Source organism: Acanthaster planci, linkage group LG08 (assembly GCF_054643075.1).
Source record: "Acanthaster planci isolate LZ-2023a linkage group LG08, COTS_SCS, whole genome shotgun sequence".
NCBI classification, from domain to species: Eukaryota; Metazoa; Echinodermata; class Asteroidea; order Valvatida; family Acanthasteridae; genus Acanthaster; species Acanthaster planci.
This window is the reverse complement of record NC_141784.1, coordinates 11,504,767-11,985,213: the sequence shown is the minus strand read 5'-3', so window position 1 is coordinate 11,985,213 and position 480,447 is coordinate 11,504,767. Positions and strand designations below refer to the sequence as shown.

General features: G+C 41.1%; 28 protein-coding genes, 2 long non-coding RNA genes and 1 other non-coding gene across 65 annotated transcripts; 18 read left to right on the top strand and 13 right to left on the bottom strand.

Moving 5' to 3' along the window:
- Positions 1-2,952: 2,952 nt before the first annotated feature.
- Positions 2,953-20,553, bottom strand: xylb (xylulokinase). 2 transcript variants are annotated; one of them, XM_022244067.2, is made up of 16 exons: positions 20,431-20,553; positions 19,464-19,546; positions 18,382-18,532; positions 17,640-17,726; positions 17,056-17,184; positions 16,631-16,696; positions 16,349-16,421; positions 14,940-15,058; positions 14,620-14,701; positions 13,664-13,704; positions 13,075-13,190; positions 11,821-11,936; positions 10,539-10,709; positions 9,528-9,674; positions 7,259-7,356; positions 2,953-5,347 (listed from the first exon to the last, which is right to left on the bottom strand). In XM_022244067.2, exons 1-16 carry the CDS (start codon positions 20,482-20,484, stop codon positions 5,288-5,290), a joined length of 1,593 nt encoding a protein of 530 aa, XP_022099759.1. In that variant the 5' UTR covers positions 20,485-20,553; the 3' UTR covers positions 2,953-5,287. The 2 variants fall into 2 exon arrangements, with proteins under 2 accessions (XP_022099759.1, XP_086996450.1); XM_087140324.1 differs by lacking the exons at positions 19,464-19,546; positions 20,431-20,553 and having other exon boundaries at positions 17,056-17,179; positions 18,382-18,523.
- A 573-nt stretch (positions 20,554-21,126) lies between these two features.
- Positions 21,127-28,728, bottom strand: LOC147798388 (ornithine decarboxylase antizyme 1-like). The gene is made up of 4 exons (XM_087140399.1): positions 28,405-28,728; positions 24,703-24,848; positions 24,141-24,307; positions 21,127-23,502 (listed from the first exon to the last, which is right to left on the bottom strand). The coding sequence occupies exons 1-4, from the start codon at positions 28,481-28,483 to the stop codon at positions 23,310-23,312; spliced, it is 585 nt and encodes a 194-aa protein (XP_086996525.1). The 5' UTR covers positions 28,484-28,728; the 3' UTR covers positions 21,127-23,309.
- Positions 28,729-37,851: 9,123 nt separating this feature from the next.
- Positions 37,852-47,119, top strand: LOC147798387 (signal peptidase complex catalytic subunit SEC11A-like). Its single transcript, XM_087140368.1, has 5 exons — positions 37,852-38,030; positions 38,836-38,945; positions 41,760-41,909; positions 44,344-44,521; positions 45,630-47,119. Exons 1-5 carry the CDS (start codon positions 37,980-37,982, stop codon positions 45,678-45,680), a joined length of 540 nt encoding a protein of 179 aa, XP_086996494.1. The 5' UTR covers positions 37,852-37,979; the 3' UTR covers positions 45,681-47,119.
- Positions 47,120-48,848: 1,729 nt separating this feature from the next.
- Positions 48,849-49,934, bottom strand: LOC110984204 (beta-1 adrenergic receptor-like). Its single transcript, XM_022244142.2, has one exon. The coding sequence runs from the start codon at positions 49,932-49,934 to the stop codon at positions 48,849-48,851; it is 1,086 nt and encodes a 361-aa protein (XP_022099834.2).
- Positions 49,935-53,314: 3,380 nt separating this feature from the next.
- LOC147798386 (U6 snRNA-associated Sm-like protein LSm7) lies at positions 53,315-58,096 on the top strand. The gene is made up of 4 exons (XM_087140461.1): positions 53,315-53,371; positions 54,524-54,614; positions 54,876-54,947; positions 55,879-58,096. Exons 1-4 carry the CDS (start codon positions 53,366-53,368, stop codon positions 56,016-56,018), a joined length of 309 nt encoding a protein of 102 aa, XP_086996587.1. The 5' UTR covers positions 53,315-53,365; the 3' UTR covers positions 56,019-58,096.
- A 2,151-nt stretch (positions 58,097-60,247) lies between these two features.
- Positions 60,248-60,320, bottom strand: Trnak-cuu (transfer RNA lysine (anticodon CUU)). The gene has a single exon. It is a non-coding gene; the product is annotated as a tRNA-Lys (tRNA).
- A 95-nt stretch (positions 60,321-60,415) lies between these two features.
- LOC110984195 (carnitine O-palmitoyltransferase 1, liver isoform-like) lies at positions 60,416-86,081 on the top strand. Its single transcript, XM_022244123.2, has 18 exons — positions 60,416-60,858; positions 65,295-65,450; positions 68,360-68,514; positions 68,908-69,033; positions 70,010-70,248; positions 70,787-70,872; positions 71,138-71,242; positions 72,687-72,818; positions 73,339-73,393; positions 73,771-73,900; positions 74,276-74,418; positions 75,141-75,340; positions 75,865-76,015; positions 76,278-76,349; positions 76,668-76,828; positions 78,180-78,336; positions 79,379-79,495; positions 80,308-86,081. Exons 2-18 carry the CDS (start codon positions 65,317-65,319, stop codon positions 80,530-80,532), a joined length of 2,388 nt encoding a protein of 795 aa, XP_022099815.1. The 5' UTR covers positions 60,416-60,858; positions 65,295-65,316; the 3' UTR covers positions 80,533-86,081.
- A 489-nt stretch (positions 86,082-86,570) lies between these two features.
- Positions 86,571-90,258, top strand: LOC110984214 (cytochrome c oxidase subunit 6A, mitochondrial-like). Of its 3 annotated transcripts, none has more exons than XM_022244158.2 (2): positions 86,571-86,656; positions 88,828-90,258. In XM_022244158.2, the coding sequence occupies exon 2, from the start codon at positions 88,831-88,833 to the stop codon at positions 89,176-89,178; it is 348 nt and encodes a 115-aa protein (XP_022099850.1). In that variant the 5' UTR covers positions 86,571-86,656; positions 88,828-88,830; the 3' UTR covers positions 89,179-90,258. The 3 variants fall into 3 exon arrangements, with proteins under 3 accessions (XP_022099850.1, XP_086996566.1, XP_022099849.1); XM_087140440.1 differs by having other exon boundaries at positions 86,614-86,754; XM_022244157.2 differs by lacking the exon at positions 86,571-86,656 and adding an exon at positions 86,663-86,807.
- A 1,979-nt stretch (positions 90,259-92,237) lies between these two features.
- On the top strand, positions 92,238-103,930 carry LOC110984212 (STE20-related kinase adapter protein alpha-like). The gene is made up of 10 exons (XM_022244155.2): positions 92,238-92,406; positions 93,170-93,283; positions 94,085-94,203; positions 94,452-94,560; positions 95,855-95,978; positions 96,799-96,970; positions 97,644-97,748; positions 98,084-98,304; positions 99,199-99,326; positions 100,495-103,930. Exons 2-10 carry the CDS (start codon positions 93,226-93,228, stop codon positions 100,572-100,574), a joined length of 1,116 nt encoding a protein of 371 aa, XP_022099847.2. The 5' UTR covers positions 92,238-92,406; positions 93,170-93,225; the 3' UTR covers positions 100,575-103,930.
- Positions 103,931-104,076: 146 nt separating this feature from the next.
- LOC110984176 (uncharacterized) lies at positions 104,077-141,452 on the top strand. 5 transcript variants are annotated; one of them, XM_022244072.2, is made up of 6 exons: positions 104,077-106,317; positions 106,932-107,256; positions 129,620-129,772; positions 136,594-136,817; positions 138,576-138,752; positions 139,195-141,452. In XM_022244072.2, exons 4-6 carry the CDS (start codon positions 136,601-136,603, stop codon positions 140,397-140,399), a joined length of 1,599 nt encoding a protein of 532 aa, XP_022099764.1. In that variant the 5' UTR covers positions 104,077-106,317; positions 106,932-107,256; positions 129,620-129,772; positions 136,594-136,600; the 3' UTR covers positions 140,400-141,452. The 5 variants fall into 5 exon arrangements, with proteins under 5 accessions (XP_022099764.1, XP_022099761.1, XP_086995822.1 ...); XM_022244069.2 differs by lacking the exon at positions 129,620-129,772; XM_022244073.2 differs by lacking the exons at positions 104,077-106,317; positions 106,932-107,256 and adding an exon at positions 126,763-127,449.
- A 1,055-nt stretch (positions 141,453-142,507) lies between these two features.
- On the bottom strand, positions 142,508-158,806 carry os9 (OS9 endoplasmic reticulum lectin). Of its 2 annotated transcripts, XM_087139694.1 has the most exons (12): positions 158,612-158,806; positions 154,953-155,123; positions 154,285-154,425; positions 153,669-153,767; positions 152,928-153,129; positions 151,676-151,843; positions 150,654-150,815; positions 149,911-150,239; positions 149,261-149,396; positions 148,818-149,033; positions 148,158-148,288; positions 142,508-145,069 (listed from the first exon to the last, which is right to left on the bottom strand). In XM_087139694.1, the coding sequence occupies exons 1-12, from the start codon at positions 158,762-158,764 to the stop codon at positions 144,908-144,910; spliced, it is 2,070 nt and encodes a 689-aa protein (XP_086995820.1). In that variant the 5' UTR covers positions 158,765-158,806; the 3' UTR covers positions 142,508-144,907. The 2 variants fall into 2 exon arrangements, with proteins under 2 accessions (XP_086995820.1, XP_086995821.1); XM_087139695.1 differs by lacking the exon at positions 150,654-150,815.
- A 7,006-nt stretch (positions 158,807-165,812) lies between these two features.
- LOC110984184 (uncharacterized) lies at positions 165,813-237,129 on the top strand. 5 transcript variants are annotated; one of them, XM_022244088.2, is made up of 25 exons: positions 165,813-166,261; positions 191,507-191,662; positions 196,039-196,182; positions 199,500-199,661; positions 213,022-213,099; positions 213,834-213,953; positions 214,572-215,846; positions 216,926-217,146; positions 217,389-217,602; positions 217,871-217,990; positions 218,330-218,605; positions 219,097-219,310; positions 219,827-220,082; positions 221,156-221,811; positions 222,705-222,939; positions 223,875-224,111; positions 224,996-225,175; positions 225,449-225,539; positions 226,670-226,927; positions 227,386-227,561; positions 228,237-228,369; positions 228,940-229,031; positions 229,813-229,959; positions 230,811-230,911; positions 231,571-237,129. In XM_022244088.2, exons 2-25 carry the CDS (start codon positions 191,518-191,520, stop codon positions 233,003-233,005), a joined length of 6,966 nt encoding a protein of 2,321 aa, XP_022099780.2. In that variant the 5' UTR covers positions 165,813-166,261; positions 191,507-191,517; the 3' UTR covers positions 233,006-237,129. The 5 variants fall into 5 exon arrangements, with proteins under 5 accessions (XP_022099780.2, XP_022099779.2, XP_086996010.1 ...); XM_022244087.2 differs by lacking the exon at positions 165,813-166,261 and adding an exon at positions 174,161-174,296; XM_087139884.1 differs by lacking the exons at positions 165,813-166,261; positions 196,039-196,182 and adding an exon at positions 174,161-174,296.
- Positions 237,130-237,812: 683 nt separating this feature from the next.
- On the top strand, positions 237,813-242,705 carry LOC110984188 (uncharacterized). Its single transcript, XM_022244109.2, has 4 exons — positions 237,813-238,009; positions 238,211-238,350; positions 239,179-239,272; positions 239,720-242,705. Exons 2-4 carry the CDS (start codon positions 238,237-238,239, stop codon positions 240,631-240,633), a joined length of 1,122 nt encoding a protein of 373 aa, XP_022099801.2. The 5' UTR covers positions 237,813-238,009; positions 238,211-238,236; the 3' UTR covers positions 240,634-242,705.
- A 2,334-nt stretch (positions 242,706-245,039) lies between these two features.
- Positions 245,040-258,855, bottom strand: mcm9 (minichromosome maintenance 9 homologous recombination repair factor). Of its 4 annotated transcripts, none has more exons than XM_022244108.2 (18): positions 258,765-258,855; positions 258,077-258,193; positions 256,834-256,930; positions 256,231-256,372; positions 255,649-255,760; positions 255,085-255,173; positions 254,672-254,848; positions 253,725-253,801; positions 252,755-252,884; positions 252,051-252,101; positions 251,544-251,703; positions 250,879-251,055; positions 250,677-250,756; positions 250,129-250,351; positions 249,452-249,548; positions 248,580-248,763; positions 247,790-247,868; positions 245,040-246,880 (listed from the first exon to the last, which is right to left on the bottom strand). In XM_022244108.2, exons 2-18 carry the CDS (start codon positions 258,129-258,131, stop codon positions 245,262-245,264), a joined length of 3,549 nt encoding a protein of 1,182 aa, XP_022099800.2. In that variant the 5' UTR covers positions 258,132-258,193; positions 258,765-258,855; the 3' UTR covers positions 245,040-245,261. The 4 variants fall into 4 exon arrangements, with proteins under 4 accessions (XP_022099800.2, XP_022099796.2, XP_022099794.2 ...); XM_022244104.2 differs by having other exon boundaries at positions 258,436-258,810; XM_022244102.2 differs by having other exon boundaries at positions 258,541-258,810.
- LOC147798385 (uncharacterized) lies at positions 250,837-253,842 on the top strand. The gene is made up of 3 exons (XR_015426145.1): positions 250,837-251,076; positions 253,331-253,363; positions 253,732-253,842. It is a non-coding gene; the product is annotated as an uncharacterized LOC147798385 (long non-coding RNA).
- Positions 258,856-258,886: 31 nt separating the features above from the next.
- Positions 258,887-270,215, top strand: LOC110984189 (uncharacterized). 3 transcript variants are annotated; one of them, XM_022244111.2, is made up of 3 exons: positions 258,887-258,968; positions 263,582-263,825; positions 265,852-270,215. In XM_022244111.2, the coding sequence occupies exons 2-3, from the start codon at positions 263,615-263,617 to the stop codon at positions 266,463-266,465; spliced, it is 825 nt and encodes a 274-aa protein (XP_022099803.2). In that variant the 5' UTR covers positions 258,887-258,968; positions 263,582-263,614; the 3' UTR covers positions 266,466-270,215. The 3 variants fall into 3 exon arrangements, with proteins under 3 accessions (XP_022099803.2, XP_022099804.2, XP_022099802.2); XM_022244112.2 differs by lacking the exon at positions 258,887-258,968 and adding an exon at positions 258,978-259,053; XM_022244110.2 differs by lacking the exon at positions 258,887-258,968 and adding an exon at positions 258,978-259,306.
- A 2,651-nt stretch (positions 270,216-272,866) lies between these two features.
- LOC110984185 (tight junction protein 1-like) lies at positions 272,867-338,016 on the top strand. Of its 6 annotated transcripts, none has more exons than XM_022244091.2 (26): positions 272,867-273,009; positions 285,090-285,391; positions 293,304-293,436; positions 300,382-300,432; positions 301,604-301,725; positions 305,065-305,167; positions 306,914-307,285; positions 307,805-308,174; positions 309,076-309,133; positions 315,583-315,772; positions 317,706-317,805; positions 318,999-319,218; positions 319,805-319,962; positions 320,851-320,901; positions 321,322-321,417; positions 321,772-321,869; positions 322,517-322,733; positions 323,129-323,226; positions 323,712-323,930; positions 324,415-325,153; positions 325,290-325,559; positions 326,784-327,708; positions 328,329-328,537; positions 330,768-330,830; positions 332,875-333,021; positions 334,023-338,016. In XM_022244091.2, the coding sequence occupies exons 2-26, from the start codon at positions 285,192-285,194 to the stop codon at positions 334,121-334,123; spliced, it is 5,310 nt and encodes a 1,769-aa protein (XP_022099783.2). In that variant the 5' UTR covers positions 272,867-273,009; positions 285,090-285,191; the 3' UTR covers positions 334,124-338,016. The 6 variants fall into 6 exon arrangements, with proteins under 6 accessions (XP_022099783.2, XP_022099787.2, XP_022099785.2 ...); XM_022244093.2 differs by lacking the exon at positions 272,867-273,009 and adding an exon at positions 273,052-273,583; XM_022244094.2 differs by lacking the exon at positions 272,867-273,009 and adding an exon at positions 283,716-284,138.
- Positions 338,017-338,357: 341 nt separating this feature from the next.
- Positions 338,358-350,169, bottom strand: LOC110984186 (cyclic AMP-dependent transcription factor ATF-2-like). 4 transcript variants are annotated; one of them, XM_022244099.2, is made up of 10 exons: positions 350,023-350,169; positions 346,496-346,604; positions 346,164-346,260; positions 345,280-345,392; positions 344,298-344,629; positions 342,832-343,057; positions 342,308-342,459; positions 341,387-341,549; positions 340,128-340,242; positions 338,358-339,882 (listed from the first exon to the last, which is right to left on the bottom strand). In XM_022244099.2, the coding sequence occupies exons 2-10, from the start codon at positions 346,544-346,546 to the stop codon at positions 339,776-339,778; spliced, it is 1,356 nt and encodes a 451-aa protein (XP_022099791.2). In that variant the 5' UTR covers positions 346,547-346,604; positions 350,023-350,169; the 3' UTR covers positions 338,358-339,775. The 4 variants fall into 4 exon arrangements, with proteins under 4 accessions (XP_022099791.2, XP_022099793.2, XP_022099792.2 ...); XM_022244101.2 differs by having other exon boundaries at positions 338,358-339,879; XM_022244100.2 differs by having other exon boundaries at positions 349,949-350,106.
- A 2,910-nt stretch (positions 350,170-353,079) lies between these two features.
- Positions 353,080-367,832, top strand: LOC110984205 (uncharacterized). Its single transcript, XM_022244144.2, has 10 exons — positions 353,080-353,265; positions 354,142-354,430; positions 355,559-355,740; positions 356,941-357,197; positions 359,728-359,926; positions 360,532-360,790; positions 362,148-362,304; positions 363,088-363,185; positions 363,970-364,095; positions 364,369-367,832. The coding sequence occupies exons 2-10, from the start codon at positions 354,170-354,172 to the stop codon at positions 364,510-364,512; spliced, it is 1,683 nt and encodes a 560-aa protein (XP_022099836.1). The 5' UTR covers positions 353,080-353,265; positions 354,142-354,169; the 3' UTR covers positions 364,513-367,832.
- A 227-nt stretch (positions 367,833-368,059) lies between these two features.
- LOC110984197 (calmodulin-like protein 4) lies at positions 368,060-372,933 on the bottom strand. Its single transcript, XM_022244126.2, has 5 exons — positions 372,795-372,933; positions 372,643-372,673; positions 371,025-371,165; positions 370,357-370,533; positions 368,060-369,909 (listed from the first exon to the last, which is right to left on the bottom strand). Exons 1-5 carry the CDS (start codon positions 372,795-372,797, stop codon positions 369,806-369,808), a joined length of 456 nt encoding a protein of 151 aa, XP_022099818.1. The 5' UTR covers positions 372,798-372,933; the 3' UTR covers positions 368,060-369,805.
- Positions 372,934-372,988: 55 nt separating this feature from the next.
- On the top strand, positions 372,989-383,030 carry slc25a42 (solute carrier family 25 member 42). The gene is made up of 7 exons (XM_022244124.2): positions 372,989-373,146; positions 375,491-375,717; positions 376,612-376,723; positions 377,120-377,303; positions 377,951-378,067; positions 378,651-378,802; positions 379,184-383,030. Exons 2-7 carry the CDS (start codon positions 375,529-375,531, stop codon positions 379,504-379,506), a joined length of 1,077 nt encoding a protein of 358 aa, XP_022099816.1. The 5' UTR covers positions 372,989-373,146; positions 375,491-375,528; the 3' UTR covers positions 379,507-383,030.
- An 8,387-nt stretch (positions 383,031-391,417) lies between these two features.
- On the top strand, positions 391,418-392,335 carry LOC110984209 (kappa-type opioid receptor-like). Its single transcript, XM_087139973.1, has one exon. It carries the CDS (start codon positions 391,418-391,420, stop codon positions 392,333-392,335), a length of 918 nt encoding a protein of 305 aa, XP_086996099.1.
- Positions 392,336-395,469: 3,134 nt separating this feature from the next.
- LOC110984182 (procathepsin L-like) lies at positions 395,470-405,661 on the top strand. Of its 2 annotated transcripts, none has more exons than XM_022244084.2 (8): positions 395,470-395,672; positions 397,616-397,727; positions 399,129-399,278; positions 401,187-401,339; positions 402,037-402,261; positions 402,646-402,820; positions 403,421-403,526; positions 403,995-405,661. In XM_022244084.2, exons 2-8 carry the CDS (start codon positions 397,626-397,628, stop codon positions 404,092-404,094), a joined length of 1,011 nt encoding a protein of 336 aa, XP_022099776.2. In that variant the 5' UTR covers positions 395,470-395,672; positions 397,616-397,625; the 3' UTR covers positions 404,095-405,661. The 2 variants fall into 2 exon arrangements, with proteins under 2 accessions (XP_022099776.2, XP_022099775.2); XM_022244083.2 differs by having other exon boundaries at positions 395,472-395,672; positions 397,612-397,727.
- LOC110984178 (cytochrome P450 2J4-like) lies at positions 405,366-410,484 on the bottom strand. The gene is made up of 3 exons (XM_022244078.2): positions 409,996-410,484; positions 408,219-409,178; positions 405,366-407,878 (listed from the first exon to the last, which is right to left on the bottom strand). Exons 1-3 carry the CDS (start codon positions 410,351-410,353, stop codon positions 407,697-407,699), a joined length of 1,500 nt encoding a protein of 499 aa, XP_022099770.2. The 5' UTR covers positions 410,354-410,484; the 3' UTR covers positions 405,366-407,696.
- A 684-nt stretch (positions 410,485-411,168) lies between these two features.
- On the top strand, positions 411,169-429,134 carry LOC147798383 (uncharacterized). 3 transcript variants are annotated; one of them, XR_015426238.1, is made up of 11 exons: positions 411,169-411,400; positions 413,642-413,838; positions 413,980-414,346; positions 414,760-415,768; positions 417,807-417,996; positions 422,823-423,019; positions 423,161-423,527; positions 423,941-425,112; positions 426,152-427,667; positions 427,837-428,004; positions 428,941-429,134. It is a non-coding gene; the product is annotated as an uncharacterized LOC147798383 (long non-coding RNA). The 3 variants fall into 3 exon arrangements; XR_015426239.1 differs by lacking the exon at positions 426,152-427,667; XR_015426237.1 differs by having other exon boundaries at positions 426,152-428,004.
- Positions 411,605-418,417, bottom strand: LOC110984179 (cytochrome P450 2J4-like). Its single transcript, XM_087140450.1, has 3 exons — positions 417,769-418,417; positions 413,925-414,881; positions 411,605-413,806 (listed from the first exon to the last, which is right to left on the bottom strand). Exons 1-3 carry the CDS (start codon positions 418,124-418,126, stop codon positions 413,625-413,627), a joined length of 1,497 nt encoding a protein of 498 aa, XP_086996576.1. The 5' UTR covers positions 418,127-418,417; the 3' UTR covers positions 411,605-413,624.
- LOC147798384 (cytochrome P450 2J4-like) lies at positions 419,436-425,752 on the bottom strand. The gene is made up of 3 exons (XM_087140449.1): positions 424,885-425,752; positions 423,106-424,062; positions 419,436-422,987 (listed from the first exon to the last, which is right to left on the bottom strand). The coding sequence occupies exons 1-3, from the start codon at positions 425,243-425,245 to the stop codon at positions 422,806-422,808; spliced, it is 1,500 nt and encodes a 499-aa protein (XP_086996575.1). The 5' UTR covers positions 425,246-425,752; the 3' UTR covers positions 419,436-422,805.
- A 97-nt stretch (positions 429,135-429,231) lies between the features above and the next one.
- Positions 429,232-435,153, bottom strand: rnf32 (ring finger protein 32). 2 transcript variants are annotated; one of them, XM_022244079.2, is made up of 8 exons: positions 434,976-435,153; positions 433,644-433,896; positions 433,046-433,188; positions 432,858-432,890; positions 432,563-432,687; positions 432,097-432,205; positions 430,772-430,939; positions 429,232-430,073 (listed from the first exon to the last, which is right to left on the bottom strand). In XM_022244079.2, the coding sequence occupies exons 1-8, from the start codon at positions 435,033-435,035 to the stop codon at positions 429,609-429,611; spliced, it is 1,356 nt and encodes a 451-aa protein (XP_022099771.2). In that variant the 5' UTR covers positions 435,036-435,153; the 3' UTR covers positions 429,232-429,608. The 2 variants fall into 2 exon arrangements, with proteins under 2 accessions (XP_022099771.2, XP_022099773.2); XM_022244081.2 differs by lacking the exon at positions 434,976-435,153 and adding an exon at positions 434,702-434,871.
- A 25-nt stretch (positions 435,154-435,178) lies between these two features.
- Positions 435,179-446,444, top strand: LOC110984183 (translin-like). The gene is given in 7 exon segments (XM_022244085.2): positions 435,179-435,436; positions 440,183-440,204; positions 440,207-440,275; positions 441,158-441,254; positions 441,912-442,027; positions 442,957-443,036; positions 443,429-446,444. Coding segments are annotated over 7 exon segments (726 nt in total). The 5' UTR covers positions 435,179-435,358; the 3' UTR covers positions 443,693-446,444.
- On the bottom strand, positions 444,875-470,991 carry LOC110984177 (uncharacterized). Of its 6 annotated transcripts, XM_087140444.1 has the most exons (22): positions 470,925-470,976; positions 468,587-468,652; positions 465,951-466,033; positions 465,453-465,527; positions 464,392-464,499; positions 463,031-463,075; positions 461,081-461,168; positions 459,039-459,068; positions 458,203-458,348; positions 457,653-457,848; positions 456,984-457,118; positions 456,354-456,426; positions 455,130-455,329; positions 454,652-454,924; positions 453,626-453,892; positions 452,692-452,784; positions 452,014-452,136; positions 451,134-451,611; positions 450,056-450,816; positions 449,012-449,128; positions 447,378-447,503; positions 444,875-446,847 (listed from the first exon to the last, which is right to left on the bottom strand). In XM_087140444.1, the coding sequence occupies exons 3-22, from the start codon at positions 466,015-466,017 to the stop codon at positions 446,598-446,600; spliced, it is 3,651 nt and encodes a 1,216-aa protein (XP_086996570.1). In that variant the 5' UTR covers positions 466,018-466,033; positions 468,587-468,652; positions 470,925-470,976; the 3' UTR covers positions 444,875-446,597. The 6 variants fall into 6 exon arrangements, with proteins under 6 accessions (XP_086996570.1, XP_086996569.1, XP_086996571.1 ...); XM_087140443.1 differs by lacking the exon at positions 468,587-468,652 and having other exon boundaries at positions 470,925-470,991; XM_087140445.1 differs by lacking the exon at positions 468,587-468,652 and having other exon boundaries at positions 447,378-447,500; positions 470,925-470,991.
- Positions 470,992-472,819: 1,828 nt separating this feature from the next.
- Positions 472,820-477,472, top strand: LOC110984213 (heme transporter hrg1-B-like). The gene is made up of 3 exons (XM_022244156.2): positions 472,820-473,226; positions 473,924-474,091; positions 475,201-477,472. Exons 1-3 carry the CDS (start codon positions 472,956-472,958, stop codon positions 475,344-475,346), a joined length of 585 nt encoding a protein of 194 aa, XP_022099848.2. The 5' UTR covers positions 472,820-472,955; the 3' UTR covers positions 475,347-477,472.
- Positions 477,473-480,447: the final 2,975 nt, after the last annotated feature.

Sequence of the window (480,447 nt, the reverse complement as noted above, 5' to 3'; positions counted from 1 at the left end):
CACAGAAGAGAATGCAGGTTCAAATCCTTCCAACTGCTTGCTGTCAATTACTTTTCACAAATCAGCTTGGGAAAGTCTGACGAGGGAACGAACAAGTCGTCAGTGCAACAGGCCTCTATAAGGCCTCTATATATGAGGTGTGGGTTTGATGCCAGTTCCAATCCCCTTTTATCCTTTGACAGTCTTGACACACCCAATGTACACGATGCCTTCATCAACAGTTTGAGAGAATTCCAGAGAAGGGTCTTCAGTTTAAATCCCACAACAGTCACCGGTGTTCAATGCTATCTTTCATTTTCTCCCGCAGACTCAGTCCAGGCAATCTTGCACCCTTCCGTCTGGCAAAGTTGAATCTATGGTTTGATTCCAAATCAAAATTTACAGTGGCCTGGCTTTTCCAGATGCTGTCTTGATCGTGAATTCAGTTGGTACCTGTAAAAATCACGATTTTATTCTTAGCCAATTGCAGTTTAATAAATAAATATAACTGGTGAGCATGATGCACATCTGGTTCCCAGGGCAACAATGTTGAGCTTGCTGTTTGCAGTGCAATTTGTCACTTTATACATGACGGCAATAAATTTATAGTTTGTTTATCTAACACTGGAGATCACAAAACATTATTTGCCAATTTTGATGTTAGTCATAGAGAAAACAGTTTGGTTTGTTGCACTGGTTTTCAAAGGGGAGTACGTACTAGAAGACTGTACGTATAATGAAATTGGCTGTTGAATTCCAAACCATCCGAAATGCGCAAACAGTAACAGCGGAATACATTGGAATACGGGTAAATATCTAACCATGCAGTCATCAGACAGGTGACAACAGCGTGCCTGCGCAAAGCTTGAAGACTTGGCATTATTTTATTAGTATGGTAGAGTGGATTTCAAATTAAATTCCCTGAAAATGGGTCAGCATCCATTCCAAGAGAATAACTGTGCAATTCATGGAAGAGTCAATGCTGAAGGCTATATTTACAAAGCTTCAACACTTTGCGCATGAGAAAGCATTTAAATTTAGCTGTGTACATGTACATTCTAACCTCTTTAAAGTGGAAAAAGAGAAATGGTTCAGTCCAGTACCAGTATTTCAATTTTAAAAGCTTTGTTTGATACCAAATACATCATTACTGAAGTGCAAGTTTAATTCCAGTGTCCATAGTCAACAATGTCTTCACGGTGCATGTACTTGAGCAAATTATGTTTTGATTTTCCAAAGAAGTCTTCAGTACATGCATGGTGGTACATGTATCTGCACTTACTGTAATTTAGCAAGATGGCTGAAGGCCCTCAAAGGGGTCAACGGTATACAAGTAGCATGTAAGTGTAATTCCATCAGCCCCAGAAGACAGAGAAAATGTGATGCTGACATTTTCATGCCACCAGGCTTCATTCTGAAGAAATTAAAAAAATGTACATCAATATCAATACATCTCCTGTACCAGTCAGCTACCACACAGATCGATAAAGTTTCCGGAGCACACGAGTGCTGCTTTCACCCAACCATACAATTAATAGTGTTCAATATGCCTTTGTTCAACATCCTGTGCAAGTAGGGCATGGCTAACGATTTGCCAGTCCAGTTTGTTCTCTTCTTCTTTTTTTTTTCCCAAGAATGGGAAGTTGACATGTGATTCCCAAATGTTATATGATAACGCCAAGGACAACTGTGGGGCGATCAATAGCTGATAAAGACTGGTGGTGGTAAAGTGAGACGAGACAATGCAAACTCACAATAGGTTCTTCATTGTCAAAGGGGAGTGAACGCAGGGGGGTTTGGATCACATAGAATTCAACAGAAACTCAGCTATATACAGAGAGACTTGATCATGGTCCTTGTAATTCTGGATCAAGTCTGCATCTTGTTTACGGCCGCCAAAGAAATCCAGTGTGATTTCTGAATGGATGGAAAGGTCAAGACAGACGACACCGATAAAAAAAAAGTGAAATGCGATACTTCTCTTTAAGTTCACAGTTTATATTTGGGGTGTTGGTGTTGTCATGCAGTGGTGAGTTTCCTGTATTAGTTCAAGGAAACATGCCACTGCACACAAGTTTATTGAGAGCACTCCTTCTTTCATACTGTAGTGAATTCTGATCCTGGCCTCAAAATCTGTGAGTGAGTCAACGTACGTCTAGGACTGGAAGCATTAATGAGAGATTCTCTCAGGAGGGTGTATACAACTTTCTGCAAATGGATCCTGACATTTGACACTGTCTGAAATGGCAAGATTGAGGGAGGAAAACCCAAGTTTCTTCTCAAGATCTTCAAATCTCTGACAATAAATGTATTTGATCATTCATCTCTTTTGACTATTACAATTTGTACAACTTTTTTGGGGGGCGCCTACAATGAAGTTAGTTCTTAAAAGAGTTGGATAATGCTGCATATATGCAGAACAGACATAAATGATAAAATTGCAAACCTGTCTCAAGAAAAATTGAACCTAGAAAAAAATAACTCTGGGTATATCTATATACAATTTTAGGGAAAGGCCATAATAGGTTCCCTCTGTCTCCAACAGTAGTGAGATTTTAAAGACACAGATCATTATCCCTCATACATTATACATTAAAATAAACATCCGTTTATGCTATATAAAGTCCTCAGTAATGACTTTTTCACAGAACAAAACAGCTGAAAGGACTAAGTTACTCACTTACCTGAGTGCATCTTTTAACATCAGTGTGTTTGCATAGGACTGTGCTTGGTCATTCCCTATCCACATGCTGTCATTCACAAGGGAAAAGCCATTATCTCATCTCTCAACAAAGTCTTAGTTTTCATCATGAAGTCCCTACTTGTTCCTTACACGTAGCTTGATTCCATTCAACCTGTGTTCATCATAATCCTTATATATAATTATAAGCAATCTCATAAAGAGAGGGACCCTTCACAGACTTCTGAACATAGCTTCTTTCAGAATAAATTGGCATTGAAGGCTCGACTGTATCAATTTTTAAACCATGGCTTTTTTCCAACATCATAGGGGTCATGTTATTCAGTCTCACCGATAAGCTTTTCTTCAATAATGTCAGTGAGTCTAAACACTAAAATATAATGTCACCATGCGTGAACAAAACTTTGAAATCCCACCATAAATCAGCAACAAACCATAGCCTTGGATTGTCCAGAATTTATAATCATTATTATAGAATCTTATTACAAAATGTACATTTAGCACCAATTTGTTTTGTGCTTATCAATATCGGATGTATTTATGACGTCACAATGATTCTAATTCTGAGGTTGTGAAACAAACAAGCAACTGCATTTCACACATGGAATCCAACCAAATGTAGCTGAACAGTAGTTTTAAATTAAACAAAACACTTATTCATCACTTTCAATACATGCATATTCAATAATACACATTCATTTTTCAGGGAATTATATGTACGAATATTTTTGTGAATACATCAGTAAATGATCGTGTGATAAATTAAACATATCCAAATTATCCATAAAGGGAGCACTAGAATTATCAAGGTTTCCAAATTCTGCATTTTGAAGCCTTTTTCTAAAAGCAATACTCTAGATAAAATCTAAACAATAGGGCAGTAGTACATAAACTGCACACAAATCGCTTCGTTCCACACGATATGTTTAACGACTGCCAGAAAGGATTGATGATCTCACTTTTTTGGTCTTCAATTTCCTCATGAGCTGTTTAGGTTTTGGAATAAACAATTCACAGATATTTTTAGACTACCTTATGGATAGCCACTTTAGTAGTAGAAACAAGAAGTCACATTTACGTAGTGGTGATGGAAATTTCAAGTATCAATTACAGCCCTGATCGGCAGTTCTTTCCAGTAAAGGTTGTTTTTACTATTTTCTCTTTTTTTCACATTTCATTCTTCATCATTTTCAGAGGAAAAATAACTCAACTTCTGATTCCAACATTTACAATGGCTGACAGTTGAAGGTATCAATAAATGCCCCCCAAAATGAGTGAGACGCATACTGGCATACCGGTACATGCTTCTCCATCTGACATCAAGCTTCTACTGCATGCTTCATTAATTTGAGTAGCTGATCTCTGTGAGTGAGGTTTACATCCATTTCCATGCAGATCTTTTTCTCTAGTGAAATTTGAGTGATGCATTATGCACTTCTGTATAAATATAAATATTTCACAAACTCACGTTCAAGATGCAGTATCTCAATGTACATGTATGTGTGACTGTAAACAAGTGTACATGTACATGCTTACCTGTCTCAAGGACAGGCCAAAATTGTTTCAGACAGGTACCGGTAGCTTTTACTTACACGAAATTTACAACCCCTTACCCTCTTTACATTTAACTCTGTAATTCTTGCAAATAAATCTAAATTTTATTGACAAAATACTGCTTAAAATGGAAACAGATTTCTGAAAAAATGCATACTGGAGCACCACGTTATTCCAAGCAAAGGCAAATAATTCAGACCCAGCCATGAATGAACTTGAAAAATCTGGCCAAAAAAAGAAGACAGGCAATTTTGCAACCCTGTCAGTACTCGATCCTCTGATTAATATACAGTTTTTCATGCACCTCATGGATTACCCCTAACCCCCTACGGTGTATGTAAAATCATACTGAAAACGGAGGATTGAGGATTGTTACAGTTACATGTAATCAATCTTCGCTATTGCCAGATGAAACTCTGTCCAGATATACACTTGGTTCCTTTCTCACACCTCATCAATACACTCCAAGAGATCTATTCCTCCAATTTTAAGCACACTGTATTTATTGCAACATTATAACATGAAAATCCTTGGAATACAAGACAAAAGATGAGTCTATACCCCACAAAATGCAAACAAGCCTTGTATAAAATATTTTAACGAAGCCACCAGCAAGATATGCCTTAGAAAGTTTGGGAAATACTTGTCAGGGAATTTGGAGGCAAGTGACTTTAAAAAGGTTTGTACCATCTGCATTCTTGTGACAATTTGACCATATAATTCAAACCAGATCAAAAATGGACAAAAAAACCCAGAGTCCAGCAATTCCATATTTTAATAATTTCCAAAATAAAAAAGTGGCAGTGTACAACATTATTCAATGTTATCAACCCTGTGCATACCAGGGCCTTGTCAAGACTCAAAAATAAAAGATTTTTGCCTGGAATGGGATCATCAGTAGAAGAAAATAAACAAAACCCCTGAATTAAAGTCTGCTCAGCTGCTTATGACCAAATACAGGTATCTGAGAAGACTGTGTACAGTGTAATGAAGAGCAATTTAGAATTATTTTTGGCACAGTGTCAATCACAGACAGTCTCAGCAAACTAAAAATTAATGTTGAGTGATCCTCTCTTCCAATAGTTTGTACCTCACCAAAAGGTTGTCATAGACCTGCAAAGCAAACCAAACAGTACCTAAATCTGACAAAGCATTTTTTCACCAATATAGCTTTAATGGCAAACTTTATACATTCCCTGAATACATCCCCATCATCTTATTTGGGGGTTGTTAATCACATGCCACTGAATTATTCTTGCTATTCAAAGGTCCCTGTTGAAAAGACCACTCTCCCTTTGCCTACAACTTGTATGGGTGGCCGAAGTCTGCAGAAATAGCACCTTTTGTTTGGTTTTTTATTTTACTTTAAATTCGTTCAAAATGACCATTTGTCCCATTAAGTTTAAATAGTGTTGAATTTTCATTTAGTGTCTACAGTATTAGTACGGGTATTATTATCTAGTATTCTGAAAGCTGAATGGGCTTTTTAATACTTTGTGAATTATTTTTTTACTTTTGTACCGACAGCCAGCCATAGTTTTCGCTACTTATAGGAAAAACACAACCGTGACATCAAAAGGGCAGACCCTACAGAACTTCATTTCACTTGACTGGTTCCGCCCCCTTCCCCCTCCCATTTCATATATCTCTTCCTCAGTAAGGCAGAGGAAAATAATGTTGGGACGGAAGCCAGTCTAACATGGCATAATACTACCAAGTGCGTGGTAATCGCACACAAATGACAGATGTTCATATGTGAGTGGAACCAACTTCTTTCCTAATAGAAGAGGATTTCTGCAAGTGTTGTATAAAACAAATAATAAACATTTCACATTTGTACAATGGTACATATAATTTCACAGACACATAAAATGTTCCATTCCACTCGGCTTTGCCCCTTGAAATTGAACATTTCATCTGTTATCTCATGAAATGATTCTTACCATTGCACTCAAAAAAATTCACTCTCAGTGACAATAACAAATCAAGCTAACGAGCCTTCTCTTGACATCGTTCCGAAATTTCATACTGCTTTGATTGCAAAGAGCATCAGTCACTTGATAGTCTGTCCATCAAGTTGAGGCAGAGCACAATCCTTCGCTACTTTTGTAAAGTCAAATCGGACATTCAGCACGTGCAAAAATCATCATTCATAAATTCCTCAGACAGTCTGCCTATTCAACAATGTGCATATTGACCATGTATTAAGATTTGATAGTGCCCGCTGAGAAATGATAATGCCCACCGTGTAAATCATGCACTGGCACCTGGATACAAGACAGTTTAATCAAACCTTGATTGGTCAAGTGTCTGTGTGCATACACATCACACGTGCACACCAAATGGAAAATTTGCATTGGGGAAAACGAAAGTAAAGTTCTGGAACAAAATCATTGATAATCCATCATACATTGACTTCTTTTGACTCTCTGACTAAAAAGGTATTTACATGTATGAATGGGAATACATGTGTGCTTTGCCGGTAAGACAGGCCCAGGAGACTGAACGCTGATAATGCCCTCTCCTGCGGCTGGGGCATTAGTCGCGTCCAGTCTCCTGAGCCAGTCTTAAGCACACATTTAAGACCAGCCAAGCACACATTTATTCCCTTATTGCACAATGCCTGAATAAATCCCTGTCATCTGATTGGGGGATCACTGATCAAACATCACTGTATTCCTCATCTACACTCACTATCCTGCTCATGCTGCAAAAACAGAAACTTTGTTCTGCTAAGAAATGAAGGTTCCGGAGCTCAGTCACGAGAAACTTCAGATACTTTCTGAGTATGCAAGGACTCATTTAGGTGACACAAGGATTTCCTGAGGCACTGTATGGAACAAATGACGTTCCACATTTGTGTAGTGGAAAGAATCATTTTGTTAGGTGACAGATGGAAAGCTCCACTCAAATCGGCTTTGACAGGTGTTAAGAGCATTTCCTCAAGGGTGCTTCAGGCGTACTAGTCAAGTACCTTATTATCGTTGCATTGCATTAAAGCAGTGAATTGAATAGTTTACTCACCTCTTTGGCACCTGGATTAGGCATGGCTGCTAACTTGTACTCTGCTGGCGATGCATGAACAACATCTTCAAATGATACAACTTTATCACCATGGAAACCTAAGAGCAAAAATACCATCATCAACAAAATCATCTCATCCAAAACTGGCAGGCCAGAAAAATTTGTATGAAAGGGAATGTGACGACAAACCACTGGTTTTAAATTGTAATATGGAAAACAAATAAAAAACCTTTCATCGAATACAAAAGTTGTTGTTTGAAGTTCAAAGGGAACACATTATCAAACATGCATCAAGCACACCAGTGGGTATGTATACATTTTTGGCTGTTGTGTCTCTGAAAAGGGCAGTGTATGAGAACAATTTGGTTGATTTACACAAAATAGGAGTCAAAATGACTACAAGATATTACTGAAAAACTGCTAAAGGCTCAGCATGTGAAAAAATAGTACTGCTACAACATCAGAAAAAAGGTAGGGGGAGAGCCTGTCTCTTTTAGAGTTTTAACCTCCAAAAATACTACACGCAGTTTGATTTTCTATAATAATAGGTTCAGCATGGTCAACCCATGCTCTACCATAGCTGACAGCAATAATTACTTTACACATAAGAATGGGTCTTTGTATGGCTGTGCAAGGAAGATGTCTTGTCATTATAGTTTTGATACATTGATGGGATCTATTGATTGGACAAAAAGTTCAAAAGCTTGACGGCGCTAGAAACTTTTGAAGACAATCACCATATCCCCTTTCTTAAGTGTTACTTTGAGAGCCTTAGCAACCCCAGAATAACTGAATTTTTTGTGATAAACAACCTGAATTGTCACCCCTATCCTATTAAACTTGCTCCACCATAATCATGTACTTTTTCAAATATCAAACTGCCTACTAAACAGAATCCAACATACTGGCAACAATTTTTCTCCTAAAAGTACAGTAATGTTAAGTATAACAGAAATGTACAGGAGCATTGCAGTTTTAAGCTCCAATAACCTTCACCCAAAAAAGTCAGTAATGACTTGACAGCCACAGGTTATTTTCACTCAATGCAGGCAGATCCACCATAGAAAGGGTTTTTTCTGCTGATTTTTTTCAAGCCTTTCACCTCTGTATGAAAAGATGCAACACACACATATATCTACCCTGGGTAATGTTTCTTAGCTTCTGATCTTGTTCCACGATATCTCAGGCTAAGCAGTGTTCGGGATATCAGCACGTCCCAACAAAGAGAACTTGAGCATTTACGAACATCACACCATAGCTGGGCTATCTGTGGTGGACAAGCGAGTATTCAACCCTAATTCTGTGCTGCACTCCTTGCCCTACTCCAGTGCTAAGCATTAACTTTTGGTGCCCTACTGTTCACTCTTACCGATACAGTCCATCATTTGCAGCTACCCCAGAAGTAAAGTGACAAAGTTATTGTTAAAACCGTACAAGTAATTGGTTTAAAGATGGTTATGGGACTAAACTCCCTGTGAAATCATTCTTTCCAGAAAGCTGTCATTTTGAAGAGAATAACAAAAAAAGGTCTTATTCAATGATGCATCTCAAGAAATTGCCTTTTGTTTCTAATAAGGGCAAGCACACGCGCAGGCAAGTAACATAATTAATTGGTTCAGTGTGCAACATTGCACAGCTACAGCTGGCCGGATGAGAATGGACACTGAATTCTGACACAATTCAATACATGAATCAAAACATTTTGATTAGAAATTGAGATCCTAGAATATTGTTTTTCTCAGAACATACAGTATTACTGGGCTAAAACATCATCAGATTCAGTTGTTCAGCACCCATCTTTAGATTTTGAAAAAATCAAACAATCATAATGCACAAATGGTATATAGTGGACTGTAAATGCACCTTGGAACCTTTGACTTAAATGGGTCCTATCATAAGGTTCTTGTTGAATGCATTCGGGACAAGGGTAATTCTAGAAGTTAGGGCTCCAAAGTGTGACATTTTGGTGTCCCTGTTACATCAGACCTTTGTTATTTGGCACGGGAATATCACCTGAATTGATTTCAAACTACTGCTATTTGTTTGGCAGGTAACTAGCATTAATTCATCACTTTTGGAAATTAGAAAAAGTGTTCTGAACTTACAAAATCATATGTCAGATGTGACAGGGACACCCAAAAAAAATGGACCCCTGATTTCTGGAATTACCCACATACAAGTGCTGCCATTAACAATACCTGGGCAGAGATTACATAATACAAGCGTAATGTCTGCAGTATTTCCTGGACTGATTGGATTTCTCTAATACCATGTTTAGCTCGGTATGCACATCCTAGGCAAGCTGAGTTGGCAACATCCAGGACGTACACTGGAGCCCCAAAGATGTCAGACAGCACCTGAAGGATGGCCCTGTTGGACGATGCACCGCCAGTGGCTAAAACCCGAGATCCTTGCTCTAAAAACACAGCCATTGAAACAAGCGCTGTAAGCTCACTACAACTGAATTGACATGCAAAATGAAAGTGCCTCTATACCATTTACAACATCACACATTAACTTGGGATGCTCACATTTTGTGTTACTGTGAGTGGGTAGGTCACAGCAAGGTATGTGTAACTACTCCAAAATCTATCCACAATCCATAACTGTCACAGAAAGGGTAAATACATTAATTGCTAACATACATGTAAATGTTGATCTGGGTTGGAAAAATTTCCGTCCTACACACACAGGCAAAGTGACATTAGATTGCCCCAGGAAGGGGGATTGGCATGTCTTGAAACCAAACTTAATACACCAGCATCTGACAAGGTTAAACTGTCTCAGTTAACAAAAACAAAATCCACTCATTTCCGTGCCCGTCATGATCACAACACAGCACAAAGAACACATGAAATAAAAGCAACGGTAACAGTAACTTGAATTTCACATACCTTGCACTGGACCTAGTGAGATTTTGACAGAAATGAAAGGAATAAATTAAGATACATGTATTCCGTATTAATTGCGACAAGCTCTCTTTACGGTCTGTCTGGAAGGAATATTCACAATTAAAAGATGGCCTAACATGTGTCATCCTAACATGTGTCATCTGCTGTTGAAGTTGAAGAGGCTAGGTCAAATGCTTCTTAATGCTTTTGCTCAGCAAGACTGTTCATTTTTGAGCATTCAAAGCTCAAGAAGCAAAATTTTCATGGAACAAGTTGCACCTGCATGCGAAGCCCATAGGAGCCTGTACACTTGTCAACATTTTCCAAATGGCAAAACAAAACAAAAAAATTTGCCAGTTCACTGCACAATAAGCAACAGTCATCCTTACCAACAAGATAGCCGAGGTTCTCGGCATGGAGTCTCTTGGCCAGAAACTGAGACTCCAACAAGGCTCGGACTTCCACGGCTGGTTGGAAACCTTCCACTTGGTCGTTGTTGGCATTGTAACGGTAGACGCCAACTGCTGATGGGGTAATCTCTTGCACATCAAAGTAAATACCTGAAAATGCAACATCAAGCTGCGTAGTGTGTCTCTGCATTCTCTGGCCATTTTAATGATTTGAACTTTTCTGTAGCATTCAAGAAAGAGGTTACTAGAGAGAGGCCATTTCCCAAGTTTATGGTTGACAAAAACATGGCTGACTCACCGCGATTGCATTTGACGAATGTCAGAGGACAACATGAGGAAAGTTTAAATTGATCACGACTCCTGCCTCACAAAAAACACCATCTTGATTAATTAACAGCGATGCACAAAAACACTGTCTAATCTTCAACCAAGAGAAACATTCAGAACCTCCCCCCCACAATACACACACAACGCAGCCAAACAGCAAATAGAATTTTGCCAACCATTTCCCCGCAATGCACTGGGATAAGGCCTTGTCCCAGCAACCTCATGGTGGTGCACTGCATTGTCAATCGCCTGTGTTTTGCATCAGGCTGCTGTCTCTCCTGTATTTGGAAATAAATGTGCCTTTTCAGTTGGAGGGGTCAATTAACCCTAACCCCGAGGATGTATGTAAAATCATATTGAAATCAGAGGATTTGGGACTGTTAGGGCTAATGAAAATGCAATGGCATTTTGTTCACTAGGCCCCCCATCCGTTACATTTTTCCCACATACAGTGTACTTGTACATTTGTACAATGTACCGGTATGTATCTAAACACCGTCTATACATGTACACGTACATTACAGGAGTGCTCAGTGGAAATGTATACATGTACACATGTAGGTATGTATACATGTATGAACTACAGGGTAAGTACACAATACAACCCAAAACATTAACATTCAACTTTTAGAATTTTTTCATTAAATTCATAATCTATGCTTCAAAGCATAAATGCCATATGAGACTATTATATTCCAAGAGGAAACAACAAGCACTCAATGGCACATTGTAACACCTATGTACCAACAAGAAAAAACTTTAACATTTGAGGACTGCCGGACGGCCCGCTCGCCCGCCCGACGGACGGACGGACAGAAGACAGAAATCGTTATTACATAGGCACACATTTGCTTCGCAGCTCGCCAAAAAACCACAGGTATACTACACTTAATAGTACCAAAACAATCTCCATCTTGCAAGCTATGATGCTCACCTATATTGCCATTATTGCCAGGTGGAGTGGACTCAAGGAGACGATTGAAAGTTTCCCACGATCCCATGCTACACTCATTCCGGATTCGCTCGCGGGTTAGAGAGCCATTTTTAAAGCTGCAAGAAATGAAGCAAACACTTCAAAGACAGGAAACTTTGCTACTGCAGTTCAAAAGCGTCATATCTTCTCGTTTTAAGTTTGTCCTGCTTTCACACGAACATAGAGGTCAGTATATTAAAGCTAGGACATACTACAACCAAACATGCCAGCCACAAATATCCATTGACATGACTGAACTCACTTCTAAGGACACATAGCTACACTGCAGATAGCAACATCATCAGATGAACAGAATTTCATCTGAATGATATTGTTGAAAAATATTTAAAAGTTCTAAAACAGTTTTTTAAATGACTATTTTGTAACAAAACGAAAGTTTTAACAGTGCACCTCAAACCCAAAAATGCATATTTTGTCCATCTTTGTTGCCCATGCACATTTCATGTATCATCAAGCCAGAGACGATTAATAGATTTAATGTCTAACATGCTGATTTTATATGTTAGGGTTATGGTTGAAAAAAAACCCACACAAAAAGCAACAGTAAAAGTTACACCATTACCAGCAGCCAATTTCACGAAATGTGGCATAACTTTGAACCATGCAAAAACGTTGTGCCACAAATTTCTGCCATAGCTGCACAACATACGTTCGACTTCATGAATAGTTGAGTAGCAGCGCGACATTTTAATGATATTAAATTTCTAGGATGAGGACAAAAACAGCTTTTACGACGGCTGTTCCTTTCCAATGTAACAACAGTCATCAAACAGTTACTGAATCACCTCCACTTACTCCTTCGTCAGAACTGGACAGCAAATCTCGCAGTTCTCTCACAGCCAAACAAGTTTTTCATTACCTTCTACAACAAATTTGTACGTTTCTCGTATAAGCCTTGTTAAGTTCAGCAATGATGAGGCTTAACCAAACACAATAAACTAAAAAATCATTCAATTTTGCTTTGTTTGGTGCCACATAAGCCACCTAAAATGACCACGTAAGTTCCGCCATAATTTGTTGCATAAGTCGCGGACTTTTGTGACATTGGTCTTAATGTGTTGCGCAACTTACGCGATAAAATGTGGCATAAGTGGAGTAAGTAGAATGGTTGCTGCAATAGTAAAACCAGAGCAACAGGTGCACTAAAGCAAAATGACACAACAGCAGTAGCCTGATGGCAAGGAATCCACTTACCAAAGTAAAGCCATGTATGCCTGCACATCGACGGGGTTGACAAAAATGTGGCCCTCCAGGGCAGGGCGTGGTGCTTTCAGCCACAGGAATAAGGTGTCACTGGTCCCCAGACTTACCTGCAAGTCAAGCACAAATGCCATTACGTGTACAGCAATTTTGTTCATACTTTTACGCAACAATGGAGTGCTCGATCGAATTTATTATATCATTTACAATTATGACGAATGCAATTCTTCCACCAAGTCTGAAGAAAGAAAGTTACTGATTTTTTCTGTTCATAGAGGAGCACCTACTATGACATCAAATGAGGAAAAACTCAATTCACCTCTCTCAAATTCTAGAATGACCTTGCTAGCAATTACAACTGAAAGGTTTAAGACACTTGACTGAAGCACTCAATCAGTTCATACTTATGGCAAACATGAAAGTGAAGTAAATTTGAAGTGAGGAAGACATTCACAGCAAAATCCGCTAGAGTTAAAATCTGTTCCACATTTGCAAAATATCACCATTCAAACATCAATGTCACATTTCTGTGAATTTTCTCACCAAGAATGAACTGGCTTCTACACTGTAAAACAAAACTTACAGCAATATCTCCTTCCTTCAAAGCCATTCCAGCCAGCGATGCTGGAAAAAGAGGGAAAGTACCATAATGCCTTAGAAGTGACTGTGAAAGATACAAGCCTTCAAAAAATGAAAGCATTCAGTAATTCCCCAACTCCATTGCCCCCCCCAAAAAAATAACAGCAGGTGAAACTAAAGTGATTTATAGAAAAGAACATTTTAATAAAATTGCTCAATATAGTTGGTAGGGCAGAGTCAAGTGGAATAATTCACGATTTGAATATTCGACCTTCAATTACATGGAACAGCTGAATATTAGTCATACCGACCGCCAGATTGTTGATGAACAAACCATATACAAAATCAGCAGCAGTAACGCACACAATTCTACATAATAATCAATATAATAGCTTCTCACATCTAGGAGTATCTCCAGCCATGATTTAGCAAGATTTAAGAGATGAACAAGACTTCCTGCCCTGTTGATAATTTCTATTCCTTTTAAATTGTTTAATAAATCATTTACTTTTTGAATCGTAAGATTTCTGTTGCTTTTCATTTGAATCTGTTTGAAACAAGCCTCCATTGTACAGTTTTTCTCATTTAAAACAAAAGACAATCTTCCCTTCCTTTTGTGAATTTTGCATTCAAGTATTCAAATTCAGAAAATAATATTTAAATATTCGATAATCGATTGAATATTCGGTTATTTGGATATTCGACACAGCCCTAATGGTTAGACAATAAAAGAAATTATAATCTGAGTTTTGAACGCTGTTATTTATAATTACTAAAAAGGTAAAGAATACAAGGAATGTCTTCAAGAAAGTAAAATCTGAGGCAAACTTTAACCCTCATCTTTACGCTCCCTTCCCAAGGCCCTCCAATTGTCCTAGAATTATGTGCTTAATTTGTGACGAGGATATGTTCCAAAATTTCAAAGACTGGAAGTGCATTTTTTTGAAGACAGTACCCTACCTGGATTGTCTCCTGTGAATGCCACCACCTGACACTCAGCAGAGAAGCCATATCGGTCAACAAAGTAAGAAGATATTCCACCCTTTAAAATAAAACGAAAAGGTTTGTGAAGGTTGAAATGTGAGATTTATATGCACAGATGCATTAAACATTAAACATTGATAGTTCTGGCCCTTTGAAATTTTTAAAATCTGGTCATACATGAAACTACTTTATAACAACAAGAGAGAAGCTGGAAGAAAGTCATGAATGCCTGCAATCATGGTTACGGTGATCTGATGAAAGTGGAATTTTACAAACAAGCACACAAGAGCGCTTACAAGATTTGTTGAAGATGGCACAGGTGGACCCAGGAGATTAGCTAGGTTCGGTGCGCAGGCGTCCAGGGCTTGTGGACACCAGCCCTTACTTCTTATATCAAGGAGGTTCATCCCTGACCCTGAGAGGAAAATAAGAGAAACGCAAATGACAAACCTTGCCTGATGCTTTGAGGAGAGCCACGGTGGCCAGAATGTGGGTTGACAGTGTGGAGACTGATACCCTCTTTCTACATGTAGTATGTTAAAACAACTCCATCCCTTCAGGACCTCATGGAGTTACAGCATTTATAGAACTTCTAGCAAAACTGACAATGAAATCGGGAAAATTCAACATCTGAGATGCCGGACCAAAGCAATGTGAATACATGAAATAGGCAAATATGGATAGAACACAGGTGCAGAACTGCAAGGCATGGAGGAAATACTTTTTTGTGTCCCTGTTACATCTGACCTTTGTTGTTTGACATGAAAATATCATCGGGATTGATTTCAGACTATTACTATTTGTGTGGAAGGTAATTTACATAAATTCATCACTACTGAAAATTAGAAAATGTGTTCTGAACTTGCAAAATCATATGCCAGATGTGACTGGGACACAAAAAAAGATCCTAATTTCTGGAATTACCCTATACTCTTACAAATACTGTAAATCTCATCTACAGATTTAAAGGAACCAGGAAATAAAAATATTCTTATAAATATTACTAAAACCCTTGAAATTGCATCTTTGGGTTTCTAGTAACCTCATTTTAAATTTTTGTTTTGCAATTTTAACCCATATTTTGATTTTTTTTTGTTTCTATGCTAATGCTATTTGCATATTCATGATCAGAACTGTGAAGTCATCCAAGGCACTAAGGCTGCATCCAAATATCTTGTCTAGAGCTAGGTCTAGGTCTCCACTCCATTGGAAATGCGTCGAGACGCGTAGACAATAGACATAGTTGTAGCTCCGGAAGCCCGTTTCAGACACGGCCTAAATTTCAATGTTGCACTGATTTGTAAACAGAAAATTTCTAGATTTTTTTAACCACTGCTATGGCAGATTTTATTTTCTTTGGCAATTTACTGCTGTGTAAGTATATGGCAATGATCCAGCAAAAATCCTTTACATAGAAATGTTCCCAGATAGGAAATTTGGGGTTCACAATTTGAACATGAAAACATGCAACCTGAACCATGTCTTCTTGGATTTACATCAAAGCAAAAGCACCCTCACTTGTCCAGAAATGCTTGGTCAATTTTTAACGTTTGAAAAAGTGCACCGTTCAGTTCACGTAACTCAAAAAAGATGTCAAACAGTCTTCATATATGGAAGAAGAGTAGAGATACACAAAAAGTGATTCTAAGAAAAATTCATTTCCTGGATCCTTTAAGTTTTTGTCTTCCATCAGCCAAGCTCTTACCATCGCTGTAGTCTATTGGTGCATAGCTGCCAAGGAACAAAGTGGCTGCAAAACTACTAACCAAAGAGATTCTCTGTGAAGGAAAAATCATTTCAAAGAATGAAAGTCAGGGAAGGTTCTCAACAGCATCTGAAAGTTTACAAATCTGACAGCAGGCAAGATTGTAACCCAAGACTGTAAACCCAAAGCATGTCAATTTTCACAGGTAATCCAATTGCAGGCAATTACAAGACGCAGCCACAGGCTTAAAAGTTTGGTTTCAATTTTGATTTCAACACCTACCTCGCAGGCATGATACACTGCTTGATTATGTTGGTAGATTTTTGCAATCTGGTTTCCAGTGAAGCGCTGGTGAAAATACAGAAAAACCCAAACATTTCTGAACTGCTTTGGAGTCTCAAGTCAATTAGTGTCTTTAGGGGTTGGCAGACTTCATGGTGCACTCTTTAAAGTTCACAAGTTTTACTATCCTTGTTACATTTAAAGTCATGTTTATGCACGGTGAAATTTAAATGATAAACAAAAGTAATTATGAATACATATATCTATTTCTTTTACGTTTAATCTTTTCCTGTGATATTTTCAAGATACTTTCAAAATTGCTCCGGGACTAATGCAAGCCCACAGTTCTATTGCATTCTATCCCTTCCAACAAAATTGATTTCAACCCATGTTGATCACAGAGCCTTTTAAGTGACGGCAATCACCTCGTATGCCCTAGACCCTGTGATGTCGGCCACACGCTGCGGACCTCCCATCATCCCTTCCAGGTTGCGGCACTGTACTGTGGTGCTAGAATCCATCCACACAGGGGAGTCATTCACGGCAAAGCTGTTCTGAAACAGAGAAGGTCATAGCACGGCATCAGCTGTGTGAACCAACACAGTACACCATGCGGGAACTTTCTGCTGAACTTGTGAAGATTGTCAGAAGTTACCAAAAAAAAGGCAAAGAATGTGAAAAAGCTTTTTCTTTTTAACCCAAGCAAAGAATTCTTGCAGCAGGGAAATAGTTAATATAAACAGAACAAAAACAGTTTTAAGATATGAAAACAATTAGTGATTCATTTATCAATTATATACCCATTTTTTTCTGTGGTTTGCTATCTGCAATGTGCTGAGAAGAAACATGTTTTATACACTAATAATCAGGGCTTCAATGAAGAAGGCAATTAAAAAAAACTGTTTCCCAACATGACTTACTTTTTAGTGCACTACCTACATGTACATAATTTGAGTCAAATTTAATGCACTTTCACCAGGATAGCTTAACTACATGCATGCTAGCTCACCTTGAGTTGTTCGTGCAGGAATTGGTTGGATTGTAGATTACCCAGTGTTGCGGAGGCACCAGTCTTCCAATAGACACTGCCATGTTGCTGACAAAAAATGCATAATACATGTACAAGATTTAAACAGCATCAACATTACAAGTAAGCTACTCTTACATTTAGGTGTATACTTGAAGACGGCCACCCTTAATAATTGTGACCAACTATTGCCAACTGAAGCTGATTTTAGGTAATCTTGATTGACAATTCCTTTTTCCCCGCTGTTAATTTTTTCATACTTGAAAGTGATCAACAGAGCAACATTTTGGTTGTAGAAGGCTTTGGTAATAAAAGTAGTGAGAGCTGTGGAATCTGCATTGTTAGTTTGTATATGCTACTGGTATCTTTTTCCAGATACACTTAACAGTCAAGAAGCCTTACGCCTGGTTTTGAAATGGTGGATCATAATTGGTAATTTACACAAGTGAAAAATGACCAAGATCAATATCCTTCATCATTACAGTCAGAGTGCATCATCAGAGTGCATTAATGTAAAACTTAATGTTAACTTTTGTCTGTCATCTGTTCAAGTTTCACTTGAATATTAAAGCATGTGAAATTTTATAAGCTCTCCAACAGCCAAGGTCATTTACTGCTTAAAACATGTTGGTTGGGTAAGGGCACACTTACTGTCCAAATTCTTATGAAAAAATTAAGTAAAACTCTCTCCTGCAAAATTTCACAACCAAGTTAGAGTGCTTACCTGGCCCGTCCCTGACAGTGCAACGACCTGGGAAAAGTTGAAACCTGCAGCTTTCATGCGGTCAAGGAGCAAGTCTAGTGCCTTGACCCACATAATAGTGGGAGAGGTGATGGTCAGGCGGTCGGCCTGGATGTGCACACCTCCTTGAGTTCTGAGAAAATGAAAGATACTTTTCAGTTATTAGCTGATGTAAAAAAAAAGATCCGCAAGATTGAACAACTCAGTAAAATGCACTTAGCAATGATGACTGAACCATTATAAAAAAAAGCAACTGTCATCATGTGCTTCCCAAAATATCCAATTTGGTGTCTGGTTCCTGACTCTCTTAACAAAAACTTATATCCAGATTAACACTGAAATTCACTGAAATGGAATTTGAGCCTGCGACCTCTGGAACACCCTGTCAGTGCTCTATCCAGGTCTATGTTGGTGTTTCTTCCAATTCCAGGGGGTCACAGTTTCAAATCCCGTCCAAGCCAATTTCTTCATTCATCTTTATTAATACTTGGTTTGTTGATGACATAAAGATCTGTTTCAAAATTTTTCTCACCCTTAGTAATGCCTTCTGGTGGCACCTTCTGACGCCACAGAGAGGTGGTTACAGAAGACCTTTGCAACAGATATTTCAACATGTCTGTAATACTTAGAAGCATGTAAAATCCGGTACACTGAGTTCTTTAAATTCACGTGAACATAACAGCTTGAATTCTCCATACTAAAACCACTGTTGCAAACCTCGTGATTCGGGGCAAGCTTTTGCTTAGTTACATAAGAGACGCGTTGCAACAATAAACTGTTCTCAATGGATAAGAACGGCACAAAGGGACCTGTCCATTCCAGAGATGGTGGTCGCAATGCAAAGCCTGCCCTGAATCACGAGGTATAGTAACAGTGTTTTTGTTAGCCTTGTTCAATATCCATTCCTCCATTTTTTTCAGTTGGCAGGCACCAGGGGCACAGGAAATTTGTGAGGGGGGGACATGTTCCCCCCCTCCCCTTTAATGTTGCAGTGAAGTCAGGATGCATTTGTAGCACGACATTTAAAGTACCTCCACTAAACGTGACTGTAATTAAACACTAACCTGAAATCTGGGAGGTCATTGTCGAACTGAACTGAGAATTCCTGCACAACATGCAGTGCATCATTGATTGCAATAGCTTTGATCTGAAAGAGTTCAAAGTTTATATAAATTATGGCAGTACATTTTCATGGTAGGCCTGGTACACTGGGAAATAATAATGCCTTCAGGAGCCTTGATTCAACTCCAAGCAGCTTCACCCTTTGAGTGGGGTCATTCCATGTCAAATCACATCTCTCCAAGTCCAGGAACGGAATTTTAAACTCGACCCCCTCCCCGGCCCCTTGAGTGTTTTCCTTGTAGTTTTTTTTCTTGGTCGATTTTTGTTTATTCATTGGTTAAGTTTGGCCAGAAGGCTAAAATTTCAAGTTTTAACCCTGTTTGACCTACAGTTTTGAGCTACAGACCACTAATTTTGCCCAAAATGGGCTTGACTGCCATTTTCCAAACATGTCAAATGACCTATAGAGAATTAGACGGCCTGCATGGAGCGCCCTCCCAGAGGACATGTTTTGTATAATGAATGCACAAAAGGTTTACTCGAGCCTGGGGGAAGAATAAATGCCTTCTAACGTGACATCATACACAGGGGGTCTATTGCCCTAATCAGATAGAATCTCCAACGTTGGCTGAAATTACAGTCACTTGCGTGATATGGTTTGTTTTCAAGATCACTCCTTTTTCGATTTAAAATATTTTATAATGGGGCAAGTGCAAGCTAAACATTTTGGACCTTGACGAATATGATCAGAGACTGTGTTTCGTAGGGTTTGACCTTTTCCTATCTCCATGGCTTGACCGTCGTAAGTCAAGGGGCATTAATATTGACCACTGAGGAGGTCGAAGGGCCAGTTTTAGAACTGAGACTGTAGCATAGACTAGGCCTATGAGTGGCGGAGTATTCGGAAATTAGTCCAAAACTAATCCTTGAACACGGGCGAAGAATTCTGTCTTTTAATATCTTACAAACCTGCTGAGTGCTGAAGTCAAACCCGAGAAAAAGCTTTTTGAGCGAACCCGCCATCTCGAACCTGCAAAGTGGTAGGCGTGACTAATACTAGGCCTACCCGGCCGTCCGCATCGCGCACAGACGTACGTAAGTACACATGAAGACAGCCATAATCCACCTGACGGTAGGGCGCCCTCGTCGGCCATTTATAACAGCTGCAGGGTACTATGGCACCTACAGATTTCGGAGTGGGGGTAGGCTTGGAGGTAAGATCGACACAAAATAAAGCACTAAGCCCAGATTTGCTAAAATATAGGAAGAGAAACTTTTAGATTAATATAATCATTCTAAATAATTTTGCGAGTCAATTGGCCATTGCATCCAAATTCAATGGGCCTGTGTGACATAAAAATGAGCACAAATTAATGTTAATGTAAACCAAAAGCTCGGATCTGTATAAAAAAGCATGCTCCTCACTCACCATGGGGAGGGGGTCATCTCGTATACTGTGATGCTTCAGAACTTCCGAATACTTGCCTGTTCTTATGAACACAGCCAAATACATGTATATGCAGCCTACATTAGTCATTGGGGAAAAGTGACATAATTGTACAGCCTTTTATCCACATCACGTACCCTCCCCTTTGCAAATACCTCCAAAACCATTGCAAGAAATGAACAAATCAAAACCAAACAATCCAAAACTGAACACATTAATTGAAGACATTTACCAATGCTGATTTTAATTATTCAACTAACTCTTACATTTAAGTCAATGAGTAGACCCACAGGACCAATTTCAGACCAAATAATATAACCTAACGTAGTAACAGAATTTGTTCACAATTCGAGGAAAGTCTTTTTTTAGAATGCACATCAATTCAAGACACTACTTCCACCAGCTCCAAATAATGGCACTTTCCAAACTGTTCAGCATACACCTATTAAGCACATAATACAACTACCAAGTACAACACCACTGTTCCTTGAACTGGGCACAATGAATATTCAAAGTCTTGGAACTCAAAATGTGGTCAGGAACAATCAAATTGACCTTGCTGTCAAGTTATTTAAATTTCACTCACTTAAAAATGCGTGGACATTTGCAAAATCAGTTTACTAAAATAATAAATCTGTACAGACCCAGGATAACCAGTGCAAGCATAAAAGTTTGAGATTTTCAGTAATTTACAGTTAAACATATGGCCATAGCATCACCACCCGCCCCTGGGTTTTTTTTAGACACACTTGTTAAACCACTGTAAAAAGAGCCTGACAACATGTCAGAGTAGCCATCATACACAAATGATCTTCGTGATATGTGCAGATCGCGCCACCTATGATTTCGATGCAAATGTTTTTAAAATGTCGTCAAAAAACAAGGGAGCGCAGTTTAGTTCACTGTAGCCGGCTATCAAGAAACCACACCAATTATTTCACACAGGCCTGACGTTCCTTTTACACATACAGTACATTCCTTTGGAAATAACCTCATCTCCTTGATTCCTCCAGTCAATACTATGCCATACAGTTCTTAGAATCAACCCCAAGGATGTAGGACAGAGCGTGGCCGTGTTTGACGTAAGGGCCATGTGCTAGCTGTGACTACTTTTCAGAGTGCGTCAATCGGAAGCAGCCATAGCTCTAGCACGCAGCCCTTCTTTCTACTTGGCAGAATGCATCATGCATTCTGCATGCGCTTTGTCGCAGTACATTTGGACATGGCAGATGATCGTGATCGTAAATTTTTCCACCATTTTTCATGTCATTATGTATGAATCAAACAAAATCAAATTTAAAAAAGGCATGTGATTCACTTAATTGTATTATTATTTTCATCAATAAGCTGCTTCATTTGGGACTGAATCTCTTAAATGAGAAAGGAAGGGAGGGAACCTCCCACCCACCCCTGAAAAATTAAAGGCCATGGATGCTAACCAACTAATTTTTGTGATCTACATGTATAATTCTAGTTAAGAAGAAAAAAAAAATTGTGACTACTCAAGAAGCAATTCTACTCAATAAACAATCCTAAGATTAATAGCCAACCTGACTTTGTATGTGCATTCTCTGATTTACAGTATGGGTTTTATTGATGTGAAACAGAAATTAACACAAGATGATGCACAGAAAAATGTTCCTTCACTCACAAAAAAACATGCATTTAGTCCATCTTGGCAGCCTTTTTATGTGAAACTAATTCTGATCTATTCTGTATGATACATTACGGAGCACAAATTAAATCTGTGCATAAAATGCTGGAAAAAATGAATCAAGAGGACTCAAAACTCTACTATGAAGCCATGAATAGCACCACTTATTCCAATAGAGTCATTAATCACTTACATGTATTTAACATTCACAGGAACTTGCTTGCTTTCAAACTGAACTCAGACATGTTGTATAAATGCAGTGAAATTATGAGAACATAACGCTACAAGAAAAGGGAAAATGTGCATGTGTTCATTTCACTGTCCTGTGTACCTCTTGCTGGTTTGAACTAGAGTAATCTGCTCCAGCTAAAAATGGAGCAAAAATGAAAAACAGATGCTCAGGAGGGGTGAAGCAAGAAATGTAGGGATGCAGGAAAATAAAAAAGTAAACAAATCAAGTCATGCCTGTGCAATGTTACAGGTGATCATTCAATCAAGAAGATACTTCCCATCTCATTCCTTTGAAATCACTCCATTTCCACTCCCTCTCTGCTGCTTTTTTACAATACAAAGCGACACAAATTACAAATTTATCCCCGATTCATCTAATAACATTGTACATGTGGTTACATTCCTCTTGACCTTCACCCAGAAGTTTGATCCATCAGTGCTGCTTCAGGATGCAGCAATCTTATACCAGCTCGTAGAGATTTGTATGTTAAATTCCAATCTGCTGATCCTGCCTGTTTATATATCATAAGCCATGAAAAGAAAATCAGGCGAACCCGGCGATTCAGGATGGCCCGGCGGCAGCAGCACGAACCCCATGAACTTGAATGTCCTGATGAGCTGTGCCCGGTCCATAATGTCCCGGGGCAGTCCGATGATGACTTGGGTGCAACCAAGGTGTTCCTCTGCGGCATCCAGCAGAGCCACTAAGCTGCAAGTGATGGATGGGGATAAAAATGCTCAACAGAATTCGTCTGCAGAGAATTTTTGGTGTGGTAGTAAAATAGGGATTTGAACAAATCCAGCAAGGAAGGAGCTTTGTTTATTGTGTAAATTCTTTGAATATTGAATGTGAATATATACACATTTAAATAGCATCACAATAGATACATTGGTTCAAATGTAGTGTGCAGTCACGCTATAATGAATTATCTGTCTAGGAGATATGATCATTTGCATTTCTTCTGATAGAAAATGAAAAGTTGAGGGGATTTCCACAAGTGCCTTTTGGGAAGCCCATATGATAAGTACCTAGCACGTGTCATTGGAAGCTAATGTTAACTTTGCCAATTCCTTGACTGTATTTGGATGTTCCTATAAACCTTAAGGAGAAACATACAAATATGAACACACGTACTTGACTTGAATGATAAGAAATCAACTGTTGCACAAGACATGCACATACATCATAAATGAGGAGATGCTTAAATTTGTGCAGTGGGCTGATGGGCCTTTCCAACCATCACTAGAGAGAAGGCACTGTTGACAGCTCAAGGATGAATCTGCCAGATGTGATACAGGCGTGTATTGTCCCAATACAAGTATTCCACAGAAAGAACCCAGGCCTACCTGTCTCTACTCCCTTGCTCTGCCAAATCATTTGGCAATTGAATGTAGAGCCTATTCTTCCAAAGAGCTGTTTCCCACACCAGCTTGCGATTGTCTGTCAATGGGTGGACAAACCGTAGGAATTTCTTACCCTCTGTACCACTGACACCTGCTCCAGTGTCATCAGTCTGGAGGGAGGGGGAGTCAATAAAGAAAACCTTTAAAATTTTCCTGAATTTAAGTACATGTAATTAAAAGGTATTACAATGTAAGAAGTTCCTCAGAAGTGTTTTCCATTTTAAATGAGACGTAATATTGATATCGATCAAGGACTACACTCATTGTTAATCTACTGTCATGCTCACAGAGGAACGTGATGATTTCAAAGACCACATACAAACATACTTCTAAGGAAGGTTTTATTTTAAGAAGCTTCATGTACATGTATATAACTTCTACATGTATAAGACCGGCTGGATTAAAATTTCAGCACTTGGTTGCTGAGAAAATCTAACTAACGTATTATGAAACTCAAGTCATGAGAAATCATTCAAGAGTGTGAAAGATGAATACTGGTTTTTACTTTGAAGAATGATGCAAATGAGCCATCTGTGTCACTTTCTTCAATGGCATCTTCCAACAGGAATTCTTGACAGCTTCCCGTAGGAACATCAGGAATACCACTGTGATTCTCGGCCAAGCTGAAATATGTAATGTTTGCCTGACTCCCTACAAGCGAAGGAAAAACATATATTGTGTCACCAATTGATAAACAGTTGGTTGTCTATTCAACTCATAAAAATGTGATGCTGACAACAGCTTAATTTACACAAAGCCTACATAATCTCCATCGTCTAATTGGTGGATAGTAGACCATGTGACAAGAAATACTGGGACCAATGAATGGTGTGCATGCACTGCAAACATGAGGAAGGTAGAGACTGGCACAACTGTGAATAACATGTACATGTAGTTTGTTTTGTTGAACAAAACTGCATGCTAGTGCCATCCAAAGAGGCCTGAAGATGGTGCATGCTGTAAGTTCTTTGCATAAAATGGCAGGCACCAGACAATATTCGAAAAGCATCTGTCCTTTTAATTGATGAACAAATTTCTGAATTTGGAAGTGATGCTGATGCTTCTAAATTTCTAAGACAGAAAAACAACGTAAATATGTGTATGCAGTCAAAAGAAACGGGCATGTTTCAAAACATCCAGGAATGCGAGTTTAAGTCATAAACTGATTTAGAATGAGACAAATTCTTCTCCATGTTACAGTCATTTGCAAAAGTTTAAGACCACCTTAAACAACCAGAAAGGGGTAATTTTTGAAGGTGGGACATGAGGAATACTATTTCCCTGTCCATAGACTTGATCATTTATCAGAATAACCATACATGAAAAATTTCAATTTGTCCTACACATGTTTCTGTTCGTCACCTTTTCAGAACCATTTCTAGCAGTTTTCAACTTCTGCAAATAAGCACTGGGTACAGACAGTGCATGCGTTCAAATTTCCAAAGTACATAAAATGTCCCCTATTCTTTTTGTGCCTACAGTTATAGCTGTAGATGATCACCTCTTGGAGTCTTTATCTCACTGGGTAAACACTCACAACATGGCTATATATAGTCATCATACCACTTCTGTTTAAATACTGCAGTGGTGCAATAATCCCCCGAAGTTGCCAGTCCACAAAAAAAGTTTGGTACAAGATAACATCCTACCAGTGCCTCGTGTGCTGTTATATATGGAACATGTTATATCATGCCTATCTGGCAAAGGGCAAAGCAAGCGTGAATGCTTGATTTACGCTAAAAAAGAAAATGACCTTTATACAGATTAATATGCACCTGTGCCTTGTCATCCGATTCAAATAAGGCCAAAACTGGAAAGTGTGCGTGTGCGTTGCATGAGATGCACACAATGTTAATTTAACAACACAATTACAGTACATTTGCATGTGTACAGAACCACCCTTAATCAAAGTCTTACATGGAACTGCACGGGTACAATGCATCCCGGAGAAACACTAACCCTAAAAGCAATGAAGATTATGAATCCTTTTGTGTACAATTATTCATCAACAGGACCCTACTGAAGAACTCCTCCCCAGACACAAGACAAAGACTAAGCCTAAACCTTTGTTTTCTGTCTGTACTGTCTGAAGTGTCAGAATATTTCTCAAAGACCTAACTTTGTGGGACACTTAAGTGTTAGCATTGAAGAGTCCAGTGCGGGGCTAGGTGGTGACATGCCAATAATTAAGTTTTTGGAGTCATCCTTGGCCCACTTCACACCTCATTGTGCATGCTGTAAGACTTCCACTTTAATTTTTCTTTGATCTATCCTTCCTCCATGACCACATCATATGCATGATTTTTGATACTGTGGGCTCACAGACCCAGTCGCTACTCTCCTGATTGGTCATCAGAATGCCATAACATGTCCTGAAGAGTCAAATTTAGCAAAGGAAATATCGAAGCACTTAATTCAAAAATGCACATTTTCAGACCAGTCTCATGCGATCTGCTTGCAGGGTGTCAAGTGATGTCTGCGAATGGAACTCTTTCCCAAGATCTGTTCACTTGCGCCACCTTACGAAACACTCTGATGAATTTGTGCCAAATTTCTGGACACCACTGTATCGAATTTCAGACTCAATTTCATGACACCAAAATGAGAGCATGTACACTGTACATTCTTATGATGGTAATAGTATTCGCACTATTTACCTGAATGAATCTGAAGTTTTCCAACAAAGAGGTTTGGCAAAAATTGTTTTAAATGGGAAAGTAATTTTGGAGATTTTTCACACAAGATTGGAGAAATTTGGCAGTGACAGAGCCACTACATGTAGTCTCACAGTTTCAGCGTGACATCTCTGCGTCTTATTTCTTGTCTTTGATTGGTCAGTGATGGCTGCACCTTTCTGCTTCTTGAAGGGGCAGTAAGAGTGCTGTAGTCAATAAGGAAAAATCTGAAATACTGCCTCTACACTATAAAGCCTGTATTTATTTTTTATTCAAAATACCACAAATTTTGTGATTTTATGAAGTAGAAATATGACCCTGCAGACAACAAAAAAGTTTAATTTTTTTATTTAAAAACTGAACACAAGAAATTCCCCATACAAAATGAATGGCAGAATGTTCCTTTGCCCAGATGCACGTGCAAGACTACATTGAACAGCCTCCAACAAAGCCTTCTCCAAATGAAAGCTGGGCTATGATTGGTCATTGGAATGGAAGCAAATTCGACCAATCAGGGGGCAGCTTCCATATATGGGTGATTGAAAAAAAAAGGAAAAGACAGGAGCTGTGTTGCGATTAGTTAAGCTATCACACAGTCGACAGTTGCATGTATTGACAGTGCATGCTGCTGATTTTCTGTAGTGTGGATGGGCAAAATGCTCAAGAATTTCACCATTTTGATGAGGATATAAGGTGAATAAACCTCCCCTTCTGACATCTCACTTCACCAAGAAGGCATGCATGAAATTTGGCTGCACAAATAGCTGTGATGGGAGGGTAAGTTGGTACAATAAAACCAGCCAAATCGTGTTAACGGGAGTTTGTATTTAGCTATTTCCAAGGCTTGTATAAACCTTACAATTTTGGCAATAGGTTTTTTGGGGGGGGGGGAACTATGCTGACCGGTTTTACAAAACTCAAATGACAAAAAAACATGGGGTCTACAAATATAAAATCCCTTTTTTTAGGATATGTTATCACTTTCAGATGGCTAATAAACTACTGCAAAATTGTGACCTGCACATGCCAAACAATTGCTCTAAATGCCAAGCCCTGGCCCTATAACTTCAGCATGTTAAGCTAGGGCCTGACCTACACATGTAGGTTCCAAGTATTCCCAGAACTAGCCTAGGTTGGACGACGTCTACATTGCAATGTGACTAACGTCCAGGGTTTAAAAGTCCTCCTACTATGAAAAATTTTCTTCAACAGTTTTTCTCACATTTTTACCTGGCGAAGACAGCTCAAGTGTCATTCACAAATGCTTTAGTAATTTCATGGAGGTAGATTCTACCTCCATGGTAATTTCAACACAGCATTTATGGAATTCAGGACACAAGGCATTTGTGAACGACATTTTTAGCTGTCTTCGCCAAGTAAAAATGTGAGAAAAACTGTTGCAAAAAATTTAGCACAGTAGGAGGACTTTTATACCCTGGCATGCCTGAACGTTAGTCGCAACGCAATGTAGACGTCGTCCAACCTGGGCTACCCCAGAACTGTGGGGTCCGACGTCCGTCTCCGGTACTTACAACATGGCGGCAACATCGGCTGAGAGTTTACTGCTGAATTGGGACATTGTTCCGCCTTTTTGCGACGTCTCTTCTTCATGCTTGTTTACGTTCTGATCCAGCTTGGCCAGTTTTGTCAATGATAAAACCATAACGGAAATTATCGCCCAAAAATCTATTTGATCAAGAGAAACAACTGTGACTTGTAAGCGTAAAAATAAGTAAAAGTAAAAGAGAGTCTTCTTCGGCTTCAACCACCCAGCTGCAAGCTATCTGCACGGAGCTTTGTGTAATAAATGATGACGTGCCCGCGGCCGGCCGGCCGCGCGCGTGACTGCAACCCACAATGACGTAATTATCTAGTATGGTACCTGGTCGTCACGTCACTTTAAAGGTAACCACAGTTATAAAGAGGTCTGTCTGTTCATTGCCTGTGTGAGATCAAGTTAGCTGTGTCCTTCAGGAAATTTTCGCCAAAGTGTACAATATTTCGGGAAATGCAGAGATTGCAGGAATTTTGTTTTTGTTTAATTCTCATCAGAGAAATAAATCTTTCCCTTCTTTTCTTTGTTTTTCCTCAAAGCATAATCAGAAATCAGGCACTAGGTAGGTACATTTTACCTCCGTGTTTTTGTGTTCGCCTGAGAAAACAACAAAACAGCACGATGAAGCATTCTTGGAATTTCAGGAAATACCAGTCGAATTTCAGGAAATCAGGAAATCTCGGACTCTATATATTTCAAGGAAATTTTCTTGACCTTTGGATACACTGCACTCGGGGGATACCAGAAGTTTGGTTTTGTTGCCAGTCTTGAGAGGAGACTATATACTTTGCTTCGAAAACATCCTCAACAAAGGGGCAGTGATCGATATATATTGTGTAACTTTGATTTTCCCAAGCATGTTATGTAAAAAAATACGCGCGAGCCTTTACGGTGTCGGCTGCAACCTGTTCCCATCAATTAGCCCCCTTCTTCTTTAACTGATCACTGCATTTGAAAAGTAGCCAGCTAATATAGTTCCAGTCGGCTTACCCCAAATGGACAATTGGAGAAAAAATTGCATCTGATCTATAATTCCCGTAGAGAAACTTAAAAAGTTATGGTGTAACCACACAGACGTCAGGTAAAATAACTTATCTGCACGGCCTTTTCAAGAGCGTCACTCCCTTCAGTATCTTTTTTGGTTTTGGGGTTTGATCATACGGAATTCCATTTTTGCCAATTACGCGGCTCGTGGGCATTTTTTGGGTCTGTCGCCACTTCCGCCATCAATGGCGTATGGTGTTCTATAGACGCCAAAATTGCGTCGCGTCGTCCCATCGCCCCGACGCTACGACACGACGATTGTATCTCGATGCCGTCCCGTCGTGCCGGGTCGTCTTGCCGTCGTATCGTGCCGTCGTGACGTCGCGTCTTGTCGTCGTCGCGTCGGGTCTGTCATGGTATGGCTTTTATATAGCGCTGCTTAGGCCGTCGCGTCCTGCTGTCGTGCTGTCGCGTCCTGATGTCTTGCCGACGCGTCGTGTCGTCGCAACGTCATATCGTGCTGTCGGGTCGTGTCGTCGTCAGTCGAATCATGTCGTCGTGCCTTACTGTTTCTAAAAATGGCTGGTGATTACTACGGCTAATAGAGGGCGTATGCCACAAGTCCTGGAAAAAACTGACAACCAGAATTAGAAGCCGTATGCATTACTGCGGTGGTGCAATGCTCGTGGACAGGAGGCCTAGGCATGTGCGCGTTCCACGCCTCTTTGACTAATATGATGTCGTGATTTGCCAAATGCACTCTCACGTCTAGCTGAAAAATGTGCGTGTGAGTGCGGTGCCACCGCAGTTATGGCGTCGAATCAGATTTATCTATTGGGTTCCACTAAACCAAGTACCCGCCTATAGAAAACAGTGCAAAATCAGACCCAAATAGCGCCACCTGTTGACTCTTGGGGAAGAGGTTGTCCACCGTTTTTTCATTGGAAATTCAAGTTTATGGCCAGAAGATCACTTTTCGTTTCACTTTTATGGGGTTAGCCACGTAATTTTTTTTATTCGCCTTCCCCCGAAAATACCCCCAAAACAATAGTAAAACTATATGCGCTCAGCTCAGAATGTAGCCGCCCACCTCTATCAAAAATAGGCCCACAGGTTAGGGCTGGACTGGAAACTACCAGTCCCTAATTCGGGATTTATAGAAATATTTCTATGATCCCTCCTGATTATGGCATGTATTGTAAAAACCCCGTGGCATCACAACATATTAATGAGCTTGCGCGTAGATATTCATCGATTTGGTGGAATGCACCTACAGGGCCTACAAGATTTGATTATGAAAAATAGTATCTACATGTATTGGTATTGAACTTAACTCCGTCTCTAAGGGCGTCGTGTCGTCGATCTGTTGCGTCGTGGCGCGGCCTTCAGCCGTCGCGTCGTACAGTCGCATCGCTCTCGCCGTTGCCTCATTACTGGTGGACATAGAGGGCGCCCTTAAAGCGGAGCTAAGGGTGCAGTCCGCTAATTTAAGTGAGAATTTCTGGCCAGGTCAGCATTAAAAATACCCCCATATCTTTTGCAAAAGGAGGTTGTGTGGCCCAAAAATGGTGAGATTGTGCAAATATTTGCCAGGGTCAACGCCCAAGGTCTTTGGGCTTTCATCTAAAAACAGATTGGCAGAAAAATACGGTTGTAAAACGGTCCTAAATGCCCGCGAAAGTTGAGGGTTTCCATTTGAAAAATGGCTGCAAGCAGACTTCACAAAATCACTTTTCGGTGGTAATTTTGTTTTGTGGTAATAAGTCAAAATGTAATCTGTTAACCACAGAAAATTGAAAGATTAGGGACCATACAATAATTTAACGTGTGTTTCAGATACCTTAGGGATGTTGGTACGCATGTTATTGGGCCCTGAGAAATGCCGATTTTACGCTGTTTTCAACGGGGCTTGAATTAGTGGACTACACCTTTAAGTTCCACACCAAAAAAGCTTGAAAGTTGACCCCTGATGGCGAGCTCCTGGAACCCCTTGGATAGGAAAAATAACGTGCAAAGATTTTAAATTTGTAATATTTTTTTATTCAACTTTAGAAAAGGGCTTCAGAAAATATTTGCTGGTGTATCAATTTATAGAAACTGAAAAATTACTTGAGCTAAGAGAGATAAAAGCCACACTATAAGTACTAAAAACAGATGAAATAAAAATCGCAAACTATTTTGATATGTAAGGTAATAAACCTAAAGCAATATGTACTTTTACGAAAGATTCTAATGTTTTATTTAACCTTTGCTGACAACAACTGCGTTGTATGTCAAATCAACAGAACATGGAACCCATCAATACAGGTAGATAAACCTTTGCAACGTTTTGCAATCTTGTTTCCACGTAAGCACGGTGAGTATTAAAACAAATGTACATGACCAAGGAGACCTAGGTACGATATCGCCTGACGTGAAAGGTCGTTTATTTAATATTAGTTGAGGAAGACTAAGGTACACTTCCCACGTGAGTGTTTCATGGCGTGGTTTCAGTTACAGATTATTCTTCCAAAATGATCGAACGTGATAGGACGGCCCAATGTAAAATCCCCATAGGACGGTTCCGGGAGCTTGGTGCGTGACCTTTTTCATTTCATGATCAAATCTTGTAGGCCCTACGCACGCACATTATTTATTCTAGGACTTGTGACATAAAACCTCTTTTGGCCTTAGTAATCACTAGCCATTATCAGAAACATTAACTTAGCACGACGGCACGATACGATGACACGACGCGACAGCAAGGCATCAGGACGCGACGCTACGACGGCAAGATGCGACGTCACAACGGCAAGACGCGACGTCACGACGGCACAATACGACGACAAGACGAGCCGGCACGACGCGACGGCACCAAGAAACAACACGACGCGTCGTGGTGTCGGGGCGACGGGACGGCGCGACGCACATTTGGCGGCTATAGAACACCATAGCATTGTCGCGTAGCGCCGTCGCAGGGTGCACCCTCGCAAGAAGGCCCTAAACATGTCCGCCGAGCTCATTAATAAAAGTTATAGACTCAAAATATTCTATATTAGAGAGTCCTGAGAGCCATGAAATTGAGGAATTGGAGAAATATGGCACTGAACCCCTGGCCCGGACTCTGGGCTTCAAATTCTGAGTAATTTGGATGCAGTTGGGTCCGAAAATGGCACTATTTGGCCGTTTTGCAGAGGGATGGTTTTTCAAAATGGCTATTTTTCTGTGCAGGGACATTTTCTTCATTTTAGGGGTGGTCTGCTTCTGGTGAAAATTTCTCAAAAATTCATTGGTCAACCCCCCGAAAATTGAAAGGAAAATGAAAGGGGACATGTCGATCATCGTATTTCTGTGCAGCCTGGACACCTGTGAGAGTTGTGAGTATTTTTAAAATTATTGAAAAGTGTGGGGATTTATCATTGCAGTCCATGGGAATTTACTTGTAGTGGTGCACCCCGCGTAGTCGTATCGTGCCGTTGCGTCGCGTTTTGGTAGAGGTCGTTCCTTAGTTTCGCATGAGGGCGCACAACTAAGTTCAAAACGAAAGCGCTTAGCCGTTAGTTATTGAAATGGTGGTAATCCCTCTTTCTCGAGGTTTTTTTATGGGGGGGAGGTAATTAAAATGGATGATATTTTGCGTCAGTTGAAAGTGGATGAGTTTATAAATGCGTTTGACAAGAACGACTTATTGCTCTGTATTGCTATGTATTTGTAAATTGATAGCGTTGAGCTCACTGACATGACCGCAGCCGGCTGACTTGCCTAAACAAATGTATCTCTCCATTTCTGAATGCCAGTATGTGGAAACATTTCCAATTCTAAAGGGTTATTTTATTGTCACTTCTCTAAAGAGGTTGAAGGTGAATAATTTTGTTATGTCGGTCGGCACTGGCGTGTTCTGTGTATTACTGGTAATGGATTTTTAGAGGAATATAATTTCATTCTGTGAGAGACTAAAGAGCAAAAACTCAAAGGTTATTAAGTTAAAGAGCTTGGAATACAGTTCAGAAGTCAAACAGTTGTTGTACTTTCTGATACTGACGACGATAAAGCTTGCCAGATGAAGAGAATATTCCGAAGTGAACTTGATGGTCATGTTGAAAGAATGGATGTGGTCAATGAAAATATCCAGACCATCGTTGTCGCTAGCCCAGATACAAACTGCATCATAAATGTATCTCCTCCACATACAAGGGCGGCATGGTGCTTCAGGAAGCATGAGCTCTTCAAGGTCACCCATGAGGGGCAAGCAGAGGAGGGAGCCATGTCAGTGCCTGGAGAGAGATTATGAGAACTGAGATGAAAATGATCAAGGTGATTCACTTGTGACATGAATTAAAGGCCTGTACATAGGTCTCGAAGGCATATACACGATTCTTGGGAGTGACCCAAGTGCTTTTGACTCGAGGCTCCTGGTCACATGGAGCAGAATCAAAGAAAAACTCACTACTTCGTTCCTGCGGAAGCACCCGGTGGGATCTTGACTGAATTCTTCCTGACTGACTCACTGGGGGGGGGGAGTTGGACAGAAATTTTGACCCTTTGAGAGAAGCATGAACTGTGGATGAAGAGGAAAAGTTGACAACGGTGGAGGGGTTGGTGGCATGGAAGCTAAGTTATAGGATGACTGGAACGTCTGTGACTACGTTGTTGTTTGGCCCAAATGTCACGCCTTCTAGTTTCTTCTGTTATGAATAACAGACGGAAGGTTAAAGAGGCTTTTTCCATCTCGCTGCACAAGTTTCGATAGTTTCCAAACAGTTGGATCTGAGTCAAGAGTCAAGATGGTCCTGATGGAGGTTCTGAAGTGTGATTTACAAATATTTAGAAAGAATATTGATATGAATTGAATTTAGGCACCGTGAAGAACTTGATATGTATATAATAAAATAGAATACAATAAAATAAAATTTAACAATTACAATTTTAATGTTTCCATGTAGGCCTACTTGTCATTTCATGTAGGCCTACCTTGCTTCACATATATGGTATGAGTCTTCGTTTGATTCAACTTCGTGCGTTTGATCATGACGGAAACGTGTCGTAAATAGTACACCATAATCATGATAAAGATCATTTATATCGTTATTACCGGTATATTGACATTTCCTACCAGAATCTTCCTGAAAGGAAAAATGACAAGTCAAAATTGAGTCTTCTCGGGTAAACATGTACTGACTAAAACAATGTGATTATGTTACATGAAATTGTACTTCCGTCGCTGTGTCCCCAAATATTTTTTGTTTTATTAGTTCTCAGATTAACTTATGTGAGTCAGGGAAAAGTTAAGTATTTAACAAAGAATCAAAGTTATAGGGCCAAAAAGCAGTTTAATTGATATTCAATAAAGAGGACAAAATCAGATTCAAAATTATCCCCAGAACTCCTGGGTTCGTCGTCTGTCATCGTGGGAGCGCGACGGACGAGGAACCCCACAGTCTCGGGACTGAGTTATCAGTAATTAAGCATATTTCAGGTGTAGTAAATAATGTTTATTTCAGTGTCGCAGAGTGGGCCGTGCATGTTGAAAGTTATGATTGTTGCGATAAAAGTGACACCAAATGGATAACTGACACCGGTACTGCTGGCTTTTAAGTGGACGTATTTCGTATGTTCCTACTTGGATCTCAGGTGGCTGTTTTAACCCTGGTTACTTTTTAGTGTTGAACAATTTTTCATCAGAATAACTTAAAAAAACAGAAAAACAGTTAATCAAAATGTCTTTTGGGAAAGAATCATGAGTTTCGCGGTTCAATTCCTATTTTATTGTCACTACCTGAAAGCTCTGAAAATTAATGCAGGGAAAACAGTTATTCTTATATCAAACAATTCTGTGAAATTAAATTTTTTTTACATTATATCTATTATAACCAAATTCTATTCAACACGTACCTTCTGAGTAATAAAATTAAACATCCCTGTTAAAACACTCAAGGGTAGTAATTCCAATTGTGTACAAAAAGCCAAACCTGCCAATTAGCATTAAAAGTTGGCCATATTGAATTGAAAGCGAGGTTAACTTTTTATTTTGGAATATGAGAATTAAATGAAGTATTTCAATACTTCTGCAACAAAATATGTAAAATAATACACAATGTACACAAGAAGCACATCTTAACCTCATCAATCTCCGTATCTAAGCTGAGGAATATCAGTGAATGACCCATGCATGGCAGAGTGACGCTAAATGCTCGGTTGTTGTGCAATCCATGTAACATGTTACTTCTCCGGGCATGGCGGCGTGTGCAGGTGTTGCAAGGTCAGATCAGCCTTTGGTCAGGCGTAGCCAGGTTCGATTGGGGGCCTCCAAGTATGATGGTGTGTAGATTGGGAGCTGCAATAAGTGGCACTTTATTCCGCGAGCGATTGGGATGGAATGCACATGTACCTGAAGAGGAAGTGGTGCGGTGGGGATATAATTTGAGGAAGGTAGTTAGTTTTTTTTTTAATTTATTCACTTTAGGACCTGAAAGCTCCGGTATCTTTCGAATGGTATTAGGCCTACCATCTTTCTTTTGGGGAGGGGAAAGTAGCATTTTTGTTTCACTGATAAAAATGTTGACTCTCTTTTAGACAACTTTCACTTCCTTCTTTTGGACGTAAGCCCCTACGAGCTGGGTTTGCCACTGGTGGGTTTGCAATGAAGCTGGAAACGATTTTATCATTGTTTATCATCTACATTTCCTACGTCTATAAAATGATGGCTTAACTCCACGACAGAGATATGACATACTTTTGACATAATACATAATTTCGTTGACATCAAAGTACAAAGTTCTTGTTCAAAGCTTCATTACCCCGGTCATTTTATAGACCCTCTATGAATTCATTTCCCAATGCAAAGTCTCAGCTCAGATGAAAGCCCCTACTATGGCGATTTTCTTTCCGTTTCTAGGCCAGCAATCTTCATGTTTAGGATGACATGAAAATAATACATAGAAATAGTAATGCGTGAAAAGAATAATGGTTGAAAATTAGAATAAAAAACAACTGGGTAGCGTCCGAGGACAGAACAAACAAAAATGAGATGAAAACAATCCTTTTTTACGTTCAACCAATTTATTTAGGTTTGGAGGATTAAATTACTGGGTGTCTACTTGTAACACGTGGGATTTCTGCGTGCCCTTTTCTCAATAAAAATTACTTGGTCATTGAACAAATGGAAATTTTGTTATTCACAAATTGTAAAAGAAAAGAATCCTGAGTTGAACCAAAGAACTGAAATTTTCATAAAGTGTCTATTTTAAGAGTGTAGTATTTGGGGTCGGCGTGTTCGTAATATATAGGCCTAGTAACAAATTAAAAAAAACCAAGTTATCCTCAAACACCTTGGCGGGTGTTAGCCTACTTTCACACGTCTTATAACTGATTCGTAAAATGCAAGTAAAGATATTCATAATTTGGAAAAAAAACACCGAGAGCTGTTTTCCAAACTTATTAAAACATTAAAGAAAAAGATTTTTCCCAAGAATCACGCGATTGAGTAATGGTTAGTGAACCCTTTTCACTTAACTTGTAACAACTGGGTTGAAGTCTGTTTTAACGTATCACAGATTGTCTTGACAACACCGCACAGCTTACTCGCGCAGCGCCCTCATCCAATCCAAACGGTGTTTTTTTAAAGAAAGGTTGTTTTTTTTTTCAGCCAGCACGGGGTCTCGTGTTGTCAATAGTCCTCATAAGTTCAGGTAGGCCTACATGTTGTGCGGAGTGGTTCCTATCCCTTCTTGGATGAAATTGAAAAATTCATACATCCCTATGTACATGTACATTCTACAGGGCTCCACATCGTACAAGCCCTCCTCTTTTAATTTCCCTACGACTCGGCCAGGTACAGTTATTTCGAAAGATATATCGATGGGGGGGGGCAACTCCCCCCCCCCCCCGTGATGGGCTTGTTGTACACTTTCAAGTGTCTCCTATTTTGATTACAGATTTGCCCATTTCCAGTATGGAACTTGAATTATTGCCGAAAGAGCAGTACTGCATTATTCATATTTCACGGTGACGCCATATGACCCGTGAGCCAAATGGTGAAGCACCTTTTCCGGTTGTGATACTGCCCTGCGCTACGTGTACTATCTTTGATTGTTGTTACGCCCCATCTATAGCTTAAGTCCCAACTACAATTGGGACAGTCCCAACTGCAGTGCTGCAGTTGGTCTGGCCTAACTATTGTTGACTCATGTCTGTGGGAAATGTCTCAACATTATCCAAGTCAATGTGTCTCCCACTTGACAAAATTCATCTAACATGTGGCAATTTATCTGTTCATTCAGCCATATGAGCGATGACATGACATTTGTAACGATATGACTTTGGCACATGCTGGGCACATCATGCACACAGGCGCTGCATGCTGTAGTTAGGTCGGCCCAACTGTGGCACTCTAAATGAGACGGCCCAACTATAGTTGGGACTAATGCTATAGTTGGGGCGTAACATTGTCATTGATGCAGCACGCGCCCGCATGGTACGGTAGTACTAGCACGGTAGGCCAAGCGACACAGCTACTTCTGCTTCAGTGACGCTCTCATTTCAAGTATTTTTTCGTTCATGAGGAAGTCACTGTAGACTCTGACGACTGCAATGTTAAATTTTGAGTTTTTAGACGAGGTTCGGCGAATGAACAAGCGTCAGGTTTGTTTCGATTTGGCATGATATTTTTGGCATTAACAACAAGCATGGACAAAAAAATGATCAATGGAAGAAGCGTGTTGGGCGCGATCGGTTGATTAGCATTTTTCATACTGAAGTAGTTATCTTAAAATCGTGTTACGTACACATTAAAGTAATACATATATTTTTGAAAACAAGTTGAGCTGTTGTGATTTTACCCCACCCCCTAAACTTCCTTGCTGTCTGAGCTGCTGAGGAATATCTTCATGATCCTGCATACATCTTGGATGGTCCCCCTGCCATGCCTGCATGTGCCCTGTGCTTATCCTGTTGATGTACATGTAGAGTCATGACAGTACACCTCTAATTGCACCTGTGCATGAGAAATCATGCTTTGTGTGATCTTGAACTGTCAAAAGTGATCAGTGACTGTCCAGTTCGTTCCAGTGCAAAAGCAAGCATTTGTTTCCTTCTAAATTTGGTCTTCATGAAGGTGTTTGGATTCAAGAGAAAGAAAACAAATATTGCAATGACATGTTACTGTTAGGCCTGAATGAGCATGGAAATTCAGAACACAGGTGGGTGTAGGCCTACAGAGATTTGGACATGTACACGTCAATGTGATCATGGAGGTACATGTAGAAATGTGATGTGATCTACAACTTGTTTCAGTCACCATACTTTTGTGAAGAAAAAAGTGCTGACAATAAAATATAGTAACATTGATGCATATGAAGGATTTCAGGTGAAAAATACATTCGCATTAGCTTTTTTTGCAAGGACATGACAAAGTACAGTAGGTTTTTTCCTTCTATTACTTTTGCAGCTGTTCTACCAGGTGCTAAACTTCGGAATGATTGTTTCATCGGCGCTGATGATTTGGAAAGGTCTGATGGTAGTTATGGGCAGTGAGAGCCCCATAGTGGTTGTTTTGAGGTGAGTTTTTTTTCACTGCATGTGAAGACATCAGTCACAAGTTACATGTGTCAATTCTGTTTATCTTTCTCGTGGTGCTGAATAATTGATATACCCATACACTGGCATGCAAAAGGTCTTTGCACACCTACATGAGTGATATTCATTTCGTTAATGCGACTAGAAATTAATAGAAATAAATGATTTTACCCATACCTGTGTGTGAATTGTTGTCTTTGTTAAATTAAATTCACGTTACATTAGCAGAAAGTTCTTTCTGAACTGGGAAATAACAACGAAAACCAGATTCACAGCGTTCCATATGCGGAAAATCTTTTGCCATTAACAAATCAAAGATGGCGGCGCCCATGGTCCACTGGAAAAACATGAAAGACGGATCAGTTTAAAAGATGCCTTGGCGTCGATCACAACCGATGAGATTCGTGATGACCTAGCAGTCCATTCCCTCCCAAATCTGCTTGAGAATCTCAAAGAAATCATCCTTGTTTCTGGGGTGACTTTCCCGACAGAGTCAGCGCTCCATTCCATCCCAGAGATTCTAGAGTGGGTTCAGGTTTGGACTCTGGGCCGGCCAGTCCATCAATTTGAATTGACAGCTCCCCCCCCCCATTTCCCGACTAAATTCAGGCATTGTATCAGCCAAGAACTCCCTTGTGACAGGAGCTGTGTGTGCAACAAGAGCGCTGTCGTGCTGGAAAATGAACTCATAACCCACCAAATGGTGAGCAGCTGGCAGCATGTGGTCACAAAGAATATCGATGTAAACACGGGAGTCAATATTCTTGACCCACACAGGCTTCCAACACCAGACGACCTTAAACACCCCAAACCATGATGCCTGACCCCCCACGCTTAATGGACGGAGCTATGCACTGGGCTCGAAATTGGGCTAATCATCACGGGAGCAAGTACATGTACTTGCTCTCTAGACAGCTGAACTTGTCAGTTTATGGGAGCAAGTAGCTCCCATACAATATTAAAGACATATTCAAGAAAAAACAGCAAATACCCTGGTCCTTGCTGTTGCTTTTGTGCTTAGCGACGTGTTGTCAACAGTCAGGCACCTGGCCTTTATCACGTGCATATGCACTCAGACGTAAAAGGGAACTAACTGCAGCAATCGAGCATTTTCGAAATGAATGGATTAGGCTGAGACTTCTTTTTCGCTGGTTCCAGCTATGTTGGAGCAGTGTTCAAAACCACTTGTTCAAGGTATGATTAGAACCAGCCAAACTGAAGTCCAAGCCGAATCCACTCGTTTGGCTTTAATTTAGGCATGAGTCTAGGAGGTTGTGGTCGCGGCCAGTTTCCATACAATTGTGTGTAAATTCCAGCCGTATCGATTCAGACATGGCCACTGTGCGGACCATTCAGCGAGATCGTGACACTAGCCGTGGGCTTGTGCTTGGTGACATCGTTAAAAAATTGTACCATGTTATGGTTCCGTGACAAGGTTGATCCAAAGTGAAGTCAAAAAGTTCAGGTATTTTTCATAACAAAAGTAGAAACAAATGGTGAAAATGTTTCGGTACATATATTTTTCATTACATTAATGGAATCAAACAGGTGTTAGTACTAACGCCCGTCTTCATGATTTACGGGCGTTCTGAGACAAACAGGCACATTTTAGCTATCTGCGCCCGTTAATTTTGAGCCCTGCATGCAGCTTGCTGAACTCCTCCCCAACAGTTCATCTGAAGTAAACCCTGCCGTCAGATTGAAAGAGCTGGAACCTGGACTTGTCGCTCCAGATTACCTTTGCCCCATCTGCCTTGGTCAGAGTTGAGATGTTCACAGGCCCAGACTAACCGGTGTTGCTTGTGGCCATCTGTAAGGCAGGGCTTGTGCCTAGCAACCCTGCCAAAGAGCCCAGCTTCCCTAAGATGTCGGGATACCGTGCAGCGATGTACTTCGACCCCCGATGAACTGGCCAGATTGACGGCCATCTGAGGCAGTAAGGAACTGATTGCTGCGGGAGGTCCAGACGACGTGGTTGTCATCTCGCTCCATGTTTGCACTCGGTCGACCAGATCTTGACAGGGTATTCATTGAGCCATGTTCCTCCAACTTCTTCAGATTGTATCTCATAGTGGAGTCGCTTACCCCCAGCCTTCTTGCAATTTCCCGGGCCGAGTATCCCTCTTTGGAAAAAGGCACCAGCACCTCTCTTTTGTGGTTTGTGAGTGGACTTTTCCTCTCCATTGTTATGCTGATGAAGCTTTCATGTGCAAATAAATCCTCCCTAGAAACCTGGCCTGGCATTTCCCCTTGCCATTCTTTTGATTTGTTCATTCACAATCCTCATAAATATTAATAAAAATCTGTTTTCCGCCACGCAAAAATTGTTTCCCTTTGGTTTAAATGCCCAAGTTAATATATTCATTAGCTCATGAATATTAATGAGGGTATTCAATATGGCTTTCTCACACGGGTGAAAACTGAGACACGAACACAGTTCTAAATCACCATCAAATTAACAAATTTTGAGTGTTTGAATTATGACTAAAACTGACTAAAATAGTGACACTAAACACATGATGTTTTTAGATCAGTCTCTTTATTTCAACACAAAAATCGAGAGTGAAAATACACCATGTAGGTGTGTGAGGACTTTTGCCTGCCAGTGTATAATGTTTTGAAATATGCAGATCAAATATCATGCGAGCACTTTAACAAGTGCAATGAAAGTACATGCTGTGCACACAAAACAAAACAAACCTCCTCCCCCCAGTACATTTTAGATGCATGTAGAATAGAAACTCACAGAGTCAAAATTCCCGTTTTGTGGGTTTTGTTTCTTCCCTACTCTCCCAGCGGTAGTATGGAGCCAGCCTTCCATCGGGGGGACCTGCTGTTTCTTACCAACTACCAGGACGATCCCATCCGAGTCGGAGAGATCGTCGTCTTCAAGATTGAAGGCCGGGACATTCCCATCGTCCACAGGGTGCTGAGGCTTCATGAACAGTAAGTAACCAATTAGAGCACTCGTGCCAGTGGCACTTGGTGCAACTGTGGCCCAATTTTCTGGGGGAGGTGGAAGGGGGGAACTGATAAAGTTCTCAATTTTTGGAGAGGGCACTCAAATAGGTTAATTGTTTATGCAACACTTGTTTTGAACTGCTTGCAATTTCTGAAGTAGGGTTGAGGTCCAGGGGCGTAGGTACCAGAGGCGTAGGGACCAGAGGAGGGTTGTTAAAGAGTCTCGGTTGGCAAACCAATCCAAAATTGGTACATAAGCATTAACCCTAACACTCCTCAGTCCTCCAACAGGTGAAGGATTGAGGAGTGTTAGGGTTAAGCAATATACATGTATGTTGAAAATCGCCATTTCCCCTGAAGTATGAAATGTAGCGTACCAGGCATTTCCATTTTCCACACTTGGTGCATTTTTACACAACACAAGGTTGTCGAACAAGTTGCATGTTGGCAAATTGACTCAGGCACACCCCTCCCTCCCCCAAGGAAATGCCTTGACTACACCTCTGTAGGTATCCATGATCCTACTGACAACAGAATTCCTTGGTTAGATTTATAGTCTCCATTCCGTGCTATGAAGCAGCAGCTATTAAACTCTGCATTAGCCCTCTATGAAAAAAAAACGCTGAAGAGATTTTTAGTTATGGTAGTCAGTGAAATTAGTCCCAGCTGTATTTGAAGCACTGAAAATGCTGAAGTCACATTTGAAAAGATTACAGGTTGTTGCCAGAACTTTGAATGTTTGTATGAATTTGAACTGAACTGGAAATTGAAACCAAAATCAATCATTTAATTTATCAGATGTAAGTGAAATTATTTTTCATTGTTTTGCATATGTATAGCTTTGTGTTGTTGGGGTGTTTGTATGTTCATTTTGGGGTTATTTATTTTCCTTCTCTGAACTCCTCATCATCGCCAGATCACATGTGGCAGTTCCCTTTAACCTTGACATTTCCTTTAATGGTGAACTTGTTTGCCCTCTATACTATGGCATGCCACTGACAGTTTCTTATACACATCAGTATGATAAATTACCTCCATCTCGAGTACGCTTGACATTGTGAACGGTGAGAAAGCCTTTTAAGAAACCCTCTCAGTCTCTTCTGCTCATGCTGGTTTTTTTTAATCCAAACAAAGTTAGACTATAATAGCATGCATTCCTATTGAAAATCCTGGCTTGGTCACTGTTGCTTCAAAATAAAAATATGTCAGTGCAGTGTATCATTCTGATATGCACACATCTGAAAGCCAACACATCTTTAGCCTTTGTTGTCAGCCTGTCAGGATTTTTTTCGATTGTTGTTTTCTTTTCCAATTTTTCAGTATCAACAAACAGTACAGTTTTGTTGAAGTGATCTGTTTGTGAGGATTTGATATTAAGAGTTACATAGAACAAGAACCTGTGTTTATTATACATATGAAGCAATGTGCAGATAATGTTTTTTTAAAGCAGATAGCCCTTAGATACATTGGATTTTTGGCAGTGTGACTGTCTTCAGCTGAACGTGAACAATAAAATATGTTGACATTTTAGGGTCGAGATTTGTCCATATTTTTCTTGAATTCCACATTTTTTGTAAAATATGTTTAAGATAGATAGATTTTTTATTTTGCACCAGCTTTGCTGAAACTGTAACATTATTTGTTTTTTGGCATTTTGCAAGAAAGCAAATGCAGGACTCATGCTAGTTGAGGTTGACAGCGCATGTTTTTGGATTGTTACTCCCACTTTAATGCAGTGGAAATCCGCTGAATTTCTAGGGTGTAGGTTGCTCAACCATAAGGACTGAGCATAGCTGCCGGCTGTGTACATGTGCCATGCATCTACTGTCCAAGCAGTCAAGAGTGTTTAGTGGTTGAAAGTACACAATATTTTAGGTCTTAGCCTGCCAGATTCTTTTTAGTGGAAAATTTTAATTGAGAACTTTGTTTTTGTGACACAGTTCATCAGGTGTCACTTCAAAGTTTGAATGATCAAAACGGCAGATAAAGTTTCTTTGTTGGAGATCCTTCAGTTGATGAAGGTCTGAAAAATCCATGGTAATTTTCGTGGTTTGAAAGTCCAGTGGAAACGAGGCGGCAAATGGAAAAGATGATGTATAATGGTGACTTCATCAAAAACAATCAACAAGTGAGGATACTGCAGGTGCACTTGGTGAAACAAATTTATAAAATAATCAACAGAGGATTGAAAGACTTGAAGTGGCACAATACCAGGGCAACATTTTTTTCTGATTTTGCAGTTTTTTACAAAATCTCTCCCCGACACGTTTGTGCCTTTAAAATCCAAGTTTTTGTGCTTGTGAAGTAGAATACTGTCAACTGACAGACCTTTCTCATTCAGAGCATTTTACCTTTCTCTTAAATGTGTCCTTAACTTTTTTCCCCAAGTGTTCTCTTTTTGTATCCCTCTTATTAACAGAGAAAATAGTGAGATGAAGTTTCTCACAAAAGGTGACAACAACATGGTGGATGATCGAGGCCTGTACGCGCCAGGCCAGTTGTGGCTTCAACGGAAAGATGTGATTGGTCGAGCCCGGGGCTTTGTGCCCTATGTGGGCATTGTAACCATTCTAATGAACGATTACCCTAAATTTAAGGTAAGCATATATAAATCCTCTCTGATTTGTAATGAATGTGTGTATTCACCCAATTTTTGATTGCAAAAAAGGCAGTTTTGTACTGTATATTTGCATTAGTTAGTTGCTGTACTGGTTGATTCCAAAGTCTTTGTGTAGTTAAAGATTGAAATGAAGATGTAGATAGCAAGTGTAAATAATGCAGATGGCACCTTTTAAAAAAAATAAAATTCAACTGAAAAGGAAAACCATTTCTTAGGTTTCTTTAAACAATTTTGATGTACATGTACCTCATGGCTTCATCCCCCCAAAAAAGATTGTTTATCCTTTTGACAACACAACCCCTCAATGATTTTTTGGTGGTGGGGGGGCTTGTGTTCTCAAGTATCATCAAGTTGCTTGACCCACTCAAACTCACAAAATTTACTGACATTCACATGTGGGCCACTGCAGTTTTCGTGATCACTGACACAATCACCAGCTGTAGTTGGATTAAATTCAGTTGCGCCGGGTGCGGAGTCTCGTCTTATTTTTCTTATTTAGAACTTATGATATATTCATAAATCCCTCAATCAGTCTCCCTATTCAACAACATGCAACTTGACTGTGTATTAACATTTGATAATGCCCGCTGAGAAGTGATGATGCCCGCTGGCACCTGGATGCCAGACTCATAATCGACTCTGCTTGGTCCAGAGTCTGCGTGCACCCAGCTCGCCATGCGTGCGCCAAGTCCATACAAGGAGTTTCTATTTGACAACTTGTAAAAGGAATATATCATAAAATGTACGGGGGGTGTTCAGGAAAATGAAAGAAATTTCAAGAAAAAAATCGTTTAAAATCCATCTTATATTGACTTCTTTTGACTCTCTGACTAAAAAAGTATTTATGAATGAGGTAAATATGTGCTTGGCCAGTCTTGGCTCAGGAGACGGAACACTGATAATGCCCTTGCCTGTGGCTTGGGTGTTAGCCGCGTCCAGTCTCCTGAGCCAGTCTTAAACCCTCGTTTAAGACCAGCCAAGCACATCCCTTAGTAACTGGTAAATAATATAGTAAATGGTGTGAAAAAAGATTCAAATTAATTGGATCCCTTTGTCTGTCTTCTCCTTTTCCTTCTCATTTACAGTATATTGTTTTAGCCGGACTGGGATTGTTTGTGCTGATACACCGAGAGTGACAACGAAAGTTTACCATCTTTGCAGTCTTATTCATCTTGCTTTCATGTGGTATAAATATCCCCAAGTAAATGCCGCTTGAGAGCAGTTACTTACTCTTCTTACCGTCTCCAGGGCTCTGGAGGCAAAGGGTCTTACCGTGACATGTTTCTTCTTTTCCCTATGCACCTGTTTTGAGTGGTGTCAGGTTTCAATTTGGAAGATGGGTACAGTACTTGGTGGAGGGGAATGTTCTACCTTTTTATGTATTTATCATGTTCATGCTGTAATGCCGCCAAAGTTTCCTTCTTTTGGACACAACATAAATGGTTTATGGGTGAGGCAGTGATTGTTGTTACTTATTTGAAGATAGGTATCTAATCTTTGCGGGGTGGAGCAAGAGATTTAATTAAATACATGTACACGTGATAACTTCTATCATGGAGTGGAATCACTTTGTTTTTAGAGCATTTTGCTACAACCTTGCCATTTACTTTGTGTACAAATACTGATGTAGTAGGCCTACATTTAGCGTTAGCATCCATGGCAAGTATTTCTGTTGTGCACACTACATGGAGTATGCCATGTGCACAGAGTTATCAAGGCATTTCGTTTTATGTCTTGAGGCATTAACCGAGTAAGGCACAATGCTTAGGTGAATATGAATCAACAGTAAAATTTGTATCAGTGGCTCATACATGTTAGTCTTGACGACGTGCACATGTTTGAGTTGACTGTTACGTGTTTGATTTTTTTCTTTTCTTTTCAGGACAGTTACTCTTATGTTCATCTTGGGTTTTTAAATCACTGAGTAGATTCTTCATGTCGAATGAGTAAGGTTGATAAGATGGTTTGGACAATTCCCAAGAGATGTTCTGTGTTTGCTTTTTGCAAAATAATTTACAACTGGCCTTATCTGTCACTCAGGCCTTAGTCTTTGAGCCTTCCTCGAACCTTCCTTGGACTAGACATACTCACAAAAGAGTTATTACGCATAATGCTACCGCAAGCGTATTACTTATACCTTCCTTGATTATTGCTTAACTGCATTTTTCCCGTGTAGGCAGAGAACGAAGGCTCCTGACAAAGCAAATCATTCAGAATCAAGGACCAATTTAGTACATGTACATGTTAACACATCTAAGCAAGTAAATACTTGGATGTCTAATGTTATTATTTACATTTGAATCAGTTCAGCATTGCAACCAATTTTCAGACATGGCTATAGAACTGTCACATTGTTTTGTATACAAAATTATTGACATGTCGGTTCATATTTTAGAAATACATGTACCATATTTCCTCAATCATTTTGTGTGCTATACCAACTCCAAAATGTTATTACTTTGATTCTGGGGGGATATGTATCAGGCGGTTTATGTTCAGGGGCCGGGGGTGAGGGTTTAACACACCCTACCCCTACACCCAAAAATATGAAAAAAATAAATGCTTAAAACTTGGATGCTCGTGTAGTTATTCCTGATTTCTTCATTTTAACATTTCCGCAAATGTCAAGTTCCATCACAGATTTGTAATTTCGGAAAAACAAACGGAGAAGTCAAAAATAAAATTTGACAAAGCTACCGCAAATCAGTTTTAGTGGAACCTTTGGTGGGCCTATCAAAACGTTCAAGCATCGTGACCTTTCTTGAGCGAGGAATCTCATCCTGTTAGGGTTTCCTGCAGAAATTAAACTTCTCAACCTGATCGAACAGCTTCAAATCATCAAATGATGCACGTCTAACGCAAGATTCGATGACGTTGGTGACTGAAGTGAGAATAATGGCGAGATGACGCGTACTGTAGAGACTCTGAATTGATGGTTTCTCTTGATACATGTATTTGGATTGAAACAACGAACTGTAGTAGTAGTAGTGTAACAAGAGTGAAATTTCCAAGGGGTCACCCAGGGATGCAAGCATTTTGAAGGGGGCTCTGAAAGAAAAATAAATACCGGTACGGCATATACATAGGTTTTGTCAAAATTTTGGGGAATGCCCCCAGTATGTAGCCTCCCCCCCCCATGATTACGTAACTGACCCAAACCAGTGCCCCAGCGCTTCTCTAGTCCGGGGTATCGGCTGTTTGTATTTTGTCACCCCAAATCCCCGCTTCCAACTCCCCGGTACGGATTTATGCCTCAGCGTGAAATGGTGATAGAAAAATTGCTTCACTGCAAACGTTCAGTAGGTGTTGCTCTTCTTATCATTGGAAGCATTTGAAGCGAAAGTTTCTGAAGTGGTAGGAACACAAAAACGATATGTTACAATACATTTTCACGAGACATTTGTTTTGTCCAAAAAAATGCGCTTGCTCTTCCCCGAGCTTCCATTTTGTTAACAAGAAAAAAGTCATCCAATGAGATGTTAAGCAGAGCATGGACACACTGCTTTCACAGTGTTTTGCATTTTGTTTATTACACAAATGGTGAATAACTATATGGTGAGAGAAACTGTCATGAAGTAACAGATAAACGGCAAGAACAAAAAAAAAAGAATTTTTTCCAGCAAGAATGTGAGACGTTTCTGTATTACAACGCCTAAATAATCCTGAAACACGCCTGCGTCGCCTGAATAAATCCAAGCTCGAATAAATCCCTGCATCTTTGCGAATTTAGAACATTTCTTTTTACTTAGGAATAGGACGTTACCGTGGAAGGGAACATTATCGTAGAATAGAACTTTGTTTTTGCGTTGAGGCCGCACCGTGCGTTGTCACGTGGTCGCCGACTCGACGACCCACCAATTACTAAATGGGGTTTATTCAGGTGTTGTGTAAACCTGTTTATTACTTTTTGGTAGCACTTGGTTCCGCCGTAAAACTAAAGGACCTGGTTACTTGGTCACCAAAGTTTGAATTCGTAAATAGGTCGATAGAATTTAGCCATAGTCGAGTATAAAACGCCGTTCCTGTCATGCATTTTCTCCGTTTGCCTTTATTTCAGAAATCGTCCATTTATTATCTCGCAGTGCGCTATTACTATGTGTAATTTTCTTCAGTTTTTCGACGTTTCAAGACAGAAAACACTCGATTACGTACATGTATAACTTGCAAGGCTGTAGAACTAGCACAATCCCATTATCACAGTTTTGCTAACTTGGGTCTTACTTCAGTGTCCTCGCGGCTGCGTATATACAAGTTAATCTTGATGGCCTACCATATTTTGATATAGATACAGGTACATGCAAATGTTACTCTGTAAATGGGCTGACTTGATATTTACGGGGTTTGTTTTTGAACAACTGAAGGCACAATGTCCGCTTTTCCAAATGACAACAGGTAAATGCTCTCCAGACATGTTGACGGAAAGCGTGGTTGTACATGCCGTACGTCCAGGGTTGAATTGACAAATCGGCCAGAATGAACATCCAGCTGACACAGACGGCGACCGGGTCGGGAGACCTCGAAGTAGAGGACTGAAGACCGACGAAGTGCACGAGCAGAAACGGTATCCAGCAGATAATGTGCAGCAAGATCATAAGGATCAGGGTTCTAGCTGTTCGTCGGAAGCCCTGCCTCGTGTCTCGCAGTACGCGGTGGCGGACAGTCAACGTCCTGAGGGAGAAGGTCAGGCCCTCAGAGCGAACTCTTAGGACCTGCCGCCTCACTGCTCGGTACACGCTGCAGTAACATGCTAGCAAGATGGAGGTTGGCAGCACGTAGCCGTAAAGCAAAGCGATGTAACCGAAGGTGTAGCTAGTTGAAAAGTCTAGAACACAGATCCGGAGGACCGGGTTGTTGGTATAGCGACCCCATCCCCACAGCGGGGGCAGAGTCGCAAACAACAAGGCGTGAACACCGATGTAGGTCACTCCAATGATAAAACAGGGAAGTTTACAGATGCCCCGGTAACGTTTTGGTCTGCGGATGAAGACCAGGCGATCGATGCCGACGAAGCAGAGGGTAATGTTGGACGCTGATGGGAAGACGGTGTTGATGGCGCCGCCGAAAGTGCACCAAACTGGGAGGAGATGCCAGTTCACGATAAAGGCGGACAAGTTCAGCGACGTGGTGAAAAAACCGAAGGTCAAATTGACACCAGCCAAAATGGCCACGAAGACGTTGGCTTTGTTTCGGAGGGTGTGGTTGCGATGAACGATCAGACAAACCATAGCATTGCCCAGCAAGAGCAGTGCCAGGAGACAGAATTCGACAACGAGTAGGAAGGGTGGTGCCGGTGGAGAACACTGCACATCTAACCTCTGAATCGGTAGGGAAGCATTGATGGCTGCGGTGCAGGCGTTCCCAACCAAGACTCCAGCCGTCTCATTACCCATGATAAACGAGAAGGTTCAGAACTCTGACCTTACCAAATAAACAGTGGAGTCTGCCAGAAACTTCACCCGGTTTCGACTGTGATGGGTATAGCAGTTCAAAAACAGAAGTCGCTGAACGGTAACATCAGGCACACACCACACTGGCACGGCGAAGTAAACACACCAGTTGATTAAGGCATATTCCGATCGATGACTATCATTGTCATTTAAAATTATTACTGTTGATGGATCACAATCATTCTCTTTTGAGATATTCTCATAAGGAGACGCCATATGACGACACAATCAGCAGTGCAGTAGCACCGACATGGCGCATACCACAATGGACTTTATTGGTCGGGATTCTACAGGAAATAATGTGCTCACGTATCACACGCGTCACGTGCTGACCAGGACCTGTAGCCTTTACTGATCGACAAGTCATGGTAGAAACGCCTACGTAATCATTACCAAGGCGGGTTAAGTATCCACGAAAAACGGATGACTGATTACGACCACAGATGAGTACTCGCCGCGAATGTCAGAATGTTCAGAGTGTGTCCTTTGGGGATGAAGGGTTTATCCCCCGGCGCCACATTCTGACTGGGTAATGGGCATGGAATCGTCCCCACATTATGTGCCGCAGTCTCCTGGAAATACCATTTAGAATGTCTGAAATTGTCAGCCTAAGTGGTTAAGGGGAGTCAAGAAATTAGCCAGTGGGAATATCTTCAAATTAAAGTTGACGCTAGCGCAACAACAGGGTTTCCTTTGACTGTTGCCAACTGGCATTTTTGTCCCGCTCTGGTTTAAAGTTTGCCATGAAGATACAAGTACGACATAACTTATTTGGTACTACACGTATATGTTTGCTGCACTGTATTAATTTAGACGATTTTATCATTTATTTTCACCGTCCTGGTTATGTACTTACGACGAAGAAGAGTAAATTTCACATTGGAATTTTCTGTCCTGCGATTTTCCATTTGAATTTTTGTGCTGTCCCATTTTTTGCTTGCATATCAGCCTCTCGGTTTTGCACTTGAGTTATCTACTGTTAGAGCAGTTGGATTCTGCCACTGCACTTTGCATGACTGATACGCTGCCGAAACTGCTTGCACCTGTCACAAATTAAGCAGCTGCTCAGAAACAATTTCGTGAACAAAATGGCTCTGCCGTTTGCCTCCCATCCACCCTTGGCGTAATGAAAACCGATTCGAGTGTGCGTTTAATTTTTTTCTTGAAGGTTGGCTGCGAAGAACAAGGTTTTAAAGATGCGAGTTAAATTTCACTAAATTAGAAGTACTGTTCGCATAATATCAACAAAGATGGGTATGAAGTTGAGGACGCAGTCTGACAGAAACGGAGGACAGGAGGACTGCACCACCCACTTCGGGGGTAATCAACAGTCATCATCGTTAATTTTTACCCTCCCGCCCCCCTGCACTAGAAACAGAAACTAAGAAGACATACGAGAACTGCATTATTGCCCGGAAAAAGACAATGGTGACACATTCCCGGGAAAAAACTGCTTGGGGCAGCATTTGTTCATTTATGTCGGTTCCTATTTTGGAAAGTTATAGCAAAAAGGTTCGCCCACGAGAAGACGGAAAATGTTACAGCTGGGACTCATTGTCAACCGGCATGGTCGTAAATCCCGGGGGTGGGAGGTATATATTCCCCGCCCACTTTTAAGGAAGGGGGATGGGCTATTGAGTCATTGCCCCACTTTTTGTGGTGAGCAAAAAATTTAAGCGGATTGTGAAGAACTTTTAGGACTTCCCAAAAACTTAAATGTTTGCAATATCAATAAAGAGGGAAAACAATTTTATAAAACCATAAAATGCCATTCTGATGTAAGATTCTGCATGAATTCGATATACATTAGAGATGTACATGTACATCTTTATCATAAATATCGCCCCCTATATAGTGTATATGGTCCCCCCCCCCACTTTTAAAATTTTCACGGCCAGGCAAGTCAGGCCCCATCTTTCTCCATCACACCCCCCCCCTTTCAGCTCAGATTTGCGCCAGTGTGTCGACGGTCTTCCTCCAAAGACATTTTCATGGGACTGAACCAAAAAAAGCAAACATTCTTTTCTCTGTCCTTTAGCAATTTAATATATGTATCTTTGTATAGATGGTTTAGAAGAGACTGCACTTGCACAAGCTCTGGCAACTTGCATTGGTTCTTACAATTAAAACGTCATCAGTAGGCTCACATGCTATATGACTCTTTGGAATAGCTTCCTTGCCAGTGCAGTCTCACAACCAAATGTTCTAGGATGGCGTAAAGGTAAAGTTACCAGACGTCTGGCTAAACTAACTATTTTCATTATTATTTTGTGAAAAAGAGAAAGTAAGAATTTTGAACTCTAAAGCACATTCTAAATTCTGGTATTTAGTAATATCATGGTCAGTCACAATAGAGCCCGAAGTTGACCACTGATGGCGTGCTTCCGGAACCCTTGGATAGGGAAAACTACATGCAAAGATTTTAGAATTTATAATATTTTTTCCTTCTGTTACTTTTCAAAAATCAAACTGGGAAAAGGGGCTTTGGAAAATACTTTCTAGTATATCAGTTTAGGGAAAATGACAAATTACCTAACCTAACTTATCCAATGCGGCGGTCTCGTACGCAGATAAACATTTACGGTTTGAGATTTTATGGCACTGTGTCGGTAAAAGCCGAACTAAAAACAGACCAAAATATTAACAGATGTTTTTAATTTATAAGATAATAAAGCTAAAGCAATAATCTACTGTTGCGAACTTAAGATTCTTATATTTTATATAAGCTTTACTGACAACAATTTACTGCGTGATGTCAACTCGAAAATGACGGAATCTGGAACTTATCGACTGCAGGTAGGCAAATCTTTGCAACATTGTACAATCTCGTTTTCACGTAAGCACGGTACTGGCAGTGAAAACAAACGTACATGAACAAAGAGACCTAAGTACTAGTATGTACGATATCACCGGACGTGAAAAGTAGAAATTCGTTTCTTTTTTTTAACCCATCTCCAGGTGACTTTTCCTAAATATTACTTGGGGAAGACAAAGGTAAAATTCCAACATCAGTGTGTCATGGGTGGTTTTAATAAGGAATTATTCTTCCAAAAATTAGGAACATGATTCTCGCGTTCGGACATCTGGGAACTTCTGTACATTATTGAATAGCACAAAGGGTAAATTTGCCCGTTTGTCGTGTGTTAAAAGTCCATAGTGACGTCACACCGACTGGCCAAATGTAAAAAATCCCTTTAGGCGGACCGCGCGATCGAGGGTTCCGGAAGCTTGCCGCGTAACCTTTAACTTTCCGGCTCTATTAACTTGTGGGCCCCATTAACAGTTGTCGGATGTGTCTTCTCAGCCTCCGTAATGCTCCCCCTGTATTGCATGTATTCTTTACTCAAGCGCACGTGCATGTCTTTTCGGACGATATGGCGGTGAGTGGTGGGTTTTATCCATTTAAAAGTAAAAAAATCAAAAGAAAATTTCATGTAAAGCTGTGTTAAATTGGGTATGTCAGGCTGGAAGGTTTTACTGTGAAAATTTTGTTTGCTGCTGATATTAATTTGGACAGTTTGTGTTGCAACAAGATCGCCTACGTGCCTTGATGGTGGCAGCTTACAGGGCTCTCTGAAACAAACCTTTATTGTGTAAAACTGAAAACAGCGCCCTCAATATACAGGTGCCAAACGTTATAAGCTGCCATAGACAACAGTCAAACAGTGATAAATATCCTCACTTCAAAAAATCAGGAAAAATACAACTTTCTCAGGTGTTCGAGACACATATCAAATAAAGCTCACTTCCTCATCGTCCATTTTCCTTTCAATTTTCAGAGACAGTGGCTTAAGCTGATGACTTATGAAGATATTTCTCTCCAGAGAAAATCACCCCTCATACAGTCATGAGGCCCATCGCCTTTTTGAAAATTGATACCTACACTCCATTGCAGAATAGAGCAATTCACGGAGGGCCCCATTTGGTCCAATACTTTAAGAAATACAAGATTGTAGTCCTGCCCCTGGATTTCATCCACCTTTGTAACAAACCGACCAGTCCATGTGCCACAAAATAAATGGCAGAGAATTCGACAGCCTGCAAATCATGATTCGGTCTGCGCAGGCAATTATGAACCTATTCATTGGCCTGCAACCCTAAGTAGGCCTAAAAGCCTATTTCATGTTCCGTCACCATGTTGACTTTAGTGCCCTTGCACAAGTAAGTGAAGAAAGTTGGAGGGAAAAAACTGTCTACAACAATAACAACCGCGAGCACCATTTGCCAAATGTTACGCAACATTGTTGTCATGAATTTGTTCTCCTCTGTTAAGTCTTCTGAACTTGCACAAATGAAAAAGGTTTGTTGAACTTTTCACTGAGTAGGGCCTAAATTCAAACGCATGCGCATATATAAATGTTGAATATTATGCAGTGGACTTGCAAATGAAATATGAACAAAATGGGAAAATGAGGGACTGGTTTATGTGTTGGAATGAACCCCTAGTACACAATATAAATTCACTAATGGCTGTATCAATGAATATTTCCGGCATTTCTTTGATTATTCCTAAATTTCTGTATTTTGTACAGCAACAAGAAAAGAAGAAGAAGGAGAGCATCTTGGATTTATCCAAGTACATTGACAAGCCCACCAGGGTAAAATTCCAAGGCGGAAGGGAAGGTAATAATTAACAATTGTTGACTGCTGTGGTGTGGGATGTGACATTTTGAACTCCTGGGGATGCATAGCACCCCGAGGCAAAGCCGAGGCCACTATGCATGCTCAATACGTGCAGTTGTGCACATACATGAAAACTGGAGGTGCTTATTGTGAGTAGTGAGTTTTATTCTTTATGACGTGGAACTTGCAGCATTGAAACCCGAATAAATTACAGATTTCTAGTCCAGTTGATCACAAACAGCTGTTTTATATCCTTTTCAGTGACTGGAATTCTCAAGGGATTTGACCCACTTCTGAATCTTGTGCTGGATGGGACAACTGAGTTTCAGAGAGGTAAATACATGTAACTACTTTAGAACAAATAATTAAATATGTGTTTTTCTAAATGCATCACTTTAAAGAAATACACTCCATCCGACTTCCCAAATTCCTTATATCAGGATTTGCTCACACTTTAACCACATGCTGTGGGGTTCTTTTAAAATGCAGTGCACACATATGGCGATTGTCAAGATTTTCAGTTTCCAAAATTCTTCAAAAATTCATCATTTCATTTAATGGACAGTGAAACCCACACGAACGACTATTTGGTGGCTACTCTAAGCTATCAAGTAACCTTCATTGACTCCTGAATATTTCAGCCAGGCTTGCTGCCCTGTAAAGAGAGCCCAGAATTGTGAGGTGTTGCATAATTTCCTTTGTTCCCAGGGAATGCGAGTGGCATTTTTTCAAACGCGGTTGGATTAGCATGCAGCAGTGCTGTGTCACTCATCGATGGGGCCCTGGAGCACTTTTGTCCACAGTGCATGCTATGCCCAAAACAGCGGTATACTGTTTAAAAAAGTGACGGATTACCTTCGAAAAATGCAAGCCGAAAAAGGATGGCGATTCCCAGCAGCAGGTCTTTTGTTCTGAGTAAGGTCTTTTGTTACACAGACCAGCTCTTTTGTCCCATTTCGGGGACCCTGGCTCTGCATATAAATCCATGGTGCTCGAAATGGGGTTCCCCGGCAGCAAGTGGTTAAAGAAATACCAAAGATCAGGATTTTGGTTAAATTCCTTTTAAACAATCAAGCAGGCTGCCATGTGAAAGAATTGTCAGTAACGTAAATTTAATGAAGCCCATTCAAACAACTGTCTGACTTTGAACTTAATGTGCATACAAATTTTGTTGGAGCCTGCATGCTAGTCAGTCGGAGCACTGCGGAAATGAGATTCAATCGCAGATATCTTGTGCATTCACATATCGCATGTCTACTTCCAGACCCAGATGATCCCTACAAAATCACAGAGGACACCAGGGACCTTGGCCTGGTGGTCTGTAGGGGGACATCGGTGGTTCTCATTTGTCCCGAGGATGGCATGGAGCAGATAGCAAACCCTTTCTTGCAGCAGGAAGGCTGATGCCAGCAGTTCGTCACTCGCCGGTGGACCTATGTAAATTATGTGTAAATAGTGGGCTGAGATGTTGTTCCCAAGGTTAAAGCCAATAGTACTGACTTATTTTGCGAGTCATCTTCAGTAAATTCACAGAAGTGTACAGGTCAATTGTCCAACGTCTCCTTGCAGGCTAGAAGGGTTTGGGTTCGGTACTGGAGAACCTCGCCATTGATGACAGAGAAACTGGATGGACTATCTATGAGTGCTTTGCCACGTAGTGGAGTAAATCTATGTTGGAAACTGGGGGGAGGGGAATTGGGATGGAGAAATGTTGGGGGGGGGATGACTTGCCTGGCCATGGAAATTTGAAAAGTGGGGGACAATATATACAATGTGTAGGGGGCGGTGTTCATGATGAAGATATACATCTGTAATGTGTATCAAATTCATGCAGAATCTTACATCAGAATGATATATTTATGGCTTTTTAAAATGTGACCGGCTCTAGAAAAATGGGTAATAAGTCGCCAGATTCAGGTTATTAGTTTTTGATATGGCTGGATTGAGTACATCAAAAGCTACAATTTGATTTATGAATGACCTCTGTAGTGCACTGCATTCCAGGGATACTTAGACATTTGTATATCCAGATTTTCGGATTCTATAAAAGCACTTTTCGAGAAAAAGCTCAGAAAGTGTAGCACTGGGAAACACAACACTATGTAGCATTTCCCACTGAAATGCCACTGAATGATCAATTTTTCATCGTTATTCTTCAGTATCCATGTTTGTAGTCACAAATTCTGAAAAAAAACAAATGTTATAGAAGCTAATAGAGGAAAAAACACAAAATCACATTTTGAAGACATTTTGCCCTCTCCAAATAGAACGGGCCATAACATATTTTGGAATTGCCCGACTTATTACCCTTTTTTGCAGAGCAGGTTACAAATTGCTTTCCCTCTTTAGTAATTTGGCGAACATCAGTAATTGAAAAATTCTTCACAATCTGCTTCATTGTTTTTGCTCATTTCAAAAAAGTGGGGGCATTATTCAATAGCCCCCCCCCCCAATTTACACCCAGGCAAGTATATATTCATGCACACTACATGTATGTTTAATTGTGTAAGCAAACAGCTGAATGTGTATGGATGGTCTCAGCCAGTAGGACCATAGGGATATGCACTCAGCCTGTATGTAGTGAATTTTCTCATTTGAAAATGAGTCCTGTGCCTTGACTCTCATACTGTATCATTAGGCCCAACCAAACAATTGTTTCCCCTTACACTGAAAAAAACATTTGAACAACTTTGTTTCTTTAAATTTTTTGGGCTCTAAATTTTCTTAGCCAAAAATATTTGGTTGGGATAATTGTGAATAAATTTGTGTTGTGCGCACTCATTTTTAACAGGAAGTGCCAAAGTAAGATTTAATAAATTGGGACAAAAAGTTTTTACATGTGTATTAATTGTTCAGTAGAGCGATATAGATTTTGCATGATAGGTTGAGTTGTATTAGCTTGAACACAGTTTTGGGGTTAGGCCCTAGGAGTTTTCCCACATAATGCAAAACAGAGACTCCAAACTCTTCTTTTTAGTCAAATCTTTTGCAAGTGATGTGAGGTTCTTTATGGGTTATAGTACTTTAATCATAAATGGCTACATTTGATAGCAAATCTCTTAAAATTATGAGTTGAATGTAGGTTTGTTTACAGGAAGTAGCCAAGTAACGAGTTTATGCTATTTTGTTAATGCTGTTACACAATTAAGAAGACGTGTGAAAAGGTGAGAATAGTGCACAAAATGTCCAAAGAGCTTTGTAATTTTTGACATTAGTTTTGATGAAATATTTTGTATCAAACTAGTCTGACGAATGGGAATTGGGTGGAATTTACATTGCCTTTTATGGTCTGGTTTTTTTGAGCTAACTCCGTTAACAGCTGCACATACCTGTAGTAGCAGTCATCTTGTAGATGTAATATTTTATTTGAATTTATGTCAGCATATTTTGGTAAGCGGATTTCCCAAACGGTTTTCCAGAGGCAAAAAGGTAATAAATAAGCTAGTTTCCACCCGAGATGGAACATGCAAGCAATTTTCCGACTTTTTTGTTTACTGTGAGTAACTCTGGGTGTGTTTAGAGAGCACATAAGCCCACCCAATTTATAGTGTGAAATATCACCATCTGTTTTTAACTATTTTAATCATGTATCCTTACCAAGTCTGAATTCTTCCAGGTACGTGTATAAGTTTTACGCCTGCGTACGACCTCGGTAGTGCGCACTGCGCTAGGTATATCCAGACTTGAGGCCAGTCTATTGGACTACCTCCTATTCGTCCCCCTGAGGTACGGAGGTACACGTAGACTGGCCACCAGTCTACGAAAAAATATCCACGACGTCATACAAATAATTCGCGACAAGTCGTGAATTTTCGTGTCCCCTCAGGGCCACCATACGGCTACGATGTGGTAGAGCGAGGTGAGTGGCGGGGACAGGGAGCTGTGAAAAAGGATGGCGGGAAAACGAGGCTGTATGTGTCAGCTTCAATTCTTAATACGATCAGACGATTGAAAGTAAGGAGTTAAGACACAAAATACATAAAGGTATGTTAAATTCAGACATTTCAGACTGCAAATTTTTGTGGCTCGACTCGTAAAATCAAAAGAAAAAATAACGACAATTGACCGCAACTAACGTACCTGCGATGGTCGAGTATCTTGTGCAGTGGGCGTGGTTTAAACTGAAGTGGCGTCACACTTACGAACCGGATACTCAATTTACCCGTGTTGACTCTGCGGGCGCGCGCGAGGAAGTTCAACACAGGGAGCCTCGGTTTCGATGCAGATATTGCGCAGACGGTGTTAAAGTGAAATCCCTCTGTTGGGACCCCTCTATGGGAGCCTGCAAATCGTGGCGAACCGGATGGACTGCAAAAAAAATGTCCGTGTTAGAACTGGCCGTGTTAAAATTGCCCGTATTCGAATATTCGAAAGGGCGGATGAAGCCACTGAAGTCGAGAAAGAGCCGTGGCGTCCAGCCGGGCCAATTTCATAAAGCTGCTCAAGCACAAAATTTGCTTAAGCGCGAAAAAACCTTACTTGATAAATAAGGTAACCAGCCAAAATTCCATGTGATGTATATTGTCTTGGGATTGTATTTAGCTGGTTTTTTGGTTAGCATGACAATCAGATAGAGTTTGAGCAGGTAACCTTTGTTTATTAAGCAAAGTTTTTTTCCAGTGAAATTGGCCCCTGCAGACTTCAGCCATCCCCATAATTCAATCATCCTTCGTTCATTGACCCTTGCAGGTGCACCACTAGAAATAAATTCCCATAGACAGCAGTGATAAATCCCCATACTTCACAAATATTTAAAAAATACAACTCTCACAGGTGTTCAGGCTGCACAGAAAAATGATGTTCCACATGTCCTCTTTCATTTTCCTTTGAATTTTCGGGGGGTTGACCAATTAATTTTTGAGAAATTTTCACCAGAAGCAGACCACCCCTAAAATGTAGAAAATGTCCCTGTCCAGAAAAGTAGCCATTTCGAAAAACCATCGCTATGCAAAATGGCTCAAATAGTGCCACTTTCGGACCCAATTGCATCCAAATTGCTCAGAATTGGAAGCCCTGAGTCCGGCCCAGAGGTTCAGTCTCATATTTCGTCAAGTCCCCAGTTCTATAGCTCTCAGGACCCTCTAATATAGAATATTTTGAGTCTTTAACTTTTATTAATGAGCTCGGCGGACATATTTCTGGCCTAAATACGAGGGTGCACCCTTTAATCCCCACGTGGAATCCCATTTAGTCAGCCTTCGCCCATTTGCTACTTCGCCCGTTTGCGACTGCACCCATTTCATTTTGCAGCTTGGACTGCACCACACCGACTTAGACATAGCCAACGATTTCAAGGGGAGGGGGGTAATTTTCGAGTCATTGGCGGTGGACATGGTGGAAGAGAGGGGGCATGACCCCTACTCTTTTGACTGGGGGGGGGCCTGGCCCCCAACATGTTTTGTAGGTCCTATAATTGGGTGTGGCTCAATGGATCGAGCCTTAATGATTGATGCCCAATGGTCTAACAACTCTCCCCCTCACTATGAAAATTGTTCCGTCGGTGTTTCGAGTGACTGGGTATTCTGCAATTACTCCGAAAAAAAAAACCATTGAAAACACTAACAATTAACTTTGACTATACTTTTCACAATAAAATACATGCTTCACAAAACGTGAGGGGATAAAAAGAAGCGCGCCCGATGTGGGGCTCGAACCCACGACCCTGGGATTAAGAGTCCCATGCTCTACCGACTGAGCTAACCGGGCTTGTCGAGAATGCCTCTGTAATAGACGTTATTTAATAAATATTAAACTATTTTCTAAAAGTGTTGCAAGTCAATTTATGCTTTTGTATATTTTCTGTGAAGTGATATCATAATTTTTTGTTTTTTAAGTTTCTCATTTTTGTTGCTTAATCTAAATGCAATTCCCCTTTCAGATACATGTAATCGACCACCAGTTCACTGGTTAACGAATTTTTTTTTCAAGAGGAGAGGCATGTCTACCAGTGGTATTTAGCTCCATTGATTTTTAGAAAGGGATAGCGAATTTTTACGTGCACATGCGTTGATCGACCTCGATGTGTACACACGTCGTTCCATGCGGATGCATTCATATGAAACGCGTACAGTTCGCCGAAAGGTGACCCGGAAACTGTTTGTGCCACGTTGATGAGGTTTTACGAACTTTGTGGTCAGGTACGGGGTGGTGAGCCAAAGTTGGCTGTCGTCGTCTTGCAATTCATGTTGTGGCTGAAATTTGTCGATTACGGCGTCTGGAAAACTGCGTACTAATCGTTGTAAATGTAAGTAAAGCGATTGGGGAGTCAGGTTGGCCTAATGCCTAGTGTTCTTTCCTCCACTACCCCCACCCCTTCAGTGGGAGCGGGGCGGCGGACGTCGGGCCGGCCCTGCAGTTCTGTATATGTACTTCGAAAACTCGAAATCACTCCGTGTCTCGCAGAGTATCACAGAGTTACTGACCCACACGGAGTATCACAGAGTTAGTGACTTCGAGTTCTCAAAGTAGCAGTTCTGGGGGTAGCTAGTCTAGGTGCTAGACGTTGTTATTGATTGGATGCGCGATAATCCCTACACACGATCCGCTAGCCGACTAGCCACGCGTGCACACACAACTTGACTTCGATAACAATGTCTAGGTTATCTCCAAATTTTTTCCCCCGAAAATGGGGGGGACGTGCACGACAATTTGTTTTTCACGCACGCGCACACACACCATAAAATTGTACAATACCCTTGTAGCTGCCTAGTTACACTACTGGCAGGAAGTTTTCGACTTGTTTATACACTCCAGCTCTGTTGCAATTTTGCGCAAAATAATGCTGGTGGAGCAGCTAGTAGGCACGGCAGGTGGTGTAGTACATGTACTGTACATGTACACAGTACTGTACCATGCACTATGATTCAATATCTGTGTACTGTACGTGCATGTCGTGCAGCGCGGTAAGTCCGGGGATTGGGCATGAATATGCAAAGTTTGAATAATTATGCAAGATATACAGCATTATCATTAGGCAGAGTAGGTGCGCGCGCATAAGGAAAATATTCGGAGATCACCAAGACGTTGTTGTCAAAGTGAAGTCCGATGTGCATGCGTATGCATGCGTGGCTTGCGGATCGTGGGTAGGGATTATCGCGCATCCAAAAGATAACAACGTCTAGCACCTAGACTGGGGGGTAGCCTTCTAGCTAGCCCCACAAATAGGGCTGTAGTGGCTCTCTTTTACAATCTGTCTCTTATCTGTGGTGGCGACAGACAAGAGACAGATTGTAAAAGAGAGCCACTACAGCCCTATTTGTCGGGCTAGCCTTCTGCCATGTCCACCTTTGCAGTCCAGATTTGATTCCTGGCTTGGTCCACATGTGGGATGGGTTTTCAATCCCTACCTGATTCCCTGGGTTTTACCCAGAATATATTCCTCTGGGGTTTTGCTCCCACCTCTCAATCTATTTCTTAGACTTATTGTCTCCTCTCTAGGGCCTACATGTACATTCTTCAGGTTTGTGAGCATAGTGACTACTACTAGGCTTAGCTTTACTTGAGTGGAGCGTTAGTTTTCCTTTTTTTCGATTTTAGACAGGATCGGTCATACTAATGCTCCACAACGTTACATATAGTAAAGTGACAATGGTTCTCAATTCCAAAGACTCACCAAAAATACCTTTTTCACCACCAACTGGCTTTCTTAAACTTGTGCTAGTATGTTATGAGTGAAGCTGAAAGAGTACTGCCCGAAAATTTTTCATCGATTCAAGGCTTCTGTGATTTTTTTTACAAGCTGTCCAAAAAGTCATAGTGCAAGTAGCCTATACTCTATACAGTACTCAGCGAGAAACCTTGCCAAAATATGTTGTACAAGGTGCTGAGATTGTGCATTCTGAGTTGGCAGGTGCCGGCTTGGCAAGGTGCTGAAGTGACCATTTACCGGTGTACCCGGTATGCACACCACACTTAATGTTCAAAGGTTTTTGAGGATTGATTCGCAAAATGGTGTCCTCCATTGGAGCCGCTACTGCCTAACTGTGAAGCTCTCTTACTCGTTCTTTCTGATTTTTTTTTTTGGGTGTTAGACAGCAATTTAGTCCAAATTAGTGACTTATTTTGAAAGAAAAAGTTCTTTCTTTTGAAAGAGAAAGTTCTTGAGAGGTAGAAAGTTCTACAAGAGGATCACAAGTTGAAATATTGGAGATTACTATTTTTACCGTTGATCTTTGTCATCGAGTTTTTACACACTAGCAGATGTGACTGCATGATCTGATAATTCTGTCGAACTTGCAAGTAAATGCTTCAATGTTCTCAGTGCTGAATTTGACTTCTTAGGACATGTTATCACACTCTGTTGGCTGGTATTGGGCCTCCCGCAAGGGAAAAGCAGTGGTAATCATGGCGGTGTCTGCATAAAACTCTAACTGTGCAGGTGTATCGCGGAGGCTTTTTGCATGTTTTCATACAGCCCTTGCAAAATAAATGATATACATGTACATACACATATAGGCCTATCATAACTTTTGACATCACTTTACTTGACGTGCTTATTGTGTAGTGTTAGTGTACAACATGGAGAGGCTACAAACTTTACTAAGTACATGTGCATGTATTTTCAAACACACCTTGCCTGTTAATAAAACTTTCTCATTTGATGCCATCTTTGTAGGAAAATTGCTAATGCGTGTACAATGCCAGATTGCCAACAGGTGTGTGAGCGCGCGGTGTATAAAATGTTCTACTCTCATGCTCATGCTGATCCTGATGTCTGTGAAATACCCATGCACGTGCAAGTCTGTAAGAAGGGACGTCATTTGAGAGAGACGTATAATTTGAAAGTGATAGGCCTACAAGTACAGGTTGGGCGCTATTGGTTGTTGTATTCGCAACCATTGGATCTTTGCTCAATCACTAGATCTCAGTGAACAGTTTATAATTCAGTTGGTCACCTAATCACATTTTCTTTCAAATTCACTATTGTGAAAGATTATTTCAAAAAAGGAAAGTACATGCAGTTTGAAATTTTATGCAGAATCGACTAATCACAGAGAGCACGCATTCCCAATTGCGGCCAACCTATATTTTCCCAGTGTCGGCTGAATTGCAGCAGACTCTAAACATTATTTAGCCAGCTATACATATGTGAGAAGCCCTATAAAAGGTATTAATTAAAGTTCCATAATACATCATGCAAGTTCTATGGCTTAGTGGATAATATGTATCTTGTGAGTATAAATGAAAAAATCCCCGGTACATGTACATGTAGCAGGGTTCTTGCCAGTCATAGCATATCAGGCTTATGCACTTTGCAAAAAGCCCAATGCTCTTTCATTCCCACAATACGCAATTGATATTTTGCCAATATTTTACCTTAAGTTTTAAAAACATTTCAATCAGAAAATTAATAGTTTCTTTGAGAATCATCAGTAACAGTTATCAGAATATTGACAAAGGGCACTGGAATCGAACAAAAGTTCCACAACATGACCTACAGTACCTATACACAGGTACTTAAACTTGCACAATACTGACTCCTGTAGTGCTGCTGAAAAAAAAATAGCAAGAATAATAAAAGTAATATGAGCCAGCAAAGGATTCCACGTGCACCGCCTGCTGTTGTTTTACATTGACTTTGACATTTAATTAAAGTTTCTTTTTCTGCTTCATGGCCTCAGAGAGTTTTTTTAATGGGAAAAAAGTCTGATTCTGAATTGGTGAAAACAGAGGCACAATGACAGTGTTTGCACAGAACCAGACTAAGATTTTTAACATGTTCATTGTTTATCCGGCAAATTATCTTTTAGATTTAGCCAGCACCGACTAAATAGACAATGCCTACAAATTTTACATTTGGCAAGAGGTGTATATTCCTGTATGGACGTCATTATAGTGGTTTATTGGTGACAGGAAAGTGATACCGTGTCCTAGAGTGCCAAATTTAGCTGGGAAAATACTGAAGTGTTTACTTAGAAACATACATTTCTGGACCAGTCTCATAGGCTTTGTGCACAGGTTGTCAAGTGATGTCCATACATATACAGTGTATATCTTCTGTGGACATTTTTTCAGTTTTGTTCAACAAAATGCCTGAGGATACTAAAATTGATATGGAAATGGCTACGTTGAAATTTTTCTACATCTGTATGGAAAAAAATTGATTGACAATTGAAAAGTCCAAGTTCAAAGTCATGAGACCGCCTGCACTTAGCGGCACTTCATCCCTGTGATATTGTTGCATAACTACACTAAACTGATGTTTGTTTTCCAACTTGTTCTACATGTACTGACTTTTGAGATAGCTTGAGCTATCAAAAAAGTACTGATAACCAGGATAATCATTGATAACTCTATTCAAGTGAGGTACAGATAAATGTACCTCTATGTATGCCCGGATGTTGGTACAGTTGTTTGCCCATGTTTGACCCATTGGTGACCCTAAAATTACATTTGTTCAGTCAGAGGTTTAGATCAACATTCAAAAGTGCAAATGTAAATTCCAATTTTTTTTCCCATTTTCATGAAAATGATAAAAAAAATCATCATTATTTTCTTTAATGCATTTTGGAAGTTCTTGATTTTGAAGTTCTTGGAAGATTTTTGAAGACTTGGAAGTTCTTCAAAAATCCTGACCTCACTCGCCGGACATGAGCCAGTACACATACCATTTCAGTAATGTACACTATAACTTGACGAGTTTTAAGTGCATGTAGATTGACTTGCGGAATTTCCCCACAGTCGTTGTCACCGACGCTGAAGCATGGCTGAAGCACGCAGTGCTGTCAAGGAGCCAAGAGTAGATGTGCTGTACTTTGAGGAGGGCCAGGAGGATGAGTGGAAGGTTGCATTGAAGGCGCTACGCAGGAGCTGTGTACGGAGGTTCTATCGCACTCGGTAAGACATCACGATGTGTATGTTCATCCTGCTTTGTGATTTCTTTTTTTTTTCATTCCCCAAAGCCAACATTTTTTGTCAGACGAAATTGATACATGTACATTATATTCTCCGTTAGGTTAAACAGTACGTTGAGGTCCATGTATTAACAATCTTTACACCAGAAAGCCGTACATGTAGTTTGGTATTATAAAGGCAATATAAAAATCAGACAGATGTTTTCAGGCACAAGCATTCCAAGTTTTTTAATATTTATGAACAAAAGTATTATGCAGAGAGTCCTACAATCCTCCATCTACTGGAACTATATGAAGCCATCCTTTCAAAATTATTGTCAAAAATGAAGCAGTTGTGATGGTTTCATTCACTTGCAACAGAGAAATAAAAGCCACTGTGCAGGCACGGCATACAGAGACCTTGTGATGGAATACATGGTGAAGTAGATCTTGAATTCATGATGTACAGCATACCGGTACATGTATCACTGTGTGCATTATATTTAGAACCTTGCACAATTTCACGAGTATGTCTTATCAAAGAGCGTCTTGAAAAACTACCCTTTTAATAAAATCAACCATCCTGCAATTTGAAAGGATAGATGTGCCTTCCATCTGAGTCCAGCTGACCTTCGTGTTATTGTACATATGTGTAATTTTAAATATTTTCATGGATAATTATCAACTTTTTCTTTTATACATAACTTTGCTCCACTTTCCCTTGGTCGACTGTGAGTTCGGTTCCACCTTAGTCAATTGAAACAAATGAGAAAGTACTGATGCATGCCAATACAGTTTTTGTGAAAAGATATTTCTTGCCCTTCATTTTCAACCACAGTTCCCGGTTCTCAGTAATTGGTACTGACCTTAATTAAGGAGAGGCTTTGGTCATCTTCACTACCCTACAAGGCACTGGGAAGGGAAAATGTATGACACATGTTTGTCAAACACAAGTTGGCTTTAGGTTCAGGCTTTAGGTTTCCTTCCTATTTTGGGATGGGAGACCCGTTACTCTGTGTCTTCCGGGCACTTTATGGTTTGTCATAAAATCCATTGTCAACAGGTGATGGTACCAGCATTTTTTTTCAGAATTTTTTTCATAACAGTGTACCTATATTTGTACAGTCAATTGTGCTGGGTCCCAGGTAAAAATTTGCATCTGGCCTTGTGTTTAGTTTGTCCATATAACTCTTTTGGTCCCAATAACGTCTACCAATATATTACAGCACTTGTGTTACATGTATACATCTCCCTTAACTTGGTACACATGTATGTAAAAAATATTATTTGTTAACATGTATGTGTGGCAGGGTTCCCCTGCCTATTCAAGTGTGAGGCGGCCCACCTCACTGAGTTTAGTTACCACTTTGGGCTTTCCTATTGAATTTAACCCCTCACACTTTTATGTAAAACAGATAAAGATGAAAGGAAAAGCAAAATGCATGTGACTTGAGCATTTTGAAATACAGTTGGTCAGTTTTAAATCATTCAGAATAATAAAGAGGGGCACAGAATACAAGATTATTTTATATTGTACGGCAGATTTGAATTCAATTTTCCCCCAGACTATATTAATTTATTTTAGGTCTTTTTGAAAACATTTTTTTTGGGGGGGGGGCAAAATTAGTTTGATTATCTCACTTATATCAGCACCCTAGGGGAAACCCTGATGTAGTAATTTACCAAGGATGACATTCTCTGCATACATTACGTACTTGTGTTTACGTACATGTACATGAACATGTATGTGTGTAAACAAACATGTTCCAGGATACTAGCATGTGAACATCAGTATTACAAAAAACATGAACGGCATAAGTACGCACATACCGTACATGTCTGGGGACTTCCGTGAAATGCCCAGACGTCATGATAGGCATCACAAAATGCATCAGGAATTTCAGCTGCTGTTGTACGGTATGTTTACGTACAATTGTACACGTACATGCATGGTACACATGGCTAACTGTTTGACATCTGTGGCTTTGATGCATTCTTTCCACCTGTACCATATTCTTTGTGTTAATTCACAAACTGTGCGCATGCCACCATACATGTACACGTATATGTGTACAGCTACGTGTACATGTATACAAGCACATGTACCGGTTCTTGTTCCTGATGTTTGTTGTGGTGCAGTATTGTAACCATGTCATATTGTGGTGGCATGCCTTCCAGTTATTGAAAGAACATAATTTAAATGACTGTAATTTGTATGGATTGAGTTTGAAGGTAAAAATTTTGATGAACAAGATCTGAAAGATGTTCTTCTTTTGAACAATGTAAATGTACAGTGTATATGTCTTGAGTTGTCTGCAGTACTACATGTACTAAAATTTGAATGTGATGACTGTGACCGTTTAGTATACTCGTAGCTAGTGCCTTACTCAGGCAGACATTGGCAAATGGTGTACATGTACATGCATGTACATGGTATGTACATGTGCAATGTACATGGAAAATGTGTGCATATGGATACATAGGCATCTCCATGAAAACTACAGTTTTCATCAGAAATTTTGTTACCGTGCAAATGCCAGAAGTGCCAGGGTGCTCACAGGTGTCAAATACTTCCATCGTTTCTTCTACATGTACTTGTACATGTATGTGCAGCTTTCGTAGCTTGAGGGTGAGCGCAGATACTCAAGTGAATCAATTAGAACCCTCAAATTCATCACCCACGTTTCTTAAGTATGCCAAACTGAGTGATATATTAAATATACATATATATATATATGATATACAATATATGAAGAAGGGAGCTCAGGTAACTCTTCTAATGCAAACTTGTACAAACCAAATTGATGAAATATTGGTTTTAGACCCAATTTGTAGGATCCAGATATATGTTAAAATTACAGAGTTGACTGTTTACTGTTGTTTCATTACTATGTATATGGCTTTTTTTTTCAGGAATCTTATTTGGAATGGTCTATGGCCAACATCTTCATGGAACCTGCTCACATCAGTGGCTGTCGTATCACTTCTCATGATCACTGAATTTGAGTTTTGCGAGCCACTCAATGACAAGTTTTGGACTCTTGGCGAGTACGTGTACATTAGTAGAGGTAAGTTTATCCAAGATGTAAATGAACTCAATCAGACCAGATAAAGATAAGTATTCATTTCCTTCCATTTCAGGGGCATAGATAACTCTTTCCACTTCCCCATCACAAATGCTGGGATTTGTATGTGTAGCACAGTCCATCTGGCAACTTGATGATTCGGTAATGCAAACCGCCACCTTACTTCTGGTTTGTCACATGCAATTTTTGAAGGTGATGATTTGCTTCCGCAAGATGAGACAACTGCTGTACACGTGTAACGGATGGATTGTACCAGCACCTTCCTGAATTCTAAAAAGTCCCCCAACGTGCCTGTTAGAGTTTATTATGTGTGTGTTTTTGCTGCAGTTAAATTGTAATCAGAGTTGCATTCATTTGTGCTGTTTTCATCACCAGGGCCCCCCTACTTCTACCTGAAGGTCCTGATTGTCTCCCTCCTGGTCGGTGTTTGTTTCTTCATCGCACTGCTCCACGTCAGGCGCTACCTGCTCCGCATCTTGCTAGCTTATAAGGGATGGCTACGTGAGGACCCATTTTTGGTCTAGTTATGGAAAAAGGTTCAATTATGGAAGACACATCTGTCTCTGTCAGAGTTTGCCGTTGTCAGTCCCTCAGCATGTACGGCTTATGTTTGTGTCTACTCACCCATGTACACGTACAAAACATATTGCACTATTAGAATGTGAAGTGCGGTTTTAGTATGATTTCAGTCACTGGATTTCTTTGCATACTGGTACACAACAGTTTTAACACCAGTTGTACTGAGTTGTACTGAATTTGAACACAGTTGCGTAAAAAGCTTTTTCTGTGAAACTGTGTTTGTTACATCTTAAATAAGAGCACAAGATGGGGTGTGTTGTCAACCGTACTTGATTTTATTCAAGAGAAAATATGGATGTGAGCACCTATATCGATATCAAAGTTATGACCCTTGTATTTCCATTTGATCCTTTGAAAGTCGCACACGTGGCAGGTCCTAGCCAAGAAATTGTACACCATGGGAAAGATATTCCCTCAGCCATTACATTCTGGATTCGCACATGTCACAAGCCTCACTTCCTTTGTAATTCATTATAACCCTCCTATGCTGAAGTCCCTCTTTGGGTCATTTGGTAAACACCTAAAAGAAGCACAGCTGTGTTGTGTTGTGCACTGCACCAACTGTCCCTCACAGGAGTATCAGATTGCACTTTTGTGCTGCCCAACAACTGTGCTTCACTGTTTCATGTGCATAATTGTGCAGTAAACCAAATGCAGTGAAGAGGACTGCACAAAAGACCCTGGGTCATTTTGTGCTGACAACCTACTGTGTACACACTGAACCTGTACATGTTTGAGTTCCATATAGAAACTACATGCTCACCAGTGACTGTGGGCACTCATGCACATTTGTGCTGTAAAACCATAGGAGGGTTAAGGAGCCTCTGCTGCATGAACACTTAGCAAATGTAAATCAGCTGTGAGGCTGAAACAGACTTTCCACCTCTTCATTTCTCAGACGAGACTCCCAGGAACCAGTCGTGGAGCACGCTGGCCTGGGGGGCCTGCGTGCGCATCATCTGCGGCCAGACCCTGAGTGCACTGGTGCCAGCCCTGAGCCCCGGCACCTACAGCTTCCAGCTCAGCCTGCCCCGCATGCCGGTGCCTTCATTGGATGACACCATCCGACAGTTCCTTGAATCCATGAGGCCACTTCTGGACAAGGAAGAATTTGAGACATTGCAGAAACAAGCTAAGGTTAAGATTTGTTCAGATACATCTAACACCCCAGTGGACATTTCCTGTTTTTTAACTCTTGGAGGACATTACAAAAAATTTAGCAGATGAGTTTTGACTCGAGCTTGGAATTGAGTTGTACCCACAGAGAGTGGGTGTTTGGTTTTTTTCACACATTACATATACTGTATCTCAAGAAGTGAGCAATTGAGAGTTATGTTTTCCCATTCTGTGTGAACCAACAGTTGTTCAAATGCATTAAAGTGTACGAGCTGAAGGAGGTGAATTTGGCCTTGAAACTGTTGGAGCTGATTTTTGGCATTTAATTACTCAGGGCAATTTTAGTCTCCATTTATTGACTGTCTCTCTGTCTTTCTCTTGCGCAACACATTTTTGTTTTTTTAATTGGCCTGAACTAGCACATGGGCACTGTTTCAAAGACCAGGTTGTGTAACATTACGTCAGTCAGCAAGGAACCACAATTGTTGGCTTCTGACGTTTTCGTCTCATACATCTTGATCAGTTAACTCTTCATTTTTAACATTCTAATTCACCACAGCATTTCAAAAAAACTGTCGGTCCCAAGTTGCAGCGGTTGTTGTACCTGAAGTCCTGGTGGGCGTCCAACTACATCACAGACTGGTGGTGAGTAACCTCTCTGAGAGCTCATAGCAGCAACAGTAAAAAGCGTACCTCTCTGGTGTGTGTAAAACTTACTATTGTGGTTAATGTGCATCACATGAGGCAAAGATTTGGCACTTAATGTGCAGCTGCTACAACAAAGGAAAGCAATGGGCATTCACATTTGAAAATGTAGATAAGACCAGAACAGAAAAGGCTACTTGTAAGAGTTCACCTCAAGCTACTTTTAAGTTTATATTTTCTCCTGTTGGTAAAATTTTGCCCCCAGGGAGAAGTACATCTATCTGATGAACCGTTCACCCATCGCTATCAATAGCAGTTACTATTGCCTGGGCAATAGCTTCTGGAAACCCACCCATGTCCAGTCTGCGAGGTATGCATATAGCACCAGGATCAACTATCCACTCACCCAACATTTCAGACTTCTGATGGACCTGGGGTCCTTCTGCATCTCCACTTTTGCTTTACATGAGCCTCTATGTCCCTATTTTGTCTGAACATAAAAAATGCACCGATGGTTTACTGCTTGGTGTTTGACTTACTGCAGAGTGTCGAAGCTTGCCAGTAGTCATGTTAACATGCTAGGACTAGTAAGGAATGTTGATGTGCCTCAGTCTAGAAAACTCTGTTTTCATTGCCAAAAACAATCACATGATCAGGTAAAAAATACGCATATTACCCTCACTGTTGGACATATCGTGATGTCATAGACTAGTCCCCACCCCTTAGTCCAAACCGAAATGCGGGAACTGGTCACCAGACTTGTCACTGGTACCTCTGCTACAAATGATAATGTTGGAGCAATGTACTGGCACAGTGAAATGAACGCAGAATTTTTTGGTTGACGGTTGAAGCTTGTTTGAATTTGTTTCTTTGTATGAGACATAATGTCTGCTGACTTTGAAGATATGCAGCTTTTCTTCCAAAAGGCATAAAGGTATTGCTTTCAAGCAAAACACATGCAACCGACCCAGTAAAACCGATAGAGTGATGCACCGAGTCCGTGTATGTTGTACAACTTTCTCTGCAGCAACGGACCAAGATACTCATTGTTTTAATTAAATTGGAGACCTCTAGATGAGAAAAATTGCAAAAAATTGAAGACAGAGGTGTAACAAATCAATTATTAACAGCTGTGATGTGGGACATGTTTAAACACCCAAGGGGCTCGTAGCACCCGAGGGAAAGCTGAGGGTGCCATGCGGCCCCGAGGTTGTAAAAAATCGTATCCCACATCACAGCAGTCAGTAATTGTAAACTGTAATCCATTAGTCACTGTACTGCCCAAAACTGCTTGAGAGCTCATTGATTTTCTGAATATGTCTGTGAATATGTACAATGTGATGTAAGGCCAAAAAAGTCTCCAGTTTTTGGTCAGCTCACAAGTCGCCGTAGACCTGCATGTCCCCCATACATTTAGTTGGGCACTCTTTTTCAAATGTTATCATTTCTGTATACGTTTACATCTGGGAACCAGACAAACGAGTTTGACCTTATGTCCTGTGTACACCCACAAGCTTAAAATGGTTTAAAACAGTAAATAGTGAGGGGGCCAGTATATTTCATTGTTAGTAGCGGCAGTACGTACGTACGTACAAGCGCAATTGCGTGCACGTCATTACTAGGGAAAAAAGTGAGGGGGAAAAATATGCATCGCTGCACCACTTTTGGAGTCAGCCCCTGACCAGAAACTAGAGACAATTTTTTGGGCCTAATGTTGTATAGTTGTAGATGGGTTAACTTTCACCATGCCATTGAGTTTGATTAATATTTTCAATGAATTTTTTCCTTTTCTTCAAAATTTGTTTGCTACAAAGAGCTGCCGCCAAGAGCTATGCCATCATGTCCTTCAAGCGTAAAATAGAAAGAGAGCAAGTGCCCCCTCTTGTAATCCGCAACACTATCCCGATCTGCATGCAGCAGTATGAACGGCTGTTTGCCACCGTCAGGTGAGCTCTTATGTCTTAACATCCAATCATGCCCTCTGTGCTCAATCATGCCCTCTACGGGTGCCACTGCTCCTAATCTACATATGTGTGTTGTAGGCTAGGAACCATTCCTTTTGTCAGTACATAAAAAGACACCAGGAATTTACATGGTGTTCAATTGCTGGTTGTTGGTGATACTTTGCTCCTGGAAATATGACAGGATTACAAAGGTATTACGTCCTATAACATTGACATATCTGTGTAAGAATTATTGAAGTTCCTATGTTTGTCACGTAGGTGTTAACTTGCCAATAACACAACTGAGTAACAGTTGTAATTGGAATTTGTGAAAGGCATCTGTGAAAGGTAAAGAGGGAGGTGTAATTGTCAAGGATTAAGCACTGTTTAACATCAAAGACAGTGAAATGGGTTTCACTTAAGAAAAATTGTGGAGATTTTCAGATTGTTTTCTTGCCGCTTCAGAATAAACAAATTGAACCTGGCAGTGATAAACTTTTTGAATTTTTCATTAACTTTACAGAATACCAGGTGAAGACTTTGACGAGCTTGTTCACTATGATTCCTCCGTTTCTAAGGTACAGTCGCTTGTTATGCGTTGAATTGTTCGCCAATATTCCATGGAAATTCCAATTAAATGAAAGTGTTTTGGGTTCTTATTTCTCAGGATTTTTGCAGGTTTCAGGGTTTGAGGGCTGAAAATAATGCTTTTTTAGCAATTCAGGTGGTCATTTTTGCAATATTGAGTACTTGAGACGAAAAAGTTCAAGATACACAAAATCATAGTCATTTGTAAGACAACTTATGCAATTTTGACAAAAGCTTTGAACAGTCTTAGTATTTATTGTCCTTGTTTTTATCCCTCTGCTTGATGTTTCATATCTCATCCCCTCCTCATTTCTTCCTTGGGTTTTTTACATTTCTTTTTATTTGGGTTTCTTGTTTACCCACTCAGCACATCGTCGTGCTACGCCGAGGCTTTTTCTACAAGTTGGATATGTTTGACTCCATAGGCCAGCCTCTCTCCCCTCTGACCCTGGAGCAGCAGTTCATCTGGATCATGGAAGATGCCGACAAGAAAGGAGGTGTGAGCTTTTCATCCAGTGTCCGTTGGCAAAATGATGCCTCAGTCTGTACTGCTTCAGTCTTCTGACAGAATTTGCCAACGAGACGTAAAAATTTAGCCCAACACATTGCTTTGTGTTAAATTATTGTTTTCTTTTTTAATGTGGTACATTTAATTCCATTTCGTTATGTGCATTTTTTCCCTTGATTCATCAAACCTTTTACATTTGGCCAATTTATTTTGCACCTCTTTGTTTATTGTCATATCAGAAGTGGCTAGCCTTTTTATTTTGCTGTAGAATCCATCCTCTGTCATAGAATAAACATCAAATTTAAGCATGATGAATCAAAAGACTGTTTTCGTTGCTGCCTTTTCTTCCTTTCTGGATTGGCAGCTGAAGGTAAGGGATCAGCCGCTGGTTCTCTGGGTGCTTTCACAGCTCTGGAGAGGTCGGACTGGTTCCGTAAGCGCAGCAAGTACCTGTCATCGGGCGTCAATCGGGAGTCCCTGGAGGTCATCGACAAGGCAGCGTTCCTGGTAGGTGGGCTCCAGTGTGCTGCTGCACTGGCCAGTAGTGGAGTGCTGGTCATGGCATTCTAGCACCACTTTCCTGCATCTTCCCAAGCTGCATCAGGCTGTTGTGTGACCCACAGTTTTGTGCAGTTGCAGTTGAAAAACTGTCATGACAAAAATGTCTGCCCTTTCCTTCAAGGGAAAATCCTGAGTTTTGGAAAGTGGTGGATTTGTTTTGTTACTTTTCAAGAGTATCATTTGTATCTAATGAACTATGTGTGTTGAACACCTCCAGATTAGAATCAAGACAACAGTTTTTCTTCCTTTGCTGCGTCTGAAAGGTCCAAGTGTTAAAGTCTCAATGACAGCAATGATTGAGTTTTAAATTTCGAACATCCTTATGACAGTATTACAGTTTGTCGGTAACTTTAGTTATTTACTTTCTGATCATTTAGGTTTTTCTCCTGTTAATCCTATAAATTCTACATGCCCACTTGATCTGTAACCTTGACACAATGTTGAAGTCTTTTCCATGACAAGTCCCTGCAATTCCCAGAAGGTCATCACAGGACAAATGCAAGTCATCCAGTCTTAAACCAAGTCACAAGTTATTCACATGAATGTTGACAAAAAGCATTCCTTTGTCATTGTACACCCTGTTACTTGCAAATCATCTTGTGAGTCTTGACTTTTGAAGGATGTGATGGAGTCGACTGTAAAACTGCCTTGACCGTTCCTTTTCCCAGGTGATGCTGGAGACCTGCGAGTTTGACAACCTGAGCGACCGGGGCAAATTCCTTCTCCACGGCTCAGGCTCCTCCCACTGGTTTGACAAGAGCCTGTCCATGTTCATCTTCACGGACGGCAAGTTTGGCTACAACGTGGAACATTCGTGGGGAGATGCCCCCGTGGTGGCCCATCTGCAGGAGTACGCGTGCACTGATGAGTGAGTGTATTCAACCAGGGTTTTGGGGGATCACAAGGGTTTTGGGGGGAGTTTGCGCAGTATCAAGGAAGAAGAATCAGAAACAAAAGTGAAACAGACTTCTCTCATGGGGTTCATTGCTGACACACGCACACAGCCAGTTGAGAAATGTCTCGCTATTTCAAGAACTAAAATTATTCAGAGAGTGGTGCTAGTATGTAAATTCTTTTTATTTAATTGTTTGTACCCTTTTCACTGTACCACCTAAAACTGCCCGACCAGTCATCCCTCGTAAGTCTATACAACAAGCGCTCTACGTTCTCTGGATACACCTGTGAATCATTGCTTGAAGTAATGATGCTGCTGCTGACAGATTAAATAGGCCCTTTCATCTGTGCAAAGGGTTTGTTTGCAGGATTTTTGAAGTTCAAGTCCATCGCACCTGATGTCACAGTCGGTGGCGTCACAAGCCACGTGGCCGCATAGTGCAGAACAAAAAACTAAACAAGCCTGTCAGTCACTGGTACTTTTGGGTTCCGTTCCAGGGTTGCAGAGGGGCGATATGGCCCAGACGGTCATTGTGTCCCCATGGAAGGGTTTGTCCAGGCAGCCATCAAGGCCCCGGTCCCCCTCGAATGGGACATCAGTGAGGAGATGAGCAGAGACATCCGTGATGCCCTCAGCTTTGCAATCAAAGTGAGTTACACGTAGCATTCCCTGATGTGCATTAACAAGCTTAAAGTTCTCTACCTTCTGTTATTGATGAATGCCAAAATATACCCTTCTCAAAATTTTGAATTTGATAAATACTCCAGCTTTTTTTTTTTTCAGAGCACTTCCACGTACATTTGTTAGCGGACTGTGTGATCTTGATACTGTTATCCTTAGAGGACTTACTGCAGGGAGCTCTCTCCAAGTTGTGCTGACCTTTTATTTAATTCTGTCTTTTACTGTGCAGAACAATGATGATCTGGATCTGTGTGTGTTGAATCACGATGCATACGGCAAAGGCTTTGTCAAGAAATGCAAAGTATGTTTAGAACGAGATGCCGTTTTCCATATTTCTAAAGGATACAAGTTTGATTCCTGCCTAGGTCAAAACATGGATTTGGTTTTTAGTGATTTTTTTTTGTGTGCACAGATCAATGCAACATTTTATTGAATGACATCACAGTTTGCTCATGAATATGCAGAACCATTAGCATAAAAACCACAACAGCTCAAAACTAAAGATTAATACAGCAAAGCAAAATTGTAGTTTTTTCAGACGCATATAAAGGCGAACGGTCAGGAAACTTCCGATGTCGAACCATACTTTAACTCACTGGAACATGTGTTCTGTTCGCAGTTGAGTCCGGATGCCTATGTGCAACTTGCTCTCCAGCTTGCCTACTACATGGATGAGGGTAAGTTTGCCCTGACCTACGAGGCCTCCATGACGCGCCTGTACCTGGCCGGCAGAACCGAAACCGTGCGGCCACTCACCCAGGACTCCTGTAACTTTGTGCGGTGAGTGACTGCCAACTGTGCTTGGTTGTTTCATTAATTGTGGCATTAAATGAAAGATAATGTGAAGGGTTTAGATGGGCTTTGGAGTACAGACGAACAAGATGGGAGAGGAAAAATGGCCAACATACACTAAAGGAAAGGATTTTGGGAGTATTAATGGCATAGTATCAAACTAATGTCTATATTTAATGACAGATTGAGTGTTCTCTGTAGTGGTAGAGCAAATCATTCTAGATAACTGTTATTAAAAACTGTGATAGTGGGTTTTTCATTAATGACTTGCTTATTATATGCTGTGTATATTGGAACTGTTCAACTTTTTAACTACGCTGGATTTGGCTGAGATCACTAAACTGCATGACACTGCTGGATGTACAGCCATTCAGAAGACTGGCTTTACAAGATAAATATATAACTTTTGTTACAGGCCATGTGCAAATGGGCTTCCAGAGCTATGGCTACGTATACTGTCATTGAGTCTCTACTAATTTCCAATGGATCGAAGACCTAGACCTAGCTCTAAACAACAGATTCTGATGCATCCTTAGATTCTTTTAAGCTTTGTTGAGACACAGAGTAGAATCCATAACATTAACCACTTCATGCCGGAGCATTTTTCAGTGTTGATGATGGTGGGCCGGCATGACTATCATTTTTTCCATTTTCAAAAGTCCTTCAAAATTCATCATTTCATTTAACGGACGTTTATAGCCACACGAAGTAATCTTTAGGCACTACTCCAAGTTGACAGGTGACTTTCATTGACGCCCGAGTATTTCAGCCAGGCCGGCAGCCTTTTAAAAAGAGCCCAGATCGTGCGGTGTTGTGTAACTTTCTTTTGTTCACAAACCTGGCTTGGTGCACTGCTGACCTCTTTTCAATAGGGGCCAGATTTGCGTGCAGTGGTGCTGTGTGGCTCATCGCTGCAGTGGTGGAGCACTTTTGTCCCCAGTGGTAATCCGCTTGCTTTCAATGCCCCAAACCCTTGTATATGGTTTCAAAACAAGGCTGGATTATCACCACTTTTGAGAGTGAAAAATGTCGGTAATGCCCAGCAGCCTGCTCTGAGTACGGTCTTTTGTTACAGGGCCCTGTTTTCTTTGTCCGAGTTCGGAGACCCCGGCCACGCATATAAACCATACATCTCCGATTCCGGAGTCCCCGGCAGGAAGTGGTTAATTATTATAAATTACACCAGTGGTTATGCATGTTCATGTTGATTTAAAGTTAAGACATGTCTTTGTTACAGCAGTATTTTTGTGGAAAGTTTAGTTTCAAATTGTAGACCAGAATTTGAATGAAGCTCATTTGTCCTGATGATTTCCTTAAAGTGCCATTTTATTGTGTGCAGAGCAATGATGGAAGACAATCGCTCGGCCGAAGAGAAGATCCGCCTGCTCCGCAAGGCATCGGACATGCACACCAAGCTGTACAAGGGCTGCATGAGTGGCAAAGGATGGGACAGACACCTGTTCGCTCTCTACGTGGCCTGCAAGGGCCTGAAATACGTGAGTATCTCCCGCCAGTGACTCACTGAGATCTAAATGCAAAGGAAAGATGCCTGCTAAAATGCCATCAAAGAAGGTCTGCTTGCTCAAGGCACCAGACCAATTTTTAGGCCTTAAGTTTCAGTTGCTATCTATTAATATTTCCTTTTGTAAGGCAAAGGTAACTCACAGCGTTGAGGCTCCTTTAACCAAAAGTTAAATATTTTCACCTCAAAGGAGATTAAACATGTTTTGTTGTCCTGTAAACCCTGAGGGATTGTAGATTCTTTTGACATGACCTGAACATACATGCTAATGGCATTGTGGACCATCGGCAGAAGTGTCCGCCTCACTTCATGTAAAGTGCCTGGCTTGAAAAATGAAAAGAAAAGCATTCTATTTAAATGAAAGTTGTGTGTACTGTGGACTGACGCAATTAGTAGAACATTCATCCCCACTCGAAAATTGCTAAAGAACCAGAGACTCTGTCATTGTGATTCTAAGTACATAGAGTACCGTATACTTATTAATCCCACTCCATGACAGTCCAGTTCTGCACATGCCCTGCACGTCTGGTCGTTTTCGTGAAAAGGATCTTTAGTGTAATTTGGCTACCCGCATCAAAACCCATTTACTGTGGTGGCACATCACTTGTGGACAGGTGGTAATCCGCTCACACTGCGTGCTACAGACAGTGGTATACTGTTTCAAAAAAATGATGCATTATCTCCGCTATTGTCAGTGAAAAAATGTTGGTAATTCCCAGCAGCCTGGTCTTTTGTTACGAGTACAGTCTTTTGTTACAAGGCCCAGTTCCCTTTGTCCGATTTCGCAACCCCGGCTGTGCATATAATGAGTACGTGTCCGAAACCAGGCTCCCCGGCAGCAAGTGGTTAAGGAAAGATTTCAGGTGGGCTTGGATCAGGTACTGCTCTGCATTCATGTCTAGAAGTCTGGTTTTTTTTTAATTGGCACATCAGAGTTTTCTAATACAGAAACAGCATGGTTTAACTTCCCTTGAATTATACATGCTCCTGCATTGTGTTGCTGTTTTAAATTTTAGGACAGCGAGTTCCTGCACCATGCACTGACTCACCCCTGGACCTTATCCACCAGCCAGACGCCTCAGCAACAAATCGCCGGTAATCAATCAATCAACACAGTGGAGCACAGAGACAAGGTGAAGCCACGTAATGCTCACATAGCTTGAAAATACACTACAAGGGTGTAATGATCCCAATTACAAACTGCTTGAAGTCTTGACAAAGTCTTGAAGTCGAAGAACCGTGTTATGTGAACCAAAGAGTGTGTGCTTCATAAATCAATTATGGTTAGGCAGCCTGAGCTTGAAGAGATGAATTTAGAAATACGTTTATACGTTGAGGAATTTTACACCACCAGTCCCCAGTTATTCCATGGGACAATAGGTAAAAGTGATGAAAGATCTTCACTTTGTGAATGTCAAACCTGCCTAGAACCTGACTTTCAGCCAGACTGCTCCACATTGCGCAAAGGTCAGATGTCACTTAATGTGTAGAATGGTCATCAGAACCTTTACTGCCCTGACAGGCTTCCCATAAATGTTAATTCTAGGGGAATCAATTACAGATATACTGGAGAAGGTTATTGGGGACTGCACAGAATGCCTAAACAGCTGTTGGTTTTCCTGAAAAAAAGCAAACACTGTGATCTGCTCATTGTCAGTTCACTTTGAAATCTTCATCAGTTTTATCTCTTTTTTATAGTAACTTGATTAAAAATCTTAAAGATTTTTAAAAAAAAGCATTCCTTCCTTTATGCAAAATGAGATGGGTATTGGTATTTGAATAGCACCATGTCCATGTGGAGATTTAATATGGATGCATATCAGTGTAGGGTCAGAAAGCTCAACACTGTAGAGTACCTGAGCTTTACTTGAATACATTAAATATTTACGTGTAAGTTTGGTCGAAATATCTGTACTGACTCCAAATTTATAATGTTCATCTACAGGCTAGCCCTGGTGGTGGCTTTGGGCCAGTGTCGGACGAGGGGTACGGCGTGTGCTACATGCTGCCCGAGGACAGTCGCTTCTTCTTCCACGTCTCCTCCAAACACTCCTGCCCCTTGACCAACTCCAAGCGCTTCATGAGCAACATCTTCAAGGCCCTGGCTGACATGAAGAAGATCTTCGACGACGCGGATGAGGCAGCGGAGGCTGCCAAGAAGAAACTCTAGGGAGGGGGGTGGGCGTGGTTCCCGCTCGTCATTGACACATTGCCAGTGACTTCCCAGTGGTGCTGACTTGGATGTGAGTTGCCAATTGTGGTTTCTCTTCCTGTTGTGTGCACACATTTAAGAAAAAAACAACTGATTTTGGATACTGTTCCCTTAAAACTGGAACTTCAACTTTTTTGCAAAAGTTCTCATTCCCCACCTGGAGCTGTTAGTGGCTCAGTAATTTGTACCCTAAACCAGAAAGTGATCAGCTACTAAATACGGTCCTCTGCGTGGGCCTGCTAAATGCACTGGTAGGGTCAGGGTTTTTATCATTTTAATGTAAATATTAAGAACAAATTGGTTAATCCATTACAGTGGAACGCCGCTATAATAAACACGACAGGGTCCATGCTAAATGTTCAGCACAGCGGTCATTCGGTATCGCGAAATTAATTGCCGAACGTTTCATTGCCATGATGAATAGCACCTTCTCTTGTCTAACTGAAGTGCACCCTCTTGTGATACTATGATTCATTGTTTTCATGATGTTTTGCCGTTGCATTCACGTTTGAGGTTTCTAGAAATGTATCTGTTAATTATTTTTGTTTTTATTAAATCTCGAGTTACAAAATTGATGTTCAGTTTATCCTAAAAGTCGTGAAGTTACTACTCAGGGTCGATCTCTGATGCATGCTGTGGCGAATCTCTGTTGATTTGCAACTACATAATGTTCGGTAGGTTTTGTGCACAAAATATTGGGAGCCAAGGACTATGTTCAGTACAGCCAAATGTACGATGTTGCGACGTTCCACTGTACCATTTCTAGTTGCTGCTTAGTATTGATGCTTTCAGGACCATATGAGCGGTGTGTGTGTTCCAGTATTACATATAACGACAAGAAGCATTACAATGCATTTAATGGAAAGGGTCACTCAGTTGACCCTCAGTTCCTGTAATTAGAACTCTAAACATTGACACCTCTTTAAACAGGGGTAAAACTTAAGAGGGTTGTTCTTATTTTTGAAACGTGATTTCAGCCGTGTACATGTACATGTATTTGCATTCGGGCAAAAGATGTGAGTTTGATAGTTGTTTCTTGCCGAACTAAGGCAGAGGTTGAGAGAATCGTTCTGTAGTGTGTGTAGTTTGGAGGTGATTTCCTGTGTCACGCAAGTACGTGAATTCCAATCTGTGTTTCAGCTTTAAACTCTGCCCATATTTTTAGTATTATAAAATGTGAAGTGTTGGTTACCTCTTCCTAATTTGAAAGGCTGCGGGTAATCTGTTTGTTGTGCATTCCGAGTTAGGGCTAGCATGTAAATACAAATGTAAATACGAGTGCAAGTCTGCAAAGTTCGGCAAATATTCACAGCAGTGAACACAGATGTAGCGTATGTTGCTGTGAATGTGTTTTATATTGGCTTTCATATGAATCATGAGAAGACCTTTGCATATGTACATGCGCTCTTTGAGAAGCCCCACACCATTTCATTCTGTCATGGGCACACTAACCCTAACCCTGCCGGACATACTAGCCATGTTCAAAACGGGCTTCCAGAGCTACGGCTAGGTCTAGGTCTACGCGTCTCCACACATTTCCAATGGAGTGAAGACCTAGACCTAGCTGTAGACAACAGATTTGGATGCAGCCGTAGCATAGTGCAGAAGATGTAAAGTTCTGGTGATCATTGTTTGGTCCGGCAATCAACAGCAGCCCGGAAAAAGACTGCCCATGTTGAGACAGTGTGAGATGGTGCCCTTGACCTGTGCCCGCTGTTTGGATTCCACAGACTCCCAGGCCATTTGGCATTGAAGATAGTCAACATGTTGGATCTTGTTACAGTGGGCAGGCAAGTCACTCTGACATAAAAGGCAAGCATATTTTGTATTGATGCTTGGATTTTATGTTTTAAGACAGATTTTAGAGGAGGACAGGGAAAAAAATATTTTCTATGGTCTTAAGAAAAACAAATAAGGGTCTTCAAGTTGGAGGGAAGGATTAAACCCCCCCCCCCAAGAAAAGAAAAAAGAGGTATCCCTTACTACCAGTGCTAACTGCTGAGGACCAAAGCTCATAAAATTGAAATTGGGGACTTCATGTCGGTTGGATAGCAGAGCAACAGTTTATGTCTGTTGCTGTTCTTAAGTGCAAAATTTACTTTAATGTTAAACAATGCAAGTTGCTCATGCCAATGAAAATTTTTCCCCAAGCAATATGTATATTTTCCCCCACAGATTCAATACCACATGTCTTGTGTTAGACATTTGTTTACCCAGGTCCTGAATATGTTATATACATGTGCATGTCTGTGTTCTGTTTGTTACATTGTACTACGTATGTGCCAAGGCAATGCAAGTACCATACTCACTACAATACTTTGAGGTTAATGCCAGTGTGGTTTCATTGTAAAAAAAAAACCAAAAAAAACAGTTGCCAAGCAATGCAAAGAGGTCGTGTACAACTAATTACTGTTATATTTTTATGATTGAAAATAGGGCTGTATTTAAAGTATTAAGTTCAAGGGTCGCAAACGTTATCTCCTGGACTATCTAGAATGGAAGAACAGAGGCTTGTAAAAAGTTTTTGCCGTAGTGAAATAGTGGAATTTGGCTTGATGGTGGTCTGCCATGTCCCGAGTGCTCTTCGCTTGGTCTAGTTCCCTGTGTACCAGCATGGTGTGCTGTGGATGTATTAAAAGCATTACAGTGTGGATACCTTTGGACGGTCAGTTGTCTGCTAAGGTATGTCCATGTTTCCTACGTGTCAGGCTGGAAGATAAAGGGAGCCCCTGAGGCAATTTGTACTTGATCAGTCAACCTTCCAAAATGTCAAAGCGAAAGTACTTTTTCTGATTGGTTTGCAGACTGCCACACACTGACACAGATGGCAATGTCCTTGGTTAACCTTAAAAATGTACAGTTTTACATGCCTTGTGGTCTTTAGTATAACAAGACTCTTGAACAAGGTTCAGTACATGTACATCACAGTTACTAATTTGGCTGGAAGAAAAAGGCTGGCATCATTTGTCTCCATTTAGGGACAGCAGGAGTGGATCCAGGAATTTCTTTGGGGGGAGGGGTTCAAGCCAGAGGTTTTATTTTGTGTCTCCTTGTTGCAGACAATAGTTTGCTGTTTGTAACACGCGCCTTGTACACATAAGAAGAATCTCCAGGATGCTACCAGTATCTTGTTTTAAATTTTTTTTTTTTATTTTCCCAAATTTTTTACCCTTTTTTTTTTTTGGTCTCAGGGAAAGGGGCATTCCCCCCCCCGGATCTGTGCCTGGACAGTTGAAATAAGTTTAATATTGTTGTTTGTAATGTATTGTTGAAGTTGACCCTAAAAGTTAACTTACCAGGAGACCCATATGTTCATTATAAAGAACTCTTTAAAAACAAAATAAGAAGGAACTCTCAGTTTATGTTGTTTTGTGTTTGCAATCACAGCATTGGTTAAAATTGTAATATAGAAAACAGTAACATAGATTCCAGATGTATATTCAGAATTTTGTTAATAGCAAAGTGGTAATAAATTGTACTAGCTCTAAAGAACAACTTCACTTGTTGGAGAAATCCCACTTTCTTCCCTCCCCACTGTTTCCCTAACTCTTCCCAAATCATGACTACTACCACCACCCACCCCCATCTTTCTACACACAAAAGATTTGTATTTTAGTGAACCATTGTCACCTGGGGTGGAACTCGTTATGATGATGACTGACATGGGACATGCCCCTATCATGTTTTCTCACATCGGTTTATGCACAGAGCGCTGTTAAAGAACAAGACATGTATTTCGTCCGGCTCTTCCTGTTCCTATGAAAAAAGGGGACACCTTTTTAATGTGCCATGATGCCACTTATCTGTTGTAAGTGTGCCATTGCAGTGAGAAGAAATAAAATAAGATCAAGCTTGCATGGTGCATATGAAGTCTGTGCTTGCATTCAAGGCATCAAGATTGGCTTGAATAACAGTAGAATTGTCGATAGAATAGAATGCCATTAAAAGTAATGTGTACCTCAGATGAGTACACAATGCAATTTCTCGTCTTTTAATAAAATAGAATTATGTAATACTCTATCTGAAATGCAGGTAAACCAGTGGCTAACCCAATAGTTTAATTAATGAGTATTCAGTTGTTTTTCTCCTTTTCTTGTCATTGTCTTATTTGTTTACCTCTTGTTCTTATCGTTTCCTATTGTTTATATTAAAACTAAGGCAATCTTAAGTCATTAGTTCGTAATATAAAATGCAGTGGTAAATCATTCGTGTTTTGCTTTTTCTTGTAGAAACGACAAACAACATCTCATTTTTACTGTTAAAACAAAATACTGTACATGCCTTTGGTGCGGGCTGCTTTCAAGTTTGAATCTTTTACTCACATAACAGTGCTCTGTACATGTACCTTAGTGAAGGTTTTGAATGTCTCATGTTGTACCTAGTTTGTAGTGCTTGTAAGTAAAGCTTGTCCAGGTCCACTACCATGTAAATAATTCCTTGGATTTTCACAACTGTCATGTTCAGAATTGTCTCCAGTGTTGCAATTGTGACCATGTGCATTTTATTTTTAAGGGCATAATAGTGTATATGAATTCTACAGGTCAAAATGTACACAGGTTTTACACACTTTATATCGATTGCTTTGAGGAAGTGAACTGCATTAATTCAAAACATTCAGCTGTACCAATGAGAATACAGATTCTCGGAACTTGCCAGCATTTCAGGCTTTTTGCATTTTTTGTTTGCTTCAGCAGAGGACATTTTTTAAAAAGGATTTTTGTTTGCCTTTTCTGAAATCGTTTCTCTTCATGTATTTGTAATCCACATCTGAAGTCACCACAGAGACAAAAACTGTGATGTTAAACAAATTGCAAGGAGTAGCCGCTGTCACTTCAGCATTATGTGACACTTTAACAATTTAAATGCATAAATATTGTGCACAAAATGTCTCTAAAATATTGCAACTTAATCCAAACCCCACAATGAGGACTTCTTACATAAGTGCAGAGTGATGCTCATAAAGATTGCAAAGGTTTGTGCAGATTCAGGTGCATATTTGAATGTAATGCCTTTTTTGTTTTATTGAGTTTTTACCTTTCACTTATGTTTATGTACGAAAGCTTTTTTTATTAAGGCAAAAAGCTGAAGTCACTCAAGAGTATTAGTTTAGTGTAATTTGTTTTTACTCCTTAAATGTCAGAGGAAACCAAAAATTTTAACATCAGGTTTCCTGAGCATGCTGTTGGGAAAATGTAATTTCGACCTCACTCCACGTGGCCATAACTTACCCACAGCATGCCACGCCATCCTCACCAAGTTGTTGACTTATTAGTTGGTCTTGACTTGTTTGGGACTAAAGTTCCTTCTTGCTTACATTTATCACAGACTGATGTCTTGCAGCAGACATGGGGGGTAATAGGGTCAAGTGGATTTCACAAGTGAGTGGGTCAGTGTGTTTCTATTTAATGAATTATGGTGGATTTGGGGATGTTTTTCTTGGGAGCTTGAGTTTCAGATTGATATTCAATGTGAATTGTGTTTTAAGAATAATAAAAATGAGTGAATGAGCTGGTCTGTGTATTTCAGTTTTATTTTTAGGGTTTTCCTTGGGAAGATTATGTAAGTTGCTAAATGCCATGACGAGCACCTCCTGGGAATGGGACACAATACATATATATCCCTACCCACTTTTTGGCCAGGGGAAAGGGCCTGCATTTTGATGGTGAGAAAAAGTTAACAGCGGATTTCTAACTCTGATAAACCCCACATTCCATTGTGACCAAAGGGAAGTTAGTGAACTTAACGAGAAGATTCGAGTGATGAGCACGAATCTGTAGCAGAAATTCTAGCTGTATATATATAACAACCCATTCAATCAAGTTGTAAATATTAGACATACCATTGATTTTCACTCTGAGAGACCTAATTAATCAATTGATGAAATGCTACTTTGAAATGTTTAATTGGCCGGACATTACCTGGTGTGCAGTGGAATATAGGTGCCCTTTAGAGGCCCTCTTAGTGCGAATCCTTGTACGGCATGTATTCTTGATGTGGCGTTTTGGAGTTTTTTTCGAATGGTTGGTACTCTGTAACAAAATTTCATTGGAATTCCGCGCTGAGGATCTGTTAACCAGTGTTGGTAAGGTCATCTTAGGTCCGAGGGATATAGCTATACCTACTCGAAATTTACGCCGGATTTTCTACTTCATTTATTTTTGGTGAAAAGTATTCAAACAGGTAACGAAATACTATCTCTTATGTGACATCTCGGGGAAGGTGTATATATTCTCGTGAGTCATTGGAAATCTTTGTACTGTCGGCTGCCTTGGAAAGACATTTTTACACAAGGATACCATGATTATGATAATTACAGAACGCGTTCGCACTTGCCTTAGCAGTGACTAGGCCCATTAGGCCTATGTTCACTGTGCGATGTCGCAAATTTAGAACCATTTTTCCGATTGAAATTCATGTTTACAGTTTCCAGTTTTTTATTTATAGGCATGGTAGAGTTTCTAGGTAGGCTTAGACTTGGACCCGTAAACAGGGCCTGACAAATACTCCTCTGTTGTATTCTGGGCCCTGTCCCGATTCATAGGGATTTCTTTGGAAAAAGTTATTCGGGATATCTTGGGGCATAACTAAACATCCACTTGATTTTATGAGCTGAAATTGCACCGGTATGTTCACTACTTACGATGTAAACCATCCGCTAGGTTGTAAATTGTAGCAAACTCACCTTTTCCTCATTTGAGGGAAAAATGTTGCCTTTTTTTGCCGTTTTCCCACTCTGGACGAAGTTTGCCCCACTTGAACAAAAGCGACGGCTGTTTTGTCACTTTTGTATCATGTTACTGGACAGGGAACCAGCCAAGGGCGTTGCATATTAGCTGCGACACAAAACAGCCCTAATTTTCTATGAGTACTTCTATCAACAGGTACTCTCGCAGATCTGAACGAGATCCGTAGGTGCTGAAGTCTGGGTGCAAACTAGCCAGGCTCTTGTACAGGGTACCATAACTTAACCATACAAGGGAGTCTGTGTAATGTACCGGTACAAATCAGGTGAAAATTCATATGGAATGGGAAAATGGCAAAAAAGGCAACTTTTTTTCCTCCAAACGAGGAAAAGACCAGTTTTCTACAAGTAACAACCTAGTGGAGTTTTTACAGTGTAAGTATTGAACATACTTGTGCAATTTCAGCTCATAAAATTAAGCGGATGTTTAGTTATGCCCCCAGATGTCCCAGATAAAGTTTTCAAAAGAAATCCCTTTTAATCGGGACAGAGCCCAGTATACGACAGAGGAGTATTCGTTGGGCCCTGTTTACGGGTCTAGCCTAGACTAGACATGTTAGATTTACTTCCTGAATGGTAAGGACTAAGGTTCTAATATGACTAGTACTACTCCGTTCCGGAAGTAGGCTAGATTCATCAGGAAATACGGCTGTCCAAACAAAGCGGGTCAAACTAATAAAAAGTCAAAAATTCATTACTCATATCTAATACACTCAGATCATTGATCGATTAATGTAAAATTTTAAAAATTCATTACCCATATCTGATACACTCAGATCATTGATCGATTGATGTAAAATTTCAATTCTGAGAGTATCTTGAGGATTCCAATCAGCAAACCGAATTTCATTTCAATCCGTGATGGTCTGGTCCAAAGGCGTGTTGAATTGACACAGAATGACCCCAGACCCAAATTCTTCCATGGTTTGGTTTGTGTTATCATAGCTATGGTCTTGTGAATATAGAGATATATTTCCATAAGAATTTGCATGTACTCAAAATTACTCACTGCTTGATAAATTTCTTTGTCCTCAAAGCACTTACTGTACATGTTCAGTTGCTGTAACGGTACAGCAGCAAAAGTATATCTGGACTGGTTCACGGTCCAATATCCACCAACTTTAATATAATTTTTCAATTATGTTAAAAAATGCCAACACTTACGTGCATCATGTAGATGTAATGATACTATAAAAACAAATTAAAAACAGTACCAATTTGGAAAGAGTTCTTCCACTAGCATTCTTGAGTTTTAAGCACCAACAATGACCTAAAATTATTTTTACCCAAGAAAAACAGTTTCCCCTTCTACATTGGAGTAGAATTTATGTCTGATGGTTTGTATGTGGTGGCCAGATACAGAACTCTTTCTGTACAAACAAATTACCCTAAACTACAGCTTAAACACTTGTTTGAGTGTTGTACTATGGGAAGATCTATGTCCCAGCTGTGCATGCTGAACTCTGACGTTGGGAACTGACAATAAAAGTGTACTTCTGTCCATTTGACAGGTAATGGCATCCAATTTGCTGAGGGTGGTACGGCGACAGTTTTCAACGACACTGTTGCGGAGGGCTGAGACTGGGTTTGAATCCTCTGCCACTGCACCGGATGCCCACGGCTCGGCCAAAACCTGGAAGATGCTGACCTTCCTCTTGGCAGTGCCGGGTGTCTTGTTCTGCATGGTGAATGCCTACAAGGGGGAGATGGAGCACAAAGCCCACGCCCACCGAGAGGAGTTTGTAGCCTACCCGCACCTCCGCATCCGCAACAAGCCTTTCTTCTGGGGAGATGGGAACCACTCCTTGTTCCACAATTCCCACAACAATGCACTACCAGAGGGATACGAGGATGAAGAGTAGATGAAAAATCACCATAGCAACGTCACTTTAATTGAAAAGACTGTATTAATTGAGTTTTTCTGAGTGTTTACTGATTGCTCATAAGAAAAAATGGAAAGTGATGCAGACAAAAAGTAGCAATAGAAAAGAAGTAAAATTTGCATAGAAAAGTTCAAAACAACGTCTTCAGATTTTAGGCTCGAGACAGAAACGAGTGTTTTTTCAACAGGCATAATTTGATGGATTCAACAATGTTAACAGTGCTAGGGTTCAAATTGCTTGGGGATGTGAATGGGAATAATAATGCCATTATTTTGGTGTGTAGACAGGTGGTATGGTACCATGCTGATGCAGTGTGCATGTAGTACACGCACATTATAAGATGCCCCAAAATGAAAAAGGAAATGGAAACTTGTAGAAGATGAAGGATATTACTGAAAGGCACATACACGCATAGGCTTATTTCACATATTTACTTCCCTAGGTATATGTACATAGGAGTTTGTACGGTCACCAGGATAAATGTTCATGGCCACATTTGCAAAATTGAATCGTTTTTAACTGTTGGTATTTTTAAGCATGAGTGCTAATCATTAAACATGCTTGCTGCACTCCTGAACTCGCAGCAGTGCTTATCTCAGGATATGACTGAACGAGCCTCTGAATGTTTTGTTCCTGCAACAAGCAAGTACCCGTATGCCACAATGTACTTTGCCTACAGTTTATCCACTGTCATTTTTTGCCCAGTATTGTACTTTTCCTACTTAGGAGTTCCTGGATTGAATTGATTCCAAACTGTTGTTCTTTTTTTTAATTTTACAGAAGAGTTTCATTCATTAGCATTGAGTTGTTGCTATGGCTTTCAAACTGCATTCAAAGCAGCGTTCACCTTTTCTTAAAATGAGATAAACTCTGAATTAAATTTGAGTGCTTGTTTGTGAAGTTTATCATGGGGGCCCTTTTGTGCATTGAAATGGCAGGGTCTAATACCCATCACCTCTGTGACTTCAACTGTATGCTAATGACAGTTGCAACCGTTTTACCCAAAATGCCCTCAGTGTGAACAGCCAACTGATTAATAAAATGTGTTTTAATCACAAACCTCTCTTTGTCACACATTTCCTTCACATTTGTGATGTCTGTTGTATATTTTCCATTTTCTATTCAACCACTTCTTTACGTCATTTTAAATGTAAGCAGTTTAAGGGTCAGATCCGTTTGCATTTCTTGGCAGATAAAGTTTACAGTTCTACAAGCTAACAGCCATTTGCCAAATTTTTCTGTGTGGTCTTGAAGAAATATTTACCTTAGTTTCTGTTAAACCACACTTGCCTAACTTGCTATTGAGTTGGTTAACAGTTGTAAACTATTTGCCAACCTTTCCAGTTAGCTAACGGTCTGACTTGTCTAAATTTACACCGAGTCGACTGTTGGTTAGGAATAAACAATGGGTGTAACTATTTACACGGCTGCAATATGATAGTGGAGAATCATATTGCCTGACTTCTCATTGAGCGGTAGCTATAACGTGGTTATGAAAAGCAGTGCCAAATCGTACTGCTATGTACATGAACCTGTAGTAACTTGGCATGCTTACACATTTCTGCATTGACCACCATGATCCAGCCTGCTCAACCTGTCTGTGACCTCAATGAGCAGGAAATTATCTTTAGACATTAGGTGTTAGTGTTATATAAATATATTTGAATTGTTGTGTATCTGTCATAACTAGGTTGCTGGGACTGGCTTTTGTTTTCCCATTTGAAAAAGAAAGCCCAAAATCAATTAAAACATGGAAAAGAAATAATTTCTTTTTTACAAGTAGTTAATGAAAAAGGAAAGCAGTTTCTTTTGAATTCATTTTCAACCGGATTTCGCCTTGCATGACAAGAAGTTCAAAGTAGGCTAGGTTTTTCTACCTTGTTTATAATAATGTAGTTAGCCACCCTCTCCTTGAATGAGGTATTATGTCGAGTCTAGGATGTCTCGTCTGTTACTGTTATTTTTATTTTTATACGGTCAGCGTAAAAAAAGTTTTGCAAAAGTTGAGATCACTATGCAGAAAAAATGGGTAACTATGATTGATGATGCATGCGGGGAGAGAAATTGATTTATGCAAGCCCAGTAATTTTGCAGATAGTATCGTCAGCGCACCTCCTAAGACAGCTGCCATAGTTTGCTATTGGAATGTGAGAAATTTTGTTGTTGCTCCTTTTTCTTTGGAAGCAATGAATTCATGTAATTATCTATTTTAGCCGGCTACAATTGTGCATGACTGTCTTACATTACAAAATGAAAAGAGAACTGTTTTTATTCTTCAAAAAGTGCATCAATGGATTATTTTGCTGTTTTCACATTAAAAGTAAAACAGCAAATGATGGCCATTTTTGTTTTAAAAAAGTAAAACAAGAAACGAGGTAGTTTCTATGTTTATATTATTTTTTTCGCTTGAAATGGAAAAACCAGAAAGGTCTCATTTTCAGTATTTGGGTTTTTTTTTTTCAAATAAACAACAAAAAAACCAACTCTATTCCAATTTTCTTTTCTCGTTTTCAAATTTAAGTGAAAAACAATGAATGAAACGAACCCGGAGCTTTATCCAACTAGCATTTGTGCTTTGCAATCTCCAATCTGGGCATGCCGGGGAATGTTGAGTATAGGCTTACATGATGTATGGTGCCACCAAAATGATTGTGAACTGTGCATTAAATACAGTGGTTTTGGTCTTAATCGGTCTTAATCATGTTTTCCCGTTCCAATGACCGCTGCTGTAAATTTGAGCTGGACGAGTAGGCTGGCTAGCGTTTGACTCAGAACTTTTGGGACATGAAGGTACAAATTCCATCTCATGGCAATTAATTTGTCCGGTGGAAGGTTTCTGTGTTCCATGATTTACTTTATTGGTCTTTTAAAACCCCTCTTCCCTTATTATTTTATTTCACTTTCATTTATTTACTTTGGGGGGGGGGCGCTTAAACCTGGTAAATTTAAACTCTAGCGGGCGCTCAGCGTCGTCGTCATTATATTTGTAGAACGAGAAAAGACTGGTACCCACAGTACAGACACTGGTAGTACAGACAGACGTACATGTACATGTACGTACGTGTACGTGGGGATGTTGCGGTATTTGCAATTGATTGACGGGATCTGGTGAAAACCAAACCCCGATCGTCTAGAGTTCGTCACTGCAGTTGATGAAGTTAATTGCATTTGCCATCACTTGTGCTGTGTGAGCTCGAATTTACAAAGGTAAGAGTCATTTTGATCATGTTGATAAGGAGGAACGTTACCACTCAGTCCCTTTTAAGTTTTGGAAACCCTAGTTTCGTGAAGTGTTTTTGTTTGTGCGTAGAGAATTAGAAATAGAGGTAGGCCTACCACTCGGCGGTAGGCTACATGTAGATCTAGAGCATCAGAGCAGTAGTACTAATACTTGGTAGCCCCACTAGTGTGGCACGGCCTACTAGTACTTGCATGTGAAATTAAGGCATACATTATTACCACGCAGAATTTTGTGTGGGTGAAGTGGCATTCGGGCAAAGTGGTAAATGGGCAAAGTGGCAAATGGGCAACGTGGTGCATGAACAAAGTGCCAAATGGGGGGAGTGGTTGTGGGCGAAGTGACCAACAGTGTAGATTAGCAATTTGGCATTTTGCAGTGCTGCAATGATGTAACATTGCAGCCTGTGAGAACTGAGTTGTGGCTTTGGTAAATATAGCCACCGTTTTTGTTAAAGTGTCTGCCTCGAGCGGAAGCACCTCCTTGTCGGCTGAACATGTTGAAAGCAGCCAAACTAGTCAGGAGCATTCATTTTTTGGCAGTGATGCGACCATAATGCATGCATTTCATAGTCGTTCGTGAACCAGCAAAGTTCAGTTCTGACCAAAGGAACCTCCATTGCTGAGAAAATTGCGCCCCCTCTTGGTCCAGCTCAAGGCTCATACTTTGACAGATCTGTTATTTCAATTCAGCTGCTATTAGCAATGAAGAATTGCACCTTTCATCATGCAGGAACTGCCCGGAAATATTTTCAGTTCTTCATCAACATGTGACTCATTCATGGAATCATGGCCAAGGCTGATTATGAGCTCGATCCTAAGCAGTACCAGCTGCTTAAAGCAGTAGGTAAGAGAAGACAATTTGATATGTAAAAGTGTGCTCCTGATAAATTTTTGAGAAAAATTCCCTATTCTTGGCCAAACTTGCAATGGAGATCGGTGTTGTTTGAAGTCACGACGCTCATACCGGTAAGCTCTGGTGTAATTAATGCAGCAACCATGTATTTGAAATTGATATTTGATTATATGCTTGGCTTCATTGTTCACATACACGTACAAATACCAAATCTCTCATTGCACTAATCAATGAGAAAACATTCTTGTTGTTTTTGTCGGTAAGACTTGCACTAAACTCCTATGTCATATATGTGCATTGTTCCTTCTAACTTTGTCTTGCTGTCATTCACAAGAGTTATGAACATGATGTTGAAGATTGTATGTATTTCAGGTGGGAGATCATCAAATGCTGGCATGCCATGTTTTATAGTCAGTAGAAATTCTTATGTCTCCCAGTTAACACGTTCCATGCCGTAAGTGTAATATTTTACATGTACATCTAAGTGTCAAACCATCTGTGGTCCAGTGATCTGTATTCTGTGTTAAGTTTGTACCATCAGATGCAATCCAGTCTGTGCTGGAACAAGAGGTGGCATGTAGGCTCTTGCACCTTTTGGTGCAGGACATGCTGTGCATGCCCGACTGATTTCCATCAAACATTTATGTATGTGCAGTCCCACCAGCTTGTCTGTACTTTGCAGGGGAGGGGGCTTCAAATCAGAGCAGATACCACCATGAAAATTTGTTTTACTAACTTTGATGCCTGACATTGGCCAAGATTGACCAGCAGCCACGTTTTCCCTGTTTGCAGGCCAAGCCTATGATGGGACGGCCACAGTGTACCTAGCCAAGTTCCTACCGTCTCAGTCTTTTGTGGCTGTCAGTAGAACCAACCTGGATGCTGTCCACGAGGGTTTTTCAGTCCTTCAGGTACAACCTAACCTCCCCAAATCATCCACTTTTCATACAAATTTGCACACGCCCGTAAGGGGGTTAACGTTAAAAGCTAACTCACTTGAGCGAACTGGACAAGAGTTGCTCAAGTTGCCCTTCGATATGCCTTCACACAATTGTAAAGCCCCTCTTGACAGCCCTTGATAAAAGTTTCCAAGGCAAATCCAAATTGCAAAATGTTTCACATTGCTTATCCTTTTTTTGTTGTTGTCTTTCACCACCAGCAAGAGTTTTACTTAATGCGTCTGATGCAGCATGAGAACATCTTGGCGTTCCACCAAGCGTTCATCACAGATAATGAGTTATGGGTTGTCATGCCACTCATGGACCTAGGTAAAGCTAGCCGGCTTTATATCGAGAATGATTTTTTCTGTACACTTATATGTTCATGTATAACTCCTGCCAAATCTGGAGGTATGTTTGGGCAACATTCAAATGTTTCTTGTGCACATGAGGCTTGTAAGGGCTCTTGACATATACACTATAAAAAATACTATCACTTTTAACCAGTGTAACTGGTCAGCTAAATGGGATATAAATGTATGTGGGTCATACATGTACTTATGTATTATAAAGAGTTCAGAAGTTCTGCTTTTTATGCATGGATTGGATCTCATATTTTCTGTCTTGGTAAATGCAGATGGATATAGGGAACTATCAAAGTGAAAAAACAGGCCAGGAAGACCATCATTAAATCACCCGAAGTTTGTGAATCAAATAAAAAGCCTGTATCTCACTGAGTTGCGACTGTTGGCAACAATTTGGGAAAGGCATTCCTGAAAGAGTTTCAAGAACATCTTGAAATATTTGCGGGGGTTCTCAGTTTCTTCGCTTGAGTTGCAGGGTCTTGCTTTCATGTCGCGGGAATTTTGAACATATTGAAACAATTTGTGGAACAGATCTTCTATCAAAATAGTCACAGTCGCCGCAGGTGTCTGGAACCCTTCTCAATTTAGTTTCCATGAGTCAGAAAGTGTGAGAAACATGAGACAACTTTGTGAGGGGTGTGGGCCTATGAAACAAAACTCTGATTGGTTGAAGATAAAAATGGGAATCTGATAATCCAGGTGTGAGACAGGCATAAATGTTGTGCTACAGTCACACGAGGTGTGTGAACCCCAGGTGAATTCTTGCCGAAATTTTGCTGAGAGCAAAACCAGTGTGGGTCCAAATGAAAATTGTTGCTAGATTCACAGATTTTCTCGCAATTGTGTGTCTCCAACTAGTCACAGAATGTCGCAGCCCAGTGAGATACGGGCTTAAGTGATATAATTTGGCTTGAGACATGATTGATTGTTCACTTATAAGCTTCTGTTATAGCAGGCATATAACTTGTAAAGATAGTGCAAAATATCTTTCCACGTTGTGTATTTTACTCAATACAAAAAACATGTCTGGTTCTTGTTAATGGCAGGACTTATGGAAATCACCTTTAAACGGCTGGAGCTGCTGAACTCAAAACCCTCCTATGATTTTATTCATTTACCAAAAAGCCGTTCTAAATATATTTGGCAGAAGAAACACCGTTGCATTAGAAAGAAATGGGAGGATCTAACCAGGTGAATGAAGCAACAGCTCTCAGCCAAAAGAGGATGTTTTGCATACATTTCCATTTTCTTCACACAAGGCTCTGCGAGAGATATCCTGGACCATACTTTCCCTGATGGAATGCCAGAGATGGCCATCGCGCACATCATTAGAGACATACTGATGGCACTGGACTACATACACAGAATGGGCTATGTCCACAGGTGAGCAGAGGACAGATCCTCTGGTCTCTTGTAGCAGCGTGAAGTTTTGTGCTGAAACCCTGGGTTGGACCAGTGGAATTAAATTTTTGTCAAATAACTAATACTCAGGCGCTAATTACAGTATGCAGAAGTTTAAATTGAACCCTTCCTCACATTTTAAATAGTAATATCATTCAAAGTGTTGTTTTAGTGGTTTTAATGACTATAAAGTTTAATAAGTTGTTGTTTAAAAAGTTGCCTTAACAAATCCAAGCCTGTTTATAACTTAAGAAATATCTAAACAATTGGATAAACGTAGGTGTATATGCAAGAGTAGATTATCAAACACGTTAATTGGTTGACCGATACATATATGTACATGTACGTTTATATGCTTGATTATCTACATCATTAGGTGTATTTGTGTGTGGGTAAGTATATGTGTATGGTTAATTACCCAGTAAATTTAGCCTGTTCAGCAGGACTTTGCAATAATTTTGTTGGTAATGAAAATTAGGGTGATTCCAGAATAGTTTGGGCAGTCTGACTTTCCGTTTTGTTCTTGTATAACCCTTCACAAGGGTTAACATCCTATTCAATTGAAATTCAAACTCAATTCAATTTCTGATTGAACAACTGAGCAGCCTCAGCTGCTGGCAAATACTTCGACGTTTTTATGACACTGTAAGTGTCCAAAGATTAAGTCTTTTATGGAAATTTTATGGAAGAGGTCAGGTTGCCAGTGTGGTTCTCTGTCTTCGAGAAACATTCATGCCCTTGTTGAGAAAGGCTGCCTGTTTGCTAACCTTTAAAAAGCATATGTATGACATGGTTTACCTAGGAGCCTGAACGCCAGCCACATCCTCCTGTCCAAGGCCGGCAAAGTGGCACTGGCCGGCCTGCGCACAGCTGTCGGCATGATAAAAGATGGCAAGTGGCTGAGGGCGGTGCACGACTTCCCCAAGCAGGCTGTCAAGACCTTGCCTTGGCTGGCCCCGGAAGTCTTGGAACAGGTGAGGGTGTAACCCTAATCGTTCCACATCCTTCAACATTCACCTGGAGGTTTTCCAAGATGTTGGAGGACAAGAGCAATAGTGCGTGTTGCAACAGAGAGAGTACATGTACATATACTTTTCACGGCATCTGTAAATTTCAACCTGTAATTGTTGGGAAATTAGGAGCTGTACCGTACAAGTGGGTGTGCTCCACTAGGCAAATGGTGAGAGCTTTCTGGTCTTTCGTGGTTTTTCAGGGCTGTTTCCACAGTGCTCTGACTCTCTGACTTACTCACATGCAGGGCTTGACTTTGACTATCATAACTAGTGTGCTGCCATTGTCTGCTCTGAGCAGAAAGGGGGGGTATTTTTTTTAATGCAGGGGAACTTTGATTCTTTTGATGAGAACTCACTTTGTAAACATGCAGGTTTATGCATGTGTGGCGCAGGGCCTGTTGTGAGTATGCACACCCAGATTATGTTGGAATGTATGGTCTTCATGCATGTGCTGGGCGCATATTCGAACCCAGTTGAAAACTTCCCACCAGCCTGTCATTACTTTGCCGATGAGGGTGCACTTGAACTCGGGGTAGATGCACCTTCACTTGTGCCCCATGAGAAAGTCACAGTATCAAAGAGCCAGGTTGGTGACAATGACGTTTGTTTGTTCTCACTGTCTTTATTCCTTCAGAACCTTCTCGGCTACGACACCAAGTCAGACATCTACAGTATTGGAATCACGGCCTGTGAACTCGCCAACGGCTGTGTGCCATTTTGTGATATGGTCCCTATGAAGGTAAGGACAAATGCAGATAAAACATAACATCAAATTGTGCCCATCCCATGGTGGTTACCATTTCCTTGATAAAGTATGAAGTCACATTTTCTTATCAATTTGGTGTAACATGCATACTTTGTTGACTGTTGAAATGACAGCGTTCGTCATTAATTAAAATCTTGGAAAGACGGATGTAACACACTCCAGTGAAGTTTAAGAAAAAAAGTAGCTTAAAACTCATCATAGCAACTTCTTTTTTTCAAAATTAGCACAGTTGTATCACGCCACTGACAAGTGGATGTCAACTTATAATGCAGTTCACATTTTTGTGGGTCTTGTCCTTCCTTGTCTAGATGCTGCTGGAAAAGATCAATGGCACCACGCCTAAGCTCCTGGACAGCTCCACATTACTCAACGACGTGCACCAGGATGGGTCGGCGGTGTCCGGCAGCATCAGCAACGACGGGGAAGCATCGGGGCACAAGCAGTCAGACCAGAACCCCTTCACCAGGCTCTTTTCGCCGCAGTTCCACCAGTTCATCGAAGACTGCTTGAGGCAAGAGCCGGCAGACAGGTGGGATATTACATCTTTGCCAGACACCACCTCTTTAGAATAGGATTGTCAAGCTTATTATTATATTCACTCCATGCCAGCACTCCACCCTGCAAGCCCCTGCAGTGTGGATATTTGGGATATGAAAAATAAATCATTTGCTCATTCCTTTATTACCTATGGAGACTTTTCCATAGAATCTTATCAGGAAATGGTAAACGTGCTAAGTTCGTTCTGGAATACTTGAGGAAGTGTCTACCTTGCATGATAATCAGTACTATGAGTTTATGATGAACCTGTGATCTGACAAATGGTTTGAATCATGGCCTTGCATGTGTTTGTCACTGTTCTGAGGGGGTCTCATTTTATTCCTACTGCGCACATGGTCACATGGGAGAAAAGGTCTATATGACCTGCATGTGTACTGGTGACCATTGGAAACATTACGTGCAGGGTGTACACCCGTCTTGTTTGATGTTCACAACCGCACAAGTAAGTGCTTGAGTTACATTACCTAAATCCATCTTTGAACTGCTATAAACTATAACACAGGAATTATAATTTTACACAAAGATTACTTAGGGACTCCATGCATAGGTGCCTTGCAACTGTGACAGGAAAAAGGCATTGGAGACTCACTTGAGTGCAAATTTCAGCTGTGCAGATGTGCACATTTAGAGATGAAACTCAGTCAAGCATACTTTGTTCCCTGTAAGTTCAAATCAGACACGCGGGCAAGGGACAGCTAGGATCTGTTTACAGTTTTGCACAAAGTCCAGAGTGCATCCAGACTATGAATGCAAACTGGGGGACCTGCGTGGAAGCACAGTGGGGTGGGGGGGGGGGGAGACGCTAGACCGGTAACACACAGCCTAAGTTGCGATGTCAGCTGTGCCGGAACATTTTGCATGGCAGGCCCAGCGCTTCTGCACTGCTGAACCACCCCTTCCTCAAGCAAGTCAAGAAACGAACCAGCGAGGCCTTAGCCCCCTTCCTGCAGTCCCTGACGTCGCTCACCGAAATGCAGGCAGAGGAAGAGCAAGGTAGGTCCAAACCCAGGGTTCCCACGTTCATGGAAATCATGAAAATCCTAGGAAAAACAGTGTACCGGAAAGTGTTGGAAACGTCATGGAAAATTTTGCAACCAAACATGGGATGTTCTGGAATCCTGTCGTGAAAGGAAAAAGGGTCACGGAAAAGTCATGGAAATCAAGATCGTCCAAAGGTTACTTTTGATGGGTTGTTATGATGTGATTATGAAATAACAATAAATTTACATGCTGTCCTTATCATTCTGTAGTAGTGGCTATGGCAGTCTTCCACTTCATAATACGAACATAATACCAACTGACATCCTCCTGCAAAATGGTGTTTATGTTATAGCAGTTATCATTGTTTGTTGTCGGACAGTCCTTGAAAAGTCCTGGAATATGGTTTTCAGATTTCTGTGGGAACCCTTAAACCTCATTTCTTCTTTTATGAAACTTAAAATTTGGCTTACCTTCAAATGCCAGTATAGAAAACTTTAAATGGGGATGTTGTTGGTGACCGTCTGCAATGGTGAACCTCATAGGACAAGGCACCATGTTTCATTGTATTCTTTCTGCACATGTGTGTAACTAAGCACACCCACTCATGTTAAGAGCAGGATTTGAGCAACAGATTTTCCCTCTGTTCTGTGGCAATGTCATACAAGCCCATATAGATTGCTTGTGATGTAATGAGAAACTGTAATTGACTTACGATGTACTGTGACGTACAACTGGGCAGTGATGAATTTTGTCTACCTCTTATGTGATTGATCAATCTCCCATGTATACATGTGTTTACATGATGGGTTTACTTTTGTGTAGATTTGAATTGTCAAAGAACATGTACATTTATGTGTAGCTTGACCTCAAACAAGACGTCTTCAGGTATACAATAGTTTGGTTTCTGATTACCATCATGAAGATGAGTGCAGCTATTGCATTGCTCTATATACTTGAAGTTATTCTCTGTGAAGTTGCTCCCACACGTACAATTACTTACATTGGTCATAATTTGTTTCTACCCTATCTTCAAGCTTCTTTCACTTCAAAAAAAACTTAGATTTACTCTGAATTGCACATTTGTAACACTGAATTTGTAACACTGTGTGACGGTGATTCCCCGGATTTCCTTGTACGGGAAGTGCTGAAATATTGCAGTCGGGTTAATGCCATGTTTCAGGAGCTGTGGAAGGGCACGACGGGGACCTGGTGGAGAAGTTCAAGTGCATGGACATGGGCGAGAGTTGGGTCTTTGATTAAAAGGCAACACCAGCTATCCTTTACGTTGTTGGACTTGACAAGGATGTCATTTTCCATACTTGTATTTGGAGCAACATCCTGCAAGTACCTGTTGCTGTTTGTGTTGGACACGACGTGCATGTACGTGAAGGAATTCACATCCACCGAGGTGTCAACTAAGCATGTAGGAGAGACAGACTACCCATTCAGTGCATTGGTTTTTACTGCTCTATAGATGTGTACACATGTGGATACTGCAGGCCACCGTATTTTGGATTGTGAGAAGTGTGCAATGACTTTGTACATGTAAATAGCGCATATTCCCAACATGTAGAACTCCAAGACAGTGCATTCAGCATTCACCTTCGTGTACATAAATTGTTGGTTGCTTTACACTTATGAGTATGTGTACGTGTACTCAATATGTTGACAGAGTAGAAGAAGGGTAATTACAGTAAACTCCGGCTAAGTCGACATGGTACAACTCGGCAAATCGCTCAAGTCGGCAGTCTTACAATAGGCCAGATTGTCTCAAATGCCTGTCCATTAGAATTTTTGTTTCTAAGTTGGCTTTTATGAGTTGTCATTTCACCTAAGTCGGCATATTACTCTCGGTCCCGTTTTCACAAACAGCACAACAAATTCCTTTGTGTACATGTAAGTCGGCATTTAAAAAATCCAGCATTGGCATTGACTTCCGTGCTGCGGTTGGCAAGCAGTGTCAGTGAAAAGTCACATGGCAACATCCGTTTATTGTTACGGTCCGTGATGGCTGCTCGGTGTTTATGTAGCTTAACAGTTAGGATATGTCCCAACATTGCAGTGCTTGCACTGCTATCATGGACGGATCCCAGACCTTTCTCTGCCAACACGTGTACATCTTGAGGATATCACATGTACTTGCCATGTAAAATTGTATGGATTTTTCCTGCCAAAAAAATACGTATAAACGAGGGTACATGTAGGTGGAGTCAAAATTGATAATTTCTGCTTTCCATCGGCCCAAGCATGAGACAAGTTGCACTGCGAGCGCAATGTGGTGGAAGCGCGCGAGATGTATGGCACACAGGTTTCTACCGCCAAAAATAGCAAGAATGGTATAGAATGGTCGGGAGCCAGTGATCTCCGTGACAACTCGAAGTACTGGTACATTTCAAACTTCGACACTCCGAAAACACCAAGCGATCAAAACTTCTGAAGTACTTCAGTGAACGAGTCAGTTTACAGAACTAGATTTCCCTTTCTGTACATGTGTATTTTCTGCTTTCACATATTTTGAAGGTTTAGTGCAGGTATTAGCAGTGGTTCAGTGGAGCACGATGTTTTGCTGTGCTGTCGCCTGGCAAATTCCGCATTTACTGGTTCATGTACATGTATGTATGTATGTATGCATGCATATACTCCGTTTGCAATGATGGACTGCTGTGCTTCACAAATCCAATCCATGTGTCAAAACGTTTGAGCATTTAAACCGTGTTACATGTACATGTTTTCATTGCATCTATTCCATCCTCCATGCGTGGACTACCAGAAGATATTTTGAGCCCTGCAACCCAATCACATATACTGGTACACTGTATGTACATTTACATAACTATGCACACATGTAGGTCATCATTTCATGTAATAAGTCAGCAAAGTGACAACTTAAAGTAGAAGTCGCTCTTTGTGTAGGTCGTCAAATTTTGGGGTCCCGAGGGTGCCAACTTAGCCAGAGTTTACTGTACATTGCAAACTACCAGCAAAGGTTGGACTATGTCTTATTGTAATACATTGCATTTATGCCCAAGGTATCAATTCATCCCAGAAGCATTTAAAACACTTTTTTTCATTCTTTCTTCCTGATGGAGGTAGCTGAACTTTTTGTTTACATATTCCTTATCACATACAGTAAATGCATGGTTTAGAATAAGTAGATATATGTATGTGACCCGTCACGACAAAATGAACTTAAAGTTGCATTCCGCTCTTTCCTATTTTGACAGTTCAAAGTCAAATATTGAAGTGGAGGTCAATTTGGGGTTTGTAATTTTTGGAAATAGTAACCTGTCTCGTATTAAATTTAAATTTTTCGCTGGATCCTACATTAAAAAAATTCATTTTTTTCCACAAATTTTGATTGACAATAGCCTTATTTGTATCTGGGCTGAAAGGTTGAAACAGTGTCAGAAACAAAGATGCAAAGCTGCCAGAATAATGCACACTGTCGCCTTTATACTCCATAATGCACATGTACATACTATTGGAAAGCTCTTTTTCTGCAGAATTGAAAAAGCCTGTATACTGCATTATCTCAATTTTTGAAAATGACAGGTCACATGTCCTTGGTTGTTGTGCATGTAGAAAACATATTACAGCTCCAGAGCTCCTGTTCTTGAAATTTGTCACACTGATCAATTTCACCCCTTCTGAACTTCTTGTACTTGTTAATAAGGAAATAAGTATGTGGTTGGCCGGTCTGAAACATTAGTTTTAGACTGGCCAAGCACACATTTATTCCTATTCATAAATACCTTTTTATTCAGAGAGTCAAAAGAAGTCAACATGGATTTCCAACGATTTGGTTCTAAAGTTTTAATTTTAGTTTCCTGAACACCCCCGTCCATTTTATGGGATATTCCTTTTGAGAGTTGTCCAGTAGAATCCCCTTCATTGAACTTGGTACGCACATGGCTCGACGCCTGCACACAGACTCTTGACCAATCAGACCTTATTAAACTGTCCGCCATCCATGGGCGAGTGCAGGATTTATGCAGCGGGCATTATCGCTTCGCAGTGGGTATTATCAAATTTTTATACACGGTCACGTGACGTGTTTCGACCAATAATAATAGAAAAACTGTACCAGGTATTTATGAGTTCACTTTTCAGTAGTTTGCTTTAAATTGAACTTTACAAATGAGTTTTGGAGATAACTGTAAGTGTTCAGTTTGGTAATGTGAAGACAGTAATGTTCAATAAGAAAAAGGATGGAATTTGTCTTTATGGTGTGAAGGGGCACAATCTCAATAAGAGACTAACTTGAAAATGCTTGGTGGTGTTTTTGTACAGAAATGACAAGGCTACTATACATCAGCTCCCTGTGCATAGCTATTTCCATATTTTTTCTTTAAACAAAATTCAATGCCTTAGAGGATGGAGTCGTGCAAAGCATACATGTACATGTTTTTGTATTATAAGGTATACATTTGTACATGCTTGATATTGAGATGATTCATGGAAATGTGTAGTTTGTACATTGTAAAAGCTATACATGTAAAACTATTCACGTGTAAAGCACAGTGCATTGTACAGAGAGAATAGCCATGATAAACTTTGTGTAAATACTGTACTGCAGGAACATTCACTGGAAATACAAGTGCTGTGCATGCTCAAAAGTTGTCCTGTGTTACGTTTGAACAGCGCCCTCCCTCTGCCATTCTTGTCCAGACATGTCAGTCTCCTTTGCTAACCTTTGTCAGGTTATTATTCTGATGAAAGAAGTGATAATCCATCATTTGTCATATGTTATGTCACTTTCAAGGTACCGGTAGAATTCTCAATAATCCGGAGACTTAAGAAACACCCCCCGAGCAAGCGCAGTTTGCTAGGTTTTCATATGGCATAGGAAGATTCCCAGTGTATGAAGGAAAAAAAGATCTCAAACTTAAAAACCTCTCAATTCTAATATCTTCCAAACTAAATCAAGTGCCCTCCAAAATGTATCGGGATCAGCGCAGAAGTCCATTGAAACCTCTGGAAATTGTTGGAGAACTTTGGACTGTTATGACTGAGAGTCTTTTATTGCTTCCTCATCTTTCCATCTGATGAAAGTCTTACTGTCTTGGACTCCTGGGATTTTTGTGGAGCCAGGTACACTTGTTAGGCGAGCTTTCCTGGCCACAGCTCAACTGAATGCCACTGTCTAGCATTTCCGTCGGTCATCATTCCCACTTGGGACGTAACTTTCGGGTCCATGTCCTTAAGTGGGAAGGCTTGAAGATTTCTAATGTGTTTTGTGTTTTCACTGCTTCGGGCAAATATGTCCATCAAAAAAACATTCTGCAGTGAGTGGAAAGTTTGGCTTTGACGTTTTCAATTAGAGTAATTTTCACTTGGGAATGATCCGTGCTCTGTGCCTGCACTTAAGTGCAAGAATCAACTGGCTGACCTACCACAGACACTTTTCCATAGACCAAACGTGTACACCTGCAAAGACTGTAGTATACAAATAGTAGATCCAAATTGAAGGTTTATGTCTGGAAGAGAAGTCTATTGTTTCTCTAATGCAGGTTTTTGGTAAATTTGTCTGTATACACTCTTTATGACAGCAGAACATTTTAGTCATTCATACTCTACATGTACATTATACATCCACATTGCTTCAGTGCTCTTATTCAAACCCTCATACAGTAGCATATGTACCATAGTGTATGCATGCAAAAAACTGCAGGAGGATTATTTTCAAAATTCTGAAATAGTGAGCCTCATCCCATGTGATTTACAAATACAGTACTCCTGCCCAAATACTTTATATGTACACATGTACATGTACATGTAGTTATGGTGAGCATTTAGCTTATTGAAATAGTGACTTGAACGACAAAAAAGCTGTAGTGGAAAGCCTGCTCCACCTGCATTATTTTATAGGGAACAGTTGATACCAATGATTGAATTGGAACTTGATGGCAAAGACTTACTCATTATTTTGCAGAGATTTATGCATGACTTTGGATGTTTATTTAACAGGCTTTCACAGGAATCTAAATTTATGTGGTTCCGCTCTAGCGCTCTCAATAGGGAATCAAAATTGCCTGGTGACACACTTTCAGGATGATGTGCCTGTATGTAAGAAGTTGACTTAAGCAAAGACAACACATTGTGTACTCAACAAGTGGCCTCCATGGACCCCGTGGCAAACCCTGTTGTGAATTCTTATAAGTCTACCATGTACTGCACTGGAATCATTTCATATGTATGGTAATAGGAAACTTTTCGAGGAGGCTTTTGGCCTATTTGCTGTTATTGATTTTTATGACATCAATGCTCTCTGCGATGCGGTGCAGTGCGGTACGGTGTGGTGCGGTGGGATTGGATGGGGTTGGGTTTGGGTTTTACGTTTCAGCTTTTTGGTTTTTAAACTCAAAACGAAAAGTGCTTTTGTTGTTTTGTTTTAGTTGGTTTTTGTTTAGTTTTGTTTTCCTTTGGATTTGTTTTGGGGAAAAATATTGAGAGGTTGGGGTTTAGGCTGGTGAGATTGCAGTGGGAAGTTGAAAAGGAGAACTTTCGAGATGTCTAGCACCATGGCTCATCAAACCAAGAGGAGGTATCAAGACTGCACACAGATTGTCATCTTGAAGGATGTGTGCTGTAGCTGTATGTGTGAAGAATTTTGCAACTACACACTGTGTTCTTGAGAGAGAAACAGAACTCCCTTCAGTATTCCCGTGTACCACCATAGCACTACAAAATTGTTGAGAGTTCGGAGACCCTGAAGAATTGGCGCATAGCTTTGTCAGTCAGCTGACTGGAAGAAGTCATGGTGTTTACTGTTTTACCAACGGAGAGATCCTACAATGTCCAAACTCAAAGCGGGCCTGTTCATGTGCATCGTGATGGATTGGAACCTTGGGGACACATGGAAGGTTGCAGCTACAGTGGAAGTGGTTACCACAGCAACCACCAAACCTGTCTGTGGTATCTGAAGACCAGCCTTTGATGTCACTACTGTATGTCACCGGATGTAGTTTTGTGTAAGGGGACACAACTAACGGTTCAAGAAAAGGTGAGCTTTGTTATTTCTCTATTTTTATAAATGTTCAGTGTGTTTATAAATCTACCATGAAAGCACCTCATTACCAACTTCTCAGTGGATAATGTTTTGTTCCCAAATATTGTGCATATGCCGTACATGTATGTACCCGTATATTGTCACAAATAAACAAGGTCATGATGTACATGTACAAATACGGAGCTGTATGTTATGCCATTGGTCATGGCACAGCCAGTTCATCAGAGATTTGTAGATTCCCCCTCCCCAAAAAACCCTCTTTGCTCTGCCTCTTCTATATTATATGCAAAGTGAGGCTGTGTGTGCTGGGTACAGTGTTCGTACACCTTACAAGTAAATACACCTTCATGTGTACATGTGCTTGTAGATCATAAACCTTTTATTATAAGTTGCTTCTTCTCTTTGCTCTAATGGAATTCCAACTGTGATTAGGGTGATAATGCAAACACCAAGGATGACTTTGCCTTGGAGGTAGTATTCTGCCGCAGGCCTAATGGTTGGTCCTCAGCCTTCGCCAGTTTTAATTAGCTTGGCCATTCATGGGACACACATCTTATAAGTAATTGGCATGGTTCTTTCTCTTTTCTTTCTCCACTCTGTGGTGCAAGCCCTTGTTTCACACAGCCTTGCCGACCTGTCCTGTGATGTCCCCCAAGCGTGTAATATAGAATGCCTGGTGACCTCACACACACAGACACCAGCCGGCCAGTCAGTTCACTGATCTGCAGCCCTTGGATTTGCCTGTTGGCCTTACCTTGTCGGCGACCTTCACTGGATCACGTTCAAAGACCCGGTTCTCTGGCACTTGCCAGGGCTTGCCCTCGGTGCTTGCAACAGCTCCAGCAAGTATTGTTCAACATGACCTATTTTCACTGCTGACTGTTCTGTAGACATCATGCATTTTGCCAGGACTCAGTACTGCTCGGCAATAAGGTAAGAAATACCTCTTTCTGTTCGTACACATTTATTTGTGCTAATTAAACTCTTACAGAAATACTCATGGATCTGCGCACGTTTCTTGCAGGTCTGAGGAAATCCATGGAAAGAAGACGTAAGATATGTTCAGTTTAAGAGTTGGGAAGACAGTTGATATAAATTAAAAAGTCTGAAACCTACCTGTAGATATTTTGTCTCGCCTGGCTTGGGTATTTTACCTGAGGAATTTGATTCTGTAAGGTGCAGTTGAATACTCCGTGTACATTGTAAGCTTGTTTTTTCCCTTGTTCATGGTTTATCTACACGTGCTGGTACGGTGGGAATTAGCACACTTGTACTTAAAGGACACATAATCTTTTGAATTCAGCAAAAGTACATAAGCTCAACAATGCCAATTGTCCATAGGTCCTTGAAGTCAAAAATACCATTAGACTTCAAAATCCAGCAAATCATAAGGATTAAATTCTGGTACATCTGCTTATTGACCAGAATTCTCAGTCGTCCAATTTCATTTTACAGTATGTGATAAAACACGTACGATGTACTTAGCAGAATGGACACTTTCAGATTTCCAACAGTGCACCGGTAGCTACCGGTAGAATTGTGTGGCATCAAAATGATCCCTCAGTTAAGAGACGTCAAGTTGTTTTTGCATGTTTATAACAAATTGCTTTTTCTAAATGTTACACTCCCTGATTTGCGTAATGTTCTTAGCAGATTAGAAAGGTATGAGCATTTGGTGGTTTGGAAAAATGACAACTGCAAAAAGGCCTTTGTATATCGTAGTGAACAGACAATGTATGTGCATGTACATGTATGTACATATACACACATGTACAGTGCAAGCATTGCACATGTACATGTGCATCTGATGGAAAAGGCCACTGTGTTCTTATTCCTCCATGATTGGACTGCATTGTGTAGGAGTGGATGATTTGATTTTATATCATTTCACATTCATTCATGCAAACCCACATTTATCTGTATGCTTTACTTTTTAAACTTCCCTTAGAACATACAGTATTCAAGCTGTAAATCAAGCACAACTTGAGAATTCGATAGTTAGGTGCATGCGAGTAATTAACCCTACACGAAGGTCACTTTTGCCAAGAAGGTTGTAATCCAACACTTTGCAGTAAGGGGGCAAATTCCGAGTGAAGAGTTGTTTGCTTATTTAATGTGTTTTCTTTTTTCTTTTTCTTTTTTTGGCTTTTTGGGCTTGTTTTTTTATCCCTAAAACCCTTAAAGGGTTTGACGATAAAACAGTTACTGTGCTTGTTTGGTGGACTCGTGCCAGACTCGGGCCGAATCCTGGAGTCTTTTGGCCCATGTCTGAGTCCAAGAAACGCAGTCTGATTTGGTTAAAAATTGGACTCTAGTTCTGCAACACTGCCTAGTACACGTGCTTATGTACTTGTATGTATCCATGTGTAAATGGGTTTCTTTCTGCATTCAATTGGGGACCCTGAACAATAGAGGGCAAGAAGATCCCCAATTGATGGAAAGTCCCGGATTGACAACTGTGTACAAAACATATGGGTGGTCTTCTAAAAAAGTTAGAGTACAAACAAAAGAGGAACAACAGGGGGTCCCCAGTTGCAGGCAAGTACACACTTGTGTGTACATGTACTGGTACATACATGTACATTGTAGTCAGAGTAACCAGGACCAAACTCCTTTTTGATGTGGTATTTAGATATGATTGAGCATTAGTAGTCCTACTCGCTCGATCGTATATTAAAAAATGATGATTTGGGGGTCCTGTAGTGACTTCAACTACATGTAATTATAACACCCATATTTGCATGGGTAGCATTAAAGGGTGCTGTCATCTCATGGTCGTACTGCATCACCATATGACAATCCATGTACCAAATGAATTTAGACCTACATGCACACTGTACATATATAGTGCTCAGTTAGTATGGAGAGGCATGCAGAGGCAAGAAAACTACATGTACATTGTCCCACCCCAAGGTCAGACCAGGCTTCTATGCTTGCCCCCTGAAACACAAAATCTCCTGAGTTATGTTTGGGGAGCTGCGTTCAGGGGATGTGACGTGCCATTGTTGTCAAGAAGGTGCCTCTTGCTATTGTCAGGGGTTACACCTATTCTTGCCTTCCTGAAAGACTCGTAATGGGTGCGAGCTGCCTCGCTCCTGCCCCAGTTGAAAAGGAGTGTCCTTGATAATTAGGGTGGACAGCAATTACTGGGGATGAACCTTTACTTTATTCCCCAAACCCCCTTCCTTTTTCACAAGTGAGCATTGGGAACGTGACCAGGTAAGTGGATTGCTGTGTCATCTTTTTGTGAAATTGTGTGGTTGCACAAAATCTTGTGGAGTTCTGACTATTAGAGCTCACTAGTTACCTGCTTCCAGCGGTTTTCACTCCCTCCCCCAAACAAAGGTTGCAATGTTTTCTAGATTCGGAATCTCTCTTAACAGGCCAAAAAGATTCAGGATTGTTATTGTTTTAGCCATATCGTGCATGTTGTGCTTACATTTTCTGGACCTGTGCGAGTCCACACATCTTCAGAGCCTGTTCTTTGTTCCCATCTTTCATTCTCACTACATGTACATGTATATCCACACAAGGAGTATCATGCTTGTTCATGTTTGCACCCACAAGTCTTTTAATGTATTTTTTCTGGTGTCATCCTTCCCTTGCAAAGGGAAGTTTCTGGTACTTTGAATGTGCGTACATGTACGTGGACTTACTTGTACATCCATGCATCTTGCACAGTCACACCTAGTAATTTGTCATTCAGACCAGTCCTGTAAAACACCAGGGATGCTTTGCCCGCCTCTGCCTTTGTCAAACACTCAAGGCTACAATTTGTTGTGAACCACCTACCCCTTAACCAGCTGATCCTACGAGAATGTTATTCACCACTTCTCCCCCACTTAACACACCCCCACTTCTATCAAACTCCCAAGGTTGCGCCGTCTGACTGTTTAACTGCAGCCCTTATATCCACTCACTTCAACTTTTTAAAGCACCGTCAAGACCCCTTCTGCATTCAGAACCTGTACGTGCTTCCTTTCAGATGACCCCCTCAAGCCCCATTATTTATTTGCTCCATTTGGCTGCTGCCTGTTCACCACTCATCTCGAGTCAGATACAATTATCCTTCTCCCGTTTAACCTCCACCCACCCACTGAAACTGGAACTCGTTAATATAGCGGCTTTTGATGCGACTCTGAAGCCTGTCCCCTCCCACTAATTAATGCATCAGCTTCCACCCACCCACCTTCTTCAAGGCCATCCAAGGCAACGTGCCCCGCCAAGGCCAGGGATGAAAAGCAAGGGGAAAAGCCCCCCTCCCCTTCAGCCTTACTCGATCCTCCTGAGAAACTAGGCATTAAATGAAGCAGGGTATATTTTCATCATACTGTGACAGCTTTTTTGTGTGGCATTTTGGGGATCTTTGTGTTCGGGCTAAAACCCTCAAACTGGACAGGCCATTTGTTGGATTCATAATAAACAATTTCTCATGGGGGGGGTGGAGTTGCTCCCAAGGCCAAAGATGTGAAATTAAGGACAAACATATTAAACATACTCAGTTAAAATGATAAAACCTGCAGGGCTGGACAGTAGAAGTACTTTGGATGTTTCTTGGCACTCAAATGCACGCATGTGAGACACTTTTTAAAAATTCACATTCACCTTGAAACAGAAATTAAAGACAACAAGACTTTGAAAAAAATTGAAATTTATTTGAATGTTTGAATTTTTGGTAAACTAATCTGGAGACATGTACATTGTTGAATCTTGACTGCACTGATGTAAACTTTACTGCATGCCTGAAATGTGTTGCCTGCTGGAAGGATGGTTCATATTTAAACATTCCAGTAATAATAAATGCTTAAGTCAATTTTGCTTTGCCTACTCCCAGTTACATGTACTTTTGCCAACCTACTGTAACTGTTAGCCCAGATTTTGTTAGTCAGCATCCACCACATGTACATGTATGTATGTACATACATTTGTTCATGACTGCCAGTACATGTACAGTACATTGTACCTTACACATGTACATGTGCAGTTATGCCCATCTCACTTGTGTACCACGCACTTGGCCCATTTTTTTCTCTGTGATTAAGAAATGAACAGCCACATTGTCAACATCATACATATAGCTGACAATAAATAACAGTCATCCAATTGGAGTACGGGTTTGACTTCAAGAAATAGTCTAACCACCTGGAAAAGGCATTTCACACTGAAATTTATTTTAGTGCCAGATGACAGCTGTTTTCAGTTTTTTCCTTGAAAGGCATCACACACTAGCACTGTCTTTCCTGCATCACTGCATTTCTGTGTCTTTAGATCTTGCTTGCTTTGAGCAGTCACCGCGACCACATGAAAACTAGTTTAAGGAGATCCCTCAGAAAAAAAGAATCAAAAGTCAAGTAAATTGGAGGGGGGGGACATTCACTTTAGCCGATTTGGTCAGTTTTGGTGGTGTTTTTTTTTAAGTTTGGGTGCTAAGTTGTTGGCGTAGGCTTTTCATGTGCAATAACTTTTTCCAAGTTACATGTACATGTACTGAGAAAATGAGTAATTTAAGCAATCGAAGGGCTGCAGATCATGCTACTGAAACCTGTACTACAGCCCCCTCTTGTGGTGAGCCTAGGCCAGATGAAAAGTATGTGGTTACCAAGTGCCAAGAGAGTACTTTTATGTACATGCACATGTATTAGCTTCATCAAGTTTATTGTAGATTCTACCAGTATGTTTAATGTTTTGGGGGAAGTGATTCTCACCAGTAATTCTACAAGATTAGAATACATGTGCGCTTCAAGTAATATACATTATAATGGCTAATATGTATACAGAAAGTCTGTGTTGGCACAAATTGTCTGGTAACAAGAGAATGCATCTACCGTACATGTGCATACATGCACACTAAAACCATAGCATTTAGAACTATTTTCTTAATGTAGGTTTTCCCGGCCAATTTTAGAAAATGCATGATCTCATTTGTAAAATAAAATTTTGATTTAGCGTAGATTTTGAAAATGACTTAAAACCTGGTTTCATTTTCGCAATAACAAGCATTCCATTTCGTTTTGCCTCCTTCAAATAAATGAATGTGCATTAAGTTTCATTAAAGAGGTTACAAATACATGTACATGTATGTGACTGGGATTTCGGATTGACGTATTCCTTGCCAATTACAAATGTGCTTTCTTATTCGCTGAAATCTGTCTTTTACCATGACCCTTTGGAAGTGAGTATTCATTTTCATTTGCTGTAATTTAGAATCGTAAAATGTATATAAATATGACTTCATCATGTTCCATGATGCTCTTTTAAAAAAAAGAACTGTAGTTTGTATGTGTACTTTTAAAAAATGGTAACCACAGCTGCCCAAAATTTGAAAATAGACAATTGAAGCCATTGATCACGTGAATGGCGTGAATTTAATACACGTGTAGTTTTATTTGTAAGCAATCTGTTGTGTCAGTTTTGGCACCTGTCCAAGCAATGACTTTATTTGGCAGTTCCTCCAACTTTTCTCTCCGAAGCACTGTGCCCCTTTCTGTATGAACTTCCCCCGATCTGCCTCATCCCCATTTTCCAGTGTACACAAGTGCATTTATATACGGTATGTAGATCATTCCCGTCGAGTACACCTTTGTAAAGTCGCCTCACCATCAGGAACAGAGACGCAACAGTCCCCAGACTTTCAACTAAAAGGATGCCGAGGTGAAGCTGGCTGTCCTGCTCCCATTAGGATCAGGAAGTCTTCTGTAAGTTGCCTGCTAACTCTCTCTCAGGACACACAAAGAAAGATCTCTCAAAAGAAGTCACGCTGTAGTTATAAGCAGTCTTGGCGATAAAGTGCGTATTTGTTCTAAAAGTCATGGGTTTCCGGATGCGCAGCCACTGGGAAGATTGATTCCAGACAAGACAAGTTAATGCAGTTTGTCCATTCTCAACTTTGATTGAACTCTTCTCTGTCTGGTTCTTACCTGGGAGATCCCCATGGGAGCTGTTATTCAGGGGAAGGCTTCTGCTTGCACCTCCTCCATGGCCTGCATAGTTGTTTCATCTTTTCCTGACATGTTTAACAAACTTGTGAAATCCCCCATCCCCAACTAGGTGTATTGAGTAATTGCAGAGGTGCACGTGGAAATCTTGGGGAGAAATTCTTATAACATCGTAGTTCTCTGGGGTGGAACTTCTTTTCGTTATGCTTAAAATTGCCTGCTTTAATACAGGTGCACATGTAGACTTTTCCACACTATCTGTTCATTTGTTACATGAAACTAATGCCCTCATCTATTGATTGGTTTGATAATTGGTTGCTTGCTTTTCCTTCCCCATGAGGTATAGTAATGAACAGCCTTGTTGGAAAACAAGCTGAGGGTAAGCCATTACTATACCGTCCAGACAGTGCATGAAGGAACACGGACAAGAGAGGGTACTTATATTTGTTACCTGGCAACAACATCCCTTTGGGCTGGCAAATTAAATGGCATTCTACATTTGTTTAACACTGTATCACACACAGTCAGATACATGTATTTGAATGGGCAAACAAACATGCCCCAGACACAAAAATTGTACATACAGTAACTACGTAACATGTGAATCAACATGTACAATGGCACTGTGATATGGTCAGCATGTAAAAACCTCATGTGGCCGTGTACATACGAAATTAAACATCGAAACTGCTGCATTAAAGTTTTATAACTTGGTTAGTGTTTTGCTTATCTATGCTTTGTTCTACCATACGTCTTAAATTCAGATGCACTAGCATGCTTTCAGAAAGGTTCTCCTCATTCCTGCCTCATTTCCCTGCATTGTACACTCCCTTTCTTTTATCGCTCGTGTGAACGTTGATCACCTATGAGGCCATATACATCCTAGCTCCTTGTCGCAGTGTTTGCCAAACCGTTCACCTCAGGGAATTCCTTCTATTCCCACCTGTTCTATAATGGATCATTCTATCCGGTCACATGATCAAACATCCGGTTTTACATCCCCCTGATTGATGAAAAAAATGCCTCCCCCCAAAAAAATCATTCTCCATTCACTTACCAAATAAGGTTCAGTGAGCTTGTCCACTTCCCGAGGAAGGGGTGTTGAAATGTTACCTGTGTTTATAAACATACCACATGTACTGGTACATGTGCAGATGTTAAGCATCCATAACAGAATATTGTTTTCGAGAGTGGCCGTTACAAAATTCAGAGATGAATTGATGTCAACGATATAGCAGCCCAATGCTGTAAACTGTTTATCTGCCATTGCGCCAATTAAAACTTGATACTCCCTGTCTTGGCAGATGGTAGACCCCGTCAGTCCAATCTGGTCACGTGTTTTGATTTCCGGTCGGAGACGTGTATACTTAGACTGAATTAATGCCCGTCAAGGGGGATTTATTTCAGACGTGGAGAGTGGAAATGACGACGGTGAATTATTCGCAGCTGCACGTACATGTACATGTATGGTGTGTGCCTTGTCAGTTGTTGGATATATGTGCCAGATATGCAAATTAAAATGCATGTTGCTGATTTAATTCAGTAACTCAGAAGTTATTAGAAAATATTGAAGAAATTAGTTTCTCTTAAAAAATGTTGGGAAAAATACACTGTGCATTTCTTTTTTTAAAACTACAGACAAGTAACATGTTAAAATGTGTTATAGCATTGGATGTATATGTACATACATGTCTGTACAAATACAAATGTGTTATAATGTCTCCAACAAACTACTACGGTACGGTAGCGTTTCAATCCTAATCTTATATTTGTTCAATTCCTGAATACAGAAAACATATCTCTTTTTAAAAAATGATGTTTTCTGAAGTAGTGTGTGCTCTTCTGCCAGTTACTTGTACCAGTACATGTAAATCACCATCCCCCATAAGGTAGAGTAGAATAGTCCCACAGACCATGTGACCTAACATCCGGAGCAATTTACCAATTAGTGGCTTGTTGTGTAGTTGCACATCAAGCACACTTGTGCAGGAGAAGCTGCCTGCTCATCCGGATCAGTAAACAATAAAATGTTGTTTCCCTCCTTACAGGGGCACTTTCTTTGATTTCTCTTCTTACAGAGTCATTCACTGTCTGTATAGGGACACGCAATGCTACACATGGTGAAAATGGTATTCCATGTTACATACATACATGTACGTGCATGTATGTGTTAGATGGTGTATCTCTAGATTTTGTGCATTCTGATGACTGTACCAATATGTATTCACCTAAAAGAAAAACTGAATGCAGCTCTGCGTTGACTGAAATTTATATACATGTACTGGAAAGACAAATCATTGTCTGAACAAGAAATTTAGTGTACATTTGTTTAAATACAGTGTACATGTACATGCCAGCTAGCAGTACATTTCCATTAATTAACATCTCCCCTTGTGACAAACAAAATTATATGTGCGGCATATATATATATCCCTATCCATTGAATCATTGGCTGGTCAGGGCGGCCGCTTAGCATCCGGCTGGCTCGTCGCCTAGTAAATTCGGCCCGGCATCCGGTGGGGGCTAATTACGCAAGGCAGCGAGACAGTATGATTCTTGGCCATCTTGGCATTGCATTTGTTTGTCGCTTTGGTATTTTGTTTGGTTTCATCTGGATATTTTAAAGGCTCAAATAGGTTTGCACAGGCTATTCATTGTGTCCTTAATACAGGTTTTCCCGGTAAATTTCGGAAAATGCGCGATCTAATTTGTAAAATAAAATTTTGATTTAGCATAGATTTTGAAAACGACTTAAAACTTGGTTTCATTTTCGCTGTAACAAGCATTCCACTACGTTTTGCATCCTTCAAATAAATGAATGTGCATTACGTTTCATTAAAGAGGTTACAAATACGTGACTGGGATTTCAGATTGACGTATTCCTTGCCAATTACAACAAATGTACATTCTTATTCGCTGAAAATCTGCCTTTTACCATGACCCTTTGGAAGTGAGTATTCATTTTCATTTCCTGTAAATTAAAATCGCAAAATGTACGTTCAATTTGATTAGAATGTATACAAGGCTGCACAAATCATGAAACCACGATATGTCACGATGCTCATTTAGGCCTATGGTGTGTTTGTTATCAAACTGTAAAAAATTGAGGTTTCTGATTGAAACGCAGCACAAGAAGGAAGGTTCCTTCACAGCTCGGTGTTGATAGGTTTCCTACAATAGTATATAGTGGGTAGTCATTTCCATCAACACATGTCCATGTGATTATGTACCGGTACATGTACATGTACAGTACATGTAAGCCTTTCCCATGTTAAGAGAACCTGTAGGTTTGTTTGAAAAGTCAGGACCAAGTTATGATTGTCCCCATAACCTCTTTGGGCCCCAAAATATTTCAATTCAAACCAATACACTGTATGTTGTAACTTAAAGTAACATTTTTTTTTGTACAAAGAGAGAAACTACATTTACATGTATGGTATTTCAGTTGAATGACCAACTTACTAAAAATTTAATTGTATTCATGTACATGTACATTAATCATTACGGAGTATGTATATTTCTATTGTATGCATGCGGTTGCCCAAATATAGAGAGTGTACATATAACTTCTGTAAATTACCAACAAATGTTGTATGTATGCATTACACACATGAATTTTATGAATTGTGTGAATTAGTTCTTGGCTTTTTATGCAAAATTTCACCTGTAAAATACATTTACAGTAAGTTCTGGTCAATGTACTGTACATGTATCGGTACTTACCCGGTACCTATACGTACATGTACTTATGGTGGGTATTGGCTGTCATTTGATACATGCACATGTAATTGGAAAACATCAGATTCACTTTGCTGGGGGCTGTGCCAGAAAGAGGGATTTTTGTGGTTTCGTTTTTGCCTTTTGATTTTTTTCTTTTTGTGGTACCGGTATGGCTGATTTTGATGTTTGTACATGTACATGTACCGGTACATGTACACCGGTCTACACATTGCATGTAGATTCAGCATGCAGGATGGGTAATTTTAACACTGATTACCACAAGCAAAAGAAATTGGTATCCCATTGCTTCATTGAAATTGTTTCTTAAATTCTCTTGCATGCACCGTAGCCTCTTACGAAAAAAAACAAAACAGTTCCTCATTCTCTGGCTATTAGGGATTTGGCACAATATCTTCCTGTGAGAAATGCACCTGTTCTCTCTTGGGGATTGCGGTTGAAATTATAGCTGGAGAGAGCAGCAGGCAAGAAGTAACGGTTTCCGACTTCGTGCACAACATCAGAATATATAATGATGGATTTTTATATGATCAGCCATCAGAGTCTAGCTACATGTATTTTAACTGTTTAATCAAGTGGTTTCGTAGAGCTCTACATATGTACCTGTACTTGTACTTTGGTATACCAGTATTTCAGCTATTTTAATTTTAGGTGTCATTTTTAACATCTCAAATTGATTTCGTACATGCTACAGTAAATGTTCATGTATGAGTACAAATTAAATTATACAAAGATATTGGTTCTCTCATATTTTTCCCCTTTTTTAGGATTCAGGTCATTTTTCAAACAATTTAAGGATTACTGTAAATTGTCACTTTTTCCCTTACACGTATATGTATGTATATAATACGTACATGATTTCATGGTTTTGGGACCATTTCCATTATGCTTACATTTGTGCTGTGAGTTTTGCTTACTGGTATGCAGTGTATTTCTGTCATAAATCCTTTACTTACTGGAAGGCACATTGTGTGCCTTAGACATATTCTGCCTTCATGTACATGTACGTGTAGGTCCCATCCCCAAGAAAATGTTTCATTTTATGTCCAACGTCTATTGGAACTTGTCTTCGGAAACCTGTAAACAATAAATAATTTATGCATGTGATTATACCATGTGGTTAAGTGTTTGTCCATGAGATGTCTGATCATTGATTCAACATCCTGGATGAACATGTACATGTACAGTACATGCATGTACCGGAGCAGTTTAGGAGAAGGCTTTGCTTGAGCTTCATAAAATTGCTGTCCCAAAAGGCTGCCAGACATCACTGGAATAACAGAAAAAAATGTTCTGTAATGATTTCACAGCGAATGTACGGGGATTTCTCCCTTCCCCTCCCTGGCTCTTTTAGACACTAAATTGCTTGCAGTAGAGTCCAAGGTACATGTACAGTACATGTATACATACATACATGTATGCACATGTGGTCACTTACCGTTAAGCACTAATTGACAGCAATCCTCAATCAAAGTTACGTGTAATTTAGCCAAACTTGCCAATTGATTCTCTTCATTTGGACTTTCTCAAAGTTCACCTCTTTTTGTATCTCTGTGGTTCTTACATGTTATTCCAACTGATCCTATCCGTATACATTATTTGGTTCCCCAACCCCCTTCCTAAATGATTAATACCTCTTATGTCTGGCATACATGTACTTGGCATAAAGTATTAGTTTAAAGCGGTACCAGTATGTTCTTATAAATTATGTGCTCGTCTGAATATCTTCAAAGCCTGAACCTCCTTCTACGGTACATACAGTATTCACCGTAGCGGTACCTGATGTGAAGGGGTACAGATGTAGTATGGTAGACCTATCAGGAGTTTATTATGATATCAGAAGTACTACATGTAGTCATCAATTCCTGTGGTTTCACCCATAAACCCATTCCCCTCTGGGAGTTCTCATTTATTTAACATGGTGTGAAAGAGTATTGATTGCCTTGCACACTTCACTGTTGACTTTCTGAGAATGTGCAGCAGAACACATGATATGACATTGGCGAATACATATATAGTACAGATATTAGTGTGGTTGGATACCTGTGCCTGGGTGCATTTATCTTAGGCTGGCCTCATCATCCTATCTTAGGCTGGTCTCATCATCCTAGAGTCCCCAGGCTTCAGCCTTGGTAGTTTTCCTTGGAATTCTAGGAATATTTGGAGCGCCTGAGGTTGAAGCAATCTGCCTGCACTTCCTGGTCATGGTGTTGTGGTAATGAATCCGGAAGGGGAGGTAAAGGGGATTTCAGGGAAGTCAGAAGAGGTGAGATATGACTGGCTGGAATACTTCATCTTTTTGCCTCTCTTTTTTTTTTTGGGGGGGGGTCCCTTCCCCCCCCCTGCTCTGGGCAATTGGTGTTGCTGAGTTTAAACACCTGCTAAATCCAGCGGATGTGGTGAGTGTGAAAGAGATTTATTTGAAGAGATTTATGGGTAAACCGTTGAAAGATGGCTTGGGATTGACCCCTTTCTGATGTTTTGATGCCCTCTGTTCATTGATGAAAGAAAAACAAACCAGCATTTTGCCTTTGAGTTTGGCCCTGAGATATCTAGCCCTTTTAATGTCTTGTGTTTGGATGTCATATCTAACCATAAGGAGCAAAATCGCCCTCTGGAATTCAATGTCATGTGAGTGAATTGGTGTCCTAGCTCTCCATTTTCTGTCTTATAGATTGGACCAGTTGGAATCACACTCTGAGTAAGAGAGTGTACATGTATGTTACATTTCTTTGTGTAAGAATGCGTTACAGGAAAAAATTACTCCGGTTAGAAATGATATGGAGGTACTGTTTAATTTTCCCATTTGTATGCTCATTATACTTTCAATAGAGGGATAACACAACAGTCATTTTGGATACTGTAGGCCCATGCCAGACTTGGGCAGAGTCTTAAAGTCTTTTGACATTAGTCCCAATTAAAAAAAAACTAAAACAAGTCTCAGTCTGTCAAAAAGTAGACCCGAGTTGGACAATACTGACGTGTATATCTGCATACTGTATGATGATAGCTTTTTAGCTGTTAAATAAGACTTGCACATATATTCATGAGCAGTCACTACCACTTACCAGTAGTTTGTTTGGCAACATTTATCACAGCAGTTGTTTTCATTTCAGTTGCCCCCCCAAAGACCATCTCCAGTATGCATAGCATGATGTGTGCATTAATAAATCAACCACTTGAGGTGTTTTTGCTGTGAAATAGTTTGGGGACATGCTCAATTACACATTCAAATAAAACAGGACAGTGTACGTGTAAACACACAGTTCACGCGACCCTCATAGTATGCTAATTATGTCTCGCCAGAGGGAGTGTATGCGTGGATTCCTAGAAATATTAGCCTATATTAATACACTAACAGATGATTAAGGGATGGCTGCTGTGGTCTGCCAAGGGCTAGCTGAGTTGGACAAGTGAAGAGCCCCTGAGAGGACAATCTAATACGTGTACTTTAGCTGTAAGAAATTCCCATTCTCATGTAACACTGATGTAGTATACTTCATGCCTCTGATGAAAAGTTACAATGGCCTTGTTCATTAATTTCACCAATAAAGGCGTCTTTCAGGAAAAGGGACATCAGGGCAGTTTCTTCTTGTTACCCACAATTAAAGAGACATAGAATAAAGTGTTTCTACAATGTTTAAGTTGCTTGGAAGTGTAATTAGTCAATGCAAAGGGTTTAGTAATTCTTCACATCCGTAGGGATATGTAATGTACCTACCTGTACATGTAGTACTGGGAGTTTGTGGAACTGTACGTACATGTACATGTGCCGCACATCCAATTGAATAGTCGTGATTTTGAAATGCAAGTAATATTACCTGTTTTGAATTGGATGGCACCCCTGGGGTATAGCAAACCAGACTTGAGCACAGTGGTTGGTAAGTCCTTCATTCTATGAACCACCTGTAAGCTAAATACATGTACATGTAAGTCCCATTTTAGGGATAATGAGGATCAGTTTAAAATGCAAGCTCCATTATATGTTCATGTACATTGAGCCTAAGGTTTAAATCCTGGAGGGCTCTGAAAAACACCAAAAATGGTTATAGTGAAAAAGACCTTTTTCATGAAATGTTTTGGGTTTTTTGCAGGGGGTGGGGTTGAAATAATGAAACAGGTTTTTACATGATCTGTTCTGGATAACTGTAAAGGTTTTTAACCTTTAGACACTGCACACATGTTCCCTAATGAGGTTTGTAGTGACTTGGAACAGAAGGTCTCCAACAAGAATAACCAGGAATGCCGAAATGATTAATCCACCCACACACAGTTGGCCCTGGTAATTAAATTGAGCTGAGCCATGAGCCAAGACATGGACGGGTGGAAAGTGTTCATGTTTGTTTGGAAATTTAGTTTTCTGGTCTGATGTGAGCACAGGTACCTGTATATATATACCCATCGAGACCCCTGCTTTGCCAGAACACGCTGGCTGTCTCCGAACTGGTTCAAAACATTTCTTACAGTTCGTTAGAGTCTTGCCCCTTGACACCTGGTATTGTTGATCATTATGTGATCTGGTTTCCTTGTAATTGAGGGGCCAACTTTGTAGATGTGACAGTAAAATCATTCTCATTAAAGTTGTTGGAGCTTGAACACCCAATTCCCAACAGTGAGGTACATAGACTGAAGGACGAGGGAACGGTAATTTCAGTATGGCCTCCCTGGCATATCTGTTGCCAACCCCCAAATGATCACAAAAGAGACCGCTCAATAAGAGCATGCTAATGTACACATTAAAGATAAACCTTACAAGGATCCAAAATGAACCATTTAATGAACACAAGAACACTACATGTACATGTACCAACATGTACCGGTAATGCATTTGTCTGTGTTCGCTGGATGTAAATGTACACTGTACGTAAAGTTTTCATTTTATAACTGCATGAATTATCAAACATCCAACACCAAAGCGCATTTCTGAAAGGAATTTCATCCAAAAAACATAAGGACAGGTTACATGTACAGGATACTTGATGCAAATTACCGAGAAATTTCATGCAAATGTGTTGTACATGTAAATTGTAATTTTTTTAAATGTTGGACAGAAGGAAGGAAAATTGAGAAGTTTGTGGTGTCATGATTTTTCCCCCCTTTTCAGAGCCCCTTTTATTGAATAGAGAATTGCCTGCCACTTGAGCCGATTACCCAGTGAGACTAATAAACACACACTGCACATCCGTCTGCTCCCATCCACCCAGCTGTATTGACTGACTGCGTAGGAGGACTTCCGTTCTTGTCTCTGACCATATCTCCGACGAACACTTTGTGTCCCTCGCATTGTGAGCAAAGGGGGGAGGGGAGGGAGAGATATTGTGCCCAAGTCGCTGATGGAGAGAGATGGAAATGGAAGTTTTTAGGATGGTTTGTTTGGCATGTCTTGTTTCTGAAACGGGATGGCCTGTTTGTTTGCCCTGTGCTATTGTTGGTTTGTTTTTGCCCTTTGTTTCTTTTCTCCCATTTCTTTTATTTTCCTGTAGTTGATGAAGTTGTATTTAGAAGAAGAGGCCTACATGTACTGTAGCTTAAAGTATTGTTACACTTATAAATTTTGCCAAGATCACTACCAGCAATCTTCCGTCAGTGTCATTTGTACCTTTGTCAAGGCCATCATTATCATCGTTATCAAGTTCATAATCATTTATAATTCCTTACATATTCTTGAAGAGGTCTTGTCATTTCTTTCTTTTTTTTTCCTTTTGCCATCACACAGCATCACTCCACCAACCAAATTCAAGTAACATTTAGCCCCCTAAGATCTGTCTCTCTGTAAGTTCTGACTATATGTATAAACAAAAACACAGACCCAGTTTGTTAAAAATATCTTAAGGGTTTTCATCCCAAGAGTGTGGTGTTCTCACCTCTTTATCTCTCCACCGTGCATTTAAAGAACCTTTCGGTTCTCAGCCTCATCTCCGGCTTCTGACTAGTCAGAAGATCAGATACCTCCCTCCACCAAAAAAAGTACAGTGCTGCAGTAACGACAAATTCTCCCTGCGACCGGAACTCCGATATCCGTGCAAGCCCTGGAATTGTAGACAAAATATCCAATGGATTTGGGCAGCAAGGTGAGATTGTCAACAAACACGCCCCACACTACTCTAGAATTTCCTTCCTTCCGACCATAAGAGGTATGGTACTTTCTGTTTATATCCTTTTTTTCCCTTGACGGAAGATGTCCAAAATAGCAGCAGAGAGGCGATATGCATGCTTTACTTTTATTTTGTCATCTTTCTTTCAATATTAGTTTAATGGGTGTTTACCAAGTGGGGAACCTTTTACAGAACTTTACTCTTTCCTTCCAATCAAACAAATATTGGACGTTAGAACCAGTTATAATGTACATTTTGTCAAAATCCACAAATGATTTAATCTTGGATTTTAAGACGAGACTTGTGCTTTGCCCGCAGGGAACCAACATAGCAGAATGGTGCCTTTCAGAGACTCCTAATTTGAAACTTTTCATTATTAATTCCATGGGTATTAAATAAGCGGGCTAACAATTGAATTTCACATTTTCACTGTCAACTACGTGTACTTTTGAACAAGCCAGACTTTACTGGGCAAAATAAATTACAACAGGGGAAAGCCATTTGAGATTCTTAAGCTGTGACGCTGATCTGGAGCAAGAGCAAGTATCTTTTAGAAAGCTTTGTCCTGGCTAAAGAGCCGTGCTATGTTTACATCCAAGCCAGTGCTCCTCGATAATCTGGCATGCTGCCCATGTAACTAAGGCCTTACCGGATGTATAAATTATGTATGAAGTCCACGTACTATATCCGGCAATGTCTACTGAAGCACGCTTTGACTGGCTGCATTTACATAGAGTGTACACATACAGTACATGTACCCTCATCAACAAGGTTTTTAAAATTTTCTTACATGTTATTTACCCATCTTTGGGGGGGGGGGCTAGGGTAAACTCAAGACTATAGAAATAACGTCATTCAGTGTGGAATGTATTCAAAATTTATCCTTAAAATAAGAATTTGTTCAATTTTTTGGCTCTAAATTTTTGTTCTAAATTGTCAATTTTAATTTCGATTTTCAATTTCCCTGACAAGGTGTTTGTCACCATTTTAATTTACCAAGTGAAATTTTCACTGCCGTAGAGTTTGTTGTGTGTATTTCATCGCTGTTTCCAAAATAAGTGTTTCCTATCTGTTTTGGTTGGATGTTTTTAAAATGATTTCAGGTCTCAGTATTGTTGAAAATTTGTCTGTTCTATGGCTTAAAAATATTTTGACAGTTTGGCTGTGCCAGACCAATCCTAAGCTGTTCAAGCAGTACATACATGTACATGGATACTACATAGTAGGAAAAAGGAGTAAAAAATGGATTGTACACTTTCCAGTGACCAAAAATGTTGTGTCTGTTGAACCCTGATACCAATACCAACTCAAGAGTTATACTTAGATATGGTAGTACATGTGACGGTACATGTACATGTATGTACATATAATTTGGGGATATACATGTACATTGTACGAGTACCCTCCCCCACGTTGGTCTTAATTGACGAAAACTTGCAGTGTACAGTATACATTTCCAGTTTTACATGTATACCATGGAGGAGTAAACATGTGTATTACTATGTTTTCCATCCAATGCCACTGTGACATTTGATGCATTACGCTAAAGTTTTGTTTTGTAAAATGAGCCTGCCATTGTGCATATATATGCTTCAAAGTTTCTGAATCAAGTGTTTGGATACATGTATGTCTTGTGCTTGGTGGAGAATGTGCGCATGTGCCAGTAAGTTGGCAGAAAAGAAAAATGGGAAGGACAAGTAACATATGTGATAGGCACTTATGATATGGTTATGAATTTTGGAATTTTCCATCCAAGTAATTGGTCTCTTTTACCCTCTGTTTTTGCCCCATCACCTTGTCTCTGCAGTGCCTTTTAAACGATAACAACCCACACATTTAATATGTCAGGCTATGTTCCTTTGCACACGTACAAAAAAATTGCATGCAAGTGCAAGATTCACAGAATCATTAGCAATTTGGAAAAGAAGTCATGCCCTGTTAGCTAAATGTTACAGTGTTTCATTGTTGTCATTGTTCTAACCCCTCTGCTGCATGGTTTTGTGGATATTTCTTCATCCCTCCCAATCTCCTGTCAGACATACATGTACATGTAGTGACTGCGCCACTGGTCTATGGTGTAGAGATGGGTTTTTTGAGTACATGTAGGCCTACCTTGAGAAAATGCCTAATACACTTACTGTAACTTTGGAATGCTTAAGTTCATTCATAAAAAATTTGCATGAGTAGCTAATAGTTAAAAATTTCATTGAGACAGGAAACCTTTTGTCTATGTTTGAGAGGACTACAAGAATGAGGACCCAAAACGTAATGGAGACACACTTACATCCCCACGATGCTGCCAGGGCCCAAATGTACATACACATGCACCTGTACATTGCATTCACAATGAGTTGTGAGCAGATACATAATGTTTAAAGCATATGGCCAGCCATTCATTAGTCCATCCGGATGTATGTTTTATTCATGACTGCCGTTTATTTGCAAACCACCATAGAAACGTCATAATGACAGAGCAGTTAACATGCTCTTAATACTAGGCTACGAAGCACATTGCTTCTGTGTGCATACGTCACATTGACAAAAATCACATTTTCCCCCATGTTGATATTTGTATAAAGCCTTTTTGTTATTGCATACGGTACATGTAGTTCACACACAAATGTAATATACATGTATGTGCACTGTATGGTGCTTGTTCACTAAAATACATGTACGGTACAGTACCATATGTTTTTTGTGGTTTAGTGTGAGAAGCATGTATTTTTTAAATTTACGAGGGCACGCCCCTTCCCTCCTCCCCAGTACTACTAAATATTTTCATTTACAATTTACCGGTACACTTATGTTTTCTCTCACAAACCAACTCATATTCTCAGTGTCAGTGCCTGTTGACCACATAGACCGATCCAGTAAGCCCTGTCCACTTCGCACGTGGGCACTTAGCACATGCTCTCCTCCAGTGCCACACTATTGGCTCCAGCTGCGCGCAGCATGTGCACGTGCATACATGTACATGTGGGACATTTTGTGCACGCATGTCGGACATAAATCAGGGCTGTGATTGGTCAGAAAACAGTGGGGCGGGGCTTAATGGATCGGTGTAATGAAACAATTCTCAGACCAACTAGGAGTCCTTACAATAATTAGGAGAGTAGACACCGCATTAGATGGGTCTTCAGTGTTTAAACTGTAAAGCAGGTTTTTGTTTTGTTGATCGTTCGAGGCATTTTCTTTCCTGCTGCATATTCTGTGGAGAACCTTGTCTTTATTAGAATCTTGGCGCAACTTCCCTTCCCCCCCAGGTACATGTTGTTATGGCCTTGTGTCTGTAAACAAAGATGTAAATGCATTTCAATTCCATTATGTGTCATCAAAGCTAATCAGGTAAGGAAGGAAGTGACAGCGACAGAAATTGATAATTTTCGGATTTTATCAGTCGAAGGCACTACAGCCAATCCACAAGAAAGTATATGTATACATGTTTGTAGATTTTTATCCACCCAGCTGTCGTCAGGTTCATCAGAATAGGAATGTGTGACCCCTAAATCTGCCAATAGACTCCCCATTCTACCCCTCCAACCACCCACCCTCTGCATAGTGGTGTTCCCTGGTACATGTACAGTGAAATTATGAACTTTCTGTGAATTTGCGCTGCAGATGGAGAACCCCCCCCGACATAGTGTCCATCAAAGCAGATGAATCAGGTAACATAGTTCACACTATAAAACACTACTGTTTGTCCGGAAGAATTTTTTGGGGGGGACCCTATGAAATGAATTGACACAGAGTCTGAGCTGTGCCCATGTACAACCAACGCCATTCATTGATGACTGTGACGCGTCAGGACCTGGCCAGCCCAAAGATGAAGATGGGAAGGATGACTAAGTGACTGAACAAAGCGAGGCATTTCTTCGGCAGGCTAGTCAGCCCCCAAATGCTCCCTAGTCTGGTAGCCATTCGGTAAATGGTTTGCCGACACTGGGCAATGCTGATGGGGGAGAGACTCGACCCAGAGCACTTTCCCATCTGTGTTGGCCCCTGATGGCATCAGTCTCAAGGAGAGCCTCCTCATCTCCACACCAAGTTCTCGCTCATTTCTTCCCTGGTCCCCCCCTCAATAAAAGCGATGGCAGCCTCAACTAGCACGACACAGGCTCTACCATTAGGCAGTGCGCGAGGGGGAAAATAAAATCCTGCATCACATGTTGGACAGTCGGTTCTCGTTATAAGTGGCTGTGCATAGCGTGCTGTTGAACATACATACATGTACATGTACGTTGGACTGTAACGTGACAGTGCAAGATTTGTAGCTGAAGCAGTTATGTACACAGTGATGGGAAGAACCTTCATTATCGCCACATGGCCGTGTGTTCAGAGACAGACCTGATGGACAGGAGGTGAATATAAATTGGATACTGATTTTTGATTGCAAAATTAGTCAAGTATTTTTAATCATTTTGTTTTGTGAATCCCTTCATACGTGTGGGTGAATAGTTTAGTTTTCATTTACAGAGTTTGAATTTGGAAAAAAAAATGTGTTGCCGAAGGTTGTTTTCATGACAGAGATGGACTTTGAGATTTTTGAATCTCACCCTGCATTTCAGTGACTCTGGTTTTGTACCGACTCATTCGCCAATGTGTGAAACCTTTAACGGCCGTTTCAACACCTGCCATGTAGGCTTGTTAGTGCCTGTATTAATTCCTTAGCAATCTACAGATTCAAACAGCATTGGAGGGATACATTTAGCTATTTTGCTTGTGGAAAAATTTGCCTTTTCTGTTTTCAAACAATATCCACAGTTCCTTCCTTTGGCAATTTTTCCGGGAAACTAATTCCCCAAATCCTTCGGATATTACATCACTGTACAGGAATTATTTTTCAAATCTGAATGTACATCTATGTGTTTGTTTATGGGGTGTAAAGTCTCGTACTATACAGCAATGACTGGTCTCTGCATGCCCTGATCCTAGGGGAATCCTCCAAAATCTAGTGGATTTTGAAGGATCCGAGAATTAAGGTTAAAAGTTCCCACCACTAATGATTGAACTTGATTTATGGATTTACATATTTTTACAGGTGGGATTTAAGTTACATGTAGCTAGTGGTTGAAACGTACAACTATATTTTTTGTTTTGAATTTTTGCTTGGGTTTATTTGTTTGTGTGTTTTTCTTTTGTTTTTGACTGAGTTGCACTGGTACATTTTTAATTCTACATATACATGTAATTAAAATCCTGACCATTTAAAAAGGAATTTCAATCCTATTATCACTTGAACCATCAACCGTTTGTGCGCTACACTGTTAGCAGAATTTACAAATGTGCATTGCCTATAGGACTCACACACACATGAATAGCATAGTGCAGAAGACAGATGCATGTAGTGTTGGCATCTTCCCACTTTGAGTTCTTTTAGTCATTCCTGATCATTCATTTCAAAGGGCTCAGTGAAATGTTCAAGTTAATAGATTTTTTTCTGCAAAAGTGTGTCACTGCCTTCACATAAATGAATATATGCATTTCATAATAACTGACTTTCAGTTGGTTGATTACAGTATTCATAGCTCAAAAGATGCATTAATCCACCAATCAGACCTTGGCCTTATATGTCATTCTTGTTTTTTTTATCTAGTGTTGATTTTTAACAGTGTACGTAAATTGAGCAGATGGAATAAGTTACAGGCATCTTGCTTTGCAGTTTCTGTGTTTGTAAGGAACATTGATAGTAATTTTACTGAGTTGATTGATGTAGGCTCATTCGAGTGCAATGAAAGCAGCAGTTACTGTCCATTTACAGCGAAGATCTATGTTATTAATGCAGTCATTAGAAAAACACAAACTGTGACCAGTGAATCAAAACCATTCTGATTAAACCTTTAAATTTCCCCTCATACATTAATGCAAAATGAGGTTTCTCTCTCCTTTTTATGCAGAAATTTTGTCACAAAAATTATGTGATTTCATGCAGCAAGCAAAACTTCATGTGGGTTATTTGTGGCTGTAGTTTAGGTACATGTACATGAAAAACACAGAAACTTGTATAAAGTTCAACCATTTGCTGGTGATGTTTTTTTTTAGCCAAAACCTAACTTTGGAAAAATTGCAGGATATATGTATTGGCCACTTTTCAGATAACAACCATTACAGGTACATATTTGATGCTTGAAATTCATTAGCGCTACATGCACAAGTACGTATGTGTACATGTATTTCTCACTGCAACCTCATAATTTGCAACACTGTGATGCCTTGCCAGAAGGTGATATTTGCCATAACAGGTGCTTTGTGCATTTGCCAAGTTGAAGTTCAACAAGGATGCATATCTGCAGTCCAAGGCTCAGAGAACTATATTTTAACCTGTCAGCTTTCCCAATGAATCAAGATAGCCTGGTTGTAGCGGTACCATATTTACCCAACCTTCATTGCAGACTGCTTAAATATGAACAAAAGGTTTGAATCGTTTTGTACGTAGGTTGTCAGGAGGGTTTGAATCCATTTTTGGCAGACAGGAAGTACCCAGTACCCAGTCATCTTTATTAAATTTATCCCATTTTTCCTCGACTGCAGGACCCAAAATTGGTACATGTAACTCAGAGTCCCCATCTAAGGGAGGAAGGAAGGAAACAAGTTAATGACCCCAGAGCTTCTTTTCCATTGACAGTCAGCCGTCCATTCACAGCATGACTTACAATTGACCACTGTGCAAGAATGAGAAAAAGTGTGAGTACACTGAATTTTCTTGTGGACCGCTGACATTTTTTTTCTTACCAAATGATGAGGCCACTGTACACATTCATAAAGTCAACATTGCTCGGAGGCCAGTCTCTCTAATCTCAATTTTCTGGCCAGTGGTCCAGCTGTTTTGTTCCATCGTTGCCATGTTACTTGTGTGGAGTCTGAACAAAACCTTTATATTATGAACACATACATGTACATGTATACCATGTGAAGGACCTCCCTGCTTGTTATCATTAGCTTGCGCAACGTAAGTTGTGTAACGCTACCATTTTTCACCCCCATTTTTTGAGCTCTACTTGCGATAAGAGTGCCAATTTAAAGTCGTAATGACTTCACTCTTTGCATGTACTTTAATATCTAAAGTAATATTTTTCGTAAATGACAAGTCAGTGGTGTTTGTCTTTACCTCTAAACAATTCAGAATTGGACCGTGATATCTGTTTTCCAGGGAATATCAGTGGGTCCGTTGAGACTTTTTTCAGGAAAAAATCCTTTTAAGCCGACAAAGAGGAAGTTTTACTACAAAATAAGTTTTGCTGTGTCAACCTACATGCACACTTGCACATGTGAGTAGGGGTGAATACATACATGTACAAAACTTGCTTCCCGTACATGCCTATATCTCTCAAACAAAAGTTTTGTATTTGTAATTTATAATTGTGCAAATGTTTTTCTGTGGAAATCATGCCTGGAATACTGATTATATTTTCTGAATAAACCAGCCTTAATTTTTTTTGTTAATTTATGGCTTTATTAAAAAAGTGATACAAAGTACATGTGTACCTCTTTACAAGCATTAGTTTTGGCATCATTTTTTGGCCCCCCAAAGTGAACTTTGATTAGCTCTGTTGTTCCTTTGTTGTGCGCTTGATGTATAGGAATAGGTCAACTTGATGGCCACCTCCTTGGCCATATGAGCATACGTCATGGGTTTTCTGGCCATGGTTTTTGCCCTGGAAGGCTTTGACTACAACATAACTTGGCAGTTGGCATTGAGCGCTTTGTTCACCAACACAATGGATGTCTCAAGCCCCCAGACAGGGCTTTCTGTTTCTCTGCACTGTGGAAATAACTGGGTTTAAAAACCTGTCGGTTTTCTGATAAGTGCTGATCATGGTGACTTATGTCATGCAGTTGACCTTAAAATTCCAGGGTGGCAATCGGCGAACCAGTGACTTTTGTTGTGGTTTTCTTTTTCTCTTTGGTCACTATTTGTTGAAATTTACTCTATTTATGAATGTTATGTTAGTTTGTCTGTCTGTTTTTTTCCAGTGAGTGAAATTTCCCTCAACTGTGCATCTCTCAAAACTTAAGAACCAAACTGTTTGAAGTGATAATTACTTGAAATAGATGTAGTCTCAAAAAGATATCCCCTAATTCGGTAATTCTATCGATTCAGTTGAATAAGTTTCACTTTAACTAGCCTTGTTCCACAGTGAATTTATACCCAAAGAAAGTGAGCTTGTACGTATTGGTTGTCACGGAAACATGAGATTTCATTTATTGTATTTTGTACCTGGAATGTTATTTTTGAAGTTATTGGTACCGAGTTCTTACCTTAGCCAATAAGATGGATGACACTACTACTAGTACACATAAAGTGATACATTAAAATTTGTAATACATTTACAGATGATACTTGAATGTATGTGAAGAACTTCTGAAAGACCGCTTGAAACATGTCACAAACATTTCTTAGCGTGTGAAAACTATAATATACTGGCAACCGTCCCTTCTTATGTGCGGTGTATGCAAGAATGTTACATGTACAGGTACCAGTAATCTGTTTGACAAAACTCTTTTGAATATTTTCTGAAACTTTTATTTACACTTGAAGCATTTCTCCTGTCCAGATCACGTTCTAGTACGGAAGTATGCTACTGCATCTGTACAAGGATGGATCCAGAACACAAATTTTCAGAGGGGCAAACTTGCGACTGTGTGGGGGGGGGAGAATTTTTAAACTTCATGTAACCTTTTATGAACTTTCAAAGGGGTAGGCTACATTTTGGTGGCTCGGTCACCACCATCACCATGAACTATCAAAGTGAAACTCTCATCCAATGTGGTTTCTTTGGGATAAGAATCCAATCCAAAGCCAGCCCCAAACTTCTCTTTTTACTTCTCTCACGGAGGGGCTAAAGAAAAGCCTCCTGTCCCTCTCACAGCTACCCCCTGCTGGCTGCTTGCTTTACTCTGGTACTGCTGCATGACGCAAGCAGTGACCTTGTGGCTTCTTCACTGGAGCCCATTCTTTGCTCAACTTCTGTTGTGTCAAAGCTTCGGGGAGGAGACCAGAAACGCCAAGTCATAAAACAGCTGCATTGTCAGGCACGTTCTTTCACGGTCCTGTGGATGAAGAGGGATGACTGCCAAAGATTACTTTCTCTGCGTTGTTGCCAAAGCACTGCTTCTTATACACTGTACATGTATATTCCTAATTTGAGATCAACATAATTCTGTCCAGGGAGTTCTCTTCCTGGGGTTTCAGAGTTGTTTTTTGTGATTTCATTCATTCTATAAATTTGGAGTTCGAAAGTGTGACACTGTTTAACGCTATTACATCTGACCTGTGTAATTTGAGGACATGTATTGGTGAAATTTGTTTCAAGCTATTTTTATTTGTTTCCTGAATAATGCACGCTTCAAAATTAAACAAGTTACATACATGTACAAAATCACGTCAAATGTGACAGGGATTTGAAAAAAATTGGATCTCAAATTTATAGAACTACCATTACCATTTATAAAGAATCTTGTTATTTAAGGACTGTTCAAGAGGAGCTCTATGGTACAAGCATGGAGGAAGGTACAAGTGAAGGTGAATTGTGGAAGGTGCTGGTCCTTCAGTATATGGTAATCACTGGCTTGTCAAAATAGCCGCTTGCATAGTGCAAGGCCACAGAACTGTAAGGTATAACAGAGGCCAAGAGGGAAGGCAGTGAGTGACCAAACACTGATTGAATGGAATGCCCTTTGTGACAAGTCCAGGATGCCAGTCCCCGCCAGCCAAACTGATTGGTCGGCCGGGGTGAATGAATAAACAGGAAGCGGTCTGCAGTCCTGTTGAACTCTCTCCTGATTGGTTGGTTGGCTCAAAAGCCACTGGCAGTACTTATTTAGCAGAGGACATGTGCCAGTATGTCTAACTTGAGGTTGAGCCTGCACCACTCTCAGTCTGGTCACCAACAGCAACAGTGGATTTTATGTATTTCTTGTGTTGTAATTCCACGCTAACAATGTTGGATGTACATGTAAGAGTTTTAGTTATCAGCTTACATTGAAAGGACCAGGAATATAAATGGATGTAATGCAGTGTAGGATTGTCTGCCAACAAAAGGTAAGATTAAAATTTTTGGAAATTAAATTTCTTGATGTACATATGTATATCTTTTGTGTAAAAAGGCTTTGTTTTTAGGTTACTAAACTTTGACTATAAATCGCTGTGGTTACAGAACCTCTTGTGATCTTAATCCAGGGAAAATACATAGAAATACATCTAGTTTAATTTGAAGAAAGACAGCAAATTTAGTTTTTCAGAAGACAGCATTTTCCTTGTGTTTATGTGGAAACATTTGAAAGGTGTAATTGCCATGGTCGCCCACAAAAGTTTCACCATAGTTATCTTTCACAAATTTTATTTCACAAAAGTTAAATCGTGTACTCACTCTTAGCTAACTTTTTAGCCATCAGTTTTGTTTTCTAAATTTTTGGAAGTTTAAGATGTTAATAGTGTACATATTTACAGATAGTTTATCTTGGTTTGTTGAGTTATCTTAGGCATTATCATCCATCCTTACCACTCAAACAGTATGTATTTTAGTGATCTTGTTTGGATAAATAACCATAAAGAATTCAGTTCAAGTTTTGTTTAACCACAAAGAACTATTTTTCTAAAAATTTCTCTTAATGGAATTCCATTGCGAGAAGTATTTGTCAATTTTGTTTTTTCTTCTGATGATGATAAATACAGTGTTCTTGTCCATAAGTTGGTCTTTGCTCTCAGTCTTCTTTCCCAAATACTGAATGTCCTTGCGCTTCTAAGTTCCTTTCCGTGACTGGCTACTGCCTTTCTGGAACTCTTTACTTACTAAAGAAACTTAATACAGTGGCAAATATATATTCACCAGTAGAACTTCTATTTTGAGACGCCTGGAAAAACAAGTTTTTTATATCGGGACGGATTAAAATCTACCTCTGAAATCAGCTCGGATCATCCAGGGATGTTGGAAATATCAGTGCAGTTAGGGCAGTTTCCGTCTTGCCATGAATGCATAGAATCACTTGCATGTACACGTGTAGGTATTGTTGGATTTCCATAGCCTGTTGAGGCAAATGGAAAAAGTCTTAGGTTTCACGTGTGCTTCAATTCCCAGTGGTCTTCCCGAAGAGACAGTCCCGACAGTTTGGAGATGCTGGCATCTCTCCCTGCAAGTTACACTCTGTTGTTCCTTTTGAAAAAATATGCCTCACTGAGTGTATACAGCCAATTTTTTTTTTTTTTTGTAATCCTACTTTTTTCAATAAAACTTGCCTCAACCTTACTTACTGGAGAAACAACCCACAGAATTGTAAAGAACTTTGTGCAAACAAGTCAAGAAAAAACAATTTGGCTAGGATATGATTTCTGCTGAATGGTGTGAGTATTACCTCACAGTGGAAATGCCACGCCTGGACAGAAATCCAACTGAACTGCTTGTGGTAATGTCAGATAAATTAGCACAAACTTTGTGTGCAAGAAGGTAAAATGTACAGCATGAGTGTGAATCAGAAGTTGTGCATAAATGTGGTTTTATACATGTATCTTGGAAACCCGTTGGACACTGTAAAGTTAAAGAAAGTATGCTTGATGTCTTGGCATTGGGCAGTGAGTTCCCAGTGCAGACATACTCTACAACATAATCTGAAGCAGTGCCATGAGTGATTATTTGCGATGTATGTGCACCAGGACTTCCTTGATCCAGAATGAAAAGTGCCAGCACTGTCTCGTCTGGACTTGAGTCTGCCTGTCCGAATATTAGGCAAAAATAACTTTGAACCAACAGATTTTAAATATTGAATTTACGTCCCCCATTTTCACGTACACTTGATGGTACGGTATACACCTCTCCCATAAAATTAGGTAAAATACAAGGAGTAACATGAAATTGGTTGTCATGGTTATGAAAAGTTTGGCTGGAATTGGAGCAGGCGGGTATTTGATCTCAGATGAAACCCTGAATTGCCAAAGATTGTGAGTACATGGTGTATGCATATTCCATTTAAAAATCCTTTAAACTTGTCAAGGAGTGTTTTTTCTATACACTTTGGAGATTTCTGAGGGAAATGGTTTCATATTTACCATCATCAGCAGGACACAAGGGTATCAGAAAGTAACCCATTGTGAACCCCGTCAATTCTGAATTCCAGTCAGGCACTATGGAACTCTTTTGAATTCAATACTTTACTCCCTTCTCACTCACTTCCCCTCCCCCTTTCCTTCCCTTCATGCACCCCCAGCTTCATTGCCAGTCCAATTTGCATAATTAATTACTCTAACTATCACTGCCTTGCCGTGTGGTGGCATTTCATCATAAGCCAGGAAAACACTGCTGTAATCAAATAACGGAGAATACAGGGCCCCCTCCCACTCACTTTTATTGAACTAACATGCACCCATGCCAGCCCATGATACAACTGATTGTAATGTATTCCTTTGGAGATGCACTTCGGTGGTAATCTCGGTCTGGTCGTCCATCCGTGAGTTGGTGTGCCTTTTCTGGGAAACTGCTGTGCCAGATAAATGAAAAGCGAGTTATTTCCTTTAACCAAACCTCTCTCCCCCCTCAGCTGTCTCAGCTAACATCTGAGAAAGGTTTGATGTTGATGCATTGCAGGCCTAGCATTATAGAAGGAAGGAAATTATACAAAGTAGTCGGACCAAACCTCAACCTTTAATTGTGTAGAGGGCTCTTGATGTTGCATCATAAAGCTCTTCAGAGAGTGCATGGGCTGATCATGACAATGCAAGGTTACTTTGTGATGTGGTTGGTGACCACGGTGCCAGAGAGCTGTCTGGAGTCCTCCTCTGGAGTTACTCACACTAGTTCTGACTGTGGATGGAATAAAAAAATGACAAACCCCAGCGGTATGACTAATTCATGCGGACAGAGGGCCATGGGTGGATAATATAAAATGAGAAACTGTTGGACTGAGGCGGTCATTTGGCTTACGATATAGCGGTGCTTGCAGCATTTGTGGGCAGTCAGCCCGCATTTGTTAAGTGTTACATGTATGTGCATGTTATTCTGCCTTGATGCTTAACCTGTACTACGGTACACTGATGTATATGTACTCGTAGTGTGGACTTAGTTTTATGGACGTGATACTTTGCTGTAATTCTTTACATGTGATTGTTAATGGTTCTTCTACAGTACAGGAGAAAACAGTTAATTGGCAAGGATTTTTGTAGGGTTGCGTGTTCTAAACAAGTGCTTTTAATCTTGACACTTTTCCAAATACTTAAATTTTTGTCTTAATATCCCCGTTAACCCCAAACCCCCTAGATTTTACCAAATCCAGGAGATTCAGGAGGATTATGTAGGATTTAGGAAGGTCGAGCCCAGCTGCCATCACTTACATCACTTAGCTGGATGTCCCATGAAAGTTGAAGTACCGTACAAGAATGTGCCACTGCCAAGGCAGTTAGAGTTACTGGCATCATCGTGTACGCATATATGCACTATCCATGAGATGCTGGGCAACTTCACTGAAAACTTGATTTTTTTCAACTGCTACCCATATCATTGTTTTCTGCTCTGCAGAACTGAAATGTCCAGCTCCAAGCAACAGCGCACGGCTCCCATCACCTCCGCCTCGCGCCTCTCGCCCCCGTCGGCTCGGCTGACCACCAGGCCGTCCACACCAGAGGGTGTCCCGCTGTGGTTTCACGGCCTGTTGGCACGAAGTGTGGCCGAGGATTTACTGTTGAAGAACCCACAGTCAGCTGAGGGCTTATTTCTGGTCAGACAGAGCAGCAACAGAGGGGGTAAGAGACCAACATGTTAAAGCCCCATTTGTATGATTTTTATGTTTTTTCCTTTCATGTAGATCCTCAGGACTGCTTGTTTGACAGAACAATGTACCAGTACATTTACTAGTACTTATACACTTTGTCCAACTGAGCAAGGAATTTTGTGCATCATTGATACTTGATCATTGATGCAGCACAATTCATGAATTAAAGCTTGTCATATAGTGTAAGGTCTCCATAGGAGAAGTTAACATTTTATGACACTGCCCCCACAAAATCAATATTGAATGAGATCAACACGATACATTCCAGTTTTGCAACTTCTGTGTCTAAATGTGCACAAGACATAAATAAACTGGTTTCCTGTCCCTTCCCTGAACCCCACTTTTCCAAAGTATTTCCTTCCTGGAGTACATGTATTTGGGAACTCCTGGAGTATTTCGGAAATACACATTCTAACTTCACTAATTCTAACCATTCTCAAGCAAATAAGTTTATGCATGACTTCAATAGTCCCTAGGGGGTTGGGGTTAATGAGGTATGGACATCTCTTTGACCTTTTTTTATTTGGAATTACAGTAAACTCTGACTTAGTCGATATCATACAACTCGGCAAATCACTCAAGTCTTCAGTCTTTCGGAAGTCCCTATCATTTCTAATGCATTTCCATTAGAATTTTGTTTCTAAGTCAGCTTTTACAAGTAGTCATCTTGCTTAAGTCAGTGTGTTACTCTCCTAGCCCCCATTCCACAAAAAGCATAACAAAATCCTTTGTGTAAGTCGGCATTTAAAAAAAAAATTACACAGTGGCATCGACTCTGTGCTGCAGTTGGCAAGAAGTGTCAGTTTAAAGTCACATACATGTACTATCGTCCATTCATTGGTAAAATTCATGATCATTGCATTGTTGTTTGTGTAGCTTTACAGTTACGTAATGAAGCGGGCACTGCTCTGAGAGATCCCAGACCTTTCTCTGCCAGCACATGTACATTACGTAAAATTGTATGGATTTTCTCCAAATACATGTATGTGTATATAATATGAGGGTATGTGGAGTCAAAATTGACAATGCTTTGCTTTCCCACGATCCAAAACATGAAGCAAATTGTATTGCACGCATAGTGTGGTGGAAGCACACGAGACTTGACGAAGCATGCAGAACACACTGGTTCCTACTGCAAAAAGTATTAACAAGAGCAGCATGGAATGGCTGGGAGCTAGTGACCCTCATGACAACTCAAAGTACATTCCAAACTTGGACACTCCAAAAACATGAAATGATCGAAAACTTCTGAAATGTTCCTTCATTTCTCTTTATTCCTCTTTATGTGTACAGTAGGTATTTTCTGCTTTCAGGTATTTGTTTCAACATTATAGTGCACATATTTTCAGAGGTCCAGGAGAGGGCAATTTTTCTTGTGGGCTGTCGGCAGACTAATGCAGAGTTTACCGGTCCATGTATATGTAGGCACTCTGTTCGCACTAAATGACCGTTGCGCTTCAAAAAAACCCCATGTCAAAACCTTGGAGCATTCTTACAGAAACCATGGAACATTTTTTTCATTGTATATTGGACTAGATATTTTGTGCATTGCATCCAAATCACATAGATGCACATTTACATTATATATGCAAAGGCAATCATTTCTTGTAAGTCGGCAAAATGACGGCTTCCTTTGCTTAAGTTGTCACAAATTTTTGGGTCCCAAGAGTGTTGAATTAGCCAGAATTTACTGTAAGTGCAAGATTCTTTCTGCTTTTCCTTCCTACAGGCCATTTTGTCATCTCCGTCTGCACTGGCCAAACAGTTAACCATTACCTCGTAGAGACGCTGGAGTCCATGTTCTATGTCCGGAGGGACCGATGTGAGGAGAGAGGGCGGGATATTCAGGCCAGGGACCTTTGCAGTCTAGTCCACTGCTACCGAGCATCACCTCTGGATGAATCAGGTATACTACATGTCAAGGGAGGGGGGGTAGCGATACAGCCAGACGTAGTGCCCTCTTTTGTTTAGCACATTCTAGCAGGATAAAATTTTGGTTGGTTTTGAGGCAGACATGTTTACACACATCTGATGTTGAGAATGGCTCTGGAGGATGCATTTGCCAGCAAAAATTCTGGCCCCAGACTATTTTGTGCAGCCTTCCTCGCAAGTTAAGCTTCATAGAAGAATGAGCACTTACATGTACAATATCATTAGACCACAGTCCAAACAGAAGAAGTTTCTGTAAATTAAAAATGTTTGCAATGTTTGACAATTTGATGCAAACCTGGTGTGCTGAATTTGTGTGGTGCTACATTTACATTTCAACAACTAATTTTCTGTCAAAACATCCTTTCTGATAGATCTTTAACCGCTAGTTTTTTGTCTTGATTTTGTGGTGTATTCAGGGTTAATATTGAAAGATGGTCTTCTCAGGACAATCCCGGTTACTGTAACAGCACCCCTGACTGCCATGACAAGATCCAAAATCAACCACAACTACATCCCTCTGCATATGGACAACCGGGAATACATTGCCCTAGAGGACTTCACAGCAGGCGACGACTTGCAAGCTCTGAGCTTCCGGAAGGGGGAGGTGCTGACCGTGCTGCAAAAAGAAAGCAGGAACTGGTGGTTCGCCTACAATGCCCAGCAGGACTTGGGTTACATCCCGGCTTCGCTGGTCTCAAACCTCAAGGAGTGGAAGCAGAAGTGCCAGAACAGCGGGGCCTTCTGCAACCTGGGCTGCTCGGACTCGGACGGGGTCTTCGTCTCCAACCGGGAGAAGACGGACGAGAGGAGGGAGATGGAGCGTCGTTGCCTGCTGGACGTGAACTCCAATGTGCTGGGCATCTGCTGTGGATGCTCAGTGTCGGTGCCGGCCAGCCCCACCCGCTGCAACAGCAGCCCCTCCCTGCAGGAGAATTCCTGCCACAGCAGCAGCAGCCGAGAGGTGGTCTGCGTGTCGGCCGATTATATTGCCTTGTGCCTGAGGCATCGGGAGCACCAGAAACTCTGCGAGATGCAGAGGGTGTTTGATGCCAGGTTGTCCCAGCAGCTGTCGCCCCCAGGCAGAAACGCACTGCCTAACAGCAGCCGCCAGTCCCCGCCGGACTGCAGACGGGACCTGAAGCCGAGGCCTCTCCAGAGGAGCCACACGGAGCCTGCCAATATCCACAGTGCCCCGCCCTCACCCCACCGAAGGACCGAGCTGGGTCAAGCGCCGTCCCACAGCAAAATGAGCAAGGAAAATGTACCCTGTTTGCTGGTCAGTGCAGTCTCAGTCAGCGAATTGTCATCGAGTGCCATGCCAGATAGGAACAACTGCAATAACAAACAGCACGGCTTTCCGAGGTCTTTGTCAAAGGAGGGTTCTGAGTTGAAATTGCTCACCTGCTTTGAAGAGGGAGAAACCAAAGTGATAAGCAGTAATTGCTCAGCACAAACAGACGGCAAACTTGAGCCAGGTGACACCCATGCGGCTAATGGAGAGATATCAAAAAGACCAGATTCAAGAGAGATTGAGAAAATCTGTGATAAGCCTTACGATCCTGTAGCGACTTACCTACGACTGGCAGAGTGTACAACTGGCCCTCAGTCAGCCATACGTTAGTGAACAAGCCAGTATGTCTACTCTTTGTTAAGATTGTGATTATTCTTCTGACAGAACTGACTGAGAACTTGGAGGGTTGAGCTAACCCGACATTGGAACTATGTATTCCTTGAATAAAAATCCAGTTTTCATAAAATGAAACTTATATCTTACTAAATGTATACAAGACTATCAGTATTTTACATTCAAAGTTGCAACTACCGTACTGTCTTCATTAACTTCGTGTGTTTCTCCCCAAATTTGACTCGCTTAAAATATTGTTACAGGCAATCAGCCTGTTCTAAAATCTTAATTAAAGAAAAGGCAGTTACTTGGACTCCGTATATTCTAAGTACATAAGATGTAATTGAAAAGTTTTAGCACAGCGATTGAACAATAGTCTGGAAATGAAATCAACTCCGGTCTCCTGAAGGGGCACATTGCTAGTTTTAATAGCAAATTCTTTTTTTCTTCCTTCATGTCTGGATGGCATGTATGAATTGTTCAACAGCCTTCAAGTTACAATTTGTACTTAAACGCACATGTATTTTTGGTTCTTGTACTAAATGCATGCTTCTTGTGTTTTACACAAATAGGTCTGATACCCTGCCCTATATACTGGATTTCAGTTTAAATGATTTATTCGAGAATGCTTCTAAGTCTGCACTCAAGAAGTGTGCTCATAGCAATTGGTTTGTGCTACACTGAGTAACATTGCTCGCCTTGCATTTTTCCCCCAGCAGCCTTTGTTAGGACTCCTTCCCCTGACTTGCCTGACCAGGACTCGAACCTAACCCCTCCTGCTTTCTAGTGCAGAGGTCTTGCCCGCTTCTCTGCTTAGATGTGTCATTAGATTTCATACAGTAACCATACACACACTGAAATAGCGAGAGATGAGTTGAAATATTGGACATTATTACCTCTAGAAAGGACACCAGGGAGCCATCCTGAGTTATCCATTTCTCATGTTTCCTGGTGGTTACAGCTGCCAAAACATTTGCCATTGAAGTATTACGGGAAAGCTCTTAGGTCTTAGTTTGACGTAATAAAAAGAATTTGAGTCTGAATAAGTTACATTGTGTAGTTGACTACAGTTCATGAAGACAAAACAGAAAAATGTACAATTTTGTCTTAACAATTTTGATATCCTAATTTTACCCAAAATTTCATCAGTTTGGGAAAAAAGGCTTAGTTTAGCTAGATACCTGATTACAACTTTTTTTTAATTATACCAACACACTTTGGCAATAGATGCAGTCAATCAACAAAAAATAAGTATTCATGTGCTTTAAGTAGTGATGTTGTTTTGACTAATTTTGTGTGCTTTCTGTGTATTCAGTCACCCGTGTAAAATTACCAAATGGTGACTGCAAAGGTTACCTCTATTGTGGAATTTTTTGGAAGAGGTAATTAAGAACTAGTTTCTTCTATGGACTATATAAAAAATAAATGACCACTTAATAAGTAAGATACATGTCATTTCCAGAAAACTGGATGAGTAACACTGAACCCCCCCCCAAAAAAATAAATTTTACCAGGGATAATTCAAGTGTCAAGGCTTTTTTTTAATGCTGCATTAGTCGATGAGGGGAGGGGAAGATGTCATATGATGGCATAGTGAACAAAATCATAAACTGTGAAGGGTTTTTGTTTCCCTGAATGAGACAATTCCTAGGCGGGATCACGAAGTCTAATCTTTCATGCTACACACTATTTCTGTGTCAATAATTTTGTAACTTGTGATGTTAAACGTGGGGCGTCAGTTCAGATGTACCCTGGTTTCCATTTTCATTGGTAACCACAGGCAGCATGTTGCATTTATATAAAAAAGGGCAGCTGTATGTGTACAGTAACGAAAGACTGAAGTTTAAGCAGAGTGTAAATGAATATTTTTGTAATTCCATTTACAAACCATGGTATGGTAGTGTTCATTGTAAATCAGTGACAAAAGTACTATTTGTACAAATTAATTATTCAATATTGCATTAACCCTGCCTGTACTATATACATATTATTTTTCACACAAAAAAGCTGAACAAAGTCTGTATTATGACACTGTCAAAAGCTTGGCTCAGATGACTTTCTTTCTCAAGAGTTTTATCGTAATGAATGGACATGCACAAACAGGATAACTCTATTCTTTTGTGGCATTTATTGAGCAATATTAGGCATCAACCAGTTTCCAGACTCAAAAACAAAATTGCAGTACTATAAGATTTATCTTTTGACAAACAAGTAACATCCCGTGGATAATTTTTAATTTACACATGTTAAAAGAAAAGTGTATTGCTAAAATTCATTTTCACTTCTCTACATCTGTCAAATTTTTTATATGTTCAGGAAATGTTGTACCTATGTCAAGATTCTGCCCAGAGTTCCTTTTTAGTGATTCAGAATTTTGAGCACAGTTTTCATAAAATATGGACTCCTCAATGGAAAATGGCACTAAAAGGGAACAGTGGTGCTGGTGCTGTGCTACAATAGTTGAAAACTCTGGTTGATCTCGGTTACCAGTGACCGATGAGAAGAGCCCCATCCAATCCATTACAACCAATTTCCTCGGTGACCAGCCAATGAAATGTTTTATATGGCTCAAAGTGAGGGAACTGGTCCATTTATGTTCACAGCACTGTGAAAATCCCCTAGACAGTGGTCAATGGGATTTTGTTACACTGGCCTCAACTGTCTAGGACAAAAATATGTAGTGTCACAATTGACCCAGCAAGCAGCAAATGGTTAACACCGAAGAAGGAATATTCTGGAGAGCTAGTTTACCTGACCAGGTTACAAGAAGGTTGCAGCTCTTTGGGCAGTGAGAAAAGGACATTTGATAAGAGGACTTTGGAAGTGTGACTGAAGATGTTCTCAACACACCATCAAACCTTCGTGTTCTGTCCAGAATAAGGCAAGTACAAAGTTATTTATAGGGTCTAACCCAGTGCCAATTACAGGAACACACCTATTTACTAGTAGCCCAATACCTATGTTAAAGTAACCAGGTTTTATGTTACCGGTAACAGATTTCAATCCACTAATTTCACTTTAACTTTTCCCCCCACCTTCGGGGGCTAGGAATTACCATTCACATTCACAGTGCGCCCTTATGTTTGAAATACATGTACCGAGTCACTCTGTCACATTTCACTTCCCACACATCTCTTCCTTGTAATCTTCTACTAATATTAAGGCCATTACTGGTCCTTTAATTATAAAATGCACCAGCCCCCTTGAAAAAACCCAAACAGAAAACACCGAACTCTGCTTTTGCTTTTGGGTCCCAATTTGTTTGACGGCAGTCTCCAGTAAATCTATTTACTGCTGCCACAAAACTGCATACATTTTTAACGTGCTGGAGAGGCTGGGATGGGTTACAAAACGCTGCAAATCATGCCCATCAAATCTCGTCAGTTTCAGAAACATGCCAACCGGGTTCTTTTTCCAAGGCATTTTTCCAAAATGTTGATTCTTTGATAGTTCAGCTATCACTGCTTGCACAAAATGTAATGGAGTTGTATAACAACATCAGAAGAATTCAAAGTTAACAACATTCCACACCTGCCTGTGTCTACCTTTCTGAAAGTTTGAAATATAACCATTTTTTTTTCTTCCAAGAAATATTCCATGTCGGCCTTTCAATGCATATATCATTTGGGACAATTTAATATAAAATTAAAGTTTGCATAAAATAAAAGCAATACTGTCACTTTCAAAGAAAAGCAAGTGGTTGAAACGAATTGTTCCTTTAGAATATAATTTCCAGCATATATACATGTATATTTTTTCAGTAGAATAATTTAGCCTTTTCTTTTTACAATTTGTGTACAACAGAAATACATGTGATAATGCAAGACGGTGAATGAAATGAAGCAAAAGTAATGAGTTGAGTCTTCAGATTTAAAGAGGAGAATTTCAAATGTTTTACATGTCAAAAACACTAATGACACGAAATCCCAAACAACCTGTTCCAATCAACCTGAAAAAAAAGTGCTACCAATGAGGAGGAACTACTGTTCTGGTGTTTTGGCATACACAGACATCCGGCAATAAACTCAGCGCTGCAAAATTTCGCCCTCAAAATGATTCCCCCAATATTTGAAAATTATAGAAGTACAGAAAATCGAATTAGTCGTCACAAACTTTGATAAATTGCAAGCGTTACTGCTGAATGGTCTCCAGATTTAACTACAAATTAGAGAAAAACTCTTGCACGGAAATAATTCTTTGCTATGTTGCTAGCATAGCAAACAAAGCACTTGGAGTTAAAAGCACACCATTAATCACTTTCAACAACACCAGAAAAGAGAAAGTTTGAAGTGAAAGTTTAAATAAGTGAAAGTTTAAATCTTGAAAATGTTCACCAGAATGATCCCCAGTGTCTGACAGAAACAAAAATGTTTATTGAAAGTTTTCAAGCACTTTGGCCAATTCAGATGTGTCACCTGATATCTGAATTTCTCATCATACCCCTCTCCACTTCGGGGATTTTTTTTTATGGATGGATGGATGGATGCATCCTGTCAGTCTCTCCATCATGGTTCATCCTCCTCCATCTCAGTATCGGGGCTTGTGGCCTCGGTAGACAGCGTCGAGCTGGTTCCAAGTGCCACTGTGCCCAGCGAGTCCCACGTCAGCTGGTAATTGTTCTCCAGTCTCCTCTGCCTCTGCTGTTCGGTTGCCTCAGCTCCGCCCCCCTGAAAACGTCAAAACAAAAATGCCGTGAATTCGTTCAAGAGCCGTGCATGTTCTCTTAACCTTGAGGGACTACAGTTCGAGCCCAATCAATAATGCACCATTGCTGATTACCGAATGGGGACCTCCACCCAATTGCGCTTGTCACAATACAGACCACAGTTCCCCTTTTCTCAGCTTCCCCACAACATCAAACCTGACTGCATGACAGATCGGGCCGAGTCCCTGTTCCTTTTTTTTTTTTCAATTTGGCACGGGGACCTTTTCAACTGAGGCAATAAACACTCTCAGCACTTCCTTTTCCTACCCCCCCACCTACACTGTTTTTTTTTTTTTTTCTTGTCCTTGTGTACGTAGGTGTACCTCCAGTCTCGGAGACGCACCACTTAGGCCATACTGGAGGAACAGGTGGGCGGAGGGGTCATAACCCTCACCGCATGACGACAAACTGTAATGGGAAACTATCACCCGGTGGGTTACGAGAATAAGTGGTGATCAATAAAAATGGAGATGTGGTCCGAGGGGATTTGATTAAGGGCAAATTTGCTACAAATAGTTTTGACAGTGTTTATTTCACATGTATAAATCTATATAGATTTATATAAATAAAAATCTGTAACTCTGCAACTACAAATTCCTTGAACAAAGTAGGATGAAGTGTGCAGTGGTCTCCACTCACCAATGCAATTCCCTCAAGTCATATCCTCCAACTTACCACTTTGTGTCACCATATCAAAGTCTTAACATCATTGGACACGAGCTGTGCAGCATCCCAAAAGAAATGAGAAGCCTGTTCTACACGTACTTGTTTCAGCAACAGAGAGGTTTAAATTGGCAACGCATCAAATAGCCCTTCGGCTTTTTTGGAATTTGCGTCATTTCCTTCATTTTTTTTTTTGGGCGGGTGGGCTTATTTTCAATCTGGCTCACTTTTCTCTGAGCCTTGACTATTTTAGGTCAAGAATTGTTCCTGGTCAGTTATCTTGCTCAGCCGTGATGGTCAGTGCTAGGAATGTTCAATTACTCCACATGTACAACTCCAGACTTTTGTTTTTTAATTCAGCACATCACCTCCTCTCCTCAGGCAAAGAAGACTTACGCTGCCTATCTTCTTTTTTTTTTATCTCTTTTTTTTTTTTTTTTTTTACTTCTAACGTGGGCGTGCCTGTAGTCTCTGCTGCTATGAACCTCTTGGCCCAGACAGTGCCAAGAGCGTGTGGGCGGGCCTGACATCTAGCGCCAGGCAAGACAACCAAGGGCAAGTAATTGAACATCACATCTTGCCAGTAACTAGAATAAGAGGCTGCTTACTGACAAGAACTGCGGACCCTACAGTATCATAGCGTTAGGTCTTTATCTTGTGTATTTACTTTTACAAGAATAGACGGGTAGCGTCACACAAAACTGCTCCTGCATGAAAATCCCTTGTTCCACAAATGTCCAAATATCACATGAAACAGTTTTTCCTGGACATTTTCGAAAAATCAACTTGAAATTCTATAAATGTGTGGTGTGCATGATGACATTTGAAGAACACTTCTCGGGTTTATAACATAAACACCGATTACAGTGCTACTAATCACGACTGAACAATGCACCGTTTTTTCACTTTTTTTGCTATGAAGTGCAGAGTTACATTCTGTCAGTTTGTCTACAGTACAAATCAAACATACTACCAACATCCTCACCAACTTATTTTTCTTTAAAACTTGGGAAGTAAGAGTGCAGTACACTGCAACAGTGACTGGTGGGGTCCTTGTAATCACTTGGACAAATACTTCAGATTACAGCAGTGTTCCGAATTTGAGCCTGGTCCTGAGTCCACTTAATGAAGGACTCTCTGTAATGTTTTTTTTTTGAGTAGGGTTCAGGCCAAAAAAGACTTGAGGTTTTGGCATAAGTTCAGCACAGGTCTACACAAAAATGACTATTCTGTTATCCTCAACGCTCTTTCTATGTACAATGAGCAAATAGTCTTAATACTTTACAAGGCATCAAAATGACCTAAAACCAATGACAGGTAGAAAAATTGAACTGGAAGGATTATAGAGATTTTCTTTTTTGGGGGAGGGGGGAGGAAACATAGTTAAGAACGATTATTGAGGCACTAAGAACAATTGGGAATATTAGTCCTATTTGGTTCATAAATTGCAATTACATGATCATAAATGGGCCAACCTTTGTCCATGTCCATTCATTATTTTTGCCATTTTTTGAAATATTTAAAAACTTTTCATTTCTTGAAAGATTTAGTCTTCAATTTTTCGGACTCAGACTTGGACTCAAACCACTAATTTTCTCTCTTTTTTACAGAGTAATTCTACGTCTTATTAATGTGTGTACAAGTGTACAAGTGCCCCTAGGCACTGACAAAGACAGAAGTTTGACAGACATTTGAACATCAATACCTATATGGAAGCCCAGCACCCAGGTTTATGTGCTGTGAGGTTTGTGCACATCCCGACGAAAATTAACCATGCCAACTTAGCCAACTGGCCACTAAGGTGTGTGCACATGTGCATAAACTAATGCATACACTCAAGCATATCCCACCCATGGACACTCTCTTGAGCAGTCAAGAATTTCCGAATTGCATTCCTTGGCTTTTCTTACTAATTTCCCCCCTCCCCCAAAATAAAAAATATCAGAGGCCCAATGATGCACATTTTTGCAAGGAGGGCGCTGGGCGATGGGATGCACATTCAAAGTAACAGGGCTTTAGAACATTCCCCCACCCCACCCATGAAGTTTGGTGTCACAGCACCTGCCCCCGTTTCCACAGCTTTGAAATCTCAAGACAAACGAGAGCAGTGAGACCTCCGGCATGCGACCAACATTCCCCTGATGATGGGCAGAGCACACTGTACAGAACCAACACTCAAAACGAGATAGTTTATACATGGTGTAACTGCAAAACTGACTTGTTGACACCTCACCATGCAAACCTTCCAAATGTATCCAACATTTTCTTGCCTCAAATTTTTCAACGTTTTCCCTAAGGATGTACAAACTTCCGATATTCCTCCACAGATGGTGCCACCAGTACACAGAACATTTGATGGCAAAGACTAACCAGACTTTTCAACTCACCAGCAAGCCCATGACCACATTCTTGAAGTAGTTGCTTTCCTCTTCAGTCAGTATCGTTACCCCGTCCTCCTCCTCGTCTCCCGGCCACTCACTGGGTGAGTATGTCACGATCCGAAACTCTATTTTACCAGCTTCATTTTTTTTTTAAACACAGAAACAAATCTCCTTTTACTACATGGGTTCTGCGCATCCTGTAAGGGATGTAAGAGCTCTCAGTGTGGGGATGGACAAGATTCATTCAGTGTATGTAAAATGTCCTGCAATTTCAAGTGACCCCTGCATCTGAGGAACCAATGTGAACAACCCTGGTTTCAGCTCTATGTACGAAAATACGCTTTGAATGAACAATCTATACCAAAATTTAACATGACTTTTTAGAGAAGGAGGGGTAACATAATCCAATGTCAGTGTGCTGAAAAGGTTATAGAAAATGGCTACCCAGTTGTAACAAAGTTTTATGGATGAGCCAAAACTGTTAACAAAACAGACAGGACAAGAAACGCTAACCCCTCACCACCAAAGAAAACAATTTGTTAATGCCAACTTTCCTTTAAAAGCTCCCAAATGCACAAAAAATACACCTCAAAACCTTTGTGATTCTGGATTCCATCCTAAAGATTTTTAAGCACCCTCATTCTTGGGAGGGGGGGTCTCACTCACCGTCTGTGTCTAGGCCAGCATTTTCCAGCTGCTGCATGATGGCCTCCTCGATGGGCCGGTGCTCGCTGTCGTAAACTGCCGTCTCCTTGGGGGAATCGTGCTGAGCCCGCCGGGACCGGTCCAGGGACACCTTGGTCACCTTTAGTTTGACCCTGTCTTTGCCTGCAGCAGCGGCAGCATCACCTGCAATTGGCGAGGTGGACGGTTTCTTTAAGTCTGCGAGGGATAGGAGATAAAAAAAAAAGAGGTGAATCAAAGTTCATCCACGGGCCAGAGTGCTGCAAGGCATTTGGAAAGATGTTTTGATCCCGGACGTCCTCAACAGAGGCAGGTAGCTTTCAGTACCAATATAAGGCATGTAAACAGCCACAATAACAGGGTTCTGCAACTATCCTCAAAATAAGAGTATTCAACCAGTTTCCAGGACTGAAATTTGTTTTAACCTCCCGTCCTGTGTGCTTCGCCCTTCTCCCTGATACCACTGATGAGGTTCTTCAGAGTCTTGGCCAGCATTCTTGCCCCATCATCCTCATCAATTTCGTCGTCATCATCATCGTCATCATCATCTTCTCCTCTCGTCTGAACCACAAAGGGGGAGAGAAAATTGATGTAATATTTAGTCAGTCTTCTTATGCACTCCATGCAAGTATTATACATAATGCTGTACCATGTGCTTTATGTCCCAGGTGACTGAATGAATAAGACTGAAGCCAAGAAGGGATGAAGCTGAGGTTTTTGGAAAACCCCAAGTTGTCGTCACTGGCTTTGTCTAGTCATGTGAGATGCCTTACACTTTACTTTGTTGGAAGAAAAATAGGGATACTCCGGCAAGACAAGACTTTGTGCAGTGTGCAATCTTACAACTGAAGTCCCTACAAAGGAATCAACCAATCCGAAGTTACAGGGCTGTAGGAACAGAATTGCACGGAAAGTCTGCAAGGGATGTGAATTCACCAACAATTGAAAAACAGCCTGTTATAGGGAAACACAAGCTATCAGATCATGTACGAATGAGGTACGTTGCCACTTGAAAATAAGCAGATCTATATGAATAATTTCCCAGTCTTTTCAATTGATTTCCAGCCACAATTACCTCTTCAATGAGACTGTTGACGGCGTTGATCTCTTGAAGCGTGGCCTCAATGTTGTCGATCATCTCGTTCATCCTGGCCACCTCGGCTGGGTCGGAGGTCAACTTGGGAATCTGACCTCTGTACTTTGCCACCAACTCGCCGATGTCGTCCTCCATCAGGCGCTCCAGTTCAGGGTCCTCGAGGAATCTGTCGGTATCCAGGTCAGTGAGGGCTAGCTTCTCAAGCAGGTCATCCCCCTCCTCATCATCATCATCTTCGTCTTCTTCATCGTCAACTTCCTCGGGTGGTCCTTTCATCTTCAGAGAATCTCCACTGGTTTCAGATTTGTCTACCATGAAACAACCCAACGTCTTCTTTGTGAATACATTCAGCTCAAATACTCATAAACTCTGCAGACCAACTGAGGATATTACATCTTTAGGATATTTCATAACACCTGTATTTGTGCAATCACTGCGACACAGTCCTTCCTACTTCAGCAATATCAAAACAAAGTAGCAAGGATGCTCTACCAGCATGTGTCCCACACTGGAAGGAAAAATGCTGGAGCTCTCCGCAAAAGTAAGGAATTTGGGGCCACTTCATGAAAGTGACATCTAAGGAGTCTACAACACTAGCAGTTCTATGGATGGCTTAGGAGTTTGTGGCTCAACTTTCCCAATTATAGTTGCCCGTTCACGGCCAGTCATGCACTTGCACTTAATACGCTCACAGGCTCTGAATGTGACCTTTGACCCCTCACCTGCAACCTCCTCATCAATGCTCTTGACATTGTCCTGTACTGATTGGAGTATTGATTTTACCAGGGTGCTGAGCTGTGTGGGGTCTACACCCATGGCCAAGGCCTCTTCCAATCCATCCATGTTCACATCTGACTGGTCCAAATCGTCAAAAAGTGAGGATTCTGCACACAAAATGCAATACGACTGCGTACAAATCTCATTCAATCTTAACCCCTTCGCTCCGGGAGACGGCAAGAGGCGCGGCTTTGTGTGAGGATTAGTGCATACCACACATACAGTCTATTCACCAAGCAGCTGCTGGTTCAATGGGGCCTGCTGCTGGACAAAGCCCTCCATTCAGGGCATACCACAGCCCAGCAGTCACGGTCAACAGAATTACTAACGCGAAGGGGTTAGTCAATACCATGATCTTGAGCACTTTTTTTTTTCATATTTTCTATACGTGTTTGATTAGGATTTGACTTTTGATGACACAATTTAACAAACTTGCTCAAGTGGGCTTCCACCCCAAACTTCCTGCTCCAAGAGGCCACATTGCTCAACACTCACGATTTGTGTGCAGTGCCCACTACTGTAGCCATGCTGCCAGAGCAAGAAAGCTGTGTGGTCCAATGATGAGGTGCATACAGGGGTAAGCAGTGGTAAGTTTCAGATTCATGTCCCATGGCAGTGATCGTGTGATCAGCGGTCAGTGACGTTAGAAAGCAGCAAATATACAGGGCTTGTGAAATATGTTATATCTACACAGTCTCTTGACTCGGGTTTTCTAAGCCTGGGTCATTGTCTGTATTTTCAAATCCTGTGAATTCCAAATGCCCAGTAACATCTGCATCGGGATTCCCGTTGGAGAAAAAAATCTTTTTGAGGGTCAACCAACCCTTTGCCTTCTCTGCAGTAACGCTTAACAGCAGATTTAAGTTTAGTTCAGATTCATATAGCACATCAACAGCAGGAAAATCCATTAATATGCACGTATCCATGATTCTATAGCTTCCATTGACATCCGACAGTCTTGACCTACCAAATGGGTGTTTCCTTGCAGGTGTTGTTTGGCTGGTACTTGGCTCTTCCACTGGTGTGCTATCACTGCTGGGTCCAGGCATAGCGTCCTTGCTTTGCAAGCCTTCAGATGTTCCTATCGCAATCACGTGCCGTTCATTTTTCTTCTTTTCTTCTTGTCGTTTGATTTCTTGAAAAGTGAGAATTGACCACGAGGAGAGTATTGAGCCTACTGGGTGAAATCAGGCTTTTGGTATACATCTTAATCCCCCCTATTATTTGGACGATTTTCCATTCCCACATTTTACAGTACTTTTTTACCTGTGCCTTAACCACTTCCTGCCGGGGACTCCGGAATCGGAGGAGTATGCTTTATATGCGTGGCCGGGGTCTCCGAACTCGGACAAAGGAAACAGGGCCTTGTAACAAAAGACCGTACTCCGAACAAAAGACCAGGTTGCTGGGCATTATTGACATTTTTCACTCTCAAAAGTGGTGATAATCCAGCCTTGTTTTGAAACCGTATACCAGGGTTTGGGGCATTTAGAGCGAGCGGATTACCACCGGGGACAAAAGCACTCCACCACCGCAGCGATGAGCCACACAGCACCGCTGCACGCTAATCTGGCCCATATTGAAAAGAGGTCAGCAGTGCACTGAGCCAGGTTCGTGAACAAAAGAAAGTTACATAACACCGCACAATCTGGGCTCTTTTTACAAGGCTGCAGGCCTGGCTGAAATACTCGGGCGTCAATGAAGGTCACCTGTCAACTTAGAGTAGTGCCTAAAGATTACTTTGTGCGGCTATAAACGTCCGTTAAATGAAATGATGAATTTTTGAAGAGTTTTGAAAATGGAAAAAATGATAATTATGCTGGCCCAGCATCATCAACATTGAAAAATGCCCCTGCATGAAGTGGTTAACTATTTCGTGCCGGGGTGCCCGGTTTCGCACACATAGGCTTTATACATGAAGCCAGGGAGCCCAAAACTGGACAAAAGAGCTGAGCCTTATAACAAAAGACTGTACTCAGAACAAAAGACCGAGCTGCTGGAAATTGCCAACATTTTTTCACTGGTCAATAGAGGAGGAAATCCTTCATTGTTTTGAAAGATTATATCGCTGTTTGCGGCATTCAGCTTTCCAGTGATGAGCGATACAATACCGCTGCACGCTAATCTGGCCCCATTGAAAAGACGCTAGCCGCACACTGTGCCAGTTTCGAGAAGATATACACTTTTCCTTTTAGTTTTCAGTGATCTTATACATGTACCTTGCTTCAATTCCATATATTTCTCATACTGGTCTTGTTCCAGAGCCGGGTAGCAGAGCACGGGCCTGGCTTTCAAGCTTGGCGGCGGCCGGAGGTAAGGATGGTGGCACGTGCGGGAGGTGTGGACAGTGAGGATGTAGACGCAGGATGAGGGCTCGTCCACGCGGAAGATGGAATCGCCCTGCCCTTCCGCACATACGAACTGAGGGAGTCAAATCGGGATGTTCATTTTACCTGACTCAAATTCACCTAAGCAAGACTGTTTCTCAGCAATGGGTTTGGTATTGAATGTGGATGCACAGCTGATAAAAGAAACAAGTACAGTCATTAATATAAAGAGATCATTGGAATTTTTTTGTCATCAAAGTAACCTTCACCACACTTTCCTAACGGCATTGATTTGTGGCTAGAATCTCACGACACACAACTCAAATCAAATCAAAATTGTGATTGAGTGCATCTGGTATGAATGAAATTAAGTGTAACTTTGTGTTGAAAAGCAGTCGAGCAAGTTGTTTGGACAAGTTCACTTTTGCTCGTGAGATAAAATACCAAGCAATCAGTTTCGAAACTGCAACCTTTTCAAACTGAGAAATGAATCACAGCTTCCTTGTAAAACTGCAAAAACTTTACAAGTGAAAGTGAAAGTTTTTATTCTTATTAACAGGAGGTACCAGGGACACAGTGCTTGGTAGTGTAGTCCATTTAACACAGAGGAAAGCACAAAATTCAGTCACATACCCGGACTTCCGTCTCTCGAGGTTTTTTCGTTATGTCACACTTGGTGCCATTGACATAAGTGTGGCTGTGATAACGATTCAACCTGTGTCTCTTGGCATCCTGAAAACGAAAAAAAAACCTAGTTCGTTTCCCTCGAGTTATACATTAACTACTAGAAAGAGACTTTATCTTTCAACAGGTTGGTATCACTGTCATGGAGGACAACCTTCCTTTAAAGCTCCTGATGTCTGACTTAAAGAGATTTCATCAAATTCTTACATTTGGAAACCAAAAATCCCATTTGATAACATTCAAAGGTAAGTCTAAAAGAGTACATAAAAAGATTGGAAAGCAGTTTTGGGAACACTCTATCACCGTTCGAGTTCCAAATTTCTTTCAATTTGTCAAACCTCTTGGTCCCTAAAATTTGATCGATTATTGATGCATACATCAATGTTTTTGATACATGTAAATTTATAACATCACATCTGTGCCAATAAATATTCACTTGCAGGTTAAGAGAGGTGACTGAGGCGAATGATCTTGCTCAGGGACACCACAGCAACAAAAACATACTATCGGATCATGGCTATGTGCCACAGAGTGAAGGTCATCGATTTCAAACAGAGCCACCTACCTTGTGTGTCTTGTTGTTCCAATCCATCTCACTCTCGTAGTGGCCCAGATATGCAACATCTCCCATGATCTTACCGTCTTCTAGGTGGTACTGCTTCACAAATCTGCCGTGACAGTACTCGTAACTCCACCAGTCCTTGGTCTGTGCTCACCGGAAGAGAAACAAAACAAAATAAAAGGACTCTGGATGGACACCGAGCACGAGTTTCCCTTCAACAGTGACACAATGAAAGAAGGCTTACACTTGCAACGTCATTGCTTTGGTGTCCCTCATTTCAAGATTTGAAGATGAAAATATGTTGCGTACGCTTCACACCAGAGGTGCGCAAACTGGTTTCTAACACATTGAGTTTCAAGGGACAGTAAGACCTTCAACTGTCCATGGAAAGAGTTCCAAACACAACAGCAAGATATGTCTACAAAATCCTTCCTTACCCCAAGCCAATCCTGTAACTCTGAATTTTGAAACTTACATTATGATTCCACTGCAAGCACAAAATCTTAACCAATCCCAATGAAGGCTAGCTTTTCCTCACTGATGACCCTCAGCATTGCAGTGCCAATCCCAGCCCAACCCAACCCAACACAAAAAACCCTAACTGATTCCAAATCCAAGCCCTACCCTGCACCCTAGCCCAATCCACCCCGATCTAGGGCTCCATGACCTACCTTGACCAGACAAGGTGCATTCTCCATGGGTTTCAGCAGCTCGGAGATGCCCATGTCAGTGGCCAACTTTTCCTCTTCCTGGTCCTTCTCGTAGTCCGTCATGTCCGGCAGCTGGCACTCGTACTGCTGGCCAAACTTGGACCAGAGGTGCATGACCTCCTGCTGGACAGGCTGGTTGACAAAGAAAACCAACTACAGCTGTAGTAGTGACTGAATCAACTTATGTTTGTGAAGTTTTCAGCCAGAGGCCCTTCCACTTGCTGCAGACTGCTTGCTGACTACACCAATCAAAAAGGTAAGAGGGCCCAAAGGAAGCCAAACTCTTTTCAAGCGACCAGTGGAATCCATCAAATTTCAATAAATGCAGAGGATGACTCCAGACAGCTCTCTGGCACCGTGGTCACCAACCACAAAGTAACCTTACATTGTCACGATCAGCCCATGCACTCTCCAGAGAGCCTTATGATGCAACATTAAGAGCCCTTTACATGAATTACCGGTTGAGGTGTGGTCTGACATACTTTGTATAATTTAAGTTGTTTTTTAATTCAGACAATTTCATTTATTGAAATATACAATCATTGGTTTTCTTCCCATCTGTACCCCTTAAGGGTGGGAATTTATGTTTAATTTGAAAATTGTTTAGAAAACTTTCTCATACAGTTAAACGTTTAGCCAACATTTTACAGAGACCTCTGCCGCCTACCTCAGTGTTTTTATATATGCGTAATTGTAAAGTTCAGCAATACACATGGTCCAACCAATGTAAACATGTAGATTGATGTTGGGGCATTTAAAACAAGCAATGTTTATTGTTTTAGAATATACTTTTTTTCTCAAAAGTACATGGATGCCGGATGTTTGGGAAAATCTCTAAACGGATATGGAACTTTTTTCGTTTAAATGTGTAAACGTCTTACCCTTTGTACCACTACACTTAAAATCTTTTTTTTTTCTTAATAAAGAAAAAACAAAACGAAGCACATGATTAAAACATCCATCCCCAAAAGTCAGGCTGGTGTGGTCAGATTGGGGGAGTCAGGTTGGCACGGTGAGTCCACCTCTGCAGTTGAGGTTCAACTCCTGGCTCAGTCCATGTGCGGATAGGGTTTTCGGTCCCTACCTTATTCTGTGGGTTTTACCCAGAATATTTCTCTGGGGTTTTCCTCCCACCTCTAAACTGTAACTGCCTCTCATTGTCTTCATTCTGTTCATTCAGGTTTGTCGGCTAAAGGGCTTAGGGTACTTTTGAGGAATCCTCTCGTTTCATCTTTTAATTATCAATGTAACTTTGTTTTCGCGCAATGGAATTCATACATCATAGTGCAACTTCAGACTTCTTTTCCCTTTACTTAGGGACAATACAATTTAATTTTTATTTCAGGAACACCTGGGATGTTGGTATGCATGTTATGGAGCCCCGAAGAATGCTGATTTTACACTGTTTTCAATGGGGCTTAATTCAGTGGCAGTGTTGTAGTCGAGTACTTTTTTCCGAGTACCAAGTACTGCCGAGTACAAAGACAGGTCGAGTACTTTGTCAGCCATGTACAAGTACTGGTTTCCGACTACAAGTACTTACACTTCCGAGTGCGAGTACAAGTACTTCTAATTCCAAGTACGAGTACGAGTACTTCTTATTCCAAGTACGAGTACAAGTACTTCTAATTCCAAGTGTGAGTACAAGTACTACTAATTCAAAAGTAGTTTTATCTTACTTTAGAGATTCTAAAACCTGCCACTGTGTAAAAGAAACACCAAATGCAGATGACATGGCTATAAGAACAAATGATCTGGCTAGCAATGTCACGGTCACTACACGTGCATTTTAGCACTGAGTTGACACAACATGCACAGCGAAGCAAAATCTATTTTCCAAACTCAATTATTCACACGCCTAAGAGTTTCTGTATGCTGGGTTCGTCGTTAGAATTTTCGTGTCCAGGAACCAGACTACCAATGCCCAAGTAAAACACGGGACCATTCTCGAGTACCACAACATAATTCGCGTACGTGATTGGTTAAGTACACGCAAAGACGGCGAATGGGTCTTATACGTTAATGGTCCCATGTTCAGGCTTCTTTTTGTCAGAACCGTATCGAATATTGGGTCATTGGGGTTGATATTTTTGATATTTTTGATATTTTAACGGCCGTGGTATCCAGTACGTGTACTTTGATGCTCGAGTACAATTTTTGGATGTTGGGTTCCGAGTATTTTGTAGCCTGAATACAAGAACTGTAGTTTGAGTATGAGTACTTGGACGTCTGAGTACAAGTACGAGTACTCTGAAAAGAGTACTCGAGTAGTACTCGAGTACCAGTACCGAGTACAAGTACTACAACACTGTCCAGTGGACTGCACCCTTAAATTCCCTTCTAAATGTCACTTTTTAGGTTATGAATGCTATTGCTTCCAGATGGCTAACAGATACATGTACTTAGTGACCACTAGTCACTTCTCCAGAGTAAGTGACTCAGAGATCTCCAAGCTGCTAAAAACTACAAGGAAAAACGGTGGCCACTTAAAATTAAAGCTGAAAACAGCTACCAAAAAGCTAAAATGTAAAAGTTCCCATACTTTTGTACAGACCAGATGTATAAAAAAGCAGAAATTCAGGGTCAAAATCTAAACAAAAAAGCTGAATTCTCACACCCCTGGTAGGGGTTATAGGGTCATGCACACCCTGGTTGAGCTGACCGTGGCGGGGCAGCAGCTGAGCACGCAGAGCTCCTTAACTTCTTGTGAATTGAAGGACCCCTTCTTGTGTTTGGAAATAAGTTTTGTTACAATTCTAGAGCATTTTGGTTACTTTTTCTTGAATTATATCAATACTTTAATGTGTGGGGGAAACCTACAGGACAGCACTCCACTTCTCCTACCTTGTAACAGTCAACGTGGAATAGTCCACAAAACGTGCACGCCTTTATTTCAATATCTTCATTCTCTAAGTTAAATATAACAAATTGGCCATTTTTGGCAACAACCCGCTTGGCTGAGCGGTCTAAACTGTGGAGCTTGAAATCAAGACTTACAGAAGTGAAATAGGTTCAAACCCCAGATTGGAAGGGAGAATCCTTGAGATAAAGAGGAGATGGTAAAGACAAGGAAACAAAAAGTGGAAGACAGGTACTGCAGGGAGAAAGAGGACAGGAAGGAAAGGGGGGGTGACTGAGGGAAAGAAGGGGACACCCTTTTCCCCCCGAAAGCCCACCCCTTTTTCTTCCCTTAGGATTTTTCTTCCCCAACCCCTCACCCAGGCACCTCATAATATGTTCATACTTTATTCTTCAAATTGATGCAGAAAAAAGGACAAAATTTGGGGGGTATTGAAGTAAAATCTTTCCGTAAATTTCACCATTTTAATGGGCTATAATGTAAACGAACCCCCCCCATCCCATATCAAATTGTATCCCAGAAGACGTCATGAAATCTTAGGAATAAATAGTAGTGACGGCAGAAAAATTCTGTACAAACTGAAGTAGCACCATTTCAAATCTGCACCATTTACATTGCTATATGTAAGCATGGGGCTGTAAGGTTTGTAAACCTCAAGTTACTGTTCTGGAAGTACGTACGGCAGTGAGTGCACAGCAGTCATGGCATTGGGATCATTGGCAGTCTCAGCATGATCAGTACAGAAATTATGATTCCTTACCCTGCCACGAAGTACGGGAGTTGCCAAAATATCTATATCATAATGAACAGATTTCAGTTCTTCTAGATCCAAGAATGCAAAGATGTTACTGCAAAATAACGAAAAACTGCAGCAAAAGACGAGGAAACATCTCTCCCAAGTGAGTCTTGCCATCTTCTTCGTTTATTTTCTTTTGGCTACGAACTAAACGGTACATACCAGAACGAGATTCTGCTCTTCTCCAATATACGGCGAGAGGTGGCAGCAGATAGCGCGCACGGTCGACTCACTAGAGATTTAGTTGCCAGTGATAAACACCGGCATTTTAAAAAAATGGTGTTCGCGAGAGCGAATGTGGACTGGATACCAAATCCACTGGGCCAAGCCGGGCTTCGAACCCGGGTGCAAAGCGAGGAAAGAACCGCTACGCTCACCCGCTCTCCCGGGCCTATCCATACCTAGGTCTGCAACCTTATAAATGTTACTCAAATGGTCTGTGATTTCGCTACTGTTCATTTCTTAAGAATTGCCGCCCTATTCAGCTATTTTTACCAGCGGATGTAGCAGACACAATGTAAATCCAGTTGTCAGCTGGACACCATTTGGATCTTGCTGAGAGCGTTGCGCGAGCGTAAAACCGTAGAGGAATGATGCTGCGCCGAATGGTGTAGCCTGAAAAAAAAGAAAGACTTGAACCCGATACTTATGAACCACAAATTGCTCTCATTCACTTCAATCTCATGTTTTTTGGGGGGGGGTTCTTAATTTTTTCTGTACTCTTTCAAATTGTGTCATCTTTACTTGTAACTATTGAAGTCGTCACTTGATGTTAACGATCAGGGACGATGGATCAGCTTGTAACGGGAGTGTAGATTTGAAATGACAGAAACACCCGCCACGGTGTTTGAGAATAACATTTTTTGTTACGTTACGAACGCGTCGACCTCGAATGCTAACATCTTTATTTTAAAAATCACTCCTTTTCTCCAACGTGGGTATTTTTTGGGGGAAACGAAATTTCCATTTTTTTCAATGACCTAGTTTTTCTAGTGAGGAAAAATGCATACAGCAAAAGCCACCAATATGGTGGCTGGGGTACCGCTGTCTCTTATCAGAATCCTCTGATCCTAGACAAATTCGTTGTATATAAGAAAACAGTAACATTTAAATTTTAGTTTCATTTTTGTTCTATCCTCCGTTGCCAAGCACGGTATTGCATCCCAAAAAATGAGAAGTGCTGGCCTAATAAAAGATGAAGAACATCACCACGGGTATGGGTCCTCCGAATGGGCCAATGCATGAGAGTTTGCATGGGGACTGTAAAAATGAAGCGTGCATTGAAGCTTTGAACATGACCTTGTACTTTGGATGTGAACATCATTTGAGTCATATTCTGCTATGGAGTAAAGTCATCTTTCCTTCACACCCGTAAAATATACACAAAAATAAACATTGGTCAGACCGTCCCCAGCTTTATCTTGAATCCCACCCGTGGCGTATCCAAAATTACTCATTTCCCCCTTCCCTCAAGAGCATTGGCAATACCGTTTCTATAAGATGCTGACTCTTTCAATTTCTAAAATAAACACTGGCAAGACATCGGGATGACTTATCCCCAGTCTCGCTGGTGAAACGCCACTGAAATTCACAAGTTGAAGAATCGACCTTCTTTTAATAGTACACGTGGTCGTCGAGCGGTACAATGCGCGAAATTTGAAGCATCTGCATTGACACGCACAAAGAGGTGGTTGTGCAGTCAGACTTAGGCTGCATCCGAATCTCTTGTCTAGAGCTAGGTCTTGGTATTCACTCCATTGGAAATGCATGGGGACGCGCAGACAATAGACCTAGCCGTAGCTCTGGAAGCCCGTTTCGGACACGGCCCTGGCCTTGGTCAAGGCGTTCGTCATTCGTCACAGGGCCGGCAGCGCACCAGCCGCTCGAAATCAAGGCGAAGAGCGACCTCACGCGGTCTAGGATATATGCAAATTGTCTGATTTCCCTATTTCTGAGACCACGTGAGGTCGCTCTTCACCTTGATTTTGCAATGTATGCAGGTACGTACGTACGCAGGTCACGGCGGACGTGTACTTTATGATAAAATCTGGACTCGCAATGCCCTTAATCAGCTTATAGAGATCATTGAATCCACTCGCGGCCATTTTACCGAGCTGAATACAAAGTTTTCCTGGCAATGACCGCCTTTGTTCTTCCTGAAGTCAATAGAAAGGAGCCAACCCACGCATTTGTATTCGGCTCGGTAAAATGGCCGCTGGTTGACTTCTTCTTCATACAATTACCGTAAAGGCATTGCAAGTCCAGGTTTTTATGTACGTCCGTGACGCAGGTACAGTACTAGTCTGGTTCCCTGTCCAAAGATTCCCCGACGACTCTTGACAAAAATCTTAGGTCAGGTATCGACTACAGTTAAAAATAGAGCATGACATAACGTGTCAAGGGTCAATCCACAGCTGATGATGATGTCTTCGCTGCATCAGATCATCTTGTCGACGCCATCAATAGCAGCATTTCAAATATAAGGCTCTTGCCAAAGCCTGTAGGTAATACTGCAAGTGTATCGCCACTTCGTGCATGTTTGAAGCACAAGGCCTGCATTGGTTTTAAGTAAGTGTAGGCCACAGCTCGCCTAGCGTTAATTGTAGCCAAGGCGAACTTTGACTTTAATGAGAAATCTGGGAAAACTCCACGTTGTACACCCAACATTGTCTATAAATGGGATGGAACAAGCACATACCGAAAGTCGTTAAATAACTGAGTCGCACGCCGTTAGCGGCATAAGCCATCGAATGACAACGAATAAGCAACGAATGACGAACGCCAAATTGACCAGGGCTGAGTCATACCTAGCCTAACGTGCTTCTGGAAATCTGTACCTTGCATGTATCATACAGGAAAGACCAATGGATATATACATCCTTGGGCGCCGGAACTGGAAGGGGCTGGGGGCACCCCCCCCCTACACACACACAACCACACTTTTTTGAGACGCGAAAAAAATATAAGCACGACATTTACACTGCACCTTTTCTAAGTTTGTTCAGAAAAGGCTAGTTTTTGAAACGTTTGGAAAGGCACAGTTTATACGCAAACTTTGCCTGATTTGTCTTGATCATCCGCCATCTTTTCTGGTCTTGGGGTGCAGATTCCCAATTCAAGGAAAATTCTCCGCCAGGCGGAGGCGCACAAAAAGTACCCCCACATATTCTTTTGAAAAGAGGGGTCTGTCTGGGCCAAGAAATGGTGGGATTGTGTCAGTATGGCCTGGGATCATCTCTGTAGATTCAGGGGCACCCATCTGGGGGCAAAGCAGACAAAAATGTGATTGAAAATTTGTCAGAAGATCCCGCGGAAGGTGAGGGATGTCATTTGAAAAATGGCCGCTGAGAAGACTTGGGAACATTGACTTTTTGGGGTGGGTTTGTTTTGGGCGGATAATTAAAAAATTCATCGGTTAACCTACTAAAAATTGAAAAATGTATGAAATCTGAAGGACCAAACAACACATTGTTTTTTGTTCGAGAGGCCTCAGGGACTTCAGTTGCCTGCCATGAGGCTCCAAACTTGGTTGATTTTACACTATTTTCAATGGAGCTTGAATTGGTTCAGTGCACTCTTGGACGTCCCGTCAAATTACGTGATGTTCTTGTGTATGTTGTAAATCCATAATGCGTTTGAGCGGCTACTCCTGACAGCTTGATAGGATGCGTGCGCATTATATTTAGACTCAGTACATGCACATGTATACACGTACTCCCCGCATGCCCCCTTGGACAACAGGAGTATCTCACTCGACTGGTAGCCCTGGTAGGTGGTTGCGCCGCTACGCGCGCTAGGGGTGTGTGTTCTTAAAATTCTTGTAATTATTTCACTTTGTAAATGCAAGCAGATTTGGGGCCAAATAACAGAAGCAAGTGGCCCTCGAGCGGGCCCCAAACCCCACGCCGCGGCTTCGCAAAAATTGGTCACCTAGGGATGGAAAGCACTCGTGCCCCCACTTTTTTTATACCATAAGATGGGCCTGACGTGCAGATTAGCCGGTATAGGCTCTAGTCATGATGATCTTTAACCTGCTTGTTGTTTATCGTAGGGGTTCGAGTTTGTAGCTCTATGGTTCGAGCTAGGCTCGTGGATATTCGTGGATATGTGAACAGATGTATGCTAAGTGCTAATGAGCTGCTTACTTTTTTTTAAACAAAAACCTATCATCTTTCCCTCAACGTGTTACAGCAAACAGCGCCTGACATATAGCTCTGAGAATGTCTTACAGCTTTTAGGGACTATTGTGAAGTCAGAAACTTGCCATCATTATATCGATGATTGCTAAAGTAGTAGGACAACTCTTCATTCTCGAGTTGTAACAAAGTATGTCTTCAAGTGACTGCATGGTGTGCAAGTTCAGTGCCCCCTTTCTTGTTTGGGTAGCAGGGGTATAGCTCTTGCTACCCTCAGGAGGTTATTATCTGGCACGAAATGGAACAGAGGGGTACCCCCAAACAGTCCAATCCTTATACACACTCTAGCCTATTGTTACTTAACACCCTCCCCCTCCCATGTCTGAAAAGAATTCCTGAGATACCAGTATAACAATGACTACCACAAAGGCGCGGGGGTTGGGTTCTCTCTGTCCCATAGTTTGCATCAAATGTAGGAGGTGATTGGCCCTGCTCGTGCGAGATCGTGTTTGCACAGTGTCCTGTTCATTGTTGTCTGCGTCGCACAGTTCATGCTTGTATGTGCTTGTTCAGTCAGTCATCCTTGGAAATGTTTGTTGTGATATGTCACTAATGTCCGTTTTTTAGTCTTTGAGTTTGTATACAGGTCCAAAATGAATGTGCGATTGCCTGGCTGACTGGATGTGCGGCTGACTCGATGTCCGACTGCCCGATGTGCAGGTTGAGTAGTTTTTCCTTGTTGTTCAGGTAGCAGGGGTGGCTCTTTACCCTCAGAATTTGATCGACCCTGCCCGTGCGAGATCACGTCTGTCCTTTTGCCTGTATATTCGGCGTTTTGTGACTCGTTCGTGTATGTGCATGTTTTGTTCTGTCATTTCAACAAAAATGTTGTTTCCGCAGTCACTAACTCTTGTTTTAGTGTTTGTGTTCGCATGCAGATACTGACTGGATGTGTGACTGCCTGGCTAACTGAATGTGGGACTGTGTGGCTGATTGGGTGTGTGGATGCCTGGCTGACTGGATGTATGACTGCCCGTTTCTTCATTGCGGATTCATAAAATTTAGGATAGAACATTTTTATCAGCAGCCCCAGAATTATGAAATACATTAGTAATTACATGTAGACACCCCAAAGTTCGTCCGTGTTCCTATAAAGAAAAGAACTTCGCTTTTAAGTTCTTTAATTGGTCATATTTGCACTGATTCCTATTTTTACTGTTGTGTAGTGCATGGTTTATATTGCAATGCTAATCACACAATACAATTGTTTAATATATATTTCAATGTGAGCAATAGGAACGAGAAAAATGCTGTCTGACAGAACAGCCAGGAGTTATCAACTAAATTTGTAATATTTTTACAGCGTACCATCTTGTTTATAGGTGTTCCTTCAATACTATTCTTTACGAGCTGGCTCTAATTATTTGTAAAAGTTGGCAAAATAAAAATAAATAACAGATTTTTTTTCTCCTCCGGCTTCATCTACGTATTATGCATGAGTAAGATCGCATACACGAACGTGTACATACAACTTACTTTGTTATACCACTGTCATAGATAGTGAATATTCATCGGTTGCGAACTGACCACGTGATATGTTACAAGCGTGCAAGTATCATTCACGCGTCGCGCGCACGGGCGGTGTTGCCGGGCCACAAAAAATGATGGATCACGGTGATCTTTGTGTCATGCAATTTAGGTGCTACTTTACTCGTGGAACACAAGTGTGCTCTGATGACTGCTTCTGCTGCGATTGTCCATGTTGTTTACATAAAACGCTCATGCCATTGTATCTTCTCGTCTGCTCTTCAATCTTGTCAGTACCTTTCAACGGATCATGTTGTAAAAAATGTCTTGAACTTCAACCACTCGACAAAACCCCAAATATTGGTTAATGGATTACAGGTTTCTCTGTTAAACAATAAGTCTTAGATTTCTCCTCCTACAAAAAAATTAAAAATCGGTCAACAAAGGACATCACAATCAATAATCTTCCTTGAAATTTATATCTTCTTTACCGTTCATCTGTTTCAATTTGTCAAAATGTTTTAATTTATCTTGCAATGAAATATGCGTATACATGTATTACAGATATAAGAGCGTTCCGGTGAAATCTTTGACCATGGTATAACAAAACAATTGTTGCCTGCAATGACGGGGTCCATGGGTTTTGTACACGGGGGGGGGGGGGAATGGCACTCGAGGCGAAGCCGAGGGTGTCGTGTTCTAAATACATTTTGAGAGAGGAAAAATATCGTGAGGTCCCAAACTGAACGATACTAATTATCTTCTTAGACTGTTCTGCACTATGTGCATTGTGGCTCGATGCTGAAGAAATAAAAATGTTACTTGGACCATCCTGGTTACAGGGGCCAAACCACATCGCTTTTAAATATTGGTACAAGCTTATAACAATGAAAAAAATTGTCCCAAACCCACAAATCAACCAACTCGCGATGATGAACATTAATGAGCTGATCCGAGTCAGCTTCGTTAACTCCAAATAGCGCCCTCAATAAACTCAATCATTTGTGTTCATGCAGTTTAGCATATAAAAATCTGGCCCGCCCCCTTTCGACGGAAAATGACAGGACACGTCATTTTCATCGGCGGATCAATCGATAAGTGAGGGGGGTAGATGTCTAAAAGTGAAGAATACCACTTTATCTTTTAATCTTTTGATTTATTAAAAGAATGCATGAAATCATGCGTTCAAGAATTTTATTGGATTTCTTTATTAAGGCAATGTGATTTGATGAGGGAAGCGCTGACTGATTTAATGAGTTAAAAAGCCGTTAATTGCACTGCGGTTCCAACCAGACTGAAAGTGGGCCTAGGCACAGAATTCCCTACCAATGACAACATACATTGTATGTGTATTGAAGTGTTTAACAGAATACACTGTTTTCAAAAAGTATGCCTGGTAAACTTAAGAAAGTGGTTACTTTTGGCATGGTGTACTTAGATCATGGCCCCTGTTAAATGGAATAGGCCAAAACTCTATTTTTAGAGCGGGGGGGCCTTTGTTAGACAGATACCCTTACTATACACATTTTCATCCTTAAAACTAGAAAGTGGGAACCTGACCTACTGGTTATACAGGTGCACACAAATCGCTACCATTGACATGTACATGTACGTACGGTCGAGGGATTTCGGATGTCTAAATGTTGGACCGTGGACGTGTACGAGAGATGGTTTCAAAAAAAAGGTCATGATGACTGTTTTTTCCTTCGTGACTTTGAAATGGAACTCACACACATGCACCTGCCGTATATTTGATCATTCGGTGACATTTTCCAGACTTACTCTTCTCTGAATTCCAAAGGATTTATCAAATTTTTGGCTCAAAGTTAGAGTGGACAAGAGTCAGTCTGGCAGCGTTTGTTGACCACGGCCTGACCCCAAACCCAGTGACAGCGAGTGTGTCGTTTGGTCCAGACCGTAGTTGGCTGCATGTAGACAGTGAATTGGCCAGGTGAGTCGCTCATTCACGATATGTACATGAAGGTTAGGCCACGATTGGTTAGTTCGTGCACAGCCTTGAAAATTGTTTTAAATAGTGTCAACTGTAAATAAAATCCATTTTGTATGTCCAATATTTGATTCGGCCTAGGCCCCTAGCATTGCCTAGGACTTTTTTTTAATGTCATGAATGTGCAGGATTTTAACAAGGCTGCTCGGAATGAAACAAATTTTCTTATTTTCAAGTTCTGAGAATAAGTTTTTCGGGGTTGTTTGGAAAACGCCGTGGCTGTTGTTACGGCAGATGTACCGCTTCTCCCATTTTCTATCATTAAGGCACTGCAACTGCGCAAGTGCGCCAACTGAAATGCAGAATTCGGACTTTATTTCCCTTTAAAAAAATCCTCCAATGAGAAAGGACAAAAAGATTCCTGCTCAGGCCAAAACAATTAGAAACCAACATACAAAAAAAAAACAATTATGGTCGCCCCATCTCCACCTCGCCCCATCCCCACTTCGCCCCATTTCCACTTCGTCCCATTTCTACTTTGCCGTTCATGCTCGAGTGTGTTACAAGCCTCTTCAAAAAATGGTCAACGGGAGTTCCACAAATAACATCTAGATATTATTGAGAACTCTACAGCATTGAATTAATGTTGACTACATTGTCCATCATGGTGAATTAATACATATATGGTTGGACTAGCATCAGGGTTATTTCTCATCACGTACATATAGTGTACATGTACGGTCACCGCGGCATGAATAGACTGGTTGCCACACTCCATCACGCATTCTCTTACACGGGTGCTGCGCGGCGGGAACCAGTGCTTTGCTCACGTGTTTTTACCACAGCGACAAGGATATACGAAGAAACTGTTATATTTCTAAACTTGCCAATTAAAATTTTAGAGTCGCGCCAAAAAATTAGGGTCTGGCTGTCGGGAAATCGGAAGCATTGTTTTGGCCTCTGAAAGTACTCAAACGTCGATGTTTTTACTTGTGGCATCTACATGTAGGCCTATGGCTCTGTTACTGAAGAACAGAATGAATGATAATCAATGGGGCGAAGTGGAAATGGGGCGAAGTGACCGACACCCGGGAAAATTAGTGCTGTCCGTAATGGAACTCTTACCATATACCTTACAAATGTAAGGTACATACATGTGAAAGTAATGTTAGCCCTAACCTGCATGTACACGTACATGTACATGTACTGGCGTACATAACCCATTCCATAAAGTGTTCCGCATGAAGGAAAGGGCAAAGATCTTCAGGGATGAAGGGGGCTGGGGAGGAAGGGACAAAGCACAAATCCATCCCTGCCTCAGCTAATTGACAAACTATGGTATCAACCATTGATGGGGCTCAATTCTAAACAAGTTGTTGATTTTGATCTCTTTTCCTCATTTCCTCTTTAACTTTTTCCTTTCTACCTTTTTATGTTGTTCCGTTTTGTTGTTTTTTTTGGGGGGGGGAGAACAAGTGCCCTTCCTTTGTCCTCTCCTTCCCACAGTGCTGACACAAATACATGTACTCCTAACTAGACAAAATTGGAGAAGCTGGAATGACAAAGTTCAAAATAATAATTTTGACAATCTTTTCGATGCTGTAAATGTGGAGCTTGTCCGTATTTCTGATTGAATCAATTATTTAATTCAAAGTAAATACACGTACATGTAAGTTATCCTGAAAAACTTTCTGCCATTTGGAAGAGGAAGAATAAGTAATCTTCCTGGTACTGTTATGACTTTTTTCCTTATTTGTAATTTTTTTCCAAATGCTTAAATATTTTCCCTGCTTAAGTGTTTCCTAGAACATGTTGTCACATTCTGATAGCTAATTCACCACTGCAAGGGAAACTTGGTGATATCCGTATACAGACCTCTTAACCAGTATATTATAGTACATGCATTTGTTAATGTGTGACTGAGACAAATATTACAGCTTGCATTAAATATAATATGATTCTTTCAGAATGCTATAAATCTTGTTGAAATTAAAATTTGTTTTCATGTATAGTTTATCTAACTAAGAGATGATTGAATTCATATTTACATGTATCATATTACCTTGTACCCGCCGTGTACCGGTACATGTACAAGGTACCGGTATTAATGATAATTTGGAAAAAATACCCTATCCAGTCTGTACCGTATATTATGTACTGCAGAATACAATTCTGCATACTCAGAATGGTTGTTTCACTGTAAACTTTTATTGCTTGTTATGTGACTATGGTAAAAACAAGCTTACGATCAATGCACTTGTATACATTTGATCGACTCCTGTACTATTTACTATGTACACTGTACATGTAGAGGTTGCACTGTAAAGGACTAGTGCAGAGATCTTTCGTCAGGGCCAATTACAGATTGTGTGGCACATAAAATTCCCAGAGACCAAGGTGCATGCTTCATGTACATGTGATACTCCTGCACATTGCACAGGAATGTTGCAGTAATTATGGTCACAAATTGGCAAGTGAAAGGTGGGAGGATATGGGTTGCTCTGGATGTGGATGGACAAGTGTAAAGACTGCATTGTAAATGGCAGATGGCTGTCACAGTTTTGAACAGCACAGAACAGGACTTGGTAATTGTCATGATTGTTACATGTATGTACCAGAACAACATGTGTACACCTACATGTACATATGGCAGGTTCCTCAAAATATGGACCATTAGATAATGTTCAACTTTGGGGGTTCATTTTTCCTGAAGTGAACAGCAGTGAATTAATTTCCAATGTTTGATGTAATGAGGGAAGTCATGGCCGATATTATATCTAGAACAATGATGACCATGTCAACCTTTCAACTTAATTGGAGTTAATTAAAGTCTCGAACGTTAGCAATTTTGAGGGACATGAACTCCCTGTTAAAATCCAGGCCAATAGAATTTACTGAGGAGTGATAATCCCTGCGGTTATTTTACACAGATTTATATGTGGTGAAAGGTGATAATATTTACACATATTAAAACCATAATCATGAAATTAAAAAGTACCTCTCACAATTAATCGGGTCCCAAAGTTGGCAGTCGCGAATGTCATTTAATTCTGTCATTAGTGTAAAAAGAAATTGACTGCCAAAAAAGCGAGTAAAATCCATATATCGATGTACAACACAAGCTTTAAAAGAAAGTGCAAAAAGCACCGTCAAATCATCATCCTTTTACGACTGGACCGATCACTTTTTCTTCAAGTGTGTTCCCGAAAACCGCAGTCCAAAATACCGATCGTGGTGATTTTGCAGCTTCCATCAATCTCTCGCGGTGACGTTAGAGAAACATTTCGCTGCATCGTGGCCTGTTTGACCTTTGACATCAACCCAGATAGTGCGCCCCCTTTTTTATTCGATATTCATGAGCCCTTCACGGAATGGTGAAGCTCCGCAATTTTTCTCTTCAGAAGAATTTTTCTCAAAAGAAAATCCGCCATTCTGAATAATGCTCGCAAAAAAAATGACGTTCGAGACATGAAATACGATTCATGATGAAAATCTAATGCTCAGAGTTGTTAATTTTAATTTCATTTTCAGCGGAATTATCTCCAAAATAACCGGCAAAATGAAAATCGCGCATGGAACTTTCGAGAATTACATGTGACAGCATTTTTGGCGTTCTCGAACATCTTGCATTTTCTGTCAAAAATTCTTGAACGTCATCAAAATTCTGTCAAATAAGACGTTCGCAACGAACATATTGTACTCATTATAAATTTTTGATGCAGCCAAACTTAAAGATAATATTTGGTGGTCGAAAGATACAAGACCTGGCAAAGATGTTGGTATAGTGAGAGTGATTCTAAACGGTAAGAGAATGAAGAGAGCCAAACTTTTCTCATCATTTTCCGTCAATTTTGTGCTCTTTTTTTCGTGGCTTTTTCGTGGCTTTAAAATATGTCAGTCGAAAAATATACTGAATTCTCCTTGTTAAGAGAAGTTTATACTTTAATTATTATACTTTAATATTTCTTATGTGATGATTTCTTGCAAATTTATTATTCATTGGTTGAGCCAAAGGTCGCAGTTTTACACTGAAGCTACAGTGTATAGATGGTTAATTTGGTTTTTTGGGAAGAATTCCATATACGAAGTTCACTGTAATATTGCGTAATTACTACAAAAGTATCCTTACTTTGATCGCTGAATGAAGACGATTCCAATAGGCATTGAAGAGCTGAACATCATAGGACAGAAATGTGGAGTTTTGGGCACACTTTTGGAGCTACACATGGACCAGGTTTACATCGACAGGCGGCCATCTTTGCTTCTGAAGAACATGGCGAATGCGCACGACGTGTGCGCATGAACCGGATCATATCCGGAAAGAACCATTATGTAACAGGGGTTGGGCTGCCACAAGCATTGAGGTAATTTTATGCATGAATCCGCAACACGAGGAGTGCAGAGGGCCGTCATCTGTCTGGATGGATCTACACAGTTCACGAAATGCTGCGCAATGTGCCCTACTGTACTTGTACATGTACAATTTTTACTTGGGGGAAAATAGTGCGTGTTTTGCGACAATTTTTAAGTTGGACAATTTGTTTAGAAGGAAAAAAGGGGCAAATTTCTATATTTATACAGAGGGAAGGGGAAAAGGGAGCTGAAACCTGTCTTTAGATTATTGTGTGGCTATCTGCGCTCTAAAATGTGAGGGGAGGCTTGTACAGGAGAAGAACATCCTTAAGGATTTGATTGAAGTGGTCTACTCCTGCATGTCGGCAGCGCCACATGTATTCGGCCAGGTAGAACCCAAACTGGTCGCTTCCACTGGTGTGGATAGTCACCTCTCTCACCAATTGCGCGTAAGACTTCAATTCTCGCTCATAGTGCATGTATTGCTAATGGATGAAGCAAGACTCCACCTAGCCTGAGTTCTTATACAGCATTGGACTGAAATTCCTTCTTTCGTACGGCCGACTGCATTTCTACTTGTTCTTTCTCTCTTGGTTTACATAATACGACGGAGATAACTCACGTCATACAGTCAATTGTGCTCAGACATGTACCTTACCTAGTTGATTTCCTTTGGCACAACCTACTTATATTAACAACGGATAGCCACATTTATTTATATTTAAATATTCTAATTTATACAAATATTCGTGAATAATTACATATTCAGTTTCATAAATATTTAATTTTTTTTAAATATTCATCTTGACCTCATCGTGACCTCTCCTTAATTCAACCGTAACATTATATGAAACATATCGACTTCCTCCGGCAACAAGCGCTCGTGTGGCGTGGTCAGTTAGACTGCTGTATTTCTATACCTAACAGTTCTCTTCATTGCAGGTTCGATTCCCCTTTACGACACAATTTGGATTAAATGTGTATACTAACTGTAATAATCCTTGTACTAATGACAGGAAAACTGTGGAGAAATAAAAGGACGGGATAGTGAAGGAAAAAGGAAACGGTAGAGGATATAGTAGGGGAAAAAAAACGGCAAAAGGACTCACTTTTTTGCCGTTTTATTGCGTGGGGCCCCTTCTTTTTAAACCTGTCCCCCTAAGTTACTGAACCCCCTTTCACATCTCTATCCCCCAAAAATAAATGTCGCCCCTTTTTAAATCTGTCCTGGAGCAAAAATTTCTCCTAAAAAGTGAACTTCGTATATGGAATTCTTTCCGGTTTTTGTTTTTTTTTCATATTTAATCAACATTTCCATACGTTATTATTTTTTATTTCTGGTAGTGACACCAATGATTCCTCAAAAGCGCCCCAGGCACTGTAGCTCACAAGCCTGAACAAACCTGTAGAGAGGAGACAATGAGAGGCAGTTACAGTTTTAGAGGTGGGAGGAAACCCCCAGAGGAATATTCTGGGTAAAACCCACAGAATCAGGTAGGGACTAAAAACCCAATCCACATGTGGACCGGGCCAGGATTTGAACCCGGACAGCAGAGGTGAAAGGGGAGGAAAGAACCACAACACCAACCCGACTCCCCGTTGTGAATTGAAATATATGCATGCTCGTGTACTGGTATACTTTGTACAATGTACTGTACATGTATGTACATGTACTTGTAGCTTCCAAAGAATTTCTCTCCACAGAGTAGTCTGCAAGCTGCTTCATCATATTGTAATTTCAACATTTTCAGTCAAGGGACATTCAAGATGTGTTCCAATCTCATGAATTTTAGAAATGGAACTTATTTTTAAGACCTTGGCCCCTGCTGAGATTGACGTGGCCCACTCTTGTGATACCGGTACATGTAGGGCAGTTAATATTAGGCCTACACAGTCTGGTGATTTTGTCAATTAAAATAAAGCATGGGACACTCATACAGTACAGCCCAATACCATCATTGGCGTAAGAAAGGGCTTGGTGGATAAAATTGATGGGCAATGCGCTATACATGTACTACTGGTGCTGGCACTTATGGTGTACATGTACAATGTACATGTACATATGGTATATCGGTACTGTTGTTTAGTAGTTTCTACAGTGAAGGTTTTTGTTTAGTTTTGAGCTCTTTTTATTGTTTTATTATTATTATTTTTTTTACAACAAAAACTGTGCCAAACTTTGGATCACTATCAAAAGCGTTAGCGTCCCTGAGCCTTTGCGAGTCAGATTGGAAAAAGTAACATGTTCATGTAAAATGTGCTTGCAGTACATGTACATGTACCGGTACGGTACATGTACACATGTACGTGTAGGCCTATATTTTTATATGCAAAACAAACAAGAAGCAAAACATCTCCATTTTGCCCCATGTTGTTACTTTTCACTGTCTTTCATATTTTTCAGTTTAAAACTTGAAATGTTGAAGAGTTTTAGCATACATGTAGGCCATTTCAGTTGATGCTGTGGGTGAATTTTACATGTACAGTACTGTTAGTATACTTGCACAAGACCGTGATTATTAATTCTCAAGGCCAGGCAAAAATATGATTAGAAATAGCATTGAAATTGAATTGATTTGAATTTGAAATAGATAATTCTTGAGTGCAAAATTAATGAATTTTGAGTACATGTGTAACCATTTTTATTTGTGAAACGGCTCGCAGTTTGCTCAGTGTTCACCTGAATGCACCACATCATGCTGTAAAATGACTCTACATTACTGTACAAGAGAAGAGTATTTACCATCATTGCTTGTGTCAGATTGGGTGTGAATCATACATGTAACCACAACAATGCCAATTGCGTTTGCAGTCTTGAAGTGACTGAATGACATCCCAAAGACATCCACAAAAACACTCATTTGAAAAAAATGAACTGCCCAGCAGGAATTCCTGAAGGCCTCTTCTTGTACATGTACCGGCACATGTGCTTCTGTAGTCAGCACCAGCCCTAATAATCAGTTTGGAAGGGGTGTGTGTGGGGGAGGGGGGAATCTGAGAAGAATAATTGATAGATTTAACCACAGGTAGAGTGGAAGAGAGTAACAGGCATGACATTGATGAATTCACTTGTTAATTTCTGTTGGAATGCCAATATTAAACTTCCACAGGATGATACGATGAGGGGGTTGCATTTTTATCCACTTGGGCATTGTGTTTAGTGCAGTGGTTCAGAACATTACATTTATTTTTGCAAGCTGCCTGAATGAAAGGGCACATGCAGTGGGAAGAATAGTGTTATTCCATTGCAGTGGAATAGAACTTTATTTACTACTGAATGGAACTTGTGTTTACATATTGCTACTACTTCCTACCAGTAATATTTTGGAAGTTAAATAGTGGAACAAATTATTCAGTGATATGTGATCAATGACCGACCAATCAGGTGGCTGGGGTAAATTTTCTTAGGCATTTTTGGAATTTCTCAGCATAAGGCATCACATTCTGATGGAAATTGTCGGCCAGCCTGTGCCTGGATCCGCCATCGACTCTGCAAATAGATCTGATGCATTTCACAAGCCATAAATAATCAGGCTCCTCAAGGATAAGTCTCGGATATGGTGAAGTTGATGCAAGCTGCTTTCTGAGGGTGGTGATGATACAGTGAGATTGCGCTGGGGCTGTAGGACATCAATCTCTTGGGATAGAGAAGGCTTGGAAGGATGGATGATGATGCTACTGGATGGTGAAAATTTCAGTTTAAAATGACCCATTTTCATTTTGAGTATAACGCTGCATTTGTGTTAAATTTCTTCACTGCTAAAAATGCCTCAGTATGTACATGTATGTGTACATATACACATGTATGTATGTAACACTGAACGTGATGTACATACATACATGTACACCCACATGCACATGTACCCATTATGTTTGTACATTGTGCGCCTCGTGTGTGCATATATCTGTTTTGTGGGGTTTCGAGTCAACTCGGACCCAAGCCAACTTGGACCCAAAGCCAACTCGGACCCAATACCAACTCGGACCCACAACAAACTCGGACCCATAACTAACTTGGACCCACCCTGAGTCAACTCGGACCAAACCCGAGGAACTTTCAGTTTTGCGTGATTAATTATCAGAGTGTTCTAGTTTTCTAAATAACACTAAATAGTTGGTGTGGGTCTGAGTTGGTTTGGGTCCGAGTTGACCTGATCCCGTTTTGTGGTGCACATATACATGTAAGTATGTGTAAAGTAGTGGTGGAAATGTTTGTTACTGTTTACAACTGTAAAAATGTTTGACCAACAAATGTTGCATGCACATCTCTGTCTTGAATACACTGTATATGTACTGTATTTTTATTGGCCCAGAGCAATCATGACTGGGCAACAAATATGAATGCCACCCTCGCCATTGAGCATTGCATCATGTCTTTATGCCACAGACTAGTCCCCCCCCAAACAGTCCAAAGCATACGAGTAATGTAGGGACGGGTAACTGAACATGTCATTTACACTGGTACCTTTGCTTCTGGTACACGCTCAAATGGGAGCAGTGCACTGGCATTACAGTACCGGTACGATCAGCTCTTGGAGCGCTGCAGCTTTTTGTCAACAACTGAAGTGTGTTTGAGGTGTGTTTCTTCTCGTAAGTTCTTTAGCATAATATCTGCTTAGCGAGAAGGCATCAGTACCTTTCATGTGGATTCCTCCAGATATGGTTTTGAAGACGTAAAGAGATGCGACCAACAGAGACCAATAAAGTGATGCACCAAGTCTGAGTGTTGCACAATTTTCTCTGCAGCAGTGGACCAAGATACATACATGTACATGTACATGTACTTGTTTTGATTAAACTACATGTAGAAACCTTCAGGTGAGGAAAATATTATAAAGACAATTGACTGGTGTGATGTGGGACATTCATGTTTTAACACTGTCAGCTTTGCTTTGGGTGTAATGAAGTTCCTGAAATACATGTATTATTAGGTGTTAACATATCATGTCCTGTTATGTCCAGCATCACAGCAGTGCGTAAAATTTGTTAAAATGCGCATGCAGTAAGTGTAGTTTGTTCCGCATGACATTGATTTTTCAGCATTATTCTGAAATGAACAGTTCAATATAAAACATGTACACATTTCTTTTTTCACAAGCTCTCGGACAAGCACTGAGCATACAGTGTTTATTAATGTATACGTTGGGTAAGGGCAAAACCCGCTATACATCTCCCCAACGCAAAAATACATCTTGAAAATAGTTCGCGATACCCGCTGCTTCACCTGACTCGGACCGCCCAGCCGACCCCGGCAAGCTCGGTGGTCGAGTGGTTAAGACGTCTGCACTAGTAAGCAGTAGGTCGTGAGTTCGAGTGCCACGCGAGTAAGTTTGTGTCTTTTTTCGCAAGCTCTCGGACAAGCACTGAGCATACAGTGTTTATTAATGTATACGCTGGGTAAGGGCAAAACCTGTTATATAAATGTACACATGTGCCGGCTACATGTACATGTACAATGTCCCTGTGAGGGACAGCAAGTTTTGCTAATCACAGGGAGATTCAGACTTGTATTCACTGATTGTACATATTCTTTGGAATCAGCCTTCATACTCATGTGTTCACCTGTACATGGTGTAAACAAACTTCGTACTGTGGTAAATTTGATCAGCTTTTGTGAATCGTGTCAAGGCTAATACTGCACATATTGGTACCGGTAGGTATTTGGATTATTGTCAAGTATTATCATGCACAGTGTACTTTTTGTATGCAAGAGGTCTTAAGTTTATTTTATGCGGTTACCTTTTGGAAATTTCCTTTTAAATCTACCAGTGTCTTTTTTTGAAAAATTTCATTTATCGTGTGACTTAGTAAAAAACATGTGTAATGTACTAGTGCATGATTTGTTTCCACAAATTTAGCACTGATAAATGTACAGTACTTGCAAGAAGGTCCTACAAGTTTTTCCACTGTGAAGGTTTGATGAGTGACCTAATTCAACCCCATAGCACCACCTGAAGTCTTTGAAGTGATAAATTATTTCTCTTTGCACGTATTTGTTCACACGTTTGTAATACACCGCTCCGACATTCTCTATGCTCCAGTTGTTCCGCATCTATAGTCACCACTCTCCCGTTGTTGCTTCAATGACGCCGTTTTCTGTCTTTCAGTAAAGGGAGCAGAAATGTAAAAACAGGTCACTTGGATGCCTCTCTCTTTATTGGCCGCACAGTTGGCAAAACATCCTGGAAACATGATTTCACATTCCAATCAAACCTCAGTCCTTGCCCCAGATCTCTGCAACTTAATGAAATTCCCATCCCCCCATCCCCAGCAATTTTGTGCAGGCCAGTTGGATGAAATGACAGCTTTGCTTTTGACCTGTTTGTTTTCCAGTTGGATGTGTTGTGTCAGCACAAGGTTCTCGTTGGAGGGGAGGGGTAGGTGTAGTTGGTGCAGTAATGTGTTTGTGTACAGTGCGTTGCTGTCAAAAGTCAACACGAAATGGGAATGGGAAATTTGATGGAAATGATGCATAGTCACATTCTCATTTCACAAGGCATGAAAAATGTTCCCAGTTGTGTGAAAAGGCATGAAACCGTTTTTCCACTTGTGTGAAAAGTGGTCAAAATGTTTCTCACTTTGGGAAATTTTCACATTTTGGGAAATGAAAATGAATTCCCAGGGAAGAGAAGAAGTGTGAATAAGAACCCATTCCAAGGTTAACTTTCAATTTGAATGTACTGGACATACATGTACATGTATCATGTACTACAATTCAATGGTCCCAGTTCATGTACATGTAAGTATGGAAGTACCCCAAGTAGTAGCACACACTGCTACCAGCACCTTTCACCTGTAAATTCTTGGACATTCTGGTACATGTACATACATGTACATGCAATGGGGAAGGTACACACATAGGGCACATCCACTGATCATATTCATATCGGCATGCTTCTGGCGAGAAAAAGGGACTGGTTTGGCATGGGCTCCTGATCCATGCAGAAATTGGTAATGACATTAATTATGGTCTACTCAAAGCTAAGCTGGGAAAGGATATGCACATACATGTACATACATGTACATTACTGTCTGCACACGGCACAAAGTACTCGTACATGTACATGTACATGTATGTACAGGTAGGCAAGTAATGTCCATTTGAATGTGCACAGACTTTGAGTACTTTCATTGCAGTGGGGCGGAGGGGAACAGTATGGTTGTGTTAAAACAGTGGTCAGAACACTGTAAATTGGCGATGACTGGCATTGATGCACAAGTCAATGGGACATGGCTTTGGACTTTGCAAGCTATTAGTGACGTACATGTATGTACATGTACACCCTTACATGTACATGTGCATAGAAATTGTACTGACTCCTATTGGTGCACATGTTATCTCCACCATAGGGAGACAAGGCCTACATGTATCTGAGATGTTGATTTTCCATGCAATGCGACCAAACTACGACAGTATCTGGAAAAGGTCTGTGCACTCATGTAACTGATGAATTCTTGAAGTCAGTCTTAATTAGTTTTCCAAGAAACAAGGTTGTTGCTGTTGAAATCGAACCCTACTCGGCCAATTGCAGAATTGTCCATGCTACTCATTGTTAACGGAAATTGGCTGGCCTGGCCGGCTGGATTAAACTCGTGCCTGAGGTCCAGGCAGGCGGCATGCCCCCTTGCATGTAATGACGTTGAGCCAATCTGTCGACCTGGTGTGAGATGCTAACAAGGCGGAACCATTGGACATGTTCGAATTGATTAACTGAGTTAGTTCTGCTCTGGGAGCTTTGCCTCCAGTGGCAAAGGACCAGGGAGTTAAATTACAGTTGACTGGCTTTGGGGTCGATTCTTATGGCGATAGCAGATGTGGACAAATCTTTAATCTCTGCTTAAAAAAAAATGGTTTCATGTACAGTGGATCAGTTGTACATGTACATGTACACAGTTGGCTATGTCTTGTATTCTCTTCCAGGTGTGCCTAAGGTCACAAGAGATAATTTGCGGTCAGCTATGAAAATTTCGTCAAATGCTCAGTTTTCTTTTTTACCTGAACAGATTTGTAGCTCCTAATTGTCATATTGTGCATCTTGTAGCACCGATACCTGTACTTCTTTAGATGAGTTTTTAATTACAAAAATATAGTTGCATGCACTGAGCAAGATAAATGCACAGAAAGGTTTTGTGCTCAGGCTGCCTCATCATGTGTCACTGTGATTTACAGTGGGCCTAATCTTATAAGCTATAATTCCATTTTCACTGGTAAATTAGTTTAAATCCTGCATCTGTGCACTTGGCAGCATTTTTCCCAGTCGTTGTGTAACTTGAGGAGATGGCGAAGCCAAATCACAGTGCAGTGTGGACTTTTTGCTTGTGTTTGCGGTCTAAAAACTGCAGTCATTTACATACCGTACTGGTAGACGGTCATAAAAATGAGATTACACATGCAGTGTAAATGTTTGGAAGTGCGCAAAGTGGATTGTAGACTGCAGTGTATATTTAGTAATTTAATCAGATTTTGGTGCTTAAACTCAAGTACATGTACGGTAACTGTAATTTTAGTGTTAACCTTCAGTCTCTCCTGCGTAATACATACAGGTGTATATGTCAGTGTTCTAACCGTTGGGCGGTGCTGGGCGGCATCACCCAGTACTGTAAATTTCCACCCGGTTCTTGGGTTCAAATTGGCTGTGCCGCCCAGCACGGATTTTCCAAAAAAATGAATTGAAATTTTGCTGAAAATGTACCAATTTGATCATATTTCAAGCTTACAAAGTCACAGTTTTGCACTATTTTGCAGTTTTAAAGACACAAGTAAAGACCTAAGAAATATATACATGTACATGTATCCCATTTTTTTCATATCAAATCAGCTGCTGATTGTGAAAGCATTATTGTAAGCATGCCTTCACGATGACATAAGGGGAATTCTGATTGGGATTCCCCCCCAAAAAACAAGCTATGGGCTGCGAGAGCTCCACTCACTGCGCTCGCTACGTTTGGTAATCCAAAAATTTACCCGGCACTAAAAATGGTCCTAGGTACATGTAGCTAGAACACTGATGATGTATGCATAGTACATGTAGCATGCCATGTATGATGGGTCATTTTCCCAAATTTTTGGATGAATTGGATTAGAAAAAGCCTTTGGCTTGTCAGTGAGAGTCTTGGACTTGTTAGGGAAAATAAAAGGTGTAGTGCCAGGAGAAATAACTGTCGTTGGTTGTCTTAAGAAATCCAGCCCCAGTTACATGTGTACCCTGCACAGTGGATGACTTTGTGCCTTGGTGCCCAATTTTTACAGAGTATATTCCACAGTGTGAAACTTGTATTGAAAGGAGGGTGAGAAATTGTTCAACGCATTCACTGTTAGTGTCAAAATTGGAAACGTGACAAGTTGCCGTTTGACATTTCATGCTTTACAGTGTTTACAGCGAAGCAGAGCAGTGATGGGGGAGAGCGTGGGAAGTGGTAGCCATTGTGTGAGTGTCACGACCCCTGCAGGTTTATGTTATGACACATCACATGCTGACGCAGTCAGTTGCACTGGAAGGCTCTGTCATGAGCATGAAGTGTGAGTGAACTGACGTGAAAGACATTTTAAGGTCGCCGTTATTTTGGTGTTTCCTCATTTCCGTCAAGGGTCATGCCATACAATGTACCAGTACGTTGGAAGTTTGGATCTTTAGGACTTAATTTTACACACAAAAACATGCACATTGTTCATAATAGAAATGATATATTTTATGAGTACATGACGTACATGTACATGTACATATCCGTACATGTACAATGTATAGACTACGCTGTACATTGTACTTACCAGTAATTGTACACAGATTGCAAATGACTGTATTGCACTTCTATACACGTGCAGCAAATGCAAAGAATGACTCTTAACTATAACCACAGGGATGAAATGAATTGGTAGGTGTTTACACGTACACCGTAAGGCGGTGTAGCCATGACAGCCACTCAAGACATGACACCATTTTGGGCGAGAAAAATACCTTGTGGTTATAGGGTCTTTTCTGTCAAAACTTAACAGTATGTATACAGTGCTTGTAGTCTTGTTTATTTCCCCATTATTTCTTTCGACAAATAAATGTACAATGTATAGTGCATGTGTTGTGAGTTACCGTACACAATTATGTGCACAAATGCAGAAGGTTGTTCACAAATAGCATGAACATCATACAAAATTTCTGTCCATGTACATGTACCGGGAATGTACATGTACATACTGTATATGTACATGTACATCATGTCTATGGTATTGAAAATTTTGGGAATATACATGCTATATGCATTTTCTAACAGCTGATGAGTGCAATAGTCTTCATTCCGAATGCGATTCTTAATTTTAACTTGGCACACAGTGATGGTGTATAGCACGTGTACATGGTATGTAGAAAAGTAGAATTGGTTCATTCAATCTTCCAAAATAGGTTTGAAATAAAGATTTGAGGACAGCCTTTTCAGTTTCCCACCGTCCTCTGAACAAAGAACATTGGACGCATAACCGGTATGTTCAGTCACTAGAGTACTCAATTTTAACAGGATTTTAAGTCTGAGTTTCAGAACAGTGCTTATTAATGCAATCCATGCGTCCTGTTTTGGCCTTCAGCTTCTTGTTGTTGTAAGTGTGCATGTTTATAGCCCTTTCTGTCTTGTACATGTACTAGTATTTTACAGTGTAATAATGCATGGGATTATTCAAGCGGCATTGTTGATTCACAGGCTGTACATGTACATGTAGTACAGGGAAAATGTGATTTGATCTGCACTCAAATTTTATCACTGCCTTTTAAACATGATATTTTAATTGCTGATCTGCTGCCGGTAGATTTATCATGAAAGTACTAGTACATATGTACATTTATGTAGTTTATGTTGAAGGTCGATCCTGGTTTGTAAACTGTACTGTACAGTATTTGCTGTTTAATTTTGGTAAAAGCTTAATTTTTGTACTTTATAAGTTGTACATGAGTTCCGCTTTTTTTTTCAGGCATGTTCATTCGTGGAATGCCATGTGTTCACTGCACAAATTCCTGTTTTGTGACTAGCACAAGCAGCAGTCATGCATATCTCAGACATTGTCATTCCAAGGACCTAGAAATCCCACAAGTCTCAGTGGGGTTGAGTTGTCTGACACCTTGGGGGTAAATAATGGGTTTCACAGTCATGCTGTCTAAATGCACGTTGACATTTTGGTTATTTTATAAATGTTGGGCCCAGTTGTTTTTGTGTCCCCCTCCACCCTCACATCTGACATGTTTTTAATTTTTTTATATCAGATTTCCAAGGATGGATTGGGCAGGGCAAAAAAATCCAAAATTTATTCATATCAAAATCTTTGATATGGGATGGTGATTACATGTACATACATGTACATGTATTTAAATTTGAGTACAAATTACCTTGTAAAAATAAATATAGTTTGAAATTACATGTAATTTCAGTGATATTTCCATGTCGTATTTCACAGGTCAGGTGTAACATACACATGTACACACCAGAAGTCACACTTTTGGACCCCAGATTTATAAAATGACCCATTTGGTACTGGTATGTTAGTCTGCAACGCTGCATGCTGATGTGTCATTGCCAAAGCACTGACATTGCTTCAGTTCAAATAAACTATGTGCTGAATTTTCTTCATTTTGTATGTAAGTAAAAAAAGGTACAGGTATTTACATACAGGTACTTGAGTGAATAAAGTGTACTGTGCGCTGTTTGTGAAGGCGATATTCGTGGCACATGTACATGTATAGTGTGTATTCATGGCACATGTATAGTGTGCATGTGCATAAATGTACACGTACATGTACACTTTACATACATGTATGAGGCATTTTGTTGACCTTTACTATAGGGGGTTTCAGACTCGTGAGGCTTGCTAGAATTTTTTCCAGTTCGTTGGTTACAATTTTTCTTGTTTTTTTTTAAGCGTCCAAACAGCACATAACGTCACCGTGTTTGCGAAGAGCCACTCATGTCAAAACTAGTATTTATTTTGTTTTGATTACATTGAAGTTGTTAGGAGCCAAAATTTTGATAAGTGCATTTTGTGGTTTTATGAAGGAACACAAATTGTACTGCCCCTTGTACATGTACAAAACATATTGACTGGAAAGGCCGAAAATTACTAGGTCAAGTAAGATTTTTGTTTTCACCAAGAGCCACGCATCTTTGTTACAATGTACATGTACACATGTAACAGTGATGCACATGTGAATATGTGTGCCCCCCTTCCTATATGGAAAAATACATTGCACAGAAGGGCCATAAAGTAGGAAAATGTAGATTTTGGATTTCATGGACAGACGTGCATCTTTACGAAGAATCATTTGAGGTTTTTTACTGCATAAACTTGTTCCATATTGGTATTTTTGCATTTTTGAATTAGGAGAAGCTTCTAGGGCGATTTCTCAAAACCCAGTTTTTCTTCAAAATCTATATTGTCTGGCTCGTCATGAAAATGGTGACGATAAGTGCTGTATGAAATTATCAACTGTCTTCGGAACCCAACTGGCTTTGATATATTGTTCAAGGCCACCTGAGACCTGCCAACATGCTCTACTCCTTCCTGAGGTCAGACATCAATAGATTAAAATTTGAGATGAACTGAAGGCTCATTTAAATACCGTTTAAAATCTATTGTTTGGTAATGCCTGACCTCTGGAAGGAGTACGGCAAGGCTGGCAGGTCTGCCATCTTATTGGTAGTGTCCAGTGCAACCAATTCATAATATTTTCATTGTAGCCATGTAAAATAACGTGCAGGGTTACATGTACATGTCGGGTATATTAATAGTTCCATGAGTACGTGTACATCAAAGCTACTGTATTTTATCTCTCATCACAGTGCCCTTAATATCCTGAAAATGAGGTAGTCCAGAATCCATCAATAGCCAATGAGGCGGCACAAAATGAAATCCCCTCCAGACATCACCCTCCCCCTCTGCACCCTGTAGCCGCTGTTCTGTCAGGGGATCCTCACAAGTAGTTGGAATGGGGGGAGAGTCAAAAGGAGCAGGGACATTCTCTGTGCTGGTGCCAGTGATGGATGAGGTGTCAGTTGAAGAAGATGCTGGGGCAGAGATGAAGTGAGAGCTGTCAGCCATAAATTGGATGGATGAAGAGCTCCCCCCAAAGAAACATACCACTGTTCAGACTCCTGGGCATACGCATAGACTTTTCAGTCCCCTATTCACAAAACTGCAGACATGAATTCCTGTTCTACATGTACACGTAATGAGAATTACAGTGGTGTTACATGTTGAAATTAAAAATACTGGTATCCTTTCTAAACCATCCAGTCTCTCAAGAACTACACTTTCAAGCAGGTTTCTCTTCCTGTTTCTTTGCAGAAAGCTCACCGTAGTGCTGCAGACAAACCGCCAAACCAAACCAAAAATCATCGAACATGGCACTTTAGAGTGAAACTGAACCAAACTGGTTGGTTCAGATGTTCGGCTTTAATATGGCATTGCATTAATAGTGCAGGGAATGCTCGCAAGAAAACTTGATAAAAAGGCAAACACTATGAAAAATGGATAACGGCACGCGGCACATGTGCATGTACACATGTACTGTAAATGTACATGTACAGTAAACTTACAATGGCCCCGCATCACGCGATGGTTGTAAAAAGCATGTGGTAAGAATTCACTAATAATCAACCGAGAACATGCAATGTACATTTATGGCATTTCCACTGCACAACCGTTCTAAATTCTCACTTTGTCCAATTGTGCTTATGTACATGTACATGTATATTCAAAGTTAGTATTATGTTTGCCAATCTCTGACTGCCACGCCCTTATGTTCCATATTAGGCCAATGATGTCATAAATGGCCGTGCAAAACAAAGTTTGATTGGATACTAATCACAGTTAGACTCATGCTGGATCAAAGGCAACTCCAGAGCAAATGCTGATTTAGCCAGGTGGGCCGGTGCAGCACTCCAATGCATGACAAGATTTGGCATAACTTGCCTTTCATATGATTATGTTTGATCGAAGTCATAGTGTGAATACATTGTAATGGAATTTTGCCAGATCTCTAACAAACTCCCCTTCCTGACTGAGATTAGATCTCACGCAATACTCAATACTCGCCAACTCTGAGTTCTCTTGCAATCTCTCATTAGGAAATCCCATCCTGGTGCCAAGCTTGCCTCAAGCATCCCCTTTTCATGGTTGGTTAGTGGAGTATTCAGATCTATTGTTTGTTTTAGAAAGGTCAGAGGTAAGCAATTCAGATGCAAAGGAGAACTCCCTTCATATAGCCTGGCCTGTCAAAATTCCATTTTCATAAATAGGGATTTCATTTTACCTCATAAATATGAATTACCAAGCTTTTCCTGCCACGCAAACTTTGTTGCCATTGGTTTCAATGTCAGGATAATGATATTCATGAGCTCATGAATATGTAATCATGTAATCCAAGATGGCGTTTTAGCACGTTGCAAAAAGCTGTCACAAAATCGTTGTCATTAGTGAGTGGCAAGAATGTTATCAAAAATTTGGAAACATGCATGAATTTATTTGACTAAAGTCAAGACACATCACACAGGTTTGATCAATTATTCGTAACTCAGGATATTTTACAGGAAAACAGTTGTTTAAAATTGTGCACACAGGTACGATCAGACTTGCACGGCAGTACACATGTACATGTACTACTATAGTACATGTGTGTTCTCGATAGGCACTCGAGTGCATATTTCAGAGAAACACAACGTTTTAAATATACAGGCTTTACATTGTAAGTAAACATGATGACAGTGTATAGCACATACATGTACATGTACAGTGTTAGAAAGTTGACATGTGGTGTATAAATGTTTGGGTACATGTACACGTATGTTATCAGCGGCATGATTCTTTCTGTTAATACCTCATTGAAGCCCTCTGTTTGTGCATGTACTGGTACTGGACATATGGATATATCCTTAGAGTGTTGCTTTTACCATTACAACATGTACTAGTACATATTTGTGTTAATGTACATGTTCCTTCCAGCACTTCAACATGTTACACGGAGGCCTAATTCACAGCCTTTCATGTACAACAGGTAGTGTTGTCCCATGAGGCTGTCATTACGTCAACAAGATCAGAGGTCATGACCTTGCAGCCCCTGCAGTCTCTCCTTACAATTTCATGTTTAGCTTGGAACCATTTCTGGTATAGAATATTATCCAAAGGTATAAGGTATTGGTATTCTCTAGTTTTTACCTATGTAATATGAACCGGCTTGGTACATGTACCAGTGTGAATGTGTGCACATACAGTTCACGAGTGTATATTGCACCAAAGTCTTTGTACATTATGATGTTCACTTGCCACACTAATCTTTCTTTTAGTTTCTTCCCAGCTTGTTCAAGATTTCTTTACAATTAAAACTATACCTGGAGAGTGCAAGGGTTAAAAAAAGTTCAATATGTCTGTTTCGCTAAAAGTGAATCGTATGTAATGCAACATGCAGGAAACATAGTTCTGTCAAAACAAGTTGTGTTTGATGCAGCTATGTGTACATGTAGGTACACATACATTCATCCGAAAAGACGTACATGTACCGGGTTCATCATGTACATGTACCAGTAAAGGGTAAGATACTTTTGGCTTGTACTCAAGACGGAAGATTCCTCAAGATAGCTTGATTTATGTCACAGTGTCAAATGCCATCCTTGCAGCTGTGTCTGTAACTCAGCATTAGTTCCTTCTCATTTCACTGGGCAGATCTCCTCAGTTTTCAGTAACAAAATTACCCTCTGGTAATGTAAAGCTGAATGTAATTTGTATTTCATGGTGTACCTTTCAGCAATTAGTGTACATGTACATACTGGATTTATGAAAGTGAGATTCATGCTGTACTATATGTACATGTAGGTTGATAAACAACATTTGCACTTCTCATGTTTTCACTGCACTTCACACTGTGATTTTTTTGATCTGGAAATGCCAGGATGTACATGTGTTGTTAGGAAAAACTACATGTATGAAGCAAAGGACAGCTGCCATTACTCTCCCAGTTACACTGTAGTGTGCTCCCTGGTGTGATACCAGTATTTCCTATTGGTTTGAATGACAGGATGTCTTTCATATCTTAAAACCAATTCATATCCTGTAATTCCTCTTGCCAAATTCATGTTTGTTTTTTGCAAACTGACCTTCCTATAGCAAGAAGGCAACCCAGTTTTGTTTGGTATACATGTATGTTTCTGACCTGATGCTCAGGAATGTTGGGCACAAGTCTTCACTTTCAACTTGATCGTAAATAATGCTGCAGTATGCTGATTGACATCATTTATGCACCGGCTTTATAAATGCACAGCATATTGTACATCTCAGAATTTGATCAGACTGCCCTGGGTTATTAGACTTTCTCTCGGCACACCTTTGGTACCTGAATAATGTCCACACCATCATGTATCCCTGAAACTTGTGGGCTGAATGGCTTGGCATTAAAAAAAGGGGGTCTCTTGGGGATTATGGGAGTCCCCTTTGTTCAAAATCAGATTCCAGAACAAAGAATGGATATTGAGTTAAAGTTGTTCTGACTGGCTGAGCACACAAGTGCCCCTACAGGGCTCAGGACCACTCCTGAGAGTGGATACTGAGCATTCCAAAGGGATTGATCCTCAACCCAGGGGAACTAAAATGTCTCCAGAGGTGTTGTGTCATTTTATTCATAGAGCAAGGACCTTTTTGGGAGTGTTCCATGTACCCCTTTTCTATAGATATGCAGAGTGTTGCGCTGTATGCATACACTGTACATGTACTGTACCCTTTTGTTTTGAGTACATGTTACATGCGTAAATTTACATGTATACAATACTCTGTATACATGTACATGTACATATACCAAGCACTGGTAAGGTATGTCACTTGCACATTGGTTTTTATGATTTCTGTCATGTGAACAGTAGCAGCCTAGATCACACTTTACATACATGTACATGTACGCACCGGTACATCTCTGTGAGGGCATTATTCTGTGTGATTGCTTTCATGTACATGTACCGTACATAGGTATATATGAAATTCACTGGCAATGGCCGCTGATGTACACGCACACACATGTACATGTGCTACATGTAGAACATGTATGGTTCATGTACAGTGTAGGTCCCCAGTTGCAAAAAAATGCCACATTATACTGTAAGTCTGTATATTCTACAGTGTATTGAAATGCTGCCCCAAATCAAGAATTTAACCCCTCCAGATTTGGCCTTGTTTGACAGTCTGTACCCTAGGGCCCTTGATATTCCACCTTAGTAAAATCCTGTACATGTACTGGTACAGTACAGTGTACATGTACGTGCTGTTCTGTCCCTTTATGAGCCTCTGCATTTTTCTTTTTTCGGATAACCATGCACGTAGTAAGGTTTGCACAGTACATGTGCCTGTACATGTATATGTACATGTGTAAATTGTTTTTAACAATAATGAGTTTTCCTACAGTGATTACTTTGGCCTGTTGCCACGCACGTAATTCCTTTTCTATTGAAACCCTCCTCTGTTGTAGTTCTGTGAAAATACAGGATAGTCCCAACAGCTCCAGTGAAGTACATGTACAGTACACTGTATGTTCTACTGTGACCTTGGAGCTGCAGCGCCATGCTTTGACAGGGTCAGCCTTATGGCCATTTAACCCTAACCTCATATCCGAACCATAAACCATAATAAAGCACAGACTAGACACTTTCCACTGTGGATCCAGGACTCCACCCTAGTTGGCTGAGCATGCCAGATTTTTGTGTGTTCTCAGATTCTGAGGTCATTTGCCCTAGGGCCAAAAGTGGGGATTCATTGCCGATTGATGAGTGGGAGGGTTACCTGTAATGTACTGTACAATGTACATGTAGGTGCCCTACTGAAGTGAAAGGCTCACACACTGCTTTGTTTTGCAGGGGACCAGTGTCCCCATCTGAACCCAGAAGTAATCCAGGTTTTAAGCCAGTGACCTTGTGTGAACTTTTCCTGGATAAATAGGGATTCTGGACGGTAGAACTTTTTTATGCACAGTTGCTTGCAAATGCCTATTTAACACCGAATTATGAAATGATGGTGTTTACAGTTGACACATTGTATTCCTATGCAGTGCACATTGTATTCCTATGCAGTGCACATTGTATTCCTATGCAGTGCACATTGTATTCCCATGCAGTGCACATTGTATTCCTATGCAGTGCACATTGTATTCCTATGCAGTGCACATTGTATTCCTATGCAGTGCACATTGTATTCCTATGCAGTGCACATTGTATTCCTATGCAGTGCACATTGTATTCCTATGCAGTGCACATTGTATTCCTATGCAGTGCACATTGTATTCCTATGCAGTGCACATTGTATTCCCATGCAGTGCACATTGTATTCCTATGCAGTGCACATTGTATTCCTATGCAGTGCACATTGTATTCCTATGCAGTGCACATTGTATTCCTATGCAGTGCACATTGTATTCCTATGCAGTGCACATTGTATTCCTATGCAGTGCACATTGTATTCCTATGCAGTGCACATTGTATTCCTATGCAGTGCACATTGTATTCCTATGCAGTGCACATTGTATTCCTATGCAGTGCACATTGTATTCCTATGCAGTGCACATTGTATTCCCATGCAGTGCACATTGTATTCCTATGCAGTGCACATTGTATTCCTATGCAGTGCACATTGTATTCCCATGCAGTGCACATTGTATTCCTATGCAGTGCACATTGTATTCCTATGCAGTGCACATTGTATTCCTATGCAGTGCACATTGTATTCCTATGCAGTGCACATTGTATTCCTATGCAGTGCACATTGTATTCCTATGCAGTGCACATTGTATTCCTATGCAGTGCACATTGTATTCCTATGCAGTGCACTGCACTGCACTGCACTGTGTTTGTGAAATAAATGAAAAATGGCAACCAATTATATGAAAAAAAGCTGAAAGAAATGACAAGGCATGTTTGTTCTCTTACGTTTGAGCATTTCGTACCTGGGACTGGACCGGCATTGGAATCATGGCATGCATAGATTGCTAGTGCATTATGAATACGCAAAACGTCTCAGCTCCCCATAAATACTCTATACAGAGTGCAACCACAAACCAGTTGACTCTGGTACCTAGTACATGTACCTGTGCGTGCGTGTATGTACCTACATGTACATGTAAGCTGCATGTAAGTTGCAGTTAATGTGGGCTCATGCTGTGTACTTAGTGAGACAGAGAAAAACCACATGATTATTCATATAGAGAAGATCATTCACTTTACTCAGTGCACGTAGAAGAAAACTGGGCAGCGATCGTTCTTGAAATATGACTGATGAGGTGGGCAACTAACAGGCAGAAATCATTTTTGCATTGGCGATACAAATTAAACATTTGGTTGCACATCATTATTTTTTAGGTGCAAGTGCGACTGTTTTGGTGGCACCATACAGCGCTGATCCTATCATTCTCTCATTGAATTGGTTTCACAATGATGCACAAGAGGAAGATCATTATTACACTCTAGTTTACAGTAGTGTGTCATAAAATGTACAGTGTATACACTGATACAAGTTGACATGTACTTTACATACTGTACATTATGCTTTGGATGGATAATAGTTGGCACTAAGGATATTGTACCAGTACTGTTCGGTGTACGTATGTGAATTTTACATACTGTACATTATGCTTTGGATGGATAATAGTTGGCACTAAGGATATTGTACCAGTACTGTTCGGTGTACGTATGTGAATTTTACATACTGTACATTTTGCTTTGGATGGATAATAGTCGGCACTAAGGATATTGTACCAGTACTGTTCGCTGTACGTATGTGAATTTTACATACTGTACGTTTTGCTTTGGATGGATAATAGTCGGCACTAAGGATATTGTACCAGTACTGTTCGCTGTACGTATGTGAATTTTACATACTGTACATTATGCTTTGGATGGATAATAGTCGGCACTAAGGATATTGTACCGGTACTGTTCGCTGTACGTATGTGAATTTTACATACTGTACATTATGCTTTGGATGGATAATAGTTGGCACTAAGGATATTGTACCAGTACTGTTCGGTGTACGTATGTGAATTTTACATACTGTACGTTTTGCTTTGGATGGATAATAGTCATGTACATGTATGTACCATACATTTATTACTGTTGATTAAACCTTGCATGAAAAATCAGTCGACAAAAATATATAATTTTGGTGTTTGATCTATGGATTGAGTAATCGAAAACCAAACTTATTGATCAAAAAATAATCATAAATGTGCTGGCCTTTGAGTATGTACATCGTGTACATGTACACCGTTTATCAATGACACCAACTCTGGACTTTTGTAACTCTGCTACATGTTGAAAAAAATACACCATATTCACTGTAATGGAATACTTCCTGGTGGAGTTTAATGTCTTGATTTGTTTTCTGAAATTAATCCCAACAAATGGTATCCTTTTAACAAGCTGCTGTCATTGTCTTCTTCTGTTGGATTTGGAAACCACACCGTTGAGCAGTTGCTGGTTCCAGTAGCGGCAGCATGCCATGTTTATTTCCTGAGCATTAGTACAAAGCAATAAGAAAGTTCTGGGTGCATCTCCCGTAACTACCTGCATAAACTTTTGCACTGTAGCCATTCTATCATGTCAAGCTGCATGTACGATACTACATCCACATTTATGGATTTATCCCCACTTAAGTGTACATTTATAGTGAACACTGCTGTTTGGGTTGGCCCAGAAGTTACAAGTCCAAACTTGTCTGTGGACATTTAAAGATCCTGTATGTGTGTGCCAGTTCATTTGGAAAAGCAGAGGGCTTCTGACGAGTAAAAAATGAATGGGCATTCTTTGTGTCTGCCTTTGAACTACATGTATGCCCCTGTACATGTAAATCTTCATGTTCAATTGTACTTTGTTGTTTTGCATGTACCGCACATGTAGGTGCAGCCACCATGGAAGCAGACACTTCCCACTGTCCCTGCTGTCGGGAGGCATACGACAAGAGCCGCAAGCGGAAACTGACGGACGCCTGCGGACACGCTCGATGCTATGCCTGTATGTTCTCCATTGAATCCTGTCCGCTGTGTGCCACAAAAGGTTGGTATTTGTACCGGTTCTGTTTGTACAAAATCTGGCATGATTACTCATTAGTCGCAATGCTGATCGACATCTGATAATGACTAACCCAAGCTCTCTGTGCAGAGTTCATTGGAAAATCCAGCCCATTGTGCACTCAGTCTGTAGAACAGTTTTTGTTCAATTACTACATGTACAGGACATGCAGGAGTATCCAAGCTCCAAGTGGACTGGCTTCTCTTTGGTTCTGAAGTCAACAAATACTTTATCGTCCAGAAGTTTTGCCAATTTACAGTATTGCAACTGACATTTACGGTTACATGTACCGTACATTTGTCTAGTAAAGGTTTTGACAATTTACACTGTCAGTGAATCTTGTAAAGAAAAGGGAAGAAAACACTATCCCTAAGTACCAGTACATACATGTGAGAAAATAGTGTTGTTGTGTACATGTACGGTACCTTCTAATGTTGTGATGCATGTTAAATAACAAACTACCAGTAATTAATGTCCCAGCATCCACTCCTAGCGCAACAAAAGAGGGCGTGTTTGTTTTTTGGCACTCACTACATAAGCACGCGTTTATAATGGAGATCAGTGGGCTGCAGGCCTTGTAACAAAAGACCGTACTCGTAACAAAAGACCAGGCTGCTGTGAATTGCCAACATTTTTTCAGTTTTGAATAGCGGAAGTTATCCGTCATTGTTTTGAAGCAGTAAACCACTATTTGTAGCATTCAGTGCAAGTGGATTACGACCGGGGACAAAAGCGCTCCAGCGATGAGGGATACAGTACCGCTGCACTCTAATCTAGCCACATTTGAAAAGACGCCAGCACTGCACTGGGCCAGTTTGGGGAACAAAAGAAAATTAAGTAACACCGCATAATATGGGTTCTCTTTACAAGGCAGCAGGCCTAGCTGAAATACTCAGCCATCAATAGATGTTGCCTGTCAGATTAGAGTAGCCACCAGGGTTGTAAACGTCCTGTAAATGAAGTTTCGAATTTTTGAGAATTTTGAAAACAGAAAATCTTGAAAATCCCCGGGGAACTCGTCATGCAACTTCAATTTAGACCTGGCAACATATGGTTAACGAACCCTTGAGTAGGTATGGGTTTAAAATACCCTAGCTACTTAGTAGTCTGACAGAAAAAAAATGGAAATGTATCATAAAAGATGAGATTTCAATTTCATATCAACAAGTACCTGTACTTATCTTTTGTAATGGCTGACTCATCAAACTAAGCTTGTACTTCAATATTCCCTCACTTGCCGATATCCGTCAGCAAAAGCAAATTTGCTGGTTACTGTACTTTCCCCCTTGTTTTCAAATGAATTGCCGATGCGCCGCAGCCAGTTCACAGAGGCAGTTTATCCGCCGGCGCGTGTGGACTCAGTAGAGTGAATCAGCTCCTGTTTGACTCCCTAAAGGAGCTGAATATTATACGGCCAGGATGGCTAATCAAACAAATTAACGGTTACCGTGGCTGGCACTGAGAGACAGTGCACATTGTGCAGAGAGAAAGATTAGGAGCGAAAGAAGATGGGGAAATTAGGCGCTGAAATGTTCCATTCTCTTGCCCAGTCAAGTAGATGAAGTAATTTTTTTTTCTTTGAAGAATTAATGTCTTGGTTACATTTAGTACATTGTAATACATGTACAGATATGCAACTGTACATGTAGAAATTTCATGGCTATAGAGTACTGAAATGTGACGTCATTTTTGAACCAGGAAGTGCAATGCAAATGAATGGAATATGCGCACGTGTCGGTTCACGCACTGGTTCTCACACAAATTCACTTTTACGCGCATACACACGTGACATTATCACTTCGAACTCTGTAGTTGCAAAAATAGGCTTGCATGAACTTTTACATGAGTTGCATATAATGAGCATCTGCGCATTTTGAAAACTAGTTAGTAGAGGTACACCTAGAATATAAACATGGAATGAGCCAGTGCAGTATTCCAACTGGGCATGCCCAGAATGACCGGTGTATTGGGCCATTCGGATGTGTGTGCGAAGTCTACCCTAGTGGCGCATCCCTACACGGATTTTGCATGTGTGTTTTGTTCCTGAATGACCCTGCCTTTTTGAAATAGGGAACATGTTCATTGCTGTAAAAAAATTGTTGGAGTACTGAGTTGATCTTATTGACTAGGGTATTTAGTGTTGAAACAAATTGGGTTTTTTTTCCACACGCTTCTCATCACATTTGAAATTCCAGACTCCGGAAGTGTTAAGAAACAGTCAAACAGTGTAGGTTTAGAAATGGTGCCACTTGCAAAGTCAATCAGAATAATTCTCTCGGCGTTGTTCCAAGCCCATCTTCAAAATCCGTTTCGACTTACTGCCTATTGTATGTAGCTTTTAATAATGAAATCATTCATCATGGCTATTAGTGCGAGATCACAATTTGTCTCTGGAATTTAGCGCTATTTCAGTGCAAAATGAGAGCGGCAATTAGGCACAGTGACTCACCATAGTCTCCCCCCCCCGCAGGTGGAAAGCGGGGAAAGAAGAGAAAACCGAGCGGAGAGGGATAGGCGTGCAGAGCGCTCTCTTTTTATCACCATTCTTTATCCAAAATCTGAGACCTGTCAGCCTGTTATCACAATATCAATCAAACCAAAATATGATATTGTGATGTTTCTTAAATGCCTGCCCATTGTGTCCCCAGTGTTAGTTGTGCATGTGTGTTTTTTTTTCCACTGCCTTTTTTGCCTCGGGCCGCTTTCATAGTTTGGGTCTGGTTAAGGAGTTAAGGGAATTTTTGCATCTGGAAATTATGACGTGGGGAAGGGATCATGTGGGATTTCCTGTGGAATTCCGAGTTCAGTGGTAACATTTACCTTTTAACATTTGAACATCTGGAGTACCTGGTATGATTCTAACAGGTCTTGTAACATTCTTTCACCACTTTTACAGAGTATGAACAAATAAGTCAATTGAATTTAGGAAAAATCAAGTCTCGATGCATTTTAAAAAAAATTCCTCATAAAGATCAATGTGTAGAGTACATTTACCATTATAGGCCTACATGTACTGGTACGTTGTACGTCTTTTATTGACAGTTATTGACTATATTAACAACTACACAATGCAAGTCATTTTCATGTATGTTTACATGTCTGATTTTACAGAAAACTTGCTTCTTTCAGTTTTCATTGCATCTGAACTTTTCATTCACAGTGTTTGATGTCTGCAGTAATCTGTCAAGTAATTTAGCAAGTAATTCAATGAGGATTCATATATTGGGTCAAGATGCTGACTCATTTCTGCCATTGATTGAGAGAAACACAACCCAGTCCATTACAGAGGACAAGTGCACACCTCGATAGCGAAAGTATCATTTATCACAGAATACAAAAAAAGACCAACAAAATGGACCATGACAAATGACATTAATAATCCTTCCTTCATGTTTGCAAAATATGCCCATTGCCGTTTTGGCGGGAATCATTGGAAATCAGGCCCTTGATCTGGCCGGGATGGTTGTGACTCATGATCTTGGCAGTAAGTGATTGCTGGTCTTGCTAAATGGATTGGATTGCAGGAGAAAATGAACTAATTTGAAGGGAAAGGGTTTTAAGTTTCTGCGTCTTGCATGCTGGAATTCAAGTTGCATGTATTGACCGTAAAAACAAAAGTACAGTTGGGTTTTCAAATTGGGTTTTCAAGGAGCATGTGAGAGTGGGAATGTGCTTGAACATTGTGGTTGCGGTTGTGGTTGTACCCACTGTATGGAGGCTACTGGCTATGGTAGTAGCTGCGGCAACTTCTAATAGATGCATGTGATACTTGAGGCCTTAGCCACTACATTTTGACATTGCCTGAGTACATTTGACCAGATGTGGATTTTTATGACCAGAGAGGAATAATGTGGAAACCTGAAGGACCGGTATCTTGTTGATAGCCATTTAGCATTGGATTTTCTTACCCGAAAAGCTGATTGGGATAGGTTTTTTAATCCGTAAATTCTACAACCTTTCTATTGCACTTTGACCCAACCAAGCAGGAATTCTTAAACCAGTGTACATGCCCTCTATGGAACAAATAAGGAAAATGTGTACACGTCATCCGGCATCAAGTAGTTAAACAGTGACTAAATCCATTTTGTATTTTGCTTAGTACTGTACATGTACATGTATGTATTTAGACATGTTTGTTAATCATTAAGTTGTGTTATTTTGCTGCGTAAGCATGCATTTATTTTGTTGTTTATCATTTTCATTAACATGTATTGTTCTTGCTTGCATGCCGTTCAGTTTGCCTGTTTTGATTATAGTTTTCCTTTTTTGTAATTTGTAATGTCAAAATCGTGTACCTGTTTAAACGTCAGTGCGTTTGCTTTTTGTTCCATGTTTTTGCTGCTCGGTGTTTGTGTGCGTAGAGCCCACCCTTCAGAATGGTGAGACAGAACCAGATAGAGTACCACGCAGCAACAAACCTCCCACCCCACCCCCTAAGCCCAAAAATAGAACACCGCGGAGTTCCATGCATGTCACCACACCTACCTCACCCATCGCCCCAACAGGTAATGTATTTTTTATTGAAAAGAAATAGTATGCTTCTCACAATTGTCTTGGTTCTTTTTGGTTCGCTTTTTTTTTATTTGTAAGTTTTTTTTTCGGATTGTGTGTAGTATCAAGGGGGACCAGTAGAAATGCAAAATGCCTTAAAGTCTCGCGTGTACAAGCTGATTCGGAAAGAGTCCTTGACCGACATTTCTTTTCAAAATGACTATTAGGAAAAATTACTGTCTCGCCAGTTTTGTAGACTAATCTTGGCTAAAACTAGGAACCATTACTGAGTTGACTGGAACAAAGGCTTGCATACTGATCACAGACATGCCCAGGATATTCCCTCCACCAACACCGTTGCCAAACCAAACATCTCAGACATAATCTACATGTACATCTGTTCCCAGATTATGTGCAGTCCCTACACAAGCAGACATGGCAGATGCCATCTCGGTGACGGTTTCTAGCATTGGTTGCCGGAATAGTCTGTAAAGTTCTTCAAAACAACTTGAATTACCGTACCAATAGTTTTGGTCTCTGTCTTGCACAGTTTTCTTTGTATTTCCTTATAAAACTTTTGCTGCATAGTAACATACATGTAAATTAGTACTAATGTATACATTAGCTATGAAAGGGAAAGGATTTTTTTTCAGTCAGTCTTAATATACAAAATACCGGTTCAATGTCTGTAGTCAATTAAGCATCAACATTAAAGTATAGTGTGTGTTCTATTCTGGTCATCCAACTTTTCTCGTAACTTAAATAAGTGCAAGGTTCTGCAGTGACATGTTCAGCTTTATGATAAGCACAACTGAGCACTATTTTCTTTGTCCAGTAAATACTGGTAGGTCTCTACAGACTTTCTGCACAGGCTCCTTAAATGTATCTCTACTGGTGGGCTTTCTTAACCCTCCATACTGTGTTGGCAGTAAACTGGTGTTTTATGAGCAAGAAATATGCAACCCCAAACAGTGCCCTCAATAAGCACTTCCCACCCCAAGAAGCCTTCTTAAGAGGTTGCTGACTACATCAGTCCGTGCATACTGCAGCCACAACCTGGCAGAATCTGAACAAGATCCATTTGGTGCCTTCATGCAACTCTCTTTCTCTCTCTCTCTCACTGTATTGTGTTTAGGAACCTTGCATTTAAAAAAGACATACATTTCTTCCAGTTATTTAGGATCCATTGCTATTTTCAGCAGGCAGCAGAAAGTTTCATATTGTTGATTTCGGCAGGGTTCCTAGGGATGTCTGACAGACACCGTAGATTTGCCTACCGCCCATCGTTCAGTTTGGCTTGAAGTTTAAAAAAATCTGGTCTGTATGCACGGATGAGATTACTGCCAAGGCCATGTTTAATAACTTCATGTCAATATTTTTACACAAAATCCCAATTAGGAGCCCTCCAAACAGGCGTACTACCTGTACATGTTGTATACATGTAGTAATAAAAGCAGTTTCCATTGCAACGCACTGTTTGTGTAATAAGACTTTGCTTTATTTTCCCCCCATTGCATCATTATAGGTTCGGTTCAATATTTCCTGTCAAAACACAATCACGACTGGAGGATTGTTTATTTTAGGATATTGTCCACCTTGTTGTCAAGCGATACAAAAGGGAAGGCATGCTGCGGGCATTTTTAATGTATAGGCAATGTCCGTTATGTGACCTTTGAAGAAACTGGCATGGTCTCTTTATCACCCTAGTGGCTTTGGATTTTAGGAGAATTTCCCCTCAATCATATGAATTAAACGTAATCAGACTTGTTAAGCTGTGAAGAGCTTTTGTTCATGTACTGTACATGTACATGTACATGGAAATGTAGGATATACTGTACACTCTTTGCAAGCTTATTTACATGCATATTAACCAAAAATATCCAACAGTGGCACTTTGTATTGGATTATATTGATCTGAGCAGGTGAACAAAAGCCTTTTTGTTTCTTCTGTTGCATTTATCAGTAAGGTTCACACCTTTTTCATGTACGAGTACATGTACACTTGTACATGTATATCTGTTGGAGGTTGTGAAGGGCTGCTGATATTGTTACATGTACATGTTGGTTAAATTGCCATTGCTGTTGATAGTAAGCATGTGTTTGGATTTTTATTGAGTTAATTTGACAGCTCATTTCGTTTCATGTTTGTTTGCCGTCTAGACAAGAGCCAAACTGTTTAAGGATAGGAATGACTTTACCATTGCCTGTTGATTGTTATTCCATTGCCAAGCGCACCTGTTTTAGGCACATATGCGTGCACATGAATTTTCCAGTCATCGTGAGAGGTGGTTGGTTTAGTTGTTTTCGAAAGGGATACGAACCCTGGAGAAGTTCACCTCAAGTTGATCCGTGTGAACCTTAAACTGTTGACACCATTGATTGTTTTTGCTCCATGGAGAGGGGGCAAAGTTGGACCCGACTACAGGCAAAGGTTGCAGTGGTTGAAATCTCTGGCAAGTGAAAGTGCTTGGCCTGGTTTACCATAAGCACAGGCAACAACTTTAGACCTTTTTATGTTGGTACGTACGTGCACATGTGCCATTCTGAACTTAAAATCAAACATGCACTGTACAGTGTATTTGTGATCAACAGAAATATATGAGGGTCACGTTCTTGTACCTCCTTTCTACTCAGCTTCTAACTGCCTCTCATCCCATGCCATCAACAGCAGCCCGTTTTAGTGAAGAATATCACTCCATTTTTTTACGGTCCATTCTGTGAAAATACCGTACAAGGAACATGGTGGAAAGTACATGTACAGTTGTAAAAACAGTACGTTGGATCTGAAGTCCTGTTGGACTTGACTTCACAAACTGTCTTGTGCATAACTATACATGCATACCCCTCACTGGTGCATGGCAAGTCAACCAAATTTCCATGTTTTCATCCTTACCTGCTTCCACTTTCTAATCACTGCCAGCCTGCTCATTTCCCACCCCTCCCCTCCCCTGCCTTTTCAGCTCATGGTTAGTGTACATTAACTTGATTATGACAGTTATTACAGGCATGTTGAAAAACTTTGTTGCCAGGTAACCAATCTTTGCCTGGATGGACTGAATAACACAGAAAAATTGAAACAGCAAACACGTTATTTTTGTACATGTGGATATATTCAGGATAATAATTGTTCACAGAGGTGGACAACTTGTGTGTAGGTAAAGCTTTAGTCTGTGCCATTTTGTCTCCTGGTTTTGGGTTGCTTTTTAAAATTGTTTTGTTTTCAGACTTCCGTTCCAAACTGCATGGCATTTTATGCTCTGAGTACCAAAGGTTTGTGCTTTTTTTGCTCTGCCAAATCTCCCTTTCCTCCTCTCTCCATCCCTTGCTGCAGCCCGTGGAGTAAATGGAAATTCGCCGTCCAATTTCCCAGATATCCAGCCCCCACCTGCCCTTCCTATGCCTGCTCCAGCACCATTGGGGGCAGCAGAAAGACCCCTTGAAAAGTTAGCAGCCAAAGTTATGCAAGAAAGCCGGGCAGACCAACCGCTGAAAGGTACATGTACAAGGGTTCACTAATACAGCATACTCGCTACAGTAGACAGTTTACTAACTCAAGAAAAATAGCTGTGGAGCTTGATGTCTGTTGTCACCTTGTTGTAGTAAGCCTCTGAAGTCAACCGTGGCCATGAGTCAACATAGGGAGTCAGGTTAACCTAGTAGCTCTCCTCGCCTTCTACCTCTGCTGTCCGGGTTTGAATCCCACCTAGGTCAGCATGTGGATTGGCTTTTCAATCCCTGTCTGATTCCATCGGTAGGCCGTCACAGGTTAAAGGGATAATTTCTTCTGTTAGGCAAATTAGGACCAAGTTGTGGGGAGATTTCTCTGTCCCTATAACGTTTTGGTCCCCTCAAAATAGGTGAAATGTCTTGTTTTTGTCCGCACAACTACCGAACAAGTACATGTATGTATGTGTGGGTTTTCCCTTATCCAGGGGTTTCCTTGCACCTTTAAACTTAGCATTTCTTCATTGGCTTTTTTGTCACTTCATTAACAATTGGCATTGAATGCGCTGTTTGATGAAGAGAAATAAATCAAAAAGATTTAAGCAATTTTTTTTCACATATTGCTCAGCAGTTCTCTATGGCTTCCAGGATGTTAAGTAAGGTAGCCTAGATGGGACATTAGAGGTCCATATTTTTCTTGCACCTCACAAGAACAGAACTCTACAGCAGCCATCTTTTAATTTTCTATGGTCATTCCACATCCTTGGGCAGCCAACAGAGACCTGCTCACAAGCTAGAGTGCAGTGGCCTGCACTTGAGGCAGACCTGTGTATCATGTGATAGCTAATCATACATGCCTGTGTAACACCAAGTTCTGGCAAATCAAATGTGTCCCATATTGATGGATTGTTTTCCTGTGGTTTTGTGGTACGTGTTGCTGCTTTTGAAGCCATTTGGCTTTTGCAGTGGATGTATTACCAATAGTGTAGTCCTCCTTCTGGCAGCTCTTCTCTTTCATGCTTCAAAAATGATCAAAACTGCCAGCAATCAGTGAGACAAACATGTATGAAGAGTGCCGAAATCCCTGACAAAGCTACATGCACATATTTACTGTCATGTTGACATGTAAAGTACATTGGCTCACTAGCCACGATTGTACATGTACTGCTGGTAGGTGTTTTATGAGGTGCTTGTTGTCGGAACAATTGCACAGTGTCAGTGAAACCTGTCAAATTCAGTGCTCTTTGTGTTGCTCCTGTTTGGTTCCTATAGTATGGTGCACAATGCTACTTGATATAAACCCTGCACAGAACAATTCAACTGAATATGCATCTTAAGAAACGTGTTCAGTCAAATTGTTTTGTGTGCGATAATCCATTCAAATTTATCCCGACTGAAGCACATGCACATTAGGAATAACTTGATCAGAAGATACTGACTATCATCAGTAACCTGTGGATGATTTCCTGCTTCAACTCTTACTCACTTTCCGTGGCTCATTTTGATCACTAAGCAAGCGCCCTAACCATACATGTGCTACCGTTTGACAGAAATCTGCCGCCTGCCGATAAATTCCCACTGCGTCCAAATTCAGCTCTTTTTTTCCCCGATCCTTTTTTTTTAAACCATAGCCCTAACATTATTAGATTCGCCAAGTTAGATATTCTCCGGAGAACAAAGACTTCAAGCCTTCAGGTGGTTCATACCAGCGCTAAGAATGACTCATGCAGGCAGATCGGACTTTGGGGAAAGCCGAGACATTTTTTTCATGGTCTTTTCAACCATCTGTTTTTTCCCCTCCTACCTGAAATATTCATCTTTTATACAGGTGGGATGTGTGCCCCATTACATGTTCCCAATACAGATTTGCATTAAATCTGCAATTGATTTTTGTGTGTGTGGTGAATGGAATCCTGAGCTGTTATGAGTGCATTGACTGGGGTGTGGGTTGTTCAGTTTTTTAATGGCATACTATGAAAGGGTGAGCTGTTCTGAATTTGCCCAGTTCATTATTCATGGATAAACTGGCATCAAATTCTGACCAGACCTCTTCACTATGTCTTGTCTATTGGGACCAAGGGGACATCAGCCCCCCTCAACTGTTTCCTCCAGTTTCTTTCTCATTTGGATTGAGGTCAGTGTGAGTATCCTGTGCATGTCAACAAGTGAAGTCTGTCCTGATGGGGGGCATCATGTCCAGTCTTCATACGCCATGGGTCATTTTTCAGTGTTGTCTCTCTATGGCACTAGCTTCCCTCTGGTTGAAGCCAAATGAAAAATCTCCAAGCTTTGGCCTCACGTCAGACAATTTGACATTTCTGTAGCAAAAAGTGGATCTACATTGAGCCAATGGGTCTGAACTTAGGCAGTGAATTCATGGACTTCCATGGAGGAATGAATACCCAAAGCTGGAAGCAAAGATGAGACTTGAAAAATTCTGATGTAACAGTTATTAAGCTCTAGTAGTTTTGGTATTCACTTTGGCTATTTGTCCCTTTTTAACTTCTGGCAAAACTTGCCCAGGCATTGCTCAAGAGGAGAGCAAGAAACTCATGTTTGCCCTCTACGGTCGTGGCATTGCTTCATAGCCAGTTGTACCAAGTTCCAACTTCTTGCCAAACATGTGTTGTGTTTTTCAGCGAGCAGGGACTGCAGGGACCCCAAGAGCTGACTTTGCGTGACCTCTGTTTGTACCAAACCATGCTGACATTGCTCGGCAGGTTGTTTGCCAATTTGCTATTCAATGAAACAGGTTGTGACAGGTCTAATGGTGGAGGGCCAAATTTTTGTACTGAGTTTTCAATAGGTCTGCTCCGTGGGGGGAAGGGGGGAAGTGACATTCTGTGGGAGTGACCATGGGTTGATGATGCCAAATGTTGAGCTGTTTTTTTAATTAAACATGGCACTCTTGGTTTCAGTAAGGAGTCAGCCTGTGTGAACTGTTATAACTTTTTCTACATTGTATGTTGGGGATCATGCAATTTATTTTGCAGAGAAAAAAAAGTGAAAATGGCAAAAGAAGTACTTGTTCCCAAATTCTTATACAATACCAGCTCAATGGATTGTACAGAATCAGTTGAATAAATGATTGAGGCTACATGTACATGTAAATGTACGTACATGTAACTGTATGTATGCTCATGCAAGCATACACATACATGTATATGTACATGCCGAGTGGACCGTGTTTTACCTCCAAGGGCCCAAACAATGGGAAAATGTCTTCATGTACACGTACCAATACACTGTAAATATAATCCTATGTACATATATATGCATTGCTGAATAAAAATTGCCGAAGAATAATGTACGTATGAGTATGTACAAAAACAGAGAATGAATTCATACGCACTGAGCTGAATCCCTTCTGAACATCTCAGCCAATGGATTGAAAATAACATTTTGTCACATTACTGCTTTCAAAGAAGCCGATCTCCGACAGGTATTTAATTTTTTTATGGGGCTCTGGTACATTTGATTCTCTTTCTTGCGATGAAATGCACGTTCATCAAATGCCATTGAAGTCCAATTAAGGATTAGGCAGGATGATTAATTGAGGCAGATCTGAAAGTTGGCAATCAAATGCTCCGCATCCTTCATCAACAGGAATCTTTCCAATAAAGTCGGCATTCGCTGTCAACATTCATCTCCAGTGACCTTTTTTATTACCAGGCAGTGTTGACTCCCGAAGCTGGCACACCCAAGAATGTCTGGTCTCACCCTAGTCGATAACAATAAAATTATCAAGTACAGCTAATGGCTGTACAAAAAACCCTATTGGATAATGTTACACTTGAGCACATATTGAGGTCGTGTTCGAGGGCAGCTGCGTGCTTTGAGATAAAAATCTCAACATGATGATTCACGGCCCGCTCTTCAGATGTAATTGCGTCGTCAATGCCAAAAATTCTCTCAATTATCTGCGAGATGAGGCTCGGTGGATAACTTGTCTCCTCAAATAATTTGAAAGGAATTGCAAGAAGTGGAGAATCATTGGAAGTCACACTCTAAAATCAGCCAAACTTCCAAGTATGTGTGTCCTGTCACGTTTAGGTTTGTGAGTATGGGCCCTCCACTTTCTGTATTTGCACTGTCCTTTTGGAAGTAGGTGTACCTTAAAGAGGGGCGTATTCAATTTTTGCATCCTAGACTCCTCAAAAAGTTGTGACATTGTGTTTGGAAGAGTCCAGTGTTCGGTATGTCAACACATTCGTGTAACTCGATCAAAATCTTTTTCAATACCTGTACATGTATATTTTTCACATTCCTGTTGACAAACAAAGATTTAACTCTGGGATGATGTGCCTCTGGACAGTATTCCGTTTGCAACCACAGTGGATTCCATCTTGGTCTTAACAGTTTGACAGATACAGGTGAGGTTTGATGGAAATCGATGCGTTCACCCAGTGCTCCATCATGAAGCACAGCAGAGCACATTGGTAAGCTCAGGCGCACCCCAAATGTAAGGAGAGAATCCCCAAAATATCCCTGCGCCGAATACCAATTTATGATGGTGATCCCTATGATTAAAGACACTGATCCTTGTATCTGTGCAGAGCATTTGGTGAATATCATCTTTGGCATTGGGATTCCGTTCAGACAGGATGCCCAGGGGCACTCGGTGTTATTGAGTGGAGCTGTCCAATGTCCATCAGTACAAATGCACTGGTACACACGATAGCCCTATATTTCCAGCATGGAATCCTCCAGGGAGTACATGTTTAATGTAGTGCATCATCACTTGGGCTGATTGCTTTCATAGGCGCGCTTTCTCATGTTATTTTTGCCTTTTGTTATAGGTTAATAGGAGCAGAGCATGGAAAGAGTGATGGTGTGCGACACTTTGAAGTGCAGAAGCGTACATTTGCATGCACTGAAATGTGAATCGTGCTCCAGAGCTTCACTTTTGTCAGTGTAGTTTGGATTAACTGTAGACGGCTTCTAATGTGATGGCTTGCCTTTTCCGTAATCAGTCCATTGGTTTTTATCATTAACTCACCCATACTTTCATGCGATTGGCCTTAATTAATGGAAGATTTTATATGTCAGCTCGAAATAGCATCTACAAAAGATACAATTTCAGTTACTTGATCTAAACCGACAGAAGTTGTATCAAATGGCATCGTATTGCAAACCCAGATTAATTATGTTTTGTCACTATTCTTGTAAACAAAATTTACACTGCTACATACATGTGTGTGAGCCGCAAGGTGGACCAAGAGAGGGTGCAGTTTTTCTTGTAACAGAGGTTCATTTGGTGGGAACTGCACTTTGCTGGCTCACAGATGACTGTGAAACACACGTCTTTCAGTCGTGTTACTACCAACAAAATGAATACTCCCCACCAACATGGCTCTTTGCAACTGACAAGGGGATGCTTCTGCTCAAGGTGGATATACATGTACATGTGAAGTCAGAAAAATGCTTCGATCAGACTGTCAGTGCAGTACTTGGTTTTCTTGTTGACCTTTGACAGAGGTTAAACTGACTGAATATTTACACGTACAGAAATGTACCTATAGACCCTGATCTCCAAGTGTTCTTAATGTTGGGAACTTGTCCAATCCTACCGCAAGGACAGGAGTCATCACAGCTTATACACGCATCAACTAATGAGATACATGTACCAGAAACTGTGAGGATAACTCCTGTCCTCACACTACATTTTTGAGGATATTTCATGTCCTCGTGGATGGATTTGGGCCTCCGTTCTAATGTTGCAGTTGCTATTCCCTTGTTCCTCCTGCTAATCGCAGGGATGACTGTAATCACCACCAAATGAGGATATGAACATCTGTAACTGCATAAGAGGCTTTCTGGCAAAATTCTCTGGAAGAGTAAAGAGAGCAGCTCACATCAATCCCCACGGCTGCCTGAAAGTGTGTTCAAGTGTCCATTGGCCGCATTTGTGTGCACTCCTGTGTAATCTTATTCTCATGATGTACACATTTTTTCAGACAACGTTCTGTAACAATACACTGTGCTGTGGCTTAGGAGTTTGAGGCAATGTTTATTACCCACCCACCAGTACATGTACATTTGTACATGTAGATGCAAAGTGAGTGACATTGGTAACTGTAGATACATAAATACATGTATATACATGTACATGTGCATATGTCTGTGTACACAATGCAATGCATGTAGGGTAAGTGTATTTCAAGTTAATGCATGTGCAGGTTCATAACAGAAGTTCACAGAATGTTGTGTGCACAGGGGTTGTTTTTGGATATCCAGTGTACAAGGCCATGTACATGTAAATATTTCTTTCTGTGCACACACATGTATATTTTTCATGGTAAAGCTCACTAAAATCTCAACTTAAAAAGGAGAGTGTCCAACAGAATTTTCTGTTTCTATTGAGAATAGCATCCAAGTGACCTTTTTTTAAAATTTGGAATCAAATGCTGTCTAATTACAGTGCCCTTAAACAAGCATACACGTAGTGTGGAATTGTGGATAGTTGTCAGGACAACAGTCTTTTAGTTTTGACATCAATGTTCACAAACTATGAGATGTGGGTGCGTTAGTGTTTCATTCAAGAGAATGAGGCAGGTACACGAAGCAAATCTTGGCCAGTCACAACCCATCGTTGCCACTACTTTTACTCTAAACTGGCTCATTGTTAAAGCAGGTCTTGAACGTTACCAATTGATACTCATCATCACTGACAGGTGGTTTCCTGTCTGGTCTGCCTGAGGTAGCCATAGGCCGTTCCTGTTAGCATCAGGGGGACTGTCAGCTGCAGTTAATCTACGGGTACTAGACTCCCTTTCAGGGATGGTGGTGTTGTCACTTTGAGCTCACAAGTAGCCAGACCAGCCCAGACGGTCTGTTGGTTGGGACGAGTTGAAGCTGGGATATGTGTTCTGGCTCTATGCCCCTACCGAGATTGCTTCTGGTCTGTGATATCTTTGGTTAATGTAAGAGACCACACTCACCATTCACAGAAGTTTTATTTTGACGAGGATTTGTAACCTCCCAAGCAGGAATCACATAGTGTAGACAGTACCAATGCAACCATGCCAACCAACTGGTTAGAACCACTCAAAACTTGGGACCTTAAGCAACATCCTGTGTTTCCTGCTTCAAGTTGCTATGTGCTGCTGAAATGATGTTATCTAATGGTATCTCTTTGCTAATAATCAGGGGCAATTTTTCTGTAGTATTACAATATGATAATCTCTATGACAGTGCTTTGTGCTTGAGTGTAAATATACTGCAACAAGTCAGGCTTCATCTATTTCAGGCACCAGAAATCCACATTTTTTACCATATGATATTTATGAACAAGTGCAAACCATTTTGAAAACATAATTTACAGTCTTCCAGTTTCACATAGTATCAAATATCAAGACACAATTTTTAAAGATGTTGCATCTACATGTACATGTACATTTGTATACAGTGTACTTGCCAGAAATGGGCGTCATGTTTTTCTGAACATACTGGTACATGTATTTAATACTTACAGCACTGTCAAACAGCAGATTTTACATTGCATGTACATGTACATGTTGTCGTGGTGCATGCATATACCAGTATTGTGACATTCATACAATTTCATTCCACATTGTGTTGTAAAATTGGTATCAATTGGGTACGTGAGAATGGTTTGCTCAAAGATCCCGCACCCTTTATCTTCCTTCAGTTTTCCTGTTTTCAAAGTGAATGTGTCACTGGTTCCATGAATGTTTTCTTTCTTTTGGTTCCCAATACATCGAAAGCTGCAGTGTTATTTTAGAACCACTGCAACTCATTCTACCATAAATTAAAGATGGTTTTCTTTTGTGTACTGGTTTTTATGCTGTCTGGAAAATCAAAGTGAAAGTGCAGCATAACGACGAATTGTAGTTGACCTTATCTAATCAAAAAGTTGCTCAGGTGATGCGTTTACTTAAAGGATTACAAAAATCTTACAATAACACTGTTCAAAGTCTCCTTACATGTTGAAATGATGACTCAGATATATTTGCACAAGAGAGTGGTGTAAAGTCCACCAGTTAAAGGATGTGCTTTAATGTATGAAGCTTTATGTACTTCATAATATATGTGTACATGTACATGTACCAGAACAAAGCACTGATTATGAGTTCTTGACTTGTGCATGCCTTTGCACAAACGCAATCCATGTTGTTGACCCAATTCAATTAGAGGTTGCACATTTTAAAAGTAACAAAGAGACTACATACATCATGATGCACCTTTGAACCTTTGCCGAACTGTCAATCATTGCCGTTCTCCAAAAACCTACATGGACATTTACCAGCCTGTTTAAAACTGTAAATAAATTTTGTGGTTTAATGAAAGGTATTACTGTACCTGCACATCACTGATTGAAACACCGTTGACTACCTATTCATTGAATAGTCAGAAAATGCTGCTCCTATAGATTTACATAATGTGCAAGTCTTTAAAAGTACCCACAGGCAATCTACGCAAAATTTGAACTCCCTTAAACTAATAGTAAACACTTATATTTTACTCCAAAGTGGAATCATTGTGCTCTTGTACCCGGTAGAAGGGTAATCAGGCATTTTTTCCCACACACCGAACAGTCATGACAGTGCAAACAGTTGGCGTAATGACTAATACCGGTATGTTCTTTTAGCCAGTCAGCAGACCGATTAGGTAAACCGTAGACAATCTGTACAAGTTGTTCTGCTACACAAATCATGGAGCTGTTTTCTTCCTCCATGCTCAAATTAGGGAAGAATTTTCTTCATGATAAATTATGCCCTGTTACATGGTATACTGAACAATTGATTCCAAGGTCATGTGTCAAGCCAGTACCAAGCTTCTTTGTGAGTTTCTCCATACCTTGTAAAAAAAAGAGAGGTACAGTGTAATTGCATCCTGGATTTGCTAAAAATCGATTGTGTGACAACAGAGCACAATTGAAGCATGCCCATTCTTTATCAGTCATACAAAAAGGTATATTATTATGTTAATTGCTCGCCTGGCCTTCAAAGACAATTTTGGAAGTCCCAGAAGTAAGGATTTTTTTTCTTTAATTCTCGAGTTTTGAAGAGACAGTTGACTGCTGTTGATTGGACCCCAAAGGGGTGTGACCCCAACCACAGGCATTGTTGACTGGCTGGCAGGAACGTGTTAATAATGCCAGCACAGTGTGAAGGGATGTTATTGGGACAGTAGAGTTCAGGGACGGGCGAGATCCAACTATCACCACTCTTGACTCATTAGATGGAATGGGCCCACGCATCTCAATAAGTGTCGGTGTAGCTACCAACATGTGGAATCCATTGCTCTTGAGTTGGTAGAGTTCTGTTGAAACAGGAGGGAGAAAAACGTTTCCTGTTCGTAATAATGAGTCTGTCTTTCTGGACCGAAGAAGATATCAGTATCGTAACCAGCTGTGCTTGAAGAATACATTCTCTTTCTTTGGGGCCTTTTTAAATGTGATGTTTAAAATGCATTTCACTGAACATCCCCATATCGCTGCTGTGCATGGCATGGCATAGCACATCCTTAAATCAGAGATGGTGGCCTTGCCCATCAAACTCCATGTCAATATCATGTGGTAGCAGCTGCAAGACTTCTCTTCACAGCAATGGAGTAAATGTGTTTTTCCTAGTGGAAGGAATGATACACATGAATGTACCAGCACCAGTATACATGTAACGCTATCTCCAAATGTTGGATACCACTTGACTCTGAGTGGTTCTGTTGGTTATTGAAACCTTCACGGGTGTGTGTATATGTCCACTCTTTGTCTTCTCTTCGGAGTGCTTCTGTTTTGTTTTTTTAATTGAAATTTGAGATTGGGCAAAGCACTTTCCCTGTAGTTTACATGCAGTTAGTTTTACTTCCATGCTTCTGGGTGGGAGGGGGCCGATCAAATCCTTCTCTTACCCACCCCAACCTCAAGTAGGGGGGAAATTACCAATACATGCATTCTCCATGTGTGTCCTTGTGTCCTCCAGAATTATACCGTTGTTGTTCCACCCCCCTTCTGTTTTTCTTGAGACTCTCCTGAAGCGGTCTTTCTCTATGAGTGTCTAAACCGTTGCTCAGATGCTGATGTGTTTACCCGTCAGCTCCGATAGTTCTAGTCTGCCAGCGGCTTTTTCATTCAGGATTCAGTTTCCCCAATCCGGCCTCTTTCTGAAAACCCGGCCTTTTCAAACTGCCTGGCAATCGCTCAACACCATATCACAGTTTCTTAGCATCAGAAAGCAAAGCTAGAAATGTTGTTCATTCCCCCCAAGTCCGGGTTTTAGTTTTTCTCCTTGTACCAACTCCCCTGAGGCAGCCAGTGTTGCAGGTAATGGCCTTTTCGTTCCGAGCTTGTTGTATCAGGCTGCTGCTTTGTCCTGGGTCGAATACAGCCCCCTGGAAACCAGACAGATGCATTAATGAAAGCCAATACATGACGCAGCTGCTTAACTCCTCGTCACAACTCAAATATCAAAGCGATACTGGGTATATTATAGGACTCTTTGTTGGCTGTTCTTCTACATGTCATTTTTTTTCAATAAGTGTTTCTTAACCATGGGTTCAAGCAAGACAAATAACTAGCATTTACCACAGTGGGTTTTTTTTAAGTACTACCTCAAATTCTAATGTATTGCCACATTTACATATCCTTCAAGTTAATTATTGCAGGGAAAACTTTAAAATTCAGAGAGTTCAGGCTGTTAAATGTTAATTTCATAAGCATTTTACTGAGTTAAAAAAGTTAACTTCCACTCACAGATTTTGTCTTGTTCTTATTCGAAATATTGAAGAAGGTTTTCTCAAAAAACTTCCCATGCCTCTTTCTGATTGGCTGTTTCAGCAGAAAGGATTTAAAGAAAGGAAGATTGGAATATTTATTTTCCCTAGTTGAATTCCAGAGTGAAAACAATTTAGTTCCTCCCTGTCAATTGGCCCTAAATTACGATGTTATGTTTCCTCTTGGGAATTTGTGTTATGATTACTTTGGGGGGGCATCACAGATTGATTTTTGCCAACTCCACCTGAACAAATAAACACATCAGGAATTCCCACTCTGTCAAGCTTGGGCCCTCCTCACCTATTCTCTTTATGGGGAGTCAGAGGTTGGGGCGGTTGGGTCAAGTCAGTGAGTAGAGGCAGAACATGGTGTGGGAATGACACGGTGTTTGTCGGTGTTTGTCGTATCCTGGGGAATGATAGCATTCTCCTGTGTACACAGTGCACGTGCGCATTTGCAGGAGGATAATTGATAGTGGGATACGGTGATAGAAGATGCGTGGAATACCGACAGGGGTGTTAGGGGGCCAGCAACACATGAGTGCAAATACTAATTGAGGAAGGGCCACCTCATTAGTGGCATTGTCCATCACGTTCCCCCATCTTGGGCTCATTGCTTTTTGGACTTCCAAAATGGAAATTTTCTCTTTATGAATGCAAACACATCTGTGGGAAGATTGAGGTACAGGGAGAACAGGGAATCAAATTAAGCCCATGCATTGTGAGAAGAGCGGAGGCCAACTTCACGGGACAGTTGCTAATTACAGAAATGTGTCAGTTCTGGGTAGTAATACAAATGAATGATGAAAATGCCATTGGTTGGCTGTTTGGGTGCCTGTGCGTTTGGGTAAATGGGAGTAGAATTGTTGGTGTGCATTTGTTGCCGAGACTTAGATGGTGGCAAGAGCTGGGAAGGTGTGACCTCATTTTTTGAATCTGAAAAGCTGTCAGGAGCTCCAGCTTGCCGACAAGAGCTTTAACATGAATGCCCAGAAATCATGACAACCTTCCCTGAGTAATTGACCGCATTTCAAGACTGGACCATTGATGTTGGCGCGGAGCCTCTTAGCAGAATGTTTGACATAGATTCCAGTTGCATTGATTCGGACATTTGGCAATTTATTTGGAGGGGCTCTGTTTAGGGTTGTTGCGATCTAAGGTTTCATTGCCCGATGATTGTAAAGCGTTGGTAGGGCTGCGTTCTCAGGAAAAAGTGTGCCACTCTGTTAATGGTTAGTTATTGGGAAAAGGGTCGAGTGTTGGCAGCGTGACTGGCAGATTTCTAAGTGTCGGTATATTGGCTCAATTACACCTGACAAGAGTGCTTTGAAAAGTCGTGAGAAATTGTCTGTGGGGAGGTTAGGTGAACTTACATGTAATTCTTGTTCCACGGGCATTCCTGCCAGAAACTGTCCTGAATCCTTCTAGTCCTCCACAGTGCAAAGTTGGGCTTCTAAGGGGTTTAATGGATTTTCTTTCCTTGATCCTCAAATCCTCTTAAAGCTCTCAGTGAACATTGAAGGGATCTTGTAGAAGAGTCTGAGGGCTAAGGGCTGGGCTGTTGATTTGCTAGTTTTCATGCATATTCTGTTTACAGATTGTTCTGCTTATTTATTGTATGGCTGGCTAAATTAGTGTCCTTGTTTTATCAAACCCCCTAAGTCCATCATTTTTGTTTCTCTTTCAATGTTGCTCGTGCCTCATCAGGTAGAAATCTGTCAGCTCTGCATATTCTTTTCCAAGTTTGGATCTGACAGAATGGCCATGACTGCACTAAACGTGTGTGCCCCATGGTGTGTGATCTCCATCATGTACACACCAATTTTATTCATTGCAAGCCGATCAGTGACCGTTGATGATGTTATAAGACTTATTCAGCGTAGGTGTAGGCTTATATGAGATCTGCAGAACGATTTACGAAGACAGCGGGTAATGTCAAAAACATGGCACTGTACGTTGGAGGCGTAAAGCGGCCCTCTTGTGTTCGTAGTGCCTCTGGCCATGTATGGAAGCACATATAGTTCCCTGCTTTTGAAGCCTCATGGGAGTTACATTTACCAACCAGACCTTAACCTGCAAGTATTCTCTGAATCTTAAGAATTCTTCAGTTTATTCCTAACAGCAGGAAGGATTCAGAATGCTACATTTCAAAATGTAAAGTACATGACTGTGCAGACACCAATGCTGCAATTGTAGACCCTACACGTACAAGTGCACAACCAGACTGTTACTATGCCACACATGCATGCTACATTTTAGTCAATATTCTTAAAAGTTGAACTGTCATTTGAGATTAATACCTGTGTGCTTACAACTTAATGCCATAGAGCTGTGGAACGTTTAAAATTTACATCTGTATGATGGATTGGATTCTAGTTGGTTGTACGTTTGCCTGACAACTTGCACATTTGTTTGCTTAATGCTTGGCTGGGTTGGCTTGTCGTCCATGGCAAATAAGTGCATTAAGGAGTATAGAATTGAATTTGAAATTAGGAGTTAGAATTGAACTCGAAATTTCAGACTGTTTCTTAAGAGATAAGTTCAGAATGCTGTGCTTTGGGATTTTGTGACATTGTTTGCAGTATGTTGTTGACATTGGTTATTTTCCTGCTTCAATTTAAAAACATCTCAAATCTGAAGTTTTGAGCTTTTTTTTCTCAATTTATATTTTTCAGGTCCTGTTCAGAGACGCAAGTTTTTTGATGACCCCACCATGAGTCCATCTGCTTTGGCACAATACACCAATAGACAAGGTCAGTTGCTAGAGCAAACAAAAAATATGAGACAGCCTCTGAAATTACTGGCTGCAGCTGACAGTAATGATTCATGTGTCTGTGGGAAGCCGCTGCAGCCACCCAGCCTGAGGGTTCCATAGGGGCACATGTTATTTCCAGCCACAGCCACTACTTCTGGACACAGTCTTAAATGGCACTCACACATACAGTTGTATTTTACAAGTTAAATTGATGTTCGAATTCTAGAGTGTGCACCCCTCAGTGTCACTGTTGTCCGGTTAAGAACAGAATTAAGGCATTGGTGCACATTCTACACATGCAACATCCTGAATGTTAGATATCTGTTCTTTTTCTCTTTACAAAAAGAAGTTCATTAAGCTTAGCTCCCCAAATGATCTTACTTGGAGCCTTCTTGAAGTCTCAAATATTTCCTCTGTGCAGAAAACCAGTGGAACATTTCTTGAAAGGTACGGTATCAGTCACCAGGCTGTGCATTCCTCAATCCTCAAAAATCCTTCAAACCTCTCGGTGGCTTTTCAGTGTTGGATCTGATTGGCTAAAGTTAAAAAGATATGTGTTGTTGTGACTGAACAGCACGCATCTTGCTTCTGTGAGAAATTAGGCAGTAACCTTAAAAACAGCTTTGAAAAAAAGGGAGGTGTGAAAGGGAATACAAAATAAATGTTCCATTTACCTCTTTGGTGTATTTGAATTGCAATTTGTTTTCCCTGCCCTCTGTTGTGTGCTGTTAGATCCTCCAGCACCGCCGCAGCTCTTCATCCCACCTCCCCCATCCCAGGACCCAACCTCTGACGAGGGCAGTGAGTCATCCTACGACACCGGGGATATCAGTGACTGCGACTCCTGCAAAGGTGAGAAATTCCCCAGGAGGAAAGGGACAAGTCAAGTGAAAATATGTTTAAAAAGTGTGGAGGATTATTGATTCATTTGTTAGTCAGACTTGCGCACCTTTATACTGCATAGGGGGTTGTTCATCTTTTTTCCCCGACTGGTAAAAGTGTGTGCAGTCGTCCTTGATGTTTTTTTTTTTTCATTTTTTCAATTTGGTCTCAGACTCCAATAAAAAGATTTGAAGGTTATGATAAGCACAGAATGCCAAGATAGAAACCACGTGGCAGTGTACACGTAACTATGTACTTTAGAGTTTCTCCGTATGCATTTGGCTAATCCTTTGAACAAATTCACCATATATACATGCAGTAAATACACGTCTCCTTGCAAAAGTTGTAGTCATGCAAGGAATTATCTTCCTTGAGCAGAAGCACACCCTGATTGGTTGAAAAGAGCCAGGTTGACTGGGAGTATTTATTTTGTTAGTTGTGATGCAACCATATCACATGCATTTCATTGTTGTTCGGAAGTGTAGGAAAATTGCTCCCTTTTTTGGTCCAGCTCAGGGCTCATACACTCTGAGAACTGGTAGTTTATGCTTCTCTGCTTTCATAATTTGTTCTTTTCCATGTGCGTAGATGACCGGCGCACTCCTCCACCAGCCCCCTCTGAGGCTGCCGAAGCTTTGATGGATCGTCTGGGTTTTCTCTTCAAGCAAGCCCAGATGCCCCCTCCTCCCGAGTCTCCATCTAGTGAGAGAACTGTCCAGGCCACCTTCTTCCCTCCCCTGCACAGCACTCCCGTGGCCAACACGGCAGTCCTGCGGGATCGGAGCCAGTCATTCCCAGTAGCCGAAACCAGAACCTCAGAAGGGCTGGAAGGCAACAAGCACCAGGGACAGGAGTCAAACTCGAGACAACCCACGCAAGGACGACAAGGATTCCAGATCCAACAGGCCAAAAAGTGGTCCTCTGTCAAACAAGCGAATCCGGATAACAGTGGGAATCAAATTTTCAAGGGTAGGAGTAGTCTAAGAACTTCAGCTGAGCTTGCATCACAGAGGCCACAGCCTCTGACCTCTGCTAATCAGGCCAAGCAGCTGGTCGATCCGAAGGTCACAAAGCCCGTCGTGCAGGAAGCCAAAGTTCGCCGGACTGTTCAGGAGTACACCCAGAATCCGGCCGTGTATGAAAACCCTGTTGACATCCAGCCAAATGTGGGCAAGGACAGAAAGGTGAATGGCGCTGCCACAAATGGAGGGCAGAATAGGCCAAATAGTTTCATTGGCCAGGACAGTGAAAAAGCCAATGTTCCTGTCCGTGCTCACACCATCGATTCGCGAGTGTCAAAAACCAAAGAGAGTCAACCACCCATCCCAGCCCCTAAGCCTTCCTCCAGACCAGGGAGTTATCACAATCAGGAAATGGGAAAGTCATGTCTTGAAGAGCAGCTCAAGGAACTATTCAATTCTGCTGATGCAGAACAGCAAGAAGAACAGGACAGACCAGCCATGGACACAAAGTCGCCATCTGTCCGGGAAAAGCCAATTGTACCTCCGAAAGCTGCAAGATCGCCGTCCTCGCAGAAATCCAATTCACCATCTCCGTCGAAAGAAAAATCAGAGACCACGGCTATTAGACACAGTACTCCGGTTGGTGGCGTCCTACAACAGAATGATCTGGCCAATCAGAGACCTCGCAGCATGGAGCACATTCGGACCAGCTCGCCCAGCATGGCCAGCCCAAGAGTGCTGCACAGTCGCGGCCGGTCCATGGATTCCACTCTCAAAGACAGCTCTCTCAGCTTTGCTGACTCTACCGGGCCATCACTAACAGTCGTGTCCTCCATGGAAGGATTTGATATGTCATCCAAAATCGAGGGCACGCCAGGTTTGAATGGGAAAAGTCAAAAAGGTGAGTACCCAAAGCACAAGTTTTGAATCGGAAGAGTTATTCTCATTAACTCCTCTGTCCTCTGATCTTCATTCCGAATCCTTATAAAAGGTATAATAATAAACAAAAGAAACCAGGATTTCAAGATGAATTTCCTATCAACTTTGTGATAGTTTAATATTTTCCCCAAAAGGTCAATTTTATTCTCTCTTGTGTGATACTAACAAGATAATGTTTGGTCACACATGAATGGTCGGAGACAATCTGATGTGATGTGCCAAAATTGGCATAGTTTACAGGACGCAGTCGGCATTGTTGCATATTTTCAGCAAATTTGAATAAAATATATTTTTGGAAATGATTATGAATTCACCTCTAAATCCCAGGTTCCTGTGATAAGAGGCCCTGTCCTTTTTTTGATACAATTTTTTAATAGTTTATTGCTTGGCACTCTAAAAATTGGAAGTCATCACACATTTCTTTAAGGCAGTGCATGTACCGCTGACACTGCATTCTATGAATTCTGTGCAATCACTCATGATAGCTCTAGTGGGAAACTGGCACGCTGGTTCTGGCATGCATTTTACCCAGTAATTTTCTTCTGAATCTGCACAATTGTGGAGTGTCTTTGTTTGGGTTGGACTCACTGACACAGCAGCAGCGGTGGCATTGGATGGTCAGTCATATTTTTGTTTTGTTCGTTTGTGTCACCTTTGTGGAGGTTTGTTCACTCATGCGCAGGGTCCATCATTCACCCAGTAGCCAGTTACAACATGGAACTGCTGAGCAGAAAAAAAAAACTTGCTAGGTGCTTGAAACGAGTACTTAGCAAAAACTGGGTGCCAACCAAAATGCCATGTGAGGTTAATTGCTTATTGTTGGTTTTCAGACTTAATTACATGCATGCTGAACTCTTACATTTGCTGAATGTTACTTGCTGCCTAGCCGTGAGATTGGGTCTGCAGAGTGTAATCAACTGTGCTTCATCAGAGGCCATTTGTTCCTTTGCTGAAAAGCTGAAAAGCACACGGTGAAAGCATGATCCCAGTATACTTGTTTATCAATCACCAAAGTCTTTTTCATCAATCCCCAAACTTTAGAATCCATTGCCAGCCAAAAGCACATGTCAACACTGCCAGCTAGCACACCGAAGGGACCTGCATCCACGAGTCAACAGAGTCGAACCCTCCCGCACTCAAATCCCCGGTCTTCCATCAGCCAATCGGATAGCAACCTCAGGGCTTTACCACAAGTTGATGGGGGTGGGCAGGTGCCAAAGCAGGTACAGGGGAGCCTGAAGCACATAGCTGTTGACAAACAGGTGAGAGTAAAGAAATATCTCACTTCCTGTCAGGGTTCAGTGTAGATAATTTTTATGTTTGGTTATCATGAATTTCATTGGTTCGTTCAGTTCCCAGTAAATCCAGAACAACCATGGCATTTGGAGTTTGCAGTGCACTGACTATATCTCGTAGTTCTCAGCGTGTAAAAATCTGAATTTGTTCAAACTACTTTGTATTTTTCATCACTTTCGAGCCAATGTTACTGACTTCCATTATTTAGGACTCTGACAGCATCGGTTCCAGCAGTCCAGAGCACGCACCAAACCGGCGGCAGTCCACGAAGCCAGCCCTCATCAAGCAGCACTCGGACCTGTTGGCTGAGAGCAGAGACGTTGTCAACGATGTGGGGCTGCTGTCGCCTGTGCAGCAAGACACGTCAGCATCAGGCCTCTTGCTCAGTAACACCGGGGTGGGCAGACACAGATCTGCCTCAAGTAAGTCTGGTTGCTAATATGGTCATTGCACATAGTCTAAGGCTGGTAAAGGCTACAAATCCTTTGAATGCAGCATGTTAATGATGTATAGCTTTTTAAAACTGGCTGTAACAGAATACAGGCCTAGTCGAATTGGCATTCTAAGCTTTGAGTCTATTATTCAGACCTAAAAGCCCCTTGGTCAAAGGTTTCATTGGTCTTTTTATGCACGTAATGATAATGGAAATCAGTTAGTCTTTACTGTTGTGTTTTTTTCATTTATTGACAGCTTCAAGTCCAGAAGCGCTGGATGATATTCCCTTATTTGGTGGTCGTCGGGCAGCCATGGTCAGGCGGTCACTGAGGGACAAAGAACCACCAGGCAAAGCCAGCACAGAATTAATGAAAGGTGATTGAGTGTTGGATAGTTTGCAAATGTTTTTGAAAATTGGTTTCAGAAAAAAAGGCGATTCACAATAGTGCCCCTCCAAGAATTTGAAACACGTTTGCCAACCACAATGCGCAACATCTGTCAACCCAGTGCACGTTTGGAAAGGGTTGACAGATTTTGCACGTTGCGATTGGCCAACTTGTTTCAAATTCTCGGAGGCACACTGTTTTGAACCACCCGTATTGTTACTCTTAAAAATTCGTTGTTCGTGTTGTCTGCTGCTTTTTGTATGGTTCTGAGTATACCTAAATAGTAGCTGCCTGATTATAATTAAAGGGTGTTTGTACTGTGATGCAGGCCGCCTTCCTGTTTACAAGCCCTCACAGCTCCTCCTCCGACCAATCACCTTTGAGATCCCAGGCTTCCACCAGGACAATCCCGTGATCGGTCGGGAGTGGCTCTTCATTGACTTGGAGCACTCCCTCATCAAGGACACCACCTCCAAGCTGAGGGGCGTGGTTCTGCTGGGGGAGGTGGGCACGGGAAAGACGACCATTGTCGCCAAGCTGGTGTCGCTCAGCATCCTGAGTCAGTTCCTGGTCAACGACAGCAGTCCCGAGATCGCCCTTTCAGGTTTGCGTTGTTTTTCCCAGTCCGGTCGCAATTTGCTAGATTCTGTTTGCTGTCCTGACTCAGCGAGGCATATGGGCTTCTTAAAGGGTGCAAGGGGTCGCAAGTTTAAGAAAGATTTGCTCTGAAGCTCACTTGGGCTGAAATTAAGCCAAAGATGGTAGGTTTTCCAAACCTTCAGAATATTTTTCCAGGACCCAGGTCTACAATAAGGATAACTTTCAACAGAGCCCTGATATGTCATCCAAGTTGCCAGACCTGCCGACCTTCAGCAAGATACCTTCCTCTGTCGATGAGGCAGTTTTGTCATCCCTCTCTGATCAATTATAATTGGTATCAAAGAGTCATCAATAGCATAAAGGAGATGTATTGAAATTCCTTCACTTTCATCGCAGGTGTTTCCTGAGATCACTGTCAGCAGAGGGTGCTCCTTAGAATCATTTCTGCCCAGCTGGTCAGAACTATCTTTTTGTTTCCTCTGTTCTAACCTGCAGACAAGAATAGCAACCCGCCCAATGGAATGAACGTCTACAGCAGCTCCAGCACGCTGACCAGGATGCGCCAGCAGTCAGAGCAGGCCCTCATGTCATTGGCCTCCCAGATCGGAGCATTCCACGTATGCCAGGCTGACAACAGCATCACCTGCATGGTGCCGGAGTTTGTCCACTCAATGGCTGCTCAGCTTGCACACTGTCTGCAACCGTACAAGTAAGAGCTTTGACCTCTGGCCTGCACGTATTCACACGTAGGTTTTCCTCCAAAGACTGCTGTTAGAGAGTCCATAGGTCAGAGGGGAAAAGAGCACTGAAACCAGTGTAACACAAATTAATGCCTGGCGAAAATGAGAAATGGCAAAGGTACCACACTCAATATTACCTAGTGGCATAACTATAGGAGAGGTACGGGGAAGTGCGACCCTCCCCCCATTTGAAATCATGAAATTCACACACCCTATGCACAAGCATATGCTTTCAATGCCCCCTTGAAAGAATGGGTACACCTTCGGATGCCGCCGCAGATGTTTCACCCCAGATGTACCACTGCAGTTACCAGATGAAATGTGCACAATTCTGACTGGTACTCGAATTTAACCATGGAAATGTGTACCCCGGAGCAAACTTTTTGGTTCTTTTAAAATCAGATTACAGAGGGTTCAAGGAGTTCATGGCAGACTGCCTGATGCTTTATTTGTTGTGAGTTTGTTTCTTTCGGTTATGCTCTCAGAGAACTGCTCCTGACTGAGCCTCAGCTGCAGGCTCTGCTCAGCATGCGCGACTGCACTCAGAACCCCTCGGAGGTCTTGTTCCGGGCCATCCTGGAGCCGCTGAGCATGCTCAAGAGCCAGGGCCGCATCACCATGGAGACCTGCATCATCCTGGTGGACGGGCTGAGCGAGGCCGAGTTCCACAAGTCGGACTACGGCGACACCATCGCCTCATTCCTCACCAAGAACATCATGAAGTTCCCGTCGTGGATCAAGGTTAGCACAGAAAAAAAAATCTGGCTCCCCCTTTAGTCCTTCTCTTCTACATGTACCTTCTGAGCTCCAGAGAACTGTGTCTGTCTTTAGCAGAGATGCCACGTTTTCGATTTTAATTGGATGGTAGTTTTCTCCCCAAATCTGATTTTTTTACATTTCTCCCTTCAATGTTTTCAACATTGACAAAATTAAATAAAGAAGAAAAGACTGGAAGCAAATCTATGGCGTATCCTGCACCGCACGACTGGGTTTTAATCTTGTGCGCAGTCGTCAGTAGAGTGCTTACGTCAGTCATATTGTGGTGCGAAATAAGAAGGACTATGTTGAGTGGTGTCGTCAGTGACTGGAAATACGTTTAAATATTGACCTTTAACGTATGTAAATTGCTTGTCATCGACAGCTCAATGCATGCACATGCAACATGTGCGATGCATGAACGTACATGAACGTTCGAGGGCCGACAAAATGCAGCAACTTATTGTCAACAGAAATGAAGATCTTCATGATATTGGAAGAGATGTCAAGGACAAATTTCAGTGAAGATGGCTCGAAGAAAAGGATAACAGTGGCGATTTCTTTTCTACTTATGTTAGAAAGCTTCGTTTGCCAGGTAGGCCTAAGCCTACCGACTACCGTCATGACCATAACGCTGCATACTTCCGATCGGGCGGAAAGCTTTCGTCATGTTTGTATCTTTTTGAGTAGGCAGGCTGGCCTACATGTAGGCTGCAACTCGTGACTGTGATCGACCAGCGATGATCAAGAAAGAACTTTTTTGTTTTTATAGCCCACTACACGATGAAGATGCACGTTGTGTACATGCATGCAGACCCATGCATTAATACATATAAAACCGACACCGGGGGACTTTCCGATTTCTTTGGCATAGGCTAGTGGCATCTCTGCTTTAGACAGTCCCTCATTTCCTTTTGACAATCTGAATTTTTCTTTCACTCCTCCAACTTCTTTTAATAAAAGCTTGGATCTAACCCAAAAGTTCCAAACTAGGGATCACCACATAGTACATGGTAGACATATATTTAATTTTTCATTTTTGTGCGATACTTCTCAAGGTCATTATCACCATTAGAAGCTCTCTTGTGGACATCACCAAGATGCTTCCCCTCCACAAAATCTGCCTAGACAAGTCCACCACCAATGCCACCAGTGTCTCTTCTGAGCACGTGCAGAAGGACGCCGAGCAGTACATCAACTACAGACTGCAGCAGAGCGCGGCCGTGCGCGACAATGTGCTGCTGAACGGCAAGCTGGAGCACTCGGGCCAGTCACGCTTTCGCAGCCACCTCCAGGCGCTCAGCCGCGGCTGCTTCCTCTACCTGAAGCTGACTCTGGACCTGATTGAGAAGGGCCACATCGTCCTCAAGAGCGCCAGCTACAAGGTCCTGCCCATCAACCTCTCAGAGGTCTACCTCCTGCTCTGCAATCTCAAGTTCCAAACAACCAGGGCATTTGAGCGCATCGCGCCAATCCTGAACATCGCCCTGGCTTCCCTGTACCCTCTCCCAGACCCGTTAATCTTTGATGTGATGAACGCAGGGTACATCACCAGCTACGTGGACAAGGATGACTTCAGGCAGCGGATTGAGATGGTGTCTAGCTTTCTGTGTCTGCGGAAGGACGGCACCAGGATGTTCTATCACCCGTCATTCCGAGAGTGGCTGATTCGAAGGGATGAAGGGGAAAGCGTCAAGTTCATGTGTGATCACAGGTGAGGCATGGCGGGCTCTCTTCTGCTTGAGATCGCAGAGATGTTTGACTTTTTCAGCAGGAGATGTTTATATTGAGAAAGTTGAGCCTCTCGTCAGTAATGTCCAGCTGAATGGCAAGATATCAGACTTTACAAAAAAAATTAAATTCATGGGCAGTGAGCACGTGTTTATGTGCAAGTGTAGTCTTTAACTCTAACAGTCTTGAATCTTCCAACAGGTGAAGGGTTGAAAACTGTCAGCGCTTACTTACATCTTTGTCATGTCTCTGCCCACAGTTTATCTCTTGGTTGAAGAGATACAAAGCTTTTCCATACAGTGTTTGCTGTTTGGTATTCATGCCAGAGAACACACTGTACATGACAATGCAGAGCCCTTTAATATGCTTCTAGATGAATGGAAAGGAGCTTAAGTCACCAAGGCATGTTCTTTCATATTGGATATTTTTGCGTGCAGTGAGGTATATTTATAAAAACTGTAATTTGCAAATTGTGTAAAGGTTCCATCCTGTTAAAAAAAACAGTAAAACAGTACAGCACCCACTGCCCAACTGACTTGAACCGGCCAGCTGACCCCAGCAAGCTTGATGGTTGAATGGTAAGAGGCCTGCACTTGTAAGCAGAAAATTATGGGGTTGAGCTCCCCCCTCCCCACAAGAAAGCAGGTGGTTTTTCACAAGCTGTTGAACAACACTGAGCATTCAGTGTTTCTTAATACATACCAGTGCAGGGTAAAATACTGTTTATAAGTTGGCATCTCTTCAATCCAAAAATTTTTTTAAATTACATCTCATAATCTCGTACCTCTTAATCTTTTCCTCTGAAAGATTTATTCCTTTTTACTTTCTTCATTTGAGCTCTTTTTCACTTCATAACATTGTGTCGTTTTTAAAAAGATCCGGCCATGCCCTCTTGGCCTTCAAGCTCAGCCGCCAGTCCAAGCGACTGAATCGAGACCAGGCCTTTGAGCTGGGCCACCACATCCTCAAGGCGCACATCTACAAGACGCTGGGCCGGCAGCTGGGCGGGTTCTCCGCTCGGGAGCTGCAGGCTGTCTGGATGTACCTCAACACCGACCAGCTGTCCAACAGCTTAGCCACTAGACGCAATCTTTTCTCTCCCAATGTCAAGGTAGTCTTTCTTCTGTGCAGTGTGTTGTTTGCTGTTGATTGCCATGCCGTATTAGCTCTTAATGAGAATGAGAGTGAAACCATTGTAAAAGGGATCACATCAAATCAAATGTAAGCGTGCACCACGCTGTAGGAAAAGGTTGACATCACTTGACGTTATAGGGATCATGCATGGTTTTAAATATCGTTGGTGGTTGATGCTTTCACCACTAAATCTTACCGTTTTCCCTTTTTTGTCACCACGTACGCCATGGTCATATACACAAAATTCTTCTGTTCACCGACTCTCGCTGATCTCGCTGGTTTTTTGCCACATGTTCAAAGAATAGATAGTAAGAAATGAAACACTGTATTACACCCTCATTAAATTCTGTGGTTCTCATTTCCGACCGACCCTGTTTTGGGCTCCCAACCTCGGAAAAAAAACAAGCCTTTGTTTTTTTCTCCCGACCCTTCTTGCCCATAAAATAGGAAGAACCAAAACATACATGCACTGTGTATATACACATTGCACACACTGACACCGTACGCCGCATACGATGTCTTGACACTGACTCCTACGAGATATTGTGTTGTGTACCTATAAAAATATTTCTCTCTACTCGGCTAGAAATGAAGACACGTGTACGCGATATAAAAACGAGTGACCAGTATGCATAGTGTACTTTGCCTGGTTTATTCATTCACCTGTATAGCACAGCATGGATTTTTTGGGTTATATATTTTTTTTCAACCGACCGACCCTCCCTCCATTGAAAAAAGATAAGAGAACCACAGAAAATAAAAAGGGCGCCCTAAGTACAGTCACTGATGTCATCCCATGAGCTGGATATTTCCTTTGTGAGGGATAAACCTGGGAAGGCTCACCGTATTATGAATCTCTTCTACTAAACGGTAGTAATAATAGTTACACCTTGATTTTTTTTTGTCCTGTAGGTCAGCAGACTTCTGCTCCTAGCCGGAGCCAGCCCCAACCACCACACAGACGTCCTGAACAATGCCCCCATTTTGTGCGTCTCAGCCAGGGAGGGCCACACCGAGATGGTCTCCCTCCTGCTGGAGTTTGACGCGGACGTCAACGAGGAGTGCGACCGGGGAATGGGGCCACTGAGCTACGCGTCCGCCAACGGTCACCTGGAGATCATGCGCATGTTAATCATCAAGAAGTCACTGGTAAGCGTCAGTTTTCTAATGCTCGCAGTGTTGAAGTGGAGTACTTCATGTGCTTCACAAGCATTTTTCAGTAGTCTTTGGAAATATTTTCACAAGTAAACTACGGAAGTACTGTTATTCCTGCTAGCAGTTGGTGAACAATAGCTTGGATGTTTTGTTGGAATTCTAGTCTACATAGTTTGTTGCTAACTTTGAGCCAAGAATTCTTGAGACTACGTAAGCTTTCCTTAAGCAATTATGAGTGCTTGTGAGGAACTTAAGGAGTACTTGACTACAACAATTACCATTGGAGAACTCTATCATAATTGTTAACCTATTCCGTACCTTCCAAAACACAAGAAAAAAAATGCCTTGTGTACATTGCATAGATATAAGTGTTGGCGTGAGTAACCACACACTCTGAGGAATGCCAAATCTATTCTCTGATAAGCATATATTTTTCCGATTTTCTCCATTTTGAAGTCCTCACTGATGCATGAAGTGAAGTCAGTGTGACGGGTGTTTGGTAAAAAATAGTTTGGCCGGCAAAAAAAGTGCATGCAAAGAAAAGGGTCGAAACAGCCATCCCCTTTGTCCTTCATAAAAACTGGCTCCAAAAGGACAACTATTGTCAAAGATGTGTTGTCGACATTTTACATGTTGCAAAATTTCAAGTCAGAGTGTCTGCATTTTGGAACTTGAACAATCAGGTGGTTAATCTGACTTGGGATGAAAATCTAAAATGGGATGGAGAGTAAAATAAGGAACACGTGGCAGAAATTTTTGTAGATGGAATCATGCGTTGTTTTTAACCAGTGTTTATACCTTGGTGGTATTAAGACAACTTTATCGGAATTACACGTATTTGATCTACCTTCCTTTGGCACTCTCTGAACTTTTCAAAGGTCCTTGACACTGATAAGAACGGTAAATGTGCAGTTGTCCATGCGGCCGAGCATGGTCATCTGGCCGCCCTCAGCTTCCTCCTGCAGTGCGATTGGACGGGCCAGGAGACAGACAAGCTGAACAGCAAGAGCGTAGCCCAGCAGGCGTTCGTGGCAGCAGCCGGGAATGGACACAAAGAGGTAAAGTGGTTTTTCCAGGTACATTGGGAAGAAATACAACATCTTCAAGATTTGAAACTTACCACTCTGGAAATGTCGTTCATCCCAAGACTGACCTGAACAGACAGTTGCAGCACAGTTGAATTACAGCCAGTTTTGTCGTAGTGCTAGGTGACCATCGGGACATAATCCTAACAACTGCTTCAGCACTGAAATCAGCTTACCATCAAACTGTTTGGGTTTTTTCCCAAGCATTTGGACCTTTTTTTTCCATGTTTTCTTTGATTTTTGTAGGTGTGTGGTTTCCTGCTGGATCTGCCAGGTCCTGAAGCTGACAGTCACCTGGTGACAGTTGATCAGACAGATTCACTCGTGGGAGAAACAGGTAAAAGATAAGAAGGGCATGGATGAAAATTTATGGAGCAGTGAAAAGTAAGTGCTCAAATAAAACATCACGGGGTACACATACGGTGCCGCATTATTTTACGCTCTGTGATGATTTTGCGTAATCAGCATCTTGACTACTGCGCATCACAGTGCCAATTTATCACTTTTATCCCTGTTCAAAATATTTTAACACTAAGAGACTGTCAAACGTTTTACCAGTCAAGTATTCCAAAGTTTGTTTTGGACATTCACTGTGCTACATTGCTTTACAGGCATGAATGAAATGTATATCATCCAATATGCATGCATGTAAATATGTTAGGGTAGATTGTTCACAACACATGCGTGAAAGATCAAGTAAAGCCTGGTTTCCATATGGTAGTTTGTATAAACGCAGACAGTCTGCAAGACGTCAAGACACAGACATTCGCAGAAGAGACGCTGCGCGACATCATTCCACCAAAAAATTAAACAAAATGGCGTCCGAAACTCGAAAAAATTTTGCCCAAAATGCCTTTTTTAGGTGGCAATGTTTCCCCTTGAAGCCAAACTGATACTCCAGTTTGATGTAGTTTGTTAATGGTCAGCTATTTTGTTGACGATTGGGGCTGTAAGTGCTAGTAATAAGGAGAAAATAGACAAAATGAGTGGTATAAAGCAAGACGAACATCATCGTACGCCCGTCATACTAGCATGTGTGTTTGTATAGGCCTACTGTATAGGCAACTCGACGCAGACAGTCGGCAAAGTTGAACCAGACTCAACTTTGCCGATTCGTCTGGGGCTAGTTTGCATTATTTCTGGGTTATCGGTGATACTTCCGTTTCATATGTTTTCATATGTCTGCCTTGCAGTTTGCGTCTTGATTATGTTACCCTCTGCATTTCTTACGTCGATATGGAAACCAGGCTTAACATGCACTTTTGCAATGGTAGTAAAGAACAGTAATTCATGAAAATATTACCTCACTGTACTTCTGATATGCCTTTACAAAATATTTTAACTAAGTTATAGCAATGGGGAACATCAACAATAAAGCATTTCTAATTGTCATCCCATATCACGTATGGGTAAAAAGCTTTGCAACATCCCGGGGTTTAAGTTTTTGGTGTGTGACTCTCCCACCAGCCCTCACGGCAGCCTGCACCAATGGCCGTTCCGAGGTCCTGAAGCTCCTCCTCAAGCGGAGCGCATCGGTCCACGCCATGAACCAGGTCCAGATGTCCCCGCTGATCTGCGCGGTCCGGCGTGGCCACTGGGAGATTGTGGACATCCTGCTCTTCAACCATGCTTCCTTGGAGGAGAGTGACCGGCATGGTCGGACGCCGCTCATGCTGGCGGCCGGAGAGGGCCACCTGGCTGTCCTAGAAGTGTTGCTGAGTAAAGGTGAGAGAGAAACAAGCAGAAAAGTAACAACAGAGATAATTCCATCCACAAGCGGCAGACTTTGCATTTCCACTGAAAGAATGCCATCATACACACAGCCTGTGAACCCCATGCACGTGTTGAAAAAAAGAGGTTAAGGTCTTTAGGTCTCTGCCCATTCAGATGAAAATTGCCCGTCAGTGTGGCATAAAATGTGGTCAAGTGGGGCCAGTAAGCTGCTGTAACATTAACAGTGTTTCCTAATGGCACTTTTGGCTTCACCTCACATGTCAGTTGTCACTTAGGTGTTAAGAAAACACCAAGTATCTTGTAATAGAAGTTGATGGCGGTTAAAACACATGATGGTGTTACCCGGCATCAGTAACACATGCCATCCTCACTGGGGAGTGTGGTAGCTCTGTGTCCTCAGTACAGAAACAGTGTTCTAGCAGTCACTTTTGCAATGTGTTCAATATCAGGTGCATCTGTCCACAAGTGCGACAAGGAGGGCCTGACGGCATTGTGCTGGGCCTGCCTCAAGGGTCACTTCAACATTGTCAGGTCCTTGCTGGAGAGGGGCTCGACCATCGACCATGCGGACAAGAATGGCCGCACGCCGCTGGACCTGGCAGCTTTCTACGGCGATCCACAAGTTGTAAGGCTTTGTAACTTGATTCCGGCGGTGTTTACAGCCGGACTGTTCATCTTTATTGCAGCAAAGCTAGTATTGGACTCTCGTTTGGGGTTAGGATTTCAGTGATGGAAATTTCCTTTTTATTTTGGATAGCAGTTGTGTCTTGTGGGGCAAAAGCGGCTGTACTCTAAGGGCCTGTTTGTTTCATAAGGATCCAGATCGCGGTCAGTGATCCAGAGGCTGGTTTGCACTATCCATAAGACAGTTTCTGGTGCCAGTGCACCAACGTCAAATTACTGATCGCGATCTGGATCCGTGTGAAACAAATAGACCCTAACTGAATACATATCACCGTTTGAAGCGACTTTTTTTCTGGAGTTTTGTCCAGGACCATTTTGAATAGTCTTGTTACCTACATCGTTGAGGCATTAAGTTGGACTGTTGCTTAAAAAAAAAACCTTGGGGGCAAAAAAATGACAAGATGAGAACATACTTATCAATATGTTGGACCTGGTTGACATTGTAATGTGAGATTCTTCTCATCCTTTTTCAACACGGTAGTGGATTAAAGAAGTACACTGAAGTATGACATTAACTCCAAAAGGACCTTGTCCAATGTCCAAACTATATCTTGGCACTTTGACTGCCTTTTTCTCCATTTTTGGACTTAACATCTTTCTTGTTTCTTTGACCCAGGTGCAGTTACTGGTGGAGAAAGGTGCTACCATTGAGCACGTGGATAACAGCGGCATGCGGCCCTTAGATAGGGCCATCGGCTGCAGAAACACATCCGTTGTCTCAGTACTTCTGAAGAAGGGAGCTAAATTAGGTCAGTTGCCTTCCCAGTAATGTCTCGGTTCTTTATTTTGATCATAACTTCACTGAAGTAGGGAAACTAACCACCAAGGCTACAGATGTTTGATTTAGGACTGTCGATCTGAGCTGCTTTTAGTGCTTTTAGTATGCCTAGAGTGTTTTTCCTTATTTTCCGATTTAGAGCAAATGGAAAAAAAAGTACTGTAGCAATACTGCACACTTCCAAGTTTAGGTTGGCGTGAGTCTTAACATAGAGTTTTCAGGTTGTTGGGTGTCATACCATGCTAGATTCATATTCTACTGACTAAGCAAGATAAAAGTGTCAACCAAATAATTCATCTTTGCATTGTTTATCAAAGAGATCTTTTGAAATTGAATTTGTCCGCATAGAATTATTTTGTGTTTCCTCAAAAGTGAAGCATTTTAGACTACTAAGCTTGCAGAATTTTTGTTACCTTTCGTTACGTGAAGAAAATTCTGGTGAAGTGGGGTTTCACTTTTTGACAGATAGTTGCAAACACTTGGATGGGTCTTTGCTTCAAGATGAACAATAATGGTGACCAAACACTTTTTTGTTGCACAGGTCCTGCTGCTTGGGCCATGGCAACCTCCAAGCCGGACATTTTGGTTCTACTCCTCAAGAAACTCATGGATGATGGAAATGCTCTCTACAAGGTCAGACATTATGCCAAATCTGCCTGAAGCAGAAGCACCCCCTCATCGGCATGCCGGTGGGGTGTTCGTTTTGTTGGTAGTAACACTTACACAGCGCATGCATCCCATAGTCATTTGTGAACAAGTGAGGTGCAGTTCCCATCAAAATAGCCTCAGTTGCGAGGAAAATAGCGCCCTCTCTTGGTCCTGCTTAGGGCCTTTGTCCATTGTAACTTCATCAGTCTAAAGCAGACTTGGGTCAAGGCTTAAGAACATAAGTGTAACGTCATGTAGTCAAACACATCACTTCACACATTTTGAATTGGAGGCATAGGTGAAAGTTGAAATTATAACTTTGCAAACAGAAGCAGTGATACACAAGGTAGCCTGGACTCATGCATTCAGATATTCGTGGTTGTGACCAAGTATTCTGTGCTTTTGCTTCACTGTATCATCATTCAAGAATTTGATAGAGTCAAACCCCATAATGTTAAACGACAAGATGACTCGGACATAGTGAATGGTGTACCCTTTGCAAAATGTTGAACGCCAGATATACAGAAGAGAACTTGACACAGTAAATTTGGCAGGTTTGAATGGCTGGGATGATTGAAATCATGCACCAATTTTTATGGATGGCATGTAATAAAATGGCATGCACATGCACACCATTAATTTTTACTCACTGTGCTTTTGATCAACATGTAATTGAGCAATTGATGTAGGGTCAAGAACTCCCCGCTGTGGAAGTTGGATCTTGTGGTTTGTGGCACTGAGTCCGTGTCCTCCTTTGCATCCACAGAAGGAAAAGTGGCGTGAGGCATGCCACAAGTACCAGTGTGCACTCAAGAAGTACCCGACAGAGGCGTTTGGCGATGAGATCCGAACCTTCAAGGAGCTGAAGGTCAACCTCCTGCTGAACGTGTCCAGGTGTAAGAGGAAACTGGAGGTAAAGTTGGGGAAGGGGGGATGAACTCCAGCCAGAGAGATTGGAGCACTTGTGTCCATGAGCAGGATAGCATCAGTACAATTTCTGTTTTTGCTCTGGAATGGTGGTGAGGTCGGACTGGCATCCGGCCCTCACTCTTGAAGATGGAAAATGGCCTTACATTTCCCCAAATTTCATTGTTTACTCATTTTCACCTTGCTGTTCTATGATTGCTTTGGGCTTGCAATTAAGCTGAGATATAGCGTGCTGTGTCTGTGCATTAGCATGTACAATGTGAATATTTGTATCAAGTTGGCGTCGCGTCATAATCCATCGATGCAGAAAGTTCCCTTGAAACGCTGATTGGTATCTGACTAAATGCAAGGTTGAGTGGGGTATCCAAAATACTGTTAGGAAAGCAATCATACTGTCTGAAGTATTCCACTTACACTGCTTATTTCTGTTTAAATTTTGTCAAAATTTTGGAAGGCTTATTAAATGTAACAATTCTGGAAATCATCTTGTTCATGGCTATGGAATGCTTTGTCCGATAGAGGAATATATATTAGTAAGCTGTGTCTAAAAGACCATATTGCATTCTGTTTGCTGTTGACAATTCTGACATCTCTTCAGGAAACCATAGTAAAATTTCTGAAATTGACTGGAATTTAAAGCTGATTTCCGAGGTTTCTAGGTGGAATTATCTTGTTGGAGTGTCCACCCTCTGGCTGTAAAACGAGATGCTTCAAGGGATATTTTGACCAGCTAGGAAGTCTAGGTTGAAGTAATGATTAATGAGCAACTAGGGTAGTTTTCATGCTTGAGACCATAAGACCGACTGAGGCCTCCTGTGGTTGCTTTCCTCATTGCAGGATATCCCAGGAGCCATTGAGCTGGCCACTAAGGCTCTGGAGATCAAACCTAAGTGCTTTGAGGCGTTCTACGCTAGAGCCCGAGCCAAACGTGCTATCAGGTATGATAAGTTGGAGAAAGCATACTCAATATCAAAGTCAGCTCCAACTGAGAGAAATGTGTTAGGTTACTGCATTTTGTGCAGTGGGTAACTCTCTATGCATTTGTGTACACAGATGCAATTCTGGGCAGAAACATTTTGAGAGGGTACTGACTTGTGTATGACCAAAGAACTTGTTAATGCATTCAGATCTTTCAGAACTGTTTGCATACAGAACAAAACTCAGGGCAAACTCTTTATCCTACACGTCAAACATTCTCCACATGTGAACTGATTGGTGAAAGAGATTGATGTGTGTACAATTTTTCTCAAAGGCTAAGCGAAAAGGGAGCAACACAGTGGCAAAATAAAATGAAACACAATACAGAGGAAAAGGAGGATGGCACTGTGGTTGGGGCCGAGTAAGTGTGGCGTTGGAAACAGAATTGTCAAATTATGTGCTTGAGAGGACAGAGATCATAACAGTGCCATCAGGAAGCTGTTTCGAAGCACGTTTTGAAAAACCTGATTGCTTTGCAATCTCTGCCTGGAGAAGTTTGGCCCCAAAATTTGACCAGAATTGGATCGTCAGTTACTCCAGCTTCAGCTGGCTTGAGTGTTCCTTTGGACATAAGTAATTATAAATACAATCCTTAAGCTTTTCCCTTTTCCTCCTTTAGGCAATTTGGCCCAGCCCTTCAAGACTTACTGGAAGCCATCAAGCTGGCCCCCAACAACCGAGAAGTTCGCCGACTCCTGGTCCGTGTCAAAGAAGAGTGCAAAGACGAAACCAAGAAGCAGAAAGAGATCCCTGCCACCACCGCCACAACCACCACCATTACCAAAGACTCTCCGGCTGACAACGATCAAGGCCGGGACTCGGGGGTACCTATCTCACAGCCTGGGAGCTCCCAGGCCTCGGAGAATGAAATCTCCCCGCCGGATGCATCCAAGAGAGATGGGGTCCTGCCCGGTAGTGAGCCGATACCTGTCCAGCAGCGTCAGGTGTTGTCGTCAAGTGAAGAGCAGCTCAGAACAGGGTCCATTCCGAGAAGCATCCCCAGCAAAAATGTGTCCAACTCCCAGACGATGCCCTCCAGTGCCAAGATTGCCTACTCGGGCATGGCCAATTCCTACCCAGTAACTGGAACCCTGGTCATGGGGGATCCACACGGTCTGGATGCAGGGAACCAGGATATTCAGCGACCTCTGACTTTGCAGATTGCATTAGGACAACCTTCAAGTGGAAGCAAGCCTGTGCAGCAGCAAGTAAGCAAACATGTTCCACAGGAGCAGGTTTCCCGACAGCAAGCTGCAAGACAGCAGCAGCAACAGAAACCACAGCAGCAAGTAACACCAAGACAACATACCCAGTCCTTACAACATAGATCGACAAATCCAGCACAGTTTAACAACACCGCTGCCCCCAGACCATCAGCTGTAAGAACCACCAGCCAGCCACCACCCACTGCAAACTTTATGCCAGTGGCCTCTCACCCTGTGAACAAGCACGCACCCAGCACCAACACCCATCCCATGGTTGCCAACCCGATGGCGCACCGACCACTCCCCAAACGTCCAGATGAAGACACGGCGGTTACCAGGGTTTCCTCTGCTGGCTCCATTCAGGGAAATCCCACTGAGTTAGGTGCAGCAAATCTGCAGAATGTGTCGAGCAGATCCTCCCAGCCACCGGTGAAGCTGAGAGCCAAGCAGCGCCGAGACATTGGGGAGCCGGTAGTGTCCCACCGACTGAGCTACACACTGGAGAACTCAGACGAGGGCAGCCTGGAGAACCTGGCCCAGTCTGCCCCTGTACCCAAGCCTGTGGCCCACCGGGCCATCCTACCCCGTCAGGCCTCCCCGCTGGTGGCCCAGCAGCCTGAGGCCGATTCCCAGCACGGAGCAGTGAGGACCGTCGTCCCCCAACCGGCTATTCAGCGTGCAGGGGCCCCACAGCATGGGGAAGCAGGGAACGCCAACCGTCAGCAACCACCACAGCCCATGGTGCGCCAAGGTAGCAGCGGATCCCTTCAACCTCAGCAGAATATGTCGGGACAGGAGTTCCCAAGACCATCAGCCCAGACCCTATTCATCGGTCCAACTGCTCTATAACTCAAACAAACTAAACCTGTATATCAGCGTTCTTGTACCACAAGAGTTAAGACTATTAGTGCACTACGCAGTGTTCCTGACTGTGTAATGCTGACATTAAAAATCTTTAAAAGTGTCCCTTTATTCAAAGGTAAAGAATTAATGTTGGTTTTTTTAATGTACATAACTCACAGGAGGTGGTAGCATTTAATGCAAAGTGGAAGAGGACTGCCAGCATGCCTGCCAACTGTTCTGATGTTATCAAAATTATTATGAGGTTTGGGTTTTCAAAGGCCTAAAATTGCAACAAACTGGTTTTCTGAAAAAAAACACAAAAACAGAAGAAAGCCTCACTCACTGCACACCATCTGGGGAGGTTGCTTTGCCCCTGGTTATTATGTAGATTCCCAGAGCGTCGTGATCTTGATGAATGGTAAACAATAGCAAACCACAATACGTTTATTCCTTAAGATCGAATAAGAAATCATTGCAACACATCATTGCACAATGACCCATGGCTTAAATATAAGCCCCCACCGCTGTTTCATTTATATACATTCACTGCATATTTATATGCACACAGCTTCATCACATTTGTCCACCTGCTTGTCCGGTCACGGAAAGAAACAGCCATTGGCATCTATGTGTTCTTACTGTCCAGTTTCCAGACCAAAATATTCCAGTTTTGCTTATCACGTGTTCAGGGATCACAAATGAATCAGTATAAACAAATGAATAGAAGCAGGGAATGAGACAACAAGACCCTTGCATCTGCGTGCACCGTTGTCTGAGTTTCCGGTGTTGGCAAGTATATGCCAGACAGTGAAAACAGTGCCAATTACTTCTTCTGTACATATTTTAAAGCATCACAAGACGTTCATGTTTTACTTCTCTGGAAATAATACTTGATCTCTGACGAGAGTTCCTGTGCAGAGACACACTGTGTGTGCACATGAGTTCTTGCAGGGGGGATATAAATACATTTGGTTGGCTTTCAGCTGAATGTGCACCAAGTTTTGGTGTCTTTGCAGTCTTGAACATGTCTTTGCAGACTTCTACATGTCCAATGCCTTTTTTTTGCTGTACGCTCAGATCCTTGACAGTAGAGTGAACAGGTTTCAGCTATGGATTGTACAAATCGATGATTAACTGGTACACCTGCAAAGATGAACTTGGATTGCCTTGTTCTTGTTTGCCAGCTCTGAAAGTCTTTCTTAGTAAGCACCATATCTGAGGATGGCTTGTCTAACCGAAAAGTCACTTTTCCAGGGCAATGATCAGATAAGTTTTTGCAGAGTCTTAGATTATTTGCCTGACAGACTTCAAATTTTGTGGCTCTGGGATGCATCCCCACAGCACCGGTATGTATTTCACAGCTAGCAAAATATAGCCTTCTAAGCTTCAAAATCGCACTGTATTTATAACACTAACCGAAATACCATCATCATACAGAGATTTTGTGATATCTTATGGAGTTGTAAAGGTGACACTAGTTAATCAATACTGTATTGATTTGGCAATTTTTACTCTTCATTTCTTTGACCCCTGGATCCAGATTTCACCAAGCCACTAAGCAGAAAAACTGGTCAAATGTGGAATATATGTGCTTGGGAAAAGTAGGGTAGCAGCCGAAGTGCCATGCTTGGTATGTGACTTGTGACTGGTTCGTGGCTCATTTTTGCTAAGCACACTCACACAAAAAGCAGCTGAGCAGTGTTTTCTGCTTTTTAAGCTGCATCGGAATCTGTTTGGAGCTTTGTCTAGCTCTGTGCCCATTGAAATTATTCAAAAGCATACTGACAATAGACATAGCCGTAGCCCTGAAAGGATATTGCAGACATGGTCTTAGTTCTGTTGAATTGGGTCAGTATTTTTCAAACCATTTGCTGTGTCACTATTTGTCCGTCTTTGTTGGGGGGGCAACCTGAAAATCTAACATGTTGAAGTTGTGCCTTGGAAATGTGCACTTCATCATGCAGTGGTTATCCACCTTGAGATGAAGCACCCCCTCATTGGTTGAGAAGAGCCATGTGGGTTGGAAGTGTTCTCTTTGTTGGCAACCACGTGACTGTTTTGCATTTCGTAGTCGTTGGTGAACCAGTTAACTGTAGTGGTTCCGACCAAAGGGTCTGCTCAGACCTCATTGTCTACATTTTGATTGTTTCATTGCTTTTAAAGCAAAGCTTTTTTTGCACATTAAACGTACTGAGCGAGTTCATCTGAGATTTCCCTCTTTCTTTATCCATTATTTTGTCCCTGGCTTGCTTTGTCATTTGTTGTTGAAGGTAATTCTCGCTCAAAGTTGTCCGAGTATACAAGGTAATCTTATTTTGTAAGGAAAGGTCAGCCAAAACGATGTCTTCAATTGGGGGGGGGTGATTAATGGAGGATTAGGAATGGTTTGGAAACATTAACAGGCATTAGTTAACAGTATTGGTGTGTATATATGGACTTTGTATTGTACAATGTAAATTTGAAATATTTATTTTGCGTGGCAAAGACCGGACTTCCACAATTTGTTTTCAACCCTGTTATTTTACTTATAATGTGATCAGGACATGACCAGTTTTAAAGCTGTAATTTTTTTTATTTCGACACTGTATTTTAAAGTGTCTTGTTTTATTTGTTATTTTGAGAGAGTGGTTTCATTTTTTTACAATTTCTAAGGAAGGCAGAATTGAAAATAGTTTTATTGTAAGAATGAAAAGTACTGAAGGTTTGGAAATACTGAGAATAGGCCGTTAACAACAGTTGTGGGCGGTGAAAGGCTTCAAAATATGTGACATATTTTGTTCGAGCTATTTAAAAAAAGAGATATTCACAAACACAAAGGCCATGATAATCCTGGTAGTGTAAAATTTGTTTTTATGTTAACTTGTTGCAAACACATTTTATGGATCGTTTTGTGAATGAAATATTGCCTATGCACTCTGTGGCAGTCCTTCCAAAGGTAATAAATATGCAACATCGATGAAACAGTTTGTACTTGGGATTTGTCACAAATGGACATGTTAACAGGGAATTGTTTTAATAGTCTTTTATTTTTACTTGACATCGCTGCTGGCTTAGACAGAAGACATGTATTCGTGTGTTCTCCAACCCCTAAATAGCAAGCAAAACCAACGAAACTATAGAGACTGGAGCTTTTTTTCCAAGGCCACAATTGGTTTATTTATACTGTTTAGCTATTCTGCATTTACTGTGTATAAAGTGAATGCCATACTTAGAAGAATGCTGTTAAAGTTTGTAGTCAGTACTTCACAAGTGTTTTCAGTGAACGGAACAATACAACATGTACTTGTCCAAAGGACAGATGCAATCCCCTTTTGTTAATCTACACGTTCGATTTCATGAATGATTATTCTAAAACATGAACACAGATTGTCTATACTGAAGTATCATATTTTGCGGATTGCAAAGACGAGGCATTTAAGCCATTTTTGTCCTTTTTAAATTGTTAAATTGTCAATTGTTGATAATTCTCACTGTTAACTGGTATAAGGGTGCAAACTCTTGTAGAATATTTTTTTCACGGCAGTATTGAAGACGGCGAACTTGTTCAGTTGAAGATGATTTTTTTTGCATTGAAACAAAACAAGGGTACAGATACGTGCCTGGGTACAGAAATGTTTTAAAAAACATGGACAATTATCGTGAATTATTGAATAACGAAACAAGATTACAAATTAGCGCGAAGTAATTGGTGGAGAGGGACACGGACTTATGGTGGCAGTGCCTGCTTTTATCTGTCGCATTTGGGTGTGCGCCTCACGTCACATAGGTAGGTAAAATAAAATTGAATTTACGGACAGATTATTTTCAGCAGAATTTTACTGCTGGCGTCACTTGGTGCTGAAGACTTACTTACCATGCAAATGCATGCAGTTCTTAGATCCTCACTGCACTATGACAAAAGCTGTAATGACATTGCACAGTACCCAAATTATTTCATTTAAACATCAGTACATTTTTTTGTTTTGTCAATTTAATTTATGTAAATCGATTTTTTATATAAATTTAATGAAGCATATTGTCCTTTTTTAGAATGCGGTGAGTTCAGTTATTTAATATTTATAGTCTACTGTATGATATCTGTAATTTAGTCTGTGCATTTACAATTTGTAAATAAAAAGGGAATGATAGTACATGTAGCTGTAAAGTGTGATTCACTGGACTTTACTCATTGCTGTTATGGGCCAAGCTCGGCGTGCATGCGAAATGTGCCTTCACGCGTTTGCCACCCAGTTGAAGCTTCTCATTGGTCGACAGCTGTCAGCTCGTGCTGTTGCATTAAGGCTGGCACCTGCCGGTTGGCCACATTCTAGGGTTAAAGTACTGTTTGTCTTGCTTCATTTATGATTTATCAAAATCTGTACGAATGTGAAAGATGATAACAAACTTTGTTTGAGTCTTATTCGACAAAAACTGACAACATAAAACCTCTTTCACCCTTCAAAGCCTGCAAGCCATCAAGCATAGTTTTTAGAACAAAGTCGAGCATCCATTTGAATTTGACTATCTGTTATGAGCTCTTCAGCGAAACACTGCGAATAGAGAAACACGCCCATCAAAAAGAAACCCGATTTTGTCCCCAATTGGTGTAGGCCGTTACTCTTACAATGTTTGCTAGTCGTGAAATACAAACAGTGTAGAGCGTAACATTTTCTTTCGCAAAAAAATACAACTTGTGTCTATTATGTATATGCTGGCAGTATAGGAAGACTTGATAAAGTGGGGCTTTTTGCAGCACACTTCAGATTCAGGTATCTGACTATTCCTCACTCGTGGTGCACTTTACTCATGGTTGCACGAATGCAAAGCATTTTGGAACCGCGTGCCTGATTATTATTTAAATTTACCGCCCTCTTCGAGTCGGGTGAACTGCAGGGTGCATGAGGCCACCTGCGCTGAAGCCATTAGGGCGTTGGTCGAAGTCAACACCTAGCTCGTGGTTAGACCAAGTCTCTCTCTTTTTTCGGTGTCGCCGTTTTCATTTGCCAGACTAAAGTGTTCTCCCTCTTAGCTGTAAGTAGTAGACTTTATTTACATCGCTGAAAACTATTTATATTGATTGTAAACATTTATGAATTATGTTTTACCTTAGAGGCTCTGATTGAAAAAGCCCTGGTTTAACGGATGAGTTCCTTCGGGCGGAATTGTTTGCCTTTTCGACAACATCAACTCGTTCCGCTGTAATTCTACAAATTCGTGTCAATGTTTTCCCAGAAAGATAAAGAAAAACTGTCGTTAACATGCATACATCTCTTCGCTCAAAACGATGGCTGAGAAATACGACACTCAGACGGTGTGAGGCTCTGTCCAGTTACTACAGGTCGCGACAGGTCGAGGTATTTCTTCCCGGAATGGTGAGTATGCGTACGACTAAATTGCCTATGCGTCCACGTGGTAAAATGTAAAGGGAATGAGGTGAATGAATCGATCTTTCATACCCGTTACAGGGAAGTTAGTGACCCTGGCTAGGGTCATAGGTGGCCCAAGCGGCACAGCGAAATATACTACTCAACAAAGTTAAGGACCACTTTTTTCTTAACTTGTAATTTTGTTCCAAGCAATGAGTGTGGTCTAATTCTTTCATTTTTTTTCCAAATGGTCTTTTCATTGGGATAAAAAAAATAAAAAAATGTTTCAAAACATCAAATGCACATTTCTCTCAAAATGGCCAGTTTCAGGGAAAAGTCAATTTTTTTTTGGAGTTGTGTACGTGTACGGTGGAACGGCCGAAGGCGATTTGTGGCCACAATAAACACAGTGCATCTGTAACTTCCACAGTGGTTCCGACCGTATTTGAATTATGGAGTGGATGGATTAGCCCTTGTCCTTCGAAACGGGAGGTTTTGGAAGAATGTGCAGGATTGATTAGGATAATGGATGATTAGAAAATAGACCAGATTCCCACGGGATATCATTGATGCCCTTAATCACCACAGATTTCACTCGTTAATTTAAAATTAAGCCACTCCCCAAGCCTCTTGGTGAGACTTCCAAGTGAAGTATTCAAGAGGACAAGTAACGAGTAAGTTATTCAGCAAGATCCATACTACAGTTTGGGCTAGCCTAATGCTACAATTTCCGACTAGTACTTCCTACACTTCAAGTTTTCTGTACTAGTTTGGGATGGTCACTTTTAGGAGCTTTCAACTTGAACACAAACAAAACCATCTGTTTTATTTCAGCTGTGGCTTTGCGGCTCCTTTGAGAGGTTTTTGACAGCAAGATCGTTTAGCCGTCTTGCTCTTGGAATGCTCCTTTTAGTCACGTTTGCAAGTGGTAAGTTATAAACCAGGGAAAGCGCTCTGTATCAGGACATCACTTGACAACTTGTGCACAAACCCTACCAGATGAAAAATTCTAAAGTGTTTCGTAAATAAGTGGTCCAACATTTTCATGCTATATTTGACTTTTTAGAACATGTTGTATCACTCTCTGATGGCTACTAAACTTCTGCAAGGGAAAATGAGTGATGTCCGTAAATGGAACTCTTACATAAACGGGTATAATCACCAATTCGCAAATTCCCCGGTCATTTTGGTAAGCTTTCGTCAATCACAGTGATGTTGGTCTGGTCTTGTTTGTAATTATTGGGTGCTCATGGGTCCGAGTTTCCGTCGTGTGTTAAAAGGGTGTGCTCATTTATGGAACAAATTCCCTTTTCTGCTTTAATTTGTTTGTTTTTCTGTTTAGTTTTTCATATCATGAATTCTTTTTTCCTTACAGTCTGTTTGTGGTTGAAAAGCGCACCAATCGATGTGAACGAAGGGGAACTGCCGGACACCCTAGATCTTGTTACGAGATCGGTGACCGAGGCCCCGAAGAGTCTGCCTCATGACAATTCGATGGCTGCCACTGCTCCGTTATTTACTGACCCGTCATTTACGGCCAAGGTGCGACTTTTGGCGAAGTCACTGCTCTTGCGGAAAATTGTCCTAACCACGACTAACACGGGATTCCTGGACTTCACCGAAAACATGCTGATGAGCATCCAGCAAGTTGGCATCCATCCAGAAGTGGTCGTGATAGCCGAGGATGCAATGGCTTACGAGGTCCTGCTCAACCACAGCTACGGTCTTCACGTCATGAAGCCACCGAATGCCGTGGACACCCCCAAAGAGGCTCTGAACTACGGCACAGCCAACTACACCAAACTTGTCAATCGCAGGCCGAGCTACGTGCTGGAGTTTATCCAACAGGGTTTCGAGGTGTTTTTCTGCGACTCGGACACCTTTTGGTTCAACGACCCCTTTCCTTATTTCAGCGGCGACCAGTACGATGTCGCGTTCATGAGGGATTATCGTCGAGTTTTCAACGCCGGGGTTGGTTTCTACCGGCCGACCAACCGGACTGAGTACTTCCTTCGACTATGGGTCTGGGTCCTAGAGACCCAGCCCAAGGTGCGGTATGACCAGGATGTCCTGAACTACATCACCTCGTCCAAGATAAGTCCTGATCTCAAGGTGAGGTCTCTGAGTTTTCATAGTTTCCCGACTTGCAAGACATTCTGCGATTGGGACAACAGAGTGTGCAAAAAAGTCGACCGCAAAACGGCAGTTTTTCATGCAGCATTTATTCCTGATCATGCGAACAAAAAGTATGTTTTTGAAAACTGCAAGCTGTGGCTAGTAAATAAATAGTCTAATTTCAAAACAACATTTGGCACAGCATCGCCCTCAGATTTTCGTATTCAGCAGTTTCGTATACAGAAGTTGAAATGGGTCCAACTTTTGCGAATTTGTAAAGGCCGATTCATTTTGCTGCTTATACGGAAGCATATAAGGGCAACTTGCAAACTTTTTGTCGAATAACTATCTCGCCGCGGCGACTTACATTGTTGAATGTCTACCTTGCCGCGGCGAGTTACACGATCTTACCGCGGCGTCAAATTGATATCCCGCCGCAGCGAATATTTCAATATAGTTTCATAAGTCCTATTCACAGCACATGTATCATTTTCAAATGTATCTTTAGGGTGAAATGCAGTGAGATTTGGTTTTAGATTGCTAATTGGAACAAAAGGAGATTTATATTGCATTTCAACAAAGCTTGTTTTCAAACACAGAAGAAAACAAAAGATTTTTTTTATATAAGAATTTCCACATTCAGATGAGGGGAAGACTGGTTTTAATTCCTCCCTACAGTTTCCAAGTGCCAAACAGAAGCAAGCGGACTTGAAAGTTACATTTGAACTCTCATCAGTCGAAATTTGTATAACTTAAAATGGAGATGAAAAACAGTAGGCCTACTTTTACAAACGCTACGCGTGAAGTACCTCACAGCTTTAGACGCTCAAAGCATTTTAAATTACCTAGTGCCCTAATCCCCAAATATAGTATAAGTGCATGGTGTCATGCGCACTGGGCCAGAAGTGTCGACCAGTGTTCAAATGTTAAGCTCCATCCAGTAAGCTCTTGATAAAAACAAATACGTTACGTATTTGCCCTTTCCAGCGCTCTGCGCTGTGTGGGCGGATTGTGACGAGTGAACGCATGGATGTGAGGTCAAAGGGCGCGGGGATTTCAATCCAGTTGATGAAAAAAGTGAGTGTTAGTTTCCCTTTCACCTTCACTTCATTTTTCTTTTTGCCTGTTGAGGCTAAATCATTGCAAATTTTAATGTTAAGATGATAGCAACATCGAGGTTTGGTCTGAAATGGCAACACATATTGGCTAAAATATACATGGGCGCGCATCGCCAGAATTTTTTGACGGAGGGGGCAAACAACAACATTTAACTGGGGGGGGGGACCGGGTCGATTTTCTTTCTTCTCAAGCAAATAATTTCATTCTATTTCATTTTTAATTGTCATTTCTTTGGCTGTTTTCTTTTTTCCACCCTTCTTTTCAGGGTCCCCCTCGCGGCGCTTATGCAAATAGCCTACGATTATTTAAGTATAAATGAAAAGGCATCGTAATCCTTTCATTGGGTAATCTACCAGGGAGTCGAAGTAGTCTACCCACTTCAAAATATGGAAATCCATACCCCCAAAATTTCTTTAGTTTTCTTTTGTGTTAGAAATCCAGCTTTGCTGAATCAAGCTTCGCTTAAAGTAATCTGAAACCCAATTTCACTGCAATCCACCCTGATTATACAACTGAGAACGCCAAATAGGATTTATGAAACTTGGCGTGGCAGGATTTCAATTTCACGCCGCGGTAAGGTCGTATAACTCGCCGCGGCGAGATACTCATTCAACAATTCAACTCGCCGCGAGACAGTAACTCAAAAACATTTTTACATGTTGCCCTTATACGTTTCTGTATCGGTATGTTGCCAATTCGTCGCGAAGTCCAATTTGCTTCATCACCTTCGCCTGTCCGTGCCGTTACGTTTGCGTAAATTCCTGTGCAATAAAGCGGGCGTCACAAATTCGCTTCGTTTTCGCGCCAAGTACATGTATAACTGGCCTTGAAGATTGCCTTTTCGGCATTTTTACATCTACTTTCGAGTAAAGGATAACTCTTGACAAATCTGAAAAAATAAGAATTGTTCATTATTTCAGATACAATTATTTATTATTTCAAAAATTTAAGACTTGTTCATTGGGTAGTCTTGTCTTCGTTTACCAGTTCTATAAAGGAACTGGGTTTAGTCTTGGGGAACGTCGCTTCTGAAAATGACTGTGCATTTCTAGTAAATGTCTGGCTCAACTTTTCTCTCAAAATTGAACGCTACTTGACACTCCGGCATGTACATGTATAACAATCAGACACAAGGGTCGTTTCTCAAAGTTTCTTGGCAAACAACTTGCTTATTGGGGCTTTACCATGTGCTTCCGGATTATTCCACACGGGACACTGTGTCGTTGCCGAGGTTACGAAACAATTCAGATCAATGCCGAATCAAAAGGTGAACTTTGACAGTCTGGTTTTCTTTGGCTCAAAGTCGATTACTCCTTGAAACGAGATGACCATCCTAGATTGTTTTAAACTTATGTCAATTTGATATCTAAAGTGAAGGGATGCGTTCAATATCTATCTTTTATTAAATTATTATTAACGCTACAAAGAAGACTAGTTTCTTTCTGCTTCTCCCTAATGAAAGGGGGTTCTGAAATGCATGTAAAAATGCAATTAAACCCCCAGAATGCACTTTTGTGTCTCAGTTATCTTCGTTTTCAATTTGTTTCCCCTGATCATGCCACCTTTTTTTTTTTTGCTTTTATGCTGAGTAATTCCATATTCATAAGAAAAGCCTGTGGTGTCATCACGGGAAGAAACCTAAAGGTTACATTGGTTTGTGCACAAAATGTTTTTTTTAATAGGTTTTGCTGGCCTAAATTCCCTTTGCTTTGGTGATACATTGTTGTGAAAATACACAGCAATTAGCAAGCGAGCAAGTAACCCCCATCTCAGAAATGTTTTTAGTGAATGAATTCTGGGTTTGCAATTTGAACAGAAAAGCCAATGCACTGAACCGCGTCTTCCATGGATGATATCACAGCAACAGCAACCTCAGTTGGCAAGGAAAGTATTAGCAAGTTTGACTGTTTAAAAAAATGCATTTTTTAATAAATTTAAACTAAAATGGATTTCAAATAGTTTTCGTAAATCAATTTAAACAAGGGAATAAAGTTGCAGAAAAATTGTCTGAGAAACAAATCACTGCTGCCCTTTAAATTGGTTGAAATGTTACAATACGCACTCAACACACAACTGGTGGGAATCGTTTTGCAACAAATTTAAAGGGTTGATTTTATGATTTTTTTCCCTAAAAAAATTCTGCAATCAATAACTATGCTCCAAGTTTTCAATACAATAACTTGCAAGCCACTCTCACCGTTTTTTTATATTTGACAGTCCCTTGTTGTGTGTGGAATAAAGACAAGGTTGTATATTATAATTTAAACGTGGGCCTTGTTAATTTTGTTGAAGTTTTTCTTGGAAGAGTACTTACATATTCCTGCCCTCGTCAGCTAAGTATCTTCCTAACACAGAGTGCCACTATATGAGACTAACTCTGTGCACTGAAAACTTAAGAGCTCTGTTTGCTAAAAATCAAACAGGAAAAAGTAGTGTACGAACAATCTTGTATTACCAGGCATGCAACTTGGACTTTGACAAAAACGAGGATATTCCTATCCTCGCTAGGCTATTTGCAGAGTTTGTTCAAGTTTCAATGGCAGGAGTGTGAAGTGAAAAATGAGGAAATCAGCTGATCCGAGGAAAAGTTGCATGCCTGTATTACATGTATACGGTAATTGTACTCGGAAATTACAAACAGTATTTGCGGGCCACCAAATCTTTGTTATTTGGTTTTGTTTCGTTTCAATTAATGTTTGTTCAGAAAGTTTTTATTTAAAAGAATGTAATTTTTGGAATCGCTGTATAAAACTTTTATACAATTATCAAAAGATGTAACCAATTTTGACAAGTTAGCCATGATGCGTGGTAAATTTTTTCCAAATCAAAACTGAAAAGCAATTAACCGATTCTGCCCCCAAGTCATGTGACCTACAGTAGGTATCAAACATCAACAAACCTGGCATCCTCCCACAGCTAAGTGTGTTTTGAGTGTTGTTTACCAAAAATGAAGCCGGTTTCAATATAATAGTATTCAGCACATTAGTAGTCCGAGTAACCCTAGCTTTATGTTTGGTAACTTACACCTATGATGCTCTTTGCTAAGGGATTACACCCCATGTTTGCTGATGGCTAATATCCACTATAGGTCACATGGCTTAGTGGGCACAATATCAGTCTATTAATATTTATATTTAACAAGACTTGTTTTGGCTCAGTAAAATTGTAAACTAAAACTAAATTGCTAGTGTGATCTAATGTTTAAGGGTCGGTCTTTTCTAAAGTTAAAAAACGATATCGAAAACCATTTAATTTCCTCCAGAAAGATAAGCCACTGTGAACAATATTGAACGTGTTGCATCTAAATGAAGCAAGAAATCCAACAAATGGCCAATGAAAACGTCTCCCACTTGACAAATGATGTACTTACATTATGTGTTCGTGTGTCATGTCTTGATATAAATGATTTTGCATGCTTCAAACTATACACTGAATGACATGTCAGAATCATTCTACACATCTGTAGCATTTGTATTTAATGTCGAGTTTGATTTTCAGTTAAAAAAATAAATGAATTCAACACAATTATTCAGTAGAAAAATATCAAGCTAAAGGGGTACAATCAAAGCTCGTTAAACAATTTTTATGGAATTACTTAATGGAAAACTAGGATATTGTCATTTTAGATGAAAGTCTTTGACAATGTGTGATATACATCTACTTTGTGTCTTCTTTCAGTAAAACTACTTTCCAAAATCGAGATCCAGATCAATCTGGTCCAGACTTTCTCCTGTGGTGAACAGACTATCATTCCCCAATCCAGTCTTCGGTTGCTTACCATTTGTCTCGTCCACTTTCAACACTGGACTCCTGGCTTCGGCAGTTAATTTGGAACTTTGATCCTTGGATGTGTCTTTATCGGACTTGGGGCAAGCCTTAGGATTTGTTGTTTCCTGGTGCTCATTACTGTTGGAAGAGTCTTGGTTGTTTTGGGGGGAGGGAAATGTAAATCTACTCAGCTTGGACAAGGTTGAGGAAGCAACCTTGCCAGGGGTGGCTGATAAGTTAAGATGTTTCACTCCATCAGGTGATTCGGACGTCTCCACGGACGGGCACAAACTATGGGACCCCTTTGGCCGATTCTTGTCATCACATCTCATCCTCTTGCTTTCGGCATTTTTGTGTTGATTCGTTTTGGCAGACATTTCTTCCCCTGAACTCAACTTTCGCTTTGAGATCTTGGCACTTTGAGGATTCTTGTTCTCAGTTGCTTCACGTGACTGCCTTTCAATGACCATACGCATTGCTGGCTTCCTTTGAAATTTGTCCAACATTGTTCTGACCTGTGAGGGAACACCAGCCTCTGTGATTTTGCTCTCTTTCAGAACATCTGGTGTTGAGATGAGACCATCGAGATCCTCATCGAGTGCGAACAGATTTTTTGGGGGGCTGCCACTAGAGTCAATGCGTGTGCTCTCCAGTACAGTCGGACCTCTGTGGGGTGCTGGGGAATGCTGGGATAGGGAGGCCATGACAACGTCCCCATCCTCATCTGTAAGCAGTTGAGGATCTAGTCCATTTCCAGACGCAGATTTATCACGGGAACTGCTTTGCCTAACAAGCACAGTTTCTTTTATTTTCTCAACAGGATGCGAGCGTGATTCGCATAAAACTATGGAGCTGGCTCTGAATGACCTATGACCTTTGACACTATCAGTCCTTTCTCCACGCTGTACTTTATTACAAATCTCAGTTGGTGATCTCTTTGGCCCAACTGGTTCCACACTTGATCCACTACTTTTATCAGTTGGAGACTTTGCCTGTCTTTCTATACAATTTTCTGATCCAACAGTTTCTTCCACTGATTTCCTTGTTGACATGCTGGTCTTTTCCACTGATTTCTTTGTTGACCTGCTGCTCTCTTCCACAGTCTGCCTAGTTGATCCACTAGTTTCTCTGGTTGTACTACCTGCTGATGGACTTGTCTCTTCACTGCATTTTCTTGTGAATCTATTAGTCTCCTCAACAACATTTGTCGATGATGTGCTGGTCTTCCCCACTCTTCCACAAGCCGACACACCATGGTCTGTTCTTACCACTGTACTGGGGCCCTTGGGTAACACTTGACTAGATGAAGTTGTGGATTCGTTTCCAGCAACACTTTGACTAAATAGATCAACAGATCCATCCAGTCTACTGACCTCTGCTGTCTCTGTGGGTAGGGTAAAGTCAGCACCACTAGTCATCTGGGCTGTGGCTTGAGGGTCCTCTAAGAGTGAGCGTTCTTTGTCCAGGTCTTGGAGACGTTGAAGCTCAGTCTGCAGTACATCTTGAAGCCCAAGATGGGACAGAATCAATTCAGCTAAATTTGGGGGGAAAGGACGACAGTCATTAAACACTGGAAAAATTTACAGGTAAGCTACTTTAAGCAGTGATACTGCTGGTAATCTTGGCTGCAAATTTCAGTTTAAAATTTATGTTTTTAGGGCAGAATGGTCATCCCTGCAAGACAAAAGTTCCATCTAAGGTTTTGGACAACATACAAGAAAAAAAGATTCACAAGAAAAGAAAACTTTTCATCATTCATTGAAAATTCACAGTTAAGTATTTCATGGCAAAATTGTAAATCAGAATCCCTTTGTTTCAGCTGATTTCAACAAACTTTAAGCAATGGGGTAACTTTATTTACACCACATTTTCTTGCTCGAGTTATGCAACAAATTAGGACATTTCACAAAAGTTAAGCTGCTGAAGTCCATGACTTGCACAACAAATTATAACAAACTTACACAATTATTTAAGATTGCATAAGTTCCATCAAACAAATCAGAAATGAATAATTTTACTGACTAATCATGTTCAATTAAGAATCATTCTTGCTCAACTTAACAAGCTCTGCATGGACATGAGAAATGTACAACTTTGTTTTGTTAGTAGTGAAGATGTTTGGCTGTGAGAGAATTTGAGATTTTCTATCCTGTTCTGATCAAAACAGATGAAAGTTTCTGAAAAATGACGGGCAGAGCTAATTCAACAACTGTTTGATGACTGCTGTGATATTGAAAATAAAGAGCTGTAGAAAGAGCTGTGATTGTCCTCATAATATAATAAAATTGCTGTGTAACTAAGCAACTTTCCATGAAATCAACTGCAAGTACACTGCACGGCTATGTCACCAATTTGTGGTGTAAGGCTTAGGCATGGTGCAATGTTACGCTAGGTCTCACGAAATTAACTGCTGGGACAGTGCCATTTCTTGCTAACACTTCACCTTGTGTTTGGTATTCCATCTCCGCATCTTCAGGGAAAGAGGTGTGAAGGGCATTGACCCCTCCTAACAAGGCAGCTCCCTGTAAAAGCAAGAGGCCAAAAGCAAGCATAAGTTTCCAATCCTTGACAACCGAAGAGAAAAGATAAAAGGCTGTCTTTTGCTCCAGTCAAAGCTGAGTTTTGGGGCGTACATGCTAAAACCTGGGCATGATGAGGAGTGACAGTGAGCTGGAACATATATCAAGAAAACTTTTGAAGACGATTAAAAACATGGACATCCTGGATTAACAAACACATTTCTGATACTCAATTTGCAGTTTAGACATGAAGTCAGTGTCTTTAATCACACAGATCGATCTACATTAATTTAACCCTAACAGCCTCAAATACTACAAACTACTTAGTAGTAAAATGTAGTATTCATTGCTGTCGCTTGTAAGAGGACATGACTTTATTGTTCTCTGAAGCCATAAGATAAAATAGATAAGACAATGTACCATACAGTGCTATGGCACAAACATGACTTGATTGTTCTCTGTACAAGTAACAATGGGGGGTGCCCCAGCCAGAAGTCATCATTTGTAGCACTGCATGTAGGTTCTGCAGGCTCAGACCACTGCTTAGTATTTTGTAGTACTGAGTACTGCAAGCCTACTTTGTGCACATGAACACCTTCTTGTAAAAATTCAGATCCGATGTCCCCGCCTCACTCCAGGAGGAAAGTGGACATGTGAACAATGTGCGGCATCATCAGTGCATGGGCCCATTGGACATTTCCAGTGAAGCCAAACCTGCATGGTGGATTCCATCACGCTGACTGCAGCCACCGCATCTTGCACCAAGACGCTATCGTGGCACATGAGACGGGCATGGGCCTGCGACAGCCGAACAGTGCTCTCCAAGAGGCGAATGGTGGTCCTGGCTGCATTCCGCTGGTCTGCCTGACGCTGGGCTTGGTAGTACCTTGACAAAACCCTGGTCAGTGATTGCATACAGTGTTAACAGTTGGTACTCTTGTATGATCTATTCAAATTTTTACACTAATAAAGTGCTTTTAAAAACAAATTCACCATAGCACTTCACAGACGTTACCCTTATTCAACAGGTCATTAGATCTAATGCATTCCTGCGGCATGACCACAGTCTATTATCCATCCTCGCAGGTACCTTGCAATGTACGCACCCAATTGCAATGAGGCAATTGCTGCCACATGTCTTGCTCAAGAACACAAACACCATGACCTCTGATGGTTGTGAGGGCGGCTAAAAAGAGCCCCATAGGTGCACTAATGATACCATGCACCAGCATGTAAGGAGGAAAAAAATTATGCATCTCGAGTGAAAACCGCACAGGTGTATGTAACTCTCCGTGAAATGGTGTAAGGGTGATGGAAAATTGAAATAAAACTTCTCATCATAGTCAATTCTCCATTTGAACAGCCATAAAGCTACTAGGTTGGGGTCATGCCTCAAAAAGATATCATTGCTGTAGCACCCCCACACCATACTGTTTGAATACCCAACCTTCAGTTCAAATGGACATTAAAAAAACAGAACTAGGTATATCTATTCATGTATAAATTATGTATGCCTTGATACAGCAGTTTAAATTACGATGCGTAGTTTGCATGGTGCAAGATAGTAAGGACGATGACTAACTTACTTGTTGGCATCAGGAGACAGGGTGGGATTGATGGTCTTGATGAGGCAGAGGTAGGACTGCATCTTTTCCATGCTCCACAGACAATCCTGAGAGGTTCCTGAGGGGAAGACAGTCTCTATTCTCTGACTCCAAGTTTGAAATCCAATTTCAGCACATATTTCCCCCGAGGTCATTCTGGCACCACTTGTCTGACCTGTGCCTAAGCTAATGGTGTTATTTCATCATTAAACAGCGCTACCCTATTAATTGTATTTTGAATTGAGTCTCTGATAATATGGAACACATGTGAAACGGTGCTTTTTTGTTTGTGTTGCAAGACCAGCTTATTGCAGGGAACTAGCAAGACACGATCAGAGAACTCATCTGTAAAAGATGCTGCACACACTGCAAGCTCTGCGGAAAATACCCAGGATTCCCACATTCTTGCAAGATCTTGACAAAGTCAACTGGAAGACATTTAAAGGGCACATATTAACTTACAGTATCTGGGATTCAAAGGTGCCGATGTTACAACTATCCCTTCACATTGGGCTCAACATATCTGAAACATTCTTGGTACTATCTCAGCTCCTTGAGGGGAGTTAATCAGACAAAAACAGCTAAACATAATAACCACATCTGCCCTCACAGGTACCCACTTACTCCTGGGTGGAGAGCCTCAATGCCAGGAAAGATACCTTGCGGCCCGGGGGATTTTCCCTCCAGGATGAAGGAGGAAACGATCTTGTCCCACTCGTCATTCTGAGAGTCCAGCAGCACCAGCACCAGGTCAAACCTGGACAGTAGCGGGCTGGCCAGGGCAACATTGACGCTGATCGACTCGTTGGGGTCGTAGTGCCCTTTGGGATTGGTCGCAGCCAGGATTGTAGTGCGCGTGTTCAGCTTACAGACCAGTCCAGCCTGTGATTAAGGAGGTAAAAAGAGACTGACGTTAAAATGGGATGCCTGAAGTTGGTCTTGTTACATTCATTTTTAGATCAGTTAAATTTACATTTGATTTTTTCAAATCAATTGAACATGTAAAACGGAAGAAAAAATTTGCAGTTGCACTTTCATTTTGTTGAGCATGAATACAATTATGTATACAAAAATGTACAAGTACATAATTTCAGTGCTGCCTATTTTATTTCCTCAGCCTTTATACAATATCTGCATCTATTACAACTCTGTATGATATGTGAATACAAACCCCACATAGAACCCCCCAGCATGTGGATTTTCTTACCTTAGCAACGCTGATTGTTTGTTGCTCCATGGCTTCATGTATACTAGCTCTGTCATGCTCTCGGATACTGTTGAATTCATCTGCAAACATGCATGAACAAAAGTCATTACACGTAACATCGGGAGAGATAGCACGGTGTGATGAATACGTGTACCATGAATAAAACAATGACTAACACCAAAACTGTAACCCTAATCTTTACCGATGCAACATATTCCCCCGTCAGCTAGCACCAGTGCCCCAGCTTCAAGCTGCCACTCTCCAGAGTCCCGTACAGCTGACACGGTCAAACCAGCACTGGTGGAACCAATGCCTGTGGTCAGGACGGACCTTGGGACAACCTTGGCTGCGTACTTGAGAAACTGAGACTTCCCAGTCCCTGTGTCGATGCAAATGGAAGGTAAGTCACAGCTAACATGAATTACATGTATATTATATTACTCAAGTGCTGCCTAGCATGGTGAAGCATGTCATGAATAAAACCATGAAAAGCTCAGACTTTCTTGTTTTTAATACAGCATTTGTATTCCGTCCTGCATGTTATCAAAATCAATACACTCAGAACTCACAGTATGTAAACAAGTATTTTTCCCTCCAAGCAAACAACACGTGAGTGCACCTACATGTTGGGAATGGTTATTGTTACTAGCAGTTTTACTGTTCTTTTACTGGCATGTTGCATTTGGAACAAATTATTTGGAATAACATTAATTTACAGCCAAATTCCAAATACCCAATTTTGTTATTACAGCATTCTTGTATTAAGATTATCGATGCATCCAAGTATTGTTTGATACACCCCTACTGAGTCACATCCAGGGCAACCTTGGAATAACAAATTGTTTCAGTTTTGGTCTCCTCTCTCACCTGGATCCCCTACAAGCAACAGATGGGACTCCCCCCGCGTTCTGGTCCCTGATTGGTGCGAATAAGCCACGCCTCCTGCCAGCACCATGGCAACAGCAAGCTTGATGACATACAGACCGTAGACCTGAGGGCAGAGGCTGGCTAGGATCACATTACGACCCTGCAAAGAGTGGAGGGAAAAAAAAAGATAATTGTACCGCCCTGCAATTAATTCCAGTCTTGGATATCACAGCTTTTCTCTAAGCGGAGGAAACTGTCAAACACTTCAAAGCGTCTTCCGGCCTCCTGCTTTACAAATAACCCAGTTTCTGTAATTTTGTTTACTAAAATAGAAATGGTACTGCTCATCAACAGAATCTAAAAATTGAGTTTAGGTAGGCAATTTCTGGATGTGCTAAAATTTGTCACAAAAAGTATCACTGGCAACAAACCAAGAGGACATTTGACACCTGGAAACCAGGGAGGGTTACTCTGTAAAGACTGTACAGAACAAATACATGAACTCACCGTAAAGGGTGAATATTTATATTTCTCCCAGAATTCTTCAAATTCTTGTCTCTGTTTTAAAAATGTAAACCAACAATGCAGAGTTTAAACCAGAAACATTAACTTGTTTCTGAATATACTTGAAGGGTTTGGGTTGCATTCCATAAATATTGAGGACAGTGTCAAAAATCAGTAAAGTATGCGGTGGCTGGAAATTGCCATCATTTTGCCTGTAGAATAGTTCATTCCTTTCTCACATCCACAACAGATTGTTGTTAGGCAGTTTAATTTTTCATGTCTCTTTTTTCTGTTTAATCATCACTCCAAAGTTATGAATGAGCAGTGCCTCATGAATAGCTCCTCAGTTCATTTCAGCTCTATTCTCAGATCAGGTAGATTACAATCAAGTTTAGTTATTCCTCTGTCTTCAAAAATGATAATACCAATAACAGTGTTTCTCAACAAAGCATTCCAATTCGCTTGCAATTCTCCTGCAACCTTGTCAATCATTGTTGCGGAATAAGATCACCATTAAACATATTGTTGAAGTTTGTGTTTCCAGAGCATTCACTGCAACAAATCACTAGCTCTCCCTGTAAAGTGGTGGCCCTGCCAAAAATCACACTATATTGTTAAGCTACCATTTGATTTGTCACTTATTGCAAGGGCAATGCCAGAAGTAAAAAGCGTTTAGTCTTTGGAGCTTTCACACTCTATTTCAATACCATTTCATCAGTGACGGTGATTGTCCCTCTTTGGTCGTTCTTCACTGCAATGTGATTGGCTCGCAGTACAAGCTCCACATCACATTTGCCGTCAACGTTCACTGGTCGCCATCGTCGCAAGACGATGCCACTTCAAAGCAAAATGAAACTGAAAAGTGAGAGGAAATACTTGGGGGGGGCATTCGGCCTGGTGGTTAGGGTCTGTAGCTTTTGATTGTAAGGTTGGGGATTTAAACCCAGCTGGTGACAGCACGTTGTGATCTTCGGCAAGTCACTTAAACCCCTATGTCCCTCTCTCCAACCAGGAGTAAATGGGTACCTGCGAAGGCAGACACGTTTATGTTTAGCCATTTGTGCCTTGTTTGCAATGGCAGCATCTGGCAGGTATACTCCCTAGGGAGGTGAGGTGGTTTCATCTTCAGGAATATTCAGATGATATGAACCCAATGTGCAAGGATGACAATATATCAGCACCTTTGAATTGCAGATACTCTTAGATGTTGTGCGCCTTAGAAAAGCTTGGATATTATCATTATTATTAATATTGTAAATCCACAACATTGTTTCATTTTACAGGTCTGAATCTCGCTTCAGGTCTCCAGAAATTGGGTAAGTCAATTATTTTCTCTGAGATATCCATTTTATCATGTCTTTAACATTATCCTCCTTGGTACGGTGCGACTTACAGAGAGTGTGTGAGAACTCAGACATGGTAAGGGTCAAGACAATTAGCCTAAACAACTGTTGACTGCTATGAAGTAACATTATAGATATAAAAACACCTCAAGGCTAAGTGGCATCTGTCTATTCATCTGAGGCAATCCATATTTGGAATTAAAATATGTCTGAATCCTGTCAGCAGGTTGCAGTGAATAGCTAGATAGCTAGTTCCTCGCATTTAAATGATTCATAATAGCTTACTTCTGATCGTTTCCACACAATTTGAACATTGTATGTTTTTTTCCCTGACCTGATAGTGACGTCATCCCCCGCCTTGCAGCAGTCCACCAGATCATCTTCAAGCACCACCCACATGGACCGAGGTATCTGCACCGTTGCTAAGGAAATCAGCTTGCAAGAGTCTGGAGATTGCCATGGTGGGTAGGCCAACAATTTTTAAATTGTAACATTTTACCACTCAGTTTTTACCTGATGAAAATTTCAACAAAACCAAATCGCGGGTGCTGCCAACGGCAATTGAGTACCTGTTAGCCCAGTGGCCGAGTATTCAAAGAATTGCATTTGCTATCAAAAACGTGAAGCAAGATGTATTTTATCACTGCATGTTTTTCAAGCAAAGTGCCCTGCACTTATGCTGTCACATTATGCACTGTGAAATGAAATTGACCAGGAGATATTCTGGAGGCATTCTCAGATTCTCTAGATCCAAAAACAGTGTTTTTATTGCATCTTGTTTGGCAACTGATCTTTGACAACTTGTACTGTTTTCTGAAAGGTTGTTTCGGAATTTGAAAGGAACGGTACAGGTAAACAAAAAAACTGGAAAAAATTTGAACTTGGTACTTCCCACTTTTCATTGGATATCGGGCACTAACGCAAGTACAAGTTGAAACACTATAAAGCTCTTTCATGAGTGGTAAACACAGTTACATTGTGGCTGGAATTTTATTGTTTTCTCAAACCATTTTTATTGCTCTGCACTTCAACTTAACCGATTTCTCTCATTTATCTCTGTGAAATTTCTACCCCTTCCTTGGTTTAATTAAACCACTAAGGCTGCATCCGAATCTCTTGTCTAGAGCTAGGTCTAGGTCTTCACTCCATTAGAAATGCATGGGGACGCGTAGACAATAGACCTAGCCGTAGCTCTGGAAGCCTGTTTCGGACACGGCCTTATATCCTTTAAGCTCTAACTAGTGATCAACACTCCCAGGTAATTGTCTTTGATAAGGATACTGTTCCAACGGCTAGTTTCTGGACTTGTTCCTGTATCTTGATCTCTTGGTAGTCACGGCAACTCGTCGGTGATCCCACACTGTTGCTGGAGAGACAGGTGAATTTGTTGGAGCCGCACCCTTCCGGGTTGGGACAGGCATCTGGCTTGCACTCGCTGTAGTACTTCTCAAATGATGCCTGCGCAAGAACAGACCATTCCGTGACTGAACCTCTTCTGTAGGACGGCATGTTTTGATAGTTTGTGTCATTTTATTCACATCACATAAATTTAGCAACTGTGAAGGGGGCTACAGTCGCGCCATTAAAGTTGCTTTCAATTTAACAAAGTCAAAAGCATATTACTTTAAAGGGAAGGAAAGACAAGGATTCCAAAAGGTGCCTGGTAGAGTGAGAAAAATGTAACAAAGTTGTACCTGTACTGTGAAAGGATGTCTGCATTTTGAGCACATAAAGTCTTTCTCAAACTCCAGCATTTTTACCATCGATGTTCGTATGACAGTTCCTGAGTAAAAAAAAAAAGCAACTTTTTTTTTACTGATGAGCTGTGTCAGCCAATGAAAAATACAACAGTTACAAAGGCCTCATAGATCAGTTTTGCTGTGAAATGTGAGAAGTATCCCTCAGGATGTACCATCTACAACCAACACATTGGACTTGACCTCTGCTGCAAAAAAAAAATTGTAGCTGAGACTTGAGAAAGCTTCGTCTAAAGGAAGAATTGAGTTAAAGGTGCACACAATGATTCTTAACTATTCCTATTTTCAGCAATATCCTGTTATAATGCCATGGTAAAGTTGGAAAAAGATGGCTTTTTTAATGTCATGTTCTTTCTTGCAGCTCTACAATATTATGATACTTGCTTCAGACAACATCACCCTGTGGCTTTAAACTAAATGATGCTGTTTCAAACCAGGAAAAAATTATAAAAGTTTGTATGATGGCAAGACTGGCTACATATCATAACACATCACTCTTACCGGAGACTGACAGAAACCGTCCAATGTCAGAATTTTTAGGCAGTGTGTCTCGGATCAGCTCAGGGCAGACGGGCAGTCCAGTCACCCTGGCGTGTAAGTTCATCTTCATTGTCTGAAAAAAAAAACAGGGAGGAAAGGAGAACGGGAATTGAAATTAGGAAATCAAAGGAAGTAATGCATGGTAAGCCAACAGCAGCCAGAAACAACTCAATTCTTGACCATGCAAAGTTAAAATTGGTCCACATGACCAGGGACTGAATGCCAACAACATACAAACAGGAATTCAATGGTCTCATTCCCCAACAAAGAATGCAAAACTCAGCTCTCCATGTTGTGCGAAGTTAGACTTACTCTATCCAGTGGACTTAGTCAAACTGAATAAAATTGAATTCACATTAAAATCAATCAGTTAAACTAATGGCGTTAGCTTAAATCTCTAATAAATAGAAGTTCTAACACATGACACAAGCCAATTGAAAGCAAACATTCTATTCCAGCCCAATGCAAACTAAACAAAATCCCTTAGAGCAAAATTTGATTTTTTATCTTTCTTTTTATTATCTTTGAAAGATATTCTCTTACCATTTCCTCTTTCTGGGGGTGTTCCCTGTAAATCGCCATCGCTGCGCGTCGTAGCGCTGCATTGAACACTGACAGTGTATGCACAGGATTATTCAGTACCAAATCACTGAGATCCATGTTGGACTCAAACAAGGTCATCGCACTGTACACAAAATTACAAACACACTAATATATCAACCATTACTCTCAAAGTTCTTGTGCTTAGAAATCTCAACCTTTCAGTTCTTAACCTTAGAACTTGGCTAAATCTAGCCAAATACTTTACTGTTCATTGCTCATTATATATAACGGGTTTGCCCTTACCCAACGTATATTAATAAACACTGTATGCTCAGTGCTTGTCCGAGAGCTTGCGAAAAAAACCTCACAAGCTTACTCGGGTGGTTTTTTTCGCAAGCTCTCGGACAAGCACTGAGCATACAGTGTTTATTAATATACGTTGGGTAAGGGCAAACCCGTTATATATAATTAACATCTCCCCAACGCAAAAATACATGTTCATTGCTCATCAAAGATAGAGATTCAGAAACTTCAAAGATTGAAAGAGTTTAAAAGGACAAACATTTGTTTACAGTTTAGCACAAGGCAAGACTGAGTACATACTCAATAATAATGGGAAAATGGGTGCCATCATCCTCTTGTAGAAGAACGTTGATCAAGCCATCTCGATGTTGCTCTGTAACATAAGACTGGAGGATCACTGTGAAAGATATATCCACAAGATACCTTACCTCAATCAGATTCAGAATAATGGGTGAATTACAATTTTTCCATTAGTGTTTGAATGCTCACTTTCCCTGCCACTGTTTGAACAGTTTGAAGAAATGAACTTCACAGAAAGGCTTCTAAAAAGTCTTCTGAACATGTTTACCCCAGAGTCTATATCCTGACACTGTATACTGAAAATCTTATATTCTTGGCTTTGCCTGGAGTACTTATTGGCCAATGTATATTTATTTATTTCTGTTCATCCAACATCACATTCACCACTGGTATTAAAGGATGAAGTGACAATTAAGCACTGAAGAAATGTTCAGTTTTCAGAGGCGGAGGGGGAACCTTGGATAAATATTTCAGAGAAGCCAAGGGAGTTAGGCAGAGACTGAAAACCCAATCCACGTGCTGACCTAGGTGGGATTTGAACCCGGACAACAGAAGTGGAAGGTGTGAAAAGAGCCACTTTTCCAACCTGATTCCTGTTTGGACTGACCCCTGGACCTGTTACCATCTGGAAGGACAAAATTCATCCCATGCTGTCTACATGTGAAGGCATTGACCAATTTACCTACATAGTGTAATTGAAGGTATCAGTCTTCAGATTATTTCCCTTCTAAATCTAAGAAAAATGAGTGCGAAAATGGAGTTTTGAGGCCCTCTAAGTTTGTTTTTCACACAAATGATAGACTTGCAAATCCTCGGTAAGGTTTAAATGCAATGGTCAAATATAGAGACATCTTGATCACAAATGTCATAACAATATACAGAGCTTGCACTCTGCGCATCATGGAGGACAATTTTTGTTACAAAACTTCTGTGACAGAGACAACGAAGAAAGCGTTACTCGTGCATATCACATGAGAAATATAGCCTTCCCTTCATGATGGTGCACCATGCAAGCACTCTATGGGCAAATCAGGTGACCTAATTAGTTGCCCAAACTACATGGAACCAACTCAGAAATGGCTGCACAACGGATAAAGTCCACAGATGAGGTTTGAAATACGGAAATCAGTAAAAACAGTTCTTTGCAAAACTGGATCAAATTGAAGAGTTTCAATTTAATCAAGTTTCAAGGGGAAGAGACAGAGTTGAATGAGATGTTATTTGAGGTTTTTGTTTTCTTTACCTGTGTGCTCCTCTGTTTCTTCACTGCTGAATTCAACTCTGACGCTGCATGACATTTTTGTTGCTTTTATCTGATTAACTCCCTATGCACAATGGGAATTCTCCTGAATTCATCTTTCTTTTTTACAGTATGTAGACAAGAGAAAACACAAATAAGAAATAAAATATGGAGACACTGAAATTGTTGTAAAGAAATCTTAAAATAGGCTTGGTTATTGAGACTAGTTAGTTAGGCTATGTTTAATCTTGACTATGAGCCTAGGCCTAACTCTTGTTTACTTTAATTAATCAACTGATCCCAATCCGGAACTAGAACTGTCATATATTCACTCAGTGTCACAGTGGCAGTTATTTAGTTACAGTTTGTGTTCCTTTGGCCTCCCTCCATGGTTTGACGCGAGGTGTTATGCCTAATGCTCATCTCACCATTTAACGTTTGTTAGGCTATAATTAAAATCACATAACCATAAAGCCAGGAACTGTTCCTTGATCTTCACAACATGTCACATCATTCAATGGCTGTTTCTGTCACCATAGGCTTTTGACGAACTCGTGGTGAACGCCATCATATTCGTAAGCCCAGCTGCAGTTTTATTGGAAAAAGATACAACTACACAGCAGGGCACTGGCGAAACTAGACCAGCATTGGCCGTGGCTGCTACATGTAATTATGTAACGACGTCCTGTACTTTATGTACGCTTCAAACGGCGCGCTCCATGATCAGGTACAGGCTAGGCTGTTCTGCCATCTATGCCGGCGCCAGAAGGCGCGCGTAAACCGTGCTCGGAAAGACTCGACTCTTGAGGTCGCTCTTTATAAACGCTGTACCTCGGATCCTTTGGAAGCTAGCTCCGGTCGTTGGGGTTGCATTTCTGCGGCGTTACGTTTGCAGGTACGTACGTTGACACGCGGGCTACAGGTAGCGTGTGCACTTGTGAAGTCTGGAGATCATTGGATCAGGGGAGGATCTTGTTTGTGTATGATTTCATTGGGGTGTTGAACATCTAAGTTTCCTGTCGATAGGAAGCTGCTGTTGGTGATAGGCCTAGTGCTGCTTCCGTTGTTATGGTTGTCTTGACCTGAAACGTCATTTAACCAGGCATTAATGATAAATAAAAGTGCAAGGCTATGACATCCTGTGTGCATTTCTGAACGTGACGGAGTGCACCATAGAGCTATAAAACATAGACTCAGAACAGCTTTCGTGATTGGCGAAGGATGCCCAATTTGGTATGCAAAGAAATTGTGCAAAATGTGCAAGACTGCCATAAGTGGGACAATTTCTTGAGTCCTCGGTTTAATGTAGCCCTGGGCTTAATAAAGTACTTCAAGTTTAGTCTGGATAATGGATTAATTTTGTTAAATTTGTGCGTGTAACTTTTTTTTTTAAAAATTGCTTGTCTGTGAGCAATAAACCCCAACTAAAGGTAGAGGCTGGAACTTAATTGTCTTGTGTAAGAGGGTGTTATCAAAGTTTCTTCTTGTGTAAAACTGAACAGAAACATGTGACACACTTGTTTAATTCTGTAATAGTGTTGCCAATAATTCATTAAAGAGAATATTTGAAGCAGTGGCTGTCAAACAGTGAATGTCACAGCTGATGCAGTTTTATGTCATCTCCAGCAGTTTTCATTTGTCAAGTGTTATATATACATGTACTGTGCATTGTCGAAAATGGATAGGCTTAATGCGAGTCTTTATGAGTGAAAAATTTATTGCATCGTGTGCTTATGAATGACTCCAGCATTGAGATCCAGTGTTTCTAGGTTTCAGAGCTCAGAGGGACAGTCTTTGCTGGTATCCCGTTGAGAAAACAAGGACAGTGGCTAAGGAATCTGATTTGCTAAGGTTATGCTTTGTGTTTTAGAGAACTGGGAACTTTATGGGTTTTGTGCAGTTTCCAACACCTTCAAGAAAGATTGCTAAGATGTCTTTCCTTCTGAAGTTGAGATAAACTGGAGCCCATTGTTGTAGACCCTGAAGGCTGAAGCCAGCCACTTAGATTGGGTCTCCATAGACCTGGAGTGATGTGTGGTGATCGTCATTTGCACATATTATGGGCCTCGAGCTAGACCAAGAGAGGGCGCTATTTCCTTAGCAATAGAGGCTCCTTTAGCGTTAACTGCACACTGCTGGTTCACAAACAATTAGGAAACGCAAGCAGTGCAGTCACATCACTATCAACAAAATGAATACTCCCAACCAGCGCAGCTCTTTTCAACTGATTGGGGGTGCTTCAGCTTGAGACATATTTGCTGCATTGATTGCACGATGTACATATTGAGGTTTCTGCCTGGTTTTAAGCTCATGATGAGAAGAACTCTAGGCTAATGCCAGCAACACTGTTCAGGCCATTCTTGTGAGCTTGATGTCATCAGCTGGTCACATATGACCAGTGACCACTTGATCCCATGTCGGCATCCATGGGCTTAATTCCTCTCATATGAATACGAAAGCCAACGGAGCAGGCTGAAAATGTTCAGCAATCCAATTTTGTCAGTTTCAAGAGCATCAGGTCACTGCTTCCTGGACAGTAGGCAGCTACATGTATATGGGATCCAGAAGCAGCACACTACAGCAAATATGAAACTCCAAGAATCAGGTGTATCAATGAATATAACATTCAGGGGTAGTTGATAATCCTGATTTCTCATAGTTCTGATTCCCTGAGTTCAGCGTCATTATCAATGAATCCTGTTTGATGGTTTATTGTTGATCACCGCTGCAGAGGGCGTGATTGTCACTGTCATGACTGGCAATCGTGTCTATGGTGGATTCATTGGAGGTTATGTCAACTTTACCTAGAGTATACCATGGAGTACTATCAGTTTACCTCTAAATTACAGGTAGAGGTGGGTTAGCAGGGATTGCATTGTGATGTGCAACCATGCTGAGTGGTCACCCTTCGCCACTTTGATGGCTTTGTGGCAGTCCTCTCTCGTTGATGGTAACATTTAAAGCCTGTGTAGTGGAAGCAGCCAGCATACCTAACCCTCTCTGTAATCAACTCGTCACTTACTGCCATCTGGTTTCACTGCATGGAACTAGAGTTTCTGAGTGACCAGAAAGAATTTATTCCCATGTAGATCCACAGTCAGCTCTCTCACAAGTTAGAGTAAGGTTTTCTTGTTGCATTTCATCTACATGTACATCATATATGTACATGTGCATATCCATATGTACATGTTTCATTTGTGGCCAAGCATTCTTTTCCATTCAAATGAGGATATGCTGCAGTAGATAGAACATGTTGATAGCCATGTGTGGGATTGTGTTCAATTTGGGGTCATTCGTTCCTGAGCCCATGTAGAAACAATGGCACCTGATAAATAAAATCACAATATTACCTTGTTGGTCCTCTTGACGGAGTCTTTATGTTACCTTGTTGGTTCTCTTGACTGAGTCTTAATGTTATTTGAAACACCTCGTCAAATCAGTGTACTCTGTGTAGCACATGTACCATATTGAAGTGGTTCATCATTGTCATTCTCATGAAACTCTACAGCCAAACAACCATTAAGGTGACAAGTGGTTCTAGCCAGCTCGATTTTCTGCAAGTCCCATGAGACACTATGTCTCCTATCCTGTCCATTCTTCAATGTTGTCTATCCAGATTTGCCTTGGACATCCCCACTTCCCACAGCCCTATCCATAGTGCATTAGAGAATGAACAGAAAACGACTATCCAGAAGTAAACTTCAAAGAGATGATGCCGAGCTGAGGATCATCAACTCCCTGAATTAATCAACTGCATCAGGGACAGGGCCTGTGGTTTTCTTTTATTACATGAGGGTTGACTCAGAGTCACGTGGCCCTCTTTTTGTTCGAACTCCATGGGCATTACAGTAAATCTTACTTTGTCTGACAGTGCATCTGTAGCTATGAAAGGTTAATTCTCCTTTCAAATTTAGTTTGTCTTTTGTATCAGAAAGCAATGTACAGTATTGCCAGTGATCTCTTGGCTGGGGTGATGTGATAGGACCATCTGAAGCCATGTCCGAAATGGGCTTCCGGAGCTACGGCAAGGTCTACTGTCTTTGCATCTCCGTGTATTTCCAACGGAGTGAAGACCTAAACCTAGCTCTAGACAACAGATTCAGATGCAGCCTGAGTTTCTTTTCCTTGCAATTCTGAGGTGGTCATTACCCCATTGCATATTATGGCTAATGACCAACTGTCTGACCCAGACATTGGCTGTGTGTACTGTGTAGCATGCAGTGGATCCCAAGTACATGTACATGCTGTGTTCTGCAGTGGTTCACATCATAAGCATGCACGATACTGTGTCAAGTGTTTCATCATTGACCTGAATAATCTCATGTGTGAGGTGAGGCCTGGTCTCAGTGTTTGATCATTAAGTGGATTGCAGAACATGGAAGAGGTTCCGTAATGAAAGTTGCCTGTTAGCTCCTTGGGAATGCACGGTCTCAACACAGACATCCATATGTGTAGTTCATCATGGGGAGTGAATTAGTTCATTTAGACCCTTTGTCATGTCATAGACTTTGCCAAGTCAACAGACTTTAATTCATCTCAGGTCAGTGCAGTGACCGGGTGGTGCTGTGGTGCATGTCAGGATTAGGTGGTGTACCCATGTGTGTGTGTGTGTGCATAGAGTCACTTGGTTGAACGAAGGTCCAGCAGGTGGATTCAATTCATCATGACCAATTATCTGTTTGGATTCCATTTTGTCCTTCATGCTGTCATTGTTGGACCACTGGGACAGGGTCTAGAATTTACATTTTTTTTTCAGATTCTTGATTGAAATTGCTGTTCTCGGGTTTTGCTTCTCATGGCAGCTAGGTGCCAGAAATAGGCCCTGAACCTCTTAGCACTGTTTCTGCCACAGTGGCCGTTAGAAGTGCTCCCCTCATTTACTGTTCTCCCTTGACCCAAAGTCTCCAAAGTCCTCATCAAAGGTCAGGCCACACTGCAGCTGCCTGTTTTATTAACCCATATAGCCATGGTTGTGACCCCCCGAATGAACCTCGGATGCAGCATGATGGGATGTCTGGCCTGATGATTGTAACACCACAGAGCAAGCTGGCAGTACCAATGCCACTGTTATTACATTCGATTACCAGATTAACTTTGACCACCCTAGGTAGTGCACCAGTACACAAGCTCTGGGTGTGAATGCAGGGATTGCTTTTACAGAGGGGAGAGGTTATGATGTGTACAGTTTTGTGTAAATGTTTTTTACGGGGGGAAGCGATAGGTCCTTTGATCATGCGTGCATGTTATGGTGGTCAGAAGCCTAAAATGCAGATTTTGAAATAACTTTCAATTTTTCCAACCTCCTGAGAATGTTCCTCTCCCTTTCCAGGGCGACAATTTTGGTCATCCCCATCCATTCCATTTGTGTGCACAGATACACACCACTGTCCAAGGTGCTGCCTTGAATTTGTGCGTGTACTTGTACTTCCATGCTCAAAACTCACCCATTTACTCTTCCACCCCCATCTTGAGTGATTTTGATCAGGTTTTTTTTTTAAATTCATTTAGGAATTGACGGTAAGCTCTTGTGGGTTTTAAGAGATGATGGACGAATTTGAAGATGTGGAGGCAACTATTGAGAGACTGCAGAGGGAATGGCTTCTTGCCAACAGTGGAGGCAGCGACCTTGACAGCGAAGAGCCATACAAGCCGAGTTACTGTTACGGTTGTGCAAGGACTGCTGGTGTGGCAGTCTGTCGCTGGCCGCCAACCAACCGGAAAAGACAAGCAAGAGGTTCTTCATCAAGAAAAGGTACATGTGTATTTTGAAAAGAACTAGATCCGTCAGGAGACTAACTTCCTCAAATAAACAGAATGGGCAAACTGATTTGATGCTCTCATGATAGTTATAAAGATGATCAAAGTTAATGACTTGAGTGGGATTTGAACGTGTGACCCTTCCCTCCCCCACTCACGCAAGCGCTTTACCAACAGAGGGACTAATCAGCCCTGTGTAGGTGGTTTCTGCCTTTTCGTAACATTTTAGTTCAAGGATATTAGTCTGAATCTAGAAACCCATAGACCGTGTAGCCAGGAATCAGTGGCGTAGCTGGGGGAGACATGCCCTCCCTCCCCCACAAATTCCCTGTGGCCCCCCCCCCAAAAAACAAGATGAATGAGTATTTGACAAGGCTAACAAAAACTTGCCCCAGAAAAGCCATACACTGAGAGCTGGTCCCTCCCCATAAGATGCAGGTGCCCCCTTGTGCCCTCCCCCAGTGAAATCTAGCTACACCACTGCCAGGAATCATGAAGTCAAGACACAAGCAACAATCTTGCAGACCTGCAAAAAAGGGATTACTTGGAATGCAGCCTTTTGAATGTGGGACATCAAATAAGCAATCTGAGAAACTTACTGGGGTGGTTTATGTTAGAATAATTATTATTAATCATTTCTGGTAATGACACTAAGGATTCCTCAAAAGTGCCCTAGGCACTGTAGCTCGCAAGCCTGAAGAACATGTAGCAAGGAAACAGGGAGAAGCAGTTACAGAATTAGAGGTTGGTGGAAAACCCCAAAGGAGTATTTTGGGTAAAACCCATGGAATTAGGTAGGGAGTGAAACGTAACTCACATGTAGACCGAGCCGAGATTTGAATCTGGACTACAGAAGTAGCAGGCAAGGAAAGAACCTCTACGCCAGCCTGACTAATTAACCCTTAGTCCCTTTACAATCCTCAGTTATTCACCAGTTGGAGAATTAAGGGTTGTCAGGGTCGAAAAGATTTCATTCTGGGAATTTTTTGGCCAGGAAGCAATTCTAACCTCTAAAATCTCCCAGATTTGGCAAAATACCGACCCATAAGTCCCGTGTTAAGAAATTGTTGGCTGAATCCATTTGGGTATGGCAAAACCAGGGGCTGGATATTTGGAGAGTATAGACATGGTGGGTATTAATCAACTACCTGCCGCGTTATTTAGAGGGCTGATGAGCTAGAGTTGAGAAAGAGGAAGAAGCAAACTTGCCTCAACAATATCAACCTAGGTTTCAATTTCAACCCATGACTCCTGGGAAGTTGCCAAGAAGTGAATTCAAGGGACTGCCATAGAGAGGAGAGTGCATAGTGATCTCCAACCAAACAAGGCATTGACCAAGGCCTGGCCTCAAAGCCTGCTTTATGGATGCTGTGTGAAAACTTGGAAGATGCTGTATGCGTGGCTACTCTCATGAGGCCCTGTAAAAAAAAAAGCATCCAATAAGCGCCAGCTGGTTCACATGCAGGCATATCACAGAGTTTGGTGCAGCCAACACACTACATACATGTATTTGTACAGCATCTGCAGATTTGTTCAGTACAGATGTGTGAGCATGTGCACCTTACATCCATGGCAGTGGTCCTCGGTATTTTGCAAACTCAGCACTCATTTAACCTGTCATAATGGTCTGTGGTACCGCTCCAGTCATTTCTCTGCATTGTCCTGAATTTTCAAGTCTTGAGCTGAACTTTTTCAAAAGTATTCCCACTTTTCAGAGTATTTCATATGTAATGTAGGAGAGTCAGGTTGGTGTAGTGATTCTTTCCTCACCTTCCACCTCTGCGGGTCGAGTTCAAATCCCACTTAGTTTAGCACTGGGTTTTCAGCCCCTGCCTGATTCTGTGGGTTTCCCTGGAATATTTATGCTGGTTTTCCTCCCACCTTTAAAACTGAACGTTTATTCATTGTCTTCTTGTTACTTCATCCTGTAATTGACGCTAAATACGCTGTTGGATGAACAGATATGACTAATTTTGATATTGCATCTTGGAATTGCACTGATTTGTCTTGTCAAACACTAGGCCAAAGACAGACCAGAACCAAGGCCATTGCACACTCAAAAAATGCCTCCAATCTCCAAGTGTCCGCCAAAATAAAAAAGAAGGCCCTGACCACACTTCTCAGCCAGAAAACAGGAAAAGCAAGCAACCCGCCCAAAGGGGGTGGTGCCAAGAAGCCCCCAGCCAGGAAAAAGAAAAGTGGCAGAGGAGAGTATGTATGTTATGAGTGCGGGCGGGTTTTCACGTTTCTCTGGAATCTCAAACGGCACCAGCAACGGCACACTGAGGTATCCATCGACAATCCTAAGTATTCGTGCTCGGATTGTGGTGAAACCTTCTCGACCGAGAAGCCCTACCTGCAGCACCAGCAGTCCCACAAGCCCTTCAGCTGTAATGAGTGCGGCAAAACGTTCAGCGCAGCCGTATACCTCAGGCAGCACATGAAAGTGCACAACACCGACAAGCCCTTTGGCTGCCAGTACTGCCCCCGCACGTTCAAGACTGAGTACAACCTCAGATGCCATGAGGAGACACACATGGACGTCCTACCGTTTCCATGCAACATCTGCGGGATGGCCTTTACGCGCAACTCCTACCTGGTAAAGCACCAGCGTGTCCATTCAAAGACTCTGTAAGAGAAAAAACCGGACTTATTCTAAAACTACTTTCGAGTAACATCTGAAAAAAATTCTGGAAATGGAAGTACTATTTTAGCAGGGAGAGGATTCCAAAACTTTTCAGAATTTCACCAAGGCTGCAAACAACTGCTTTGTTTCACATTCAGGTACATCCTGAAAGCACCTCACTGGACATCAGCGAGCCCCCGTTTTTTTCTTAAGTATAATAATGACTTTGTACATTATGTGCTCTTGAGCCACATAAGCTGCACCTTCCAAGACAGTGCATGCTTACATGTCCTTTGTAACACTGCATTACTATGCTGTCTACAACTCTTCAGGGTGACTGTAGATACATTATTCAATATTGGACAGGCCCCATTGATTAAAAGCATGGAAACTTTTTTTTAATCCTTCATACAAAAGTGCCTTGAATATTCTTACGTAGTGTGGTTGAGGCCAGCCATGATTTGATTCAACTGTACATGTAGGTATTTCATCAATATATTCCAATTTACCTCAAAGTTGCTGTCATATACATATAGTTAAAAAACAATATTCAGAGAAATTCTAACATTTTTGTATCTATTTCCCATAACTATCATCTTGAAACTGAATGGTTCTTTGAGTTCAGAGTGCTGCATGGTAACACATAGCAACTGAAGACAACATCCAGACAAATGTGCAGACATTTTCACTGACTGATCACCCCATGTTTGGGAGTAAATTGTGCGATAACCTTAATTTTCTCTACAGTACGTGCAATAAGTTGAAGGGTGCGATGCGTTCCGCTTTCTCTCATGGCCATGTCTTCATCAGCCGTACATAAGGTCCAAGATCAGTGACCACATCATCGGGTTGCTCAGACACCACACAATTTGGCCAAGGTTAAATACTTTTTTGTTTAATAATAAAGAGAATTTGTTGACAGTTTTCCATCAGCCATATCAGTACAAATGATGCAAACTGCACTTTTCCAATTTTTAACAGAATGTGCACAAAGCTAAAGCATGTCCATGTGAGAATAGTGCACCTGTGCATATACTGGAGTTCGTGGCAGAAACTGATGTTGTGTATCAGTCGACAAGGCTGCCTGTGAATTATTTGACAGTAGCCTGCAGAGGTAATACACATCTATGAGCAGTGGCATAAACGCACATGATATCGCTGGCTAAGTAGCTTGGTACTTGTACACGCAATGTGGGTGGGGCCTAACAGCAGTGTTTCATAATTTTTTACATGCAATAGGTAGTCTTTAATCTTTTTCAAAGCAATTTTCCCAAACTCTGGAAATCGGTACTGTTTCCACTGTTTTACAGGTTTGTAGTTTGGGCGGTCAGTGCATAGTTTTCTTCCAAGGCTGAAGTCAATTTCAAAGGAGTGGTTTCCATACCCGTTTTCTACAGTCACAGAGATTCATTTACCCTTATCCATCTGCGCATGTGTGTATGCTCCATACTTGCACCTCTAGTGTGAACTAGCCGCTGATAACTCCTCCCAAATTGACCAACTGTATAAAAATTTCAGTTATTCTGCATGAGGACTGCACACTTGCGTAAACTTCTTGTTTTTCAGATTCAAACACAGACATGCAGTCAGATGAGTAGATATGAGACTGTGGCTTGCTGGCTGAAGTTCATGTCACTGTTTCTTTTTGTTCACCGGTTAAAAGTTTCCACTTTTTTTGTACTCTTTTCTAATAGTGAACGATTTTTTGAAAAACTATGCACAGATAATCGAGAGTTATAAGCTCTATGCAACATCTGGATGTACTTGTCAGTCTTACATGAAGGGTTTGCTTTAACATGTTGACTGCCAGTGACAACACACGCCTTGGCAGTGGTACACATTTTTCCAATAATCATAATTTATTGTGTGATTTTTTTCCTCAATACTACTTGAAAAGTAAAACACATCTGATGGAGAAATTAAATTTTCACCTTTGCATATTTCCCGTGTTATTTGACAGTAAAACACTCTGTGAGAAATTCAACACAATCTTGACCAATACTGGTCTACAATCTGCCAACAATTAATTTCTAAGGCTTACAGTATTGCCATTGCATTCTTACTACAATTCAAAGCCCATTTTACCACAAATATACACATTAGTGCAAATTCTGGTATGACCATACAAATAGTCTCATAGTTAGCAGTCAACTTGTTAAACTAGAATACTGCCCAAAGTCACTCGACGTATCTTTTTCAAATTGTGTATTTTCGTTGTTTTTTTTACTAGACCAGTTTTTCTTATTTGAATGTCACATGCTTTGAGGTATCAAAATTTTTGGTACCGTGATCATTCATTTGCAAATTACATGTGTACATTCTTATCAGTAACAATGGTTCTCATGCTTCTTTTGTAAGTACATGTGGAGTTGAATTCCAGTTTCTTTTCTGGAAAAAAATGTTTTGTTTCATGGCATTTTTGAGTTATGTCGAAACTTTTATAAGGGTTTTCGTGTACTTAAATTGTCCTTTAAAATTTGTGTTAATTGATGGAAGATTAATTGGTGAAATTCAACGTTTGTTTCTCCTTGATTTTTCAATTTGTACATATCACCTCGTTTGTGTCACACCTTCATTGTGTTGTATTTATCAGATGGTGTCAAACGCCATCTACAAATATAGTTACACAGGGTAACCACATACGAGTTGTATGAAATGGCCATTTAATCAGTAAGTGCGATTTTTTTTGTGAGGTTTTAAAATGGAAATGTTTAAAATTTTGTTGCAGTTCATAGCCTCAAAATTTGTCGCAGTTTCTCCTCTAAATGTCAAGTTCCAAGTGTAAATTTGAGAAGTATCTTTTGAATTTTGTGTTTGACTTTTCATCAGTAGTTTGGAAATTGTTTTACCCCTCCAAGATGTTACTTCCTGCTTTCATGCAATTTTGACATGTTTGTCACATTTAATGTATATTATGGGGGTATGTGCCCCCCCCAATAAATTCCTGGTGCCCCCCACTCAAGAAACCAATGAATGGATATTGAAGTAGGCTAACATAAGCTTGCCCCCCAAAAAAAACACACTACTGAAAGCTGATGCCCCCCCCATAAGGTGCTGGCGCCCCCTGTGCCCCCAATAAAATCCTAGCTACACCACTGAACCAGAGTACTTTGTGCCTCATTCGGATTTGCTCTTTTGACACCTTTCTTAAGTATTAAATTGAAACTTTTATTATAATTGCCACATTTTAAAGTGTTACATAGGGGGATATTTGCTCCAATTTAAAGAAACCCGTGTTAATTAAAGAATTTACTGTAAGTCTCTGAATTACGATTTGCTTCCAGAAGAGATTGCAGATGTTAGTTTGAGAAAAAAATCATTTGTCAGTGACACTTTTAATGTTATTTTGTGGAAAATGTACTTCATTCCCTCACATAATCATGTCAAATCAAGTTTAAACATTTGTCTTTTTCCTGTTGAGATTTCTTTGGGGGCATGCCATTTCAACTGTAGCCTGGAAGAAATTCTTATCACATTATTTTTTATGGAAAATGTACCCTGGGAAACTCAGTGAAAGAATAGGACTGTACAAAGCTGCAGGTTGAATTTGGTAGCTTTTAAGCTTTGAAAACAGGTGTATACTTGATATGTTAACATTCCATTGGTCACTTTTCAAGCATTTACAGCTCTCAAGATGTCGAACGATCAGCAAATTTTATCTTCGTATTGGGAGCAATGTTGTATGTTTTCTATACAGTATTTTTGCATATCGTGATTTGTGTTTGTATTGATCACTTCCTAATAAAGTATTTTACACTACCTTGAGTTTACACTGCTTTATTTGGCGGAAATACTGTAAGAAATGTCAAAAATAGTGTTGCTTGGATATTGAGAATCAGTCAGTGGAACTCGACACAGAATGTACTGTTGCTCAAAACCTGTAAATAGTGTATTATTTTGGACGTAGAATGCCGAAGCTGCAGTAAAATAACGTAGCAAGCGACTGTATCGGCGTACTCGTCGCACTTTTGGGGTAGACCAGCGCCCTCTACAAATGAACTTTGCGACTACGTGACTGTTACGTGGTTCCCGGTCCGTTTACGTTTCGTTCATTCACTTCTTGATTTGAAGACGAAAACCTGATAATTGAAAAAAAGTCGTTTTTTTCCAATTTGAAAAAGAAAACAATCGAAAAAAAACTTTATTTTCCTTTTATCAATTTATAAACGAAAAAGATGATAAACGTCATGTTGCGGACGATAAATTGTTTTTTATTTTAATCCGAATCCGCGTCATGTTTAGGAGTAGGATGTCCCTTCTACCTTTAGGTGCCTTATGCATACGTCCGCTGGGTTTTGACCAATCAGGTTAATGAAAGTTTTGTTAAAATCAATATACAAAAAAGTACAATATACTAAGAAAATTATAAATTACAGAATTGTAACCCATATACATTATATAGGGGGTGATGTTCATGATAAAGATGTACATAAGTAACGGGTTACAATAATGCAGAATCTTACATCAGAATGGTATATTTATGGCTTTTAAAAATTGCTTTCCCTTGTTAGTGATATTGCAACCATTAGTGGTTTGGAAATCCTGAAAATTCTTCAAAATCTGCATTAATTTTTTTTCTCATCACGTGAAAGTGGATGCATTAATAGCCCATCCCCCACCTCAGAAAGTGGGAGGACCTATACCCCCACCCCCAGGATTGACGCCCATGTTCGTAACCCTCTATTTCAGCAATAATTATTTTTATTAAGTTAGCGGGCTATAAAGATGAATCCGTTTCAGTTCCAAATGCAAAATTGAAATAATTTTCATTTTTCAAAAAGTGTCGCGACACATTTCCACATTTATTTGTTTTCCACTAAAAACAAAAAATCACTTCTTCCATGTACGTTTTGAAAATGAAAAACAACTTTTTCATCTTTTCGTTTTCAAATGAAAAAAAAAAGACAAAGATTTTTTCCTTTGTCTGTTCCTCATTTATTTGCAAAATAAACAAAGGAAACAGTTTGTTTATCTCTGAAAAATCTGTACTCCATGGTTACCTTTCCTATAAGATGGAACTCAGTAACAGGAAAATAATTGATTGGCATTCGTAACGAGCCCGACGATTGTACCAGGAAGTCTTTCAACAAATTATTTCCGACAACATATAATTGATTCACGGTGTCCTTGAGTTGTTCCATGTCAGTTTGTCACCAACCGACGAGTCTTTGTACACACTGCGAAAACAACCGAGGGGTGCAGGACCGGCCCGCTATACAGAGGGGCCGATACCGAGCTGAAATTGGCAATGCTACGAGTAGCGGAATAGGAATACACTGTGTTTGTCAAATATTTGGTAAATTTCTGGAACTTATAAAAACGTTTCGTTTGATTGTATCACTTATTTCGAAAACTGTCCACGTAATACATGTATATGCTCACAGAAAAAGTTGGGAATGGGGGGGGGAGTTAACTAACGTGGGATGACCATCGTCTTCTGGCCAAGTACCTTTCGCAAACTTGTCTTGAGTTTTGCCTGCTCTTGATTACTACACTGTAAAGGTCTCGTGTAGGCATTAAACAAGATGGTAATCCTATTTTGAACGAACGCTTCAGAGGGCATTCCAGTCAGTCTTTCATTGTCACTGCGAAAAACAAGTTCAGAACCTGCTTTGAGCTTCAATAAAAATGATTGTTGAGAAGATTATGTGCTTTAAAAAGTGATATTAAAGGACGTTTTACGCAATAACATCATACACATGTATTGTTCTACATGCTTATGGTGATTTACAGCAATGTATTTTGCAAATATTGATTATATTTTAATAATCCAATAATACGCCTAGCCTGTAATATGAATTATTTTACAAATTTTTACTTTTTTGTTTATTTGATGCATGTATACACCTACGTGCCAACTTCCCATTGTGGTAATAAATCGTCATAGTTAATCATAACACAACCTTCATGCCTATCAAATTAATCACGCTTCACTTGTAACCTACTTGCATATTGTAATGTACACGCCCCCATCGGGAAAAATCCATCTTTGTTAGTTACGATAACTTTATATTTAAAAAAGTCTACAATCATATTACTGCAAGTCGCGTCTCCTGCGTTTCATGCACATCGTCCAAAAAAATTCAGTTCGATCTCCCCGCACTTTCATGACAAAATTTATGCTCGTATGTACGTATTCTCCGAGCACAAAAGAACCCGGGTATGCTCCAGTGGTCACGAAGAACAAGAGGAATGCTGTTTGTCACAGGTAGGGATGTTCCATTTAAACAACAGGGTAAAGGGTGAACGCATAGGTGACGGATAGACGGGGAAAACAATAGTTCAGTGTTTAAGTGACAGTCATCGGACCGTGAAGCCATGATAAAACACCAAAAATAATTAGTGAACTACGCATGTGATTGTTTCTATCATAAACACGCAAATTAAATTCCACCATACAAATTAAACACAAAATACCCCATGCTTAAAAACGAACAGTCCTTTTGAACTATTATTTGCATAAGCTAACGGTAGATGGCGATTCACCTTTAATTTGCGTTGTGGTATCATGGCGTCAGCGTAATGATGATCATGTACACCCAGAAACGAAACGGTGAGTTTCAGTCCAAAGTGTTTGATCGCAAGTATTTTTTTGAGTTCACATTATAGTGGTACCTTTGGCCGTATATTTTGGTGCACGAGGCTTTGAATGTGTCTGATTGATTTTTTTTGTTTTGGAGGGAGACTGGATGCAAAATTGTTTTGGGAGGGTGACGTAGGCTACGTACACTGTACATGTAAACTGAAGGAGCGTACGCTTTACGCGGCACGGCCCATTGTGTGTCATCGGTATGGTATTCTTGGCATGACTAGTTTTAGGATCACACGATCAGGAAAACCTATCCGTCATGTCTGTATGCACGGAGCAGTGATAATTTCATAGATGGTTCATATTAAACGTAAATCTGGGAGTATATCTGAGGCTAGGATGCCGCATGGGAGTGTTATTTGGCCGAGGGAAACGACATGACAGTGCATGACAATCGGCTGCTCCGTGGACTCTACCTTACTAAGGTCCTTAGAGGAAGTGTCAATGACTTTTGACCAATCCTTGGCTCAAGCTTTAGCTTACTTTTACATGGGACATTCCTATTATGAGAGAGACTGTCCTTCAACTAAGAGAAACGGTAAGAAATAAACATTAATTTCTTTCGCTTCGCGTAAAGAATGATTCAAAACACTGGAAATTTGTTGTGAATGTTATGTAAGCAGCTGAGGCCCGAGACTGCCCAGGTCACACAAGTTTTAAGACATTTAACTGATTGAAACAAACAAGGGAAAGAGTTCTATATCTGGACATCACTTGACATCTGGACATCACTCAAACTGGGGCTGGTCTGAAAAATTGTGTTTTATAAGTACATGGGCCTAGGCTTGAATGGTTCAACATTTTCAGTTCTAAATATGACATTTTAGGACATGTTATGACTCTATGATGGCTGATAAACTACTGTAGAAGAAAATTAGTGATGTCCGTATGTGGAACTCTTACCCAAACGAATAGAGGCATCCCAGGTTTTTGTATTCCAAACATTTGTCATAAGATGAAGTGGGGCTTAATTGACCCAAGTACGGTATCGGTACTTCATTTTTGCCACATGCACATCACTGTTTACAGTAACAGTTAAATGTTTGGCTATATAAGACATGTACTAGTCTATCCAGTGGTGGTGTTCACTTAAAACTTTATTAATGACCATCTCCCTGAAAGGGATAATTGCTGAGTTTTATGAAATTATTTTCAAGTGGGCTACATGTGACTTGAAATTATTGGTGTTGTTCATATTCATAATCTCAGCCAGTTTCATACCGATATCCTCTTAATTATAAATAGAATGTAACATCTTTATTACAGAGCACAGTGAAAAATACAGAAAACTATGGAATTAACAAGCACACAGGCACAAAACAAAACTGTACTACTACTCCAATCAATGTTGGATTTGGGAGGATTAAGAACTCCGGTTTCTGGCAAAATGCCATAGGATTAAAAATATGTATTAGGTGGTAGCAACTAAGGAAGATTACACATTATTTCACATGGACACATCTTTTTTTGTCTACAGAAGTTACATTTATGATACAGACTCGTGTTAATACTCTGTGAACAGTATATTTCAGGGGAAAAAAATCCTTCCCGTTTGTAAATGAAACATTTCTGCTTGTGGTTTGTTTTGTTTTATGACTTTATCTCGACTACTGAAATGCTCAGAACACACCTACCTGCACTCCTTGTTACTTGTTACATGTTACACTGTCCAACACATGTTCACCAAACGGATTGATAGTCTTTTGTTAGTTGTGTGAAAGAACCAGTATGTGTCAGTACTGGGAACTGACATGAATAAAATTCTCAAGTGTTGTGTAGGCAAATACATTTACCTACGTATGTACAGTACATGTGGATGCTATTGCGTGGCCAGCTGAAGCATTACCAATTTTCGGTCAGCGGTCTTATAATGCACACCTACCTTTGCACGGTATAGAAGCAATATTTCACCCCTATTTATTTTCCTCTTTGGACTTATTATTGGCAACTAGTGTGTGAGATTAATCTCACTGATTAGTGAACCATTATGATTTTTTCTCATGGGGGATTGTAAACATTTTGCAGGAGGTCTGGCAATTGATTCATGCCCTTAGGTGCCTCAGAAACTGCCCTGTTATGTCCAGGATTTTACTTCGGGGTCATTGCATAATACCCCCTGGCATTGTCATGATTGTGTGGTGTTATTTTTGGGTGAGCTGGTAATCCTTGAGAATTTGCAGACTTTCTCTTGTGCATAGTGCATGTTCATTCAGACAGCAGTGCAGTTGCCTTCCCTAGGAATGCTCATTTTCAGAATGAGGGTGTGAAGTTTCATAAATCTGTTGTTTCTGTTAAATGTTTTTTTGAAATAATTGTGCACTTAGCAAGGATGTTACAGTGTATGTAAGTTACATATGTTACCCCTTTTTCTAGAAGGAATTCTCAACACATATTCAAATGTTATATTTGTAATGTAGGCCTATCTGGAGGTAACTGTATACATGCACCTTGGTTAATTCTTTTTAATTACCCCAAAAACTTTACTTTGTAAAGTCCCCAAGAGTTTGTGGTGTACATATACGAGGTACATGTACTGCACATACATGTACCATGTGTTGTGTCGATTCTCTTGCAGTTTGCTAGTTGTTTGTACTCTGTACATGTATTTTCTCAATACTTGTCTTCATTTCTTTTTAAAATGGTATGTTGATTAAAACCTTGACACCACACAGATTGAACATGATTGAACATGCTTACCTATGGTATAGCACATTAATAAGTGATGAAGGCAAAGTCATGGACCATGATATAAATGTAAGGTAGATAAGATAGATCATAGGGTGGCCATAGAAAGACAAATCAGGATCAAGGGTTTACGTTTACTTGAAGATTTAACATGATTATCCGTGAGCCTGGTCTTTTTCTCGGGTACATACCGTACATATACTTTGCCATATACTGATACATGTAAATGTATTTGTGTTTTCTACAGGTACTAGTAGCATACTGGTACAGCTGCCGGTGCTTGTACATGTACACTTGATACCATACCGGTACATTGTACACTGTATATACACCAGCCACATGTACCGTACTAAGTATATTTAACATTTAAAAGAAATGTTTTTCACATAAAGACCAGCAGATTCCAACACAAAAACTGCGAGATCCACTGCAAGACACTTAGCATAGTTATGGTATATTGCCAGTAGTTTATTGTATATTGCCAGTAGTTTATTCATTGTGCAATATCAGTACAGTAGCAGAATATGACCAAAAATGTTCACTCAAAACTCAAATGAGCACTGCATAAATGGGGCTCTAAAAATTTGGGAGGGTATCGCTACATGTACATGTACGGTATTTAATACAAAGGGCACGGGGAAGGTTTCCCCATGGAGTTTGCAAAGAGCTGGACGAGTTCCCTCCGCCAGAAAAGCCTTTTTGTTCATCAACCTTTTCTCCGGCCTTTGGACAGCTCTGAACTGTCAAATCACAATCATTGGTTGTATCGTCACCCAAGGGGATTTGAGATATTGTCTAGGAGTTCTGGACTGTGTGCATGGTATATAGGACAGGTTGACGAAATGGAATGCTGTGGCCAACCATTTTGATTTGTGTACCTGTTTAAAAGTAAAAGCAAGCCAAAGTAGTGTATACAGCATGTACCATGTACAGTGTACATATACAAACACGTGTATGTGAAGGAGGAGTACTCGTTGCTTAGTTACATACATGTACACATGTACATGTACACTTATGTTCGTACATGTACTTGCAAGTGTGAAATTCAAGTTCCACATTTCAATGTTAAATTGAATCCTTATCTTTCTTGGCTTTTAAAATGTGCAGTACTGTTAGGAATAATTGTGTAAAAGTGTGTATTTGGATTTGTTTTGGTTTATAGCACAGTGTATGAGTACATGTATGCATGCATACTAGTGTGCAAACTCTCCATTTATGTTCACTACTCCACACTAATGTCTGTAATGAAATGAATTAAATGTAATGAAAATAAAGTCAACTGTACTACAGCTGCCCATCTAGTCTTAATACATGTAACTGTTTTAAAGTACATGTGGAACTCTATGTTGACTTGTGAAAATGAAAGGGTGCCAGGCAGGTGACATTTCATTTACAAAGTAGTATTTTTATCAGTTAGTTAAATGAGGAACAAAATCACTCGCAAGATTACATGAGGCCTGAAGATGTAAGTTGATGCAGTGAAATTGCTTTATTTTTGTCCTCTCCAGTGACAGAGAGTGTTGATATGCATCATGGCATACACGTCAGGTGGTTAATGAACGTGTCACTGTCAAATTAGAGACAGCTTTATTGATCTGGAGAATGTGGTCGATTACCTTTTTGTGATTCTAATTAACTGGAATGCCCTACTTGACACAACTGCACCTTGAAATTTTGCACTGCCCAAGGTCGCATGAGAACATATGGTTAGATGCGCTTTGAAACAAGAATTACATTCTGAACATTCTAATGAACTGAGGTCAGAAAACAAATGACTTAGATTTGCCGGTACATACATATGTGTAATTTTGAATCAGCAATTAACGTGTACATTCTGTGTACATGTACCATGTAGGTTTACAACTTACTGAAAATACAAGTATTTTGTTTGGAAGATTAATCTGGAAGATCAAACCTACTCAAATAATGTAATATGTAAATTTGTAAAAGTTTGTTTCAAATATGTGTGTATTGTGCATGTGTATTGTTACACAACCCCATGTCTCTGTCCCGTAGTACATGATGTACATTGTAGCAGGTACATGTACATGTAGTCGTGTGTACATGTACATCTACGCAAATACATGTACATGTGGCATGTACAGATGTATGTAAGGAAGTGGTTCAGTGAGCAATTTCACCAAAGGAAAGATAAGGGGATGTATGTACACTGTATGCTACAGGTACATGTACTTTTTACATGTACAAAGAAGCTAAAACTTCCAAGCATAAAAGGTTGCACACTGCTGTCAGTGTCTTACATGTACATGTATTTCTCTCGATGGCAAATGATTCTTGGTTTAGGGGATAAAATGAAATGCTAACTTTTGAGTCATCAAGGGCACCTGCCGTTAGTACATGTGTGTTGGACTCTGCATGAATAGTTCCAGCCAGTAAGGGGTCAGTTCTTGGCTATTTGGGCCACTTGCCAGAGAGAGCGATAAGGTTGTGACCCTATTGAAAAAAGGGCCCATGGCCTTGGGAATTTCTCGCTCTTTCTCTGCATTTTACCTTCTCACTACCCGGGAGTTCATGGACAATTGTACATGTAGTGTACATTTGCTATAGCACAGCACTCACTTGATAGGTGTGTGCACTATGCAAGCATCAGCAGCACGAAGCGCAGATGTAAACTTGTTCTATGTTCAAGGTATGTGAGTCCCTTTTTTAATTGACCGTACATAATTCCAAACAGGAGTCATGATTTGGTTCAGAATCAGACCACTCCTTCAAAAGGAATAAACCTTACAGTTACTGTACCAGTAATCACCTTTAACCACTTGCTGCTGGATGACATGCCCCGTACGTACATGTACGTGGGTACGCACTATTTTCTTTATTTTTTTCGTGGAGGACATGTTGCGGTGTACGCACATTGAGGAATTCTTTTATACCTGCTGTTGACATGCATGTATTAACGCATTATGAAGTTGCACGGTTGAAGAATTTTTCAAGGAAAAAAACCCCCTCAGCAGCTTTTGGGGAAAAAAAACCTAGGAATGCTAATTTGTGTGAAAGGCCACATCAGAAGGTTTGTTTGGAATTACATGTACATGTATGTAACTATGTGCAGTATGCGTGTATACAACTTGGTCAGTGCTGGTTGCTGGTGATTCATGTTGCATCTTCCCATTCCTTTCTACACATAAATAAAGCATACCGGTAGTTGTGGGACCTCCTGAGCAGCACAGTGTTTGGTACACATGGTCATTGCACTGTACAGTAAGTGGGCGCTCTGCGTGAGCGAGGACTGTAAAACCTTGTGTGTTCAGGACACCCACTTCGACGAGTTTTGTACCATCCAAAACCATGCGCACTGAAACACTGCACTGCCATGGATGTTCAGCAATCTTGATGTTGATTTGATGAACCATGTCATCATCCTATTCTGCAAGAACTCTCTTTTTTCCAATAATTTCCTTCTCAAATTGTCTCAGAACATTGAGGTTGTCCCTTGAATTTACGCTCAAAGGACGCCACTTCAATTGGCTGCTTAGCAGGGGGAATAGATTCCCCAATAACATTAACAATGGAGAACAATAATGGAGTGGTAATTCCTATATTCTGTGAGTTTGAAAGTGATTCATTCTGATTCTCGCAAGAAGCATCCTAAGACTAACATCAATTCTGACCAGAGCATCATGTTTTTCACACTTTTCCTTTCATAAATCTCAGATTTCTAACCCCCTTCTTTCCTTTTTTTTTTCATTGACAATGCACTTGGCAGAATTCATGTGGAGAAGTGCCTTAACTGCACACTGTGGGAAGTAGCCCTTTGACCTTTTAGAAAGTTTCTAAAAATTAGTCTCCAGTCAGAGTCAGCAGAGGAAAATTTGAAGTGCTTGTCAGCTGTGGTCTTGGGGATTTGCGGGAAGCAGCTAAAACCTGTTGAACTCCTGCTAAGTAGCAATGAAACTTGGGTGTGTTGGAATGTTTTTAACCGCCCATGGTATGTACATGTACATAAAAGGTACACATTCACATCGCACTCGTAGGCGTACATGTAGGCCTACATGGACTTTGTACTGCAGTCAGCACCAAAGCTTTGATCTGCTTCCACAGGCCCAAACTTCCCCAAAGATAGATTAAAGTTATCAATTCAGTATCTTGGGAAAAATGCAGTGAAAAGAATTCAGAATTCTAATACCTGTACCAATACATGTGGGCTTGGCTGTATTGGCAATGTACATGTACACCATGTTTTACAGCATACCAATATGTAGGACATATAGCACACATGTAGTATTTGTGTTATACCTGTACTTCTGTGCTTAGAGAATGTACTGACTTGACCTCACTACTACTAGACAATACATGTACGGGTATGTACATGTGCATTTCTAGCACAGCAAACTGGAATTTCAAGCTTAAATCACATTTTATACGGCTTATCCTGGCCCGTTTAAGTCAATTTCTCCTTTTGACATTCACTTCCCACACCCACGCAAAAGTCAAAATTGCTCACACTTGTTTGTGTGTGACGTGAAGAAGCATGGCAGTGAACTATGAATTTTACATTTATTTTTTACATCTGTAAAAGAAATTCTCTTGTAATTTCTCATTCAGACTGAAAAAGAAAAAAATTAAAAAGGAAAAAAAAATTGCCTTGGGGTCGGATTAGTCTGTAATAGAACATGAGGGTACTGTACGTGCAGATCTGCCATGACAATTGAATGACAACAATGATTCTATTGCCTAATAATACATTCCAGTTCAATGGCATTTATCCAACTTTCCAGTCATTGGCTCAACTTGAAAACAGCACGCCTAAGCTTCTTGGCCTCTGTCCAAATGGTCGCTGTCGCGGAGCATAGTGTGCTCACTGAAGCAAATTCTCAAACTTACAATGCATAGACCCCTGCCTAGGAGTGAACGTTGTACTCTTCATGCAAGTGCAGTAATAAATTTTTTTTTTTTAAAACATACAGTATATTCACATGTTTGGTATACATGTGTGTCTATATGACATGTTTTGTGTTACAGGCAGCATTCTAATGATGCCATATTTGTTTATGCATGACCCCTTTAAAAATTAGATTGTGACCTTGATCAGGAATGTATGCCTGTGTGTACATATATACAGTACATGTCTACGCAATTATCAAACCCTACAGGTAGATTGTATAGACTAAGGCATGTGGGATAACGATTTCTTCATTAAATAATTAGAGCAAAGTAACTTTACAGGTACCGGTAGGTCCTGTTCCATTCATACCATATTCCTGGGTAGTACATACATCAGTCATCCTTTATCTGAGCCTTATCCTGCGTGTGCACCCACATTATGTCCTGAAGCAGGTTTAACCTGGATCACTTTAAATAGTCAAAGAGAAGAATGCGCGTCTGTGGTTAAGCAAGATGTGTCTGGATGTAAGAGTTTGTGCCTGTACTGTTTGAATAAATGCAGACACAACGTACATGTACATGTACCAAGGTGACACCATGAGGTATCATGTGTGATTTCCTGGTTTGGTTCCTTTATTAACTACAATACTCCCAGACCATTAAGATGTGAATGATTTTGTGGGTTAGGGAGGATTTTGTAGGGTTGAAGATTGCAGAGCTCCCTGCTGTCTTTGCACATGGCGCTTGATGCTCCTGGAAACTTTTAAGCACAAAATGTATGCCATCAATTCCCTGCTCAGTGGAGAAGCCTAAAAAAAGCTTTGGATTTGCCACAGGAGAAGTTGTGTGAAAAGGGTTCCGGACTAATGAGACTGTGTTTGAATTAAACTTCAGCATTTACCATTGAGTACTGTACATGTACTGGTGGGCTTCAGATACAGAATATGGCCTGAATCTCAGAGCTTTGTATGGGTGATAAACAGCTTAGAATGGGAAAGGCTTTGGGCAGATCCTGGAGTAATGCAGACTCCCAGTGTTTGTGACCTGGACCAGTCGGGGCAGTGTAATGCTACCTGTTCCTCCTGGCTGCATTTTTGCATGCCCTGTGTAAACAAGATTGTAAAAAATTAGTGTTTGTTTTGGGGCTGCTAGTGTTTGTTTGAGGTCAGCTTTTACCAGGGTTGAGGTTTTGATTTTTTTGGAAGGGGAGTTCTGTCCAATGTAGTACCTGCTCATAAATGTTTGGGGTCATTTAATGTAGTTTGTATCAAGATCTTGTGTGTATGACCTCATGTTAGAAGGTACTTCTCTCATCCTCAGAGATACGCTCAAGTAAACTTTTTGTGCATTCATTGTAACGATATTAAAATAACAAGGAACAGCCTGTGAGACACCAACAATGCGTAACTTCTATTCAGTAGGTTGCTGCCATTAGTGTTGATGGACTGCCAGGATTTTCAGAGTTATTACTTATCACTTCCTGTCTTCAGGTTTTGTACATATAAACATTAACACCTACTTTTCCAGTTGCAGTTAAATTGTAAACATTGATGGTTAATTTATCCTGCGTAGAGACCAATCCGTTTAAACGCCATAACTGCGGTGGCACCGCACTCACACGCACATTCTTCAGCTTGATGCGCGCGTACATTGGTCGAAGAGGCATGTAACGTGGGCGTACCCCCTGTCCACGAGCGGTGCACCACCGCAGTAATGGCTTCTAATTCTGGTTGTCGAATTACACTATACCGATACCTGCCTCCATGGTACACCTCCGCATTGTTGACTCGAGTTGCAGTTCTTTTGACTTTAAGATTTGGCTTGGGAAAAAAATTGTGATTTGACTTGTGGAAAAGTGATTTGTGAATTTGTGATTTGACTAGGTAACATTACAATGCATATGGTACAGGTATGCACTTATTTTAGGGCTGTTCTAAATATCTGAATAACCGAATATACGATCAATTATCGAATATTCAGATATTATTTTCCGAATGTGAATATTCAGATGCAAAATTCATGAAAAGGAAGGAAACATTTTCTTTTGCTTTAAATGAGAAAAATGCACTATGGAGGCTTGTTTTAAGCAGACTTAAATGAAAAGCAACAAAACAATTGAAAAGGAATAGAAATTTTCAACTGGGCAAGAAGTCTTGTTCATCTCTTAAATCTTGGTAAATCTTGGCTGAAGATACTCTTAGATGTGAGAAGCTATTATATTGATTATAATGTACAGTTGTGTGCGTCATTGTAACTGATTCTGTATATTGTTTGTTCATCAACCATCTGCCGGTCGGCACGACCGAATATTTGGATATTCAATCAAATCGAAGGTCAAATATTCAAATCCTGAATTATTCGAATTGACTCAGCCCTAACTTATTTCAGGATTTATTCATTACGATTTCAGAAATCTGGGAAATCCTAAGATTACCATTGAGGTGTTTCATCATATAAAGGTTGTTATACAGTAGAAAACAAGAAATGGGTATTGTAATGAGTACCTTTAGACAAACACAAATGTACAGTGTATACCATAGACCCCACATGTACATGTATGTTTCTATGGTGCCCTCTAAACTTCCGTCGATCATTTTGTGGATATTTTATTTCCCTCTGATCTCACCCCCTGTGTACCCTCTCAGTCTGGGTTTTCTATGTTACCTTACTTTCAGGCCCTGCTTGTTTATAAACTCCCACATTGAGCATTCTACATATATTCACTCTGACTGTTCCCATGATACCGGTATGAATCATTGCACCATTTCACGACCATTCTCATGTTGATGTTGTGACCATTCTCATGTTGGTGTTGTCGGTGCAGAGCAGGTTTACAATCTATTGTACTGCTGTATGAAGTGTCTTTCATCACCCACTGCTGTATAACTTAGAATCACAGCGTCATGCCCCAGTTGCATTGTACATTGAATTTTCTTCTCCAAGGTTTTATTTTTCTGTTTTCATTTTAGGTTGTTTTTGTTTCCTTCTCTGTTGTACCACACAGTACATGTTCCAATCAAATGACTAGAAAATATTTGAAGGCGTGGCTTACTGTACGGCATGTACCGGGAACTGGCATGTGCATGAACAGCTTGTGTGCATGGTAAAATATTAACTCTGACGTACTTGTACTTTAGCCAGAGGGTTGCATCAAATATTCAAGTCACATGCACAGCTCAACCAGGACTGTTACAAGTGTGCACCACATTGAGAGCGCGAGGACATTTTGCTCCAATTTGCTTGAGGATTGCTACAGTATACCCTAGCTACTGGTAGTCGTCCATGTACAGTTAAAAGGACTGTAAATCTCCCATAAATGTGTCTGCATAAATTATGGAGGCATGATCTGGATCGAATTGAAAAGTTTTCAATGTGAACTTCTACATGTAGTGCATGCATTGTTGGACAATATACCCCTATGTGTACAAATGTAGGGTAATTACATGTAACTGGAACATCTAAAAGTGTGTGCGAGGGATACGCATGGATGTGGATGTACATGTACAGATACTGTATGTGTTACTTTGATGAGTTACATGTACAATCTTTTCTTCAATCTGTCGGTAAGTTTTTGTCACAAATCTTCAACAAACACTGACCAGTTTTTTGTACATGTACACATCAACATGAACATGTAGACATCTACATATACCGTACATGTATAACATGCATACATGTACACGTGTAAAATACTGTACTGTTATGTAAAATAAATGTACATGTACATGGGAAACACACGTGCAAGTAAGTACTCACTGAATGCGTGCATGCACATGTACATTATACTAGGGTAGGATAACACCCATGTATGTACATGTTTCATGTACATGTACTGTGCATTGTACAGCGAAAGAAAAAAATGTACAACTTGGGCTGGAAGTTGTGTTGATACATGTACGGTTCATCCAGCATTCATGATCCAACTGTCACAGCATTGTTTGGCACATATACTGTATGGGCATGTTGTATTCATACTTTCTTCTGGATCTTGTTAAATATTCAGGCAAGAAGCCAAGATACCATACATTTGTGTTCATGTCAGCATCTTGTAGCCTTGTTTTGTTGACATGCAACCAGTAATATGTGCCGCAGGGATACATGTACATCATACTAGGCCAAGAAAACACCCAAAGCTATATTTTACAAATGTTGGAATGTTGTGGACGGTTGTTTTTTTTTCAGAAGGTTATATTTTACAAGTCCCAGAATGTCATGTTAAATGGTTGTTTTTCTTTCACAGTGTAGAGTTGTGTGTGATTGATGTTTGACAGTTGGGTTTTACCTTTGGGTTTTTTTGGGTTGACCTCTCAGGGGTTCAAGAATCTCCGTGCCCATGTTTGTGATACTGTTTGAACATTCCCAGGGAATTTGCAGATTTATGTTTTTGATTTCTTTGCTCCCAGAATATGCACCCAGCAAGTTATTTCCTTATTTCGTCAGTGGAAGTGCGTTTCCCTGTACTTGCAGGCATCCAATAACATATGGTGATTCTCTTGTTTTTTTTTGGTGTGCAGAAACGGAGATTTGTGATTGAGCATTGAACAGAGGAAGAACAAGGTTCTAAACTGCTGTGATCGATTTGGAAGAAACTGTCAAATTAACCCCCAAATCTGAGAATGTTGCGGGTACAAAACATGGACGATATAGATGATCCGATGGCGAGAGCATCCCCATTGCAGAATGGGTTTGACACAGGGCCCAACGTGGGGAGGGGCCGCGGAGGGATATCTCAGCCAGTGGGCGCATTTGACATGTCCATGGATGACGACTTTATGGATCCAATTAGCGGGAGTATAGAGGCGCCTGTTGGCAGCAGGTGAGTTGCGTCCAAGTCTTGGCTTCTACTGGGGAGGGACTAGACAAATTACATGTACCAGTACATCTAGGCAGACTTTATAGTCCAAGGCTGTGTCAGAACGACTTGGCCGGCTAGTGGCTTCATGCATTTCCCATGGATGGGTGTGCTAACTCTTAGCCACAGCCAAACAATTTGGAAGCAACTTTATGGGTCATTCCATGAGGCTGGGACACAATTTGTGATGCTGTCCTTGTTTAATACATGGGTAACTTTTACTGTCTGTCATGACCTGTAGAGTAGGTCATCTACTCTGTAAAAATAACACACACCTTTGTATTCAGCCTTGCAAGATGTCAATTTTGAATCCACATGCAGGGAAATAGCTGCTCAGTTTTACCGAACCCATGTAACAATTGACACCATCACAACTTGTGCCCCAACCTCATGGAATGACCCATATCTGAAAAACCGTGAGCTTTTCAAGTTGGCCAGGGTTCATGTACATGCTTCATGTATGTGCATGTCTCCTGTTAAACATGAATTATAGCTGACTATCCCTGAGAGACATTCTCAGCCTTGGTGGAATGTTAATGGGTGATGAAATTGTGAATGGCCCACAGGGGAAAAAAATTTGCTTCTATTCAACTAGAATTTGCAGCAGATGGCCTGTTCGTCAGAAAAGTAGGGTCACAAATGTACAAGAATGCCTGATCCTAACACTGTGCTTGCTGGTTTGCGGTTGTCTTTTTTTCTGTGCAAATTCTTTGGCTCTTCATTAGCTGGTTGCAGGTTGGTGTCAGTGACAAGGGTAGATTTTAAGAAATATGCTGCTGCAAGTTTGTTTTCAATAGAATCCAACTACATGTACATGTGTGAAGGCTTGCTGTGGGTTGAGACAACTCTGAGCCTGACTCTAGTAGAATGTACATGTAGAATTGGAATCCTTGTTACATGGGTAACTTTTACTGTCTGTCATGACCTGTAGAGTAGGTCATCTACTCTGTAAAAATAACACACACCTTTGTATTCAGCCTTGCAAGATGTCAATTTTGAATCCACATGCAGGGAAATAGCTGTTCAGCGTGAAGGCTTGCTGTGGGTTGAGACAACTCTGAGCCTGACTCTAGTAGAATGTACATGTAGAATTGGAATCAAAAACTGCACTATCTGAGAAATCACATTTTTATTGATCATGGAACTTAGTCTTACATAAGTACATGTGGATCAGCAGATTCCCCCCATTTTTCTGTTTCTTGTATATCAAATGTTGCAAATTGAAAAAACAATGTACTGTTCGTGTACAAGAATTGTTCAGTTTGGAATGTATTTGTTTTGTCTGAAGTGACTCCTTGTTAAATCCTTCCCCCAAACAAGCATTTCCAGCAGTTCAACATACATGTACAGTATAAGTTCAAAGATCAAACCTGGAAAGAGATTCTTTGGAGTTTTTACATACATAGTCGGCCCTACATAAACATGTAGCGTGCGCGGCACTTCAGCTAGTTGATCTGTCTCGGTTATAAAAAGCTGTGACTTTTGTACATGTACCGGTACGTGTAAATAAGGTAAGGATTACAGGATGCAGCACTTTAGCCAGCTGATCAGTCTCAGTTATAAAAAGCTGTGACTTTTGTACATGTAAATACGGTAAGGATTACCGGTACCTCTTTAAAAAGGAAAATTGTAACCTCATGATGCAGTTCAATAACTGTCCCGGGTAGCTTCTTTGGCTGTGAAAATTTGGAGTCAGTTCCAAGCCAAGCCTTGACTACTGGAGGGAATCGGAATGTTTAAAACTTTCCCAAGTGTTGGTTTGGATTTGCTGAGCGAAGTACATTAAATGTGATAACGAATGGTGACTGCTGAATTCAACTGGGTCAAATCGCTTGGAGACCAGTCAAACAAAATCCAACAGAAATTGTTCTTGGTTAGATATTAAAGGATTTGGCAAAGCTACATGTATATAAGGGTGTTGTTCAAATAATATGTGTGTACATCTGCATGATGCCTCCAGCACTTACCATAGGACATCCTGCACAGGTCTGCGAGAATTTCAGCAGTGAACTGCGGAGTCCTTTCAAGATGTCCCTGCAGTCATGAGTCATTTACTATTGAACAATTTTTCTGGATTTTTTCTGCCATTCATCCACATCTGCCGATTTATTGCATGAAAGGCTCAGGCCCCATATGTAACGGTACATGTACATGTGTACCCCTGGTATTTGTGTGGAACTATCACAATGCATGGTCATGGTCGCAGAGTGTCAACAGCCGCTTGAATGATAAAAAAAACCAAGGAGTTGCTGTTGTATTGTCATCATTCTGTCCGGCATGATGACCGTTGTTTGTACAGTTGACTGTTGTGTGTACAGTCATCATGTTGTGTATTCATATTTCAAACCTTGTTGCCATTTTCACTTCACTTTGTATACACTGTCATGTATACAACACCACCCTTTGCTTAAAATACCGGTAGGTGAATTATAGTCAGATGATTTCACAGCAAATAAGACTACCCGTACAAGTAATTTAGGACATTCTCATGCAAATTCCAGTGCAAGTAATTTAGGACATTCTCATGCAAATTCCAGTGCAGTCTGCCTGAAGAAAGTGCAGTTGAACACAAATTATACAGTCAGTACAAAGTTCAGGTAGGCCTGCACTACCTCCTTGAAGACAAGAAAGGAGGTGAAGTTTGACTGTGAGAATTCCTGAAAGGGTAGTCCCAGCAGGGCTGCCCTGGGCTGGCTCAAGTTCCACAACAAGCATCTCAAATTGATACCATGAACATGATGAAACTGGAATGGAATGGAAAGGTCAACCTCTGATAGCCTGCTAGCAAAGGACTACCTGCTGTTGAGATTTGAAAGGCTGTTTGTCCCTGACACTGGCACTTGGACTCTGTGCACACAAGTCTACTGTGTAAGAAAATTGCACATGAACCCTATTGACAAGCCATATAAAAGCTACCATGTACATGTACTGTACATTGGTGGTACTAAGCTAAGAGGTACACAATATACATGTACATGTAACACAGTCATGGTCCATTTTTGTTGGTCATGGAGACTAACCGTATACTCCTTCACACATTAACTGGACCCTACTGATGAAGATGTGCTGGTGTCAATCACTCCTCCATGTATAGAGTCAATGATTTTCTGTTTCAAAAATGGGTATATTCCATTTCGCCAAATCCTGAATTCCGCTTCAGAAATTCAAATTCCGTTTCATACATGTACCTTCGTAAGCATGAAATAGGAGAGTTGTAAAGTTTAAAACGATGGTGTATGCATGGAAACCATTTGCCCAACCACATTGAAAGATAAAAAATAACAACAATATTGTTTGGAAATATTCTGCAATGTTTCAAACTTTTTTATAATTTCTGTATTGAAAATAAAAAAACCAGACAATAAATACTGCACACCCATCCCTTGATTTCCCACCGCCGCGCGATCACCAAAAAGTTGCTACAAATAATCAATGGACAATTCATGTGCCACTGCTTGTGTATGAAATCAGATTACATACACATGTATGTACATGTACAGTGAAGTCACAGAGTAGGTCGTGCATGTAATAGTCGTTGATCAAAATATGTTAATGTTGGACATCGACCCACCATTTTATTTGGCAGATGTGCGACAAAATTCAGAAAGTTAACATTAAATCTGAGCCTTAAAATATATGTTTGTGACTGAAAACTCCACTTTCTATTGAACACTTCCGAGGACCCATTCAGCTATGGTACACCAAGTCTATTAGGTTTTGTTTAATTCAAGAAATATGTAATTAGTCTTCCGTTAAGCTGCCGCAGTTTTGTCGTTTTGCCATGCGATACTAACCTTGTCTTAAGGCACGGATTCACAGACTAAATTCTCTACGTGTGCAGTAGTCATATGTGTGAGTAAGAACTTGTTTACGCCTTAATTTCATTGCTAGTACGGTACGCGAGTGAACGGCCAATGTGTGTACATACACAATGTACCGTACCGCGCCGCAGCGCTGTGCCAGCTGCCGGTGCACGCATGGGGCCCACACATGCCATAGCGCTTACAAGTATCGGTACTGGCGCGGTGAGGACGACCCAATCATGTGGCAGAGTGGTGCAATTTAGCATGTTTCCAGCGTGTTTCCTTCATGAAATGCAAACATTTGAAAAGGGTTTGGTAGGCATTTATTTTTTAGTACTTGGCAGAAAGTTTTCTTTACTTTTTAAGCCATTCTTAGAGGGAAGTTTTACAAGTATTGATTCCGTTTCAAGTAGTGGATTCCATTTCAAAGTGTTGATTCTGCGAATTCTGTCCGTTTTCTGCAATCGCGGAAAATCATTTGCTCTACATGTATACATGTCTGGATGGAAACCTTTGTTTTGATTTCTTTTATATGAAAAAGAATATATAATACCAGCACATCTTCGTTAGTCACAGAAATGCACAGACTGTTGCCAAACAGGTATGATACGTGTACTTATATCCAAAATGGACACATTCCTTTTTTTTCACAGGAATTTTTGTCTTCATAGAATTCCACCGTACGGTACATGTACATGTACGATGTATGCATTATATGTTCATGTACATGTACCATCTGCTATGCAGTGTAATGATTAATCTATCAATAATAATGCTGCATATGTACGTGTACATCGTACACGGAGAAATGGCTGCCAGATATTTACCGGTAGTTACGGGAGCCATTTTACAATAACATCATCACAATGGGGGCAAGGGTCTAAGTGCAAGAGGCCCCACTGCAGTGAGTGAAATTGTACTGACGCCATCGTAAGCGGACGTGCACGAGCACAATGTGTAATTTTGCTTTGATTGGTTCTTAATGTTGACCAAAAAAAAAGCATACTGTATGTTGATTATGCTTGTGCGTGCGTACCATTGGGAGGCTGAAACATTTTCAGCACAATAATACAGTGCATGTACATTTGTATTTGTACCTTTGAGATGAATTGTAAGTGAAAAGTGCAGCCACCTGGACTTGCTGTTCCGTTATGTCAGGTGTGCGTGAGCATCATGGTGTAGTTTGATGGTTGGGCCTGTAAGGCTCCCTGTTTCAGCCTTTGGTCTTTAAAGGGGGAATTGAGGAACACTTCAGTGTACAAAGATTTGTCAATGGATGACGAGGGAAATAACACTTCACCGGTTCCCGATGTGGAATCAGAGACAGAGAGGCAAGTGTCACCGGTACTGTGCAGTGAAATCATCACATTGCATTTTCACTAGTCCTCTTTTTGAAGTGGTTGTTAATCATTCTTTGCAGCGTGAAATATTCGCATGAAATGTTTTGGTGGCACCATAAGTGGATCTAGACAAGTGCTACATGGTAAGCAACAAGAAGAATAATTGGATATGAAGTGCAAGTAAACTTGTGAATTTCCTCAGAGGCTTCTGGAAAGTACTAAGCTTACACATGAATTAAAAAAAAATTGTCATGCACCTGATGGCCTTCCCCAAGTACCGGTATCTTTTGTCAAGCTACATGTACATGTATGTGGACTTGTGCTTAATCAATTGTGCAAGTTTCAAGGTACAATTCCCTCACCCTCAGCTTCCGAAGAATTCTCTCCCAACCAATTCATCTGAACTCCCACAACTTTTGTTTGCATTCCGATTGCATGAATAACTGCGGGCGGTCGATTTTAGCCCTTTTCACACGAAATTGGCAGTGGCATAGGACGCATTTTTATTCTCCTCCCCCTGCCCCCCCCAGGATGTGGCCTTGATCTGTGCACTTGAAATAATGACAAATAATGTGCAGAAATGATGATGTTGTTATGGTGAAAAATGTTCCAGGAATGTTCAGTGACATATGGTGATTGATGAAGACACACGGTACATGTACATTGCATGCGTTGTGGTAGGGTTTGTATTTGGTGAATGTACAATGTAGGCCTGCATTGTACAACTGTACATATCCACATGTGCTCTTTATTGTCCATGTACACAAATGTGATGAAAAGGTCCAAATGCAGGCTTTCGTTTGGCAAAATTTGCCAGAGAAATGGTTCGTTTTTTGCCCCTTGAGATGTGGCTTTGATCCGTGTACCCAGCAGCTAGAGAGAATAATACCGTATGTTCAAATAATTTTGTTGCCGGAGAAAATCATCCCAGGAATGTTCAGTGATATTTTGTGGTACGTGTATATCATGAAAACAAAGGGGCCTAAACATTGCATATCAGAATACGTATGAATAGACCTCTCTCATTTTGCCTACAACTTGTATGGGCAGCCAAAGTATGCAGAAATTTCATTTTTTGTTTTGTTTCGATTTTCCCTTAAATTCGTTCAAAATGCACATTGGTCCCACAAGTTTTAAACAGGGGTGTATTTTCATTTGGTACCGTAATTCAGTAGTACATGTACATGTATGTGTATTATTATCTGGTGTTCTCAGATAGCTGCAAGGGATTTTTAAACTCTTTGTGAATTACCGGTATTTTGTATCGATGGCCAACCATTAGTATAGCTTTAGCAGCCACTTGTACAGGTTGGAAAAACATGACTGTGACATCAGAAGAACAGGCCATACATGTATTTACATATGTGTTGATAAGGTCCAAAAAGTTTTCTTTCATTCAACAAGTGGCATCAGTATAAGCACACATTGATTTTCTCTGTCTAGAGATTTCCTGTTTTTCTTTGGCCCAGAGAAGCTGAGAGGACACAGGAACTCTTATTTTGGGTATGCTTTGGCCCTTCCTCGCCTGAGCATTTATTGCAACCACAACTTGAGATAACAAATGCAAAATGTTATAGATTTACAGATATTGCCATGGAGCCCTAGAATCACCTTGAATCACGCACGTGTAAAGACAACAATATAGTTATTAGTTCAGTACAAAGTGCTAACATCATAGCACCACTATCACAAAAGAACTCCTCTCCGTAGCATCATGGGCAAGAGACGCCTTAATGCATAAGAACAGGCAAGAAATGCTGGATTTTGTGACGCATGTGTAATGGGCAAGAGATGCCGAGATTCTGTATCACATAGATAATGGGCAAGAGATGCCGAACCTTTAACTGGTGGCCAGTAACCGAGGGACTGTGTGTGCGGCAAGTCACCAGTAAGTTTGTCCCGCCCCAACCCCTGGGGCCGTGGGGGAGGGGAGACCACCCCGCAGCTGGGGTTTTTAGGCCCAAGACAGGTCATGGCTGTGGTCAACTGCCAAAGGCTTGTCTCTGCTAGGAAAAGTGGCCTCTAGTTCTGCACATCCAGGCCTATCAGAGAGACTGAGCACCCCCTCCCCCACTATTATCCCGAATGCCCAAAATACTGCTCCTGAAGGGAGTCCTGTGGGTGTCTGTATTCCCACTGATTGAGCAGCAACGATGAGCGGCCGGAAGAAGCCCTGATACCACCCCCAGGACCGGCCCCGGCATTTTTCCCGCCAGTGCATGCAAGTAAAGAAAGTGGGACATGCCTTCATTGTGGGGGCTGGGTTTTTAACTTCTAGCTGTATATGCTTGGCAATGAAGGAGAAGTGCGGCGAGCGCGCCAAAATCCCAGCCAATGTGACGTATGGAACGTCTGATTGGCTGGGGTAGCTACCATGCTGGGAAGGAGCCAAATGCAGCACGCATAGCACATTGCAGATCCGCAGATATTATGAATGTTCTCACCCCCCTGGGCCAAAGGGGGTTCCCTGGAGACAGGCTCCTGGGAACCGTTTTATGTCTCGTTATGCATGATTTTTGAGATGTCAAGTTTCAGTGATTGCTAAGCTGACTAAAATTGAAAAACAAAAACCTCGAAAAATAATTTCAGTTCTTGTGGCAATGTCATTTTGTAAAATCCAAGCTCCCTAGGGTGTGTGGAAAGTTGTCTTTAAATCTGAGGATTTCGGCCTGTACTTCGTCTTACATATGTGCATGAATGATTTCATTTTCCTCTTTCTTTTTCTGTGCTCAGGAGTGTCCAGCCTCAGATGCGGTCGTCACCGGGGATGCCCCACCAGCAGGAGCAGAGACTGCCGCCCGGTCCACAGTACGGCCAACAACACAGCCAGACACTGCCACCTTCATCAGCTGGCTATTACAATCCGGTAATTTCAAAACGAACATAGCTGTTGAAGTTTTGGCCGTCTTGGCTGGAATCAAAAAAGGACCTATCCTGTCTGTTAGTGGGTTTTACGGAGCTCATTTTTCTCTGCAGTCACTTTGTGTTAGCTTTGTTCATGTACATCTGGTGCCCCTCCTTTTTTAGCTCAGTGCTTAGAAAATTGCTCATTAAATTTGAATATGTACCAAAATAAGATCATAACAGAAGCTACATGTAATACTGGCATCGGGTCTTTGATTGATAAGCAAATGCATCGCAAAATGTTTGCGGTGGATTATTGATTAAGAGTAATGAATTGGCCCATTCTCAGCATGGCCAAGACCAGAAAATATACCTTTTCATACATTCACGATACACAGTAGCAAATAACCACAACTATTGTTACACCTAGGTTTGGGTGGTCAGGCTATTGAAATGCGACCTTTTGATATAATGGTGCACTTCCTCTTGTACACAATGTACATTGTGTAACTTGTTCTCAGAAACATGGACAGCACTGCTTGCCCCAAAGGCTTTTTGAAATCAAATTGATCAAATCAAAATTAATCACTTACAAGGTCAGGTCATGTCTAGTTTATTAATTTCTCCTTATTTCACGTTTGCATACCTGGATTTGTGTGTACGCAGGGCACATACTGGTACTACTATAGCTTTGTACACAGAATTGCATGTTCACGTATGTAGAAATAGAATTCACATTGAGGATAATGCTTACAATTAATTTTTTTTTGTTAATTGGGGCTGGGAAATTGGGAGAAGATTTTTGCTATACATCCATTTCCTGTGGAGTATCTTTGGCATCCTTCTTTTCCAAATATACCAGTATAAAGCCTTGCCATCGTTGTAGCGTGCATGACCTCAAGGCAGTGGCCTACAGTATGCTCAATGCTACAATTTTGCTGTTTCATGCAGATCCAAATACGCATTTGTGTGAACGTAATACTTGTCCCTTGAGCCAATAGTGCTGTGCATCCATAAAGTGTTATAGTGCAAATACAGGGTGGCGTCTGGACGCTCCCAAAATGATAAGCTGGAGCAAAGTTCACTTGTTCCAAAACAGAAATGAGATGCAAGCAACAATCAAAAGAGAGATTTTTTGCGCATGACTGTGCTGTAGTGCATCTTTAAACTACATAGGCACATGATAGTGAGTGGTTCTGCCTACAAGTACCCAGTGTGTCTGTCTCAAAACAAGAAGAGGGTTTGTGAAAGATGAATGTCTGGTGCTTTGATGCATTTTTGGTGGAGAAAAGATCAGGTTTTTTTTGGTAGCACTGTTGCAAGAAAGTTGAAAAAGCAAACATAATCATTGTGGTTTTGTGAGTGTTTATTTGCACCAGTTTTTCCCACAGTTTGTATTCAGAGTTTTTCTAGTTCTGTCCTTACACTTAGTTTTTTGTTTATTTCCCTGTATATTATGGAAATGGCAGATACACATTGCTGCACAGGTACTGAGGTATATGGTACATTGTACTTACATGTACCGGTACATGCACCATACTAGTAACTACTTGTACATGTATGCACTCACACGTACATGTATAAATACAGATGTACATGTATGCATGCAAAATGAAATGGCTTAACCATCATTTTTGTCCAGTGTTCCCAAGCACCTTGTGATTACCAGCAAATGTAAGACTGTTGATGCTGAAGATTACATAATGATTGGAGCAAAATTGAACAGGTGGAATTAAGATTCTGTTTCGACTTACTGGTACATGAACATGTAGGTTGTAATGTACCTGTGCATGTACGTGCAGGGGACAGTATGACACAGGTTTTGCTTGGAATCATTTGAAAATATTTCCCATTGTAGCATGGATCAGTGTTGCATGCAGTCAGTCAATTCATTAGTCAAGAAAATGTCACTAAAAAAGTGACTGATGTCAAAATAAACTAATGGGAAATGCACATACTGTAGATGTACTTTCAAATTCACTGTGAGGCTTTGGTCTTGCAGTCTTCTACATGTATTGAGTTTGAGTAAATTTCCTTTGTGTTCACTTTTGTATGGAATTGATTGACAGCATATGAAAAAGACAATTATAACACTCATTTAAGACAATAATTTGATGGCTGAATAATATTTGCGTGCATCACATTAGAATCAATACACCAATTACATGTACATGTATACGTACATGCCATTAAAAGTTGTTGTGTCAGCACAGTTGTTCCTATAAGTAAGGTACCACACAGACCCTGGAAGACAGTAGCATAGTTAGCATTTTGGCAGAAATAGTGGAGATGAATTTAAATGCACATTTGACCAGAGAAACGTACCCGGTAGTGGTCTCACTTCGTCTAGGGTGCAGTGTGAACCTACACGTTTTTCACAAACTTTTCAGTATATTGTTGCACCGTAGTGTACATGAGTGTACCAGGTCATGTACAGCTACCGGTACATGCCCATGTACATGTACTTCTGCAAACAAAAAAGGCAATTGTGCCTGACCTGAAAAATTAAGCATAAAATGTTTATTGTTAGTGCTGATGCTGACTAGCACATGTACAGTGTACATTGTGTACATGTGTACATTTGTTGTGCATAATATGCACCTGTCCAGGACAGTGTATCTACTGTACATGTACATGTACATATTTGTTTGTGACAGGATCACATGTACATGTATGGGTACATGTACAGTACATAAAGTACATCATAATAGTGCTTATGCATGGATAAATGTTTGGGAATTCCTTTATGTGGATTGGATTATGCCTCATTAATGTGTATGCTCAATCATGTGGATCCTCTGCTGTGATGCATAATTTCCACAAACTCAAGTGCTTCTTTGAGGGGGGAGAGGAGGTTGCCAAGGCAACATTCCGCACATTGTTTGGTGAATTTTCACAGAAACAAGGGGGAGTTTTCAAAGTATTGCTCGTGAGTAGCCTACTCATTGTCAGATCAGGCACACCCTCTGATTGAGTTAGAGTCACTACTGAAGTCAGTTTACCCTGCAGACAGGTTGGAAATACATGTACGTGTACATGTACATGTAAGCCCCCTTTACTAGGTGTTAGGAAACAGGCTCAAGTGTACCCATGTACATGTCGTACATGTAGGCCTACATTGTAGCAAATTATTAAAGTACATGTACATGTGTATGTCACCACAGCTTGACGTGCGTGTACTTTGTACTGGTACAAGGCATGCTGATACTAATGAAGTCTAAAATATTGTTTGGATGCATGTACAGCGTACATGTACATGCTGTTTTTCATGGTGATTCACTCAGTGTACATCAGGGTACATGTGTACTGTGTGCATTTGTTAGTGGTAATCCTCAACAAATTCGGAGAAAACTGTAGCCACACGGTAATTTGATGGAAGGCAAATAATTTGGATTTCATTGCAGAAAAATGCCGGTACATGTAGCTGGTGATGCCATGAGAACACAAACATCACACACCTTGCATGTACCAGTATATTCTACAGTATTTGTTGGACTTGTACAGAGCATCCATGTAATATTATTAAGGCAGCAGGAGACATACACATGTACATGCACATACATGTACTATACATGTACATGTATGTACATGTATATGGACCGTGTACAACTGTCTTTTACCTGTACTTCAAGTCTTTATCCTGCCATTGTGCCTTGAAGCCTGATACCCTCATTTCTCTCCTGGTCTTTGGCAAGTGCACATTGCATCTGCACACATTGTGAAAAGATTCAAAAGAAGCCTTGCAGCACACTGTACCTGTTGACTCAGCGTCCCTTTTGTGCCGAAATGTTTTCAACCTTGTCTGCAAGACGCCTGGTGGTTTTTCATATTCTAATGAGGTACAGCTAGCACAAGTTTATGGCAGCTTCTCTGTGCTTGTGTGATATCTGTATTCTCCCTCAGTCCACCGTCATGAGCCTTGGTGAAGAAGTACATGTAAGTTCAGTTTCAGGCTTTTAAAACTGCATGCTGCACGAACATGGTACCAGAACTTATGCATGTATGGTACATGTACTGGTTTAGATTTTGAAATATGGGACTCTCTTTTGCATTGATACAAACTATGGTAAATGTAGCACATGTTTTTACATAGCTGGGGTAGGCGTAACTGAGGCCTGTACATGGAGGTCGAATAATGATATCCAAAGACCACATGTACTTCGTCTACATGTATGGTACATGCACACTGTACATATATGTGCCGGTACATCGTACCTACATGTATTGTGTGCAGTAGACTGCGAGGACCGATTGCAGGACAATAATGTTTACATGTGTACCAGTATTTGTGTTCCAAAGGATACACGTAAATGTACAAGTGAAGTGTATGTGGGCACTTCATTATTGAATTGTTATGTATGTTTTCCTAGGTGCTGTGCATAAGCTCAATATGGTGCCTTTCTGCATTAGCACCGTACATGTACACGATGCACTGGTATATTTATTGTAGGCCTACCGTACATGTAAGGAGTACGTGTACATGTATGGACATGATCATGTTGAGGCAACTCTGTTTGGTGTAACAAATGTCTGGCAGAAAACAGATCTTGTTAATGTGGCTTTGAGAGAAAAAACATTTTGTGGCAAATTGGTTGCCATTTGTATCACTTCTATAGAAATCGGTAGCCCAAATTGCATGTTTGACTTGGGCCAGATTTTTACAGATCTAACTGAAAGTTAACGTGCCGATTTTTTTCCAGATTGTTACCAGTATTATGCATGGACAGCTGCATGTACACAAATTATGGAGTTCAGTAGGAGTTCCATGGAATTTATTGAAACAGACAGATGCGTGTACAGTACCAACAAACTTGACCATCTACGTGTATGGGAATTACCAGAAATAAATCCTAACCCCTGTATGCCTCCCTGCTGAGCACCACCCATGCAAGAAAAAAATGCATTCAGCCTCAGTCCTCCCAAATCCTCTAAATTTCTTAAATATGTGCCTTTGAAGGTCGCCCGCTGCCTCAATACTTCAAAATCCTCCGGCAATTCCTGTTATTACGTTGAGATAGTGTAAATCATACCAGTATCTTGGAGCATTATGGAGGATTTCATATAATATAATGTACATGTGTTGGCATGAATTTATGCATGGCTGAGCTTTAGCAACACAAGATCTAACCTAGAACCTCGAAACAGTGTAGGGGACATCCTTCACAATAAACCACACTTTTTTGCCATTCTTCCTCAATCTCTCAAAATCCTCCAAAACCACCCAGAGGACTTTGGAGGATTGGGGAGGGTTAGGGTTCAGAAATAATCAGATCAAGTGTATCCTACTGTTGGGACTTTCTTATCCAGCACTTCTTTGAACAGGCATAGCTGCGCTTCGGAGTTTGGGCTACATAGTCACCCGAGGAGCCATCAGAGGCGCTCATACCATCATTACTATTTTTTTTTTAATCTCTCTATTCAACTGGGGGAGACGTCGTCATCGTTTCGATGGACATCCATTACTAACTTACATAGTATGCTCATTAAAAACAGTAATGATAGGTTTCTTAAAAAAAAGTGCCCAAATTGGAGATACCGATATTCCAGTTTTCCTGAGCCGCTTAGATGCGCATAAATGCCCTGTATGCACACATGAACCATTTCTAATAGTTTTAAGGACCCACATGCAGTATACAGTACATGTACTTACTGTATTACTTGTACAGACAAAGTTATTTTCATGTATGGGTACACATACAGTACATGTACATGTACAGTACATGAGACTTAAAAAGGTGTTTTAACTCTGTCCCAGTGTCTGACTGAACTGGAGGAACATCAGCTGATGGGCCAAGGTTATGCCTCGAATCATTTGTAGGCTGGTTTGACAGATTTGCGATTCATTGACCTGACCTGGGGGGGGGTGACCCAGTCAGTTGACTCCCTTCTGGATGGCAAGCCTCAAAGTGCCCTTGGCATTGTGTGTTGTGAGATCCATAAATCATCCCTCCTTTCTGGAACAGACAATACCCCAAGCTTCCCCTCTTTTCAGACCTTTGTCAGGGGGAAGCCTTGGTCCCTGGAATATTTTTTGGGGAAGGAGGGTGGGAGGGAAGGGGATATTTAGTTGTCTGTACATTAATAGACCAAGAAATATTAAACTTTGGGGTGTAATCAGACCAAAGTTCAACATTTCTACCAAGTGCCTGAAACACCGGAACACTAGTGTGTATTAATCGATAGATCCCAGGCATACCATTTATGTAGCTCTTGCTTTTTTGTGACTTCTTTCTTTCTTTGCTGATTTATTGCAATGACTTTAGTGAAAATTTGTTACATGATAAATTGTAGTATGGTGAATTGCTTAGTAAGCTGCATTTACAGAAACAAGTCAGGCTGTGGCCGAAAGGATAAATCCTACATGTTAGACAATTTTTTCAGAAAGCAGTTGAAATCGAACACATCCTGTACACCTGTACATGTGCAATCTATTATGTACAAATTGCAACATGGCATTTTTTTTTGTATTCTCAAGATATTGTGTGTTTGTATTGACAGCAATTTACAATGACATTTCAAATAGACTTCATGTGCATGTAGTAAGATGAGAGGACAGTTTTACTCTGTCTTACTGGTAGAGTACATGTAACCATTACATATGTCACTCTTTGAATTTAAAGCAGCCCTGAAGACATTCTTGTTTCCCGGTTAAGCTCTTCAGACCTGCGTAAATGTTTTGTATCTATATTTGCTAGGACCTTTTCATTAACTGTCATATTGTTTTTGATGCATACATGTGTATTTTGTTTTGTAAAAGTGTTATGCACCTCGAGCGTCACTTGTGACGGATTTGGCGCATTATAAGTTCTCATTGTTATTATTATTACATTTACCCGAACCAGATGTTTTCCAAAGGAATAAGCACTTTCATTTGCAATCATTTGTGTTTCTTGCTACGGTTTGTTTCAGAGTCACTTCCAATCATTTATCATCTCATATTTACCTTTTATTCTACTTGTATTTCTAGCCAAGTGAACCTACGTATGAATGGCATCGTGGAAATGTCCAGCTTGAAAAGGTGAGTAATCCAAGTGTTATTTTTTTTTTCATTTGATCTTTTTCTTGAATTATGTAGCTATTGAGTTGGCATTTGGAATTCGAGGAGAATCCTAGAATTTGAATGAATTACTTCATGCTTTGAATGTGTTATCTACAAGAACAGAAAAACAGAACTAAAGAGGGCGTGTTTTTTTGGGTACTATACTGCGTACACGCAGAATGCATGCAGGAACCTGCTTGGAAAACTGACTACCACCTGTCTTTCTTTTGCTGCACTTCAACTCAGGGCGGGTAGCATACCAGTAGCTGCAATGAACTGTTCTTAGACACAGTTCTGCTGCATTGTTATACTCGTCTTTAACGAAGGGAAAATATTTGACATCCTTATTAGGTTACTGTAAATGCATTGAAAAGTAAATGTTAAATATTTCAATCGTCCATGGTTTCCTGGACAATTGAGGGTGCTGTTGCTGTGATGTCTTCCAGGGAAGATTGGTCCATTGCATAGGTTTTTCTGTTCAAATTGTGAACCCAGAAGTTAGTCACTAAAACATTTCTGAGAAATGATTAATTGCTTGTTTATTTCTATATATTTACATTACATAAATCACCAAAGATGAGAGTATTTAGGCTGGAAAAGTCTTTTAAAAAACACATGTAAGACTTTAAGATTGAGGTTTTCTTCCTAAAATTACATCGCAGTTTTGTACGACTATGGAAAACTCATTAGCATAAAAAGCCTTTGAAATAATGAAACGAGTTGAAAATAAGATGAACTGAGACACAAAGGTGTATTTTTTTTAAATCCATAGCAGATCTGTAAAAAAATATATCAGTGAATGTTGAACGAGCTGTATTTCTCTTCTTTTCCTTCAAATTTGATACCAGAGATTTTGTTTAAAACATCCATGACTTAGTTGTTAATGACCTGACTGATTGTGCCAGTGTCCTTCCTACATTGTATGCACAGTGAACTCCTGACATGGTGGAAGCCCATTGAAAACAACATGTATGGGTGACTTGGGCCCTACAGTAATAAATCATGTAAAATTGGGTAATGAATTTTTTTTTGGGGGGGGGTAGGGTTTTTCTTTGACTCCCTATGGGATAATTGAGATGACAAGCAATTGCACAGTTCACCCTCCTTCTTCCATCGTTTTATTGAACCGTTTTTCCCCTTCTGTTCGCAGAGGCCAAACTGTGGTTTTGGTCTGGCCGTCATTGGCGGCATCGACAAACCCACAGCAACTGGAGAAACCTCCATCATAGTGTCGGACATCCTGCCCAATGGCCCTGCCGATGGCAAACTAAAGTGAGTATAATCTCCCTCCCTTATAGTCTTTGGCAGTTTTAACATGCAAATCACCTGTCATTCAACATGGCCCTGTCAGTAAAACATTCCAGATTGAGTAGATGCATAGTAACTTAAATCTTGTCAGTATTACAGGATATAGCCTGGTTCAGATGCCCATGGATGTAATCAAACAAAAACCCACTTGCTGTGGTTTTGCACATGGGTTTACATAACCATGGGCGTATGGCACACTTGCTTCCACCTTGGATACCATGATCCCCGGTGGCATACTAGAAGTTGCGGACTCCATCACCACTGCTGACAGTTGTTCACTGTATCAGCACAAGTGATCAACAGGATCAGAAAGTTGCGAAAAGGGACTGAATTTTTTTCCAACCAGTCACCATCAAAGAGTGACATGTCGGTCAACCAGATCAAATTCCTGTGGAGGTTTCATACTCAACCTTTTCCAGGGGGACTATGCTTAGTACATGTACTTCAGAAAGCTGATGTTTATGGGCTGGAGGTAGGGCTTAAAAGATGGTTGCAATGTGGATGCATTTGTGTGTCGCTCAAACATTAGAGATCTTGAATATTATTTTGGATTATGGTCTGTTGATATCAGATTGTTTGATAATCAATATATCAGATGTCAAGTACATGTACCCAGTATGTCATAGATCTTTAAAAACTCCATATCGTATGTAAAGTAACTCTCCTTTATTCCAAACTGGATAGCTTGAAACTCAGTTTATCTCAAAAGTCACATTTCATTCCCATTAAGAGAAAAGGATATTAAAGCTCATGAATACCTCCATAAAGTTTTTCATGAGTCATTACTCCGTAGCACACTTCTTACTTTCACGCTGGGATACAGTGTGCGCATAGCACACTACCATTGTGATTAGACAAGTTGCAAGATCAGGCCTGTAATTGTAAGATTACCTGATTGCTATCTCTCACCCAATTGTAGCCCACGCACGAACAGTCCAATCACTGGCTCTTTGGAGTTGCCGTGTGACGGCACTGGAGCCCTGGCTTTTGCATTAGCCCAGTTATTGTTGCTGGCCTAGATGTAGGTCATGGTGGGTGTAGTGCAGTGCATGCTGTACTCATGCATATGGTGCAAAATGTTAAGAATTAAGAATAACATACATGTACTTGTACTAAACACAATTCAACTTGTTTAAATTATTATGTTTCCATTAATGATGAAACAACTTTAAGATCGATATAAAAATTTGGAAAATTGTATTTTTACCCGAAATCTACTTGTACATTAATAACAACAAGTGGAAGAAAAATGCGTCCATTCTGATGGTTTTCTGGGCAGTGGAGTCCATGAATTCCAGTAGGCGGCAAATGTCATAACCATGTGGACTCAAACTTGAGATACATGTATATTTTGTCAGTTATCAGTCTTGTTTTTGATATTTTCAATATCATTCCAATAGCAGGATTCTAGATATTTTGATATGATTAAAACTTTGAGATTGCCAATATTCATTTTGATGGTGATAAGTGACGGCCACTAATCGAGCAGTATTGATACATCGGCGGGCCCTATTTGGGAGAGGGTTGAAAAGAAAGCATTGTCCTGTTACTCTAAAAAACAAAAAGGATGGAAAGAATTCCAAATTGGGTCAAGGAGTTGATACTTGTAAATCAAATCAAGCTGTATCAGCTTTATGAGGTGGTACCTGTGGGGAAAACTGGGGTTTTCTTACTCATATCCTTAAAGACCGTGGCGGAATGTTCCGCCACCACCGATTCATGTCAAAAGTTATCTATTTATACATTTAAGTGGAATTTATTGTCATCTTTTGGTCCCTTGGTACAGTAGGTAGTATTCCCATAGGCACTGTTGGTTGGATGCAAAGGGTTTTGATTTTGTATTTAGGATATTTGAACTATACTGGACATTCTGGAAGCACATCTTGAGAAGGGTTACTAGTAATGCATGTACTCTTGTCTATGTTGGACTCAGTCTGTGTGGGACATGTGCAAGCATGCATGTGTATATTAAAGTACAGTGGAACACCGCTATACTGAACATTCGGCTGTACCGAACATCGTCCTTGAGTCCCAATATTTTGTGCACAAAATCTACCGAACGCTATGCACTTGCTGTTTGTAATTCCGAAACGTCGACTTGATAAAACAGTCGGGTTTTTTTATGTTGGAGGGTGACAAGTGGCTGCCATTTCCCAAGCATTAGAAGGGAAAGTCACTAGTTGTTGAAGAGTTAATTGTAATTAACTAGTTGAGAAACTGGGTACATTGGTCCGCACTTGTTCAAAGTCATCTTCTACTAGTGACGGCCAGGGCACGCACAGGAAAGCTGCCAATGGTATTGAATGGACGCTGGTTTTGCGAGTCCGCGTGATCGGGTGCGGAAGAAAACCACACGCGCACCGTGGCATTGCACTAACATTAGTCTAAAGAGGGCGCCACTGATACACAAGCCACCGAGATTCGCCACAGAATGCATCAGAGATCGATCCTGAGTGGTAGCTTCACGACTTTTAGGATAAACTTGAAAACAATTTTGTAACTTAGGCTTTACAAAATACAAAAATCATCAACAGATACATTTTTAGAAACCTTAAATGTGAATGCAACGGCAAAACATCACGAAAACAATGGACCATGGTATCACAAGAGGGTGCACTTCAGTTGGAAAAGAGAGGGCACTATTCAACTTGGCAACGAAACGCTTGGCAGTTAATTTCGCTATACTGAAAGACCGCTGTGCCGAACATTTAGCATGGACCCCCGGCGTGTTCGTTATAGCAGTGTTCCAATGCACTGGTATTTGACAGGTGAAGGTGGTGTTCTTAAAGAGGCAGAAAAGTTGAAAACGAGGTCCTCATCAATTAGCTATTTATGTGTTAGCAGAATGCCATGTATACCTTTTCTCAGTTTTGTTTTCAAAACAGGTGGGTCCCAAAGATTGTTAAGGGGTAAATTGAAGTGTATGTGCAGAGTAGAGAATATGGAAGTGTCTACAGTCACCAGCTGTCATCTTGTCCATAGTGGTCCTGTTTATTGAACACAACTGCAAAGCCAATCCTAACCTGGCTGTCAGTGTCAGGACAGGTGTTGGCTTTGCCAAGGAGGCAGAATTTATATTGTAGGGGTACCTGCTGAATGTTACATGCTCATGTCAACACTTGGAGGGGTCAGTGTCCCATCCTTCATATCTAGGGGACCTTTGTTTATACCCCCCCCAAAAAATCGCACATTTTTGTTCTCTCCTTTTTCGTTTTTTTACTTTCCTGTGTCACTGATGGTGGGTTAATGTAATAATGGTTGCGGGATTTGTTTTTATTTTCCGATTTTTTTTTTTCAACACAGGAAAAATGACAGAGTACTGAGGGTCAATGGAATCAACATGGAGAACGTGGACCATGGTGTGGCAGTGGGAGCATTACGGAGTGCTGGCAGCTATGTGGACATTGTGAGTACCCCATTCCACCCGACCTCCCACTCCACTGAGTCCTTACACTTTTGCCCAACCACAGCCCTCAGTAACCTTTCCTTTTTACACCTCTCCACCATCACCTCTCCAAAATGTCAACTGGCCAGGCTAACCCACTGATGACCTAGGAGCTGTCATAATTGCACTTTCCTACATGTTTAGTGTCAAACTTTGAGTTTCAATCCTTCAATTTCCCCCTCCCCACATCTGTTGATAAAGGGATCGAGATTCCGGTTTGGCAAAATAAGCATGCATTAGATTGTTTGTGGCATGGAGGGCAGTGTGGTAACACTTCAGTAGGCATGGAGGGTAGTGTGGTAACACTTCAGTAAAGTGCCTTTCAGTTGTGTTTAGCAAATTAGTCCACGTACACTTAAGGTGATTTGGAAATTCTTGAATCAGTCAAATTCTTGTTGGTCCTTTCTGATTGAGTGCTAAAATGTTGCAGATATGTGCATTTAGAGTGCTGGAATGGTTTCTACAACTTGTCAGTGATGCAGTTAGATATGTGCTGCTGTATTTTTAATAACCAAAAAAACACAACAAAGTGCATGTGAAGAACATCGAAATCCATCCATATGCAATGTGGCAAATCACCGAGGTTATCCTGTCTGCGGCTTAATGTTTATATGGTGTGTATGCAGTCTAGAGGTCTGTTCATTTTTATGTATGTGTTGGCATGTAGGAATATCAGGGAATTGTATGTTTGAACAGCTGCATATTTATATGGCCAGCCAGTGGTAGACACATGCATATGGGTAGAACTGTAACCTGAGCTTGGTGAATACACAGATCCATGCTTGAAAGAAAAAAAGATGCTGATTGTTAATATCAGTACACTTCACTTGCTATGGGTGTGCACCAAATATTGTATTTTGGTTCTGTTGTATCATTCTTTCCTTCACGGTTAATTAACCCTAACCCTCCTCAGTCCTCCAACAGGTGAAGGATTGAGGAGGGTTAGGGTTACACTCATGCATTTGCATGGAACAGCTCTTTTGTGAAAATGCATTTATACAAATCAACTGATTGAAAAGAAGAAAAAAAGACCTTTCACAAGCACACATAAGCATGCATGTGCTTTCCATTGTAACAAACACAGCGGGCCAGCAAGATGATCTGATGTTGGGAGATTCATGTTATCAGGTTGGCATTTTGATGGGTCAATTTTGCATTCCACAGCAAACTTCCCACATACCATAGCGGTACCAGGATGGAGTTGATGAATCCTTCGTGCAGGACAATGTACATGGAAAGTCTCATTTTCATTGCCCTTGGGTGTCTAAGTCTGCTGTACCTAGACATACTTTGCCTGAGAATGAGGCCAGTATAATGGTCCAGGAATTTAATTTAAAGGGTCTACCTGTATGCTTTTTGTTGTTTTTTTAAAACCAGATATATACCTTGAAATGCGTCTTGTATTCAATTTTTGTGTTACTGGTACCATATGAAGGGTTAGCCTATACGTGGAAAGTGAACCGTGTCCTTCCTGACCAACACTCAGCAACAACACCCTCAGCCGTCCTGAGAAGTATATACACTTGACTCACAGAGGATGTGAAATAGTTTACATAGAAGAATGCATGTGTTGGAAAGATGTATCACTTTGAACCTGGTGAACCCTGAAAACAGTGAACTAAATACACATGCATGGACATATATAATATGCATGTAGACATACATTTATTATACAAGTCTTTTCTGTATCTCTCCGTGTACATGTAGGACTTTCGACGGAGGGTGCAGACCTTCCAGCCCATTTCCAAAGCACAGACCCTGCCAGCCTACGCCCAGCCCAGCTTCACCCAGCCGGACTACGGCACGCCGGGCGGCCAGTCGGCCGCCTCCACCAGCCAGTCCTACTACACGCCCCCAACCACCCACCGCTCCCGATCCCAGCCGCCGGGCCCACGTTCGGGCTCGCAGCTCTCCCTGACGTCCTCGCAGAATGGCCGCGCCCGGGAGACGGTGGTCCTGAGCAAGACCCGCAACGAGGGCTTCGGCATGCAGCTGGGATGGAAGTTGTATGTGCAGGGGCTGAGCGAGTACGGAGTGGCATCCAACCAGGGGCTGCACAAAGGGGACACCATCGTGAAGGTAAGGAGTTGCTCCTACCTGTAGGACCTAAATGGAACACTCAAAATAAGTTTGCTGTTCGAAGCAGATGGGTAGAGTTAATATGTCACAGATGATGAGATTCCCTCTTCAACAAACCCCTGTTTGCTGTGCATGAGACTTTGAAAAGGTCACAGAGAAGTCAATAACTGTACTTGCCGTGATCAAGTAGTTGATTGAGATTTGCCAATTTGTGATCATATTGAACTGATACCCTTTTTATTTTGTACCATATTTCATATTTCCATAAAACCTTGTCCCCACAGTACAATGTTGTGAGATCCATTTATGTGATTTGTTCAGAGTCTCAAAAAAACCCATGTTTGCTTATTTCTTTGCCTTGTGTTTGCTTATTAGTGTGTTCTTCAAAAGTCCAAAGAAATGTACCCGAAATGTAGATGTCCCTCAATGCCTGAAATTTAAATCTTGGAGTGGAAAAAACTATTTCTGAATTGAAAAAAAGGGACAGTAAGCACTGATCTGAAACATTCATGTCTCCAGATAAATAACTACCCGGTGGAAACCCTGAGTTTGGCCGACGCCAAGCGCATCATCCAGACCTCCGGAAACACACTGAACCTGGAGATCATCCGGGAGCCCCAGACCCCGACCTTCTCCACGCCCAACTACATCTCACGCAGTTCGGATCGCCTGGACCGCCTGTCCATCGGCCAGGGTGGCGAGGGAGGAGGCTACATCCAGCAGCAGCAGCAGCAGGTCCAACAGAGTCAGCCCCAGCAGCAACAGGAAGGGTGGGAGCTGCCGCCCATGCTCCGGAATGAGGCACCCAGCTACGACCAGGATGATGGTGACCCCTTGGGAGGTGCCCTGCCCCCACGACCGCCTCTCCCAGCTGCGGAGCGTCGAGGAGGTATGCGCTCACCTGGACTGTTCTTGTACTTGTGGTATTGTATTCTCACCGGGCTGATGATGATATATGGCTAAGGCACAGTGCAGCAGATGTAATGGAAAGATTCTTCAAGCCTCGAAAATCTCTGTAATGCACTTAAATCACAGGATATGAAAATCTGTCAAGCCAAGCGTGGAGTTATTGTACAGTTTAAGTGGAGTGCCTAGCTTTTGAAGACACCTTTTGCCAGCCATTGCTGATAACTGTCACATATATGTAGGGGCAACAGGCCCCTATAGACTATGCACTGATGAAGGCACACTTTGTTTCCAGGCGCACTTTCCCATGGAGCCAGTGGAGCCCACAGTCCACTGAGTACCATAGGAAACACTCCTAAACAAAGTATGGCAGTATCAGGTACAGAGGTCTGTGTTGTATAGTAGCAGACACCTGCTGTCAGAATAATCCCCTGAAAGGTCTAGAAGCTGTATGCTCCCATTGGTCCATATTCACAGCTGTACAGTCTTCCTAGTCCAATAAACTCCAACCCTCCCATATCCTTCAGAATCCACCAAAAGGTTTTTTGTAAGATATTACAGTGTAAAAGAAGGTTGAGCCCAGCCACAGTTACTTCATGGAAGGCTTGATGTCCCCTTGAAAGTTGAAAGCAGAGAATTGCACCTGTAATTGTAATGAAGTTTAGAGAATTGCAGAACACTCCAAACAAGAAAGTAGAGTTCTCCTTTCCATAAAACTGTATGGAAAAAGGGGTTTGCACCATATCAACTTTTGTATGTAAGCTTTGTTGTAGAAAGTGCATCTAGTTTGGAATTTTGTTGGGATGGCAACTGTTGTGGGGTTTGACTTCCACCACAGTCACAAGTGAGTCAGTTACGATGTATTTTATGGTTGTTGATTTCAGAGAAATTTGAGCTGCCACCACCCAGGCCCCCAAGCCCGGGCAAGCAGGAATTCATGGGGTGAGTAGATCCAACCCTACATTTAGCTTTTCTGTTTGATTATGACGTAGACTTTAAAGTCAGTCTTCAAGTCCCTTTTCAGCTTTTTGGGGGGGTTATTTTAGAACTGACTTGGCCCTCCACACAGTATGGCTTTTATTTTTGTTTCTTTATCGTCCAAAATTGTGACCTGTCACCACAAAATGAGCTGAAAGTTGGAATTTTCAAAAATTGAGATATTGGTATTTTTTAATTCAGTAGAAAAAAAGAGCTTTCCTATGGTACATATACATGTACATTTCACACATAGGGTAAAAATATAGGTTGACAATGTGACATTATTCAGACAGCTTTGAGTCTTTGTTTCTGACATTGTTTTAACATTTCGGATGAGGCAGGAGTAATGCCATCGTCAAAATTGCTAAAGAAAATAATGTTTTTTAAATATCTGATGCTACTTAAAGTTCGGAATTTAATGGAAGACGGGTTACTCTATCCAAATATCACAGAACCACCAAATTGGCTCCCTCCCCTTTAATTTTTGACTTTGAACTCTCATAATGGGAAGAGTGAGATGCAACTTTATGCTCATTTTGTTGTGACGGGTCACAATTCAATTTCTTTAAGGTAGTTAAAGGGAACTATGCAGCGTGGGGCTTTTTGAGCACTAACAATGAAAACATGTGTTGGACATTTTTATGTTTGGTTCATAACGGTTGAATCTGGGAAAGTCTGCGTGGTCTTCTGTAGAGGATATCCATTACACCTGCACGTGTCTGTACCTTTCAGAAGCTTCTTATTCACTTCACAGTTCCACGCATACACTAACACACAAAGACACACTCAATTGGTTGCTGTGGAGGTTCAGTAAAACCACATGTAGTTGGAGGAGCTGTCCAAAGGGTGATGGTTCGAAACCTTTGTCATTCATTTTTAAATAGATTTTTCCCTGTGTGTTCCAAGCTACGATTGATGAACTTGTACGTGTAGATGCATTATCCACAGCATTTATATCCACTAGTATGCAAGTTTTTTGGTACCGGTACATACATAGTCCCATACATGTATACCTGTATCTACATGTAACTATTAACCTTTGCATGCACAGGCCTTGTTGATGGCTTCAGTATTTCCATCATAACTATATGCATGTGCTTTTGAGTATTCGTAGCAGTCTAAACACTTGAGACCACTTTATTCACGAGCACAATTTGGAGCTTCTTTTGACGGGTACTATTACCTTGATGTCCCTCGTGCAGTTGCCCGAAGTACCTAGATACGTACTTGTAGTCTAGTTGAAATTCATGTCCTACTGACTGCATGAATGCACAGCTTGCTGTGAACTTTAATACATGTGCATGCATGTAAAATGACAACCTTTGATATTTTCCAAATCCCCGTTCCTAGATTCACCTGAATAATACACATATATCTATAAGTTTGTGCAAGCCAACTGGAAATATTTTTTATACCGATACTTGAAGTGTTTCAGGAGTTTTTTTCTCTCATCAAAGCTTTGGGAAATATTGGTATTTTTATTGGTATGTGGGTGTGTTTTACATGCGTTAAGCGGGCGCCAAGATTATTTTTGAAGGTCTGGCTACACTTGACTGGTAGCTTTACTGCAAGGGCATTCATTCAAGTTGAGAATATTTAGGAGCAAACAATGTGTTCTTTGCTGGCTTCAGCACCATGCAGAAAATGTGATAAATTCAGGATGACTTGAAACTTTGTGCTTCAAATCTTGAATGGAGGGTGTGGCCCTTACACCATTGTGTAATTGTAACACTATACTCAGTGTTGTCTGAAAGCTCGCGAAAAAACCCACAGGCTTACGAGGTGATGAGTTAACAGATTCTGAGAGAGTTTAGGGTGCATAAAGTAAATTTATTGTCATCTTGTCACTGCAAAAAGGTTGGTACAATTTTCTGTCACAGTGTTCGTTATGATCTTTTTGCATGTAATCAAACACATCCACATGTATCTGTCATGATAATTTTGAGATACATGTATTGTACACAGTTGTTGTTGGACCTACATGCCAGGTCCTCACAAGTTTGTCACAAGTCATTTGCATATAGTGGCAAGTCACAAGCTGTTCAACTGAAGCGTGGCAAATACATTGTGTATTGTATGATTGCTACCTGACACCAGACGAGTGTCTTGACTTGGGTTTGACTTGTGACGGAGTGGTAGTGGACTCTCCTCAACACTGAAATTGTGGCTTAGATTTGTATGCAGCCCTTTTTTGCACTGACCACGGTTTAATCCATCATCACTCTAACTCATGACACACCTCACCGGCATCTTCTCATCAGGCGCTCCACCGCTCTCTAACAACGTCAGCATCGCCCGCCTCCTGCCATGCCCGCGAAGTGTTGCATGTGCATAGACACCCCCATTGAAAAAAAAAAAGTGAATAAGAATGGGGGAAGTCAAAACCTGGCGCATGCATGGTCCGAACTCAATCATTAACCAACTTTACAGACGCTACGAACGAGACTACTGGTAAAGAGCGGGTTTGAGTACTACTCCATCCTGAGTTTGGCTCGGTAACTTCTGTTCCAGGGGTCTGCGTCGCCTGTAGATGAACAGATGTCGTCGCTGATAGGAAGCAAAGGTGTAAAAAAATTGATCCCTTGATAGGTTAGCAATCTAGATCTCAGGCCAGTTTTATGTAAGGTTCACTTGGTGACTTCGAGCACCATTCTACATTTATCTTTGTGTGCATGTATGCACATACAAAGTCAAAAGTCCAAGTAACATTCAAATCAACTCTCTGTAACTTAGTTCATGTACATCCCTTAAGGTCAAAGTTGTACAAGTTTAAGTGTTTTGTGTAGGATAAAGGTCCAAATATTCAATGGAATTCAACGGTCCTCTGGTCTTCTAGCTGTTTGGCAAAACGTGCTGTAGGCCGTAGTCAAACACAGGCTGTGCACTGAGACTGGGAACTAGATATTGAGCATGATGAAGATTAATATTTTCCACTTGTATTACTGTTGTTGACAGAACATAGACAGTGCCAAAGTGTGTGGCCTTGCTGTGTGCTCCAAACTCACAACCTTTGTTTAGATGAGTCTCTTACATAAGTTTTATTAGGGTCTAGTGGTTCTTAGACATACATGTACATAAATCCCAAGCCAGTGTTTGTTGATTCCATCCATGTTATTGAAATCTCCTTGTGTTTGTCATCAAAACCCAGACGTGGTCCCCTAAATAAGATAATGCAGCTCATGTTTGTTCTAAGAAATTCCCCCTTTTGCCAGCATCATCCTAAGTGCAAATTCATTTAGTTTCTCCATTTTTTGTTTATTAAAATAGGTCATGTTTGTAGAAAGCTGTGTGTGGGATTGAATCAAAGTAATACAAATTATCTGTGATTTGTGACTAATTCCCTTGGTGAAAATTCACTAGTGCACATGTACATGTACATATATGCAGTATTGGTCAAAAGAGCATTGTCTGCTGTGTAGGCAAGTTCAGGTTGTATTAGTGATTTGTAAAACGACGACAGTAGTCTTATTTTATCCTTGAATGGCTTTGCATCAGTGGCTTTGCATCAGTGGCTTGCGATAGATCCTCTTAGTTGAATCCTTTTCCAGGGTTTCTCAGTTTTATTTCAATATACACTATGGGTACATGTACATGTAGCTTACGGCTTTTAACCAAAGACTAGGAAATAAATGCTATGTACATTTGGCTTAAATTGTTAATATTAACCAATTATCATTTGATGTACAATATACGTAACAGGGCTTATATCCCTTACTGATTTTGCTGGCAGTGTACATGTACATTTCTAATAAGCATTTCTGTATTTTTTTTGAGAAATAGGAATCAGTGATGTGTATAATTAGTTCTGTCATATTTATAATAATGATGAGAACAGAGATTTTGTTCTCTGTAAAATCCATGCAAACGCAAACTTTAATTTTTAGTTTTGCCAAATGTTTTTTCTAAATTATGTGTTATAATGACTTTTATACAACACCTGCAAAAATCCCTGTCATCTGATTCGTGGATAGCTGATCACATGGCATTTGTACCAACACACAGCACGTGTATGACGCGTATGCGACATGCATGCAGAGTGCAAAAAATGTATACAACAACTGTGAGTTAGAAACGAATAACGAACACTTCCAGATTGATTGCACTGCAGCTTCTAGTGGTAAAATGACAAGCGATCAAGCTCCGCTATTCATAATTCTACAAAATAACCATTAGAACTTATTTTCATAAGTAATGCTGATGCTGCCGACGTAAAAAAAACCAGATAAAATTCTGCCAAACGATTCAATAAGCTTGGAAAATCATATCAAAAAATTAACAGATTCACAACTGGACAACTTCCAGTTGTGAATCCGTTAATTAATCCAGCTGTACTCAGAAAATCAGATGATGGGGATTTATACAGGTGTGGTATAAAACAGAATGAATGTTTCGCATTCGTGCAGTGGTAAGAATAATCACCTCATGCAGTTATTCTTACCATCGCACTCATAAACATTCATAATTTGTATACTGTAATTTTACCTGTATATTACCTCTGTAGGGCTTGTTGGTTAATGACAGATGACGTATTAAACAGTGACTCCACTTCGCTCAATTTCCCGTCCATGAATCACACCCTGAACTTGGTGTGTGTAATTTCAGAATGCTTGAGGTGAAATTTAACAAGAGCAGTAAGATCTTATTTGAGGTTAGTCTATTTAGGTCAAACTGCTTTTCTTTCTAAAAAATTATTGCCTACATTGTACATGCAGTTGTTGCTCGAGTAATTCTCTGAGTTTAGGAAACTGATTTATACTGCTTTCAGATGTTTTCTTTCTTAATTTTTCATTTGTAATCTTCTTCAGAAAATATAAAAACGATAAAATGTAGATTTGCAGGTACATAAAGAATAAAGTCTGAAGTGGTTGTATTTTTAACATAGCCAGTTTTCGTTTACTCATACTAAGAATTTCAAGCCACATGTACTAAATAATGCTACGTAATCAGTTTGTAATATGCTGCCCAACTTACTTTGATATTATTTGGACAAATCATTGACTTGATAATAAATGATTCCTTGATTATGTTGAACCAAGACTCTCTGTTTCAACTTTATTTTGTTCTAGTTACATGTACATGTTCATGTATACGTACCGTACATGTGTCTTCTTTTGGATCATTCAAGTGATGTTGTGAAGATTCTGTTCCAGCCTTGAGTGACTGAGTGACAAGTACAATACACGTACGCATGTGTGGAGTATAATGCATTCACCGTTTGAAATGTGACGCTTCATTTGTGAACATATGTCTGTTTAAATTTGGTAACACAAGCTTTAAGTTGTAAATTTTGTATTCTCTCTGGCCCCCCCGTTGTTTTAGCGATTGGCCACTTGAATGGAAGACTTTACAATGCAAATGATATCAAACATGCTGGTACTCTTGTTTAGGATGTATAACTTGTCCTGCCTCAGAGAGAGACTGCAACAAATTCTAATTAAGAAGTGTTGTATGAAGTCCAGCCAACTTTTGAAAGGAAACAGAATTAAGAGACAAAGCTGCTTCTTTTTGTGGCAATTTTCTCATGTTTTGGAGTGACTGGTGATGGGCTGTTGTTGAAGATGAACATGCGTGGAATTCCTTTAAAACAAAAAATTAACCGTTTACTAACAGAATTCACTAACCTATTTTGCTGAGGGTTTATTTTCACTCCATATTTCATGCTTTGGAAATTTTCATGTTTTGCATTCTTCAGAAATTTATGTATTGAAATTTGTATAATTCAGTGGTGTCTAATGTGGAATGCATACATAGGATTGGATTATCCACTGAAATGTTTTTTACCAGAACAACCACAAAAAGAAAAATCTTGAAGTACTCTTGACAAATTGTATTGGTTTGCGTTTACACATCAAAGTTTCTCTCTAAAACCAGGATTTGGGGCAAAACAATGCAGCAAACTGCAGTACTTGGAACCACATGTGTTTGGATGCATGCAGCTTCAAAATAGTTACATGAAATGTTCAGTCTTTGCGATTACTGATGGCCCAGTCGGTAGAATTGCTCCATGTTGTCATTCTCGCCAGTTGGTTGGGGGACAAATTGATCCGTTTTTTCAGCATTTTAAAAAACAAGTTGTGTGTAAAACATGAGATTTTCACCAGCATGAAATTTACACCATTCTTTTCAAATTCCTTGCTTTCTTACAGTGGTCCAAAAAAAAAGGAGAAAAAAAGCAGAAACAAGCAGAACGGTGTTGGCGTTATAACACTGCAAGTGTGCTAACATCGAAACTGTTGGCTAAAATGAACAATACAAATGTTTGATGTGTACAGAATGTGTGACAAGAAAATTCCAGAATTCAAATTTCATGCTTGTGAGCTATTTTTTCTGTACGTTGATGTACCTATAGATAGACGAAAAGCCAATTAAAAATGGTAATTTCATGCTGTGGGAATGTCGTGTTTTATTCGCAGCATATCAGATGAGGTGGTGGAAGGGGAGGACCGGCTGATCTCCTTCCGTAAGGGGAAGAGCGTGGGGCTCCAGATCATTGGCGGCAACGACTCTGGCGTGTACGTTGCACGCATTCAGCCCAACAGCAATGCCTCTATGGCCACCGGTCCTAACGGGGACAGGATTCGCGTCGGTGACCGCATTGTGGATGTAAGTTTCTCTTAAATGTTAATTTTTCTTTATCTAAAGATTTTTTCTTGGGGGTGGGTAGCGATCTTCCTTTTACGCAAGCTGGATTTGCATGCATGTTGTGTGTGGAGGTATAGAGAGTGAAATTGCAGTCAAGCAAGACGTACAGTAGTCTGACCATCTGTGGCCTATTTGTTGGAATATTGAAGTAGATTTGTTCAGACAGACTGGATAAAAGACACATGAAGGTCAGTCTGTTGACAGTCGGACTTACGAGATTCTTTGCATATATCATATCAGGCTCTTTAAAGTATGGTATTCACCCTGTACCAATGTTGTTAACACTCAGTTATGAAAAGCCCAGCTTGTTCATTCTCAGTCACTTTTATAGCAGCCTCATCTATAACATGCGGAAGTAATTAACCCAGATTACATGAGCTTTAAGGTACTTCTTGATTGAAATGTTAAGTAGTTACAATTTTGAGAGACATCTGTTCTACAAGTGGGACCGACTGTGTCTGCCTGGAGGTTATTATGTGTGTGAGGGGCATAACCACAAATTGAAACCGTAACCATACCCCCACTGTGCAAAACCCCAAACAATGAGTGATCTGATTCTGGTAGGAAAACTTGCAATGGTTATCAGTAAAGATTTCCTAGAATTTGCAAGGATTGATTGTCTTCTTTTATGGGTGGGGTAGATTTGCTGCTTTCAAGTTCAGAATGGTGGTACATGTACCTGTATGTGAACATGTATACATGTACTGGTACATGTGCATGCCACCCTTGGCGCTACTAGTTCCAATTCTGCCAAAACCATTGCCTGGATTCATTTTTCAGCTGGTGCTTAATACGTGCAGGATTTGCTTGTTTGAATGGAAGGGGCGGGGGTCCCCACTGTTGGCGTGTCTTTTCCCTCAGTGCTTCCCAGATTCTACATGATAGAGTTCTTAGGTTTGCCTTTGAGTACTGTTGATGGTGTTGGCGCATTGCCAGAGGTTAGTCCAGCCAAAAAGAAAATGCCCTTGCATGCACACTATTGTGGCAATTAATTTTCCCAAGATTGGCAACATATTCATGTGGAAGTTGACAGTGTACAAAAAATTGTCTCCATTTGGACTTTTTCAAGTGAAACAAGTTGATCAGTGCAGGCCTATGTGGCTTACATGTATTGATTGCCATTTTGAGAGGAAGAAAATACTTTTTTTTCCAAGTGTCAATTCTCAATTCAATGTTTAGAAAAGAAAAAAAAAGGCTTCCATAAATGTTAGGACATCATAGACTTAGACAGTTTAACTTGTTCCAGGGAGACCAGTTAAGTAAAAGGTGGCCCCAGTCTACTCCTTCCTGACTTGGCCAAGAATTCTGCTTCTTGGTGAATGTACCATTATGACTGTGTCCTTTAACATATTTATCAATCGTTTGGTTCTTAAATAATCATGATAATTATTCAGAATCACTTGCACTGCAAACAGAAAGTTGGCTGTTGATGAATGTTGCTTTTTATACCTTGGGACCCATATTCCCTCCCGTTGAGGTTGTAAGCCAGCAGATGTGTTGTATGGTGTATTATTTGACGATAGTTTGCATGTTAAAAGGACTTCAGGATTCTTCTTTTTATAGACACGGGTAAAATAGTCACTTTCTGGGGATGAGTCATATTTTATTTCAATTTTCACCAGCTTTATCTTGATTAGTTTTTTATGTTCAATTAAACTTAAGAGTACAGAACAGACAGAATTCGCTTACTTTCAGAAGTGTGATAGTTTAATAGGATTTTCACTGCAATCTGATCATCTGTAAAATATTGGCACCATCTTTCCCAGTCACATTTACCAAAAATGTGTAGTATATCAATAACTCAGAGATAAAAGATAGACCCATCTGCAGACCTTTTTTTGGTGAAGTTGTTTCATTGGACCTTGAGGCTCATGCTCTCTGTCCACCCCTCCAGGTGAATGGAATCAACCTCTTGGGCAAAACCAAAGAGGAGGTGATTCTACTTCTGCTTGGTGTCCATGGCGATGTGCACCTTGTTCTCCGAATGAGCTCAGGTAAGTCTCACCGCGCAATATCTGACTGGGGCCTTGGTTTTGATGGCTAGCAGAAAACATCAGTCATTTCCAGATTTTCGGCTGGGAGTTCAAAGCTAAAAGTGTGGTCAAAGGGGTTGAAATTTTACTTCATAGTCTTTTGCTTAACCACTTGCTGCCGGGTTGTTTGAAAAATGTAGTACACACATACGGGACATTTTCAAGATTTTCTTTTTGCAGAATTCTTAAAAAATTCATCATTTCAATTAATGGACGTTTACACCAACATGAGTGACTGTCTGGTGGCTACTCTAATCTGACAGACAAAATCTATTGACGCCTGAGTATTTCAGCCAGGCTTGCAGCCTTGTAAAAAGAGCCCAGATTGTGCGGTGTTATGTAGTTTTCTTTTGTTCACGAACCTGGCACAGAGCGCTGCTGACCTCTTTCAATAGGGGCCAGATCAGCGTGCAGTGGTGCTGTGTGGCTCATCGCTGCGGTGGTGGAGCGCTTTTGTCCCCGGTGGATATCCGCTCGCACTGAATGCCCCAAAACATGGTATACTGTTCAAAACAAGGTTGAATTATCTCCATGATTGAGAGTAAAAAATGTTGGTATTGCCTAGCCGCCTGATCTTTTGTTATGAGTATGGTCTTTTGTTACAAGGCCCAGTTCCCTTTGTCCGATTTCAGAGACCCCGGCCACGCGTATAAAGAATACGTTTCTTGTCCCGGCAACCCCGGCGGCAAGTGGTTAATGGTGATATGAAATAAATATTTCACAGTTCTATGAAAAGTTTGATATAAAATGAACAAACTTGCAAGACTAGAAGTAAATCACTTAAACAAAACTAAAATGGTTGCTTTATAAGCAACGTTAGATTACATCGAGAAATTGAATGGAACAAGATTTGACCCTTGAAGTTTCACCTTCAGATCAAACAAATGAATAAGTTGGAAGATTATCAACATACAAGGAGATAGCTCAGCTGGTGGAGCCAATGGTACAGTATTTAACCAAATGTAGAAAGAACTACCTGCTTATGTATCTTCTTCCGCTTATGCAATTGTGTTTCATCACTTTCTGTTTAAAGGAAATACGAGTAGGTCTTACCCATGTACGTGTTGAGCAGCTGTGAACTCAAACATCTGACTTCAAGATTTTAAACAGATGTTTTGGTTTTGGTAAAATTTTTGTCTTTGCTTGTCCATCAGCTTACAAGCACGTGCTGCACGGAGGCATCGGGGATCGGTTCTTCGTCCGTGTCCACTTCAACTACACCCCGCTGTCCCCTGGCGAGATGGGCTTCACCAAGGGGAACGTTTTCCGTGTGCTGGACACCATGCCGGAGGGGGTGGTGGGCCAGTGGTATGTGCTGCGGCTTGACCGTACCAATGTGGCCCTGGAGAGAGGGATCATTCCCAACGAGAGCAGGTACAGAAACACTGCTTTGCAGGCAGTGTGAAACTGACCAAAGATTTACACAATTGGTTTTTATTAAAAATTAAGTTCTTGCAACCTGTTCACTGACTGAGGGACTTGATATCTACCATTTGCAAGAGTCAGGTGACATGACTGTTTTGTAAATTTCAGCAGAATGTTTTTATTGGCCTTCGTGTAAAAAAATTTTTTCTCAGATCAAAATGTGTGGCATATTCCAACATAGGATAGTGTTTAGTATAATTGTTCTTTATAGAGTCCTGGACAGAAACTTGATGTTGAAGTTTTTGTCCACCGCCAGTCCAAAAGGAACAGTTGTAAGCTCTCTGTGCACATGTAGATGGTGAGCTTATTATGATAGTATGTGGCAATCATAGGTTTGCACATGTATGCATGGCACAGATTGTGCGCATTCCACTTCTCGTCAGAGTATGCACAAACAGGTAACCTCTGCATATTACAGGACACACTACAGGAATGATGCACAGTAACTTTTTTCAAATATTTTTAGAACAGTCATGCTCAAAAGTCTGTGTAGTTGTCATCTTTTGCTGTGATTCCCACTTTCCTAATTTGACAGAGCTAGCCAGTTAAATGCCGCTGCTAAGGTTGAGGAAGCCAACGCCCTGAAGCCGGCCACCTACGAGGGCCGTAAGGCCAAGTTTAAGCGGCTGGGCATGCGGGCCAGCATGCGAACCAAGACCCTCATCAAGGACGAGTGGGACGAGATCATCTTTGGTGAGAGTCCTTTTGAGCTCTAGCTTGGTGCCATGAATTATCCCCCGGAGTCAAAAACTTTCCCACTCGGTGATGTTCATTTGCTGGTACAGACGTATCAAATTGTCGGATATAACAGCTCATATTTAGGAGTGCCGCCGTACGGTTCTAACAGTTAACATATAAAACTAACTCTATAGCATAAGATGTAGCCACCCACAGAAAAGAAGTCAAGATGTGAAAAAAAAGTCATGGGAATCCTCAACTTACACTCCGTGTATAAGATTTCACAAGACCCATAAATCTGAATAAAGTTATATTACGTTGCAAGAATGAAACACTGATGGCTGGAAAACCTATAGTGTGAGCTTTCATTTGGTATGTGACGAAGTTCAGCCCACACCATGCTGGAGCCATGGCATTTTTTGATATTAATTGGTTCTGTGGAATTCAACTTAGCACAACTGAGAAAACTGGCTTTGAAAAGTTGAGTCAGATACAGACTTACGCTTGAGGGACTTGCCTTAAATCTCCCTAACAACCAATCTTTTGAGCATGTCTGTTTATCAAACCTGAAACTAAAGATATCAAAGATGTCTTTTTTTTAAAAGAAAACAAAAACATGAATTTCCACAAGAAGTCCACCCTCTCAACGTTGAGCAGGGCATTGCACGGAAGGGCCTGCCGTAAGGGAAACCTATTTTTTCCTGAGATGGGTCACAATTAACTCAAATCATCGGAGATGGTTCCAAGAGCTAACAACTCTCAGCTGGTCCATTGTCTTCATTTTTAGTAAAGCATACCAATTCCCCCTTAGAAGGATTGCATTTAACCAGTTTCTAGCAGTTTTTACCCTCTGTATGATTAAAACAAAAACCATTAGGTTTTTCATTATTTCATCGCCTGCAGGTGGCAGTGTGTTGAAGTTCCCTGGTTACGAGCGTGTAATCTTGAGAGAAGGTAAGCAACTGGTAACGGAATACAGAGAGCGATCCCGTTCACATGTATTTTACATCTTTTGCTCTTCAAGTCAAAAATAGATTATGCAAAGGTGAATGAAATCATTTTGATAGTTGCATCAATTGTGAAGAGCCAAGATTTTTTACATCTTATTCAAGTATCCTGTGCACGGCAAACTCAGTTAAACTGTGTACACAAACAAGTAGTTTTGGAGTCAATCCCAAATGGAACCACAGCTCCTGGAAAAAAGGGGGGGAACTGCCCAAGTGTCTCTGGAAGCAGGTCAGAGATGGATGTCATAAAAGCTCGTCATGCATCACAATATTTATAAGATAAGTTCTTGTCTGATTCTGTGTAAATACTGTCCACTAAATACTGTGATATTAAGAAATTGCCTTTTCAATTCTTTTTGCCTTGTAGTTGGTTTCACTCGTCCTGTGGTTATCTTTGGAGCTGTCGCTGATCTGGTCCGGGACAGATTGCTGCAAGAAATGCCTGATAAATTTGAGTCTCCTCGTAAGTATTTGTTAGTTGGCAAGTGAAGAAACAAGTTTTGTTTGACGTGAAAGCAGTTTGTCCCAACTCCAAATTCTCCTCAAAATTTCCTCTCGAAGATTCCAGTCTACTGTAGGCTAATCCTAGCTAAATCCGTCACCTGTTTATGTAGATACCTGTTGTCAGAAAGAAGTTGGGGGAACTGTGGTAAAATAACTTGCTCAGGTACATAGCATGGGACTAACCCCCCTGTTTTTTAACCCCAACTTTTCAATCACTGAGTTAACAACCATTGAACCAATTGCCATTGCAGCTAGCACTAGATATGAAAATAACACCTGTGAGCTTGGTTGATTTTGACATCTGTCTGTACAGTGATGAGCCACACTCTGGACAGCAAGCCAGGTGAACCTATGCACATGAACCCCCAGCGGTCCATAAAGCTGCATGCTATCAAAGACATCATGGACAAGGTAAGCTATTTGGAATTAATCTTGTTTAGTTTCTCCCATAAATGGAGACCTATGTTTCCACTTCAGTGGTTGCCATTTTCCCTGATGAGTTGGCTTTTCCGTCATATTTACTCAAAATTTAAACAAGGCTCGAGGCAGTTGTCGTAGATGTACATGCATGACTCGGTTGCCCGTGTCTGTCCATTGAGCAACTCTGAAAGAGTTGGAATGTGTGCACACCTTGCTTTAGTCTTGACTGGCGATGATGTCTAATTTGGTTCCAATTTTTCCTTAAACTGAGGCTAGATGTGTCAGCTCTGCTTGCAGGAATATACCTGCTACATCCTCTACAGTCATTCCAATTCTAGAGAACACAGAGAAGCAGTGTTTTGCCAGCTAGCCAGTGTAATGGTCATTTAGGAAAATGGTGGATAGTCATAACACTGAATGAGCAATAGTAACAGATGAGATTGAGACAAATGATTTTCCTTTATTTGAGGCAGTGACGTGCTGAACAGGGCCTTCATTTGTGCAATCGAGAGTTTACACAGTTTGAACCTTTTTTTTTTCATTGATCTCCACTTATTTAAGAATCTTTTCTTGCCCGCCGTGGCCCATGTTGTCACCTCTCTCAAAGTCGCATTAATGTCATTGTCCTTGTCATCCAGGGCAAGCACTGTTTGCTGGACATCACCCCGAATGCCGTGGAGCAGCTGAACTACGCCCAGTGCTACCCCATCGTCATCTTCCTCAATGCCGAGAGCCGCGCCCATGTCAAGGAGATTCGAGGCCAGTTCATCGGAGAGGGCCGGGAGAACAAGGGTTCACGCAAGTACTACCAGACCGCCAAGAAGATGCGGAAACACTACTCCCATGTATTCACAGGTAGGCCAGAGGAAGAAATAAAAATAAATTCTCCGATGATTAATCAAATCTCTACCTTCTCAAATTTGTCAAAATCCACATCCAGGTCTGGGAAGATTGTGCAGGATTGTAGAGGTAGAGGCCAGCCACTGTGAACTTTGCTCGAGCCTTGATGCCTTTTGAAAACTTAGTGCAAGGAATGTATTAATGTTGACTTTCAGATGTGCCTAAGGGATGACTTGAAATTCACAAAGGTCAAATATGTCTTAGCAAAATGCCCTTTTCAGTTAAAGTTAAATGCACTTGTTTTAGGTCCACGCGTCATTCTGCAATCATGAATGAAGTATGTGAAATAGAGATTAATATTTCTCTCAATTTTTTGTACATTACTTTGGTTGGTTTTCCTTTTTCCCTAGCCATGATTCCAGTCAATCCGGATAGTATGTGGTACAGCCAGATCAAGGAGGCAGTTCACATCCAACAGAACCGCAAAATCTGGGTGTCTGAGGCCAAGGTGTGCATATTTCTGGTGTTTCAGTTGTGTTCGCATTTGACTGATTTCATTGAAAAAGATGATTCCAATTTGGTCCTTTGCTAGCTACCAAGCGCTTTATCCATGAACTGGTTTTTGGGTTCATTTGTCTGGAAAAGAATCACCCAACCACAGAGTAGTGTGCCTCTGAGGTAACATCACTGGAACAGTGTCATTAGATTATAACTTGTATTATGTAAATCTTGAAAAGAAAAGGTGCTCTGAAAAGCATTTTATACAAAAAATCATCTTATTTTAATATAGTTCAAACGAATAGATATTTACATTATGTTTGAATGTGAAATTCCTTTTAGGTCCTCATGATAGTAGGCCTTAGGAGTTTAACTGTATGTGGATGATTCAGTTCATACTTCCGGTCACATTTTTGGCTCTTTTGGGGATTCTTTTCTCTAATGGTATTGTGATGTGAATAATGTACCTCAACTTCTTCCCACAATGCTTTGCAGCTTGGCGAGGACCTCGATGTGGACACTACACTGAATGTGATTGGTCAGTTGACGCTGCCCCCAGACTACGAGAGTGATGCCGAGTCAGTCCTCACCAGTGACTCACGGTCCATGTTTAATGACAGCACGGTGGAGTCCGATATTGAGCCAGTGTCACCAACTGACACCGCCAAGGACGACAGTTTCAACTTCACAGAAGAAGCCTTCGAGAAGAAAGAGGTACTTATGGTTTAGAATACTCTACCCATTCAAACGTGTAAACTTAGGAAAGATTGAGCAGCAACAGTGAAAATCAGTGAAAAAGGCAAATATGGTGAGCATTTACCAGCTGTTGGGAACCCCACAATCATCAAAAGATGGTTGTCGGTTCCCTTCACTTGTCAGAGTAGACTGATCCAGTAAGCCTGCCGACTGCATACATGTGCACTTAGCACATGCTCTCCTCCAGTGCCGTACTATTGGCTCCAGCTTGAAGTATGATGTGCACCTGCAGACGTCAGACTTTAGTGCACGCATTGGACATAAATCACGGCTTTGATCGGTCAGAAAACAATGGGGCGGGGCTTAATGGCTCGGTCTATTGACTCAGTGTGAATCTGAGACAGGCCAAGGGCAGGGCAGGGCATATCGGCAAGGATCGTCTTTTGTATTTGAGTTGTTTAGTTACCATGTTTTATGGTTTGTACATTTGTGTGTTTTCCAGGAATTACCAGTGTCAGCTGTTGTTCCTCCTGAACCACGCTACTCCTCAGATGAAGAAATCGAAAAGCCGGTCATCCGCAGCAGCCGGCCTCGCCACAAGAAGAGATCAGACAAGCAGCGCTCAGAGCCCAGACCTCCCAGCAAGGAACGTGGGCTCCTAGGCCGGTTCCCGTCCCTCAGCCGCTCTGAGTCCCGCGGCCGCCACTCGGAGATCGAGGACCTGGACGACGAGGACCTGGACGACAGCACCAATGCCAACAAGTACAACGTAGACTCCCGCAAGCGGTATGCGGACCGCCTGGAGGCGGCCTTTACCCCAACCGAACGCCCCTCCCGACGTGAGCACATGAAGCGGCGGGAGGTGCTGGAGAAGGAGAAGCTGGCCAAGGAGGAGGAGGCTGTCAAGCGTGCAGAGAGGATCAACGCTGCGGCCTCTCAGCCGGGCACCCACTCTGCTCCCCCTCCCGAGTCGGTCACCCCTGCCCCACCCCAGCAGGTCACCCGTGCTACCCCGCCCCTGCCAGGTGCTGTCAAACTCCCCCAGCTGGACCAGCCCCAAACGAGAGGCCAGCGCCCTGTGCCAGCACCAAAGCCGACCCTCAGCCGGCCCACCACAGTCCCTCCTGCAGCACCAGACAGCAAACCTCAGCTCAAGCCCAGAGAACCCCCCAAAGAGACCACATTTGGGCTGAAAGAGACTACGTTTGGAGTGGACGATGTGATCGAGACCAGCCCCGCAGGTGAGCCTTTCCCAAACTCTCCCAACTCCCAAACCAAGGTTTTTGTCTTTCACTTCTCACAACTCCAGACTCCAACCAGGGTCTGTCATCTTTAGGCAAGCCCATTACCCTGTCTTTCACCTTGTGTCTCCTTCAGTGACTCCCAGCATCAAGGAGACCACGTTTGATGGCCCACAAGGGCTCCAGTGGGCCGTGGAATTTGATGCGCCTAACCTGATGGAGGAGCCCCATCTCTTGGAGGCACCCCCCATCCCTCCCAAGCCAGCCATAACTGAGCCGGTCTACGCCTCAGTGAAAAAGGATCGCCCCCAGCGTAGCTCAGACACCTCGGAGCCCTCCACTAGTAGCCTGGACCCCCCTCAGAGATACGAACCTCCACGAAGTCCGGACTCCACCGAGACTGGAGGTGGGTCATACCACACTAATGATGGAGTTTATGTATATGGCATGGAAGTATGAAAGTAAAAGTAGCTCTAGTTACAACATTTTTAAATATCTTAAAAACACCTGCATGTTGTTAAATCATTTTAATGTAATTTTCATTGCTGTTGATGTACATATATGTTTATTGTAAGTAAAACTTAACCAAAAAATTAGTCATCGTAATCCCATTATCACAGGTGATCAAGGCCAGGATCGAGATATTCATCTGCGTCCCTAACTGTTATAGATACTTCACCTGGGAAAAATATGAAGTTGTGTAAATGAGGCAGACATTTGTTTTTTTATGCAGCTAGATCTTGAGATGTTTTTCTACGTACAAAATTAGGCTGAGGCTTTTTTACTTGTTCCTATTTGATATCGTGTAATCAGGGATCCAGCTAAATGCATATTTCAAGTGAAATGTGCACTTCTGCGGCCACATACTTTTTATGCAATGCTAATGCAACTTTTTTCACACTGGTTGCTCAAGATTCTAGCCAGAGTTTGTGAAAATTTGCCATTTGATAGGCAACTGGAACCCTGGTAATACACCATGGTGGAAGAGCGTAACTATTCAAAAAAGCTTCTTACATTCATAAGATGACATTTTGGAGTCAGCCTTGGCAAAAGTTACTGATTTTTATACGAGTCACAAGCATTCCATGTCGCATAAAGTAAAAAAAAAGTCAATACACAGAATGAAATTAACAACAAGTGTAGGTCAGAGACAACCTGATCATGTGTAGATTTCTGTAAATTTCAAATTTAATCATTTTACATTTCTCTAGGAACAAATTGCAAATAATTGTAACATATAACTTTATGTTCATGCCCAATTTAGATCACCCCTTAAGAATGGAACCAACAGATTCAAATCTTATTGAAAGCAGGCTGAATGAAAGTCAGTATTTTTAGGCATCATTAAGCAGTCGGATATTGGCCTTAATATACATTGTACATTTAACCATATTGAGACCAAAATCTGGCAATTTGTAATATATTACGTATGTTTTTATCGCTTACTCCCCAAGATGAAGTTCTTTTTCTTCCCAACCCAAGTGATGCAGTTTTTATTACAGAATCCCGTCGGATAAAGTATGGTGGTATGGATTACAGAGTAGCTTATCACAGGCTTTGTGGGATACTTAAACATTGCTTCTTTTCTCAACCGTACAATATATGTGCATACCCCACGTTATCCTGTTAGACTGGAAGAGGCCAGAGCCCCCTCAGCCAATTAATGGACTGTCATCCTTGGACGAGCCACCGAAGTCTTGGCGCGTTGAGCCAGAGATTGAACAGCGCCCCCTGGAGATCCAAGAAAGTGCCCCGCCTACTTGGAAGGTGGAATCACCCTATGAGCTGGTGGACGAGAGCCGAGACCGGCCCCGGTATGACGAGAGGCCCCAGTATGACGAGAGGCCTCAATATGATGAGAGACGCCAGCAGGAGAAGCCCCAGTTTGAGGAAAAGGTCCAGTTTGAGGAAAGGCCCCAGTTTGAGGAGAGGCCCCAGTTTGAGGAGAGGCCACAGATCACCCAGCCAGAGCCCAAGATGGTCAGCGTCCGCTCCACTTTCGTGGAGACATCTGTGCAGCGCGTTGACCGCCTCGAGGACTGGGACCGCCCTGCCCTGGGCAGGGATTCGCCCTCTATCACGGCCCAGGCACAGAGCATGGACTACTCAGAGCCACCCTCCACTACCGACTACCGCAAACAGATGCAGAGCGCCTTCAGCAAGCTGCAGAAGGTCCGGGAGAGCCCCCGCCCCTGGGAGCGTGAGCGACCCATTGGGAGGAGCAGCCCCAGTGTTGAAGCCAGCATCCAGCCCAACCAACAGGAATCCCAGCAGGCGGCCCCAAGCCGCGAGCCCCCCAATGGCCTGTCGGACTCGGCCCCATCTTCAGACGCAGACAAGTATGGCCATATCCCCGATGGGAAGCCAGCGGACCCGGAACCCAAGAAGCCGCCGTATGACCGCCAGTCCTACAAAGAGTACCGTGAGGCCTTCTTCAAGAGGTCCAAGTCCCCAGGCAGGCAGTATCAAGATAACCTCTATGCTCCCAAGGGATGGGCCAGCAGGAAGAAAGAGAAGAACAACAACCCAGCCTCATTCTGGTCAATTCCTATTAGGTAAGTCAGATAGGGGAAGGGCAATTGGAGTTGGCAGCCAAAATGGCCAAAAATCATTGGTCACACCAAGAAGTGACTTATCATGTGCAGTTGCCATACCACGAAACTCAGATATATTATGTACACAATGTCTGTGCACAGTGGGTCAGTTTTTGATACTCCAGTACTATCATGTCACAAAATAAACACACTAGCGACTGTAATGACTACAGTATACAGGGTGGAATTTTATGACAAAGTTCACAGCTTTACATATCAAGGGATTTCCAGATGTATTGTCAAAGCTAAATGTCCTTTGGCAAAAGTTTCCATTTTGGGTGTACATGCATATTTTATTTCTTATCCCGTCTTCGCTCATGAAGGGCAGTAAATGGATTTTGTAAGGGAAAGTGTAGCACTACAACTTGCATTACTTATAATAAAAAAATGCTGCATATTGACGACTGCAATTAAAATTGTGACTTCTAGTTCTAACTAATTAATCTTGCATGCCGCAAGAGATTCACACAAGACACATGTGAATTGCAGAGATTTGCAGAGTCTGTTGCCAGATTTTTTTGCCATTTCACAATTGCAGTGAAATTAAGGGCTACTCATTCTAACCTGTTAACTTTCCCCAGTGAGGAGAGCCTGAAGGCCGACGAGGGGCATGAAGTCTTGGACACTGCCCGGGGCTTCTTTGACCACAACGGCGGCGTCCTGTCATCAGTCAGCACAGGCGTCAGCATCGTCATCCCCAAGGGGGCATTACCGGAGGGCGTCCGGCAAGAGATCTTCTTCAAGGTGTGCCGTGACACCAACATGCTGCCGCCGCTGGACAAGGATAAAGGTGAGAGATCAGGAGATCTTTGGAAGGTCGTTTTTCCACGTAATTGTTGACCAGAGAAGTTTGAAATGGGTTATGAGATGCTTGGCACTGCCAATGGTAACCTGTTTTGAAGGTATCCTCTGATTAGTTTCTTCATCTCTCTGCTTTGGAAGTGCTACTGATTGATTCCTGAAACCTGATTTTTCCTTTCTCTCTTCTCCAACTGCTTTTGAAGTTTGTGTAAAAACTGTGCACCGGAGCGTTGACTTGGTTGGAAACTTAAACACAAGAGTGTGTAACGGGACCCAGTATAGAGTTGCCAAAAAGAGACTTTTAAAAAAAAAAAAGTTGATAGCTAGATCAAGGCTTTCTTCAGTTGTAATTTTTGATGTGATCACATTCTTGAGGTCAATTTTACATTTGCTGAATACAAAGTTAAACTATGCACTTCTCAGGTGAAGCCTGTGTTACCGGTACCTATTGGTTTATCCAGACAGACAAGCGATCTTTTGCTTCTTGTAATGTGTCTAAGTCATCTCTTCTAAAAGCCAATCGGCATTGACCCTACTCAATGTTTGAGTACCAAGACAAAGAAGCACATACATGTTCTTGTTAATCCATTTTTTCTTAAAATTGGCATTCTAATTCAAATTTGTTCACATATTAGTACACTCCCAGCCTCAAGAGTGTATGTGTTGTATGGTACTTGCCCTTTAGTTTAAAGGACTAACTGATCATTTGTGTACCTGACTTAACCCATCAGCCAGTCATTCATGTCCTTTTATCATCTTAACACCAACCCCCTCCACTCCAAAACTGAACGATTGAAATTCCATGCCCAATGACAAGTTTATCCATTTTGTGTTCCGCCCATAACCAACATGCAGTATGCTCCAGTCCACATGGTGCCATGCATGTTTAAGAGTGGTGAGAAATTGTTTGTATTAAAATGGTTTGAGACTCCCTCATCTGCCCTAAAATTTTGATTTAAACCAAAAAGAAGCTTTGGTTTGAATTGTGAACTTTGGTAAATTCTCGTGTGCCCCCTGTTTTTGACAATTGTAGTTATAAATATTACCATTGGTGACTTCAGATCACTGCTTGGCAGCGTGATGGTGTTTCCAGGGAATCTCACATGCACCGATCCCTTTCACTTCTCAACCCCAACAACCCTGTTGTTGGCAGCAGAATGCATCATTGGGCAGTCAATGTTGGGTCACGGTCGGTGGTGGATCTGAATGTATTCAATCTTTGGCAATTTCCAGTGGGATATGCTGAACCCAGTAGTGAAGAAAGGCTTCTTCTGTGTAGCTGTCAGATTTTGTGGGATTTAGGAGGGTGCCTCAGGTAGCAAAATGCCTGCATACATAACGCAGGTTTGCTGATGGGTTAAGGTTTGCTTTCATGCACATGACTAAGGTCAAATTAAAAGTTTTCCTCAGTTTCATGAAAGGAGTCGTTGGCAGGCAATTTCACAGAACTTGGTATAACTTCACACCATGCATAAGCCTTGCACCCCTAATTTATGCCACAGCTGCAATCGTTATACTCGTGGTTGATTTTATGTAAAGTTTCTTACCTGCACAATGTTTGCATTATAATGGCTTTCTAGGATGAGAAAAATCCTGACTTTTACAACGACTGTCTCTTTTCAGTATTACAGCAGTCATTAGGCAGTTATTACATTAGCTCTGCCTGCGATTTTGAAAATGGTTTTGTCTGTTTTTTTCGTCAGAACCGGGAAGTGAATCAAAAGTTCTGTCATGGCCAAACAAGTTTTTGATTATCTCCAAAAATTAATTAGTTGCGCATTTCTAGTATAAATCTTGTTCAATACGGCTGTTTCACAATAGTGCGCCACCGAGAGTTTGCAACATGTTGGCCAATCACAATGCGCGAAAGTTGTCGACCAGATGCGCGTTTGGGAAGGGTTGACAAATTTCGCGTGTTATGATTGGCCAACGTGTTGCAAACTCTTGGTGGCGCACTATTTGGAATCGCCCGTATTAATCGTGTACGTATTGCAGAACTTTTGTGAAATGTCTGATAATTTGTCGTGCAGCTAATATGCAGTAAAATTTGGGGTGCAAGTGCAGTTATGCCATTACGTAAAGTTTCTTAAAATTGGCTGCAGAACTGTGCCCAGATGAGAATCGCTCTATGTCTGTTACGTGCACATTCAAAATCCTGGCACATGTACATTAGCAGTGCAGGACTATTGCACTTCAAATCTTCTGTAATTGTTTTTTAGGTGAGGACCTTCGCCCTGTTACAACAGATAAACCTCATGGTATTGAGGCTGCCATCTATTTAGGTATAAAATTTTAAGTTGGGACTCAATTTGCATTTGGGGTGGCCTCTGCACTAACACCAGTTATGTGTACACCTTCTTCTTTCTGGAATTGGTTGTCTGAAACTCTGATTGGTTGGCTGTAAGCTTTTCTTAAATGCATGGCAGATGATGTGATCATTGGTCAATTTATTGTACATTGCATTGTGAAAAGTGAGAACGATCTCTTATGCTAATGTTAGTGATGAAACAAAAATATCTGTGTTATTCAACAGAGTTGGAAAAATGGTTATTGATTAGACATAAAGGCTTACCAAACTAGAGGGGTTATCTCACTTCAATCTTGGCTTTGTTTCTAACTTGGCTTAAATTTCTGTTAAGTCCACTGTATATATGCATACCCCACGGTGGATATAACCCAATTCCCAAGCCTGTTGTCATTTTGCATGCACTAACAGCTAACAAGCCGATCACTGAGGAGCTAACGCTTTCTCTTTTAACGCTTTCCCTTTTAACTTTTCTTTCTCCATTAATGCTAATAAAACGTTTTTTTCTGACTCTTCCAAAATCTGGCACTGTCAAGGATCATGGCACATTCTTTGTACCAAGAATTTCAAGGGGGAACCATTTCCAGTGTTAAGTACTAGTGGCTGGGATCCAACCCGTATAGGCTTGTTTATAGGAGGAAATCCAATCCTGCAATATCTTCTACTACCACATGAGGTGGAATTTGAAGGACCAGAGATGAGATGGGGGGGTGGGGAGACAAGGTTTCGAGGGCGGTCAAGGGTTTAATGTCCCTTCCATGAAAACCACAATTTATTTCAGGATGTATTTCCAAGTTCTCTGAGGTTATTATAAAATATTTTTGTTTTGACGTTTGTCAATCTCCTGGAAGGAAAATAGCATATGAATAAAAAACACTTCAGTCTACTTCAATTTTCAGGTCTGTGAGGTCATCTGCTTTTTTGCATTTTACAGAAATTGGTACATGTTTTTCAAAGGGTCATTCCCCCCCCTCCCCCAGACCAACTTCTGACCCATTTTTATTCAGATGTGTGTACACATACATGTACTACTACATGCACTTGTATGTGTGTTTGTTATTTGTGTTGTTGGCATGTTGAACCTTAAAAGTAAATCACCATTGCATGCATGCTCCCATCAACATTCCCTCTGCCACAATTCTACTGTGAATGCCTAGGGTCTATTGTGATCATATAAAGCTTGTGTAAACTTTGTCAAGTTCAGAGTTTGCCCAGAAAGACTACTTCAAGAAAGATCCATTATTAGTCACTTACTCGCATTCCGATCTTAATCCCCTCCCTCAGAGTATGGATTTAGTGACCTGCAAATTGTGTACCCTTTCCTTCGTGGAATCATGTCTGAAGTCATCTTGGCATCAGCAGATACAAGTACTTTGTCATTGCACTCGTGAAGTTGAACTGTATTCACGGCCAAATATTTTCAAGCCTGGACTTTTTTTACCAGATGCGAGGCCTCCAGCAACTTGCTTTTAAAAAAAATACTTTCTTGAATGTTTTTCCCTGTCTTTACTTGAGTTACTTCCTGGCCTATGATGTAGCCGAGGTTAATTTGATTTTAGAACGTAGCACTTTGCTTGTATCAGACATCTCAAATTTTGCACATTTCATATGCTAGTCTTTGCTTAACCAGACCACCACTCTTGTAAACACTACCAGTCTCCACTGTGTTATTAGATTTTTTTCTGTTGCAGCAAGCACACAGATCATAACAGTGTGTTTATAAAAACCTCTTAATTAATACATCTCAAATGTAATCTCTCAATGAAAACTGATACATGTAGATGGGCTCACTCGACTTGTCTTTGGTCTTGGGTAAATTCACATGTTCCTTCCCCCATAGCTTAGCTCAGACGACGACATGAGAATTGCTTCATGCATTTTGCTTGGAGTATTTTCCACAAACAAAAGTGAAAGCAATTTAATAGAACTGTCCTATTTACACTTTACCTTTGTCGAAAAGAAATTGGTCAATTTGAGAAAAATCATGATTTTTTTTTTTTGTTTTATTTCTGTGCATATAGGCGAGACCCTCTTGAGTCCTGTGGTCATCTGCAAGCCCCACGGCCTGAAGTTCCTCAACCCTGTTGAGCTGCGACTGCCCCACTGTGCTTCCATGACGCCTGACGGCTGGTCCTTCAATCTCAAGTCCAGCGACGCCGGCTCTGGAAGTAAGTTTGTTAATGCATTTTGTGTGCATCCGACGGGGCAAGCATCAGTTACACTGGATGAAGATACGTGATACAAGAAGAAGATAGAGAAAAAAAATGCTCAGTTTTAGGAATGGGAGGAAAACCCTGTATAAGGGATCCAGGAAAATGCCGTGGGATCAAGTAAGGACTGAAAACCTAATCGAAATGCTGACCTAGCAGGATCTGAACTTCGGGTCGCAGTGGTAGGACAGAGAAGCACCATTACACCTAGCTTACTTCTTTAAGTTGTGAGCCAAGATATCTCTGAAATCCATCAATCTTTATTTTGCTATTACGCCAATTCTCGCTGGCTGGCTAAGAGTACAGAAACTGAAAGAAGCAAATTTTAAAGCACAAAATAATGAAAACTGGTAAATACGACATAAAAAATCCCTCCTGCGGATGATGTAAGAAAGTGCATTTGCGGCAAAGGTTGTTACCAACCAAAGGGGTAACTTTCCGCAAACTTTTGTTGCCCTTACAAAATGGCAGTCAATGTTTGTTAACTAAAGAAAGGGCCAGTGGTTGCTGTCCGTCTTGGCAGTGCTACTAACCCTCTTGAAGTCAAGTTGGTCTCATGTTGCAAGTGCACTGACTCACAGAACACAGTTGGCCCCACTTTGAAAAGGTCATAAAGGCAACAGCCAATCGATGGTTCCCAGACTCCACATCGGTAGTGAGATATCAAGGTTTTATTGACTAGGTCCATATTGACCAGATCGATAACAGACTTCCAGAGCTGTTGTCAGACGTGTTCAGAGAACTTTGTAACTACAGTAAAAAACTTCCATGTCTAGCTCTAGATGCAAGATTCAGATCAAGCTCAGCCGTGAATGTTGTTTGTGTTCAGTGGCTCTGAAAAGAGGGTATTCCAAGCAGTGTACATGTATATATCTTTTGATATTAACTGGGCCAACATGTTATATGTGTTGTTGACTTTTCTTTCATATTTTCTATGTTGTTCCACTTTTTTGTTTCAGATGTCCCAACCCAGTGGGAGAACATGGTCATACCGGGCAACGAAGAGAGCAAATGCCAGGTCAATGCTAACAGCGTCTCTATCTTAGTGGATCACTTCTAGACTTGTTAGTTCATATCTCCAATGCAGTCCCAGCAAAGTGTTCAGAACAATTTTTTGGTTGTCACCTAAAAAAAAAAAAGACAACTAAGGAGTGATATGTGGGTAGTGGTAAACTGGTTTTGGTCATACATGCAGTGTTTACATTCATGATTCAACATTCCTGCCAACGTATCCCAGGTTCATTTTCATGTGCATCCATCAAGGAGTTGTATTTGCGCATGTTTGGCCTGCATGCTTCACTTACGCTCATGGGTGAACTAGGTGTTTATTCCTGTAGAAAATGGGTTCACCCAACTCCATTGTAGACCTTGTTTGGTTTGATGTAAGCTTCTTTGATACAGCACAAGAACTGTACAGCCTAATCAAATTAGGTAGGCCAAGTTGGAGGCACATTTCACTTGTCTATATGCACTGTTCTGGTGGTCATTGGTTTGTACATGCCAAGTTAGTTGGTACCTAAGATGGGTGGATGCTTAGTTTTACAGTGATAATGCATTGAGGGCACTCGGTTTCAGCCATGCCCTGCAGTTTTAGCATTTAGTCATATGCTGCATACCAAAGAAGTGCCCCAACACTGCTGGTAATGTTTGGTAATTTCACCACAGGGGATACCATTGTTGCTACGCAACTCCAGCTTGCCGTGGGTGGTTAGATGCCAGCTCAGCAAGACATAGATATTCACATTCAAAATGTTTGCAAGTGTTTAGATAGCAAGTTAAGACAGAGAATGAATTCTGAACCAGGTGTTTGTTTTTCTAAAATAATTTTTTTTTAAATTTAAAGAAGATGAAATTGACCTCGCGAAGGCTTTGAATTTGAAAGTTTATCACTTGGGACCAAGTCTGCAATAGAACGTGACTGAAAACCGCCATGTTACATTGACCTTTTCCCTTCCAATTCTCTGCTCTGTTCTAATCTCTTTGTTTGACCCTAGTTATGACTGTTTGTTCAAGTATCATTTGTATATATAAGTGTAGATCTAAATCTGGGAAGTACAGTGCACTAAGTTCCATTCCTCATTTTTTAAATCATTCCTAAACCATTTAGTGATTTGAATTTAAAGAAATGCATGGGACGTACCAATACACAAACTCATCATAACAGCATTGAGATGTTATAGGTGGCTGAAAAGTCCAGTAGTCTATCAGTGTGGAAAAAAAGCCAATGAAACAATGTCAAAATAAGCTCCAGTAATCCCATTTTATTTCCCCCAGCAAAATGTGAACCAGCCTGTTACAATTAAGTTTGTAATGCTTATGTTAAAACAGTAGGTTTTGTTATTCGCAAAGTAATGTATTCATTTCAAGGCACACGCATTCCATCATGCAGTGTTTTGTCCGTGTAGTGTCCTAAGGTACTTTGTATTAAATGCCAAAGCAGTCAGTATAATGTAGTGTCTGTATATTAATGAGTGGCAGATATCCCTGAAGGTAGCGTTAAGTTTTACATTTGATATTCATTGTGGAAATAAGGTTTTTTGTTCTTTTTTTGTTTTGGTTTTATTTTATTTTTATACATTTGATGCATGTATATAATCCTTGTAGCTGTAGAATTTCCGTGGAAAGTGATTGGTTGGAAAAGAAATTAATGATATAGTGTGTAACTAACGTTAATTGGATGACTTTTGTATGATATTCTAACATCTAGGTGGACACTTTCGACACTGAAAAATCTATTTTGTTAACAAGCGATATAAGTGTGAAAATTTTTTATACATGTTTTAAGGACATTGGGGGATTTATTTTTAAATGGATTTTTTTTAGCTGCGGTTGCTCAGTCTCATGTATTGGTAGTCCGCTTGTCTCCAGTTTGTATTATGTTGTAGCAGGTTTATGTATATGTAGAATACACAAGAAACAGAGCAAAGACTAGATGTACTAGACACAACTATCCAGCAGCACATCTTGTATAGTACTTGCCGTGGTTGGCCAAATATTGCACACACATAGAACAGGATGAGCAAGTTTGCGCAAGAACTGTACTTTGACTTGGTCGGACTTGTCTTAACCAACCATTGTCGATCTGCCGTCGATGGGGGGACCAGTCTAGTGGGAAGTGTGTTTGTAGAATCTGCCCTCTCCAGACTTTGCAACATCTTAATCAAATGACAGGTTGAGTTTAAATGAAATATTACTGAAGCATGAGAGTTTTCATTTTTACTGTCAAGGTGCCGACCAAGAAAGAGTTGTTTTCAAGCTAGCTCCATATGTTAATGTTCTTTAACATTGTCACTAATGTCCAATACCTTTGCAGTCCTAGCAAGTTTCCTTGAGAGGGCATTATGATTGTTAAAATCCCATTTGGGGAAGTGGAGATAAGTTTTTGCAGGAGTTTTTGTGTCCGTTCACTTTTTAAGTGGGATTTTTAAGTGTGTGTCTTACATTTTCTCTGAACATTTTTAGGCATTCCCCTGTACGTTTTTGGCCCACCATCTTTCATTATCAGGATGTGTCTGAAATGGACATTGTTTGCCATGTGTGGCTTGCTGACAGTCAAAACAAGATACCGAGTCACTGTCTGATGTCAACGGTGGCAGACAGCAAGGGCTTGTGGTAAATGCAATGTCGAGTATAAAGGGAGGTAATGCCATGGGAAAACAGATGAACATTTGCATCCCAAATCACAGTAGTGCCTTGTAGAGATTATTCAGTTTATCCCCCCCCCTTTTTAAGGTTAGAAAAGGGTCCCATTGGTGTCATTTGAAGGTTTCGTGGGGACTTCGAGTATAACATACATAGCTGAATAATAGCCGTGCCCGAAATGGGATTCACAAGAGCTACAGCTAGGCCTGTTGTTAGCGCGTCTCCGCATATTCTCAATGGAGTGAAGACCTAGATCTAGCTCTAGACAACAGACTAGGATGCAGCCCATGACTAGCATTTCAGAATGTGGATATTCAAATGATATAATGGATATTCAAATATATGCTAATCTTTCTTTTGATTTGTAGATTTTTAAAATGTTAATCCCTATTTAAGTATTGTGTATCCTGACATTGTTTTGTATGATTTTACTCAGATATGCTAAACTTGAGATTGTATTTTTAGTAGCTGTATATATTCCTTACTGACTTTTTAAAAAAAAAGATCATTGTAGGTATTGAGTTGATCTTGTTCGGGAAGCCATTCTTTAAGATCTGTAAATGTACTTTGTTTTTGCATATGGTCATCAAACATATTTTTCTTTCCATCGGAAAATAACAGTTTTAACCATACAAATTTACAAAATTACACGTATGAATTAGCAGTGGAAACATGATATTTTGTTGGGATTTCATTTTTTTCTTTTAACATTTGGGATCTGTGGAGAATTTTGTTATCAACAGCACATTGACGTAGAAGAGTTAATTGTTAGCTAGTGAATCATCAGTAAAGGCACCACTCAAATACTTGAGTGACCACGTTCATGTTAACTGATCGATCACTCACTCAGCCAACAATATCCAGTCAGCACTTGCTCTTCAGTTTGAGAACAGGTGCTTTGCAGGAGTGAGTTAAGTGAACAAATGTTGTGAAGATTCATAAGAACCCGAGTTTGCTTAAACTGATCACTATTCTACGCCGTCATTATTCTAACAGATTGTCAACAGCAGTTTACTTGACGTAGGTTTTGTCATTTCATTTACTTTCTTTTCCTTTGTCATTTTACTCATGAAAGTTGTACATAAACATTGCAACCAATGTAGTGGCTAAGTTCAGTTTGGATCTAATATACTCGTTATGCATTATGAAGCATGTGATGTTCATTTAAAAAAAAAGGATTTTGTAAGTCATTTCAACTGTTCGATTATTGGACACCAAACTGGGCCAAGGGTCTATGATTACCAGCTTGTAACTTTAGAGACCAGTACCAAATGTTTGATATTAAACCATTTAAAAGAGAGGAAGAGTAAACATTGTTATCAGTTTGCTTCATTTTGTACTTAAATTTGAAAATTTTGTTTTCCATTAAGGTTGGTTCAATTAGGGATAGTGTTTATCTCCACCACTCATGTTTGGGAGTTCACATTATTTCTGCCATGTATAAGACAGGCAGCGTAACAGATTTTACGATATGATTGAAAAAAAAAAGACTAAACACTCTTTGAGTATGAGTAGCAAAAAAGAACAATGCGACTTCAAATCGGATGCGGACAATTTTTTTTCTTTTCAGAACCCCACATGCTCAAAGAGAGATATATCCAGGGTGCTACCTCTACCATGAAAAGCTTCATATCTCATCCAACGACAATTAATTACTCGTATTTTTGAAGGATAGCTATTTAATGTCAAATCACATTTCTCTTTTGTTCACAACCAAAACAGTTTTGAGAAAAAAATGTACATTTTACATGGTTTCACACAGATATCTGAAGACTTCTCCTACGGGATTTTAGCAACAAAAATGTAAATAAATAATGTAAACACTTCAAGTAGCATTTAATTACTACATTCTCAAACCTAATGAAAATGAAATATAAGAAAAAAACGTAACTACAATTGGTTATCATTTTCAAGAGCACCTCAAGAAAAGCATTGAAAAATATGAAATACATGTAAATGCATTTCTATTAAGAACAAAATAAAATGTCTGAATGCACAAAATCATATGTTGTGAAACAACAGTCAAACTAACGTTGCATACATGTACAGTTTAAAACAAGACCTAACACAGGAAAAAAATATACATAGAAAATAAAATGCATCTACTAGAAAAGTAACACACTCAAAATGCAACAAACGTACAATATCCTCACAGCTGAAACTTTGAACAAGCACCTAAGTGTTTCCCCAATAAAGTAAAAGTCACATTCCTTGCTATAAACTCCACCCACTTAGTAGAAAGACTGGAGATTAGTCTTGCTTCAAATACCACCACAATTGGCAATGAAGGATACAAAAGAAAATGGAATAATAAAGTATCATTGAACATCAATTTATACAGTAAGAGTTTAAAGTACCATTCATTTATTTTACACACTATTCTACTTTGGCTACCCATATTGGTTATATTCTGTTTTCACTTTGGTAACAATACACACTTGTTGATGATAAAACGCATAATTAGGAGATTCCCCAGCAAACCATCTGACCTTTCATCCAACCTCAAGCAACCTGTTTTCCTCAATCCTTCATCTATTCAAAAAGTGCAGGACCGTGCATTAAGCTATTTCCAACCTCCAGTGAAGAGGCTTTAAACTTTCTAAATTCCCCCTCGTGCAGTGTTGTGAGCAGCAGATCAGTAAGGACGTCTCTCAACAATTACAGTCAACTGTACTTTACTCACAATTACTCCTTGCTTTGTACAATATTACAAAATAAAGTTTGGAGTTGGAGACAACCACAAGCAGAAGTGTCAACTTACTTCATAGAATTTGATTTCTTTAAATACTGTACAATGTGTTAAGGCAAGTCTAAGATCAGCTCATAAATCCTTTCTGGGTGGTTGCCATCTGCAATTTTACAGGTTGTTTTACGACAACAAAAGGAAAGCCAACCCTGACTTCAAAGTTGATGACTCGACTTGGATAAAGATCTATCAACCTGAAGTCAGCTTGTAAAATATGCAGACTGCAATCACAAACAAAAGGTTCCACCTGAAAACTCAGCCAATCGCGACTCGGTTTTCACAAATCACTGCATGCATTCTCCGTTGGGTGGGGGCATGGCCAGGTCACCTTGGGAGGGTCTTGGCCTCCTCCAGGACAATAGATTCCCCCCTCGGTGATTGACTTCCATCTCTGCCCGCTGAGGGGTCCTTCTTCTGCAAGTCCACAGCTGCTGCAAATTGGATTTAATCCGTGTCAGTCCTCTAACACATTCAAAATACATGTTGGTGTTCAAGGTCTAGATGTTGGTGCAAAGTTTGTAAACTTCTGAATACAGAATTCTAGAACTTAACCCCAACAGAAGTTGAGGTCCTGCTGTCCCCTTTTCCGGACAATAAACCCAACAACAATTTCATGCAGAGTTGCCAAGGGAAACCTGACAGGCAGGCTCCAAAGATATCAAATGGGAAGGTGTACCTGTGAAAATGTTACCACCGTTCTGGCGCTGCATGACGGTGACTGGACAGTCGTTGTGGGCCAAAAGGAGCTGCTTCAACTGGGCTACCTCCTCTCTCAGCTTGGCAACTTCAGACTGCAGGTGATGGAAACAAACAGGGAAAAACAAGGCAATCAGATCACTGTCTTCACTTGAACGTGAAGATAATGTGCCAAGTCCGATTTGATGCGTGAGCCATCCGGACGAAGAATTTCCAAGACATTTGGTTTGTGGATTCTCCATCTGGTAATAATCAGTAACCAAGGAAGAAATAATAAGAGCGAGCTCTCTCTACAAACGTGCTAACTTTCAATCAAATCATGAACTTGACGGCTATGAGAAGGTGAGAACTGCAAGGCTCCTTTTGAGTTCCATCACGTTCACCCCCAGTAGTAGAAATGTCTGTCATGTTTCACTTGCAATGCACCAATGCTCAGATGCATTCCTGTTCCAGAAAAATAACACGCTGCAGCGTCTTTTCTAATCAACTACAACCCCCCCCCAAAAAATACCCAGCTGGATACCTCAGATGGTGGAGTGTTTCTATGGTGCCCTATGGTATCTGTGTAGTACAGGAGCAATTTCTACTATGACAGCAACTACCTCACTCTGATCGGTGAAGAGAGGCTGGTGAGGACAGATTTGATGTAAACCAGGAATCTCTACGTATCAACTGGGTGCGGCACTAAGTGCACCTGAACTTTAGTGTGGAAAGCCAACTCCAGAGGGACTCCATTGCTTTGGCATAACCTGCCCTTCTCTTGTTCCTGCGTGGAACAGACTCACACACTGTTTTTTTGCTTAACCACAGATGTCGTCAGGTTTCTCTTTATTTCAAGACTATTCTACTTTCTGCCAGTTACTAGGCCCAAAGTCGGATTGAATAGTTCAACACTCAGTGTTACGGCAAATTTTCAGTCAACCCAGCCTCTGGAAAAGCAGTCTTTTGGATGCACAACATGAAACATTATCATCAATACAGTATGCTCATACTTTCTCACTTTAGCCAACTCGAAGGAACGAAACAAATACCAGTTTCATGCTTTTGAGAAACACCTCTCAAAATATCACTGCCTTGTACCTGCAACTCAATCTCAAAATAATCCTTGAAAATTCTGGATAAAAGAGCCCATATTCCACTGTTTGGCACAGGCCTACTGCCTCTGATGTAACGCCTTTGTATTTCATGTTATACAACGTGTCCTGGGATCTCCTGTTGCCTAGCTTGCCTGGTGCTTACCAGCAGCACGTTGTTAGTGCTCTTGTATTCCTCAGCCTTTTGCTCCAAGTTGTTGATCCACTGCTTACGCTTGTTGCGGCACCGTGTCGCCGCCGCCCGGTTGCGCTCCAGGAACCTCTCCCTCTTCTCGTCAGCGCTCATATCTGAGTTTCGCCGTCGCCTCCTGTTATTGCATGGAAACATGAGTATAATTGCACAGTGTTTCTAACTGGTCAGGATAAGTTTGTGATCCAATGTTGTAATAAACACAGGGACACTGGTAACAAGTCTTTCTGCACTTATTTTAGAAGCAGCATTTTGACCAGTCTGCTATGGTACGGTGCTTGAAGACCACATCAAGACACAGATTTATTATTTTGACTGGTACTCTTTTCTTCGGAGCACAGCATACAAATTTTCACACTACCTTTTCTCTTCTAATTCATTTCAACAGACTGGATAGCTCAGTTGGTAGAGCACCGGTACGGTATTACAGAGGTCGCAGGTTCAAATCCCACTCCAGTCAATTTCTTTGCTCATCTTTATAATCATTTATAAGCACCTAGTCAGTTTCCCTATATAGTTTGTTTCACATCAGATATTTCCATGGAAAAAGAACAGGAAATAGAAGATGGAGACTGATGGAATGGATCTACAACTACATACATCCAATTAGTGACCCAACCATATAGAATTAGTTGAGCAATCTTGAGACTTCCGTGAGCCACTTTGAAGAAAATAAATAATTAATATAAACTGTGCAAACCAGCAAAATAGAGGCCGGTGTATACCCTTTCTAATGCATGTGGACAATTAGTAAGTAAAAAAAAATGCCCTTAGGACTCATTCTGTGAAATTTGGTCATGCTATTCCTTATTTGATTACTGTCTTAGAGTGCACTTGTTGGTAGACAGACTGCGATGAAAATCACACTAAACTCACTTGATTTGACCATCAGACGAGCCTTGGTCCCCAGACGTCTCAATGGACACTTCATTTACCATGCCTTGCTGCCTGGTGACCACATCCACTGCTTGAGCCATGACTCCCATGTTGCCTTGCGACTGGTTTGTCAGTAGGCTGTTCTTCAGTTTCTGTTCACGGCAGGAAATGTTGACAACCAGAGTTATTTTGGATCTTGAGTTTATTGACAAAAAAAAGTGAACCAACATGGTAACACCTCATATTTCAGAGCAAGTTCTCTCAATTACTGGTCGACTTTGCCTGGTACCCATGATACATTTTGGGCACGGGTTACCGCCTAAACTTGCCCTCAAATAAAATGCACCTTGTCAATCTGGATTATTCACATGTATGCTGTTCATTCTGTGAGACAGTTGTTCAGAAGAAAGTGCATGTAAATGTACACAGTAAGCGATGGATGACAAAAAATATATCATACACAATAAGGGTATACAGAAAAAGTATGACGCTGCCCTCCATAAGAAGGTCCTTTCGGTTTTTACCTGCTTCACCGACTTAGAATCCAGCGGCAAAGTCTCCGACACCTGGCTGACCACCACCGACACCTGGGGCACCGCCGAGATGGCCACAGGGATGGGTGCCTGGGGGTTGGCCACCGAGGGTGGGACAACGGGAATGGTCTGGCCCCCTGGCAGGCGCAAGAGGATGGGGCCCGAGATGGGGATGGTGCTCCGGTTGAGCTGAACTGTCTGCTGCTGTATCGGGGCACTGAGAGGTGTAAGAAGTGGGATGAGTTGAGCTGTGATTGGAAATGGTACCAGACCCTCAAGTGTAAAATAACAGCTCATGACCCATGCACAGGTACTGCTTCAACAGCCAGAGAGATTAGAGGGACATCTGAGAGGTGTAAGAAGTGGGAAGAGTTGAGCTATGATTGGAAATGGTACCAGACCCTCAAGTGTAAAATAACAGCTCATGACCCATGCACAGGTACTGCTTCAACAGCCGGAGAGATTAGAGGGACATCTGAGAGGTGTAAGAAGTGGGATGAGTTGAGCTATGATTGGAAATGGTACCAGACCCTCAAGTGTAAAATAACAGCTCATGACCCATGCACAGGTACTGCTTCAACAGCCAGAGAGATTAGAGGGACATCTGAGAGGTGTAAGAAGTGGGATGAGTTGAGCTGTGATTGGAAATGGTACCAGACCCTCAAGTGTAAAATAACAGCTCATGACCCATGCACAGGTACTGCTTCAACAGCCAGAGAGATTAGAGGGACATCTGAGAGCAACTTCTACAGTGAGTGCCCAGCCCCAATGCCAAATCATCTTAGGTTCTGCACATTCAGATGGAAAATTAGCCATGCCTTCTTCCTGCCCAGTTGAAATGACCACAAAAACCACATAATCACATCAGCCCCTGTCAATACAATGCATGAGCTGGAATGAAACAGAAGGGTGTTCATGATGAAAATTGGCAAGTAGGGACAAGAACACCAGATTCAACCAAGTGTCACAATCGACCTTGGGATCAAGTAACTAGATATTGAAAAAAAAAAACAACATAATTTGTTCTGCATCACTAAGCTCATATGTGCCGGGATCAGCCATTAAAAGTTTGATCTAAATATGGATGGTGACAAGGTGTTATCGGACGGATTTTGGTCATGCAATTCATGTTTCATTTGAATGAGCTTCTGGCACACACAACAAAAAAATCTTTTTGCATCAGGGAAGATGTTAATTTTTTCCAGGACTCACGTCAGTGATCATCATTGAAAAGTGACATCTTCCCAATGCAAAAAAGTGTACCTGGTACTACATCTGACTTCGACCGGGCCAGCCAACCCTTGCAAGCTTTGGGGTCAAGTGGTTAAGACGTCTGCACTAGTTAGCAGAAGGTGGTGGATTCACGTCCCACCTGAGTAAGCTTGTGAAGTTTATCGCAACCTCTCAGACAACACTGCTCATGCAGTGTTATGACTTTCTAAGAAAGTTTTCCTCACCTGCTCTGTACTGCTGGTGCCAGGGACTGGATCACCGTAGGTGGGGCCGGCTGCAGGGATGGCAGTACTTCCTGGGAGGTCTGGGAGACGGTGGACACTTCCACCACCTGCCCTGGTAGGCCCGCTACATCCTCTTCCCCTGGGGGCATCTCCCCGAGGATCACTGCCTGCCCGAGCTGGGCCGCCTCGTCACCCGTTGTAGAGGAGACGGCCTGCTGAGAGGACTCCTCAGCGGTGTGCTCGGAGTCCCTGTTGATCTCCACAACCGACTCGCCAATGTCCAAGGTCGTCTCCCCTACCTTGGAGGAGGACATGTCTGTGGCATCAGTGGCCTGAACACGAGAGAACAAAGAGAGAGGAATAAATCAAATTTGATTTTTTTTTTCAAGGAACCTTTTTCCCTGAATCCTTCACGGTCAACCACTGTGCAGTGCACAAGTGACACACACTTTTGACTTCAATGAACATCAATCGCAATGTAACGGGGACTAGCTTCTCGATCCCACCAAACTCTCCAAAACCTCTTGGTGGAATTCAACGGAAATGGAAGGGTTAGGGTCAAGTACTTATTACTGCATTCATGCTTGGAAAGATGGCCCAGTAGACCTTATCTATGCTAAAAGCAATAGCTTACAAACAGTGTGCATATCTGAAGGACCATACTATGCAAAACAGCTCAACAGCAAAACTATCTTTCAGATACAACGGGAACTACATTTTTCTTAGACAATGCCATAGTTCAACCATGAGACAGGATGCAGGACTGGACTCTTTTACACCATTTGGACCGGGCATGGTTGACCTGTTGGATCTTTTTTTCTTAACACTGAGCATGATTCTTGTTTAAGAATTGCAGTGTGTGGTTGAGAAACTTCAAGTACTCAAAAAAAAAATTAAGAGGATTTCAATGATGATGATTATTAAAGAGAAATGTACCTCAACATTGACAACTCAAAAGATGGAGATAAATCTGGACCCTTACTCTGAAGGCGCTGGCTTTGCGGAACAGAGCATCAAATGGATTTGGAGGTTCACTGAAGAGGCCCCCGTCTTCGCAGTTCTTCAGAAATCGTGTCGGGGTGGGCGTCTGGTCCGCTGTGGATCAAAGGGGGAAAAGGACCAAATAATACCGAGAGATGAAGATTTCTAAAGAGATGAACAAAATGAGCTGTGAATGTCTGCCACACTGTAGAGGAGGTATACATAAGCTACCACGGCAAATGCACTCAGAAAAATGCAAAGAACAGAAACTGCAAACGCCAACCAAGAAGATTCGTGTTCCAGTTACCAGACCAAATCAGCTAATCGTGCAGAACTTATAGCTTTCTATTTTGGAAAATCAATTACAAAGCAACACCCCAGAGCCTGTTTATACATGTTTAGGTTTTAATAAAAAAAGCCTTCCAAAGGGGCTTGTTGTTACATGCATTTATTCCCACAACCACCCATTTTCCAGATGAAGACCGTCTTAACTCAACCAGTGATTATGCATTGCTGATATGTTGCATTGACATGTAAAGAGATCTGACAATGTCGCCAAAACTGACCATCATCCTAACCTTAACAATTTCGGATAAAAATCCTTCAAGAGAAGAACAGAAATTTTATCCGCCCAGCCACCGTAGCACAGCTATTTTTTATATGGCTCAAATGAGTGCCTTTCTATCATCTGATCCACCCCCTAACTTTTGAGACTTTTCTGACATTCATTTTGAGACTTTTCTGACAGGGTGCTGCATTCTCCAAACGCATCCAATGTGGAAGTCACTGGCCTGTCTACCTTGAAAAAAGTCACACTCGGAGAGAATTGATACAAGCCCACATTCAGGAACACACTTTTTCAGATGGTTCAAGAGTAATTCCTACCAATAACAGGGGTGTCCAATGATTTTAGGTCTCGGAGTCCCAGTGACATCTCATGTTTCCTCCTGTGCACCTCCAGGTGATCCTCATTCACAAAACGCTGAAATCAAACGGAGAACACACAGGTATGAAAATTTCTGATTCTGTCAAGGAAGGGAAATCAAACAACTTTTTTCATGCCATCGACAAACTGTTGAGGCAATGTGCAACCAATACACTGTGAAAAGTTAGAAATATACCCTGACTTCAATGTGGGTCAACAACATGAAGAACATGACTTGTATTTCAGACTCAGAATTCTCCAACTATAAATTTGCAAAACAAGAAATACAAACCTGGTTACAGCCAATTTCTGTGCAGGCAAATGGCTTTCCGCTGTCTCCCATGATGCCTTGCTATCATCAAATTCTGCCAAGCTAATCTTTTCCCCCAAACAATGATTCCCTGTGTGGACACAGAATGCAAATACATAACCAGAATGTCATTCACATCTGTCTTTTGGAATCATAAGGAATGCATGTGTGTAGAAACTACATGTAAGTCTTCAAAACCTAACCCAGCCAGTTGATAATTTGACACTTTTGTAAAGTTTCGTGACTCGGGGTCACACAACTCAGGCGACTGGTAACGACCTAAATTTGACACTTTTTGTCCCAAGAAAGCATGCTGTGTGTCCACTGTGCACAACCGTTCAGCTGACCCCACAATGATGACATCATTCCAAACTATCAATAGCAGGTATGCCCAACAGCGAGACTGGTGATTCATCAATTTAACCAGATACACAGTGAAACAACCCACTTGTATACTCAAGTCAAATTGCTTCCGATCATATTTGGTACTTTTCTGGATACATTATGGGTCCCAGCTGCAATAAGCAAACTTCTACGCATATTCTGTTTTTCCTGTCCAGTCGTTTTTCATGTGTGTGTGTGTACGCTAGTAATTTGGAATATTGCAAAACTGATTGATGTTAATGAATTTTATTTGGGAGCTATTCCTCAGTCACCTGTATTTCATCACTGTATACATAGACATGTTACTCTAACTTGCCAAACAATAAATCAGATTGAAAATTTGAATACTTTAAACTGGTCAGTCTGACTTGACTAATACAAGAAGATGCTCTTGAAAGGAAAATAAGTTTCAGGTTTTCATGTTTCGTGTTTGATATGGGACCCAACTCAAAACACAGTTAAACTGACTCATTAATAAAATGTAAGTGGCCATTCAAAATTGAAAATGATTTAATATTTTAATCCACCCCTAATTTTTGGGCCCACCAACCCCAATTTTGGATTATGAAAAAAAAGCTGACTTGCCATTGCATAAAAAAGCTACATTACTGCCGACGGGTGGCAAAAGCTGTTTCTTAAGGTTTTTTGCCCGCAAGCTTGTTACACAGGCAAATGTAAACTGTCTTGTGAAAATGAGCCATAAGGCCCCTTTTTTTCAGTAATTGCTTGAGAAGGAACAGCTCAAAGCTTTTTTTGTAGATGTACAATGTATCTACTCATCTTGGGCCCAATTTCACAGCGCTGCTTACCGCAAGCGAAAAATCAGTGCTTACCATAGCAGAAAATTCTGCCCTTACGCTGAACGTATTTCACGAGTTAGCAAGGAATTTTGGCTTGTGCTCATAGGTACATGTACATCCCATAACTAAGGATTCTGTGTTGAAAGGGTTAGTGCTGAATTTTTCTGCTTGCACTTAGCACAGAATGGAGATCATAAGTGCAGAATTCTGCGGTAAGCAGCACCATGAAATTGGGCCCTGATGAGTTGGGCATCCTGGTGAATGCAGACATTATGTGGGTGACAAATGTTGAGGGATCCTTTTTCTTTAAACACTGTGTACAAGCTCTGATGAGGTGTGTTTCGAGTAGGGTTGAGATAGAGCGACCTGGTAATTTAGAGGGTGTCTATCATTCTGCACCTAAAAAGACTGGGGTAATGTGCAAGACGTTCAAATTACAACAAACTGAAAGTTGAACATGTTTGTTTCTATCATGGGATGTTTCTTGGGAATATCTTGGGAATGCCAAATCCTGCAGCCCTAGAACTCTGGAGTATGGTTCATCATCCAACACAGAGCATAGTGGACGATGAACCCCAGAGTAGGGGTACGAAATTCTGCACTCATGTAAATTCACAGGAAGCCTCATATATAAGCACTTAACATGCAGGCTGAAAACGCTTCCCACTCTGCCTCGGACCCCATAGGGACTCTAAAACTCTTGGGATATCAGAATCTTCATCATGTCACATAATATAACAATTCTAATAACAATAATTATTATTTCTATAGCGTCACTTGAAACTAAATTGTCAGTGACGCTTCACATTAAAAATACTAGTTAAAATACAATAAAAATGAGCAAAACATTACAACTGCATATAATCATAATCATATACTCATTAGTGGAAGACATGGATGAAAGGGGCTCAGACAAATCCACCGTTGGGACAACTCAACAGGTGGGACAACTCGACTGACTGTGCCTCAAATCGACACACTGACCATTGGGGTTATTCGTTGATTGAGAGATGTCGACTCTTGATGACTGCATATGCACTTTACAGTCACTTTGCCCACTTTTTTCTCTCGATTTAAAAGAGAAAGGAAGGAAAAAGAAACAACTCCATGATAAGGAGATGGATTTACTGTCTCCCACACTTGTGCCTGCCAACAGCCCTGCACCACGCTGGTAGGAGGGGCCGATGTGCCTCCCACCAGTCCATGTATGCATCACCAGGTCAATGCGCACATCATGCTCAGCAAGTTGCGGAGCAGAGTAACGCGACACACATAAATCTGGCCCCAAAACATTAATCTACAATCAGTGCTAACTGCCTCACACAACGTCATGTTCATGCCTTGTACAGCCAAGTTGTCTGAACGGAAAACTTGCATAACCCTGCTATGCTGAAGTCACTCTTTGGGTCACTTGATAAACACCTCAAAGAAGCACAGCTGTGTTGTGTTGTGCGCTGCACCAATGTGCAAGAGAGTAACCTTGGGCACTTCTGCATACTTGTGCTGTAAAACTAAAGGAGGGTTAATGGTCAGTTGTCCCTTCTGTCAAGTTGTCTCAACGATCAAGTTGTCCCAAGTTGAGTTGGTAAACAGTCCGACATACAGATGAAAAAACAAAGTAGGCCTATTAAAGTTAGACATGCGACTTTGTTGCTGAAAAAAAGTGGTTTTGAAACAGCAAAGTAGCACCCGACAGAAAATTGAAATGCTGTCATGCTAGACCAGCTGAAATTGTGACGTGTTGTTGTCCTTACCTAGGATCCTGCTACTTCTAGGTCCTACATGTTGGCCTAAAGTGCAGTACGGTATGTGTGTTAATTCCCAGCAAACCTTCCTCAACCATTTCCTCCCTCCATCATGTCCATGCCCCAACAAAATGGCAAAAGGATGATTTCTCCAGCCCCAGGCTTACTACTAATACTACCTATAGTATATTCATGATATTGGCCTAGGCCTACATGACAAACATTATTTTAGTCATACACACCGTATAAAATGTAAAAAAAAATACTTGAAACAGAAATGATGAGGTTTCCTAAAAGTGAAGATTGTTACAAATCGTACTGCAATTACTGAATTAGGACGTGCAGGACTAGGTCGGAGCATGGACGGATGTACTAGGTGGGCATTCAGTTGGTGCCGGACACAGTATACGAACACACACGGAACCACTTCGGCCGAAATCATTCACTACAAACCGTGGCAAACTTTTCACCCGCCAACTGCCTACTCGTAAGCAATTTCTACATACCCCCTTCTCGTGAACCCTTTCCAAGTCATGGGGCGATCCTTTAAAAGAAGAATTCAAGGGTGTCTCTGCCTTACCGATCTTGAAATGTAGCAGTTCTCCCTCGCTTCCTTGTTGATCAACCACGTTAGCCGTAGATGACGCGACACGTTATTCTTGTACCATTACGTAGTGTGCACGATCGAGCGTAATATGGCCGATGAAAATTTCCCAATGACGTCATGATCAGGCTGGGGCGGTAAGTATGGTATCTGGAAGAATTATGTACTTTATTGAGAACTGTAAAGGGGCAGGGTTGGGTACCGACTATTGTCTTGGAATATTAATTGAGATCACGTGGCGCCTAGCTAACGACAAAACTTGTAATCCAAACTTCCTCTCTCGAAGTAAATATGCTGTGTAGTCTTTCGCGACTTTTAGTACGAAAACTAACTGAATCAGAAAAGAGATACATAGTTACTTTCACGGTGTTTAGGAGCAAATAAATTGGTGACGATAAAATATTCGCTCAAAAAAGTTATCATTTCAAAATTTTGGAAATTAAACCCTATGTACTGATGAATGATGTAGCTTTGTCGGTCAAAATGTTTCATGTAGGCCTACATAGATTTTAATGGCAGCAATCATTGAATTTAAATTTTCAGAAGCCGCGAGAAATACTTCCAGTTACATTTAGAGTGTACATTCAGGATCTTCGCAATTTTTTTTGGTGGGGGGAGTATATAATTTGTCCAAGGACGCCTTTGCAGTATTCACATATTATTCTTGTGTGATAAATGGGAGATCGCTGAACTGCAAGATAGGTCTAATCTTTAGATATAGCTAGCTCTAGTAACTACTTCCGCGTGGCGCAGTGAGGAGAAAACCTGGGGGGTCCCCCGAGCGCCTCCCCCCGGCACGCCACGGCCACGTTCAGTGTGTAGTACATTGATGTGAATTCCCGTATAAAGGAAACATATTTACCACCACGCACACAAAGGAATGCACGTACGAACGTGATAGTTTCACCATTTAATAGCTCCATGGTTTCACATACGTACTATGTATTTATGTGAAAAAAAATTATACGTGTGGGTGGGAAGTTTTCCGTACTGTCTTCGGTTTTTGTCACAGATCAAAACATTCATTCTGATAGGGTCAGACAGATTTGATTTAATATAGTTTAATAGGGTTATAAACGCAGCAAAACAATTATTCCTGTCCCTTAGGCCTCCTTTGCCACCCTCCCCATCCCCCGGCACCACGGTCCCCCAATCTTGATCTCAATTTTCGATCCACGTCAGTTCATACAGATGGACTCCATGCCGGCCTGTTCAATATCATTATTGTGGGGTTAAATTTGTGTGGCCCCCCGCCATTTTTTTTGCAAAGAATACTTTATACGTTCGTAGGAAAGAAAGTAATCTATAAATCCATTTATCAAATATTAGCATCAAAACCCAAAGAAAACAACACCTGCAAATAAGAGCAAGGATACCGGGACTGTGAGTTAGTGCCGTAGCTAGAATTTTACTAAGGGGGGGCACAAGGGGCACCAGTATCTTATGGGGGCACCAACTTTCTGTGGTGTGGGTTTTTTGTGGGGGGGGCACCTGGGGGGCACCGGTAATTTGTGGGGGGGGCACATGCCCCTCAAGCCCCCCCCCCGTGGCTAGGTCACTGCTGTGAGTAAGGCTTTGGATTTTTTTCTCCCCTAACATCATGTTAAATGAGCCCGATGCCGCATTCGCATTTGAACCACCACCCAGTATTATTCTCATTTAAAAAGTATTGTAACGGGTGAGGGGGCCCGTTAAGTCAGAGAATAATGAGAACCTGGCGTATATACCCACCGTATACTGAAGACTGTCTTGCCTGCTGTTTGTAGTCTCATGCAGTGAGTCACAGTCAGCAGATGGGGACGGGTCGGGAACGAGCGAGGGAGAGGGGGAGAAATCCAAAGTGTCAAACAACTTTCCTAATTATGCGGGGTCCAAGGGTAGGGATGGGGAGGTTAAGGCAGTCCAGGCTCACCAGGAAGATTTCACCATCAGAAGAGGCAGTCTAAAAAAAAAAGCGCAGGCGCACGCATAAATAAGTGACAGGCCATGAAGAAAATTACTCGAGGAAACAGCTTCTTTATTAACACATCTCAAAATTATCCCATTTATTTCTAAAGTCACTTGGGTGCCTCACTCCCTCTATCACATTTACAGGTAACAGAATTATACATTTAGTACATCTCTCTCACTGGTCAGAATGAGTGACTCAGGTCGCTGTAACTAGGCTACGTGCGTTCCATAATGCAGCTGCAGGATTAATTGTTACTACGCGTGCTTCAGTAATTAGGCTGGGCTGGCTGGTCGAAATTAACTTGTGCAGACTAGCTGTTAACGCTGACCTTGAAAGATGCTAACCAATAAACTTCAACACGGCACCTCTCTGCCGGCCGACTTATTCTTCTTCGAGTGGTTAAGACATCTGCACTAGTAAGCAGGAGGTCGTGGGTTCGTTCGAGTCCCACCCGAGTAAGCTTGTGAGGTTTTTTTCACAAGCTCTCGACAAGCACTGAGCATACAGTGCTTATTAATATACGTTGGGTAAGGGCAAAACCTGTTATATATAATTAATATCTCCCCAACGCAAAAAAAAAATACATCTTGAAAATTATTCTTCTTAGCTAATTATAATTATTTTCACGGCACTTCTTCGCCGACTTAAATCTTCTCAGCTCTTGTACGCTGAGGGCTTCTTGGAAGGAATGGAAGTGTAAAATAAACGCCAAAAAATCGTCATTCTAGCATCATTTTTGTTTATTTATCTTTTTCATTTTGGCTCTTGGGGGGGTGGGTGCGTCGCCCCCCCCCACCAGCCACCTTGCATTTAAAATTGAAATAATTTGTGGCAAAGTTGGTTCATTTATCAACTGGATGTGACGGGTAAACAGTAACCATCAACCTACAGTGTTTTCTACAATTTGCTATGACAGTAGCGCTTAACATAAACACTGACCAAGGGAACAATGCTGTCATCGCACATGTGTTATCTGTTGATGTCCATTGCCAGGAGACGGGATTCAATCACTTTGAAATGCAAATAAAAGTAAAGAATGATATAGGATCTGATCTCCGCCTCTTACTTATGGGGATCAACTGCTGTTGTGCAGACTATTGTGTGACGACTCACGTCATCGATGACTGCCCTTTACTACTTCAACTTTTGAGTCCCGATTGTCCTATTTTTACAGACTAAATTTGGGTTAGACGCGCAACTTCATCATTCTTGGAGATACGGCACTTTGAGACACTCACTGCTGAGGATACCTGCTTCAATTAAAAAAGGTAAGAGTACTAACAGGAAAGACCCTGCATCAGCGGAAGTCTGTTTCCTTGCTCTACTATAGTAGGACCACTGCGCGCGGCCTACAAATGCTTCGTGTGCTTCGTGTCACTCTACCTGTATATGTATGAAGTAGGCCCAGCTGAAGGGTACATTTAATGTGATGATGCTAGCATAATGTCGAATTGCATAATGGAACATTTGCTCCCTCATTGTAGGCCCCACTGTTTCAGTCTCTGTCAAAATGTTTCCCCCTCCATTTGTGGGCGCCCGCGGCATGCAGACTAGGCCCCTTCGTAAAACTTTCAATATTTATTTTGTACATGTACTTTTGTAGGGCCTTTATAGTTGTTCGGGGATTGGATAAGTCTGTACTAATTTACTATTTTGTAGAATATTATTAAAACCCCTCATTTAAAATCAAGAATGGCAGTGTAATTCCTTGCATGCATGGAGAGTCATTTCTTACCTTCATGCTCCTCCTAGCTAGCACTATAAGCCATATCGCAAATGGTGATTTTGCACAATGGTAGAAAGGCATTGTGGGAAGGAAAAAGGAGCAAACATTGCCCCTTTTTCCTTCCCACAGTGTCTTTCTACCATTGTGCAAAATCACCCATGCAGTATTTGCGATAAGGCTTACAGACCCTGGAAATTAAGAAACACAGCTGTCATCATATTCATGTCAGATTTCGACTTAAAAGAAGTGGGATTGTATTTCTTTTACAAGTATCATTTGGGATTTAATTTCAGCTAGCTAGGTTTTTAATTTGTTGTAAATAGTAACGTACAAAGCTTTTCCTTAATCATTTTCTTAAATAGTATGAAATACATCGAACACATTTCAGTGCATCAAAAATCTTCCTCTCTTTCTTCAGACGCTCAGTCTTAGGAAAATCTGTTATCATGGGCTGTGCAGCAAGTGAGATGAGCACGGTTCAACAACCGAAACCGTACCCTGTGAAGCAACCCGCCCAGGCCACCTACCCAGTCTTAGCCCCACAACAAGTGCCACAGCAGCAGGTGCCACAGCCGGTTCTGTCCACGGCCCCTCAGCAGACCATGGTCCCACAGGCTGCTCCACCTGTCCAGCAGGCTCCGCCTCCCCAGCAGGCTCCGCCTCCCCCGCAGGCTCCAGCTGAGAATAAAGATGACGAGGACATTCAGGTAAGGCCCCTTTAAAAACAAAGACACAGACGTGTTCCATTTTGATAGGTGTGGGTTTTACAGTACACACATGTTGAAATGTAGATGTTGTTCGGATCAAAAAGGTCATGGAGACAACTCTCTTTTCGCACAACTGAGTCTTGACTTTCCTAAGAATGAGAAATTGTCACTTGAACAGGGTGAAGGCCTACCTACTACAAAACTACTGTTTCACTTGAATGTTCCAAATAGGTCAACCTCTACCAGATGTGCAGCAGGAGACAAATTTCTCTGAAAGTCGCACTTCTATTAAGGGGTTTTTGGAAGGGTTTCAAAATACAGACTTTTTAGGGGGGGGGAAACATTCTTGCCACATCTTGCAGACTGAGATGTCTTCGAGGTAGAATGTACAATGTAGTTAATGGTAAGAGATTAAATACATGCTTGGCCTGTCTTAAACGTGCATATAAGACGAGCTCAGGAGAAAAGATGCAATTAATGCCTTCTCCTGCAGCATTATCCTCAGTTTAAGACCAGCCAAGCCCATAGCCTATTTATTCCCGTTCATAAATACCTTTTTAGTCAGAGAGTCAAAAGAAGTCAATATATGATGGATTTCCAGCGATTTTGTTCTAGATTTTTACTTTCTGTTTCTTAAACACCCCTGTCCATTTATCGAATATTCCTTGTGCAAATTGTCCAGTTGGCGCACGTGGCGAGCCACATGCACACAGACTCTTGACCAATCAGAATTGATTAAACTGTCTTGTATCCAGGTGCCAGCACGTGATTTACGCACCAGGCATTATCACTTCTCAGCAGGCATTATCAAATGTTAATACAAGTTGCATGTTGTTGAATAGGGAGACTGTCTGAGGTATTTATAAATATTTGATAACTGTGTTAGTAGAAAAAGACATTGTGTGACATTACAATTATAATAAAAACACTGATTTGTTATTTTTCATTGGTTTTCAAAAAATAAGTCATATCTTGGAAAAATTCTCAGAGAAAAAATGGCCAATTTGAAGCCTTTGTCTTTCTAACAGATGTATGTGTATTGCTGTGATCTTGGTCGGTGCATGTTCGCGGTCCTCAAAATCATGCACAATTTTTTTTTTCGTCTTTTCTTAACTTAAATCACCATAGCCTGAGCCTGTTGAAATCAACGAAGCCCTTATTCAGCTGTTAGTGGACATGGACAAGGAGATTTCATCCCTGGAATCCCGCAACGTCACCAAGCAGTACCAGCTGAAAGTGGACCAGATGAACCGCCTCACAGCCCAGGTCCAGGCAATGGCTCAGGAACAGCAGGCCTTGGCCCAGCAAACGTAAGCCCCCGATTGCCATCTCAATCGGCCATGGCTATTCTGTAGAAGAGACTGCAATGAAACAAAATGTATCAATTTCTGTTGCATCGAGCGACCAGAAATAGAAGCTGTTACTTCTGTGGTGCAGTGCTCCCGCACAGATCATGCATGTTCATTCAATGCCAAAAGGGAATTACCAACCAATAAGGAATGGTCACTTGAGAATACAAACACATGCTCCTCAGGCTTAGGAATGTATACTCCTTGGACTTTAGTGTGATGCCATTGTAGTAATGGCATCTTCTCAAATAGATCTGTGCAGTCATTAAAATCAGGAGGAAACTGACTTTCAAAGTGACAGTGGCAGGTACGGTTTTAATCTTAGCTTTGAATAATAATGTATACTGACATTAACAAATAACAATAACATCAGAGGTTTCTAGAACTGACCCATCCCATCTATTGGAATTTAAGAGATTTAGAATTTTAAAAGAGATGTGGGAAAGAAAAAATGTATTAGCCCAAAAGCATTGCTCAGTTGAACGACAGATTATGTGCAAGGATTTTGAAATAGTGCCCACATAAGGCATTAACTCCCAAAATAGATCATAAAAAAATTGTTCAGCATAAATAGAAGTCATACAGTCGTGTATAAAGTAAACAAGTAAGTCAGTTAATCACATATCAGATCGCAAGTGAGTGATCAGTTCACTAGTGAGAGAGGATAGGTAACAGCAAAGGACTGAATGGAATTGTAGCATTTGTCACAGTGCAGTCTTCAAGACTTGATAGGTTGTGGTGGGCTTGTTATTACTTAATACATAAATGGGTAATCCCAGATATTAGGGGTCCAACAGTGTGACATGTGTGTGTCCCTGTTACATGTACATCTGACCTTTGTTACCTAACGTAGAAATATCATCGGAATTGATTTCAAAATATTACTCTTTGTTTGGCAGGTAATTTGCATTAATTTGTCACTCTTGAAAATCAGAAAACGTGTTCTGAACTTACAAAATCATATGTCAGATGTGACGGGGACACGAAAAAAATAGACCCCTAATTTCTGGAATTACCCATATAATATTAGTGCGTAGAACTCAGTACCAAAAGTGTTAAGATTCAAAAGTATGTATCTGAAAGGCATCCAGACTCCACTTTGCTTAAATTCATTGAATCGGTGCAAGGATTTCAGTTGGTTTTCTTGGTTTGTGATTGCAGCCAGAAAGAGTACCAGGATGTGGTGAACCTGCAGAACATGCAGTCCACCCGGCAGATGATGACACAGGGCCAGTACACCGCCCAGATGAGCAAAGAGCAGGAGGAGTACATGCAGGCGTTGTCCAAGCAGGAGGTCCACAAGAAGGAGCTGGACGCCACCGGACGGCAGCTGGAGGCATTCAAGAGAGAGGTGGCCTCCCTGAAGGCTGAGTCGGACCGGATCCGGGAGCTGTATGACAAACAAGATGGCATTCTGGGTGAGAACATTGAAGGTTTCTTGGCTCTAAATCTCATATGTCTACACCTGTAATCAACCTTAGAGTGGAAAATGATTAGACTCTTGCAGTGGTGTTTTCATCCAATGCCACCTCTTGGACTCAGGTTTGAATCCCACCAGGTTAATGCACAGATTGAATTTTCCTGATTTCACAGTTTTCATTAGAAGATTAATAGGGGATTTCTTCCTATGCCAAATTTTAGAAATTTCTTCATTATTCATCTCAGCTTACTTCAGGCTTCTGTGCTAAAGCGCTCAAGCATTTTGTATGAACCCTTGGTTTCACTGAATTTGAAGGAAATCAACTTTTAGAAACATAAATAATGAAATTGCAATGCAAAACTGATTAGTTGGAACAAATCAGAGTAAATGCAGTGAAATGTGAATACTGATACAAAGGCTTTTGCCTACTCATATCTCATTGATATCTGTTGATATTCCACTTACTAGCATCATGGGGATCACGTAGAGAGGATGGGCTATCAATCGTTCTTTCTTGTCTTTGATGCTCTGTATTGGAGGAGGGAGATGTACATGTATGGAGTTGAACTGAATATGGATGTTGTCAGCAGTAGCTAAGGCTGCATCCGAATCTCTTGTCTAGAGCTAGGTCTAGGTCTTCGCTCCATTGGAAATGCGTGGAGACGCGCAGATAACAGACCTAGCCGTAGCTCTGGAAGCCCGTTTCAGACATGGTCTTAGTTGTATTCCATCTTTCCCAGTCCTTAATCTTGTTGTGGTAATGATAATAAAACAATATTACCAGTACTTGATTTTCAATCAAGTAATCGCCTCACTAAATGGGAGGAAACTACCAAACGACAACAGCTCAAATCCACATAGTGAATAGGATTTGGGATGCTGAACTGGTTACTGAAAATTATTACCATTTTGGAAACACTGCCATAACTGGTCAGGCCCCCTTTACTGTACTTTAGAATTACTCCTGTACATGCCTCAGTGGGTACTCAAAGAGAACAGGAATCTTAGTGATAGCACAATTGACTTGTGTTGCCTACTATCTCTATGGGCAGCCACAGTTGGCAGCAATATCACCCTCGGTTGGTGTCAGATTTTAGCTTAGAATGTACATTTGCCCCGTTAACTTTGAAGAGTGTAGTATGTTTACATGTGTTAAGCAACAGAGTTTATTATGTGGTGTCTTGATGGCTGTGTGAGATATTCTGACACGTAGAGATATATTCTCTCTTTTTTTTTTTACACTGACGGCCAGAGATAGGCAAAAATATAGGTAGGCAAAAATATGAAGACGACTGTTACATGTACAGAAAGAACAGGCCCTTTGGCAGTCAGCAGTAGTGCTACTGTAATGTACATTAATCATGTACACTTATATTCTTATTTTACTGCCTGACACTTCCAGATGCATAGCACATGATCATCCCTGGCCAGGCATATAATCGGGAACAAAAGCAAGCATTCAGTGTCTCAGCTAGTGAAGGTCCAGATTGGCCACCATTGTACTCACTGGGGGATTTACTGTTTGAACAGGGATCTAAATGGTTTAGTTAAAGGCAGAGTAGGCTGTTGCTAAGTGATGCAAACAGGTGTCTGTGTGTGTACACATTTTATATGTGTGAGTGTTTGTCGGTCCCTGTACATGCATGTAAAAGATATTTAATTGTATGTTTTTAGAGAAATAATCCTTCTAGATAAAGAAAAGGATGTCTTATAGTCACTGAATTCTGTTTCAAAATTTGTTATCCAAACCGCTTTAAAATTGGCTTGTGGTTCCCTATCATGTAGTCATTTACTCATACACATTTTCCTGTGGGAAAATTGATCTGTTTTTCTAATCCAGGAATCAATCATTTCAGTTATGATCATTCCAGAGAAGTACAAATGAAGAAATATTGTAAAACTAAAAATTAAACAACACTTAAAAAGTGATATAGCCACAATGCTTTAAATGCTTTTAATGTAGAGTAAAATAAGGGTAGTGATTGCTTCGGTTTTAGTTGTGTTCATGCCTAATACATGCATAGTTTTTGGGCAACTATTGACAAGTAGCTGTTCAATGTGTTAAATGTCTTGTGACTTATAATATCAAGTACATGTACGTGTATATGTGTTTTATTCATTGCCAAAATACCAAGTAATTTCTGTTTTTTCTTGAACAAAAATCAAAACTGGTTACAGATTGTGATCTGTCATAAAGAACAGTTTGACATGTCAGACATCTATTTTTGTTTTCTCAGTGAAGAACCACGTTCTCTTGGGAAAAAAAAGGAAAGCGTGGCTTTATTCCACAAAGATTTAAGAACTTGGGTAAAGTGTTGGCAAAAACTGACATCTCAATTTTGATCACAGTTTCATTGAATCCTCCAGGCCCAGCTTCACATACCTTTATGTAAACAGCTAAGAATCATCAGAATTTTAATATTATTCATTAAATAAAATGTACATATAAACAAGCCTTTGAAGAGCAGGCCAGATACGTGCAGAGTGCATACTTAGGTGTGGGGTATATTCGCTTTCCACTCTTTCAGCAAGCATCTTTGATGGCAAGTACGGCAGTGAGCGAGAGTACAGTCTGGAGTCAGACCTGGACATCGCGCTGGAGCGCAAACAGAGAGTCGGCGTGGCCAAGTACAAGTGGCAGAATGCCAAGGTTCTCCTGCAGCATGCCGGTGGCCAACTGGGCTTTGCCATTAGGCGTTGGGGTGATGTCATGCAGATACCACCTCAGTAAGTCCTGGGTGCATCCTACTTAGAGTTCTAACAATACAGCGCAGGCCCATTTCAACTTTGGGTTCGAGCGTTACTGATATGATCAGTCATTGCAGCACTAGAATCAGCGAGGGACCAGTGAGGGGCATGGGGCTATTTTCTGACGGGGGAGTCAAATTTCTGATATCAAAATGCTGAGCACCTGTTAAACATGTCCACAGTGGCACATGCAAATAAAACAACTACAGTCATGCAGCAACTTTCATTAGGAGGTTTTCAAGTTGCCCAAACTGTTTCAAGACATTCAAATAACATCATATGACACTCACAGCAATATCAGGCGCACTCCCAGTTACTTTTTGTGGTGTGTGTGTGAAGAGTGCTTGTAAAGTCTGCCATGTAAGTTGGAGAAACTACTTTAGCTTTTAGATGCCGAAACAAATTTTATTTCTTGGTGCTTTTTATAGAGGAAAACAAGAACAGGTTTTGGGGGAGGTAGAAATTAGAGGTGTAAAGTGTTTGGTATTTTCCCATACCATTAAGCAGATCTGACAGTTTGGTAATGCACCCCCTCCCATCATGTGAATCACTATTTGAATGTTTTTTTGCTCATTGTTTTTTAGGAACGTGGACATCCGCTACAAGTTTGCCGCCGAGTGCCGCAACAACTTGGTGGCGGCATCCCAGAACATCACCAGCTCCCAGCAGTACCTGAACACCATCCGCTTCCCTTACTGCACCCCGGATGAGATTAAGACTCTGAACACAGCCATTAACCACATCTTCACCGACCTCCTGACCCCGGAGAGGCACAAGCACGCCATGGAGTGTTACGTGACAGTCTACCGCAGGACCTCAGCACTCATCCAGTGGTGTGACCATGTGAGTCCGGGCACCAGATGCTGATTACATTCTGGCAATTGGATGTTTGGCAGTGTCTGAGTCTGCTTTCAGGACTAACACACACACATATTGTCACCGTTTCCACGCAGAGACACTTTAGCCCAAAATCATGTTTTTCTTTTTCAAATTTAAGGGGTTTTGGGGCAAAATTAAATAGGCTGTGGGATGCCTACAACTTGGTGTCACCTTGTTTTCTCAAATCTACTGAAATCAGCTGAAACATGGTGATCAACCTGGGGCAGGTTTCAACTAAACTGCATTATGCGTTTTCACAAAGAGGCAAATTTTTCTTCCATAAATATAGCATTAGCAAGAAAGGGCAAATTCATGGGCAAACTTGTTTCGCCATTTTCACGAAGAGACGAATTTCACTCTGGAAATGTTTACAAATGAAAAAGTTTTTGCACCTGACACATGCTATAGCAAAATAGCATGTGTCTTCAAGAATAGACAAAGGTCACGTGAATTTTAGTATTTTCACGAAGAGGCAAATTTGTTAGTTTACAAAATGGACGATTTTTATTGACTTCTAGAAATTTTATTTGGCAGTTTTGTGTCATTTAAGATCCCCTCTTATATGCAGTAGCATTACTTAATTCAAAGGCATGCTAAATACTAGGAAATAAGCATTTGAAAGAGAGACCATCTTCAAATGCAATTTTCTCGAAAAGTCTTATTCTAGTGACGTCAACAAATCTGTCCCTTCGTGAAAAGACCGATGATATCTATGGAAAACAGTTGCATCTGTTTTCACAGACATACATGTTGTCTAACCGCAGCCACAACAGTTAGACACGTCTTTACACTAAGACTCATCTGGATAATATGACCCCAAGTTGTAGTAATTACAATTGCTCCCCTATTCATTAATTATTATTCACACTTACCTTCTATCCTACTTAGTCCTTCAAACCCATTCACTCCAACAAGTGATTACCTCTATGTTTTTGTAGTGGACCATTTCCTGAAGTGATGCGAAGTTTTTAAAAGTTCTTCCAACCTTAGGTTCTTACCACAAACTAATTTATTAGTTCTCTCATGATTTTTCAAAAGCCTAAATCAAGACTAGCTTGACATTGGATCTCGAAATACCAGCAATAAATTTATTCTAAAACAGGCCGTGATACACTCCACAACACAGAGGAACTAGATTGGTTTTCATTCAGGAAGTGCTCCAGACATGCGAAACCATACAAACATGACAAATATTGCCATACAATAACCTAATACCATTTTATGATACCTTTGATATTTGATACCTATGATATCTTATAGTCTTTCCAGAGTGCTGAAATGATCTATTATAATTTCTCCTCTTATTCTGTCAAACGCACAGGTCATCAACAAGACCATCTTGAAGGACCTGGAGTCAGCAACCAAGGAATGCGCCACCAAGCAGCAAGAACTGAAGCAGGAGCGACTGAAACTCATCAAGGAGAAAGTAAGAGAGAAGCTGGGGAACGATGCAGCGGACAGGATCCAACTCACTTCAGGTAGGGACTCCCAACTAACATAGGCCTTCAGGGGGTACAAACACATGACATGACTGCTGAGGCTGGTTGTTGGTCTGTCCCATGATGGTGAACACCAAACATTGAGGGTCGGTGGATGCTGAAAGATATTGGGGCAGTTCATTGTTGTGTGTTTGCGGATCAAGTGTACAAAATACCCACAGATTAATTTATTAAATGTGGTGATCATGTGTGCACTGGCCCAATCATGAAAATGGCAATGGCTTCGATAGGTACGAGACCTCCGACTTTTGACCTTTGATAGGTCTAAGCTGCCAGTAGCAGCTGGGACCGCCGGATGCAGCCTTAAGCTCTTGCATCGGCCGGCTGATTCACCTCATCGCAAACTCATTTCTTAGGTCAAGACACACCAAACCTTTATGTCCATTGATCTTTTAATAAACTCAATGGCAGGGCATTTGTTATTGGCCGACTGGCTTAATTACAAAGGAAAATGAGTTCATGTGTACCATTCTATCAAGATGTATCGTTTTAATCAATTTCTTGTGCCGATGTAATTTGTATTTTAGTGTAGTCGGTGTTTTCTGTGTTATCTTGCTACTTCTTAATGTTATCACTGTTAACTTATATTTTTGATATTAGATTGTTTTCTGTAATTCTGTTGTGTGTTTTTTTATTTCGTTGTTTAATTTTATTCATATTTATTTGTAAATAGTGTATTGACTTGTACAGTGCGTTTGAATATTTTTTATCGAAGTGGCACATTAGAAATGAAATAAATGTTCAATATTTGCATTTCCACAGAAGGGGGCGCAGAGGCCGAGAATGTGGACCAAGATGAAGCTGAGCTGCTGATGTTGGTGGAAGCAGATGCTGTATCCCAAGCAGGGGACCTGGCAACGGTAAAGTCGCCCTTCACCTCTATCCACCCCATGCACAAGAAAATTTGACGTCACAAAACATTTGCAGCAAAATTTACTTGAGTTGACATGCTTTCAACTGGTGCAAATTTACAGCACGAATATTTGATCTGATGTTTCATTTTTGTGATCACTTTTGTGTCAAGTATGAACTGGCCTTAACCACTTCATGCCAGGGTACCCAGTTTCGAGGACATAGGCTTTATACATGAAGCCTTGCAACGAAAGACCGTACTGGGAATAAAAGACTGAGCTGCTGGGAATTGCCAACATTTTTGCAGTTTTCAATAGCAGAGGAAATCCGTCATTGTATTGAAAGATTATACCACGGTTTGTGGCATTTAGCGCAAGCGGATTACCACTGGTGACAAAAGTGTTTCAGTGATGAGCGATACAATACCGCTGCATGCTAATCTGGCACCTGTTGAGGCCAGCAGTGCACTGTGCCAGTTTTGGGAACAAAAGAAACTTACATAACACCGCACAATCTGGGCTCTTTTTACAGGGCAGCAGGCCTGGCTGAAATACTCGGGCTTCAATAAATGTTGTCTGTCAGATTAGAGTAGCCACCATAGAGTCATTCGTGTGGGTGTAAACGTCCAGTAAATGAAGTTATGAATTTTTAAAGAATTTTGAAACAGAAAAAATAAAACTTACCCAGCCCAGCAGAAGTGGTTAAGTGAATTTTCTTTCAATAGTTGACAGTGTCTAAAATCCACAATAGGTCCTCCTCAATCTGTTCCCATGTACTGTTTCCCCTCCACAGCTGGCACCAGAGAGCTCTGGCCCCAGCGCCATCACACCCCTCCCCCTCAATGAGCTTGCCCCAACCCCATCGATGGATGACCTCTTTGGAAACATTGATGAGCTCAAGAAACAACATGAAGATAACGTAAGCCATATTTGGATGTTGATTGCCATTGTTACTTTGTTTCTTTCACCTCCCAGAGGTGAAAAATTTTTGTGGACCATATTAGCTAAGGCTGACAAGGAAAACAGGGAAGTACGTCTCCCCTCCATCCCGTCGCAACCTCTCAAAAAAGAAAAAATATTTAGACATAGTCAAAGTGTGAAAAAAAAGCCCATCCGTCTGATTACCTGCAGTTCATTCCACTTGATGATCATTTTTTATTCACGACATGCAAATTTCTGATTGACCAATCAGGTGAGGGAGCTGCAGCGCCAGCAGGAGATGGCCAAAGCGCGGGTGGACCAGGACCTCCAGTCCAAGCTGGCCAAGAGGAGAAGCCGGCGGCGGCGCATGCAGCAGCAGGAGACAGAGATGCAGTCACTGGCCGACAAGAGCTAGGAACCCTGGCCAGCCCACAGCAGCAGCTAGCTCCTAAATTTAAACAAACCCAAGTCACCTTGCAAAAGGTTCAGAACCATGTGCACACTGGGTAGATTTCTAGCAACTACATCTTCAAAATGTTAATGCAGTTTCAACAAAGACAATCTGTTTCTGACTTTCTGTCAACTTGGTGACCACCGATAATCATAACCTTTGGCTGTACTCAGGTTTTGAGCGTGTGGTTTCTACTTACTCAAAGACAACATCTTCAAAATAGCAACTACATCTTCAAAATGTTAATGCAGTTTCAACAAAGACAATCTGTTTCTGACTTTCTGTCAACTTGGTGACCACCGATAATCATAACCTTTGGCTGTACTCAGGTTTTGAGCGTGTGGTTTCTACTTACTCAAAGACCAATGACTGTAGCATTATAGTACTCATTACCCAAAAGTGCAGAAGTAAAACTGTGTGGTGCATCACAGATACACATCAACAAAGGAATCAGAGCAAATGTTTATATTGTTGTGACAGACAATCCCCATGATTCTACTGAGTCACTTGGCCCACTTCTGTTTTGTGTTTGTGCATGTAGTTTGTGCATGTATTTTTATTTGAACTGTAAATATGTGACTTTTCAAAATTCAGGAAGCTGTAATACCTCTGCATTGTGTTAGCCAGCTCATGGCAAATGAACAAAGCTAATCCATGAATTTGAAATGTGCATTCCAAACAGACAGGACCTTTGTATTCTGCCATCTCCAATATTGGTGAAAATTGTTTCTTGGAGAGAGCATCATCATTTAATGCAAAACTATAGATAAAAGTAAGTTGTCCACTTATTAGGGTACTTTTTTATTACATACACAGTCCACCTCGAGCTGAAGCACCCCCTCATTGGTTGAAAAAAGCCATATTGGTCAGGAGTGTCCATTTTGTTGGTGGCAATGTGACTGAAATACGTGCATTTCATTCGTGAACCAGCGAAGTTCAGTTCCGACCATAGGAGCCTCCGTTGCTAAGAAAATTGTGCCCTTTCTTGGTCTAGCTCGAGGATCATAGGCCGATAATGCCAACCAACCATCAAAACTACTTCTCAGTTTTATAAAACCTAACAGAGTTGGCAAACTTGGATATAAAAAGAATGGTCTCTCAGCATTGACATCATAAATGTTGGCATCCATGACAAGTAGCATTTGCCCTTGCATAACCCAAGCAAATTTCTCCCTTATGGCATAGACCTGGAGCTCTAGGTCTGGTCTGTGCTTATGGATAAGCAGAAGAGCACTGTTGTGAAGGACAAATGGGACACATTTGTCCACCTAGGCCTACCCGCTGGCTACAGCAACAGTGCATGTTGTCAGCTGCTGGGCTCAGATTCATCAAAATGAACTCCAATTCTGTCAAAATTAACTTGAGTTCTTGCAAGTTCAGCATGTGTAAAGACACGTATTGACAAACCAGATTCCAACCCAACTACTCATAACCTATTCCATCCACCATGTTAACCAACCAGCCACAGGCACACTGACATGACAACAGCTGACAATGTTAACAATAGTAGACACCCCTTGATTGGTCAAAACCGGGAGGTCAGCACAAGGTTGTCTTGCATAATTAATCAGGAAATCTGCTTGCATGTGATAGACGCTTGCTGCATACAAGCGCGTGTCTATCACATTGACTAAGTACAATGGTGGGTTAGGGAGGAATGTGTGTTTGACGTTGCTGATATTAAAGCTAGCTAACTGGGGTAGTTTATGTCATGGAAGATTCAAAGATGTCTATTTCAATTCCAGTAAAACTTGCAGTGAAATACAGAGTGTACATTGACATTTTTTTAATCTGAATGAAATCGGGCTGTATAAGGTAAAACTATGTAGTTTTATCCATTATTTTTTAAAAAACAAGAATGTCAGGAATAAAGATAAAAGCAACATTTAATGGACATGCAGGATTACATTTCTGAAATACCTGCCTAAAAAGTTACTTGCAACAGATATAGATGTCTAACATGAGCATGGCATATTTATTGAAATTAATGTTGGACAGTAGTAATAATGCACACAGTTTTCTTCATGTGTATTTATCAACATTGAATTGATAAGAAAATTAGCGGGCATTATACCTTAAAAATTTAGGATGGCAGTGGTAAGATGGCTGCAATGTCACTGTTGTTATTACACTATATAATGTGCGTACCAGTTGGCCCTAATACATACGGTTAATGCACCACCGTGTGCTGCTGTCAACATGGACCATAATATACTGTGGTTGGGGATGAAATGCTGTGTACATATAAACCAGTCAGGGTGCGAGAACACAGTGCATTCAGAGATGCACCTGGTCATTGCAGTACTGGACTGTGCCAGCTGGCTGTGTTGTTCAGATGAAAGGCCGCTACATGTATTTTGTATAGTACCTGGCCTAACACTTCCGGCACTGTAGGTTTCCTGAGTGGTTAGTTATTTCCTGCAGTAGTGCATCCAAGGAGGGTGGCAGAGTGCAACAGACTGAATGCAACGGCGAGAGTAGCCAAATTGGAATGACAGAATGAGTTATAAATGTGAGATGGGATGGTGAAACTAAACGAGAAAAGGCCTCAAATTGTGTGTGACAAAATCATTCCCAATAGATTATCTTATCAGTGCCTTACTGATAATTTTGTAATTCAACCGAAACCGGTCATTAATTCTATTTTGCAAAGGGCAATCAAAAGTTGTAACATCCTCTCTGATTTTCTACATGGATTTATGCATTCTGATTTTTCACTAGACAAAATTACGTATAATGTATAGTTAGCAGAACACCTTGAATTCGGCCTACCAAACCATCCAGCCTTCCGTTCTTGTAAAGTACTTTTTCAAATGTATCTACCTGTACAGTTATCGTGTATATATACTTCAACACTTTTATCCTCATTTGAATGTGAATAGTTTTAACAAAGTTTTTGGCTAAGACTACTAGCTAACTTTGTGTGCAATTTTATCATTCCTATAGATGATTGAATGTGTAGAAAGAATTATTGTACAGTACTTAATTAAAAGGGGTTTGCTATTCCGTCCAATCAGGGTGTAGGGTCTTCAATTAAGTTTGAATAGTAGGCAAATGTATAGTTTATACCCGTATATGTAAATCTTGTTGGTTGTTTTTGTATTTTAAACCATTTTTCTGTTACAGAACTACAAATCCTGATAAAAGTTACAAGTGCCTTGGGTTTGCAGTGACCGTCATATTTATGACTTCTTAGGAATTCCCTATTGTCAGCATTACTTGAAAGTGTCAATTGCATAATTGATGTTAACTGTAAATAAACGCAAGATTCAGAGATATATTCATTCTGTGTTTGATGTTGATTATGGACCCACTGCCAACTCATCCTGCCTTTTATTGAAGAATTTCCATGAGGTACATGTATTAATGTACATGTATTGTGACAGATGCAAGAAGTCATCAAATCCATTTATTGAAAGTTACATTCATATTTATGAGAACCAAAATGCATTTCATCATGCAAGGTAAAACACAAACAGCCAAATTACAAACCACTCGAGTATGAAACCAATTCTATTAAAAGTCAAAGGCAATGCGAATTCTGTGAAACTTTAATTCCCATTCTTTTAAGTACTAAAAATATCTTCTACCTTAAAATCACCCATTTTATACAAAACTGTAATCTGATATATACATACATAATACCCCTGACAATGATTTGAATACAATGAAATCTATTAATTTTAAATACGTACAAGGCACATGTGAAAAAAAAAATCAAGGGTGTGTCCTCACTAAATGCGAAATACGTGGATAATTACATTTTCACTCTTCCTAAAAACAAAAACTCAAAAAGGTATCAGATAATTCTCAACTGAAAGTGGAGAGTTGTATCCCGTATACAAACAGGAAATCAAATGCAATTATTCCACAAGCAGGCTGATAGTTTTATGGTTAATCAGGTAACCTTGATTATGTGCACACAATGATTTTAACTAGACCCACGCACTGTACACATCTGGAACAATGGTGCAGCTTTTAAAGAAGAAGAGTAGAATATTCTAACCAAGATGTACTGCAATGTGGGATAACACCACTTGGGTGGTGCCATGTGGGATAACACCACTTGGGTGGTGCCATGTGGGATAACACCGCTTGGGTGGTGCCATGTGGGATAACACCACTTGGGTGGTGCCATGTGGGATAACACCGCTTGGGTGGTGCCATGTGGGATAACACCACTTGGGTGGTGCCATGTGGGATAACACCGCTTGGGTGGTGCCATGTGGGATAACACCACTTGGGTGGTGCCATGTGGGATAACACCACTTGGGTGGTGCCATGTGGGATAACACCACTTGGGTGGTGCCATGTGGGATAACACCACTTGGGTGGTGCCATGTGGGATAACACCACTTGGGTGGTGCCATGTGGGATAACACCACTTGGGTGGTGCCCTGTACATGTACATGTAAATCACATATTCATGTAAATCCCATATTCCACGTTCAATTTAAAAAAAAAACACCCTATCTCTTGTACAACATGAGGCCTGCCATCTAAGACATTGCTTCTGTTTCACTTACATGGAGTTCAGTATTGTAGCCTAGAAAATGTTAAATAACTGAAATTATACCATTATTATGAAACAGCACTGCCCACAATATAAGTACCAACGTTTCACTCAAACAACCTGAAATGCTTCCAACAAGATATCCTGCTGAACGTAAAACCAGAGAAAGTACCACCATACAATGAGATTTTCTTTTAAATCAATCTGCTAAGTTGTTTTGTGTGCGGATAATTGCCACTTTCTTGGGGTTGAAAGATTCTATGGTTTCCTTTTGTCACATGTAAGACAAATGTCACCAAGTGTTCTGGTTTTCCCTTTTTTAAAAAAGTGTACGTAAGTTTCCAACTTTTGTACAGAACCTTTTTAATCACAAGGCCAGGCAGCTGACGCATCTCAGCCAAATGTGCAAAGTGCACAAAATGGCAAAGGCAGGAGCTTTGTAGAAATAAGCAAAAAGACAACAGGAGACAAGGTCTCAAAGTCTAAATTACCTAAATACATGATCAGTTCATTTCTTCTGATGGTTGACTAATCATAACGGCGCAGGGGTAGACCATACATTCCATCCTTCCCCTAAAAAACTACTTCTGTCTGCACAGTTCCTTTAAAATTTAGCTTGTTCAGCTAAACCGAGGCACCATATTTTATAACGGGCTCCCAAAGTTGTGGCTTAAACGAAAATCTATGAACTATGCATGTATACTAATGCTGAACTCTTAACAGAAATCTACAGCAGATAACATTTTATGATAATGTGTCTGGTATCGGTCTCAGGACTTGTTTGGTGATCTCCTTGTACTTTACAAAGCCAGTCTTCTGTACACCAAACTCTCTGAGCACAGCATCCACTATGGGGAATGAATCGAACACAAAGATATCAAATTACTGGAAGTGAACCAAAGTTCCACTCAAAACATTACATCTCTGTAAATAAACTTACTATAAAATAAAAATAACAACTTTCTTTTTCCCACTTTCATTTTTCAGCATATACATCAGGATTAAATCCTCTATTCCTTACTTAATCATTAACTTTTGAACTGGAATGCCATCATCATAGACACTTTATTTGTCCAAAATGTGTAAGCAGTTTCCTCCAATACAACATGTTGCAGGAGGTTGAAGGACTAGACAAAAGTCATGACAGCATGGTTTTTGGAAAATGTGGGAACATAACTGGCCCCCTTTACAACACTTTACGTCATTTACCATAGGTATGGCTAGCCCCCCCCCTCAGTTTTATCCAGAGTTTCTGTAGCACAAGCAGGTAACGCAACCAACCACATAACACCCACCTTCCTTGTCCGTTAGCCTCTCCCCGAAGCGCGTCATGATGTGTCGGAACTCGTTGGCCATGATGAAGCCGCGATCCTGGGGGTCGGACACCCTAAATGCCTCCAGGATCTCCTTCAGCGGGTCCTCCTGGTGCTTGTACATGATTTGTAGAAAGTCATCAAACTTGACCTTCCCACCTGGCGAAGGTGGACAACGCTGAGTAAGTATGTTTTCAAATCTAAAAATGAGTCGTAACTGTCGTTATTTCTGTTTCAATTCAAAAAATTCAAAATTGTTTTCAAAAAAACAATTGGGACTCTCTAGTCTAAGTGTTACAGTGACACGCCCAGATGGGGATCCAACCCTAGGTTTCCAATTTTTTTGGTTCTACTTTCTGAAAAATGAAGGTACACCTTTTACCACTAGCTCTGATAAAGCAGTAGATCTGAGCCCCCTGTGGTACAACGGAGGAGGACATGACCAACACAAGCTTTGTGGGGGGATAAATTCTGGTCCGAGCCCTTCCCCTCCCCATGACAAATATTTGGTACGCAAGCCACTGCAGTGGAGCGCTGTGACTACTAGGAGAACTGGATTTAGAGGGCCGAGTTATGAAACATTCATCTGACAGTTATCGTTCAGCTTCAGCAACGGGATGCAGACAGAGAGGTCCCCAGGGCATTCTCACCATGTTCATACTCCTTGCGGTACTGCTTGATCTCATCCACAGTAGGATGTGCGTCAAGCGACCTCATGGCCACAACAAGGTCATCTCCCCTGATGTACCCCTTCCTGGAGCGGTCATACAGCAGGAAGCATTCCTTGTATTCTGTCACAACAGGAGATAATATACTTTTGTTTTATTTGTGAAGTTTCAGTTAACTTTGTTGGAGACAAATGTGACCTGCTCTACAAAAAAGGATAATATGTCGCGCAATGCCAAAACACGTAATGGCCTGTTCCATTTGGAGAAGGCAAAATTTCTCCAAAAATGTGTTTTTTGTGTGTTTTCATTTAATAGCTTCTATAATATTTATATTTTCAGAATTTGAGACTACAAAAATGGATACTGATGAATAAAGATGACAAATTGGTCATTCAGTAGGAAATCCTACTAAGCATTGTGTTTCCAAACGTTACACTTAATGAGTTTTTTCTTGAAAAGTGCTTTTATTGAATCCGAAACTGTGGATATACAAATGTCTATCTCCGGAACGCACCGCAGTACAGGGGTCATTCATATATCAAATTGTAGCTTGTGATGTACAGAATCCAGCCGTATCAAAACTCATACCGGAATCTGGCAACTTATTACCCATTTTTCTAGAGCCGGTCACAAATATGTCACAGAATGTTATTGCAATTTATTGCATTTGGCTAATCAGGAAAAAAAATAATGGATTTAAATGAATAAACTAACAAGCAAACATACTAGTCAGTAATCTCACATGGAATCAATCAATTTGTTAATCCTCTCTGTCATTCTTCGTTCATTCGAAAAAAAATCACCAAGCCTAAAGCCACTGCAGTCGAACCTCATTAATAAGAGCACTGTTAATACAAGATTCTGCTTATAACAAGAACATTTTGAGGTCCCAATCCTTTGTTTTTATTCCTGATAATACAAGGTTGGTGTTACAACCAGGTAATTTGACTTTAATAAGTCTGAAGGATCTCTTATTAACAAAGTTCGACTGTACTTCGTTATCAATGTGTTGATGAGAAGCCACTTTCATGACTCTCCACTAACTATGAAAACAATTCACTAATGAGAAGCAGCTACTTGTAATTACAGACAAAGTTTCTCCCTTTATTAAACGCTAGACATGCTAATCTTATAAACATGACAGATGTGTGAACACTAATATCTTTTAGGGTTCTGGACTATATTGTAACATTTCACATAACAAGCTAATCGTAACAATCAGTTAATGAGTTACATGTTCAGAAGTCATTCAGCTTTTCAAAATAGCTAATTTGTATTTTCAAAAGTGAAATGGAAAACTTTATGGAGGCCCTATTGTCATGACTGTCCGACTGTGGTTAGTTTGTTTCATCTGATAACATAAAAAATGGTTAGGCCTACATTTAGCTTCCCCACGTGCCCCACAGTTTGCTAAACAAGGAATTAGCCCTGACTCAAATATTAAAAATGGTGGAAAAAAATGAATTATCAAAATGATAAGGGCGTGGTTTAAAACTTGCACGCCCTCTAAATACAATCTGACAATAGAGCATGCACATTCCTTTGCAATTGTTCACACAGGTCACTTCACTTCACTGGTGTTAACGTAGGCCACACCTACCGTCAATTTGCTTCTGTGTGAAGAAATGGGCCTGAGGAAAAAAAATAAGATAAAAACGAAATGCAATTATCCAAACATTTAAAACGATGTTCTCAAGCAAATATTAATATAAACCTAGTGAAATTAAAAGCATAAGTCGACATTATCCTGACCATTTTTACGTAGTGCACAGAAGTCCGATCGAGCGCGTTGCGTTAGTTCTGCAGAACAAAATAGCGCTAATGGATCCAGACTATTCGCTGGGCAATCTCGTTCTCAGACCATCAAGTAATTTGTAATACACTGCCACAATGCCAAAGCCCTGCAAAGAGCCAAGTCTTGTTGTCTGTCTCCTTTCAAATGCGAGGCACTTAATGATGCAATACATGTGCGTGTAAATTGTTCGAAGTTCGACTCTTATCCGCAGGCGTCGCTACGCTGCTTTTCTCGACGTTCAAATCTTCAGTAAAAATCCAATATCTGTTCCCCTTCTTGAAAGTTATGCTGTATGCTCCATTGAAACAGGTATTTGCGCTCTTTTCAATCCATGGGTGTTTGTCGTTACTACACTAATCAAGTTATTAACGCTGGCGCGGCGTGGTGATAATATTGTAATTGTAATTGGGCGCGACTGCCATGACTTGCGGCAGTAACGTTAGTCTTGCACCAAGACTGGTTTCACTTGCCGATGCACTGTGCGGGTGACATGCGAGCACAGCCAAATAGCAGAAAACCCGGAAAAAAATCTGGAAAAAATGTTGCATCCTGACTCCACTTTTCTCATCATACATGTCATATATTATCTCTGTAAAAAGTTAGTCATTACAGAAATGATGGAAAAGACACAAATTCTGGACTGAGAAACATTTACCGATGTTGTTGGGAAATAGGCCTAGGCCTACTTTAGAAAATTCTCTTCACTCCCCATAGACTTGGTACACAACTGCTGAAGTGGAGTCAGGATGCAACTTTTTTCCAAAATTCCAAACATACCTCACGCGCTCAAATTACCATGAACAGTTGCTCATGTCTTGCATGTGCACTACCAGTTACCGCTGAAAACTACATTCGGCATGGCGCACAGTCTTTGGCAGTGGGTATGCGCATTAATTATTTTTGAACTTGAGCACATGAGGTATGCTCAGAATTTTTGGGTAAGCCTGCCTGATTCTACAAGACTGGTTTTCTGGCAGGTTGTCTCCTGTGAATATAGTGCCCTCTACTGGTAGAGCTATTTAGCTTGCCAGCGCATGTCGCCATCATGCACGGTGCACCAGCCAAAGCAATAAAACCAGTCTTAGGGCAAGACTATGACAGCGGCTGGCAGTGCAGTCGGTAGACTTAATGTACGTGGATGTGTTCAGGTTAACCCTTTGACGACGGGAACTTTTTTCTGAAAGCCGACTCTGAGAATTCCAGCCTCGCTTGGCCACGAACGCCACCTACCAAACTGCAAATTCTCGGTTTGTGGCCCTGCGTGCTCTGCACGCTTTGAATTACACAGTGAAAAGGCTCATTGTTCGGTGGCATGCGGCTCTACTCACGCTTCCACATTCCCGTTGCCTCTTTTCAAAGTGGGGACTATTGTGAAGCTGGTGATTATGATGCAAATTCGGCCTTTTTGTTTCTTGGCAACATGCAAAGGCCAATCACCATATATACAAGAGCCAAGGTATGCCTCCTCTTACCGTCGTCCGTCGTGAAGGTTTTGAAGAGAGGAAACAAGATTTGAAATAATAATGGAATGATTAAGGATTGGAGAAATTATAACAAAAGAGGAAAGAGTTTCATATAGGCCTAGGCCTGCGGACAACACTTGATCATGTTGATGCCCCTCCCCCGTCATGCCTGGGCACAAACCTACCACTTGTCTTAAAAAAGTCCAAGTATTTTCTAAGTACATGTAAATGCTTCAGAATTTTCTCTGCTAAATTTCACTTTTGGGGATATTCCATCACTTTCTGATGGCTGTTATAACATTTTAAGAAAAAATAAGTGTTGTGCATATCACTGATGGAACTCTTTCCGTAAAAGAATATCGTACATGGCACATAGACGAAGCCCGCCCACGGACATATAAATGCATAGACACCCCCAGATTGCATTCAAAACCACATGAACATTTTGTGATCAGTGAGGATGTGCTCACCATCGCTGCACAAATACTGAATGAGAATAGTTTCAACGCAGGGTGCGCTTGCTTGTTGTACAACACCCTTCCGACCCCCCGCCTGCAGTATTAGCGAGAAGGTATATAGGAACAGATACGAGCCTACCAAAATAAGCAACATTTTCATCATGTTTAAATCTGAGTGAAAATAAAGAAATGGTCAGATAAGTGACTTTAATCATGTACCAGTCCGTGTTCCTGTCAGATTTACTCGGGAGTTTAGGTACCCCTAGAACTAGGGAGTGGTGGAGCACATGACAAACCTCATAGTTAAAATATGAAAGGGCTGTGTAGCACTGTGATTAGAATATTGACAAAAATATATACAAGTGAACTGAACCTGCTGACCAAGGTACTCAGTTACCGAAAGCTTGAGCTCTCATAGCTCTCAGGGTCAGGCAAGGTTGGAGTTAAATAACCTGGAGAGAGTTATGTGTATTGTCCTGCTACTCGTCCAGTTGCACTTTTAATACACGGGCATGGAGACTTCACTTCTGGATTTCATCTTCTAAACACTAATTTACAATGTATGGAACCAGACAAAATTGTTGCAGTAAAGTTTAAGTGATCAAAAATATTGATTGCCCATATTCAGTCGCCATGGCCATACAACAGCAAAAGCTCATCAGGACCACGACTTGGTCAAATATCTGCTGCCTTTTCTTGTTCAGTTTACTGTCAGTGTTTCCAATCCAACAGTTCCAGACTAAATGATGATTGACTCCCACTAATGTTGGATGAGATCTTCCCACTGCTTTTCAAAGTCTGCCGAAAGCCACAATTTGAAGCACTGCAATGACAGCACCACGTCGGCCATGATAGAAAGCTCAGAGGAGGAGCACCCAATCAGGAGGATCCAGGAGGATCACCATCATCTCTGCGACATCTCCATCAAAAAGACGGACAAAGGGCAGCATGCTGCAAAGGTAACCGAGAAGGTTTGCCATTGCTTGTAATAGAATAGTTTCACTGGCGTCACTAGCTCTTTGACAGGGGATCAAACCACTCAACAGTAGCAGATTGACAGACTTTCAACACTGGATAGGGTTAGTTTTGAGACATTTCCTCCCTTTCCTCTTTTTTTTTGGGAGAGTAGGTTGCTGGCCGAGGGTACGTTGTGACCCTCTTGCCTCCCCCATCATGATTCTCTTGAATGGCTAAGTCATTTGAAGCATGACATGGACATTTGTCAAGCTTTTTTTTTTTTTTCAAAAGCCACCATCCCCATTTGACTCTAACTGGCAGGCCTAAAGGAAAGTATAGAGGAGAGGCAATGACGTCATCCGTTTCAGAAGGGGGAGGAAAACCCCAGATAAATGTTTCGGAGAGAAACCTTCAAATTTTGAGATCAACTTTAAACAGATCAGTTAGTATACTGTACCCATGGTAGTAAATTCATGTCCGTGTCTCAGAGGTGTAGGACTGTAGAATGGGGAACTTGGCACTGACTGTTCCCAGTGCTAAATATGGTTAAAGGCTTCTGTTGAAAGTTGGAAAGAAGGAAAGATGTGTTACAAGTAGAGTCAGTATTGTCATTAAACAATACACCAACCTGAAACTTTAATCTGGAAAGTGACAGGCATCGTAAGTTTTTACTGAATTAAAATCAATGAAGTATTCTCAATTTGCGTGATATTTGCATAACTTTATAGCCATGCTTCAGGTCCCAGAGTGGGTTAAGAAAGAATGGGCCTTCTCATTGTGGATTATCCCATCCCAACACAAGTCCCGGTATTTGAACTTTTGAAGTAAGACGCAGCATACAGGCACATACTAGTGAGATTTTCAGGCCAATGTCTTCTTTCATTGTTCCTTCACAGCAAGCTGCAGCATGGAAGGAGGTGATAGTGTCCCTCACAGCAGGAGCAGTGGCTGGTGCCACTGCCAAGACGGCCATCGCGCCCCTGGATCGCACAAAGATTCTATTCCAGAGTAGGTTTTTGCTCAGAAAAAAAGAGAAGAAAGAAGATCGTGACCAATGATGAAGTCATTTTTGGAGTAACTTTTACAGTCAAGAATCTACCGATTGGGGAGGGCACAAGCATCTTTCATATCCTCACTAGATCACACTGGTTTCTCAAACGATTGTCTTTGACAGAGCCTCTTAGGCAAAAACATTGTCACAGAATTCGTAACAGGCAACGGAAGTTAAAATGCAAAGAGTGCATATGAGCTTCCTTAACTGCAACAGGTTAAGTATATGAGACATCTCCTTATGCATATCACGCTGCACATTCTGACGCAAGTATTATGATAGGTGTTGCATTGTGACAAAAAGCATTACCCACCTAACGACTAACAACAAGTTTGATTGATTGCGTTTCACAGCCTCTGATATGCACTTCAGCCCCCGCAAGGCTCTAAACGTCATCCTCAAGGTATACCACAGTGAGGGACTTGTTGCACTATGGCGTGGGAACTCGGCCACAATGGCACGCATAATCCCCTATGCTGCCATTCAGTACGCTTCCCATGAGCAGTATAAGATTTTGCTAAATCCCAGCAAAGCACCGTAAGTAACGATGACCTCCTCTTAAAATTTTCAGTTGCACTGAACGGGTGTAGCTGCCCTACGGCTATCATTACTCATACTTGACTGAAGCTGGCAAGATTGAGTAAAGTAACAAATGTGAAAATAAAACAGAACTTGGAGGAAAACTCTGATTGTTAGGAATCACATCAATGTGTCATTTTGGGACATGTAGTTCCACACATTTAAAAGTCATCAAATTCAGCAATGTGATTGGCATAGCCTCAGACAGGGAGCAATAAAATACAAAACTGTCCCTATCATTCAAAATTACTATCCAAAACAGAAACTTGAGCGATTTGAACTTTTCCCTCAAGCAGACTTTCATGATTCATTCTGTTTTTGTACATTGATTTTCCTTGACACTTTGTGATAACTTATTTACTTGATCTTACACTACACAGTTACAGAACTTCACAGCAACAAAATGCAGACTTTCCTTTTTTTGCTGAATACCGTTCACTCAAGCTGAAGGAATTTGACTAATTTCTCTCATGCGACGAAGGCTCATGAATATATTCCTTAACGTTTTTTATTCTCACAACATTGCTGCAAAAGTGTTGTTTCGTCCTGACACTACATGCAGAGTTTCATAACACGTCAACACTTTTCCCCCTTTCTTGGGTCAGGAGTTTGCAGCCATTCCCAAGATTTCTTGCAGGGTCATTAGCCGGGGTTACCGCATCGACGCTAACATACCCTCTTGACTGCGTTCGGGCCCGCATGGCTGTCACTAACCGCCAAAGGTACCAAACAAATATATTCACGTTCTAGCAAGTTGGTTCAAATCATTTTTTTTCTAGACATTTACTAAGTCACTGTCGTGGTTGCAAAGTAAAAAGATTTGACAGACATTTGAACACCATTTCTGCCGTGCAGTCGTTGCCGATGTGAAACCCAAACTATTTTTGCATATGTTAGTGTTACATACTTGATGTGATTTTTTTTTTTTAAATCTTTTTTTCGTAGTTGACAGAAAATGGAGAAAAAGTCACTTTTTTGGCAATGAGAACAGAGGGAAGCCTTGCGTGGACCTGAAAAAGTCCTCGCAATGTCTTCACTGCCTGCACTTTGTGGACATCTTTTCTGCTCAAATCCACACAAAGAGTACCATTCATGTCCACGCATTTGAACAAAAACTGGTCATGCATCATGTGCACCTCATTTGTTCGTAATAACTTTGGAAATAAAAACCTCATCACCAGTCTTCCTTTTGATTCCTGTTTCATGAGATTTAGTAGATATGTTTTCCAGGAGTAATCAGGTCAGAAAAAAAAAACAAGATCACCGAAAATTCCTTCATTCCTTTTATACCTCACACCTTTCCAGCCACAAGTCCATGGGCAGCATCATTAGCCTGACACTTCGAAAGGAAGGGTTCTTGAGCTTCTACCGAGGTTACCTACCAACAGTATTAGGGGTTATCCCCTATGGAGGGATTAGTTTCTTCATATTTGAGACCTTCAAAAAGAAGCATCGAGGTAAGGACTTGTCAAACTTTACAAAGAACCTGACAATAAACTCCAGGTATTTCTTAAATTGTTGACAATCCGAAAGTTATCCAGCAGAATTTTTTTCCCTTATGTGTATCTAGGCATTCACTTTATTTCTGTCCTGTGTTTTGTGGTACCTATAGAAAACGTGAAGTAGTTAACTTCTAAAAAGTGCTTACCATCCAGAATGGCTCTTACTTTGGTTTGTAATGATTTAAAAAAGCATATGATCAATTTGGGTATTTCAGGCACAAAAGTGTGATAGGTTCGCAGTCTGAAATCGATATCCTACCTTTGGTACTTTTGGAAATTGTTTAAATGGCTATAGGTTTGCCAGTTTAATTTTGCCCATCCTTTTATTTTTCTTAGAGTTGACCGGCAAGTCGCACCCATCGTCACCCCAGAACATGGCGTTCGGAGCCGTGGCAGGCCTCGTGGGCCAGTCAGCCTCCTACCCGCTAGACGTAGTCCGACGACGCATGCAGACTGCCGGGCTCACCAAATACACCTATGACACCATCATCAACACAGCCAGGGACATTTATCACGAGGGGGGCGTAGTGCGAGGACTCTACAAAGGACTGAGCATGAACTGGGTCAAGGGACCCATCGCAGTCGGGATCAGCTTCACCACGTACGAGCTGGCCCGTAGGTTCCTCCAACGAACGGTGCTTCACGATGACGTCGGGTAATGGCACGTACTTGACATGGCATTAGTTAAGCACTCACGTGTGTATAAACAATTTTTTCTTCTAATTGGCTGATTTTCACAGCTGTACCTCAGGGTCTGAATATGCTCACTGGACAGTGGGTAATGATAATTTTGTGTGAAACTCCATCACTGATGTTGCAAGTTTGAAAGACGGATAGATGTTGACTGCTTTGAATGGTGCATATAAAGCTTGTGTCCTGAAGGGATCAGTTGAGCAGTTTAATTTCACGAATTAAGGGCGAGAGAAGATGGAGCACTCAATGGATTTGCTTCAGCAAAATGAAAAGCTCAACGGATCACCGAGGGAGATTAGATTCACCGTATCACAACTTAAAGCAGTCGGTAGTTGATTTATATCTCGTCCCCCTAGGCTATAGTCAAGCCCCATCACAAGTCATTCGGCAGGTTCAGTCACAGGTAACAAGGTGAACAGTGATAAAGGAGTGCTTTTGTGACAGTTCAGTCGCACAGCTTGTGACTTGGTGGCCTGTGTTGGGCTTGCAGGGACTTGTGACTGACCCAACAAGAAACCTACACCAGTCTCAGATTCTACACAGCTTTAGAAACACCATATATCAATTCAGTGTCAATACCTCTATTTTTAATTGGACATTGATTTAAAAAAAAAAGATGCCATGTGATGCAACCTTAGTCATCTTAATGACTGTACTTGTTTATGGGATGTAATAAAATCATTTTAACCATTCTTACTGGAGGGCAAAAAGCCATTTTCACATGAGTTTTCTTGAATTCTCATCAATACTGGATGTTATGGTCCCCTGGTGCTTTACTTTGACTTGAAAAATAGCAGACCACATCATTTTATGCTGCATGTACATTTCCTGAAATACAGGGGAGTCCAGAAAACGTTAACTTCACTGCATTGAGAATGGGAGGGGGATGTACACATGGCCATCTTGCCTGTTTAACTCACAACACGCACGGAGCCCCTGACAAAGCTGTGATCTGGTCATTAACTAGTTAAAGATTCAAGTTGCAAGGAACAGGGGATGAGGAACAAGCAAAGACTGAAAGGACAATCCTTAGAGTTCATCTGACAAGCTTGTATCATAAGGCCAGGTGATTTGTGACGAATCGGTGCTCAATATGTGACGATTTGCATTATAAAGTTGATGACAACTTTGTCCATGGGTGACTTGTTCTCTCGGGATGTTCTTTTTCACATCGGAATCTAGTTGAGCAGAGAGGTGGCACTTTTTTATTCATTTTAGTACAGCTTTTACCACTGCCCCTTGAAGCTACCTTTTTCTTACACTAAAGCCTAATCCAACAGCTTGCATTTTTAGACATGTATCTCTGATTTACCTCTAGCAACAATGCTAGTCACAATCTGATGAATGCTTATAAAGAAGATTCTAACCAGTCTGCTAATTTCGAAGGAAGGGCAAGTGTGTAGTTCACATGAATTCCCCCCCAAAAATCAGAGCATATTTGGGTTTTAATGCACAATGTAATAAATAGAATTGACAGAAATGAAACCAAAAAATACAACATAGCATGCGAATAAGCCATCACTAACTGACCACTTAATGAACAATTACTTAAAACGAATGGCATAGACCTTCAACTTTGGATTGGTTCAAAATTACTCTCTTATCTGAAAAACGAATTTGAATTATGCCCGAATTCTAATATTAAGCACAGCTTTCACGGCAGGGTGCAAATTTCCTTTTGGCCAGAAATATCTATAAAAGAAATCGTAGGATTGGGCGGAAAATCAGTATTAAGCAAATGATGTACAAAGATGGGAGTATAATTAGATGCTTGGAAGAAATTCTATTTGCAATATTGCTGATGTTGATCACAAGACGAGTATTACCCTTGCAGAGAAATAAAAATGATCGAACTTGGTGGGGGTTTAACAATAGTTTTTAACATTTGTTGTTAATGGAAGGCAGTGTGGTTTTGTTTAAATTGTGACGTCCCTTCCTTTCGCAGTGGAGTTTCGGGAGTGGCAGAAATCGCCTTGTATATCTTCCCATGATAATCTTCAAGATTTCTTTAAAAGCTAAATTAAAATTTGACTGCAAAGACCAGGGCGTCCAGAGGAACCTAGACGCAGACTAAATACACCGACACACCGGGCAGGTGTTCAATTGGTGCACTGATGGTACGGGTTCCGGTGTAGCGTGAATTCCAGCCCCTCTGAAATGCAGCCTAGAATGACTGCCGCAGCCCAGGAAATGGGGGGGGCGCTGGAAGTAAGAAAAAAGATTTCATGGATACGAAGGCCCTGTAGAACCATCAAGTATACATTTTCAAAAAGTGAAGTGTATTTTTCCGATTTCATTTTTACGAGATGTGATTAAAAATATTGTTTTATTTTTTTTAAATACATGCAGTCGTTTTTACGAGATATCTTTTTCCTGCAGAAGCGTATCACCACCAGCTTTAAATAACTTGAAATCGTGTAGACGACTTCTTGAAAACACTTTTCCTATTTAACGAGATAGTCGTTTAAACGAGATAAGTCGTTGAAACGATACAAGTCGTTTCAACGTTGGCAGTGATATGCTTCTGTGTGGAAAAATAGATCTCGTAAAAAAGAATTGGAAAATAATTATCTTGTAAAACCGAGCGCTGGAAAAAAATCCAGTGACAACGAATTTAGGGGGGGTGATATCCTGTAAAACCCAACACTTCACTTAGTATCGAAACTGTACGGTTCATGGCAGTGGGCTTTCGTACAATGACGTCCAAACTTCGTCTAAAACGGCTTGATATCCTTCAGTAAATCTTTGGCTTTCGGAGTAAGCTTGTTTTCCTGTGCGATGTACATGTACATTTACGGACTGTACGGTGCGAGGACATTTCGGTCTTCATGCATGGTAATTATAGCCTGGAAGATCTGTTGATCCGTTGATCATTTCGCGAGTGTTCACTGTTTTGCGTAAAAGTTGTTTCATTTTTAGGGCTTCAGTGTCTGAAAGCATTACAGTAGCCTTTTGCTTTAGAACAAAGTGCTGTTCGCGGAAAGGTAATGGAATGGTATATTTTCACCGAATGCGAAGCCTATAGGCTTTAGTCAAGTCGCGCGTGGCACACCGTGTTCTTACATTTATCACAAAAAGCGCGTGGTGGTTTGTGTTACCCTGTAGCATCTGGGATGCAACCTGCGCCTTGACTTGTAGGCTATGCAAATCAGGCGCGTAGCCCCAGGCTCGGTGGTCCCGTTACACATTTTTCTCCGGTTTTTACCCGAAAGATTGATTGAGTTTTCCTGGGTGAGGATTTTACCGTGCTGTGATGCATGCTTCGGCCGAATGTTTTCCTTATAAGTTATCCTCAATCGCAAGACAACAAACATTGCCGTTTCTGCCTTTCTCGTATTAGATTTACATCCGTAGCCATTTGATTTGGACCTGTTATCTGGATGTTGCATGGGGCATTTACTTGGTATATAAAGAAAACTGTGAATTAATTACCAAGTGTCTTTGGAATGAAATGAAATAAAATTAGGTGAAAAAATGTTTTGTAACTACATATAGCATATCTTGAGGTGAGAGTTTGTTGTAGATGTCGTTCGAACTCTGGGCTTACATGTATTTGATTTTATTCAAGACGATAAGGGTGGATCCAAAACCAAGTGGAAGGGAGCCAAAATTTTGGCCTTTCTGGGACTGAGACAAAATTTTGGTGATTTTTAGCCTCTTTCCTCAAAAATAATCTTGGAATTTTTTTTTAAACAAACACTTGAAGGGGCGGGCATGGCCCCGGTTGACCACCGCTGGATCAGCCAAGACGACAGCCCGCTGTTTTGTCGTTGTTTGTTTGGTTTTTTTTTTTTTTTGACAAATTAACCCCGCATGGGAGATGTACAATGTAATTTACATCTAAATTGGCTGTGGCTCTGTTGTTTATTGGTCACCAAGGAAGTATCATGGTCCCATCGGGATGAGGTGATTATTTCTGTTTGAAAGCACAGGGCCTAAATCCTTGACTTAAAGAGCAGAGGTTTTGGATACTGATTCGAGAACCTACCAAGGAAAATAACATGCATACAGGTCCAAGATTCAATACTGCTCGGACAAATCAGGCAGACCCTGGAAAACTACCGGCACACATGGGAGATTCGTTGTGTATTATATCGCGCCGACCCTGAAGGCATGGGCGAAAATCTCGGGGGATGGGGTGTGTTCCCAATTTCCAGCAAAGATTTACGCCTCTGCCTGAAGGTGTTTCCAGTTGTGTCTGTGTAATCATTTGGACGCCAATGTTGTGAACATCGGACACACTGTTCTCGCTAAACGCCCATTTTTTTTGAGACAGGTTAGCAAAAAATAGACTGATGGATTAAGCCTCGCTCCATTCATTAATTGAACTCTGATTCAACCGATCGATTCCATGGGCTGCGCGCGTTCCTTTACTAGCAATTTAGAACGCGCAGGGCACATTGGGAACGTACCCATGGGAATGAGGTTGGCTCTGACCAATCCACAGACACAATTATAAACATTATCTTCAGATAAACTTGAATTCTCGGTTCTGATTGGTCGATCCATGACAACAAACAGTATGTGATATAACCATATTGCAAGGTTCATATCAAACCCTGCGCAATGCGATGTTCTAACTTTGCACACTGTGCTATTTTAACGCTAAAAGCAAACGCACATCTGCATGGTTGTAAGCCTAAATTCAAAAGTGGCGTGTTTGCCCGTGCTGATCGTCATATGTGTTCAACACATTTAACTTGGCATTTAAGTTTCAGTGTCCAGTTTCAGTGTCGATCAAACTTACAGTTAACCACGCCCATAATGCCCCTGACTCTCCTAGGAAAAAAATACTCTCCCAGCCTCTAGTCTGTCCACAGCAAATTGGAGTGACTATTCCTTAGTTTACAGAGTTTTTGTGCGCCCCCGAAAAATATTCATAAATAGACACCTGCCTAGTCCCCACTGAGTACTAGCCTCCTATCTCATGGCCACTTGCGTCATCACATTCTCTCCTCAATCCCGCCACAACTTATGCTAATGAGGCAAAATACTGGCTTCTGATCGGTCAATTGGGTTAAAAGGGGCAAGGCTTTTACCTACACTGACCTGGAGCACTACTTACAATTTTTCATGATTTTGTTTATCAGAATTAGGGGCTTTGAAAGGTATCCATCTTGTCTTTTTATCCAGAACAGGTTTTTCCACAGGGAAACTCCTTTGTGCATACCCTGTGGAACAAAAACATTGGCCTGCAAAATGGCGGCCATGCAAACCCTCTACACTAGATGTCCAACAGCTGTTCCGGTACAGAAGTAAAGATCACATTATACATAATTACATAGAGAAGGACCAACTCTGTTAATTATCAGGAACAAACACAAGCACTGCAATCTCCGGTATAACATTAGATAACGAGGATTCTACACGTGGTCCCTCGAGATTTACAGTACATATTGAGAGCGTATTATTTGTTCTTTGCGTTCAAGCTTTAGGTCATGATGAAACTCGATGACTTTTCACATGGGCAAATTACGTTAATTTCTGCACATTTCATTTCCAGGTGCAGCTTGCGTATTGCCACCACGAGCTTACGAATTAAAACCTGAATCACGAAGAAAGATTACTCTGCTGGGGCTTACCAAGGAAAATAATCCCGCTTTCGTCAATATTTTTATATAGTTTTTAATTCTGTTTTGAGTTAGTGTATTGACTGTCCATGTGATGATTTTTCTTCTTGGATTCACATTTTGTGGAACTTTGTACGACTTTTATATAATGGTTGAGAACTATTTTTGCAAGCTGTTTTGAAAAATCCACTTATTTCAGCACTTGAATTTTTTTTGCTTCCCTAGCAAATGAGGACGGTGTTGCTGTAATGTTATTCTGTGAAAACACTGTTGAGTTTAAAGATATCCTGTTCAAGTTGTGCATCCTAAACTGACTAGATTGATGAGCAAAGTTGCTTATTGATTAATTGCTTAGAGAATTGACAAAGGTCAGGGAATTGTTACTCGAACGAGGGGTATCAAGATATGCACAGATGGGTGAGGCCACGAAGCTCTGTTGTCTGAAACAATTTATAAGATCAAAGTATTTAAACAAAAAAGAGAGTGGCTTAATAAAAACGACACTGAACAAAGTACATGTAAGTGAGACCAAGAAATCAGTGCCATTAGAAGTCCGTACTTTTTACTGCACATGCGCGAACCTCGTGCGCTATAAATGCAAACGTTTTGTCTGTTCCCTGGTGGACCAATTAACCACGAAGTTACCTGTCTGATGCTTCACAAAATATCCCGTGTCTGTTCCACCACAAGGCCTCTCAACAACAGCGCCAAGACGGAAGCACATCGACTACACAAGTCATCATGGTAAAGTAATTCCCCTTTTTGTACTTCATTTTTTTATTATTTTTTTTTTTAGGAAAACAGGGTGTTTCTGCAAGTTAGCCGTAAATTCGTTGTTAGGTTAATGAATTATGGTCCATTAATATACCGGGATTACAAATATCATTTTTAAAGCTTGGGATACGGTGATAACGCTATACACGCTATCACCGGCCTGGGATGTAGCCTATATAGGTTCAGTATACAGTTATTAAACAGTGCAAGTTTTGGAAAAAAGGGAAGAGTTGGTTTTCCTCTGTTCAAAGCCCTCCCCCATAAACATAATAAAATAATAATAATTTTAATCGGTAAGAAATGTTGGACAAGAAAATGCAACCATAGCACAGTTATTCATAGTTTTGGTGGGACTTTAATTCGCGAACTCGATGAAAGAAAATGTATTTTGCCGTCCATTGCAAGGAGCATCGTGTGTATAATACACCAAGCATACCCAGCGGCGGATCCGGAACCAAATTTTCGGCGGCGGGTATTGGGGAGAGCAAAATGTTGCTGTTTTTAAAGGTAACCTTTAATGGCCTTATTGGCGATCGAGGCTACAGTTTGGTGTTGTTTACACACTTTGAAAGGAAGGGAAAGCTGCATTTCTTTCATTAATAGAAAAATGTGTTCTTTTGGGGATGGGGTGTGGCCGCTGTTGCCCTCTGGATCTGCCCTTCATATCAGTCTATACTGATATTGTTGTCAATCTATTCCGTGATATTGGGTCATATGAATAAAACACAGCATTTGCTTTTACATGTGCTACCATTTTTAAAGCATTTACTCGTGTTTGCATAAGTAATAACGAAGCAAATGCTTTTACTTCAGTGCAACTGCTAAAAAGTAAAAGTATTTACTTTTTACTCTTTAAGCTTGTGCTTGACATGCATAATGTCAACAAGGTGGTTTATAGAACAGCAGTTGCTTCGTTTTGAGTAAGTTCTACAGCATTGGAGTATTTACCTGACTTTTTCAAGACTGGGTCAGGGCAAGCTTGAAAATGAGGAGTATTTACTAATGTTCAAAATGGCAGCGTTCATGAATGCCATTCGAAAGGAAACGCTGTATGCCTTTCGGAGGGGATTTCAAGAAACCAGATGAAGGCAGTTGTACCTATTTGAGTGTGGCAAAGCAATATTCTTCAAGGTTTTTGCGATCAAAATTACTGCCATTATGCTCATCTGCCATGCCGAAGTCTCAAGATACGGCGCTTCAGTTGCACTGTGTGTGTCTGTACATGTACGTACGTGTAGATGTTCGTGCAAATAATGGAAGCCCTATTGTGCAAAGCCATTCGGCAGTGCAGTCAGCCACAAGCATAAGGCATTTGCTAATATTTATACAAGTGGATGCTGAATAGTAAAAGAAACATTTTATTCGTACAAGCATTTGCTTATTCTTAATGGTTTTACTTCTGAGTAAATGCTTTTGCTGTTTGCTCGAACTTAAGGGCATTTGGTAGTTTTTATTCATACGATCCATTGTCAGTCGATGTCCTTCTTGAATTCGATAATTCCTTCCAACAAACCAGCAGCAAGTGAAGACGTGCAGTAGATAATGAATAAAAAAAGCAGATTTTAAGATTTAATTGTGCTTGTATGCAAGGAATACATAATGAACTATATTGAAATGGTTTCTATCTAATCATCGGTGCATTCTGGTTAGGATTCCCCTGGGAAATCACCCTACTTAGCAAAGTAAATGAAATGTCATCCACGATGTACTCAAAGAAAACGTATAATTAATATAGGAGACGTATACTTTTGATGATGTTGTCGTAAAAAGGCCTATTTACAATTATGCGCGGTATACGATAACGGAAAGCGGTAGCAGACTTAAAGTTAACACTGGAGCAAAACCCATTGGGTACATATCAACAATATTCCACAATGACGTAACTGCTAGATCGTGACGTAATACCCAGCGATAACGATGATTGTCATTTTTTTAAGTGCCGCTTTTTCATCAAAAGTGCTTCTACACAGTGTCCTTTAAGAATGTTGCACGCGAAGCCAGAAACTGTATAGCCCTGAAGAGCTAGCTCCGCACGCCTTCAAATTTCAACTCTCCCGCAGTATAGCTTTAAAAATATGTTCAATAGCTGAGGCACACCTCTCATAAAGCAATGTTTGAGATTTTAAAAAAGGCTTGTTTCCATCTCATTATGTGATTGTCTGGGGGAAATCAAACTTGCGTTGCGTAAAAGAGCACAAAAATACGACAACATAGTCATTTCATAGCATGGGCGTAACCCCTGGGGGATGGGGTACTTATCTCCTCCCGCACTTTCTGATCGGGGAGATGGGCTTTTGAATCATTTCCCCTTTCCCCTACTTTTTCGTGATGAAAAAAATAAGGCGAATTGTGGAGAATTTTTGGATTTACAAACAACAGAAAAATGTATTCATTGATACTCAAAGAGGGAGAATAGTTTTTAAGAATTCATGCATAATACGCCTTTTGATTCGAGGTTCAGCAGTACCATACAAGCGGCTGTCAATTTCATTTAAAAACACGCGCTCTTTTGTTCCTACTCGGAGCCGATACTTACTTTCCAAGGCCGGTCAAGTCATCCCCCACATCACGGTACAACCCCCCCCGTTCCCAGCCCGAATTTACGCCACTGTTTCACAGCAATTCGTTTCATCGTGTCTTGTCTTTATAGATATCGCAACTAAATTGTGATTTTTTGTGACGATTTTTGGATTACCGTTCATTTTCGTCTCCGCTTTTAATGCTGATATCGTTTGGAATGAGGACTGTAGTATTTTGCATTTATTTGCATTTATAATTGGCCCCACTTAGGCTTTCTGATAGCTCGTGCAGACGTATGATGTCCAAAGATTATGAATACAAACTCGCTGCCTTCTTTATTCATGTGAGGCAAATAATACGATAATTATGTTCATTTGTTAATCTTTTAATTTGGATAAGAGCACCAATTTGCTTTAAAACTGAATTAGAAATCAGGGGCCAATCCAGGATTGGGGGGGTCGTACAAGGAGGGGTAATACACGTAGTTTTCGCCGTTGATCTTCACAGTACACGCAAAACTAAATAGACCCTACATGGTTTATGGTTTAAGGGGGTCTATATACACCTTCAGAAGAAACACAAATCGGCAATGAGCAGCGGGGGGGGGGCGACCCCATCCCCCCTGGATTTGTGCCTGGAAATTCTTCTGTACCCTACCCCGAATGCGGCCAATCTTAACTGGCAAAATGACTCAGACGAGGAACGAAACCATGGCAACAAACGTGACAACCGAGTTGTAACAAGTCACCACATGTTATGCTTTGAGTTGAGTGGAGTCATTTAACGTAATGACTCAAGTCGAGTCGATAGGTAAGAACTAGTCGAGTCGAGTCAAGTATTTTGGTCGAATCAATTCGAGTCGAATTTCAACATAATTTTAAAAAGACTGGTTCCCGTTCCCTACATAATCCCCGGACACCTTATTATTGTTATTTTTCTTAGTTAATAATTATTGGGATAGTATGGTGTTCTAAAGCGGACAGGCAAACGTCGTGTGAGTTTGAATGTCGTGTTTGTGAGTTGGAACGTCGTGCTTTTGAGGTTGAACGTCGTGTTTGTGAGTGGTCAGGGCCAATTTCACGAAGCTGCTTAGCACAAAAATTGGCTCAGCACAGTACTATCGTCCTGAAAAACAGGTTACCAGCCAAAAATCCGGGCATTTCTATGATAAGCGAACATCAGCTGAACACCATCTCAGGCAGTATACAACACATGGACATTTTGGTTGTTAACCCTGTTTTTTATCAAGGGAAACAAATCATGCTAATGATTCATGAAATTGCCCCTGACCCCTCACAAACACGACGATCAAATTCAAAAACACGACTTTCAAACTCACATTCACCATAACGCGGCGTTCAAACTTCACACACGACATTTGCCTGTCCGCTTTAGAACCGCAGGACGGGGGACCTGTAAAGCTGGTTCGCAGATAATAGAAGTGAAACTCGATTTTATTATCTGGATTGGCTTCTGGTCTATAGTTTTTCCCTGACTACTGACAACGCCGTGAAATCTCTTTCTGAATATTTCAATTGTTGGTCTGTATTCGCCATGTTTTAAAATCAGGGCAGGATTTTTGTGAAATCATAAATTTAGCTGGCCTTCCCCCAAGTTCCTAATCAATAAAAAAAAATCACCCGAATAAGGATGACACCCTGAATTGAGAAATACATTTTACAGTTCCGGTTAGTATTACAAAATGCTATATAGTGCAGAAGCACAAGATATGAGTGTTCAGTTGAGTCGAGTCTCCTGACGACGGGCTCGAATCGAGTCGACTCATTTGCTCGCAGTGACTGAGTCGAGTCATTTACCCGTCATGACATGAGTCCAGTCGCCAAAAATTGCTCCTCGAGTCGAACTTGAGTCGAGTCGAGTGCATGGTGACTGTACCCGGCAAACGTTTAGTCATATCAGTCGATGCGTGATTGACTCATTTACCCCTGCCTTATCTTAAGGGGTAGCAGGGGCCCTGTCCCCCCCCCCCTGCGAGATTTTCGTCGAAAAATAATGAGAGCAGGGCGATCTGGGGGACTATTTCAGTTTCCTTCCTCCAAAAAACGTGCAAAACCCCAAAAATTTTAGCTGGCGCATACCTTCTCAGAAAGGCACAAAAGTTTATTTTATAAAAACAATTAAAACTTGGCCACCCAAAACATTTTTGGCACCCCGCACTAAGTTTGGTTATCATTGTTGTTATTCAAACCAAGGATTCCACAAAATTAAAGTGCCCTAGGCACTGTAGCTTGTAAGCCTCAAGAAACCTGTGAGCAGGCAATGAGAAGCAGTCACTGTTTAAGAGGTGGGAGGAAAACCCATGAGGAATAGAGGGATCCCTATAGAGGGATCCCAAAACGACACTTTTAGCGTCGATCTGCGCACTCCCACGTTTGAAAACGAGGCTGTATGTGTCAGCTTCAATTCTTAATACGATCAGACCATAGAAAGTAAGGAGTTAAGACACAAAATACATAAAGGTATGTTAAATTCAGACATTTCAGACTGCAAATTTTTGTGACTCGATACGTAAAATCAAAAGAAAAAATAACGACAATTGACCGCAACTAACGTACCTGTGTCATGGTCGTGTATCTTGTGCAGTGGGCGTGGTTTAAACTTTAGTGGCGTCACAATTACGAACCGCACGCGACGAAGGGAGTAATTGCAGAATACCCCGCCACTCTAAAAAAGAAAAAAAAAAAAGACGCCTGGAATGACTGGTTACGTGGGTACAAGGTGGAAATCCCTTGAGAAGAGTGCGACACTTTGACCTGTACCTGATTATGAGGTTGATCGTGCGGGGTGGTGGGGTATTCTGCGATTGAGCTATATTGGTATCAAGTCTTATAATGAAAAACAATATTTACACACATACTTGTACGTGTGAGTATTCACTTCGGCACTCTATTGCATCCGATCTGGTAACTTACTAATAGGATTGTCTTTAATTTCTTTATAGGGTAACTTCTCTGGCATTTCCACTGACGACATACTTCCGGTCATCCGAGCGATGGATATCATAATTACCATCGCTGGCTTCTTGGGGAATGGTATTGTATGCGTCGTGTTCCTCTCTAATCCGAGGACAGGGAACAGTGCCACCAATAAACTCATTCTGCACCAGTCTACCATCGATTTGATCGGCGTCATGGTGTTCTTTGCCGCTAGGGTGATCTTCCATCCAGCTTATGTTGAAGTCCCTTCAGATCCCGTCGCCAGGGTGGTGTACTGTAAGGTCTGGTACACGGAGTATTTCTTGTGGAGTATGTACTACACGTCCACCTTCAATCTAGTTCTGATCGCCGTCCAGCGTTATGCTGTGTCATGCCACGCCGTGTGGTATGGGAAGTTCCAACTCAGGAGTATCAACAGAGCCGCTTTTCTGCTGCCGTGGACCCTGGGTTTCGGGTCGCAGACGTACGCAATCGTTCTGGCCGGGCATCATCACCAAGGTTGGTGCTATTTGAAGTTCCCCAAAAGCGGCAGGGTCTGGGGCGGCGTCGCTCTGTATTTGTTCATATTCCTCCTGCCATTGACCGTAATGTGCTGGTGCTATAGCCGCGTCATTCTGATTCTTAGGGAGAAGGAGAGGGCATATCGACGAACGGCCAAGCAGGACAACATCTTGAGGCGGAGCAAGAACGTCGCCAGCACTCTAATCATCATCACCATCGCCTACGTGGTTTGCTGCATGCCATCAGAAACGGATTACCTTCTCTTCAATGTGGGGCTAAATGCCAATTACGGAAACATTTTGTACTACGTCTTTTCTATCTTGAATTCCCTAAGCATGGTGGTCAATCCCTGCATATACACCTGCCGCTACAAGCTGTTTCAAAGGCGGCTTAGAAAGATAGTTTGCCCCTCAGGAAGAGGAATGCGAAGGAACAGAATAAGGACTGTGGAACAGCGGGTGGGATTCCGTTAAAGTTCCCGCTCTACGGAATGTTCCGTTTACTGCCTGTGCTTGGCTTACAAAAGTCTTTAACCTGATGTTTGTCCTTCAGTTCACGTACACTATTAAGTTCAATATAGTTCATCACTGTAATCGAGTCTACACGTGTAATCTAAATGAGAATATGTGCACGACTGCATGTTTGGCAAAAACTATGAAATTAGAATAACTAGCTTTGTAATTGTGACAGAAAAAGGATTAATCAAGGAGGAAAAAGTTTGGTAAAATATAATTGGACAACTTTTTTTCGCCAGAAATGTCCATTTTTTGAAATTGGAAAAGTGTAGATAGGATGCAGCTGTGTATGGCATTTACAGTGAATACTGGCGACTACGTTATATAAGAATTCAACGTTGTGCACTGTAATTAACAAACCATCCTTCTCGTAGTATCTGATTACCAGTCAATGTGGATAATTTTTTTTTCAAAAGAGGCGATTCACAATAGTGCGCCTCCAAGAGTTTGCTACGCATTGGCCATTTGCAAAGCGCGAATTTTGTCGACCCAATGCACGTTTGGCAAGGGTCGACAGATTTCGCTCGTTGTGGTCGGCCAACGCGTGCAAACTCTTGGAGGCGCACTATTGTGAATCGCCCGTATTATTGTCATGGAAGTTGGTCTGATTTTACCTGACCTTTATACGAGTGAAGATGATGTGTTATTATTAATAAAAGCCAGCATGTGGTTTTGTATTTCCCCGCTTACCTCCATATGAACACATTTTGTTATCTCTACATGAACACATTCTATTCTAAATTGATTTCTCTGTCAGGAATGTTTACATTCAACCGGTTTTAATAGATACCATTAATCACATGCAGGAGAAATAGCCGAACAGAACTGTCGTCTTTGTTGATCAGGTAATTTCCTCCATGAAAAAATAACGACATAAACCCCAAAATTATAATTAAATTAAAAATTATAATTTGTTTATAATAATATTTATAATAAAAGCACTGAAGACACTAGTAGTTGTATGTCACAATGTGCAAAATTTGCTTTATTAATGTTTTCTCTGGGCATTGTACACAAACGTTTCACCAATACAGGATTAATGGTCAATCTGAATATTTTGTTAAGTCTATTGAAGAACCTATTAAGAAATTCTATGTTTATTTAAAGATCTTTTGGCAAAAGTGATTGCACAAGTTTCCCCCCAAATTAGATAAAAGTTATGTATTGAACCTAGAATGAAAAATACAAATAAATCGTGGTGTGGTTCAAACTTCGTTTTCAAGTACATGCATGTTCCTGCTTTTGTTGGAACAAAACTAGCACAACATTGCTTGAGTGTTTATATCCTCACTTAATTGGTTTCTGAACGTAAACAAATTTCGTTATTTGTTTTAGTATGGACATCCTTTAACAATGGTGGCGCTGCTTATACAATGGCCCGCTTTTATTTTGCCCAATGTCCTACAACGACTTCTGAGTGCTTTTGTGTGATCACGACGGTTCCTGACAGTTCACTTTGCTATCTTCTTTCTTTCTAGCGTTTGGTTGGCTGGTTTCCTGTCGGATTTTTTTTTTCAGTTTGTTTTGTTTGGCCATGTTACTTTGCGCAGTAGGGATCCAGAACAAAATTCAAAATTTTCCGGAAGTGTTTCTTTTTTTTTTAGCCAGGAAACCAAAAATTTGCAACTTCTTTTATCTAACCAGGGTTAATGAACTTTTGGAAAATAAATGTGAGGCTAAATTGGCTTGGCTTTTCACACACAGTTGGAAGGAAGGGAATTAAAGTAGTCCCTCACATCGCTCTTTTGCCATGACGTTCACCCCCCCCCAAAAAAAGTTGGGGGATCCCCCTCCCTGAGAACGGGGGTTAAACCCTGCTCAAACAAGGACCCTGGATCACTTGCATAGCTCTATTATCACTTGCCACCGTATGCAGCTTGATATGGGGGTGGCCATAAAATACCTGTGGGTGCAGTGTCCAAATTCAAGGAAAATTCTCCGCCAGGCGGAGGCGCACAAAAAGTACCCTCAGAGATTGTTTCCAAAAGAGGGGTCTGTTTGGGCAAAGAAATGGTGGGATTGTGTCAGTATGGCCCAGAATTATCTCTGTAGATTCAGGGGTACCCACCTGGGGGCAACGCAGACAAAAATGGGATTGAAAATTAGTCAGAAGAGCCAAAGCAAAGTGAGGATGTCATTTGAAAAATGGCCGCTGGGAAGTCTTGGCAACATTCACTTTTTGGGGGGTGGGTTTGTTTTGGGCGGATAATTAAAAAATCATTCGTTAACCTACTAAAAATTGAAAATCAAATGAAATCTGAAGGACCAAACAACACATTGTTTTTGTCTGAGAGGCCTCAGGGACTTCAGTTGCCTACCATGGGGCTCCAAACTTGGTTGATTTTACACTATTTTCAATGGAGCTTGAATTGGTTCAGTGCACCCCTATACGCAGGGTGGAGGTGACCTCGCGTACACCTTAGCCAGGGGAGAATCCTATAGGTGTTTAAAACGCGTACGTCCACTGACCGCCAGTTACAATTTTGCTTTTCGTAAATTATCATATTTAAAAAACATGTGAAGAAAACGTGAAAAAGGGACACGATTTACGATTATAAGGTACAAATTTTCAAGGGATATATAGTAATGCTTCACAATCGTTTAGGAACCAATGGACTAACTTCATCATTTGCAGATGACTTTTGTCGTAATGATGGAGCGGGCTTACAGCAAACGTTTCTATAGCTCAATTATTCCAAGAGAATTTTCAGGGGGGAAACAAGAGCGATGTCAATGCCTTCTCAAAAAGAACCATTCAAAACAATAATGGAAGGTAGATTTTTAATATAATTTCATTTTCCGTTCTTCCAAAAGTGCGCAAACTGAGCTCCCAAATGTAGCCCCCCTCCAAAAAAAATTTGTTTTGGGCACAGGGTTTTTGGTCCGCCCATGTGATACATGAGGGTCACGAGGTGACCGGCTATTGCATCAGCCCTCTGACGTCGGCAAAATGCAGACAATACCAGGAATCTGAAAATCACGTGAATCTTTGACCCGAGTGAATAGTCATAGTCAGATGCGCGAACGTCAGTATCTTAAGTGCGTGCTCGTGTTCGAGGAACTAGGCAAGCGTTGGCGAGGCTGAATACGGTCACGAGATCTTTTGTCAACAATCGATGACATAGTAAAAAAGTTTGGTTGCATAAAGCTAGGCCAGAACTCGACAGCGTGGCTTTGATGGTGACATTAGCGCGACATTCTTCGACCTAACAGCCCGAAGTCCAAGTTCAAGAGAGCCTGCTTGTAATTCATCACAAACATTCATTCATAGTTTTCCTGAGTGAGATAGCCTACGGTGAGTTTCTGCTTTTAGTTTTACATGTTTTAAGTTGTATGGGTTGTCTTCATTCATAACTTAGCCCCCCCTCCTTGTTACGATGTTGTAAATCTCTGGCAGGCCCTGTGTCCTTCCTCCGTCATGTCCATGGTTGTCGTGTGTACATGTAGGCCTACATACTATGTAAATGCCGTAGACAGACAAACATGACACACCTACTGATGACTAACCATTCCAGCAGCCTCAATGTGCTGATGTGTTTTTAAGTCCATGTTAGTATATGATATATCATATACTAACACATGTATATATACATGTACATGTATATATACATGTACATGTATCAATACATGTAGGCCTAAATAAGTGCCATTTTTTTCAGACAGACCCTTTCAGACTAACTACGTCGATGGTTAGCAAATAGCGTTAAGAAAGCGGAGAGGCTAATGATAATTTCTGTGTGCAAAAAAAATTTCAGCTACGATTATAAGAGTTTGCACCGAACTTTTCACTATGACAACACGCAAATTGCGTATACAGATGTGTGGCTAAGGATGGAGCGGTAGCGAGAGTCTGTGCCACACTAGTAGGGCTAGTCGATGGTTAAGTCAAGATTTCAACTGGGCATGTTGCGTAAGGATCGTCAAAATCCAAATTTTGGCCTGCCGACGGATCATGGCGTGGTGTGTGATGGCAAAATGGACTCCAGTGATAGGCCTAGCACACATCAGTGATTGTTTTTAGGAGTGTCAAGTCTTTATTTTCCTTTTATTTTTTGTAATTGTATGTTTAATGAGCAGTGTATATATTATTACACAGCCATTGAAGCATGATTTCTCATACACACAAAACAGCCCTCAGTATATCAACAGTTGTCGATACAATTGCAAAGCTGATCTCAAAGAGCTCCCTCAAATTTAGACAAAAATGAGTTGGGATCAAATGCAAGTCAAAATTTTTTGCCAAAATTCACATTCTATGCAGTCTTAAAGGTGGCCGCAATAAATTTCTTCTCGCAAATAAAAACATGTCTTAAATTGTGGTGAATAACAACCCTCCATAGTCTGACAGGTAAGTAGTGAGTGTGCTCAAAAATTCAGCAGATGTCAGTAGATGTCCGTAAGTAAAAAGTCTGGTGTGTTTCCCACATCCCGCCTTGGGGTCCATATCGATAGAGGAATATACAAAGGGATCTGTTTACGAGTCTTATGGGTACCATTAATTTGTTTCACTTAAAATGGCTCACACCACCCCATCAAAATACTGAGATTTCACCCCCAGAACAGTCCTGAAACTCTCTAATGCACAGTGGGATTTGGAAGGAATTCAAGATCCCAACGATGGTGGTTAGGTTCACTTACATGTACGTGTGCCTTTGGGAGGAAAAGGGAAATTTCTCATTCAAATGGGGCATCCTCCTGTTAAGCTCAATGTCACCGTTTTGTAGCCCCACAAATGTGGCCGAGAATCTCACCTCACTATATCCTCAGCAATGCATCATCTAATGCCAGGCAAACATTTGCACACCTCTGCCCACATCTGCGCACTTTTGCACCCCTATGAACCTTGAACGTATTTCCCTTTTCCTTCCATTTGTCCTCAAATAGGTACTGGTTTTACATATTACTGAGGTCTTTCGCCTTTCACACATCTTGTTGATCAGTGCAAGTTGTTCTCTCGAGACATTCTCGCATGATAAGCCATTTACCACTTGCACCAGTGCATCCACATTTAATTCTTCTTTGATAGTATTCGCTCTGAGTAGGAATACAAGGGACCTGTTTCCCTTTTGCCGATGAGGTTACTTTTCAACTCCGAGTGCATTTTCAGTACAGTGTGAGGCAGTGGCTTGTGGAGATTGTCAAAGGCACTAGCCAATCCAATCAGTTGAAATGTTTTTACCATGTGAGTTTTATAAATGGACTTATTCTGTTTCCCCTCAAAAACTTCTTTTCAGATAGTTATCTCGTGATGTTGCGAGTTGCAGTGCTTTGTGTCTTGGCAGTGGCAGCCCTTGGCATGCCCTACACCTTCAACACAGAGTTGGATGGAGACTGGGAACTCTTCAAAAAGGTAAGATGAACCTTTGGATTGTAAACGGGTAATTCTGGAAATTAGGGGTCCATTTTTTTGTGTCCCTGTCACATCTGACATATGATTTTGTAAGTTCAGAACACGTTTTCTAATTTCCAAGAGTGATGAATTAATGCAAATTACCTGCCAAACAAAGAGTAATAGTTTGTAATCAATCCCAGTGATATTTCCATGTCAAATAACAAAGGTCAGATGTAACAGGGACACAAAAATGTCACACTTTTGGACCCCTAATTTCTGGAATTACCCATACATTTTAACTGTATAATGCATGTACATGTATGTGAATATATACGGGCATAGGCATCATGGTTGTCCAATTTGGCAGGATTTGGGGATTTGGATTCAGTGCATCGATTTCCTGTGAGGATTTGTAATCATGATTATGTGCACTTCTGAGTTTAACATGGTAAAGTACATGTATCAGTGGACATGTACCTTTTATCTCTACAAGTACGCATGTATTTTATTGAGATTAGAAATGTTGGTCATTATGCAATGAAACCAAAACTAGTAACAACATGTTCCAGAGTCACTACTCGATTAGTAACAAAGGAACTGAATCACATAAAACCCATTGTAACAAAACATCGTTTGGCACACATTTAACCAAGGCAAAACACCAGCATTTCGTATCCGCATAATATTGCATGTAAAATAAATACACGCACATGTGGTTGGTGGCATTTATTCACTTGGAAAGAAATTCCTGTGAACTGTAGATTTGTCCAAACTTTGCATCCTGTTTAAAGCCTGGCACTATCGCCTTTTAATAGGACCTGTATCTCTGGGGAACTCCCTCCTCTGTGGATACATGGAGGTGCTTTACTGCACACATTTCATTTGGGCAAAGATAATATTTAAGAGGGTTTGTGATTTTAATCAAATTAATTGATTTAAAACTTGTCAATTTCAATCCAAATTTGTTGAATTTTGTAACAAACAAAATAATAAAGAAAACTGGCACACATACAACTAAATCTGCTTGCTTTAAAAGTGGTAATTAAGATGAAGACAACTTGTCTCCAATTTTTATAAAAACTCTGATCTTAGTTTAAAAAAAATGGACTTTCTTTTCCAATTCAAAAATAAATGGGTAACCATGAAAGGTATATAAATGTTAGCATGCACACGCCCTGTGTATCAATCCTGTGTGAGATCACACTTGGTAAGAATTCTTGCTTTTCTTCCTCTCTGGATGTGCCTCTTGGCCTGGATGTCACAAATTTGAGACTGAAACAATAGTAATAACAAACCCTCTGGACGTCCTGCTGGTGTCTTCAACTGTGGGAATAATTCAGTAATTTGAACGTTTGCCCCCCGGGTGTTTTGAACCTTACGTATTGTGGTATCCAACTTTATTTTTTTTTCCCCCCACAGGTACACAGCAAGCAATACAGAGCATTTAACGAGGAGGCACACCGACGAAGCATCTGGGAAGACAATGTAAAAATAATTGCAAAGCACAATCTAGAGTATGACCTCGGAAACCACACCTACAGGCTAGGCATGAACTCCTATGGAGATATGGTAAGTGCTCTTCTCAGTGTATCAGTCCCTCTTCATCTCCCCCTGTTCCTTGGGCTGTGTCCATCATCTGCAGTTACATCAGGGAAATGCATGTAATAAGCGTCCACATTTGATTGAAGTATCCAAATGTAGTATGTGCGGTCAGCCAGAAGGTTGGAGTTGCTTAATTACGGTCCTTACAAAAATTGTCAGTGATAGAATCTTAAGAGCATGTCAGGACTTTTTTTGCCTCTACTTGTGCTGTTCATTCCTTGTAAATGAAATGTGCACAATTATGGAATTTTTTCCATCATGACCTTCGCCCTCCTATAGTTCAATATACTTTGAAATTTCTATGGTTATTGTCACACCCTCTGCTTTCACTTGTCGTTTGACACAACTTTCAGTAGTTATTTTTACGGAGCCATCCAAACATAAAATCAGTTTCCTTTGCCAAACAGGAAACGTGTTCCAGGGGCTGGCAGTCTCGTGACATGGAAACAGATAGTTTATGTAACCATGGGGTCATTAACATCATGTTAGCTTGATTGAAGGATAGGGAAACAAAGGCTTCAGGGGAAGTCTGGTGACAGGATGTGGATCGTGGCTTTGTGGGGCTATTGTGCTCTCGGTTTGGTCAGGTGCATTCTGTTTTCAAGGATATAAGATGTGTGCATGCATGCCACAAAACCAGAGAATTATTTTGTCACAAGCCATCCCTTAAAACTTGCTAACTCACAGTTTCGCTTCCCCAAAAGTTTATGAAAAGTTTCATATGTGTTTAGCCACATATTTGTTTCGAAAAGGGAAATAGCATTCACCCTGCCATTTCTGTATTTACAATGACATAGCAAACTAATACATATGCATATGTTACTGAGTAACTGTTGAAAAATGTCATGAATTTTGGGGCATGGTTCACTGGAAATGACACACTTGTGTGTGGTCTTTTTAGATGTGGTTGTACATGTTGACAAGGGATTAGAGTGTGGGACCGTACTGCGTGTTCAGTCATGCATTCATTGAACAGATGAAGGATTTTTTTTTCATACAATGTAACGCAACTAGACGGAGGTCAGGGATTTTTTTTGTTCAGTGCCACAGCTACATCCTGGTTCCTGTGCACGAATTAATTCATTCAAGAGATACGGATACATTTAAGTCAGGAGGAACTTGACAAGAGACAGATGAAGAAATGCGCGGCAGAGTTACATGTACATGTAATATGCCGGTTTAAGGAATTTGTAACTCATGAACTGCTTGGTACCTCAAATGGTTTGGGTACCAAGTAATGTGTTGTGAAACTTTAAGATTGAACACAAGCATGCATTACATGTAACACCTCTTTGCTGAGTCGAAGCAAACTTGTTGAATGGAAATCTGTGATACCACGTGCATGTGCACATCAGTTTAGTTAAACTTTACACTGGATGATAAAGATGGTCTCATACTGTTGGGAGAAGGGTACGCTTTTGGCCCGTTCAACATTTAAACTCAGTGGAGAACATCGGAGATGGTGCAGCTGGGCTGACGTTTATGATTGGCACATTTGCACCCTGAACTTTGTTTTAAACAGTCCTGTGAAACTTTGAAAGGCCTATGTCATTTCCTCTCTCTGTGTTGTTTGCATTTCAACTTGATCTCTTGCTATCCCTCAATATCCACAGGATAATTTTAGTGGAGGAAGAGAGATGTCACTGATTCCAGTGACAGTTACTCGTAGGTAGGGGCTGATATCCTGTGAAAACATAGTTTCAAAGAATGTGCAACAGTTTCCTTGAAGCATGATATGGTAGGATTTCAGGGAGATATTTGTAAACATACCGATGGAGTTGGAGATAATGGTAAAGATCATAAAAGTGTGTTAGTTTCTCACTTGATGGCATTTTGGGTTCCTCCCTGCCCACCCCCAACCATTCCAATTGTCAGACAAGCCAAGAGTTCAAAGATGTCATGAATGGGTACAAGACAAGAGCTAATCCTCCCAAAGCAACCGTTACCTTCAGGGAACCACAGAACGTCAAGTACCCCGATACTGTGGACTGGCGTGAGAAGGGATACGTCACCCCGGTCAAGAATCAGGTAAGTGAGCTCATGGCTGCAGCTGGCAGGAACACAACCTGTAGCGGCTGTCTGGTGGAAACCGTGCTCTCGACATGTTATTTCCAGCCACGGCCACCATTGGGGGACAGAGCAAGAGCTGTCCCTCCCTTCAAACCTACCATGTGCAATGACTGATCACAGTCCTGGCACCTAAACAGATTACACTCACGTGTAGATTGATTGGATTTAGCAAAGTTTGCCACACATTTCTTTTTCCTTGTCTAACGGTAATTTGTCAGCATAGGCCTTAAAGTAATTGGTTTCCTAAACGTTCAAGGACCAAATCTGAACTTTTTTACCTTGTAGTTTCATGAAAACATAGCTTTTTCCAGTCTCCACCTATCAGTCATGCAAATTTGACTGCACTGACTGATTAATGTAAGCAGCAATAATGTATTGACAGTTCCTTGAGCTGTGACTGACTTTCATTTGACAAAGTCTTAAGAAGATAGCTCTGTCCCTTGGTTTATCACAAAGTGGTGAATTTGAAAGAATTTCTAGAGATATTTGCCCAAAAATCGAAAGATGTCTTGAGAACATGTTAACGACATTGGAGATTACAGTGTGACCTGTATAAATCTAATCCAACAGTCCCAATCCTCCAATATTGAAGGATGGAGGATGGTTTAGGTTAAGACAAACTCATCAAACTTTCCTATCTTCCTCTCCCTGCTAGGGGCAATGTGGTTCCTGCTGGGCGTTCAGTGCCACAGGCTCCTTGGAAGGGCAGAACTTTGCCAAGACGGGTATCCTGCCCAGCTTGAGCGAGCAGAACCTGGTGGACTGTTCCTATGTGGAGGGGGATGATGGGTGCAATGGTGGCCTTATGGACGATGCTTTTACGTATGTCAAGGAAAACAACGGTATCGACAAGGAGACATGCTACAAATATAAAGCCAGGGTAATGCTGTTAATGACTTTCAAATCTCTAACATCAAAATTTGGGTACTGCATGCCACCAATATCAGGTAGAAGTTAAAGGAATCACAAAAGAGGATTTTCTTGACTTGAATACATGTGGGGCAGCTTTCTTTATAATTTTTTTATGATTTTCCACTTCCTCTGTAGCAGCAGAAATCATGATAATGCTGTTTCTGACTTCCAGGTGTGTCATGTATGTACAAGGTTAGGCTTTGTGCTGCCAATGGCATTGTGGTGCCAATGGTTTTCAGACCCCAAATTGCCCGACACAAGAGTCTTACTTGGTATTGTGAAGCAAATCACACAGTTAAACAGTTGAAAAGCTTGTTTCAAGAATGTATGATTTCCACTGGGTTCTTTCTAGGATGAGACCAAGTGCAAGTACAATCAGACCACGGGATGCGTGAAGGGATTCTGCACAGGCTTCGTGGACATTGAGGCGGGGAGCGAGACAGACCTGTTGGCAGCATGCGCCACCAAAGGCCCCATCTCTGTTGCCATTGACGCCAGTCACTCTTCGTTCCAGCTATACAGAGAAGGTGAGTGTCTAGACCAGTGGCCAATTTAAAATAGAAAAGAAGATCACTGGTCCTCCCCTTACAGGGGATGTACTGGGCAAACGTGTTTGAGCAGGCAACCAAGGCATTATTGATTGAGGTGGCGTGGTAATTCTGGCTTTTAGTAAGCAGTATTGCAAATTAGAAGTGTCTCCATGAGCATGTGCTTATTTGTGATGACTGGACTCTGTCATGTTGATTCACCTGTTTGGCTGTAGCCTTTGTTCAGTTGTAAGGCCCATTCCCTCGCTGTGACAGTAGATTTTCATTTTCATGGGAACCATGTTTACACAATGGTTTGTGACAATCTGACAGGCGTTTCTGTGGTGCGAGTAGTACTTTCCAGTCTGACAACATGAAACTTAACTGGTACTCTCTTTGGCTTTTAGTATTTTAGCTGATGCCCTATTGGTAGCCAAAAACCTTCTCAATAATGTTATGTGTTCCTCATCAAAAATCTGCATCAGTTATATAGTTTCTAACAAATACGTGAATCTGTGATGTTGTGAAGTATTAAGAAATTCTTACCCTCAAAAGGGTGGGATTGCAAAATTATTTGCCCGTGTCCTTTTTGCACGACAGGTGTGTACAACGAGCCACAATGCAGCTCCAGAGAGCTTGATCACGGTGTATTGGTGGTTGGATATGGTGTCAACTCTGGAGAAGACTATTGGCTTGTGAAGAACAGGTTGGTTCCCCCCCCCCATTATGCTGCATTTTAATACTGCGGCTGATAACGTGCCATCAAATGCTCATTAATTCCTGCACGATTACACCTAAAACAATGGATCTCAAGAATGTTATTAATCGCTACTGTGTCCTCAGTCCAACATCTTGTTTCCCACAGAGAAGTCCTCATACCATGATAAGCCAAAGGAATAGAAATGTCCATCTGTTTCGTGTCTTTCTCCTTAAATTTCTCCTTAAATTTTGTACAGGATAATTTATCTCACCTCTGAGGAGTTAGATGTACATGTAACTAAAAGCAGTTTTTAAAATTTCCACTGTGGCTACTTATAGTTTGGGAGAGCTTTTCATAATTTAGCATTCTTTTCATCATTCGACAGATCACGCGCTGTAGCATTTATAGTGTAATCAGTAAATGTAATTTTGTAGTCCGTAAACCTTGAATTCTTAATGTTGTTTTTTGTTCCAGTTGGGGCACTGACTGGGGAGTGGATGGTTACATCATGATGTCCCGCAACAAGAACAATCAGTGTGGCATTGCTACTTCTGCTAGCTACCCACTGGTATAAGAAGGGCATTTGGCAGTGATGATGCGCATTGCTTGCAATGTTGTTGCACTTTTGGTTTCTTTAATTATGATTTGAATGAAATGTCATGTGGATATATGTACCAAACTCGTTTGCACCAAAGTACTGCTGTCTTTGAAAGAATTCCTATGTCATCGAGGTTTGTAAAAGAATCGCTATTATTATTTTAAGAACTTGTAAGGAAGACTGTAAACATCCCTAACGGAGGATCCTTGGGTCAACCGCTGAAATTGGTCGGATTAAGGAAACACTGAACTTCATGCTGCCTTCAATCTGTGTATATATGTCTCTTTTGTAAGAAATGGATGCTAGAGTCCAAATGAAAATCCTTTTTCTGAAGGAGATTGATGTTGGAAAGTTTTGTGATACCATTACTTAGTTAATCAAGAACTTTTTGCAACTTTCCGGGTGTACTGTAAAGAGATATGTGCCGTGAGAGTGAATGTTCAGATGTCCATGATGTTCAGTGCTTTGAGTGCCTCCTGTACACTTTCGTTGTTAATTCTTCCAACCTTCCCTGCCTAACTTTCCGCCCAGATTTTCTGCTAGGAAATATTTGTCACTTAAAGCTTTAATCTTGCGCTCCTCAGGTTTTTTGCGTGGTGTTTTTTTTCCTAATAGATATTGTGTGTGTAGGTAACATTTTGCCATGTAATTTTTTTTGCTCACTCTTGAATTGCATTGGTAAGATCCGTAGTTTTGTAGCAAGTTAGAGTCCAGGGTTCACTTCACGTTTCCTCTTTGAACTTCTGAAAGTTTGGGTGTAATCAGGGTTGTATTCTTTATTGTGCTTTTGAGTAGAAACGAGATATTGTTTTGGACACATTTAGTGTGTACAACAACTGTCATTGTATAAGACCATTTCTAAATTTTTCGGTGTGCTGATTTTGTCTTCAATACATTTTCAGAGTAAGATATATAATGGGGCTGACTACCTCCTTACTACAATTTTATTTTGGTGTTGAAAGTGTTTTCGTTTAATCAGAATAGTTTCAGTGGTAATAAGTCCTGGTTGCTCTGGGAAGTGATCATGACAAGTTTGTAGTAAATGGAAGTCACATCAGAGCAATGAATGCAGGCATTTATGCGATGAGAAATTGCAGATACAAATTTATTCCTTCCTTTGCCCAATAGAGAAAGCCTACTAGCTACACTCCATTGCAAAACTTTATGATTAGTAAATTTTGCAATATAAACTACTTGTACATGTATGCTTTCACTGCACTAACTTTCAATCACAGTGTACATACGTGTTTTGCTTTTTTTTTTTTTTACAATGAAGGCGGTTTGTGCGATTATAGCAGTCCCATCTCAGATGTTTCCCTGTATTCTGTGACCTTTGTTTTTGTACAGACCCGTCTCAACTGTAGCGAGTACTCTTTCCCGTGTACATATACAGTTACTTATACTATGGTGGCCTTGATAGGTTGTCAAACCCTGTTAGACTAAACAAGGGCAAGATCTCTTTCATTTAGAAAGTTTTAAAGCATATACATGTGTCTTGATGTAAAACTGATTGGGAATAAAGTTGATTTTAGTGGTACACGTACATAGTCTTAAAGAAATTTCTATATCTAGTTTTCAGTCTCAAGTAAGAATTGAACTACATTCGCAACCGTAATGCTGCGGTAATTTTTTTCTTAGAATCACTTTTTTGCAAATGTTAATAAATCTGTTAGAAGTTAGATGAACTGTTAACTGGTTTTTTTCAAACATACAAAATTGACTAAGCTTTTCTAGACAAGTGAGGGCCCTGTTAGTGATGTAAATCCGGGAAGACACACATCGACGAAAACCAAAACTATGGGCAAATTCATCCCAAGGCGTGAGGAATTTAAGCACAGTTGATGAAGTCCAGCCATAAAAATTCTATGAAGCCATTTTTCGATTGTAAAAAATCCTCCAGTTACTTAATATGGCCCATAGGGATTCAAAACAATGCGGTCGCAACGTTTAAAAGAAGAGATAGCAGAACCGAAGAGCAAAAAAGTTGAACGTATTTTTGGAGCACATGCAAGTAAATACATCCACAGACAATGTAAGTGCGTTGCGCGTAATGCGCACTGAACGCGCTGCCATCCACTGCTTTGCGCACTGTTTGCTCATCCAGTTCGTAAGTGACTTCGATTGCGGGCTCCCATTGGACGAACACTTAAGTTGTGCATTAACTTCCGGTTTCATGTGACTCCATGAGATCAATGTGTAACAATGTGCAGTGATGGGCGTCACTGAAGTGACGTCACACGTACGAACCGAATACTTTTCCAAATCGCGCAAGATCGACGGTCTATGCACGTTGTGACGAAAACCCACTGGTGGTCTATGCGCTTATGTCTGTGGGAAAACCACATGTCTGTTTTAAACCTAACTTGCTCTTGGAAAATATTTCTGAGAAAAGGTTGCTCACTGCCGAATTGTCATGTACTTATACATGTACTTGGATAGCAAAGAGTGAATAAATCTAGCAATTTTTTGTGTACAAATTTATGCTACACTGTGTTCAGTACCTTGGATTACGTTACAGTTTTGGTCAGGAATATGCAAATCCCTATCAGCGTAAAAAGCAAAAAAAAAGAAAGAAAAAGACAAAAATAGCAACCACAAAATGGAAAAGGGCAAATGAAACACAAAATTTCAAGAATTTTAGTAAAAACTTTCTGTTACATGGTCCCTATAAATCACTAGAGCGCTAACTCATCAATTCCTACGCGGATGAAGCTTTGATGCCTCCTGGGCGCAGTCGTTTTGAATTTATGCACGCATAACTATGTAGAATATGATAATTGATCTCTTTTTATACTGGAGATCAACGAAGATGATAGATAACATGGGAAAAATTCCAAATTATAATAGTCTAAATGCAACGTGCAAGTACATCATTTGCTGGTTTCTGCATCTAGGTTTTTTTTATCTGCAGCGTACGTGCGTCTGTTTCTATCGACCAACTTGATTGTGCGCTTAGTTTTTGTTTTAGCATATCGGCCTCGTGGACACATCTCTTTAGAATACAGACTATACGCAAATATGCACAAAACTGTACAAAAGCTGAACAAAATTTCAAGTTTGTTTTCACGTGATGTGACTGACGAGCAAACGCGGGCACTTTCGAATCAATGTATTTCTACTGGCAATTTCGTGAACGTCAGAATGCGGAAAGAATTCGAAATCGTACGCCTTTCCGCGCATTAATTGTGGAAATAAGGGTGATTCACGATAGTGTGCCTCCAAGAGTTTGCAACGCGTTAGCCAATCACGATGCGCAAAATCTGTCGGCCCAATGCGCGTTTGGCAAAGGTTAGGGGCCTCGTGATTAGCCAACGCGTTGCAAACTCTTGGGAGGCACACTAAATCAGGTGGCCGAAGAACCGCTACAGGTTGGTGTAAAAAACATGAATGCCCTAAGCAAGCTTCACTTTGCATAATGGGCTAGCCCTCTAGTAATTATAAGGCTCAGTTCTTCCAGGAACTCATACCAGCCTATTTTAACAAGAATAAAAGTGTTCATACTTTCTGATGGACTATAACTAATTAGTTGTTTAATCTGTATGAAAGTGAAATTAAACTTATCGATCAAAATCACTACGCTATTCCCTAAGTATCGCGCAGGTTTCGAAGGGAGTGGGCGTGAGGGTAAGACCGTTGACAGCCTTGAGTGAGATGGGAGGGGTATTGTCCGGCTTCACGAAGGTGAACTGATGCAGGAAGAAGGAAAAGAAGATGAATAACTCCATCTTAGCCAGTTGCTCTCCTGGACACGCCCGACGACCTACAAGAGAGAAAGTAATGCGTGGCGTTGAACTTGAGCTGGGGCAAAGGTCCGTTGTAGACTCCGTGAGTATCTCAGGGCACTGGTCACCCAGCAAAGCACTGCATGAGGTTAACGCGCCACACGCTTTTTGCTTGGGTTACTGAGCGAGTAAGGAAGAGTGATTTTCAGCAAATATGTAGGATGTAGGGAGACAAATACCGTCTTCTAGTGGGTGATTGAAGGTAATGACACCCAGTCCTGTCGCCTTCTGGCTTAGTTCAATACCGGTTAGGGTACTTGTGCACGGAATCCGATTGAACTGACGCGGCTACTTTGAAAAAACAAGGTTATACCTTACCTGTCGAAAATGGCAAATGCCCTTCTCGGTGTCTCACTTTTCCATTCTCGTCCAGAAACCTCTCTGGTCGAAACTTTTCCGGTTCTGACCAGAGGTTTGGGTCTCGGCTCACTGCCCAGAAGTTAGGAACAAGAATGGTCTTCCGAGGGATGTCATGTCCGAAGATGGACGTGTCTCGCGAGAACATGTGGGGCAGGCCAAGTGCGCCCACGCAAGCAATGCGCTGCACCTCCTCGATAGTCGCTTCTGTGTACGACAGCTCGGGTTTGTCAGCGAGGCAAGGCAACCGGTTGCGACCGACTACCTCGTCGAGCTCTCGCTGGATTTTGCTCTGTACTTCCGGGTAGGCCATCGCGTACAGTAAGGCCCAGCGGAGAGTGGACGAGACGGTTTCTGTCCCAGCAACGAACAATTCGAAGACGGTGAGCAGCATATTATAGGGTGTGACGTGACTCTTAATGTTGTTTTTCTCGTTATTGTGAATCTCACCGAGGAAGACATCGATGAAGTCTCTTGGATTGTCTGGATCCCAATGCTGACGATGGTCGTCCACATACTCTCCCAGGAATCTCAACCTCTGATGCAGATTCCATTGGAGCTCTTTGAAGGTAGCCGTAAATGTCAGATATCGGACGAAGGGCAAAAGTTGGTACAAGGACCCTCCGCGAAGAATCTCGAAATTTCTGTTCATCATTCTCAAGAGTTGCTGAAACTTAGTGTCAGAGTAGTCGAATGTTTTACCAAGGGTCACGGAGCAGATAACGTTGGCGACGGCGTTATTTATCAAGTCAATCGGATTAAATGGGTCTCCCTTGCGGCTCTTCATCTCTTTGATCAGGCAGTTTGCCTCACCAGCTATGGCTTCTTCGAAGCTTGCTTTTCCAACACCAAGACCTCTCAGTACTTTCAGGGAAAATTTCCGCTGTTCAGACCAGCTGGGACCCGACGCAGCTACTACCCCTAAAAACAAAATGCATCTTGGTATACATCATGTTAATCCTAGAAGTTGTGACAGATGATTTTTTAGACATTGTCTTTAGCAACTATGAGTGGAGAAGCAGCCAAGTCAGCAGATGTGTAGGCAACGGCAAGGGGGCACCTTCCCCCGTGGGAACTCTTGCGACAAGTCACAGCACCAAAGTTTATGATGAAAATACACATGAAAGCATATTACAGGGTGTTTATTACTGGTAAGTTTAGGGTGATTGGTTTCTAAACAATTTTTTGCGTTATACTTGCTTTCCCTCATAGCCAAAAGTCTAGTTGTTTGTGTTCCATCTTTGTCTATTTCTACATGTGTTTGTCCTGCTGGCGATCTATTATCTTTGTTATCTATATATATTAAATTATAAAAATCATTAGATTTCTCATTTCATTACTGTTGGAAAGAAATGACTGAGATATGTTTAACATTTGAATCATGCCAATAGCAGGGCTTAAAGTAGGTACTATAATAACTAGGTCCACATTTCCCCAGTAATATACATCATGCATTTTTGCATTCTAATGAAGATTCAGCAACTCGGCTACATGGAGCAGACAAACGTGCAGAAGACAATGAAACACATTGTCTTCTGCACGTTTGTGTGCTTCGTTTGGCCGAGTCACGTTCTTATTTGGTATAGCTCCATGGTAAGGTGGAATATTGTGTCCCAAAACGCACACCATTACAATACATGCTTTTTACTAGTTGCACGCAGTACGCCCTATTCAGGTATCTGCAGTGTTGTGCGCCATTCACGAAAATGTATTCGATTAAAAGCAATCCATTTCTCACCCAAAGCTTTTCCGTCCGGCGTGGCCTTGCTGTAAAAGGTTGTCGGCGGTCTGTCACTGCAGTTCGGATGAGCAAAGGCTTTCTTGACGGCTTCGTAGCTACTCACGACCACCACCAGCTGTCCACATAGATTCAAGCTGAGCACATCCCCGTAGGTCTTGGCGAGCAAGGCCAGGGATTTGTACTCATTTCCCTGCAGGGCTAACTTAGGGAAGTAACCCAGGAAAGGTAAGCCAGTTGGGCCGGGAGGGAGATTCCTTGGTCTTCTGATAAACCACAGGGCAACATAGAAAACCCCTACATACATCAATATCGACTTGACTGTCAGACAGTCTGTTATCACTTCCAACGGAGTCATGACAGTTTGGGGGCTCTGAAAATTTTCCAAATGCTAACTCCAAATTGGTGCAATGCCGGATGTATACGTATTTTACCCTTCTGTTGTGAAAGCAAAAGACCGTATGATAGTTGATACTGCCGGTCTGTTCTTTTTCCTCTGAAAATGTCGCTCTAGTGACCTGGTTTCCCGAGAGTACTATGCATAATTGGATATTTGCATGTGCATGTGTACGGTTCGATGTCATTGTTACCTTTCATGTCGTGACCCTGCGCGCTTGTCGTAAGAACTCCATAGTAACGACAATATAATGGTGAAACAATTAGCCCTACCTGGAAAAGTGCTGGAGAGAAAGGCGATGTCGGCATGCCGAATACTCACCGATGCGTAAAACCCTCCGCCAACTCCAACCTTCCACTCTCATAATTCAATACATGTATTTCCCTACTTTTTGTGGGTGGGGGGAATAATAATATTCTTTCATAATCGAATACAAATCGCCTGCTAGCGAAAAGGAGCGAGAATTGTTGCTCCCGCTTATCCCATATTTCAAATGTTTCTACGTTGATTTCTGCAGAGAATCAGGCAATGGGTGTCAGCTGCTCCTCCATCGATCTAACGCGTGAGTCGAGTATACCCGTGATAAAATATACCTCAAATGAATTCATTTTAACGCGGCACACGGAGGTGACCTTTTTTTTTTTTGATTTTACAAGAACTAATTGCCTCTCTCGTTTGATGCAGACATTTCACCAGTAATTCAAACATTTCGGATTGGGCCATCCCTATCCGGTTCGTAAGTGCACTGTCACTGCAGTTTAAACCACGGCCACTGCACATGCAGTTACGTGCATTGATCGCCGTTTAGATGGAACCGGAAATAAACGCCCAACCAATGGGAGCCTGCAAATCACGGCGCGTCCGCCTTTGTGACGAAGTCACGAACCACAGCGTTGTGGACACGTTTGGGTGCTTAATGGTAACACTGATTTGTTCATGGATAAATAAATAATAACACACTGAGTCGGTGGGTAATGTCGTCGACCAATGCTCCCCCAGTTTCCCTCGGTAGGTGAAGCGTTGCGATTAAAGAATCAGCTGAATAGCTGCTTTCTAGATAATTATAGAAGCGTAATATTTCAAACTCCTTCACAAATAACTGCAAGAGAAGCATGAATTTTATTGACCTCATAAAAATTCCTTCATCCCCTCTACTAAGCTTGCTATTTGGTACGACAAAACAGCGTGAATCTTGTGGGCTACAGTTTATTATTAGTTTACATCACGAGCACATCAAAGGGTTACAGGCATTTCGAAGTTATACATGTACACAAAATCAAGTTTAATTTGGAGTATTTTATGCGCTGTATGGTATTTGCTGACATTTAAAATGCCTTCTTATCACCATGTTACAATAGCACATGTTGTATTGCTACTTAAGTTGTACGGATTGACCTTCAAGAGTAGAACCGCTTTCCAAGTAATGGGACTCACTTAAGGAATGACTAGTTGAACCACAAGGCCTATGGGGAGGAAAGCAGGGCTGGACCGGATGGGCCATGAGGCAGCCCACCGGCCTTATAAGGAAAAGTCAAAGTTCATTAATTTGACCAACCCTACCCTCAAATCCAAATGAACCAAACATATTCATGCACGCTGTATTAATATTCAAAGACTAGTAGCCAATACCTAATAAGGCAAGGAAACTTGTATGATGGATGAAAAATGAAATGTCCAGAAAATGTATAAAATCCCTATGAGCTATGACAATCGGGCAGAGAGCCGCACATCGAGCCAGCCGAATAAACCACATCAACTACATGTACAACTTTGTCCCAAGTCATCCTCTGGTGTCGATCCATATAACCTGTCGAGTTATATTATTATCGAGTGATATACTAAGAAAAGTTGGCAAAACGTGACGTTGTGATACATGTACATGTAAAAATGTTTATGTACTTGAGTTCTCGTCGTTACTCTACAGAGTCATACAGCATTCTTTGCCAGTGTGAAAAGCTCATTAGTTTAAGCTTTTATTCTGTTTATTTTTTATTTGCCATTTATTTATTCCATTTCTTTACCCAGGGTATGCCCAAACAGTTTCAAACTGGTTTCCATTGGGGCCCTGCAAACATAAATTAGTACAATAGTTAGAAACTCATGATGAAAAGTAAAACTGACAAATACGACAACATTAATATTTACAAATACAGACCACTACAACATCATGCACATGTGAACATTTAAATAATCAAGGCACTAATTAAACACTGATCAGGGGTTTGAGCAAAAACCCCCCACAAAAAAACCTATGGGAAAAAAAGAACACGGGGAACATTAGCAACAAATTGAACAAATTGCACACTCGCAAACTGCAATAGGTAAAAAGAGTGACTCGTAAAGACAGCAACAAGCACGTGTTGAAAGATCACCGGAGATACAGCCGAAAATTTCTCCCGAGCTCAACTTGAAACGTCACTGACTCTAACAGGTAGACTTGAAACAACCTTCTTCTATAGTAGCAATTTTCTTAGCAACAGAGGCTCCTTTGGTGGGAACTGCACTTCGCTGGTTCACAAACGACTATGAAATTCACGCGTTACTGGCGCTTCGAATGCTTTACAAGAACAGTGTGGATCATTATGGTGTTCTATAGCCGACAAAATTGCGCCCCGACTCGCGACACTACCACAGCTCCATTGCGTTTTGGCGTCGCCTCACTTTTATGCAGTGTCACGGTTTAATGCGCTGCGTCCTGTCTTCTTAATGTCGCACCGTGCCGTCGCGTTGTGCTGTTTCTTGATATCGTCGAGTCGTGCTGGCGCGTCTTGCCGTCGTATCGTGCCGTCGTGCAGTCCCACCCTGCTGTCATGTCGTGGCGTTGTGTCGTCGTACCGCCGTGTCGTGCTGTCGCGACAGAGCCGTCGTAGTGTCGCATCGTGGCATAGGGGCGACGGGCTGACGCAAAGCAATTTTGTAGTCTATGTAGAATACCATAAGATCATGAATAACATTTACATATACGGTATAACATGTTCATTACAGCATTCAGGTCCTAACTCAAAATAGGTCTACGCCCTTCGCATTCATTAAAATGTTTTGTTCAGAACCAGAAAAGGCTTTATTTTAACAGAAACGTTGCTTTTCTGCTTGAAACTTGAAACTCTCACCAACAGAACTCGAGTACATGTACACTGTATACACTTTGGATTTACGTATATCCTCGCTCAGCCTACAATTGCAGGTACTTCGCTCCTTTGCCACATTCATTTATTCTTTACTTTATTCACGTTCATTCTCTTGGAACAGCGAATACTTCAAATGGAAATGGCGACAGAGTAAGACCGTTGATGGCCTTGAAGGAGATGGGCGGGGAATTCTCAGGCTTCACAAAGGTGAACTGATGCAGGAAGAAGGAAAAGAAGATGAACAACTCCATCTTAGCCAGTTGCTCTCCAGGACACACTCGTCGACCTGCAAAAGAAAAATTACTGGTGGATATGGAAGTAATGAGATATCTTTAGTTAGATGAATGTTTTAGGCAAAGTCCGAAGGTCGCAAAGGTGATGTGTTAATTTGTGTAATTATTTACCTGTGGAAAACGGAAGATGTTCTTCTCGGTGTCTTACTTTTCCATTCTCGTCCAGAAACCTCTCCGGTTGAAACTTCTCCGGTTCGGGCCATAGGTTTGGGTCTCGGCTCACTGCCCACAGGTTGGCTACCAGCATGGTGTTCCGAGGGATGTCATACCCGAAGATGGAGGTACTTTGCGAAAACATGTGAGCCAAGCCGAGAGGGCCCACGCTGGCAATGCGCTGCACCTCCATTATGGTCGCTTCCGTGTACGGCAAGTCCGATTTATCGGCTAGGCGAGGCAGTCGTTGTCGACCAACCACGTCGTCCAGCTCTCGCTGGATCTTGCTCTGCACCTCTGGGTAGGCCATCATGTAGAGCAAGGCCCAACGAAGGGTGGAGGAGATGGTTTCCGTCCCTCCGGTGAACAGATCGAAGACGGTGAGCAGCATATTACAGGATGTGATGTGACTTTTGATGTTCTTTTTCTCGTTATTCTGAATCTCTCCCAGAAACACATCGATAAAGTCTCTTGGATTTTCTGGATCCCAATGTTTACGATGATCGTCAACGTGCCCTTTCAGGAACCCAACTATCCGAAGCATGTTTCGATGAAGTTCCTTGAAGGAAGCCGTAAATGTCAGACGCTGCATAATTGGCAGAAACTGATAAGCAGACCCACCACCAACGAGCTCAAAGTTTCTGTTGAGCAATCTCAAAAGCTCCTGGAATTTAGTATCAGCGTAGTCAAATGTTTTACCGAGTGTCACTGAGCAGATGACGTTGGAGACGGCGTTGCATATTAAATTCGTTGGATTAAATGGGCTTCCCTTGTTCCTAATTTCTTTTATCAGGACAGTTGCCTCCCCAGCAATGGCATCTTCAAAGCTTGTTTTTCCGGCACCAAGATCCCTCAGCACTTTCAAGGAGAATTTCCGCTGTTCGTGCCAGCAAGGACCAGACGACGAACCCACACCTGAAACGCAAACAATTTTTATAAGAATCTTCCTCCTGATACCAGTAAAACATCGGGATTTTTAAACCATGGGAATGGCTTTTTCAACCGGGGGTGGTAAGGATTGTCCTGTGCCTAAGTGAATAACGCTGTCATGAAGCAATTCTGAGTAAGGAACCACAAGTATGTAGGGGAAGGTCGTGGTCAATTAAGGAGGAAACTGGGCTCATGAGAAGGTCGTAAAAATGAAATCTAAGGTACTGGAAGTGGTCGGGGCTGACCACACTATATCCTGGACTGACCACACTAACTTTCTGGAAGTGCACAGATATTTTCTTAGAAATTAGATTGGAATAAGATGGGTTATAAAGAGGAGGAGAGAAAGGGGAAGAGGGTCTTTGAGATTTTGACTTGCTTTGTATCACATCTGCTAGCACTACTGTAGAAATAAATAAGTATACATGTAGAATAGCAGAGAAGCGTGATCGTGTGAGTTTGTCAGAAGTACAACGATTTCGTCGTAAAGAAGATGAAACTACATTACAAACGGAAAGGTCACAAAGTCAGAAATTGCCCATAATATCTGACCAGTTGAATTTGTGTTGCAGTTCATCACATTCCTCCTGTATTATACACTGTCTAACATTCTCAAATCAGATGTATCATTGAAGCCTGCGTGCGATCTTGGTACCCCGGGAGTCTCACATGGAAGTAAACCAAAAAGAAAGTTTTGCATCAAGACTATTGACATTGATAATCTCATAGTTCAATGTTAACGGTGTGTTTTGTATCAGTTTATTTCAGGAAGGTGCGAAGGCCTACATGCATGTTACGGGAGCGCTGAAGGTGTATAACAAAGACAAAGGGTAGCGTGAACCTTTTCAGTTGGGTGTTGACTTCATATTCCTGTAAGTACCCGACATTCCTGTATCACATTCCTGTAAAAACTCTGAATGTAATATCATGGATACTGAAACAGCACCGGGGGATGTGAACGAGTCTCACTGCTTGTAACAGAATACTCCCTGGCTTAATTTCGCAACAGATTGAATACAATGGATTTCATTCGGATGTCTCGTATTATACATCACAAAAGCTATCCGAACACCATTATTTATGTAGATGTACGTTTAAAAGTGAAATAAAATACAACCTTCCTTCAAATTTACGGGACAAATGCCCAGTTTGAGCAGATTTCAGGTAAAATCTAATCCTAACCAATGGGTAACGTTTTGCAAACTTTGGCCGCCCCCGTATTTAAGCTATGGGCAAAATGTTCAAACCTGTTCTCCCTATAGGCATCGGACCCCTTTTCTCGCTTAATTCCCCCTTAAATTAACAATTTGCCATTTACTGGCATTTTGTGACTCTCAAAATTGTGATGGCCCAATATGGAATTCTTCCCAAGGTAGGTTACAGACCTTTCTTTGCTCCGCCAGAGTTGCCAGTTTTTGCCAACCTGTGGTTGACAAAGTATGGCAGATTGTCAGAGCAAAAAACAAAAGAATAATTATAAAATGTCAAAAAACCTTAGTCTGGATACCGGACCATGATCTCGACCATTCTCGTCAAATCAAGGGTCGCACAAGTACCGCACAATGTCCAAGTGACCAAAACCAGAGGAATTCCTCCAGTCTTAAAATAAGCCGAAATTTGGAACTTGTCCTGTCCACATTCGGATAGCATCGTTGATGTTCGGGCATATCCGGCTGTGTCTCTGCGGATAGTGAGATATGTTTTCTTATGCTTAATGCCTACATGCAACATAATATTGCTTCCTTCCTATGCGTTTTTGGAGTTTCTTTTCAAAGTAACCGCCAACATTAACAACCTGTACGTACATCTAAATACAGGATCCACCCAGGGCTTTCCTAGTGACCCTTGACAAGTTGCATTATGATCTATCTGTGGTTGATACCTGACCTAAGATTTTACCAAGAATCCTCAGGGAATCTTTGGTCAGGGAAGAAGACAAAAAACAAACAAACTAACAGACAAACAAATGGAAGAATTCCATCCTAGACATCACTTTGACATCATTTGACAACCTGTCCATAAAGCCCATAAAGTTATGTGTTCTTAGTATGCTTCGATATCAGCCCTACCTAAATTTGACTTTTTAGGACATTGCGTTTTGACAGGGCCCCAGCGTTGGCGGAACGATTTTCAAGGGGGGGGGGAGTTGTTAGACCATCAGGCATCAGTCAGTAATAGGTAGATCCATTTAGCCTCTCCCAAATATAGGACCTGCAAAATGTTGGGGGGGGCAGGACCCCCCCAGTTGATAAAGTGGGGGGGGGGCATTGGCCGCCTTGTCACCCCCCTTCCGCCGCCACGGGAAAATTAGGGTCCATATATGAAATTCTTCCCAATGTAAATTTTATGGCAAACTATGGGCAAGTTCGAGCAACGACTATGGTTAACTATAGTTCGACTAACACAGCCCGAATGATACGGTGGTTTGGGCTATATCTAGTCGGCCATCTGGGAACCGGCTCGGGGTATGGTCGCACCGCTGATTATCACATAGGGCCTTGTCGATTTCATTTGCCATTACAAAGGAACAATTCGTATGAAAATAATTGTACGAGACTGCGTACGAGGTCAAAGTTTGGTGACCATATACGCTGCGAGAATCGCAGCCACTGGTGAATAGTGAGTAATGATGATATCTTAAAAACTTGACAAAGTAGGGTCGTTCGAGGGAAATGTTAAAAAGCATCGACCACTGGTCGAACTGTAGTAGTTCGCGCTCAAACTTACCAGATGTTGCAAAGAACGCGTATTCAACTGACATTTGCTAGCTGTACAAAATGGCAGTCATTGTTGCTGGTAAACAAGACATACATGCTCGTAGGCCTATCAAACCGCCACCATACAGCTGGGAATGAGTATTACACGTAATTACCTAAAGCATCTTTGTCCTCCGTGGCCTTGTTGTAAAAGGTTGATGGCGGTCTGTCACTGGAGTTTGGATGAGCAAAGGCTTTCTTGACGGCTTCGTAGCTGCTGACAACCACCACCAGCTGTCCGCATAGATTCAAGCTAAGCACATCCCCGTAGGTCTTGGCGAGCAAGGCCAGAGATTTGTACTCATCTCCCTGCAGGGCCAACTTGGGGAAGTAACCCAGGAAAGGTAAGCCAGTTGGGCCGGGAGGGAGGTTCCTTGGTCTTCGAATAAACCAGATAACAAGGTAGAGAATCCAAAGATAGACCACTAGGGACTTGATAGTCACACTGGTGAAAATTATTTCCAATAGGGCCATTATGAATATTGCAAATTTTGCACTAGAATGATTGATGCCAAATTCAATGGACTCCGAAACCGACTATAGACCAATACCGGAGAAACAGTTGTTCGGGTCAATCATGAGGGCGAATGGATGCACGTATCCGTACCGTGGTCAGGGTTGATTTCCCAACCATTCTACATGTACAGCACAAACAGTGTACATGTACATGTACATAGAAAAGATCGTATTGTTGGTATATGGGTATATAGTACGTGTGCAGGCGACATAATCGACCTCGAAAGTACTATGTACTCAAAGGATTGGTGCTGTGTGACCTCACAATTCATAACGGAAATGATATTAAAGAGTCTCCGGCAGTGGCGTGCTGTGCTGTAAACAAGTTAGGGGTGGGGAAATGGTGGTGGTGGTGGGGGGTGACTTGCCTGAACATGAAAATTTCAAAGGGGGGGGTAGTACCCTATATACACTATATAGGGGGCGATGTTCAGGAAAAATCTGTAATGTGTATCAAATTCATGCAGAATTTTACACGACAATGGAATATATTTATGGCTTTTTTATTTTCCCCTCTTTTTCCTTGATATTGCAAACGTTAACTTTTTAGTCGTTCGGAAATCCTACAAATTCTTCACAATCCGCTTTAATTTTTTTTGCTCATTGCAAGACGTTGGGGGGGTATATACCCCCACTCCCCCGGGAGTTTCGCTCACAGTCTCTGCAGGGCTAATTTACGGAAGTAACCAAGCAGGAATGGTAAGCCAGTCGGGCTGGGAGGTTCCTTGGTCTTCTGAAAAACCACAGGGCAAGATAGAAAACCCCTAGATAGATCAATATCGCTTGCATCGATCAAGCGCGTGAGTCGAGTATTTTTATACCTCAAATGAATTCAGTTTAACGTGGTACATGGAGGTAACTTTTTTCGATTTCACGAGAACCAATTGCCTGTCTCGTTTGATGCAGACATTTCGGCAGTAGTTCAAACATTTTGACTGGGCCATCCCTATCCGGTTCGTAAGTGCAACGTCACTGCAGTTTAAGCCACGCCCACTACACATGCACTGCACATACAGTTACGTGCATTGATCGCCGTTTATATGGAACCGGAAATAAACGCCCAACCAATGGGAGCCTGCAAATCATGGCACGTCCGCCTTTGTGACGAAGTCACGAACCGGAGCGTTGTGGACACGTTTCGGTGCATATCATTGTAACACTGATTTGTTCATGGATAAATAAATAACAACACACTGAGTCGGCGGGTAATGTCGTCGAGCAATACTCCCCCAGTTTCCCCTCGGTAGGTGAAGTGTTTCGATTAAAGAATCAGCTGAATAGCTGCTATCTTGAGAATTATAGAAGCGTAATATTTCAAACTCCTTTACAAATAACTGCAAGAGAAGCATAAATTTTATTGGCCTCATAAAAACTCATTTATCCCCTCTACTAAGCTTGTTATTTGGTACAACAAAACAGCGTGAATCTGGTGGGCTACAGTTTATTATCAGTTTACATCACGAGCACATCAAAGGGTCAAAGGCATTTCGAAGTTATACATGTGTACAAAAACAAGTTTAATGTGGAGTATTTTATGCGCAGTATAATATTTGCTGACATTTAAAATGACGTATTATCGAGAGCTATACTAAGAAAAGTTGACAGAACGTGACGTTGTGATTCCTTTAAAAATGTTTATGTACTTGAGTTCCGTTGTTACTCTACAGAGTTATACAGCATTCTTTGCCAGTGTGAAAAGCGCATTAGTTTAAGCTTTTATTTCTATTTATTTTTAATCTGTCATCACTACAAGAAACACGTGCAGTATAAAACATAATTGATGGAGCAAAAACAAACAAAACAAGAAAAAGCCTATGAATATCTATTTCAAAAGGGCATTCACTCCTAATACAAAACAAAATAGACAGAAAGACAGACGGATAGGGAGACAAAAACCGGAGAAACATTTAAAAACACAAATATATGTTAACGAGAAATGGACATTCGTTTATAAACTAAAACAAGGATAAACTTCCCAGCCAAAGCAGATTTCTTTCTTTTCGTGTATTGCAGGTACATGCACTAAGTTTGAATGTACATACTGTTGCGCACCCGCAAATCTTGGAATTCTAGCGCCCCCTAATTTTACTCGTTCTCGGTACTTGCATTTCTCAGGGTCTCTTATTTAGCTCAGCTATGCATTATGCATTTGTATTAAATTATTCATGCTGTACTCTGGCGTGATCGCGTGTTCCTTCACTCCTTTATCCTTGTGTTTTCTCTGCTCAGTTGTGGTTTTCTCTGCTCAGTTTTGGCATGTCGAAATTCCCCTCCATGTGGCTGCGTGGTTGGGCGTGGTAAGGTTCCCTGAAATGCTAATGTCCAGAAACCTCAAACTTTGTAACTGTCAATCATTCGCCACAGATGACTGGGTAAGCACTTTCACGCACCCGGCTCTACACTTTGTACACGTGACTTCTCATTCTGTATTTTACATTGCTACACACGACCCTTAGATTCTTGCGCACGACTCTAGCAGGAAGTCATGTGACCCTTTGAGATGGAAGATTTTCATTGGTTGAGCTGTTCAGCGACGCTCATATTTTATTAATTCCTAAGCCTCTAGAATCCTATAAATAGAGCAGATTTTTTCTAGCTCGTCGGTCAGGTGCGGTGGACCAAACCCTTATTGCGAGAGCGGAACCCAACGTAGTGCGGCGGTTGGACCCTTACCGAGAGAAGTGCGATAATAACCATTCTTATGGCGAAGAAATGTAACCATATGAATGACCAGCCAGCTTAGCTTGGACCGATGCGAGAGCGGTACGAATTAGCCCAGGGTGCTAGTGAGAGTCGTAGCGGCCCATCACCGCTACGTCCGAACCGATTGCCGGGCGAGACACCCCCGTGTCCCCCGCCACCCTTGTCCTGCTAACTAGCCCAGTCCTCCCCGTCTCTACGCTGAGCCAATAGTACACAGTGCGGCGACTTTATCATTGCGCTCATCACATTGCGGTCTGAGCGTCAGTGCGGTCGGTACATACCGGCGCTGGCCCCGTCCAGCCCTTGTTAGTCACCGTGGTGGTCCGGGACAGCTCCCACCACGGCCCGGCCTGATGAGTGTAGCCTAGTTGTGCGATGCTACACACACGTACCGTACCCACTCCGTCTGACTTGCATTTCCAATGGTCCTGCCAAACCGTAGTTTAGTTACACTCATATACAACTTCGCCTCTCTATAACTTTGCCTTTTGTGTGTTGTATTATGTTAAGCTACACCTTCTTCAAATCCATATTGAACCTTGATGAAGAGAAGTGAGAGCAATAAACCAACCATACAGTTTGACTGTCACCCAAACCCCTTGTTTCACGTCCACCCTTTAATAAATTGTTGACCCCAAATATCACATCTCGTACACACTAATGAAGTCCATGCTACCATCGACTTGATATTTCAGGGAACGCAACAATACTCACAATAAACTCTTTCCCCGTCTTCTTTTAATACAAATATTAATTTTCTCATGACCAAGCCACCAGATCCGAACGCAGGGTTACTGGGAGGTTTTCTCAGTCAGAGATATAAATGTGCACGTAAAAAATTAGATCTAACCGATCAGTATATGTGCAGTAAATTGAGCACTGACGTGTGGGGAACTTGGTCACAAACGAAATAACAGATCCCTATACGAGATTGCAATGTGCACCAGCTGTGTATCTCAACGTTGCTGGTCGTATGGCATTTTCATTCTTCGCTGTCCCACACTGCTGTTCTTTGAGAAGCTCCTCTGAAAAATGTCTTAACACCATCAACAGACGTTCGTGTATACAAATTGCACACTCGCAAACTGCAATAGGTAAAAAGAGTGACTTGTAAAGACAGCAACAAGCACGTGTTGAAAGATCACCGGAGAGACAGCCGAAAATTTTCCCGAGTCAACTTGAAACGTCACTGACTCTAACAAGTAGACTGAGATCAACCTTCTTCTATAGTAGCAATTTTCTTAGCAACAGAGGCTCCTTTGGTCGGAACTTCACTTCGCAGGTTCACAAACGACTATGAAATTCACGCGTTACTGGCGCTTCGAATGCTTTACAAGAACAGTGTGGATCATTATGGTGTTCTATAGCCGACAAAATTGCGTAGCGTCGTCGCCCCGACTCGCGACACTACGACAGCTCCATTGCGTTGTGGCGTCGCCTCACTTTTATGCAGTGTTTAATGCGTTGCATCCTGTCTTCTTGGTGTCGCATCGTGCCGTCGCGTCGTGTTGTTTCTTGATATCGTCGAGTCGCGCTGGCGCGTCTTGCCATCGTATCGTGCCGTCGTGCTGTCCGGCCCTGCTGTCATGTCGTGGCGTTGTGTCGTTGTACCGTCGTGTCATGCTGTCGCGACAGAGCTGTCGTAGTGTCGCGTCGTGGCATAGGGGCGACGGGACGACGCGAAGCAATTTTGTCGTCTTTAAAGAATACCGTAGGATCATGAATAGCATTTACATATACAGTATACATTTTCATTACAGCATTCATTTTAACAGAAGCATTGCTTTTCTGCTTGAAACTTGAAACTCTCACCAACAGAACTCGAGTACATGTACATTGTATACACTTTGGATTTACATATATCCTCGCTCAGCCTACAATTACAGGTACTTCGCCCCTTTGCCACATTCATTTATTCTTTACTTTATTCACGTTCATTCTCTTGGAACAGCGAATACTTCAAATGGAAATGGCGACAGAGTAAGACCGTTGATGGCCTTGAAGGAGATGGGCGGGGAATTCTCAGGCTTCACAAAGGTGAACTGATGCAGGAAGAAGGAAAAGAAGATGAACAACTCCATCTTAGCCAGTTGCTCTCCAGGACACACTCGTCGACCTGCAAAAGAAAAATTACTGGTGGATATGGAAGTAATGAGATATCTTTAGTTAGATGAATGTTTTAGGCAAAGTCCGAAGGTCGCAAGGGTGATGTGTTAATTTGTGTAATTATTTACCTGTGGAAAACGGAAGATGTTCTTCTCGGTGTCTTACTTTTCCATTCTCGTCCAGAAACCTCTCCGGTTGAAACTTCTCCGGTTCGGGCCATAGGTTTGGGTCTCGGCTCACTGCCCACAGGTTGGCTACCAGCATGGTGTTCCGAGGGATGTCACACCCGAAGATGGAGGTGTTTTGCGAGAACATATGAGCCAAGCCGAGAGGGACCACGCTGGCAATGCGCTGCACCTCCATTATGGTCGCTTCCGTGTACGGCAAGTCCGATTTATCGGCTAGGCGAGGAAGTCGTTGTCGACCAACCACGTCGTCCAGCTCTCGCTGGATTTTGCTCTGCACCTCTGGGTAGGCCATCATGTAGAGCAAGGCCCAACGGAGGGTAGAGGAGATGGTTTCCGTCCCTCCGCTGAACAGATCGAAGACGGTGAGCAGCATATTACAGGATGTGATGTGACTTTTGATGTTCCTTTTCTCGTTGTTCTGAATCTCTCCCAGAAACACATCGATAAAGTCTCTTGGATTATCTGGATCCCAATGTTTACGATGATCGTCAACGTGCCCTTTCAGGAACCCAACTATCCGAAGCATGTTTCGATGAAGTTCCTTGAAGGAAGCCATAAATGTCAGACGCTGCATAATTGGCAGAAATTGATAAGCAGACCCACCACCAACGAGCTCAAAGTTTCTGTTGAGCAATGTCAAAAGCTCCTGAAATTTAGTATCAGCGTAGCCAAATGTTTTACCGAGTGTCACTGAGCAGATGACGTTAGAGACGGCGTTGCATATTAAATTCGTTGGATTAAATGGTCTTCCCTTGTTCCTAATTTCTTTTATCAGGACAGTTGCCTCCCCAGCAATGGCATCTTCAAAGCTTGTTTTTCCGGCACCAAGATCCCTCAGCACTTTCAAGGAGAATTTCCGCTGTTCGTGCCAGCAAGGACCAGACGACGAAACCAGACCTGAAACGCAAACAATTTCTATAAGAATCTTCCCCCTGATGGCTGTTCCTATAAATGAATAACGGAAGGGTCACAGAGCAAGTGTGATGTTGTTGAAAGGTCACAAAGTCACATTGTGATGGCCCAATATGGAATTCTCCCCAAGGCAGATTACAGACTTTCCTTTACTCCGCCAGAGTTGCAGCTTTTGCCAACCAGTGGCAGACAAACTATGGCAGGTTTGTCGAAGCTAAAACAAAAGAATACTTTTTAAACATAAAAAAAAAACCTAGTGTGGATACCAGACCACGATTCGACTATTTTCGTCAAATATAGGGTCCAATATCACCTAATGTCCACGTGACCAAAACCAGAGGAATTCCTCTTCAAACAAGGCTAAAATTCTGAACTTGTCCCGCCCACATTCGGATAGCATCGTTGATGTTTGGGTATACCCAGCCGTGTCTGTACGTATAATGAGATATGTTTTCTTTTGCTTGTTGCCTACATGCAATCGTACGAGATCAAAGCTTCAATGACCATGTACGCTGCGAAAATCGCAGCCAATATGATGAAATGTGAGTAATGGTGAGATTTTAACATCTTGACCAACTAGGGTCGTTCGAGGGTAACTGAATTGCGCTTGCAAATTGTTAAACAGCATCGACTACCATTAGTCGAACCATAGAAGTTGGCATCCGACTTGAACTTGTTACAAAGAACAAATAAACAACACACTTTGGCCACCCGTACAAAATGGCAGTCATCAAGTTGCTGGACATACATGCTACTAGGCCTATCAAACCGCCACCATACAGCTGGGGATGAGTAACACGTAATTACCTAAAGCATCTTTGTCCTCCGTGGCCTTCTTGTAAAAGGTTGATAGCGGTCTGTCACTGGAGTTTGGATGAGCAAAGGCTTTCTTGACGGCTTCGTAGCTGCTGACAACCACCACCAGCTGTCCGCATAGATTCAAGCTAAGCACATCCCCATAGGTCTTGGCGAGCAAGGCCAGAGATTTGTACTCGTCTCCCTGCAGGGCCAACTTGGGGAAGTAACCCAGGAAAGGTAAGCCAGTTGGGCCGGGAGGGAGGTTCCTTGGTCTTCGAATAAACCAGATAACAAGGTAGAGAACCCCAAGATAGACCACTAGGGACTTGATAGTCACACTGGTGAAAATTATTTCCAATGGGGCCATCATGGATATTGCAAATTTTGAACTCGAATGATTGATGTCAAATATTGATCAATGGACTTCGAAACGGACTATGGACCAGTACCGGAGAGTGTGTTAAACAGTTGTTGGGGTCTATCATGAGGGCGAATGGCTACACAGCCGTCCCGTAGTCAGTGGACTTGGAAAAGTATAGATGTATATTTAAATTCCGCTGACCTGACTCGGAAAAAATGAGCGTTTCGCGAGAGTTGCAAGTCTGATACTTCTGTTAGTGTCAAATTCGTTAAATGAACTCATTAAGGCTCCGGCGGGGGAAATGCACTACGGCGACGATATCGAAGGCTCTATCGAGAGAGGGGCGTGGCGGATTCCAATTCTGTGTCAATTTAGGGTCAATTTTGAGCGATAGAAATGATACTGATTTTTTTTTCTAAAATAAAGTCTAAATATCTTTTGCATTGAAACAGAGAGGCTTATTCATAGTTTTTTCATTGCTTCTTTGTTACAACGGAACATCGTTTCCGCAGGAATAAGAATGTATATGTTAAGACGAAAAATGACTTGTTTCCATCCTCTGTTGTGCGTTCACCAAATATCTTCAATCAAAATTTGTATTTCGAAATCTCACACTCTATTCCAAAGCCTACGGAGCCTTTAAAAGGACATCCCCAAATTGTTTTTATTTCTTGCCCACGACTTATTATTCCGTGCGCACGAAGTTATTTGCACTAGTAGGCCTACTCGTATAAGAGGGGCGTTATCATGCTGCCTCTGCGTGATAAGTTTGGTGGAGGGGAACCAGGCCACCACTATGAATTTTGTTTGTCCCGGACTGTTTTCTGAAAACAAGTATGTATGTGGCTAAGAAAATAACACGGGAGACCGGTGCAAGCAAAGTTCAAGGAATAATCGGTTGCTATTATCGTTTAGCTTACAGGGTGTTCCAGGATTATTCCAACAGGATTGCTGCCGTGCACTAGAGTTTTGTAGACGGAGGGGATGAGATTTGTCATCAATATCAACAGGGCCACGCCCCACTCTTTTCTTACTCTGCGGTTTTCATACAGCTTCATGGACGAGGGGTCTAGACACTGGTAGTTTTTATAGGTTTTTTGCGACCAGTATGGATAGAATTTTAGGTCGATGTCAGTTTTAATACACTGCTGGTGATACCATTGTATGTTCATGGTTGAACTTCATAGAAAGTATGCCCATCGAACCAACGAACAGTGAATTTGGAAAAAAAATTCATCACTGTTTTGCTCATTAAGATCACGTCTTTTGTTCCAAAGTGAGGAAGCTATCCTGAACTTTTTACCATCACTAGTAAAGTTAACGGTTGAATTCTTCAAAGGAAATGTTGGACGGCTTTCGCAAAAGCGGCAAACTGCCGTAAATAATCACAACAGTATGACAAAAATTCCGGTGTAAGGTCATATTCTGATAGCATGTCCTTTATTAGTTCCTCTGCGCACACGATTTAAACTTTTCGCTCGGTGATCATGTCAGCCGACACACGCGGTCATAATTATTGGCAGTTCACTCGTCCTTGACTTACCCGATGGTCAAAGGTTATTCTTTCGTTTGCTTAAAGCATTCGTGTGATACGCTCAAGCTGGAGCTATTGAAATGTTACCAAGTATATACCAGTCTGACCTCAAAACTCTGACTTGGTTCTCAATATTGTCAAAAAACATTTATTTGGTATCCTGAATAAAATTGACAAAGGCTTTTGCCGAGTAATGTTTCGGATGGCCGTACCAACAGGTGGGTTTGATCATAGCTGTAATTAAGGTGAAACCCGTATCAACCACGATGCTACACAATGAACAACACACCTCAAAAGACCAGTTTTATTTACGACTTGTTAGTGGATATCAGATTTGGTGGTTTAATTAATCATTTTGTCGTTAGGACAGTGCATATCCCACAACTCTTCGAACAATTTGGCAGCTGCAAACGGAAAGGTGCTGTCACTGGAACTACTGCAACTGATAGGCTGAATAAAATTGAAGACATCTATGCATAAGATGAAGATGAGATTAGCTATGCATTCATCGTCTCTACAGTGTTATGTCTAATCAGTTTAGTGACTTGGTAATTACAGTAGAATCATCTGTCCAGTTTGTGTTATGGCAGTGGAAGCCATGATCGATATTGAATGAATTATTTTTTATGAAGGGCCGTGTAATAAGAAGAGTGGCAAAGAATTATTTTCTTCCATGTTCCTCCACCTGACCACTCTAATCAGCTGCTTCGTAAGGCCAAGAGTGCCACCAGCACCAATTTGGAAGCTGCGGGCAAACAATCATTCACTATTATAAATCACTGTTCATTATTATTGTTCATGTACATAACAGTATGCAGACCTGCATGTGTCAATTTTGGCATCTGCTGTATATTTTTTTCCAACAACAGCGTGCGGGGCCTTGTGATGTACATTTTGGTTAGTATCACATTATTTTGCTTAAGTAGTTTTGATTGCGCAAAATATGTTGCAGATTAGTCATATATTTAAAAAAAAATGATAATGCTGTCGAATTAACCTTATGGCCTTCCATTTGCTCCCCATTCTGTAGGCATACAATTCATGATCCTTTTTCTCTTGTTGCTAGTCGACCAACAAGTAAGGAACGTTTCCCCTGGACCGTGGGTTTGGCCGGTAGTGAGCTACTTACCCTAATTGGACGAAGTTGTAATTCCTCTCAGGGTACAGAGACTTCTTGAACTGCGTCACAGCCTCTGGAGTTCATCAGAAGGAAAGTTGAGGCTCACCGCGGAAGGTTTGACCCAGATAATTGATGCGTTGGCCTATCTAAGCAAGATGCTGCCGGGCCGGCAATGATGATAAAACTCCAATCAATCAAATTTTCTTGTGACGATCTTTGGGCCATGTTCTTGGCTTGGACAGAGACGACTTCCTATAGTCTCCGATGGGCACTGTTTCTTAAAATGGCCAATCTCAATGCCCCAACGTGCAACAAGAGCAAAATGACGTCGTCCGTCAAAACTGTTTACCTATATCTCGGCTACCGGCCTGCCCTACACAGAGCCGACAGTCCTCGAGATACATGTTTCGCGTTCATATCACCCCTCCCTTTGCGTTATACGGCAAATATAGATCCGTGGACCTCATCCCAAAAGACACAATCCGGTACGTGTGATGTCACTTCAGTTTAAACCACGACCACTGCACATGCACAGCACATAGAGTTACATGCATTGATCACCGTTTATGTGGAGCCATGGAACCGGAAGTTAACGCGCAACTTCTACGATCGTCCGGCGAATCGGGGCGCGTCCGCCGTTGTGACGAAGTCACTTACGAACCGGATAGTTGTAGTGAGCATCTTGATGCTCTGCGGAAACAAAAACATGTGGCAGGGTGCAGGGAGGTTTGTCCCTAGTCGATTCATAAAAAATGGCAATGTTTCTTTCCTTCGAGAGAAACTTCAATTTTTCAGTGTTGGTAGGTTGACTAAATCCGTCTCCTCAAGGCATTGTGCAGGGCCTTGTACACTGTATCCGTCTTTGTTTATCACTGGAGCGTAGTTACTCTTCCATTAGCTGACATCAAGCAGTCCTCTCAAAATACTTCGTTTCCAGCACCCTTGCTTTGTCTAAAGTTAAAGACTTTTTCACAAGAAATGGTTTCACACAAGGTTTTGTCACCAGATGTAACCACCCACACATACACATTTTCGCTTTTAATACTGCAGGTCGTTGGGCATGTCTAGGAAAGCAGCTGGCTCGAAAGGCATTATTCATCTCCTTTCTGCATCAGTTCACGATCGAGAAATCAAAGGATGCCCCGCCCATAATCATCAGCCTAAAGCCTACCCGTGGCTTGACTGTGGCCCCAAGATGACTTAAAAACTATTGCGTATTAACGTTCTTTGATTTTTGTAATCCCCCTCAGTTTTGGTTCAACACTCTGCCAATTCAATCCATTTGTTTCAGCCCACTATGTTTCCTTTGTACTTAGGCAATGAAAACACAAACACCAAAACTTTCCTCATCATTGCATGAAGACTGATTTAATGGTAAAATTTTGACATCGAACTCTCTACAAGTATTCTTTTATATGATCAAAACGCTACAACACGTGCTCATATATGTATACTGGTAATCAGTGATGTCGTCTGTCAGTGTAATTTTCACCCTGCAATCGCTTAGAAATGCCTCTTTATTCCTCAAACATTGTCATTACATGTACATGCCAAACTCTCCTAATAAAGCATAATTTGTGAGGTGGTTTAAAGGGAAAAGAGATCGTATGGACCTTTTGTGACATGTATATTCATCAAGGAGATGAAAGCCTTTTTTAATTCAGCATTGTTGGCGCCACACACAAAAAGACAGAAATCATATTAAATTTAGGTTGGCCTTAGGGAGAAGAAAGGACTTTTTTCTGATACCCTGACCGGCAGACTGGACACACTTTGGTCTGGGCCAAGGATAGCTCCTCAAATGCTTGCAGGCAGACCAGATGGAACACATGGGTGCACGAAAGCAGCACTGTGTGTCTAGGACTCTGTCTGTCACCATCTCGGTCACTGGAAGTGTCATTCTCAGTCTGTGTTTGTCTCCTGTGATGCAGACTCCCACTTGATCTGCTGGGGACCCTCGTGTCTTGCTGTCTGATTTTCTTCTTTTGTGTAGAGTTATTTGGCATGCATGTGGTACTGCGAGTGGGTTTGTTGGGGGGTCTTTCACAAGGTTTGGTCCTCGTTTTATGACTAGTAGTCTCACTATGTTGGGTGATGGTTGAATTGGTGCTGGTGTCTACACTGTCTGGCTGGTACAAAGGCATAATACAAATTGGACACTCTGTCTTGCCTCTCTCCACTGCCTGAAAACAAATTATACGTGTATATAAAAAGGACGTTAATAACACTGAAATAGATGAGGGCAGCATTTCTGATAGTCAAGATAAAGTCCAAAGGGCTGAACCTTGACATATGGGTGATTATGACATATATTTAGGGCTAGGGGCTTTAGGGCAGAGCTAAAACCCGTTAGGTTTAAGATGAAGAGATTGTTACAGCTGCAAAGGATTGTGATATCATGTCTTAGATACTGTAATTTTGCCTACCAAGAGCCAAAAGATACTGAGTTTGTAACAGCAACATTGAAGTATGTCTTGCATAACATTATTCAGAACCTTCGAGCTTTGGTCACATTGAACACTTAAGTGTGATGTGCAAACCATGTACCAATTGGTGTCCAACATTAATGGAATACGGCCAACACCAAATTGACCAGGGGATTCTGGCAAGGTCATTCAAGAGATAATGGAGCTGCACTTATACATGGGAAGCCTACTGGCTCCATTCCCACAAGTTCCATGAAGGCCAAAACCCAATGATACTTATAAACGGCTTTCCTCAAACTATTAAACCCTGTTGAATATGTGGTCCAAATGTTGCAATTATACTCCCCCCAAATCTCCCCTAATTCACTGAATATTGCATAGGTGTTTTGCACTTGTTAACATAAACCACGACTTACTTAGGAACTCATGAAAAGACGGGAAGAAGGGCACTGTACCTTCAGCTGTATTAAGTCCCATTCCTCTGGGGTTATGGTACGAAGATTTGAAGCTTCCAGGTTCTTAAAGACGTCCCTACTGGCCGTAATGGAACGGTCCATTTCTGCTAAGAAGGCATCCACATGGGTGTCGTAGGATCGCAATAATCGCTCTGTTATTGTCTGCAACTGAAAATGTGAGAAATATCACTACATAAAAACTGTCTATATTTTTCTGATAAGGTCAATATTTAATGATAATGGCAGTGTATATACAAGTTCTCCATTTGATACCCACTATCTGGATTAGAATAGCGATGTTCACAGGTGATTGTACATATGGGTATTAAGGACCTAGATTTTTATTTCCTGTACACCGATCAAATCATTCTACTATGATACACAGTGACGTCTTATGATTTAGTGTGTGAACTAATGCCTTGAGCTGGTCAAGATCTTACAGGTCCTGGCAAGAAAGGATCTAGTCCAGGAATTGAAGGGTCAAAGGAGCTAGTCTATTCATTACATAGAATCCTCTGGAACAATGTTAAGTTTACCTCAGGGTAACTTTGTTAGCGCCAGTAAAGCTTTTTTTGACTCACACAAGGAGTAGACAAGCATGAAACTGATGGAGCAACAGACAGCCAAACAATGCCTCGGAGAAGGGTTCTAAAACTCTGAGATAAGAGTTCAGTCTAGGAGATATGACTTCTAACAAAAGCAAGAAGTTAGAGCCTCACGAAAATGATTGGTAGATGTACCTTTACATTCAGTTTGTTTAGCTCCCTATGCAGCTGTATGAAATACTGGACTGTGATTTTTGACAGTAGATAGAAAGGAAAGGTGAGTAGGCCCCCTACACTGAATTGGATCAATGACAGGATGTTAATATCAATATAGACGATATGAAGTTAAGATGTCGGCAAAAATGTGAACATTCTCTATATCCTGACAGCTAATGGACTTTTTCAAACTCATTATGGTAGGTCAGATTTCGGAGGGCTATTTTGGGCATCAAATCATTTGTATGAAAGATCTTTAATTCTGATTGCAAATAAAGCCACTTGATCAACAGTTCCACACTGTCTTTACTAAATATTTTAAAAGTCAGAGGTAAGTGGTTTAATATTTGAAAATTTGGACACTACATCAGTGGTTCTCTTATGACATTCATTACACCAACTCTTTAATAGACATGTTTTCATTCACTGCGAAAGAAAAGCAAGAAGTGTCTCTCTTTGTGTTTGATTATTTTTCACAGAAATAGTATCCTCTCTGAAACTGAACAGTTTGCTTCCTCACTGAACCTTTCACAAACTCAGTGGTAAAACAACTGCAATGCGTACCTTTTCCTCGTAGAATTTCTTCCGAAGCCTGGGGTCTTTCGGCGGTACTGTTTGCCTAAGTTTGCAATACCAAGTCCGGACGACATACCCTCTCCAACATGCCTGAATTCTGGAAATGCAGCCATTTAAATTGTAACTGAAACATTATTGTGAAACTGCTTGACATCATGTATTCTGAAGGGAAGAAATGACAAAAAAAAAACAAAAAAACTGAAACAACAAAAAAGCAAAGCAGTATCCCTACAGCTTACATAAGGAATTTCAGCCCTATCCGAGACCACTGTCAGAGAAATTTCACACATTTTAACGGTTCCTGTACTACCTAATTCCAATTCTGCATGTGAGTTACAGACAATAAGTTACCTGAACTACTATTACAAGGACTTATTGGGAATGACTCATACAAAAATGAAATTATACCAAGGGGTCGACAGCATCACTCGCAAACTGTGATTGGAGGACTCACCGTGTGGCACACTTAACTCTATGGAGTTTGGCACCTTCATGTATAACTCTCGTTTGGTACTGCTCTTTTCTACACATCGGGCACGTCTTCTTTCCGGTGAAACGTTCAAATGCTTGAAGACAGTTCTGAGAAAACCAACCGGTGAAAAATTTAAAATAATTCTATCTGCATCAAATGAATAGGTATTATACAATCTTAACAGACACCCATAGTTCAACATAAAGGCAGTCATTCCTGTAAATGTTTGATTATTTTTGTAAGCTTTTTATTGATACTCGTTTAAGCTGATACTCACTCGATGAAAGACATGAGAGCACGACAGAAGAACCTGAAATATAAGACAAGAACAAGTTCAAACTTTTTCCTTCTGCTTCTCAAGAGAACATGAGAATGACATAAACAAACACCAGACCAGGAGTCAACTTTTCTAAGGGGAAAAGGTAGGTCTTTTTGAGATCAGGGACATTACATGGATGTTTGTACCTGTTGCTGTAAGCCAAATTCTTCCTTACAAATGACACAAGGGAGCATGGAATCGTCACGACGATTAGATTTCTCTTTGGCGTCTTTCCAGTCCAGGTCAGAGAGCTGCTGCTCTGGTGCCTCAATCAGGCCGAGCTTTTGAGCTAAAAGAGTAAGGAGAACACAGCAGAGAGTGTAAACTGTTAATGATTCTGTAAGTAAGAAGAAATTGAACTAATGTGCGTTATCAATACACAAATCAACTTGTTGACCAGCCGTCTATCACATGAGAGAAAATTTTGACCTGACCCAAAAATTGAACAGTGATTATTCACCTCCAGTTAGCATTAAATAACTCGAGCTTTTACCTTTAACCTTTCAACAGTATAAATAGCTTGGCAAATTTGATTGACTTCGGAGAGAGTAGAGTGCAACTTTAAGAGTCTGAAACAGTGTAGATGAAGTTCGTAGTATGGTCTGGGCAGCCCCATATACCTGTAGATGATTATGTCCCATGGGAAATTGGTGAATGTTAAAGTACGACATACAAGTTTAAGTTTTTGAATCTAATCTTGGGGGAACTTGACTGACTCTTGCCATCACCAGTTGATGGTCTCACCAAGTGTAAGTGGTGGTGGCCTATGGTCCAGCACATACTCCTTGTCTTCCATCTTCCCTTTGGAGAGAGCATCACCTTTCCTCCTGCCCACTCCCTGCCTCTGGCCTGTATCCACCACTGGCTTGACATCCTTCAGCTGCTTCTTGGGCCGCCCATGATGGATCGGCTTCTTCTTCAGTGGGTCGGCCAGAGACAGGTTGCGAATGAGATGGTCTTGGAAGGCCACGGCAGCAAGGGCTGTAACATTGCCAGCCTGTTGCAAATCGTACATGTAATTTTAAAGGCTGAAAATACCAAGTTCCCATATTGGCCGAAACAAAATGTGTGTGCCCGGGTGGTGATCTACTCTACCTTCTTAAAATTCAGGGGGTGGGTCCGTCCTCTAGTCCTAAGGAGGATTGTGGAGGTCCAAATGCTATTTGATCTTAATTTGCGACTTATTCCCCAAGATTCAGTGAGATCAAATACCACAAAAAGTGAGAGAAAAAAAATTAACTGGAAGGAAAAGCAATCTTTAAGTCAAACTGTCAGCCGTGCACATGCACCAGCTGCTTTGAGTGTGTACATGTACAAATAACACACCTAGGCCCTATTTTGTTACCAAATAATAGACACCGGTTTTTTTTTTCATTTTGAAAATAAATCTTTAATTCTCCAATGCTATTCACTTCCTACTGCATTCTCTCCGTACCCCTTGTGATTGTGGTGAAAATGATAATGTCAAGAGTGCATTCTTTACCTTTTGAAGTTTCTTTGGTAAGTTAACTAGTTCCATATAAACATAGCAACATCAGTAATTTTCTCCTGCAGTGGTTTATCATCATGTTTATTAGGCCTACTTAACCCTCCTACTGTTTTAATCGTCAAAAACAGTCAAAAATTGATTTCCCCCAATACACAGACACGTATGGGAAATTTGACTGATTTTGACTAATATGACAACTGCATGAAGAATGCATCTTAGCATAGGAGGGTTAATGTAAATTTTGACAGGTAAAATACAAAGCATTTAGTCCCAAGTCTACTTTGAAAATAAACATTTTTCAGACGAGTCTTACGATGTCTGTGTCGTCTCTTTTTTTAACCATTTAGCTGAAACGCAGGCAAAAGCACTGAACGTTACATCGCACATCCAGTCCAGGTACCCCCAGAGCTGTGGGGTCCGATGTCCACTCCGCTCCCACGAAGGAGCTCTCCGGGAGTGAAGCGGACGTTGGACCCCACAGTAACAGTTCTGGGGGTACAGTACAGTCAAGGCCAAGCCAAACACTGTGTCCTACTACTACTACTAGTCGTACGGTTTGCTTTAGATTTCTACTGATTTCAGCTCACCTGTCGGTCACCTGTCTTGGTAATGTTAGCTCTCATCTGCTCATCCCTTTTAAAATTCATCACAATTCACTTGATGAAATTTGGGTGCAAAAATACAAATACGTTTACGCCGAACTAATTTCCATGACACCAGTAACGCAAGTTTATGACTTATGAACTTCGACCTTTCTAGACCTCACGTGCACTAGTCTGGTTCTGGCAACGTTCACGTATACGCTCGGTACTAGCTCTCCTGAAATGGATGCCACTCCATTGGTAGCTCGTGAATTTGTGTGCTTTATTGGCGTGTATATTGGTGCACATGTACATTGCAAGCGCCTAACCTGTAATTTGAGTGTTAAATATCGGGTTGTTTTTAGGTTTTGCTCAAAGTTTTGTTCAAAATGGCGGAATCGCCTCCAGTAAATAGTATCTTCTCAGAATTCAACGAGTACCTCACGAATGATCAAGACGTCAGGGAGGTAGGCACTTTTTCCTTGTGTTTCTGTAAAACCGGGACGAGGAGGCAGTGTGTGATCCTGTTCCGAGAACAGTGTTCTTGAGTCATGTTCCCGCCGTTCGAGTGCAAGAACAAGAAACCCATGTCAAGAACAGGCCGCCTGAACTCAGCCATAGTGTCTATTCCAGCATGTCACACAGGAACAAAGAGCTGTCCTCTGTGAGGGCGCTCCACGCAGGCCCTCTGTTGCCAAAGGACGATCAGTGATGAATACATATTTTATGTTTTTTGCATTCCTTGTATTTGCAACATTGCACATAAATAGGTGGAAACAAATTTCCAAAGTGGTTGGGTGAGGAGGCTAATAAATGTTTCAAATTTTCTTTCTGTTTTATTTTTGAAGTGTTCTTGGAGAGGACGTCATAAGAAATATTTTGATGTGTCAATTCCATCGAACTCTGCAAAGCAAAGAAAAAGTGATTTGAAGCAGGGATGTTTTGAGATGTTTTTTGACGTGTAGAGCAAACTGTGATTATTTTGTACACAAAAGTAAGTGGGTTTTGACTGAAAAGTTCAAAATTCATACTTTTGTAAAATCTTTCTTATTCATGCTTTATTTCAATGAATTAGATGCTGTTTTCACTTGGAATTTAAAAAAATGAAATTTGAAATTAAAAGAGGAGCTACAGCTTGCAGAAAAAGATGAATTTTAAACACAATTTCCTGTTAAGTAAATGAGTTCCCAAATAAACAGCACCCTCACTCATTTATGCATGTCTCTAGGTTGGGCCTGGTCCACAAAGACAAAGTACATGTAGGCCCTAATCTCTATGAGAAAGAATTCCGTATACAGATGCTACTGCCAGAAGTAGGTTTTTATTACCTTTAGCACCCTGTTCTTACTATTAGGTGCACCACATGCAGCACGCCCGCGGTCATTAACATACAACATTACCACTACACATGTATCAAATCAGCTTGAAATGTCAAAATTTTAGTATGTACATGTAAGCCTAGATTGATGAATGATAAACATCACTAATCTAATTACTCTAAGATCTTCTGCCTGACGGTCAGAGAAAACAATATGAACAGCTTTGGACTTGAATTTGTAGCATGTAAACAATGTAGTTTGCATTGCTAACATTTCTTAAATAAAGGATTAACTCATATAATGTTGTTTTTTGCGAAGAAAAAGGAATTTTAGTGTCAATTTCCAGGCCCGAAGATGACTTGTCTTACTATGGTGCTTTCGACGCGAGTTTGGGCACATCCAAGATGGCTGCCCCAGTAGATGTACATGTACACGTATGTACATTTATTACGAGTACATGTGCCCAACAAGCATGCATGCATCGCATGCATCGCCAGACAGGATTTAAGACCAGCTCCAATGATGCTGACTTTTCTCGTATTGAATCTTATTTGGAAGAGCCAAGTCTAGTAAAAGTGGCGCATATCAATATCTCCTTTGCAAGACACGATTTTGTGATTTTTGTGAAGTATTACTGTAGAGAGGAAACCACAGTGCATGCACTTTAGGCTTGCATCCCCTGTAGCACATGAAGCCAAGGACAAGAAGCCGAGGTCACGAAGCCGAGGACAACAGCACCAACTTGAAGAATGTTCTCATTATTCGGAAACTCGAAGAATTTCAGTACCGATTTTTTTGCAGAATTTATAAAACCACCAATAATGATTTCAGCATTATTTTAAATCATGAGCAAAGGAGCACAAACTCTTGATGGAAAAGAGACAATGTGACTAGTACACCTGGCACAAAGATCAATCCTGGTGAGCAGTGCACACACATGTAGCTCCATGTTAATGTACATATAATGTACATAATGTACATATAGGTTTGTAGTGGAACCTGTTGTGCCACGGATACCAGTTTCAATGTTTTCTCTTACATTACATCATAAAAATTTCATTTCTCAACAGTGGCGCCAGCATTCGGATTGTGAAAATTTTTCATAAAACTCGAAGACCCCATTCAAAAGTTTCGCCAAACTTTCACAAAATACAGACACAATACAGACTGTCAGAATGACCCCCTGGAGTCAAACCACCCTGCAAAGAAAATCATTTTCTTTAAGAAGGGTGAGAGCCTACCTGTATTTAGTTTACATGCTTGATTGAGGAATAAGAAATTCAAGGTTCAATATGGTCTGACTTGTACTCTGTATTTTAATACAATATCAAGACAGCTCATGTCAAATGAATAAATAAATTTAACAAATCAGTGCACACTGCTTAATACAATATTTGCAAACAAAATGAAATCACAACAGTAATTAATTTTTCATTCAATCAAAATCATAACACCAGACTCAATCAAATAACATGAATCAGCACTAGTTAAAGTTTAGAACTACAAATTTACAAGGTACATGTAGTCTTCCAATTGTCAAATTATGAATTTCAACTTGTTTATGGCAACTTAGATACACAGGCTGCGAGAACCCAAAAATACAATTCCCAATCAAATGCCACGTTGGTATTAAATTACAAGCTATTTACTTATTTTGGTAGTACAACCTTTACTCGGCACACTGTGACTGACTTGTATGTGCGATTAAGTTGTCTTTGAGGATTGCTCACGTAACGTTTATGAGCCTACCTCCAAGAAAACTTTCTAATCCTGCTATCAGGAAACAGCCGCCAATGAAACATTTACGGTCTACCACGTACAGTTGAAGGCTGGATCTCGCTTGCGGAGTTCCCCAGTCATCAAGCTGGGTATGGTGTGGCCGCTACTTGGGTACTACATGTAGGTGCGTTGACCCTGTGACTTGGTGGATCAGTTCCCCAGTCCTTAACAGTATGACAACCTCTGGGACAGTCAAGCACAAGCCCCACTCTAGTTGGCCATCTAAGCAAAACATTTTACCAGCGAAATTACGTGCATCTGCATGTTAACTTGTGACTAAACTCAACTAATTTACTGTAAAAGATCTCATCGTTTCTAACGATCCACATCAATAAAACTTCATTAATCAGCAAAGATTTGAGTCAACTTCTCCACAAATCTGAAATACGATGAAAAACAATTAACCATTCATACTTAAATCAAAGGTGAATTTAATGTAGAACTTGAGTAACCGTAATGCAAAATTTCAATGAATAGGATTCTTCATCCTGTCAATATTTACTAAATGCAATCTTTGATATAAAGGAATCATTAATTTTATACAAAGTACCCTATACTGTAATCACCTACTTATTGCAGGCGTAAATTCAAATTTAATCAAATAGCATACTTAAATTTATTTACTGTCACAGGAGAAGACTCCTTACTCATACAGAATGGAAATAATGTCTGCTCTTATCCCGAGCCTCTCACAAGCACAGAATCTTGAAACTTACCAGAACAAAATTCAAAATCAGAAGGGTAGGAAAATATTCCAACACCAAATCAGACTCAAGACTCTGCTTGCTAGCATGGGGTTCGTCGCTCGCGCTTTTCTGGCTCGCTACTGCATCATATAAAAAATAACCTGAAGCATTCTTCAGCTCCAATTGTCTAATTACCATTTGAGTGATAAATATGTTATTAAAGTTGCCCTATTTAACTATGCTTACATGTACATTTGCGTATGCAAAATAATTTTGAAAAACAACATGTTTTCTTCCCCACATTTTGTGAATGACAACCCCTTAGTCAGACCACGCCATTTTGTTTCACATCTGGTTACCTGACTGGGCCATTGTGAATATAATAAATTTCATCAAAATTTTAAGAAATCTTTATACAGGTCAAGGAACCAGACTACATTTTTAATTCATCTTCGTTGACAGGTCTTTGTTGCGTCATGTACACTGCTGTTTTAATTACCCCATAATTTTCCTCAAAAACAAAGCTCTGTCCTGTCACACAATCTGTCTGATATGAAAGAGGACATCAATGCCGACTTATGAGTTGTTTCATAAAAGTGCCTTTGTTTCGTTATTTAGAATAGGGTGCTAAAGGGGCTTGACATCTGCCTCGCAGCAGACGTCGAACCCCACAGTTATAGGGGTAGGCCCTATACGGACGCCACGGGACACCCTAGTGCACAAACGCCATTAAGCCATGAGAGTTATGAAAAATTCTGTTTTTTACATTTGACTTTTAAGGACATTTTGTTGTTCTCAAATGGTTAATAGGTTACTGCAGGGAAAAATAAGTGGTGCCCATATATTGAATCGTTTCCCTTGCGATGTGGATTGACTAAGGCAAGAGTTTTTTAAGATGGTGCTCAGATTTGCCGACCTTCCAGATCGAGAACGGGAAAATTTTTTTATTTTGAGAAATCTCGGATCCGCTGACCAACAATTTACTGAGGTAAATGTAAAAAAAAATTTGTTATTTCTCCGCTGTCCAACCAACAGCAAAGTCCCCGATTTCAAGTTAGTGATGTTTGGTCCTTGGCAACTAACACTGATGGTAAGGGCTACCCCTTTTTTTTGGGGGGGGGAATTTTTTGTATTCTACCCTGCAAATTCAAGATCCTTCAAGTCAATAATGTCTGTCCTCCTCTAAAATTTGTCTTTAAAAATTTGAGCACCAACTTGTAAAAAATGCTCGCCTAATGAAACTGATGTGGAGATTGCAGTTATTAAATTATGAATTATGCAAATTCTGTGACATACCTGCATTGGAACTGAGAGCCAATTCTTGTGTTCCAGATAAACCTGGCTAATATGTGTAGCCTCTGCATTCCCCCCCCCCTTTGAATGTCTTAGATAATCACACTATAATTCCAACATTTTTCATTCCTCTCAGGAAATCCGGGTGGCAGTGCGTGCCAGGAGCAGACAGCAAGGGAAGTAATGACCACGCTGGAGGGTATACACCAGGCAGCAGGACTCAAAGAAGGTGTGGAGAAATCTGTCAGTGTCAGCAAAAAGGAAGAATTGTATTTGAAATGGAAGCAATTCACAATTAGATGCTCCCCCATCAACATTTAGTTTCCAACCCCTCCCCCCATGTGTATTTCTGGCTTGTTGATTGACATCAGGAACTAGTAACATGGTAGGTGTCCTTGTGATATAGTTGACATTAATGGAGTGCAATCAGTGTGACTCCATGAACTGGAGAAATTTTTGATCTGTCATGGCATGCCATGTAGTGACAAGAAATACACAAGAATTGGGTCTCTTGCAACTGCCCAGTTGCAAGATGTGGTTATCAATGCAGATGTGGTCAATTTACCGTGATTTGAGCCGTGCACAATCACTACAGTATGTCAGCCTTTTGCCCCTAATGCAGTACTTCCATTATTTTGACCTTTTTAGCCGTAGTTTAGCAGTATGTAAATTTGGCTATGATTCTCTGGCAATGGAAGTTATGCACTTGATGTACTGTATGTTGGCTGTTAAAATGTGAACTGAACCCAAGATTTCACTCCAGGATTGAAATATCTTCCCATCCAAGGCTCAAAACTGCGTGTTCTCTATCAGGAAGATTTGCTGAAACAGTGCTGTGTGAAGCCATATAGTATTTCTGCTGCACCCGGTATTTTGGACGGACATATGAAGACAATGTGTCGGGTTTCTTGTAAAACACAGCTTATTATGGGATCTCAGAAATGAATTAAAATACTCACCTTCATTCATTAGAATTCATTAGAATTTGAACCAAGATATGGAAAGTGTTTTGCTTGAGATTGGAAAGCCTTCTTTGCAGTCCGTCAGAAGGGATCTCAACTTTCGATCTTTTAAAAGTTCTCTTTAAAGTCTACTCTGTTTGTGTCTGCAGCCCCTGTTCTGTGTCAAAAGGCAAGGAAGTTACTGGAGACGACACAGAGTCAGTTTGCTGAACTCCAAAAGAAGGTGCCAGCTGACCAGTATTACAGGTGCTGTTCACATTTTCATTTAATAATGAACACATTTATGAAACTGAACAAAAGTTCTGAAACTTCAGACTCACTGTATTAAAAAACAGCTCTGTTCTTGTTCAAGCCTAGTTTTGGTATATGAGGTTTCCAAAGCCCCCGCCCCAACACAGCATTGAAAAGCTGAGCCAATAGTTTCTTTCAGGCACCAGTGTGACACTCCATAAAAATGAGCTGTTCCATTTATCTCTGCTTCTTGAAAAGAGACTCATACTTCATTTTGTATCTATGAATATCTCTCATGTTTACTTTGTTGTTCCTCATTCACAGCACGTACATATATTAAGAGTGATTTACATTTGTGTTGCTCTGCCATAGGTGACATCCATTTAAAAGATCATAAAGATTTGAAATCAGAACGTTGTCTGTGCCTTTTCTGGTTTGTAGTTTTCTGTTCAAATGACATATATGTCTTTTAGTAGAATCTGTTGTGCATTTTGTTCTGGGAAGAAAACTTGACTTCTAACAGAAGTCAACTAAAACAGGTCTTTGAATACAAAGTTGTGCCTGAAAACACATCTAAGAAAAATTGTACCTTATGTAGAACGTTTCATTTTATTTCATTTCCCTAAATTTAATTTCCTCGTGTGTGTGGTTTTTTTGGGGTTTTGTTTTCAGATTCCATGATCACTGGCGCTTTGTGAGTCAGCGCCTGTCTTTCCTCGTAGCTCTTATTGTGTACCTGGAGGCAGAGAGGCTGGTTACCAGGGAAGAGGTTGCTCACTTGATGGGAGGTGGGTAGCATGGCCTTGTACATGATTCAGAGAATTAAACCAACTTGCTGCACTGCAGCACTGTCTCAGGTCTCACAAGCTGCAAGGTTCCTAAAGTGTAAAAGGTGATCTCAGGGTCATTAATCTCTCTGCACGTGTGATTAGGGTGACAACTTGAGATTGGAAGTCATTGTAGTTTCAAGGTCACTAAGTGTGCCTATCCATGCAGTTGATGTATTAACCAACTTTCATGTAATAAGTGTATTGGTGGTAATTGGTAGAATGGTCTTCCGTGACTCTATTCTGGTTTTTATACCAAAAGACTCCAACTTCTTTGAGCAATATTAGGGTTTGGTAGCCTCCAAGGTCATGTGACCCAAATGGGAGGAATTCCTGCAACATTTTCCAAAATTACTGATATTTCTGAAATCATTTGGTTGATTTTGGTTGATGTTGTCAGTATGTGCAAATATAGAGTGTGTATCACTCATAAAAAGACTCAATTGTCTTGTATCTTTCACATAATGATCTCCACTTCTGCGCAACTTCAATTGAGCTGCCTTTTTCAAATCTTCAGACATGCAGGTTTTAAACATTACATCATGCTCAAGTTTTCATCTTCAGCGGCTACCTGCTATCAAAGTCTGTTGTTATTGTAGCCTACTTTGACCTTTTTAAAGCTTTTCATCCTGGTTATTGACGTTGGGAGCCACCGTTGTTCCTCCCAAATCTCATGCTATGCATGGAAACCAATGGGATATCTTCTGCAAACAAACTTTCAGAGAGCCTTTTGCTCCTCATAAAGCAAGAGAGGCTTTGGTCTGCCTTTCCCAATCCTGTATAAGCCTCCCAAACTGTCCAGTAGATTTTGTAGGAAATTAGTGGGTCCAGGCTAATAACATTGAGGTGGTGGATATGATGGGTATGACCTTTCGCCCTATTTTTTACAGTTTCAGTGAGAAGGGAGGATGGTTTCCATTTGGACTTGGAGGACTTTCTGCAAGGCTTGTTACAGTTGGCCAGTGAACTGGTATGCCAATTGATAGAAGTGTCATTCGTACCACAATCAAGTTTTAGCTTTTTTTTCCCACTTGCCACTGGATGTAGATCTGGATATAAAATAATAAATATTGAGAGCCTGATTTTCTGAATTTTGGGCATTAATGATTACTGTTTTTAGAAAACGTTTGGGAAAGTTTTGCCTGTTTTTCTCAAATGTGGCAAGAGGTTCATTTATGCAAATTTTATACAACTGTTGGGGTCAAGCTTTATAAGTTTTTGGTTTTTGGGGGAGGGGGTTGACCGCTGCACCCCTGCTGGATGAGAAACTCTTGGTATAAATCAGTTAACATTTGCTTGCAGTGTTGCTGTTACCTGCATTTGAAAATTTGAACTATTTTTTTGCAAATTTCTTCATTGCAGTCTCGACTTGCCATCAACAGTGTTACGGCTGGCGAGTACGACAGACCCGTCCGCATCTCCAATTTCATCCAGGAGCTGAACGCCGGCTTCCGTCTTCTCAACCTGAAGAATGACTCGCTGCGGAAGCGCTTCGATGGACTGAAGTATGACATCAAGAAGGTGGAGGAGGTAGTGTACGACATCTCCATCAGGGGCCTGAAGCCTGCGCCCCCTGGAGGGGGCGAAGAGGAGGAACCTCCCACGTCATCTACCGGTGCAGAATGAGCCCCACCCTTTTAATTGGGGGGGATGAACCTGAGTCCATTTTCTATCTCACTTCGCTTGTCTTGTATCTTGCCAAAGCTAGTTATGAACTACGCAGCATCAAGCGCTGGTTGTAAAAATTGCAGTCCAGAAGTAGAGGGTATTGCTTCTGCCCTCTGTTGAGTTTTGGCAGTGGAACGAAACACCAATTTAAGGGGAAAAAATTAAAAAAAGGTAAGTGTCCATACGGAGGCAAAAGATACAGCAAAGCTGTAGATGTAGTCCTAAACAGTGTGTCAAATTATTTTTTTTGTAAAAGTGATCGATTGATGAAAATTCAGGTCAGAGGTTCAGCCTCACCTGTTTACATTTTGATTCCACTGAATAAAGTGTCGCACGTTTCTCAATCCAATATTCAGTATCCTGGTAAACTTCAGTGAGATCTTCAAGGAAAATTTATTCATTTTTTGGAAGGATTCTTTGTGTGGTTTGTATCATGGTTTGCTCTCTAAATGTGGTACACAGCTGTTACAACTGCCAGACCGTGCATCATTCCTGAGACTTGATCCATCTTCAGTATTGCAGTACCCAAGATTTTATGAATCTACACCCTAGCTCCCGAAGTGCAATGCATGCTGCAGTAACTTCCAGTGAGCATCCCTGTACTTATCTAAATTATAAAGGAGGATTTCAATGGTTATGCTTTTTTTTTTCTTTTCCTGTATCCCCTAGGGATACAAATAGCTGGCTGTACATATTTGTAAATTAGTTGACTTTGTTCAACACCACTTGGCTCACAGAAAGAATTCGTGATGAATACCTCAGGGCATCTAGGAAATGCAGTGCCAAATATCATTGTGGTTGGTTGAGACCGGCAAGGCACAAGGTTTCATCTTGCAGCAAAACTTTTTAAATGGTGAATATTTCAATTTTATTCATTTACGCTGTCAGTGGCTGGCGGGCGGTCTTAGAGCAGCTGATGGTCAGAAAAGTAGCTGATATTTAGAAGACATTTGTGGTTGAATACTATCCGGTCGTCAAAAACTAGCTGGTAGTTAAAAACACAGCTTGTGGTTTAAAGGATTGAAGAACAAGGGTTCTTCCTTTTTCAAGAAAGATCAGACTCATTTTGAAAATTCAAAAAAATGTAAATTTTAGTGTTTGTGAAATGCATCCAGAAAGATTACAAGACACTTCAAGCTCTTTCACTCGATTGTGGTATCCTTCCCTTTTTAATGTGTCAAAAAAAGACGGCAGACGATTTCCACTATTCTAGCAATTGGACAGTTCTTGAGTATGTCGTTTCAAAATGAGCATAACCACTAGCTTTAATAAATGTATGTGGTTGAAATACTAGCCATAGACAACAACACCAATAAACGCACAGATAACTAAAAGTAAACAGGGAATGTTACCACTTTAAGTTAACATTCATGGAACAAACTTTACCAATACAGGTTCATGTCTTTCAAAACAAAGGAACAATTCATCTATGCATCATTTCCTGTTAATTGGACAAGTACAGTGGTTTACAAATGCAGTACTAGGGCATTACCAACTATGTCAAATACCAAACACCCAATACTGCCCTTAGTTTTGTATACATTTAATGTTTCTTGTAACCGTTGTGTCTTTGCAGTGAACCTGTGCTTCAAAGTTTACAATTCTACAACAAAAACCATTACACAGTTAAAGTACAGAGCTTAGGAATTCCTACAAGGTACAGGAAACTGGAAATCCCAAAGAATTGTAAAACCCAGATTTAAAACTGCACCTCTGTACAAATCAGTGCACTACTTTAAGCCACATTTATTCATATGCCAGAAAGATATTTTCCTAGTAATCCTGGTTGCCCAGAATAATAGCATTTAGTGCCAAGTGAACTATGGCAAGGGTTTCAACAAGTAAATTAAGGTTTTCCCAAAAAGACTTTTTGATAGTGAAATGGGATGTCAAAAACACACCAAAAAATAAAACTTCATGGGAAGAACTTACAAATGTGCTGTTGTGGTAAATATTTGAAAAATCTACATTGCTCAACGAGACATTCCATATAAGCTGTCAACTCACTCCATTTTTAAAAACCAATAAGAAATGCAAGAAATCAGTCACCAAATTTACAAACACATCAAAAACTCTTTCCCAGCATTAAAAATAATCACTCAACAGGGTCCACTTCATACTGAACAAAGACAACAACCAATACGGTATGATGCCAATGTGAACAATACAGCCAAGACGTGCATGTTCTTGCAACTGTCACAACACATATCCAAGCGCAAAACAATTTCATGTTTTTTTTGGTGTACTTTAAGAAGGGAAATTTTTACAAATTACAAGTTCACCAGCAAGAAGTTACACAATTATGCTGTAAGTCTTAAATGATCGGATTACTGTTGGACTGAACTTTACTTTTGGACATTAAAATATTTAATACACTGAAGAAACAATATGCTACGGCACTCTACCCTTTCACAATGGTCGCTATTTCTGCTTTTAAGTACGACACCCTCTACTAAACTAACTAACAGTGAAGCTGCTGAATAAATCCCAGTTTTTAATAGTAATGAAGTACAAGACCAAAAAAAGGAATTCCACGATCTTCTGAAGTATATCTCTTGGGGGAATAAAATCCCCTTCTTTTTTTAAGCCTTGCTCAGACAAACCAGACAAAGATTGCAGCACTAAAATTCACTACATAAAAGGCACCCCTGTCTCTCTAAAAGACCCAGACATGGTTCTCCACCACAAGAAGGTTGTGACAACCTCCCCCCCCCCAAAAAAAAACCTAAATGAAAGAATATACATTCATAGACCAAACAATCACTTGAAATTAATGACAAGTTAGTCAAATTCTTAATTTTCTATCTTTCAACTACTCTTGGAGACAACACAAAGGAAATAAGAATCTGGACAAACATTGAGTTCACCCACTGGATCTGGAATAGCTTCTGCTGCTGCGACTGTGCGACCTGGATCGGCTGCTGCTCCGGCTGGAGGCACTCCGGCTCCTAGAACGGCTGGTGCTAGACCTCGATGCCGAGCGGGAGTAAGAACGGCGAGGTCGGCGGTTCCTGTCGCGGCGAGGTGGGGATCTCGGCCTGCGCCCACGGGATCGGGATCGCGACTTAGTCCACGAACGGGACCGACGACGGCGCAGGGGACTTCGGCTTCGTCTGCAGGGGTTATAAAGGAACCATTAAAGAGTATTTTCAATGAAAATAACCAAAAATGAAAAGGGCTCACTTAGCCATTTGCGCATCCATAGTTTATTTTACAGTTCTCATATTTTTTACCCAGGGGGGGTGGGGGGCAGCCAGGGGTAAAGAAGTACTACAAAATTCCATTTTCCCCCAGTTATAGCCAAAAATAAAAATCTGATCAAAATGAAAACCACAGAACTAAACAATGGATGGTTGAACAAAAATATCCTGTAAAGTTCTTTCACCCAACCAAACTCCTTTCATTTTGCATAAGAACCCCTCCTCCCCTAACCACTGCTGATGTTGAAATACTGTATTTGAATGCCGTTGTATGCAATCTGAGCCCGAGCTACCTGAAAGACACCGCATGTTTGTGCATATTCAGATGAAAATGTCATTTCATCTGGCCAAGACACTGTGACGATTAAAACACTACACTGGAACTACCATACATTCGTTGAGACTTCTTTCAGGCTGGACATTAGCACAATCCATCTTCTTACCTTCTGGTCCGGCTGACAGATCGAGACCGTCTGCGCCTAGGCGACGGAGAACGGCTCCTCCGACGTCGCCACGGTGAGGGGCGCCTTGGTGATGGTCTGCGCCTTTCCCTACTTGGGCTGCGTCTGCTGGTGGAAGCAAAAAGGAGATGTAAGGTGGCTGCAAATCGCCAGAGATGAACTCAAAATGTACATGCCAGCAAAAAGTCGGTACACAGCGGACTAAGAATTTCATGCTGTGACGAAACACTAGAGCCCTGCAGATCTAAACTGGCAGGCTGTATCAAGTGCAAAGTAGATGCACTGATTTCTAAAGAGTCATGTTGCGTGTTGCGTATTGCCATGCAATAGTCAGTAAATTATGATTTGCCATCTTGTGATAGCAAGAGTAATTCATGTAGAGAGGTAGCAAGAGTAATTCATGTAGAGAGGTATCAAAATATGCTTGAGCCTCTGTCAAACGCCCTGAATGAACACAAAAAGGAGATGAAGGTTCTTCCATTTTGAAAGCTTACGATGTTTGGTCAAAATACATGCTTTGGAACCCTCGCTCTCTGGAAGCCAGTGCAAACTTGGAAATGTTGAAATGCTTTGGATGGTGTGGCACAGCAAGGTCTAAATCCCTGGGGGTGTTGTTTCCAACCAGGGGTAAAATTTAGGCACAGTGATGGATGGCATGCCATATGAAACGGCACTCGACATTATGGTTCTACTGAATACATGTACAGCGGACTCTCGTTATTACAAACTTGCTTATTACAAAATTCTGGTCTTAAATGCATGTTTAAGACTGGCCAAGCATCTATTCATTCCCTTAATTAGTTCCTAATTAGGTACTTGCAAGGAACTTAGGCACCTGAAAGGAACTTAGGCACCTGCAAGAAACTGATTGCCCAAACTCTAAATTATTCATTTCACAAAGATTTTGGGTAAGAGACTCGCGCGTCTGCGTGCCAGTCTCTTGTGCACTTGTATGATGAATGCTTTGCTAGACGTAACTGTCCAATTACAAAGTACGGTACGTGTCTGTGATCACTGCATCACTCGGACAAAATTCTCATTGCGGGCTTCATGTGAGTTCAGACACGTTAACAATCATGCATTCATGCTTTTTCATGATTATTTGATATTTCAAAGAATGCCCAAAAGAAAACAAAGATCACACACTGAACATTACAAAATGAATGGTCAATAAGAAATCTCTCTGTGGCACAGTTTGGGTAGAAAAGATTACAGACCACTTGAGCATCAGTCTTGGCATTCTCGCTGTTGTTACATTGACTTCGTCCTCGGGCATGACGTATGACAGACCAGTATTGGTGTTTTGTTTCATTTGTTCCACATACAACTCATTTTCATAAAATAACATTGAAAGTTTATAACAAATATTCACATTATATTTGATGGATCAGTCCTTAGACAGCACTCTTAACATTTTTCGGACATCATGTACATTCATGTACATGCACTGTCGGCAGAGTATTGTCCACACAGTAGGATCTGAACCCAAGACCGGAAGCCGGCACACCGCACGAATTTCAGACACAACAAACATTTTCACAGGGTCCAGCTGATTTTGTAACAATGCGAGTCGACTGTATATATTGGATTGCTCCTGGATTCCCTGTAACACTTGCCTGCGGTCACGAGCTGTCCTGCCACGGCTGCGAGAGCGACTCCTGCTCCTCCTTGGGGAGATGGCCAGACGCTTGCGACGTCGAGGGCGCGGCGACCGACTTCGTGAGGAGGAAGAACTGATGAAGACAAACCACATATTAAAGGTAGATTCTAATATGCAGATATGCTCAACATCTGCAGCTTCATAGCAGGGTGCAAAATTAAGTTACTTCTTGTCATTTGCAGGGGATCACGTTTAAAGATGGCAGATGTAGATATCTGAGAAGCCAAGTGGTAGGTTCACAGCTCCATGGGGTTCTCTCTTTTTGTACTAGAGTTTTATACCTGACTACAATGAGCATGTGTAGATTTCATTTGCCCTCAATACGTCACCACATCACAACGCTGTCATAAGAGACTGGCTGGTCTATGATGCTTGATATTGATGGCAGAGTGACAGACAACAAGGACGCAAAGTTACCGAATTGACAGCGTCCTTGCAGTGAATTGACAAATCTTATTCATCTCTAAATTTATACACTTTAAATATTTTAACCCAATTCTCTTGGTATTCTAAGAACCTTTCTTAATTCTCCAAAATCCTCCACTGCATAAGAGGCCAATGCTACATTCTGTGTCAAAATTTTAAAAAGCAACCCCAACGGTGGAAGAAAATAAGAAATCTGGCCCTAGTCTGTTTACTTGGATCCCACTATAGACATCCTTGCCACATAAATCCAGATTCAGCAATATTTTTGGTTTAAAAAACACTTTTGAGACCCGTTCCTGCCGAGCGCCATGGCTACATGTAGCTTTCGTGACAGGAGCGTATTGTCATCGCTTCAATTACATCTCATGTACGGCTTTTCCAGGCTTTTGTCCACATAGCACCGTGGAAACATTTCTCCGGCTGGTGCATGTAGGCACTGAGCCGGCGCGGTAACGTCAATGCACATAATTACACGTAGTATAGTAACACGTGTGTAGTGACAGTTACACTGTAGGTGGAGTTAATTTGTGAAGGCAATATAACAGATTGAGTTGGCTTGATTGCTACCCCATACCTTGACCTCCGTGACTTCCTTGGCGGGGACCTGCGGTAGGACCTCTTGAGAGGCAATCGTCTGGGTGATCTCGACCTCTTCCTTGGCGAGGGAGACCTACTTCTGGATGATGACCTGGAGGATCTTGACCGCTTCCTGGCCGGTCTCGGAGGCGACCTCCTGCTTGCCTTGATGGGAGACCTGGAGCGCCTCCTGGGCGACCTTGAGCGCGACCTGGCTGACCTCCTAGGAGGAGGCGATGCCGACCTCTTCCTGTCCGCAGGGCGTCTGCCTGGCGGGCTACCATGCCGCCCCCTGACTGGGCTGTGGGAGCGACTTCTGCTGCGCGGCCGTCTCTTGGGTGGGCTGCCACTACGACTGCGGCTACGGCTGCCAGAGTGGCCACGCTTGCGCTGAACCTTGGACGAAGGCCTCTCCTCAGAGTGCTGGGGCTTGGGGCTCTTATCCCTCTGGACCCTAGCCTCAGGATCCTGGCTGGGCGGCGAGGTGCTGTCGCTGCGAGCCTCCTTAAATCCAGTGGGCATTGGTGGTGGTAGGGTTTCAAGTGACTCAGCTCCTGCCAAGTCCCCAGAGGGACCTTTGTTGTCATCTTCCCCGCCTGACTCCTTACCTCTGCCACCCATCATTTCCTGGATCTTGCGATTCTGGGAGGTCAAGGCTGCCAGGCGCAGCTCTAGATCGTTGCGTTTCTGTTCTAAATTCTTCAAGCCTTCATCATCATCTTCATTTGCGGAACTGTTTGCCTCCATCTCTTCATGTACCTGTACAATTAAGGCATTACAAATCACAATGAGAAACAAGATGGACAACTGATTTCAGTGAGGTCACTACTGAACGTTGTCAACCTCTTCATGAGTTCCACTCATTTAAAAAGACAGGTCTTTTTTTTATTTTGGAATGGAAAATGTTTGACATTTTCCAGCTGCATCCAAGTCCAACAGCTGAGACAAGTTCTGAGTAATTGTTACTTTTTTTTAGCACAAGTTCAAATCATTAGTTGGACTTCAGTTTCAGTCATGAGTGATATGTTTCTGGTAGTAATGAACACAGTGCTAAATGTCATCTATACTCCACCAACCTGGTGAGTAGCTGTTTGCGCTTGCCCAGATCCCTCAGCTTGGGCCGATACTCGTGGACTCCGCCCAGCTTGGCCACCATCGGCCCCGCCTCCGCCCGCCTCCATCTCGTCCTCCGAGGGTGGCTGCCACTTGAACCTCTCCTTCAGTGTCGGGCTCTTCTTGCGCTGCTCCGTTGCCCTCTGGTACTTCTTGCGATTCTTGGTGGAGTACGGGTCACCTGTTTGACGCCTCGTGCCGGCCCGGTCCTGGCCGCTGTCCTCTGAGGAGTCGTCACTGCTGTCACTGCTCGGCGAGCTGGATCCGGCGTGGGCGCTGGGGGGCGAGGAGGGTGGTGGAAATGCAGCCAGCTTAACGCGCTCAGAGGGGCTAGTTGGCCAGGACTTGGGCTGAGTCAGGGGTAGGGGGGACCTGGAGGGGCTGCTCAGTTCGTGCTGGGGGCTCAGGTGTCTGGGAGAGGGGCTTCGATTCGGTCCATGCCTGCAGGCCAATAAGCAAAACAGGTTGACATGAACTGAACCAAACCATACCACCAATGTCACTTCAGGCATTCATAGATAACTGGGATCCACAAAATGTTAGTAGCTCTGGATTACACTGTAAACCTGTGGATGCAATTAGCATCATGAGCAGGTCCAGATCTTTTGTCATGCAAGAACTTCACAGTCACGCTTTGACACAGAATGCATTGCAGCAATACGAAAAATCTAGCTAGCTCATAGTCTCTCTTTCGCAAAAAAATTGCCTTTATAAATCCTGACTTAAGCATTATGTCCAAAATCCACTAGCATGAGGGAGGAACACGTCCCGATGGCTGGGCTCTTTGATACTTGATCCTCACAGACTTTCAAGGGTTGAAGATTGTTAGGATTTTCTACTCACCTTCTTAATTGGACTGGTGAAGGGGAGCGGTCATCCACAGAAGATGGCGAGGAGGGGCTTTTTGCAGTCCGTGTCGGGATGCTTTGAGCTGGAGGTGGTTCTTGTTGGTGCTGATTTCGCACTCTGTAAAATCAAACACTCAACATTTGTAGGGGAAAAATGGCAGCAGGCAACATTGCACAGGCCCACTGCACAGGCCCACTGCACAGGCCCACTGCACAGGCCCACTGCACAGGCCCACTGCACAGGCCCACTGCACAGGCCCACTGCACAGGCACACTGCACTTCTCGAAGTTCTTGCCTCCACAGTAAAAAAAAAACTATTTACATGGTTCAGAATATTTTGCTACAGGAGGAAATTGTGGAACTAAACTTCAGCAAGAACTGCTAGAATGGTACACAAAACACTAACAAGGTTGATTTTGGATGGTGATCGCACAAGGCAAAAATAGGTACTAAATTCATTCCTTTTTATCATTTTGCCAATTACCAGCGGTGATGCATTACTGTGCTTGATGCACAACCGGACAGTACATTCATAATGCTCAGCACACAAATGACAGAGCACAGCCAAGGCTTGTTGGCGAAATGTTAGCCTCGTACAAGTCTGCAGGACAGAGGCTACCTGATTTTCTTTCTTGATGGCTGTGGGCCACTAATCACTTTTTTCTGACTTACCCAGACCCCTTGCTTGCATCTGAGGGCTTCCAGGGTTTCTGACCTGGCTTCCAACGGCTCGGTGGTGGGCTCAAGGACTTGGATTTACGAGATCTAAAATAAAATCAGATTGTTTATCATGGCCGAGCAGCAAGCAGATTCCAATTCAAAATGACCTGGCATGCAATTTTTTGGCCTCCTTAGAAGAGATATGGGTGCAGTAATGTTAGAACGTCATCTAAATATTGAAATTTATCAACCAATTTTAGTAGCAGGAGCTATGCACATGATTTTCCACTAACAGAGGCTCTGTGTATTTCAGGAGGACAATAAACAGTAAGCACGTCAAAAGGTACGCTTACTTTGGGGGAAAAATATGCTTAATGTAGTGACAAAACAATGGAAAGCTCAACCGTATGCACAACCACATCAAGAACCACTATGACATAATACTTAAGGTTAGCAAATTCTTCCAGCTATAGCTAGCACAACTTTCTGCTAAGTGTTAATTAAGCAGTTTCGTGAAATTGGGCCCAGATCCAACTGCAGGTAAGCATAAACTCAGGGGTTCGAGTCTCTCCAAAGTATCATCTATTTTTCTTGCCACAGGTTCTTGGAAAGCATTGAGTATACTACCCTTAGAAAATGAAACAAATGACATACAGAATATAACAATCAAATTTAAAATTCCAACTGTAAAGCTCCTTCAAAATGCAAAATGGTAAATCTGCACTTTTATTCAACCTTTAACTCTCCTCATTCTTTCCTGTTTGGAGGACTGACAACCATCAGGGTTTAATAGAACGTTTTGGAGGATTGACAACTGTTAGAATTTCATAGAACGTTTTGGAGGATTGACAATCATCAGGTTTTAATAGAACATTTTGGAGGATTGACAACTGTTAGGGTTTAATAGAACGTTTTGTTTCTAAACAATGCACTGAACAGTCCATACCTGTCATTGGCCTTGGCATCGACCTGCTGGCTAGCGGCGCTCCGTCTGGCATCCCTGGAAGAGGGGCTGGACAGCCTACGTCGGCCTGCACCGCCACCCAGCCGCACATCCCTCCCCGGGGACCTGGCTCGCTCCCTCCTGGCTCGTGGGGAACGCGATCGCTGCTGGGGAGAGGGCGCCCTTCTGGTTTTGGCAGTGCCTTCTTCCTGGTCTTTGCGTTTGTCCTTCTCCGTGTGCTTCTTGTGCTTTTTGTGTTTCTTGTGAGACCTTAACAGAAACAGAATAATACATTAATACATGCAAAAAAGCATAAAATCTCAATGTGCTTTTAGACTAAAACAGCAGGAAAAATGATAGCGGTTTCCATAAAATAGCACGCAATTAACAAATTAAAAATACAAAATTTATCACAAATTCACAAGAAGATAAATCTACATTAAAACATTGTGGAGGACAGCAAAACCAAAATTGCTAAGCACATTAAGTTGCACTTGAAATGCAGGTGTTAGGAACAATCACTTATAAACCTGTCCATGAAAAACGTGTTTTTCAGGCTGCTGTAAGAACAGAAAGTGACCGCCTCATTTGAATATTTTATGTAAGATGTTGCTACTTCAACTAGCAATGACACATTCATTGGGGGCAACCTGCAATGTTAGTGTTTCTGCAGAATTCAGACTTCAGAATCCCCATATCCAAACATTTTTCATGGACCCAACCACGCTTGTTATATTCGCATTCTTCCCTACTTCACACATGGGATTTGGAAGATTCAGGAACGATGCCTGACAAACTGCCCAATAAGAATGTGTTAAAAATCCCCATGGTAAATGTAAGAATTAACCAGGTTTGTGAGAGTTCTTGCCCAAGAAGTCTTGTACGCTGCATTGTAGATGTGTTATTGTAACACAGTTCCTATCAAAATAGCTAATAACGCTGCGTGTGTCTCTTTACATCAACGTGGAAACCAGGCTTTACTGAGATCACAACGGCTGAGCAAATAAAATGTTTGCAAGGAAATCTCACTTGTCTTTGTCTTTCTGTTTCTTCTCCTTTTCCTTCCCCTTCTCCTTTCCTTTGTCCGTCCTCTCGGACCCCTGGGACACCTCCATCGTCGTCCTTCCTCTTGGCTGCCTCTGCTCCCTCTCTTCCCTGGGCGGTGGTGGCAGACGCCCCCCGCTCCTCCCTAGCAGTCTGTCCCGCTGCCGGCCGATGCCGTTGTCTCGGGCGCGGGGCCTCGCTCGGTCGTCAATCAGCATTTCCCTTCGGATGGTCCTGCCCTGCGGGGGTTCGGCGCGTCTGTGACCAAAAAAATCAAAGACGGAAAACAATGTACACTGTTAAGCTATTCCTATAGCAATGGATGATTCCGACTAAAAATTACACCAGGATTTTATGGCACACCCTTGCATAAAATACACACAGGTTGACGGTGCAACTGTTTCTCAGTACTTGTAAGCCACCAACGTTACAAAATGAACATCAGCAACATCCTAGAACGTACTTATTCTCTGGCTTAGTGGTCTGTAGGGCGGTACCCCTCTCCCACCGGTCGTCCTGCGAGCCCAGACTGGCCCTCCGCACTCCCCTCCGCTGCCACTGGTCGGAGACCAAGTTGCCAAGGCGCCGCTGCTCCTCCACACGCCAGTGAGGGGGCGTGGCACTCCGTGAGCGGGAGCGGGAACGCGACGGCGTACGGTACCGCTGAAAGGAAAAATTCAATATGGATATAACTTCATCAAGCTTGGATCTAACCTAGTCTAAACTATTATATGTTAAGTTTAATCCCAAGTTCATTTGTGGAAAGTTTTTATTGAAGGGAATCTTAAAATACAAGGTGACCAAAACAGGGAAAAATATCCATTTACAGAAGTTGACTGTGCGGGACATCCAATCAACATGGCTGAACTTTCTAACAACTCCGCTCCAATATTTGAAACAAAGAAATGGAAAAGGTATACATTGTACAGAATTGCTGGAATTTGTGTCTTGGTTATTTTTCGTTACAAAAAACATAATACTGCTTTAAAGGAAGAAATGTCATTGATCCTGTATGCTAATGTCATTGATTCTGTATGCTGATGTCACTGATTATGTATGCTAATGTCACTGATTATGTATGCTAATGTCACTGATTCTGTATGCTAATGTCATTGATCCTGTATGCTAATATCATTGATTCTGTATGTTAATGTCATTGATTCTGTATGCTAATGTTTTCAATTCTAGTCCACCGAGACCAAAAGCTTTGACCCATGGGAGATACTGAGGCACCTCTTCTAAGGTCAGTTCTGTTATACGGGAGTTGTTATCAAGTCAACATTAATCCCCACAAGTCAATCAGACAACAGATTCCATATAAATTATTCCCAAGTCACGTCCTAATCATTCAATTGACCCAATCTAAGTATTTCCCATTCATGACTTTTCATCGTATCAGCACAAAACTTAAATGCTGATGTCTGAATTGACTTCAAATTGGCTGGGTACAACTTTATCTTTAAAGTTAACCCATTCACACCAGGATTCTTTTGACCACGACTGCTTGGCTGCGGTATGCCCAGTATGCAAAGTCCTGTCCAGCAGCAGGCCCACATTGAAACCGCAGGTGCATGATGAATAGAGTGTAGGTGTGCTATGCACTGATCCTCGACCTGTCTGGAGCGAAGGACAAGACACCAACATTCCTTGAAATGAAAGAACCAGTCCTCTAGACGCAAGCTCTTACCATAATCCCTCTTCCTTTCACCTTGCGGCCAGATCGAGTTCGAGTTGGATTCATCCGTCGCATCCGTTGATTCCTGGAGGGAGATGCAAATAAGCTCATAAATGTTGCAGATTGTCCGTTTAAGTAATGCCCCAAAAAATATCGAAACCATTAGGCTTTCAAATTTAAGCTGATTGGGCCGGTCTCATACAAACGACATCAGCCACTGTGGAAAAACACGTGTGATGGACTTGTGGATGCATTCCCACAATTCTATTCTCATTTTTCGTTGAAGTTATAAAAACCCTTGACACAATACAAATTCTCCACTGTGGTATCAAATACACGCTCAGCGTCACATTCTGATCTCTGACGCAGACTTTTCCTGGCATTATGAGTGACAGAGTTTCATTTCACAGACCAGATGTGCTGCAAAATGAGCAAGCAAAACATAAAAAAAATCAATCTGGAAACTGGCCACAGCATCATTAATCACATATTTCAACCAGCAATGTATGGTTACCCAACCAATTGTTTTCTGTTCCAAGCAAACATCTATGTTCAGCAAACACTCCATGATATGGGCCCCCCACATTGTTTCATTTATCTGTAGCTCCAAAGCCTGTGCAATCAAATGGTCTCTGTACTTACAGATTGTCAGAGGGAGGGCTCCTGCGTAAGAGGAACATGTTGGTGGGCACGTCAGGGATCTGCTCTGGGTTGATGGTCACGTTGGCGGACAGCTCACTCTGGTAAATGGTGGGCTTGGGCTCTTCAAGGGCACTGCTTTGAGGGTGAAAAAAAGGGGAAATCATTCATGTCAATTACTACAGAATACACTCCATTTCAAGTCTATTTCCAGGATAGATATTGTTTCTTAATCTTCTGTGTGCACTACAGATGTGATGACTTGGATCACATCTGAATCAACAGATTATGGTTTAGAGTCACACATATAAACTATGTGAAACTGCGACACCCTGCACGATATGCGGTAAAGAGGGACCCCCCCACATGCGATGCACAAGCTGTATACCCTAAGGCTATTGTTCCTACTGCACCCCCCCTTGGAAATCTGAAAGGGAGATGTTAATTAATTTTACATTTTTGCCCTGCCTGACGTGTATTACCACACTGTATATTCAATGTTTGCCCCCAAAGGCTTGTGAAAAAACCCACAAGCCCTCACGGCCAAGTTGTGTGATGTTGTGAAACAGACGACAGAGCTGTATTCAAGTGTTTGACCAGAGTCAATCAAGGACACTGAAAAGTGATGCAGTAGGAGTTGAGGCATTTAAGTCAAGCTAATGTTTCCATGACCTCTCTTCTCTCTTGTCCTTCCTCTGTTCCTTTTCCTTCTTCTGTGCCTTCTCCTTCTCTTCCTTCTCCCTTTGTTTCTTCTTCTTCTTTTTCTTCTGCTTCTCATCCTCACTTTCTGAGGACTCCTCTTTCGAGGAGCTCTCCTCCGAGGACGAGTCTTTCTCTGAAGGTACTGGTTTCTTCTTTCTCTTAGAAGCTGAAAGCAGAGGATCAAAAAATGTGGAATTTTCTCACTGGTTGGAAATCCCAGTTTCTTTACTCTTCCTTTTAATATATAAAGCTTATGCAAAAAAAAATATTCTAAGCACTCTGATGCATAACCCAAAACATACAGGAATATGATAAGCTTTTATTAGGACATGAGAAGATCGGTTGATCTGCTTGATCGTGCTGCTGCCGTTGATCAACTCGTCAATCCTGTTGACACCAGGCAAGTAAAGACAGACATTTCATCCTGGATCAACCGACAGTAGAGAGTGATCACGCAACTACACGGATCTGCTGATCGCGCCAAAATTAACAGGGTTGAACCCTGGTAACGATGGGTTACCTTTGGCTTTCATTTTCAAGACCAGCTCGCCGCAGTTGGCCACGCGCACATCGGTGGTGGGACGGCTCTTATTGTCCACTCTCTGGTTCTCAATCTCCTGCACAACCTCCATGCCCATTAACACCTGGCCAAACACAGTGTGAATCCTAAAGCAGATAGAAAGGTCAAAATCAGATAAACTGATCACTGGATGGACTACAAGGATTGTTCAGTCAATCAATGATATTGCCAAGTCTTGGATGTCAGGACAAATGTGAATCAACCTAACAGAGCGAGCTGCAAAGCAGCCCGACCCACTTTTGAGGTAATTTGCCTTTAAAAAATCTTGCACAAAGTAAATCCATAGAAATCCTCACACTATTCCATAACACAGTTGTTCATTTTCCTCAGTATTCCACAAAAGAGTAATTTAAAATAAAGAGCTCAGGTTGCTCTAATATAAACTTCTGACAAAATGGCCTCAAGGCTCATTTTGTAGGAGCTAATCACATATCATTGGACTGGACAAGATCCATCTATTATCAATGCCAACAGACATCAAACAAGACCTGTATATGGGGCAAACAAAACTAGTAAGTTCATTAAAACTACAACTTACTGTACAATGTGCATGAACAATAGAGCAACCTACAAACTGACCAAGATGAAGCCTAGTCTGAACACAAGATCAGTGTAGTCTCAGTGCACATCCCTGTAATTAATGGCAAATGTACACTATGCCAACACATGTACAAAAACACTGGCCGTAGATGGTTTCGCAACACTAGGGGACCTTTCTGAGTGAACATGCGCTCTGGTACACATGTGCACATGGCCAACTGTAAGGAAGCTCTTACCCATCCAGATGCGGCGCAGGGCTGGTTGTGCTGTATCACAGGATCCAGAAGAAAGAAATTTATAAGGAAGAAAAAAAACAAACAAACAAATTGAGTTCAATCAGTTATGTCATAAAAGAGTGCAACATTCTGGAAACAAATTGTCATTAGTGGGATAAGTTATGCAAATCTTCCGCAAGGAATCTGATTCCACTGGTCCTATGTAATTTGTCTCTGTGGGAAACATCCTGCAACAGGAGATTTCCGTGCGAAACCAATGTCAATGGCCTAGACACGGAAGACAATTTGACCAGCCTTCATACATGAGTTGTTGCAAGTCACCAGGCTTCACAAAACTGTGACTCCAAGGAAAAGTTTGATCCAAAGTTCAAGCTCAAGAAATACCTGAATTCACTAAGACTAAAGGATGTCTATTTCAAGAGAAGGGATAAAGAAGTTGTTAATCTTCACTTGTTCTTTGACGCATCTTTTAGAGAAATTATCTGGTATAGGAAAGTGCACATGTGCCCTCCAAAGCAATAATACCACATTTAATCTGATACTTACTAGATTAGTATCTTAGAAATCCAAACAATTTTTGTAACCAAAAGATTTTCTGTGAAGCTAACCATGTCCAAGGAGTCCAAGGAAATGTGTGAAACCGGTTAAGTCTAAAAGTTTCCCCAAATTTTAGGGCCTAGTTGTGAATGAGACTCGCTGTATTTCAGAAAGCTCTGGGATGCTAAATAAGATTGGGATAGCACACTCAATAATTTATGAAATGCCAAACAATGAACATTAGGCTAACACTACAGCTTAATATCAACTGCGTATCTTCCACAGTAAGTCCAAGCAGAAGACCATAAAGCCATGATTACTCCTAGGTAAGGAACACACTGGGTGTGCGCATCTGAAATTCAGACACACACACAAGTTTACGGACCAATTACCTTCAACTGCTGCTGGAATAGAAGTATTTTTTTCTGCAAAACAGTAATTCAACACAGAAACAGCAAAATAGAAACGATCACTAATGAGTGAAGATTTAATGGAAAACACACAAAAAGTAAAAAAGATGTTACAAGAGCAAAAAGGGTAATCTTCCTCGTGCACAGGGCACATTTTTACTATCACATAGCGCAGACACAAAATACTCTACTCATGAACTCGCCTCCCTTTGCCATAAATCACTCTCAGTTTTCCCCAAACAACTTTCTGTCCACTGCTCATGAATGGAAGTGTTATATTTCTGATGGAAGTTTTGAATTTTGCAGAGCCAAAAGCCAGCAAATTTCACACACAGCTCGAGAACCTCTTAAATAATTAGGCTTGGCAAAAGTGTTGTTAAAGTTTTACACTGAGGTCAACTCTTTTCAAAAGTTTGTAGAATGGTTCCTTGCACTTTCTCGAATTCTTTCTTACTTGCTCCTTCTGTTATTTTTGTTTTTGTTTCATACCAATCAAATTCAAATCTTGTCTCATCATTCACTCTTTATCTCTCCTCTTATCTTCATCATCTCCACCTTGATCCCAAGTCCAGATTGTGACCAAAGGTACAAATCATTAGTTACAAGGAAAACACAAGAAAATCAAACTTTGCTTTACTGAACCAACTAATTGAAAACTAGAGTGCAATTTAGCTTTCCGGCTCATACAAGACATTACTGACAATAAACTTCTCAAGAAAGATGCTTTGCACCAAGGGCCCTCTACCACACAAGGACACCTCTGAATGCAGACTTGGAGACAAAACGTTGAACATAGTCAAGAGTGCTAAAATTGGTGTTGAACCATGGCCTCCATCTTGGAGTTGAAAAGCATAAAGACAACTTCATGACAATTCCCTGGGGGTGTTATATAGTCAATGCCCAATTGCACTATGACTTGACAGTATTCTTTGGCTGCTAACCTGGCATATGCAGTTGGTTGCTAGGGATCTCAATCCTCACACAATCTGCACTCTTCACCCCTCACACCTTCCTATGCCTCAGCTGAACCTAGCATAGAGCAGCCTAGTCTCCCAACCCTTACCCATGCCAAATCCAATCGACTGAGATACTTACATGAAGAACTGCGACCCATTTGTATCCTTGCCACGATTGGCCATGGATAGCAAAAATGGCTTGTCGTGTTTCAGGTCAAAATTCTCATCTGCAAATTGAAATGAGAAGAAAACAGTCTCAATTGAATAAGAAACAAATAACATCCAAAAGGGGACTTCTACATCTGATTAGGAGTCAGGTCACAATTAATAGCAAGAACAAGATGATGTCTTGATGCTATCATGGCATAATGCTTACGGTTGTCTTGGAAACCCTAATTCTTCAATCAATGATTTGGCTGCGATTAACTAAAAAGTATGAAATTATATGAAATAAGGAATGTCCAAGAGGCATGTCAAGATTTCCCCATCCAATTTATGTCCATGTCAATGGTACAGCTACACCTCTAAGCACCACATACATGTACATTTCAGGGAATTACAAGTACGTACATGTAGGCTTCCTTCGAGAGCACTCTTTCCAGATCCTCAAAGAATCCACTACTGAGCAGGAAACGAATGGTACTTTTTATCTTAGATTTTCATTGAGAATCAAGTCATACACACAGGCTGTGCCTTTCTCAGTCCTGTAAGACAGCTTGAAGCCTCCTCGTGGATTTTAAAGGTGTTACGTAGCCCCCCCCCCAAAAAGGCTGCATGTTTAATTACACTTGGTATAAGTTTTATATCATTGATTCCTAAAAGACCTTTTTGTTCACCTTCTCACAGCAGCAGAAAGACATCCTGAATCCAGTAACTGTCCAGTAACAGATTATTAAGTTTTTGTTTTTAATTTGTAATAATAAAAAGATATGCACGAAACCTTCCAAATTCCAGTTAGGTCAAAGAAAACTGTGAATTTCAAATTTACATGACAATCCATTGGAAAGAACTTTTATTGAGTAACACAAGTGCAAAAAATTTGGGATTGTTTGTCAGCAAGGGCTCCATAATTTCAAGTTAAAGAAGAACAGTATAATAATATAAAAACAGCAGCAAACTGCTTGCTGGCTACAGTGACCTAAAATACAAATCCAAGAAGTTGGAGGGCCTGATGTTTCAATCCTGGCAGAACCTTTCTCAAAGATTGAGAAAGATTCAGCTGGGATCAAAACGTCAAGAACAGTATGTCTCAGAGTGTAATAGAAACGCTGTTGAAACAAGCATACAAGAGACCAAATACATCAGCAGACAAAATCATGAAAGTGCAGCATGGAAATAACCTCACTTCTCTTGACATCCAAATCTGTTCCGCCCCTCCTCTTTGTGGGGCATAAGGCACATGATCTACTGCTCAGCATTCAGCAGGATGGGATACTTGTAGTTCATACCACGTATCATTAACCACTTGTTGCCGGGTGGAATTTGAAGTTGCATAATGTAAAACCGGGAAATTGTCAAGATTTTCCGTTTTCAAAATTCTTCCAAAAATCATAACTTCATTTACTGGACGTTTACACCCACAAGAATGACTGTCTGGTGGCTACTCTAATCTAACAGACATCATCTATTGATGCTCCAGTACTTCAGTCAGGCCCGCCGCCTGGTAAAAAGAGCCCAGACTAGGCAGTGTTACATAAGTTTCTTTTCTTCCCAAAACTGGCACAGTGCGCGATGCTGGCGTCTTTTCAATACAGGCCAGATTAGCGTGCAGCGGTGTTGTTCATCACTGGAGCGCTTTTGTCTCCTGTGGTAATGCGCTCACGCTGAATGCCACAAACAGTGGCATAATCTTTCAAAACAATGACTGATTTCCTCCGCTATTGACAACTGAAAAAAGGTCAGCAATTCCCAGCAGCTCGCTCTTTTGTTCAGAGTACGGTCTTTTGTTATAAGGCCTAGCTCTTTTGTCTGGTTCCCAGCAGCATATGGTTAATACTACCGTAAAAAGAAAAACGATAACAGAAAGACCCACTGATCCTAGAGACGAGTTGGAGAAGGCAGGTCATATTTCTCCAACCATGGTACTCACCACTAAATGTTCCACCGTAGATGGACTCTCCCCCTGTCCCATTTCCTGTCAAAAAAGCAACCAAGGATAAGTTCATGAGGAATCAACTCTGAAACATTTTTTGGGGAGGGACCATGAAATTTATTTTTATAGCTGTGAACTTCATTGACCCTACCTCTGAGTTACCCAACCCCATCATGAAATGCAGAACTTTCTCTAACAATCTTTTACTTCTCAACCATGCACAAACGCACTACGAGTTAAGGTTTTTGACAAGTTGAAAAGCATTTTCCAATTTGCTGACTTGATTATGTCAGAGCACTGCAGAGAATGCCAAACTTTCACATGCAAGTACCGTAATTTTCGGAATATAAGCTACCCGGTGTATAAGCCGCAGCAACGCAAAGATTGGCAAATTAAGATTTAAATTCAGCATATAAGCCACATCGGCGTATAAGCCACACCACAGCGCTGATGATCCAACCATGAAGGTCATCGTGCTGCGTGCTGAAGTGCTAATTCAACATGTACGGTATGTCAATGGTTGCACTACATGTGCAATCCGCGAACGAGTGTCACCATAAAAAGTGAATACTAAGTCCTCAAATTTAATCTTTTTTGCGGGCTGGATGGTAGTCTCGTGTAGGTCGACTATTTCTTGCCAAAAGAATAGGCTTATATGGACATTTTCGTGACGCAGATCAAAAAACACTGCCAAATCGCTTCAACAATGAAAAATCGGCCAAGAGACCTTGGTTCAAGTCATCACAAAGGAATAGCTTGTGCTGCATGCATGCTGCATGCAGCATGGCACCCACGCACCACCACGATCACGCAAAACCCTGTTTTCAGGCTAGCCTGACTGCTACCGCCAACCCATTCATGGAAAAAATCATCAAAAATTGTTGCTGAAGAGCAAGTATAGTTTAACATTACATACACATGTCATGTATGTGTTTCGTGACTCCATGACTTGGAAAATTCTGTTAATAACTCAATATCCGGACAACTCGAATTTTTATTAATTCTCCGAGCTTCCAGTTTTGAGATGTAAACACCAACCAACGAAAACATGACTGCGCAGCCTTCATGTGGTATGCATGGCCCGGGCCTGGCTTTTGTGACTGATTTTATCCTTCACAGTTTGCCGTATAAGCCGCCCAGCGTATAAGCTGCAGAGACAGTTTTCAGCGTGAGAATCAACGTATGAGCCGCAGCTTGTATTTCAAAAATTACAGTAATTCAGAAAGTCTGAGCACTAACCAAGACAACTGAGCAGACCTCTTAGTACGAACCAATGCTTCTTGGAAAACCTGACATTCCCAAATTCCGATCACAATAATCTCAATAACTCCCCAGGTTGGATGGGTTCAGGGGCTCACCTGCACTGAAATCGCCTCCTTGTATGATGAAGTCCTTGACCACACGGTGGATTGGTGTGCCCTTATAGTGCAAGGGTTTTCCTGTGGTCTTGCCAGCACCCTTCTCACCTGTGTGGCGCAGCAAGAGAAAAACAATATTGACCTTACACATCGTCTGAATGGCAACGTCACTGTTTTTAGTCTCTTCCTGGGTGAGCAAAGTTTGCCTAATTTCTGTACACCCCGATCAGATCAACGTGAAAATTCAAGAAGCAGAAAATCAGGCCCTTGCCAGGGTAACCTTAACGTACAACAGGAACTAACCTATATCTTCTTGGTCCTATTAATACCTTTCTTTACAGCTCCAGCATTGTCACACTGTGGCCTGTGACACATTCCAACTAGACAGCTTTAAACATAGAAGGGCCATCAGTTTGAGGCATGTCAACATTTCTATTCAATTTTTGGGGTCAGAGACTCATTATGTGTTTTGCAAAGTGAATGGGGAACATCTCAAGGAACACGTACAGACTGCACATCTAATGCATGCAAGGAATGCATGCATATGATTGCATGGTTGAATGAACTCAACATCAAGGGGGGGGGGAACTTTGGGCTGAATTAATCGACCTTGGCACCCGACAGATTGTTCAGTGGTGTCCATAATACTGTACTTGGCTGCGGCTCAAAATAACACATGTGCACCTCTGGACAAGTCACCAGCTAGCCGCAGATTCAATTTCCAGTAGACCTGTGTTTCTGCTTATGTAAATTTGCAAAGTTATTCAGACCTGACCCCACCTAGGCCCGTCAAATCAGGATTTAGTATTAAGGTTCCAGTGAGAAAATGCAGTAAACCGACTCCACATTGTTCAAAATGCAACTCATTGTAGACCGTTCAAGAAAATCAATATTTGTATTTGAGGTCAGTGCTATATGCACATGCATCAAATGTGTTTGAACAAGTATAACATCAGGTACTCTGTCCTCGGATGACTTCCCCCTTTTTGAAATACCAAATTGGCTCACTGACTAAATACACATACCCTTTCGTGATCCAATTAAGTTCATAAAGCTCTTACCAGTGCAAAGGGCCCTGAAATTCTCGCAGGTCAGGGGGCAGATGTCTGCAAAGAGTTCAAAGGTCACCCGTCCAGCTGCAGAGGGAATTACAGATAAATTGCTGGTTTAACAGTAAAACACGCAATCTGTTCTGTCGCCCAATATGTCAAATGAAAGAGAAATGATAGGCAAATACAAAGACATATTTGACAACCCTTTTGGAAGAAAAACAACCTAAGAAGCTACAGATTCTTTGTCAACTTACGCATTATAAACACTGCTTCAGCAGTATCAATATATAAAGTCAACGCTGAACTTCTCCCATGATACCCAGCAAGTAAAGTGCGATTTGTGTAACCAATTCAGCATTTTCACATCATAAATCGCTTGTTTTATTTAAAGGCACACAACTGTTAAACTAAAGACAGTCTGGCAAATACACATGACATATGGAAGTGTGCTGGCCACAGGCACGCAAAATAAAATGTCGTCAGAGAGTACCCAGGAAAGAATCTTACCCAGAGTTCCATTGATAGTGATGTCAAAGAAGCATCTTGGTCGATGCTTCGCAGACGACGCCACCATCTTTGCAAAAAAGAATCTAAAAGAATAGAGATATCAAGCATCCTAGATTTGGTTACTCTTTTTTTACATGCACATTATATTTCATTTGTATGACTTTGAGGCTGATCCAGGAATGTTTTTCCTGATAGGGGATTTTCACCTACCCCCCAAAAGTTGCGATATTACCCTTTTAACTAGTTTTAAATCAAATCATCGACTTTTCGTAACTTAGGGCTGGGCATTAGCCCAACACATAGGGCTGTGAAAGGCTCTCTTTTGACATTGTGGCCATCACAGCCCTACTTCAGTGCAGGAAGTTAACGCCTGAAATCCCAACTACACAGTTGTCACAAACTTCAAATCCTAATATCTTCCGCAAGACAGCATATTTTTACCCACACTGGTATATTCTTCAGAGTTTAAACTTTTACACTATCACCCTTAATCTCATCAAAATCCTTAATGAGTTAAGGCACCCGGCACTGTGAAATGCGTAATTCACACGGGAAGCTCCCGTCTGGTGCCTTGACTTCCCATACACAGATGCACCACCATGGTTGGGAGATATCTGGGCATCATTTTTAACATGGCGTCATCCACGTCCCGCCTAACCGCATCACAGGTTGGGTTTTCAAGACAGGAGCTTTGCATGTGCATTCACAATGTAATAAACACAAACGGCATGTACAGTAAATAAGTAAAATGTACATTTGTGAGCAAAAAGCTAATTTTTAAAAATACTCGGTCTCAAAACTTGACCTTCCCAGTTTTCGCTCAACGGAGTGATCTCCGATGGTCTTATGAATGCGCTACCCCTTGCTGACCATGACCTATTTTCGAGGGTTGTCCAGAGGTACAGTGCCCAAGTGAAGCCATGCATAAAATAAATGTCTGTAGCCATGCGGGATGTCTTGTGTGACTTCATCTTAGCCTTTATCGTCGGAAGTTGTCTTTTCCAAATTCAACCACTTTTTTACCTCAAAAGTATGATAATGATTTTAAAGTTAAATTAGAAATAAAAATATGTCAGGTGTTGATTTTCTTTCCACTCTTAAGTTTTCCTGTGTTTTATTTTTTTCCAACTGTAAGCCTATATTTATTTTTCATTAAACATGAAATAAATTTGCAACTTTTTTCAATTGAACACACTTTCATTTAGTTCTAACAGTGAAACAAACAACACGTTCTAGTGTTTACTATGGAGATTATTTCATAAACAATGAAATTCATAATTCCCATGGCCATTTATGATTACTCATCAACAATTAAACAACAGTCAGCACCAAGTGCACACTGTTATGCATGATGTTGAAGCAGAAAACACAACTGCCAAAAAACAATGTTGAAATTTGGGGGAAGACGCGGATTAGTGAAAATGCTGGCGGACAAGTAAAAAGCCATCACTGCTGGTCCACCTTGCAAGTGAGAAAAAAAAGTTAAGGGCAAACCCTGGTTTATACAATTCTCCCCAGGAAATCTCCTGACAAAAGAATGAAACCGCATAACATTTACTCCTCTGTGGGTTGGCGGCATGGGAGACTGTGACAAGGACGATAAAATGTATCCATTGCCTGTAGATGGGTGACACTGCAACAGTACTTGATGGGAACCAGTGCACATGAGCGCGCTGTCGCACAGTGAATGGTTCCTGTTGAGCGGCTTTGTGCACCCAACGGCGGTTGCTTGTCTTCCTTAAATTTGGGCATAAATAACGAGGAGCCCTATGATTGGTCAGTGTGACCCCCTGCGCACCACAGCCAACTGCCTTTTCAACCAGCGCGGCTAAGAATTGCACACACACACATACGGAAAGCAGCTGCAGCTGATTTCCTTGTCTTGTGTATCGATCGCAGCCGTAGTCAACGATTTGGTCGTGGCTTATCTTCGCAAGTACAAATGCGAACTACATGACTCTCAGACACTGATCAGGAAATATTTGCACCTTTTTTTGGAAACCGGCATGGTTTTGGCCCTTTTCTCTCTTGGTACTCAAAACAAAGGTATGTAAGCTATCTTACATAAAATTCTTAGGGGAAATGAAGCAACATTTCTACCGGTACACAACTCGAATGGAATCGCTGTTCGTGCCCTGTTAAACGTCATGCATAGCCTATGGCGAACAAGGCTCTTTTTCTGTGGGGCTCTTGGGAGAGGAGTGGAGATCGGACCCCACAGTTCTCGGGGTATTGACTTCCTGCATAAGAAGCGCTCCTTTTGTTTTTAAAAATAGTGCCGCCCATGGTCAGAACAGAAATAACACAGGCCCGGTTCTCAAGACGCCAAACATCAAAAATATACGGTTTGGGAAAGCTTTTGGGTGGTGCTCACATAAAAGTCCAAATTCTGAGGAATGCGCCCGTGTAAGTAAAATTGTCAAATCATTCTCATTTCGGAAAATATTAGGATACAAAGTTTGTGACAATCCTTCAGTTTGGGGAAAAATTGTTGCATCCTGACTCCACTTCAGCAGTTGTGTACAAAGTGTATGGGGCGTGAAGAGAATTTTATAAGTATTTCCCAACAACATCGGTGGCAAAAATGTTGCAACCTGACGCCACTTTCGAAACAGATTTTTTTTTTTTGTGCTTACCTGTCAGAAATATGTGAACAAAGTATTTCAGATAGATTCGTAGGCAGAAATTTGGCTGACTTCCATCTGCAATGATAAATTGAAGGCCCTCAACCGACATGATCAATGAAGGTGGAAACATGCGTAGAAGTGCTAAACAGTGGTAATTACTATGTTCGGACAATTCCACAACTAGCATTGGACAGGACTAGGCCTAATTATTCATACAACAGCATAAAATTCCTATGAATAAAGATTTATTCACTGTGACCTCTTCTTGACCTCGCCTTCATTCATTGGGTGCCTTAAATATATCTACCGAACACATTTGGGCAACAAGTGCTCGTAATACAGCAGATCAGTGCACGCATTTATTAATGAGAGACCGAGTGAGAGATTGGCAAGGAGAGAAACCTCGTTTCCGACCTGCTGGGGCTCAGAATTTGTTGTCAAAAGTGGCGTCAGGATGCAACATTTTTTCCACATTGGTAAATGTTTCTAAGTCCAGAATTTGTGTCTTTCCTGCATTTCTGTAATGACTGACTTTTATCATGTTTGTTGAGATGATCTGATGATAGGCCTATATGATGAGAATAGTGAAGTCAGGATGCAACATTTTTCCCAGTTTGGATTTCAGGCGTTTAGGACATGCCTTGAAGTAGGGCTGTGGTGGCGACAGAAAAGAGACTGATTGTAAAAAGCCACTATACTATAGCCCTATTTGTGGGGGGATCAGGTCAACTCGGACCCAAACCAACTCGGACCCATTCCAACTCGGACCCATGCCAACTGGGATCCAGGACCAACTCCGACCCACGCCAACTCGGACCCAATACTAACTCGGACCCACGACCATCTCGGACCCACAACCAACTCGGACCCACGCCAACTCGGACCCACGCCGTTTCGGACCCACCACGAGTCAACTCGGACCCACTGAATCTTACGCGCCCGTAGACCGAAATAACGCTGACTCTTGAACCTCGCGAAGAGGTTGGCCTTCATTTTTTCGTTGGAAATTCAAGATTATGGACAGATCGATCACATTTCATTTCAATTTTATGAACTTTTTTATTCGTCTTTTCCCGAAGATACCCCCTAATAGTAGTAAAACTATGCGCTCATATGAATGTAGCCGCCTTCCTCTATCCAAAATAGGCCCGCGTTGTGGGGCTTTTTGTGAAAGAAATACTCTGAACCGGAAACTATCAATCCCAAATTCGGGATTTATATAAATAATTCTATGATCCCTCGTGATTATGGCACGTCTTATTGTAGAAAATAACAAACCGTGGGATCACAAAATATTAATAATGAGCTCGCGAGCAGACATACGACGCTTCAAAACCGTCTCCAAGTTTAAGCCAATAGGAAATATTCCACATTTTTATTTTGAAATGATTTGATTTGTGTTGTTCGAAATTACCAACCTATTTGCGTTATTTGGACAGTCAGTTAAGGCCTGTATGGATGAATTCCTCCATCTTGCCGGTATTGGGGGTGGGGAGAGAATGGGGCAAGGTGGAGGTGTAAGACTTGCCAGGCCAAAAAAAAATTGAAAAGTGGGGTGGAGGATAACACCATTAGACACTGTAAAGGTCCAATGTTCGTGACATTGATGTGTATCTGCAGTATCTGTTGTACGTATGCAGCATCTCTTATGTACATCAGAAGGGCCTATCTGTGGCATTTTATTGCAACAAAAACTTTGGGGGTTGTTTGGTGAAAGTTCATTCGATTTCTGCTAGTGATCTGGATCTGGAAAACGGAGAGATTCTGGGAAGCCTGTGCCACTGTCTCCCTGCATAACGTGTAGAGAGGACGTTACAGCTTGGCAGCATGCAGTGCAAAAGTGTCATTTACCAAATGCTAAAATGTAAAAGTGGACAAAATAAAAATTTCAACCAGTTAATCACGCTCCTGGGGTTGGGTCCGAGTTGACTCAGGGTGGGTCCGAGTTGGTCGTGGGTCCGAGTTAGTATTGGGTCCGAGTTGGTTGTGGGTCCGAGTTGGTCGTGGGTCCGGGTTAGTATTGTGGCCGACTTGACATGGGTCCGAGTTGGTCGTGGGTCCGAGTTGGCATGGGTCCGAGTTGGCATGGGTCCGAGTTGGTTTGGGTCCGAGTTGACTCGAAACCGCTAGCTAGCATGCACTGTGCATTCGAGTCGCGTCACGTCACGTGCCCAAGCAAAGTGCCCAGTTGAAGTGCCTTTTTACAATAACGTAACGAATACTATCTCCTTGAGTATACAATATTTTCAAATACAGATTGATTAACAAAACACTGCCAGTAAAAAAATTGCCGCTTAACCTAGGAAAATCGTGAAAAATTACCAATTTCTACTGACCATAAACCCACCTAAATTTCTTCCGTTGTGGCGCTCGAGTGAATTGCGCTTAGGAGAAGAGCGCCCTCGTGTGACTTCTCTGATACGTTACGCGTTGTTACGCGTAACTTCCTTTTGCGATGGCAAATGGGAAGAGACAACAAGGTCCCCCCCCCAAGAAAAGTGGTCTTTCTTTCAACAATTAGAGAATTCATTTCCCTTTCTTCCCGAAGCGTGCAAAAGCCCTAGATGTAGCCTGACCCATCTGAAAGGCTATAAAAGGTTACAAGGAAAAAAATTCCAATATTTTGGGCCCATCAAAACAAGTTTGCCCCCTCCGAAAATTTGGTTCCGGATTCGGCCTTGTCTTTGTGTAACAGAAAACAGAACACAAAATATTTGAAAGATCCTTAAAATGCAAGTTTTTGGGTTAAATCAAAATAATTAAAAGAGAGCAACAAAATAAAGTTGAAAATGTATTAGGGGGCTTTTGAAAATTAACTTTGATGAGCCTTCCTTTTCTCCTTTACAACTTAAGAATTCGGGGGTTCAGTGGACCCTTTTCTTACCCTATTCCTCCGTAGTTCCATAATAAAAAGCACAAAATATGAATCTTTGATTTGTCTTTTGGGGTATGTAAAATGCACCAGACTGCAGTATTTGATTTTGTTTTTAGATTTCCCTCGGGAGTCGTCCCCTGCATCCTCTTTATTGATCCAAAACCATCCTATTTCGAACCCTCCCCCTTCTGGTAATCGAGGGTAAGTAACAGGGGTACGCCCTGTTTTGAGTTTAGCACGTTTCAAGCTTAATCCGATGAAACAAGACATTACGTATTTTCAAGATGAAAAAAAAAAGAGATACAGTATAAGTTATCACCCCCTGTGACCTTTATGCCTTTTTAGTAGATGTCTAAATTATCAAATTCGCACAAACAATCTTAACAAATGTCATTACGGTAGAACAAAAACGAATGCTCCCAGTCAAAAATGTTTGCTTTTTTTCAGTTTGATTAAACAAAAGCTAAAAATGGCAAATGATGAAATTAAAAAGCGCAAGTGCACAATATTGATTCAGTTGAACGAGCTAGAAGAATCACATACATTTGACCTTCCGTCCCTCGTGTCGGAACATGGGCGGCCCAGTCAAGAGGAAGGAAATCCGGGAATATAGCTGGTTACTTCTGTCTTTGATACAAAACCAACCTTTGATGTGCAGAGCTTTCAAAAGTGTCGCTCCTTTCGAGAACCGATCTATTGCGTCCATTTCAGATAGAAGAGCGTAGTTTAATTTATGATCACTATGTCTTTTACTCTCATATTTTTTAGTAAAAATTTCCCTGTTTTGTTTCTTTTTTGAGCCAGAGTCATTGTACGGCGACAAGGGTTGTCAACCTTTGTCCAAATACAGTCGACTTTTGTGTGAATGTAATGTTTGTACCCCTAACTTGCATACGGTAAAAAGAAAAACCTGCACTCAGTCATGCTTACTTTTGGGTTTTATGTATATAATCATTATTATTTTTGGGATATTAATCGTTCCTATATTTTCAGTAATGAACCCCCCCCCCCAAAAGAAAAGATCAGAGTCAGAGTTTAGATAATGTGATCCTTTTATTATGTTAGTTTGTTTTCATACCTTGAGTTTTTTGGTTTGTGTTGTGTTTTGTATTTTGGTTTTTGTTTCGTTTATGTTTGCATTTCAAATCATTTTAATTGTCTTATTTTTCGTGACATTTTGTTGCGTTTGTAGTAATTGTCATTTGTTTCTTGATTTTGGTCTACTCGTGGAGGAATATTCCTCCATGGTCTACTTCAGTTCAGCAGAATTTACTTTGCTTTGTTGTGTACTTGTTTTATTTTCCGTTTGATGGAAATATTATTGATCTTGGTAATTTACTTGACGAAAGAGGGCGCCAGTTAGGTTGCATAATAGCACTCTCGTCGAATTGTTACTGCGTAAGCTGTGTGTCCACTGAGCATGCTAAGTGCTGTTTTCTCAAGTAAATTATTATAATTTGCGCATCTAGACCTTTAGCCACCGCTCTACCATTCATAAATACGATGAGTCACCTTTCTTCAGCTCCCGATGTTGCAGACACAGCATCATCACAAGAGATCAAGGACGACGCTGGCCTTCCGACCCCTGCGTTTTCGAGTACTAGTACGTCAACGCAGAAACAGCCTACCGCGATGGAGCCCACACCGACGGCGATGCGGTGCAGGATCGGCTTGGCCGTGACCGGCATCTCGGTCGGCGTGCTGGTCTTCATCGTGTTTTTGGCCATGGCGGATTTCAGGAATTATCACATTGCATGTTGGGGATTGGCAAGTGGTGAGTTAAGCATGACCCCTAAATGACCCTCAATATTCATGCACCTTACCCCGGTCATGCATCACAGAGGAACAATCCTCCATGATATGATTTGAGTGACATTACTGACCCCAGGCCACAATCATGACAATTATGTCCAGCATGACTAGAGGCACGGCTGAATCAGATGAGGCCTGAGGCTGGAGGCAACATGCCAAGTGCACATCCTCTCGTGCGTCTAGTGCAGAGTACATCCCACCGACCACCCCAGCTTAGTTTGGTCATAGAGCAATAAAATCAATTGGCAAATCTGTGTTATGTCTGCATGAGAACCAGGCAGGCATTAAAGGCCCACGGTGCCCCTGGCATTTGATTCTTCTTCTCCCATCTACATTATAGAACTAGTGAGAAAAGCCTTCATAATACACACATACAATTTACAACCAGCAAAATGAACAAGCACAAGGGAGATGTTGAATCCACCCATACATGTAAATTGACGGGCTCATATAGGCAAATCTAGGTGTACCACCATCACCAGAGCATGCATTAGAAGGCTGCATTTTGTATAACCGACATAAACACGGTACAGCATACAGCACTGGGGCATTTATGGGATCTACTGTAGGTAGCATATGAAAGTACGTGTATTTGTTTCTGAGACATGCACAATATCCATAGTGTTGAATTTTGATATTAACATCTGGTCTGGTTGCAGGAATCTTTGCCGTCTTTACACTTATTGTCCACGTACAACACCTGAAGGGTAATCATGATGTTTGGCTGAATCGTCTCAAACTGCCCATCATTCTTGGATTCTTTGTACAGCTTGGAGCAGTAGCGGCTTTCATCACCTACATTGCCTTAGCTGCTGTGCAAAAGCAACGTAAGCAGATAATTTTTTGGTGGAATTTATTGGAGTTTTGGAAATGTGCCATTTCACTACAGAGACCGCAGTATCATTGGCACTGCATGCAAGAAAAATCTCGGCTAATTTCTGAATAAAACTGCAGCATTCTCCAACCTTCAAAAGAAACCCACAAAAGCTTTTCTTGTCTCCAGTCATGTTTAAAAAGTAGCCACCAGTCTTTAAAGTCTTGCCGTGAAGTTTAACAATTTGGGTGCTATATTCCGGAATATTTCAACTTATTCAACTTGTATACATGTACATACCTATTGTAGCCAAATTTTGATGAAAAGAAGCTGTCTATAACTCTGTGATTGCTTCCTATTTCAAAAATGGCAAGGATGTCAAGAAATGTGCAAGATTTTTGACAAGGTTTATAGTGAGCTACAAATCCACATCTCCCGTTAAAATATTTGTGTAAGTCTCCATCAAGTTGAAATTAACTTAGAGAATACTGCAATTGGGTATGCATCCTACAGATTAGCTAAGAATTTAAGGTCATTATTATGCACATCCTGAAACTAGGGAGTTTGTGCTTACAGGGTCAATTGGAATTTTGGTGCTTCAGTGCATCTTGTGAGAATACATGTTGAATGATGATCACAAGTGACAGAATTTGTGGCTAGCAGAACCATGGAATTGGGTCTAGAATGTCTCACTGAACAAAGAATGTCCTTTTCATTTTTCTGTACAGCTCACTTTACCTTCAGAACCAATACAGGACCATACAGAAAAGTTATTTTGCTCATGAAGTCAATACAGTTGTATTAAAATTTGTGGAGATTACAGGTCAATTTTTTTGGATTTTTGCCCTGCCCGACGTGTAGTTTAACACTGTATACTCAGTGTATGCCCCCCAGGGCTTGTGAAAAAAAACCACAAGTGTACCCAACAAAAAAAATCAAGAAAAAAATTTTTTTTTCAATTAATTTACATCTCCCCTGCGCAAATCCATCTTTGAAATAGATTACAGGTCATGAGTACAACAGATAGATCATGCATTTACCAGTAAATATTGATAAGAATCAATATGTGTAGCTGTGGGATTTTTTCCTCTGATTGTGTCCAACCTGAACTCCTCTCTGCAGCTGTCACACCACTGAATGGGCCCCACCGCGGTTACTACGTTGCAGCAGTCTGGGTCTTCATGACATGGAAATGGTCCTTTGCTCTCTTCTGGTATTCAAAAAGTTACCGACGATTTTACATCACCAAGTATGTCTCCATTCCCTGAAAATGCTGTTATATTTTGAGAAAAAAGAAAAAGCTCATGAGATATTGAATTCATTTCATTATAAGTTTTTCTGTGTGTCAAGTGTAATTCTTTTGAAACTGAGAATGTGTGTGCATGTGCGAGAACGAACTGCCCAAGAAGAAAATGTCTCCAAATTCTCCAGAACCATGAATGTCAAATGATGTTTATGATGTTTATTCATTTTGTCAACCATGAGCATGATTTGAATCAGGGGAAATTTGTAACTTGTAAAATGTTGAAAGTGTGGCTTTATCGTAAAGATTGAAAAGAGAGAAGTAATTCTGTATATTTCTTTTTGTAAACTATGTTTCTGCTGCCTTACTGGACAACAGGGCACCGATAAATTTCACTTCAAGACAATATATTCAAAGGAATGCTTTAAGTCATTGATTTCCCGAATGCTTGACAGACTTTGTTTCATTTTATTTTTAAAATTCTTCCAAAGATGCACAGAGTTACTTTGTAGAAAAATGCTACATGAGCCTAAATGCAACTTCAGTGTAAGAGTAGGGGATACTCCGTGTTAAAAGCAGAGAATTTATGCATACTTCCATTGGAGTGCATTTCTAAGACATACTCAATTGAAGTAACAACTCTAAATTTATACATGTTCACCTGTATGGGAATTGTTTGAGAACAGAAAAATTGTTCCTTGAGATTTTCCTTGACACTTTCTGACTTTGTGGCAAATTAGCTAATGGAAATATATCTTCTTTGTCATATTGTGTGCCGAAGCCTTGAGCCCAAAGTTATAATCAGAAGCAGAAAAACAGCTTTAAAAGTAATTTTCTAAAATGGTTTATCATTATCTGGTATGTGCAAATTTCTTGCTTCAACTGTTCAAATTTGTATTAGTAATTGTATACCATCTCATATGTACCGAGACAGCAAAAAGTATGTTTCTACAAGATATTGCATAGTGTGAATGTACATACATATATGTATGTGTATTTTTTGTTTTCCAAACAAATCACCACACAAAATTCTTTTTGCTGTAGAATATTTTGCTTTTGTAAAGTGCAAGCAAAGTTCACATAATTGGTGTGTGTTTGAATAATACAAAAGGTGTGTGTTTTATGAGCAATTCTACATCAAAGTCAGAGCTATTAGTGTAAGAGTGAGCTTTTGTTCTGTTAACGATTCATGATATAAACTTACGTGAGCAGTCTTGTGATGTAGATTTACAAAGTCCCAAATTCTTCTCGTTTTGGTTTTGTTGATTGCATGGGCTTACATGTAACAGACATAAAACATAACATCACTCACCTTTACAGGTGCACCTTTCCTATCTGGGCTCCATGGGTGTGTACCACCCCACTGCTACAGGATAGGGCATGTGTGAACAAAGCATAACGTCATGAATCACAGATAAGTCTATCAGCCCTTGCTTTCTACAGGACCATTGACTTTGTCAAAGTGTTATTGAGGACGTTCCTGTGAAAGAGAAGCTATTATTATAGGACCTGCCAGGGAGGGCATTCCCTGAATTGAAATAGTTGGGGGAGGACTTGTTCCCTGGCCACCCCCCCCCCCCGCCAGTGTGCAGTAGTGATGATGCACATGACAAGTTGTGATTCATTGTTGGTTTTGGTTTTAATTCAGAAGCACTTGTTTTCACCAATTGTACAGGGTACGCATATTGTGCTAGTAAGTGTGTGTTTTTTTTTTTTGCAGTTTAACATTGTCCATATGAAATATACTTAAAAAAAAAAAGACCTGTGCCAGTGATACGGTTTCACAGATAAGCAACAGGGGTCCCGTACATGTAAATCATTTGACTGTACACCCCCTCCCCTGTCATTGTGGTGTGGCAATGAGTTAATTGATTTGGGGATGTTATGCAGAGTCACTTTCAGGACTTGACAGGGTCACAAGGGTCAAAACAAAATTAATGTGGATCACCAAATGCCCAGTGGTTGTTCAGAGTTATTGTTCTTTTGTGTTGTAATTTAAAGAAGTAAATATATGCTCCTTGAAGTTACATGTAGGTCAGAAATATGGTCTTCTTTGGTAGAAATTTTGACTGCATTTTCACGACGAATGGATCAGTATCAATAAAGTAAATCTGGGAACAACTGCTTCTTGGATTTTGTGCTTTAACGAGATTGCAGGATGTTGAGGGTGTTGCGATGGTTTTTTGATCCTCACTTTTGACCTCGGTTTCTGCATGGTTTTGACCTGAACTACAGCGGTGTCCAAATCAAGTGGTTCCAGTACAGTGTGAATGCTCTGTGGAATACGGCTGCAGCCAGTGGCTTCCATGGGTGCTAGTGTTGGTTTCTGCATTCAGATATAGCCAAATGGACCCTTTGCATTAAGCAGCCATCTTGGAAGCACACACATTTATGAACTCAGCAACAGTGAAGGCAGCAAGGGTGCTCATCCTAGTGGAACCAAAGCACAAATATGCATGCCATGTAAAGGATAGATCTACGTGAATGTGGTTTTCCCCTCAAAATTTTCAAACCATGAACAATTCCCTGCCTAGTTCCTGAAATATCTCCTATCCAAGCTGAGGGGAGAACACTGCTAAATAATATATTAAATAACCCGCAAGATAAATAAGAAATGTGTAATATGAATAATTTTACGGCGTTATCTGGAAATGTGAAGCTATTCTACAAATTCGACATTTTACAGAAGTGGATTATCATCAGTACACATTTTTGACACATTTAAAATTGCCACATTCTTAATTACCCTTCTCTGTATGTTTGACACCACAGAATGCATCAGCACCGCATATATGCATAATTCAACACGCAATGGTCCATATTATTAAAATCTTTCCATCTGCAACATGTACGGCTGCATGTGACGATGTACTAAATTATTACTCGGCTTCAAGATGATGAAAGACTTGTTCAAGAAAATCAATGCAAGAATCTTGCTCCACAGGTGATAAAAGTCAGTGTGTGCATTCACACGTCCAGGTCTGAGGAAGCTGAAGAGCATATACTCTCCAGAGTTCTTCAGTGTGTAATAAACCACCCTGCTCTGTAACACAACACATCCTCACCCATCATGTCTTATCTAAGCAGGCGATGTCGCCTCTGCCGACATGGAAAGTCCACCGCAAATCCAAAAATTTAGCTTTGGCATTACTACTGGCATACCACACAAAGTCTCACATACAAAAACAGGGGTTTGAAAACATAGAAAATTTATTTTAAAACTATTTGTTCAAGGCTCAGGTTACCATTGCTTGGTCGAAATAGTCAAACTTTACTCGCAAAGACCAAAAAAAAAAAAAATCATATCTCTGATTGAAATCTTGGGGTCGGCATAAAAAACGAAGATCGATGTAGTATAAACCACATGTGTATTTGAAGATGTAATTGACAGTTAATACTGCATGCTATTCATTAAAACATGTACTAACTCCTGCTAAATCCAGGGGCAAATTCAATAGTGCTATAGAGTACCAAAGTGAATATGTCACAGGCACAATTATGTGCGTAGAAGGCAGTAGCACCAGAACCAGCGCATGAACAAATATGCGCAAGTGCTCCATTTGTTTGCACTACACTTCCTGGTTCAAAATGACATCACACTTCGGTACTCTACACTGTACATGCATATGCATACTGTCAACCATAAAGATATACATGTACTAGGTATGCCAAATCCGCCATATGTAGTGCACTACTGACTGCCCCAGATCCCCTTGGTTGCAGCGGTGTAGCAAACAGAATTCAAGTCACTGAAGCACGCATGCCGACACATCATCAAAGTTCCTCAGTAAGAACAAATACCAGTAGTTCTCATCATCAAAGTTCCAAAACCCAGCACAGTAAGAGATCTCGGCCATCATGGGCCCTGCAAGTTTTGACAAGTGACGATCAGTCAACTGGTTGGTTTTGCCTGGTAACCAATTAACAATTAACCCGGGCACCGGCTACAAAACATAAACTGACCACTGGTTGACTTGTGGTTACTGATCAAACTTTACCATGTCTGATAACTCTACCACATTTAAACTGAGCAAATAATGTCCCAAGAAGAGTAACCCACCCTGACCTGGTGTAAATTTAGAACTGAATGGATACCAAGGTTAGCTTTCTAATGACTTTGTGGTTGAACAGGAATAAACAGCCTTACCCTTCCCATGAATCTTGCTGTTGTTCACCCAGAAAAAATTTCACCACATTGTACGAAACTAAATTGAAAAAAAAAAATCACTGCTCTTTGCAATGAGAAAATAACAAACTGTGCACTTTACAACTTATATTGAAGCAGCACTCTTTGCAGTCACTTGCAGCAATGTGTATACAAACATGCACGTTCAATTGAAGGAAAGTTGGTACTGTTTTACTTGTGCCCCTGTTTTTTTACATGCATATGCCAACATACCAATTCTATAAAATCTTGCTCCCATTCAAAATATTCTTAGTAATTAAAGCTACTGCTATAATATAGAAAAGTACCGTTGTGAAATACATGCAGTCTTGAATACTTCAAGTGAATCCCAAATATTAAAAGCACTTGCCTCAGAAGAATCAAAACCGACAACATTAGAAGAACACAGACCATCCATATGATATAACCATACTACAAACAGCAATCCAGAGCAACTGCAAAATGTCAGGAATCCACTTCTAGACACTACAGTCAAATTAATTATACTGAAAAGTTGGCAGCTTCTGGTCAGCCAAAGTACTTGTGGCACCAAAAATTAAAATATCATTAAGTAAAAAGCCGCATATAATATATTTCTTTATTTAGAATATTCATACTCCAAACAGATACAAACACTGCAATACTTCTTGCACACTATTTGGGGAAATCTTGGAAAAACTGTCCTCTTTCATTGGAGAAAAAAAAGTGAAATTCCACATTTTAAAAAAGGTGCTGTGTACAAACCAAAATTGATATAAAACAAAAATGATACAAACCAAAATAAAAAAGAACAAATGATGTGCAAAGGGTTGTCCATGCCAGGCATAATGAACAGCTCTCAATGGCTCGGCTTTACAAAAATTATTTCAGCTGTTTTCAACAACCATCCGCTTCATTCACAATTCCAACTGAAGCACACAAGTCGTTGTTTGAAGAAGTTTTTGACAGCACCATTTATGTT

Excerpts from the sequence above, each read along its gene's own strand:
- LOC110984212 (XM_022244155.2), top strand. The coding sequence starts at position 93,226 with ATGGCCAAGGCTGATTATGAGCTCGATCCTAAGCAGTACCAGCTGCTT. Across the intron at positions 97,749-98,083 it reads GTGATATGGTCCCTATGAAG|ATGCTGCTGGAAAAGATCAA; the intron begins GTAAGGACAAAT and ends TTCCTTGTCTAG. Across the intron at positions 99,327-100,494 it reads GCAGGCAGAGGAAGAGCAAG|GAGCTGTGGAAGGGCACGAC; the intron begins GTAGGTCCAAAC and ends GCCATGTTTCAG.
- LOC147798384 (XM_087140449.1), bottom strand. The coding sequence starts at position 425,245 with ATGATGGCCCCATTGGAAATAATTTTCACCAGTGTGACTATCAAGTCC. Across the intron at positions 424,063-424,884 it reads GGAGGACAAAGATGCTTTAG|GTCTGGTTTCGTCGTCTGGT; the intron begins GTAATTACGTGT and ends TTTGCGTTTCAG. Across the intron at positions 422,988-423,105 it reads ACATCTTCCGTTTTCCACAG|GTCGACGAGTGTGTCCTGGA; the intron begins GTAAATAATTAC and ends TTTCTTTTGCAG.
- LOC147798386 (XM_087140461.1), top strand. Across the intron at positions 54,615-54,875 it reads ATTCCAAGGCGGAAGGGAAG|TGACTGGAATTCTCAAGGGA; the intron begins GTAATAATTAAC and ends TATCCTTTTCAG. Across the intron at positions 54,948-55,878 it reads GACAACTGAGTTTCAGAGAG|ACCCAGATGATCCCTACAAA; the intron begins GTAAATACATGT and ends GTCTACTTCCAG.
- LOC110984179 (XM_087140450.1), bottom strand. The coding sequence starts at position 418,126 with ATGGCCCTATTGGAAATAATTTTCACCAGTGTGACTATCAAGTCCCTA. Across the intron at positions 414,882-417,768 it reads GGAGGACAAAGATGCTTTAG|GTGTGGGTTCGTCGTCTGGT; the intron begins GTAATTACGTGT and ends TTTGCGTTTCAG. Across the intron at positions 413,807-413,924 it reads ACATCTTCCGTTTTCCACAG|GTCGACGAGTGTGTCCTGGA; the intron begins GTAAATAATTAC and ends TTTCTTTTGCAG.
- LOC110984186 (XM_022244099.2), bottom strand. The coding sequence starts at position 346,546 with ATGGGAGACAGCGGAAAGCCATTTGCCTGCACAGAAATTGGCTGTAAC. Across the intron at positions 346,261-346,495 it reads CAGAAATTGGCTGTAACCAG|CGTTTTGTGAATGAGGATCA; the intron begins GTTTGTATTTCT and ends GTTTGATTTCAG. Across the intron at positions 344,630-345,279 it reads GCAAAGCCAGCGCCTTCAGA|GCCACTGATGCCACAGACAT; the intron begins GTAAGGGTCCAG and ends TCTCGTGTTCAG.
- os9 (XM_087139694.1), bottom strand. The coding sequence starts at position 158,764 with ATGGCAAGACTCACTTGGGAGAGATGTTTCCTCGTCTTTTGCTGCAGT. Across the intron at positions 153,130-153,668 it reads CTCGAGAGACGGAAGTCCGG|TTCGTATGTGCGGAAGGGCA; the intron begins GTATGTGACTGA and ends TGACTCCCTCAG. Across the intron at positions 150,240-150,653 it reads CATTGATGAGGAGGTTGCAG|ACAAATCTGAAACCAGTGGA; the intron begins GTGAGGGGTCAA and ends GTTTCATGGTAG.
- LOC110984177 (XM_087140443.1), bottom strand. The coding sequence starts at position 466,017 with ATGGTGGCGTCGTCTGCGAAGCATCGACCAAGATGCTTCTTTGACATC. Across the intron at positions 456,427-456,983 it reads AGCCCTCCCTCTGACAATCT|GAATCAACGGATGCGACGGA; the intron begins GTAAGTACAGAG and ends ATCTCCCTCCAG. Across the intron at positions 454,925-455,129 it reads ACCACTAAGCCAGAGAATAA|ACGCGCCGAACCCCCGCAGG; the intron begins GTACGTTCTAGG and ends TTTTGGTCACAG.
- LOC110984176 (XM_022244069.2), top strand. The coding sequence starts at position 107,219 with ATGCATTTTGCCAGGACTCAGTACTGCTCGGCAATAAG. Across the intron at positions 136,818-138,575 it reads ACAGAGCAGCAACAGAGGGG|GCCATTTTGTCATCTCCGTC; the intron begins GTAAGAGACCAA and ends TCCTTCCTACAG. Across the intron at positions 138,753-139,194 it reads ATCACCTCTGGATGAATCAG|GGTTAATATTGAAAGATGGT; the intron begins GTATACTACATG and ends TGGTGTATTCAG.
- LOC110984189 (XM_022244111.2), top strand. The coding sequence starts at position 263,615 with ATGATGGACGAATTTGAAGATGTGGAGGCAACTATTGAGAGACTGCAG. Across the intron at positions 263,826-265,851 it reads AGGTTCTTCATCAAGAAAAG|GCCAAAGACAGACCAGAACC; the intron begins GTACATGTGTAT and ends GTCAAACACTAG.
- xylb (XM_022244067.2), bottom strand. The coding sequence starts at position 20,484 with ATGGCGGGTTCGCTCAAAAAGCTTTTTCTCGGGTTTGACTTCAGCACT. Across the intron at positions 15,059-16,348 it reads ACCAATAGACTACAGCGATG|GGTCAGGGATGAACCTCCTT; the intron begins GTAAGAGCTTGG and ends TTTTCCTCTCAG. Across the intron at positions 13,705-14,619 it reads ATTCACAGGAGACAATCCAG|CATCGCTGGCTGGAATGGCT; the intron begins GTAGGGTACTGT and ends CTCTTTTTCCAG.
- LOC110984197 (XM_022244126.2), bottom strand. Across the intron at positions 370,534-371,024 it reads CCGCAAGGAGTATGAACATG|GTGGGAAGGTCAAGTTTGAT; the intron begins GTGAGAATGCCC and ends CACCTTCGCCAG. Across the intron at positions 369,910-370,356 it reads GAGGCTAACGGACAAGGAAG|TGGATGCTGTGCTCAGAGAG; the intron begins GTGGGTGTTATG and ends CATTCCCCATAG.
- slc25a42 (XM_022244124.2), top strand. The coding sequence starts at position 375,529 with ATGAGATCTTCCCACTGCTTTTCAAAGTCTGCCGAAAGCCACAATTTG. Across the intron at positions 375,718-376,611 it reads AAGGGCAGCATGCTGCAAAG|CAAGCTGCAGCATGGAAGGA; the intron begins GTAACCGAGAAG and ends GTTCCTTCACAG. Across the intron at positions 378,068-378,650 it reads GCTGTCACTAACCGCCAAAG|CCACAAGTCCATGGGCAGCA; the intron begins GTACCAAACAAA and ends ACACCTTTCCAG.
- LOC110984178 (XM_022244078.2), bottom strand. The coding sequence starts at position 410,353 with ATGACTCCGTTGGAAGTGATAACAGACTGTCTGACAGTCAAGTCGATA. Across the intron at positions 409,179-409,995 it reads GCCGGACGGAAAAGCTTTGG|GGGTAGTAGCTGCGTCGGGT; the intron begins GTGAGAAATGGA and ends TTTTGTTTTTAG. Across the intron at positions 407,879-408,218 it reads GCATTTGCCATTTTCGACAG|GTCGTCGGGCGTGTCCAGGA; the intron begins GTAAGGTATAAC and ends TCTCTCTTGTAG.
- LOC110984214 (XM_022244158.2), top strand. The coding sequence starts at position 88,831 with ATGGCATCCAATTTGCTGAGGGTGGTACGGCGACAGTTTTCAACGACA.
- LOC147798388 (XM_087140399.1), bottom strand. The coding sequence starts at position 28,483 with ATGAAGAAGAGACGTCGCAAAAAGGCGGAACAATGTCCCAATTCAGCA. Across the intron at positions 24,849-28,404 it reads GCCGATGTTGCCGCCATGTT|GGAGTCAGGCAAACATTACA; the intron begins GTAAGTACCGGA and ends CTTCGCTTGTAG. Across the intron at positions 24,308-24,702 it reads CATTTGCATCATTCTTCAAA|ACTGATGACACTGGAGCAGG; the intron begins GTAAAAACCAGT and ends CCCTCCCTCCAG.
- LOC110984205 (XM_022244144.2), top strand. The coding sequence starts at position 354,170 with ATGGGCTGTGCAGCAAGTGAGATGAGCACGGTTCAACAACCGAAACCG. Across the intron at positions 354,431-355,558 it reads AAGATGACGAGGACATTCAG|CCTGAGCCTGTTGAAATCAA; the intron begins GTAAGGCCCCTT and ends AAATCACCATAG. Across the intron at positions 359,927-360,531 it reads GTCATGCAGATACCACCTCA|GAACGTGGACATCCGCTACA; the intron begins GTAAGTCCTGGG and ends ATTGTTTTTTAG.
- LOC110984182 (XM_022244084.2), top strand. The coding sequence starts at position 397,626 with ATGTTGCGAGTTGCAGTGCTTTGTGTCTTGGCAGTGGCAGCCCTTGGC. Across the intron at positions 397,728-399,128 it reads ACTGGGAACTCTTCAAAAAG|GTACACAGCAAGCAATACAG; the intron begins GTAAGATGAACC and ends TTCCCCCCACAG. Across the intron at positions 402,821-403,420 it reads GTTCCAGCTATACAGAGAAG|GTGTGTACAACGAGCCACAA; the intron begins GTGAGTGTCTAG and ends TTTGCACGACAG.
- LOC110984188 (XM_022244109.2), top strand. The coding sequence starts at position 238,237 with ATGCATACATCTCTTCGCTCAAAACGATGGCTGAGAAATACGACACTC. Across the intron at positions 238,351-239,178 it reads AGGTATTTCTTCCCGGAATG|CTGTGGCTTTGCGGCTCCTT; the intron begins GTGAGTATGCGT and ends GTTTTATTTCAG. Across the intron at positions 239,273-239,719 it reads TTTAGTCACGTTTGCAAGTG|TCTGTTTGTGGTTGAAAAGC; the intron begins GTAAGTTATAAA and ends TTTTCCTTACAG.
- LOC110984195 (XM_022244123.2), top strand. The coding sequence starts at position 65,317 with ATGGCTGAAGCACGCAGTGCTGTCAAGGAGCCAAGAGTAGATGTGCTG. Across the intron at positions 73,901-74,275 it reads AGATGCCGACAAGAAAGGAG|CTGAAGGTAAGGGATCAGCC; the intron begins GTGTGAGCTTTT and ends CTGGATTGGCAG. Across the intron at positions 76,350-76,667 it reads GCTTTGTCAAGAAATGCAAA|TTGAGTCCGGATGCCTATGT; the intron begins GTATGTTTAGAA and ends TTCTGTTCGCAG.
- LOC110984209 (XM_087139973.1), top strand. The coding sequence starts at position 391,418 with ATGGATATCATAATTACCATCGCTGGCTTCTTGGGGAATGGTATTGTA.
- LOC110984213 (XM_022244156.2), top strand. The coding sequence starts at position 472,956 with ATGAGTCACCTTTCTTCAGCTCCCGATGTTGCAGACACAGCATCATCA. Across the intron at positions 473,227-473,923 it reads ATGTTGGGGATTGGCAAGTG|GAATCTTTGCCGTCTTTACA; the intron begins GTGAGTTAAGCA and ends GTCTGGTTGCAG. Across the intron at positions 474,092-475,200 it reads AGCTGCTGTGCAAAAGCAAC|CTGTCACACCACTGAATGGG; the intron begins GTAAGCAGATAA and ends TCCTCTCTGCAG.
- LOC110984185 (XM_022244091.2), top strand. The coding sequence starts at position 285,192 with ATGTTGCGGGTACAAAACATGGACGATATAGATGATCCGATGGCGAGA. Across the intron at positions 285,392-293,303 it reads GAGGCGCCTGTTGGCAGCAG|GAGTGTCCAGCCTCAGATGC; the intron begins GTGAGTTGCGTC and ends TTCTGTGCTCAG. Across the intron at positions 293,437-300,381 it reads CAGCTGGCTATTACAATCCG|CCAAGTGAACCTACGTATGA; the intron begins GTAATTTCAAAA and ends TTGTATTTCTAG.
- LOC147798387 (XM_087140368.1), top strand. The coding sequence starts at position 37,980 with ATGTTAAATTTTGAGTTTTTAGACGAGGTTCGGCGAATGAACAAGCGT. Across the intron at positions 38,946-41,759 it reads CCCATAGTGGTTGTTTTGAG|CGGTAGTATGGAGCCAGCCT; the intron begins GTGAGTTTTTTT and ends CTACTCTCCCAG. Across the intron at positions 44,522-45,629 it reads ACGATTACCCTAAATTTAAG|TATATTGTTTTAGCCGGACT; the intron begins GTAAGCATATAT and ends TCTCATTTACAG.
- mcm9 (XM_022244108.2), bottom strand. The coding sequence starts at position 258,131 with ATGTCATGCAGCGTCAGAGTTGAATTCAGCAGTGAAGAAACAGAGGAG. Across the intron at positions 256,931-258,076 it reads AGAAACAGAGGAGCACACAG|TGATCCTCCAGTCTTATGTT; the intron begins GTAAAGAAAACA and ends TATCTTTCACAG. Across the intron at positions 248,764-249,451 it reads CTGTCTCCTGATGCCAACAA|GGTTTTGTCAAGGTACTACC; the intron begins GTAAGTTAGTCA and ends ATCACTGACCAG.
- rnf32 (XM_022244079.2), bottom strand. The coding sequence starts at position 435,035 with ATGAATTTTAAAAGGGATGAGCAGATGAGAGCTAACATTACCAAGACA. Across the intron at positions 433,897-434,975 it reads CCAAGACAGGTGACCGACAG|GCTGGCAATGTTACAGCCCT; the intron begins GTGAGCTGAAAT and ends GATTTGCAACAG. Across the intron at positions 430,074-430,771 it reads GGGACTTAATACAGCTGAAG|GCAGTGGAGAGAGGCAAGAC; the intron begins GTACAGTGCCCT and ends ATTTGTTTTCAG.
- LOC110984184 (XM_022244087.2), top strand. Across the intron at positions 213,954-214,571 it reads TGACTGCGACTCCTGCAAAG|ATGACCGGCGCACTCCTCCA; the intron begins GTGAGAAATTCC and ends CCATGTGCGTAG. Across the intron at positions 218,606-219,096 it reads TCCCGAGATCGCCCTTTCAG|ACAAGAATAGCAACCCGCCC; the intron begins GTTTGCGTTGTT and ends TCTAACCTGCAG.
- LOC110984204 (XM_022244142.2), bottom strand. The coding sequence starts at position 49,934 with ATGGGTAATGAGACGGCTGGAGTCTTGGTTGGGAACGCCTGCACCGCA.